This window comes from Microcaecilia unicolor, chromosome 1 (genome assembly GCF_901765095.1).
Source record: "Microcaecilia unicolor chromosome 1, aMicUni1.1, whole genome shotgun sequence".
NCBI classification, from domain to species: Eukaryota; Metazoa; Chordata; class Amphibia; order Gymnophiona; family Siphonopidae; genus Microcaecilia; species Microcaecilia unicolor.
In genome coordinates, this window is record NC_044031.1 from 593,394,853 (window position 1) to 593,971,568 (window position 576,716).

General features: G+C 44.5%; 2 protein-coding genes across 4 annotated transcripts; one reads left to right on the plus strand and one right to left on the minus strand.

Annotated features, from left to right (window-relative positions):
- Positions 1–12,416: 12,416 nt before the first annotated feature.
- CCN4 (cellular communication network factor 4) lies at positions 12,417–91,555 on the plus strand. 2 transcript variants are annotated; one of them, XM_030190214.1, is made up of 5 exons: positions 12,417–12,557; positions 71,074–71,350; positions 76,169–76,426; positions 81,154–81,338; positions 89,623–91,555. In XM_030190214.1, exons 1-5 carry the CDS (start codon positions 12,510–12,512, stop codon positions 89,923–89,925), a joined length of 1,071 nt encoding a protein of 356 aa, XP_030046074.1. In that variant the 5' UTR covers positions 12,417–12,509; the 3' UTR covers positions 89,926–91,555. The 2 variants fall into 2 exon arrangements, with proteins under 2 accessions (XP_030046074.1, XP_030046075.1); XM_030190215.1 differs by lacking the exon at positions 12,417–12,557 and having other exon boundaries at positions 71,117–71,327.
- An 11,740-nt stretch (positions 91,556–103,295) lies between these two features.
- On the minus strand, positions 103,296–258,292 carry NDRG1 (N-myc downstream regulated 1). Of its 2 annotated transcripts, XM_030219410.1 has the most exons (17): positions 258,198–258,278; positions 227,257–227,588; positions 202,198–202,280; positions 176,844–176,879; positions 149,632–149,737; positions 146,760–146,880; positions 144,940–145,002; positions 143,709–143,769; positions 136,724–136,810; positions 133,007–133,063; positions 127,672–127,775; positions 125,210–125,266; positions 124,481–124,532; positions 109,382–109,429; positions 107,926–107,961; positions 106,343–106,394; positions 103,296–104,707 (listed from the first exon to the last, which is right to left on the minus strand). In XM_030219410.1, exons 3-17 carry the CDS (start codon positions 202,264–202,266, stop codon positions 104,484–104,486), a joined length of 1,173 nt encoding a protein of 390 aa, XP_030075270.1. In that variant the 5' UTR covers positions 202,267–202,280; positions 227,257–227,588; positions 258,198–258,278; the 3' UTR covers positions 103,296–104,483. The 2 variants fall into 2 exon arrangements, with proteins under 2 accessions (XP_030075270.1, XP_030075263.1); XM_030219403.1 differs by lacking the exon at positions 227,257–227,588 and having other exon boundaries at positions 258,198–258,292.
- Between the last annotated feature and the right edge of the window lie 318,424 nt (positions 258,293–576,716).

The window sequence follows — 576,716 nt, forward strand, 5'->3', positions numbered from 1 at the left end:
CATCATCAACTACAGAAGACGTCTGACCGCTGTGCTTGCCAACAAGGGTTTTGCCACCAAGTATTGGGTCTTGTTTGCCAGAGGGATTAAATACTTATTTCCCTCTGCAGAATGCAAATAAATTCATATACTTTCCACAATGTGATTTTCCGGATTTAATTTGTGATGTGCTATCTCTCACTGTTACCAATAACCTACCCTTCAATTATGGGCTGCTCATGTCTTTGTCAGTGGGCAAACTTACAAAATCAGCAAGGGATCAAATACTTATTTCCCCCACTGTATATATATATTTTTTTAACCTGGGCTTCCAAAATGGCACTTCATGTATAAATATATAATAAATATATAATATTTATTCCAGGATTCAAAAAAGGCCAAACGAAGGCCAAACAATGGCTTTAAAAAGTAAAGGAAAACACTGCTATTGAAAACTTTTTTAAGAACATCCAAAGGAAAAAGTCTATGAGAGAGTCATTTGGACTGCAAGACAACCAAGGAGTAAATAAGAATAAGGGAGAGAGGATAACGTAATAGCAGAAATACTTAGGAGCTCTTTAATATCGCATGTTAGTTGCAAAACTCATGTATGGTAAGTGCAAAACCCGTGCAATCATTGCAGGGGGTGTGCCCAGTATCCACCTTGCATTTACCATACCTACTGCATGAGAACTGCATTACATGCTGTGCCAAATAGCGCTAATGAATAAAACAGATGCTGTGGTGGTGCAGTTCCTGATCCAATCCCCCACCCCCTCAAGAAGAATCCAAATCCAATATCTCCTCAAGAAGCCCCCAATCCAATCCAATCCAATCCCTCCATGAAGCCTCTCCCACCCAAATTCAAACCTTAGCTACACCTTCTCCATCTGGCTCTAAGAGCAAAATGGCAGTAATGACCCCTAGTGGTAGTTTTACTGTACTACTGCTAGAGGTTATCACCATCATATCATACTCAGAGCCACAATAGTAGATTAACGGTCCTGCAGCTGCATTTAATTACACCTCTTGAGATGGCATTACGTGCAGCCTGCACTACCAGCAATTGTGACATCTAGCATACAGTACTGACTCATATGCCAGCTGTTAGAGTAGGCTACTCCTCTGCTCCGCCCTTGTCTTGCTTACACACCAGCCCTATCCTCATTAACAGCTAGTGTGGTGTTTTTACCCTGCTGGCTGTTTTAACATACGTTAGCTGTTAGCATTGGTCTGTACAAACATATAACAAATGGTAAAACCCATGCTAGCTGCTTATTGCAGATTAATAATTATGCCCCAAAATTATTTCATTGCCTCAGTCCTTACTGTGGAGGATGGTGGGGTCATACCAGCACCTGAAATCTTTAATGGTGATGAACTGGAGCAACTAAAACATATCACCGTAGGTCTAGAAGATGTAATATAGATCAAATTAACAAATTAAAAGCAACAAATTGCCAAGACTGGATGGCATTCACCCTAGAATCTTGACAGACCTGAAACCTGAAATTGCTAATCTGTGGCTTATTATTCAAAATGGTCACCATAAGTGAGAATTGAAAGATGGCCAATGTGACGCCAATCTTTAAAAAGGACTTCTGAGGTGATCTTGTAATCTATAGACCAGTGAATCTGATATCTGTGCCAGGCAAAATGGTTGAAATTAACTATATAGATAGACATAGCCTAATGGGAATGAGTCAGCATGGGTTCAGAAAAGGCAATTCTTGCTTTACCTATTTATTAGATTTTTTTAAGGTATACACAAACAAATGGATAATGGTGAGCTTATTAATATTGTGTATGTGGGACCGGTGCTATTTAACATACTTAGAAATGATCTGGAATTCAGAATGGACAGTGAGGTGATTAAATTTGTAGATGACACAAAACTATTCGAAGTTGATAAAACACATGTGGATTGTGAAAAATTGCAGAGAGCTCTTATGATGGCTAAGGGAAAGCAGCAGTAGGAGCTGAATGAAATTTATGTTCATACAAAGTTAATTATTTTCAGTGGAAATTAAATCTGTTGGCTGCCTGCTGTGTGAATATTCCATCACTGTTTCATTATCGCTACCAAGTATTACATATTTAGGGCATATGCCTTCAACATAGATTGTTTAAATTCATTTACCTAGACCTTACATGCAGATGGTATTACTTGTTAAACCCAAAGGCAAAACCTAAGGGTGGTTAAACAATTTTCTATAAACTGTGTTGTTTATGACATTACTTATTTTGCACTGCTTTGGGTCTTACTGGATGTTCAATGCCAGTCACCAGAAACAGTCTGGCATTGAATATCCAGGATCAGTGCCGATCTCAGCACTTATGCGGGCTACCTCCTGCGCTCTGAATATCGGGCCCACTGTGTCCCACAAGGTTTTTTTTTAACATGTCATGGGTATCGTGATAATTTATTTGTGGATTTTATTTTGGGGTAGAAAGTGACCTTGCATTTTGCTTCCTACAGTAGATAATGCATTTTTATTTTTATTTCTCCTGTGCTGTACTGCTTATAGAGAATGTGATTTCTTAGTGTTTCCTTTTCTAATTTTTGATCTTTTATTCTGTAATTGGTGAAAATTGGTCTGTGTTGTGTGAGTGACTGAAGTAAGAGATTTAAAAATGTGTTTCCAAAGTTTCCATAAGTGTGAATGTGGCTTATACTGATGCAGAACAGGCTGTTTACTTAGAAATCCATCGTAAAGTTCACTCTAAGGCATTATTTGGTATACTCCTAAACATTAGTCACACCTATATGTGTAGCGCTCCCCATGTCAACTCTGGGCCCCCCCCAAAAAAAAATGTCAAATCTGGATACACCCCTGGTGTAGGGTATAAGCAACGATGGAACATGTGTAGATATGTATGAGAGTAAGAGGAGTTAGAAAATAAGGGGACTAATTTAAAGAAAGTTGCACATGAAGTCACATGTCCTGCTGCAGTATGTGCAGCCCGTGTCATTCATTGTGTGTGTGTGTGTGTGTGTGTGTGTGTGTGAGAGAGAGAGAGAGAGAGAGAGAGTGAGAGAGAGAGAGAGAGAGACGGCCTGTGGTAGTGTAGGCAGGGGCGTACCTACTATGGGGTCACGGGGGTCTGAGCCCCCATAGATTTGGCCCTGGACCCCCATGCCAATGACCCTCTCATAACCCCTCCTGCCGTCAACCTGCCGTCGCCGTCTGCTACCTTTGCTGGCGGGGGCCCCAACCCCCGCCAGCTAAAGTCTTCTTTCTTCGTTTTTTGTTTCTAAGTCTGACGTCCTGCACGTACAACTTGCAGGACGTCAGACTCAAAGAAACAGAACGAAGCCCTGCAGATCGCAAGGCTTCGTTCTGTTTCTGTGAGTCTGATGTCCTGCACATTGTACGTGCAGGATGTCAGACTCAGAAACAGAACAAAGGAAGAAGAGGACCTCGGCTGGCAGGGGTTGGGGTCCCCCGCCAGCAAAGGTAGGCAACGGCGGGCGGGGTGGGTGGGGGGTCGAGAGGGTCATCGGTAGGGGGGGTCAAAGTTGTTGTTGGTGCCGTCAGTGGCGGGGGGTATCAGCAATGGCGGCGTGGGGGTCAGCAGTGCCGGGTGGGCTAAAATGTGCCCCCTCACCTTGGGCTCTGGACCCCCCTCCCGCCGAAGTCTGGCTACGCCCCTGAGGCACGTGTTTTGGCTGTGTGCAGGATCATTTTTCAGCGTACCTGTAAAAAATGGCCTTTTTGGGGGGGCCAAAAATGGACGTGTGGCAAAATGAAAATTGGCTCGCATTCATTTTGGGTCTGAGACTTTACCGCCACCCATTGACTTAGCGCTAAGGTCTCACACGTTAACCGGGCAGAAACATAGTAAATGACGACAGATAACGACCTGTACGGTCCATCCAATCTGCCCAACAAGATAATTTACATGGTATGTGATACTTTATATGTATACCCGAGTTTGATTTGTCCTTGCCTTTCTCAGGGCACAGACCATTGCAGTCTGCCCAGCACTGTTCTTGTACCAAGTTCTGAAGCTAACGTCGAAGCCCCTTAAAATTTACACTCCAGCCCATCTCTATCTATTCAGTCACGATCAGAGCATAGACTGTAGAAGTCTACCCAGCTCCCATTTTGTTTTCCCAATTACCGGCGTTGCCACCCAATCTCCGCTAACATTCCATGGAACCATTACTTCTAAATGGGATTCCTTTGTGTTTATCACACACATGTTTGAATTCCAATACTGTTTTCATTTCCACCACCTCCTGCGGGAGGGCATTCCAAACATCCACCACCCTCTCCGTGAATGGTCAACGCGTATCCAAATGCCAATTACCGCCCGCGCACCAGAAAATAAAAATATTTTTTGATGTGCATATCGGACATGTGTCAAAAATAAAATTACCGCCTGGGCCACACGGTAGCCGGGCAGTAACTCAGAGTTGACGCTAGTTGGGTGTGCGTAAGCGCTTATGTGGCTTAGTAAAAGGGCCCCTTAGTTACTTCCTCTATTAAAGGCCTATTTGAAGAGCCAAGCTTTCACCTGCTTCCTGAAGTAGATAGTCTTGTGTTAAGTGAAGCCTTTCAGGGAGTGCATTCCAAAGTGTGGGGGCTACTCCGGAGAGGGCTCGCTTGCGGGTATCTCATCGTGTGATGTCTTGTGGAGAGTGTTTAGAGAGAAATCCTGTTCTACAAGTACACTGGGCCATTTCCTTTAAGGGCCTTGAAGATCGGCATTTTAAATTTAACAGTATATTGTACTGGTAGCCAGTGAAGTTTTTGCAAAAATGGTGTGATGTGGTCATGTTGCTTGCAACCTTCTATTAGTCTTGCTGCAGCATTCTGAATCAATTGGAACTGGTGCAGACCATTCAGTGCATAATTAAGCTGTGGAATCTGTTGCCAGAAGACGTAGCAAGGCAACCAACCTATGAGGATTCAAAAGTGGTTTGGTCATGTTTCTGGAAGAAAGGTTCACAAAAAAATTATTAGTCAGATAGATTCAGGACAGCCTTTGCTTCTCCCTGAAAATGAGCTATAAGAAGTACATAAGTATATGCTGAACTCCTTGACTGTCTAGACCCAGACCCTGGCATCCACCCAGCAGACAGAACCTGGACCAACTTTGAGACAATATCAGAGGACATTATCTCACAAACGCTCAAAAGATTTGCCATATCTCACTGCAAGCTAGACATATGTCCAAACAACCTAATGACATCTGCTCCCCAACAATTCATAACAGACATAACGAAACACTTGAATTATATGCTACAAAATGGACTCTTCCCGAAGGAGAAAGGAAACATTCTACTCACCACCATACCCAAAGACACAAAGAAAATTGCCAGTGAACTGACCAACTACAGACCAGTAGCATCCATCCCCTTAACAGCCAAACTAACGGAAGGGCTAGTGACCAAACAACTCACAAACTATTTAAATAAATTCTCAATACTTCACGACTCCCAATCAGGATTTCGGTCTAACCACAGTACTGAAACAGTACTAGTCACTCTCATGACCAAATTCAAACAAATGATTGCAACTGGAAAGAGCATACTTCTCCTACAATTCAACATGTCAAGCGCTTTCGACATGGTCGATCATGGAATACTACTACATATCCTTGAATACTTCGGAATCAGAGGAAACGTTCTCAATTGGTTCAAGGGATTCCTAACAACTCGGTCTTACTAAGTGACATCTAACTCGACTACTTCAGCCACATGGATACCTGAATGCGGAGTCCCACAGGGATCCCCCCTCTCACCGACACTATTCAACTTAATGATGATACCCTTGGCCAAACTATTATCAAACCAAAACCTCAACCCATATATATATACGCAGACGACATAACGATTTACATCCCATTCAAACAAGATCTAAAGGAAATTTCTAATAACATCAATCAAAGTCTCCATATCATGCATTCATGGGCGGATGCATTTTGACTAAAACTCAATGCAGAAAAAACCCAATGCCTAATACTCACCTCTCAACATAACAAGAACAAATTCACTGCCATCAACACACCAAACCTGAACCTTCCAATTTCGGATACCCTAAAAATTCTTGGAGTTACCATCGATCAATACCTAACACTCAAGAGCCACGTCAAAACATGACCAAAAAGATGTTCCACTCCATGTGGAAATTAAAAAGAGTAACATTGCAGCTAGACTTATATTCGGTAAAACAAAATATGAAAATGCTAAACCCCCTACGAGAAAAACTACACTGGCTCCCACTTAAAGAACACATCACGTTCAAAATATGCTCCCTAGTTCACAAAATCATTCATGGAGATGCACCAACCTACATGTCAGACCTGATCGACTTACCATCCAGGAATGCCAAAAGATCATCCCGCACATTCCTTAATCTGCACTTCCCTAACTGCAAAGGTCTGAAATACAGACTAATGCATGCATCAAACTTTACCTACCTGAGCACACAATACTGGAATGCACTACCGCGCAACTTAAGGATGATTCACGATCTAACCAACTTCCGCAAACTACTGAAGACCCATCTCTTTGATAAGGCTTACCACAAAGATCAGCAAATGTGAATGACACCTGCTTGCTATATTACTATCAGATTTTTTCTTCTTCTTTTCATTGTCATGTTACCCAAGATTTTTCTGTAACACTAAATACCTATTTTATAATGTATTTCCACTTAAACCTTGGAGCTGGGACCCGTTCTACCAGGCATGTCCCCACATCCCCCCCCCCCCCCCCCCGTACACTTTCACTCAATAACTCTCTGCACACAATTGTGGAATAACCATAGGCCGCAGCTTGATTTATTAACATTTACACTTCCAATTAACATCCGTATAGGATAACCCCCACCCCCGAGCTACAGTTGTCATAACAAAAGCACCCACAATTGCCCCCTCCGCCGCTCACCATGATAGCAAAGCAGCAACTTCCACTTCCGGCTGTCACCGCAACTCTTCACCCTTTTGACTCCGCCTTCACAGCAAGAGGCCTGGCCCGTGTGGACCTCCACACATTATTCCGGGTCACCTGACCCATCTTAATGACCTGGCTCAGCCCCCCCATGAGCCATTGCTTCTGTAGCTCGGGTTTTTTGCCACAGGGGGGGAGGGGTCCGTGCACCTGCAAAGGCCCCCTCCCACCCCCCCCCCCCCCCAAAGCAAGCTGCGGCCTACTGAGACCCTGCAATACCATGCTGCTCCAAGAATACCTGCACATCATTTTAGAATAGATCCAGACCCCCATCAGACAGGTGTACCCTGTCCCGTGCAAAAGCCCCGCTCATTGAGCAGCCACCCAGTTGTGTTGAAGTTGGAAACCTCCCATCGTTCTTACCCATACTGTGACCTGCCGATTGACCTTGCGCAACCCCTGTGCCCCTTGCGCGCCAGTAGGCGGGCAGGTCTGGGTATAATATCCGACCACCAATTTTGTACCAGGAAACCAGGCCAATACCAATCGTGAGTCTCCCCCTTTTTAGTGTCACTGAGTCTCTTACCCGTCCAACCATCCACCTCGTTCCCCCACCCCGAACCAGTAACCCCTGAAGGTGTCGCGGTCTGTTGTGCAGCCGATACAACAGTGGCCCTCGTTGACTCCTCAGCATGCCCCACTCTCCTAGCCAGGCTATCTAGGCCCCGCGCCGCGCCAATCCCCGGTGAATCCCCCCAGGATGTCTCGCTGCTCTGCTACCAGCCCAATAAATGAAGGCGTGTCCAACCATCCAGACTGAGTAGATCGAACCAACAGCATCTCAAAGGGGAAGGGGCAACCACACACGGGGAAAGCGAGCACCCACACCGGCAGCCCCTTCAATAAACTAAACCGCCGGCATATCAGGCCACCGGCTAAAGCATAGAAATAACCACGACAGAGCACACCCCACCATTATGTACCGGCCCTGTACTAGGCTCCCTCAGGAGGGCCTAATATACCCACGGTACGCCCCGGAAGACCACCTGCTGGCGCCATTCGCATGTACTAATAAGGAAAGAGGGCCATGTGGGCGGACCCCCCAGGTAGGCCTTCCAACAAGGACACTGGGTAAGAGATCCTGCCCGGAACTCCATTTTTTGTGCGCAAGATCTTACTGCGCCATACTCCAGTCTGGATACCAACAGTCTCCCGTAACAACCCAGATAACACAGCAACCGACCTGCGGCTCGCTACAAGCTCGCCTGCCCAAAAGGTCCCATAAGATGCCAATGCGGAGGCCACTCGGAAGAGGTGTATCTCAAATGTTGGATAAGTCGCGCACTCAACAGCCCGCAAAAAGCACACCCAAAGTCGTGAGTAATCCGCCAGCGCGCGTCCAGCACCAAGGAAGATGAGCGGCTCTGACCATTCAAGGCACTGCTCACCTGAAAACTAAAGCTTGGCAGGCCTCACACACGTTGCTGGAAAAGGAGAACCCAGCCAGATGATGCGTGGCTGCATTTCGAGAAATACCCCATGCCTGTGTGAGAACAATGTAAGCTGCTAACAGCTCACCTGATGCCCGACTCGCTGTCCAGCCTTAGTCCCGAAACTAACTAGTCACTGTCCTATCCACAGGTATACGCTGACCGTGTGGCAGGTGCAATCGAGATTCTCGGCTGCTCCCACACCTCAGGCCTCCTAGCCGCCAAAATGCCCTGGCATTGGCTGCCCTTCCGCCTCTGCCGCCTGTGCCAAAGCCCGGAAAGTCTGAAATTGAAACGAGAAAGTGCATCATCCATACGATTGGACATTCCCCGGCATGTGCCTAGCCCATACGTGCACATTTAGTTGCACACAGCGCAGGACCAATTCCCTGATCACGGAGCTCACCAGCAAGCACGTGCAACCTCCTTATTCACCACCTCTACCACCCCCTGATTGTCGCACCACACCAGGATGCTTGTACTTTGCCACTTCCCTGGCTGCCACTCGCATGCCCCTACAAACGGGAACAGCTCCCTGAAGGTAATGGTCTTTGTAACTCCCGCCGCTATCCAGCTGTCCGGCCACGGTTCAGTGCACCATGCGCCCTCACAGTACACCCCAAACCCAAGCCTTCTGCTGCATCCGTACAGAAGTCGAGATCCGCATTAGAAACCACCGTGCTCTGCCACGCTAATGTACCTTTACACGTACACAAAACTCCAACCACATCGCAACGAACTCCCGCTGACAAGCACACATGATGAAAAGGCTCCGTGACCCCTGACGTCGCAAATGCCAGCCACCAAGACAAGGCCCGACCCGTCGGGATGACGTGACATGCCAAATTAAGGCTCCGCACCCGGGACTGAAATGGTACACAATATAGCCTTACGGGCCTGTAACACTGCCAGAATCTGCTCTTCTGACTGAATCACTTTCTCCCGCAGCAAATGGGTAAACTGTCCGTATTGTGTCAATTTCAGTGCCGAGGTCTGTGAGGACCGCGGCTGGGCCCTCCATTTTGTCGGTAGCCCAGGGGATGCCAAAGTCCTCCGCAACCGCCCTAAAGACTCTCAGCATATGCCCACGGTCCCCGACCTCAACTGCCCCAATAGAGAGAAATTGTCTAAATAGCGCACTATACTTTCGAGCCTGGACCCCTGCCCATCACCCAGTGTAAGTAGGAGCTGACTGTTCCCCGTACATACAGGCGACTGAACCACCCATCGGCATTCCAGCCCCCGTAAAAAAGACCCTTCAAAGTGGAAGCCCAGCAACAGAAACGCAGAAGGGTGAACAGGTAACAGCCTGAACGCCGCCTCAATATCGACCTCAGCCATCTGCGCCCCTACCCCCCCGGGCATATCAACCGTACCACACCGTCAAATGACGTGTACTGCACTGAGCAGAAGTCTCTGGGAATGCTCTTATTTACGTACCCTCCCGCTGGGTCCGAGAGGTTGCGCCTGAGCTGGAATTACCCCAGCGCTGTCTTTTAGGTATAACCGCACCAGGAGATATCGCAAAGGACGGAAATGGACCGGCAATCCTGCCGAACACAATCCCCTCCCTCAACTTATTCCTCACCACCTCCCGCAGCCACTCGGTGGACCCAAGTTCTGCCCCCAATTACTGGCCAGCTGACCTTGAAACGGAATGACAACCCCCTCCACGAGATCCCACCCTAATGCCTCTGCAGCGTCCCTGACCGGATATCGATGGAGCCATGGCAGCATCGCATCGACCCTCACCGGTATAAGGGCACGGCTAATCAATTATGGCTTCGCTGCGGACGGTCCCCCCGGTCCCTTCCTGACATTCTGCCGCTACATGCCTCTGGCCGCAGGCAGAACGGATGCGTCGCAACTTGCAGTCCATAAATGGACAGGAAGCTCTACTGAACCACCAATAGACCTCGGAGTATGGCCCAGATCCGGCTCCCGGGACACCGCCCCCCCCCCCCCCCCGCACTCATGGCCCGAAGGACCGACCCAGAGCCGCCTGGGCCAACCCCCATTTACCCATCCCCCAACCTCTACCAGTGCTGCCCTGGGAGCCATGTGAACCACCATAAATTGATCCTGTGTCGGCAACGCCCCCATTCACTGTCATGCGCAGACAAGACCGAACCGAATTACCACCGGTTTGGCGCTCTCACGCTCCCTCGTACCCTCTGCCTATGTCTTCTCCTTCGCAACCTTCCGGCGCCCCCCAGCCTCCCGCTACTAACATATAGCTATGCACTTTCTCCGCCTGATCTTCCTACGTAACGAGCGCAGGACCCACTCCCAGACAGGGCTACCCTGGCAGGCGGGCCCCTCGTCCTCTCTCCAGCACCCTTTGCCAATTCTGCCGCCCTGGAGACGCCCACTGACCGAGAAGAGGAGGATGCGGAAGAGGAATAAGAGGAAGCCCTAATCTGCTTCCCCCCTGCCCCTCCCTTTTCGTCACCCACTCCCCCCTGTGCTCGCTTAGAGGACGACCCATTACCCGATCCAGAAGCTCCAGCACCTGCCATGGACGATCCCGAGACTGCAGCAGGGCTGTGTCCTGACGCCCAGTCCAGCTGCTCCGCCGTGTCCTGGATGAACGGGGTCCTCTCCTGCCCTGTCTCTGTCTCACCACTGGTTCCTCCTGCTGCACTGTAGAAGGGCGTTCCGCCGTCCCCTGCTCGATCTGGCTGGACCCGCCAGTCGCCGGCTCCACTCCCTCCGTTGCACTCTGCACCTGTAATGACAAAAGGAAGCGGCAGCAAAACCAGCCCCCTCGGACTTCCACACTTGCCCCAGCCCCCCCCCCCCCCCCCCAGGACGCTTCCGGCAAGACCCCATGGAACCCCGGAAATGCCCAATGCATATCCGCCCTCGGAGGTATCCCAGCCCATGTGTCCACCTGGGGAAGAGCCATGGCCGCTGCCCATAGGGGCATAACGCAGGGAGACCCAAAACCCATGGGTATGGACCCCAGCCTGTCGAAGAGTCGCCTATGTTTGTAGGAAACCCTCCCCCATAGCTCCTCGATACAGGACCAGAAGGCTGTGCGTGCCCACCAACCGCCGCTGCTCTCTCCACCCGCCGTCTACCCGCAGGCAGCAGACCCCCCTCCATAGGCACTCTGCCCAGGCCATGTGTGCTCCCCTTAAAACCCCAGCCGTTGCCACCTCTGCCATGCAAGCAGCAGGGAGGGGGTAGGAATCCCTCACTGATTCCCTGCACCAGCCCCCCTACTCTGATCCTTTCTCACTCACCGCCTGCTCCAGCCTGTTAGTGAAGGTCGATGCCTCCACTGGCAACTCCCCTGCCCCTTTTTCTGTGACCCCCGCTGAGCTCCTTAGGTGGAAATTTATGTGTAGGCTTTTCATTTCTGCAGTTAGCAGAACCCACATGCCAAGATGCAGCGTTTTGATTCAGTTCCATTCATTTCTGCCTGCTTAGCTATATTTAATAAGTGAAAATCGGGCAATGCTGATGGCGTGCTTTCAGTGTAGTTGTAAGTAAATAATAATAAACTTTGCAGGTCTATCATTGCCTAAATTCCCCAGCCCTCCATTACAGGGAGTAAGAATTATAATTGGGCCAGGCACATAACCCTTCTTTTGAATTGCACACATGCACACATGCTCCGTGGTATTATTTACAATTCTGAAGGGAAGAAAATTAAATCCTTTTGTGCAGGAGAGACACGGTAAGACAAGAGCACTCACCAATTAAATCAATTTTTTTTTATGTTGGGTCATAGCAAGGTGTATTTATAGGATAAGGGCACAACGGTACGTTATATTCTCCCTGTTTCCCTCAGTTCGAGAAACAGTTTTTAAGACTAGAAAGGGATGACGATAGCTTTATGCAGCCTCACTTTCCCTTTAAGAAGCTACTGGCGGAGGGAATCACTTCAATGAATGCAGGAGGTGGGAAGAAAAGACAAGGCAAGGCAGGGAAAGTTCCTCTTGGGGAAAAAAAAAGTGTAGGCTCGTCCTCTACCCTGACGTCAAATCAGTCTTTAAGAAAACTCAAAAGAGCAGGAGGAAAAAAAATGCAACCTTGGCTCTAAGGATCTGCCGGCTCAGCGCTGCTCTAAAAGTGTGGTTTTTGTCAGGAAGAGATCCAAGTCAGGCTTCGATCAATGCATTTTTCCAGTGATGAGGTGGCTTCAACCCTGCATTCTAGCGGCAAGCGTTCTTCTTCAGGTGAGCGGCTCGGTGCCTTCAGAAAAGAAAAATGGACAGGAAGGTAGGGCATGAGGCGCAGAGAGGACAGGGGATGAAAGTGTAGGAAGCAGCGCACGAGCGATAGAGGGCAGGCAGTGCGCGGAGCTGATACCGCGGATAAAAGGGAAAGTGATATTCAGGGCAGATTGTGCGCGAAGTACCGACTTGGAATGCAAGGAAAGGTAATAGAGGAGAGACAGTGCGCAGAGCTGGCAAAGGAATGAAATGAAAACTGAAAAGAACAATAGGTTATGAACAAAATGCAGAAGTAGGGTTTGAACTTTGAAGGGAAAGGTGTATACAATATTGTATTATTGAAACCCACAATAAGAAGAAAAGAACAATTCAGTTTACCGCCTCTATAAATAAAATAATATGAGTAATAATAAAAAATGATTATTATTATTAAGGTCGTACACTAGATTATGAGCTATTACAATGCAATTCGACTAAATTAAATTATTAGTGAAGGTTTTATATTATACAGGAAATGGGATCAAGGGAAAGCATAATTAGATAAAAAGAAAAAAAAAATATTGATCTAAGAAATAGAAGTGAAGTTAATCCCTTCCTAGCAGACGCTGTCATGGCTCAGAAGGGCAGAGGGGGCACCTCACCTTACATAGCTTCATAAGGCAGGAGAGAGTATGCCTGTAACTATAATTTGTTTCAATGGATGTAGCTGTATTACTTCAGTTAAAGGGGAAGTATTTGGAGATTGCTCAGAGTGGATGTTGAGGCATAGCTGTTCAGTTCACTTATGAGGAAGCACAAAACCCCAGGACTGAAGAATCTCCGGGACTGAGTTATCCTTACCACTACTGTCTGAACAGGGCTCTATCTGTCTGAGGTTCCCTAGAGTCCCAGCATAACACCTACAAACTGTAAAGCCCTCTAATGTGCCCCCCTCCCCTACTACTACTGAGACAGGATGATCGGTGATGCTACCAGTGTATGCTATCTGACTTAGGGTTGGTTTGCTGAGTAGGATGTTGGGGGGAGGGGGCTGCTTCTGGAACTTCTTTCCTTTTGGGTCTCTGAAGCACTGTAACAATGAATCTCCTCTGCATTGCTATGCCAGAAATTTGTGGCTGGCTGTTAGCAGCCTCCGCAGTTTTTCCATTTTTTCCCTTTCTTGTCTGATAGCTTTAACAGACTGCTAGGTCTTTGCTGGGGATCAGATCTTGCCTCTAGGGATAAGATGATGACATATTAGATGACAGCAGATAAAGACTGAAATACCTCATGTAGTCTGCTGAGTAGGGTGGTCAGAGTTGTAACTACCCCTTTATGAAGATTAGCCCCCTCCCCCCCAGATTTCTGCTTCATGCAGGTTATCCCTCCCCCCTCCCCCAACCTTCATTTTGGGTTATAACGTATTTATTTAGATTTTGCTCACACCTTTTTCAGTAGTAGCTCAAGGTGAGTTACATTCAGGTACTTTGGATATTTCTCTGTCCCAGGAAGGCTCACAATCTTAGTTTGTACCTGAGGCAATGGAGGGTTAACTTAGATACCAGGTACAAAAACTTAGAACCCACTAAAGACAGAAACTGCTTTGGTTGTACCATAAAAAGGTTGTATATCAAATTCATTATCCTTACCCCTTACCATCCTAGCGCCCCCCCCCCCCCCCCCCCCCCACGAATAATTGCCCACTACTTTTACTCCGTGCAGGTTACCTGAATGCTTGATTTCTATACACTTATCATTGAGAAATCCTCTGTGTTATTTGAAATTCCATCATCCTTTTGGTTTCCAGCACTTTCTCCTGGAAGATGTTCCAGGCATCTATCATCTTTTCTATGAAAAAAATATTTCCTGGCATTGTTTCTGCATATACTTTCATATAGCTTTGTACAGTTTCATTTCCTCTAGTTCTAAAACTTCCTTTCCTTTGATAAAGATGTATTTCTTATGTATTGATTAATTAATTTCTAGGTGTTTGCTGTACCGCCTTCAAAACAGAAAAGCATCAGAGTAGTTCACAATTTTTAAAAAATGTACATGGCAAAAGAAAATAGAACTACTACTGCTACTACTATAAATCATTTCTACAGCGCTACCAGTCGTACGCAGCGCTTCACAATTGAACATGAAGAAAAGACAGTCCCTGCTCAAAAGAGCTTACAATCTAAATCAGGACAGACAGACAAGGCCAATAAGGGATAAGGGTAGGACAGACAGAAGGACACATAGGGAAAGGGACTATTGAAGAGAGGAAGACAAGATAAAGGTTACGAGCAAGTGAAAAGTTAGGAATCAAAAGCAGCATCAAACAGGTAGGCCTTTAGCCCGGATTTGAAGGCGGCCAGGGATAGAGCTTGACGTAATGTCTCAGGAAGTCTATTCCAGGCATAAGGTGCGGCGAGATAAAAGGAACGGAGTCTGGAGTTAGCGATGGAGGAGGAGGAGATTTGCCTAGTGAACGGAGTTCCTGGGAAGGCGTGTAGGGAGAGATGAGGGTGGAGAGGTAGTGAGGGGCAGCAGAGTGAATGCACTTATAAGTCAATAAAAGGAGCTTGAATTTTATATGGAAACGGATAGGGAGCCAGTGAAGTGACTTCAGGAGAGGGCATAATGACGTTGGCAAAATATTAGTCGTGCAGCACAATATAATAAGACAAAAGTCAAAAAAAGAAATGACAATTAGGTGTCCTCTTACTAAGGTGCGCTGAAAAATGGGCTATGCAAGTGTAGGTGCGTGTTTTGGGCACACGCAGATCCATTTTTTCAGCGGGCCTGTAAAAAACGCCTTTTTTTACTTTTGCCAAAAATGGACGTGCGGCAAAATTAAAATTGGCGCGCGTCCATTTTGGGTCTGAGACCTTACCGCCAGCCATTGACTTAGTGGTAAGGTCTCTCGCCTTAACTGTGCACTAATCGCCTACACGCATCAATTCGGAGTTATTGCCTGATTTTTGTCACACACCAGAAAATAAAATCTATTTTTTGGCATGCGTAGCAGACATGCTTAATAATTAAATTACCGCACGGGGCACGTGGTAGCCGGGAGGTAACTCCAAATTGACGCACATTGGGCCTGCGTAGGTGCCTACGCGGCTTAGTAAAAGAGCCCCTAAGGGAGGAGCAAAGCAAACAACACAGTGAGGAGGGGGTGGAAAGCGCTAACAGTCACTGCATGAATGATCAGCCCGCAAGATTAATCCCAGACACTAGGGGGAGTAGCCAAGTCTTAAACTTAGGGAGTGACTTTTCTGGCGTATGTAAAGTGAAAGGAAATTCATGAGACAGGGGCTCAGGTGGAAGATAGTGGAAGGTGGGAATGAAAGCAAAAGTGGTTGGGACAAACAAAGGCAGCGAGAGGCAGTACACGGGATCAAACGAGAGGATGGGTAGAGTGAGAAATCCTGATAGATGAACCAGTACAGAAATCTTGATTTGAAGATAAGCAATGATGAGGACCCAATGTTCAGCTATCAGGAGAGGAGTGGCATAGTCAAGTATTTAAATATCTGTATCATCTCTCCTCTATCCCTGTAAACTGCTATTTTGCAACCACAGAAAGGTGGTATATCAAATCCCATCCCTTTTCCCCTCTCCTTACAATATTTAGGTCTTCAAGACTCATCTGTTTGTTTCTTTGGTACAGACTCAGTGCTATTTTGATTGTTTTCTCTGGACCACTTCTATTTTTCTTTATATCTTTACTGAGGTACAGCCTCCAAGACTGAACCAAGTACTCTAAAGGAAGTGTTATGACTGACCTGTTCAGGAGCATCATCACTTCTGCCTTTCTGCTGGTCCTACCTCTCTTCCTGCAGCCTAGAAACCCTCTGGCTTTACTCACTGCCTCATCACCTCTTCACATTGTTTTGCTTTCATCAAATCATCAGACACTGTCACCCCAAGGGGCTTCTCCTCCCATCATATACTTTGCCTTTGGATTTCTTTACCCTCAAATATATCGTTCTGCACTTCTGTGCACTGAAGCTTAACTGCCAGACATTCAGCCAGTTGTCAAGCATTTTTTAAGACCATTTTTCTTGTTATCTACCTCTTCCAAATGTCTACTGTGTTGTGGATATAATGTCATCCACTCAAAGACAAATGTTTCTGGCTAACCCTTCTGCATATTGCTCAAAAACATGTGCAATCCCTGAGACAGTTCAAATCCATCACATGCCTTCAATTTAATTCTCTCTAGCCAACCAGTTGAAAAAAATATCAATCAGATTTATTTGCCGATGATAGGGAGGTGTGCCGATGATGAAGCTGTGGTCTGTTTGGATCGTCATTGCTCCCTGTGACCTAACAAGGTTTGAGCGACTTGAGACTTTTCCTTCCTACTTTTTCACAAATCACTTTTGGATTTCATAGTCATACCTGTGGATGATTTTTATGTTATAGCTTTCTGCATTGGTTATTCCACTCCCCTTGAGCTTCTATAGCTGCTCCTCTGGTAAAGCCATGCTGATTTGGATCATGAAGCCTATCAAATTGTAGATCATTCACTACCCTTTCCTTGAGTTGTATCTCCATTAATTTTCTCACACAATCAGTCTATAGCTTCCATCCTCCTTTCTATTACCACTTTTGTATGGAAGGACAACAGGCGTTGGATCTTGAAAGATCTATTGAACACATCCTTCAGCAGGTTTACCAGAATCTTTCTGAGTTATCTTAGTATCATAGGATGCATCTCATCCTCCAGCCCCATGACCTTGTCTACTTTCAGTTTTCCAAGCAGGGCCGCCGAGAGACTGGGCCAGGCCCGGGGCAAGGCCGACTCCCCAAGGTCATCGCCGCCGCCCCCCTCCGTCCGCCACCGGGCTGGGCCCCCTGAATTCAAATCATAGCGCCTCACCTCGCTCCGTGTGAAAGCGCTGCAGCAGCAGGCTGCAGATTGCCTCCCTTCAGGCCTTCCCTCCCTGGGTCCCACCCTCGCAGAAGTTATGTCAGATGAGGGCGGGACCCCCCCACCGGACCCCCCTCCACCATAATGGCCGGTGCAGCGCCTCTCACCTATGTTTGAAGGTGCTGCACAGGATGGATCAGCTGTTCTTGAGCTCTTCTGTCTCCTCCGATGTCTCCTTGTTCTTCCTGTGTCCGCCCTCCTCTGACATCAGTTATCTACGTGGGGGGGGGGGGAGCGGCGGGGATGAAATCGGGGGGCGGGGCACGGAGGTGGAGGAGGGCAGGAGGCGGAGCATTGCCGACTGAAGAAGAGAGAGACAGGAAGGGAGGGGGAGCCCAGCAACTGCAAAGGTTTCATTTTTAAAAGCTTTTATTTCACAAACGGAGCAGCGGGGAGCAGCGGGGACTTCGGGGGGGGGGGGGGCAAGGCAAGGCCGTCCATACAGGATGCTGCTGATGAGCGCCTTTGCCCCCTCCCGATCCTTTTTTAATTTAGTTTCCTTTTTTATTTTAGGCACAGGGAAGCAGGGAGCCACTTTTCTTTTAAAACATGCCAGCAATTTGGTTTTTCATCGTGCAGGGGGCAGTGGGGAGATGACAGCTCAGGCTTTAACGACAGGTCTGAGCTGACGTTAAATTTCTGGCGGTAAGTGAATCGTTGCTATCGTCGGTATGGTTAGTGCATTCCGAATTGTCTACATTTCAATGGTAGTTTCTCATTTGCATTCCAGTTTCGTTAGCTGCTACTGTTGTCGAAAAATAGGCTTTAGTGCATGGAAAGGATAGGAAATTCTTCCTTAAGGGCTCATTTAACGATGAAAAACGTTTAGTGCATCTGGGCCTAAGAGACCAAAGCAAATTGTGTGAAGTCTGCATGCAATTTAATGAGTGCACAATGCAGAGAAATGTTTCCCACAGAAGGTAGGACACTGGTTCAAATTAATGTTAATGAAGCTAATAGCTATCTGACCCTGATGCAGAGAAGTGCGCAGAAGACTTAGAGCATAAGGCAGGAGCTTTAACACCACCTCAGAAAGACATAGAAGGGTTAGGTTTCTTCTTTTTATTCCATGTACCCTCGGACTCCTCAGTCACTCCCATGCTCTAATTCCCCACTCCCAATCCCCCCAAAATAAATGCCTGGTAGTCTAGTGGACTCCCTCCCCCCCACACACACACACAAACACACCCATGACATCCCATCCCTGTGCCCCCAAGACTCCACCCCTATGTACCTCAAAGAAGAAACAGCAGTGATGGGCACTTAGTTCTGTCTCCACACTGCCATCTTCCAGAATGGCAGTGCCTGAGTCCATGCAGTGCAGCCTAGGATGAATTGTGCAGGTCAGTCTGCAAAATAAAGCAAAAAAAGTTGTTTATTTAGTAGTCTGAAGATGCTCCACACTGGTTCAGGCCCTGACATTTTGGAAGATTTTTTATTACATTTGTACCCCATGGTTTCCCACTCATGGCAGGCTCAATGTGGCTTACATGGGGCAATGGAGGGTTAAGTGACTTGCCCAAAGTCACAAGGAGCTGCCTGTGCCTGAAGTGGGAATTGAATTCAGTTCAGGGTTGCCAGGTGGAAAATTTTTTGCCAGCCCAATCCAGCCCCAAAACCAGCCCAAAACCCGCCCAAACACAAACCCCGCCCCTAACACCCCCACCCCCGCGTCATCACCCCGCCCCCGCCGTCATCAACCCCGCCCCCGCCGTCACCGGCCCCGCCTCCCCGTCATCGGCCCCGCCTCCCACGTCACCGGCCCCGCCTCCCCATCATCGGCCCCGCCTCCCACGTCACCGGCCCCGCCTCCCCGTCATCGGCCCCGCCTCCCACGTCACTAACCCCGCCCAAAACGTCACTAACCCCGCCCAAAAAACGTCACTAACCCCGCCCCCCCGCGGCCGAAAAAACCGCCCTGAAGCCCAAAAACAGCCCAAAAAACCGCAACCCGCCGCGGGCAAAAATTTCCCGCTGCGGGTCGCGGAAAACCGCCCAATTGGGCGGTAAAACCGCCCACCTGGCAACACTGATTCAGTTCCTCAGGACCAAAGTCCACCACCCTAACCACTAGGCCACTCCTCCACAGAGGCAGGAGCAAGTGGATATTGCTCTTTTTCTCTTATCTAAGGTATGTGGGGGGGAGGGGGCTAGGGGGCCCAGGCAGGAGGGAGTCCACTAGATTACCAGGGATATTTTTTGGGGTGTCAGGGGAGTGGGATTGAGAGTATGCAAGTCTACTGTTGATTTTTTTGTGCGGTTGTGGGAGGACCTGGCATCTCTGATGAGTGGGAGATTGGGGCATGGGAGACTCTTCTCTATGCAGCCTAGCATCCCTCTGGCTTTAATCACTGCCTCATCACCTCTTCACAAACAGGAGGGAGGCCTTTCTGTGGTGGGAGATTGGGGATTAGGAATTTTTTTGAGGGAGGGTAGTGGGCTTTTTTTTATTTGTTTGTTGTTGTTACCTCTCTCCCCTCCTGTCAGTGCATGAACCAATCACTGTTCATCACTGACAGGATGGGATAAAAACAAGAGTAGGGGTAGACCCTAGGTTTTCCCAGTGCAATGAAAAACAGGATTTCCCAAGGGTAAGGAAAAAGATATGTTACATTAAATTGAAATGACATAATACTTCAAATTATAAATAGTACAGGACTACACAAGTACATGTTTCATCAAAACTCCTGCATTGGGAGTTATAACATCTGAAGAATCTCACAAAGTGTAAGATCATTTTGCTTTGATACAAGGTTTCTTTTGCATACTTTAGATCGGGGGGGAGGGGTCAAATTATAGTCTTGGAGGGCAGGGCCGTGCCAAGGGTCTCTGGTGCCCCCCTGCAGACAATCAGTTGGTGCCCCCCCCCCCCCCCCCCCCCGTCTCGCTTCTTCATTAGATGTTTCTCCATTGCTACCTGTCTTTCCTTTAGACTGAAAACTACAGGCCCAGCCAGACCTGACAAAAGGGTCTACCACACCCTTCAATGTCAAGCATATACTAGAAAACTGTAAATTAGCTTACAAAGGAAAGCAGTTTAAAAAAATAAACACAATTCCTGCTGTTTCTTAACACTGCTGTCCAGAGAAAGCACTGCCTTTATAAAGAGGCTTTTCAGTGGGACTTAGCCTATTAAAAACTATTAGCATAATTAGGAATGGCCAGCCCTTGTAACTGCAGAGACCTAAGCTTTGATTATGCATGTTCCTGTCTTTGTTACAGTGGGGGGGGGGGGGGGGTCTCTTCATCTCATTTACACAGTCTGACCTCCCCTGGCTCACTGGGAGCCCAGTCTCTTGGAGATTGCTATACATTGCAAAATAAGATAGCAGATGTAAATTCTCAAAGTGGACATATTCCAAACACTAAAATGAAAATAAAATGATTTTTTTCTACCTTTGTTGGCTGGTGACTTTCTTTTTCTGATCATGCTGGCCCAATATCTGATTCTGTTGCTGGTATCTGTCCTCTTAACTCTGTTTCCAGGGCTTCCTTTCCACTGTATGTATCCCTCATTGATAAGTCTCTGACTCTAAAGTTTAGCAATTTCATTAAAGCAAAATGTATTTTCAAATATCACAAACTCTCCCTATCCAAGCAGAATGTTTTATATAAAAACAAACAGACAAAAAAAGCAATCAGATTTTTACTTACCAGCTATTCTACACTATACGTCAGCTAAACTTCCTCAGCCAATTAAATGGATTTTAGCTGTAGCTATGATAATTATGTACACATCATTGCAGTCATGCCCTCCTCTCAGTGTACATGCTCAAAAAACAAAAACTTTGAACCACTTACAGATAACAATTACACTATTTATTTTTTATTTCTCCCCAGTCTCACTTGCACACCTGCCTCCAAACCTGTTCTCTTTAATTTGAATGTTGTTCCAGCTCACCCTGAATGAAAGTTGTTCACACACCAAAGCCATAAATAGCTGCTGGTTGTACTCTTTGAGACAGCTTTAGCAGAGCAGCGTGTCTGCCTCAGCACTGGTGGGCTACCTTCACTTCCTGATGCGAATGCGTATACTTTAGTGATATCCTGAAAACCTGGCTGCTTTGCAGCCCTCCTAGAAAAAAATGTCACCCTCCTGCTGTAAATGATTTTTACGGAGTCGCAGGAAAGGCTGCCTTCTGATAGCTGTCCAGTGCAGGTCATTTTTCTATATGCAAGGCTGTTCTGTAGAAGACTGTTCCAGTGTCAGCTAAATGTTTCGGGGGTTATTTGCAGTGATCTAGTGTCAATTTTGTAGATCTGACCAGTTTTGGGGCAGTTCTGTAAGAGTTTTCTTGGTCTTCTAAAATTTGGCTTGACTTTTAACAATTCTGGATAAGTTCCATTTATAAAAAGTAATGAACCGCTGGCGAAAGCACAAGTGGAAGAACACATGGCTAGAAATGTAAAGAGGGGCGACAAAAATTGCTTCAGGTATATTTGTCAAAGGAGGAAGACTAAAAATGGAATTGTGAGACTGAAAGATGCTGCGAACCGCTATGTGGATAATGATGAAGAAAAAGCAAATTTGCTAAACAAATACTTTTGTTCTGTTTTCACTGAAGAAAGTCCTGGAGAAGGACCACGATTGACTGGCAAAAGTACATATGAGAATGGAGTGGCTATAGCACCGTTCATAGAAGAGAGTGTATATGAATAACTTGAAAATCTAAAGGTGGACAAAGCCATTGGACCGGACGGTCCCACCCCAGGATATTGAGGGAGCTCACAGAGGTTCTGGCGGGTCCTCTTAAAGATTTGTTTAATAAATCCTTGGAGACAGGAGAGGTTCCGTGGGATTGGAGAAGAGCGGATGTGGTCCCTCTTCACAAATGTGGTGATAGGGAAGAAGCTGGAAATTACAGTCCGGTAAGCCTCACTTTGGTTATTGGAAAGGTAATGGAAGCAATGCTGAAGGAGAGGATAGTGAATTTCCTGGAAGCCAATAAGTTACAAGATTCGAGACAATGTGGTTTTACCAAAGGTAAATCATTCCAAACAAATCTCATTGAATTCTTTGACTGGGTGACCAGAGAATTGAATCAAGGACGTGCTATAGATGTAATCTACTTAGACTTCAGCAAAGCTTTTGACACGGTTCCCCACAGGAGGCTCTTGCATAAACTTGACAGGCTGAAGATAGGACCCAACGTAGTGAACTGGATTAGGAACTGGTTGACGGACAGACGCCAGAGGTTGGTGGTTAATGGAATTCGCTTGTATGAGGGAAAGGTGAGTAGTAGAGTGCCTCAGGGATTGGTGCTGGGGCCGATTCTGTTCAATATATTTGTGAGTGACATTGCCGAAGGTTTAGAAGGTAAAGTTTGCCTTTTTACAGATGATGCCAAGATTTGTAACAGAGTGGACACCCCGGAGGGAGTAAAAAACATGAAAAAGGATCTGCAGAAGCTAGAAGAATGGTCTAATGTTTGGCAATTAAAATTCAATATGAAGAAATGCAAAGTGATGCACTTAGGGAGTAGAAATCCACAGGAGACGTATGTGTTAGGCGGTGAGAGTTTGATATGTACAGGCAGGGAGAGGGATCTTGGGGTGATAGTATCTGAGGATCTGAAAGTGACAAAACAGTGTGACAAGGTGATGGCCATAGCCAGAAGGTTTCTAGGCTGTATAGAGAGAGCTGTGACCAGCAGAAGAAAGGAGGTGTTGATGCCCCTCTACAAGTCGTTGGTGAGGCCCCACCTGGAATATTGTGTTTAGTTTTGGAGGCCATATCTTGCTAAGGATGTAAAAAGAATTGAAGCAGTGCAAAGAAAAGCTACAAAAATGGTATGGGATTTGCGTTACAAGACGTATGAGAAGAGACTTGCTGACCTGAACATGTATACCCTGGAGGAAAGGAAAAACGGGTGATATGATACAGACATTCAAATATTTGAAGGGTATTAATTCGCAAACTATCCTTTTCCGGAGACGTGAAGGCGGTAGAACTAGAGGACATGAAATGAGGTTGAAGGGGGGGCAGAGACATCCAGGAGAAAAGTGTCATAAAAACATCATTCATCAGTGGCTTCACAGAATTAAAATCTGATAAAACGGGGAACAACAGCACAATATCACCCGCATAAGAAAACTATTTTTTTTCTTCTTTGTAACAACAAACTTAGGGCCCTGTTTACTAAGGTGAGCTAGAGTTTTTAGCACATGCACAAAATTAGGGCATGCTAACTGTGTAGGATGGTGCCTACACAGTTAGCGTGCACTTAATGGTTAGCGTGCGCTAAAAGCACTAACGCGCCTCTAGCATGGCTCAATAAACGGGGCCCTTATATCACTCATGTACAGGTTGAAAAGAATGGGGGATAGCAGAGATCTGAGAAACACATCAACATTGGTAGCTCAGGGACATTGCTGCTGCCTGCCAAACTTGGTAAAAGGGACTTCCATGAAGCAGGTCCTAGACCTAAAAAATACTATGGAATTGAAGTGTCTCCTCCTGGGCCTTCCCTCCAAACTCTCATCCACATCCCACAAAGGTGGTTGGGAGGCGAGGATAGTGCTGGGCAGACTTATACGGTCTGTGCCAGAGCCGGTGGATGGGAGGCGGGGCTGGTGGTTGGGAGGCGGGGATAGTGCTGGGCAGACTTATATGGTCTGTGCCTTGAAGAGCACAGGTACAAATCAAAGTAGGGTATACACAAAAAGTAGCAAATATGAGTTATCTTGTTGGGCAGACTGGATGGACCGTGCAGGTCTTTTTCTGCCATCATCTACTATGTTACAAAGTATAAGCTACAATAGCATTTAGCGCATCCATGATTGACGTACAGGTGTTCCACCACCACTGGTTCAACCCAGGGGCGTAGCCAGACTTCGGCGGGAGGGGGGGGTCCAGATCCCGAGGTAAGGGGCACATTTTAGCCCCCCGGCACCGCTGACCCCCCCCCCCCCCCCCCCCCGCCGCCACCATTGACCCCCCAGTGCCAACCCTTTCAATCCCCTCTTCCCTCCACCGCCAACCCTCTCCTGCCACCGCCGTCAGGTACCTTTGTTTGCGGTGGTCCCCATTTGATGCTGCTTGTAACTCCTAACCCTTATTCACTTGTTCAGAACCCTTATTTTATCATCCTCACTTTAATGTTCCCTTATCTCTTGTTTGTCCTGTTTGTCTGTCCTAATTAGATTGCAAGCTCTGTCGAGCAGGGACTGTCTCTTCATGTTCAAGTGTACAGCGCTGCGTACGTCTAGTAGAGCTATAGAAATGATAAGTAGTAATAGTAGTAGTATTTCTAACATGGAAACGTTTGAACCATATAACAAACAAAAAATTAAAATGTTTGAGTCTGAAATGCGTTGAAAGAAAAAATGTTCCGAGAGTTGGCATTTCGGGGGGGGGGGGGGGGTGTCATAGGCGTGAGATGGGCTGTCTTACATGATGTAATTTGTTTTTGTGATAACAGATAGAAAAATGATTTCCTTGTGCCGTAAAGAAAAACATCATGAATTAGGTGTGCTTTAAAAGCAACTAGCTGAAGACCAAACTTGTCTTTGGACCCATTTCTGATTTTGCTGAGTTGGAGAGTGAAGAGGTGGAATTGTTGATTTGTGAAAAAGAGTGGAGAGTTGCTGAGTGAACATTTTTGATAGCACCCCCAGCTTTTGAGTTTGCAGCTTGGGAATCTTTTGAAGTTTGCATAAGGCTAAAGTCTGAAACCAGCTTTCTACCGTCCTGTTTGTAGGTGAAGTCTAAGTCTGAAATGGTAATTAAATATTAAGCAATATGTCTAGCACAGAATGGAGTCTGAGACAGTTCAACCGAGGTCAGTCTTGTGATTTATGGGACTCTGCTTTCAACCAAAGTCAGTAGGTTGAAGGGGTGGGCAGTTCTGTTTATAGATTATTCTCATTCTTCAGATACCCATATGACTCATAAGAAGAGGGAGACCCTGAGGTGGAGACAGCTGTAACAAAACCAACAAACTGAATTTACAATATGAGGGGTTGCTGGTGCATTCCAGCTTATGCTGTTCTTCCCTTAATACAAGCTCCTGTGTTCGTACAAGAAAGCTCTGGTTGTATTAGTTGGTCCGCGTACTTAAACTTGATGAATTTAAAGACTTACAATCCATGTTTTTATTCTAACAAACATGCACATTCAAAGAAGAGAGGAAGAGTAAAATACATTAAAAAATAAATTACAAATTGAAAATATAGTAGAATAAAAACATAAATCCTGCATTAAAACAAATAATATATTACAGTTTCAGAGACAAAGCAATACACAAGATTGCAAAGACCAGGGGTGGGCAACCTCAGTCCTCGAGGGCACCTCCATTGTATGCAAATAGATCTCATACATATTCATTGTATCTTACTTCAAATGCCAGTCAGAAAATCACAAATTTCATTAAACTTTTATAATATTTTCTTCTTTACTGAAATATTTTATGCAATAACACTTTCTTGTGGAAATATTTCCTGTTTATACTGCATAGAGACAAATCAACCTACATATGTATGTTGTAACATCATACTTACTAAACACCAAGCATATCACCATTCATACTCAATGAAGCTCATTGCCACCACTCTTTTTTTACTCAAAATACAAATGCAATATTATAAAAGTTTAATGAAATTTGTGATTTTCTGACTGGCATTTGAAGTAAGATATAAGTACATAAGTACATAAGTAATGCCATACTGGGAAAAGACCAAGGGTCCATCGAGCCCAGCATCCTGTCCACGACAGCGGCCAATCCAGGCCAAGGGCACCTGGCAAGCTTCCCAAACGTACAAACATTCTATACATGTTATTCCTGGAATTTTGGAGTTTTCCAAGTCCGTTTAGTAGCGGTTTATGGACTTGTCCTTTAGGAAACCGTCCAACCCCTTTTTAAACTCTGTTAAGCTAACCGCCTTCACCACTTTCTCCGGCAACGAATTCCAGAGTTTAATTACACGTTGGGTGAAGAAAAATTTTCTCCGATTTGTTTTAAATTTACTACACTGTAGTTTCATCGCATGCCCCCTAGTCCTAGTATTTTTGGAAAGCGTGAACAGACGCTTCACATCCACCTGTTCCACTCCACTCATTATTTTATATACCTCTATCATGTCTCCCCTCAGCCGTCTCTTCTCCAAGCTGTATAGCCCTAGCCTCCTTAGTCTTTCTTCATAGGGAAGTCGTCCCATCCCCGCTATCATTTTAGTCGCCCTTCGCTGCACCTTTTCCAATTCTACTATATCTTTCTTGAGATGCGGCGACCAGAATTGAACACAATACTCAAGGTGCGGTCGCACCATGGAGCGATTCAACGGCATTATAACATCCTCACACCTGTTTTCCATACCTTTCCTGATAATACCCAACATTCTATTCGCTTTCTTAGCCGCAGCAGCACACTGAGCAGAAGGTTTCAGTGTGTTATCGACGACAACACCCAGATCCCTTTCTTGGTCCGTAACTCCTAACGTGGAACCTTGCATGACGTAGCTATAATTTGGGTTCTTTTTTCCCACATGCATCACCTTGCACTTGCTCACATTAAACATCATCTGCCATTTAGCCGCCCAGTCTCCCAGTCTCATAAGGTCCTCTTGTAATTTTTCACAATCCTGTCGCGATTTAACGACTTTGAATAACTTTGTGTCATCAGCAAATTTAATTACCTTGCTAGTTACTCCCATCTCTAAATCATTTATAAATATATTAAAAAGCAGCGGTCCTAGCACTGACCCCTGAGGAACCCCACTAACTACCCTTCTCCATTGTGAATACTGCCCATTTAACCCCATTCTCTGTTTCCTATCCTTCAACCAGTTTTTAATCCACAATAGGACATTTCCTCCTATCCCATGACCCTCCAATTTCCTCTGTAGCCTTTCATGAGGTACCTTGTCAAACGCCTTTTGAAAATCCAGATACACAATATAAACCGACTCCCCTTTGTCCACATGTTTGTTCACTCCTTCAAAGAATTGAAGTAAATTGGTCAGGCAAGATTTCCCCACACAAAAGCCATGCTGACTTGGTCTCAGTAATCCATGTCCTCGGATGTGCTCTGTAATTTTGTTTTTGATAATAGCCTCTACCATTTTCCCCGGCACCGACGTCAGACTCACCGGTCTATAATTTCCCGGATCTCCCCTGGAGCCTTTTTTAAAAATGGGCGTTACATTGGCCACCCTCCAATCTTCCGGTACCACGCTCGATTTTAAGGATAAGTTGCATATCACTAGCAGTAGCTCCGCAAGCTCGTTTTTCAGTTCTATCAGTACTCTAGGATGAATACCATCCGGTCCAGGAGATTTGCTACTCTTCAGTTTGCCGAACTGCCCCATTACGTCCTCCAGGTTTACCGTGAAGTCAGTAAGTTTCTCTGACTCGTCCGCTTGAAATACCATTTCCGACACCGGTATCCCACCCAAATCTTCCTCGGTGAAGACCGAAGCAAAGAATTCATTCAGTCTCTCTGCTACGTCTTTGTCTTCCTTGATCGCCCCTTTTACCCCTCGGTCATCCAGCGGCCCAACCGATTCTTTTGCCGGCTTCCTGCTTTTAATATACCCAAAAAATTTTTTACTATGTTTTTTTGCCTCTAATGCTATCTTTTTTTCATACTCCCTCTTGGCCTTCTTAATCTGCGCCTTGCATTTGCTTTGACACTCCTTATGCTGTTTCTTGTTATTTTCAGATGGTTCCTTCTTCCATTTTCTGAAGGCGTTTCTTTTAGCCCTAATAGCTTCCTTCACCTCACTTTTCAACCAGGCCGGGTGTCTTTTGGACTTCCGTCTTTCTTTTCTAATTTGCGGAATATGTATGGCCTGGGCCTCCAGGATGGTATTTTTGAACAGCGTCCACGCCTGTTGTACAGTTTTTACTCTCTCAGTTGCCCCCCTAAGTTTTTTTTTTACCGTTCTTCTCATTTTATTATAGTCTCCTTTTTTAAAGTTAAACGCTAACGTATTTGACTTTCTGTGTACAGTTACTTCAAGGTTGATGTCAAAACTGATCATATTATGGTCACTGTTATCAAGCGGCCCCAGTACCATAACGTCCCTCACCAGATCATGCGCTCCACTAAGGACCAAGTCTAGAATTTTTCCTTCTCTCGTCGGCTCCTGCACCAGTTGCTCCATAAAGCTGTCCTTGATTTCATCAAGGAATTGTATCTCTGTAGCGTGTCCCGATGTTACATTTACCCAGTCTATATTTGGATAATTGAAGTCACCCATTATTATCACATTGCCCATTTTGTTCGCGTCTCTGATTTCTTTTATCATTTCTGTGTCTACCTGCTCATCCTGGCGAGGTGGACGGTAGTACACTCCTATCACCATTTTTTTCCCTTTTATACATGGAATTTCAACCCACAGTGATTCAAAGGTGTGATTTGTGTCCTGCTGAATTTGTAATCTATCTGAGTCAAGGCTCTCTTTAATATACAATGCTACCCCTCCACCAGTCCGGTCTACCCTAACATTACGATATACTTTGTACCCCGGTATGACAGTGTCCCACTGGTTATCCTCCTTCCACCAGGTCTCAGTAATGCCTATTATATCCAATTGTATGCACAGTTTGGGTACGATAACTCATTTAGTATCATATACATATTCATTGGAGAAATCCTGAAAACCGATTTGGTTGCCCACCCCTGGCATAGACACACAATAAACACATCCAAAGCAAATACCAATAGCTTAAGCTACAAAATGTGCAAAAAGACAGGTTTTCAAGTGACAGTGGAAGAGCAAAGTAATGATCTGCTGCCTTCAGATTCGGAGGCAAGCTTGTCCTTATTTCTGGAATCACATCAGGAAAGCATTTTACAGCTTCCATCCAAGGTGTTACATAATTTTTTGAAGATGAAAAATACTTTTTGTTCTTGTGATTATGTTTCTATTGTCTTCCCAACTACCTAAATAGAAAACTTTAGAACTTAATCACCATAAAATTGGGACGATTAAAATGTAAGAAAGTGAAAGCTTCTGACTGACCAGCTTTAGGGGTCCTTTTAGCAAACTGCGGTAAAAAAATGGCCTCTTAGCATGTCCTTATGTGGGTCATTCCAGCACGCTAAGGCCATTTTTACTGCTGGGGTAAAATGGCTGATTTTTCTATTTTCCCCATTATTAGCCACATGCTAAATTTCCCATTAGCGCTTGTAGTCAACCACCGAGATGGAGGACCAAGATCCACTACGAATGTGACAAATCAAACAAAGAAGTAAAGTGATCAACAAAACTCATCCAATAATGCCAAGGAGATGGAAGAAGTCATCTGCACTTCTAATATAATAATTTCCACCTCCAACATTCTGAAGCTGACTCCGTAGCTTCACTGAAGTGAAGGGTTTGTAAGGTTCGTTAAGTTCGTCAGTCTTTCACCATCTCTCTCTGTTCCGCCCTCGTGTCAAAATGTGATAACGTCGAGGTGGAATAGTGAGAGGCAAGGCAACCAACCAATGAAAATAGTTATAAGCGTGCCTGCGCACCGCCTACCCTCTCTGTGTCTCGCGGTAGTCGTTCATTGGTTTTTGGCGGCTAAGCAAGCGAAGAACTCAGCAAACAAGAAAGGCGGTGTGGCGGTGAAAGCCGCACAGAAATATCTGACAGCTGCATACGTGGAGACAAGACCGGGAGGTGAACTTTATCCTGCTGAGTGCCCGTGGCTGTGTCAGCCCCGCTGTTGCCTCTCAATGTGTGTGAGACAGTATGAGGGAGCTCCTGCTGGCTGTGGGTCAGGCCAGAACTTAGCTGGTGGACGGGAGAAGCACTGTGGTAGGGTGGGAGGGAGGGGACCCTGGAACTGGGTGGGTGGGAGGACCCTGAAACTCAGAGGAAGAGAGGGAGGGAGGGAGGGAGGACCCTGAAACTCAGAGAGAGGGGGTGACCCTGAAACTCAGAGAGAGGGAGACCCTGAAACTCGGAGGGAGGGAGGGGGACCCTGAAACTCGTAGAGAGGGAGAGAGGGAGGGGTGGACCCTGAAACTCGGAGAGAGGGAGGGGGAGGGGACCCAGAAACTCGGAGGGAGGGGTTGGACCCTGAAACTCGGAGGGAGGGGGGTGGGGACCCCTAGCACACACTCTCATTCTCACACACACACTCTCTCTCTCACAAACACACTCACACCCAGTCTCACTCGCACACAGTCTCACTCTCTCTCTGTCACATACACACACACTCGCACATTCACTCTCTCTCTCTCACACAGTCACTCTCACACACTCTCTCTCAAACATACACACTCTGAGGAAAACCTTGCTAGCGCCCATTTCATTTGTGTCAGAAACAAGCCTTTTTTACTAGTTATTCCATAAAACGGACTATCTTTAAAAATGATGACTCGACACAGCACCATGCTAAAAATGGATGCAGTCTTTTGGTGTTTTGTTGGATAAGTGGAGGTGTATTTTCAAAGCACTTAGACTTACAAAGTTCCACAGGCTACTATACAACTTTGTAAGTCTAAGTGCTTTGAAAATATACCTCTTAGTCTTTCTAGGGACTACTTACATTTTTAGCATTCTTGTGAAGTGTTCCTTGCTACATTTGGGCTTTATTACATATGCACAGACTCCTGGGGCAGGCAGTTTAGCCGAAACACAGTGTCGTGTCGTCATCATTTTTTAAAGAGATGGAATAAAGTGCATATGACTTCTTCCGTCTCACTAGCATTATTGGATGAGTTTTGTTGATCATGCTACTTCTTTGTTCAATTTCCCATTAGCACATGGCCGTTAATGTGTGAGTCCCTACCTCCACCTAATATGTAGTTAGTAAGGGTTCACGTGCTGAGCACATGCTAATTGGTTAGCATGCAGCATTGTAGTTATGCTAACTGATTAGTGCAGAACACACCCAGCCTCTGCCCCCCAGATCCACCCCCAGCATGTATGTGGGTAGTGAGCGCACATGCAAAAATTACCATGGGATGCTTGAGTGCACCCTGCGGTAAGGCATTTTTTGCTGCAATAAGCAGCTTAGTACAAGGACCCCTTAATGAGTAATATAAACTTACCTGGTACAAACTGACTTTGGATAAGAATGAGTCCTCCATAAAATGAAGAATCAGAGATGCCTTCTTGGTATTTTAACAGGTTATTTTAAATTTATAGAATCCATTTAATGGGAGGAAAATAGCAGCACATATCATAATTTGATTGTGGAGGAGTGGCCTAGTGGTTAGAGCACCAGTCTTTACATCTCAAGGTGCCTGATTGAAATCCCACTACTGCTCCTTGTGATCTTGGGCAAGTTACTTTACCCTCCATTGCCTCAGGTACAAGCAGAGTTTGAGCCCTCCTGGGACAGAGAAATACCCAGTGTACCTGAATGTAACTCACCTTGAGCTATTTTATTGTTTATTTATTTTCTATACCGTCACTTCTTGCATAGCAAATCAGAATGGTTTACATCTTATAATTATTCAGGTACTTGCACTGTCCCATATGGGCTCACAATCTAAGTATGTTGTACCTGGGGCAATGGAGGGCTAAGTGAATTGCCCAGGGTCACATGGAGCTGCAGAGAGAATTGAACCCGGTTCCCCTGGATCTTAACCCACTGCTGACCGATAGGCAGCAATGGGAATCGAACCCGGTTCCCCAGGTCCACATTCCACTGCACTAACCATTAGGCCACTCCTCCCTAATACTGGAAAGGTGTGAGCAAAATCCAAATAAATAAATCCTGACCCAGATTCAAGAAAGCAGCTATCAGTGGTGGGACAACCCATGTAGGAAGATGAAAGCAATAATTAACTCATACAGGGGCCCTTATATAAAATGGTGGTAAGCCCAATGTAGTGGTTCCAGCCCCAGTGTGTGCCATGTCCTGCATTAGGGAAAGTCAACCTGTATTTTTTAGCGAACCACTAACCTGGTGATAATTGGGCAGCACCATGCGCTACCCGAATACCGCCAGGTTTTGCCATACTGGTTCAGACCAAAGATTCATCAAATCCAATATCCCATTTCCAACAGTGTCCAATCCAGGTTACATATGCCTGTAAGGATCCCAAAAGGCAGCAAGATCCCATGCTACCTACCCTCAGGGATATGCAGAGGCTTTCTCCACCCTGCTGCTTCCAGATGGGTCAGCACTAGCAGTGGGTTGAGATCCTGAGGAACCGGGTTCAATTCCCTCTGCAGCTCTGTGTGACCCTGGGCAAGTCACTTAGCCTTCCATTGTCCCAGGTACAATATATAACAGATTGTGATCCCATTAGGTACAGCGCAAAATACCTGTACTAGAAACTGCAAACCGAATAGTTGCCTCAGGGATCACGTTCGGTACATCAAGTGCTGAAAATAAATAAATAAATAATGGTTTATGGCATTTTCCCCAGACAACATGAGGACAGTGGTTTAGAATATCAGTAAATCATAAATCATGACACAATGCCGTCGTAATTCTAGACATAAAAGTTTTTCTGACAGTTCATTAACATGTATCTCTTCTTTATAACACAACTTTAGTTATTCTTTCAGAACAAGGAAAAAGCCTTAGAAAATTTGGATAGCTTTATCATAGTGATTTTGCACCCTTCTTTTCAGTCATCGACTTGAAAACATCTCCCCTTCATTTTATATCTTTGTACATCCTATCAGCAGCTTCCAAAAATCACTTGTGTCTAAAATACTTTTTTCAACACACTCCACAGTTCCTATTTATAAACAAGCTCTTCTTCCTTAACATGCTTTCAATGTGACTTATAAAATCATTTTTCTCTAGGAACTTGTCCAGGCTTCTTTTAAAACCTACTACATCCGTCAGCAGAAAATTTCAACACCTAATCATGGAGGCCTTTTACTAAGATGCAGTGCGGGACACACTGAGGGGCATAATCGAACAGGGTGCCCAAGTTTTCATGAGGGCGTCCTCGCAGGATGGCCCCGTAAAGGGGCGGGGCAACCCGTATTATCCAAACAAGATGGGCGTCCATCTTTTATTTCAATAATACGGTTGGGGACGCCCAAATCATGAAATTTAGGTCGACCTTAGAGATGGTCGTCCTTAGGTTATTTTTGAGATGGTCGTCCCCGGTTTTCGGCGATAATGGAAACCGAGGATGCCCATCTCAAAAGCGACCAAATCCAGGCCATTTGATAGAGGGAGGAGCCAGCATTCGTAGTGCACTGATTCCCCTCACATGCCAGGACACCAACCGGGCACCCTAGAGGGCACTTGTAACAATTTAAAATAAAAAGTTAACTACCTCTGAAGCCCATAGCTCCCTTCCTTTGGGTGCTGAGCCCCCCAAATCCTGCCCAAAACCCACTGCCCACAACTCTACACCATTACCATAGCCCTTATGGCTGAAGGGGGGCACCTAGATGTGGGTACAATGGGATTGCCTTGGATTTGGTCGTTTTTGAGCTGGGCGCCTTCGGTTTCCATTATCGCTGAAAAACGAAACCGCCCAGCTCAAATCCGCAGAAATCCGATGCATTTGCCGGGCACAAACCGTATTATCGGAAAAAAGATGGACGCCCATTTTTTTGAAAATACGGTTTGTCCCGCCCCTTCACTTACCCGTTCTCAGAGATAGACGCCCATGGAGATGGGCGTTCGCGTTCGATTATGCCCCTCTATGCCCTACTTTGTATTGTTATTTGAATATTTTTACTGCTGTAATTGCCTATTGCTCATGTTTGATCTAGTCTTACTGTACACCGCCTTCAGTGAATTCCTTCAAAAAGGAGGTAAATAAATCCTAATAAATAAAAATAAAATAACTCCATGGCAAAAAAAGAGAGAATTCGTTAGCCCTCATGATACAAATGGCATACTTTATGGTCACTTTGGAGTAGAAGTGTTTTCCAGTTCTTGGTTTGACTTCCTTTGCACTGTAACTACTACTACTACTACTTATCATTTCTAAAGCGCTACTAGATGTATTCAGCGCTGTACACTTGAACATGAAGAGACAGTCCCTGCTCAACAGAGCTTACAATCTAATTAGGACAGACAGACAGAACAAACACGAGATAAGAGAATATTAAAGTGAGGATGATAAAATAAGGATTCTGAACAAAGTGAATAAGGGTTAGGAGTTAAAAGCAGCATCAAAAAGGTGGGCTTTTAGTTTAGATTTGAAGACGGCCAGAGATGGAGCTTGACATACCGGCTCAGGAAGTCTATTCCAGGCATATGGTGCAGCAAGATAAAAGGAACGGAGTCTGGAGTTAGCAGTGGAGGAGAAGGGTGCAGATAAGAGAGATTTACCCAGTGAATGGAGTTCCCGGGGAGGAATGTAGGGAGAGATGAGAGTGGAGAGGTACTGAGGAGCTGCAGAGTGACTATATTGCAGATGTAAACAAGAGTGAAAGCTAAATGAATACTTGCTGTTTCAATGGGATTAAAATGAGATTACGTAAAATACATTGTATGACTCCAATAAAGAGAAACAGTTGTCTCCAGGTTTGAGAGGCTAAAAACCTCTCTCTTTCCAACACTGCTTTATAACAATTCATTGACGTCTACCTCCTAGTATCATCTATTATCCTTTCCTCTAATGTTTCTGGTCTCATGTATTACACCAATGGTCTCTAATTGTTCTCATACTTCACACAAACATTATCTGCTTTTGTCTTACCTAGAATGTAAACTGCACTGATCCCTGGAAAGGGGATATTAGCGATATACAAGAATTGGTTTGATTTGATATGATTTGACATAATTCTTTTTAAATTTATATATTTATTTGATTTTCATAACAACACCAAGAAAAAATAAGAAAGAATAAGCATGTCATACAGAACAAACAGCAATAGCCATCATATAATACACATGCATTACTCCTAATTCAGTTCAGGAAATATGAGAAGAGGACTATTCAGAGATTTAAAAAAAAAAGGAAAAAGAAAAAATAAACAGCATATAATGTTACTTATCACCAGATACCAATTTCCATTTCCCCAATCAGCTAATAGATGCCAGAACGTTTAGACTGGTCTCCTTATTCCTTTGTCCCCAAATCCATTCCTCTTGTGACTTGAATCAGCTCTTTCAGAAGATTAGGTTCAAGCAAGCGTCTTCTGAGAAATTTCAAATAGAAAGACAACCCTAGAGCCGAAGTTCTTGGTCTCAATTTAAGAAACTCTCTTCTAATCTCCTGAGTTCTACAAGACACATCAGGATATACTTGTAACATGACCAAGAAAGGATATTAATTTCTGCCATCATATTACTCCCCTTTTGAAATCCCATCATTGGTTACCAGTTGGTCAATGAATAAACCACAAAATTGCAACCCTCACATTTAAAGCATTTCAGCTAGGCACCCCCCGATTACATATCTTGCCCATAGTTACCATTTAGGCTTCTGCAGTCACTGAATGACTATCGCTTGGATCTCCCCGGTCCCAGATCGGCTCAGCTCAAATCTACCAGACAGCTTTCTTTTTTCTCTCACCTTGTGTTTGGAACGGGCTCCCCCTATCACTCTGTATTAATCTCTCTTTCATACAGTTTGAGAGTGAATTAAAGGCCTGGCTCTTTAGTCAGGCCTATTATTTATTTATTTATTACATTTGTACCCCCGCGCTTTCCCACACATAGCAGGTTCAATACGGCTTACATAGTAAATAGAATTACAAAGTCTTGAAGGAGAATATTACAAATAGTAGTAAACATAGTAATACTGGGCTTTTAAGAATATGTAAATTGAACATGGAGAGGTAAACAAAGATAGGATGAGCAAAAAGAAAAGAGATTGGGAGGGGTATGGTGTAGGGAGGAAGGAGAAGAAAAGATTGGGGGACGAGCATAAGGAGATTGGGCGACATGGTCTAAGGTATAATCATCATCAGGACAGGAGTCATGTGGGTGGGCTTAAAAAGTTACATTGGGTCGTTAGGGTAAGCTTTCTTGAAGAGATGGGTCTTCAACATTTTTCTGAAGGGTAGATAGTCGTTGATTGTTCGGATGGATCTTGGTAGAGCATTCCAAAGCTGGCTGCCCAAAACGGAGAAACTGGATGCATAGGAGGTTTTGTATTTAATTCCTTTGCAGTTGGGAAGGTGTAAATTGAGGTAAGTACGTGAAGACATTGATCTGTTTCTGATTTGGAGGTCGATCAAGTTATTCATGTAGTTAGAGGTTTCTCCGTATATAATCTTATGAATCAGTGTGTGGACTTTAAAGTTAATTCTTTCTCTGATGGGGAGCCAATGAAGCTTCTCTCAAAGAGGTGTTGTGCTTTTAAATCTTGACTTGCCAAAGATAAGTCTGGCTGCTGTGTTTTGGGTAGTCTGAAGTTTTTTCAGGATTAGGGTCTTACATCCTAAGAAAATATTGTTGCAGTAGTCTGCTTGTGTGAGTACTGTGGATTGCAATTGGAACTTTGCTTTTATAGCTAAAGTTTCTTGTTTCATCTCAAGAAATTTCTTTCTCCTCTTTTGAGTCCAACGAGATATATCCGGAAAAATTGAAATTTTAACACCCTTGAATTCTGGGTGTATATTTTTAAAATATAGTCTTAACAGAGTTTCTTTATCTTATAAGAAAACAAATGAAACAATTAAAGTAGCTCTGTTCTCAATAGTTTCATCCGATTGTTCCAGGATATTTGTTAATTCTAATGAGTCATAAGTATCAGGAATTCCTGGAGCAATCCTATTAGATTTTGGCAAAGTTTCCAAGTAATATATTCTCTGAGTGGGTGGAAGGGCTTGATCTGAGTATTTATACACATCTTTCAGAAGTTTTACAAACATATCTCTAGGTGTGGTAAATTGATCCTTTGGAAAATTTAAAATCCTCAGATTTAAGTTTCTTGAAAAATTTTCTAAATTTTCTATCTTTCGGTATACCGTCATTCTATCTCCAGAGATCTGTGCTTGTTGTTCTTGTAATTTAACAGTTGTAGTCTCAAGTTTGACTTGCTTCACTGAAAGTCCTTCCACCTTATCTTTTAAATTCTTTATTTGAGAGGAATTATTTAAAGATACAGTAATGAAAGCATTGCAGACCTTGTGCATGGCTTCTAGAGCAGTCCATATGGAGTCCAAAGACACCTCTTGGGGTTTAATTAACGGTTGAGTCGCTGAAGAGCAAAGAAGAACTTCTTGTGCAATCGCAGTCGCGTCTTCCATTACTTCCCCTGTTGCTATCTCCGGTGTTCCTTGGCTACCCGCCGCTTGCTCTGATATTATCGCGAGAGCCGCAGCTCCCGACGGAGTTCGCCACCCCTTCGAGCTTCCTGGTTCGGGTCTCGGAAACAGAAGCCCCGTCAAGTTGCAGGGTCAGGCGTCAGGGTCGAAGGTCCAAGCGGGCTGAGCAAAATATTGCTCTCCTGGACGAGACTCTTCCCAGCCTTGTCAACGGAAATGCCCAGAGTTGAGGTCGCCACCAAAAATGAGGACATTGACTGTTGTCCCGGTAAGGAGGAGGTCTGCTTAGAGAGAGGAGGTCCCCTAAGTTTTCTCTTCCTTTTTGGCATAGTTGCGAGGAAAAAGGAAAATCAGCACTGCTATTTAGGAACAACCGTCGCCCACATCCTGCCTGGACGCCACCTTGAATCCCATGTCCTGTTAATCTTTAAGAGTGGATCTACTTTACCACTCTGATTTGTAACTGTCATGGAGGGAACTCCTAATAACAAGTCAGTACCCTTTATCAACCTCCTTGATGTCAACCTGAACAGACTGGCTATACATCCACAGCTGAATGTAGCAACTGGTGGCATGGAAGGTGAGTGAGAATCCTAGCTTAAAGAGGTTACCTTCATAATTTTCTCTACTGTGGCATCACAAGATCCCACTCCTTCACATAGAGATTAAACATTGGGTGATTTAACAGAAGAATCCATCAGGCCGTGAACTATCCCAGATTGAGGACACACCTGATTTTTCAGCTTCCTCTTCCACTTGCCCATCATAAATAGTGCAAATTAAATACCTGTTGGTCAATCAGCTTCACATACCCCATCTATGATAGAGGGACTTCACCAATAACTCCTCTGTTGGCTCTGAGGAAGCAAAATGTGCCTCTTTGGTTATGCGCCTTCAAACACATGGCTGCACTCCACACACCGGAGCACTACTGAGACATTTAAAGCAAATTACACCTCCTGATGATGTCATGGAAGGGCTGAGAGTCCAAGAAAGTTCCAGGAGGATGGTAAGCAAAACATCTCCTCCCGTTCTTCTCCATAGCTCTTAATTGGTCAGCAACATCCTCTCTCCCCCAAACCTTCATTGCACTGATGAGATATTTAAAACAAGAGACAACTTCTGATGATGTCATGGAAGAGCCAAGAGCCCAGGGAGGGTCCAGCACTTAGGATGGTAAGTAGAGACCCTTCTCCCATCCTCCACAGCTCTTACTCAGGCATTACATAATTTTTTGAAGATGAAAAATACTTTTAGTTCTTGAGACTATCAGGCTTATTTTCGAAAGAGATCGCCGGTGATCTTCTGACACAAATCGGGAGATCGCCGGCGATCTCCTGAAACCGGCCAAATCGGTATAATCGAAAGCCGATTTTGGCTGGCTTCAACTGCTTTCCATCACAGAGCCGGTGAAATTTCAAGGGGGCATGTCGGTAGGATAGTGAAGGCGGGATGAGGGCGTGCTCATGAGATGGCCGGCTTCGCCCGATAATGGAAAAAAACAAGCCAGGCTTGACAAGCATTTTGCCAGCTTTACTTGGTCCTTTTTTTCATGACCAAGCTTCAAAAAGGAGCCCCAACTGACCAAATGATCACTGGAGGGAATCAGGGATGACCTCCCCTTACTCCCCCAGTGGTCACCAATCCCCTCCCACCCAAAAAAAAATCGAAGTGCTCGTCAGGGACATCCTAAATCAAAACCATTTTTGCTTGGCTTTTTCAGTAGTACCAGTGGGACTTGAATCGTGCTCTAACCACTTGGCCACAGCTCCACTTACTTGGATTTCCCTCCCTTTTGATTATGCCCCTTCAGGTCTCTCTCAGCCAATCACAGACAGGGGTCTCTCTCAGCCACTCACAGACAGCTAAATGCGCTAGTCTGTGATTGACTGAGAGAGACCTGAAGGGGCATAATCAAAAGGGAGGGACAGCCAAGTAAGTGGAGCTGTGGCCAAGTGGTTAGAGTACTGGTCTTGTAACCCAGTGGTGACCAGTTCAAATCTCACTGGTACTACTGAAAAAGCCATCCCTGAGCACTTTGACTTTTTTTCCACTTTTTTTGAAGCTGGACATCTGTAAAGCCGGTGATCTCAACATTTGACCTAAATGTTGAGATTTAGCCGGCCCCAACCGTATTATCGAAAGAAAAGATGGCCGGCCATCTTTTTCGATAGTACGGTTGGCACCACCCCTTTGCGGAGCCGGCCCCAAAGATGGCCGGCCATATAGATGGCCGGCACCGTTCGATTATTCCTCACTATGTAGCTATTGTCTTCCCAAGTACCCCAAGCCCTCCAAAATCTGGAGAGTTTGTCAACTATTCCATAAGCAGTAAGTTGACCTTCCCAAGCTCACAGAGAAGGTCAAAACAGACTATCTTCTTAACTTCTGTTTCTCTCTGCCAACCACAGGATCACTCTTCACTATGTCTGATTATAACTTTTCCTATATATAATTGACTGCAGACATGATCTACATAATATGCTGCACAGTCTCCTGGCATTTCATATGGGAAGCATTCAAGTGCCAAGAGGTGTGGTTGAATTTAGAAAATTGCATATTGTATATGTGAATTCCTGAAAGTATCAAGAAACGCAACCACACACTTATATAGCTGGCTTGGTTTTCACAGAACAACTCCTACTTAAGTAACTATATTTAAATAACAGCAAAAAGTTCTGCTATATCATACCATACTCTAAGCAGTGGAAACAGGGTGAGGAAAGCACAGCTTCTGTGGTTCACAGAAAGATAACAAGCCTTTCAGGTGATACCTCTAACTTCATCCTTTCCTAAAATAGTTTCACAGACAATTACAGGACCATCATCTGTTCTCTTCATTTAAAATTTTGCATTGGGTTAAGACACAACTTCATGGGCTGTAATTAACTTAAGAATATTATCATTTTTGGCAATCTCTGGACGATAGGTGAGGAAACAGAAACATTCAAAGGCTAGCAAGTTTCAATAAAGCAGATGAAAGCGTTTTCTAAAGGAATGAACCTCACAATTAAGGAGATATAATGGGAACATACCTACTATCAGTTTTCAACATAGAAACTCAGGAAATTATGACAGATAATGACCCAACAGCCTATTCAGTCTGCACATCCATTTAAACTACTACGCTCTACAATCCTTTAGAAATCCTCTGTATTTTGATGCTTTCTTAAATGCATATGGAGTCCCCTTTTCCACCATCTCCACTGGGAGTTGTTCCACATACCCATCACACCGGTCCATTTCTGAGAAAAGCTTAAGGCTTGTCTATTTGACTATGAGGCTCATTTTCAAAGTGCTTAGACTTACAACGTTCCATGGGTTACTATGCAACTTTGAAAGTCTAAGTACGTGGGTGCATGCTTACTCTGAAGCAAGGGAAGAGGGTGTGGCTGTTTAGAATCAGTGGGACTTGGTGCAGTATGTTGCTCCCGGCATGGGCGTAGTTTGGGGGGAGCATGGGGGGCAGTGTCCCCCCAAATAGCTGCCATCCCATTCTCCAATCCCCGCGCCACCAGCAGCCTCTGCAAGAAAGCAGCACATACGCTGCTTTAGACCTGCCCCTGGAAGCCTTTCTTTTTCCTTCAACTTCCTGTTCCCGTGCAGGCAGGAAGCTGTAGCAGAGAGAAGGGCCTCCGGGGCAGGTCTAAAGCAGCGTGTGTGCTGCTTTCGCTGAGGCTGCCGGCGACTTGGGATTGGAAGATGGGGGAGAGTGATACCGGGCACCACTGGAAGACTCCAGTGTTGCGGTGGTGGTGGTGGCGGCGGCAGCAGCAGCAGCGGGGAGCGACGGCGGGGTGAGCGGCAGCGGTGGGAGTGGCGGCAGTGGGGGGATTGGCGGCAGCGGGGGGATGGCAAGAGAGGGACACGCCCACCCTTCCCCCCCCCCCAAATGAAACTGTCAAACTACGCTCATGGTTCCCGGGTATCAATAGGGAGCTCCCACAAGTGTACTGAGCAGGGATCAAGTCCTATGTGACACACCCCCTGGTGTTCCCTCCCTGACCAGTGTTCCACAGCGAAGAAGAGAATACAATTGATAGAGAGAAATTTGGTACCCTCACTTCCTTTGCACCTTGTTCAGCCGCATTTCTCACACAGCCCTCAGTATGACCATGGAAGTTCCCCCTCTTCACAGCCAGATAGGCTTTAAACTAGAAGAAGCAGTGTACCACAACTACAAGGCCCAAGAGAGGAAATTGAGTAAAAATTCTAGAGAACCTGGAGAGGTTTTGATGTCCACTGTTTAAAGAATATTCAGTAAGAAGTCTGGAGGGATCCAGCTTAGGTTTACTATGAAGATGTTAGGTAATATTTAGGTTCCTGAGGACCCTGATGTGCATCCCATTTTACTTCATTAGAAGTTCCAGTCTGGCTTGAGATAGGACCAATCTCCAGTTTATCTTGTGCAGCTAAAGAAGTAGCATTTCCGCTACTCTAAGGCAGCACTACGACTTCCAGTGGTTTCAATTATACATTCACCCAGGTCTTTTAAAAACTAGGCATTTCTATTATCACTCCAGCACAGCACAGAATTCTTGTATATCGCATAAGATTCAGAAGACTCTTGAAGCAGGCCTGTGGCCGAAACACAGTACTGTGTCGAGTCTCCAGCCAATAAAGACTTTCTGAGAAGTATCAGACTGTTGTCCTTGTCTTTTGAGTCGACTCAACATAAAAGTCATAATCCTAGTATCTGTGCAAAGTTAATGGTTCTAGTCATTTATTTCCCAGATTCCTGGATTCATATCACATGGATGTGAGAATGCAATCCAATAAATCCAACCCATAGGCAAATACAAAAATTATGGATAGAATTTGAAATTGTAGAATACAACCTTTGGGATCATCTCTCATTTACAACCCTGAATATGTCATCCAGAAAACTCCTAGGTAGCACGATGGTATTAACTGTGGTTGGAGTCTAAGCTTAAGGTGCCTGAGAACAAATCATAAGGCCTTCTGTGCAGCAACTAAGTCACAGGGAGATAAGCATTCTTCACAACAGGTAGGAAAATGAGAAGGTGCAATGCACAGACAGACACTATCTTATTCAAACTGTATAAGTAGATGCTAACTCAAAGACAATTAGTGATGCTAAAAAACCTTGCCGTATCTGCAACACAGCAACATCACAGCTCGTTATGGACATCTTATAACCATTCCCCTCTTCTACCCCCATTGCGGCCCCATTGTGTCCGAAACTCATGAACCTTATTCGACAACACCATCACCTTGTATTTGTTATCTACCTAACTTGGCGAATGCCTTTATGGTACTATGTAAACCACATTGAGCCTGCAAATAAGTGGGAAAATGTGGGATACAAATGTAACAAATAAAAAAAATAAATAAAAAGTTGAACTGAGCCCTACCAAGTTATCCCAATAAGGGAAATAGGAATGAAGAGAATGTTAAGTGCAATCCTAAAGCAAGATAGACTTTCAGTATTAACCAACAAGGTTTAAAATGACAGCTTTACAGAATTTGTAGAAAAAAAGTCTAAAATTAAGTAAAAATAAGGTGAAATTATTTGTATCTGTTAATTTCCTTTCCTTGAATCCTGCTAGGCCATATTCTATAACTAGGTGCTTAAATTTTGGAACACCTATGAAACGCCCATTTCCCCACCTATAACCATGCCCCTTTTTGCCCCCACACGTTAGAAGTTCGGCGCACATCGTTACAGAATATGCTTAGTGAATTGTGCGCCTATATTCTAATCAGTGCCAATTAGTGCTCATTATTGCTTGTTAAGTGCTGTTATCAGCACTCAGCTTGTTATGCCAATTAAGTTACGAGCGGTATTATAGAATCCACGCCAATTTTGGTGCCTACATCTAAATGCACTACATAGATCTGGGGGATAGGGACTGTCTACCCATCACTCTCTTGCTATTATTTGATCACCGTAGTAATTCCCCAACGTCATATCCTATAGTTCTACGCCCCAAAGGTGACCGATATAACTCTGTCTTCCTTAACTATTCACAATGTAACCATAATCGTAATGTAACAAACTGTATTTCCATTATTTACAATGTATTGTAAGCCACACTGAGCCCGCAAATAGGTGGGAAAATGTGGGATACAAATGCAAATAAATAATAAATAAATAAATAATTCTGTAAGAAGGTGCCTAGTTTTAAGTAGCTGGAAGGTGCATAATGGCAGTATTCTAATCATTGTTAACATATTATAGAATATTGTTGAGTGGAAAAGTGTGCGCCATAATTTGATGATGTGTACTTTGCAGAACCGGAACAAAAAGAAGAACGATCTTTTGCACTAGGCAGAAGAAAACAAGGAACAGAGAAGGGGACGAAGACAATGACAAAAAGATCAAGGTGTCACTGTAAAAGCTTTATAGGTTGGTGGGCTCGACACAACTCGTGTTTCGGCACTTAGACTTTTGTCAGGAGTCTTATCCCCAGCCTGCTTAGTTATGTAAGCAATAGCGCAGTAAGTCAAGGTCACTCATGTACTAAACTTTTGTAGTGACACCTTGATCTTTTAGTCATTGTGTACATTGCAGAGCAAGGGCAGAGCACAAATGTACATGCCTGAATTAGAGAATTCTATCATTTATAGCCATACCGTGCAATTATCTAGGTACAAGCGTTTACATCAGCTACAAGGATGGTGTAAGTGATCGTGCCTTAATGTGTTCACATTTTCGGCCATTTGCACTAGTATTCTATAGAGAAAAGTAGGCGCCTTTATAGATGCATCTATTGAGCTAGATCAGTGTTTCCCCAAGTCCGGTCCTGGAGTACCCCTTGCCAGTCAGGTTTTCAGGATATCCACAATGAATATGCATGAGCTTGATTTGCAAATCACTCATTGTGGCTATCCTGAAAACCTGACTGGAAAGGGGTACTCCAGGACTGGACTTGGGAAACACTGTGCTAGATTCAGTAAATGGCGCCTAAAAAAAATCATTGCTGAAACCCCCCTCCCCCCTGCTTAAGCAGTATTCTATAAATTGTGTTTAAAGTTTGGCATGGTTTATAGAATAGCGCTTAAGCATTATGGTTGTGCTTAAATTTATGTGCAACCATTTGCACCAATGAAAATATTGTGCAAATGCCAGTGCCTAAATTTATAACTGAAAATCATACCCCTGTTCCACCCTGAAACGTCTATGACTGTCCCATTTCCACTTCCCCTTTTTCAGGCTGTGCGTAAATTTTAGGGGCAGATCCCGTGGCTAACTTTACATGCATAACACCCAATTAAATCTAAATAGTGCCAATAATTGCTTGTTAAAAGCCAATTGTGGGCACTAACTGGCTCGTTTTTCAATTAAATTGCATGGCAAATTGGGATCGCACCTAAATTTACATGTGCAATTTTTGGCAACCTTTATAGAAAGCAAATATTTATTTATTCTGTGGCAGCAAAACTGCTGTCTCAATTGTTGATATTTTCCTGCTGGCTTGAATTCCAGGAAATCAGAAGTTCCTGCTGTGGTTTGCTGAAGTTCAGCTTGCCCACCTCCTCTCTCTGCCTTTGCTTTCTCAACTCTCACTAGCTGCATCAGAGGCATCCCAGAGTTCTAGTAGCATGAGGAAGTTAACTCTGTCACTGCTGGTAGGGGCAAATTGACTCTAGCAACTTCGTGGGAGTTCCACTAGTATGGCCTACACTGTTCTTCAATACAACGCCTGTGAGCCAATGGTGACCCCCACAGACCTCTTGGATGGCCCTAATTTTCTCCCTACCCCCCCTGCAATGGACAATTCCACAATCCCTGCAGACACCCTCCTGATACTTCCCCAATCCACCCAAAAATCTCTCTAAACACTTCTCCAACCTCTTGACCTCCCAATCTCTCAACCAGTCCTAAAAGCTCATATCACCCCTCTCCTCAAGTCACTTCACTGGCTTCCGATCAGGTACCGCATACAGTTCAAGCTTCTCCTACTAACCTCCAAATGCACTCAATCTGTAGCCCCTCACTACCTCTCTACCCTCATCTCCCCTTACGCTCCTACCCGTAACCTCTACTCACAGGACAAATCCCTCCTCTCAGTACCCTTCTCCACCACCACCACCAACTCCAGACTCTGCCCTTTCTGCCTCACCTCACCCTATGCTTGGAATAAACTCCCTGAGCCCATATGCCAAGCCCCCTCCCTACCCATCTTCAAATCCTTGCTCAAAGCCCACCTCTTCAATGTCACTTTCGGCACCTAACCATTGTACCTCTATCCAGGAAACTAGACTGCCTCAATCTTGATTGACTGCTCTTTTTGTCCTTTAGATTGTAAGCTCCTTTGAGCAGGGACTGTCCTTCTTTGTTAATTGTTCAGCGCTGCGCAACCTTGGTAGCGCTTTAGAAATGTTAAATAGTAGTAGTAGTAGTAGTAGTAGTAGTAGTAGTAGTAGTAGTAGTAGTAAAAGCAAGAGCAATGCATTAGCTCTTCCCTTCCCTTCCTTTCCCTTTTACCTGGTCCAGCAGTTCTCCTTATCCCTTTCCTTTCCATCCCTCCTTACCAAGCCATCCCTGGCTTCTCCCACCCAGAGCCTGAGACACCTCTAAAAGCAGGAAGAATGCCCAATCACTTCGCCTACAGGACTGCCATCTTTCAGCATAGTACTGCCTGACCATTAGCCTGTGTTCCAGCACACTGCTAGGGGTCAGTCAGCTAAATAAGGCAATGTTAGTATGATTCTCCTGTTCCATTTGATCACTCTTAGCTGCTCTATAATTACTGTATCTTAGATCTTGCCTTCTTTCTTTGCCAAAGCTTGGTCCTCACTTCTCTAGTATGTTTTTCAGTGTTATCTGACCCTGATTAATTGTTGTTTTTCTTCAGACCCTAACTCTCTTCTATGATTATGCTTGGTTTCCCATCATACTGTGAGCTGCAGTCTGCTCTAACCTTTGAATTGGCCCTCTTGTTGTGAGTATGTTCAGCTGTAACTGTCTTCATGTTAACATTTTTGCTGCTTCTGGTACCACCCTCTCAGCCTTGTGAGGGTAGGACCTGATGGCCGCCACTAATGAAGGCTATGTCTGAGAGGAAAACAGCTGCTTCAGCAGAAGTCCATGTCCTCCTTGCTCTAGTTCTGGAGTGCCCCATCCTATTTCTTGCCTTAGCCTTTGGCCTGCTCCCTATCCCAGGGTTCCTTCTGCCAATGAGGATCATTATATATCTTTTTCTTCCAAATAATGATTATCCTCTGCTAATGTTGAGCAGGAGACTTTGAGGTCACATACAAGTCATACCTGAAGAAAGTATTTGTGGTCTCAGAATCTTGTAATATCACCTTTAGATAATTGTTACATTGTGCCAATAAAAAAAAAATCAGTTTTATACAGGGCCAATGTGACTATTAGAATTCTTCCAGAGTGTATAAATTCAGCAATATGTCTACACAAGGAATCCTTAATTTTTTATTTGTTTTTGCATAGAGGATCACATAGCACACGCCAAATCACTAAGAAGGTTGGACTAGGGAGTTCTCCCTTGGATTTTGTTACGCAAGGAGATCCCCCTTGGTATTTGTTGAAGGGGATGTCTTGCCTTTTGGATGAGTTTCCAAAGGTGTGACAGATGGAATGTCAATAGTTCTTTTCGATTTCTTGGACTTTGACAACACTGTCATGCCTCCCACAATCCTGTTCTCTGCCTTCCCCTGCCCCCTGAATTGCAGAGGGGTATGTATCTTGTCCCTTCACCTTCCCTCTGACCCACTTCCTTCCTTTCCTTTCACCCCTCCACTTCCTTCCCTTCCCTTTACTCTCACTATCCCCTCCTTATCTTCCTTCCCCTTACTCACCCTTTCCCACCTCCATAGAAGATACAGTCATGGGAAGGCAAAGCATGGTGGGCCATAAAAATGTAGAGATCAGTAGGCTGTATGTGGCCTGTGGGGCCATAATTTAGAGATCCCTGTTCTACACTCTAAGTTTCTGTTAGGGTAGCTTCCATAGATCCATGAGCACACACAGTAATGACAGTAAACCGAAAATGCTGAGCTGTATTCTGCACCTTTATGATCTGTGATACTCATGTGCTGCAAGAGTGGGAGGGCTGGGGGAGGAAACTACAGTTGGGTGAGTTGAAAGACAGACAAATTGCAAAGCTGAGCCTGTAAGTGTTCTGAGATAAAAAGATAAACCAATGGGTTTACATTGGTGATGTAGCAATTTTTATAGCATCATTGTGGGAAGCAAGCTTCATTAGCCACAGAAGAGTGTTAAAACTTGCTCAAGTCACTTACCCCTGGAACTTTAAAATGTGTGTGCCTTCCTTACAGTAACAGGAGAAACACTCTAAGTCCCTCCTCCAGGGTAGTGCCACTCACAAGTAATGAGAGGATGAGCTAACCTTACAAACCCCAGTACAAGATGTTCTTCAAATTGAAGGGAAGTAGAAAAATAGGTAGGGAGGTGCCTAGTGTCTTCCTTCCCTAAAGGAAGTCCAAAGATGGAGGAATGAGCTTCCTGCCTAGGAGTCCAGGAAGGACTTTGGTCCTATATCTCAGATACCAAGGAAGAGGAGGATGCGTGTAGAAAGGTCAGGAGTGGAGCCTGTTCCCCTAAGAAAGGAGAGTAGGAGCAAAGTGTTCAAGCCAAGTGCCCACAGAAAGAGTAAGATGTGGGATTATAGGAAGATCCCTAAGCAAAGAAGATAAGGAGAGTGAAGCTGCTATAGTGTTCCACATCCCAGAATGTTGGAGAGGAGTGGAGCCAAGGAGTGCATAAATGTTCATGTGAATGATCTGATGTGAGAGGAGCTAGGACCCAAGTCCTGGGTGCACCCTACTTACCTTAATCCAGAGGGGTCATGAATATTGTGGACTGAGAAGAAAATCCCAGTAAGGAGGAGGAACTTGCCAGTTGTGTGGAGTGACGAGGAGCAGGAGAGGTGGTCAAGGATTATTTCAGTCCTTGTATACTTGAGTACATTGAGAAAGTGAGACGTGAGCACTGGGGATGCTGGAAGTCCCTATTGACTAAGAGGCACTTGTAAGGAGCAGTCCAGGTCAAAGAGAGCACAGGACCTGTCTAAAAAACAGAGTGAGAGGAGGATGTAGAGAGCAGGAATGACAACATACATTGAAGGAAACCAAATGAAACCAAAACTGTAAGCAAGTTTGAAAGTATCAACATTTTACTTTATTTTTGTGGACTTTATGGCTTATTATTTTTATTGCCCTGCTTTTATACATTTGTGCTCATCTGGGATGGGTATTTAGCTATATGTATATAAATCTCTGCCAGTCTCCATTGTGGTTTTTCTAGGTGTAAGTGGCTTCTGCTTGCCCAGAGACTGTTCAAAGAGTTTTAACCCAATCGCAGGGACCCTTTCCAGCTCATTTTCGAAAGAGAAGGGCGCCCATCTTTCGACACAAATTGGGAGATGGGCGCCCTTCTCTCAGGGGTGCCAGAATCGGCATAATTGAAAGGCAATTTTGGGCGTCCCCAACTGCTTTCCGTCGCCGGGACGGCCGCAGTTCCCGGGAGCTTGTCGGAACGTAGCGAAGGCAGGACAGGGGTGTGCCGGGGCGAGGTTAAGAGATGGCCGGCTTCGGACAATAATGGAAAAAAATGGGCGTCCCTGGCGGGAATTTGGTCCGCTTTTTTTGGTCCCTTTTTTTTAAGTCCAAGTCACAAAATAGTGCCCAAATAGCCCAGATGATCACCGGAGGGAATCGAGGATGACCTCCCCAGACTCTCCCAGTGGTCACTAACCCCCTCCCACCCTAAAAAACCCCAACTTTTAGAACTTTTTTTGCCAGCCTCTATGCCACCCTCAAATGTCATACTCTGTTCCATTGTAGCAGTATGTAGATCCCTGGAGAAGTTTTAGTGGGTGCAGTACACCTCAGGCAGGCGGACCCAGGCCCATCCCCCCCCCCCCCCACCTGTTACACATGGTGGAAAATGGGAGCCCTTCAAAACCCACCAGAAACCCACTGCACCCACATGTGGGTGCCCCCCTTCACCCCTTAGGGCTATGGTAGTGGTGTATAGTTGTGGGGAGTGGGTTTTGGGGTGCTCAGTACCCAAGGTAAGGGAGCTATGCACCTGGGAGCAATTTTTATTTTTTTTGTTAATTTGTAGAAGTGCCCCCTAGGGTGCCCGGTTGGTGTCCTAGCATGTGAGGGGGACCAGTGCACTATGAATCCTGGCCCCTCCCACGACCAAATGCCTTGGAGTTGTTCGTTTTTGAGATGGGCGCCCTCGGTTTCCATTATGGTTGAAAACCAAGGACGCCCAACCGTATTTTTGAAATGAAAGATGGATGCTCATCTCATTTCAAAAATACGGTTGGCCCTGCCCACTTGCAGAGCCGGCCCCGGAGATGGCCGGCCATGGAGATGGCTGGCGCCGTTCGAAAATGCCCCTCCACATCTTTCTTCTGTGCACATGGAGAGAAATTAGTGGAGAAGATTGTAAGTGAAACAGTTTTGTATGTGCCTCAGGGTCAATCTTAGACCCACTAATTGGAGGACCAGCTCGACATGAATGGTTTATAGCAATCAAGAAGTCCCTGGTAACTAAGCCACTATCAAATATTTGCTTTGACAGTTGGAACAGCTGTTTAGATACTCATAAGGACTTAGACTCCAGAGGCCTGATTCAAGCCTGTATCTGCATATAAGAATCTGGGGTGTCATTCCAAGGTTGCTGCATTCTCTAAACCTGAATCCTGGAACTTGAGAAGATGTGACAGCATTGCACATATCCTATTTCCTGTACACTTTCTCCAGGCTCCCATTGTTTGACATCAGAAACACAACAGAAGGCTTGATGTAATAAAGCAAGCCACCTTCTTGCGCAGTACTTGAAAACTAAAAAAAGTAGGAATAGGATTTCGCAAATTGTTGATTCCTCGGGGGTCATACACGTCAAAGATGATGCCATTGCCCAGCAATTCCAATTGTACTACAACAAATTATATGACTCTGAAGTTCAATTTTCTGAGGGGCCTTTTGAGGAATTTGGGAACCATCTTGATAGGCCTCTTATAGATGTCTCTCAAAATCAAGCTTTAGAACAATCAATCTCACATAAGGAGATCCTAGAGGCCATTCACTCTCTTTCGCCAGGTAAGTCGCCAGGGAATGATGGTTTCACTGTAGAATTTTATCAAAGGTTTGCGGAGTTTCTGGCGCCCAAGCTGCAAGCCCTCTATAATTCTCTCTTATTACATGAGGGTCAAACTGGCTCCTTCCACCAGTCCACGATTGTTGTTATACCTAAACCAGACAGAGACCCGGCCAAAGTTGAGAATTATAGACCTATTTCTCTGATTAACATAGATAACAAAATTTATGCAAAAATCCTGGCACTCCGCCTTCAACATATTGTCCCAGACATAATCCATAGGGATCAGAATGGATTTACAGTAGATAGACTGGCTAGCGATAACTCTAGACTTTTCTGGAATATTCTGGCGCATGTTGAGGGCTCTCAGGAGCCTTTTCTAGCGGTTTCACTTGATGCTGAGAAAGCTTTTGATAGAATTGAATGGCAGTACTTGTTTCACATCTTGGCTTGGTTTAATTTTAGCCCATCCTTTATTAAAATGATTAAAATATTGTATACTAATCCAAAGGCCTCAATCTCAGTGAATGGTAATAATTCTCACTTTTTTCCTCTAAAAAGAGGCACAAAACAAGGCTGTCCACTGTCACCTCTCCTTTTCAACATCGCCTTGGAGCCATTAGCTATAGCTATTAGAGCTCATTCGCATATTTCTGGTGTCTCTGTTGGAGGGGAGATGTTTAAACTTTCCATCTATGCTGATGATATATTGCTATATACCACACCAAATTCTCTTCCCAGTGTATTGGAAGTAATCAATTCTTTTTCTTCTCTGTCTGGTTATAAGATAAACTGGTCTAAGTCAGCTATAATGCCGCTCAATTCCTTCGTGCATAGAGCTCAGGTATCTCAATACCCATTTTCCTGGGAGCCTCACAAAATTAAGTATTTGGGAGTATGGTATTCCAAATCGGTTGATCAAAGTTTGTCCCTCATTAAGGACCAAATCTTATCTTTAACTGCTTCCATTCTAAATGTCTGGTCTCCGCTATATCTAACGTGGTGGGGGAGGGTAGAGGCTATCAGGATGGTTCTGGCTCCAAAACTAAATTACATTTTTAGTATGACTCCCCTCTCCTTTCCCAACTCATTCTACAACAAAATTGATTCCCTCCTAATTAAGTTTTTATGGAGGCAGAAGCCTCCCCGTATTGCGCTCAAGAAGCTTAAATTACCAAAGGATCTGGGAGGTCTTAATGTTCCTGATTTTAAGTACTATCACAAGGCTTTCCAGCTTGCCCAGTCTTTAAGGTGGTTCCAAAGGGAATTATCTCACCTCACGCCTCGATGGCAGAGATTTGAGGCAGCGTTGGTGCACCCGTGCCCTTTATCTCTACTCCCGTATGCAGATTTGTACCCCTATACCAGACGCATTCGGCTGTTAAAGGCCTCTGCCTCTGATATCCGTACGTTTAGGGCTGGCCTTGGAATCCGTGCTATCTCTTTGGAAGATATATCTCTCTGGTATAACTCTGGTTTTCCAGCTGGTCTCCTGCAGTCTCAAACAGCGGAATGGCAAGAAAGGGGTGTATGGCAGCTGTCGCAACTGTATATTGCTGGTACCCTGTTATCGCCTGCTACTATGTCTGCATTGTATAATGTTTCTTTGCTAGATTCCGACACATGGAAGGAAATCTCTACATGTTTTGCAACCTTTCAGGTCTCCAATTTACTTAGCTCGAACCCTTCAGAGTTTATCTCCTTTTGTCACACCATTTCATCAGGTCGTAAGAAGGCTTCTTTGCTATATAAAAAACTTCAGAATCTACATGCTGATACAGTTGCTCCATTGAGGATATCTTGGGAAGCGGAGTTTGGTTTGGATGCGTCTGAATTTGATTGGTCTACCTTCTGGCTTAACTCCATACGTCCCACGAAGTCAGCAGCAATATCTCAATCCTCATATTTCATCTTTCATAAAGCTTATTGGACTCCTGCTCGAGTGGCCAGAATCACTAAGAGTATCAACTTCAACTGCTGGTCTTGTCAGGAAAGAGATGGCTCACTGGCACATATGGTTTTCTACTGTAAAAATGTCAGAGCTTACTGGCAATTAATTTGGGCAAAAATGTGTCGTATCTTTCATTTGCCTGAGACCACTGCGATCTCGTATGAGGTTGTGATCTTACGAGCTTCTTGTCCTACTATCCCTCTTCTGGAGTCAGATAAGAAATTGTATAACATACTGCTAGCTGTTGCCTTACATTTAATTGTCTCCAATTGGAAAAATAATGTGTACCTGAATTATAATGAATGGTGGAGTTATGTATGCGTGATCAGAAAATATGAAATAATTTTGGCTCATAGACGCCGAAATATTAGGTCTGTTTTGAAGACCTGGGCTCGTTTAGACCTTTTTTGTCAGGAGCCACATAGCACGCCTTGAACTTGAACTTGTGTAACTCTGTAATTTGTCTCCAGGTATTGCCTTTTAATAACGAATTTTTTTTTTTTTAAAGGGGGGTTTTGTTTGATTATGTGTTTACTTTTGCATTTTATGTAAGGCTAAATCTTTAATAAAAATATAATTTAAAAAAAAAAAAGAAGGCTTGATGGACCCATGGTCTGACTTAGTATGACCTCTTATCTTTTCATGTCTCTGTTTCACAGAAAAGGCTGTCCATATGACTGGTCGGTTTCATATTTCATAATGAATAATATTGCAACACACTGCTGAATGCTGGTCACATAGAAGGTGTTTATTTAATTTTGTGCAAAAAAATTATGAATTCTGTGCACAATATTTTAAACTTCTGCAAACTATACTTAATACAATACCATTATCTCTGAAAATTTCTTACTCAAAGATGCAAAAGTTTTTAGTGCAGATTTCTCCCAGAAGTACAGTAACAGTGCACCATAGCTAGGACTTCTGACTTTCAGTGATTTTAATTTCAGCAGTCCACTGAGCTCAAGGGGAACTTTGAGTTCCAGGCACTGCCCACCTCTTGCAACACAGCACTATTCATAACTGTATTTGTTGCTACAGATTTCAGCAGTTTGGAGGGGGTTCGTGCTGCCTGAAGTTCCTGTGGGACACCACAGATTGCCAAATGAAACTCCTGAAATCAATAGCCCTAACCAACCATAAGGCACCACCCCTTCAACACTTTGTCCTCCTCCCTCCTTCAACAATCTCTCAGTTCATCTTCTCCAATCTCCCCTGGTTCATTTCTCCCTATGGTCTCCCAGACCTGCACATTTTCTCCCACACATTTCTCCCCCTCACAGATTCCCTTATCTCCTATCTCTCTCAGCTCATTCTGATAAACCTGTCACTTTCCCCATCTTTCCCACATACACCCCTTTACCCCAGTCTCTCCCAGCTCATCTTCCCTCACACACATCTAGTACAGAAGTGATTAAAATGCTCAAGAAATTCTTGAAAGATAAGAATACCAATATCCTGCCTTTAAAACCCTGTCACATTTTTATTCATTCAGTTCTTTGTTTTCAAAAGTGCAAATATTGAGTTTTCTGAAAGGACCAGACATCTCTATTTTAGCAATTGAAACTTGGTACCTGTTAAAGCAGGTTGATCACTTTCCTTGCTTGGACTTTGCTGCCCCCTTGTGACATACTATGGAAGTCACCCAGAAAATTCTCATTTCCAGTATATCTTTGTACTAGAGGTTTGCTGGTACTTGACTTAGGAATAATGACCATCTGAGTAATTTGACATATTGTGCACCCAAGAAAGGCCCCACATGAACTGTCTGCAGAGAGGACAGAGCTTTCAGACCCTGCTGTGGAGGTTCTGGAGCAGAATATGTAATCAACACAGTCTTCTGAGCATTCTGACTATGAAAATACCAAATACTGCAATTAACATGCCTGCTGAAATTCACAACAGTTAGTACTGATAAAAGCAGGAGGCGTGGGGTAAAAAGCTCAAATAAGCCAGACACTCCAAGAATGTTCAGTTTAATAGCAAAACCTTGACATTAGTGTTCCAGAATAAAAATCTCTTTATTAGAAGTGCAAAGAATAGGTTGGGCACACAGTTTTTCCTTTCAGTGGTGTAGCTATGTGGTGCCACGAGGGCCTGGGCCCCCCCAAATTTCCTCTGTGCCCCTGGTTTTGCTGGTGGGAGTCCCCAACCCCCTGTCAGCTGAAGCCTTGTCCAGCACCGGTCTCCGTCGCCGCCGCATTACCTGCCGTGCTCTCTCTTCCCACTCACGACCTGCACACTCCTTTTAGTGAAATTGAGCATGCTCAGTTTCACTTAAAGGAGCGTGCAGGACGTGAGGAGGAAGAGAGAGCAAGGCAGGCAATGCGGCGGCAATGGAGACCAGTGCTGGACAAGGCTTCAGCTTACGGGGGTTGAGGATCCCCGCCAGCCAAGGTATTTGCTGCAGCAGTGGGTGGGGAGTGGTGAGGCGGCAGGGGGAGCAGCGAGACAGTGGGGGCGGTGGGGTGGTGGCAGACTAAAATGTGCCCCCCCCCCTCAGGCTCTGGCCCCCTCTCCCACCACGAGGTCTGACTATGCCCTTATTTCCTTTATCTTTGTTTCTAAGATTATACCTGGAGAGCCTTTGCACCATCGTGCAAAGAAAGGTTGAAAGCCAGAATTAATTGTGATAGATCTTATAATATCAGCAGTTCTCCCCCCCCCCCTCTTTTTTTTATATTTTTTTAAATATACTGTTGAGATCCAGGTACAACAGGCTTCTTTTACAGACAAAAGGATGAAATTGGCGCAGAGGGCAATTAAAAAAATACTCAGTGGTCTTCATCATAAGGCATACAGGGACAAACAGAGATCTAATCTAAATATGTATATTTTGGAAGAAAGGTGGTAGAGGAGAGGTGATACAGACACTTAGGAATACATGCACAGCAGGCAGGCCTCTTTCAATTGAAAAAATGTTTTGGAATGAGGGGGGTCATAGGATGAAGGTGGAAGAGGATAGACTCTGGAGTAATTCAAGAAGATCTGGAAAGGGTAGTGAATGTGTGGAGCAGCCTCAGAGTGAGGGTGAGGGATACCAAGATTGTATCGGAATTCAGGAAAGCATGGAGCAAGCATATAGGATCATAGAGGAAAGGAAAACATGATAGACATAAGTAATTGGAATTGATGGGCAGACTGGATAGGCTGTAAGGTCTTTCTCTACCATCATTATGAGTAACATCAGACTGCAGATATATTAAACAGCTGAATTTTTTTTTTTTTTTTTGCTTCTCATTTGGTGCCTGCTCTTCATTTGTTTGTTGTTTCAACATTTCCTGTCATCATGGCTTGATCTGCTGGTCATAGGTTTCTTTCATCATTTTTGGATATGGGCTCTTGCTTGTTAGTTCAGTCTTTGGAAGTCCCTTGTGAGCACCCCAGAGGTTGGGACAAGCTGGTGAAAGTAGATCCTCCAGTTCATCTGATGAAATTCTGGACTCACCAAGGAGGAATGTTTGGGTACATAAGTATTGCCATACTGGGACAGACCGAAGCTCCATCGAGCCCAGCATCCTGTTTCCAACAGTGGCCAATCCAGGTCACAAGTACCTGGCAAGATCCCAAAACAGTACAATACATTTTGTGCTGCTTAATCTAGAAATAAGCAGTGGATTTTCCCCAAATCCATTTTAATAATGGTTTATGGACTTTTCCTTTAGAAAGCCATCCAAACCTTTTCTAAACCCCGCTAAGCTAACTGTTTTTATTACATTCTCTGGTAACGAATTCCAGAGTTTAATGACATGTTGAGTGAAGAAATATTTTCTCAGATTCATTTTAAATTTACTACTTTCTAGCGTCATTGCATGCCCCCTAGTCCTAGTATTTTTGGAAAGAGTAAACAAGAGATTCATATCTACCCGTTCCACTCCACTTATTATTTTATAGACCTCTATCATATCTCCCCTCAGCCGTCTTTTCTCCAAGCTGAAGAACCCTAGCCACTTTAGCCTTTCCTCATAGGGAAGTTGTCCCATCCCCTTTATCATTTTCATCGCCCTGCTCTGTACGTTTTCTAATTCCACTATATCTTTTTTGAGATGCAGTGACCAGAATTGAACACAATATTTGAGATGTGGTCGCACAATGGAACTATACAAAAGTATTTTAACGTCCTCATTTTTCTTTTTCCATTCCTTTCCTAATAATACCTAACATTCTATTTGCTTTATTAGCATCCGCCACACACTGAGCAGAGATGATGCCTAGATCCCTTTCCCAGTCGGTGACTCCTAATGTGAAACCTTGCATTACATAATTCAGGTTCCCCTTTCCCACATGCATCATTTTGCACTTGCTTACATTAATAGCCATTTACTAAGGTGCATTAGTATTTTAACACACCTACACTTAGCGCACGTGCGCTAACCTTGTAGGTGCCTATAGGGATATTGTAGGTACATACATGGCTAACGCGAGTACATGGTTAACGCACATTAAAAATGTTGCTTAGTAAACAGGGCCTAAGACGTCATCTGCCATTTAGATGCCCAGTCTCCCAGTCTCATAAGGTCCTCTTGTAATTTTTCAGAATCCTCATGCGATTTAACAACTTTGAATATCTTTGTGTTGTCAGCAAATTTAATTACCTCACTAGTTACTCCCATCTCTAGATCATTTATAAATATGTTAAAAAGCAGCGATCACAGAACACACCCTTGGGGAACCCTACTATCTACCTTTCTCCATTGAAAATACCTTTTAACCCTACTGTTTTCCATCTTTTAACAAGTTCGTAATCCACAATAGGACATTCCCTCCTATCTCATGGCTTTCTAATTTCCTCACAAGTCATTCATGAGGTACTTTGTCAAATGCCTTTTGAAAATCCAACTACACAATCAGCTCACCTTTATCCACATGTTTATTCACCCCTTGAAGGAAATGTAGTAGATTGGTGAGGCAAGATTTCCCTTGACTAAATTCATGGTGCCTGTTTCATTAATCCATGCCTATGTATATGCTCTGTAATTTTACTTGTTATAATCATCTCTGGCACTGACATCAGACTCACTGGTCTATAATTTCCTGGATCACCTCTGGATGATCACCTTTTTAAAAATTGCCATTACATTGGCCACCCTCCAATCTTCCGTATCATGCTTTTTTTTATTATTCATGATATTTTATTGTTTTTTTATATAATGTTAATAATACAGAACAATAAAGAAAATGGTAAAATATGTTATTACATATCAAAGAAAGTGTGCCACATAAATATGCAGATATATCTATGAAATACATAATCATTATCATCTAGTCTCAACAGCGATAGAAGCTAAATAAGAAGCAACTGGACTCCATAAAACATTTGTCTTAATTATTGAACCTGTAAAACTAGTTGAGCCCAATTCAAGTTTGTGATACAACAAAACAGATTGCCACCAAAAATGTTCATTAAGTAGCGAAGAATTTTTCCAATTGGCAAGAATCACACGCTGTGCTATCGTAATTAAAATATCAAATAATCTATAGTTACGGGGAGAGAAGATGAAATCTGGAGAGCAGGATTTAAATATTACTAATGAAGGAGTTAATGGAATGTTAGATTCAAATATTTTACAAATGATACTCCAGATTGCTTTCCAAAATACTTGTATGAGAGGACATTCAAATATCATGTGCATTAATGTACCAGGAGATTGATTACAATGCCAGCAAACATTTGTGGGTATTAAATGTGCAGAGTATAGCTTACGTGGGGTCCATATAGATCTATGGTAGAAAAAAAATACATAGATTGTATAAAGCTAGCAGCTGGTAAGGGTTTAATAAGAGAAGACCATAATTTATCTTTAGACTCTTCAGGAAGAAGAAGTTGTAGATCATTTCCCCATAATTGTATGAGTATTATAATTTTTATACATTGACGATAAAAAAAATTATATAAAGCAGATGCTACATGCCCTGCAGCAAATAAAGTTTCAGAGAATTGAAAAATGGTGGGATCATAGCAGGAAAATGACTTCTTTTTTTGTGATGAATTTATACAATGAGATAATTGTAACCATCTATAATATTGGGAAGAAGGAATGTGAAATTTAGACTGCAAATCTGTGAATGAGCAAATGGATTGCTCCTTACAATTATATATGTCTTTAAGATACCAGATATTGCAATTTGACCATATTTTCAAAATAAAAAAGGATTATTGTTAATAAGGAAGTCAGGATTATACCATAAAGAGGAGTGTATTGACTTACACATTGGATGTTCAAGAAGAGTATCTAGAAACAAGAGATTTGTTTTGATGTTAATAATGACGGGATTTTTCTTTTTGTGGTGAGCTTATAGAAGATGTGAGAAATGAGGAGAGGAGAAAAGGTTTAGCTATAATTTGTTCCAAAGAAAGCCAAACTGGTGTATAGTCAGGATCAGAATAAAACCAATGGCATCCTTGCTGAACTATAAAGGCATTTAAGGTAGAGTAGGAAATCTGGAAAAAATATACCAAATTTTTCCTTAGGCACTCTAAGCTTTTTAAGTGATATTTTAATTTGTTTGGATTTCCAAAGGAAAGAGGTTAAAAGTGTGTCAATTTGTTTGTAAAATGAGGAATGAAATATTATTGGTATCATGCTAAGTATAAAATTAATTTTAGGCATGACCATCATTTTAATAGTTTCTACTCTTCCCCACCAAGATATGTTTAAGGGATGCCATGAAAGAAGAAGACGTTTGAGAAAAGTCAATATGTTATCACAATTGTGTTTGATAGTGTCTTGGATTGAGGAGTGAAGATCAATACCTAGATACCTGTATCATGCTTGATTTAAAGATAAATGATATATTACTAACAACAGCTCTGCACGTTCATTTTTTAGTTCTGTCAGTACTCAGATGTATACCATCTAAACGAGGAAACTGAGATGTATTCGTAATTTTTTCAGGAAATATGATTTGTGACTTTTGGTTCAAGCATTACTGTTATCCCAATAGTTTATAGTTTTAGTTTGTTTGCATTTCTTATACTGCAGTTAGCTAACTTGCAGATCACAGTGGTGTACAAGTCTATAATCAAAAGTACAAGAAAAATCGAAAGGAACTCCAATAGATGTATTATTTATTTACTTGTTGCATTTGTATCCACATTTTCCCACCTCAATGTGGCATACATGGTACCGTAATCGGCGTTAACCGATTTCGGTATGAACAAATACAAGTTGCGATTAATATCAAGGTGATATTATGGTACAGTGAGATACATGTATGGTAAAGACTATTGGGGAGAACTTAGAGAGAGAAAGGAAGAGTTAGGATATGTCCGTTACGATCTTTGGTTGTTGTGTCGCAGATATCCAGGTTTTTTATGTTGGGTCAGTAGGGTATGCCCTTCTGAACAGTTCTGTTTTTAGTGCTTTCCGGAAATTCATGTGGTCAAGTGTGGTTTTTACTACTTTTGGTAGTGCGTTCCACAATTGTGCGCTCAGGTAGGAAAAGCTGGAAGCATAGGTGGATTTGTATTTGAGTCCTTTGCTGCTTGGGTAATGGAGGTTTAGGTATGATCTTGCTGATTTTATGGTGCTTCTGGGTGGTAGGTCGATGAGGTCTGTCATGTACCCGGTGCCTTGCTGTAGATGATTTTGTGAACTGTCGTACAGATTTTGAATGCGTATGTTCCTTAATTGGAAGTCAGTGCAGTTTTTCTCGGAGTGGTTTGGTGCTGTCAAAACGTGTTTTTCCATATATAAGCCGTGCTGCTGTGTTTTGGGTGGTTTGAAGTTTCTTTATGATTTGTTCTTTGCATCCCGCATAGGTTTCGTTACAATAGTCTACGTGGCTTAGCACCATTGATTGTACAAGGTTGCAAAATATTTTCCTCGGGAAGAATGGTTTCACACGTTTTAGTTTCCACATTGAGAGAAACATTTTCTTTATGGTGAGTTTAGCTTGGGACTCTAGTTGGAGGTTATGGTCGATTGTTACTCCAAGAATTTTCAGGCTGTCTGAAATAGGGAGGGTGTATCCTGGGGTGTTAATGTTTGTGGGTTTGTATGCGTTGTATTGGGATGAAATGATGAGACCATAGGCGCCCCGTATAAGAGGCTTGGGGAGGCTAAGCCTCCCCAGGCCAATCGTGGACTTCCTTGGCTGCTGCTGCTGCCCTCACAAATGCAGCACTTTTGCCAGGCAGGCAGGTCTACCTCATTCCTTCCTGCTCTCGGCTCCCCGACCGGCACAGCCCCCCCCCCCCCCCCCCCCGCCTTTTAACCTTTAACTTTCCGTTGCAGTGACGCCGACGTCAATGAAGGAAAAGGCACTACAGACTCGTCTCCGGCTCCAGCTTCTCCCTTCTCTCTTCACACAATGTCCCGCCCTCACGGGAACAGGAAATGCATCATCGTGAGGGCGGGGCATTGTGTGAAGAGAGAAGGGAGAAGCTGGAGCCGGAGACGAGCCTGTAGTGTCTTTTTCTTCATTGACGTCGGCGTCGTTGCAATGGAAAGTTAAAGGTTGACTGAATCTCTGACAGCTACTAGTACATTCTCTCTATCCATATGTCCCATCCACATTGATAACACCTGGATATGCCAAGCTGACTCCTTGACAACTACTGCTGCTGTCTCTTTTAAAGGCCTCCCCACAGAGGTGATGAACTGACTCCATTACCTTTCCTGCTGCCGTCTGTCTCTCCCAACAGCCTTGTCCACATTGGTAATGGACTGGAAGCACTGAGTCTGCTCCCTGACTGCTAGTATTGTGGTCTGTCGCTCCAAACACCTACACTGGCAGCATACCAGAGGTGCCATCAGCTGTTCTGATTTCAATTTTCTTCATATCAGCACTTTTAGACCAAAGCTAATAGAAAAACTAAATGCTCAGACAGCAAAGGTAGAAAACATTTTTTATTCAGAATTTATTAATTGGAATATGTCAGCTTTTGGAAATGTACATCTGTGATATTTTGCATGCAAGTTTCAATTTTTCTAGTATTGCTGCATGCTGAGTCCGACTTCTTGAGGTAACTTTCCAGTTCAGTATTTTTCCTTCATATCTGTTGTGTCATGTGTTTTTCATGTGTTATCAAGATGCAGTATTCTGCTAGCGTGTAGTATTTGCAGCCCTTTTTGTTTTATTTTGTTTTTGTTTCACTAGGTTGTGTTCTCGTGTTTTAGAGCCCAGTGTAATTATAGTGCTGCCTTTCCACACATAAAGGTTGTAGCTTCTCCTGTCCTTGGAATTAGTGCTGTTATGGTTTGGTAAGGCTATGAGTGTGTTTTTGCACAAGTTTGTGTATAGTGTTTTGCAGTGGAGAGATTGTGGGTTGGCCTTACTGAGGTGGCACCAAAACATCAGAAAGGGTGTACAGCGTAAATCATGACACATTACCTCTTGAAGGATCTACATATGGTTGTTAATAAAAGGAGCTCATTGTGAACACTATCCACCCTAAAAGGGTGTTTTGTGGCTCTACATGAGAATTGTGATATTATGATCCCTCGTTTCATATTGTTTACGGTCTGCATTTTCCATATGGTTGGTATATTGGTGTATTAGAGTCTGCCCAGTGTAATATTTATGGTACAGTAAGATTCTGAGTGTGTTTTTGCACAAAGTTGTGCATAGTGTTTTGCAGTTGAGCAATTGTGGTTAGTATATGCTTCGAGCAACCACTTTATTCTTTGACATATGATACATATCTAATATCTAAATTTAATACAAGGTATTAATTGTGACTATTTTATTTTTACTTATTTTTTTCTGTGTTGTCAGACAATTATGGAGGTAAGCTCCGCCCCTGGCCCCACCCCTAACCCCGCCCCCTTTAGCCTCCCCAAACAGTTGGGCCACCGACCGCCTATGGATGAGACAGTGTGTTTTTTCTGTGTTGAGTTTTAGTTGGAATGCGTTTGCCCATGAGTTCATGATGTTTAAACTGAGCTTGATTTTATTGGTGATTTCTGCTAAATCATGTTTGTAGGGGATGTATAGTGTGATGTCATCAGCATAAATGAATGGATTGTGGCCATGTGTAGATAAGGCTTTGGCTAGTGGGACCATCATGATGTTGAAAAGGATCGGTGATAGTGGGGATCCTTGTGGTACTCCGCAGTCTGGTTTCCAGGGTGAAGATATGTTTGTGCTTGATTTCACTTGGTATGTTCTAGTGGTTAGAAAGCCCTTAATCCAGTTGAGAGTGTTACCACCAATTCCGAAATAGTCTAGGAGTCTTAGCAAGATGTTGTGGTTAACCATGTCGAATGCGCTGGACATATCAAATTGAAGGAGGAGAATGCTTTTGCCTGAAGCATATAGATAGGATAGAAACAACATAACACTCATAGAAAGATCCAAATATGCAATCATGGAAAGGGAGAAGAGGGAGAATATTGCAGGAAAACAGGGTGTGAGGTAGTGGAAGCCTTAGGTTGGGCTAAATGCTTGGTGCTTGAAATGTCATCTACCTGGATTGTCTAAAAGCAGTAATGAAAAGGTTGCAAACTATCCAAAATACAGCCGTACGATTGATTTTTTTTCTTTAAATAAATGGACAGAATTACTCCTTATCTAATTTGCCTCCATTGGTTGCCAGTTGAGTCTAGAGTTTTGTTTAAGTTTTACTGTCTTCTGTTTAAGATCTTATATGGCAATGCACCCCAATATATACAACCTTTAGTTCAACTCTCTCTTCCTTTAAAAGCTCTGAAGCTATGAGCTCAGTCAACTTTTGATTTCCATAGCTTTAAAGAAAAAAGAAATAAGAGAATTTTTAACTCTATATGGGCGTTTCAAACTGCTAAACATTGGGAATCACTTCCCTGTAGTTTACGTCGAGATTACTGATGATTATTCTTTTAGAGAAGGTTTAAAATATTTTTATATCAATTGTTTAGCTTCAGATTGTACTTTTTCATATTATCTACATTGTATTTTCATGGAAGATTTGTTTCCATTTTGTATTTTTGTAAACCGCAGTGAACTATTTCCGAGTTATTTGTGGTATATAAGCACTGGATTATGTTGTGTTATATTACTATCTGGTCCAGGTGATTTGCTACTCTTCAATTTGTCAAATTGCCCCATTACATCTTCTTGGTTTACAGAGATTTATTTCAGTTTCTCAGACTCATCAGCAATGAATACCATTTCTGGCACAGGTATCTCCCCCACATCTTCCTCAGTAAAGACCGAAGGAAAGAATTAATTTAATCTCTCTGCTATGGGCTTGTCTTCCCCGAGTTCCCCTTTTACTGCTTGGTCATCTAGTAGTCCAACTGATTCTTTTACCAGCTTCATGCTTCTAATATATTTAAAAAAAGTTTTTGCTATATGTTTTTGCCTCCAACGCAATCTTCTTTTCAAAATCTCTCTTTGCCTTCCTTATCAACGCTTTGCATTTGACATGCCATTTCTTATAATATTTCCTATTATTTTCAGTCATTGCATGAAGTCTAAGAACAAGCAGTGGTTTCAGAAAAATGAGAAAACAATAAAATAAAAATTTGTTGTTTATGGCTATACTTCTAAGGCGTGGTTAAAGAATACCAGGAGGTTTTTTGTGCCTATAATGAAACAGTCCTGCTCCCGTTGCTAAATATAGCCGGGAGCTTCTTGAGGCTTTTTCCTCCAGTAAAATTCATAACCCTCCTTATTACTTTTGAGTCAGACCTCCAGTGAGTATCCCTACTACTTATAATTTTTACAGATTTGGACTATCTATTAGGGATCTCTCCCTTCTGTATTGGTGTAATTATATGCATAATTGTCATTATGGAATACTAGCATAAGTTCACATTTACATGCTTAACTTTAGGCCATGTCAAAAGCTGGTGTAAATGCTCTTGCCTAAATGTAATCTTAGCACATTATTTATTTATTTATTTATTGCACTTGTATCCCACATTTTCCCACTTATTTGCAGGCTCAATGTGGCTTACAAAGATCTGTCATGGCATCACCATAACAGGGTCAAAAGTACAGTTGGTGTTACAAAGAAATTAGAGAAGGCAAGAGGATCTGGTCAAGGAATTGTAGAGTAAGACATTCTGAATGGAAGATGTTTAGGTGTTGTGCTGTAGTTAGTTATGGGTTCTCGTAATAGGCCTTGTTAAAGAGATAAGTTTTCAGAGCTTTGCGGAAGCTGTTTAGTTCGTTTATCGTTTTTAAGTGAGTTGGTAGTGCATTCCACATCTGCGTACTCATGTAAGAAAAGCTGGTCGCGTGTGTTAGTTTGTATTTTAATCCTTTGCAGCTGGGGAAGTGTAGGTGCAAGAAGGTGCGGGAGGATCGTTTAGCATTTCTTGGTGGCAGGTCCACGAGGTCTAGCATGTAGGTCGGGGCATCTCCATGAATAATTTTATGAACAATCGTGCAAATCTTGAACATGGTTCGTTCTTTAAGTAGGAGTAGTAGCCAGTGTAATTTGTTTCTTAGGGGTTTTGCACTTTCATATTTTGTTTTTCCAAATATGAGTCTGGCTGCGATGTTCTGGGCTGTTTGAAGTTTCTTAATGGTCTGTTCTTTATAGCCAGCGAATAGTGCTGAACACATCCCTGACCAGCCCACCCCCTAGCAGTAAAGTGCTAAAGAATTTACACATTAAGATTATAGAATTACTGCTAAGTGCAGATACCCACCTAACTGCAAATTAGAGTAAATTAACTTCCATTAGAACTGATTAATGGGCATCAGTGCCAATTAGCTGCACTTAGGCGTAATTCGTAAATCCTTTAGCGCCCAACTGGTGCTATTCTATAATCTGTGCAAGCAAATTCATGTGCTGAGTGCAAAAATGTGCATGCAGGATTCTAGAATGAGGGGGATAGTGTGCACTCTTTGAGAGGGGGTGTGCACTATTATTGGCAAATTATTATTATTATTATTATTAGTTGCATTTGAATCCCACATTTTCCCACCTCTTTGCAGACTTAATGTGGCTTACAATACATCATGAATAGTGGAGATAGGACAGAATAAACATTTGGTTTTACAGAAAGATTTTGGGTTACATGCTAATGATAAAGCATAGTAGCGATATAACAAGATAAACATTATAAAACAGTTTAGATGCATGTGGGGAATTTCACATGTCTTGATCTTTGTTATATGTCTTGTTGAAGAGATGGGTCTTCAATAGTTTGCGGAAGCTGGCTAGTTCATAGATCGTTTTTAGGTTGCGCGGCAGCACGTTCCAGAATTGTGTGCTCATATAGGAAAAGGTTGATGCGTGCATTAGTTTGTATTTTAAGCCTTTACAGTTGGGGAAATGAAGATTAAGGAATGTGTGAGATGATTTTTTGGCATTTCTGGGTGGTAAGTCTATCAGGTTTGACATGTAGATAACTTTTCATCACAAATGACAGTAGTAGCAGCATAGTAATACCCTGGTCCTAATCAGAAGAGATCTAACACAATATATCTGTTTCCTGGATTACTTTCTCCATTAAATATGGAAAGGTGGGGGGGGGGAGGTTTCTTTCAGATGGGAACTAAGCTAGGATTTTGCATGTTTATGAGAACACATTCATGGATGTTTTTCATGAAAAGGAATAATGCCAACAAAAACATTGGTTTGGCAAAGATGACCCATCTGCAAGACTTATATTTGTTAAATAAATAACTTCGGCTGGAGACAAGCAGTCCGATTACTTTACTTTGCTTGGAATTTCTAGACTGCTTGTACCCCAATAAGTTCTAAGCGGTTTACATTTTGGAACTTAGATACAAAGATGGGGCCAAGACAATACCTCGGGACTTACAGCAAATATTACAGACCAGATAAACATTGTAAAGGAATTAAGGTAGGAATTTTTTAAAGTGAAATGTTTGTACATTGCCTATAATCATTTAAATAGTCTAGGCTTAAAGGTCAAGTCCTTCCAGACTTTGGGTGCTTGGTATGCTAATAGTTGCTCGTAGATACTGATTCGTTTTAGTCCTTTAGGGGAAGGTAACGCAAAAGGGGAGCAGTTATTAGGCCTTCTCAACCTCTTATTGGTGATACATTCTACATGTGAAATGCATGTAACCTGGACAGTCTCCTGAGAGGATTTTGAATAATGTGCAGGCTAGTTTGAATCGAATCCTTGCCTCCACTGGTAGCCAGTTTAGCTCTATGTAAAGATAGAAAATGTGGTTGTGTTTTTTCAAAGAATAGATAACTACTACTACTACAAATCATTTCTATGGCGCTACCAGTCGTACGCAGCACTTCACAATTGAGCATGAAGAAAAGACAGTCCCTGCTCAAAAGAGCTTACAATCTAAGATAAGACAGATTGCTGTGTTTTGAACAGTTTGTAGTTTATGTATTTGATTTGGTTTTTTTTTGGGGGGGGGGGGGCTCCTAATAGTAAAAGGTTGCAATAGTCCATTTTGATAAAAACAAAGATTGTACCAGTAATCTGAATTGTACTGTCTCAAATAACTTCCTTATTTGCCTTAGTTTCCTCAGCATTGAAAATGAGCTTTTCGTTGTTTTACTTCCAAGCTCTTCCCATAATTATTGTGTGTAGCACAGAGGTTCCCAAACTTTCTTGATTCACGGCACCCTTAGTGTTTACTAATTTTCCCTAGGCCACATTTCCTCTCAGCTCTTCTCCCCCTCCCCCCCTGCTACCACCACCACCGCCGCAGCAACATTAAGGCCTTCCTTTGCTGGCAAGGATACCCAGGGTGTCGCAGTGCACAGTTTGGGAACAGCTGCAACTAGGCCACTCTACGCCTTGCCACTCATGAGCTGCTGCTGGTCACCATTATATCTAACATGGTGGGGAAGGCTTGAAGCCATTTAAATGGTTTTAATCCTGTAAGTGAAATTGTAAATAGAGTATAAAAAGTAAAAAAACGATTCACCCAGGTTTTGGATGACCAGTGGTTGTTGGCTGCTGCTGGGTATGGAGTTTTAGAGTGCCTGTGCTGTGCTGAGGCTGGGGTGTCCTGGGAACAGAGGAAATTGAGGCTGCCAGGTGAAGGACAAGTAGAGCAGTAACACCTGTGGTCCCCGAAGTGCATGGGACTGTGGGCAGCGGAAGTGCTACAGGTCCAAGGAAGGCTTGGGCATTCCTAAGGTGGAATAGAGGCCAGTAGGGTACAGAGCTGCAATGCTTCAAGTCATGGGTTTAGGGTTTCTGCTCCTGCCGGCCAAACCCAGAAGTTGCACGCACATGCAGACAGCCAGGCCCGCCGGAGAGGAGTGAAGGGCTGGTTCGGGTCTGGGCCGTAGAAGGACAGTGGAGCTGGCTTGGTCATGGGGAGAGCTTAGGAGGGGCTTTAAAATATCCTATGGCTCCCCTGTGAGTTCGCTGCGACAGCGCACAGTTTGGGAACTGCTGGTGTAGCATATTAGTGACAATACCAGATGTGCCCCGATGCTTACTGCATCTCTAGAAACTAGGGATGATTTTATTTTTCAAACTAGCCAAATAACTGTATCATCCAAAGATCATTTATTTCCTTTGGTTTCAGATCCATTGTAGACTAAGGGGCCAGGGAATTAAACTATCTCTTTCTTGGCCAGACACAGTGGAATCCCTTCAGGAGGGACAACAAGGAGGCGTCACTTCTTTAATCATGTTGCAAAACTTTGTCACAAGCCTGCAAACAAGCATATCCCAGCCTCACTTCTTCCCAATCCCATAGCTGATAATGTGGGGGAAGGGAGGGGAGGGCATAATGACAGCCCTGAATCATGGAATAGGGTGTAATAGAGAAAAAGAATTTCCCAACTGAGGTTTTGATGGGGCAGCCCTGAAAGGATGAAGCTATGCACCCAGGAGTGGTTGGTTATTTTTCCTTGTTTTACAGCTTTGGTTGTTCCTATGACAGAATATTTACAGAAGTATTTAGAGATACTAATGTTTATTTTGTTTTAAGCACAGCTAAAGATACTAATGTTTATTTTGTTTTAAGCACAGCTAATAAAAAAAAAAAAGATGGGGAGCCTTATAAGGTCAAATAATATATGGGGAGAACAGTACAAAATCTGAAAAAAAAACCTGTTCTAAATGGATACTTGTAAGCAGGGCTATGGAGTCATATAAGTACGCAATTATTGCCATACTGGGACAGACCAAAGGTCCATCAAGCCCAGCATCCTGTTTCCAACAGTGGCCAATCCAGGTCACGATTACCTGGCAAGATCCTGAAAAAGTTCGATATATTTTATGCTGCTTATCCTAGAAATAAGCAGTGGATTTTCCCCAAGTCAATTTAACAATGGTCTATGGACTTTTCCTTTAGGAAGCCGGCAGACCTTTTTTTAAACCCCGCTAAGCTAACCGCCTTTACCACATTCTCTGGCAAAGAATTCCAGAGTTTAATTACACATTGAGTGAAGAAAAGGTTTCTCCAATTCGTATTAAATTTACTGCTTTGTAGTTCATAGCATGCCCCCTAGTCGGAGTCAGAAGCAATTTTGGGTGGAGTCCGTCACAGTTAGTAAAAATGTACCCACTCTGACTCCAGTTTCAAAATGAAAAAACATTATGATATAGTAAATGTTATACTCATATATACATATCTTTGTCCTGGATCTGAAGTTATATGTACCAGTACTTTAGACCCAGAACAAAAAAATTTAAAGCCTAATATTTGTAGGCGTCAGAGTCGGAGCTGGAGTCAGTGTAGAAAAATAGAGGAGTCAGAGTTGGAGTTGAAGAGTTGAAGGTTTGGTGTACCAACTCCAGAGCCCTGCCTGTAAGTGAGAATGTAAAAAGACAAACTTACAAAAAATGATGAAAAAACAAAGCCCTCGGCCACCCTGATTCACTGTCAAGGTTGCTACACTTCTTCTTTAATTTTCAATCTAAATAAATATATGGAGGAAAAAAACCCAACCTGGGTTAAAAAAGAAACCTCCATATACCAGTATTTCTCACTTAGCGGATCCAATTTCTCATCTCTTCAAATGACGATTCACGTTTCTTAGTTCTCAAAATCATAGACACATTCACTTATCTTAATAGCACTGTCCAAATTTGAAAAGAATTTCCAGGCAAGAGGCTGCTGGATTCCACATTCTTGGCAGTGAATCGGGGTTGCAGAGGGCTCTGTTTTTTCATCAGTTTTTGTAAGTTTGGGCTTTCATCTTTTTACATTCTCACTTATCACTATCCATTTAGAACAGGTTTTGAGGGTGATTTTTCAAATCTTATAAGGTCTCAAAATGAAATGGTATGACACTGTTGAACTTTTGAGAAAATAAATGGTGATATCTTAAACCCATAAAGTGATATGTGGAATGTGTTCTTTGAGTGGAACATTCTGTTTCATATACTACTGTATCAAAAAATGAGATAAAATATGAAAACATTGAGCTCAACCCTGTGACCTAAACCATAGCATTGCACATCCTAGCATGATGCATCCAAACTCAGAACCCCTTCTTTCCTTATGTCATTCTTTATCTGTTGGGCCACTTAGCTTTAGACCTATCTCAGAGCTCATATCTCATTTCTGGGGGGAGGGTAGGTGATTACTGCTACAGGGGAGGTTCATGTTGGCCAGTGAGCAATACTGAGGATGCGCCTCAGAGTTGCCGCTCCACCAGTCCATGGCACTGTTCCCTCTAAGCTGAGCAGGAGTCCTTCACCGACAGTCCTGCTAGTGTGGGGTGCTGTTTCACTACTATATTTTCAATAGTGAGAACTACTACTACTTATCATTTCTAAAGTGCTACTAGATGTACGCAGCGCTGTACACTTGAACATGACGAGACAGTCCCTGCTTGACAGAGCTTACAATCTATTTAGGCAGACAAACAGGACAAACAAGAGATAAGGGAATATTAAAGTGAGGATGATAAAATAAGGGTTCTGAACAAGTGAATAAGGGTTAGGAGTTTGCATCAAAGAGGTGAGCTTTTAGCTTAGATTTGAAGATGGCCAGAGATGGAGCTTGACGTACCGGCTCAGGAAGTCTATTCCAGGCATATGGTGCAGCAAGATAAAAGGAACAGAGTCTGGAGTTAGCAGTGGAGGAGAAGGGTGAAGATAAGAGAGATTTACCCAGTGAACGGAGTTCCTTGGGAGGAATATAGGGAGAGATGAGAGTGGAGAGGTACTGAGGAGCTGCAGAGTGAATGCACTTATAGGTCAATAAGAGGAGTTTGAACTGTATGTGGAAACGGATAGGAAGCCAGTGAAGTGACTTGAGGAGAGGGCTAATATGAGCATAACGACCTTGGTGGAATATTAGTCGTGCAGCAGAATTTTGAACAGATTGAAGAGGAGAGAGATGGCTAAGTGGGAGACCTGTGAGAAGCAAGTTGCAATAGTCTAAGCGAGAGGTGATAAGAGTGTGAGAAGCAAGTAAGCTCTGCAGGACTCTAGGGAACCTGCCTGTTCCTAACAATTAAAAACACAATACTGAAACACCACTCCCAGTGGTAGCAATGCAGTTGGAGGACCCCTGCATAGCTTAGAGGGAACAGTGACCCTTGGGCCAGCCAGGATTTCCTGAACTGCTCATTTCCCCGTTATTAAAGTGTACCGTAACATACATGGATTAGCTGAAAGAATCTCAACATACAGGACTGCATTTATGTGGGCCACCTGCACTGCTTCCTTAGGTCACGGCACAGAACTTCACCATGATGCCACCTACAACGGACACGGCAGAGAGCTACAACCGCACTCAGTACTGTAAGTGGCCCTGTGAGTGCCCCGACTCCTCGCCTCGCTGTCCCATGGGCATCAGCCTGATCGTGGATGGGTGCAATTGCTGCAAAACCTGTGCAAAGCAGCTGGGAGAAAACTGCACGGAGGCCGACACCTGCGATCCTCACAAGGGACTCTACTGCGACTATAGCAGAGACAGGCCTAGGTACGAAATAGGAGTGTGCGCACGTAAGTCTTACACATATACTTGCATGTATTTAAGTGGTACAGATCAGCTTGAGTTGCTTAGGAAGCCAGGCTCGCTCGGTTAACCCTCCTGTTATAGGTAATGCCCAGAAACCCAAGGAGACACTTTCAGAAGCGACAGAGTACTGGAAACGCATTGCAGTGTCTGCAACACAAATTCTGGGATGGGAGACAGTCACACTGCAAGCCCCTAGTGGACCAATGATCAGAAGCAAATGCAGGTGCTAGAGGTCATTAGCACTGGACTAGCTCTGACCACTAATTGCATGCAAATGCATGCAAATGAGGGTCTCCCACATTCCTACCTTATGATCAGCGGGCAGCACTCCAAACAAGGGTGCTGCTCCAGCTGCAAACTCTATGCCAGCTCAGAGCTGGTGTTAGGGTTTGCTAGCAAGAGAGGAATGGGGGAGAGCAACAGAAGAGGTTTGACAGGTCTGGGATTTTCGCCCAGACCTGTCAAACCTAAGTCTGCACCCCCCCCCCCCCCCCACAAACACTAAAAAGACCCTGGTGGTCCAGTGGGAACGGTAGCCCTCCCCACCCACATTGGCACCCTCCTCCCCGAGGAGAGAGGGACTAGCACTCTTTCCCACCTCTTTGGGCACCTCCTCAAAATGGTGGTGCCCTGCCATACCCAGTGCATCATGGGATGCGCTGGGCAGGGTTCATAGGAGCCAGCTTTGTGGGTGCTGTGGGTACTTGAGCACCCCCAATATTGAGAGAATTCCTTGTATGTGTCCAGGGAGGGGTTATTTCCATTGGGCTTAGCACCCCCAATAATTCTGAAAAGTTGGCTCCTATGGCAGGGCTTAACTTCCATATAAGGGTTAAGCTCTGCCCAGTGCATCCCAGGATGCACCAAGCAGGGCAGAGCACCAACATTTTGAGGAGGCGCCCGCAGAGGAGAAGGACTGCAGGGGGGGGGGGGAGTGCCGGTGCAGAAGGCTAGAGGTCCCACTGGACTACCAGGGTCTTAGCCTGGAGGCCAAGTGGACCTCCAGGCCTTCTGTTTGTTGGGGGGGGGGGGGGGGGGGATGGAGAGTAGGCTTAGGTTTGACAAGTCCGGGAGAAAATCCCGGACCTGTCAAACCTCTTCTGCTGTTTGACAGGTCCGGGCTTTTTTTTCCTTTGTGACAGCCCGGACCTGTCAAACAACTTCTATGGGAGGATTGTGCCTTGGGAGCATGCCCAGGCACAATCATCCCACAGAAGTACAGTGCCATAGCGAAGGTGCCTGACACCCGGGGCGGGTCGCCGCTGCGCACCCCCCCCCCCTCCGGGTGCAGGGCACGGCACCCCCCCCCCTCCGGGTGCAGGGCACGGCACCCCCCCCCCCTCCGGAGTGCTCCCCCCCCCCGAAACGCACCCTACCTTTCAGCGGGAGGGCCGATCCGCCCCCAGTGCACGTCACTGGGAGCTGCGTCGGCTCTGCTGCTTCCCTGCATTCTCTGCCCCGGAACAGGAAGTAACCTGTTCCGGGGCAGAAAGAGCAGGGAACCAGCGAGCCGACACCCCTCCCCCCAGCGCGTGCACCCGGGGCGGACCGCCCCACCGTCCCCCCTTCCTACGCCACTGCAGAACTACCCCTATGGTCAGAGCTAATAGCGTCCTAAATTTGCATGCTATTAGCTCTGATCATAGGGGCGTTAATGCCCCACGCTGTTCCAGCGCTAATTTTAGTGCAAAGCTTCTGATCATCTGCGCCTAAGTTAATCATTCACTCGGTGTCTCCAGTAAAATACTCCCCCTGCTGAGAATTTATTCCAAACCAGAAAAGTAACTGTTCTGAAAGAAAAATTAACTAACAGTACAAAAAGTAGAAAAATCACAGGAAAACAGATTCATAGGTTTCACAGTTCAAGCTCCACAAAAATACAAAGTCCAAGAGAAAAAAATATTGAGGGAGAAATTCAATAAATGGCACACAAAGGTAGGCACCAGAAGATCCGCACAAAGCTAATATTCTGTAAAGGCCATTCCCCCAAATTCTATAAGTGGCGCCTTAAGTTGTGCATGCAAGTTTGGCCACATGGCCAAATTGCGTGCACAAGTTAATTGATTAACGAACCCATCAGTGCCAATAATTGGTACTTAACCAATTAGCAGTACTAATTGGCTCTAATTAGAACTTACATGCACAACTTTCTAGGAGTATTCTACAACACGGTACGTGTAAATTCTAATGCGCGCAGCCAAAAAGGAGGCGTGGATATGGGCATGGAATGGGTGGGTTGTGGGCATTTCAAAAAACAATGCGCACTATTATAGAATACAGCCAATCCAGGCCTAACTTATTAGGTGGCCCAAATGGCTGCACCTGCATTTTAGAATGGCACGTGAGCATATTCTATAAGCTATGCCTAACTTTAAGTGTTGTTTATAGAATCATTCTAAGCCCATGGTTTTTAGCGCTGATTTTTAAGACGTCATTTATTGATTTTACCCCATTCTTCACATAATGACCTATACAGAATAGTAGCTTAGAGACTAGATTCTATATTTGGCGCCCAAAAAATTGGCAACGATAAAACACTTCTGTAAGCCAGGCTTAAAGTTAGGTGCAGTTTATAGAACACTGCTTACGCCCAGGAATCACACCTAACTTTAGGCATGGCCATTTGCACCAACTGAAACGTGGTACAAACATATGCACATACATTAGGCGTATATCCTCGTTATTCTATGTTTATGTTTATTCCTCATTTGATATACCGCCTTTCTGTAGATACAGTCAAAGCAAGTTACATATACTATTTTCTGCAGGTTAATTTTTTTGTGTTAATTGTTCTGCCCATGGCCCTCCCATTTCCACGCCCCCTTGTTCCGATCATGTGTAAATTTTAGATGTGGATCACGCTCCTAAATGTATGCATATAAATGCCAATTATATCTAATTATTGCCCAATAATTGCTTGTTAAAAAGCCAATTATTGGTTCTAATTGGCTCATTATTCAATTAAATTGCGTGCGCAGTTGGTCATACCCCCAAATTTACTCCTGCAATTTTTGGCAACTTTTATAGAATTAGGGGGGTTTGCGCTTAACTTTGGCCATGAGCATTTGTGCCAAAGTTCCCCAGCTGGTCTACTTAATTGGGGTATTCTATAACATGGCACCTAATCTCTAAGAATGCCCCCACCCATGGCCACACCCCCTTTAGAGCTGCACGCTATGACATTTAGGTGCACATATTATAGAAAAGGGTGTAGGGCAGATCCACACATAACTCCTAATCACTGCCACTTAATTGCCTGTTAATGCCAATAATTCTGCACCCAACTTTGGGCAGCCTATATAGAATCTGGCGGTAAATCCATATAAAATCACTTCTCGATGTTTTTGAGTAGCTGCAGCGATGATCAGACTCTCCAGCAGAGATACCAAGTTTCCCAGTTCCAGACACCTCAAAGCAGTCTGGGATTTATAGTCTCCATTCAACCCATTGAAGTCTATGCTGCAGATTTTATAATGCACCATTGTAGGAGTGTCAGAAAAGCCAGTCAGCAAAATTTGTTTTGTACCATTCTAGAATGATTCTCCACAGTCTCTCTGTCCCTCTCAGGCTTTTCTCTTTAACAGAAAAGGCAAAAATTCAGAAAGAGAAAGCTACTTCAATGCTGATTTCCAATACTAAACAATTAATTTAGAAAGGAATCGCATGTGATTGGAGCTAAAACGGTATCTCCTTATGTTGTTATTATTATTATTATTATTTGTTGCATTTGTACCCCACATTTTCTCACTTATTTGAAGGCTGAATGTGGCTTACATTGTACCGTCAAAGGCGTTTGCCCAGTCAGTTGATATCGTATGAGGTATATGTGGAGGGTCAGGAGGGATGAAGATTGCGTATTGTCCAGTATGGTCAAAGTCATGCTGTGTTGCTGGGTGAAGAGGTTTACGTGGGGTCGTTGGGGTAGGCCTGTTTGAAGAGGTTGTTGAAAACCAAACACCATTTTTTTAATTGGTTTCTTATTCTGGATCAGTAGTTTCAAACCTGTCCTCAAGGACCACTTGGCCAGTCTGGTTCTCAGGTCCTTGAGGATATTTTCAGGCCACTGATCTCAAACCAACCGGTATTTAAAACCATTTAACTGGCCAGGAATGGTTCCTGGCCGGTTAAATGGCACTTAACCAGCTATCCAGCAATATTCAACGGGAGTTCACTGATTATCTCCCAGTGCATTGCTGGCTGAGGTTGGCAGCCAAATTCGGCCTGCAAAATAGCAGGCCTATCTTTGGCTGGTTTCAACTTAACCAGCCAGCGCTGGATATCGGCTTGGCTGGTTAACTTGAAACTGGCCAAAAAACACCCAGATATTCAATGCTGGTCACCAGAAACAGCATGGCATTGAATATCTGGGCTCAGAGCCAACCGCCGGAGTCAACCTGGCTACCTCCCACGGTCTGCATATCGGGCCCAAGGACTTTGGGCCTTGTTTACTAAAGTGCGTGGAAGCTTGAGAGTTAGTAGGTACCGATTCTTGCATTAACTGCCAAACATAGTGCAGTAGTAAATGGGCATGGACTTTGCCTTACCGTAAATATGGCAGTAGCTACCATACATTAATTGTTATCATGGCAAATAACATGAACCAGTTCATGTCTGTGTTAACTATATGGGAAGATATGGGGAATGTGGAGGCTTTGCAGTTACCGAATGTTAATTTTGATAATGTGTTGTAACTGAACAAATCTTACCACACTTTATAAATAGGGTCCTTTGTTTTTGAAAACATTAATCTATTATTAAATATCATCAAATTGTTTGTTTTTCCCAATATTATTTATTCCTAGCACTGATCGGTATGGGCTGTGTTCTGAACGATATCAGGTACAGAAATGGGGAAAGTTTCCAGCCCAACTGCAAATATAACTGCACCTGTATTAACGGGGCTGTAGGATGCATCCCGATGTGCATCAATTCTCAACCACCCCTTGTCTGGTGCCAGAACCCAAAGAGAATCAAAATACCTGGCAAGTGCTGCAAGCAGTGGATATGTGATGATTCTAGAAAAATCCGGAAGACTTCACCAAGGCATGTGTCCTCCTCAGGTATGACTAAAGTATGCCAAATTCTCTATTTCAGCAGCGAGTGAAATAAAAGTTATACCATATGGACGTACCTGTAACTTTAGTGTTCTTCACCTTGAGAATGGCATGAAGGGGAAGGGTCTGTGTATTCTATTCTGGTATTTAAATCCTGCTTATATCTACTCAGGAATCAATGCGGGTAACACAAAGCAAATTCCAAGGACAACTAACTTGCCCTAAGAGAGAAGCAGAAACCAAATTAAAATTCTCTAATAAATATCATAAAATTTACTAAAAAGAAAGGTCTTTAAACCTTTATGAAATTGAAAGTAATTAAATAAATACCTAATCTACAAAGGTACCATATTCCAAATCTTGCTGGACAGACAGCAAGAAGAGCTTACATGAAATCATTTTAGTTTAATATTCTTAACCAACAAAAACCCCAATTTAAGTATAGAACTAAAATGAGAGCTCAGCCTCGAGGAATAGAAAGTTAACAATTCAATAAGAGATAATGGACAGTTTCCCAAAATAGTTTTATATACCAAACATGCTACCTTAAACTCCACCTGGGCTTCAACGGGCAGCCAATGTAATTTACACAGCAAAGGGGATGCCCGATCAAACTTTTTACATCTGTAGATTATGTTCTGAAGTTGAAATTTATAAAGAAATTTATGCTGTAATCCAGCATATAGAACAGTGATCAAGCTGAGTCAAAATCAATGCCTGCACTAGGACCCAAAAATCCTCCTGAAAAAATAATGACCTCACTGTTCTTAATTTAAAAAAAAAACCCTCCTGCACAAATTATTAACCTGATTTTCCATAAATAGTGATGCACATTGGGAAGAATAATCCAAATCATGGTTGCCTGATGCTGGGCAGGGCCGTGCCAACACGGTAAGCGAGGTAAGCATGGCAGGGGGGCGCTTCCCTCTGGGGGGCGCCGCCGCACCATGCTCACCTCGCTCGCCCTCCCCCCAACATCCCTTTTCTTTTTTTTTTCCTTTTTAAATGTACCTCCATAGCAGTTCCGGCAGCGCAGCGTCAGTGAAGGAGGCGGCGCTCCCGACGTCGCTAGCCTTCCCTTTGCTGTGTTCCGCCTTCTTCTGACGTCAAGGAAATGACGTCAGAAGAAGGCGGAACACAGCGAAGGGAAGGCTAGTGACGTCGGGAGCGCCGCCTCCTTCACTGACGCTGCCGGAACCGCTACGGAGGTAAATTTAAAAAGAAAAAAAAAGAAAAGGGATGTTGGGGGGAGAGAAGAGGGCGGGAAGTTGAATTGAACAATGGGAGCGGGAGGGCAGGGGAGAGACGAGAGCATGGATGCGAGGGGGGGGGCGGTCATGGAAGGGAGAGAGGGAAATTGCTGGAAAAGGATGAATGGAGGGGGCAGGGGACAGAGGAGCATGGATTGGGAGGGCAGGGCTCAGGGAGAGAGGGGAATTGCTGGATAGGGATGAATGGAGGGGGCAGGGGACAGAGGAGCATGGATGGGCATGGATTGGGAGGGCAGGGCTCAGGGAGAGAGGGGAATTGCTGGATAGGGATGAATGGAGGGGGCAGGGGACAGAGGAGCATGGATGGGCATGGATTGGGAGGGCAGGGCTCAGGAAGAGAGGGGAATTGCTAGAAAGGGATGAATGGAGGGGGCAGGGGACAGAGGAGCATGGATGGGCATGGATTGGGATGGCAGGGCTCAGGGAGAGAGGGGAATTGCTGGAAAGGGATGAATAGAGGGGGCAGGGGACAGAGGAGCATGGATTGGGAGGGCAAGGCTCAGGGAGAGAGGGGAATTGCTGGAAAGGGATGAATGGAGGGGGCAGGGGACAGAGGAGCATGGATGGGCATGGATTGGGAGGGCAGGGCTCAGGGAGAGGGGGATTGCTGGATAGGTATGAATGGAGGGGGCAGGGGACAGAGGAGCATGGATGGGCATGGATTGGGAGGGCAGGGCTCAGGGAGAGAGGGGAATTGCTGGAAAAGGATGAATGGAGGGGGCAGGGGACAGAGGAGCATGGATGGGCATGGATTGGGAGGACAGGGCTCAGGGAGAGAGGGGAATTGCTGGACATAGAGGGGAGGGAAGAAAGATGAAGGAGATGAAATGAGGGAAAAGGAAGAGAGGAGAAAAACTGCACATGGATGAAGAAAATAGGCAGAAGCTGAGGACCAGAAATGAAGAAGAAAGGAGGAAAGGAAAGATAAATGGAAAGGAAGCCCTGGAAACGGAGTTAAGAGGACAGATAGCAGCAGAATCAGATACTGGGCCAGCATGATCAGAAAAAGAAAGTCACCAGACAACAAAGGTAGAAAAAAATCATTTTATTTTCATTTTAGTGTTTGGAATATGTCCACTTTGAGAATTTACATCTGCTATCTTATTTTGCCATGTATAGCAATCTGTTTCTAAGAATATTGCTGACAATTCCTGTCAGTGTGGCAAGTGGTGAGCGATCATTTTCACGGGGGGGGGGGGGGGCGCCGCCGCCGCCAACTGATAGTCTGCGGGGGGGGGGGGGGGGCGCCAACTGATAGTCTGCAGGGGGGCGCCAGAGACCCTAGGCACGGCCCTGATGCTGGGGTCCATCTTAAGAGTCAGCACTCAAGAAAAAGTTCTAGATGCCATTGTAGACAATATGCTGAAATCATCTGTTCAGTGTGTGGCGGCAGCCAAAAAAGCAAACAGGATGCTAGGAATTCTTTGGAAAGGGATGCAAAATAAGACCAAGAATATGATAATACCTCTGTATAGCCCCATGATGCAACCTCACCTTGACTATTGCATCCAATGCTCGTCAAGATATAGCAGAATTAGAAAAAACGTTTTAAAGAAGTGTGACCAAAATGATAAAGGGGATGGAACTCCTCTCATATGAGGAAAGACTAAAGAGGTTAAGGCTCTTCAGCTTGGAAAAGAGACAGTTGAGGGAGAATATGATAGAGGTCTAAAAAATCCTGAGTGATGTAGAATGGATAAAAGTGAATCAATTTTTCACTCTTTCAAAGACCAGAGGACACTCAATGGAGTTACATGGTAATACTTTTAAGACGAATAGGAGGAAATATTTTTTCATTCAATGAATAGTTAAGCTCTGGAACTTGTTGCCGGACGATGTGGTAACAGCGATTAGCATATCTGGGTTTAAAAAAGGCTTGGACCACTTCCTGGAGAAGAAGTCCATAGTCTGCTATTAAGAAAGACATGGCAAATTGGTAGTATGGAATGGTACTTGTGACCTGGATTGGCCACTGCTGGAAACAGGATGCTGGGCTAGATAGACCATTGGTCTGACCCAGTTCACTGGACTGAATATCAGTCTTTGCCAGGTTAACTTCATGGTCAGCGCACACACTCAGATACTTAATGCCAGGAGCCAAGCACACCTGGGCATTGAATATCTGGAATTAATTCAGCCTGTGGCTGTGAGTGGCTTACAAGCTGCTTGCCATCATAGGCTGAATATTATCCCCCATATATTCAGCACTATAATATAAATAGTGATATTAGTTAGATGTGGAGAGCTACATGCAACAGTTTAATTTAGGGCAGCTCTTTGTCTGGCCTCATTTAAACCATTTAGCTATATGGGTAACATTTGAATATCACCACTATGCATATAGTGAAGCCTGGCTCCACCCTGGCACTATCCAGATAGTGCTGGTGTGTTTAGAAGGTATTTTCAGTGGCACTATTGGCTGCTGAATGTGTGAGTGTCTTTGAATATGGACCCTTTGAGTAATCTGAAATGCTTAAAATTATGCATAGATTTTCAAAGTTGGAGTTACACAGATAGGGCTTGATGATATAAAAAGCCACCTGTGTGAGAAGTCCAGAAAGGTGTCTATTATAAAGACAATATAGGCATTTATAAAATAGGAGCCCAGATCCAGCCTTGGCAACATGACCCCTAGAGATAATATCACAAGATCACCATTTTAAACCTGGGTAGAGGAGTGCGGTAGCCGTGTTAGTCCACTCTTAAGGTTATCAATAGAAATCAAACAAAATAAAACATGGAAAAGAAAATAAGATAATACCTTTTTTATTGGACATAACAATACATTTCTTGATTAGCTTTCGAAGGTTGCCCTTCTTCGTCAGATCGGAAATAAGCAAATGTGCTAGCTGACAGTGTATATAAGTGAAAACATTCAAGCATTACTATGACAGTCTGACAGGGTGGGAGGATGGGGGTGGGTAGGAGGTATGCATGGGGACATCAAAGCATTGAAAACCTGGGTAGCAAAGAGGCAGGAACCTCTGAGGATTGCTCCTACCCCTCCCCCCCCCAACTCTTCAGGGATACCCCTGGTAATTGCTAGGGGATGGCATCAATTTGGGGGGGTGGGGGGAGGTTCTGCTGATGCTGATCGGGGGATCATGTTTTTTTTTCCAGATAGGATGCATGACCATAGTGCTGTTGCACTTACCCTCTTCTCTTGTGCAGCAGTACCTGTAGCAGAGATAGCACATAGGAACTTACCGTATGCCAACTGCAATCGCTGTTCGTCTCCATAACCTGCCTATTCTCCACTCCTTTCCTGCCCCATGCCTCAGCAAGCAACTACCACAGTATTTCTCTCTTTTTTTGGCCCCTGAGTAGGAGTCAAGCACTCACACTGCACTGAGAGCAAGATATCCATCTGGGCCTAGTACTTTATCTTTAGAAACAAAGTATATTAGAATGCATGTTTAGCAAAATTAACTTCATTTTTTTTCTTTCTGATTATCTACACAGGAGAAAATGAATCATGGCACAAAAACTGCATTGGTCAAACCACCCCCTGGAGCCCATGCTCCAAAACATGTGGCATGGGCATATCGACCAGGATTTCCAATGACAATGAGCAGTGCAGGCTGGGCAAGGAGAGGCGGCTCTGCAACATGCGGCCATGTGAGGTGGACATAACAAAACACATCAAGGTGGGATTGGGTTGCAACTTCAGTTGTTTTCATCAATCTTTTAAGTTTAAGTTTAGTTGATATTCCATTGTTCATCATCATCAACATCTACGTGGTTTACAGACGTTTATCCAAAGTCCATAGTGTAAAACAAAAATAAATGATGGAAAAACAGTTACAATATGCAATCAAAGAAGTGTATGTGGGGAGGAAGAGAAGAAAAGCTTAACTGCAATGCATCAGTCCCAATGTGTGAACCAGGACCCACACCAACTACAGAGCCACAAATCATCATCATAAAGCAAAAGTTTTGAGCCTGATCTCTAGTGAAAAGACAAATCATTCCATAGCGTAGGGGAAATTATGCTAAAAATTGAATTCCTAACAGAGTCAAGGTGGATAATTCTAAAGGATGAAACTCCTAGTACATTTTGTTGACTTGACAGCAGGGCACAAGCTGATGTATAAGGGACCAAGAGGCAAGCCAAAAATGGAGATCTTCCTCAATGGTATATCTTATGAACCAGTAACATAATCTTGTAACTGATGCAATAGGAGAAGGTCGCCAGTGTTCATTCTTGAGTACAAGCATGACGTGATCACACTTTTTTTTTTAACTTCTAAAAGGGGCTTTATGGCCACATTTTGGAGAAGTTATTAGTAAATAGGTGCCAATGAAAATAATATGATCGGATTTGATATTAGCTTTGAAGTAAGTATACATAGGAAATCAAATACGGTAGCGTTTAACTTTAAAAAAGGAGACTATGATAAAATGAGAAGAAAGGTGAAAAAAAACTTAAAGGAGCGGCTGCGAGGGTCAAAAATTTACATCAGGCGTGGATGCTGTTCAAAAACACCATCCTGGAAGCCCAGGCCAAATATATTCCGCGTATTAAAAAAGGAGCACGGAAGACCAAATGACAGCCGACGTGGTTAAAAAGTGAGGTGAAGGAAGTTATTAAAGCTAAAAGAAAATCCTTCAGAAAATGGAAGAAGGAACCAACTAAAAAAAATATGAAACAGAATAAGGAATGTCAAGTCAAATGCAAAGAGCTGATAAGGAAGGCTAAGAGGGGCTTCAAAAAAAAGATTGCGTTGGAGGCAAAAACACACAGTAAAATTTTTTTTTAGGTATATTAAAAGCAGGAAGCCAGCAAAAGAATCGGTTGAACCGCTAGATGACCGAGGAGTAAAAGGGGCGATCAGGGAAGACAATGCTGTAGCAGAGAAATTAAATGAATTCTTTGCTTCGGTCTTCACCAAGGAAGATTTGGGTGGGATACTGGTGCCAGAAATGGTATTCAAAGCTGACGAGTCAGAGAAACAATGAATTCTCTGTAAACATGGAGGATGTAATGGGGCAGTTCTACAAACTGAAGAGAAGCAAATCTCCTGGACCGGATGGTATTCATCACAGAGTACTGATAGAACTGAAAATTTAGCTTGCGGAGCTATTGTTAGTAATATGTAGTTTATCCTTAAAATCGAGCGTGGTACCAGAAGATTGGAGGGTGGCCAATGTAACGCCAATTCTTAAAAAAGGTTCCAGAGGACAGAGGGAGGCAAGATGGCGGCTGAGTAAGTCACAAGTGAAGTAGCTCCTGTCTTATATTTCGATTTACCTTGAATTTTGATTTCCTGATGCCCAAAAGAAGAGGCAGACAATGCACCTGCCCGGCGGTGCAATCTATGCCCCCTCTTGGAACTTTGGATCGCTGCATGGTGCCGAGTGTGATTTCGGGAGCGTCGCCTTCGCTGCCGACGAACATGGAGAGAGGTCTCCCATCTTCGCGGTTTGAAGCTGAAACATTATGGAGCCCCGAAGAGCGTAATCCTCCCCCGATGCCGGCGGAAACCCTGGAAGCAAGTCAGGAGACTCAGGACGCTCGGACGTCGACGGGGTCTCCTGGCACGGGCATTGCTACGGGATTACAGACGCCGATGGACCCCACAATTGTATTAGCGGGTGAACAAGGGGAGAATGTCTCTGGAGAAAATCTGGCGACAGGAGGGAGCCAGCTACCGAAGAATCCAACTGTTTCAGGCTTACCAAGTAAGTCCTTATTACCCCAAAAACCTAAGGAGATAACTTTAGAATCAATTTGGGAAGCTCTAGTTTGCCTAGAAGCTTCTTTTGGCTTGAAACTCACATTTGTTAATCAACAGATTGAATCCTTGTCTGGAAAACTGCCTTCTTTGGATCAAAAGATGGAAACTCTGAGCAAAGACAATGAAAATAATTCTAAAGCTATACAAAGCTGCCAACAGCTGCAAGTTAACCTGATTAAGGAAAATTTGTATTTGCAAAATAAGGTTGAAATGTTTGAAAACTATCAATGTTCAAACACTCTTAGACTGTTAAATTTTCCAAAGCAGCTGTCAATATCACCTCTTATTACCTTTAAAAAATATCTTACAGAAGTGCTAAAAGTACCCGAACAGTCCTATCCTCCTATCTCAAAGATATTTTATGTAACACCTTTTTTGAAGAGAGATTCCGAGCAAGTAGAAAGAGTAATACCCCCCGCAGAAACTGGGGATGTAAACCTGACACAAATGATAGAAGACGATATGGCGGGTCTAACGGCAGCAACACTCAAAGTTACATTTATTCTACAACCTGATAGAGACTGGATACTAAAGCAATATTTTCTGCATAGAGAACAGAATTTCCTAGGTTATAATATAAGAATGTACCCAGATGTCTCCAAGGTAATGCAGAAGAAAAGACAGGAATTTCTTAAACTTCGCCCAAAAGCATTGCAATTGGGAGCGTTGTTTTGGTTAAACTTTCCATGCAAATGTGTTATAAAGTTAAATTCTGTTAAATATATATTTTATGATTCTAAACAATTGAACTCTTTTTTGGAATCCAAGTTAGCTAGCTCGCCCGTCTCGCTACCAGGACCTGTAATAACTTCTACGCCGTAATGTTTAACACTCAGACCTTCTGCTTAGCCACCTTTTCCTTAGTTGGTATTAATATAATTTTCCTGATGTATAGTTTAGTATTGCCTCCATATTGTGGACTAAAGATGAGAAATAGATCATGATTTAGCTTAATCTAGATTGTTTTATGTATTTCCTTTATATTATAAATGACTAATAGTCATCTTTGCTGATTTCAAGAATTGTACTTGAACCAAACTGTAAAAAGTGATAAATAAAATAATAATGAAAAAAAAAAGGTTCCAGAGGAGCTCCGGGAAACTATAGACCGGTGAGTCTGACGTCGGTGCCGGTCAAAATGGTAGAGACTATTGTTAAGAACAAAATTAGAGAGCATATTCAAAAGTATGGCTTAATGAGACAGTTTAAAGTCAACATGGATTTAATGAAGAGAAATCTTGCCTCACCAATCTACTACAGTTCTTTGAAGGGGTGAACAAACATGTGGATAAAGGTGAGCCAGTTGATATTGTGCATCTGGATTTTCAGAAGGCATTTGACAAAGTACCTCATGAAAGACTCCAGAGGAAATTGGAGAGTCATGGGATAGGAGGTAGTGTTCTATTGTGGATTAAAAACTGGTTAAAAGTTAGAAAACAGAGAGTAGGGTTAAATGGTCAGTATTCTCAATGGAGAAGGGTAGTTAGTGTGCTGGGACTGCTGCTTTTTAACATATTTATAAATGACCTAGAGATGGGAGTAACTAGTGAGGTAATTCAATTTCCTGATGACACAAAGCTATTCAAAGTTGTTAAATCGCGGGAGGATTGTGAAAAATTACAAGAGGACCTTACAAGACTGGGCATCTAAATGGCAGATGACGTTTAATGTGAGCAAGTGCAAAGTGATGCATGTGGGACAGAGGAACCCGAACTATAGCTATGTCATGCAATGTTCCACGTTAGGAGTCACAGACCAAGAAAGGGATCTAGGTGTCATCGTTGATGATACGTTGAAACATTCTGCTCAGTGTGCTGCTGCGGCTAAGAAAGCAAATAGAATGTTAGGTATTATTAGGAAAGGAATGGAAAACAAAAATGATGATGTTATAATGCCTTTGTATCACTCCATGGTTCGACCGCACCTTGAATATTGTGTTCAATTCTGGTTGCCACATCTCAAAAAAGATATAGTGGAATTAGAAAAGATGCAGAGAAGGGCAACGAAAATGATAAAGGGATTGGCACGACTTCCCTATGAGGAAAGGCTAAAGCGGCTAGGGCTCTTCAGCTTGGAGAAAAGGCGGCTGAGGGGAGATATGATAGAAGTCTATAAAATAATGAGTGGAGTTGAACGGGTAGATGTGAAGCGTCTGTTTACGCTTTCCAAAAATACTAGGACTAGGGGGCATGCGAAGAAGCCACAATGTAGTAAATTTAAAACGAATCGGAGAAAACTTTTCTTCACTCAACGTGTAATTAAACTCTGGAATTCGTTGCCAGAGAATGTGGTAAAGGCGGTTAGCTTAGCGGAGTTTTAAAAAGGTTTGGACAGCTTCCTAAAGGAAACGTCCACAGACCATTATTAAATGGACTTGGGGAAAATCCACTATTTCTCGGATAAGCAGTATAAAATGTTTTGTACTTTTTTGGGATCTTGCCAGGTATTTGTGACCTGTATTGGCCACTGTTGGCAATACTTATGTACTTATGCACATTAATCTAGCCCTTATACTGTAAGACCTCTCTGGGGCATGGTAATAACTACAGTACCATTGTGCTACCAATGGAAAAGTGTGAGCTGGGGCTGAGAACCAGGAGGAACTGAGATCACATCCCACTGCAACTCCTTGTGATTCTGGGCAAATCACTTAACCCTCAGGTACAAAAATCTAGACTGTGAACCCACTAGGAACAAAGAAGGTTCCTATAATATGAAAACTGTTTTGGTTGTATCAAAGAAAGGCAATAAATCAAGAATCTAATAAACATTTATCATACTTATATACTGCAAAACTAGTTAAGAAACCATTCACTGCAGTTTACAAGGAACATCTATGATCAAACATAAAACAATCAGAAATTAACATAAGATAAACTAAAAGAATGTTTAATTATTTTTGCATGATCCTACCATGTAAAAGCTTCCTTAAATAGATGTGCTTTTAAGTGTCTTCAAAACTGGTGAAAGTCCCACTCACCCTGGACCTGTCACTGACAAAGCCATTGAACGAGTTACCAATAACTCAGCTCCACTAGAAGATAGAACTTATAATAAATGTGTTGATTGATAGGCAGATGATCAAAAGCAAATGCAGGCAATAAAGGCCAATAGCGGTGTAGTAGCACCCATATCTGCTCCCACCTGATGATCAGAGCCGGCAAGCGAGTGTAACAATGAGTTTGCCAGCTCTGAACGCAATGAGCGTGCAAATGCGAGCTAAACCGGGCATTACCTATTCCTCCTCAATGATCAGCAGGCAGTGCGCCAAACAAGGGCGCTGCTCCCTTGGCAAACCCTGGCGTTAAGGTTTGCCTGGGCATTTGGGAGGAATGAGGAGACCCTGTCCAGCATGCATTCGCATGCTCACAGGATCCCCCCCCACACACACACACAAAAGGGGTTGAAGATCTGGTGAACCTCCAAACCCTACCCCCCCACGACATAGTTTCTCCCTTATGTGGTAGGGAAGTCCCATCCAATGCATCAGGCAGAGCAGAGCAGAGCACTGCCGTTTTGAAGGTGGTGCTCGCAGGAGAAGGGAGTGCTCCTCCCTCCTCAAACTTACAGGTATGGGGGGGGGGGGTAACAGAGAACTTGGGGGGCACTAGGCCACCAAGGTGGTAGAGGGGGGCTACTACGGTCACACTGGACCACCAGAGATTTGATATTTATTGTGGGGGGGAGTCAGGGAGCTTGGGGGGGGCACTAGGCCAACAGGGCGGGTGGAGGGGGGCCAGGCATAAATCTCCTGCAGAAGTCCCCCCATGATCAAAACTAATAGTGCGCACAAATTTGCATGCTATTAGTTTTGATCATAAGGGCTTTAATTCCCCGTGCTGTTCTAGTGCTAATTTTTCAGCGCTATTCGGAACAGTGCGGGGAATTTGATCATCGGCCCCTGAGTGTTGCAATCTAGAGTTATGGAAGCTCCATGGTGAGAGTCCGGAACAAAGATGTAAAGCCCGAGCCTTGAGTTGAATAATGGTGAATTGTACACAGCATGGGCGTAGACTGGGGGGGGCGAGGGGGGCAATGCCCCCCCAAACGACGACGACGTGGACTGGCGCTAGAAGTAAAAAAAAAAAAAAAACAAACAGGCACGCGCTCGTCTCTGTCCACTTCGCTGCTTCCCTGCCCTCTCTGTCTGCATCCCGCCCGAAAGGAAATGACATCAGAGGAAGGCGGGACGCAGACAGAGAGGGCAGGGAAGCAGCGAAGTGGACGGAGACGAGCATGTCTATCTACCCCCTCTCTTCTTACCTCCCTCCGGCGCAGGCAGCAGCAATCTTCTCTAAGCCTTTCTTGTTTCTGGCAGTGGTAGCGACGTACACGCTGCCTTCGGTCTGCCCCGGAAGCCTTCTCTTCAAGTTCCTGTTCCCACCTATGCGGGAACAGGAACTTGAAGAGAAGGCTTCGGGGCAGACCGAAGGCAGCGTGTATACGCCGCTACCACTGCCAAGAGCACAGAAAGGTTGAAGAAGACTGCTGCCTGCGCCGGAGGGAGGGAGGAAGAGAGGGGGTAAACAGAGTCACGATCCTGGACCTCATGCGGGGGGGGGGGGGCAGCAGAGGGAAGATGGATGGGACTGGGAGGGTAGAGAGCAGAGGGAAGGAGTAAGAGATGGATGGGACTGGGAGGGGTGGGTGGGGAGCAGAGGGAAGGACCAGGAATTGGACTGGACTGGGAAAGGAGGTGAGCAGAGGGAAGGAGCAGGAGATGGATGGGACTGGGAGGGGTGGGAAGCACAGGGAAGGAGCAGGAGATGGATGGGACTGGGAGAGGAGGTGAGCAGAGGGAAGGAGCAGGGGATGGATGGGACTGGGAGGGTGGGGAGCAGAGGGAAGGAGCAGGGGATGGATGGGACTGGGAGGGGTGGGAAGCAGAGGGAAGGAGCAAGAGATGGATGGGACTGGGAGGGGTGGGTGGGGAGCAGAGGGAAGGACCAGGAATTGGACTGGACTGGGAAAGGAGGTGAGCAGAGGGAAGGAGCAGGAGATGGATGGGACTGGGAGGGGTGGGAAGCAGAGGGAAGGAGCAGGAGATGGATGGGACTGGGAGAGGAGGTGAGGAGAGGGAAGGAGCAGGAGATGGATGGGACTGGGAGGGGTGGGAAGCAGAGGGAAGGAGCAGGGGATGGATGGGACTGGGAGGGTGGGGAGCAGAGGGAAGGAGCAGGGGATGGATGGGACTGGGAGGGTGGGGAGCAGAGGGAAGGAGCAGGGGATGGATGGGACTGGGAGGGGTGGGAAGCAGAGGGAAGATGGATGGGACTGGGAGGGGTGGGGAGCAGAGGGAAGGAGTAAGAGATGGATGGCACTGGGAGGGGTGGGTGGGGAGCAGAGGGAAGGACCAGGAATTGGTTTGGACTGGGAAAGGAGGTGAGCAGAGGGAAGGAGCAGGAGATGGATGGGACTGGGAGGGGTGGGGAGCAGAGGGAAGATGGATGGGACTGGGAGGGGTGGGGAGCAGAGGGAAGGAGTAAGAGATGGATGGGACTGGGAGGGGTGGGTGGGGAGCAGAGGGAAGGACCAGGAATTGGATTGGACTGGGAAAGGAGGTGAGCAGAGGGAAGGAGCAGGAGATGGATGGGACTGGGAGGGGTGGGGAGCAGAGGGAAGGAGCAGGAGATGGATGGGACTGGGAGGGTGGGGAGCAGAGGGAAGCCTACTGGAAAGAAGACACTGCATAAAACAGAAGACACTGGGACCAAAGCGAATAGAAAAACTAAATGATCAACAAAGGTAGAAAAAGTATTTTATTCAGAATATATTAATTAAAATATGTCAGCTTTTTGAAATGTGCATCTGTGATATTTTGCCTGTAAATTTCAATTCCTTCCTCCATATTAGCATATTCATTTGCATATGTATATATGCAAATGAATATGCTAATATGCTCCGCCCCATCCTTTGCCCCCCCAAATGAAACAGTCAAACTACGCCTATGGTACACAGTAATATCTCCCCACTAGCGAATCTCTTTATACTTATAGTCTGACTCTGTGATGAGCACCATGGATATTGCTAGCTGAAGCACGGAGAGTTGTGATATCAGAATTAATCTAGACAGAATTTTCTATGATGAACTTGAACCAAAAAACTGTTTTGTACAGTTCACGGTGGCAGCAACAGCTTGTAGTAATGTCTATTAATTTCCTCTCTCTCTTTCCCTCCCCCATTCTGCCCTTAGCCTGGGAAGCAGTGCTTGGCAGTTTACAGATCAGAATTGCCAACAAACTTCACCTTATCTGGCTGTGTGAGCAAAGCCTTGTACAGGCCAAAATACTGCGGCTTGTGCTTGGACGACAGATGCTGTACTCCATACAAATCCAAGACCATCGAGGTGAGCTTTCAGTGCCCTGACGGCAGCAACTTCTCCCGGAGTGTGATGTGGATCAATGCCTGTTTTTGCAATCTCAGCTGCAGGAAGAACCCCAACGACTTCTTTCAGGAACTCACACATTACCATGACTATCTGGAAATTGCTAATTAGTCAGTTGAGCGGCCCAACTCTCTGGTTTTACAGAGGTTAAGCAACATCAAGGTGTCTTGGAAATAGCATGAAATTCGGCATTGGTCTTGTTGCTAAAGGACCTCTGTTTGTGAAAGGCTGTCGCTTTCAAGGTATCCGTATGGAAGGATGCTTTGATGATGTGATAGGAAGTTTAGAATAGCAGGAACCTCTTGTTTTCTATCAGCAACGTAAAGGTGCATTGCCTTGAAAGTTCCAATTTTCTTGCTCATGACATAGAAATGTGACATAAGAACAAGATGTGCCATAGTGGGACAGACCAAAGGTCAATTGAGTCTATATTCTGTTTCCGAGAGTGACCAATCCAGGGTCCCAAAAGCGTAGATTCATTCCTTGCTGCTCATTCTTGGGGATAAGCAGTGACTTTTGCCAAATCTACTTGTCCAATAATGAGTCATGGGCTTTTTCTCCAGGAACTTATCTAAACCCTTTTAAAATTAATTTACACACAGGTCATTGACAGGTGTAAAGGCTGTGTAAGTCTTTTCAAATGGCTTCCAAATCTACTGGTGATAAATCCTTTTTAAATTTAGTTATCTTAATTGCCTCAAGCACATCTTCTAGCAGCAGCTCAATTGTACTTTCTTTGATTTGTTTTAAATGTATTTATTTCTTGGAGTATTCCCACATTTTTCTATTATTTAAAAGGGTAAACAATCACTCTTTATTACCCCTTATTCCACCCCTTTCATGATTTTATAAGTTATTGTATCCCCTGTCAGTCTTCTCCAAGCTATCTTTATAAGAGAGCCATCCCATCCTTCTTATCATTTTACTTGCCCTTCAGTTCCCCTCTATCTTCTTTGAGATGGGGTGACCAAAATGGTCACAGATGGAGGTAAATTCTCAAAAGGGTGCCTAAAGTTAGGTGCCCTGATAAAACACGCTAAGCACAAAATTTTATAACAGCAATTATGTGTGCAACTGCCTGTGAGGGACTGAGTGACATAGGGGAAGGCGGCCCTGAAAACACTCTCACTGAGGTTGCAGTTCAGCCACTTGACTGCAGGTGGCACTAAAGCTGCTGGGTCAGAGACTGAACTGCAGAGCCAAGGTAGTATAGAGAGGTTAGGCTGCTTGGTCAGGATGGCAAGGCTTCATAGTGAGCCAGACATAAAATCCGTCTAGCAGGACAGAACAGGGAGGCCCCAATACAGAGGTTTCCAGGAGGGAGGTCCAGAGCGGAGAGGACTCCACTGCAAGCTAAGTTGTAGTACCTGAGGAGACAAGCAGGGAAGTGGTGTGGCTCATTGGTATCAGAGTTGTGTGGGAAGACTGACAAGGTAGGAGACATCTTGAGTTACATTTGGAAAGTACTTGTTTTGATGTAAACAGACAATGTGTTGGGCTAGGCTGGGAGTTAGCCCTAATAAGAGACTGGACTTGTGCTGGATGAAAGCCTGTGAAGTAACAGGGGGCACATGGTTTGTCAAATAACCCTCCATTGCCTCAGGTACAAAATTAGATTGTGAGCCCTCCAGGGACAGAGAAATATTCATTTGACCTGAATGAAGCTCACCTTGAGCCAGTGGCATAGCCAGACTTTGGCGGGAGGGGGGTCTAGAGCCCGAGGTGAGGGGTACATTTTAGACCCCCCTGGTGCCGCAGACCCCCCTGCCCACCTGCCATTTTTAACCCCCCCCCTGCCATTTTTGACCTCCCTGTCACCACCACCACCTTTGACCCCCCCCCCCAGCACCCTCTTCCTGCCATCGCCAACCCTCCCCCACCGCCGCTGGTGGGTACCTTTGCTGGCGGGGGTCCACAACCCCCGCCAGCCGAAGTCCTCTTCTCCAGCGCGACTGCATTGCTGATCTGCAAAGGCAGACTTCTGTTTCTGTGAGTCTGACGTCCTGCACATACTCACAGAAACAGAAGCCTGCCCTTGCAGATCAGCAACGCGGCCACGCCGGAGAAGAGGACTTCGGCTGGCGGGGGTTGGCCCCTGCCAGCAAAGGTACCCGATGGCGGCAGGGGAGGGTTGGCAGCAGGGGGGGGGGAGGGCCAAATCTAGGGGAGCCCATGCCACCGTAGCTACGCCCCTGCCTTGAGCTACTAAGGTGTGAGCAAAGTCCAACTAACTAACTAAATAAAATAAGATATTTCCCCTTTTTCTTGCAAACCGTGTGTCTGACTGAGTTTGTGCCTGATCCAAGCCACACCCTTGACCACATTACCACAACGCCATTATAGAATACTAGCATAAGTGTTCATATGCACATGTAATTATGACCATATACGCCAGCTATTGTGCGTGCCAAATAACACCAATAATAGCCTAGTTTTGGTTGTTCAGGCCAACTAACATCCACTTAAACAATTAAACTGTACACATAGCTGCCCTTGTTGGTAACAGTGCACGTAAATTTGCACACTAAGCATTTTATTTGCACGAGCTATTTTATAGAATCAGGGGGAATACTCAAACTGTGATTAAAAACTTAAACAGCCTTCACAAAAGGCCCAAAAGTGGCTTTGTGCCCTGCTTTTGTAACCTGGGTCTCTCCTGTGCACTAGCTCCAGCCCCAGGCCACAAAAGAAAATCCTTACACCAACTTTGCAGTCTTCCACTCACTCTCAGGCCACTCATACCACACACTTCATTTCCAGTCCACTTACAGTTGAGCTGTGGTGGGCCAATGGTCCGGAACAGTGATCCGGGGGTTGGAATACACTTTTCCAGTTCGGAGTTCCACTCAGCTCTTCAGTCCAGGAACCACACGGCACTCCAAAGGTTTAGTAACAAGCCTCAACCTTTATTTAACTTCTGCAAAAGGCACTCTTTAACTTCAGGTATGCTTACCAAGGTCAATTGTATAAACTCTTCTATAACACAATTTCAGGCTTGTGTCATTCCTTGGGGAACACCTTTACCACTGTACTTCTCAGGGATCTTTACAGGGCGTGTTTATTCCCAGGGCTATTCACATATGTAGTTTCTCCAGTCCATGCCTATCCTGGGAGGCAGTTGTAAATCCCAACGGCTGTTTTCTTCTCTATCTCCAGTAAGCTCAGACCCCTCACTATCTGACCCTTCTCCAGTGGTCTCCTCTCTCTAGACCCACCCTGGACCTGGGACTGAGCTCTCCCTGGCTCCAATCCCACTGCTCCCTGGCTGGGACCCTTCTCTGCCCACCCTTAGCGCTATTAATCCTCTGGTTGCCACTTTGTGGAGTAGCCCTTCCTTTACAGCCAGTGGTTACACTGCTTCCAACAGGACTCCCCACTCTCCTGGTCTATTGGCAGGGACTTTCAGACAACCAAAGACCCCTCCTAAAGAGCAAACTAACTCTTTTATTAACTAACTCCACCTCCCCTGTCACTCATGTCCAGAAGGGCAGCATCTCTCTGCATTTGATTTCAAAGCTACTCCCCTTGGGCTGGGCTTCCTCCAACCCAGTCACTCCCCCCAGTGACTCTCTCCAAAGACCTCCCAGTCATTCCTCTCCTAGTCATTCCCCCTCAGGGACTCTCTCCTCTCTCTCCAGAGTCCTCCAACACCACAAGGCACACGAAGAGGGGTGGGGGGGGGGGGGGTGGGGGGGTGGGGGAAAGCATTTTGTAGTCTGCCAGACCCCGCCTCCTATTGGTCAAATTTGACCAATAGGAGGGTGAGCAGTCGGAGCATGGGAACATCATCCAACCTGCGGGCCACGACGGTGAAACCCACCCAAAAAGTTGAAACCCACAACTTTTAAAAAATTACCACAGAGAGCCGTGTAAACCCGCCCAATTCCTCAGGAAAACCACGGACCTGGCAAGTGTCTCCAAGGTGCCAGGCAGAATTCACCCTCCCCATTGGCTGGATTCTTCTGTGGTCTCTGAGGGAGTGGTATAGAGGTCTAAACTCTACAAAATATCCAGAAACTTTAACTATCTTTCTGATTTCAAATCTGTAGAATGCTAAAAAAAAAAAAAAAAGCAGACAGGTGGCAACCCTAGAATCCTGACTCCTGACAAGGACTCTCCGACACCTCTGGGCCTAGGGATGTGCATAGTTTGCCTATGCCATAATCCGGCCCTGTTAGCCTAACTCCCTCCATCCACCAGTGCACAGCTTATGGCAGTGGTCTTTGCAATTTAAATCAGGGCCATTTTGAGACCAAAAGGGCTAAAAGAGAACTAGTAAATATCTTCCCATACAAGGACAGACCTAAGGTCATAGGCACCCCTTCCAACCCCCCCCCCCCCTCACCTCCCCAGTCTACCACCACCATGGAGATGTGAGACCTTCCAAGGCAGCCATATCCAACCCCCTTTGATGATTTCCTGTCACAGAATGAGGACCTGGCACTACAGCAAGTGAAGCACCTCAAAATATTGGCATCATCGTGCCATGCTTACCTGATTTACTGTGCTCCACTGTCCTTGTTCCCATGCAGGACTAGGATACCAAAGTGGACCAATAACATCTATCCCCATCAGTCCGTCTCTCTTGAATTCCCCCACTTATCTAGACTTATGCCATGAATCTCTCTCCCTTCCCTCAGGTCCATTAGTTCTCCTTCTCCACACAACCTGGACCCAGACCCACCAGTAAAAGCATGAGCAATGCCCAGTTACTCATGTCTTCAGCACCTTCATCTTCCAACGTGGTTGCTCCTAACCCCTAGCAGTACAATGAAATGCATCAGCAGGGGTCAGTCTGCCAAATAAAGCACTGCCTCGAACATTGTCTTACCTAGTGGCCTGACCCTTAGCAATGCATCAAAAGTGTCAAGTGCTGCTGTGTTGAAAGATTGCAACAAAGGAAAGGGATTCCAAGGCACAGAAGACAAAGCACAATGGGCCTCCAAGAGTGAGTGTGTAGCCAAACTTTAATCAGGGACCAGACATGCACCATGGTTTGGCGACATGCCTGCATCGGAGGTCATCAGTATCACAGTCAGGGTGGTGGTCTCTGTTCTTTCTGTGTCAGCAGGCAATACCACCAGTCAAAAATATGAGACCAGCTCAGCCTGTCCTTTCAAAATGTTAAAAAAACCACTCTCAAAACTCAGCCTATAATGAAGAGTCTCTCTCTGTCACAGTCGTGAAAGATGGCAGTGTTGGGAGGGAGTCAACAGAAACCACTGTTGACTCATGGGCTTTGCACTAAAGATCAATGGATGATGAATTAATGGTGTTAAGACCATTCTATGTTGGATCACACAGAGACAGTCTGGGGGCTAAATTATTTATTCTTATTTTACTATATGTAAAGCCAGACTTTGTGTATGGTATCCAGCTCAGACTGTGCACAAATCACCCTGGTATTTTACAAAAAGCTCTGTGCTCAGTGCATGTGTTATAAAAATACTTGAAGACACAGCATGTCAGGTGAGAAGAACAATTTTACACAGAAACACGGTCTACTACCCTCCCTCCCTCCCTCCCCCCTCCCCAAAAAAAGAGCAGCAGCACTGGGGATATATAAAAACATAAATGCTGTATTTTAAAAGACTAGGGGGGTTATTTTAGAAGCCCTATCATGATTTCCACTTGGGAATAGCAGTATTTACACATGTAGAAACCAATTTAAGATAGCCACTATTTATCCATGGAGACCTACAAAACGTGAAAATCTACACATCTATTTTCCCTAGTTCAGAAAGGGACCACATGGATGGTGAAAATGTTCCATGGAAGCCTGGTGAATGGCACACAGGTGTAACATCTTTATTGCAGCCAGGGTTGCACATGAGGTATTAAGGGAGTCATTCTCTTTAATCCCACATAGCTTTGGTCCACCTCCAGAATGAAGCCACAGCTGTAATGTGGCCTCACTACTTCAATGGCAGCACTTACAGCTGTAGGTTGGTAGAAATGAGGCAACCACCCTTGGACATTGCAGAAATCAGCAGCACCTCTCTAACTGCCAACACATCCATAGGGGAACTGCAGAGTCTGTGCTGTTCATATTTTGCATGAGTACTGGTAAAATGGCTACCCCACAACATTGATTCCTGAATGTATTTTAGAACAAAAGACTGTTGGCAGATCCTTTCCCACAAAAGCACTAGCATGTGGATCTTTGTTTTCTGGAAGGGGTTGGAGGGGTAGGGTGATTTTAATTGCACACTGATGTGATAGTTTTTGTTAACATGTAAACAAAACATAGAAATGTAAAATAAAAAGTGTGGTAGTTAACAGAGAACATCCTCTATTTGATTTAAAGACTACATAATATATGATGCCTCCTGCACCGTTTGAAAGAGTGGCTTCTGGGCTGATCTGGAATATGAAGATATGCAAGTGGAAGCTCAATTGGTCCAGTTCTACACCGTTGCATGGGTGTTGCACTCATGTTGCTTTACTACTAATCATTTCTTTAGAAGTACACAGCACTGTACACATCATGTGCAAGTACTTTCTCTATCCCTCGTGGGCTCTCACAATCTAAGGTGTTTTTGTCCCTGGGGCAATGGGACTCAAATCCAGTTCCCCAGTGGCTCAGCTGATGCACTAACCATTACACTACTCCTCCATTGCAGGTAACCCCTAAAGCAGTGCTGTAGGCAATTTGGGTTCACATCCCCCAAAATTGAGGCACTGTCTGCTGGCTGGCAAAGGGTGCCCAAGCCCCAACAGCAGAAGTCTTCCTCCAACTTATGCTTGTTTTCTTTATTTATTGTATTTGTATCCCACATTTCCCCACCTTTTTGCAGGCTCAATGTGGCTTACAATACATCTTGAAAAATAGAAGACATTAGAAAACAGACATTTAGTATTACTGAGGAATCTTAGGCAATATGATAATAAAAAAGCAAGATAATAGTATAACAAGCGATAGGATTATGATAAAACAAGATAGCATAACAAGCAGATATTATAAGACAGTTTTGAATATAGGTGGAGGAATTGTGTGTTCACATTGGTTGATCATTGTGGTATGCCTAGAGCCACCACTCTGCCTGCCCCATCATACACGATTGATTTTAGTAAAATTGAGCATGTGGGAGGGAGGGAGGGAGGGAGGGAGGAAGGAAGGCCCCCCCCCCCCCCCCCCCCCCGCATGAAAAACTGAGCATGGACAGGCCTCCTTTACACATGCTCATTTTCACTAAAAATCAAACAGGCGTTGGGGGAGGGAGGAAAGCAAGGTAAGGCAGCCCAGCAGCTGAAGAAAACAAGCATCATCTGGCCAAGGGCTTCCGCTGGTGGGGCTTGGTATTCAGGAACCCCAGCCAGCCAAGTATGTGGGGCTACAGCAGAGAAAGAGTGGCAGGGCAAAGGTTTGTGTCTCCTACGTGGGCTCAGGACCCCCTCAAAACCTGAGACTGGCTAAGTGCCTGTAATAAAGTTTAATGAAAACAGAAAGGTGAACCTAGAGCTGGATGGGCACTAAGTATCAGACCATCTAGGGTTACCATACATCCTCTTTTAAGAGGACATGTCCTCCAGGTTTTTTTATTTTTAGGAAAATATCCTCTTTTTCTTTTTTTAAGTGCCTATGACCCACCTAATGAGAGAAACCATCACTAGGCTGAGTCTGGACACAATGGTGTGCTAAAGAGAGAGAGAAAGGCACTGCAGATCTGTTTCCCTGCTGGCTCAATCTATCAAAAGAGTTTTTGTTCGTGCAGCTCAACTTCTTAAGCATGTCATGCAAAGGGACTTTCGCACATCTCTCAGAAGTCAGCAAAAATTGTTGAGGGATATCCGCTCTTCCGTTAAGTAGACAGGCTCAGACTCGGTCAAACTCAAATCTGGAAGTTTTTGAAAAATAGATTGGCTAGTGCTATAGTGTAAGTCAGTCACTGATGTGTGTTCATTAACTAAAAGCCATTTACACATTTGCTATGATTAAAGATTTCTTTAGCAAAGGTAGCAACCATTTTTATTTTTGTGTCCTTGTTTTTGTCTCTGCAAAATTGGTAAGCCTAAGCTTTTCAGCATATCTCACACAATGGGAATGGAATATTCTCTGAGGACTGGGATCACATTAGTTTTCATCCAAAGCAGATAGGCCTACAAAGTATGGGTAGGTTCTTGAAAGACAGGGGGCAGTAGGTAGAAGCTTTGAATCACTGTAGAGGGAAGTCAAGGACTGTGATAATTTTAGGCACATTACTAGAGTCCAATTCACAGGCTGACATGCCTGCTTTCCAGGAAGCCCTGTATATGGAATGTATAGGGAAAGCCAAGAGAATTTACACTTATCAAATTATGACCAACATTTAATTAAAAAGGGAAATGAAAGGAGAATTCATTATAGGCTGTTACCACAGCTGTGCTAAATTTTCAGTGAGGTTAGCCAGAACAGCTGTTCTAAGCTCTATCCATCATAAATACTCCTTAATATGTAACCCTTTAATTATATTTTAAATTTATTTCTTATATACGAACTCAATTCAAAACAGTGTGATATTTTTAAAATAAATCCATATGCACCCTCCCCTAAAGGGACCTTACAACCTTAAATCCAACCAAAAATATAAAATAATCTTTCCAAAATGTTTTCAAAAATGCCAAAGCGCCAGTATATCAGAAAAACAGTCAGGAGCAAAACTCATCTTACATAAGTACATAAGTAATGCCATACTGGGAAAAGACCAAGGGTCCATCGAGCCCAGCATCCTGTCCACGACAGCGGACAATCAAAGCCAAGGGCACCTGGCAAGCTTCCTAAACGTACAAACATTATATACATGTTATTCCTGGAATAAACTGGTATTTCCTTGCTCTTCCACCATCTGTTCCTAAACGTCCAAAAGGAATCACTGTTTCAAACTTTCTCCCTCAGGGACACCAGTGCTGCATTACGAGTGTCTCAATAACCAGAGGAAATGAATGTCCCAACCCCTAATTGGTAAAAAGTTAGAAAAGTAGGAGTTGTTTCAGGCCTAGAGGGAAAGTTGGAAAAATATATAGCTTTCACTTTTGGCTGTTACTCGGCCTCCCAGGCCTTGACCTATGTAACATGGAGAGCCCTCCAGCATTTTAGACACAGGAAACATACAGCAGTGTTGTATTAACCCAGTCAACACATTTAAACTTTTTTTTTTTTTTTTAAACAGACCAGTGGGGTAACCAGACCCGATTCTTTAGGTGGGCACTATGGGGCTGATATTCATTCAGTGGCAGGTAGTATGGTTAAAAGCCACTACCAGTACTGAACTCAAATTCAATACCACACCGTATCCAGTGATCAGCATTGACTTTCCCGTGTCAATTTTGGCAACTGAAAACTTAACCAGTTAAGCCAATATTCAGTGCAAACCTCTTAAGTTCCTAGCAATTAAAGATAGGACTGCGATGTGGTACTATTTAAATACTGAATATCAGTGCTAACTAGCTGAATAAGCTGGTATGAGCTAGCCATGAATATTCAGCAGAGATAACCAGTTATCTCCCTCTATTTGCAGTTAGCCAGTTAAATGCTATTTAAGCGATCAACGCTGACTGGTTAAATCACAATGAATATTGGGGGGGGGGGGGGGGGGGTATGTATATAGGTATGAGTAGTGTTTCTCAGGATACTACTAAGTACAGTGTCTGCCCAACAGCTGTCCTGCATCAATATAAACCACATCCTGTCACACTGTCAATAGCAAGATTTTTTTTCCCCACCTACTGTAGAATCTGTGGCATACAGAACATAACTAGAGTGTTTCCTATTACAGCTTCCCACAGAAAGTGTATTCAAATCTGGTAACACCTCCATAATAGCAACACAAAATCCCTTCACTGCCAGAGACGTTGAAGGACTTTTACTAACAATTAGCTTGTGTTATTTGCCATAGGACTCATTTTATTCCTATAGGCCCTACAGCAGAAAACATGTGCTATTCGTTAGTAAAAGACCCCCTTTGTGAAGTAAATCCTGTGAAGAAGCTTCTCAGAGCCTATGCTACAAACCTTACACAAATATCAATAGCAATACCTTTAAAAAGGAAGCAGCAAATATACACAACAGCAATACCTGTCCCCTTGCAAAAGCCAGACACTGAATCATAATAGATCCCCACACTAACCACACACCAGCAGAATCTCTCACCTTGGTAAAATGAAGAACACAGACAAACCCTCACCAATACACAGAATAAAGGGTCAAAAATTGAAGTGGTCCTGCTGTAGCCTGCTATGAGCCTTTCCCTTCCCCCCTCCCCATCCTTCTTTGTAGGCCAGCAGCAGCCCTACCCTTCCCAATACCCCTCCTCCATCCAGAAGCACACCAGCATTAAACAAAACTTTCTCTTTTCTAGGCACTGCAGTCCATCCTCCACTAAGAAGTCCAGCAACATGGATTATAATTTTTTTTTTAATCTGGGCACTGCAAGAACCTACCAGCATGACACAAACAACAACAACAACAACAACAAAATAAAACAGTTTTATGCATCATGCTGGTAGGCTCTGCACTGCCCAGATTTAATTAAATAAATTTTTAAGCTGTCAGCACAGAGCCTGATCAGCATTTCCCTGCAGAAGTTTACCATAGTGCTCCCCGCTAAGGCCCCGATTGTTGTAGTGGAGAGGAGGCCATGGGAAGAGTAGATTTCACTGTTGGGTGGGGGGAGAAGAGATACCACTGCAGTGTCTGGCTACTGACTCCTGATTTCTCCAGTGGCACTGGACCAGGTGTGGGAGGCAGCTGGCTAAATTTTAAAAGCAGCACAAGCTCCCAAATACCAACTCCCTAGGTCAATTTTACCACAGAGCCATATCCAGTGTGAACTACAGGTGCAGGCAACACTGAGCAGCAGAGGCTAGAAGAGCTGCAACTTTAGAGCAGCAGCAGCCACCATAGGGAAGTTGAGGCAAACTACAATGCAGAGCAGACTCAGAACAGTAAACTTGTAGCGGGGGTCCTCGAAGCCTGACTCCAGGCCCAAACAGCAGCACACAAGGCAGGCAAGGAGGGTGCCTGCTGCTTGCTTGTTGGAGGCTAGAGAACTACAACGTACTAGAGGCGCTTTCTTCACATAGCTGAATGTGAGACAACTGGGTTGCCAGGTTTAAAAAATTTTCCCCAGCCAAAATCAGCCCCAAACCGCACAAATTCAAACCCCGCCCCTGACATCAACCCCGCCCCATCATTAACATCCCCGTCTCCGACGTTGCCTCGGGTTCGCCTCCTGCTCTCCTCCTGTTTATTAAACTTCCTTTGGGAGAATGGGAGGTTGTCTAGCGATGAGGGAGGGGCTGGATAGGGATGCATTCCCGGGTGAAGCAGACGGTGTGTGGTGCGGGAGAGATGGCGACCGCGGTGTCCATGAGAGGGATGGAGGAGACCGAGGAGAGAGTCCCATAGCCTGACTCATTCCCCTCTGGCCCAGCTCCATGTGGTACATTTGCTTCCAGACTGCTTTCCCTCTCCCTCTGCTGTGACACACTAACACCCCAATTATTTATTTTATTTGTAACACTTATACCCCCCGCACTTTCCCCACTTATTAGCAGGTTCAATGCGGCTTATGTAGTCCTTCCTCCCAGTCCCACTGATCTAATATACTCACTACCAGGCTCCCATGCTGGAGGAGGGGGAAATCAGCGGCTCCGATTCGGACATAGCAGATGTGATGCAGCATCAGCAACGCGATTCGGAGCAAGGAGATAGCCTTTACTGGCGGTAACGTAGAGGCGTGCTTTCTCCAGGTCCTGAAGTGCTCCAAGTCTGGGGGGGCGCGGCCACTGTTGCAGGCATTTAAGAGAAGTCTGCAGCCCGCCTTCACGGGGCTTCTATTGGTCCAAATTGGACCAATAGAAGCCCCGCGGAGGTGGGCTGCAGGCTGAAGAGGGGAGGGAAATTAGGGAATGCATTGCTGGGCTAATCTAGACCAATATTGAAAGAGGAAGAGTAAGTTTTAATAACTGCCAGAGCCCCTCATACACTGCATTAAGATTACTCCTTGTCAAAATCTCTGCTACTAAGCTCCTGCAGGAGAGATTTTGCTTAGTATTTGTAAAGCAATGGGCCAAGAACCAGGGTTCAAAATGGCCACCGATAGCCCCCTGTAACCGTAAGCATGTCTTTTTCCATTGCCTCAGGTACTTGGGGGGCCAATGCAGAAAACCCTCACAGTAGAACTACAGCTCTTCAATGAAGTTAGTGTTCTGAAACTACCACGGCATGCTATAAGTCAGTTTCCCAACACACAATATACATACCCCAAGGGGTACATAGCAACTGGCAGATCTGATCTTTTATTCTCTTCTTTCATTAGCAGCAAATTGGAGCAGGCACAGAAGCTACACGAGACACATACAGGACGGTCGCTGTAGCGAGACACCTTCAGGGGTATGCTGTAGGATTGTAAGCCCCTCTCACCTTTATGCAGAGTATTATTGGCCCTGACAGTGGACCTGTATTAGACTAATATGCATTTCTCTGATTCTAAGGAAAGCAGAGACTATGTTTAAAGGCCTTGGCATGAACAGGGTTGAAAGATGATAATGTTGTGGGGGGGGGGGGGGGGTAGAAGCCTCCTAACGTTGATGACCCTGACCTATAAGCTGCCATTGAGAGGTAATTATAAGAGTGTCTCTTGCTGTTTCTTTGGGGGGGGGGGGGGGGGGGAGCCCTCCAGCTCCAGGGAAACAGTAAAAGGGACTTGACAATGGAAAGCATAAGCCAGAGCTCAACATGATTACAAACACTAGTCAAAAGGTAGAAAATGTAATTTTCTATGTCATGATTAGAAAGTCAGTTTTTGAAATGCATATCTACCAGAGCTGATTTTATACATGGGCGTAAACAAAAAAAATATCTATCTATATATATCTATATATATATAATAAATGTCTGCATCTGTCCATCCAACCCATGCCACAAGCGGCTGCCCCAATACCTGACTTAACACATCCCTGATATTTAATACACCCATATTTCCCTGGTGTGTAATATACCTCCATTCCCCTGACCCCACTCCCAGTCAGACAGGAAAGTCATCAGGGCAGGGGGCTTAGGTTGGGCTATGCTGCCCTGAATCTGGTGAAAAATATGGTAACTGCACAGTGTAAGCCTCATTAACATCCATTTACATGCAAGGTGCAGTTATGTCTTCCACATAAGTTAATACCCATGCTCAACTCCTCTGCATTGCTCAGCCGGTAATGTCTGGTGGTAACTGCATGTAGGACATTTTATGTGAATACCAATGTGATGTCTTGTGTATGTCCAGCAGCACTATAAAATTAGTATTAAACCATCCCAAGAGAAACACAGGCCAGTTATTTTTAAATATAATACAAACCACTATTTTCTTGACAGTTTCTTTGCCCTCCCGCACTGTAGTCTAACCCTCCCAGTCCAGAACCCACATATTTAACAATATACCTGTGTTAACCAAGAACTATGATTAGGAGTAACCAGGTGAATTAAAAAATTAAAACAAAAAAGACCTGCAGTATTTCAGGTATCTTTACTAGGTCAACCATCAACTCAACTATGAATTTTTCCCAAGTACTGAAAACAGGATTACAAATTATATACATTCATATATGAATTAGTTTCATGTTTCAAAACATAAGCTTACAATCTTAATAGGTGAATTGACTTGACCATCATATCAGTCTGGTATAATGGTAGGTTTTCCACCTGCTATCAAAATGAAATCTCTCTTCAGGTGACAGACTAAAGCCAACAGAAGGCTATTGAAACCTATAATGGTATTCCAGCCCCATCCCTTCGTCCTCACTAGGATGCAACATGACTTCTGGGCTCTGGTGAGTTTTGTCAATGAAGCATCACAGAATACACAGGATCATTAACACGGAGCTACCAAATTTTGCTGTAATCATTGTTGGGCAATCTCAGGATGTCCCACCAAGATTTTGAGTAGCTATAGTTAAAAATAGAGACTTATGCTGGAAAACACAAACCCACCCTACCTACACAGCTACAGCTACTGGGAAGAGTATAGTTTATCTGACCAGAACAGAAAACAAGTTTTTGTTTTTTTTTTAGGAGGTATCAAAAGAAATTGATAAACTAAGTCTCAATTGATATTGCAAAAGCTCAAAGCTATTGCCTTCATGATAAAAATGCTATTGGTTTGGTTGCAGATTATGTTAATCATGTACAAATATACCATATGTTAAAAGAACAGTAGTGGTCAGACTACCTGCAAATACACTATTTATACATTCTTTAACCTGTTTAGTATAAGAAATTAAGCACATACAGATCTTGAATATCCAGTTCTGTCCATAATGCATTTCCTCTGAAAGCAAAAGCAAGATGCTGGCAGCTGAAAGCAGGTCAGAGTAAATTGGAAGGAAGACCAGCGATCCCAAACTTAGCAAATCACTTCCACCAGCACCACCATGCCTTCCTTTTCAAAGAAAAGCTTGAAACTATTTCATTTTGGCAAATGTTTTCTGAACTTTGGCATCAATTTGATGGACAAGACACCAATAGCAGCCCTGACTAAAAATTTTAGCAAACTCAGCCATTTCCAAGCGGTTTCATTGTGTTTACTTTGGTCCTTATGTCAGTTTCTGTTAACTAAAGGAGTTAATCACATTGAGATCTAAGCAGGAACTGCACAGAAGTCTTCCATCTTTCATAGGTTACGCTGCCATACAGGTCTGGCTTAGCAGGAAACTTCCATGGATTTTGGAGCAGACTGTTCAGGGCTCTGGCCTGAGCTTGGAGTGCTGTCAGTGTGGGAGCGGCTCCGGGTGCCATCTGCAGTGTGGGAGCGGCTCCTGGTGCCCTCTCCGGTGTGGGAGCGGCTCCGGTTGCCCTCAAGAGAAGTCACGCTGGATCCAGAAGCTGTGCGAGACCTCATGAGTCGAGTCATGCTGGCAGAAGGCACTGCAAAGAATTCAGAGCTTGACACCTCTCCCATCAAAAACCAGTACAGTTCAGTTATTACTAAGAAGAGTGACAAAATTAGCAAGAATCCTTTTCAAATTCATCAGTACAAAAAAAGGAAAGACATCTGAATCACAAAAGCTACTATTTATGAATGTACTTTGCGTGGGCCGACTAAAAGTATAAAAGGAGGTCTACAGATGAACCTCATTTCCTTTTCACAGCCAAAATCCCAATGACGTATCCCAGAGGAGGCCAAGTCCCTTAATCTTTCAACAGATATTTATATAAATTCTATAATATATGAAGTATGTGAAGATGAAACAATTACACTAAATTTCAAGATGACCAACATACTATATAGAGTTGAGTGGTATTTCAGAAAATGATGAATATTACATAGGATATAGTTGTGTGGAGGAGTGGCCTAGTGGTTAGGGTGGTGGACTTTGGTCCTGGGGAACTGAGTTCAATTCCCAGCACAGGCAGCTCCTTGTGACTCTGGGCAAGTCACTTAACCCTCCATTGCCTGCCGCATTGAGCCTGCCATGAGTGGGAAAGCGCGGGGTACAAATGTACCAAAAAAAAAAAAAAAAAAAATACATTCTGTGATGAGTAAGCTGTCTTGGGCACTTCTCTGTGCTCTATCACACTAATGGCCAGGATAAGCAGGGGCTTTAATGTGTGGATACCTGTGTGGGAAGAAAATCCTGGTAAGGATCCCCCACATAAAGGGGACAGGCTAAAAAGCAGCCCAGAAGTGTAAGCTTGACTTGAACCCATGGGGGAGGGGGGAGGGGGGAATCCGAGCTACAAACCCATAGGGAAGGAGGAGATCAGGTACTCCCAATAGTCCTCAGTGCATGGGAAAGTACAGAGCAAGGAAGTCTGGGTAAGCATAGGGTGTGTCACAGGGCAAGCACATTCCAGAAACATCCTATCCAGCATATAGAACTCAGGCTTACAAGATGAGGAGTAGTGGAAGGAGCTGCCTATTGCAGAGCTCACTAGGGAAAAAGAAACCTATTTAGAAATGCTGTTTTAAGAAGCTTTGGGAAAGAATGCCTTGTAATTTGGCAATGCTGGATATTTAAAGAGGTACTATATAGTTCTCATTTAGAAGAATGTTAGAAGCTGAGAAAGAAAACATTTGGCTAATTTTCCTTTTTAATAGCCTGGTGTTGAGGATGGTGTGTGTGAGAGAGATCTGGAAATTGAGGACATTATACAGTCCCCAAGACAAATGTGAGCTTGCTGAAGAACAGTCAACTTGTCTTGATCATTCACCCTGAGCATACCAGCATCTAGTTTTATGACTACCCTGTCTTGTAGCCTTTTTCTGCTAAACCTGAGCCGAGTCCTTTCCTTTATTCCTTCAGCTCTGAAGGGCTGGTGACAGGTGCCTAGAATATATCCCCTGAGCCCCAAGGTGGCCCTAGGCCAACCCAAGAAAATACCCCATTGATTTTACAATTATCATCCTGAAAATATACTGGTCGAAGAAGCTCCAAGGACCTGTATATTTTATGGGGACCTACGGCCACCAAGAAAAGGCCTCTACCCATCCTTGGTCTAATCTTGCTCTGGCAGAATCTGTGCCAGTTCCTAGACAAACTCAAAATGAAGTATACTTACTATAGCCCATGCCCTGGACAAAATACTTGAAGGCTTCTGTAAGCTTGGCAGGCTGAAATACAAAAGGATTATATTATTGTACCACAGGTGCACACACACAACTGAGCTTGGCAAAATACCTTTATCCTAGTACTGACTGTCTGGCCTTCAAGTTTATTAAAGACTTTCTAACCTGCCAAATTTGTGTCTAGGTGACTTACAATCTAGAGGGGATAGAAAAACAGGCCTTGGAAGTATCTGGTATCCAGATAACTATCTGGGTAAACTTAGGACTGCTTCCACACTACCCTGGCACTAACCAGATAGTGTCACTGAATACCTGGGTATGATCCAGTGAGTGGCACTTATCTGGATAAGGATATGGAGCTCATGTAGAAAAAAGGGGAGGGGGGAGAATATAAAAAGGCAAAAAGTCCACCTACGGAGTAGAATCAAACTAAAAGGTAGATCAAAGTAATAACACGTAATAGTTATTTTATTAAATTCTTCAGAGAATTCTTAAATGAGTGGAGGACATCATATATGATAACCAGGTCATAAGACCTCTTATAGCACAAACTATTTCAGATCAAGACCATTAGATGGTTTCAAATTATCTGTACCGCCACTCAGTGGACTCAAGTCATAGAACCAAATACCAATGTGTAGAAAAACTCAAAACTACTTCACCATAGTAATACAAAACACAGTGATAATCTAGTGTCCTTCATATGCAAAAAAAAAAAAAAAATCCAACAAAAAAATGAAAAGACACTTATCTGAATTGAACCAGTACCGGAAACCAAGCCCACACCTAATTACTACTACTATTTACTACTATTTAGCATTTCTATAGCGCTACAAGGCGTACGCAGCACTGCACAAACATAGAAGAAAGACAGTCCCTGCTCAAAGAGGTTCCCCGTGGCTTGACAGCACTGAGAAGCTAGGGTCAATAGAGCAGATCTCATATACAGACGTGCCATGGGCGTAATGAACTGTGGAGGCCATGCACCCCAAGAGTCTCAACATCTGCTGAGCTTGACTTGCTGAGATGCTCGAACCTTGGACACCAGGGACAAAAGGTTGTCTGCCTGGGTATCAGGAAGATAGGCTCGAACTGTTCTCGTGCCTACAAAAGGGGTTTAGAGTGGCGTTTAAGCAGCACTAATGCGCCTGCTTCTGGGGCTGTGTTGCTCCTTCAAATACAAAACATCGCAGCTTCAACTGGTGTCCCAATGTCTGTAACTCAACACAATTTGAGGGCTTAAATTTCCTCCACTCATTTAAGAATTCTCTGAAGAAAATTTCAATAAAACTGCTATTACATAAGTTATCACTTTATGACCTACCTTTTTGCTGTTTGGTTCGGCTCAACAGGTGATGACACTAGCATTTTACACTGCTGAAGGGTCTACATCTGATAAGGACATTGTCCTTAAGATCTTTAGTGCTGGTCCAAAACTATGGATTTTTCACCTCCTCCCCTCCCTCTTGCAGAGCTGTAACTTCTCTTGCTGGTACATACAACCAAACAGCATCTATTCACTTGATAGTGTGATTGTAGGACAATGTGAAAAGCATATCTCTTTATGAAACCATACCTGTACAACTTGAGGAAACCCTCCACAATCAGCCATCTACAAGAATGGGAACAGTTATAATTAGATGCACAATTGCTCTGTGAGAAAAGTGCTGATAGCCAACATCTTGTTAAATTATCTTAAGCAGAAACTGATCAGTTCAGTCTGCAAACCTTAGTATGCTTTGAAAATGTACACTTTGTCAAATTCTTAGGGCCAATTATATCCAGAACCTCCCACAGGCCCAACATAAGAACCTAAGTACCTGCAACACAACAAAATCAAAGATCGTAATGGACACACCCCAACTCTCCTTCTTCCTCTCTAATGCTCCCCCAGTGTATCTACCATACATGAACCTTATTCTACCACTATTACACCTTGTATTTGTTCATACCAGAACTGGCGAACGCCGTTACGGTACTACGTAAGCCACATTGAGCCTACAAATAGGTGGGAAAATGTGGGATACAAATGTAGCACATAAACCTTGTAGAGTCACTGGAATGCTAAAGCCAGGACCACAGACTACAAAATATCTATCAGTTATCAGTGTGGTGGTGGTGTGACCAAGTTTGCTCGAGTGACAGTCCAGCCATCTTGCAGTGGTTTTCAGTGTGATGCATCCCCAAAGCAGCCAAACAGTAACTCCAATATAAACAGGCTCCAGTTGGCCGTACAGAATGATGCTGTAGATCATTTGGGGAGATGACACTCTTCCAGCCCAATGCCTGGGATGGTTTTAAAAAGTGTGTGAGGGAAAGAAGAGGGCAACATTTAGGTTGCTTGATGTATGTAAGTATGGCTAAAAAAAAAAACAAGTTAAAGGTACAGAGGAGTGCACTTGTCTCCAAGCTATATTCTGTAGCAGTTGCTATAGTGCATGGGTTCATTTATCCATTTCAAAACAGTAGCAGAGTGAAGCCTCTGCTCTTGCATCTTCCCCTCCCCACAGTTAGCAATACCCCAGGAAAAAGAGGGCAAGACCTCGGTTCATTTTATATGATTAATTTCACTGTATGACACAAGGATGCGTCTATGCATAGCATGTTCCCGTGAAGACACTTGCATTTTTGTTGTGTACTAAGGGCATCATACTTGGGGTACCTTTGTATATCTTCTCCATAAAAAAGCTATAAGAAAACCATTTGAAGGCCATGAGAATACATGCCTACAGCTCAACATGCTGCACTGTTATCCCACAAGGGGGAAAAAAATAGATGACATCTACACCTTCACACCTATATATAGTTTTAAGGAATGTACTGTATATGGAGGACACGTACTGATGCTTTAAGTAAAAAATCTAAGCTCAATTTAAAATTTGGCAACATTGCATCTGACAGCCTAAAATCCATTGCATGTTACTCAGTGTGCTTTGCACTTGACTGAAGCTCAACACCAGAAGGCTGATGACACAATGCATACACCCAATACAAATTTCCTTTCCACATCATTTCAGTTTGCTAGGTCATACCTTTAGGAGTGTGGTCTTGGTGGGGTCCAGCTTTGAATTGCACTCAACCTGTTTTGAGCACACATACAATGTTAATTTTCCACATTTCACCTATTCATGCCTTGAAGAGTCAGATCATCAAGAGCTTAATATTTACACAGATTTATGCAAACAAATTCTGGTGTTTCTCTGTTTCTCTCAGTCTCCGAGTTCTAATACAGGCTGGGAGCTGAAATTCTCATAATAGTACTGAAAATCAAAGTTTCTGAAATCCAGAATATTACAATTTTAGGCACAGAAAGGATTTAGATTAAGCATTTTCAGTTTTCTGTCACTAAATTCAAAACTACATGTTAGGGGATTTTGAAAAGTGGTGCACTTAAAAGCACTGATTAACTTGCCACCAAAAGGCAATTTTGGTTCAAAAGTAACTAATAGGATTTTGTTAGTAAATGCAAAAGTTTTATTTTGGTTGTGACCAAGAGATGGTCAGATCTTGTGACAGCGTTTCACTAGTTTGCCTTTATATAAAGTTAAAGGTTGATTTTATAAGCTTTTGAACACCCAGATGCACAGTAAAGTCTGTAAAAGGGGCAACCATCTTTATTGCTGGTCTACATACTATATTGTATCATTAAAGCAGTTAGTAGAGATTTCAAGGTACTGAAATGGTCCCCTTAACTAGTAATGTTTTTGATAGTAACATCTTATCACAGGGGTGGGCAACCTCGGTCCTCTAAGGCTGCAACTATCAGGTTTCCAGGATTTCCAATAAATATGAGATTTGCATGCACTGCTTCTACTGCATGCAAAGAGATCTCATACATACACATTCCCTGGGGAAATCTCAAAAACCCAACTAGTTTGTGGCCCTTGAGGACTGAGGTTGCACACACCTGCTAACATGTGGACCCTTGCTATAGGAGATTTGCCATTTTGGAAACAGCATCCTTTAGAGATATCATTTATTTCCCTTCCTTCAGACATGATACTTGATGGCAACAAGTACACTGGTAGTGAGAACCTAGGTATGTATTAAGGTAGTTTTAACTGCAAGGTATCACATTGGAAAAGTATGGAAAAAAGCATAGGTCATCGCTCAAAACTCCTAGGCTCTTATGGAAAGAAATGCAATGTTCATTTACAGTAATGAACATTTTATATGAAGTCCTCCATAACTGCACAGAGAAACACTACTCAAATCAGACCAGCGTTTCCCAAGCCAGTCCTAGAGTCTGCCCTAGTCTAGTTTTCAAGCTATCCAAAATGCACGCGAATAAGATTTGCATGCCAATATCTGCATATTCATTGGGGATATCCTAAAACGGCACTGGCTAACAGTCTTCCTGCAATGCCTTGACAAACACTGAACTCAGTGGTTCCCAAACCTGGTCCTGGAGGCACCCCAGCCAGTCAGGTTTTCAGGATATCCACAATGAATATTCATGAAAGATTTCCATGCACTGCATGCTACTCTTCATATGAATGTTCATTGTGGATATCCTGAAAACCTGACTGGCTGGGGTATCTTCAGGATCAGGTTTGGGAACCACTGACTGAACGGAATGAAATGTGTAGCAGGACTTTGGTTCACTGCCATTTAGTGCTTACTGTAGTGGTCATGACTGTATCCCTGAGGGGTAAATTAGTCTGCTTCTGCCTGTGTTCATTAATCAGATACAGAGTTTCAAGCACCCATGATGCGCTTACACTTTATGCTAGCATGCCGCCAGGCAGGAACTCCACAAAGGCCTGCGTCGGGGCCTTCTCTCTACTGCATCTCATTTGCTGATGCAACTTCCTGTTTTTGAAGGCAGTGTGGGACACAGTAGAAAGAAGACCCCAAAGCAGGCCTGTGTGGAGTTCCTGCTGGGCAGCGATAATAGCATGAAGTGCAAGCACTATGGTGTAGAGGGTAAGGGTATGATACATACCTGTAGCAGGTGTTCTCCGAGGACAGCAGGCTGATTGTTCTCACGACTGGGTGACGTCCGCGGCAGCCCCCACCAACCGGAAAGAAGCTTCGCGGGACGGTCGGCACGCAGGGCACGCCCACCGCGCATGCGCGGCCGTCTTCCCGCCCGTGCGCGACCGCTCCCGCCAGTTGAATGACTAGCAAAAGATGAAACACACAACTCCAAAGGGGAGGAGGGAGGGTAGGTGAGAACAATCAGCCTGCTGTCCTCGGAGAACACCTGCTACAGGTATGTATCATACCCTTTCTCCGAGGACAAGCAGGCTGCTTGTTCTCACGACTGGGGTATCCCTAGCTCTCAGGCTCACTCAAAACAAGAACCCAGGTCAATGGAACCTCGCAACGGCGAGGAAACAACAGAAATTGACCTACGAAGAACAACTAACTGAGAGTGCAGCCTGACCAGAATAAATTCGGGTCCTGGAGGGTGGAGTTGGATTTACACCCCAAACAGATTCTGCAGCACCGACTGCCCGAACCGACTGTCGCGTCGGGTATCCTGCTGGAGGCAGTAATGTGATGTGAATGTGTGGACAGATGACCACGTCGCAGCCTTGCAAATCTCTTCAATAGTGGCTGACTTCAAGTGGGCCACTGACGCTGCCATGGCTCTAACACTATGAGCCGTGACATGACCCTCAAGAGTCAGCCCAGCCTGGGCGTAAGTGAAGGAAATGCAATCTGCTAGCCAATTAGAGATGGTGCGTTTCCCGACAGCGACCCCTAGCCTGTTAGGGTCGAAAGACATAAACAATTGGGCGGACTGTCTGTTGGGCTGTGTCTGCTCCAAGTAGAAGGCCAATGCTCTCTTGCAGTCCAATGTGTGCAACTGACGTTCAGCAGGGCGGGTATGCGGCCTGGGGAAGAATGTTGGCAAGACAATTGACTGGTTAAGATGGAACTCCGACACCACCTTCGGCAGGAACTTTGGGTGGGTGCGGAGCACTACTCTGTTGTGATGAAATTTGGTATATGGAGCATGAGCTACTAGGGCTTGAAGCTCACTGACTCTACGAGCTGAAGTAACTGCCACCAAGAAAATGACCTTCCAGGTCAAGTACTTCAGATGGCAGGTATTCAGTGGCTCAAAAGGAGGTTTCATCAGCTGGGTGAGGACGACGTTGAGATCCCATGACACAGTAGGAGGCTTGATAGGGGGCTTTGACAAAAGCAAGCCTCTCATGAATCGAACGACTAAAGGCTCTCCAGAGATGGCTTTACCTTTCACACGATAATGGTAAGCACTAATCGCACTAAGGTGATTCCTTACTGAGTTGGTCTTGAGGCCAGACTCTGATAAGTGCAGAAGGTATTCAAGCAGGTTCTGTGCAGGGCAAGAACGAGGTTCTAGGGCCTTGCTCTCACACCACACGACAAACCTCCTCCACTTGAAAAAGTAACTCTTTTTAGTGGAATCCTTCCTAGAGGCAAGTAAGACCCGGGAGACACCCTCAGACAGACCCAACGCAGTGAAGTCTACGCCCTCAACATCCAGGCCGTGAGAGCCAGAGACTGAAGGTTGGGGTGCAGTAACGCTCCGTCGTTCTGCGAAATGAGAGTCGGAAAACACTCCAATCTCCACGGTTCTTCTGAGGACAACTCCAGAAGAAGAGGGAACCAGATCTGACGGGGCCAAAAGGGCGCTATCAGAATCATGGTGCCGCGGTCTTGCTTGAGCTTCAGTAAGGTCTTCCCCACCAAAGGTATGGGAGGATAAGCATACAGGAGGCCGGTCCCCCAATGAAGGAGAAAGGCGTCTGACGCTAGCCTGCCGTGTGTCTGAAGTCTGGAACAGAACAGAGGCAGCTTGTGGTTGGTCTGAGAGGCGAAAAGGTCCACCGAGGGGGTGCCCCACGCTCGGAAGATCTTGCGTACCACTCTGGCATGGAGCGACCACTCGTGCGGTTGCATGACTCTGCTCAGTCTGTCGGCCAGACTGTTTACGCCTGCCAGGTACGTGGCTTGGAGGAGCATGCCGAACCGACACGCCCAACGCCACATCCCGACGGCCTCCTGGCACAGGGGGCGAGATCCGGTGCCCCCCTGCTTGTTGACGTAATACATTGCAACCTGATTGTCTGTCCGAATTTGGATAATTTGGCAGGACAGCCGATCTCTGAAAGCCTTCAGTGCGTTCCAGATCGCTCGGAGCTCCAGGAGGTTGATCTGCAGATCCTTTTCCTGGAGGGACCACAGACCCTGGGTGTGAAGCCCATCGACATGGGCTCCCCACCCCAGGCGAGATGCATCCGTCGTCAGCACTTTCACGGGCTGCGGAATTTGGAATGGACGTCCCAGGGTCAAATTGGTCCGGATGGTCCACCAGAGCAGTGAAGTGCGGCAACTGGTGGAGAGGCGGATGACATCTTCTAGATTCCCGGTGGCTTGGAACCACTGGGAAGCTAGGGTCCATTGAGCAGATCTCATGTGAAGACGAGCCATGGGAGTCACATGAACTGTGGAGGCCATATGACCCAGAAGTCTCAACATCTGCCGAGCTGTGATCTGCTGAGACGCTCTGGTCTGCGAAGCCAGGGCCAAGAGGTTGGTGGCCCTCGCTTCGGGAAGGTAGGCCTGAGCCGTCTGGGAATTCAGCAGCGCTCCTATGAATTCCAGAGACTGAGTTGGCTGGAGATGGGACTTTGGGTAATTTATCACAAACCCCAGCAGCTCCAGAAGTTGAATAGTGCACTGCATGGACCGGAGGGCTCCTGCCTCCGAGGTGTTCTTGACCAGCCAATCGTCGAGATATGGGAACACGTGCACTCCCAGCTTGCGTAGGTAGGCCGCTACCACCACGAGGCACTTGGTAAACACTCGTGGGGCAGAGGCGAGCCCAAAGGGCAGCACACAATACTGAAAGTGCCGTACGCCCAGGCGGAATCTGAGATACTGTCTGTGAGCTGGCAGTATCGGTATGTGAGTATATGCGTCCTTTAAATCCAGGGAACATAGCCAATCGTTTTTCTGAATCATTGGCAGAAGGGTGCCCAAGGAAAGCATCCTGAACTTTTCTTTGACCAGGAATTTGTTCAGGCCTCTCAGGTCTAGGATGGGACGCATCCCCCTGTTTTCTTTTCCACAAGGAAGTACCTGGAATAGAATCCCTGCCCTTCCTGCCCGGGTGGTACGGGCTCGACCGCATTGGCGCTGAGAAGGGCGGAGAGTTCCTCTGCAAGTACCTGCTTGTGATGGGAGCTGAAAGACTGAGCTCCCGGGGGACAATTTGGAGGCAGGGAGGCCAAATTCAGGGCGTATCCGCACCGCACTATTTGGAGAACCCACTGGTCGGAGGTTATGAGAGGCCACCTTTGGTGAAAGAATTTTAACCTCCCTCCGACCGGCAGATCGTCCGGTACGGACACTTGTAGGGCGGCTATGTTCCCGTGGATCCAGTCAAAAGCCCGTCCCCGGCTTTTGCTGTGGAGGCGCAGGGGGCTGCTTAGGCGCACGCTGTTGACGAGAACGAGCGCGCTGGGGCTGTCCCTGTGCCTGACGAGGCCTTCGGGCCGGCTGGTTGTACCTACGCTTCGCAAAAGAATAGGGTGCAGCCTGCCGGGCCCGGGAAAAACGTCCACCTGTGGAGGTGGATGCTGAAGGCGCCCGGTGGGAGAGCTTGTCGAGAGCGGTTTCCCGCTGATGCAGTTGGTCCACCATCTGCTCGACCTTCTCACCGAAAATGTTATCCCCCCGGCAAGGGACGTCAGCCAGTCTCTGCTGGGTGCGGTTGTCCAGGTCAGAGGCACGCAGCCATGAGAGCCTGCGCATCACTATACCTTGGGCCGCAGCACGAGATGCCACGTCACAGGTGTCAAAAATACCCCTGGACAGGAACTTTCTGCACGCCTTCAGCTGCCTGACCACCTCCTGATAAGGCCTGGACTGCTCCGGCGGGAGCTTCTCGACCAGGTCCGCCAGCTGTTGCACATTGGTCCGCATGTGGATGCTCATATAGAGCAGGTATGACTGGATGCGGGTCACGAGCATGGAGGATTGGTAGGCCTTCCTCCCAAACGAGTCCAGAGTGCGAGACTCCCGCCCCGGGGGCGCCGAGGCGGTATCCCTCGAACTCCGTGCCCTCTTGAGAGCAGAATCCACGACCGCTGAGTCATGGGGCAATTGGGGCCGCATGAGCTCTGGGTCAGAGTGGATCCTGTACTGGGACTCTGCTTTCTTGGGAATGGTGGGGTTAGTTAATGGTCGCACCCAGTTCCGGAGCAGCGTCTCCTTCAGGACATTGTGCAGCGGCACCGTGGAGGACTCTCTAGGTGGTGATGGATAGTCGAGGACCTCGAGCATCTCGGCCCTCGGCTCTTCCACAGAGACCACGGGGAAGGGAATGCTGATAGACATATCCCGCACAAAGGAGGCAAAGGAGAGACTCTCAGGAGGTGAGAGCTTCCTCTCCGGTGAAGGCGTGGGGTCCGAGGGCAGGCCCGTAGACTCCTCTGAGGAGAAATATCTAGGGTCCTCCTCTTCCCCCCACGAGTCCTCATCCTCGGTATCGGACATTAGCTCATGTAGCTGAGTCCTGTACCGGGCCCGGCTCGACGTCGAGGCACCGAGGTCTCGGTGTCGTCGAGCGGTGGACTCCCGCGCCGGCGGGGATGGAGCTTCCTCCATCGACGTCGACGGGGACTCCACCTGCGTGGCGGTCGAGACCGGCACCGCAAGCGGCGGCGGTGTCGACAGCCCCGGCGCCGGGCTAGAGCTCGCCGGCGCCGAGGGCGCAAGCACCCCCGGCGCCGGCACAGCCTGGCGCATCAGCCCTTCCAGGATCCCCGGAAGGATGGCTCTGAGGCACTCGTCCAGGCCCGCTGCCGGGAAAGGCGGTGGGGCCGGTAAGGGTGTCGGTGCCGGAAGCTGCTGGGGGCCAGGAGACGGCACCGAGGTGCCGGAACCCCGACGCGTCGGTACCTCCACAACCGACGGAGACCTCTCCTCACGACGATGACGCTTTGGCGTCGTCTCCTCTCCGACATCGGGATGCACCGAAGGCGACCGGTGACGACGCTTCTTGTCTTTCTTCCGATGCACGTCACCGGCGCCGGAGGGCATGGAGGAGGAGGAGGTCGATCCCCCTCGGTCTCGAGGTACCGGGTCAGACAGGGTTCGGTCCCGCGGCCCAAGAGCTGAGGGCGTGACCGGGGCCGACTGCCCACGCGGCCTCTCACCCCCACTCTCACCGGAGGACCGGCGGGCCGACGGGACCTGTTCTCCTGGGGTCGCTGCCATCGGTGCCGATGTCTCGGGCATCGATACCGGTACCGAAGGGCCGGGCGTCGATACCGATGCCTTCGAGGTCGACGTCGAGGGGCCGGCGCAAGTTCCAAAAAGACGGTCCCGCAGAACTTGCCTCGCAACCTGAGTCCGTTTCCGGAGACCGAGACACAAAGAACACGACTTGAGATTGTGCTCCGGCCCGAGGCACTGGAGGCACCAAGCGTGGGTGTCGGTCTGCGAGATCGGCCAGCCGCAGCGACCACACTTTTTAAATCCACTCGGGACCTTCGAGGACATCGACGGAAAAATCGCGTCGGCGAAGTCAAAGTCGTCAATGGTGGCTAAAATCACACCACGAAAAACAAACGACCGAGCGGCCACTAGGCCGCAACGTGGCGTCCCCGCTGGAAGCGAGGGAAAAAAGGGAGCGCGTGTCCCACACGCGCAGGGTTTCTTTTTTTTTTTTTTTAAAAAGGAAACCGGGCGGTAACTAAAACCGATAAAGTCAGAAAAAAGCACGATCAGCGTATACGCGATCGAACGATCCGGCGGCTGAACAGAGAGAGCGCAAAACACGACTCTCTCCAGGCGCGGAAAAAAAGGAACTGGCGGGAGCGGTCGCGCACGGGCGGGAAGACGGCCGCGCATGCGCGGTGGGCGTGCCCTGCGTGCCGACCGTCCCGCGAAGCTTCTTTCCGGTTGGTGGGGGCTGCCGCGGACGTCACCCAGTCGTGAGAACAAGCAGCCTGCTTGTCCTCGGAGAAAGGAAGATACATGGTGGAACTGTGGGAGGGGAGAGCGGTGTTTGACATGCAGGGAGAGGGGAGGTTGGGAGGGAAGGGAGAGAGGAGCTGGGCATGTAAGGTGCTGGAGGGAAGGGACAGAAGTGCTGTGCAGGGGGAGCAGGAGGGAAGATGGAGAGGTGTTGCACAAGCAAGGAGGCTGGACCAAAGGGAGAGAGGTTGGGTTAGAGAGAAGGGAGAGAGATGCTGGACCAAGGAGATAAAAGAAAGAGGTCAAATGCTGAACCCACAGTGGGAGAATGAACCAGATGCATAAGGGGGAGGGAAGAGCAGCTGGTTGGGGTGGGGTCAGAGAGGCGAAAGACATATTGGGGTGGGGGTGGGAGAGGGAGAAAGGGGACATAGGGAGGTATAGAGAAACAGAGGGGAGATTATGGGCACTGGGTTGGAGCATGGGGACAGGGACACAGGTGAGATGTATTGATGATGGATGCGGGGATACGCTGGACAAGGAAATATAGGGACAGATGGACGATGAACATGGAGAGAGAAGACGTGTCAAATGGAAAGGAAAGACAGAGATAAGCAGAAACCAGAGACTGGGACAAATACGATTTGAAAAAAAAAAACAAACGGAACAAAAAAGTATTTTTATTTTCTATTTTGTAATTAGAATATGTCAGATTGTCTTGCCAGAGCTGGTGTTAGATATGAGTAGTGCCCAGGGCAGAAATCTGGGAGAGGACCCCAAAGCCCATTACCAAGCTGTGACATCAACTTCTGGCAGGCCTGGGGCTCTCTCTGGCCAGAAAGCCAAGCACAATTGCTTTCATTGCACCCCTCTGACACTATCCCTGGCATGTGCTATCTTTATATTTTGCAAAGGAGGAAATGCCTTTCTTCCTTGTTTCTCTAAGGTTTGGCTTCAGTTTAATTTATATTTTGATAGTTTGCGGTCAAATTCTGCATTTGTATGTGACCGAGGTATTCTGTCACCATTAAGTTTCTATGTAGCACTTATAGTAATTTGGCTAGTTCAGTTTTCTCGATAGATGTTAAAGGCCTCACTTTAATATTTATGGTGCTACCTTTCATAAGCAGGATCCTTGTTTTGGAAGCTAGTGCTGACATGGTAGAACTGCTCTAGATTCCGAGCAACTGCTTGTTTATAGATTTTTATAAATTACTTTACAATATGTTTATTATTGAGATTACACTAGAAACCAAAATTTCTTTGTATGGTGAGTTTTATGGGGAAATGTCCTTGCTCTGCATCCATTGTTGGTGGAGGGCCAGGAGGATCTCCTGATGTGAAATGTATTTGGCTTCAACACCTTATGTGTTGGAGGACCATAGCTCAATGGGTGCTGAAGAGTGCAGTCTTATACTTCCCTTAGCTCTCAACTGGCCTGCATTGCTACCCTCACTGCAGTTATTGAGATTGAGGTAGAAGAAGTATGGGATATGGGGGTAAGGACAGAGCATTACCTGTTGGCCTACCCAAAATCTGCCTTCTGGTTATGCCACTGGTCAACTGGGCTTATATATATAGCGATCAAAACAGTCAAGATATCACTATATCTAACTTTTTAGGTAAGTGTAAAAGTTGTTTCCATGGTAGGAATAAATGATTGAAGATGACTTGGAGCTGTGGTCTGAAATGAGGTGGCTCATTATGAAACCGAATAGGCTATAACTGAGTCTTGGTGAATTCTCTGATATGCCTCTCATTGGTTTACTTTGGGTTTAGGGTAATTTGTTAGTTTTATATCAAGGATACAAGTGGGCATATACTCTTTTTTCCACTAGTTCTTTGAGATATATATTTAATAGTGGTTTTATTTACCCTTTTCTTTCCCCAGTTAATAGGGAGAAATTAATGAGAGAAATTCAGAAAATTTTGAACTAGGTTGTGGTAACCAGCAGGGCTGCTCCCTCTCCAATACTTTTTGTGCTAGTAATTGGACCATTGGCACAGCAGATTTGGGATCACGCACAGATTACTGGTCTTCAGGCTAATGGGACACAATATTTTGTTTACTCTGCCTAGTCCTCAGGGATTGTTGGAGGGGGCTGTATGGGAATTGGAGTATGGGATGGTTTCTGGATTCTACATCAATATGACAATCTGAGGTTTTAAAATGTCAGCATTCTTCCAGATATAGATGGGCCAGGAACCAATTTGTATGATCTTAATTATGGTCCCCTGTTGAAGGCATTATATTGAGATTTAGGGAATTGGGACAGGTTGTGCCTTTCATGGTTGGGGAGAATTGAGGCGATTAAAATAATGGCCTTGACAGTTATATCTTTTCTCCTCTTTGCAGATTGTGGTTCCAGATAAGTTGCTTGCCAGAGCACAACAACAATTTTCTTATTTTATCTTGGCTGGTAAGCATACTAGGGTGGCAAGGGGGGGGGGGGGAAAGGTTATTTGGTTAAGTAGAATGGAGGGTGGCTTAGCGGTACTCAACGTTAGGTGTTACTTAACAAGCTGCTCTAATTGCTGGCTGTGTTGACTTGGCCAGTCCAAGACATTAAGCAATGGGTGGCGGATCAGAACAGGGGAGGATGACAATCCTTTGATGTATTTGCCACAGCAGCCTGTGGGGGGGGGGGGGGGGGGGGGGGAGGACCTAGGAAGAGGGGTAGGGGTACTCAATAGGGATACAACTATGAGGGTGTTGGGGAAACTAGGGTAGTATTATTGTAGGGTTGGGTGTATTTGGTACAACCTGTTGAGATATAATATAGAGTTTTGCCTGGAAAGAGATTAGGTGTTATTCAGATGAGAAATTTGGGGGGGGGGGGTGAAATCCTTTGGGGAGATGCACTATACAGCTTATTGTCTTAATATATGTTTCCTTATCTGCAGGTTATGCATTATTAGTCTCAGTGCTTTTTTTTGTAGAAAAAAAGGTGCCGGAAAAAGATCTATTAAGAAGATCCAAGATGGCCGCTAAGCACTTGTGACTGGCTGCACGCTCAGATTCCTATTACCAATATGCCTAAACGGAGAGGGAAAAGTACTGCCCGAACTACCCCTTTACCTCCCTCGATTTCGGGACCGATGGATCGGTTCTTGAGCCTGCAGGGGACTGCGGTACAGGTCGGGACTAGACCCTTGATGGGCGCTGCTAATTTAGAGGAGTCGACGGCGTCCCTCGGGTTGGATACAACTCTGAGCCCCGATCATAGAGCTCCGCCCCCGCAACCGCCGTTCACGAGTTCGCCGCTCCAGGGAGAGCAGGGGCCGACGCAAGAAAGCGCTGAGACCCCGTTTGCTCTGGGGAATCGATTTCAACTTGATGGGAGTAGGCGAACAGGATCGACTGAAGTAACGGGGGAAGAAGACGCTGGAAGAGAGCAAGAGGAGGAGCAGGAGGACATATTTTCAGCAGAGCTAACCAACAAACCAACAGAGGTAACTTTAGATTCCCTCTGGGAGTTAATGTCCCAGTTGGGGAAAGTATTTATTTCCCAAACAACTAAAGGGGCTCAGAAACTTAAAGCTCTAGAGCAAAAAGTGGTAGAAATTGACAATTCTCAGCAAGCTTTGGTAACTCGCATGGATAAATTAGAACAAGAATCAAAAAAGACAGAAAATCTTCAGATGATCATGGTTAAAGATATTTCTAACCTAAGATTGAAAGCTGAAACATATGAAAATCATATGAGAAACCTTAACTTGCGATTTGTAAATTTCCCAAGAGTTCAAATGATTCAACCATACGATATGTTGAAAAGATATTGCGGGAAAACTTGGGAATTCCTCAGGACAATATTCCACCTTTCACTAAAGTTTACTACCTACCCAATAAACAAGATATTCAGCAAAATCAACAGGAACAGAGACTTGAAAATTTATCACAATTTCTAGAGACATCAGATACTGAAATAGCCACAGCGGCCACTTTGGTGGCAACTGTGGCTTTACCACATGATAAACAGTGGTTGTTCTCAATGTTTTTTAAGCATAGGGAAACCCTGTTTTTGGGTTTAAAAATTTCCTTGTTTCCTGATCTCTCTAGAGAGACTCAACGTAAGCGAAAACAGTTCCTTATTATGAGACCAGCAATTCAACAGTTGGGAGGTGTTTTCTTTCTGAGATACCCATGCAAATGTGTTGTTAGGATTGACTCTGTTAAATATGTCTTTTTAGATCCTTCTCAGCTCTCGGCCTTTATAGCGTCCAAAAGAACATCTAGTAGCCTTAGAGAAAGTTAGCACTCTCTTCACAAGTACTTGATTTCCTTTTTTTGTATTTTGTATTTCCTAATCTCCTCATATATTAGGATCTTGGATCTCCTTATTGTTAGGACTTGAGTATTGTATCAGAAAATATTTTCTTTAACATAATGTTTTTTTTTTTTTTCTTATTGTTTCTTTCCTATGATATAATGCTATCCGTCAAGTTATATCTTGAATAATTGTTTGTAAAAATTTATAAATAAATAAATAAAAAAAAAAAAAAAAAAGGTGCCGGTACTTATTGTGGGTGGAGTCACCACATGACTCCACCCCTATTATAACCACACCCACATTAGCCACACCCCTTATACCAGCCATAGCGCATATAAACATAGTAACATGGTTGATGACGGCAGAAAAAGACCTGCACAGTCCATCCAGTCTGCCCAACAAGATTACTCATATGTGCTACTTTTTGTGTATACCTTACTTTGATTTGTACCTGTGCTCTTCAGGGCACAGACCGTGACATCATTGAAAATATTATACTAGTATAGGAGAAAAAAATGTAATTTTTTTTTCATTATAAATAATTTCTGTAAGCTGTTACAGTTCCAGTATACCCAGTGCAAAATAAGACAGCAAATGTAAATTCTCAAATTGGACATATTCCAGACACTAAAATGAAAATAAAATGATTTTTTCTACCTTTGTTGTCTGGTGACTGTTTTTCTGATCATGCTGGCTCAGTATCTGATTCTGCTGCTATCTGTCCTCTTAACTCCGTTTCCAGGGCTTCCTTTCCATTTAGTTCTTTACTTTCCGCCTTTCTTCTTCATTTCTTGCCCTACATCCGTACGTAAAAGCTGGGTCCTCCGCAGACTTGACTGTCCAGTGGATCCAGCTTCTGCCTATTTTCTACATCCATGTGCAGATTTTCTCCTCTCTTCCTTTTCCCTCATCTCATCTCCTTCCTCACTCTCTTCCCTCGCCTCCATCCATGTCCAGCCTTATTCTCCCCCTGCCCTCCACTCCATCCACCCATGTCCAGCAACCCTCCTCTCCCCCTGCACCCTCCAGCCACCCATGCCATGCCCAGTGATTTTCCTCCCTCCCCTGCCCATGTCCAGCATGTATCCTCTCCCCCTGCCCTCCCCTCCACGTCCAGCACTTCTCTCGCCCCTCCCCTCCATGCCCAGCATGTCGCCTCCCTCCCCTGCCCTCCCCTCATCCATGGCCAGCAATTCTCCTTTCTCCTCTGCCCATGTCCAGCATGTGTCCTCTCCCCCTGCCCTCCCCCTCCATGTCCAGCGATTCTGCCCTCCCCCTGCCCTCCCTTCATCCATGCCCAGCAATTCTCCTCCCTCCCCTGCCCATGGCAGCATGTCTCCTCTACCCCATGCCCTGCCCTCCATGCCCAGCAATTCTCCTCTCTCCCCTGCCCAGCAATTCTCTCTCCTCTGCCCTGCATGTCCGACATGTCCCCTCTCTCCCCTGCCCTCCCCTCTCCAAATCGCGATGAACCAGCCGGCGGTGAAGACAGCGGTACTCACTGACGCAGGCACGCAGAAGACGCAGGGCGCGTGCAAGTAGGTCCGTCTTCTCCTCTGATCTCCCATTGCTTCCCTCTCAGTGCGTCCCGCCCTCGAAGGCTGAGAGGGAAGCAACGCGAGATCAGAGGAGAAGACGAACCTACTTGCGCGTGCCCTGCGTTTTCTGCGTCAGTGAGTACCGCTGTCTTCACCGCCGGCCGGTTCGTCGTGACTTGGAGAGGGGAGGGGAGAGCAGGGGAGAGAGGGGACATGTCGGACATGCAGGGCAGGGGAGAGAGAGTTGCTGGCATGGAGGGGAGGGCGGGGAATCGCGACCGGAAAAATTAAATGGACGGGAGCGGGACCTGAAAAAAAAGGTGCCGGTACGCCGTACCGCCGCGTATAGGCACAAAAAAAGCACTGATTAGTCTACGTCAAAGGCACTGTCTGAGCTGTGGCAGCATAAGAGGCATGCCTCTAAGCACAAGTGCCAGAGAGACCATTTCTAAAATTTACAGTCTCTTAATGTGAGGGGTGCATGGAGACCTAAGTATATGAAGGACTGGGAGAAAGATCTGGGGAGGCCCTTGCAAAATGTGAGTGGGAAGTGATTTGGAGACAGGTGGGGAGGCTGGGAACATCTGCATTGGATTGTTGAGAATGGGTATAAGGTTCTCCTGTGTTGGTATTACATCCAAATGCACTTCTGTAGAGTATATGGTTAAGGGACACGGGGAACCTAATTTCACACATGGTAGGGATGTCCGTGTGCTGTTTCACAGCTGATTTGGAATAGAGTGTTCTTTGTTTTCATGGGCAATATCTCCTACCATGGAAAAGGTGCTATTGAATCTTCCTGTTTTAGGGCTGATGGCGAAGATGCTTCGATACAGTTGGGAAGGGCATAAGCAGGTCAGGGGCAATCATGAAGGATGCATAGATCTGGGTGCCCAGATTTGGGCAACCTATATAGAATCTGAGGGTGCAGCATGGGGGCACATCACCAAGTGATGCACATTTATAGAACAAGATCAGCAACCCATGTCACCACCATTTACACCTGCCACCGACATGGTGTAAAATGGCCACACCTAAATAGTATTCTAACTAGAAATTCCAGCACTCCAATGCAGTTATATAGCAACTTTGGTATGCCTAAATGGAAGCACAAATTTATAGAGCCACCCCCAGTGAGCCACATTTATGAAAGAAGAAATGTGCTACTAGATGTCACTGTAGGAGGGTACTTATGTGCTTATAACAGGGCATGTAGTTTATAAAAGCACAAAGTTACCCCACTATACGATCTCCATGGCTAGTCCCTTTAAAGTCTTAAAATTAAATCAGATCTTTTTACCCAGTTAACTGACTTGAAAAACACTATTGAATTCTAAAATAAAATTAGTTTCAAATCAATAAGCAGTTTTAAAACAGCCCGAGTTTGAATCCCACATACCACAGCATCAACAGCAGGGGAACTGTCGCCAACCACCAGCAGTGAGGGGCATCTGAAAGACAGCCAGACAGAAAATGTTAACGGGTCACACAGAAGCCTCAGTATCATGTCTTGAGATGGGTTATGTAGACTAATCCACTGCGAGTCATATGCTATATTCTTCCTCTTGGATCTATACAAGATGCTTCTGTAGCCTTCATAGGCGCACACAAACTCAGGGTGCACCCGGACATCTTCAGCTTGGAAAGACCGCCAGCTTCCTTTAACCACAATGGATTAACTTGTTAGCTAGTAGCAATTAACCTAAAATCAATTTCCATGCAGCTGTGCTCCCCACAACACTCCTTAGATAATGCCAGTCCTACACACTTCAAGTATCCCATAACACCCAGGTAGGGTCTTGCCAGATAGCCCAGGCTGACACCTCTGCATGATGTCTTAAGAAAATATGTTAACCCAACAGTTAACTTCAAAAGGTATGCATGACTTGCCAGAAATGGCGATCGCCATTACGGCATAATGTAAGCCACATTGAGCCTGCAAAAAGGTGGGAAAATGTGGGATACAAATGCAACAAATAAATAAATAAAATATTGTCAAAAATAAAATCATCAAGATACACACAAATCCCAACCTTCCTCCAGCATGGCTCAAGGCCTATGAATGACAGCATAAGGCTCCAATCTACATACAAGTCAGAGAAGCTAAAAAGAACAGATCCATACTTACTGCAGAGTGACTGTGCTTGACCCTGGAAATGGACGTTCAATATCCAGATCTCGTCGGCTAGAAAAAGATTCAGAAAACCTATTTAGGACAAGTCTAGAATCCTTGCCTCTACAAAGTACCTAGATAATTGGACAAGAGCTTTGAGAGCAATTTAAATCTTCCTCGAAGCTCTAATTCTTTCAAGGATTATGGTGGGGCAACAAATGGGTGTAAACCCACAGAGGCCACTTTCTGTAGCTATTATACTCTACAGTCTCCCACTGTTTTAATCTGGGAAGGACATAACATGAGAAACATCTGTGACAAACATGGCTTCAAAACTAATTTGGTCTTTCCAGAAGTGTGCTCAAAAATTCAAAATAGAGTATTCCAAAGTATCCTTGTGCAAGAGTTTAAAGTTTTAGAGTGAGTCAGCTGCTTGATGTACCCTGAGATTGTAGTATATTCCTTTACCTTAAACCATGGTGCTCTGGGTCAACTTCTCACAACAGGTGCTGTGAAGCTCTACCCCAGAAAGATTAATGGGTGTTCCAGTTGTATGTAAAAGGACTTTGAGCCTTCTCACTGGGCCACCTTGCTGGGTTTTTGAAAGGCTAGTGATGAGAAAACACTTCCTCTTGATTTGTACTAAATAGCATGCATTCTTGGGCTTTAAGGTGGATCAAGTTAAAGTGGGTTTTGTTTTGTTTTTTTGCTTGTAATTTCTCCCACTATCATCTTGGAATTCTAAATATTTTAGGATTTTTGCTGTATTCAGTTGACTTCAATTTCTGTATTTCCTTTGGTCTGCCATCTGGCTCAGTTTTGGCTTCTTTATTAACTTTTCAAATTGATTTCCTGGGGTGGGCCAGTTAACACTGCTTTGTTAGTTCACCCCTTGTTCCAAGTCAGTTTGTCTTGTTATTTTTCTATGAAGAACTCAGGTTTTCTACGAGGCCAAAGTCTGCATTGACTTCCTTAACCAAACATTTGGTACAGAATCCAAGAGCTGGGCCCTGAGGCATTTGACAACTCTTGGCACCCCATTTCAGTCTAAAAACTGCTGACAGTTCAATTAAAAATAATAAAATAAAGGCAGATACTTGATTTCCCAGTTAACTGTAGGGCTTACATGGACAAGTCCTGCCTTTCATAAAAAAAACTTCCTCCCCCCCCCCCCCCCCCCCCCCCCCCCCACTGACTGGATAAAAATCTTATAAACTACTACTTATTTCTATAGCGCTACTAGACATACGTAGCGCTGTACACTTGAACATGAAGAGACAGTCCCTGCTTGATGATTGGATATGCTAACTGGCTATGAAGTGGGCCGGGGTGTTTTTGCAACATTTAGTATTGTCCAGTTACACAGCTTGTTTAAATTCAGGCCTCACAAACCAACAACACCAACCTTATCTTGCTAGCTTTAACCATTTATATTTCAGTGGAGCTTAATAGGTTTAAGTCAGCCTGTTAAAGTTATCTGAAAAACTAATGAGGACTGCCACACTAACTACAAATCTTTTAGAATGGCATATTTCCCTTGGAGAGCAAGGGGATGTGGAAAGGCTGCTTTAGAAACTTCCAGGGTTGTGGAAACCTGTTTATAGCAGTGTGGTAAGAATTTCCCCCCCTCCCCCGAGTCCACTAAAGAGGACCAAACCATGCAATTCCCACCAAAGTGGCAGAAAACAGAGGAATGACCAAATATAAAGACCTGGTCCAAGAAAAATGTTATTCTAACATCTTTTGATGTACAGTAGTTGGGAGGTACGACTCAACACAGGCCATGTTTCGGCTCAGTGATCTTCGTCAGCAGTTCAATAATCAACCAATGAGGGTGATAAAGCTGCACGGCAATGTTCCCCGAGGATTCTATCCACAACTGTTGCAGACATTCATTACTCAGTGATATGTCTGTTGCCATATAGAAAAGTGCTTTTAACCCTTTTGGTTTTATCACCTTCATTGGTTGACTATTCGACTCCTGAATAAAGTCACTCCACCAAAACTTGGCCTGCATCAAGACATACCTCCCAGCCACTGTACACCATAAGGTGTTTTAAAAATGTCTTGGAAATTCTTGGATCATCTTTTTATATTTGTCATTCCCCACTTTTTTTCAGCCACTTATTTCATACTAAAGAAGTGGTGATACTTGCTGAGGGACATGTGTAGAAACTAAAAATATTTCTTGAATTACAGTGGTAAGTCTCTAAAAACATTTCTGGGACACAAATATTAATGTCCATTATAACATCAAAAGAGAATGGTCACTTATCTGTTCCAAAAAAATGGAACACTGATAACCAAGCCCACACGCTGAAGACACTGTTCCATGTACACTTAAGTTTCCCTAAGCAAGGAGTGCGATAGAGTTTTAACTATCCAAACTCCATAGCACCAAAGTACTGTCAGAACAGCAAACAAATTGTTTGCCCAATAGCAGTTGAGGCTGGCATAGACATGTGGTATTATAATACCTGTTGTATGAGTTGACAAAGAGGTGAAGATTAGTTTGGTTAACATCATGGGTAACATGATGACGGTACGTGTCGATCAGATCATGGTTGTTGTGAATTTCCTCCTGGATTAGGAAAAAAGAAAGTCAATCAGTTCAGAGTATACAAGGCTGCTTTAGGAGCAGAGGTATGTAATTTCTAAGAGTGCGTAGCAGCAAGGTTGGTCATTGCAGGAAAGAGGCCTCTGGTAGTCTGGTTTCTCAGTAAGAGAATGGGCTACAATCATTTACCCTAAAGAAGCTGCTCATGAGGGAATGTACACAAGTAACTTACCTGTAGCATGTGCTCTCCATCCTTAAAGTAGGCAATGTCATCCAGATCCACACAGAAACAATTTTGTGGCCTCCGACAACTTCTAGAACCTTGTGTGTCAACTGTGCATGTGCTGTGTATGTCAATGCTTAGGGCCTTCTCAGTTCCTATATAACTTATAAGTTAAGTCATGAAACCCGTGTCCACAGAACAACCTTCAAGTTAAATGGCTTTTCTCAGAGAACATACAGGATTGCAAAGTAGCACTCATCTATAGATGTCCCTTTAATTGAAAGGCAAGCATGACGGTACTAGCAACACACCTATTTTAAAGCAACTTAATCTGGACGTATGCGAAGGAGATGCTAGAGTACACTGACTGGCTAGCAGACTGCAATGGGAATCCCAGGCTTCCAAGTTAAAACTTTATGGGCTATGGGGGAGGGGGCCAGAACTACAGTTTCACCTAGTGCAGGCTTCGTAAGGGAATTTCAAATAAACTTCTGCAATGCAAAAGTATGCCTTAAAGTCATCTTATCATTCAGAAACACGCTGGCTCCACACAATGTTGTATAATATTGGAGTAGAGCAACATATTACATTAGACACCACTAATAGGATAAGTACACAAATTGAAGTGGACTTTTATAGTTTTTCTACAGATATTTTATTGGACACTTTTTGCACATGCTAGATTTGAAGGCAATGAATTGACAAGATGGCATTGTGACCAGGTTTAAAGTTTGATGCCTCTGGTATTTCAGCCTCCATTTCCAAATACTAAATATTTTAGGCCCTCATGATCAAAAGCTCCGCGCTGTTCCAAACAGCACCCTAAAAATAGCGCTGGGACAGCGCAGGGCTTTTCTGCATCGATGATTAAAGATAATGCTTGCAAATCTAAGCAGCACTATTATCTTTGATCATCATGTAGAAGTGCGGGAGAATCCTCCCGCACTTGTTTGACAGGTCACCTGTCAAACAGCCTGCCCCGAGGCCCGAACAACGGAGGCTGGAGGTCCGGTGGGTCTCCAGCCCCCCCCCCCCCAAAAAAATGTCGTGGCTGCCACCGCCAGCCAAACCCTCTCCCACCCAGCGATGGGGGGGGGGGGGGGGGGGGCTGGAGGTCTGGTGGGTCTCCAACCCCCCAAACCCCCAGAAATCGTGAAGTGGCCGCCTCCGGCCAAACGCTCTCCCATCCAACGACGGGGGGGGGGGGGGGGGGGGATGGAGGTCCAGTGGACCTCCAGCCTACCCCAACTCCTCCCCCCCCCCCAGTGTTCTCCTTTCAATCCCTGGTGGTCTGTGGTGACAACCCCCCTCCCGGCCCCCCTACCTTTCGTCGGAGGAGGGACGTAGCCTGCCTCCCTCCTCTTCCAGTCGACGCCACTGCAAAATGGCGGCGCCCAGCCCGGCCCATTGCATCCTGGGACCATAACCCCACCCAGCGCATCCCAGGATGCAATGGGCGGAGCTGGGCACCGCCATTTTGCAGCAGCGTCGACTGGAAAAGGAGGGAGGCAAGCTGCGTCCCTCCTCCAACAAAAGGTAGGGGCCGGGAGGGGGGGTTGTCACCACGGACCACCAGGGATTGAAAGGAGAACGCTGGGGGGGGAAGAGTTTGGGTGGGCTGGAGGTCCACTGGACCTCCATCCCCCCCCCCCCCCCCCCCGTCGCTGGATGGGAGAGCGTTTGGCTGGAGGTGGCCACTTCACGATTTCTATGGGTTTGGGGGGGGCGGGGGGCTGCAGACCCACCGGATCTCGAGCCCTCCCTGAACATGGGGGGGGGGGGGGGATCGTCGGGGGGACTGGACCTCCAGCCCCCTGCTCGCGTTTGCTTTGGGGGGGGAACGGGGGCCTGCCAGCATGCAAATGCATGCTGGACAGGGCTCACCATTCCTCCCTAATGATCCGCAAAGTCTAATGTCAGCTTGGAGCTGGCGTTGATTTTGCCGTGGCCAGCGACCCAATCTTTGGCGCGCTGGACGCTGATCATAGGGGATGAATGCGTTAAGCGCTGATTAGCATGCATTTGCAAGCTAATTGCGCTAAGAGCCCTGTTTAGCATGCATTTGCATGCTACTTGCGCTAAGAGCCCTCGAGTGCATTGTTTCAGGCGCTCGAGGGCTCTGATCATGGGTCGGCAGCAAACTCCGGCGCTAGTATGGCGTTGACAGCCTCTAGCGCCTGAGTTTGCCTTTGATCATGAGGGCCTTAGTTTGTAACTGCAGATTGAAAAACCTCCTTTAAATCATGTTTGAATTGTATTCCCACAAAAAATTTCTTTATATACTTATGGTTATTTTTTTTTTCAACATCCAGGCTGCGAGTAAGAGAAACACAATGTGGGGATGTAAGCATCCCTTGCATTTGCATAAATTAATGCTTCAGAATCCCAGTTTGGCTGGTCTCCTTATGGAGAATGCTGGAGGCCAACTTTCTATGGCCAGAGGGGGTCAAGATTTCCCCTGTCCTGCTCAAGTTTTAGGAAAGTCTTTGCCAAAAGTAAAATTGGATGATACTGGAAAAAATGTCCTGTCAGCAGGGCAGGACTAAGTCATAGGCTAATTAGGCATGTGCCTAGAGTCTAAATGTTTTGGATGGGACCTCTCAGATGCATGTGCCTAGAGACTAAATGTTTTGGAGGGGCCCTCTCAGATGCGCTAATTCAATGGCTCAGTAAGCCAAGTCAGCTGCTGGAAGAAGGGAAACGGCCATGGCCACCTACAGAAGTCTGTTCTCTCCACTGCCTGGGTTTTGTCCTTCAGTTGCCAGAAGTAGATGTACAGCACCTCTTATCTGCTGCTTCCTCCTTTGCAATCAGAACCATACAGAGCCCCATTTATGGGAGTTTTTACATGTTAAAATACATTTATATTATGATGGGGAGCTCCCCCACCACCATGTCCTTTTTTTAAAATTTTGGGTCTATCAAAGGGTTAATCCTACCCTGTCAGTCTAGGAGGAAGGCATCCGAGCTAGTCCACCACGAATGTTTCTATGCTGGAGCAGAACTGAGGTACTTTCATATTTGAGGGAGATCCACAATAAATGTTTTGTGATTTTTGTAAGTTTCCTACCAAAGTCCAGGGACCTCATCTCAGCTCATCTGCCAGGATATTCATTCCTTGACAGATAATGTTGGCTAACCATTCTAATGCAGGATACCAAACCTCAAAAAAAATGTTTTACCCCCGTTTACTAAGCTGCGCTAGCAGCTGCTGAATGGTAATATCGACACAGTGGCTTAGGGGGATTAGTGTTAAAAAAAAAAAAAAAAGGTAGGTTAAATGTTTCAGCCCTTTCAAAGTGAACTGAAAAACTGATAAGTACCTCATCTGAGCTCAGAGGGGAAAACTAGAACCAAGGCCCTGTGTGATGATGCAGTACTGAAGTATGGTACATGCATAGTTAACGCAACAGTTTTCTGAAGTTATATTGAAGTGTTTCCCAGTGCCAGACTGCAGATAATGTCACCTATTTCCCTATCCTCCAAGAACCACCCCTGTCATTTTAGTCATCTGCACTTACACAAGCTGTACAGCCAGTGCAACTGCAGGCACATCAATACCAGGTTAAGATAGTATCCTAGATAAGAATCTGGATGCTGGGTTCTGCTATAGACTACATGTCCGAGGCCATATGGCATGAACCTAAATGGAGGCCCCTAACAGAGCTGTTCCTTAAATGGTTTGCTGCACAAATCTACTATTTTAAGCAAAACATTATATGAATGTGAGCACAGTTTAGTCAGTGTTGAATGTTGCTGCTAAAACTGCATTGTGGGTTTCTAGTAATCATGTTTCATGTGTTCTGAGATCTGTGGTAAACCTTTGTCACGATCACAGGAGCTTTGCACTTTTAATATAGTTGGCCTAGACTTAAAGGGCAATTTATAGCTTACATACCAAGCACCAATTTTACAAATAGCATCTGTGCACCAAGATGCTGTTTTAACAATACTAGCAAAAAACCAAACTGGCACAGGTATTTACAGCTCAACAGCAGGCATAATGGGTATTGCCCAACCATAGTAACATAGTAGATGACCGCAGAAAAAAAGACCTGCATGGTCCATCCAGTCTGCCTAACAAGACAACTCATGTGTGCTACTTTTTGTGTATACCCTACTTTGATTTGTACCTGTGCTCTTCAGGGCACAGACCGTATAAGTCTGCCCAGCACTATCCCCGCCTCCCAACCACCCCTCGCAAAGCATGTAGCTTACTATATAGTATTATGTAAGTTGTGCATGCAAGTTGGAGATGTACCCATGCCCACAGGCAAGTGCTGCTTTGCTGTACACTCAAGGTGTGCATTAACTCCGCACCCCAAGTTAGAGAATTTCATTTTTAGCCTATAAAGTCATAGTACCAACATGTAAAGGGTAAAGTTATAACAGGATGTCTAGGTGTGGAGCTGGAGAAAACATCTATTTTAGCCTGTCTAAATTGTATCCAACATTACCCTAATCTTCTCTTCCAAGGCAAGCTATATCTTCTCACCTACCTGTTTTCCAGCTCACATTCCTCCACCCCCCTCTTCTCTCCAACCCCTTTTCAGTCTGCTACTCCTTTTCACCTTCTCCATTTCCCTTCACCTCATCCCTTTTCGATAGATCTGTCCCCTTCCTCACAAATCTACCTTTCTTAATTCTGGCTCACACGCCTACTCTTACCCTCCACATCACTTGCCTACTTCCCACTGTCACTTTAATCCCGAGTCCCTGCTCAAATGGTCTCCAAACTACTCAATGTTTACTCAAGTCCACAATCTGTGCTCTTCATCCACCCATCCTATGCCCCAGTTCCCTAACATCTCAGCTGGAGGACATAGGCATCCCTGCAAGGTATGTTAATCTTCCCAGAATGCTGTGTGGTCAGTCCCCTCCACAGGGCCTCATCTCATCCTCTGACTGAATTCCAGTAGTCTTTTCCAAGCCTTGTCAATCAGCCCATTCTTAACCCCTCATTCATGTGTGACACGGTATGCAGTATTTACACATCCATGTTCATTATATGTTATTTCTGAAAACTGCTTACCTTTGCAAACAGGTGAGAAATGACCATGTCTGGGAGGGCATGAGTCCATCCAGAAATCTTATTTCAAGCAAAGAAGAACAGAACACATTAGAAACAGACAGTACAAAGAAATACGCAATGAAAGCAGATACAAGACTGTAGTAGAAAAACAAATTTTAATAAGGAAACAATTAGATATGTAGGAAAAACACCGTATGAGCCTTTTCAGTGCTATGCCCAAGTTCCTTACTAATGAGAAGCAGATGCGCCAGATTTACTATCCAGTCTACAGAATACCTCAGTCCCTTCTCCTCTCCCCCACCCCAATGCACCAGAGTACATCTTTTATGTACACTCATCCACTTAAGGACGTTTTAATAAGACAGGAGCCAGAACATCAAAAAGCTGAAAGCTACTATCTTGGTACTTCCAGATCCAACTACCAGCTGCTGAATCAAAAAGGACAAAAATTGCAAGTGGCCTCTGCCCAGGTCAGAGCTAGTGTGGCGAAGGAGAAAAATCCTCCCAGGGTGGCAACACAAACTATGACCCCTCACAGAAAAGCAAATACACTATAAAACCCTGAAATTGTAAAAAACAAAACAAAACACTGTGGTCCTTGCCCAGATAACAGCTGTTTGTATATTTCAGGAACAAACTACAAGAGAACAATGAGGAAAGGGATGAGAATGGAATCCCTTTAAAAAAATGCTGTTAACAACACCCCCCCCCCCCCCCCCCAGACAAACAATGTACCGGAACAATTGTGCCTACACCGCACAGTCATTTTTAAATTTCTCTCTCTTTGTAGCATGAGGGGGTTGCATGTGCTCCTTCGTGCTGCTACACTGAGGAATGGCGGCTGTATGCAAGAGGGGAGGAACTGGGGGGATGGTGTCATAGTGACTTGTTTTGATCCCCAGCTAAAAACTTAAAGGACAGAGGAAGCTAAAACTAAAAATGAAAGGGAAAGCAGGTAGCTGCTGGGAAGATGGAGTCTGGAAGTGTTTATAACGCCAATCCTCCCCCCCCCCCCCCCCCCCCCCCCCACACACACATACACTCCTCTTACAACCCCCAATCCCCTCCTAAATGGATTAAAATAGTAAACTTGTGAGGTTTATATTGTTTTACTAAATCTCCTAAGTTTTGCAATAGCATTTACTATTATTATTGACTAACAGCAAGCTCAACCCACTGGCTTCAGCCCAGATAAATGGTCCAGATAGGCTCATGCTGTCTGTCATTACACCTCCTTGAATCCTCCAAGGGAATGGAGAAGATGAACAAATAGATCTAGTGAGCAACAGGTCCCATCCAGAAACCATGTGGCTCTGTAGTTAGGTTGCTGGTGACCTCCTCCTGTCCAGTAAGCTTGAGATGCAGGTGACTGGTGAATTGCTAGCTTCCAGAGCTTAAGAGTAAAACTACTGTAAGGGGGAGAGGAAGAAAAACTGTTGGGTTTTGGGTTAAGCATGGAAACATGTTTTAACCCAAGTGGTAGAGAACCAATAGGAATACCCCCCCCCCCCCCCAAAAAAAAAAAAAAAAAACAGATAAGGAGAAGTATTCAACTGGCAGTCACCCCCAGTGTTTGACCAAATTTTGATTTTTTTTTTTTTTTACTGAGTTTTGAAATGCTTTTTTCTGGAAAATACAGAATATGCATTTTAAAGTTCTAGAGCTGAAATCTCTCTAGGTCAAAGTAGAAGAATGGATGGACCTACTGTCCACCATCATCATATCCGCTACCATATCTGCTCAGTTTACCCAAATCATGGTGCATGCTTTCTCCAGGGCTTTTTAAATTAAGGATTCTTGTTCTAGCAATGGTCCCTTGGTAAATATTTGGCTCATAGGACCCGAGTGCCTCAGACGGCTGTATATGAATGATTTGTTTTCATCACTTGTGACTGTTAAAGCTCAGTTTGAAAGGGCATGGATCAGAAACACAAGGGTCTTTCTGGGAGACAGGAGTTGTTTCCAAATGCCTTGATTTATGTCACCACAAGTCAATTTGGATTTGTCATTTTTGTCAGTCCATTTTGTAGACCTGGAGATACATCTTACACAAAGGCAGAGACCCAACCATCTTCCAAACTAAGATACATCTGGGGTGAGAAGGGCAAAGGTAATGAATTATGGGGTGAGGATTAGCTAATACATGAAGGACACAGGCCTTCTGGGCCCGTTTTTCCTCATTTGTAGAGTCTTCAAAGGAAAGTGAACACACCTCTCCTCCAAAGAGATACCACCTTGTGGTAGAGGGGCTTGTGTGTTTTGATGACTCAGGACTATGCTGTAGGGCCACTCATAGGCAGGCTTCTTAGGAGAAACTAGACAAAAATGTGTCACAAACCTGCTGGAGGACCAAGATGATTCCAGAAGAGGTTGTGATGGACAGCGCTCCACAGAGTTCTCCAGTACCGAGATGGGGGAAGAGAAAGGAAACCCTGGGCCCTTCCATGCCTGAGGATCCTCCTCATATTGTCTGACAAGTAACAGAGGAAGTGTGGCTGCGGGTGGCCTAGCAACGTTGTGGCACTGCTTAGCATATATGTTGGCTAGACTGACAAACAAAGCACACCTCAGCAACCTGGAATTCACTCCACCTGGAAGCTTAGAAGGACTCACTAGAAAGTACAGTTTACTGCTCCCAAGCAGGGAAATATCCTGGCAGCCTCTTCCCCAGTTTAGGGGAATGGGAGGAGTGCTTGAGTGGAATTAAAAAAAAAAAAAAGTCACTGACCTTATTCCCTCTGCCAGTTAGCCAAGTCTAGATATGGTAAAATCCAAGGTCATTTTGGACTGGCTATGAGACACCAGACAGTGGACTCTTCTCTACAGATCTTTAATTATCTGTTTCTTAATTATATTTCTGCCAATCTCGATCTGGGTGAGTGTCCAGAGTTTGTATGCCTGGATGACATCAAGCATAAAGTGACTCTGGATTGGAGAGTTGTGGAGAATTCCATGGAGTTAGTGACTAAGAACTTTTATCAACCTTTCTGCTGATTGGATGTTAGAACAGTGCCTTAGGCATGAGAGGGATGTGTTTACTGGAACATTCTGTGCTTCCCCTCCCCCCCTCCAATTCCTTTTGGACCAAAGGACTTACTGGCTTCAAAGCCTTGAGTCCTGGTTTGTGCTGGGAAAATTAATATTTAAAAAAAATGGTTTTTGTTTTGTACTTTATGGATAACCTTTTTTTCATCCCTAAACAACCTCAGGATTATTATTTTATTATTATTATTATTTTTAATTACGGCGAAGGCTTGCTAAGTGTTTTGGAAGTTCCCATAGTTGATCCTTAACTGTCTTGCTTTAAAGGTTATTCTTTTCCTATAATGAATTACCTTTATCTTGGTCCTTTTGATTGGCAATAGATTTAGATATGCCACCCTATTTACAAACAAGTTAGAGTGATTTACAACAAGCCAGGAAAGAATGCCAATAATAAAGAATTCATTCCATGGAACAGTCATCCCACAATCACACAGATCTTATTCTCTGAACATCTAAGGGACAATAAAGGTAAACTGACCCCCCCCCCCCCCCCCCCCCCAAAAAAAAAAAAACAAAACTCCAAATTCTATTTGTCATTCAATTTGGATTACTAAATATATGTTTCATATAAAAATTATGAAAGAAAACACCTTTGCATAAATATTGACTATTCCATTAGTAGCTAAGGAAGGGATTATACATTAAAACCCAAATCAAACCACTTTCCTTTACCTTGGTTGCTGCCCAGTCCATCCAGCCTTCAGCACAAGGATTTATGTTAATCAGAACTAAACCTTCTACCAACTCGGGGTGGTTCAGCTGCAAACACAAAAACAGATTTTGAATGTACACATACAAATTACATAGTTAAAAGCATTTGAAAATTACTCCTTAAAACCAGGAGGATAAGGCCAGCTGCATGACTCCTTTCAATGATACTGTTATGTGTTTGCCAGTCAGACATCACAAAGAACAGAAAATGGCAAGATAATGCATCTCATGGCAAGACATTGCATGTTTTTCCTTGATAATGCTTTGGGTGAAACAGGGCCCCATTGGGAGATAAAAGTATGCCATTGCTTGCCTTTGAGAAATTTTGCTCATGATATTTGAAAGCACAAGTACACAGATGTAAAAAACTTTTGGGAAGCTTTTGGCCAGTGTTGAAGTTAGTGACAAGCACTGAATTTTCCGAGATTTCATACGAGTGCCACAGACTTGTCTTCCTCCATTTTGCTTTTTAGTGGTTTGTTACAGCACTGAACATCTAAGTCCACAGTATTGTTATTATGAAGTTATTCTAAGGTTCTTTGGAAAGTTTCTGTTCATTTGGAAGTGACCTCTTTAAATAAAGCCTAAACACCTTTCAGATTGCAAACCCTAACCAGGGGAAGACCAATAGTGTTCTGGGCTCCCTAGCAAATAAAGGTCATGCCCCCCCCCAAACACCCATGTGACATTATTAGTTAGGGGAGAGTGGACCCTAGGGCACTGCCCTGTTGATACACTAGTCAGCCCATTCCTACCCTTTATTTTCCTTTTGATAACCCATAATAAAATAAAACTTAATTCTCTTATTTGTTCTACTTGTCTTGACTATTGTAAGCTCAATGTAGCAGGACTTGTGCAAATCTAGTAATGGTTTTACACAGAAATAGGCCTTATAAAAATTACTTGTACAACCTTGTGCTTACAACTTCCACCTGGCCTGAACAGAGGAGTTTCTGGCAGCAAGCCTGGGAGGAATTAACAAAGGAAGCAGTTCTGTGCATCAGGAAACTTGTCCATGCCAACAGGCAGATTAAAGGTGTATAAGCAAAAAAAAACAAACTAGATAAAATCATGTCTCAAAAGGCAAAACAGATGCAATACAAGCTAAAAACTGGCAACATCTACAAGTCAAGAGCCTGGTGAAATAAGCTGGTCTCTACCTTGTACATCAGGGATAATCTTATAACATGACACCTATGTGGAAACTTCAAAAAGGTGTCTATTTGAATATTATGATTACCTCAAGTGAAGAAATGGTGGTGGTGAATACCTTGGTTTAACAAGTGGAAAACCCTCAGCTAACAATATAAAAATGTACAAAATGAATCAAATCATGTGCCTAAACAAATAATAAAATAGCCACACTGGGTCAGACCAATGATCCATCTTCCAACAATAGTCAATTCAGGTTACAAGTACCTGGCAGACACCCAATTATAGTAGCAACATTCCATGCTACCAATCCCAGGACAAGCAGTGGTTTCCTCCATGTCCATCTCAATAACAGACTATGGACTTTTACTCCAAAAACTTGTCCAAACTTTTTTTTTTTTTTTTTTTTTAACTCATATATGCTACCACTGTTACCACATCCTCTGACACGAGTGAGCTTTAACTAATCTTTGAGTGAAAAATATTTCCCCCCGATTTCCATGTAATTTCATTTCTTTGAGTGTCCCCTGGTCTTTGAAGCTTTAAAGAGTGAAAAATTGATTCATTTCTATTGCTGTACACTACTTAGACCTCAAATCATATTCCCACTCAGCTGTCTCTTTTCCAAGCTGAAGAGCACCAACTTCTTTAACCTTTCCTCATATGGGAGGCGTTCCATTCTCTATCATTTTGGTCGCTCTTCTTTGAACCTTTTTCTAATTCTGCTCTTTGAGATACAGCAACCAGAATTGAACACAATACTCAAGTTGAGATCACACCAAGGAGCAATAGAGGCATTATAATATTCTTGGTCTTTTGTATCCCTTTCCTAATTCTTCCTAGCATTGTTTTTTTTGGCTGCCACTGCACATTGGGCAGAAGATTTCAGTGTATGACACCTAGATCATTTTCTTGAATACCGATTCCTAAGGTGGACCCTAGCATTAGGTAACCGATTCAGGATTATTCTTCCCAATGTGCATCACTTTGCATTTTGTCCACATTAAATTTTGTCTGCCATTTGGATGTCCACTCTTCCAGTTTCCTAAGGTCTTCCTGCAATTTTTTTTTTTTTTTACAATCTGCAAGTGTTTTGACAACTTTGAATGGTTGTGATTCGTCTGCAAATTTAATCACCTTGGTCGTTCCATTTTGCAGATCATTTATATATGCTAAATAGCACCTGTCCCAGTACAGATCCCTGTGGCACTCTACTAGTCACCCTCATCCATTGAGAAAAATAGCTATTTAACCCAACCCTCTGTTTTCTGTCCAGTAACCAATTCTTAATCCACAGAAGGAATGCCTCCTATCCCATGACTAGACAAAGTTGCTCAGGCTCCTGAGAAAATTAAAGTGTTCCGAAAATCTAGATACACTACATCAACTGGCTCCTTTATTCAAACATTTATTTATGCCTTCAAAGAAATAATTGGCTGAACCCATGCCAACTGTCCCATTAAACCATGTTTGTCTAGGTGTTCCATAATTTTAATCTTTACAAAACTATTTTCCCCAGCATCGTAGTCAAGCTTACTGGACTATTTCCTAGATCACACCTTTTTAAAAACCAGCATTACATTGGTCACCCTCCAATGTTCAAGTATTATGAATGATTTTAACAGGTCACAGATCAAACATATGAGCAATTTCATGTCAGTACCCTTGGGTTATGCCATCCTGTCCAGGTGATTTAATCACTCTTTAGCTTGTCAATCTGACCGTCTTCCAGATTCACAGAGACGTCAGTTCCTCCACATTATCACCCTTGAAAACCATCTCTGGTACAGGTAGGTCTCTTACATCTTCTTCCGTAAAGACCAAAGCAAAGAATTCATTCATTCAGTCTCTCTGCTATGGCCTTGTCCTCCCTGAGTGCCCCTTTTGCTCCTTTATGATCTAACAGTCCCATGTATTCCCTCAAGTTTTCTGCTTCTGATGTACCTGAATAAAGTGTCATGTAGGTACATCAGAAGGTGTTACTATGAATGTCTGCACAGCAAGTTGTTCCTCATTCTTTTTGCCTTCTTCAATCAATGCTTTGCATGTAACTTGACACTGCTTATGTTGCTTCTTTTTGTCATTCAAATCCTTTTTCCATTCTTTGAAGGATGCTCTTTTGGCTCTAATAGCCTCTTTTCACTTCACCTTTTAGCCATGCTCTTCTTTCCACCTTTGTTTTTACATGGAACACATCTGGTCTGGGCTTCCATGAACGTCCACGCCTGTTGCAAATGTCAATTATAAACCCATAAACTAATAGAATATTAGTTTAATACCAATAGCCTTTAATATTACCAATTGCTATGTCAACTAAAAACTCGGGATGTCTCCACAAATAGGACCAGATCATGGTCAAATCACTATACATTATATCCCTAATCAATATGCATATACTCAATTTTGAATCTTTATTCAAATTCAATAACAATCTGAATCTCTCTATCTATATATATAAAACTCACCCTCAACGTTCTATTGTCTAATGTCACTGAAGCCAAGGTTCGTAAGTTCGAAGCTCTGAAGCCAAGAAAATCACAGTCTCGGGGCCCCGCCCTCGTGTCAAACGTTATGACGTTGAGGGCGGAGCAATTCACTCACATCAACGGCGGCCAGGGCTGCGCAATGGGCCACCCACTGACGACGAAGGTGCGTTGGGTGGGGGGGCCACAGTCACACATCGACGGCGGCCACGGTGGCGCAATGCCGTCACTAACAACGAGGGTGTGTTCGGTGGGGGGGCCCAGAGGAAAGCCTTACTAGCGCCCGTTTCATTGGCTCCAGAAACGGGCCTTTTTTTACTAGTTATATATATATATATATAAAACTTAATATCACATCATTCATCCTACCCTAAAAACTCTCCCCCACATGCTACTATTTTTTATAGTTGAACCCCTGATGATGCCAAGAGCGAAACAGACTTGTGTCGGGTTAATGGAAGGAGATATCTACATGCAGTGAGAAAGGAAGATCTAAGAGTAAAGAGCAGTAGGCATTACATATTTATTGAATTTGAAAAGCTGAAGTTTTCACAATCTTGAAATGAAGAGTGAATATTGAAGTATGAAGAGGAAAGTCCACTCAGCAAGAGAATAAGATCAGAAGGATATGTTTTACTCTGAACTTTGGACCCAAGAATGAACTAGAAATTATTGGAATTTGCTATATGATACAGAGCGATTGATTAGGACATCATGTTCAAGTTAACTGGAATAAAGAAAAATTTAAAGACCTAAACAATTTAGTTTTATGATTAGTAAGAATTTATTGTAGCTAACTGCAGTGTGGTGTATGGTTTTGAGTTAGGGTGGAACGAAAAGTAAGATGAATGATTGATGCGATATTAGGTTTTATAAAGATATTCAGATTAAGCTATTGAATTTGAATAAGGACACAAAGTTGAGTACATGGTTACTTGTGATTTATTGTTATATATTAGTAACTGTACTGAAATTTAGTTACCCATATTAGTAGGTTGAGTAATCAATACGTATGAAAGATCTGCATACCTGTCACCCATTACATATGAACATCTCTTATGCATAATGATTAGGGATATCATGAAAACCCTACCAGCTGGTGGTGCCTCAGGACAGATTTGAGAACTATTGATCTACACAATACACTGGCCAAAGCTGCTAATGAATGTAGGTCTCCAGCTGACATCTCAGACTTATTTAAAAATTTTGAAATCTGCCTACAACTAGGCAGAATACAAGAAAAAGACACAGATATTCAGAGTTAGCAGGAGGCTGTCAGGGCTCCCAGTGAAAGTATTTTATTTTTATTTACTTATTTTAATTTTTATACCCATTCTGCAAGCCCAAAAGCTGTCAACGTGGTATACATTCAGGTACAGATTTATCCCTGGAGGATGAATCTGTTTGTACCCAAGGCACTGGAGGATTAAGTGACTTGCCCAAAATTGCAAGGACCTGCAGTGGGATTTGAACCAGGTTTCTCTTGTTCTCAACTCAGTGCTAACCATTAAGCCACTCCTCCACACAGGTGCACAGGTTGCCTTTTATTAAAAAAATGTGCACATGGGCATTTATACATTTGCCTTAGCCAGTGTAACTGTGCAGGAACTTTCTGGGGAGGCAGAAAAACTGTCTGTGCCATTAGAAGTGGCAGAATGCTTATAACACAAAAATAAATAAATAAATGACATGCTTAAATGCCAATCCCACCTGTACATTACCCTTGAAACAAAGGCAAAACTATCTGCAATCTCTACTATGGTGCACATTAAAAAATAAATAAAAAAGCAGATCAAAGAAAAGTCCACAAAGCTATTTATTCACCACAGCTCTACCACCAAGTAGCCCAACATGGATGTATGTGGCCCAAAAAAAGGCTCTGTCAGGGGCATTAGAAAAGCATGTTAGTAGGAAATAAAAACCAAATTCAAATCATAATAACACAGTCCTTTTGTCTTATTGTAATGTGTTTCACAAGCGTTACAACTTGTTTATTGGTTTTATTATTTCCCCCATCAGATTTTGCACCTCCAAGGTACATAAATGAGGTTTGGGGTTTTAGAGGTGTGAGGGGAAATTTGTGCTTAGCATGATAGTCATTTAAATAACCTTTGAATGTAAACATTACATAACAGCAAAAAATTAGGGAGTTGATCATGCATGCAAAAGTTTTGAGTACAACTTGCATATGCAACAGTACTTGTGGAAATAGTGAAAGATCAGTGCTTGCACACAGCAGCTGAGCAATATTAGTCTTTCTATAGATGCTGCCTTAGATTATTTTATTTATTGCATTTGTATCCCACATTTTCCCACCTCTTTGCAGGCTCAATGTGGCTTACAATGTGTCATTGTTAGTAGATAGTAGATTAGGAGATACCCGTTAGTATTACATAAAAGTAGCATCATCGAAATTTAAACAAGAAAATATAAGTAGAAAACATTGCTGATTTTAGGTAAAGGTGTAGATTATTGCTTGCACTGCACGTATATAGACAAAAAACCTTGTACTGGCCACAACCCTATACATATTCCACAAAGAGGTGGGATGTGGACTTTCCACTGCGGCAGCATGGCACAGGTGATGGTAGAAAGTCAAAATGCTTTTATGTACATACAAGGAGAATAGTCAGGCCCATTTCCTCATAGGATTGGTACTTCCAATAAAGTCTCTCATACACAGTCCCAATTCCAGTAGCCTGCCCTGGCTTGGTTACACTCTTCAATATGCATTAACTTCCTTTATCATAAACCACTGGTGCAATAGCCAAGGGATAATTAGCCTACCTTGGCAGTCTTCAGTTACCTCACAACCCTGGAATCCCTGGAGGCACAGGAAGACTCATCACACAGGAATGCCAGGGTCTGAGATAGGTACTGCAGCCAAGGATCCTTGCTTGAGCTCCTACTGGAGACCCTCTTTCCCTCTAGCCCTTTGATCCACTTTTCTCCAGGGCATTTAACCACCTACAGGCCTGACCCCTGCCATGACAGGTTAGCGCCACCTGTCATAAGGTGGCTGAATTGCAACCTCAGTGAGGGCATGTTCTTAAGGACATCTGCCACTATACACCACTCGCTCCTGCACAAGGACCTATAGTAAAATGAGGCTTATTAAAAAATAGATAACCAAATTAATTCTAGTCTACCTTTATGTTTCATGTGAGGCACATACAATACTAAAAACAAGATAACCAAAATTTAAAAAGACAAAAAAAGGTTGATTTGGAGAGTTGTAAGAGTGCTCTGTCGAACACTCACACAATCTCCACTGGCGCTTACCACTTAAGTGTTTTAAGAAATAAACTTACAGCAAATCTTGTTAAGATGTAGGCTCCAGCTCCAATTCCCATTCCAATAATACTCTTCAGGCTACAGGTGACCGTCACAATGTACAATAAGATTCAAAAGCATAAATGAACAGCTCATTAGTAAGCAATGAAACAGACAGCCCACTACAAATGCTGACTCTCCCAACAGATCATTACTCCTTCACTAGTCTGCCATTCCATTTAAAGAATTCATTTAAGAGCCAGCTCGGCTCTGAAGTTTGAGGATGTGTCAAGAGGGAACCTGAGCTCCAAAAGCACCCCCATGCTGAAACCAGGTCCAACAAAAATCTTACCAACCTTATTTAGTGCAATTTTTGTGCTCACTGCTGGCCCTACACTTCAGTGGTGTGTTGATATATTTTCCCATTTTATGTTTTTTTTTAATTGCCTGCCAATTTTGCTCTGAACCTTTCTGGATTGTCAGCTCAACTAGACTCTTATGTATGAGAATTCACCCATAGTTATGCAAGGATCCATCAAATTGTTTTCAGATCACTCCTTTTTCCGTTGGAAACTAATGGTGTGTTACTTTCCAGGTACACTATGATGCTCATTTTCAAGTCAGATTTACAAGGTATGTAACCTATGTACCTTTGCAAGTACATGTTCTTTGAAAATGAGCCTCTATGCATTTTCCAGTCTCCAGAGGGCTTACAATCCCATGTTTGTACCTGAGGCAGTAGTGGGTAAAGTGACTTCAAGATCACAAGGAGCAGCAGTGAGATTTGAACCAGACTTCCTAGTTGACAGACTATTCCACTTTGGTTCCCGTCCTCCCTCTTTGTCTAGCCCACCCAATCCAGCAAACAGCACTCTCACTGAAGCAGACTATACTTCAGATGTTGATTCTCAAAACTGACATATTGTACTTCAGTTACTAAACTGAAAATAAAATCATTCTTACCTTTGCTGTCCGGTGATTTTATTTTTCTAATCATCTTATTCCCTGTCTGAACGCTATTTTCAGGGCCTCCTCTCTCCTCACTATTTTTCTCTTCTCCTCCCTTCTTCCCCTATAACATCTTCCACATTCAACTTTCTGCCATTTTTCCTCCTGCTTATAGGAGAGAGCAGCATGATGCAATTAATCGAGTTAAAATTATTAGCACGCCCAAACTTTTAATGCAATTAATCACGTTAAATGGACAGCCCTAATTCTAACCCAACACAGCTTTAAAAAGTGAACAAAAAGACATAACATCCTACTCACCCAAACTCTTTAAGGACTTCTGGAAGCATTTCTGCTAGCTGATCCATGGAGGGATACACATATCTGAAGAATCAATAAAAATAAATACATTTAACTTAACTTTCCAGCTCTAAATCCGAGCTCAATAAATCTGATTTGAATGTTGTGACCTGAACTAGCCAATGCTTTTACTGTAACTTTTGTCCCATAACAGTTTAGGCAACTTAAGTGCAAGACAGTATTTCACACTAATGTAACAGCCCTAGAGGATGACCGAATTTAGGTTTTTGGTGCCAAAACAGATTCTGCCATGCTTCGGTTTTGGTCGAAAATGACAATGCATGCCTAGTGGCCTCTTTGGTGCAGGAGTGAGCCCTAGTTGTTCCTGCCCACAACAGCTCCGTAGTCAAGATGGCTATGGTGACTTCCTGCAGCAGCCTTGTGAGACTGCCGCAGGAGGTAGCAGTAGTCATTTTGAAATTGTAACCAGCATGGCCAGCTCCAATCTCAAAATGGATATTACCAGGGCTTCTAAGGTGGCCCTGGGGAAGGGGAGAAATCAGGAGCAACTGCGTTAGCTTCAGCTGAAGCAGAGCAGCAAAATTTCAGATGCAGATTCTATTTTGGCTGCCCTCTAAGCTGCCCAACTGTACAGATAAAGGTGCTAAGATCCACCTGCATGAAGGTATTCCTAGGGGCAGAGACTGAGTGAACTGGGATAGGACCAGCACTTATGCATCTCTCTCAAACTCTGCCAATTCTTTCTGTGCATATATGTGCACAGAGTTACACATATACCTCTGAACAGGTCTTGTGTGCACTGTAAACTGGAGTGTTATGAAATCAAATGGAATTACGATGTTACGAAATCTGAATTGAAAATCCATTTGCCCAACATTTGGAGTGGACCAGCAGTTACAATAATCTTGACGCTCTCTAATGGACCTTACTCAGCTTTGAAAAGTTTGTGGATCGAGATTTGCTAGATTATAAAAATACAAATATTCTTATATTCTGCTACATACCATGAAGTTCAGAGCAGATAACGAAAGGCCAGACATCTTTGGGAATAAATTAAAAACCTGAAACAAGTCACAACCCTAGATACTTCTTAAAAAAATACTTTCACAACTTTCTGAAACAGCAAGTAATTTTGTATTTTCTGCATTTCCATAGGCAATGAGTTTCAGATTACTGGCGCTTATATCATAACCCTTTAGGGTCCAGAAAACATAGCATTGTCAATCTACTACCCTTTAAAAGTTGGACACTTGGCCTTTATAACTAGGCTCAACCTACTACAGTTGTGTTCCTTCCTTGAATGGGTGCCCTCTACCAAAGTCAAACTCCCTGTGTCTATTGGAACCTAGACCCTTAACTCTTTCCAGGCTTTACTATCTGCAAATTGTACAAGCAAACTTCATATGGATTTTTGTTTTAATTATCTGCCATGATGTACTAAAGAGGAGTTATTTATAGGGACAATATGTCCCTACCCAACCGTGCTTATAATCTGAGACTACATTTACTAGTATGTTAACATGCATGCATATGATTTACTACAAGCTCAGTTATTGTTTAGGTCTATTGACTAAACAAGTTGCATGAGTGCATGTTAATATGTATTAATAAATGCCTCAGATTGAGGACATGGGAGAGCCATTTTAACTTGCACAAAGTCACATGAAGCATTGGTGGGGAATCTGAGCACTGGCTTCCCAGGCACTTGGCCTGCAGCTCTACTCACCAGCCTGCTGCTTGAAAAGGGGCACGTGTAAATCAACCCCCCCTCTGCCCACAAACATCAAATGAACAAAAAAAACCACACACATACAACTTACCCTGCTGGAAATGCTGCTGCTCCCTTTTGCTGTCCTGGTGCGTCAACTTGACAAACTGCAAAGTGCTGTGTAATTTCTTGCATATCTTCAAAGTTGAAAAAGGAGTCGAAGCAAGTTTTGTCTGTGCAGAAAGAATGAGCATCAAGGATAATCCTAAGGTATACTCTAATGTGATCAACCACTTGTGCCAACAGATGTAGGGAACTGGAGACTCTCCTTCCCTAGTTTAGGACATCTGATATAGACAGGTTATGTGGGATTAAGCTTGGTGCTTCCATGCAGTTCCCCCCCCCCCCCCCAACCCCAAAGAGCAGTAGCTTTGAAGTTGGCGAGATGGGATCTAGGGGGATCTAGCACTTAAAGATACTGACTAAATTTCCATTTCAGCACCAAAACCAGCCCAAGATTTGGGTTTGGTCATGCTTCGGTTTCAGCTGAAAATTCAGATACATTCGAGGCTGAAACCAACTCTCCCTCCCCACCCCCACCCCCCCAAGCCACCAATAGGCCCTCCACAGGTGGGAATTGCAGCAGCCATTTTGACTGTCACCAGGGCTTCTTAGATAGGCCTGGGGAAGGCACACAACACTTTTGGTTTCAACTGAAACAAGTGGTGCATTTCGGTCACAGATTAAGTTTCAGCTGAAACCAAACCCCTGGGGTTCAGTCACCCACTACTTTGAATGAGTAGCTGCTCTCTCCTGGGATTCGTTAAGCTATCAGTTCTTAGAATATGTTCTGATGATGGCCGTCTTAGCTACTTTAAGAGGCCAAGAGGGAATCTAATGGGGGGGGGGGGGGGAGACACTTGCTGACTGCCAGTTAAAGCACTATATACAATCGTTAAATAGACAATCCCTTTGCCTTCATATTGGTACTACTCTTGGAAGCTTTTCTAACATCTCAGAAACCACATCTCAGGGATACACAGCCCTATATAAACTAGAATGGCCCAAAGATTTGATACACATGACAAACGAAATGGGAAAGTGACATGGGGATGGATTTGGGTGAATGGGATTTTCTATAATAAAGGACATTCCTGGGCTGACTACGAATGATGAATATCAGAAATGTTATTTTCAGATGCTTTATAGGGTGTATTGCACTGAGGTTCAACTGTTTCAAGCCCATAGAATACCATCGCCTATGTGTTCTAAATACCAGGTAGTGGATAATGTTTTATCGTTTTTGGGAGGGTCTGGCAACCCAGTGTTAGAGAAACCATGTAATCTGTAACCTCTTTTGACTAGTAGAATTGAGTGTACACCTACTCAATTGCTATTGTATATACCTGGATCTTTTAGTGGTAAACATGTACTTTTTTTTCATAAAATGTGATTATTGGTGAGTAAATATATCTTACAGTCCTTGATCTCTTCACAGCCACCTACCTTTTGACACTGGCACAATCAACTGCTGAACTGGGAGGTACAGGGGAATCCCATAAATGCAAGACCAACTTTATGAAGACATGGGACCCCTATTTGAAATTTTTACCTCCTTGGGGGCAGAGTTATTTTGATTACTTTGTGATTGATGCCCCTGTCTGTTTGTTTTTCTCTTTTGTCCCATGTCTTGAGCTTTTTGGTTTGCTGTTCTGGGGGGTGGGGACAAGGGGAGGGGTACCTTATTTGCCCGAAGGGTTATAAGAATCCAGACCCTTTGGGTACATGGTTAAGTTTGTTTAGATGAAGGGGTGGGGAGGTGGTGTTGGTTACTTTTGTGGTGCTTCTATCCCAACATTGCTGTACATTAGTTTCTGTTCGTTGAATGGGACATTATTTATAAAACATTTAATCAAAATTGTTTGGATGTAAATGAGTTGTTGCTCCACAAGCAAAAGAACTCCCTGTGGAGAAACTTAGATCTCTCTTTGGGGTACAGTGGCCATCCTAAACCACAGTATCCACCTTCCTTAAATTTGGAGGGTGTTACACTGCTAGTGTGCCAGTTTAAGAACTGATAGCATGTAATTATCCAAGACAGACAGCAATGAGATTTTATTTATTTATTGCATTTGTATCCCACATTTTTCCCACCTATTTGCAGGCTCAAAGTGGCTTACATAATGTCGTTAATGTCATTACAAGATATTAGATACAGTTAGTATTGTGCAGAGATTGAGTAGGGAAGAGAGAGGAAGTTAAAATTCCCTTGCTATATCCTACTGGATGTTGCAAGGGGGGTGGGGTTAATTAGCACTATTCATAGTCTAAGCCTGTCCTCCCTGCCAACTTGCTTTCTCTGGTCACATCAGCATATCACTATGTACACAGCCACACTACTGTATATAAACAAAGTTTTGTGTATCTCAGGATCTAGTCTCACATCCCTCCATGCAACACTGGAGAGTTCAGATTCCTTTCTTGCTTGTGTTTCCATTGGAACCAGAGGGGTCAGACACCCTCCCCCTTTCCCAGTTCTGACCTTCAACAGGGTTAGATCAACTGATGCTATTCTACTTGTCATCCAGTTAAAAAGTTGCTTGGGCCAAGTGTCCATACAAAATGTCCCAATCTCACTTAACCCATTAGTGCCCAATGTTCCCATAATAAGCCATATGGGAACAAATTGATTTGTTCCCATATGGGAACATCGGGCACTAATGGATTAAATTAATAGTGCTTAAATTTCAAAACTTTCTGGATTTTCAGCCCAGTTTTGGAAATGTCAAGGAGGCTTACTGCATTGTTTAAATTCAGGTAATCAAGCCCCTGAACAAAGTTAGTGGGCACCCAAAACAATGAGATAAGTGACTTGCCAAGGTCATGAGTTCTAATACCTCCAGCTCACTCAATCATCTGGAATTCTACTGGCAATGACTAGATAGAGGACCATACATGAGCAGATGCTTGTGTGTCAAACTTACGGTTCAAGCCAATGTCATGGTAGGTCAGAATGACTGGACGGCTTCCCTTGGGTGTGCCACACATTGTAACATGGACCGTGCCATGCATGGTCTCAATGTCTTGTTCCTGTGGGGAAAAAAAATGAAAATCCTCTGAAAAACAAACTCCATTGACCCTGCTTGGTCTAATGTGGGGAACTTGACTTACCCCCTTCTCACTGCCAACAAAAAATAAAGAGACTACTTAAAAAAAAAAAAAAAAAAAAGCCACCAACAACAAAATTAACATAAGAAATTGTACATCAACAAAATAATGAACATTAAGGATATGGGAATATGGGAATAAAAGGCAGCAGCTTTATTTACAGGAAATGATTACACCATCCAACAAAAATCTACCTGCACTAAGGAGCTAAGGAGCTTTCATTCAAACCAAATAAAAGCCACCCAAGCCCACCATGATCAACTAGAGCTTAGGGAGCATGTATGACCTCCGTGCACAAGCTCATGGACAAAGGTCGTTCTTAACTGCCTGGAAAAAGTTAATATTCCACCACAGCAATAAACTCAGATGTACTGCCATCTGCAACCACAAAGAATGCATTTTAGTTCTGTACTAAAGATCTATATCCTCTACTAAGTAAAAGGTAACAAATGGGGGTGCAAGAGGGTGAGAATACCAACTCTGAGGAGCAGTTAACAAGGCCTGCTCTTCTGAAGGGTCAGCTTAAATATCAGCCACCTACTCTCCTCACGTTAAAGCCAGATGACCAATCCTCAAGGCAAAAAAAAATTTAAAAACAAATCTTTAGCCACAATTATTCCTCTTCAATTTAGGCCTGCTTCTGTGCAGAAACGGCCCAGGATAGGAGGTTGCGGTCTCACCCATTAAAGGTCCAGGATAGTCTCCCATTAAAAGGTACATTCCCAGGACAGGTCTTCAGACTAGAAACTTGGTACCTGTTTTATAGAATTACCCTCTTAACATTTGTGCTGAATGTGCAGGTAAATCATTAGAATACTGGCAAAAGTATGTAAATGTCAAAATCTACTTAACTGCTACTCTGTAAATATGTACATGGACAGGACTCGCATGCACATTTCTGGCATTCAGAGCCAGTACTTGTGCCACTCTAGGGCTGCCCTCAAATGCTCATTGCTAGATAGGTAAGGTAAAATAACACACCTATTACACTAGCATCTTGCAAAAATTAGATACTTAAATATAGGCACAGTGTTGGTAGTGTTACAGAATAGCCCCCCCCCCCCCCCCAAAAGGGTACCCTCAATGCCATCTAGTGTGAATCTATAATAGCATCCAGATTCCATCACAGATACCTACAGTGGTGGAAATAAGTATTTGATCCCTTGCTGATTTTGTAAGTTTGCCCACTGACAAAGACATGAGCAGCCCATAATTGAAGGGTAGGTTATTGGTAACAGTGAGAGATAGCACATCACAAATTAAATCCGGAAAATCACATTGTGGAAAGTATATGAATTTATTTGCATTCTGCAGAGGGAAATAAGTATTTGATCCCCCACCAACCAGTAAGAGATCTGGCCCCTACAGACCAGGTAGATGCTCCAAATCAACTCGTTACCTGCATGACAGACAGCTGTCGGCAATGGTCACCTGTATGAAAGACACCTGTCCACAGACTCAGTGAATCAGTCAGACTCTAACCTCTACAAAATGGCCAAGAGCAAGGAGCTGTCTAAGGATGTCAGGGACAAGATCATACACCTGCACAAGGCTGGAATGGGCTACAAAACCATCAGTAAGACGCTGGGCGAGAAGGAGACAACTGTTGGTGCCATAGTAAGAAAATGGAAGAAGTACAAAATGACTGTCAATCGACAAAGATCTGGGGCTCCACGCAAAATCTCACCTCGTGGGGTATCCTTGATCATGAGGAAGGTTAGAAATCAGCCTACAACTACAAGGGGGGAACTTGTCAATGATCTCAAGGCAGCTGGGACCACTGTCACCACGAAAACCATTGGTAACACATTACGACATAACGGATTGCAATCCTGCAGTGCCCGCAAGGTCCCCCTGCTCCGGAAGGCACATGTGACGGCCCGTCTGAAGTTTGCCAGTGAACACCTGGATGATGCCGAGAGTGATTGGGAGAAGGTGCTGTGGTCAGATGAGACAAAAATTGAGCTCTTTGGCATGAACTCAACTCGCCGTGTTTGGAGGAAGAGAAATGCTGCCTATGACCCAAAGAACACCGTCCCCACTGTCAAGCATGGAGGTGGAAATGTTATGTTTTGGGGGTGTTTCTCTGCTAAGGGCACAGGACTACTTCACCGCATCAATGGGAGAATGGATGGGGCCATGTACCGTACAATTCTGAGTGACAACCTCCTTCCCTCCGCCAGGGCCTTAAAAATGGGTCGTGGCTGGGTCTTCCAGCACGACAATGACCCAAAACATACAGCCAAGGCAACAAAGGAGTGGCTCAGGAAGAAGCACATTAGGGTCATGGAGTGGCCTAGCCAGTCACCAGACCTTAATCCCATTGAAAACTTATGGAGGGAGCTGAAGCTGCGAGTTGCCAAGCGACAGCCCAGAACTCTTAATGATTTAGAGATGATCTGCAAAGAGGAGTGGACCAAAATTCCTCCTGACATGTGTGCAAACCTCATCATCAACTACAGAAGACGTCTGACCGCTGTGCTTGCCAACAAGGGTTTTGCCACCAAGTATTAGGTCTTGTTTGCCAGAGGGATTAAATACTTATTTCCCTCTGCAGAATGCAAATAAATTCATATACTTTCCACAATGTGATTTTCCGGATTTAATTTGTGATGTGCTATCTCTCACTGTTACCAATAACCTACCCTTCAATTATGGGCTGCTCATGTCTTTGTCAGTGGGCAAACTTACAAAATCAGCAAGGGATCAAATACTTATTTCCACCACTGTACATAACCTGGTATTGGTACAAGTCATGTACACACCTGCAGTACACCCAGGGCTGTGGAGTCGGTACACCAAATCTTCAACTCCAATGCCTATTTTTCTACTGTAACTCCAAACTCCAGCTCCTCCTGATATTAGGCTTTAAATTTAGTTCTGCCCTGAAGTACTGTAAATATAGCTTTGTCACAAAAACATTAGCCACTCACCTGAGGTGACCCTGCGGCCACTTAGGGGTCTATCCCCAGTACAGCTCAGGTCAGCCTGTACCTGCCACTTGTGGTCTCACTAGCACCCTCCTACCACAGACTCGATCACAACTGCCTCTGAGCAAGTCTCCTGTTCTCAAAATGATCCCTATGATTTCTAAGTCACTGAAGCCACACTCCCAGTAAGCATTCAGACCAACACACAACCCACCAGGATTCTTTATCAATCCAGAGACAATAAATATTGTTTATGGTCTTCAAATTGAACAATGGAACAAAATAGAGCAAATAGCAAACAACAACAACAGGTAGCTGAAAAATGGATAACACTAACTAAACATTTACTTCCTAGAAAGTACCTGGGGAGGTCAGGACATAATTTACTGAGCCTCAGCAAAGAGATATATGTCTCTTTTCTCCTGGGCTAAGAGTAATGCAACAGTCCAGCATCTGCTGGGTAATTTCAAACTCCTGGCCAATCAGGTCCCAGAACAGTCAAGTTCCAAATAAAAACCGGCTACATCACTACAGGCATTTCCTTTATCTCTGTGCTAACTAAGGGGGTCTTTTACTAAAGCTTAACTATCTTCAGCAGGGCCCATAGGAATAAAATGGGCCTTGCTGAAGACAACTCGAGCTAAGCTTTAGTAAAAGTTCCCTAAGAAAGATAGGTCAGTCTTCTAACAGCTTTAACCCTTTAGTGTCCAATGTCCCCATATGGCTTATTACGGGAACATTGGACACTAAAGGGTTTTAAACATGAACCACCTGCTGGCCAAATAGGAGAAATACACTTGAGATAATTAAGAAAGGAAAATATCCAATACATTTTACAGGCTTAAAACACACTTTCTTCACAAGTTTCAGATCCAGGACAAAGGTCTGAATACATAAGTATACAATGATACATTTAAAATATTACCTTTTTTTTTTAATTGTATTTTGAAGTTGGGAGTCAGTTGGTGCATTGCCCTGATTTCACCCCCACAGCCCTGGTTACCCCCTCATGCACATTTACATCCTTGTTATAGAATTTGAGCAGTTACACATGTGACACCATTAATTAGGCATAATTGGCACCAACAATGGTTTTAACTGACCAGCATTAATTTGTATTTCTTCAAACTGCAATTACATGCTATTCTAAGTTTTTATTTTAAGCAATTTACAAATTCAAAATCCAAGAATAAATTCTTCAGAAAAGATTATCAATACAAATTTCAAAATCACAAAGATAACATTAACACAGCTTTCTCATCTTTAGTCCACAATTAAGGAAGGAGCAAGGCACAATGTCTAGGAAAATGGAGAAAACTCCACACTATTCAAAGAAATTAGAGGCTAGAAAGGGAGTGATTCAGGGTTATGACCAAACTAATTTACAGGGTAGATGTAACTACTACTCTTGGCTGCGAAAGTGGAATTACAACAGACTTGGAATCCAGAAAAGAACTTAAAAAAATGTACAGGATCCTAAAAAACATATTTAACCAAATTTAATTTCGATACACATTTGCAGGGAAAATTCAGACAGAAAAAAAGACCGCCCAATTGTATAACTTGTGGGTGAAGTTTAAGGAAAAATTGGCGCCTCTTTTGGGTTGCTTTAGATACATCCACAAACATTCTACTCTTACAATTCAGAAAAAGTTCACTATGGCAGAAACATTGTTTCAATATCCAGTCTCTATCAGGTTGTAATACAAGTGTGACTATTAATGTTGCAGGTTTTGAACCCAAATTATCTTCAAATGTCTAAGATTTAAACTCTCAAAAGATACTTTGGTCCCTTCAGAAACAGGTTGTTCCGTAGTCTTCATAATATAAGGTAATAGGTAATACATTTTTGAGACCGAGGATAAGCTTGTTCCTTGATCTTCAGTATTTCAGACAAATACTTTAAAAAGGTTATAAGAGGAGCAATTGAAGATTGTCAAGGAAACTTTATTAACCGCAATGTTTTAGACCTCTGTTGGTTTTCTAAGTTTTCAATCTTATTCTGAAGCAACAAGTTCTTTAATCATATTTACTTGCATTTGTTGGAGATTGGACATTCTTAGCATCAGTCTCAATCCTTTTATCCATTATTAATATTGTTTTTTTCCAAAATAGGTACTCTTTGATGAGATTTGAGTTTGCTGGAATACTAATAAGTTTTTGAGAAAAAGATGTTTCTAAACCCAAAAAGGCAAATAGTATCTAGAGTAATAGTTGCTGGCTTAATAGGCAAAAACGACTTACTCAGTGAAGTAGAATCGGTCACATATTCACCAGAGAGTTGTATCTCCTTTATCAAGGTAGATTCGCCAAAAAAACACCAGCTCCATATTGTTCCACACCTGTGTAGAAATGCTCGGCGGCATGTAGCTAGAGACTGACCCCGCTCCAGGAAACGCTACCACCTCTTTGGGACGCAGAGTTCCCTGCGCTAGTCTCTGCTCATCTGCCAGCATGGGCGGCGGCATCCGTAACTCGGGACTTTAAAGAGTTGTTTCTGCTTCAAGCTGTGGGGAGTGGTTCACCTCCCAACACTCCCTCCTGCAGCAAAGATACAGATCCCGATATTAATCCTGAAACATCAAAGCGATCCATGGGTCCTACCGACGGTGTGACAAGCGTAGCAGGGCCAACGCGTTGCCTACCTCTCCTTTTAGGCATGAAAAAAAAAAAAAAAAAAAAAAAAAACAACGATGTTACCATGTTCAAAGAATAAAGGTAGGACCAAAGCAGCTTCACAATGCTCCCTTCAATCCGCCATCTTGCTCCTCCGTAAGTTTAAAAGTGCAATTTCTATTGCATACCATTATGAAGGGTGGGACCTGGTACCTACACATTAACTTCAAATATCCTTTACTTGTCCACCTTCTGCATTTAGGCATAAGCGTGTGAAATTGACATGTGCCTGCTACTGACATGGCATAAATGCTCATGCTTAACGTAGTAAGTGTTGCTATAATGGGCCAGACTGACAGTCTAAGAGTCAGATGCATCAACCAAACGTAAAAAGCAAAAACTTAAAAGCTGTTACCGAATTTTAAAAAACGAACAATGCAGTAAAAAAAAAAAAACAAGTCTCACATGTTCGGTGCGGTATTTGAAAGTACAATGCATCAATCTGGTGGAATCCCAGTCGGTAATCGGCCCCTAAAGCATGCGCAGAGCAGCCAAGCATTATGCTGGCTGCTCTGCGCATGCCACAAACGTCAAAAAAAAAAAAAAAAAAAAAAAAAAACACGTGGAACAGGAGGGGGCAAAGGCGCTCATCAGGGGCGTCCTGTATGGACGGCCTTGCCCCCCCCCCCCCCCGCCCGTGGTCACTGCTGCTGCTCCCCGCTTCCTCCGCCAGCATTAAATAAAAGAAAACAAAAATCAAAGCTTCAGCCCCCCTCCCTTCCTGTCTCTCAACTCAGACAGGGGCGGGGCCAGGTCAGAGAAGACGAAGGAGAGAGACGTCCTGAAGACTGCAGCAATCTGGTCTTCTTGCCCGTACAGCGCCTTCATACAGAGGTGAGACGCGCTGCACGGGCCCGGTAATGCGGGGGGGGGGGGGGGGGCGGGGCAGTGTGGGGAAAGAAAGAGTTGAGAGACCGGAAGGGAGGGGGGGGGGGCCGAAGCTTTGATTTTGTTTTCTTTTATTTAATGCTGGCGGAGGAAGCGGGAAGCAGCAGCAGCGACCACGGGCGGGGGGGGGGGGGGCAAGGACGTCATTAAAGGACACACCTGACGAGCGCCTTTGCCCCCTCCCGAACTTTTTTTTTCAGTTTTATAGTGATGCAGGGGGAGCGGGGAGCAGCAGTGACCTCGGGCGTCAATAAAAGACGCCCCTGACGCGCGTTTTCACCCCCCCTCGCTTTTGTTTTTTACATTACAGTTTTCAGTTGGATAGCCCTAACGACAGGTACAGACCTGTCGTTAGCTTTCCGGCACTTTTCCTGCATTAGGGTAGTCGGAAAACTTTGATGCATCTCGTTTCTATGGGGTTTCTACACAATTTGCTCATCTGCATTCCGTTTTCTGCCACTGTGGTCGGAAAATGGCCTTTAATGCATGCCGCGGTTCGAAAATTCTTCATTAGAGGGTCGTTAAAGGGTCATTAAAGCTTAGTGCATCTGCCTCTAAGTCCAGTAGCCCGTTTCCAACAGTGGTCAGAGACCCCCAAAAGAGTAAAAGATTTTATGCTGCTTATCTTAGAAGCAAGCAGTGGATTTTCCCCATGTCCATCTTGTCTTATGGATTTTTCTTGGAAATTATACAAACTTTTAAATCCCACTGAGCTAACTGCTTTTACCACAAATTCCTGAGTACACGAGTGAAGAAATTTCTCCATTCGTTTTAAAATTTACTACTTAGTAACTTCATGTGCCCCCTAGTCTCTGTATTTTTTGGATAAACAAGCAGTCATCTACCCATTCCACTCAGGATTTTGTACACCTCTATCTCCTCAGCTGTCCCTTCTCCAAGCTGAAGAGCCCTAGCTGCTTTAACCTTTCCTCATAGGGAAGTCATCCCATCCCCTTTGCTACTCTTCCCTGTACCTTCTCTAATTCAGCTATACCATTACCTTTGGAATGGTCACACCATGGAGCAATTCAAAGGCATAACATTCTTGTTTTCATTCCTTTCCTTATGTTACACAAAGGCAATTTACACACAATTGCCATTATAGAATTTGTGATTAGTTCATTATATCTTGGCTCCCAACTCCAGGCAAACTCTTAGTAACTTAGCACAGCCATTTGCATTAGTGGGATTTAGCTGCTGTTCAGGACCCGAGCATACCAACAGCATCTTTTGATGTCACTGTTAAATGTCAGCTAATGTTTGCCAAGAAGCAGCTGTTTAGAACTGCAGCCAGAACTCAAAATGGAAGACAGGCAGATCTTCATGAAGTTACTTAGCCTCTCTACTGCTCCTTTCCACCCCAACAGAAAGGAGAGGTGCCTTTAACTGATAGACGTGCAGTGTTAAAAAAAAAAATCAAGTTTTACTTAAAGATGTCAGCATCAGCTGATTTAAGTGTTACAGAAGCCCATTAAAGCTAGCCTGTTAAAATGCAACCGAAAAGACAGCTAAACTCAGCTGCAGGTGCATCCTGTGGCAGTTCAAATTTAGTTTTTACTTAAAAAAAAAAAAAAAAAAAAAAAAGGTACGAGCTAAAGATGAATGATTTCTATTCTAATGCCACAGTCACAGGGCTTTTCTACAAACAGTAGTGTTTCACATGCACTGTGGACTCACTACCAGAGACCTACCCTCGCAATAACCAGACTCTGAAAAGACAGCATGGCAAACTTATCAGTCCTCAGAATACACCTTGTTGGGAAACACCAGAGCCCTACAAAGGAACATACATATCCAGAATGATTAGAATTTTCAAATACAGAATAGAATGACCACATTAGAAATTTTCAAACTGGAAACCACAAGAAGATGGACTGACTGCAGTATAATACTGCAGAAATAGAAACAAATGCATTTTCTCCTGTATTGTGCAAGACGGATTCTGCACAGTTACTTCCCAAAAACATGGATCACTGATATTTTTCTACCTTTGTTTGGACAGCTTGGGCTCTGTGGCTTGTCTTGCAGGGGTTAAGTTATATGCTGGCTGCAGCAGGCACAGATCTGTGATTTTCTCCTGTGGACTTGAAGCCTGTTGAAGACATGGGTTCTCTCATGACAACACTATGTGTGCAATGCAAAAGGTGCCTTAACCCAGTACCAGCCAGAAGCCCCCCCCCCCCCACCCCCTGTAAAAGCCGTGAGTGGAGAATAAGCAGTTGTATTTGCCATCTTCATCACTGGTCCATGTTACCAACTGGTCTGATTCTACCAAGCTATACCAAGCTCAACGCCTGCCTTTAGACTTCATTGGACTGGAAAGAATTCTTACTGCATGTTTCTTGCATTATTAAATTATTTTCCCAATAGTTATTTCAATTTCAAACTTATGGTGCAGGGTTCTTTGACATAACCAATGCACTGGCTTTGTTCTCAATAGGGTAGATTATTTTAGCAGAGAAACACCCACACACCAGCAGACAAGGATCATTAGATCACAAAATCAGAGGAAGCTGAGAGGAGATAACTGACCCCTCTGAGTTTGAGCTTAAAGCTCAAAACTTGTCTACCTCAAAGATGGCCTCAATTTTTGCCATTATGAGGCAAGAATGAGGAAGAGATGGTCTCCGACACATACCCTAGTTCAGTGTCCTTCAATGCCAAGCCTAGGAGCCAATGGTGGCCCCTGGAGACCTCTGAGGTGGCCACCATTGTCTTTCTGCTACTCTGCCTCTACCCAGGTTCAGGACAGAAAAGGGAATGTGGATGAGGAAGAACTGCATGCTTAAGGAGAATGCATTTGGAAATGCTCACAACGAAGATACCCCACACCCTCAACTAAGTTTGAAGGTGGGCTGGTGGGGGATGGATGTCATTGAGACACTGATCAGCAGTGCTGTGGCCCAGCATAGGATGATGTTTGGCAGCTCTCTTTCAGGTCACTAGAATCCAACGTGGCCCCAGTAAGTGTAGTTAATATAATAAAATAGCATTGTGAGGGCTCTGTTCTCTTAGTAGATCATGAGTAGACACTATATTTATAGTGTCTATACATATATATATATATATATATATATATATAGTGTCTACTCATGATCTACTAAGAGAACAGAGCCCTCACAATGCTATTTTATTATATTAACTACACTTACTGGTTTGTCTGGGAACAGAAATGTGTTCAATATTTTGTACAAAAACATTTGAGTCTTTAAACCAACTTATCCCACAAGATGTGGAATACTGTTAACATGCTGCACTGATAAACAGAAGTGCAGCATTGTTAACAGCATGTTAATAGAAGGGGAGGAGACATTTTAACATTAAAAAAAACCGAAAGTCTAAAGTTTTCAGTTTAAGGATTTTTAGTGTTTTCCAGGTAATACAGCTGAAAATTTCAGACCACCCCAGTGCTAAAATAGCACCACTAACCATGCAATTCTGACCATATGCAGATATCTGCTTAATATCCAGGATTACAGTGCCAGCCAGAGACTAAATATTGACCTGAATCTGTTGGGGAAACTGCAGCAAATATGAAGTCTTGAGCTTAGGATGAAGAGCACTTAGTCAGATTAAAACACATTGAAAAAATGATTAAAAATGTCTAACCCCCAGATTGACCAATTGTGTACAGCAATACAGCCAAAAGGAAGATAGAACTTAAACTGAATGACAAGTGAGAGCCATGGATTTCAGCTCGTCACAGCCTCAAAAGCAAAGCCTGGTTTGATCACTGATCTTTTACTACAGAGAGAGCTCATCTATCACATCCACCTTTATACTGCTCATGAAAAACACAAGCCAAATACAATTATGCTTTGTTTTATGGACATGCCAGACTGGACAATTCAAGCATTCTGTTTTTCATGCAGTGGTTCAATGCCTCCATTCTGGAAAACATCAAAACCCTTTATCCCCAATGGGGTCAGGCAGCAGGGTATTATAACCCAGTCTCTCCTCCCAATATCAGACAGGTTCTTAACCTCCTTATATAAAACATAGCACCTAGGCTGCCAAGTACACGAGGTTACAAAAGCTACCACTAATGCTACTCTTGTTCCAAGACAAATAAACTTCTCCAAAGTTTATTATGCAGTTAAAGACATGTTGTTTGCTTCCAAGTCAACCACAGTTCCATACAACTTCTGCCCTTGGAAATCTACACACCCACCTATAAACCCCCCACAAAACACCCTATCCCATGCATTCTAAAAAGGTCGCCCAAAGTTGGGTGCCAGTTTTGGAAGTTAAGTCAATTACGTACCAATTATTGGAGATCATTTGCACTGATTTTTTTTTTTAGTTGCATGCACAGCACACCTACAGAAAGAGCAGGGAAGGGACGTAGGCCACCCAAAAATCAATGACGTAGCCCAGAGGCACATGCTGACTCCTGAAGCAGGCAATCTGTTTGCGGAAATGCAGTGCCGTGTCTAGTCTATGTGCCTTGATATCTGCTTAATAAGAGTCACTGCAACCCACCCCTGGACTACATCACTGATTTGGCTTACCTACATCCCTTCCCTACTCTGTTTTCCTGTGGTTTTTGGCTCTGTAGGGAATTTATCCTTCCTGTTTGCGTGAATTTGCATGCTGCCTTATACCCTATAATATGGGTACCTAAATTTCAAGGCATGACCATGAGAGGGACATAGGTATTGCAGGAAATTAGGTGCCATGCTATAACAGTGAGATTTCTACACCCAAATGCTATCAGTTGGGCATCAGGTTTCAGCAGGCTAAAATTCTTGCACCCAAAGTATGGAGCTGCAACCCACTAAGCACTATTCTATAAAGTCTGCTTAGCGTGGATCTAAAATGGTTACTAAGTCTGGGCACCATTTACTCAATCCAGCCCTAGGTGTCTATAGCACATACTTATGCCTTATCTTCCAGGGGCACATTTCCGGGCACCTATTGTGGCACAATAAAATGCTTTAGGATAAAAAATATACTAGGGATGGGCGAGTGTCTGAGTGATGTGCCGATCCTTCAATCGAGCAAAAGGGAGATGCTAAACAGTCATAGTGAAATGCCTGTTAAAATAAGTGCAAGAGCACCTAATAAAGAGATGCAAGATGAAGACCCCTTTTACAAGTGAAGCATGAATTCAGGAGTGGAGGAGTGGCCTAGTGGTTAGAGTGGTGGACTTTGGTCCTGGGGTACTGAGGAACTGAGTTTGATTCCCACTTCAGGTACAGGCAGCTCCTTGTGACTCTGGGCAACTCACAACCCTCCATTGCCCCATGTAAGCCGCATTGAGCCTGCCATGAGTGGGAAAGCGCGGGATACAAACGTAACAAAACAAAACAAAAAGTTACTTCATGTGGTCACACTGCTATAAAGGTTGTAAGTTATAAAACAGGATATGATCACTGAAATGACTACCCACAAATGTGTTTCTACAATTCTGTTCCTTCACTAACAAACCCTCTACAGTTCAAGTCTATCACCATAGGCTTGCCATTTGCAGGTTTATCCATACCCTTCCACCCCTTTCAAGGCAAAATTTGCTCTCCTGGGCTACAGCTAGACTCAGGTACTTGGTGGACATTTATGAGATCAACTACTTAGCAGCAGCCCCTATCTGTCAAAATCCAGGTGCTACCAAATAAGAATATGATTTTCGGGCTTACCCCACATTTGTTGGAGTCTTACCCTTCCCTCTTAGAAGGGTCACAGGCATAATTCCAAAACAGACTGCCCGAACTATCTGACCTTAACAAGTCCATGACAAGCTTCCAGAGCTTCCTGGCCACTAGACACACTGCTTCCCAAAAGGAACCAAAGTAAAGATTATGAAACCCACATGCCCGGACAGTAGTTTGTCCGCATTCCAGCAACATGCTGCAGTTGTCAGACATTCAAAAAGCACTTTCTGGGTGCCAGCACCAGCTACCTGGTTAAGTACCACTGACCAGGGCCATCTACTGATTTCCAGCGGCACTGAAAAATTAGACAACCTGGCACTGAACACTGCCACTTAACTAGTTATTTCTGATGGTCTGGATCCTATCCAAATATTCAGCAAAGATTTGGATAGCAGCTGGCACTGAATACCCAGGATTTAAAAGCCAACTACAGAGTAAATATTGATCTAAATCTGTTGGAGAAACTGCTGTAAATATTAAGTCTTGACGCTCAGAATGAAAAGGCCTCTAGGTGTCTTATGCCCAGGTTCACATGTGAATGCGAGGTCAGGCAAATTATGTCATTTCAGAAATTACTGAATTTGTTTTTTTATTTAGAAATTGCCCGATTTAATGATAATTATGCTGAGTCTTGACTTTTAAATGTGATTTTTTTTTTTTGTATTGATAATTTTATGCATTATATTTTTCTATTATTCTGGCATGTTAGCCACACTGAACTCAGGTGTGTGGGGTATAATGTCCTGTAATGTAACATTATGTCGAGATCAACATCGCAGCTTCTGGGCACAACCACTCCAGAACACAAAATGCTAAGACACGCTCCAGTTCCATTTTTCTATTTAATGCATTAATTCCATGCATTAAAAATGCAAGGACAAAATGACCAAGACTTTTCTACCCTCATGGAAAAAGCTGCTAGAACAAACCATGGCAATAAGCAGCTTATGGCATATTAATAGGCTATGGAAAAGTCCACACTGGGAGCAAAGCCAGCACCTTTCACACCAGTAACAGAAGCACAGTCCTGCATCTTAGCACTGGTTCCCTTTCCCTGTCGCTCTCATTATAGCTTGCATGGAAAATGGTCAGTCACATCCAGCACCATCACAACCTCTGAATGTGCAGTCACAGGCAAAAGCCAAGGGCTTCAGAACTAGTGACTGCCAGTCTGTGCTTCTCACAGCACAGGTTATATACCTCTGTATAAGCTTTCAGATCCCACCATGCCTGGCTAGGTGCGTTGAACTATAGTGGGTGAGGAAGTCTTTCTATAGTTGATCTTTGTTAAAGGGTTTGTTGTTCAGAGAAGGCATAAACTCAATCAGCTCAAAAAAAGGTCATGGGTTGGGGGTGGTTGGAGGGTCATGTTACTGGTTGTGATGGGAGACTCTGGCTAAGCTATTGCAATTACTGTATTAACACTACCATTCGCAAGTGCCTCCACTTCATAGGCTGGGGCACAATATACTGCAGATTTACATGAATACTGGTAAGGGAGGGGAGGGAAAGGAAAGGTTTTCCAAAATCAGACTTCCTTTCTGGCCCTCAAGTTGTGTGGGTGAAGACACCAGTACTATATTTTAAGACAACTGGAATAGGATGGATAAAAGCTACTGGACTCACATGGGCCCCCTTAGGGACCAGGAAAAGTTAAGTTGTGTGCCAGTATACACATTTTTAAATTGATTCACAGCTTTGTAGTTTGTGATTAGAAAAACTACTACAAGAAGCCATAAATAAAAGACAGTAGATCTTAACACAGGAATCCCCTCCATCCTCTGATGGCTGATCTGCTTGCAATGTTAAGAAGTCACTTCACAATTATGTTACTGTATTCTCTACCATAATGGTTCAGCAACTGTTTAAAATTTTCAGCCTAAATACGTTAAGATTTTTTTTTTCTATCCAGATTAAGGCTCCCTTTTTCCTAAAGAGGAGCCATAGTTTTCTGTCCCCCCCCCCCCCCCCCCAGTCTTAAGGCCCTGCCTACATGTATTAGCATAGAGAGGAGGAGAGGGGGGGGGGGGGAAGAACAGATGGTGATAAACCAGATATTGACTTGGAACGCATCAGCAAAGCAACATTAAACCAGCACCTGAGGGGAGAAAACCCAAGCACACACGTGCACCAAGCACAGTAATCTGATGGGAGATAACAGGCCATCTGCTCACAGAGTCCAACTGTTTTACAGCTCAGCCTGCTGGCAAGGATTATTTTTTATTTTTTAAATATGGTCCTTTATATAAAACCTTCCACAGCTGTCCTTCAAAATAGAGGGTAAAAACAACCTTAAAGAAACTTAAGGTCTCTTCAGCATGATATTAAATAGTTGTCTAGGTCCTAAACAAAAGATAGAAGCCATTTGGCAAAATCTCATACAGTGCTAATTTCAGTTCTCACTCCCTCCGGGTGTAATACACAATGTAACCCTAGGCTCACCACAAAGTTGCAGCCACCAGCAAGCGCTGGGTCAGCACCTGAACCAGTGTCATTACAAAAGTCTTACTGAGCTTGGCGCAGGCCCGGACTTTACTCCAGTAGGCTGTAGAGTTTTAAGCTACACTCTTAACAGTCTTGGAACAAATACACTTTACTCTCACTCCAAAATAATTCTCCATGCCAGGTTTTATAATTTTAAAAATGCAAGCTTTACTAGAATGCTGCAATAGGCTGATATCCAAACTTCATACTTTCTGGTAACAAATAGTTCACTCAATATCAAACAATTCACTCAGTATCAACACAGTTCAATTTCTATCCAACCAAGTTAATTTGCTGAAAGAGGTTTAAGTGCCAGTCCAAGACTTGGTGTAAGAGTTCCAACTTTACTTATAAATCCTAGGGTATTTACATAATTTACAGCTCCATCAACGGTCAAATACCCATAAGATAATAGCCATACTGGGTCAGACCAGTAGTCCATCTAGTCCAGTAACTCGGGATTTTCTACATATCAAATCATATCCCTCCCTCAGCTGTCTTTTCCAAGCTGAAGAACCCCAACCTCTTTTAGCGTTTCCTCATATGGGAAGAGTTCCATCCCCTTTATCATTTTGGTCACTCTGAACCTTTTCAAATTCTTGTCATAGCTCTGGAGATACATGACCAGAATTGAACTCAATCAAGCTGAGGTCGCACCATGCAGCGAGAGATAATATTCTTGGTCTTATTTTCATCTCTTTCCAAATAATTCCTAGCATCCTGTTTGCTTTTTTTGGCCACTGCCTCATACTGGGCAGAAGACTTCAGCGTATTGTCTATGACACCTAGAGTTTTCTTGGGTGCTGACCCCCCAAGGTGGACCTTAGCATCAGATAACTGATTTGGATTATTCTTCCCAATGTGCATCACTTTGCATTTGTCCACATTAAAATTTTATCTGCCATTTGGATGCCCAGTCTTCCAAATGTCTTCCTGCAGTTTTTCACAATCTGCATCAAAACCTCACTCATCATTCAGATTTCCAAATAGCACCAATCCCAGTACAGATCCCTGCGCAACTCCATTAGTCAATTCCTAATCCACAGAAGGATATTGCCTCCTAGCCCATAGTTCATGATTAATTTTCTCAGTCTGAGGAAGTTCGTCAAAAGCTTTCTGAAATCTAGATACACCACAACCAGCTCACCTTTATCCATGAATTTTATTCGTTATAATAGCTTCCACTATTTTGCCCGGCACTGAAATCAGGCTTACCAGTCTGTGCGCTTCCCAGATCACCCCTGGAACCATTTTTAAGAGATCAGCATTACACTGGTCACCCTCCAATCTTCAGGTACTATGGATGATTTTAACGACAGGTTACAGATCAACAACAATGTTTTCTTTCCGTATCCTGGGGTGTAGACAACCTGGTTCAGGTGATGTATCACTAACTTGATGATTTGGCTCAGTACATCTTCCTGGTTCACAGAGATTTGTTTCAGTTCTTCTGCATCATCACTCTTGAAAACCATTTCTGGTACAGGTAGATCTTACATTATCTTCCATAAAGACTGAAGCAAAGAATTCATTCAATCTCTCCACTAAGCCCCTGCCCTCCCTGTGTGCCCTTTTTGCTCCTTCATAATCTAATGGTCCCACAGATTCCCTTCACAGGCTGTTTCCCATATACCTGAAAAATGTGTTACTATGAGTGTTTCTGTGGCAAGTTTTTCTTCATATTTTTTTTTAGAATTCTTATCACTGCTTTGCATCTAGCTTGACAGTGCTTGTGTTGCTTATTTTCTTTATTCAGATCCTCTCTTTCTATTCTTTGAAGGATGTTCTTTTGGCTCCAATAGCTTCTTTCACTTTTTAAGCACACTGGCTGTGGTTTGCTCCTTTCCACCTTTGTTAATATGTGGAATGCATCTGGGTCTGGGCTTCCACAATGGTATTTTTAAACCATGTCCATGCCAGATTTAAAGTCCTAACCTTTACAGCTGATCCTTTTAGCTTTAACTATTTCCTCTCATTTTCATTTCCTTTCAAAAATTAAATACTGCTACAGTAATTTCCTTAGCGACTTCACGATCATCAGCTCAAAATTGATCATGTTATGATCACCGTTTCCCAGTGGATCCAACATGTTAACTCTCATACTATGCCCTGCATTCCACTAAGGACTAATCTAAAATAGCTGCCCTTCTGCCCATCCTTTTGGGCAGAATAATCCAAGGCTGTGCTTGCAGCACTGTTTATGGCAAGCTGTCCCACTGGGCTTTATCCAGCTCCTGGACCCACTTAAGATCAAACCTCTATGTCTCCTCTCCTCCAAAAGGTGCATTTCCATGAGCTACTGTCTCTGGTACTGAACAAGCTCTTTCCTTGAAAATGCATGGAGGGTTTGAATGTATTGTGTTAGGACTTTTCTCCTTGCTTCAAAAAAAAAAAAAAAAAAAAAAGGCTATCACACTTCATTTTAGATAGGAACAAGAATTTTTGTTAATATTTAGTTTCATTTGGGACACAAACACTAAAAGTGCCCAATTCAGTAAGGCTTCTACCTTGTCAGGTTTGAAGTTTGGGTAACCTACATAAGTACATAAGTACATAAGTAGTGCCATACTGGGAAAGACCAAAGGTCCATCTAGCCCAGCATCCTGTCACCGACAGTGGCCAATCCAGGTCAAGGGCACCTGGCACGCTCCTCAAACGTAAAAACATTCCAGACAAGTTATACCTAAAAATGAGGAATTTTTCCAGTCCATTTAATAGCGGTCTATGGACTTGTCCTTTAGGAATCTATCTAACCCCTTTTTAAACTCCGTCAAGCTAACCGCCCGTACCACGTTCTCCGGCAATGAATTCCAGAGTCTAATTACACGTTGGGTGAAGAAAAATTTTCTCCGATTCGTTTTAAATTTACCACACTGTAGCTTCAACTCATGCCCTCTAGTCCTAGTATTTTTGGATAGCGTGAACAGTCGCTTCACATCCACCCGATCCATTCCACTCATTATTTTATACACTTCTATCATATCTCCCCTCAGCCGTCTCTTCTCCAAGCTGAAAAGCCCTAGCCTTCTCAGCCTCTCTTCATAGGAAAGTCGTCCCATCCCCACTATCATTTTCGTCGCCCTTCGCTGTACCTTTTCCAATTCTACTATATCTTTTTTGAGATACGGAGACCAGTACTGAACACAATACTCCAGGTGCGGTCGCACCATGGAGCGATACAACGGCATTATAACATCCGCACACCTGGACTCCATACCCTTCTTAATAACACCCAACATTCTATTCGCTTTCCTAGCCGCAGCAGCACACTGAGCAGAAGGTTTCAGCATATCATCGACGACGACACCCAGATCCCTTTCTTGATCCGTAACTCCTAACGCGGAACCTTGCAAGACGTAGCTATAATTCGGGTTCCTCTTACCCACATGCATCACTTTGCACTTGTCAACATTGAACTTCATCTGCCACTTGCACGCCCATTCTCCCAGTCTCGCAAGGTCCTCCTGTAATCGTTCACATTCCTCCTGCGACTTGACGACTCTGAATAATTTGTGTCATCGGCGAATTTAATTACCTCACTAGTTATTCCATCTCTAGGTCATTTATAAATACATTAAAAAGCAACGGACCCAGCACAGACCCCTGCGGGACCCCACTAACTACCCTCCTCCACTGAGAATACTGGCCACGCAATCCTACTCTCTGCTTCCTATCTTTCAACCAGTTCTTAATCCATAATAATACCCTACCTCCGATTCCATGACTCTGCAATTTCTTCAGGAGTCTTTCGTGCGGCACTTTGTCAAACGCCTTCTGAAAATCCAGATATACAATATCAACCGGCTCCCCATTGTCCACATGTTGCTTACCCCCTCAAAAAAATGCATTAGATTGGTGAGGCAAGACTTCCCTTCACTAAATCCGTGCTGACTTTGTCTCATCAGTCCATGTTTTTGTATATGCTCTGCAATTTTATTCTTAATAATAGCCTCCACCATCTTGCCCGGCACCGACGTCAGACTCACCTAATAAGGTTTTCAGGCTTGCTGCCTCATTAATATGGAATCTGAGGATGTGACAGGGGTTTTCCAGTTTATTTCTCATTGCTATGTACAGCAAAGCTACTTTTCCAGAACATATACCAGATAGATGAAGCCAACCACAAATTCAAAACTAATCTCTAGTTTACACATAGGAGCAACTGGTGATACGGCTCCCTAAAATCCCCAGGGACCTTTGAAAGTATGTGCTGTACCCAACATGATCTATTTGCACTGTGAATACGGACTAGTGCCCTTGTGCAAAAGACTTTAGAAGCCTACAAACTAAACAGCACTGATGGTCAGTATTGAGAAAGACATAAGACAAGAGGGATAAAAGCAAGCCAACTAACTGGCATCAGGTTGGCAAGTTTCTGGTGGGTAAGTACAGTGAGACAAGGTAAAGATTAGCTTTGCTTTCTTTTAAAGCTACTGTCAAACACCTAGCCACCCGCCTAGGGCTACGCCACAGCCACTTAGGTCTAACCCCAGCACAGCTCAGGTTCGCCTGCACCTGCCGCTTGTGATCTACACTAACACCCTCCTCCACACACACCTTACTGTAGTTCTCGTATGCATGTCTAGGTTCCCTACTCTTTCAAGTTTCAGGCTTATCAATAGAAATCAAACAAAATAAAACATGGAAAAGAAAATAAGATACCTTTTTTATTGGACATAACTTAATACATTTCTTGATTAGCTTTCGAAGGTTGCCCTTCTTCGTCAGATCGGAAATAAGCAAATGTGGTAGCAGATAGTATATATAAGAGAAACATCAAAGCATTACTTTGACAGTCTGACAGAGTGGGAGGGTGGGGGTGGGTCGGAGGTATGCATGGGGACATCAAAGCATATCATTGATATTCTAACAGGATGGGTGTGGATAGGTGAGGGGAGGGTGATCAACAGAGAAATACAGCTTTATGGTTTATAATGGGCTAGGAACCCCAGATCCTTGTTAAGTCCTTTCTGTTGGGTGTTAAAATATTCAATCATTCTGACTTCAAAGGTCTTACCTTCTTGTATAGTTTTAAAGTTACCTTTCAGGATTCTCACTGTGAAGTCACTGGTACAGTGTCCTGGTCCTGTTGATCACCCCACCCCTCACCTATTCACACCCATCCTGTTAGAATATCAATGATATGCTTTGATGTCCCCATGCATACCTCCTACCCACCCCCATCCTCCCACCCTGTCAGACTGTCATAGTAATGCTTGAATGTTTTCACTTATATACACCGTCAGCTAGCACATTTGCTTATTTCCGATCTGACGAAGAAGGGCAACCTTCAAAAGCTAATCAAGAAATGTATTAAGTTATGTCCAATAAAAAAGGTATCTTATTTTCTTTTCCATGTTTTATTTTGTTTGATTTCTACTGATAACCTTAAGAGTGGACTAACACGGCTACCACACTCCTCTACTTAAGTTTCAGGCTCAAATGAATTCTGATGGCATATTCAATAAGATCGCTCAAAATGTGAAAAGGGGCCGCCAGTGTTTGTCCACCCGTACTAGCACACAAACTTGGTTTCCTAAAATGTGGTCCCAGTGATAACATGTAATGTACTGTAATTCCCATGCTGGCAAAATGAATGCAAAGCATATCAAAGTTTTGTCTGGATGAAAGAAAATAAGAACAAAATAAGAAAAACCCTTAGGGTTGAGACTCTGTCCTTTCCGCCCGTCATAAATAGTTTGCATTAAAGCACTTTAGAAACCACCCAGAAAGATCTGGATAGTCCTATAATAGAGAGAGAATTCATAAAGGAAGAGAGCCATGAAACTATTTACTATCATGAAAAAAAATTCTTAAAACAGCAATTTAAACCTTTCAAGTCTTCCAGCAAACTGAGTAAATGTCACATTTTCTTTCCAAAAGCTTTAAGGCCATTCTCTTATGTTAAAAGTTTCACTCCATTCTAAATTTGTTTCCAAGTTTATAAACTCAAGTTTCATTTTCAGTCCTTGCAGGTTTGACAATCATACCACCACCAACAGTCTGTTACAGTCACTTATGTGATTGAATATCTAAGTATATAAATCAGCTTTACATCAGGTAACAGGTGCACAACGTGGTAACAGGAGAAACCACATGAGAGATTTCCAGAATTTCTTGAAAATACTTTGAGCAATTACAATGGGGCCAGCAGATGAAAACACAGATTTGTTTTTTTAAAGCGTGTTTTCTAAAATCTCAACCAGGTGATGGAGATTCTGCCAGTGCTAACAATTGACTACATCCATATCAAACTTTTGTCACTCTCTTGGCGCTTAGAAACCCTTCTGGGAAAACGAGTAACCTGCTCTGTAAAGCAATGTAGTAGTGAGTCAGTACATGAAACAATCCTCCAAATATCCAAAGCCAAAACAAAAATACGTGGAAACCAATCATAGATATCAATGTAAGCCATCAGAAAGCAATTGGGAAATATACAAAACATTCATCAAATACAGTTAAAGAAAGCACAGAAAATCTCAAGATGCTGTGAAATGCAGACCAGATGGACCTAAAGTGCTTCTGTGGGATTCTTCAAAGGGGATCTAAAGGTAATTATGAAACGTTAAAGGTAATGAATAAGGAGAGGGGGAGGGGGGAGGGAGAGATTTAAACTAACTGTCGAGAAATTTTGCAGAAATCCATCAGGAAGCGATATGCAAACAGTTACAGAAAAGAGTAGGCAATGGAGAAAGGGGGGGGGGGGGAGAGAAAAAACAAAACAAAACAATAAGTCTAGGACAGGGAGGCATTAAATCCCCGTAAAGCTCAATATTAAGTGGGAATAGGTAGGATTTCTGGACTCTATAGCAGGATGTTGTCACTGCTGGACAAAATTACTCAGGACCCCCACTTGTTGTTGGCTGCACTGCAGGAGCTAGGTACCAAGCATTTTGAGTTTTGTTTGTTTTTTAAAATCATGTTTATTCACCAGTCAAAGAAAATATAACGGTCAGTATCCAACAAGATTGACCAGTAACAATAATATAAAATACCCATATCTGTCTCCCCCCCCCCCCCCAAACTGCCAAGTTTTAAAGGGAGTGGAGGGAAAACTGGTAGTGGGGGATGGGTGACCAAGGCAGCTTTTACATATACATTGATGAAGGCCAGGGACACCACTACCTGGCAACCTTACCCCAATCAGGCCCGCAGAGAGACTGGGCCGGGCCCGGGACAAGGCCACCCCTGGGCCCTGCTCCCACTGCCACCCCCAGGTTGTCTCCGCCCCCCCTGAGGGGGGCCCAGTGCCACAGTCCCACCCACCTCCGCGCCGGGCCCCTTCCACCCGAGCCCCCACCAGCGGAAGTGCTGCCTTCTGACTCCGGCGTGCGCAGCCCACAGACGCGCTCCTCTCAGCTGATCTTCACTGTACTTTGCAGGGCTTCTGTGCGTGCAGGACGTCAGATGCACAGAAGCCCTGCAGAGTACAGCGAAGATCAGCTGAGAGGAGCGCGTCTGTGTGGGCCGCACACGCCGGAGTCAGAAGACAGCACTTCCGCTGGTGGGGGTTCGGGTGGAAGGGGCCTGGTGGCAGTGGTGGTGGGACTGTGGCGCCGGGCCCCCCTTGGAGGCCTGGGCCCCAGGAACTTTGTCCCCCCTGCCCCCCCCTCTCGGCGGCCCTGACCCCAATCACCTTCCTTCATCCATCTACTGAGGGATGTCTTGATCATTGTCAACTACTCCCTCCCCCCCCCCCCCCCCCCCCCCCCCCATAATAAGTATAAACCCTTCCCTATTACTTAGCCATAGGTCAAAAGAGTGAGGAAAGCCCTTACCTGCACAAGATAAAGCTAACAGCTCCCTCTTACTGAAGCAGGTGAGGAGGGCTACAAGGATCGGAAGGCCTCTCAGATCCTGTTCAGCTCAGCAGATTCCCACCCTCCAATCCCTCAAGTTTGCACCTGCTGGTGCCTCTCCTGCAACCTATCCAATATCTTTTCTTCTCTGCTTGCTTGATTGGTCATCTTATTTATTTATTGCATTTGTATCCCACATTTTCCCACCTATTTGCATGCTCAGTGTGGCTTGCAATACATCATGAATAGTAGAAATATATAAGAGAATATACATTTAGTATTACATAAGGATCTGGGGTAGCATGATAGTGATGAAATATGATAGTAGTTTAACAAGCAAATAATGTAATCTTTTCTTCTCTGCTTGCTTGATTGGTCTGGCAGTGAAAGAGTTTGAGTTGAGGTAGCTGTGGCTCCCTGCCTCTCTGGCACTACCCACCAGCACGCAGGCAGCAAAGACAACCCTCCCGCCAACCTCCCACCCACTCAGGCAGCACTGCCCTGCAACCCTCCTCCTCCTGCTTGTGCAGCAGCCGCCCATCCAGTGAGAAGTTGGTGAGAATGAGGAAGGAGAGCACAGCCTGCTACCATGGGTCCATGTGTCTCAGAGGACGGGGCTTCACCACCACTGGATCTATGGTCTCTGCTGCAGAGCAAGAGACCAGACACACACACCATGTAACATAGTAAATGACGGCAGATAAAGACCTGTATGGTCATCCAGTCTGCCCAACAAGATAAAACTAATTTTACATGGTATGTGATACTTTATATGTATACCCGAGTTTGATTTGTCCTTGCCTTTCTCAGGGCACAAACCGTAGAAGTCTGCCTAGTACTGTTCTTGTACTAAGTTCTGAAGCTAACATTGAAGCCCCTTATTAAAATTTACACTCCAGCCCAGCCCATCCCTATCTATTCAGTCATGATCAGGGCGTAGACCTGTGTATGTGTATAGAAGCGCGCCCCCCCAAGTGAGCAGCCATAAAAAAAATGAGTGCCAGATCCTGCCTCCCTCGCCCTTCTATTGCTTAATATGCTTTATTTTACTTTTCTTTTCACATTTTTGCAAGCAATATTGCTGAATGTAAGGTTTGCCCCCCCCCTAGTATCCCCTCAAATGGAGCCCTGGTGACCTAGTGGGCCATGAGTCAAGTTCCCCCCCCCCCCCCCCGACCTGGTGGACTAGCAGCCGTTCCCCAGCCCCCTACCTTCACTGGAGGGAGGTGGCCTCCTTTCTCTTCCATTGGCGCCGCCTCGAAAATGGCGGTGCCAAGTCCTAACCAGTACATCCTCCCCAATGATCTGCAAACCCCAACACCAGCTCGCTGATCATTGGGAAAGAATACATTTAGCATGCATTTGCATGCTACTTGCACTTAGAGCCCTGTTTTGCATGCGTTTGCATGCTAGTTCCGTTCAGAGCCCGTGAACGCTTTTTTCATGTGCTTGGGGGCTCCGATCATGGGGCGGTAGCAAACGCAGGCATTAATATGGTGCTAACAGCCTCTAACACCTGCGTTTGCTTCTGATCATCAGTCCCATAAACCCAAAAGCAAGGGAAGGCCAATACTTAGCCACTACAGTCAAAAATATCAGATGAATATTCAGCACCACTATCCAGATTAGTGAGGGGGTGCTGAATATCCAGAACACAGTCCCCACAGAACTCCTGGATACAGGGGCGTAGCTACAGGTGGGCCTGGGTGGGCCCAGGCCCGCCCACCCAAGCGCCACACAACTGCAGCAGCAACGCAGCAGACTAACTTGATGGCAGAGACGGCACCTGCGGCGCTCTGGCAGCTGATCTCTCCTCTCCACAGGCTCCGATTTCAGGCCCTCCCACCACCCAAGCGCACATACGTACGTCGCGTCGCGGGCACCCACGCTCAGACTCAGACATGATCGATCAGATTCAGCCCACCTACCTTCGGGCTTACAGAGAGGCAGAGAGTGCATCGCCGTCGTGGTTATCCACACATCCATCCTCTTACGCGGTAGCGGACCCGGACATGGCTGTGCACGGCAGCGTGCTCTCAGCCTCGCTCGCGCTCCGCTTGGCTCCTCCGCTCGCTCGTGACGTGGTCTGAGGGAGGGCAGGCTAAAAAAATAGGTGCACATGGCCACATGCACGCACGTAGGGTTGTGCGAGCTTCAACCTGGCCCTGCCCTCCCTGGAAACATGGGAATTGGGAAAGAAAGGTGGTCTTCGAAAGTTCAAATTGAGAAGAAGAGATCATTCGAGGATCGGACTCGAGTTCCTGTCTCGGCCCCAGGTAACTTTACTGCCAGTGCCAAGCAGCAGAAGCTGCCAGCCCAGCAGCAGGTAATACATTTTGGGGGTTTTTTACATCATAATTTTATCAAAGCGAATAGATCAGACAACAAAGGTAGAAAAAAGTATTTTATTCAGAATTTATTAATTGGAATATGTCAGCTTTTGGAAATGTGAATCTGTGATATTTTGCATGCAAGTTTCAATTTTTCTGGTATTGCTGCATGCTGAGTCTGACTTCTTGAGTTAACTTTCCAGTTCAGTATTTTGCCTTCATATTTTTTGATTTCTAGTTCCTTGTGTCATGTCCATTGTGTCATGTGTTGTTCATGTGTGATCAATGTGCAGTATTCTGATAGTGTGTAGTATTGGCAGCCCTTTTTGTTTTGCTTTTTTTTTCATGAGGTAGTGTATTGGTGTTTTAGAGCCTGGTGTAATTACAGTTCTGCCTTTCCACGCATAAGGTTGTAGCTCGTCCTGTCCTTGGAATTAGTGCTGTTATATTTTTTTGTCTATTAGATTGTAAGCTCTTTGAGCATGGACTGTCTTTCTTCTATGTTTGTGCAGCGCTGCGTAGGCTTTGTAGCGCTATAGAAATGCTAAATAGTAGTAGTAGTAGTAGCTTTAGTAAGGATATGAGTGTGTTTTTGCACAAGTTTGTGTATAGCATTTTGCAGTGGAGAGATTGTGGGATAATGTAATTATATTTAAGAATATCAATTTTTCCATTAAGTATGTATGTGGTTATACTGATGCAGGGCAGCTGTTGGGCAGACTACTTAGAAATCCATCATCAAGTGAATTCTAACGCATTATTTTGTAGGATCCCAAGAGACACTACTCATACTTATATAGACAGTGCGTGCCCACCCATATTAGCTCTGGGCCCACCCAAAATCTCAGGTCTGGCTACGCCACTGCCTGGATAACAGCAATATTCAAGGAAACAGAAAAAGTAGCACCAAATAGAGATATAGTAGATCAAAGCTGTTCATGGAACAAAGTCCATCTATAGAAAGAAAAGTGACAAAGCTGAGCTGGCAGATTTCCTCACCAACTGTTTTGCTCCCAAAGATGAGTAATTACTGCTGTCTGAATAAGCTCTGGGACCACCCTGGCTACATCCATGCTCTGCCCCAACAATGCCCAGAAAGTACTGCTGACCAGGATATCTGGACAATCTTGGCACTAACTGGATAGCAGGTTCTGCCTTTAACATAGATCTTATTGATCTGGTTTTCAGCAGCCCATGCAGTGCACTCAGAAGGCAGTTTATACAATTAACTACAGAACTGACCAGACTCCTTTGATTGCATATGGCCTGGCAGGTTGCTGTTCCCCTGGGGGGGGGGGGGGGGGGGGGGGGGGGGGGGGGGGGAAGAAGATAAAAAGTTCCACTTGTACTGAAACCTTCCTTAGTAGAGCTGTGTTGCCATGTCAATTTCAACCATCTAACAGTCCCACCCTCCCTCCCCCTTTATATCCCCTCCCACATTTATTCCAGCCAAAGATAAAAGAAGTGGGAAAAGTAAACCAGGCTTATCCAAAGAACTGGGACCAAACAAATAATAAAATCAACACAGTTTATTAATGTTTCCTTAGAAATGACTCGACACAGAAGGCTTGAAATAGCAACATAAAGTTGGTCTTAAAAAACGACCGTTGTGTCAAACCGTAAGGCACTGGAATAAGCACTGATGCAATAGTGAAGCTTCACTACTGCATCAGTGCTTATTCCAGTGCCTTACAGTTTGACACAAGTCTTTTTTTAAGACCAACTTTATGTTGCTATTTCAAGCCTTCTGTTTTTTCAACCCAAATGTAAAATTAGACCATCAGTCTTTCCTTAAGACATAAAACTCCTGATGCAGGCCGCCAGGCCGAAACACAATGTTGTGTCGAGTCATTTCTAAGGAAACATTAATAAACTGTGTTGATTTTATTTTTAGTCCCAGTTCTTTAAATAAGTCTGGTTTACTTTGCCCACTTTCATCTCTGTTTGCTGCCCTGTGGGATCTATTGAGTTCTCCACATTCGTGGATCCTCTTGAGCTTCCAGCCAAACAAGCCATAAGTGGACTAAGACAATACCTGACTAATGATATGCAGAGCAACAGCCTTTAGTTGACATAGGAATGAAGGTCAAGTTCCAGTACCACCTGGTGTACTAGGGATTTAAGAGGCAGGGGGATTAAATAAATTCTAGCTATACACAACAAAGTCACTCTCAAGCCTGGGAATACATGCCAAAGCATTCTCCCTGTTACGATAGCCATCACTGAAATAATTTTATACTGCAGTTAAACTTTTTGTTTTTACCACTTACCTGAACATCGAAGTCCTGAGAGATTACAGTGATCCCCTACAAAGACAGACAGAACACACAATCATTTTTGTAATCAGTTTAAAAAAACACTTAAGATGCCAGAAAGAGGTGCTTGTTAGAAAGAACAGCCTGCTGAGATTATATAGTCTATACTCTGCATGTCCAACATTTTACGTCTTGTGGGATTTGGAAAGGCTGAAAAAGTTTAGTGTTAGGTTACTGTTGCTTTAAGATCTGCTTCCTACAAGGAAGAGATCCCTGCTGTCAGGCTGATGAAGCACAGCCTGGGCTTCAGGCCTGTATGAGCAGGCGTGCATAAACCTTTGCTGACCCAAAGAAAAGCAGTCCTTTTACTGGAAATATTATGCTGAAGCCCAAAGAAAACACCCTGCCTCCCCATGTGGTAGAACTACAGCCCTACTGTCTGGAAAAGGAGAGGCCACTCTTAATATTTACTATGTTTTTCATGTAGGCTACATGAACTATTACCAACTCCTTAACAAGGATTTGTGTCGGAGGGGACGCTTGGGGCTAGCACGAGCTACTACTTGCTGCCAGCAAAGAACTAAAGGATTTTAAAAAGAAAGGTACTGGGGATTGGAGTTTTCTTGCCTGCCCAAAATTGGGTTTCTGGCTATGCACCTGTATACATCTACCAGGCTCTTAAGTATAAGATTCTTCGCTATAGGGCCAGCAACTGTTCTAGGAGCTTATCCGATTCTGTTAATCCACATAAGCCTATGGACTTGATTACATTTCATAAACAAAGACTGACTTGATCAATGTACTGTGATAGAAGAAGTTGGCAATGCAAAAGTAATTTGTTATTATCAAGTTTAACAAACAGAGAGGGTATACAGCATACATTGAAAGTACACAAACCAAAAAAGCAACACTGGGCCTTCAAAACTAAGACAACAGGAGTGTTTTGACAAATGACCCGACATGGGCTGTGTTTTGGCGTTAAAAAAAATGCCTGCCTCAGGGGTCAGGGTTTTGATTGTGGAGTGTGTAAAATGTATGTATATCTCCAATGCCTCTGAAGATCTATGAAAGCAAGCGTTCCTGTCGGAAAAGACAGCCGAGATGCGGGAAATACACTGAAACAGAAGCCTGCGCGGCCGCACTGCTGATCTGCAAGGGCAGGCTTCTACATGGACTGTTGCTAGTGGAGGAGTAGCCTAGTGGTTTACTGCAGTGAACTTTGATCCAGGGGAACTGAGTTCAATTCCCCCTGCAGCTCCTTGTGACTCTGGGCAAGTCACTTAACCCTCCATTGCCCCAGGTACAATATAAGTACCTATATATAATAAACAGGTTTGATTAATATACCGTCTTTCTGTGGTTACAAATGCCATCAGTTGAGTGTAAAATTCATACTAAGCCAGTATTCTGTAAAAGGTCATTCCGCTCAGTGCCTTCTACAGAATAAAGTTTAAGCACAGATTTTGGCACTTATCTTTGGGCATTTACTGAATCTAGCTCTAGGTAGTTATGTATAAGATATATAGTAGTCTAATGTTAGTAAATTCATAAGTACATAAGTATGGCCACACTGGGACAGACCAAAGGTCCATCAAGCCCAGCATCCTGTTTCCAACAGTAGCCAATTCAGGTCACAAATACCTGGCAAGATCCCCCAAAAAGTACAAAACATTTTATGCTGCTTATCCCAGAAATAGTGGATTTTCCCCAAGTCCAATTTAATAATGGCCTATGGACTTTTGCTTTAGGTAATATCTATACCAGGTCCACATAATGATCGATTTCTATCACCACACAACCTCACTTTCCCTTGGTCTGCAATATTTGTTAAATACCTCTGGAACCATTGGAATTGACAAGTTTATTTATTTGTACCCCACATTTTCCCACCTATTTGCAGGCTCAATGTGGCTTACATAATACCGTAATGGCATTCACCAATTCGGTTGATAACAAATACAGGTTGTATTGTAGTCTAATGAGGTAGGTGTATCTCAGGCAACATGAGGGTTGAAGGGAATGTAGATTGTATGTTAAAATTCACTTGCCAAATTAATAGCCAGTTTGGGGGTTTGATCTTAAGTATTCTCTAGTAAGTGTTGCCTTAGGTCTTTAGAATCTGTACTATTAGGTATCAAAACTAAGCATGCCAAAAATCAGAAGTGTATCTATGCGGGAGTAGTACCAGCAGTATAACAAAAGCTAGATTCAGAAGCACAGTCCAATAAACATTCTGCAGACCAATAGATATGAAGCCAAGTCATCCACTACAAAGCCAATGCCTCAAATCTGTTTTTTTCTACTTCAAGCCAAGAGGCTGCTACTCTTGTTTCAATTTGGCAACAGCCTCACTAACCTAGATGGTTGTGTAGATAAAACCTGAGAAGACAAAGAGACAGGTGTTCTGCTGTATTTTTCTTGTAGGTGGTAACATGGCAAGGCCTGTAACGGCTTCAGTGAAGATGGAATTTTTGGACATGTTAAAGACATACGAGAACAGTGGTGGAGAAAGTGGCTGAAGTCCTATCCTCTTTATGGTTGTGAGCAAAAGTCACAGGGAAAAGGGGGGGTGGGGGAATTGGGAATTTCAGATTCTACCAATTTAAATAGATTAAACAAACTGGGCAGATTGATATCCGCAGAAGTTTTACAAGGCCACTGATAAGTCTTGGTGGCGATTTTGAAATGGCAGCAGGCACAAGAGTGGGCTTCTCCCTGCCCCAAAGAGGCCACTAGACCACCGGGGCATGTTAAAATTAGGTTCAGGGAGGGCACCATGAGGCTTGGAAGGGGGAGGTTCAGGGAAGGCGAGACAGCCAGCCCAGGCTTAACAAAACCTTCCAAATGCCTGACAGTCCCCTGAAAAATGAGGGAATGTCTGGGGGAAACCTTCCAAATGCCCAACAGTCCCCTGGAAAAAGGAGAATGTGTCTGGGGGGAAACCCAGATTTAATGTAACCTTAGGTCAACCTACAGGGAAGAGAGCAAGTGAACTGTCACAGTCACTCTCTAGCCTTCTGTCTCCTTTCCTGTCCCTGGTTCGTTTATTCTTTTGTCTACAAAAGCAGCCCTGGTGTCAGGCAACTAACTGAACAGCCCATTTGTGTTATGTCGGCACTTAATTGCGACAATGGTATGAGCATGCATTTAGTGCAATTCAGGTTGGTATCTAAAGGTTAGGGTCATGATTTCAAGGCAGCCAATTAAGGTGTGTTGAGGCCTATCCCCAACCCAAAGCATGAAAACTACATGGAAACCGAGCAGCAATAAAAGGAGCACTGAGGCGGCTTGATCTGAATAAGGGAAGTTATAGGGAAGAAAAAAAAAATACTAGCGTGGTTGTCTAAACTACCAGAAATATGAAGCAACCAGCAGTCAAAAGCTCCAGGGAAAAAATAAGGCAGAAAAGGTGGTCAGTAAAAAGGTCCAATCAACATTGGAAGATTGGACGAGAGTGGGGGGGAAGAGCAGAGAATAGGATAAAAGTTTAAAAAAAAAAAAAAAAAAAAGGGGGGGGGGGGGGGGGGGAGATTGATCACAGAGAAAATAAAATCCACCCACATACAAGGTAGGGTGCGTCTTACACTAGCACTTTTGGTGCCCTGCCTTCCTTGTGACCTGTTGGCCATGTTTACACAGCTTGCTACAGCCCCGCTATTGCTCAAGACAAACGCCAAACTTCTCGGCCAGAGTAGTGTTGCTGATTGGCTGGGCTATGGAAGAGGGAAGGCTGGGAACTGAAATGGAGTGGGAGTACTCATCTAGTGGTTACAGCACTGGGCCAACAGCCAGGGAAGCAGAGTTCAAATCCCACTGCTGCTCCGTGTGATCTTGGGCAAGTCGTAACCCTCCACTTCCTTAGGTATGAAAGACAGCCTAGTAGACAATGTGAAATGTAGTATCTAAAGCATTAACCTTACCCTTAGTATTATAAGCAGCAATTACACACTTGCCATTATAGAATTTGCAGTTTTGAGTGCAAATCAGAAAATCAGATTTTTTTGTGCATTGCCCCTATCCCCCCTACAGCAAGAACACAGTAACTCATTTTTGTCAACAATAAGCTAACTTAACAGATGTCCTGTAGTCACTGTGTATGTCTCACTATGGAAGCCATTTAACATTTGAATGCATTTTCAAGCCTGAACCAAAAGTCCACAAGAGTTTTGAGACGTTAAAGCTGGAACACAGTACTGTATTAGTTGCAGTCAAGGATTACATCATGAGACTTTATTCACTAAAAGATTAGATTTTTTTGGACTTCATGTTTACACTGTTACTATGCTTTGGCTTTTTAGGGCAGTGTGACAAAACAGTGGGTTTTAAGCCTGTAAAACTGTATTTATTGAATTACAGTTCTCTAGTTTGGCCAGCAGGTGGTGCATGTTTACATTTAAAGCTGTTACAGAGAACTGATTATTCATTCTTTTCCTTCTTTAGTTAACACAAATAAGAGCTAATCAGCAGTGATGTGACCAGCTACTTTCGTTGTTCTGGGCTCTCATTGGCCACAAGCTCAACTCATCTAAAGATCTCTTTGCTGAGGCCCTGTGAAAGTTACATTTGATAACCTGTGAGCAGCTATATATCCTGATATCCCCAGGTACTATTTAGATAGTATACAAATGTGATATAGATGTTATAATTGATCCATATTTCAGTTACCTGTTCTTGTTTTGCTGATTACACCTTTTCTGTTCATTGATATTTCATGACTAACATTTTTAGCTTATTCCCTCTGCTTGTCTGGACTAAATCTTGGTGGTTTGTGTGTTGGATCTGTGGGTGCTTTCTAGGAACTATGGGACCACTGGTAGTGTGGCCTCAGTAACCTAGAAATCACTGGGGATAATTTGAGAGCCAGGCTCACCCAGAGGCAGTTGTGACCCAGTTGGTGGGAGGAGGGTGCTAGTGTAGAGCACAAGTGGAACTGAGCTGTGCTGGGGATAAACCCTCTAAGTGACTGTGGGGTAGCCCCAGACCGATGGCTAGGTGTGTCATGATGGGTAGTACGAGTGTCCCTACCTCCTGTTTCACTATCTAGAAGGGAGTTAATCCAAAGCAGACCCCCCCCCCCCCCAAGATATCCGAGCCTATCCGAATCACGAGACAGGCCTTCTTGATGTTTCCAGCTCAGCAGCCCCTGGAGAAACCAGCCCCACCACGGACCCCATCTCCACTGAGCCCAAGACCACCGACACCGCACCCAGTGCTCGTTAATCACTTTGACCAACTTGACCAAAGCCTTAACCATTTAGTTCAACCAGACCAACCATCTCCTGAATCACAGCTAATCGATCTCGCTGATATTACCATCCAAACGATTGCTGAGTCACCAGAATCACCACCTGAGTTACCACCGTTACTTGAACCTGCCTTTGTGTTTCCATCCTCACCTCCACCCTCCAGTGTTCCAGAATATCCACTTCCTTACGTTGATCTCCGTATCCGCCTCATCCGAATCCGCAACCTAGCAGGAAACTTGGATTTGGGTGGACCAGAGTCTGCTGAGTTTCCTACACTGCAGGCTTTGTATTGTAACATCACCGAGCTGCTCGACATTTTACATTTGTTTCCCGAACCAAGCCAGATAAATGCCACAGCAAGTTCAGCCGCTGTCCACTCCAGAAGAAACTATTCCCTTAAAGACTATTTCTTTACACAGAATTCCTATTCCAATACCACCTCCCCCAGCCTCTCCTGTGAAAGTTCCAAATCCATTACCAACTCCCTCATCCTCTTCAGTTGGTACACTCCTCCGCAGGGAACCAACAACAGAGAACCTTGCTGCCCTCGACGACATCAAGGAACCAGATCCACATAAAACTGAACTTTACCCTGTTGACCAGTGTAACTCTGAGCAGCTATCTGACACCAACACTCATTGGTCTCACGACTTTGACGAAACCTTTTTTGAAGGCGACACCGTACCAGACGATACGGACGAAGACAGCACTGTTGCCGCAGCAGAAGTCTCGGTGGTACACCAGTACACCCTCTTCTTCTGCTTCCCATCTGCACGATTGTTTGCTGTTGGACTCACGTGTTGTATCATTCTTTGCATAGGTTTGGTGTTGTTTTTCACTACATTGTTTACCTATACTGTTGACAGAAATCTTGCTGATCTCTGGGTCACTCTTAGTGCCTCTCCTTCTGGCAACTTTACCTTGCCCGTTGGAAACGCCACGGTATTTGCAACTACAGTACTTGCAACTACACCTGTACTTGCAACTACTCCAGTAGTCCTTGCCACTACCCCTGTACTGGCAACGACTCCACCAGCCTACACAACTCCCCAACAGAATACCACTTTTACACGCCTATTTGGAAGTACATCCCTCCACCCAATCAAAAAGATTAGCTCCACTGCCACCAGTTATACCACCCCTGTGACAGATACACCTGTCCTGACAGACTTTCCGGCTGGCAATCTTACAGTGCCAGTTGAAAATTCTGCGACTACTCCTGTCCTCACTGATTCTCCTATTTTGTCTCCTACAAGTGTTCCCAATAGTAGTAGTAGCCCGGACCATATTGTCCCCAGTATTACAACTATTTCTGAGGATATTACTACCTTGCTTGAATTGCGACCCACCCCTCCTCCTTATCCTTTGGTGCCTGATAGTGACGTTCCTCCTCCCTCGAATACTACCTTAACCACTCCACAGCCCAAGGTCCCTCCCAGATAGCATTGCCGGCCCATTATCTTCATTAGGTATATGTCCCATACCAGCCCAGATAACCAGTATTCACCGTCACAAACTGTTCCTTCCCTTGAATCCCCACCGCTGTCACCTTTCAATTTAGGTGATCTAATTATTCCTGAACCCCGACCTACCTTTTAGACCCCCGAGGGTTCGGATACCCCAATTGGGACCCGGCACCTGAAGACTACCCCAGTTGGGATCCCCTAACCCGGTATTATACATTGTGTGAACCCTTACTCGAGAGTTGGACTTTGGGCCCCAGTCGACTTGTCACTCACACCCTTGCATTGTTTGGAGGAAGTTTAGGGTTACAAGTGGAGCAGACTGAAGTGCTCCTAGTGAGACCAGAAAGTGGTGAAGTAGTGGATTTCTGGTTGATCGCATACGCCGTACTTAACACCGATTGGATACCGTTTCTATTCATTAGAGAAGTTGGGTGGGGATCTTTGGAAGTATTTAGCCTTTTTGAAGTACCCGATCCCACAGAAAAAGGAGCTATCAGAATTTACCCCCCTTACCCAAGTAATCCCTAAATGATATATCAAGTTTTGGTATATTTTGGGATAGTGATAATTGTAATTGCAGCTCTTGCCAAAACTCTAGGGTTAATTCTGTTACTCACCTTAATTCTTAGCCGCCAATTGCCTTTTATACAGTCCCGATCCACTGCCTAATCATGAAGACTACCAACATGATATGCCTAATTCTCCTAGTGTGTGTGTTCACCATGCCTACTGTACAGGGAGCACAGCATTTAGAGAGTTTCCTGCAGAAATTCATGCCCCAATACAAAGTAACATTACCCACTACTAAGGACACGGTTACAATAACCCTCGATGTGTGTGCCTGTACTATGTGTGGTGAACATCCTGTACAGACGTATCTGTCAGCATTCGAGATCTACCTGTGTCCCTTTTCCAACTGCGGAAGCTGGGCACAAGTATGGTGGTATACAGGTTCATGGGTTCCCTATTCAGGTAGTGAAATTCCAGATCTCAAAAAGAGTATTTCCATTATGAAAATACGTGTGCCTACCCTTTGTGCAATGACCAAGTGTAATCAAGTGGCTATCACTTTCAGAGGGGTAACTGCTGTCACGTACAGAACTTATTCCTTGGGAATTGATGCCACAGGCCGGGATCCTGTAGGAACCTTTCAGATTATTCCCCCCCCTACAACCAACCCAGAACAAAATCCTTTGATGCCAACCAAGATCCCAGAAGTAAAGATTCCCTATCAGATTGTACCAATTAATAATTCTAAATATTTAGTGGCATTAGAAACAGGGTTTGGGGAAACTAACTTGTGGCTCGAGTGGGCCCATTATACTACCAAGAGTTTGAATGTTTCCAACTGTTATTTTTGTTCCCATGCAAGAGCTGAACCAACAGTAGTCCCCTTTCCTCTAGATCTTTACAATGATCCAGATGGTTTTTGGTGTATGTTAGAGCTACTACAGGTAACAACTGAAACTAATCAGTCTTGTCAACACCTTGACAAACATCACCCCTACTTACCCCCTCGGATGAGGGTTCCACCTGCATTCAGGATTCCAGATATCATACATGTCTGGAACGATATGGAGTGAAAAATTCACGGTTTTTGGGAAATTTGACCAATTGCAATAGTTCCCTAGCAAAAGGAGCTCTGAGGGGTCTGAACCTTACAGACTTTTCACAAGCTAGAGCAGATGTATGGTGGTATTGTGGAACCCATACTATCCACCATACGCTTCACAGAAGTTGGACAGGCAGATGTGCCTTAGTCAAATTGGTAATTCCAATCATTATAGCATCCCTGATTCCTCCTCATAGCAGCTCTTCCTCACGAGTGAAGAGACATGCAATGCCTGGATCTTTTGATGATCGGGTCTATATAGATGCAATTGGCGTTCCAAGAGGGGTACCTGATGAGTTCAAAGCCAGAAACCAGATTGCTGCAGGGTTCGAGTCTGCCTTCTTTTGGTGGGCTACTATTAACAAGAACGTAGACTGGATTAACTATATATACTACAATCAGCAGAGATTTGTCAATTACACCAGAGACGCAGTTCAAGGAATTGCAACACAATTAGATGCCACCAGCAGAATGACGTTAGAAAATCGATTAGTGCTTGACCAGATACTGGCAGCAGATGGCGGCGTGTGCCATAAAATAGGTACACAGTGTTGCACCTTTATCCCCAACAATACAGCTCCAGATGGGTCAATTACCAGAGCTCTGAAAGGTTTAACCTCACTGTCGCAAGAATTGGCAGAGAACTCTGGTGTCGATACATCCTGGACCGGTTGGATGGATAAAGCTTTTGGTAAATGGAAGACATTTATCATTTCTGCAGCCACCACCATAATCATAGTGGTTGCAATTTTTGTGTTAGTAGGATGCTGTATAATCCCTTGTGCTAGAGGCTTAGTAGAACGCTTAATTGAAACCGCAATAACAAAAAAGACAACCGCAGGACAATATGCTCTGTATGAAAATCTCCTTCCCAACACCACAGGGGATAACACGTTGGACTATCTCCCTATGAGATGGACCAATCGCTATGCAAATCCTAGAGACAATGTAGAAATGTCTGCAACAGTATAATCATGTAATAGCACACAGGGATGCAATATAATAGCGTTAAGCCTGATGAAATTATATAATCAGCTCTATGTAATCAATGCGAATGTATACTCAAGATATAATCAGTATATAACCAAAGATTTATTGATTGTTAGCAAGATATATATCTCCATATATGTAAGAGTAAGATTGAACCTGCATATTAATAGGTTTAGAAATATTATTGTTGTAGTTATAGTATGCTACTTGATCGCAGATATGGGTAAGCCCCCCCTAAGAAGAATTGAAATAACCAAAGTAGTGCCTATGTTATAACCTTAATTCAAACAAATCTGACTATACCAGTTTTCAATTAGACTCACTCGATTCTACAATTTTATAGGATACCTTCTGGAATGGATGGTACCATGGTTCCTTAACCCTGGTGTCACCCTATGAGATAGGGTGAATAGGGGAATGTTAATATGTGTTGTAGCTTGAGACCTATCCACTGGAATGGTGGTGGGCCAAGCTACACAGCTTGGAACAGCTGAAAAGTACTAACTAGGCCTAATAACCTGCTGATGGCCTTATAGCAGAGAGCCTGCAAAAGCAGGCCTGCTTGGTGAGTTTTAAAGAAACCTGGTACAACTTTCAAATTGAGTGTAACACTTAAGATGAGGAAATTAGAGATAAAAATGATAAAAGTTTGGTTCTTAAGATGGAGAATGTCTTAGAGAAAATGGCTTCTGGTATCATAAGATATAAAAACACATGATCTCTGTCATAAGATCAGAAAAGAGGAAGTGAAAGTGTAAAAGTTGAAATTATTAAGCAATCTTTGGGAGGAGGGGCAGGTGGGCACCTGACCGGAGGTCATGACTCATAGATTAAGTAATATTAGAGAAAAAAATCCCTCTCCATAGACTTGTATTGGGACGAAAGACTATAAAAGAGATGAGAAGTAGACAGATTTTTGGAACATTCCCCAACGGTTCTCCAAGGGCGAAGCTCTGTGCAATTGAACCTAGAATCTGTCTGATGAATGTACCAAATTGAAGACTTGATTTTGGTAAGAATTAAAAATCTTATTTCTGTAAACTATCTCTGTCTTTATTTCTATTTATTCTTTACTTGTCATTTGTTCTACAAAGTAATCCACACACTAGTGACACTCACACCCTGAACAAATTTGAGTTGGTTTTTAATAAAATATATGTGGGAACATAAATGGCCAAAGATCTACTTAGATCCTAATAGACAGAAAGCTGTGGTCATGGGAATTAGATTTGAACTGAGCCTTCTGATGCCTCCCCAACGCCGATACCCATGGGAAGGGGTATCACAGGAATTCAGGGAGGAGTTCAAACAGATTGTAGAAGCACAAACCCTCTGTACACTTCCGTGGGAAAGGGTCTCCCCGGGGCGTAGAGAGGGGCATTAAAAACACCCCCAAACAGGGCAATTAGAGGAATTAAAGAGAAAGAGTAAAGGGCTCGTGGATTTGATATAGTACCTTCCTGTGGTACAACCAACACAGTTTACATTATATGCAGATGCTCGCTCTGTCCCTAGTGAGATCACAATCCAAGAGGTTAATATTAAAAGCAATTTAACAGGCCAGAAACAGCTCCCAGCTGTTGAAGTTACATGTTCAGGGCTAATGATCGATATTCAATGGCACAAAGTTCCAATGAATATAAACTAAAGCCAGCTATTTTGTGGGTATTCAGTGCGCAGAGTTAGCATTTATGCTGTTAAGTCTGATATATTTGGCACTTAGGGGCTAATTTTCAAAAGAGAAATTAAAAAAAAAAAAAGCTTAAAGTGTGGCATAAGGCAGCATTTGGATGTTTCTCACCAAAACATCCAGATCGGTATTTCAAACTAAATTTTCCAGATCTTTTTCTATGCAATTCATCTACAGTGTGTCCAAATCAAGGGGGTATGTCAGAGGCATGTTAGGAGTTTGGCGTCCTTAAGACATGGACGTTTTCATTTTATTCCATTATGGCTGAAAAACAGCCTGCTTTAATAATGATTAAGCCACAAAAAGTGACAGGATGGCCACTGGAGAAATAGAGGAATGACCCCCCTCCCACTCCCCCAGTGGTCACAAACTCCCTCCCATCCCCAAAAGGGGTGAAAGAAATGGTACGTTATCAGCCTCTATGAAAACCTCAGATGTTATAGCCAGTCCTATTAGAGCAGCAAGCAGATCCCTGGAGTAGCTTAGTTGTCAGTGTAGTGCACTGTGGAGGAGGGGATGCAGGCTATTAATCTACTCTTGTTACAGTTGTCGTGGAAAGTGTGAGCCCTCTAAAACCCACCAAAAACCTCTGTACCCACATATAGACGACACCTGCAGCAATAAGGGCTATTGTAGTGGTGTACAGTAGGTTTTTGGAGGCGTGGTCTAGTGGTTAGGGTGGTGGACTCTGGTCCTGGGGAACTGAGTTCGATTCCCACTTCAGGCACAGCTCCTTGTGACTCTGGGCAAGTCACTTAACCCTCCATTGCCCCAGGTACAAATAAGTACCTGTATATGTAAGCCGCATTGAGCCTGCCATGAGTGGGAAAGCGCGGGGTACAAATGTAACTAAAATAAAAAAATATAAGGGAGAAACCGCGAGAGGTGTACCTGGGAGCTTTTGTGAAGTCCACAGCAGTGACCTCTAGGGTGCACCACTGCTCTGCTGGGATGTCTGTGTGGCCAGTCTAAGAATTCTGGATCCTCCTACATCCCGATGGCTTGATTTTGTATATTTTTCATTTTGACTGTGTTCAAAAGAATGTACATAAGTAATGCCACACTGGGAAAAAACAAAGGGTCCATCGAGCCCAGCATCCTGTCCACGACAGCGGCCAATCCAGGCTAAGGGCACCTGGCAAGCTTCCCAAACGTACAAACATTCTGTACATGCTATTCCTGGAATTGTGGATTTTTCCCAAGTCCATTTAGTAGTGGTTTATGGACTTGTCCTTAAGGAAACAGTCTAACCCCTTTTTAAACTCTGCTAAGCTAACCGCCTTCACCACGTTCTCTGGCAACGAATTCCAGAGTTTAATTATGCATTGGGTGAAGAAATATTTTCTCCGATTTGTTTTAAGTTTACTACACTGTAGTTTCATCGCATGCCTCCCCAGTCCTAGTATTTTTGGAAAGCGTGGACAGACACTTCACATCCACCTGTTCCACTCCACTCATTTTATATACCTCTATCATGTCTCCCCTCAGCCGTCTTCTCCAAGCTGAAAAGCCCTAGCCTCCTTAGTCTTTCTTCATAGGGAAGTCGTCCCATCCCCGCTATCATTTTAGTCGCCCTTCACTGCACCTTTTCCAATTCTACTATATCTTTCTTGAGATGCAGCGACCAGAATTGAACACAATACTCAATGGACCAAAAAGATAAAAATGTGAACAGGAGCATAAACATCTAGCAAGTGTCTTTTTTTTTTGGGGGGGGGGGGGGGGGAGGTTTTGCCTTGAATTCTGGATGTTTTGAGCAAAAAACTTTCAACATCAGGACATGGACATATTGAAAATGTTCCTTAGTCACCGAAGTTTAGTAGCCATATCAGACTGCATAAAATCAGTCCTATATTTAAGCAGTGTCGCTTATGTAATGAAGTACTAAATATCAGACTTCACTGCATGACCGGCTGCATAAACCCAGCCTGACCTTGAATATCTGGGAAACAATGCCGGTGGTGGCAAAGAGTGCTCACTGCTGCTGGCTGAATATCCACCAAGTTTCTGTACCTGAGGCAATGGAAGATTAAATGACTTCCTCCGGGTCACAAGCTGCTGCAGTGGAAAAATTAAACCCCAGTTCCTCTGGGTTTACTGCAGTGGGCCGAGAACATTAGGCTACTCCTCCACTTCTAAATTGGAGTTTTGAAAACATCTTCATATATGGAAACTTAAATGCCTCATTGTCAAATCTGACACTTAAGAACTATGTCCTCTTGTCTTTTGAAAGAGTGGAAGCCATGGATTCCCTTCCATGCATTATTATTATTAGTTACATTTGTATCCCACATTTCCCCACCTTTTGCAGGCTCAATGTGGCTTACATATAACCTTTAACGGCGTTAGCCGATTACGATCTGAATGAATACAAAGTGATATTGTAGTAGAATGAGGTACATGTATGGTAGGTACAGTTGGGGGAACTTAGAGAGGAAAAGGGGGAGAAGAGTCAGGTAATGTTCGTTACAGTCTTTGGTTGCATTGTGTCGCAAGCGAACAGGCATTTTTATGTTGGGTCGGTGGGGTATGCTCCTCTGAACAGGTCTGCCTTTAGTGCTTTCCGAAAATTTAGGTGGTCGAGCGTAGTTTTTACTGCTTTTGGCAATGTGTTCCATAGTTGTGCGCAGGTAGGAAAAGCTGGTTGCATAGGTAGATTTGTATTTGAGTCCTTTGCTGCTTGGTAGTGGAGGTTTAGGTATGATCGTGCAGATTTTATGGTGTTTCTGGGTTGGCAGGTCGATGAGGTCTGTCATGTATCCTGATGCCTCGCCGTACATAATTTTATGAACAGTCATGCAGATTTTGAAAGTGATATGTTCTTTGATTGGTAGCCAGTGCAGTTTTTTTCTCTGAGTGGTTTGGCGCTGTCAAAATGTGTTTTTCCCAAATATAAGCCTGGCTGCTGTGTTTTGGGCGGTCTGAAGTTTATGATTTGATCCTTGCATCCCGCATAGATTCTGTTACAGTAATCTGCGTGGCTTAGTACCATGGCCTGAACTAGGTTATGAAATATTTCCCTCAGGAAGAATGGTTATAATACACATTACCACCAATATATGTGTATTATATACCTAGGAAGAAGCTGGAAGTAAAACTATTTAGAATCTAAATATGGGTTGGGAATAAGTGTTAGATTTCAGAGTTTCTGTAAGGATCTGAGGGATTGGACTTTATTTTTTTGTCATTATCTCTCAAAACTAACCTGCTCCTTGGAAAGCAGGTATGGATGTTCCAAGATTGAACACTTAAGAAAAAGATCTGTGTCTGACTTTGGGTGCCTAGTTATATTCATAGCTTCCTTATAAATGTTATTTAAGCTTTACTAATGAGATTTCTTGATGCTAAGCCGCTTAAGGAGTTTTCTGAAAACCAAGGTATTATAGGAACATTATAAATGCCCGTCAGCCACAAGAGGTTTCTCAGTGCCCCGCACTGGCCTCGTTTCCTTTTTGGAGCACTATTAGTGCAGGACACCCTCCCTGTCATGGGCACATTGCAAGTTGTGCTTTAGTTTGATTTCCTTTTGCAGCAATTAAGTTTGCTTTTGATTTATAATTTACAAAAAAAAAAAAAAAAAAAAACCAACAATACAGCAAATATTAAAATTCTTATTTTTCATTTTAAGATGGCCAATAAGCATATTCTTGTCTCCCCAATCCCTTCTCACTGTAGGGAATGTCCTATGCCACAAAGGGTAGTGACAAGATTGCCAGCAATTACAGATGCAGTCTCTGACTTCAGTGGCAGACAAAGCCAGGTGAGTACTTGAAGAACCAGCTAGAGAAGATTTGAAGCTGTTAGAACTTTTTCAGTTGTTGATATGGTGAAATATGACGTATTGGTGTTAACTGTATGAAGCTATACCTTCATTTAAGTGCTGCATGTGCACCAGTCCCTGGGAAGAAGATCTCAATTGCTGAGACAGGGAGAGAAGAAAAGAAACCCAAAAGATACTGTCATGAAACACCTAGCCACCCGCCTGGGGTTACCCAACGGCCACTTAGAGGGCCCATCCCCAGCACAGCTCAGGTCTGCCTGCACCTGCCGATTGTGCTCTACACCAGCACCCTCCTCCCACCAACTGGCACAGCCACCTCTGGGCGAGTCTCTCACTCCCAAATTATCCCCAGTGATTTCTAGGTTACTGGGGCCATATTCCCAGTGGTCCCACAGTTCCCAGAAAGCACTCACAGACCCAACACACAAGCCACCGGGATTCTTTATCAGTCCAGACAAGCAGGGCTAACAATTGTGTTTATTCTCAGAACTTGGAACAGTGGAGAAAATATGCAAATGGCAAACAGCAACAAGTAACTGAAAAATGGATCAATTAGAAAACTAACTAAATGTTTGCATACTGGCTAAACAGTACCTGGGAAGATCAGGACATATAATTCACTGAGCCTCAGCAAAAAAAGATTGCTTTTTCTTCCTGGCTAAGACTGAACTCAAAACCAGTAAAGTCCAAATGAGATGAGCTCCTTGGCCAATCGTAGCCCAGTCAACAAGATTTCAAATATATACTGCTTCTTGCTTCCTGTTTGTTTTAAAGAAAAAAAGAGCACTCTGTTCCCCATAACAGCTTTAAGCATAAACATGCACCATCTGCTGGTCAAATAGGAGAAATACACTTTAGACAATTAAAACAGGGAAATATCAAATACATTTTACAGGTTTAACACAGGGGCGTAGCCAGACTTCGGCAGGAGGGAGGTCCAGAGCCCAAGGAGAGGGGGCACATTTTAGCCCCCCCCCCCCGGCGCTATCGACCACCCCCCCCCCCACCGCCATTGCCGACCCCGACACCACCACCAACCCGCCGTTGCCTACCTTTGCTGGCGGGGGACCCCAACCCCCGCCAGCCAAGGTTCTCTTCTTCCCGCAAAAGGCTTCCTTCTGTTTCTGACGTCTCTGCAAGGCTTCGTTCTGCGAGTCTGACGTCCTGTCGTCAGAAACAGAAGGAAGCCTTTTGCGGGAAGAAGAGGACCTCGGCTGGCGGGGATTGGGGTCCCCCACCAGCAAAGGCGGGTTGGCGGGGGTCGAGATTGTCATCAGCAGGGGTGTCCAGGGCCAAATCTATGGGGGCCCAGGCCCCCCCCCCCTAGCTATGCCACTGGTTTAACACACCATTTTTTCACAGATACTAAAACAAACCAGAACCAATGACCAAGAAGTTCCAACACAGATATAAACACATGTTTCAACAAGGCTCTACAGTCCTGGATTTCAACACTTTGCATGCTTGCCTCAATACTCTAAATACTTCAGAAGTGTCCAGTGTATAATTGAAAAGATACAGATTAATCACCATCAGGGGGCAAGTCTAAATAAATGCCAGATGCAGTCAAAATGAATACTTAGAGACAGGGAGACAAACATATCTTTGCCTATAACTGGCTTTTTGGAATCGCCTCTGGAGGTGATTAGACAGAGGAACACTTTTGGCATTACCTTTGCATTAGATTAGAACCTGATCACAATCTAGTACTGTGTCTATACTTAATTTGATGTATTTTGTTTTAGGGGTGGGGGGGGCAGGGGAAGTAGTAAGATGCCTCTTGTCTAGCTTGAGATCAGGCTATATGTACCAGGACATTTTGGTCTTAAGATGTAGGGTGCTGGTCCTCGGTGCTAGCTTTATGTTGAAGATTCCTTCTTTGTTCCATTTCACTGTAGGGTAATTCTTTTGTTTGACCCTAAACAGCTCTCTCCTTTTCTTTGTACCTCAGGGCTAGGACATGGGAAGGCTGGCTGCTTAGTAACATTGCTGCTGTCATACCTTGTAATTTTAATCTCCTGCTACTGTATGTTGTATGTAGATATTTGAAATTTAATAGGAAAAGCAGTGGAAAACCAGGGCTGTGGAGTCAGAACACCAAACCTTCAAACTGGCTTCTTAGCCAGGATCAGGTGACCCTCAGGGGGAGGAATGCTGGCTTCGGCCTAACCCCTGGTAAGCCTTTTCTTGGTTGAGAGGTGCCCAGCTCTCCCACCGGTTGCCTTCTAATAAGTTCTGGGAGAAGAGGATATTTCTCTGGTAAGTGAACAAATTTTGCTTGTGCTTTCGGAACTTGAAGATTGGGGTTTAAAGGAGGAACTGTAAGTTAGTGATAGGCTGATATCCTTAATACTTTAGCAAGTTTTAAATTACGGAAAAACTCAAAAAACAATAAGATGGAGTCAGCAGTCCAGCAGCGAGAGGGGTGCTATCCAGTCTTTTGCATTGAGTGTCACATGTATGATTATCTCCCAATTGGTGAGGTGTCATATGTGTGTGCCCGATGCAAAGAGCTCCTAGCTCTCAGAGAACGTGTCCGTTCCCTTGAGGCTAGAGTAGCAGACTTGATGGAGCTGAGGGAGACAGAGAGGTACATAGAGGAGACCTACAGGGATGTTGTAGAGAAGTTCCACCTCCAGTCAGGTAGCCCCTGTGCTACCTTGGAGGAGGGAGGTCTCCTAGAAGGAGAGCATCACCCTGGTGAAGTAGGAAGTACTCCTGTAGCCAGGACCTGCCCACCAGGGGATGTATTATCCTTTCGCACCGAGGATATATCTCCAAATGTTGCCCGGGAGGGAAAGGTTAGGACAGCTGTTGTACTTGGTGATTCGATCATTAGGCATATAGATAGCTGGGTGGCTGGTGGACGTGAGGATCGCCTGGTGACTTGCCTGCCTGGTGCGAAGGTGGCGGACCTCACGTGTCACCTAGATAGGATTCTAGATAGTGCTGGGGAGGAGTCCGCTGTCTTGGTACATGTGGGTACCAATGACATAGGAAAATGTGGGAGAGAGGTTCTGGAAGCAAAATTTAGGCTCTTAGGTAGAAAGCTGAAATCCAGATCCTCCAGGGTAGCATTTTCTGAAATGCTACCTGTGCCACGCGCAGGGCCCAAGAGACAGGCAGAGCTCCAGAGTCTCAATGCGTGGATGAGACGATGGTGCAGGGAGGAGGGCTTTAGATTTGTTAGGAACTGGGCAACATTCTGGGGAAGGGGGAGCCTATTCCGAAAGGATGGGCTCCATCTTAACCAGAGTGGGACCAGGCTGCTGGCATCGGCGTTTAAGAAGGAGATAGAGCAGCTTTTAAACTAGAAATGGGGGGAAGGCCGACAGTCGCTCAAAAGAGCATGGTTCGGGATAAGGTATCTTTCAAAGATATCACCATAACAGGGAAGATAGAGTATCCTGATAGTGAGGTTGCAAAAGAGATTGTAGTAGATCGGGTATCTTTAAATAACAATAAAAATCAGACAAAAGATTGCCAATTAATACTGTCAAGTACTAAGCATGATGTACTTAGGAACAACAAACATAGTTTGAAATGTCTATATGCGAATGCCAGGAGCCTAAGAAATAAGATGGGGGAGTTAGAATATATTGCACTAAATGAAAAATTAGATATAATAGGCATCTCTGAGACCTGGTGGAAGGAGGATAACCAGTGGGACACTGTCATACCGGGGTACAAATTATATCGTAGTGATAGGGTGAATCGGATTGGTGGAGGGGTAGCATTGTATATTAACGAGAGCCTTGAATCAAATAGATTGAAAATTCTGCAGGAAGCAAAACACTCCTTGGAATCACTGTGGATTGAAATTCCATGTGCAAAGGGGAAAAGGATAGTGATAGGAGTGTACTACCGTCCGCCTGGCCAGGACGAACAGACGGATGCGGAAATGTTAAAGGAAATCAGGGACGCAAACAAACTGGGCAACACAATAATAATGGGGGATTTCAATTACCCGCATATAGACTGGGTTAATGTAACATCTGTACACGCAAGGGACATAAGATTTCTTGATGAAATCAAGGACAGCTTCATGGAACAGCTAGTTCAGGAGCCGACAAGAGAAGGAAAAATACTAGACTTAGTCCTTAGTGGTGCTCATGATCTAGTGCAGGGGGGTAACGATACGAGGGCCGCTTGATAACAGTGATCATAATATGATCGGTTTTGATATTGGCATTGAAGGAAGTGAAACTAGGAAATCAAGTACGCTAGCGTTTAACTATAGAAAAGGTGATTACGACAAAATGAGAAAAATGGTGAAAAAAAGACTGAAAGGAGCAGCTCGCAGAATAAAAACTTGCATCAGGCGTGGATGCTGTTTAAAAACACCATCCTGGAGGTTCAGGACAAATATATTCCACGTATTAGAAAAAAGGGAAAAAAGACTAAACGTCAGCCGGCGTGGCTAAACAGTAAGATAAAGGAAATCATTAGAGCCAAAAAACAATCCTTCAGAAAGTGGAGAAGAGAACCAACTGAAAGTAACAGGATAGATCATAAGGAATGCCAAGCCAAATGCAAAGCGGAGATAAGGAGGGCAAAAAAGGACTTTGAGAAGAAATTAGCGTTGGAAGCAAAAATACATAGTAAAAACTTTTTTAGATACATTAAAAGCAGGAAACCGGCCAAAGAGTCGGTTGGGCCGCTGGACGAAAATGGTGTTAAAGGGGCGATCAAGGAGGACAAAGCCGTAGCGGAGAAATTAAATGAATTCTTTGCTTCGGTCTTCACTGAGGAGGATTTGGGGGGGACACCGGTGCCGGAAAGAATATTTGAAGCGGGGGAGTCAGAGAAACTAAACAAATTCTCTGTAACCTTGGAGGATGTAATGGGTCAGTTCAGCAAGCTGAAGAGTAGTAAATCACCGGGACCTGATGGTATTCATCCCAGAGTATTAATAGAACTAAAAAATGAACTTGCGGAGCTACTGTTAGAAATATGCAATCTGTCCCTAAAATCGAGTGTAATACCGGAAGACTGGAGGGTAGCCAATGTTACTCCGATTTTTAAGAAAGGTTCCAGAGGAGATCCAGGAAATTATAGACCGGTGAGTCTGACGTCGGTGCCGGGCAAGATGGTGGAGGCTATTATTAAGAATAAAATTGCAGAGCATATACAAAAACATGGACTGATGAGACAAAGTCAGCACGGATTTAGTGAAGGGAAGTCTTGCCTCACCAATCTAATGCATTTTTTTGAGGGGGTAAGCAAACATGTGGACAATGGGGAGCTGGTTGATATTGTATATCTGGATTTTCAGAAGGCGTTTGACAAAGTGCCGCACGAAAGACTCCTGAAGAAATTGCAGAGTCATGGAATCGGAGGTAGGGTATTATTATGGATTAAGAACTGGTTGAAAGATAGGAAGCAGAGAGTAGGATTGCGTGGCCAGTATTCTCAGTGGAGGAGGGTAGTTAGTGGGGTCCCGCAGGGGTCTGTGCTGGGTCCGTTGCTTTTTAATGTATTTATAAATGACCTAGAGATGGGAATAACTAGTGAGGTAATTAAATTCGCCGATGACACAAAATTATTCAGGGTCGTCAAGTCGCAGGAGGAATGTGAACGATTACAGGAGGACCTTGCGAGACTGGGAGAATGGGCGTGCAAGTGGCAGATGAAGTTCAATGTTGACAAGTGCAAAGTGATGCATGTGGGTAAGAGGAACCCGAATTATAGCTACGTCTTGCAAGGTTCCGCGTTAGGAGTTACGGATCAGGAAAGGGATCTGGGTGTCGTCGTCGATGATACGCTGAAACCTTCTGCTCAGTGTGCTGCTGCGGCTAGGAAAGCGAATAGAATGTTGGGTGTTATTAGGAAGGGTATGGAGTCCAGGTGTGCGGATGTTATAATGCCGTTGTATCGCTCCATGGTGCGACCGCACCTGGAGTATTGTGTTCAGTACTGGTCTCCGTATCTCAAAAAAGATATAGTAGAATTGGAAAAGGTACAGCGAAGGGCGACGAAAATGATAGTGGGGATGGGACGACTTTCCTATGAAGAGAGGCTGAGAAGGCTAGGGCTTTTCAGCTTGGAGAAGAGACGGCTGAGGGGAGATATGATAGAAGTGTATAAAATAATGAGTGGAATGGATCGGGTGGATGTGAAGCGACTGTTCACGCTATCCAAAAATACTAGGACTAGAGGGCATGAGTTGAAGCTACAGTGTGGTAAATTTAAAACGAATCGGAGAAAATTTTTCTTCACCCAACGTGTAATTAGACTCTGGAATTCATTGCCGGAGAACGTGGTACGGGCGGTTAGCTTGACGGAGTTTAAAAAGGGGTTAGATAGATTCCTAAAGGACAAGTCCATAGACCGCTATTAAATGGACTGGAAAAATTCCTCATTTTTAGGTATAACTTGTCTGGAATGTTTTTACGTTTGGGGAGCGTGCCAGGTGCCCTTGACCTGGATTGGCCACTGTCGGTGACAGGATGCTGGGCTAGATGGACCTTTGGTCTTTCCCAGTATGGCACTACTTATGTACTTATTTTTCTACTGTGACTTCAGCTCAGACCGATATTAGGGTTTACATTTTTTTGTTCTGATCTAAAGAAATACTAGCAATAAGTATGATTTAAAAAAAATTACCATATATTATAATAGAAGTTTTTATTTTGAAGCTGCAGCCCTGTGGAAAAATTTATCCAAGCAGGGATAAACACACACGTGGGGGGGGGGGGGGGGGGGGGAGAGAGGGGGAAGAGTTCTGGAGTGTTCATTTAAGTACGGAAACCCACATGCTATCTATCCAGAACAAGTTGTATAGCTGACATGCTTTAACTACAGTAGTGCAGAAAAACAAAATGGTACAGATTGAGGGACCCCATCCTGGTCATTATGACTTGCCTAGCTGTGCTCCAAACTTTGGACACACCAATGCACAACTTGTATTCTGCTGTGCCACTCTTTCCCAGACCAGAATTTTGCATGCTGGGAAGCCACTTTTCTGAAGATTTAACATGTGACAACATTTTTTACCTAGGAACCCAGTTCTAATCACCCTTAACTGATCTTTCCCATGGGTAGAAACTTTCAAGCGATAGGAGAGGAAGGAACGTACAATGATAGAACAAACTGATTTGAAGAATGATCAGTTGGCCTGTGTACTCCTTCATCCAAACAGTCTAGTAACAATCTAAAAAGTACAGAAAGCGGAAGCATCCTGAAACTAGGCAATTGCGAGCAAAGCACTGTTATGGTATAAGCCAATCATCAGAATTAAATGTGTAGCATGATGTTGTGTTGGATCAGATACATATATATACACCAATATATTTGTGCAGCTTTAAAAAATCTAATATAATAAAACGCACCGTGAACGTTCTGAAGACAACGTTCTGAAGTCACTCAAACACTCCCTGAAGGGTTCGTGGATTCATGTGGTGAAGCCAGCCAGCCGTCTCTGCCCCGCCCTCGCGTCAAACGTCATGACGTCGAGGGCGGAAAAAAAAAAACGGATCGCACCCACTACTCCCCCTGCCGACCCACCCGCGGAAAGGGAAAACACCTCCAAAGCTCCAGAGTCCACAGTCCCGACATCCAACACCCCCCACCCCCTCCCGCCCGACGTCAAAAACTAGAAGCCCCACCCACATAATGATAGATCCGCCCACCTCCGCCCCGACCCCCCCCCCCCCAAAGCTGCAGGTCAAAAGAAGGAGGTCCAACACCCGCCCGCAACAACCCGCTACTAAGCCACCCACCTTCGCGTTGCTTTGCCGGCGGGGGACCCGAAACCCCGCCAGCACAAGTCCTGTCTGCTGACTACGGCGTCATCTTCGGCGTTGCTAGCCTGTGCAGGCAGCCAGGGCTTCTGTGCATCTGACGTCCTGCACGTGCAGGACGTCAGACGCAAAGAACCCCGCCCTGCACAGGCTAGCAACGCCGAAGATCGCTGGAGGAGTCTGACTCACTCAGCACACACACAAGACTTCTGCTGGCGGGAATTTGGGTCCCCCCGCCAGCAAAACTACGCGATGGTGGGTGCAATGGCCAAGGTGGGTGGGATGGCAGCGACCGGGTGCATCGCACGGAGGACACGCTTCATTACTTCTTCTAAAAAGCAAGATCCTCCCTCCCCCCAAAAAACTAAACCATACAACATACACACACACACCCTCATCTGGCACCGCTTCCTTCCCCCCCCCCCCCCCCCCCCCCACACTTACTTACTCACTCACTCTCATTTGGCCACACTTCCTCAACGTCCCCCCCCCCCCCCAACACACACACACTCATCTGCCAGCACTTTCTGAAACCCCTGCCCCCCCCCCCCACTCACTCATCTGGCTGTGTTTCCTGACCCCCCCCCCCAAACACACACACTCAGTCTCTCTCTCTCATCTGGCAGCACTTCCTGAAATCCCTGCCCCCCCACATACACACTCACTCACTCATGTGGCAAGCCCCCCCCCCCACCACACACACACATACTCTCACTCATCTGGCAGCGCTTCCTGAAGCCCCCCACCACACACACACACTCATGTGGAAACACTTGATAAACCGCCCCCCACACACTCACTTACTCATCTCGCAGCACTTACAGACACCCCCACACACCCCTCCTCTTCCAAGCTGAAACCCCCCCACACACACACTCTTTCTCACTCATCTGCCAGCGCTTCCTGAACCCCCCTCCCCCCACATACACTCTCTCTCATCTGCCAGCGCTTCCGGAAACCCCGTACACACACACTCACTCATCTCGCAGCGCTTCCTGAAACTCCATACACACACACTCACTCTCTCATCTGCCAGCGCTTCCTGAACCCCCCACACACACACACACACACACTCAGTCATCTGGTAACGCTTCCTGAACCCCCCGCACCCCTCTTCTTCCAACCTGAACCCCCCCCCCCCCAACACACCAATTGCTTGGGTGCAGTGGCGGGAATCTCAGACACCACATAGGGGAGGGGGCCTGACACCAGAGAGACACAGGAAGGGAGGTATCTCTGTCACACACACACTCTCTCTCTCTCATATACAATGTCTTTCTGACTCTCACACACTCTGTCACACACTGTATCACATTCACTCTCTATGTGCCACACAGTCACTCACACACTCGCTTGGTCTCATACACTCACTCTCACAGAGAATCTGTTTCTCACACACACACTCTCTCTCACACTGTGTCTCACATGCACACACTCTCATTCTCACACACACACACTCTCACAAACACACTCACACCCAGACTCACTCTCTCTCTCTCACACACACACACTCACACTTTCACTCCATCTCTCACACAGTCACTCTCACATACACACACACTCAGAGGAAAACCTTGCTAGCGCCCGTTTCATTTGTGTCAGAAACGGGCCTTTTTTTACTAGTATGTATATATATATATATATATTTTTTTTTTTTTTTTTTGACACTGCAGCAGAACTGGCTTTCATTCCAAAAGCCCTCTTCCCTTTCCCTTTGGGGAACATTAAAAAAAACATTTAAAAAAGACAAAGGTACTACTGACCTCACCTCCCCCTTTAACAAAAGACTCCTCAAATAAGAGACTGCCTCAAGGCTAAATTGACTCTCTTCCTCTGATCAAAAAAGCCTGGCTGATCAACACAACAAATCAGTAGAGGCAAGGAGACAAGCAGGTGGGAAAGGTATGAAATACAGCTACTAAAAACAAAGGACACCTGCTGGCTGCCCCAGACAAATCTTATCAGAGGAATATCTATCACAGAGAATCAAGCAGGAAGCCCTGTACATCAAAAGACCATTTGTCAGCAAAATCCAGACAGCAAGTCTCGTGATGTCATAAGACATGAGACCAAGACTCAGGGCTCGTGTGCAAACATGAGACCAGGACTCGGGTCGTGTGCAAAAAAACCAGGAAGCCAGCAACCAGATGCACATGGCCTGCTTCCCTGCAAAATAAGAGTATAAAAGGACAAGCTGTTTCCCCAAGAAGGGCACTCTCTTCAAGACTCTCCCACCAGGAGATTCTCTCTTCAGCACCAATCCAGATGCCTTGCTCCTGATCTGCAGTCCACCTGCCTCATGGCTCTTCAATGGACCACAAAATGCTTTGCAACAGACTGCTTTGTAAGTTATAACTTTTGATCTAGACCTGCTACTCTACTTTACCTTACTTAAGCACAGATTATCTGTAAAGATCTTTTAAAACCTACCTCTCGTGTGCAATTGTATATTAAATCAACCTTTTTGAAGCTAAAAATACGGTCTCTTTGTGTTCTGAGTATATGGTATCTTTTATATATACTTTATTTAATTTATTGCAATTATCACCTTTGGTGATTGGTGGAGAAATTAATATCCTAAAACGTATAAATACAGCACCTGCTCTTAAATTATAAACAGTAGTGAGTGCTCTAGAGCTCTTTCCCCAAAATAAATAAATTTCTTGTAACAGCACAAGAATACAGAAAAAGACAAGTACTTCCAGAGGAGAGGCCAAAAGACTCACAGGTTGAAGACCTCCTGACCCCAGCCATAAAACATTCCTATTTATCCCAGTTATACAAGTGTATCAAATGCTTCAGGCTGGATTATGAAAGAATGTAAGCAGAAGATAACATTCACCTCATCCTTGTCCAACAGGAGAGGTTTCACCTCAGTAAGGACAAGATTCAGGTCCTGTATTTCAGACATGACAGTTGTTGTATCTGCAAAAAAAAAAAAAAAAAAAACAGATAAAATCAATCAGAACACAAGTAATGCCAATCACCCTCAGTGCTGCAAAGAAAGTACTGTAAGTCTATCAATTTTTGATATACTGCCTTCTACAAAATCAAGGTAGTTTACATATATAACTATTCAGGTACATGCACTGTCCCAGATGGGCTCACAATCTAAGTATATTGAACCTGGGGCAATGGAGGGCTAAGTGACTTGCCCAGGGTCACATGGAGCTGCAGAGAATTGAACCTGGTTCACCAGGTCCGCATCCCATGCAGGGGCGTAGCTACGGGTGGGCCTGGACGGGCCCAGGCCCACCCACTTTTGCTCTAGGCCCGCCCCAACCCAACAACATCGCTGCCGGGAGTGTTGCCTGCCTGAAATTCTTCTCCCCGCTGCTGCCTCGGTCCCTGCAGTATTCTTTTTTTCCGCCCGTGACCAGCAGCGCTACGATTCACAGAGGCCGCTCCGCTCCCCACTGCAGCGTCCATTCGGCCCTACGAAAACAGGAAGTGCATCAGAGAGGGCCGGATGGATGCTGCAGGGGGGAGCGGAGCGGCCTCTGTGAATCGTAGCACTGCTGGCGACGGGCGAAAAAAAAAGAAGAATTTCAGGCAGAAGTTCTTCGAGAGTTGCTGCACAGGGGGGTAAGGAGTGAGGGAGAAAGTTGGACATGGGATGGGAGGGAGAGATGCAGAAGAAGAGAGAGGGAGAGAGAGAGAGAAAAAAAATGTTGGACATAGAAGTAGGAGAGAGGGTGACATGTGGGAGTAGGCCAGGGGCAGAAAAAAATGTTGTGCCCATCCAATTTGGGCTCAGGCCCACCCAAAATTGGCTGTCTGGCTACGCCACTGATCCCATGCACTAAACATTAGGCCACTCCTCCACATGCATTGTCATAAGGTGGCAGTACAAGCAAGTGCAAGGCATACTGTAGGACCCAAGCTCTTGAATTTGTAACCTTTTAACATTCAAGACAATGTAAAATGTGGAAGTGTGCAAAAAGACTGAAGACTTCAGCAGACTTATTGTACCAGTTAATACTGCTGCAAAGTTTAATGATCAAGCTAAAAATTGCTTGGCTTGTTTTTGTAATGTACAGTTTGATATTATTATTGATTTGCTCATTATGTACGAGCTGTTATCTTTTGAAGATTTTTAGATCATGTGAGTTATAAGTACTGAAAAATAAAAGGGAAACGGGACTTGAAATACTGCCTTTCTGAAGTTTTTGCAACTATATTCAAAGCAGTTTACATATATTCAGGTACTTATTTTGTACCAGGGGCAATGGAGGGTTAAGTGACTTGCCCAGAGTCACAAGGAGCTGCAGTGGGAATCAAATACAGTTCCCCAGGATCAAAGTCCACTGCACTAACCACTAGGCTACTCCACCCACATAGTCATACTATTGAGCAAGTTAGTGATCTATTGTCCCTAACTCATCATGCTGCTATCTCCAGAGGCTATTTACCAGGTTAGACTGAGCTGTAGTAGATCTCATCTCCTTCCCCTGCTCTGTGGCTGCCCATAACAAAGACACTCTCCCTCTAAGGAGAAAAGTGCAACTTCCTTAAAAGTTCCCAAAGACATACAAAAAGTTGGCTGTTTTGGTAGATTCAGATATCTTCTGGTCACCACTGACAAACAAAAAACAAACTAACACCTTCTGTGAATTTGGTGGACCTTAGTTCACAGGTCCCCTTGTTTTTAAGGATGGCTCAATTCTAACAACTTTTTTTTAAATTCTTTAAGTTTCATTATTACATTTACATAACATAAATGTTAATTGGAAAGAAAAAATATATTGCAGGAAAATCTACATACATAAGATTGAAATAGCATATAATTTCATCCACTACTACTTATAGGCAAGATATAAGGAAAAATTTAATTTGAAATATTATTCTAACAAAAGAGGGGATATGTTAAAGGACCACTAGCGATTGCCTGCATTCTCATTTGTAGGGGCATCCAGACTGCCAACTACTTCTCCTTCATGAGATAAAATAAACTCCTGTAGTTTCCTTGATTCAAAAAAAAGACAATTAACTGCATTTAAAGAAATTGAACATCTACATGGAAATTTTAATAGGAAAGTCCCATTCAAAGCAAGAACCCTTGATTTCAAGTCTATAAATTGCTTTCTTCTTTTCTGAGTCTCTGTTCAAGTCAGGAAACACCAGTATTTTAGTTCCGAGAAATTGTGTTGAAATGTGTCCGAAGTAAAATCAGAGTATGTTGTTTCTATCGGTTTCGAACGCGAAAGTCACTATTAAAGTTGTACGCTCCGTGATCATATCAAGAGAACTTTCCAAAAATTCTGTCAAGTTAAATTGTTGTTGAGGGTCAGCAGGAACCGATGTTCGAGTGATGTAATGTGCCTTAACAATAGGAGGAAATGCTTCTGTAGGAATCATCAATACTTCTGTAGCATATCAATGGGAGTAATCAAAGGAGACCTTGGAAACTTAAGGAATCTCAGATTATTCTTCCTCATTTGATTATCTAAATATTCTAATCTTCTGTCCAAGATATTTCTATCTTGGATAAGGTTCCAGTGGAACTTTGCAATTTTTTTTTAATTTCACCTTCATTCATTTCAATTTTTTGTTAATTCAATTCAACTCTTTCAGTAAAAGAAGTTTTAAACTGATTCAATGCCAAAAGTTCTTGCTTAAATGAGTTATTTACCTGAAGGAATGAAGTGTTTAGAGTCTGGATAGCTTCCCACAGCACTAGGTGGGAAAATGTGGGATACAAATGTTATAAATAAAAAAAATCTAGTGTTACTCTACCGCAAGTTTCCCCATTTAAAAACAGGGGGGGGGGGGGGGGAGTCTCTCTCTTCAAGAATACGCGATTCAGATTGCAAGAGCTCTCAAACCACGTCTCCTCCCACAGACGCCATCTTGCCCTTTCCCCCTGGAATGCTAACAAATTTTAAAGGTAAAAAACACAAAACGCACACATCTCACAGCCTGGCCAGTATTACTGACCACATGGAAGAGGCTTTTCGGCTACAACATGGACGAGCTGCCTGCTACATCAAGATACGGCTACATGCTACACCAGACCTTTACACTCTAGCGTGCTTCCAAAGTACTTATGCTAAGCCTTTACTTAAATCAAATGCCAGCAAGGAGGAAAAAAAAAGCTGAAATACAGTCAGACTACAGTGATGCCAAGTCTCACACGTTGAGTTGTCACTCACTTGAAAGCTCTCGCAATCCGAGCCCTCTTTCTCACTCAAGAGCTACAGTACCAGTGTACTTTTCTTAATCACTGCTTTCATGAGAGGCAAGCCTTATAAGTAAGCCAAGTGGCCCAACCAGTAAGAAATCTGAGCACAAGTTCCAGCCTACTGTTTCCCCTTGCCCTGTCCGCTTTACTGCAAGTGCATGTGCTCGGAAACATTAACCACTGGGTGGAAGACAAGTTCAGCATTTTATAAACACTGGAATGGTACAGGCTATTACCTCATTTCTATTTTGGGTCTTTTGTTTTCTTCTAGCATTTTTTTTCTACTCTTAGATTTGACAATGTTTCACAGGATCACATCCTATTCTGTGTGCATTACTACTCTCTGTGAAGGACAAAAAGCAGCAGTGAGCAAACAATTGCATAAAGTGTTTAGTGTACAAAGCAGGTGCCTGGAAGAAGATAATTTTGTTCTGTTATGGTGGTGGTGTGGAGGGGGGAGGAAGCAAGAATGTGCTTTTTCAAATAAGCAACTATATAAACTTTTTAAGTGTTGGTGTCAAGACAGGTCAAACTTGTCACTTCAAAAAAGTGGCACAAGCTATTTCCATGTGGAAAGCAGAGAGACCTCTGATGCACAACATTGCGAAATGATTGAGTGGGCTATATACGTCAAGCTCCATCTGTGGCTGTCTTCAACTCTAAACTAAAAGCCCACCGTTTTGATGCTGCTTTTAACTCCTAACCCTTATTCACTTTGTTCAGAACCCTTATTTTATCATCCTCACTTTAATATTCCCTTATCTTGTTTGTCTGTCCTAATTAGATTGTAAGCTCTGTTGAGCAGGGACTGTCTCTTCATGTTCAAGTGTACAGCGCTGCGTAGTCTAGTAGCGCTTTAGAAATAAGTAGCAGTAATAGACAGTACTCAACTAGAAGCCATACACTAGGCCTCATAAAACCCTGCAACAAGTAACAGGCCCTAGATGTCCTGTTGAGCAACTATTTACCCTCTTCCTACCCCCACCCCTTCCTAAAACTGCTTATCAGTGGCAGCAGATGCAGGTAGCAGAAAGCCAGAGCTACAAATTAAGCCTTCCAGGGATTGGGACTGAAACAATGGCTCCCTGCCATGTGACTAGATCTGGGTTTCAGGAAGAGAATGAGACACACAGGAAAGCATGGTCATAAGGTAATTCAGGCGACACGCTTTGCATGTGTTCCTCATCTCCAAAAGGTCCAATTACAAGCTTTAGAAAGGCTACCATCTATGTTTAACCTTCCTCAGTTTAAGATATGTGCCGCTGTGTAGGATTAGGGTTAACAGCTGGTACAAGCAGACAACAAACCACAACCTGAACACTAAAAAGGTTATCTGCCTGTGAGTAGAGTACAAAAGGTGATCTGAGTAAAGAGCTCGGCTAACAGAAGCACAGGAAGTACATCTTCCTCAGAAACACCCCTGCTTCACTGGTGGCTCAATGAACTAGCACAGCTGCATTTAACACAGGTGTTTCACTTATAGCACATACTGTGTGGAAAGATGAACTAACTAGATTTTTCTTGAAAGTAGCTATTTGGGGGGGGGGGGGGGGGGGGTTACACAGAAAGTCACATGGTAAAGTTATGCACAGATGGCCAAGTGGGTAGCTTCTAATACAGAAAGCTAATTATACAAATATTATGCATGCAGAGACAACAAGGTATGCCCACTAGACACATGAATATAAAGGTTCACTGATAAGCACAGCTTCTTGTGCATATCTGTAAATAGTGAGATTGTGCCAGCACATACCTGCCGCTCTTCTGTGCATAAGTACTGCAAAAGCATTGCTTGCATGTTAAATTTGTGAGGCTAGTATTCCTACACAGGACAGCTGCAGATGCAGCCCTTACCTCTCTTCTGTGATTTAAAGTTGTATATTGTTTTAGCTGTACAAAGAGGTATAGCCATAAAAGGTCTCTTGGCCTAGAAAACATGTCCCAATGCCCATCACATCCCTGCAAACTCAAAGCTCCACCTCCACTGCATTAGTTCAATCATTTTTAAAGGCCTAAAAAAAAAAAAAAAAAAAAAATCACTCGCTTTTTGTACAAATTAGATTTTGTACTGTTGTGGGGGTGGGCCTAACTTTGTCCCCGTGTCATTCTCTCTCAGTCAACCCTTCTACACTGCCCCAGACCTGGGGAAAAACTCACTGTGCATTGAAGGCCACCACTTCCTTCCGTGCATTGTCACAGAATACTTAATGGCCTTGCTGTATGCTAGAGAATGACATGGGGACAAAGTTTGTCCCCACGGGTTCCATCTTCATCTTCACCCTATCCCTGCATGTTCTCACTCCATCCCCGCGGGCTCTGTCCTCATCTGCAGAAGTCTCAACACTTAATCATCTCTTTATTAAAAGTATAAAAAGGAATATGTTATGCAACTTTTATAACTCAAATAGAAAAAAAAAAAAAAAAAAAGCAACCCTCTACCCTTCCAACCCCAACAATAGCTGACTTCTACTACCCCAATGAATCCTAATCCACCCTTTAAATGTCCAGGGGTACAAAATACAGCCCGCTCTGTATGCCCTAGAAGAAGAGAAATATGCTTTAGAAAGGCACAGTTATGATTTTTTAATCTGTGGATGAGTAAATCAACAATCTCAAGATTCAGTCTAGCTCTGTCTTCCACAGTCTTCCCTGCAATAGGTGTCTTCTTAGATCCCCCTCTCTGCATTGCATACAAGGATGTAAAAAGAATTGAAGCGGTGCAAAGAAAAGCTACGAGAATGGTATGAGAATTGTGTTACAAGACGTATGAGGAAAGACTTGCGGACCTGAACATGTATACCCTGGAGGAAAGGAGAAACAGGGGTGATATGATACAGACGTTCAAATATTTGAAAGGTATTAATCCGCAAACAAACCTTTTCCGTAGATGGGAAGGTGGTAGAACTAGAGGACACGAAATGAGAGTGAAGGGGGGCAGACAAGAAAAATGTCAGGAAGTTTTTTTCACGGAGAGAGTGGTGGATGCTTGGAATGCCCTCCCGCGGGAGGTGGTGGAGATGAAAACGGTAACAGAATTCAAACATGCGTGGGATAAACAAAGGAATCCTGTTCAGAAGAAATGGATCCTCAGGAGCTTAGCTGAGATTGGGTGGCAGAGCCAGTGGGGGGAGGCGGGGCAGACTTCTACAGTCTGTGCCCTGAAAAAAACAGATACAAATCAAGGTAAGGTATACACAAAAAGTAGCACATATGAGTATCTTGTTGGGCAGACTGGATGGACCGTGCAGGAATTTTTCTGCCGTCATCTACTATGTTACAAGGTTAGGCTCATTGCTAGTTTTCTGCCTGTTTGTGGAGGAGTGGCCTAATGGTTAGTGTAGCAGGCTTTAATACTGGCAACCTGGGTTCAATTCCCACTGCAGCTCCTTATGACCTTAGGCAAGATGTAAAAGTGGTGAATGCATGAATCCAACTCATAGGAGGCAGGCGATAAGGCCCATTTGAGAAAGCTCCCCATGAAAACTGGTGGCAAAACAGCAAGAAAAAAACCATGGAGTGGCATGCTCAGAAGGATCCCAGGATAACACATAATGCCTGCAGCCTGGATGAGGGCGAGAGAACGAAGCAGGTAGAACACCATGCAGCCTGTCCCTTTATGTAATATGTAGGTTGACCCCAACAATAACCACATCCGGGTTGTCACCTGGTCATTTCAGGCACCTTTGTGCCTCATTCGTTAAAAAAAAAAAAAAACCACATCCAGGTGAAAACATCCAAGTGTTCGTCAGGGACGTCCTTGCTTTTTTCGATGGAGGTGTTGCTACACCTCCAACACACCCCCTTGAAATTTGGATTTCCTTGCGACAGACTGCAGTTGGAGACATCCAAAATCGGGCTTTGATTATACCGATTTCGACGTTTGTGAGAAGGGCATCCATGTTCCAATTTGTGTCGAAAGATGGATGTCCTTCTCTTTTGAAAATGAGCCCAATAGTGCATTCCTGAAACATGCAGGAAGCCGACATGTGCATCTTTGTGATCTACCATCTCCATGCCTGTGAGTTCTCATGATTAAACAGAGTATATTTAAATAGAAAAAAAAAAAAAAAAATTATACACACACACCTTTTATTGGACTAGAAACACTGAAGCTTTCTAAAGAGTCTCACAGGGGAAGAAAAAAAAATGTAGGATACAGAGAAACAGGAAGAGATGGATGGCCAATAAGTTAAAGCAGTATACACAGTTTATAATGAGAGAGGAAAAACAATTTTTGGCTTCCTGTTCTGATAGTATTAATTTTGTTGTACAAATCTGAGCCTTGTGTTTCTGGGATTATTAAAAACTAGTAAAAAAGGCCCGTTTCCGAAACCAATGAAACAGGCGCTAGCATGTGGCTTTTTTTGTGTGCGTGTGTATGTGTCACAGAGTTATTTGTGTGTGTGTGTGTGTGTGCAGGTTGTTGATGTGTGTCTTTTTGTTTTGTTTTTTTGCTTGGGGGTTGGGGGATGTGCTGTGCTGTCCTTGGTCGCTGTTTGCTGCTGGCTGGGTCGCGGGTAATCCTTCCAGCTGGGTCGCAGCTTGTCCTGTTTGCCCACGTCCCAGATGGTGACGGGCACGTTGTTTTCCAGCTCCTCTGACTCCATGTCAAGCGATCCCAAATATAGTCTGTGCTATAGGCCCTCTAGCACTCTTCAGTACAGGCATTAGGCATTTAAAATTTTCTTCCCCCCCCCCCCCCCCCCCAAGTCTATTTTTGCACATACCCACAGCAAGAATATTCTTCTCTCTTCCAGTGGTGGTTCTGTGCTCTCCGTGCTGCTCAGATAATGAGCCATTCTGCTGGGGAATGCTCCTCCCTTATTGTCACGTACTTTCCTCTGATTGGTCCGTCTTACATTGCCTAGTGTTGCCTGGGAACGGTGTTGTGATGGTCCTTTGTGTTTCAGAATGTTGAGGGTGTTTTTTCTGATTGGTCCGTCATGTGAGGGCGGGGCAGAGAGACATGGTCAGTGTTGTGGCTTCACCACCATGAATCCATGAACCCTTCAGGGAGTGACAGAGTGACTTCAGAACGTTGAGGGTGAGTTTTATTATAGTAGATTCCTTAATATTCTGAACTTGTTCATTAATGCAATGCTTTGGTCCTGACATTTGTTACCTTAGTGGTACCTGTGCAAGTTGACTCGTCTTTAGAATGTGGCCCCTCTCCCCACTACAGCATCCCTTCATATTTCTGCATTGAATATATCCCATATAGGGGACTGTGGGTCCTGCAATATGTTTAGCACAAATTGGGCAGGGTCATGTGCCATTCCCTTTGGGCTTTTGTTGGGACCTTAACTGCTGCTTCAGATTTAGTAGTTGCCAGAAGAGGCAGAACTGGGAGTTTCAGTAATTCATCCTCCTGGAGTACTGACCAAGGATCCTGTGGGTCCAGCCCTGGTCTGTATAACAGAAGAATGAGGTTCTTTGTATTGCAGTAAGTTTTCCCTGGGTATTGAAGAGGTAATTGCCCTGGAGATTATTCATAGCCTTTGTTTGAAGTATTCAGTCACAATTTTGATGTGTATTTCTTGGCTCGGAGTACATGTTGGCTATCCTGTAGTTTAACTGTGTGTAACTGACTTTGTATGTGAAGGGTTGAAACTAGAATTTTGGAGGTAGCTGCCATCTGCCAGTTTCCATTTATAGATAGTTTGTATATAGCCATTTGCACAATATAGTTTGTTTGCAGCTCAAAAATTTGTAATTTTGTTTCCTGTATGTGCAGCCGTTGGTTAGTTGTTTAGTTTAGACTTCATTTTCATGGTCAAGAACAAAAGTGTTTCTTGCAAATAGTGCACACTGGTGAACCAAGTCTTTTCTGCTTTCTCTCATTTTAATGATATGGGATACATCATTGACATTTGCATCATTGCAAACAGCCCATACTATGTAAGCCGCACTGAACCTGCTTTGAGCGGGAAAGCGCGGGGCACAAATGTAATAATAATAATCCCTAAAGGCCAGTGTTGAGAAACTGATGTCTTAAAAACAAAAAAAAGTTGGTAGGGGGAAGGGGATGGAATTTGATATACTGCCTCTGGTTAGAAACCAAGCAATTTATACATTTTGTACCCAGGTCACTGCACTAACCCTTAGGCTACTCCTCCACTGATTGATGGAGGCTCAATCTCCCTCAGTCTAAAAAACAATGTAATTTCTTCAGCATACCAGTATGTATTCAAAGTGTCCCTTCCTGTTATGCCATGAAAAAGATTAGAATGTTACAGTGCCCTCCAGGTGACCAAAACAGTGCCTGATTTGTACAGTAGTAGTTGTGGATTAGGATGAATTTGATCGATTGTGGAATTAGTTATATAGTGATTCTACATCCATTGTGACCACAAAGCCAGGTGCTCAACACAGATCTAGGTGTCCTTCTAGATACATTGAAACCCTCTGCTCTGTTTGCAGTAGCAGCTAAAAAAAAAAAAAACCCAAATAGCATGTTACTACTACTAATCATTTCTATAGCGCTACTAGCTGTACTTAGCACTATACACTTGAATATGAAGAGACAGTCCCTGCTCGATAGAGCTTACAAGAAGGAATGTAGAACAAAAGTAGTAAATGCCTTTGTACTGCTCTATGGTGTGTGAAATTCTCATCACTGCATATGAAAAATATTTTAGTAACAATTAGGGGAAAAAAAAGGTACAGAGAAGGGTGACCAAAATAAGGTGAATGGGATGATTACCCTATAAAGGTGGTGGCGAACCTATGGCACTCGTGCCAGAGAAGGCACGCAGAGCCCTCTCCCTTGGCATGCACGCCTGTCGCTGGTCCGCCCACGCTCCCTCCCTCTGAATAGTGCGCCGCCTCCCGCCCTCCCTCCAACCCAACAAGTATCAGGCCGCCCACCCGTCCTCCCTCCCAGCTCCAGGAACCCCCCTCCTCCTGTGAAATTTTAAAAGCCTACCGTTCCTCAGGGTTAAAGCAGCGTGCAGCACCGGCAGTGAAGAAGCACGTGTTCTTCGCTCGGTGCGCCTTTGGCCTTCCCTTCGGTTTCTCAAGCTCTGGTCCCGCCCCCTCAGAGGCAGGACTAGAGCTTGAGAAACCGAAGGGAAGCCGAAGGCGCGCCGAGCGAAGAACACACGCTTCGCTGCCAGCGCTGCACGCTGCTTTAACCCCGAGGAACGGTAGGCTTTTAAAATTTCACAGGAGGAGGGGGGTTCCTGGTGCTGGGAGGGAGGGAGGGAGGGACGCCTCCTGCTGCTGCTGGGTGGGAGGGCAGTTGGACATGGATGGAGGGCAAGAAATGAAGAAGAAAGGAGGAAAGTAAAGAAATAAATGGAAAGGAAGACCTGGAAATGGAGTTAAGAGAACAGATAGCAGCAGAATCAGAGATTGAACCAATATGGATAGAAAAACAAAATCACCAGACAACAAAGGTAGGAAAAAATCATTTTATTTTCATTTTAGTGTTTAGAATATGTCCAATTTGAGAATTTACATCTGCTGTCTTATTTTGCACTGGGTATACTGGAGCTGTAACAGCTTACAGAAATGATTTATAATAAAAAAAAATCATGTTATTTTTTTCCTCCTACACTAGTATAATATTTTCAGTGATGTCTGTTTATATGCGCCATGGCTGGTGTAGGGGGTGTGACTATCACAGGGGTGGAGTCATATGCGGTAACCCTGCCCATAATGAGTACCGGCACTTTGCGATAAATAATTCGATTTTGGGTTGCTGTTTGGGCACTCAGTAGATTCTGCCAAGTCCATCTTATGGCTTACAAACTTTTTATCCTATTTTTTTTAGGAAGCTATTCAAACTTTTTTAAACCCTGCTAAGCTAACTGCTTTTCCTATATTCTCTGGCAAAGAATTTTACACATTGAGTGAAGAAAGAAATTACGACTCATTTTAAAATTTACTACTTTGTAGCTTCATTACATGCTCCCTAGTATTTTTGTAAAGAGTAAACTAGCGATTCACATCGACCCGTTCCACTCCACTCATTTTATAGACCATCATACCTCCCCCCACAGCTGTCCTTTTTCTAAGCTGAAGAGCTCTAGCTGCTTTAGCCTTTCCTCTCTACCTTTTCTAATTTCACTATATTAGAGATGCGGTGACCAGAATTGCACACAATATTTGAGGTGCAGTCACACCATGGAGTGATACAAAGACATTATAAACTTCATTTTTCTTTTCCATTCTTTTCCTAATATCTAACATTCTATTTGCTTTCTTAGCTGCCGCTACACACTGAGCAGAGGGGTTCAGGGTTTCAACGTATCAATGACATCTAGATCCCTTTCCTGCGGAGGATTGGCCAACTCATTCTCCTGGTGTTTGATTTTCATATACTCTTCCATTCTAAAGAGGAATGTCAGTTAGGGCTGCAGCATCAGGTGATTTGGGATGAGATGTTCTGACTGAAGAAGAGAACCCAGCTTTATATACTTCATTGGGATAGCTATGTATATTTAGCATGGATTCCTTGTGGTTCTTCAGAAAGACTGTGCAGGAGTTAAGTCAAAGCTTTTCTGTATAGCCAAGAGTTACATGAAATAGCCAAAAGGGTTCTTGATTAGTTCAATCCAGGCAAAAGTTCACCATGTTCTAAGAGTGGTGAGAGGGTTCACATGTGGTAATATATACTGTGTATTCTACTGAAGTGCAAAAACAGTGAGCTCAACCACCTTGGGGCTGATGCACAATGGAACCCCTTAAATACAGGTGCCGCCGGAAAATACACAAAGGGGATCACATGCAAATGAGTTGCCATCCCCCTTTGTGCACCGATTTCTATTTGTGAGTTGAAGCTATCAAACACATCTGGCAGCTTGCCCACCAGGGAGTGCTCAGAGTTCGGGGGGGGGGGGGGGGGGGGGGGGGGGGGGGGAGGTTTGAGTTGTGCGGATGTGGGGGGGGGGGGCAGGAGTGTTGTGGGGGGGGGGTTGAGGAACCCCCTCTTGCACCCTCCCCACACACACCTCAAACCTTAAACTCCCTGGTGACCCCCCTCCTGTCCCAGAAATCACACTGGTGGGCCAGTGGACTGCCTCCTGATCCCCTCCCCCTCCACATCTAAATCACTCCCTGGTGTGGTGGGGGAGTGGTTACGACCAAGTACCTTAAATACACTGTAAGCAGCAGCAACTGCTCCTAGTGCAGCCCTCAAAATGATAGCACAGAGGTGCTAAATACCATATAAGGTTAAAAACTTATATGGTATTTAACTCCTACAATGAGGAGAAGCCCTGCACTGTTCCAAACAGCAGGGGGCTATACCCTTATGATCAAAGTTAATAGCATGCAAATCTATGTACGCTTTAGCTCTGATCATAGGCGTACTTCTACAGGACGACTGTGCCTGGGCATGCGGCCAAGGCTCAATCCTCCCACAGAAGTTGCTTGACAGGTCTGCCCCCCCCCCCCCCCCAAAAAAAAAAAAAACCACAAAAATTGCCCTTGGGGTCCAGTGGGACCACTAGCTTCCCTCCCACACACACAAATTAAACAAAAGTCACCCTGGTGGTCCAGTGGGACATTCACCTAGTTAGCCCACCCTCCCTTCCCCCTTGGCAGCATACCTCTCTGTAGTAGTTGGAGGAGGAAGGGACTAGCACTCCCTCCCTCCTCTTCAGGCAACTTCCTGACCTTCCCTATGCATCCTGGGATGTGCTAGGCGTGGCATAACCCTTATATGGAAGTTAAGCCCTGTCCAGTGCATGGGGATGCCACCATTCTGAGAAGGCACCTGAACAGGAGAGGGGAAATACTAGTCCCTCCCTCCTCCAACAACTACAGAGAAGCCACAGGGGAGGGGGGGGAGATGTTTGCATGCAATTAGCAAAGCCAGCAAGCACATTATTACACACACTAACTGGCTCTGATCAGGTGGGAGCAAACACTGGCACCAGTACAGAGCTTACTGGCCTCTAGCACCTGTGTTTTGCTCCTGATCAGCCCATAAATGTTTGCTTTACACTGGCTACAACAGAGCAAAAACTTTGCAATGATGGTATGCTTTGTGCATTGGGCCCTGCTATTTGTAACTGTATCACAAAGTAAAACAAAGAAATTATAGTTAAGAAAATAGCATACTGGGTCAGACCAATGGCCTATTTAGCCCAGTATCCTGTTTCCAACAGTTGAGCTCACTGATTCTGGTTCAACAAAATATATGAAGAGTCACTGCAGACTAGATAGTTGAATGCTATTGCATCCTACCACAATCAGCTGAGATGCTGACTAAGCAAAAAAAAGATGTGCAATCTAGGAGTGGAGGGGGAGAAATCTGACCGCCTTGCAATAGAGTGAGAGGTGCAAAAGAATATTCAAAAGGACTAAGGGCTCTGGAATTAGCCGATAGGGTCAAAGTTATACCTCAGGCTAAGGGATGAGGCCAGGTCTGTTTCAAGGAGACTGGAGAGAGATAGTCAAGTTACATGCAGTATTTAAACCTATAAGAATTTTTAATACACATACCTAGCAGGAAGCCATTCATTCACTTTTAGTTTATAGGCTGTCGGCACAATACGGACTGATCAGAAAAGATCCCCCCCCCCAAAAAAAAAAAAAAACTAAAGTTACTGGTAAACAAGATAATTCTGCTGTGATAAAGTTTGATTGGAATGCTATACTGAGCTGGAAGTGTATTGCTGTTCGGGCCCACTGCTTCATTCACTTGCATGTTTGCTGCAACCCAATACAGTCCAAGGCAGGGTTGCCAGGGGAAAATATTTTTCCAGCCTAAAGGAGCCCAAAATCCAGCCCAAAACCCGCCCAAACTCAAACCCCGCCCCTGACACCCCCGCCCCCGCGTCATCACCCCCGCCCCCGCCATCAACCCCGCCCCCGCCGTCATCGGCCCCGCCTTCCCCGTCACTAACCCCGCCTCCCACGTCACTAACCCCGCCTCCCACGTCACTAACCCCGCCCAAAAACGTCACTAACCCCGCCCACCGCGGCCGAAAAAGCCACCTAAAAAAACCGCCCGAAGCACAAAAACCAGCCCAAAAAACCGCAACCCGCCGCGGGCAAAAATTTCCCGCGGCGGGTCGCGGAAAACCGCCCAATTGGGCGGTAAAACCGCCCACCTGGCAACACTGGTCCAAGGCGTCCCAAACTTTCAAAGCTACTAACCCCAAGGGGCCCCAGTTACACCTGCACTACAGAAGGTGAGACCACAGTAAACGAAACTGCAAAAATTTAACTATAAAGGATTCTAAAACTTTTTTGGCTACACCTCAACATTTCAGGTACCCCAAGCATTTAAAGTCTTACAAAAATTACTACCTGAGGTAGTGTAAGGTGAAATGATTTCCTAGATCGAACAGTATCTGTGGAAGAAATGAACTCCCTTGTTCTCGGGCTACTGATCCAAGCACTCCATTTTAATGAGCATAAAGGAATTTGGGATAGGCTACACAGAAGAATGGTGATGAAACAGAAGACCAGCAAAGTTTTGTAACAAGCTAGGGGGAAAAAAACAAAAAAACACACAGTTCAGTTGGGAAGGAAGATGTCTGCAGTGAAATCACAGCCAGAAAATGCAGAAGTTCTGCAAAACAGAAGGCCAGCAGCAGGAAGCCAAGATGTGCCTGTTAATTTTTGCAAGCATTATAGCACTGTCCTGTAGAATGCCTTGCTAATGACTCATTTGTCACAAGCTCAAATACGCTATGAGCAGTCTCACCCAGTTCCAGCTCTCAAACAAACAGATATTTCACATGCAGACTATACTGTACTGCTTAGTTGTTTACATAAATGATAGCAGAGACCAGCATAGCCTATTGAATCTGCCTAGTAAGGTAGTTAGGGTTGTCAACTGCCCCTCTATGCAGGTTATTCCTTTATGTTTCAATAATTTTTTATTAGAGAGATCACATCAACATATCTAAACAGTGCTTAACTTCCTCTTTGTCTTGTAATATAAACAACATATCTTTACTAGCAAGCACATTGGTGATTTCCATGCAGCCACTCATCTCCCCAATAACTTTTTACATTTTCATCCCTTGCCCTCCCTCTTCCTCCCTCCCCCCCCCTTTCCCCCCTACCCGTTATTGTCACAGTCTCTTATTTCGCAGGTCCCATATTCTAAATGTTCTTGAGCAATAGTCACATGTTCATTATTTGCCCCTTGGCTCGATCTGTCAGCGTAAGGCAAAATGGGGTCCAGCAGGCCCAGAATGTCCGAGCATGGGGGGGTCATTGAGTTCTCAATCTTGTTCTCTCAGTGCGCAACAAATGAATCATCTGCCCTCTCCACTGAGCCACTGTAGGGCCCTCCTCCGACAGCCATGTCCTCAGAATTGTTCTCTTGGCCACCATCACTGTGCACAGAACAAATGCTCGGCGTCCCCTAATTGGGGGCCCCGAAAACCGCAGGTGCCCAAAAGGAGCTTTGCATCTAAAATCCAGTTCGAAATCCAAATAGTCCTTATCTGTCCACTCACGGCTTTCCAAAATTGTTTGATGCACGGGCAGCCCCAAAACGTATGTCCCAGAGTTGCTCCCTCCGCTGCGCATCTGGGGCATGCTCCGTCCGGTGAGGCCCCCATATGGAACGCCCTCCGGGGTGGTATGTATGCTCTCAGCACAAATTGTAATTCCCAATAAATTGCTTGATCTGTATTCCTGCGATATCCCAGGAGGTGTTCCCGGATCATTGTGGGAGTTATTTTAATCCCCAATTCTGTACTCCACAGGTTGGATAGTCTCTCAAAGTCTGGTTCTTTGGCCATGTCCTTTAAGTGTCTATGATGGTATGTTAGCGGCACTTTGTGTTGTGCTCCCAATGAGTGCCAAGCCCTCCTGCACATCCTCCGTCAGAGCTTCCTGGGAGAGGCTCATTATGTAATGTTGTAGTTGGTAATAGTGGAACCAGTCCGCTGGGTTCAGTTTGAATCGGTCCCGGAGGTTTTCCCAGGATTCGACTGTTCCGTTTCCGTCTATTGCCTGAAGTACATATTCCAACCCTTTACCTTCCCGTCACTTGAACACCTCATACAGTTGTCCCGGTTGAAAATCCGGGTTGCCGCATATTGGGAGGAATGGGGTGGTCCTAGGCGAGAAACGGTGGTGCCTGCATAGCCAGCGCCAGGTTTCCTGCGCTGCTGGTAATAGTTGTGCTGGGACTAACAGGCTGGTTTCCGCTTTATTTTTCTTGTGTAGTAAGTAGCTAATGTGCCTCTGTTCTGTCTCCTGTAGTTCAAGGTGGGAAGGAGTGAAATATTGTGTACGTCGCAGCCAATCATTTAGGTGTCTCATCCCACTTGCTATAGTCATATAGCGCAAGTTCAGGAGCCCTAAGCCCCCGTATTCCACTGGTAGGTAAAGCGTGGGCAACGCCACTCTAGGTCTTTTCTTTGCCCATAGAAATGTCTGCAAAAACTTAAGCCTCTTTTCATCAGCCTTAGACAGCTACAGTGGCAGGGTCTGGAACACATATAGCCACTTCGGTACGATCACCATATTGTACAGAGCTATTCTCCCCATAAGTGATAAAGGGAGTCCCTGCCAGAGTTGTAAGCTTATCCTCGTGTCATTCAATAGCTTTCGCACATTCCATCCATACACTTGTGGGAGTTCCCGGGGTATGGTGACTCCCAAGTATTTTATAGTCTCTTCTTCCCACTCTATAGGAAGTAGTAATCTACTTTTTATGTTGTCCCTAGACACTCTCTCTAAGGCTTTAGATTTCTGGATGTTTAATGTATAACCTGACAAGGCCCCATATTCCTGAATCAGCTTCAAAGTCCTAGGTACTGAGTGTTCTGGTTCCTGGGCCACCACCAGCAAATCATCTGCAAACGTGAGGGCCTTGACCGTACCTCCCTCCAGGCCCACCCCCTTACCCCTTCATCTCCCTTCAAAGCTCTGAGCAAAGGCTCCATTGCCAAAACAAACAAGAGGGGCGAGAGAGGGCAGCCCTGCCTTGTCCCCTGTCGAATGTGGAAGTGACCTCCCCGCACTCCATTCACTAACACAGCTGCCCGAGGGGAGTTGTATAAGGCCTCTACAGCAGCCCCGTACCATCCCCGAATGCCGATGAAATCTAGCAGCCCAAACAAATACCCCCAATCCACCTTATCAAATGCCTTTTCTGCATCCAAGCTAAGGATCAGTGCGGATCTCTGTTCCCTCTGACATTTTATAATAACCAAAAAACAGCGAAGATGACACAGATGAGCAAAATAAAAACGAAAAAGGAAAAATATTAAAAACAGTGAAAAAAGGAAAACTCAAAAAATGGAAATCTAACTGAAGTTTAAAAAAAAAGAAAGAAGAAAAAAATGGACGACAAGCAAAATGAATAAAAAAAATAATGAATAGATTTATTGAGGTGATATGACTCGACACAGCTGTGTTTCGGCCCAACTGGCCTGCGTCAGGAGTCTGTTACACCATGTGTGTATTTTCTAGCAGTATGAATTCTTGTAGAGTATTCGATAGGACACACCTTAATGCAATAACACTATGCCTTTAAAAAGGCTAGCAAACGCCAAGCAGCTTTGGAATTTCTCTCGTCGAGAGAGATATATATATAATTCTCGTACCAGAATTCTTCATAACGATTGTTCCTAAACCATGCTTTGGCTTTAAGAATGTTAGGTGGGGTTCGGGTGCCCAGCCTCACCCTCCCCCAACTCTGAGTTTGCTCTGCTCGCGTGTCTTTGCAACTTACATCAAAATATAAAGGGCCTGCGAATCCGTGGCTATAACATTTTCTCTTCCCTATAACCTCCCCCCTCACCTTACGCCTCCCCCTTTTATCCCCCATCCTCCCTCCCAGTCTTATTCCCTCCCTATCCCCCCTTTCTCCTCTATTCCTTTGGATTCCCCTAGGTGCCCTACTGTTGTAGTAGATTAAGGCCGTGTGATTGTGGGCTCCCCCTCTCATAGTCTAGCCTGTCTTCCTTCCATATCATGACCTTCTATGTGAATCCCTTCCATTCTTCTCTTGTGCTCTTACCCCCCTCGTGCATTCATCCCAAATGATCCCCAAGTGTGACAGTCACCCTTCACTTACATTCCTCCCTCTCCTTCCCCTCCACCCCCATAGAACTCAACTGTAGCTTCAAAAACATACATACTTCTTTGATTAAATCAGTTCTGTGCCATATGATCAGTCTTCGCCTCTATCCCAGGTGGTTAAACTTTTCCTCCTGAACTTGTGCCTTCAATTTGGAGGCGGCCATACTCTTCAAGTGCCCTTTTCCCCATCCGAGTGATTTCCAGTTCCTAATAGTTCTTGAGCTTCTTCCGGAGCCTGGAAGGTTTTCCACCCTCCCTCCTTTAGAACTTTCAGCTGGGCCGGGTACAAAAGCATGAATCTTTGATTTTTCTTGGCTAGGTGGCGGCAAATGGGGCCAAAAGCTCTCCTGCGTTCCTGCAATGCAGCTGAGCAGTCTTGGAATATCTCGACTCCCGCGCCATCATAGGCCAAGGTTTCCCATTTTGCCCTCGCACCTCAAAATTTCCTCTTTGTGGAGGTAATTATGGACTTTTATTATTACTGCTCGGGGCCTATTTCCAGCCGCTGCCCTTCTTCCCAGCCTATGTGCCCTCTCCAAACATAGGGAGCCAAAACTATCCGAAAGTGCGAATTCCGTCTTTAGCCAACTCTCCAACTGCGACAGAAGCAAACGATCTGGCACTGTCTCTGGGATACCAATCAGGCGCAAATTCGATCTCCGAGAACGGTTCTCCATCTCATCCAGGTGTTGCGCTTGCGTTTTCACTGTAGCTCCTTTATCACCTTGTCCTTACTTGTTTCGGAGTCCTCCAGCTCGGAGACCCGGACCTCCAACTCCCCCGTCCATCGCGTTGTGTCTCCCAGCGAAGACTCCACCGCCGCCAGCTGCTCTAATACTTTATTTAGTTGAGGCGCTAGCGCGGTCTTAACTGCCTCCACCAACTGCTGTAATTGTTTCGGGTGGAACTCCGGGATCAGGTCGGCTGCCGGTCCGGGCGCCATCTTTTTCCTCGGGTCCAAGCTGCTTCTCTGCACTCTTTTTGGCGAGCCTACTCAGCGTCGCCCTCATTTCTCGGGTCACAAATGGGTCCATAACGTCCCTCTACTCTCCGGTATTCAGCAGGGTTGTTTTCAACAGGTTATTATGGTCACTTATCGCTCAGAGAGGGGGTAGCCTCGGAGAGATGGAAGACACGACTTCCTCCCTCAAACCATCACGTGACCTCGCCGCAGGTTATTCCTTTAAAAGCATAAGTCATTCCTATTTTGCTCTGAGTACAAAATACTGTAATTTGATTTCATCCTCTGAAGACCTCTGTTTGTCCCTGCCTTCACTGGAGAGCATTTATGAATCTGCCTCCCTTTCTGTGAAGATGCCACACTGTTTTTTCCTCCTCTAGGCTTTATTCCACGTTCTGATTTTACAGTTTTCCTTGTCTTTGGGGAAGGTTTGCTCATTAAAACCTTTAGAGGAGTTGGTTTTATTCTCTCATCTGCCCCTCCTCTCCAGACTATAAATATTTACAGACACTTGATATACTGCTCTTCAGGGCCTTTTTTTTTGTTTTTTTGAGGGTGTACTTGTGGGGTACTGAGTACCGGTACCTTTTCCATTATCTGCTAAAATTGACCCAGGGTCCCCAAGTTTTAATAATAGAGCTCAGGCTCTACACACCAATTCTGCCTTGTCATAGGTTCTGTGACTGGCTGCAGGGGGGTCTGCCTATTGTGGGGTGGGTCCCCCAGTGATCACCCCCACCTCTGAAGGGTGGCCCGGCATTTGAGTACCGGCACCTTTTTCGATAGAAAAAACCCACTGCTGCTAACAGTAATGCACAGCAGGCGGTCACGGTAAGGGGTAAATAAAAAGGGAGGTAGAGGAGGTGGGGGAAGAGACAGGAGGCAAGAGTAAGATCTTCAAATTTCTCCTACATCTTCTGGTAGAAGGACTCCAAGCCATTTTAATTGCCTTCCTCTGAGCTGCTTCAAGTCTTTCACAGACTTAACACTGTACGCCAAACTGAGGCCTCAACAACCTGAACAGAGGAATAATCACCTCCTCTTTTCTGCTATGTTCCTCTATGCAGGGGCTTCGACCACTTGTCACATATTTTTGCACATCACATCTACTCCCTTTGGAAATCCAAGTTGCAATGTTTTGGGTTTTTTTTTAGGGGGGGGGGGGGGAGAACCTACTTAAGAACCAGCCCCCGGACTGATTTTGCACTCCCCTAATCATTTTTCCTTCATGAAAAATGTACTGCCTATCAGTTTCTTATTCAGTTCACAACTTGGGTCCCAACTTCAGGCTGCTAAGGTTCTTCAGCCATCTCATTTGAGGAACTGGAACTGCATCACAAGTCTTTGCTGAAACACAAGTAGATACAGACAGTAAGTAATGCCCTTCATCTAGCTCTGGTCAACCAGTTTAACTGGCTTATTTCTGGAAAAGATTATTTTGCCTCTGTTCTTGCAACCCATTGATTCTAGAAATTGTCTATTTTCAGCAGCATCTCAGTTGCTTTTCTCCACTATTGAGGCAAGTTTTATTGGCAACTGGTTTCACTCCATTTTTCTATTGTCACTTTTTGACAAGTGATCACATCCACCTTTATCCAATCCCCTTCTCTCCCAAGGACTGGTCAGAACCTCTGAACTCCTTCAGTGCCATAAGATATGTCTGGCCCCATGGCTTTGTCCACAAAAACCATGCACCTTTCTGGTTCCACTATCTGCTGTCCTGTTTAGGAATGCAGTCAAATATATGCAGATGTTTTCGCTTGAAAGGTACAGTAAAAATTTATATTTGAGCATGAGCTTTCAAGTGATTAAGAGTTGGATCACCAACTCAACTTTAATCCTTTAAACCTCACTTTAGTAATTATAATAATAAATTATTATTATTAATTGCATTTGTATCCCACATTTTCCCACCTCTTTGCAGGCTCAATGTGGCTTACAATATATCATGGATAGTGGAAGTAAGAAGAGAATAGATATTTGGTTTACAGAAGGATTTTGGGTTGCATAGTAATGGAATACATGATAGTAATATAACAGAAGGCATTATTCAACATTTCTGGATATATGTGGGGAGCTTCATATGTGTTGATCTCTGTGGTATATTTTGTCAAAGAGATGGGTCTTCAGTTGTTTTCGGAAGTTGGTCAGTTCATAGATTGCTTTTAGGTTGAGTGGCAACGCATTCCAGAAATGCGTGCACATATAGGAAAAGGTTGATGCGTGCATTAATTTGTATTTTAGACCTTTGCAATTGGGGAAATGGAGATTAAGGAATGTCCAAGATGATTTATTAGCATTCCTGGGTGGAAGGTCTATCAGGTCTGACATGTAGGCTGGGGCATCGCCATAGATGATTTTGTGAACTAGGGTACATACTTTGAACGTGATGCGTTCGAGTGGAAGCCAGTGTAGCTTCTCTCGTAGGGGTTTTGCACTTTCGTATTTTGATTTTCTGAATACGAGTCTGGCTGCCATGTTCTGGGCTGTTTGGAGTTTGAGTATTTGCTCTTTGCAGCCAGCGTAGAGAGTTGCAGTAGTCTAGATGACTGAGTACTAATGATTGTATCAGATTACGGAAGACGGTCCTTGGGAAGAATGGTCTTATTCTTTTTAATTTCCACATTGAATGGAACATCTTTTTGGTTGTTTTTCGCGTGATTTTCAAGTGTTAGGTGTCGATCGATAGTAACTCCAAGGATTTTTAAGGTATCCAAAATTGGTAGATTTAGTTTTGGTGTGTTGATGGTGGTGAATTTGTTCATATTGTGTTGAGAGGTAAGTATTAGGCACTAGGTTTTTTCTGCATTAAGTTTCAACTGAAATGCATCTGCCCAGGCGTGCATATGTAGACTTTGGTTGAGGTCGTTGGAAATTTCTTTTAAGTCTTGTTTGAATGGGATGTAGATCGTTACATCATCAGCGTATATGTATGGGTTGAGGTTTTGGTTTGATAGTTTGGCCAAGGGTATCATTAGGTTGAATATGGTCAGTGAAAGGGGGGGGATCCCTGTGGGACTCCACATTCAGGTGTCCATGTGGCTGATGTAATCGAGTTTGATGTCACTTGATATGAGCGTGTGGCTAGGAATTCCTTAAACCAATTAAGAATGTTGCCTCCAATACCAAAGTATTCAAGGATGTGTAATAGAATTCCATGATCAACCATATCGAAGGCACTTGACATATCGAATTGTAGAAGTAGTATGTTCTTGCCGGTTGCAATCATTTGTTTGAATTTGGTCATAAGCGTGACTAGTACTGTTTCAGTACTGTGATTAGAGCGAAATCCTGACTGGGAGTCGTGTAATATTGAGAACTTGTTCAGATAGTCTGTGAGTTGTTTGGTCACCATCCCTTCTGTTATTTTGGTTAAGGGAATGTATGCTACTGGTCTGTAGTTGGTTAATTCACTCGCATTTTTCTTTGCATCTTTGGGTATAAGGGTGAGTAGAACGTTTCCTTTCTCCTTTGGGAAGAGTCCATTTTGTAGCGTATCGTTAGGTCTGTTATAAATTGAGGGGCCAGTTTCATAAGGTTATTTGGGCATATATCTAGTTTGCAGTGAGATTTGGCGAATCTTTTAAGCGTTTGGGAGATCATATCTTCCGATAGGATTTGGACTGAATTCGAGATACTATCTGCTGGGTATACTCCAGGGTGTGGGTCTAGACAGTCTAGGAGTGTAGTGTATTCGATGGGGCTGAAAGGTATCTTAAGTCGTAATTGTACTATTTTCTTTTTGAAGTACTTCACGAGGTTGTCAGCTCCTGGTGTGTCTTTGCTGTTGTGGTGTCCAGTAGTTTATTTACGAATTGAAAGAGTTTGTGTGTATCCTTGTAGTTAGGTCCAATTTCATTTTTGTAATATAGTCTTTTGGTTTGTCTTATGGTGTATTTATATTTTCTTCGTAGTTGTTTCCAAGCGTTAAGTGTGCAATTATCTTTTTTATTCCACGCACGTTCTAAATTTCCTAACTTGTGTTTTTTTCAGTTCCTCGTTGAACCATGGTATTGAGTTCTTTCTATGCGAGGTTCTGGTTTGAATTGGGGCAATATTGTCTAATATTGTTCTGCATCTATCGTCCCAATCTAGGAGGAATTAGGTTGAGTCTGCTTTTGTTGTCCATCTGTTATAGTAGATCTGTTGCCAGAATATTACCAGGTCTAAGTTTTTCGTTCTTGTTTTTTTAATTGTGGTTTTCATTTGCCATTGGATGGATAAGTATGCTTTGTAGTGGTCTGACCACGGTGTGGGTGTCCATTTTGTATCTGTTAGTATAAGGTTTGAGTCTGGATCAAATTTATAAGTGATAACGTCTAGTGTGTGTCCTTTAGTGTGTGTTGGTTGTGCGTTTGGTACGTGAAGATTCCATAATTGTAGGAATTGTTTGCATTCTTGGGTGCTTGTTAAGGTAGGATTTTCCAGGTGCAGGTTAATATTGCCTATTATGATAAGGTTTGAAGTAGCAACACGTGTTCGAGATGAAGTCCATGAGGTGTGTTTGGGAGTCTTGCCAGTTGCCTGGAGGCCTGTAAAGAAGGATTGCATTAAGGGGTTCCTGCAAGTTTGGGTGGTTGATTCTTACCGAGGCAATTTCGAGTTGAGGTAGAATGGATTCAGCTGTGGTTGTGATAGTGAACTCTGCTTTGTATATTATGGCTATTCCACCTCCTCTTTTCCCGTTTCTTGTCCAGTGGGTAATTTTGTATCCTGGTGGGCATAAATCTAAGATTATGCAATCTTTAAGGTTGTGGATCCAGGTTTCAGTGATGAATAGGATGTCAAGCTTGTCTGTGGTGATCCAGTCTGTTATAATCTCTGTTTTGTTTACTACTGACCTGGCGTTTACATATCCCAGTTGGATTGGATAAGGGTCGATCCGAGCCGTTGATGTGTTAATTTTTATTAGTTGCCCGTTTTCCTGGTATTTGGTTTTCTTATTTCCTTTCTTCCCTTTCTGTTGGTTGTTTCCGTATGTATTTGTTTTTCCTTTTAGTTGGTTGTTATCCTTTTGGTCTGGCAGGTTGTGGATGGGTTGCCTGTGGGGTATATGTATTGTGAGTAGATTGTTTTTTGGGTTGGGAGTGGTCCATGCATGGTAGATTAGAGGAAGTAAATTGTCATGAGTAATTTTTTTGGTGTTCATGTTGGCTATGGTTTGTGGTGTTTGGTTGTGCTTGAAGGTGTTAGTGAATGAACTTTTGTGCGAGCAGTAGGCAATGTCGCATCTAAGTGATATTCTAGAGGATGTTTAGAAGGTAGAGGTTGGAGAGCACATCAGACATCATTATAATAGTAGTCATTACTGTATTGCTATAGTTCATCACTATAGAGAGTGCTGCTGTAAGCAGTATGTAATAAGCAGTACAGCATAAGCATTATAGTATGAGCAGTGCAACACTAGGCATTACAGTATACGCAGTACAATATAAGCAGTAAGCAGTGCACAGTGTAAACAGTATACACAATGCAGTATTAGTACAGTATTGTTAGGCGGTATAGAGAACTACTGATCTAATAAGGTGTCTCACATAGTTACTTAGCATGCATTGAATCCTGCAGCAAAGCCAAGCAGTGTGCTGTCGGATTGTTATTAGAGAGTGAGTTAAACATTCATTAAATTTGACTATATTAGTGAACCGTTTGATTACTCTAAGTATCGATTCAGTGATATAGTAGAACAGTAAGTCAATGATTGTGCCCTGTAGACATTAGAAGAGAGAAAGGAAAAGAGGAAAAAAAAGTCTTACAGCATATTGCAAAGCATCTCCAGTTGTTAGCAGTTAATCATTACTCCTCTCGTCCTGATCGCATGCAGATTCCTGCTCTCGGCTTGCGGTGTCAGAGCTATGATCTCAGGTCGCTCCCTCTTCGATCAGCAGTGCCTGTTGCTAGGTGGAGTTTGTGTAAGGGGTAGTTCTCCAGGGCCTGTATTGATCCAGCAATTACGGGTCACGAAGGCACTTCCACGTGGGCAGATTGATCCACGTGGAGTTGTAGCACTGTGTTGGGCCCAGGAGGTAATGGATTCCCAATTAGCCCTCGATCCTGCTGTGCGCTATCTTCTCGCTGCCCTCTCAACCTGAAACGGGAGAGGGAGAGCGCGTGAGGGTGGGAAAAGTTAGTTTATTTACAATCAAGTGAATAAAGCCTGGTGATGCTGTGAATTCCTTAAGATGTAGTAGGTGTAGGTCAGCAGACAAGTTGACCTGCTGAAAAGCCCTAAGTCCCATCTGGGCAGAGATGTGCAGCAGTAGAGTGCGCAAGTACTTTCAGTGCAAGCTGGAATTATTGAAATCTTCCAGCTTGGTTCTGTCAGCTATTCTCCTGGCGCTGAGGTGCACGGTGATTTGGCCTAGCAGATCAGTAGGGTCGATCGTGGGCCGCATTCGTTAACCCTCGTGGTATTCTCTGTGGGTGGTCCGACGTCGTTCGCTTCTCGGATGGGAGTGTGATCGTTGTTCTGTGCTTTGGTAGGGCTTCTTACCACCAATATTGTATTGGTTCTTCCCCTGGCGCTTTGGGTTGCGGCGAATTATCTGGGTCAGGCGTGGGCAGCGTTTGGTCCACCACATGGTGCTTCACGTTGTGATTCGGAGCCTGTTCGGCCTCCGGACGGAGAGTACAAATGCTCTTCGGGCATCAAGGGCAGCACGGCGCTAGGGGGATAGGCTGAGCCGTTCCGGTTCGTATTCGGGCTTCCCGGGTGTGGGCCGCAACAATGGAGGTCAGTCTTCGCGCGGTTCTCAATCTCCCGGGGCTCTGGCAGGCTCCGATCACTGTTTCCGGGATATCAATCTTGCCTGGGGAGGTATTCCGCCTCTCCGATGCCAACGGGAACTTAGATCGTGGAATCGCCGAATCAGTTTTGTCAAGAGTTCCATGCGGTTACCTAGTCTCCCGGGGCTCCGTCGGTTAACTCTACTACTACTTAACATTTCTAAAGCGCTACTAGGGTTATGCAGCGCTGTACAATTTAACAGAGGGACAGTCCCTGCTCAATGAGCTGACAATCTAAAAGACAAGTGAACAGTCAGTCCGAAAGGGGCCGTCAAATTGGGCCAGTCTGGATTTACTGAACGATAAGAGTTAGGTGCCGAACGCAGCATTGAAGAGGTAGATACTGATCTTGCTTGGAGAGGTATTCCGCCTCTCTGAAGGCAACGGGGGATTCAGATCGTGGTTTTGATGGGGCAGTTCTATTTAGAATTCAGTCTCCGGCGAAGCTCCCATCTTAGTGTCCGTTCAGGTCGCCATCTTAGCTTAGATACAATATAATTTGTGATATTTTTCAAATTGAAGTTAAAAAGAAAGATCTTAAATGCATAAAATTTTAACATTACAAGCTTTGGTACTACCAATTTGACTACTATAATGCATTAGATGTCCCAGAAAAGTAGTACATGCTCTAATAGATAACTCAAATGTCATGGCAAGGTTGCTTACTGTTTTTCACAGTCAAGTCACATTACTCCAGTTTTGAAAGAGCTGCGTTGGCTTGAAAACATGTTAATGTTAAAAAGCACTGAATAACGAAGCACCATCGGCAGCTGCCCTTAGAATATTTTAAAAAATTGCAATTTGATATCTTTTGATAAATTGTTAAGACATTTCTAAAGACAGATTAGACATTTCTTACTCCATTGTCCAGATTGAGGGAGCACAACTTTGAACACTACCATATGAGCTGCAGTGTTAATTCAATACTACCATTTAGAAAACAGTTGAAAGCACATCTATTCAAGCTTATTGCATTTACCATTTTGCTTTTATCAGGTGCTCATTGTCAAAGCAGATTAATGTTTTTAAAAAATGCCTACAACTGTCCATATGCTAAGAACATCCAAACCCTGATTTTGGAAAGTCTTAATTTGGACACTTCACACTACAATTAGTCAAAATAGCAAGGTGTGTCTTGGGCAGGACTAGGGAGGGTCCAGAAGGACCCCAACAGGGGATTTCTGAATGGGAAGAAACATCCATATCTAAAAAGGATCAACAGACAGACCAGTTTCAGTCACATCCAAGTTACAAAACGTTGCTCTATTTGAGCAGCTGACTACTGGAAGGATTAAGGTCATGACCCCTTCTTAATCCCCCAGTGGTTGCTGTCCCCTGTCCTCTCCCCTGAAAGAGGAACTGGTCAAGAAAACCAGCTTCTAGGTCAGCTGCAGGTATTATGGCCAATTCTGAACAAAGCAGCAAGCAGGTTCAAGGTGGTTAGTTTAGTGGACTGAAGGTCAAGTCCCACTTCAACTCAAATAGAGCCTTCCAGAAAGAAAAAAATATTTACTATACCTAAGACACCTCAAGTCTGAAGGCTATTGAAGTGGTGTACATTCAGGTACAATAGTTTCAGAGATTGAGAGATCACATTTATAAGTTACAGTTGCAGGATTTGAACACATGTTCCTTGGTTTAACATCCACTGCACTAACCACTAGGCTATTCCTCTTTTCTGCAAGAATGTGTTGCCGTATTTTTGAAAGTGCCAGATGGACATCCAACTTCTGAACAAAGCCAGGGACATTCATCTTACAGCCATAATTGAATTGAACAGGAAGCATCTATTGATTATGGTTGCAAGATGGCTTTTTGCAGATGTTATACGAGTAGGACTTTTGAAATTTCATTTTTTTGAAAAATGCCCACCTCATTGTGATATGCTTGTTTGTTTTATGTATGTTATTTGGTACACTGCCTAGAACTATAAGATATAATTATACAAACCAGGGTATAATATGATGGAGATAATTCTAGAATTGTCTCCATCAATTATACCCTGGTTTGTATAATTATAGTTGAGATTTGTTACCAGAGAATCTGTGAATTTCTCCCTTTTGACAGAACTGTAAGATAGCATAGTTTATAAATATTTTAAAATACTCCATTTTCATATACACTTGTCAGACAACTTATCCTTCTCCAAGATTTTTTTCTTCATGGAATAAAAGAGTGGTTAGCATTCCCATGTCTCCATCCCATTTCTATTTCTCCTGCCTTTGCCATCCAATTCTTGTTTGCCTCCGAGCTTTATCCTGTTATTTGTGTTCCTTTTAACATTTTGTTCTTCTGTACTCTGAATGTTAATTTTTTTCAGCATTTGTTTTGGCAAGACATTTCCTGTTATAGCTCCTTTCAGCTTGGTCCACGTCGCCTTCTCTTCATGTGCTGGTTCACCAAGAAAGCCAAGAGACTTGTAGAATATCTTGAATTTCAGTTTAAATATGGAAGCAAAGCCAATACCGTGTACCATTCCCTCCTTGTTTCCAAGGGATACAAGTGTTATGTTCTCTTGACATAAGACCTAATCAATTGATCCAATAACACTGCTAGAGAGACTTGGCCCTCTAATTTAATTTTCTCTCTTCTATTTATATAAATATAACAGTGCAGATGCAGAGCAGCAGTAAGTGGTTAGGAATACAAAGCTGTGGATGCTCTTACTGTCTGCTTTAAAATATTCACCTCTTCCTTCAAAGCTTGCCCAGCTGTGTAGGGCATTGTAGCCAAGTGATTTTGATGTCCTGCTCAGAAACCATGACAGGAGGACTGCCTTGATACTAGTGTTGCTGATTTCTAAGCAGCCTTCAATATGGGATCATAACATACTTGCAAGGCTCACAGAAACATTTACACAGGATTTGAACTATTTGTCAGACCATCAGTTCTGTTCAGCAAAGCACAATTGCCTTGGGCACTGAACTGTGGGGTCCCACAGGGATCCACATCATCTCCCATTTTATTTAATATCTATCTCAATTCAATGGACACATTCTATATGCCGATGTGAAACTACTCATACCCATTAAACCAAATCTACTCACAGCTGTGTAAACTGCTGGCAGTCTGCATTGGCTCCAATTTGGAATGCCGTGTAGAATGACTGATAGTACTATCACATGCTTCCTGCAAAAGTTACATGGCTAATTTTAACACTGTTAGATTTTCAAGATCCACAGACAAAATGGGCCAAGTACTTAAAGAATAAGTTAACTCTTTTACACACTTGAGACCTCTAAAGTCCTCTCATGGAGCACCATCCTCTCTACTCTTATCAAAAAGATTATATGATGCGATATCCAGCAGCAAGCCTTCTCAGTAGCAGCCCCCACACTCTAGAATTTACTCCCAGAGAGGTTGTGTTTAACTCGAGACTACCTGTATTTCATGAAGCAGGTAAAGGCCTGGCTCTTCCCTCAAGCCTTAATACATACGGTGACTTGACTATACACCCATTCTGCACCTGGGCTAGGTAGCTACACACTGGAACTTAGGACCAGGTCCTCATATCTTGTTTAACTGTACAGAACTTGCTTTTAGCCACCCATCTATTTATCCCAACTGACTCTGTACCACCCATATCTCCGCACTTAGCCCCTTGGCTACACAGTATGATGCCAATATAGATTTTATTAGAATGTTCTAATGCAGCAGAACCCAAACTGTGAGCTGCAGGAAACTCTTAGGGGTGCCACAGCAAATCCCGACCTCCCTCCCACTGTCACAATCCAGCATTGCTCCCTTTCCCCTCCCGCAGGTCCAGAATCTGCCGCTTCCTCCTCCTTCCTCCACTGCAGTGCTTGCAGCTTACGTTTTTGGGCTGTCCACGATTCACACAGGCACTTCCCTCTGCTGCATAAGAGGAAGTTGCAGCAGAGAGGGCTGGACACTGCAGAGAGAAGTCCCCACAGTGTCTATGTGAATTGTGGACAGCTCAAAAATATATGCAAACTGCAAGCACTGCAGAGGTGGCAGGGGAAGGAGGAAGCGGCAGCGATCCTGGGCCTACGGGAAGGAAGGTAGCGAGCAATGCTGATTTAGGGAAGGGAGATGTGTGCTTGACTTATGGGAGGAGGCGCCATGTAAAATTGCTTGGACACTAAGGATGCTGTGAACTAAAAGAAGTTTGGGAACCCCTGTTCTAATGCATGCTTATTGGGTATTATGCCACCATCATTGTATTATCTGTTATATTTCAATTTGATACCATTTCACAGTAGCCCTATTAGGTTTCAATTTGCTCATTTATTGCATTTGTTTATATTCAGTCATTTTACTATAGTTCTATTAAAAACTTAATTTATGATTAACTGTACACTGCCTTGGGGTGAATCTCTTCATAAAGGTGGTTAATAAATCCCAGTAAAATTGAGCCTCAGTTGTGTGCATGTTCCCAAGCAGGGTCCCATTGTTTCCATGCTATGCCAATAACTTGAATATGGCCTGCACTAACCAGGCATCTAGCTTACCTCCTAGTCTTTAAAATACATTTTTAAAGAATTTTTATTGATTTTTGTTACAAAAAAGAGTAAAGGTAAGGATCAACGATTATGAAACATGAAATGTTAACATTAAGGATCAAAAAGAGAAAGGATAGAGAAAAAAAACCATGAGGATATATAATAAAGTATGATTCATGAATATATGTCATAGGGCTAAGGTCAACATGGTATTAACAAGAATACATTCATTAGTCTTTAGAATGTTTTTGAAACATTGGTCTTTAAGTATCACCTATTTATATTATATTTCATCTTCCTGGTCCAATACTATCTACCAGCAATGACCATATGTCTTTCCAAAATTTTTGAATACATATACAATGAAATATAAGATGCCTATTACTACCTTGTTGAGATTGGCACATAAGTTGGAGTTAGAGGGGTCAATCATATGTAATTTAAGGGGTGTGAAAAATAGGGATTGCATTATTGATGAAGATTTGGGATATTTAAATAAGGAACTCCACATCTGCTCCCACAATTTATCTGAAATAGGTTGTTGAATATCTTCCTCCCAGCACTTCCATAAGCACATACATTTAATATGAGATTTACTTAAGATTTTTGTATATGTGGGATGCAGCATGACCTGGATGTTGGAGTCACATACATATCAAGTTCTGGGGTTTGGGACATTTGTTGGATTTATAAATTAATTTTTTTCAACATAGAGCTAAGCTGTAGCCATTGATAGAATTGAGAATCTAAAAGAAAATTCAGCTTTCATATCTGAAAAAGATTTCCAGGTATGATATTTTTAAGTCAATAAAATCATTAAGGGCCCATATTCCTATACGTTGCCATTGTGACCAGGAAATGTGTGGGGGGTTTTTCCAATTTTGAACATAAGAGTTGTTCCATATAGGTATGGATGTAGTAGTGAACCAAGGAATACCTAACAATTTATCAAAAGATGATGATTTGAGAGGCATTAATGATAGGTTAGAAGTAATAATTTTAGGAAGATGCATGCCAATTAAGTGAGATTGTATTAACGGGTCCTATAATGGATTGTTCAAATATTAGCCACCTGGGCAAAGAGGCAGAATCCATTCCAAGCCCCAACATATAATGAAGGCTTTATGATATGTGCCTAGGGAGATTCTGGGTGTTTTAAGATTCCACAGAAAGTTAGAAAGTAATTTTTCCAATTTTTTGTAAAATTTTTATTAAAAAAAAAAAAAAAAAAGGAAAGAGGGATCATGCTCAAAGTATATGTAATTTTTGGTATCATTTTTATAGTATCCAGTCTGCCCCACCATGTTAAATTTAGTGGAGACCATGATGAGGAGTTTCAACCTTGGCAAAAATTTTGTCAAGTGAGGAGATCTCTATCAAAGAAAACACCTAGATATTTAATAGATGAGTACCCATTTAAGAGGAAAACCTTGAATGGTGAAGAGAACACATCAAAGGCATCAATTACCAGTTAATTTTGTAACCTGATAGGTATAAAGTTGAATGAGAACTTTCATAGATGTCTGTAGATTAGTAGTAAGATAACGGTATATCAGCATATGCTGAGAGTATGAACTCCTCCTTACCTAAGAAAACTCTGGTGATGTCTTTGGATGTACAAATAGCCACTAAGAGGGGTTCAAGAACCAGGTTGAATAGTAAAGGAGAAATAGGGCAAACTTGTCTGGTGCCTCTGTGTAGTATGAACGGATTAGCAAGTTCCCCATTAGCTGCAATTCGTGCAGAGGGTGATAAGTATAATAAATGAAACGTGTAGGAAGAGTTCAGGAAAACCGAATTGTCTAAGAACGCTAAACAAATTTCTCTCTGGATGCCGAAAAAGCCTTTGATCGGGTGGAGTGGAGACAGATAATATAGGGTAATCCTTCGATTGGGCAAAGTGGATGAGATGACAATAACCTGGTATCAGCACCATATCTAGATTTTATGAAACCAGCTTGATCTCTAGGTATGAGAGAATGAATAATGTTCTCCATTCTGCAACATAAAAGTTTTGTATAAATTTTATAGTCTGTATTTAAATAATGATATTGGCCTGTAGTTTTGTACAAGGGTACAGTCCCCATTAGGTTTAGGTAGTATTACAATGTTAGCATCCAGAAAATGGCCTGGAGAAGATAATAGGCCATTAGATGAATTGAGAGAAGTGGATAATAAACTTATAAAATTCCACTGGTAGAAAATCTGGAACTGGTGCTTTAGTTGAAGGTAGTTTTTTGATTACAGAAGTAATCTCATCATGAGAAATGGGTTAAGTTGCTTCATTTGTTGTTCTGAAAGGTGAGGACGATGTAACGATGTGACAAATTTGGAAATTTCAGAATCTTGAGCTGTGCATTCTGAAGAAAAGTGACGTGTAAAAAGATTCAAAAGCTTCAAGGTCAAGGAGGTTCCTGTAGATTGAATAGTAGTTATACATTGTTTTGTTCTTTTGCCTTTAAGATAAGATGCCAGTAATTTACCAGCTTTATTGGATTCTGTATAATATACAGCATTTTGTTTAAAAGTAATCAATATATAAATGGTGAGTGTCGTACTCACTCGCAAATGCGCAGTAGAGACCCTCTCTGCCCCGCCCCCGCGTCAATACGTGATGACGAGGGCGGAACAGAGAGGGTCTCTACTGCGCATTTGCGAGGGACACCGCCATCGCTAACGCTCCCCCCACCCGGAGTCGCCGCCACCACCCACCTTCCACCCGGTCAGGCCCTCGCTCCGCTATTGAAACAGCGAGGGCACGCAGCACACAGCTCTGCAGAGCTGCCATCGGCCTTCCTTCTTCTCTGCCTGTGTCCCGCCCTCGACGACGTTACGTCACACGAGGGCGGGACATAGGCAGAGAAGGAAGGCCACGGCAGCTCAGCAGTAGAGCTGTGTCCTGCGTGCCCTCGCTGTTTCAATAGCGGAGCGAGGGCCCGACCAGGTGGAAGGTGGGTGGCGAACTCAGAGGGGGAGCAGCAGCGGTGAACTCGGCGGCGGGGTGGGGGCCTTTCAACCCCCCCCCCCCCAATACTAGCCCGTTTTTACAGGCTGAACGGCTAGTTATTAGAGATACTTGACAAAAGAATTATATTGCAATTTAAGAGACCTGAGTTTTTGAAGTGTAGATTTGTATGATGATGTATATAAAGTCACTTCAAGTTGAAAGATTTCCTTCTCAAGTTTGGTAATTTTAGCATTATTAATTTTGCGGAGATGATATAAAAGCTAATTATTTCACCTCTTAGCCAAATTTTAAATGTTTCCCCATATTGTTATATAAGAAGCTACAGAGTCCTATATAAAAAAAAAAAATCAGTAGATTTCTGAGAAATATGTTGTAGAAACAGTGGATCTGAGAGTAGAGATGTATTAAGTCTTTAGGGAAGAAGATTTTGTTTTATTAGGAGACCAATTTAAAAAAGTCACATGATCAGAGATCGATATTTCATTTATCTTTGCAGTAGACAACAAGGATCAAGGATCAAGGATCAAGTCTTTGGTACCCAAAAGGTAATTTATGAGTATGTATGGTGAGGAGCCGAGAAGGAATAATCCCTAGATATTTATTGCATTTGTATCCCACATTTTCCCACCTCTTTGCAGGCTCAATGTGGCTTACAGTACATCATGAATAGTGGAGATGTATAAGAAATAAACATTTAGTATTAGAGGATTTGGGGTACATGATAATGATAAACCATGATATTAGTGTAACAGCAAATATTCAAGACAGTGCTAGATATATGTGAAGTAGTTCACGTTTGTTGGTCTTTGTGGTATGCCTTGTTAAATAGATGGGTCTTCAATAGTTTGCGGAAGTCAGTTCATAGATCGATTTTAAGTTGCGCGGCAGCGCGTTCCAGAATTGTGTGCTCAAGTAGGAAAAGGTTGATGAGTGCATTAGTTTATATTTTAGACCTTTGCAGTTGGGGAAATGAAGATTGAGGAATGTACAGGATGATTTTTTAGCATTCCTGGATGGTAATTCTATCAGGTCTGACATGTAGGCTGGGGCATCTCAGTGAATGATTTTGTGGACTAGGGTACAAATTTTGAACGTGATGCGTTCTTTAAGAGGGAGCCAGTGCAACTTCTCGTAAAGGTTTAGCACTCATATTTTGTTTTGCCAAATATGAGTCTAGCTGCCGTGTTCTGGGCTGTCTTGAAGTTTGATTATTTGTTCTTTGCAGCCAGCATAGAGTGCGTTGCAGTAGTCTAAGTGACTGAGTACCATTGATTGTGCCAGGCCTCGAAAGACTGTCCTTGGGAAGAAAGGTCTTACTCTAATTTCCACATTGAGTGGAACATCTTCTTGGTTGTGTTTTTCGCGTGATTCTCAAGTGTTAGTTGTCGATCAATGGTGACCAAGAATTTTTAGGGTGTCCGAGATTGGAAGATTTAATTTAGGTGTGTTAATGGTGGTGAATTTGTTCGTGTTATGTTGAGAGGTGAGTATTAGGCATTGAGTTTCAGCTGAAATGCATCCGCCCATGAATGCATGAAATGTAGAGACTTTGGTTGATGTTAGAAATTTCATTTAAATCTTGTTTAAATGGGATGTAGATCGTTACATCGTCTGCATATATGTATGGGTTGAGGTTTTGATTTGATAGTAGTTTGGCCAAGGGTATCATTAAGTTGAATAAGGTCGGTGAGAGGGGGGATCCCTGTGGGACTCACATTCAGGTATCCATGTGGCTGATGTAGTCGAGTTAAATGTCACTTGGTATGATCGTGTGGTTAGGAGCCCCTTGAACCAATTGAGAATGTTGCCTCCAATTCTGAAGTATTCGAGGATATGTAGTAGTATTCCATGATCTACCATGTCGAAGGTGCTAGACATATCAAATTGTAGAAGTATGTTCTTGCCAGTTGCAATCATTTGTTTGAACTTATTCATGAGAGTAACTAGTACTGTTTCAGTACTGTGGTTGGTCCGAAATCCTGACTGGGAGTCGTGCAGTATTGAGAATTTGTTTAAATAGTTTGCGAGTTGTTTGGTCACCAACCCTTCCGTTAGTTTGGTTATTAAGGGAATGGATGCTACTGGCCTGCAGTTGGTTAGTTTATTAGCGCTTTTCTTTGCGTCTTTGGGTATGGGGGTGAGTAGAATGTTTCCTCTCTCCTTCGGGGAAGAGTCCACGTGGTTCGTTAACTCTGTTATAAATTGTTGAGGGGTAGATGTCATAAGGTTGTTTGGGCATACGTCTAATTTACAGTGAGATTTGGCATATCTTTTGAGCGTTTAGGCGATAAGATCCTCCGATCTCGAAATTGGTCCAGGTTCTGTCAACTGGATATACACCAGGGTTTGGATCTAGACAGTCAAGGAGTTCGGCATAGTCGATGGTACCGATAGGTATTTTAAGTCGTAATTATACGATTTTCTCATAAGTATCTCGCGAGGTTGTCTGCTCCTGGTGTATCTTTGCTGTTGGTTGTGACTGGTGTGATACCTAAGTTTATTCACAATTTGGAAGAGTTTGTGTGTCCTTGTAGTTTGGTCCAATTTCGGTTTTGTAATATAATCTTTTAGTTTGTCTTATGGTATATTTATATTTCCTTTGCAGTTGTTTCCATGCGTTAAGTGTGGGGTCGTCTTTCTTTTTATTCCACGCTCGTTCTAATCTTCTAACTTGTGACGTTTTTTCAGTTCTTCATTTAACTATGGTGTTGAGTTCTGTGTGAGGTTCTGGTTTGAATTGGGGCAATATTGATCTGCATTTATCGTCCCATTCTAGTAGGAATTGGTTAGTATTTGTCTTTAGTGTCCATCGGTTGTAGTAGATTTGTTGCCAGAATGTTACCGGGTCTATTTTTCCTCTCATGGAGTAGGTTTTTCGTTCTTGTTAGGTGTGTCTTTTGCTCGCCATTGGAGGGCGATGTATGCTTTATAGTGGTCTGACCACAGTGCGGGTGTCCATTTTGTATCTGTTAATATAATGTTGGAGTCAGGATCGAGTGTGAGAGATAATGTCCAGTATGTGTTGGATGAAATAGTCTCCATAGATCAGACCAACCATTGGATTGCTTGAGAGCATTTAATGAATTGCAGACAGCTTGGCAAGTCTCCAGTTTGAAGATCTGTCCAGGTAAGGGATCAATTGGAAAGTTGAAATCTCCTCCAATTATAGTATGGCAAGTGAGAGCATTTGGACCAGAGGTATTAATTTTGTGGAAAAAATTAGGGTCAATATTTGGAGCATAATTATAGGATTACCTTTGAGAGAACCTTCCAGTCTAAACCCTCTACTTTCATTATCATTGATATGAGAGATTAGTTGGAAGGGTAGAGATTTTCTGATAAGTGTAACACCGTTTTTGTGACCTTTTGCAGGGCTTATAAAACATTGATTGAACTATTTGCCCAAAAGTTTAGAGAGCCTTCTTTTGCATCCAAAATGAGTTCCTTGTAGAAAACATATCTGCATTTTTTTTTCAGATACAACTTTCTTCTGTTTAATGGGATTGGAGATCTCCTTAATGTTAAGGGAGAGTATCTGTAGTTTCATCATTGATAGTAATAAAATATGTATCCAGTTGTGTCATGTAATACCAAATTACATATGCATAAGAGAATTGGAGATAATTGATAGGCTTATAATCCCCTATTAGGTGGGGGCTGCTTTGTGTGTGGAGTGCAGTTGGGAGGGTGCAGGGCATGCCACTGAATGGGACAGCCTGATGCCAGGTTCTAAGCAATGTTTTACCTAATATCCAACCAGCTATCAACCTCCTGGATCTCCAACTGTGGGGTACTACAGGGCTCAACAATATCACTAACACTGTTAAATGTATTGATAGCGCCACTCGGGGGAGGGGGGAATGGATATCATGGGTAACCTGTTAGATGTAATCATTTACAAACCTGTCAACAGAACTAATGAACAAAGTCAAAAACAGGTCTGGACATTACGGAAAACTGGGCAGAAACTTTCAAACTCAAATTAGAGCTAAAAGCAAATTCCTGGTACTGTCAAGCCCATATAACCCCACAGCCCACCAAACATACCAAATTGAAATGCAGTTAAAAATACTGGGAGTCATTTTTGAACAAAACATTTAACACTAGATAGTCAAATATCAGCAGGAACAAAATGCTTCAGAACACTATGGAAAGCAAGGAGGATCGGAGACTACTTTCCTAGACAATCGTTCTGGATAATAGTACAATCACTTTCACAACTAGATTACTGCAATGCAGTATATGTTGGTTTTCAAGGAAAGCATACTGAAATTGCTGCAAATGTCCAAAATACGGCAAGGCTAATTTTCAAGAAGTTGAATTATAAGAGCTGCCCCATTACTCGAACGCTACACTGCCAGCTAATCAAGGCAAGACTGATCTTCAAAAGCAAGCACCATCATCTACGAAATGTTATTTGGTTTGTCTCCAGAATACATGTTAGACTTGGTAGATCACCCAAGAAATGCAAGCCCAGAAACCAGAAGCTACCAACTTCTTCACTTACCCAACTGTAGAAATGATTTGGCCGGATTTAAACTACCTGGGCTCCAAATGGTGGAACTCAATACCAAAGATTACAAGAAGCATCACAGACTATCTTCAATTTAGAAAAGAACTAAAAACACCTAAAAAAAAAAAAATCTACAACTAGCAATGTCCATTCTGATTACTAAGTCCCAACCAAAATGTAAACTAATTGTAAACCATTAAATCTCAACTGAACTGAGAAATGTAAACCAATACTGTTAACTGACTAGAATGTAATCTGTAAGCCATTTTGCTCAGACAAAAGGGAAAAAAAAATTGCTACAAACCAGGCCACTCCTTAGAGAAAACACTGGTTCCGAGGCTGGGGGGACTGCTAGGTGGTCAGTCTCCATTTTGGAGAACAATCTGTTTGTATTGCTCCTCTCTTCCAGATCCAGCTGGTTGAGATTGCCTAGTATGGATCATCAGATACTCCTTTCTCCATTGGACAGGCTAGAGTAGTCTGCTGCCCAGGCAGCCTGCACCTCATGGAAGACTCCAGAGGAAATTGGAGAGTCATGGGATAGGAGGTAGTGTTCTATTGTGGATTAAAAACTGGTTAAAAGTTAGTGGGGATCCCCAGGGGTCTGTGCTGGGACCGCTGCTTTTTAACATATTTATAAATGACCTAGAGATGGGAGTAACTAGTGAGGTAATTAAATTTGCTGACAACACAGTAATTCAAAGTTGTTAAATCGCGGGAGGATTGTGAAAAATTACAAGAGGACCTTATGAGACTGGGAGACCGGGCGTCTAAATGGCAGATGACGTTTAATGTGAGCAAGAGCAAAGTGATACATGTGGGAAAGAGTAACCCGAAACATCATGCAAGGTTCCACGTTAGGAGTCAAATACCAAGAAAGGGATCTAGGTGTCGTCGTTGATACGTTGAAACCTTCTGCTCAGTGTGCTGCTGTGGCTAAGAAAGCAAATACAATGTTAGGAATTAGGAAAAGAATGGAAAACAAAAATGAGGATGTTACAATGCCTTTGTATTGCTCCATGGTGCGACCGCACCTCGAATATTGTGTTCAATTCTGTCTCCGCATCTCAAAAAAAAAAAAAAAAAATAGTGGAATTAGAAAAGGTTCAGAGAAGGGTGATGAAAATGATAAAGGGGATGGGATGACTTCCCTATGAGGAAAGGCTAAAGCTGCTAGGGTCTTCAGCTTGGAGAAAAGACAGATGAGGGGAGATGTGATAGAGGTCTATAAAATAATAAGTGAAGTTGAATGGGTAGATGTGAAGCATCTGTTTACACTTTCCAAAAATACTAGGACTAGGGGGCATGTGATGAAGCTACAAAGTAGTACATTTAAAATGAATCTGAAAAAATTTCTCTTCACTCAATGTGTAATTCAACTCTAGAATTCACTGCCGGAGAATGTGGTAAAGGCGGTTAACTTAAGTTTTTAAAAGTTTTGGACGGCTTCCTAAAGGGAAAAAATCCACCATTTCTGGGATAAACAGTATAAAATGTTTTGTACTTTTTTGGGGTATTGCCGGGTATGTGTGACCTGGATTGGCCACTGCTGGAAACGGGATGCTGGGCTTGATGACCTTTTGTCTGCCCCAGTATGGCAATACTTATGTACTTGTTATGTACTTTGGGATAGCACATTTCTTGGCCTAGGGGAATGGAGAATGCAGTGGTGTCAGCTCTTAGCTTTGTTGTACTTCTATACCAACACACCCAAAACTGCTGAGGGCAATGGAGTGAACTCTTGGCCTGGGAAAAGGTTTGACAGTCCAGGACTATCTGAAGTTGATTTTGAGTTGGTTTCCAACCACATGGGTTGTGTGGTTGGATATCATTCCCAGGCTTCGATGCCTCCCTAACAGGAGTGAGTGTGAGGCCTGATCAAGGCCGACAGATCAAGTTCTGGTTGACAGCCTGTGGTGGGATGCAATTTGGACATGACTGGGTGGACACAGTTCACCTCAAGATGTGGGACTGGACTTGTTCCTTAATGACTTCTGGAAGCTGATTGAGAGTTGCATATGGAATTCCATGTTTTCAGCTGCAGCTTTGTATTCACTAGGGGGCGGGGGAGGGGATTCAGCAGTGTTACACCAACCCCCTCCCCCCTGTGGAATACTCCTGAGCTATGGCTTTTAGCTCATTGGGCGATGGATCACCTACATAAGGCTTTAAAGAGCTGGAGGGTGGGACAGTTGGATGACCCAGAAAGGAAGGGCATGGAGGCCTATGCCATGGACACTGCCCTAGCTGTCATGGCATGGCAGGAGGGGGGGGGGGGGGGTTCAAGTTTATTAATAAAGGTTTAAATTATTTCACAGTAGCTCAGGTGAATATTGTATCAAGAACTGACTGTTCAGAATTGTTTTGAATCAATAAGCTTAGCTGCAGAATTGCACCACTAATATGACAAGCATTTGACGTGTGTGGGCTTATATTGGTATGGAAGGGGAGGGGGAAGGGGTGGGAAGGCAGAGGGGTAATGGTCCCAGCTCCGAAATGTTAGTGACTTTCAATCAAAATCTTCAACAGCCACACTTGCTCAACAGATATGAAACCCTGAACCCTGAAGATCTGAGTGAAGTTATGCCAGATAGTTGTGGATGGGCAGATTAGACAAGACTATTTGGCATCATGCCTTATGTTACTACTTTTGCCGAGGATATTCTTGTACTGAAAGGATCACTGCTCAGATTTTCCTACTCACATCTTCGGTATAAGAGGCTAGCTGAAAGGAAACTAAAATTCTCCATAAAAGAATGCTCTTTGTATTTTATTAAGTTACATTTTTCCTTCCATTTTCTCCAAAAGCCTACCAACCAGGACACAGACCTTTTGCTTGCTGGAAGAATGAAGCAGTACTTCAACCCTCTCTCTCTGCTGGAGGCTCAACTAGTCCATCAGGTTTTCAGAGTTACCACAATATGCTTAAGATCTGAATGCCAGACATCCAGCATATGATAATCTCATGCATATTCACTGTAGTAATCCTGAAAACCTCATGGGGTATTATATGGTTCGAGGAAAGCGAGAAAGGAGTCCGGTCTCAATGCAACTAAGAATTATTCTTGCTACTTTAAAAAAATCTGATATACAGAATGTTCAGAGGACATACAAAAGGGGATGACAAACAATGTAGGAAGCAAACTGAATAACAGCAACATTACAACCCAGTAAGATGTCACCCAAACATAGACAAACTAACTCTCCTTCCTCCTCCCCTGGGTCTCCCAAGGTCCCTGGGACCAGCACAACATAATATTGCCAGAGTGAACAGTAGCTTGACACATCAACTTATGGAGAAGACAAAGTGATCCTGCTCCCAATGGACCATCTGCAGCATCTTCCGCAAACTATTGAAGACCCATCTTTTTGATAAAATTTGCAGAAAGAACCAAAACACAAAGTCCCTGTTCAGTAATGCATCAATACATCCACTTCTGAACTCTCATCCCCCGTAATCTCACCTCACCTATACCTTTACTCACAGAAAAATGTATACCATATGTCTTCTTGTTATTATAAATTGCCCTTTTAGCTTCCCGTTGTCTCCTTCCAATGTTTCACGGTTCTTTTCCATTGTTATATTCCTTAACGATACCTTGATTTTGTCTCGCATAACTCTTCACAATGTAATCCATAACCGAGTTGTAACAAATTGTATTTCCATCATTCATAATGTATTGTAAGCCACACTGAGCCCGCAAAAAGGTGGGAAAATGTGGGATACAAATGCAATAAAATAAATAAATAAATCTTTGCATGCAGCAGGCACTTAGCAACCCACCCCAATGAGCTAATGTGGTCTTCCTGACCAACACTAAAGCCAAACTAATAAAATAAAAAAAAAAAAGTCCTGATGGTCTAGAACCTCCTGTCCACTCAAGACAGACTCATCCCCCCTGGAAAAATTCAGTGGACAATTTTGTTGCTCCAGAGATACAAGCACACCATTCCAAAAATCCTGCAATTACACACATTCTAAAAACTGATGAACAAGGGTACCCACACCACCTTGGCACTGCACACAAGTGACATCCTCCCATAGACCCATCCTTTTCCCCTTAGATCTGGTTATGTATGCGCCATATAACAGTTTAAACTGCATCTCATGCTGACTAGCACTGGGAGTAAACTTAAAGGATGCTACAAAACAAGCAGCCAACTCTGCCTCTGAAAGGTCCTCTCCCAGCTGCACAGCCCATCAAGAAGCCAAATGGATTAAAAAAAAAAAAAAAGAAAGAGGGAGAGGAGCGATGTTCCCATTCCAGGGTATACCATGCTGCAAGTTTGTTAGGATGTGCAGGCAACTGACAGAAAAGCTTGTCCAGCAGGGTGAAAGAAGGTCCCCGAATGCCTGAGGAAAGCAAGAGAAGCACAATACCACTGCAGTTGAAGAGCCAAAAATCAGAACAAGGGAGCGGGTGCCACAAGTAGATCTAGCCTTGCATATACCCTGTGTGCACAAGGGGGGGGGGGGGGGGAGTTAAGAGTTATAATCACAGTCTTCTTGATGGAGTATGTCAGATATGTAGTAGTCCCATCATGCAGGTTATTTACACCCCTACCCTCCCAAGCAGCTTCAGTGGGTGACAGTCTATCAAGGGATCTACAGTGATGTTAAAGTCCCCTCCCTCAATATGCTGATATCCGCCAATTGAGGTCAACTGTGTGAGCAAACTGGCCATCAGTGTCTTCTAAAAGCTTATGCATCAGAATAGCTATTCCCAACTGTCTGCCATTAAAAGAAGAGTAAGCCATCCCACCCAACCAATTATGGCACAACTTTAAATACTCTATATTAGATAGCTGAATCTTTTGTAAAAACATCACTTTTCATTTTAGATTACTGAAATAATTTTAGTGCACTTGATAGGGGAATGAATACCATCTCCATTTAAAGAAGCACATTTCAGACTGCCCATGCTTCTATAAACCAGTTCAAAGAAAGAAACTAAACAGTCCGAAAAGGATGAGGGCAGCATCCCAGCTGCCCTCCCCACCCCCCTCAAGACCACCAAAGACAAGACATCCAAGTATCTACAAAACTAATTTCCAGGCATCCCAGAGAAACATCTATCCCCCATCCCCCTCCACCCACCCTTCCATCACATGTAAACCACTCACCCCAGCCACCCAGGTCCACATTTTCAAATCACACATACATCAAGCCCTTAATCTCTGCCACCCCTAACACCCCAGTGTGGAAAGAACAATGATTGTGCATTCCGAAGAAGCATTGAGAAACAAGGCGACAGCAGAGGCCAACATGACTTCTGAACATACTTTGGGCTTCAGGCACTCCAGCAAAAGAATTAGATTCACTTAACCGTGTACCAGGGCACAAACCTCACAGGCCATGTCAGAGCAAGGAGTGCCCTCAAACAAGGAGCCAAAATAAAACTAAACTCAGGCCCTTCAGCAACCAGCAAAATAGGTCCAGCATCTTGAGTCTCAACCCCCCTCCCCCATACACAATTGTCCCAGATGCAACAGCAGAAGGTTTAGTGCCCCCCATAGTTTGTGATCAATGCTGGTGTCAAAATAAAGCAATGCAGGTAGACATCCCATCTAAAGACACTCAGACAAATCATGTCTGCTGCTCCCGGAAGGCCTTCAACTCCTCTGGAGTGTTCAGAAACAAGGTTTTACCGTCATGCAAGATGAACACACACATGCAGGATACTGTATAATCCCTTTGTCATACAACTGAGAACAGCAGGAAGATAAGATGCTTGCACAGCTGACATGGGGGAAAATCCTGAAACAGCAAAATCCTCAAACCCTGGATCACCTTCTCCTTGCACCGACAGTACTTTGCCAAGTGTTGGGCCTTCTCAGCATAGTTGAGGATGCGAGCAACTACCAGGCAGGGTCAGGCGTTCTTATCACAAAGCACACCTACACGATGGACCCTCAACTGCTCACTGTCCCAAGTCCAGGCCAAGCTCTCACGGGAGCCAAGTCTCTACCAGGCTCCATCTCCATAGCTCTTTATCCTTTACCCCCTCATGCAGGCTGACGAGGCAGATATTGTAATAGCTTCTGTTCTCCAGATCATCCACCCACTCCAACAGCTTGTAGTGATTTTCCAGCTGAGAGGTCTCATGGCAGAAGTGATGTCTTCTTGAAATGAAAGCCTGTCCTCCACGTGTTGAATGCGCACCACATGTGCAACCATGCTCTCCTTGAGGCTCAATCACCACATGCAATTTGGAGAGCTTGTCTACAAACCTGGCCATGTTCCGTGTAATATCTTTTATAGCTCACCTCTTCAAGGCTGCTTTCGGCACCTAACCTTTCGTGAAATATAGTATGCCCTATCAGACGGACTTAACACTTGTCTTGACTGTACACTTGTCTTTAGATTGTTTAGATTGTACACCTGTCTTTTAGATTGTAAGCTCCTTGAGCAGGGACTGTCCTTCCATGTTAAATTGTACAGCACTGCATAACCCTAGTAGCGCTTTAGAAATGTTAATTAGTAGTAGTAGTAGCTGCTTCCTGCAACACCATCACAGGTGGATCCTGAACTTCCTTAAGAAGGCCCACTCTCCACCGCCATCTTTGCCACATGCATACCCCTGTGCTCTGTAACAAGCTGTGAGGTCTTAGTAGGCATACCTAGCACAGCATTGTTCAAACACCAAACTTTCCCTGCTGACTGCACACTTACTAGCGTCTGATACAGTTTAAGTAGCAGGGAAAAGCAGATTTAGTGAAGCTGGGGAGAAGAGAGGAGACACCGGGTGTCTGTTCAGGTCTCAGCCATCACATGACCCCCTCTTCCCACCTTTTCAACTGAGTCACCTGGACTGGATGGTATGCACGCCAGGGTACTACCAAAAAAAAAAAAAAAAAAAAAAAAACCTTGAAATTGCTGATCTGCTGTTAGTGGTATGTAACCTCTCTTTAAAATCATCCACAGTACCTGAAGGCTGCAGAGTGGCCAATATAATGCCAATTTTTAAAGAAGGGTTCCAGAGGTGACCTGGGAAATTAGACTGAAAAGCCCAACTTTAGTGCTCACCAAAATAGTGGAAACTATTATAAAGTTACTGAATACAGACAAACTGGTTTAATGTGAGTCATCATGGATTCAGCCAAAGAAAGTCATGCCTCAATTTGCTTCATTTCTTTGAAGATGTGAAGAAACACGTGGATAAAGATGAGCCAGCTTTCTATGTCGTGTAGCTACATTTTCAGAAAGCTTTTCACAGAGTCCCTCATGAAACCGCTGAGAATGTTAAAAGCTATGGGATAGAAGGCAATATTCTGCTGTGGATTAGGAAATGGTTAAAGGATAGAAAATAGAGGGTAGGGTTAAATGGCCATTTTTCCTCACTGAAGGGTGAAGAGTGGAGTGCCAAAGGGATCTGGAAATCAGAATGGCAAGTGAGGATTAAGGTTTACAGATGACAAAAAAAAAAAAAAAAAAAAAACTACTCAAAGTGGTTAAAACACGGACTGAAAAGTTGCAGGAAGACTGTACATCCAAATGCCAGTTAAGATTTAGTGTGGAAAAAATGCAAAAGTGATGTACATTGGAAAGAATAATCCAAATCAAAGTTACTCAACACTTGGGTCTACATTAGGAGTTGTCATACAAGATTGATCTAGGTGGTCATTGTAGACAATACACTGAAGTCTGTGTGGTAGTGACCAAAAAAGCCAACAGGATACTAGGAAAGGAATGGGAAATAAGAATTATAATGCCTCTATCACTATGGTGTGACCTCAGTTGGTTGCTGTATCTCAAAAGATATAGTGGAATTAGAAGAGGTTCCAAAAAGTGTCCAAAACTCTTCATACGAGGAAATGCTAAAGAGGTTAAGGCTCTTCAGCTTGGAAGAGACATTGAAGAAGGGGGTATGAGGGGTCTACAAAATCCTGAGTGGTGTAAAATGGGTCAAAGTGAATCTATTTACTCTTTCGAAAGTTGCAGATCAGGAGACTCAATGAAGTTACATGGTAATACTTTTTTAAAAGAAAAGAATGAGGAATTTTTTTTTTTTACACTCAATAGTAGCTCCAAAAATGTTGCCAGAGAAAATGATTACAGCAATAGCATACCTGGGTTTAAAAAAAAAGGTTTGGACAAGTTCCTGGAGGAAAAGTCCATAGTCTGCTATTAAGATAGATATGAGGAAGCCATTGCTCATCCCTGAGATTGGTAACACAGAATCTTACTACTATTGGGGATTATGCCTTGACTGACCACTGTTGGAATCAAGATACCTGGTTACATGGATCATTGGTCTGACCCAGTATGGCTATTCTTATGAGGGCAATTCTGTCAGATCATCAGCACGTACTAACTGCATGCTGCGATTTGGAACTTACCACAGGATGCATGAGCATGTCCTGTGGTAAGTCATTTTATACTGCATCAAGTGTACACTAGTGTTTACTGCAGCTTAATAAGAGGCTTCCTTTGTGATCTCAAGTACCCTACAGTAGAAAATGGCACACTAGTCAGGCCCAACACAACATAGAAATCTGAGTTACTTTGGTTCTATTCAGTTCTCCAATTCTCATCCTGGCATTCATGGGGAAAAGCCACTGCTTATTTCTAGGATAACAGGTCTGTGTTAATTTGTAATCATTGATCGCCTCCAGCCAACCAGTACCACCAAATGGTGCTCATATATATAAGCTTAAGTGCCGCATTGTTTTTCAATGATTAAATGATTGAATGAAAACAAATGTATTGGCACAAAAAAAACCAATGTGTACTACTGTTCAAAAAGTTCAAAAATTAAACATTATTGCAATAAATGAGCAAATAATGCACTAAATCCACTTAGCTTAAGAGCTCCGCACTCTATATATTGTCTTCTAGGGCTGGAGCTCATCGGGTTTCATTGTGGCATTGTGAAACCTTATTGGCAACTCCGATAACGTTATGCCACGATGAAACCCGATGAGCTCCAGCCCTAGAAGACAATATATAGAGTGCGGAGCTCTTAAGCTAAGTGGATTTAGTGCATTATTTGCTCATTTATTGCAATAATGTTTAATTTTTGAACTTTTTGAACAGTAGTACACATTGGTTTTTTTTTGTGCCAATACATTTATGTTTTCATTCAATCATTTAATCATTGAAAAACAATGCGGCACTTAGGCTTATATATATGAGCACCATTTGGTACTACTGGTTGGCTGGAGGCGATCAATGATTACAAATTAACACAGACCTGTGAGCCATAACAGCAAGTGGCACACATGGACATTCTGAATGCTATGAGATAACCTCTTCAGTCAATAGATTTTTTTATTGCAATATATTTACTTTGTCCAGTTATTGTTGTGTATCTTTACAAATTATTGGAGGACAAGGCTAAGCCATTAATTGTATCTTTTGGTATTTCTAGGATAAGCAGCATATAATGTATTGTACTTTTGGGGGATCTTGCCGGGTACATGTGACCTGGATTGGCCACTGTTGGAAACAGAATGCTGGGCTTGATGTATCTTCTGTCTGTCCCAGTATGGCAATACTTGCGTACATATAGCTTCCAATGTTTTGGCTTTAACTTTAAAAAATGTGTTAACTATTACTGGGTTATGCATAACCCCAAATTTGCTTATTTGGCACAGTTGTAAATTTAAATGTTTACCACATGAGAAAAAAAATAGATGACTACAAAATAAACAAAAGAAACAAGTGATAGTATGGATCAGGAGTCACCGTAAAGAGTTTTTGTTAGGCTTCAGTACTGCTAGCATTTCTTCTTGGTGCTCTAAAATCCAAGTGCAGCACAAGCAAGGAATTTGAGCATCCCCATCATGGCCAGCAACCCTATACAGTATTTCGGATAAAGTAACCTCCTCCTGCAGATTTTAAGCCTTAAAAAAAAAAATTTAAAAAAAGTGTACAAATCCTCTCTTCAAACACCTGAGCTGGCATTTGTTTCCATTAGTAGGGGCGGGGTTTGTTCGTGCACTATTCTGAGAGGGAATAGATGACCTCATTTACATCTATTTGATTATATTTAAAACAATTTGCACTTGGCATGCACTTTTGTTTCCTGCACTGCAGCCCTCTGAACATTCTATGCAGATTAATGCCAGCGCTAGTCCTGCACTAATCGGCTCTAGTGCCAGGGTTAGGTTCTGAACATCAGCCCAAGGGAACTGATACTTTAAGAGGGAGGAGAGGTGTTAATGTTGCACCATCACCCTACTGGGGACAATTACATTATAACTGTCTGATCAGAGGCTTAAAGCCTCCTGCTAGCTGGATCCAGCCAAACCTGAAGGTGGAGCCTTAACAGTTTACTCTAGGGCACAATGTAAGCAGATGAGAGATAGGACAAGGCAAGACAATAAGTGACAAGTAATGTATAAAAGTGTTACATTCAAAAGTAATCCTATCTAAGCTTCTTCTGCTTGCCAAGCAGTTCAGAGCAGTTGAGATAATAAGGTAGATCCCAGGTCAAATTCCAAACATTCCTGGTCATCCTGACTAACTCCCTTCAACTATCATTGCCTCAGGTGCAAACATAAGATTAAGACCACTTGGACAGGAAACTACCTGGAGCTGACAAGGAAATTAAAAATCAAAAGATGTAGTGCCTATAGGCAGAATACAGGCCAGAATCCTTGGGGAAGGGGGGGGGGGGGTATCAGAGTGCCACAGCAGTGCCTCTAAGGTGCTACTCCCATGCCATAGAGACCAAACTACAAAAAATAAAACAAACCACAAGCAGGCCCCTCTAGTCTGGGTATTTGGTGCCAAAGCTTGACCCACACTAGCTGTTCCTTATCCTTAACTCCTGGCCTGTCTTACAGTTTAGAACAGTGCTTCCTGAACTTAATCACTGTGACCCCAGGTGATTACAAAGACAAAAAAATTATACCAACTCGTGAACAAACTACTAGACACCACCACAACCAATACACACCCCCCAATGGCAGACAAACTTGCCAAATACTTCAAGGAAAAAAATTGTAAATCTGCACAACACACTAACTCAGATCACAGACATTGAAACCTTCATCGAATGTATGGACCCAAACCCCGATGAATCCCCAGCGGACAGATTCGCTCTCCTCACCACTGAAACAGTATAAGCGACTAAAAGGTTCTCCAAGACTCACTGTAAACTGGATACCTGCCCCCGTTACCTAATAAAATCCCCCCCCCCCCCGCTTCATAGCGGACCTCACATCTCACATAAACCACATACTTCAACATGGTCTCTTCCCTAATGAAAACGGCAACACCCTCCTCACCCAGATACCAAGAAGAAAAAAATATATATATCACTAACTACCGCCCAGTAGCATCTATCCCACTGGTAGTCAAGCTGATGGAAAGCATGGTAACCAAACAACTTACTGATTACATAAACAAATTCTCAATACTACACGAATCACAATCAGGATTTTGTGCCAACCACAGCACTGAAACAGTACTAATTACTCTTACCCAATTTCAAACAAGAAATTGCATTAGGCAAAAACGTACTTCTCCTACAATTTGACATGACATGTCTAGTGCATTTGACGTGGTAAACCACATATACTACTAAGCAACCTAGAATACTTCAGGATTGACGGAAGTGTACTTAGCTGGATCAAGGGTTTCCTAACTACTAGAACATATCAAGCAAAATCAAATTCGAACATATCACCATGGAAAGCAGACTGTGGAGTACCCCAAGGATCACCACTATCACCCCTCCTTTTCAATCTAATGATGACCCCACTAGCTAAGTCCTTTTCCAATCAAGGCCTTAACCCCTTCATTTACACAGACGATATCACAATATACATCCCCTACAAACATGATCTAGCAGAAAATCAGCAGTGAAATCAAACTCGGCCTAAACATCATGAATTCATGGGCAAATGCATGTCAACTAAAACTTAACGCAGAAAAAAAACACACTGTCTCATCCTCTCATCGCAATACAACACAAACAAACCCACCAACATAATGACCCCAAATCACAACCTCCCTATCTCAAGGCAGCCTAAAAATCTCACACTGGAGAGCCAAGTGAAAGCCACAACTAAGAAAATGTTCCACTCGATGTGGAAGCTCAAACGAGTAAAACCTTCCCCCCCCCCCCCCCCCCCAGGGAAATATTTCACAACTTGGTACAAACCATGGTACTAAGTCATCTAGACTACTGCAATGGAATCTACGCGGGATGCAAAGAACAAATCCTAAAGAAACTCCAAACTTCTCAAAACACAGCCAGGCTTATATTTGGAAAAAACGAGATTCAAAAGCGCCAAACCCCTACGAGAAAAACTACACTGGCTGCCAAAGAACGCATTGCATCCAAAATCTGCACCATGGTTCATAAAAATCATCTATGGAGATGCCCCAGGGTACATGACAGACCTTATAGACCTACCAACCAGAAACGTACCAAGATCAACACGAACATACCTAAATCTCCACCACCCAAGCTGCAAAGGACTCAAATACAAATCAACCTATTCATCCAGCTTTTCCTATATAAAGCACACAACTATGGAACGCACTATCAAGCACCGTGAAAACAACAAACCATCACCTAAAATTCCAGAAATTACTAAAAACATACCTGTTCGAAAAGGCATGCCTTAAAGATCCAACTTAAATGCCATAACCCTATAACACAACAAAGCCAAAGCTTGTACTGGACATAACTTAACTCTTCCCCTTTACGATTCCCTAACGTGTGTGTAACATGATCCGTACTCTACTACAACATCGCTCTATTTGTTCATACCAATATTGGCAATCGCCTGTACGGTACTATGTAAGCCACATTGAGCCTGCAAATAGGTGGGAAAATGTGGGATACAAATGTAAACTAATAATTATGAAAGCAGACCAACATCCTGCTCCCTTCTGCCACAAATTCCTTATCAGAAGGATGAAGGCAATAGCAGGAGTTAACCTGAGAACCTGTCCACTGCACTGGTTTCGTCTAACAGGGGAGGAGGGGACAGGGCCATGCAAACGTTCACTGATGCAAAGGCCACATGCCAACTGCCACTAAGGCTATGGATCAAAGTGGCGGTCTAGAGTGAGGGGAATGCAGCCCTGGCTCATCAGATGGTATGACCCCATTTAGGAACCCAAGGAGTAAGATTATATTAGCGGTGTAAAATTTTGCACAGACCTGAAGAACAAATTTGACTGGCATCAACCCTTCCCCTAGCATACATTTTCACAGTCCCTTCTATGCAAGTACCTCAGACTCTGCCATCTTCCTGTCAGGAGCCCTCATCTTCTACATGTCCCTCAGGAAAGCATTATGGATGTTTTAACAACATTTATTCCTTAAACATTCGAGCAGAAAGATACTGCAGAAACTACAAAAAAAAACTCAGGGTCTGCCTCCTCCTCCCCCCCCCCCCAAAACCCTAGAAGTGGAGTGGGACACAACACAATGACAGAGGAGAGCCTTGACAAAATCCTAAGAGACCTTTGACCAACTACCTGCTCCCTCAACTCCTGCCCATAGTGCAGCAGGCAGTTATGGGCCTCATAGAAGGGACCACAAAATTTGTGAACACCTCTTTCTAATGGGCAACTACCAACAGCATTAAAAAGGGCAATGGTTCACCCTTTTCTAAAGAAAAACAACCTTGACCAGGACAAACTTGAAAGTTACTGGCCAGTATCCAACATACCATTTCTAGGGAAACTCATAAAACATTCTGTGTTCAACTTAACGACTGGCTAGAAGAGAGAAACTGGCTAGATCCATGTCAATCTGGATTCAGACCCAGTTATAGAACAGAAACCGTCCCTGTATCCCTACTAGATGATCACAGAAACAGACAAGGGATTCACCTTGATGTTATTACTGCTAGATTTCTCTGCAGCTTTGACACTGTGGCTCATAGCATCACGCTGGCACAACAAACAGGTATCAATGGAACAGTACTTGCCTGGTTCAGATCCTATCAGGCAAGCAACAATCCATGTTTGGCAGCAACTCATCATCACCACCACTTACACACTGACCTGCGGGGTTCCACAAGGATTGATACTGTCACCTATTCTGTTCAATATCTACCTCAGGACACTAGCTGAGCCGATTCAGTCATCTATGCGGATGATGTGCAGCTACTCATACCCACTGAACCTGACTTACCTACAGCCTTGAATAAACTGATTACCTTGAATAAACTGATTACCTGTCTAACATCATCAGTTCAAGAATGGGCTAAACACAACAAAGTTTGCCTGAAACCAAGAAAAACTGGGCTTCTGTGGGTCACTAACACAAATGGATGCATACCTGATATCAAAGTCCATTTTGGGAAGTAAGAACTCCCCCTCAAATCACAAGTCAGGAACCTTGGAATACAGTTGGATTCAACACTTACTCTGATTCCCCAAATCCAAGCAACCTTCAAGAGCTGCTTCTACTATTTGTGACAGCTACGCTGCCTCTCTCCTTACATTGAGAAAGGGAAAGGGAAATGGGACTTGATATACAGCCTCTCTGTGGTATTTTGCAATTACATTCAAAGCGGTTTACATATATACAGGTACTTATTTTGTGCCTGGGGCAATGAAGGGTTAAGTGACAAGCCCACAGTCACAAGGAGCTGCTGTGGCAATCGAACCCAGTTCCCCAGGATCAAAGTCCGCTGCACTAACCACTAGGCTACTCCTCCACTCAAGAGAAGGTCAATCTTATCCCAGTTGTGCATGTCATGATAACATCAAGACTGGATTACTGCAATGCACTACACAATGGTCTGACTACAAAGGGCCTGCACCAGATCCAGTTGATTCAGAAAGCAGCAAGAAGACTCAGAAGGCTGCAAGCGGCATGACCACATCACACCATTTTTACAAAAACTTCATTGGCTACCAGTACAATACAAGGCTAAATTTAAAACTATGTCTGATCTTCAAGGCACTCAAAGGAAAAGGAAATGGCCCCGAGTACCTGAAGAATAGGATGATCCTCTACACACCGCCATGGACACTAAGGTCCTTTCAAGGACTAATCACTAACCACACCCTCTCCAAAAGACATTACAGGATACCTGCAAGCGAGCCTTCTCTGGAGTAGCCCCGACACTCTGCAATGCACTGCCTGAAAGGCTCTGCTTAACACAAGACTTCTTCAGGAAGCAGGTGAAAGCTTGGATCGTCAACCAGGCCTTTAATGGAAAAGTAACCCACTTGTTAGTCTCACTCACACACACACACACGAGTGACTCGGGCAACACATACTGCAGCAGGACATGTTTATCCACGCCTACCCTTGCTGAGATAATATTTAACCATCTCTCTGACCTCATGTGCAACTTAATTTAGTCACCTTACTTTCTAGCTCTTCTTTGCTTTACCCTTCACCATCAATTAAAGTGTTCCATTATGTATTGTGTTGACAATGTTAAGTAGCATACAATGCCATACTTTGTATTTTAATATTTTTACTGCTGTAATTGCCTAGTGGTCATGTTTGATCTGTTCTTACTGTACACCACCTTGAGTGAATTCCTTCAAAAAGGCGGTAAATAAATCCTAATAAAATAAGATACTGTTAGAGCACCTGATTAGTAAAGAGAATCCAGGGTTCAAATCCTGATGCTTGAGCAAGTCTACTACTACTACTACTAATTTCTATAGCGCTACTAGACGTACGCAGTGCTGTACACTTGAACATGAAGAGACAGTCCCTGCTCGACAGAGCTTACAATCTAAACAGACTGTAGTCACCTCGCACTACTGAAAAAAAAATGTAAACTAAATGTATTTTAATTAAATGTTCTAATGCATGTTTATTAGGTGAATCATTAGTATTACATTAATCTGATACTTGCATTTCAGTACTGTTAAAGTTTTGATACCGTTTACCTCATTTTTTGTATTTATGTTTATACCTGGTAATTTTTCTGTTGTACACCACCCTGGGTAAGTCTTTCATAAAGCCAGTTAAATTCAAATAACTACAAAGCAAAACCCCTTGTGAGCTTCAACTACTGAGCAAAGCAGGCACTGTAACCACTTACGGCAAAGTGCTAGCAGGGAGGCCTTAACCATTATTCCCCTGTCCCAGCAGGCTTACCTGAGGTAATGGAGGGCCAAGTGACTTGCCCAAGATCACAAGGAGCAGCAGGATTTAAACCCTGGCTTTTCTCTTGTTTAGCAGCCCAGTGCTCAAACTACTAGGTTACTCCACGCCATTAGGCGGTCACCTAGGGCAGCAGCAGCAAAGCAAGGTCCTCACTAACTCTGCGGGTGGATACTTTCAAATAGCCTACATACCTGGATAATGGCTTTTAGGCAGCCCCTCATACGCTTACATTTAGATTTTAAAATTTGTTGTCTAATTCTGCATTTTTAGTGAATATTCTGAGATTTTCACCCGATGGTTCAAGTTTAAAATTTCTCATTTGGGGAGATAAGGGAAGAAGCCCAAGACAGTGTTTTCCCCCCAAGTCTGGCCCTGGAGTACACCTTCCCAGTCAAGTGTTCAGGATATTCACAATGAATATGCATAAAAGATTTGCATATAATGCAGGCAGTGTATGCAAATCGAGTCCATGCATATTCATTGTGGATATCCTGAAAACCTGACTGGGCCAACTTGGGAAACAGTGGGCTACATGACTATGTTAATTGAGGGGGGGTACACAGCTGAAGTTAGAACATGAGGTTGCTGCAGAGGTAAATTGCACTAGGTGCTAGGGACAAGTGTTTTGTTCTCTGCTTTCCTGTCCCTTCAATGACTACATAATGTCCAGTGCCCACACTACCAATGTGTGAAACCAGCAGTTCTGTAGCGCACTAAGTGCTCCGTTTCACTTTCCCCACTCAAGGCAGCCAGTAGGAAGACTCCAGCCCAGCTATTCCCAGCCAGTTAAACAGCACTAATACTGGGCAGACAGACAATACCACCCCCCCCTTCACTTACTAATTCCAAATGTATTAATGAGTCATCATGATTAATGACCAGAATATCAAGTCATGCACATTAATATTAAAACCAGCCCTGGGTGCACCTATACTACTGAAAGAAAAAATGGGTCCTCAAGCCTAGACCAGGCACCCATGGCCAACGTGACACACGACAGAGTGAGATTGAGTCTGAGCTGCTACGTGCCCCCAAGGCACAGCTGACACTATAGGAGGGCTGGGTTGATGAGTGCTTGCACAACCACAGTGCTCCCCCCCCCCCCCAACCCCACCCCTCCCTCTCCTTGTGCAACTAGGGATCAGAAACAATGTTATCTAAGCGACTTCCAGAAGTGAAGGTACAACCACGCCTTTCTAGCAAACGGCTACAACCTTGGGATAACAAGACTCAGTCGGCCAGAGTCAACTCAAGAGAAAGAGGAACTTTCTTCCAGCCAAGGAACAAAGTTTAAAAATAAATAAAATTTTTAAAAAAAGTGTTAAATTCCGCAGCACTTAAGCTGCACCTGGCGGGGGCTCACAACAGCCAGGGCCACCGGGTCCTGCACTGAAGTGCAAGCATGAAACTCTGTACAATTTAGTCTTGTTGCATTAGCCCAAAAGTGGTACCTTATTGTTTAGTTTAGACTAACTTTGTAACTGGAACATCGAAGTGGTTTTACAAAGACAGAATAGAAAAAAAAGGGGGAGGGGAACGCTAAACCGTAAGAGCCAACTTTTCAAAATTATTGGGGGTGCTAAGCCCAATGGAAATAACCCCTCCCTGGACATATACAAGGAATTGTCTCAATATTGGGGGTGCTCAAGCACCCACAGAGTCGGCTCCATTGCAACAAACAAGTCTTCAGAGTTAACACGAAAGCGTCCGTCCTACAGAGAAGGCAAAGTCTCTCTCTCTACAGTCCCATTCACGTACTCTTTCCTGGACAAAAAAAAAAAGACAGTTTCTTATTTCCGCTCTTTTGTTAAATGGCCTCAGCGGAGGGGAAAAAAAATGCTCTTCTAAAGACACTACCGATCGTCACGGATAATCAGTGACTGGGCGCTCCCTGTCCCCCTCCCCACTGGGCTCTCACCTGGGCTCCTCCCGACTGCGTTGTTCCCGCTACACAAGCTCTGAAACACTCTTCACACCAACTCACACGTTCAAATCTGTAAAGCTCTGACCAGGCAGCTGTGATAGACTTTATACACTCCTCCCCCTCCCCCGCTCCGCCCCTCCCCCCCCCCGCCTCTGGCAGTGGCTTGGATCAGCCTGGGGAGGGAGAGACTCGGGGCTCTTGCAGACCTCTTACAACTTGCACATTTTCGTAGCACACTAGATTTCATTCTTCCACCCCCTCAAAGCTCTCATTACTAGATATTATGCACAGTTACTGGCTGTGCCGTGTTGTCACTGGGTTTATTGCTTTTTCCTCTGCCGTTATCACTGGTTTAGAGAATCCGGGTTTAAATACACTTTTAACATTTCAAGGGACTTTCCATCAGCTGGATCCTTGCTAGTTTTGAACTTGCTTTCTTCATGCTTAATCCCAGGACTCACAAACCACTTACAGCACAGTCACTGCCCTTGTTTTTTTCCCACTCCACTGGGCAGCCAAAGAGCTCTAATGCACCCTGTTTCAGATTGCAATCTTTAGCCCTTGTCCTACCATAGGCTCCTAAGGCCATTTATTTCTTTTTACACCACACAGTATTAGCAACTAGACAGCAAGGGGGGAGGGGGAGGTAGGAGCGAAGAGTGGTTTCTTTGACCCCCCCCCCCACCGCCGCTTCCACCAAACAAAAATGTATTCCAGTCCAGTGACCCTTTCTTCAGCTCACACTTAACTGTCTTGGCTTCCCCACTGTTCCTCAGAAGAAAATGAATCTTGGTTGGTTTGGCATTCACACTTGGCCCCACAATCAATCTATTCACAAAGAAAAGTGTCTGGCTGATTCAGATCCTAATTATTATGACATCTGTAGATCTTTCTGCCAGAATACATACAAAGTATCACATACTATATAAAATGAGTTTATCTTGTTGGGCAGACTGGATGGACCGTACAGGTCTTTATCTGCCGTCATTTACTATGTTACTATGATTGTCACTTTGCTAGCATCTTATCCACCAGATAATTACTACAGGGAAAATCCTCTCTTTCCTACTGTATAGAAAGCACAGCAGAACAGACCGGGACTTGGTTCAAATTCCATTTAACCTTCCATTGTCTCACATGCAAAGCTTAGACTGAAAACTGTGGGGTCCTTTTACAAAGGCACACTAAAAAATGGCTTGCAGTAATGTAGGCACGGGTTTGGGGCGCACGTCGATCCAATTTTTAGCGCACCTGTAAAAAAGGCCTTTTTTTTTTTTTGCTGAAAATGGACGTGCGGCAAAATCAAAATTGCCGCACATCCACTTTGGATCTGGGACCTTACCGCCAGCCATTGACCTAGCGGTAAAGAATGTAGGAGGTAATGACCTACGCACGTCAAGTGCCACTTAGCGCGTGTCCGTTACGCGCGCCAGAAAATAAATATTTTTCAGACGTGTGTAGCGGACGCGGCGGTAACCGGGCAGTAACTCCAATTTTATCATATTATCCCTCCAAAAATTCATTTAAGACCTTTTTACTGGGCAAACTGGAATGGGGGGAGGGGGCAAAAAAATACCAATTCCTACTCTAGGAGCTGAATTAAATCAGGGGCAGTGCAAAAAGATCTAATGTGAAAATGCTCACTGGATTGTGCCAGGGCTGTTGTCTTTTTTTTAATGCACATAGATTCATCATACACTACATAGAACAGAGGTTCTTAAGCTGTGGTGCCTCCACTCCCAAGGGGTGTGGGAAGAGGTCAAATGGGGTGCACAGAAGGATCTTGAAATCTGAGGCAATTTATTGAAACTTTCTAGACAGTGAAGACAGGACAGTTTTCAGTAGTACAACTGTGTACTACTGCAATTTTAGTGACCTTCCACCTCATTTTCGAAAGAGATCCCAGGCCATCTTCCGACACAAATCGGGAGATGGCCAGCGATCTCCTGAAACCGGCCAAATCAGTATAATCGAAAGCCGATTTTGGCCGGGTTCAACTGCTTTCCGTCACGGAGCCGGCGAAACTTCAAGGGGGCGTGTCGGTAGGGTAGTGAAGGCGGGACGGGGATGTGCTCACGAGATGGCCGGCTTCGCCGATAATGGAAAAAAAAAAAGGCAGGCTTGACGAGCATTTCGCCGGCTTTACTTGGTCCCTTTTTTTCACGACGAAACTTCAAAAAGGAGCCCCAACTGACCAAATGACCACCGGAGGGAATCGGGGATCACCTCCCCTTGCTCCCCCAGTGGTCACCAACTCCCTCCCACCCAAAAAAAAAAAAAACTTTTTTTGCCAGCCTCTATGCCAGACTCAAATGTCATATTCAGGTCCATCGCAGCAGTATACAGGTCCCTGGAGCAGTTTTAGTGGGTGCAGTGCACTTCAGGCAGACGGACCCAGGCCCACCCCCCACCCCCACTACCTGTTACACTTGTGGTGGTAAATGGGAGCCCTCCAAAACCCAACCAAAACCCACTGTACCCACATGTAGGTGCTTTAGAAGTGCCCCCTAGGGTGTCCGGTTGGTGTCCTGGCATGTCAGGGGGACCAGTGCACTACAAATGCTGGCTCCTTCCACGACCAAATACCTTGCATTTGGCCGGGTTTGAGATTGCCGGCATTAGTTTCCATTATCGGCAGAAATCAATGCCGGCCGTCTCTAAAACCGGCCAAAATGCTGAGATTTGGCCGGCCCCGACCATATTATCGAAATGAAAGATGGCCGGCCATCTCGTTTCGAAAATACGGTGTGCTTCTCCCCTTTGCGGCGCCGTCCTCGGAGATAGCCGGCGCCGTTCGATTATGCCCCTCCTTAGCTGCTAACAGCAACATGTGTAGCTGTTAGTAGTCACTAGTAGATGTGTGGTTTAGGAATGTGGTGACAGGGTTTTATTGATTAGTTAAAGGGGTGCAGGAAATTAAAAAAAAAAACCCCGGCTGGCATAGAAGGAAGAGGAGCCAGAAAGGGTAAAGAAAGAGAAGAACTAGGGCCAGGGGGAGGGGCAGTGGAAAGGAAGTGGAGCTGGGTAGAGGCAAAAGAAGTAGGGGTGGAAATGGGTGAGAGGGATAGGAGGGAATGGCACTGGAAATGGAACATATAGCAGGAAAGGAGATGGAAAAGGGCCAAAGGGGGTAGGGGAAGGAAGAAGTCAAGTTGGGAAGGAGAGGAGTAGATGGTAATAGACGTATGTATTAAGATAGCATGCAATGCATTGTTTTACAATTTATATGCTTCCTTTGGAGTATGTCGGTTTACCAGTATTCACCTTATTTTAATGACGGCATAATATGTTTTTTTTACATTTCTAATTCATATTCCTTTATTTTTTTAACTGCCATCCCTTTTCTTTTCTTTTTTTTTTATGTTTTTATGCCTTAACAATATGACATTTTTATATCATTTTGGTTTAAATATATGTTTTTAACATATACTCTTTAGACTCCTGAGGCAGGCGCATTCTGTGCTGAAACACGGCACCATGTTAAGTCTAGATTTTGGAATAACAGGCTGAAAAAATTCTGTGTATCACATCTTTGGCTCCCACATGTTCTTGGAAGTGTCATTGTCCTGCACAACTCCTGTTGACTGCTCCTGCCATGTTTGTAATGTCCTTCATTCGTCCACCTTGGTGGTTGAGTCCTAATTTACTGAATCTGGTCCTATGGGAGTTAGGTGCGTTGTAACAAAATAGCCATTAGGCACACCCTGCTGACACTTTTGCGGGTAAGGGCACAGTTTCACAAGGGGCACATAAATGCGGGCACCTAGATTATAGAATTGGCCTGTTCTATTTTATTCCAATTACTTATAACCCACCCAATTTCTTCAAAGATTCAGAGCAGCCTACAGCCAAAAAATTCAACATAATTGTCCAAAAGAATATTGAGAATGGCAAAGACAAATCAAACTCGGGTATACATATAAAGTATCGCATACCATGTAAAATGAGTTTATCTTGTTGGGCAGACTGGATGGACAGTACAGGTCTTTATCTGCCGTCATTTACTATGTTACTATGAGAATTACAAACATAAAAATAAATAGAACAACAAGCATAAAGTTGTTTAGCTTTAAATATACACTAAACAAAAACTATTAATTAAATATTGAAATATTTATAAACTAGAAAAGTTTTCCTTTAAATTTTAGACACCTAAATGAATAGAGGGTGCACTCAACTTAGTAGCAGTGTGAAGAGCAGGAATGGAAGGATAGTGAGAGGTAGGAAGGAGGTACTGGGGAGGAGGATAGGAGATGAGTGGAGGAGTAGCTAATGCCTAGTATAGTGGGCTGAGAACGTGAGGAAGTGGGTTCAGTTTCCACTGTGGCTCTTTGCAATCCTGGTCAAGTAACATAGTAACATTGTAACATAGTAGATGACAGCAGAAAAAGACCTGCACGGTCCATCCAGTCTGCCCAACAAGATAACTCATATGTGCCACATTTTGTGTATACTTACCTTGATTTGTACCTGTCTTTTTCAGGGCACAGACCGTATAAATCTGCCCAGCACTATCCCCGCCTCCAAACCACCAGTCCCGCCTCCCACCACTGGCTCTGGCACAGACCGTATAAGTCTGCCCAGCACTATCCCCGCCTCCCACTACCGGCTCTTGCCACCCAATCTCGGCTAAGCTCCTGAGGATCCATTCCTTCTGAACAGGATTCCTTTATGTTTATCCCACGCATGTTTGAATTCCGTTACCGCTTTCATCTCCACCACCTCCCGCGGGAGGGCATTCCAAGCATCCACTACTCTCTCTGTGAAAAAATACTTCCTGACATTTTTCTTGAGTCTGCCCCCCTTCAATCTCATTTCATGTCCTCTCGTTCTACCGCCTTCGCATCTGCGGAAAAGGTTCATTTGCGGATTAATACCTTTCAAATATTTGATCGTCTGTATCATATCACCCCTGTTTCTCCTTTCCTCCAGAGTATACATGTTCAGGTCAGCAAGTCTCTCCTCATACGTCTTGTAACGCAAATCCCATACCATTTTCGTAGCTTTTCTTTGCACCACTTCAATTCTTTTTACATCTTTATCAAGATACGGCCTCCAAAACTGAACACAATACTCCAGGTGGGGCCTCACCAATGACCTATACAGGGGCATCAACACCCCCTTTCTTCTGCTGGTCACACCTCTCTCTATACAGCCTAACAACCTTCTAGCTATGGCCACCGCCTTGCCACACTGTTTTGTTGCCTTCAAATCCTCAGATACTATCATCCCAAGATCCCTCTCCCCATCCGTACCTATCAGACTCTCCCCGCCTAACACATACGTCTCCCGTGGATTTCTACTCCCTAAGTGCATCACTTTGCATTTCTTCGCATTGAATTTTAATTGCCAAACCTTAGACCATTCTTCTAGCTTCCGTAGGTCCTTTTTCATGTTTTTCACTCCCTCCGGGGTGTCCACTCTGTTACAGATCTTAGTATCATCCGCAAATAGGCAAACTTTACCTTCTAACTCTTCGGCAATGTCACTCACAAATATATTGAACAGAATCGGCCCCAGCACCGATCCTTGAGGCACTCCACTACTCACCTTTCGCTCCTCCGAGCAAATTCCATTCACCACCACCCTCTGGCGTCTGTCCGTCAACCAGTTCCTAATCCAGTTCACCACTTTGGGTCCTATCTTCAGCCCATCCAGTTTATTTAAGAGCCTCCTGTGGGGAACCGTGTCAAAAGCTTTGCTGAAATCTAAGTAGATTACGTCCATAGCTCTTCCCTGATTCAATTCTCCTGTCACCCAATCAAAGAATTCAATGAGGCTCGTTTGGCACAATTTCCCTTTGGTAAATCCATGTTGTCTCGGATCTTGCAACTTATTGGCTTCCAGGAAATTCACTATCCTTTCCTTCAGCATGGTTTCCATTACTTTTCCAATAACCGAAGTGAGGCTTACCGGCCTGTAGTTTCCAGCTTCTTCCCTATCACCACTTTTGTGATAACCATTGCCCCAGGAACAAAATTTAGATTGTGAGCCCTCTAAGGATTTGCAAACTGCTTTTGATTGTACCACAGAAAGGCAGTATATCAAATTCCATTACTCTTTATAGAAGCCAAGCAGGGACCTAGGAGGAGTAAGAGGGGATTTCCTCTTGCCCTCTTTTCTCCACCCCTCAGAACACACCTAGCCAGTCAAGTTTTCAGGATACCCACAATGAATATGCATGAGAGAAATTTGCATGCACTACCATTGTATGCAGATCTATCTCATGCATATTCATTGTGGATATCCTGAAAACCTGATTGGCTGGGTGTGTCCTCACTCAGGACTGGCTGAGAACCTTGCCTTAGATCCACTGCCTGTATTGATACTTGGAGGCTTTGAGGGGCATAATCGAACATCGCCGGCGATCTATTTTGGCAGTGGCGCAACAGCTGGCCGGAACTGTTCTGTCCCCTGACAGCCTGGCACTAGTTATAATGTGACCCTGAAATGTGTTAATGTCTTCACTGCTAGGATATGTGTGTGAGCAATGCATTGTGTGTAATGTAGTTCACAGACAACGCAACCCCACTTGCTTGTCTGTATAAGATCCGTTACTATTGGTTGTGATGCTGCTTAGATCACTCCTCTGTCTCAGCCAAGCTTGGCTTCTTTGTTTACGTGCCAGCACTTCCTGGCCATTCTTGCTATCTCTGTCCTGAGAGGTCAGCCAGGTATGACCTTTTCCTCCAATCAGGGGTTGCCCCCTAGAGCCGCCCTTGCCATTCGAGGGCAGGCTTTGTCCCTATTGGCCTTTCTACTCTTTCTTCTCTGAGTCTGTATGAGCTTCTAGCTCTGCACCCCCCTCCCCCCCCCCCCCATCCATGAGGAGGACAGTATCCATTTTGCTCCAGGACAAAGCAATGATCCTGTTGTAGCTCTGGAAAAGCACTAGTCTTTTCACCCTGAAAATACCCTTCTAGAAGAGGGTACTGCACTCCCAAACACCTAACTCCGAGCTGCCTCTATCTGTGGAACTACTTTTCTTATCTCTGCAATGAGCTGATCCCACTTAAACTTCCACCTTCTCTTCACTGATACAGCTCATGAAACTACAGGGTTCCTTTGTGCTTATGAACATCTAACTGTGAGTAATCATCTATGTTATTCAATAAAGGAACTTCAGAAAAGAACAAGAGATTTAGGTGTGTTGATGTGCTAGGGGTTTATACTTCAAGATATTGAGACTTATAGCTAAATAACTCTTAAGAAACAGCTATACAAGTCTCGAGAGACTTGACAGGAACCGTATTATCAAAAAAGATGGCCGACTATCTTTTTTTCCGATAATACGGTTTAGCCCGGCCAAATGCCAGAGTTTTCCGGGTTTGAGATCACTGGTTTTGTTTTTCAGCGATAATGGAAAAAACTGCCGGCCATCTCAAACCCGGCGAAATCCAAGGTATTTGGTCGTGGGAGGAGCCAGCATTTGTAGTGCACTGGTTCCCCTGACATGCCAGGACAACAACCGGGCACCCTAGGGGGCACTTCTAAAAATGTTTAAAAAATACACAAATAGCTCCCAGGTGCATAGCTCCCTTACCTTTGTGCTGAGCCCCCCAAATCCCCCCCAAACCCACGCCCCACAACTCTACACCATTACCATAGCCCTTATGGGTGAAGGGGTGCACCTACATGTGGGTACAGTGGGTTTTGGGGGGGTTTGGAGAGCTTAACATTTACCACCACAAGTGTAACAGGTGGGGGGGGGGGGGATGGACGTGGGTCCACCTGCCTGAATTGCACTGCACCCATTAAAAACTGCTCCAGAGACTTGCATACTGCTGTCAGGGAGCTGGGTATGACATTTGAGGCTGGCATACAGGCTGTTTAGTGTGGGAGGGGGTTGGTGACCACTGGGGGAGTAAGGTGGTCATCTGGTCAGTTGGGGCACCTTTTTGAGGCTTTGTCGTGAAAATAAAAGGACCAAGCAAACCCGGCGAAATACTGCTTAACACCGCTTTTTTTTCCATTATCCGCGAAAGCTGGCCATCTGGTAGCCATGCCCATGCCCCACCTTCGCTACGTCGCCAACACGCCCCCTTGAACTTTCACCGGCGAGGCGACAGGAAAGCAGTGATGCTGTCAAAAAAGCCGCTTTCGATTATACTGATTTCGCTTGTTTATCCCAGTGATTTTCAACCCAGTTCTCAGGTACCACCTGTCCAGTCAGGTTTCTATGATACCCACAATGAATAATCATGAGAGATATTTCTAAGCAACAGGGCTGCTGAGAGACTGAGCTGGGCCTGGGGCAGGGCCTCTGCTATCCCCTCCAGGATCGCCGCCGCCACCCCCACCCCAAGATAATCACTTCTGCTGCCCACCGCAAATCCACATACCTTGGCTGGCAGGGGTCCCCAATTCCCGCCAGCAGAAACCTTCCTCCAGTGCTGTTCTCCACTCTGCCACATTGCCTGCCCTGCCCTTGCAGCTGCTTTTCTCCTCACATCGCAACATGCTCAATTTTATCAAAACTGAGCATGCATGATGTAAAGGGAAAAGCAGCCGCAGGGCAGGCAATGCAGCAGAGTGAAGAACAACGCTGGAGGAAGACTTCTGTTGGCAGGGGCCTGGGGACCCTCACCAGCCAAACCAGAGTCCCCAAAGCCCTGTATCTGCTTCTTCCAAGCCTCTAAGGGGGACCTGGTGCCTGAGTTTACTGTCTCCTGCTTCTGTCGGGATGCAATCACCCGGGTCCCGTCAGGAGCAGGAGAGAGAGAGAGACCCCGGTGCCGGGTCCCCCCTTGGAGGTCGGGCCCGAGGAAATCTTGCCTCCCCTGCCCCCCCTCTTGGCGGCTCTGGTATGCAATAGAGGAAGTACATGCTAGTACACCTCATGCTTATTCATTGTGGATATTCTGAAAATGCCCAACTGACCAGGTGATCCCTAAGGTTGAAAGCCACTGCTTTTTCCCATATCTACATACATAAATATACACATAGATATATAAGCAAAATTGAAAAACTAATTTTATAATGGGAAATAACACAAACGATGCACATTTATTTAACAGATTTATATCCCACATTTTCCCACTTAGTTGCAGGCTTAATGTGGCTTACACAATACCGGAGAGAAGGGCTCCGTTTCGATAAAATACAATTACACAATATAGAAATCAACTTGAAAAAGACTTAAGTATAGAGCAACAAAGAAATAGGGGGTGGTGATAGAAGTCCAATACAGTCCATAGGTTTTCTGTGCCACTGGAATCTTTCCTATTGAATTTTTAGATTCTTGCTATACAATCTACCCCTGAGCTGCCACTTGAAACTGAGAGCTGTTTCCAAATGGTTTCCTACTGTGATGCAAGCAGAGTTTATGCTTTTAATAAAAATAATGCTGCTGTCCAGAGCATGCTGCGCCCCAGACCAGGGCTTCACAGGCTTTTGCCCCATAGGACTCCAGTTTAACACTTAAAAAATCCACAGAAACCCAGATGGCAATGAAAAACAAAACAGCAGACTTCCCCTCCCCTCCTGTTCCTCATCCCCTCTCATGTTACTACTGGGAAATAGATTCTGTTGGTTCTCTGATGCTATCCATTGTTTGGCATATCATATCTGCTTGTTTGATTTGGTTCAGATCACTTTCACATCTTAGCTGCCTACAGCTTGCATAATAATGCTATACGTGGACTGAAAGGATTAATTGACAGGAAATGACATCAATACTATTGTCTGGTGATGCCATATCACGAAAGAGTCATCCAAAACTTTGCAATCTTTTGCGGTGACACTTTTGGCTTAAGGCCTCACAGAACAGATTTCTCTTGAAGATGGATGAGAACGTTTTCATGGAGCAAAACTGATTCAGACAAATGCAGGCATTCTGACCTGCTGCCATACATTCACTAATCAGAATTAGGGCTCCTAAGGAAAAGTATGACGGCCTCCCTCAGGCATAAATACCTAAAAATAATAGCATCTGAGTTGGGTTCCGCCCTCATCTTGTCATTTCTTCCCTCAACTGTGTATGTGACCATTGAAAGGAGCTCCATGGCCAAAGACGCATGAAACAGAATTTATAGGCCGAGGCCAGATTTAAGAAGTTCATGTATGCTAAGTTAAAGCACACACACACACACCTGCTAAAACTTGTCAGCAATGATTGCTATTACTTCCTTTCTTTTAGTTTTTACATTTTTATTTATCAGGCAATCTTATACATTAATGACGGTACAAACAATGTCAGACTAATGTTAACAAAACCTGCTACTGATGTGAATACAGTAGTGTCCTCGTCAACAGAAATGTGTAAATAAAGGTTCACTAAATGAACTAAATGGTAAATAGTAAATACAGCACAGTCTCACTTATCCAACCTTCACTGATCTAACCATCCGGCATATCCGACAGACCCCCAGTCACGCGGCTTCTCTTTCCATTTTCCGAACCTAGGACCCTACCTTTCCCACTGTTGTGAGCCAGGACCCTGCTTTTACTGCCATTGTTTGAGGGGTGTGAAGATGAGGCTTCTGCTCCCACTCTCAGGCTTCACTGGCCTGTGGCCTCTGAACAGGAATCCAAACAGTCTTTTCCCAGCATCCTGAGCAATCCAACCTCAAGCTCCTGGGCCCCTTTCTCATTCAGGGTGAGCTGGTTCACAGTATGCAAATTGTATGCAGATGAGCATGTTATCCTTTCATGCTCAGGGTGACCTGGTTCTCCAGAGGCAAAATTAAACAGGTCTTACCAACAGCATATTCAGGCAATTCTTTATTCCAGCCCCTGGGCACAGTTCTTTTAGCTTAAATACTTTATACATTCACATATCTTCACACTGAGCCTCCCCACACAGATTCCTGGGCTCAGCACTAATCTCAATACTTTGTGGACTTCTAACCCCAGGCTTTGCAGCCTGCTTCTCAGTATTGGGACACACAGCCCTACTTCTTCTTTTGACACCCCATCCTTCCTCCCTTGGACACCCAGTCCTTTCTTTCTTTAGACTCACAGTCCTTTCTTTGAACACACAGTTCCTCTAAGTACTGAGGCTAAACAGTCCAACACTAATGCTTTAGGGACTTCTTACCCCAGCCTGTTTTTCTTCCTTGAGCACACAGTCCACCACAAGTCCATAGGGTTTAGCCAGTTCTTTCCAAGGGGATTCCCTTTCTTCAACTACCAGCTCTCTTCTTTTCCTTTCACCACTCAGGTGGGGTATAAAGTGGTTAATAGCTAAACAGGACTCAGCCCATAACCGCCTGCACCTGTAGCCATCCCAGGACTCTCCCCGGTCCTAGCAACCTCCACATCCCGGCCCCTAATGGCTCCCTCTAGTGGCTCACCCGGACATCCTGGACATTTGTAGGGGAACAGCGCCATCTAGTGGCCTGCCCCGGCTAGGACAGCCTCTTATTTATCACAGGGGTTACCATTGTCTTCCGTATTATCCAACTTTTCATGTATCCGACAATGGGTCAGTCCCGTTTAGGTCGGATAATCGAGACTTTAGTGTAATACATATAAATAATACCATCTCTATAATATGGATTTATAAACACTTTATAAATCCATATTATAGAGATGGTGTTCTTTATTTATATACAGCACTTGTCATGACCAGCACTAAAATATCTAGCATGTTGAAAATAGCAAGAAAAACTGCAGAATGAATGATCATTCAGTGTGTGTGGGGTGGGGGTGGGGTGGGGGTAGTTGAGGGACATTTTAAATGGAGTGGCTCCCAAATATTGCATTAGTTTGGCAAGAATAATAAAACAAAACCAAGTACACCGCCTTGAGTGAATTCCTTCAAAAAGGCAGTAAATAAATCCTAATAAATAAATAAAATAAGTATAATAATATAGATAATCATCAGATGTCACTGTCAACAGAATTCAAAGGATAGATTTTACAGTTTAATCACAGGGTGCACTGCTATTGCCATGATTCTTTACCATCAGGAGGCAGCAACCATTAAGAAAGCCTTACTGTTTAGTCACTAACTCCTGGATTAGATAGATAGATAGATAGATAGATAGATAGATAGATAGATAGATAGATAGATAGATAGATAGATAGATAGATAGATAGATAGATAGATAGATAGATAGATTTTTTTAAATTTTATTTATTAATGACATTTATATCCCACATTAGCCTGAAATAGACTCAAGTTCAATGTGGCTTACAAACAATAAAGTGAATAAAACATAATAATGTACAGAATATAACACAAATTACATTAAGTTCAAGAAGCTAATTAATACATGTGCAGTAAGTAACCAGGGATTTAGACAATTTCAAGGGCAAACAAATAATTAAGGGTGGATAGGTGCAAGCATAATTAGGCATTGTCCATGCTGATTACGCTCTCGGAGCAATTGAGACTCTATTCCATATCAAAGGTGCTACACTGTGACAGTACCACCTACAATTTTTGATCAGGATTAGCTGACCCCTGAGGCAGGCGCCAGTGTGCCGAAACACGGCCCGTGTCGGGTCTATCCGTTAATTAATAAACAAGGGACTTTGATCATCTCAATCCTGAAGGTCCAGTGTTGCTTTTTTGTTTCTCAGCTATGATCAGGGCACAGACCATAGAAGTCTGCCCAGTAATGACTTTGCTTCTCAATTACTGGAGCTACCATCTAATCACTGCTAAGCTTGTTTGACTCCACACCTTCTAAACTGGATTCCGTTATGTTTGTCCAACACATTTTTTGAATTCTGTTACGGTTTTCATCTCCACCACCTCCACGGGAGGGCATTCCAGATATCTACCACCCACTTCGTGAAAAAGTACTTCCTGACATTATTCCTGAGTCGACCCTTCTGCAACCTCAATTCATGTCTTCTAGTTCAGTGTTTCACAAGTCTGGTCCTGGAGTACCCCTTGCTAGTCAGGTTTTCAGGATATCCACAATCAATATGCATGAAAGAGATTTCCATATAATGGAGGCAGTGGATTCAAATCAAGTTTATGCATAATGATTGTGGATATCCTGAAAACTGATTAGCAAGGGGTACTCCAGGATTGGACTTGGGAAACACTGCTCTAGTTCTACCACCTTCCTGTCTCTGGAAAAAGTGTGTTTGTAGATTAATACCTTTCAAATATTTGAACATCTGTATCATGTCACCCCTGTTCCTCCTTTCCTCCAGGGTGTACACGTTCAGGTCATCAAGTTTATCGTCATATGTCTTGAGATGCAAACCCCATACCATTTTTGTCACAGGAGGCGTTGTCATGGGAAGGACATGGCAGGTCAGGGGCGTTCCCAGAAATTAGGCACAATGTTATAGAATACTTGGGTTTGTGTATCCAACTGCCATCAGCTGGGTGCGAGGATCTATATCAGGTTTCAGTAGGCAGAAATCTGTGGAAATCCACACAGTGCTATTCTATAAAGGTTGCTTAGCATTTAGGGACCTTTATAAAACTGGTGCTTAGCGCGGATCTTAATGGCGCCTAATTTTTGGCAACATTTACTGAATTTGACTCTAATTATATAAAGGGATATTTTTGGCATGTACAATGCCACTTATAAAATTACCCCAGCATAGAAGTATGTGTGATGTTGCTAAAGGGGAGGAGTCAAGATAGTGGCAGTAGCATAGTGCGCTCCTAACTGCTGTTAACAATAGTTAAGAAGAAGCAAAAGGTGAGGCTCTTTCCCTCAGAGCCTCAGCCCCAGCCTTCAACTGTTGACCTGATGGATACTTCAGCGGTCAAATTCAATGTCTTCGGTGGTTGAAGCATCGTCAGCTGCCTTAACGCCACAGCCAGGATGGGCAGTGAAGTGACTTGCCCAAGGTTACAAGGAGCCATAGTGGGAATTCTCATCCCTTTGTACTAACCATTAGGCTGCTACTCACCCAGTTCTAAAACCATCAGATCTATAAAAAAAAGTATTAGCACGAATCTGCCTGGTGCAGCAGTTACAACCCTAATGCTGTGAGAGTTGTAACTGCCTCACCATGCAGTTTACCCTAATGCCTTTTAAAGATCCAGTGGTTTTAGTGTTGTAACTGCCGCACCTTGCTGTTTACTTCGAAGGTTTAGGGGTAAACTGCATGGTGTGGCAGTTAGAACTTCGATAGGCCCGATATTCAGCCAGCAGGGATCAGCATTTTGCTGACCACTGCCGGCATTAAACCCAGAAATTCATTGCCGGGCCATGTCCAGGCACTGGCATCAAATTTCCAGGTTTATGGAGCCAGCTAGCAGATAGCCAGTTAAGTGCAATATTCAGCACTTAGCTGGCCATTTAACTGGGCAGGAATGACTAGTGTCACTGAATATCAGCACTAAACGCCAGACTCATAGCTAGTGATTTTCTGGGCAACCTTGCACTTATGCAGTTAAGTGCCGATATTCGGTTCTTAATAGTTCTATCTTTGTCCAGTTTAACTTATGTAGCTAAGTGCTGAATATTGCACTTAACCAGATAAGGGACGGACGGCTGCACAAATCCAGATATCACGGCACAGCAAATGGTGTGGTTCAAATGTTACAGCGGGAGATCATTTGGCATCTAGTGATCACCGAATGGTGTGGTTCAATATCAAGACAAAGGAGGAGAGGGCTTTTTCAAGACTGAAGATCCTAGATTTTAAAAGAACTAACTTTGCCGAGATGGGGGAATTTCTCATGGAAGAGTTAGTTGACTTGGAACTGCTGAAGGAAGTAGATCAGCAGTGGGCAAAACTAAATAGAGCCATTTTAAAGGCGACAAACCTTTACGTTAGAAAATTATATAAAAGTAAGAGAAAAAGAAGACCTCTCTGGTTCTCAAATGTAGTTTCTGAAAAGAAAAGGGGAAAAGGTTAGTCTTCATATGATACAAGACAACGCAGAAAGAGGAAGACAGGTAAAAATACCTGGAAAATCTAAGAGAAGCTGGAAAAGCTGTCAGAGAAGCCAAGAGGCAGGTGGAGGAAAAGATAGCCAATATGGTAAAATTGGGGGAGAAGATGTTTTTCAGGTATGTAAGCAGGGCTTTTTTTTTGAGGGAGTACTTGGGGGTACTGAGTACTGGCACCTTTTCTATAGTCTGCTAAAATTGACCCGTGGTCCCCACGTTTTAATGAAAGAGCTTAGGTTCTACATGCCAATTCTGCCTTGTCATAGATTCTGTGACTGGTTGCAGGGGCCTGGCTATTGTGGGGTGGATCCCTCAGTGATCACCCTACCCCTGAAGGGTGGCCTGGCATTTGAGTACCTGCACCTTTTTCACTAGAAAAAACGCACTACGTAAGTGACAGGAGGAAGTGCCATAATAGCATTTGTGAGGCTCAAAGTTGAGGGGGAGGAATATGTAGAAGCTGATAAGGATAAAGCTGAACTGCTTAACAATTACTTCTGTTCTGTGTTCACGGATGAAAGGCCGGGGGTAGGACTGCAGAAAACAAATGCTAATAAGAATGGATGTATGGAAGACCTGGACCGATTCTCAGAAGATCGTGTTCGTGAGCAGCTAGCTAAACTAAAGTAGATAAAACGATAGGGCCTGATGGGATACATCCGAGGATACTCAAGGAACTAGGAGATATCTTGGCGGCTCTGCTGTCTGATCTTGTCAATGCTTCCCTAGAGTCTGGTATGGTCCTGGAAGACTGGAGAAAGGCGGATGTGGTCCCTCTGCACAAGAGTGGAAGTAAGGAGGAGGTTGGGAATTACAGACCTGTCAGTCTGACCTCAGTGATGTGTAAACTAATGGAATGCTTCTAAAGTGGAGGATCATGAGGTTTCTCGAATTGAATGGCCTGCAGGACCCAAGACAGCATGGCTTCACTAGAGGCAGGTTGTGTCAGATGAAGCTGATTGATGTCTTTGACTGAGTGACCAGTTAGACATGGGAGAGGCATTAGACGTGGTGTCCTTGGATTTTAGTAAAGCCTTTAACATGGTTTTGCACAGGCAACTGATTAATAAATTGAGCACTGTTGGTATGGGACCTAAAGTGACTGACTGGGTTAGAAACTGGTTAAATGGGAGGAGACAGAGGGTAGTGGTAAATGGAGCTTGCTCTGAGGATAGGGATGTTAACAGTGGTGTACCACAGGGATCGGTCCTTAGGCCGGCTCTTTTTAGCATCTTTGTGAGTGATATTGTGGAAGGGCTGTTTGGTAAGGTTTGTCTCCTTGAGGATGATACCAAACTCTGTAATAGGGTGGACACACCAGAGGGTGTGGATGGCATGAGGAAAGATCTGGCAAAACTTGAAGAATGGTCTGATAATTGGCAACTAAAATTTAATGCTAAGAAATGCAAGATCATGTACTTGGGCTACAAGAATCCAAAGGCACGGTACAAAATCGGGGGTGAAGTGCTTCTGTGTATGAAAAAAGAGCAGGACTTGGGGGTGATTGTGTCTGATGACCTTAAGGTGGCCAAACAGGTAGAAAAGGCTACAGTCAAAGCCAGAAGGATGCTTGGGTGCATAAGGAGAGGAATGACCAGCAGGAAAAAAGAGGTGATACTGCCCCTGCATAAGTCTCTGGTGAGGCTCTATTTAGAGTACTGCATGCAATTTGGGAGACCGCACCTACGTAAAGATATAAACAGGATGGAGTCGGTCCAGAGGGCAGCTACAAAATTGGTAAGCAGTCTCCATCATAAAACATATGGGGACAGACTTATAAATTTCACTATGTATATGCTGGAAGAGAGGCAGGAGAGAGGGGATATGAAAGAGATGTTTAAATACCTCAGTAGCGTCAATGTACAGGAGGTGAGCAGGAAAACCCTGGACTGAGAGGGCATAGGAAGAAGTTGAGAGGAAATACGCTTAGCAGGAATCTAAGAAAATACTCCTTCATGGAAAGGTTGGTGGATGTGTGGAATGGCCCGGTAAAGGAAGTGGAGACGAAGGCTGTATCAGAATTTAAGGAAGCGTGGGACAGGCATAGTAACATAGTAGATGACGGCAGAAAAAGACCTGCACGGTCCATCCAGTCTGCCCAAAAGATAAATTCATATGTGCTACTTTTTATTTGTACCTGTCCTCTTCAGGGCACAGACCGTATAAGTCTGGCCAGCACTATCCCTGCCTCCCAACCACCAGCCCCGTCTCCCACCACCAGCTCTGGCACAGACCGTATAAGTCTGCCCAGCACTATCCCCGCCTCCCAACTACCAGTCCCACCTCCCACCACCAGCTCTGGCACAGACCGTATAAGTCTGCCCAGCACTATCTCCGCCTCCCAACCACCAGCCCCACCTCCCACCACCAGCTCTGGCACAGACCATATAAGTCTGCCCAGCACTATCCCCACCTCCCAACCAGCCCCGCCTCCCACCATCGGCTCTGGCACAGACCGTATATATGTTGGATCACGTAGGAAAAGGAGGAGTTAATGGTTACTGAGGAAGGGCAGACTGGATGGGCCATTTGGCCCTTATCTGCCATCATGTTTCTAATGGAGAGAGTAATCCACCTAAGTGGATGAACACTAACTCCCACGTAAAAATAACAGCACAGAGAGAGAGAGTGGGAAGTGGACCAATGACTCCAGGAGAACGGGAGATAAGATTTCAAAGAACCACTTTATTCAATGACTCGACACAGAAAACTGTGTTTCGGCCAAAAGGCCTGCCTCAGGAGTCTAAAAACAATAAATATTTAAAAACATAAGTTCAAATAAACAGCATACTTATATCGAGACGCTGCGCCAACAAGATATTATAAAGGTCTTTTTCAAGGTAAATACGTTTCTTTTGCTCGATCACGGAAGACATTCATAGTGACATAAGGTAATGTAAATTTTGACCAGACATGTATCATGCTCACTTTACAGCTCGGAGACATTCATAGTCACTGTAGTTTTTGATCTTACTTTGCAGCTCCGTTATAACCGCAAACGCTGTGCAAAGGTACAAGCGCTGTGCAGTTGTAGCACTGTGCATATTTCCCTGGCCTACCTTTCCCTATTTAAATCACAAACGCTGTGCAAAGGTACAAGCGCTGTGCAGTGGAAGCACTGTGCATATTTCCCTGCCCTACCCTTCCCTATTTACAACGCAATGTCCCGCGGACACATCCTTTAAGGGACAATATATTTCTGGTGTGGTCTTAGCTGTATTAATGACGCTCGTTCTCCTTCCCCCCCTTTTTCTCTATAGACCATTCGACCTCAAGTTTTTGTTTGGGAATACAAGGATCACCAAGATCGGTCATTCTATCTTTCTTTATAAAAACACTTTTTTCTTTTACTGCATTCCATATTTTCTGTACTACTAATCTTATGTTCTCTCTGTAATGTGTTGTGAACATGGCTAAATTCAATGATTTTTGGCAAAATTTTTTTTTTGATAATTATATACTCTCAGTATATTATTAACTTTTAATTTTAACTATAGATACATATAATATATATATAAATATATATATATATATATATAAATATATATATATATTCCTCACTTTCTTTGTCTTATTTAAAGATCTTTTTTCTTTATAGATCTATATTTGTGCACATTGCTTCTAAAAATTTAATTAGGATTCGACCTGGTCTTACCACTCTATAACATATGAGCATGTTTTCTATATCTGATATACCATATAGAGTCCCCACGAATAAACAAGAAAACAAACATATAGACATATAATTATATATGTATATATATGTGTATCTGTATATATATATATATATATATATATATATATATATATATATATATATATATATAAATTCTCTAGATATGTATTTTATATATAGATACACATTTTATATATATGTGCCCTTATTTTATCTCCTATTTAGACCATACAAGTTCTTTTTCTTTTATCATTCTGCATTATATTTTTTTGTGAAATTATGTCTCTATATATATTTATAATTTTGTATATTTATATATATGCTTTTACTCTAGTCTATCTCTTAACTATATATATACTGTTAGAGGTTTTTTTTTTATGTATAATTTCTTATCATTGTTGTTTATTTGAACTTATGTTTTTAAATATTTATTGTTTTTAGACTCCTGAGGCAGGCCTTTTGGCCGAAACACAGTTTTCTATGTCGAGTCATTGAATAAAGTGGTTCTTTGAAATCTTATCTCCCGTTCTCCTGGAGTCATTGGTCCACTTCCCACTCTCTCTCTCTATCATGTTTCTAATGACAGGGTATAATGTCACTACCAGCCAAAAAACGCTGACTGCCCAGTGCCCTTGTCTGAATATGTGCCCTAGGACACTTTGTGGGTATCATTCATGATGTCTGGATAATCAGTGACTAGGGGCCTGAGGAGAACCACATGTGGCAACTGGACAAAACAGGAGAAGGAAAATAAACCTCCACTAGTGGCAAATTCTTTAGCAAGGAGGGGATGCCACTCCTGTTCTCTGGAGCTTCACCACAGCTGTATCTCTTTCTGTTTATTTTTTTAAAAAACTACAGCATCAAACTGACCAAGTATAGGTGTCTGCCTCTTCATTCCCCCAAGCAGTTATCAGTGAGAAATTTTATTAGCGAAAAGAGCAATCCTTTCTTTTGCTTATCAGACTGGCAAACTTTAAAAAAAAAAAAAAAAAAGCACAAGTTTGCTCAGCTGCCCTGCAATCTAAGATTGAATCTCTCTAAAAATATTTACTCCCAACAAATGGCAAGAGAACCACTGCCTTTTAAAAAGGTATGTGGTGTTTTGCAGAGATCTACCTTAACATCTGAAACTACAGTTCTTGCCCCTCCCCTTATTCCCCTTTTAAGAGCCCATGCCTAAAACTTCTCACACAGGTTATACAAGTGCAGAGGACCCTGTGAAACCTCTAGCTGCAGGGTGGAGGGATTTAAAAAAAAAATCAGGCCCAGGCTAGGAAATGAAGGGGATTTAGGGTTGGATTAACCATTGGGTAGAATAGTGGGTTGCCCAGGTTGCAGTTTATTGGAGGGCATTAACAACCAGTTGCAGTCAAAGGAAAACAATAGGTCAGGGCAGTCACATTAAATCAAAGAATCATCAGAATGTATATTTACCTGCAGGACAGGTGAGCAGTTTACTCAGGTAAATGTTTTTTGTTTGGTTGGGTTTTTTTTTTTTTTTTTTTTTGCAAAGTGCCTTCATTTGATACAGTATATAAATACTTACTACAGCTGAGGGATTTCTGTGCAGCTGTGCAATGCAGATTTTGTGGGGAATTCCCACCAATGCAGAATAGCTCCTTTCTTCCACAGAATTTGATGCAAGAAGAGGAAGGCAGTAAGTTAGATCCCCACAACCAGAAGGGAAGATCAACCCACCCAAAGGGAGAGGGAAGCTGTGGCTGAAAGAAGAGGGAGGGCAAAGTCATCCCCATGGACAAGAGCCAAAGCTGTGGCCTGTGTGGCCAGAAAAGGAAGATTGTAAGACAGGTTATGCACCTGGACCTCCCCTGCACAGAGGAGAAGGTGCAAGGTGGGCCCTGTGTGGAGGGAGGAAAAATTGGTGGTGACCAAACCTGGGTAGGCAGAGGAAGAGTCACAGCTGGAAGGTGAGCCTGGACCCTGGAATTAAAGAAGAAAGTACTGAGGGGGGGGGGGGGTGAATAAAGGGAGACATCTGAGGGAGAAGAGGGTTGAAGCTTGAGGGGAGTGAGAGGTTAAACCTAGGGATGGGAAGAAAAGAGTGAGCTTGAAAATGAAGTAAAGCCTGGGGATAGGGGCAAGAGAGTGAGGATGGAGATGGGAGATGGGGTTGTAAGGTGGGATCAAGTGAACTGGCAAGAGTGAGCATGGAGATGAAGTTGAGCCTGGAGAGAGGCATCAAGGGTGAATTGGACAGGAGATTAAGGCTGAAGAGACGAAGGGAAAAATTAGCTGGAAAGGGTTGAGTCTTGGGGGCAAAAGTGAGTTCAATGAGGAGGTTGGACCTATGGAGGGAAAACAAAAGTCAACTAGAGAGGCAAGGGTGAGCTGGCTGGACTGGAGCTGTCATGCAGCATGGAAGGTGAACCCTCGGGCCACAGCCAAATTGACGCTGCCTAGCTAACCCGGAGGCTAGGTAGGCCTCGACTGGCGACAGGCGAGTCACACCCAGGTTAGGGTCAAGGTTGCCAAGTCTCAAAACCTGCTGGAAGGGTACTGAAGAGGGCCCAAGAAAGTCCAAATAACACTGCCAAAGAAAAGGGTCAGGAATGTCCAAGCAATTCCGGAAGTCACAGCTGGCTGCGGTCAAAGCATGGTCAGGCAAGCTGGAGTCTGGGCAGGTGAAGGCCGGGAGAAATGGTGAAGCCAAGCCGGAGTCAAAGCCAAGGAGTCAATCTGAGCAGAAATCCAGGAAGAAGACTGGAACCAGAAGCAAGATAGGATAGGAGACTAAAGTCTGGAGCAGGAACAGGAGTTGAAAACCAGGGCCCAAGCAAGGACAGGAGAAGCATACAGGATCAGAAACCAAGTGCAGCAACTAACACCAGGCAAAAGCTAGGAGACCCGTTGCAAAGCCAGTTCAGAAGAATCCCAAGATCCCTCATAAGGGCCCCAGCTCATGATGTTATCTTCAGGCGTCCAGTCAATCTACCACCTGTGACCTTTTAAATTCTGGCCCCCAGCGTGTGCAGGCGCCTAGGAGAGCTGATGTCAGATGGCGTCAGTGGCACCAGTGAGGGCGTGATCTGCATGACTGGCAGGGCACTCCGGAGAGCCAGAGGCAGCAGTACTGGTGGCCCGCCACACCGGGAGACAGCTGGGAACCCTGGGGGAAGCTCCGAAACCCGACCCTGGCGAATTCACAGGAAAAGGCATAGGCGGGACATAGACAAGGCCAACTTACAGAATACTGTCAAATCACATATGTTCCTGTTCCATTTAGGTGCAAATATTTATTTATTTAGATTTTTCTTACACCTTTTTCAGTAGTAGCTCAAGGTGAGTTACATTCAGGTACTCTGGATATTTCTCTGTCCTAGGAGGGCTCACAATCTAAGTTTGTACCTGAGGAAATGGAGGATTAAGTGACTTGCCCAAGATCACAAGGAACAGGTAAAGTCATCCAAGTGTTCATCAGGGACGCCCTTTTTTTCCATTATGGGTCGAGGACGTGTTAGGCACGCCCAAGTCCCACCTTCGCTATGCCTCCAACATGCCCCTGTGAACTTTGGTGGTCCCCGCGACGGAAAGCAGTTGGGTACGTCCAAAATCAGCTTTCGATTATATCGATTTGGACGATCCTTTGAGAAGGACGCCCATCTTCCGATTTGTGTCGAAAGATGGGCGTCCTTCTCTTTCAAAAATGAGCCTGTTAGGGATTCATTGAAATATGTGATTTAATGAAGGCTACCTAAACATTTGCATAGGACTGTCAGTGACATGATGACAGCACCAGCTGAAAATTAACTCTAAAGTGGCCGAACAGGTAGATTATGGCAAAATCCAGAAGGATGCTGGGGTAAAGAAGGAGAGAAATAGCAGGAAAAAAAGAGATGATATTGCCTCTTTATAGGTCTCTGTTGAAAGTGACCTCATTTGGAGTATTTTATGAATTTTTGGAGACTATTGGGCTCATTTTTAAGACAGAAAAACATCTAAAAAGTGGCATAAAGCAGCATTTGTACGTTTTTCTCACAAAAACATCCAAATCAATATTTTCAAAACCTATTTTTAGACGTTTATCAATGAAGTCCATCAGAAGTGCGTCCAAATTTCAAGGGGGCATGTGAGGGGTGTGTTCAGGGCGGGACTTGGGCGTTCCTAAGACTTAGACGTTCCTAAGACTTAGAACAAAACAAAAACATCCAGGACTAAAACTAAGACGTTTTGAGCTAGACCTGTTTTTATAACAAATAAGGCACAAAAAGGTGCCCTAAATAACCAGATGACCACTAGAGGGAATCAGGGATGACCTCCCCTTATTCCCCCAGTGGTCACGAACCCCCTCCCACCCCCCAAAATATGTGATTAAAAAATTACTTGCTAGCCTGTACGCCACCCTCAGATGTTATACTCAGGTCCATTAAAATAGCATACAGGCCCCTGGAGTAGTCTAGTGTTGGGTGCAGTGCACTGCAGACAGGTGGACCCAGGCTTCTTCCTCCCCCTACCTGTTACACTTGTGGAGGAAATTGTGAGCCCTCCAAAATTCACCAGAAACCCACTGTACCCACATATTGGTGCCCCCTTCACCCGTAAGGGCTATGGTAGTGGTGTATAGTTGGGGGTAGTGGGTTTTGGGTGGGTTTGTGGGAGCTCAGTAGACAAGGTAAGGGAGCAATGGTGAGATGTGTACCTGGGAGCATTTTATGAAGTCCACTGCAGTGCCCCCTAGGGTGACCTATTTCTTTCCTGGGATGCCAGGGGGATCAGTCTAGTAAAAATACTGGCTTCTCCTACATCTTAATGTCTTGATTTTGTGCATTTTGCACTTGGACAGTTTTTTTTTTTTTTTTTCGAAAATGGACCAAAAAATAAAACGACCAAATTACAAAACCTTGTTCTAAACAGTATTTTCTGAAAAAAAAGATAGACATTTTTCTTTTTTTTTTAAATTAACTTCTTTGCTATTCAGATTTTGGACATTTTTTGCAAAACGTCAAAAAACGGACTTAGACATTATATCAAAAATGCCCTTCCCCACCTTCAAAAGGACATAAACCATATAAAGTCAGTCCAGATGGTGGACACTGAAATGGGCAGTGGTCTTAATCATAAAGAGAAAAGACTAAAGATTTATGTAAATATGTATACTTTGAAAGAGGGGAGATGAGAGATACGATAATCGTATTTAAATGCATTCATTGTATAAATGCACAGGAAGCAGGCCTCCTTGAACTGAGTGGAAGCTCTGAAATGAAGGGTCATAGCATGAAGGTGAAAGGGGATAGACTCAGGAGTTATCTAAGGAAATATTCCTTTTCAGAAAGAGTGGTAGGTGCATGGATTAGCCTCTCAGTGGAGGTGAACATGAGGACAGTATTTGAATTAAAGAAAGTATAGGTCAAGCACAGAAGATTCCCGAAGGAGAGGGAGTGATTGTAGAGCTCTGTAGTTGAAGTAGATGAGCTTACTGAACAGACTGCCCAGCTTATTTTCGAAAGAGAAAGACGCCTATATTTCGACCCAAATCGGGACATGGGTGCCTTTCTCTCATGGGCGCCCAAATCGGTATAATCAAAAGCCAATTTTGGGCGCCTCCAACTGCAGTCTGTAGCGGGAATGGACAAAGTTGACGGGGGCGGGTCAGAGGCCTGGTGAAGGCGGGACTGGGGCGTGTTTATCGGTCGAGGAGAGATGGGCGCCCTCGGCCGATAATGGAAAAAAGAAGGGCAGCAGAAGTGAGAATTTGAGCCGCTTTTTTGGACCCTTTTTTTTCACGAACAAGTCCCCAAAAAGTGCCCCAACTGCCTAGATGACCACCAGAGGGAATCGGGGATGACCTTCCCTGACTCCCCCAGTGGTCACTAACCCCCTCCTACCAAAAAAAAAAGAACTTTCAAAACTTTTTTTCCAGCCTGTATGCCAGCCTCAAATGTCATACCCAGCTCCATCACAGCAGTATGCAGGTCCCTGGAGCAGTTGTTAGTGGGTGCAGTGCACGTCAGGCAGATGGACCCAGGCCAACCCCTCTCCTACCTGTTACACTTGTGCTGGTAAATGGGAGCCCTCCAAACCGCCCCCAAAACCTACTGTACCCACATATAGGTGCCCCCCTTCACCCATAAGTGCTATGGTAATGGTGTAGAGTTGTGGGGAGTGAGTTTTGGGGGGGATTTGGGGGGCTCAGCACCCAAGGGAAGGGAGCTATGGACTTGGGAGGTATTTTAATTTTTTTTAATTGTTACAAGTGCCCCCTAGGGTGCCCGGTTGGTGTCCTGGCATGTGAGGGGGACCAGTGCACTACGAATCCTGGCCCCTCCCACGACCAAATGCCTTGGAGATATTCGTTTTTGAGCTGGGCGCCTTCGGTTTCCATTATCGCTGAAAAACGATACCGCCCAGCTCAAATCTGCCCAAATCCGATGCATTTGCCCGGCACCAATCGTATTATCGAAACAAAAGATGGACGCCCATCTTTTTCGAAAATACGGTCTGTCCCGCCCCTTCATGTACCCGTCCTTGGAGATAGATGCCCATGGAGATGGGCGTTCGCATTCGATTATGCCCCTCCACGTTTCAGTGTTCCCACGTGATCTTTATGTGTGGTAATTTTTTATGTTTCAGTGTTCATCTGATTTTTTTTTGTCTACTATTTACTGTGAATTTTGTTGTCCTCCTGAAACTCAGGAAGTTAAAGCCTTGCCCAGGCATACAGATTTGCAGGCTACAAAATAATTTTGTTTATAGGAGTTAGCAGTTAACATTGGGGGAGTGGGGGGGGGGGGGGGGTGGACACTAGCAAACCCATTTCTGCTGCTTCCCCTTCTTTTCCTTTCATTTTTGTTCCATCCCCCTGTCACCCCCCCCCCCCCCAATTAAAATTATAAAATACCTAGCTGCAGAGATACCGAAGTCCTCCAGCCTACACCAGTCAGCAGTCCAGTGCAGTGAAAGAGTGCAGCAGTCAGCTCGGAGCCAACGTTTCAAAATGATTGGGGGTGCTAAGCCCAGTGGAAATAACCCCTCCCTGGACACATTCAATGAATATTCTCTATATTGGGGGTGCTCAAGCACCCACAGAGTCGGCTCCTACTCAGCTGGAGCACTTTGAGCCACTGATGCTGGCGCCATGAACATGCTCAGTTCTCGCAGGAAGTGGAGAGCTCCAAGTCACGTACCGTTCATAGAATTGCACTAAGAGCTGATTTCTGCACCAAACTTTGGGCGTGAGGATTTGCACGTTGAAACCTGATGTAAATCCAGGTGCATAAGTTAGACGCGGATCCCCGGTATACAATTATTCTGCATGCATTTTTAATGAATATCCCTGACCTGTTCTTGCCCCTCCCATGGCCACGCCACCTTTTCAGATGTGCACTATGGGGCCCTTTTACTAAAGGGTTGCTGTACAGCAACCTGGACCTACCAGTGGCCCATCGCGGCCTCCGGTGGTAGCTCTGCCTTGAACATGTGCCGTTTCTGCTGCAATGAAAAATATTTTTGTAACTTTTTACTGTGGCACTAACCCGGTGGTAATCGGCACTGCCTGGTTACTGCCGGGTTAGAGCAGGTGTAGCTACGTGGAGCCACGGGGGCCTGGGCCCCCATAGATTTGGCCCTGGACCCCCCTGCCAACGACCCTCTCGACCCCCCTCCCGCTGCCAATCCACCGTCGCCGTCTGCTATGTTTGCTGGCGGGGGACCCCAACCCTCGCCAGCCGAGGTCCTCTTCTTCCTTTGTTCTGTTTCTGAGTCTGACGTCCTGCACATACAACGTGCAGGATGTCAGACTCAGAAACAGAACGAAGGAAGAAGAGGACCTCGGCTGGTGGGGGTTGGGGTCCCCCACCAGCAAAGGTAGGCGACGGCAGGGGAGGGTTGGCAGTGGGAGGGGGGTCGAGAGGGTCGTTGGCGGGGGGGTCAAAGGTGGTGGTGGTAGTGGTGTTGGCGGCGGCAGCGGGGGGGGGGTCGGCAATGGCGGCAGGGGGGTCAGCAATGGCGGGGGGGTCAGCGGCGCCAGAGGGGGCTAAAATGTGCCCCCTCACCTCGGGCTCTGGAGCGCCCTCCCACTGAAGTCTGGCTACGCCCCTGGTGCAGGAGCACTTACCATCACCTAAGTAGGTGGCGGTAAGGGCCCCCCCCCCCGCCCCGGAAATGGCTGTGCAGCAAGTGATTCATCTACTGTATTGTCATTACGTAAGAAAAAAGCCTTCTACTGACAGTGGTAAAAGGGGACCTCGGCACGCAGCAAATCCACGTACCACAAGCTACTGCAGGCCACCTTTTACTGCAGCTTGGTAAAAGGGGCCCTAAACACATTAAATTTTCAATGACGATTTTTAGGCACTACTTATAGAATTTACCCCATAGTGCAAATAAACATACACTGTTGGGAAACAGTAGGCCCTGTTTCCAAATTGTATGCACTGTTTGTGAATAGGGTGCAATCTTTTGAAAAAGTGTGCACAATTTCCGAAGGAATGTACAGTCTTAAAGACATTGCTCCAGTATTGAAAAAAAATGCCAAATAACACAAACAAAATGAGCATTCCCATCAATAACATGGAAAATGACCCAACACAAACATTTTCAAGCTGCACGCCCCCTACAGAAAATTGCTCAGGACACAGGGAAAAAGCAGGGGGTCTTATTCTGAGACCAGACTGGAAAGCAGTTTTGACTAAAAAACTGATTAAAGAAGCCACTTTGGGTCATTAGTCTCTAAGCACTTGTCCTCAGCTAGAAACTTAAAGATAACGGTACAGTACTGAATTTTTATAAAGCAAAAAAAAGGTAAATGTCATCTCTTATAGCAAAGTCAAGATTACTCTTGAACTAGCTGTTCAGTATGGGTGTTAACAAGAAAATCAGGATTAAAGAGCAGTGTCCCAGAAGAGAGGAAGCGTTTGAATTTGAAGAACGACCCTTGGAATATTTGTAAAAGTCAAGCGCTCTGACTTGTAAGCACACACCTTAGAAGCTACATTTTAGATAAACATGGGAAAGTAATTTAACAGTGTTCCTACAATGTTCCCAAAAGCGACCGCATGGACAAGGGCAATGGCCCCATGTCTCCCATTAAGCACGGCCATGCAGTCTTGTGCTTCTGGTACGAGTCAGCTGTAAACAAAAACCATTTCCTAGGCTGGCATGGTGCCACAAGCTACTCTCATTGTGGAGAATCCCACGTAGGCCTGGCTGACTCAGTCTGTAACACATCCAGCTTACAAGGGGTAAGTCATTTTCAGGTGCAATTGCCCATATAAGTGTTAATGCCTCTTCTAAAATGACCCCGTGCATAAAAGTATGCATGTTCAGGGACAGAGTGTTTTTATGTATTAAAAACATTTATGACTCACACCAGTGGTTCCCAAACTTGGTCCTGGAGGCACTCCAGCCAGTCAGGTTTTCAGGATATCCACAATGAATATTCATGAAAGAGAGCTGCATGCAGTGGAGACAGTGCCTGCAAATCTCTCTCATGAATTTTCATTGTGGCTATCCAGGACCAGGTTTGGGAACCAGTGACTCACACTATCCACCATAGTGAGGTACAAAATGACATACTGTAGAAAGGACCTTGGGTGGTAAGGAGAAATAGGGTGAAAAACCAAGAAGCTCCAGAAGAGGGCTGCCCGAAAAGGGGAAAAGCTGAGTCACCACCCTGGTGGAGGAGGTGGCTGAACCGAGGGTGGGGGAAGGAAAAGCAGCCTAGCCCGGTTAATGAGGAAAAGAGAGATCAGCTGGAAAAGGGGTGGGGAGAGGAGAAAATGGACTGGGCTCCAGAGGAGAGAGAAGGAGAGGAGCCAGAGGCAATGGAACAAGGAGAGCCCGAGGAGGTCCCTGAGGAACCGATGGAGCTGTTGGCTCTGACTCAGTCAGAGCAGGAGGTATAAGGGGCTGTCCGGGTCAAGCGGGAGGAGGTCAGGAGAAAAGGCTGACCAAGAGGGTGGGACCCGGAGGCTTTGAGCCCGCGCAAAGCCTTGCTACTCTGTGATACTGTGTTTGAAAAGCCAGGCTACATTTAGGGCTGTGTTTGGAAAGGCCCTGCTGCAAGTGGAACTGTGTTTAAAAGCCTTGCTACTTTGTGATACTGTGTTTGAAAAGCCTGGCTACATTTAGGGCTGTGTTTGGAAAAGCCCTGCTGCAAGTGGAACTGTGTTTAAAAGCCTTGCTACTTTTTGATACTGTGTTTGAAAAGCCAGGCTACATTTAGGGCGGTGTTTGGAAAGGCCCTGCTGCAAGTGGAACTGTGTTTAAAAGCCTTGCTACTTTGTGATACTGTATTTGAAAAGCCTGGCTACATTTAGGGCTGTGTTTGGAGAAGCCCTGCTGCAAGTGGAACTGTGTTTAAAAGCCTTGCTACTTTTTGAGACTGTATTTGAAAAGCCAGGCTACATTTAGGGCTGTGTTTGGAAAAGCCCTGCTGCAAGTGGAACTGTGTTTAAAGGCCTTGCTACTTTTTGAGACTGTGTTTGAAAAGCCGGGCTACATTTAGGGCGGTGTTTGGAAAGGCCCTGATGCAATTGGAACTAGGTGTAAAAGCCTTGCTGTAAATTGAAAGGTGCTGGAAACAGCCTGTCTCCCCAGGGAGCCGGGTTTTGAGTTGAAAGATCCCTAAGGAAGTGGGACAACAGAGGAAAAAGGCTCTGAGCTGAGGACCAGCGTTTTCCTTTCTACAAATGGTGGCAGTGGTGGGATCTTTCTGCAGGACCTGTCGCTGGAGGTGAGACGGTGACCGGACGGAAGGAGAAGCCCTCGTGAGGGCCAACGCTGAGAAAGGCGCAGACCCATCTTGGGTTCCGGTAAGCGGGCCTAACTTGGGGGGATTAAAGAAAAAAATAAGACTTTCAACATCCAAAAGGGGTAATCGCACTTGGAGGTGGTTTTCTGTTGTTTCTTCCCCAGGTGCGGTTGCCGGTGGGTGGAGATGGATCCCAAGGAGATCTTCGGATGGAAGACTCTGCAGTTTCAAAAACAACAGGAGCTGACAGCCAAAATAGTCGAGGACTCCCTAACCGCCGCCCGGGATCAACAGCAACCCGTACTGCACATGCTACAGGAGTTTTTTCAGAGCGGGGCTGCCGCTCCCCGGGAGGAGGGAGCCGGAACTAATGGACAGAGGATCGGTGGAGGAGGAGCGGTAGGACCCGTATCACTACATACACTTAACTGGGGGAAGTTGTCAGAACAAGACAATGTGGACGATTTTCTGACGGCCTTTGAGAGGGTGGCTGGGGCGGCGGGGTGGCCAAGAGAGCAATGGGCTGTGAGGTTAGTGCCCTCTTTGTCCGGGGAGGCTTTGGCAGCCTTTAGGGATTTATCCCCAGTAGATGCTGCCAATTATGACAGACTGAAAGAAGCTATTAAGGATAGATATGGCCTCAGTACCCAAGCTTACAGACGTAAGTTTAGAGCCACAAAGTGGGAAAAGGGGACCCCCCCTAAAGCCGTAGCAAACAAACTAAGGGATTTAGTGAAAAAATGGCTAGAGCCCGAGCAACACAGCCTGCAAGAGGTATTGCAGGAGCTGGTGGTGGAGCAATTCCTTCAGGGTCTGCCCGAAGGAATTAGGGCTGAATTAATAAAGAGGGGGTGTAAAACGGTGGAGGGGGTGACTGCAGGGTTGGAGTGCTACCTAGAGGCCCAGCAGTGGGGAACCCCAGGGCTGAAGGGAGGGAAAACTCGGGTGGTGGAGAAAGAGGTTCCTCCCAAAGTTTCCCTCAGCAAGCCCGAGCCCCCGGTGGGGAGTAAGAGGACCGAAGTAGTTGCCGGGCCCAGTAAAAAGGCTGGCCCTTTTGGGAATCGGGTATGCTTCAAATGTGGGAAGCCGGGACATTTAAAAAAGGATTGCCAGTGGAGGGAGGGATGGATCTCGCGGGTGGAAAAAGGGGGTAGGCCCCGGTACCTTACTCAGGTTAAGGTGGAGGGGGTGCCCATTACGGCAATGTTGGACTCAGGCGCAGATCAGTCCATGATCTCTAGAGGGCTCTGGGAACAAATACGGAGGAGGAGACCCCCGGGGAGGGAGGTCTATGAAGGGAAAGTGTCCATACAATGTATTCATGGGGCTAAGACGCCTTATGCTCTCCACAGGGTCAACTTACAGGGACCCCTGGGGGACGTAAAGTTGGCGGTGGCTATTCTGCCCAGATTACCTCATGAGATGATCTTAGGAAGGGATTGGCCCCAGTTTATGGAATGTATGGGAAAAAGAAAAGTGTTGGTTACTACCAGGGCTCAGTCTAGCCGTGAGGCAGATGGGGGCGGGGAGGACCTCGGGGGTGTTTTCCCCTTTCAAGGCGAGGTCCTAGGGGATCCAGGCCGAGAAAGGAAAAGAAAATCTGTGAAAAGAAAGGAACAGAAGGATAGAAGGGAGGCTCTTCAGAGGGTACAGAGGGAAAGTTACCTGCCGGTGGCCCCGGAGGAATTGAGGGAACAGTTTCCCCAATTTCACCGAGAGCAGGCCACAGACCCTACTCTGGAGTATGCGTGGGAGAGGGCCCACCAGGGGGAAGACCAGGTAGCCACCGGGTTCATGGTGGACGGGAATATATTGTATAGGAAGGTGCCTAGCTGGGAGAACTCGGGGGGAGGGAAACAGCTAGTGGTACCCCGGGCGTTCCGTTCTCTGGTGGTAAGGCTGGCCCATGATCATCCCCTGGGGGGGCATAAGGGCTCCCAAGCTACACTAAACCAAATATTGGCCCGGTTTTATTGGCCAGGGATTTATAAGGAGGTGGAAAGATACTGTAAATCCTGTCCCAACTGTCAAAAGGTATCAGACAGATTCCCTCCAAAAGCCCCTTTAATGCCTCTGCCTAGGGTAGACCAACCTGGGAGGAGAATGGCCATGGATATCGTGGGACCGGTGACAAGGTCCCAGAGAGGGTTCCTCTACGTGTTAGTGGTGATGGACATGGCCACCCGATATCCATGGGCCCTGCCCTTAAGGAATATTTCGGCGAGGAATATCGCTAGGGAACTTATAAAAATTTTTTGCGAGGTAGGGTTTCCCCAAGAAATATTGACCGACCGGGGGTCCAATTTTATGTCGCAGACATTGAGGCAGGTATGGGAGGCCTTTGGAATAAAACATATACGCACGGCGGCTTACCATCCCCAAACAAATGGGATGGTGGAACGCTTTAACCGGACCTTAAAGGTTATGCTAAAAAAAGCCTTGGGGGCGGACAGGACCGGGTGGGACCAGCTTTTACCATTCGTGTTGTACGCCTACCGGGAAAAGGTGCAAGCCTCCTTAGGGGTTTCTCCTTTTGAATTAATGTTTGGGAGGCGCCCCAGGGGTATGTTAGATATAGTGCAGGAGCATTGGGTTCCCCCCGAAACCACCAATAAAACCGTGGTGGAGTATTTACAGGATCTAAGGGGCCGGTTAGACAGGATACAAGAATATGCCCAAGACCAACTAGAACATAGCCAAGAACAACAAAAGGGGTATTATGACAAAGGGACCCGGAAAAGGGAGTTTTCCCCAGGGGACAGGGTCCTGATATTGATTTCGGAGGACCCACATAGGTTCTCCTCCCGGTGGAAAGGACCTTGGGTGGTAAGGAGAAATAGGGTGAAAAACCAAGAAGCTCCAGAAGAGGGCTGCCCGAAAAGGGGAAAAGCTGAGTCACCACCCTGGTGGAGGAGGTGGCTGAACCGAGGGTGGGGGAAGGAAAAGCAGCCTAGCCCGGTTAATGAGGAAAAGAGAGATCAGCTGGAAAAGGGGTGGGGAGAGGAGAAAATGGACTGGGCTCCAGAGGAGAGAGAAGGAGAGGAGCCAGAGGCAATGGAACAAGGAGAGCCCGAGGAGGTCCCTGAGGAACCGATGGAGCTGTTGGCTCTGACTCAGTCAGAGCAGGAGGTATAAGGGGCTGTCCGGGTCAAGCGGGAGGAGGTCAGGAGAAAAGGCTGACCAAGAGGGTGGGACCCGGAGGCTTTGAGCCCGCGCAAAGCCTTGCTACTCTGTGATACTGTGTTTGAAAAGCCAGGCTACATTTAGGGCTGTGTTTGGAAAGGCCCTGCTGCAAGTGGAACTGTGTTTAAAAGCCTTGCTACTTTGTGATACTGTGTTTGAAAAGCCTGGCTACATTTAGGGCTGTGTTTGGAAAAGCCCTGCTGCAAGTGGAACTGTGTTTAAAGGCCTTGCTACTTTTTGAGACTGTGTTTGAAAAGCCGGGCTACATTTAGGGCGGTGTTTGGAAAGGCCCTGATGCAATTGGAACTAGGTGTAAAAGCCTTGCTGTAAATTGAAAGGTGCTGGAAACAGCCTGTCTCCCCAGGGAGCCGGGTTTTGAGTTGAAAGATCCCTAAGGAAGTGGGACAACAGAGGAAAAAGGCTCTGAGCTGAGGACCAGCGTTTTCCTTTCTACAATACGCAATAAAATTTAAACAAACAAAATAATACATAATTTAAACCACATCACTTCACTGGCTTCCTATCCGTTTCCGCATACAATTCAAACTCCTCTTATTGACCTATAAGTGCATTCACTCTGCAGCTCCTCAGTACCTCTCCCAGTTAGCACATGTACAGTGCCACATGCTAACGGATTAGCGCATGGATATCGCATGAGCCCTTATCAGCTACAAAATGGGTGTCAGTAAGAGCTCACACAGTAATTTAAAAAAAATGGCTCAGAGCTAATGGCAACATTAGTTCATGGCCAACAATGCACAAAATATCCACAGTGAAAACGGCCTTAGCATGCGGGAAAGACCCGCATAAAGCCAGGCTAACACCACTTTCTACCACAGCATAGTAAAAGGACCCATAAGATCCTCTAAATATTAGCTTGTACATTGTTGTTTCTCATGGGAACTTGTGTTAGTCTTATTCTTAGGGCTACTTTCTGGTATTTCAATGTTCACGTTTTTATGCTTTTCGGTGGGCATCTTTTCTTAAGGCTGCATCTGATTTTTATTATATTAACTTAAAATGCCTAGTGCTATTTATTCCTACTCTACCTGTGCTAGCATTTTGCCAGGATGTTACCCTCAGGATCATAGCAGGTAGGTCTTGATTTACTTGGCTTCATACTAGTGGGAGTGGCTAGGAAAGGGAGCTTTTAAAAACTTTAACCAGGGTATAAACATAGTAAATGGTGACAGATCATCTGTCTCAGTCCGTCCACCTACGACTCAAAATAAGGAGAGTTTTAAACATTTCATAGTAAAGACTCCAATGACAGAAAGACCAATATGTTGAAACTCCAATCAAGCAACCAACATTTTTCAAAGAGTTGGCAGAGCCACAATCCCTACATATAGGACTTTAGTCTGCTTGCTCATTCGCTTCTGTATAATTTTCTTATCACAGTCCATAAAAGCACTTTCACTATTACTCAGTGTCTTGCAACATATTACAATGCACTCTTTGTTCATCATGTATTATCTCACCTCTATTGCCCCCTTCGTATTTCCACACTCTGTCTCACATGATCTACCACTTCAACATGCCCACCTGTCTCATTTCTACAGGGCCCAACCTTCATCCTTTATTGTCTCACCTCTACTGCCCCAACCTGAAATCATTGACTATCTCATCTCTAGTGCCCCTGCACCTGTGCCCTCTACTCTTTCATCTCTACTGTCCCTACCGGAAACCATTTAGTGTCTCACCTCTAGTGCCCCCCATCTGCGCCCTCTAGCAGGGCCGCCGAGAGACTGAGCTGGGTCTGGGGCAGGGCCGCCACCGCCAGGCCCGATGCAGAATCATCATCACCGCTGCCATCCCCCCCCCCAAATCGTCATCGCTGCCGCCCCCTCCCTCCCACCTGCCCGCCCGAAGTACCTTGGCTGGCCCCACCAGCTGCAGGCAGTGCGGCTCCTTCCTCTGCCCAGCATTGCATGCCCCTGCAGCTACTTTCCACAGATCGCACATGCTCAGTCTCAAAACTGAGCATGAGCGGCCTGAGGGCCCAGCAGCTGCTAGGCAGGCAATGCAAGGGGGGTCCAGCGCCGGAGTTTTCTCTCTCCTGCTCCTGTTGGGATGCAATCACCCAGGTCCCGTCAGGAGCAGGAGAGAGAGAGAGAGACCCTTGCGCCAGGCCCAGGGAATTTTGCCCCACATGCCCCCCCCTTGGCGGTTATGCCCTCTACTGTCTCATCTTTATTGAAACCATTTACTGTCTCACCTAGTGCTGCCCTCCACCTGTAACCTCTGCTGTATCACGTCTACTGTCCCTACCTGAAACCATTTACTGTCTCACCTCTACTGCCTCCCTGCACACTCTATTTCACTTGTACTTTCCTCATAGGACCCCTAATTTGTTGGAAAATAACAGCTGTTTTTTAAATATTTTATAAACACCTAAGAATAGGTCGCACACAATTGACCTTCACATCTCCAGTCTATGCTGGTCTTGCCAGACACAGCAGGGCACCCTTAAACATCTCATTTTTGACTGTATGTGTATTCAAGAGTTTTGGAGAGACGTATGGCTTACTTTGACGGATGTCTTTCATTTTACTGGTCCAATTTTATATAAATATCTGCTGCTCAAGGGTCAATGTTTTAGTAATATGTTAACACCATGTTTTCTTTAGCTTTGAAGGTAGTTTTTTTTTTTACATTGGAAAGCTCTGCATCAAGAATGGTGGCACTTATTATTTCAAGTTTACAAATTTGAAATGTATCTTGCTAAAAAAATCACCTCGCTTTGTCTTGTATAAGAAAAAATGGTTTCCGCTAGTGTCATATTTCTAAACAGCAAGATGAGCAGTGTTTCTATTGCAGACTATCTTGTATTTGTGACATATGCATGAATTATTCTGTGTTTTAAATAAATCTTCAATTTTTTTTCTCTCTTTTTCTCCTATAAGCTCCTGTTATTGAACCTGAAGATCTGTATCCCACTACAATATGTATTAGATTAACATTGTTACTCGTTGTAACTTTCTCTTCTATAACAAAACCAATAAAGGGAAATGGGACTTGATATGCTGCCTTTCTGAGGTTTTTGCAACTACATTCAAAGCGGTTTACATATATTCAGGTACTTATTTTGTACCAGGGGCAATGGAGTCTTAAGTGACTTGCCCAGAATTACAAGGAGCTGCAGTGGGAATTGAACTCAGTTCACCAGGATCAAAATCCACTGCACAAACCACTAGGCTACTCCTCCACTCTAAAATAGCTAGATCAGAATAGAAACCTTGGATATCTGGACTTTAAAAAGAAAGTTGTTCCTCCCTCCCTTCAAAATGCAAAGGGGATGCTTGGCGGGGAAGCGAGGGTAAAGCAATACTCTGGGGTCTGCAGTGTTGTGCAGGTAGAGAAATAAGCAGTCTAGATGGGTATTGCTGTCATTGTCACCCATCATAATCTATGTTTCTGGATAAAAACATAGTGAAGGTTAAGGAAAGGGAGACAGAGGGCATGGAGAAGAGGGAGCTGGGCGGATAAAGGAGGACAAGGGGATGGATAAGAATAAAAGTCAATAAACAAACAGGTAGAGGGGAGACCAGGTGTAGATAAAGACAGAGACAGACCAAAAGGAGATCCCTGGATTTGCATGTGCATTTTAAGTTAATATAATGAAAATAAATAATTTAATATACTGCTCGAAGTAATAACCGTCTAGATGGTTCACTACTACTACTACTACTTAACATTTCTAAAGCGCTACTAGGATTACGCAGCGCTGTACAATTTAACATGGAAGGACAAAAGAAACAGAAAAATAAAATAAAATATACTTTATTAGAATAAATTATGTCATGGGGGTTGAGTGTGGGTGCAGCCAATATGGTGGCTGGATGAGTTGCTCCAACACTCCATTTTCCAAAACTCTTACCTAATGGGTAAATGCCATAGGAAAACCTGGTCTTATCCCTTCGAGGGCCACGGTATCCCAGTGCAAAGTCCTACTGACCACTTTTGGAAGAGGGAAGACCCCAAGTATTGGAGGCTAGTGAAAAGAAACAGCTTGGAGCAGAACTGGAGATGGGTGAACCAGAAGGCTCCGTAGCTATGAATGTTACACTTAGTCTGGCAAAGGAATGTCATCTCTGCAGCCAGGTACATCTCCATGAGATGCAAGTGTTTTTACAGCCAAGTGCCGAAGAGGTAGCAGCATTCAAACCGGGAACACTGGAAATGTTATACTGCTATTTGTGTCTCAAGGTGGGACTGTTGGCCCTGGCTTGACTGAAGGAAGATGATTCCAGATGCCCTTGGCTTCCTTCATGTGAGAGCTTCCCAGTGTTGTCTGTGTCATTGCGGGATCTGATTTCCTTGTTTTCAGGTCAGAATTTTTTTACACTTCAATGTCTTCAACATTTTACACTAGAGACTACGTGATCGGCTACAAAAGAGCTGGGTCTAGCTTTAAGTCCTATGGTTAATACAGTAATAAAGGTGTTGAATGAACATGATAAATGATTACAACGATTAAAAGCAGAGGTGCAAATTTTGAAACAAACTGTGGATGACTGTAAGAAAGATAATCAGTCTTCAAAGGAAGCTGATGCTACTATAATAAAGAACAATATAAACTTGAGATTTAAAGAGGAAATGCTGAGGAATCAGGCGAGGGCATCTAGTGTACGTATATTAAATTTTCCAAAGCTGTCTATGCGTTCTAAACTGAAATATTAAAAATATCATTAGAAAACATGTTCCCTATGCCCAGATATATTATCTTCCATTAGCTAAAAAGAGGTTAAAAGATATGGCGCCAAGTACATCTTTATCTCCTCAACTATATATGTATTTATTTCAGAAATACTGGAGACCTCTGACTATAATTTAGCAACGATTTAGCAATGATGATAGTCTCTCTTGCACTGAAATCTAGCTGGGATTGGCTGGTTCGCCTTTGCTTCAAAAATAAAGATCATTTGTTTTTGAATTGTAACATATGGATGTTTCCTGACAAGAACTAAACTGACTCAGAAACTTAGAAGGGAGTTTCTTCTGATGCAATCTGGGTTCTTTCATTGGGGGCCATTTTCTTTCTTAAATTTCCTTGCAAGTGCATTGTGAAGTCAGAGTTGTATAGTAACTAAGTAAATGTAACTAGTTGTTATACTTAAGGAATAGTTGTGTTACGTTTACTTGTAAAGAAGTACAGGAGAACATTTGTTTCTTTTATTTTTACTGAAGTAATTATTTCACCAATTTTTACTACTTTTACTTTTACATGTGATGCTTGCAGTTAAAAAGTAAAAAGTAAAAGCAGAAGTGACATGTAAATCATGATTCCACAGTAAACCAAATGAAACAGCACAACCAGGAACAGGATTTTACTATTGCAAACCTTGTCATACAAACAATGGATCATCTCATTTTAAATTTTGCTATTCAGGAAACACAGCCTATGAGAACAGTGGAGAACTGGTTAATGGTCTCCAGCCAAACAGAACAGTGATGAGTTGGGTCACTTTAAAGCGGAGATGAAACTGAAGCTTTTAGCTATTCTTGATGAACGTAAGAACATAACAACATAAGTGTTTTCCATACTGGTACAGACTGAAGGTCCATCAAGCCCAATATCCTGTTTCCAACAATGGCCAACCAGTTTACAAGTACCTGGCAAAATCCCAGAGCAGTGGAATACATTTTATGTTGCTTATCCTAGAAATAAGCAGTGAATTTTCCCCAAGGCCATGTTAATAATGGCTTTTGGACTTTTCTTTTAGGAAGTTAGCCAAACCTTTTTTTAAAACCCCGCTAAGCTAACTGCTTTTAGTACATTCTCTGGCAACGAATTCCAAAGTTTAATTACACGTTGAGTGAAGAAGTAGTTTCTGCAATTTGTTTTGTAGATTCATTGCATGCCCCCTAGGCCTAGTATTTTTGGAAAGAGTAAACAAGCAATTCACGTCTACCCAATCCACTCCACTCATTATTTTATAGACCTTTATCATATCTCCCCTCAGCTGTCTTTTCTTCATAGGAAATTCTTCCCAGCCCCATCTAATTGTAATGATTCTTCTATGAATATTTTTACTGCTATAATTATCTATTGCTTTTTTTTTTTTGCTTATTCTTGCTGTACACCACCTTGAGTGAATTCCTTCAAAAAGGCAGTAAATAAATCCTAATAAATATATGTGTATCATACCATATTCTGTACGAGTGGTTATGCATGGGGACTGTTCTATTGCTCAATTCTGCAAAATAAAATAAAGTAAAGATTGGAAGTCGTTGGACAGCTTCCTGGAGGAAAAAGCCATAGAATGTTATTGAATGGACGAGGGAATAATACAGTATTTCTAGGATGGGCGGGGGGACAAATTGCTTGTTCTTTTGGCCGCTGTCGGTGACAGGGTGCTGGGCTCGATGGACCCTTGGTCTGTCCCAGCATGGCGATGCTTATGTACTTATGTAGAGGGGAAGTAAAAGCTTATTGTGTTAGTATCAGTATCTTCTTTGCTAATAAAAATAGAGATACTCCTAGGATTTCTGTATGAAATAATTTGAAGTATAACAGATTAGAGAAAGGAAAAGAAATTCCACCAAATAGTTTCCCACCAGCCTGAGAGACAATAAATTATTCTGCATTTGAAAACAGAGAAAATGCAGGATGACTCAGAATCTATACACTTGGAAGTGATCAAACCTTGGAGCTGCTGGATGGAAGGAACTGCCACACCCAGCACTACTTCTGAAATCCTGACTAGAATAGCATATACCACATGCTGATTTCCTGAAACTCTCTTCCAGAGGGGCTTACACAGACTACCTCTACTTCAGGAAGCAGGTGAAAGTCTGGCTCTTCTCCTAAGCCTTTAATACATGTGGTGACTGTACTCTCAGTCTGCAGCTGAACAAGATTCCTGCATATCCTGTAACTTAAACCGGTTCCTCATATCTTATTCAAATGTACATATAATTTGCCTTCAGTTTAGCCAATGACTTTTTCCTATTCATCTTCTCCCGTCTATATGTCTCAACTGCATTTGTCCCCTTGGCTGCTTATTGAGGTGTTTCATTTTACCAAGAGCCTGAGCATCATATCTGAGAAAAGGCTGAAGCGTCTAGGGCTCTTCAGCTTGGAGAAGAGACGGCTGAGGGGAGATATGATAGAGGTCTATAAAATAATGAGTGGAGTGGAATGGGTAGATGTGAAGCGTCTGTTTGCTCTTTCCAAAAATACTAGGACTAGGGGGCATGCAATGAAGCTACAAAGTAGTAAATTTAATACGAATCAAATAAAATTTTTCTTCACTCAACATGTAATTAAACTCTAATTCGTTGCCAGAGAATGTGGTAAAGGCGGTTGGCTTAGCAGGGTTTAAAAAGGGTCTGGACAGCTTCCTAAAGGAAAAGTCCATAGACCATTATTAAAATGGACTTGGGGAAAATCCACTGCTTATTTCTGGGATAAACAGCATAAAATATATTGAGCTTTTCTGGGATCTTGCCAGGTGTTTGTGACCTGGAATGGCCACTGTTGAAAACAGAATACTGGGCTTGATGGGCCTTTGGTCTGTCCCAGTGTGGCAATACTTATGTACTTAATGTGTGCCTATTAAGGTGTTTCATTTGTATTGTGTTGACATTGTGAGTATCAAATCTATGTTATATTAGTATTATTCCATGCTGCCTATTATGGTATCATTTATATTCTGCTGACATTTGTCATATTTCTGTTATATGATTGTTCTACAGTGCTGTTAAATGTGCATATTTCTTTTATATTACTTTTTTAATTTGTTAACTTTGGGCCCTTTTTAATAAGCCACATAAGCGTCTACGCACACCCAATACGTGCCAAAAATTCTGTGTGTGCCTGAAACCTGTGCCTACACTACCGCAGGCCACTTTTTACCGCGGCTTAGTAAAAGGACCCCTTTATTTTTCCTAATCTCACAATCAGGATGTATTAATGTACATTTACTATGCCACAGCACAGTTGCCAAATTATCCAGTTCCAAGGAGGAGATTTTATGACCAGTTCTGGATTTTGAGCAACCCTATTGTGCTGCATTATGGAACCTGCAACACTGATTTCAGTGGGTAAAATCAAAGACTATAAATACCACACATTTATTTGGGGGGGGGGGGGGGGAGGAGAGATACAAGTTCAAAAGCAGGACTGGTCATAAAGTCTCCCTCCTGGAACTGGGTAGCTCAGTCTCCTCCAGCTCCTTAGGGCTTCCAACTGGGTCAAAATCAGGGCTGGGATCTGGCACCTTGAGCCTTGATCGGCAACCACCCAGGGATTTTTTCTCCTACATCCCCTTTCCACCCTCAAGATTCCAAAAGGTCAATGTACAAAAGGAAGAAAATGTTCATAAATTTCATATGCAAAAATAGCAAATGGTGCATGATATTTCAGTAGTGTGTACTCTTTATTGTTTTTGCAATATTTTTCTTCTTCACAGCAGTTAAGATTTCACAGATAGTTTCCTGCTTATGAAATTTTATTCAGATTAATGTTTAGTGACTTGCTGTAAATACAATCACACAGGGCCCCTTTTACTAAGCCACGTGAGGCGCCTATGTGTGCCCAATGCATGCCAGATTGGAGTTACTGCCCAGTTACTGCGTGGCCCCTGCGGTAATTTCAATTTTGGCGTGCATCCGCTACGTGCGTCTGAAAAATATTTTTTATTTTCTGGATGCGTGCCAAGTGGCATCTGAGGCGCCTAGGTCATTACCACACAAATTCTTTATCGCTAGGTCTATGGCTGGCGGTAAGGTCTCAGACCCACAATGGACGCATGGCAATTTTGATTTTGCCACACATCCATTTTCGGGGGGAAAAAAAGAGGCCTTTTTTACAGGTGTGCTGAAAAATGGATTTTCGTGCATCCAAAACCCGCGCCTACACTACCGCAAGCCATTTTTCAGCACGTCTTTGTTAAAGGACCCCACAAAGATTAACCGTTATTGCATAGCAAAACCATATGTGAAATTTGTAATACTGTCATACTGCCTGGTGAGTTCTGACAATAGAGGTCATCCCACATCTCTCACTGGCTGAGGTGTGGAGCAGGAATCTCAGAAGAACTCAGCTGACCAATATGAGGCAGTGAGGGGGGTAAAAGAAGAGGATACACAGAAATGTGGGTGTCATAAGACCATAACATAAGAACATAAGAGTAGCCATACTGGATCAGACTAATAGTCCATCTAGCCCAGTATCCTGTTTTCTAAACAGTGGCCAAGGCAGGTCACAAGTACCTGGCAGAAACCCAAATCGTAGCAACACTCCAAACTACAAATCCCAGGGCAAGCAGTTACTTCCCATGTCTGCCTCAATAGCAAACTATGGACTTTTCCTCCAGGAATTTGTCCAAACCTCAGATACGCTGTTACCACATCCTCCGGCAAAGAGTTCCAGAGCTTAACTATTCGTTGAGTGAAAAAATATTTCCTCCTATTTGTTTTAAAAGTATTACCATATAACTTCCTTGAGTGTCCCCTAGTCATTGAACTTTTGGAATGAGTAAAAAATCGATTTACTTCTACTCATTCTACACCACTGTAGAGCTAAAGAATATTTATGTGTGAACTGAGCTTTGCGCAGGTCTGAGTGTTACGTGTATGAATGAATGTGGCTGACAGAAAGATGAATAGGAGTCTGGGGAGCGTAATTTTATTTTACTTGTTACTGTTATTATAAGCATTTGGAGCAGAGAAGTAGCCTAATGGTTAGAGCAGCATGCTGGGATCTGGAGGCCCAAGTTCAAACATGGCAGCTCCCATAAGCCATGTGCAGGGTGAATAAGCTTTTTCTATATTATCTCCTACTTTTTTTTAACCTTAACCATATACATGTATTATTTTGGCAACACATGTAAAGGTGTTATGCCAATAAAGCTACCTCAGTTTCTGGGTGAAATGGTCCTGGATGGCCCTTTTACAAATCACAATATTCAAGTGGGCATGTGCCTCTTTGGGCTTTGATATGGAGATAGCCCTATGTTATTTCCAAAACACCTTGTAGCTTTTGGGTATGACCAAACTGTGCCCCTCTGAAGTTTCAGAAGGTCCAGAAGATGGCTGGAGACAGTGAGTCTGTCTACATGCTGGTATCATCTGAGTGCAGTAACCAGCCCTCGGGATACACCCAGCCAGTCCAGTTTTTAGGTTTTCTTAGGCCACCTTAGGTCAGTTAAACAGTACTGACAATAACCATCTCAAGATATACCTTTAAAGGTTTTGGTTTTTTTTTTTTGCAAAAAAGAACTTTGCATGATATGCTTCTAGTGGGCTTATTTGCATAAAACTCCCTGCAGGAAATAAATGCAGTTTCAAAATTTTTATGCAGAGAATTGTGATTATCATGTTAGTTCACTTGAATATGTGGAAATAAGAGTCAACAAACAAGTTGCAGGTGGTCTCTATATTATAGTATCTTTGATAAGTTATCCTCTCTTCATCAGGTCACCCAAGAAACAATGCAGTCCCATTGGGGTAAAACAGTACAAACATCTAGGTCCTAGGCAGTCTGCATATTTATTTATTTATTTATGCATTTTTACCCCACATTTTCCAATCAGGTAATTGGTTCAATGTGGCTTACAGGTTACTTCATGTCAGACAATAAACTATCCCACTCTCTCCCTTTTAAATTGGTTGCAAGTTCACTGAAATGCATGGGACTGCAGACAACTGCTGCAAAATATGGCTGTGAGACTGATATTCTGTCATTACAGCTCAGTGAAAGGTGGGACAGGGGAGCTAGGCTATGGGACAACAATGTTTTACAGTTCAAAGACCCTATGATAATGGGTGAGAAAGCCAGTATGACTATGGAGTTCTTTTGTATTTGTTTCTGTGTTTGTTCATTCTAATTTCAAATGTTTAGCATCCCTGTGTGTTCCTGAAGCTTCTTTTAAATAACTTTATTGTAATGTCATTAACACAGAGAGCAGGGACAGCCTCCTCCCTCCCCACTACAACTTACCAGTGGGCTCATGATCAAAGGCAAACACAGGGTGCTAGAGGCCTTAGGTATTTGCCTTCTCCCTATCTCCCTATGATAAGAGCCGGTGAGTGCATGTAACAAGGAGCTCGCCAGCTCTGCGCAAAAATAGCATGCATATGCATGCTAAACAGGGCATTAGGTATTCTTTCCTAATGCTCAGCAGGCAGCGCGACAAACTACTACTACTTAGCATTTCTATAGCGCTGCCAGGGTTACGCAGCGCTGTACAAGTTTAAACATGGGGAGGACAGTCCCTGCTCAAGAGAGCTTACAATCTGAAGGTAACAAACTAAGTAGTCAGTGTAGGTATCATGAATGGGGAAGGTGGTTATGCGCCAAAAGCAAGGGAGAAGAGATGGGCTTTGAGTAAGGACTTGAAAATGGGCAGGGAGGGCGCCTGGCGTATGGGCTCGGGAAGTCTGTTCCAGGCATAAGGTGATGCGAGGCAGAAGGGGCGGAGTCTGGAGTTGGCGGTGGTGGAGAAGGGTACAGATAGGAGTGATTTGTCCTGAGAGCGGAGGTTACGGGTGGGAACATACGGGGAGAGGAGGGTAGAGAGGTAATGGGGGGCTGCAGATTGAGTGCACTTGACGGTCAATAGGAGAAGCTTGAATTGTATACGGTAGCGGATCGAGAGCCAGTGAAGTGACTTGAGGAGAGGGGTGATATGAGAGTATCGGTTCACGCGGTAGATAAGACGTGCGGCGGAATTTTGAATAGATTGAAGGGGGGATAGGTGGCTAAGCGGGAGACCAGCGAGGAGAAGGTTGCAATAGTCAAGACGAGAGGTAACGAGCGAGTGGACGAGGGTTCGGGTGGTCTGTTCAGAGAGGAATGGGCGAATTTTGCTAATATTATAGAGGAAGAAGTGACAGGTCTTGGCTGTCTGTTGGATATGGGCAGAGAAGGAGAGGGAGGAGTCGAAAATGACTCCGAGATTGCGGGCTGAAGAGACGGGGAGGATGAGGGCGTTGTCAACAGAGACGGAAAGTGGGGGAAGAGGAGAGGAGGGTTTGGGTGGAAAGACAAGGAGCTCAGTCTTTGCCATGTTCAATTTCAGATGCCGGTTGGACATCCAGGCAGCGATGTCTGAGAGGCAGGCCGAAACTTTGGCCTGGGTTTCGACTGTGATGTCAGGAGTGGAGAGGTAAAGCTGGGTGTCATCGGCATAGAGATGGTACTGGAAACCATGTGATGAGATCAGCGAACCCAGGGAAGAGGTGTATATCGAGAAAAGAAGCGGTCCAAGGACAGATCCTTGAGGAACCCCAACAGAGAGCGGGACGGGGGTGGAAGAAGAGCCATTAGAAAATACTCTGAAGGTGCGTTGGGAAAGATACGAGGAGAACCAGGAGAGGACGGAGCCCTAGAACCCGAATGAGGACAGTGTGTCAAGAAGTAAATTATGATTGACGGTGTCGAAGGCGGCAGATAGGTTGAAGAGGATGAGGATGGAATAGTGACCTTTGGATTTGGCCAGGAACAGGTCATTGCAGACTTTGGAGAGTGCTGTTTCTGTCGAGTGTAGTGGGCGAAAGCCGGATTGAAGCGGATCAAGGACGGCCTGAGAGGAGAGGAAATCAAGGCAGCGGCTGTGGACAGCGCGTTCAAGTAATTTGGAGAGGAAGGGTAGAAGGGAGATGGGGCGGTAATTGGAGGGACAGGTGGGGTCAAGTGATGGTTTTTTGAGAAGTGGTGTGACTACAGAGTGCTTGAAGGTGTCAGGGACAGTAGCAGTGGAGAGAGAGAGGTTGAGGATATGACAGATTGAGGGGTTAACTGTAGGGGAGATGTTGATAAGGAGATTGGTGGGAATGGGGTCAGAGGAACAGGTGGTGCACTTAGAGGAAGAAAGAAGGCGAGCAGTTTCCTCTTCAGTGATCTCAGGGAAGGAGGAGAAGGAGGCCAGGTTAGGTTGGTTGAGGGAGTGGGTTAAGAAGTCACAGGGAGGAGAAGGCTTGGAAGTGAATTCAAGGTTTATCTTCTGCACTTTATCGTGGAAGTAGTCAGCTAGTGTTTGAGGAGAGAGTGGGAGGGGGTGGGGGGAGCAGAGGGCACTTTAAGTAGGGAGTTGAGGGTGGCAAAGAGGCGACGAGGGTTGGAGCCAAGAGAATTGGTTAATTGGGAATAATATTCCTGTTTGGCAAGGAATAGGGAGGACTGGAAGGAGGATAGCATGAATTTGTAATGGGTGAATTCTGACAGGGTGCGAGATTTCCTCCAGAGTCGTTCAGCAGATCGGGTGCAGGAGCGAAGGTAACGGATGCAAGGGGTTAACCAGGGCTGAGGATTAATGCGCTTAATGGGGCGAGAGACAGATGGTGCTAGGGTATCCAGAGCAGTGGAGAGAATTTCATTGAATTTCATTTCATTGGCGCTACTCCCATGGCAAACCTATGCCAGCTCGGAGCTGGCGTTAGGGTTTGCAGAGCATTGGGGAGCCCTGTCAAGCATGCATTTGCATGCTTATAGGCCCCCCCCCCCCCCCCATGAAATGTTTTTGTGAGAAAAACATCCAAATGCAGATTTATGCCACTTTTTGGATGTTTTTCTATTTGGAAAATGAACCCCTTAGTCATGCCCATTTATGCCTACGGACCTAGCATAAGTGTGGGCAGCTAATGCAGGGTTATGCTACTATTCTATAATGGAATTTGGTTGACAAGATGCCATTATAGCATAGGCTCTTACCACGCTGCATCAGGGCACCTACATCTAAGCCAGTGCTTCTCAACCCAGTCCTTGAGGCAGGCCTAATCCCATCAGGTTTTCAGGATGTCCACAATGAATATACATGAGATAGATTTACACACCAAAGAGGCAGTGTATGCAGATCTATCTCATTTATAAGTAACTGTTTATAAAATTGCCCCCAAAGGGGTTGGGCTACAAGTGAGCTAAACAGTGGTGTGTGGTCAGGGCATTCAAGGGATTCTATGAATCCCCCAGCCCTGCCCAGCAAGGAAGTTTGATGAACAGGAGAGTGGGTGAGCCTATCTAGTCCATTATGTGGGCTGAAGCCAGTAGGCGGAGCTTGCAGGAATGTAGGTGGAGCTTGCCACCAGTTTCACTCTCCCAAAACAGTAGCAAATGCTATTGAAAACAATAGCAAAAGATTATTAAAATAAGGGACAAAAGATTTTTTTTACTTATTTGACAGCTTTTTAATTTATTTGAAAGCTTCCCATATGTAGATATAAATATCATAAGCAAAAAACAAAGAGGAGGTAAATGCCCTCACGAAACCGTGAGATAAAAAACAAAAAGTGAGGAGAATGGATGAGGATACCAAAAAAATGTATTTATTCACATAAAAAATCAAAATTAAAAAATAACATCCATTCTCCTCACTTTTTGTTTTTTATCTCACGATATAAATATCATGACATAGAAATTGAATATTACTAAAACAGCTTAAAAATTATTGTAGCTGGTAGAAACAGCACTAATAAAGGCTGCATTTTGTGCTAATTTTGCCTATATTCTTTCAGAAGCATCAAAAAAGCTAAATTATTTTATTTGGCTTTTTCCATTTGTGAATCTCCTTTCACATGTAAAACTTTGTAAATTTACATCTTGAACACATTGGACTAGATTCTATATATCACGCCTAATGTTTTAGCGCCAAAATTAAATTTACTTATGTGTATTTTATAAAGTATGTCTTAATTTAGAATAAACCAAAATTTCTACGCGGTTTATCGAATACACAGATTGCTGGTCCACATGACTAAATTTAGTCATGGCCAATTATGCCAAGTAAAACCTGCTGTAAATCCAAATGCCTAAATTTGGCGTGGAATGGGTTTGTTCTGTAACAATGCGCATAGATGTTAGATACGCCCATAACCTGCCTATTCCATGCCCATGGCCATGCCCCCTTTTCAACTATGTGACTAGAATTTATGCGCACCATGTTACAGAATACACTTAGCAAGTAGTGAGCATAAATTATAATTAATGCCAATTAGTGCTGATAGTTGGTTGTTAACATCCAATTATCAGTGCTGATTAGCTTGTTAACCAATTAGCTTCTGCACATTGGTATGGAATATGATTCAATTTGCACGCGGAAATCTCAGCACAATATATAGAATCCCAGGGATTACCCTTAAATCTCACTTTTTCGGGCAGTCCGTCCTTGGACTCTCGAGCTTGTATCAGAAGCAACTGAGAGTGAAAACGACTTCTGTTTGGCCCAAAGCAACAATGACCTTGCATTGTCCACTGTCACTCTTATTTGAGTATGACCTGAAGACAGAACTTCTCATTCCTAGGCAGCCGACTATGGAATGCTTTCCCCAGATCTATCCAATCAATCTGCGACTACCTACCCTTCCGGAAAGCACTAAAAACCCATTTATTCAAGCAAGCCTATCCAAACAATCCTGACTAATCTAATGAACCATCTACCTACACATACTCCATGATAACGACACTGACCCTAACTACATCTCCCACCTCACTCCCCTCTCCATGGCCTATTTCTATCTATTCATCTCATCCTTTATTCTAATATACTTAATTTTTACCCTCTAATAATATTTTGTACTCCTTTTACTGTGTAAGCCACATTGAACCTGCTTTGAGTGGGAAAGCGCGGGATATAAATGTAATAATAATAATAATAATAAAAGGCAAAGATTATTTTATTTTGCTGCATGCACCCTGGAGGTCATGTGTCTTCTGCTCTCTGCTTTTGTGTCTTGCTGCTTCACCCTCAGAATATCTCAGAAAGTCTGTATTGCTCAAAGTATTTTTCCATGGAATCTGCAGTTCTACACCACATCATGTCAATCTGTGTATAACTCTAAAGGATAGATTTCAGAAAGGTGATGGTGATACAGAACTTAACACAGAAGTCAACAGGAGAAGAGGCAAATGTTATAGGTGACTCTCAGAAAGAGACCAAGATGTGACATTGTTCAGCACAAACAGTGAGCACATTAACCTTAGTTAAGGGTACACATTGCACAAATGTTTAGTACATCTACTGAATCCCCTGCTATAAATGTCACCACACACCACTGGAGCTAAATATATTTAGCTGGAAGGGGCCATATTGAGCAAAAGTGTTTGCAAACGTTAAGTGCCTGCTGTGTTGCCAACAGATTAAGGCTGAATCTAGAGAAAATAGATTCTGTTTCTGTCTACTCATTTTGACTCTAGGTGTTGGCCTGTTGCAGTAAACTTTGCAGGAGCTGAAATTGCTATTACTACAGAGTACAAGTACCTTGGTGTAATCTTAGACTCTAAGTTATCCTTTAAGTCTCATATAAGAAGGTTATTCAGAAAGTTTATTATAGGGTGAGATTATTGAGACATCCGAGGAAACTGCTCTCTGAAGTTAATTTTCAGACTGTTCTTCTGCAGGCTCTGGTGCTTACAGTGTTGGATTACTGTAATTCTCTATACTTAGGCCTCTCGCAGTCAGTGATTCATTCCCTGCAAATTGTGCAAAATTCTGCCACCCAACCCTTGGCTGATTTGTCAAATTTTGACCATATCTCTCTGGCTTTGAGGGAGTTGCATTGGCTTCCAGTGTACTGTGAGATCAGGTTCAAGATTATGACTCTGTTTTTTAAAGCCTTGAGGGCTGACCCTCCTCCCTCACTAGCCTTTTCTTTAAGCTTCTATTAACTCTCTCGTAATTTGCATTCTAGTAATAAGTGCTTATTGAATATTCCATCATTTAAATATGTCCGGCTTGAGGCTAATTGGTCTGCTATGCTTCAAATTGCTGGCGCCTTGATTTGGAATACCTTGGCGGTGGTAATGCGAGTGAAATCATCAATTCTGCAATTTAGGAAACAGCTAAAATCGCTCTTTTTTTATTCAGGCTTTTGGGCTTGTGTTGTAGGAGGCTGCTCACTGTCATTTTGTTAGATGCTGTTTGTTTGCATTTGAGTATGTATTGTTTCTGTGTCAATGATTGTTGTACTCCACCTAGGACAATTTGGATCAGGGTTGGACTGACCATTTGGGCAACTGGGCAGTGCCTGACAGCCTAGAGCAGTGGTGTGCTGGAGCCGGCTCGCACCGGCTCGCAAGAGCCGCTTGTTAACTTTGCTCGGCTCATGCGAGCCGGTTGCTGAAACCCGTGAGCTAGCTCTCCTCCCTCCCTCTTCCCTCACATCACCGACCTGACGAATTCTTCGGAGCAGGCAGTTTTGCCTGCCCGCTGCAAGTGCTGACTCTCCCCAGCTGGCGCTGCAGGTTCGTGCTTTAAAAATGGCCGCCGAGACTTCCAGAGGCGGCCTCGCGAGACTTCGCCCTTGTAAGTCTCAGCGGCCATTTTGAAGCGCGAAAGAGTAGTTACTCACCTGTAACAGGTGTTCTCCGAAGACAGCAGGCAATATATTCTCACTGATGGGTGACGTCACGTCGGCCCGGAGGACTTTCCAGCAAAGTCCATGACAAAGTCTAAAATGTCCCCGTCGCGCGGGCGGATGCAGTGCGCATGCGCGCGTCCACTTTCCCGCCCGCCGCGCGGGCACATTCCTCAGTTAATTACAAGAATTAGAGGAATACAACTCCAAAGGGGAGGTGGGAGGGTTGTGAGAATATATTGCCTGCTGTCTTCGGAGAACACCTGTTACAGGTGAGTAACTACTCTTTCTCCAAAGACAAGCAGGCCAATATTCTCACTGATGGGGTATCCCTAGCCCCCAGGCTCACTCAACACAACAAAGAATGGTCAATTGGGTCCCGCAACGGCGAGGACAAAAAACAAAATTGACCTGAAACCAAATTCAACTAACTGAGAGTGCAGCCTGGAACAGAATAAACATGGGCCTAGGGGGGTGGAGTTGGATTCTAAACCCCAAACAGACTCTGCAGCACCGACTGCCCAAACCGACTGTCGCGTCGGCTATGCTGCTGAAGGCAGTAATGTGATGTGAATGTGTGGATCGAAGCCCACGTCGCAGCTTTGCAAATCTCTTCTATGGTGGCTGACTTTAGATGAGCCACCGACGCAGCCATGGCTCTAACATTATGAGCCGTGACATGACCGTCCAAAGTCAGCCCGGCTTGGGCGTAAGAGAAGGAAATGCAATCTGCTAGCCAATTAGAGATGGTGCGTTTTCCGACAGCAACTCCCCTCTTGTTGGGATTAAAAGAAACAAACAGATGGGCGGACTTTCTGAAGGGGCGCGTCCGCTCCACGTAACAGGCCAGTGCTCTTTTACAGTCCAAAGTGTGCAACTTGCTTTCGCCCGGGCTCAAGTGAGGAGGGGGAAAGAATGTTGGCAAGACAATTGACTGGTTCAGATGGAACTCCGACACCACCTTCGGTAGAAACTTTGGGTGGGTGCGGAGGACTACTCTGTCATGATGAAAGACAAGGAATGGTGCATGAACTACCAGGGCTTGAAGCTCACTGACCCTACGAGCTGAAGTAACAGCCACCAAGAAAATGACCTTCAAGGTCAAGTACTTCAGATGGCAGGAATCCAGTGGCTCGAAAGGAGTTGTCATCAGCTGGGTGAGAACGACATTGAGATCCCATGGCACTGGAGGAGGTTTGATAGGGGGCTTTGACAAAAACAAACCTCTCATGAAACGCATGACTAAAGGCTGTCCAGAAATCGGCAAGCCATCAACATGTGAATGATAAGCACTGATAGCGCTAAGGTGAACCTTGACCGAGTTAGTCTTAAGACCAGACTCGGATAAATGCAGCAGGTACTCAAGCAAGGTCTGTGCAGGACAAGAGAAAGGATCTAAACCGTTACTGTCACACCAGACGGCAAACCTCCTCCATTTAAAAGAGTAACACTTATGTGTGGAATCTTTCCTGGAAGCAAACAGAACTCTGGAGACACCCTCAGAGAGACCAAAGGAGGCAACCTCTAAGCTCGCAACATCCAGGCCGTGAGAGCTAGAGACCGGAGGTTGGGATGTAGAAGCGCCCCCTCGTTCTGAGTAATGAGGGTCGGAAAACAATCCAATCTCCAAGGCTCTTCTGACGAAAGTTCCAGAAGAATGGGAAACCATATCTGGCGGGGCCAAAAAGGCGCTATCAGAATCATGGTTCCCTGGTCCTGCTTGAGTTTCAGGAGAGTCTTCCCCACTAAGGGGATGGGAGGATAAGCGTACAGGAGTCCTGTCCCCCAAAAAAGGAGGAAGGCATCCGACGCTAGTCTGCCGTGGGCCTGGAGTCTGGAACAGAATTGAGGAACCTTGTGAGTGTCCTGGGAAGCAAAAAGATCTATCGATGGAGTTCCCCAAACTCGAAAGATCTTTTTGGCAATAGTCATGTTCAAGGACCACTCGTGAGGCCGCATAACTCTGCTCAGCCTGTCGGCCAGACCATTGTTTACACCGGCTAGATAAGTGGCTTGGAGAAACATTCCGTTTTGATAGGCCCATAGCCACATCTGCACGGCCTCCTGGCACAGAGGACGGGATCCGGTACCCCCTTGCTTGTTGGTGTAATACATTGCCACTTGATTGTCTGTCTGAATGAGAACAATTTTGTTGGCTAGCCGATCTCTGAATGCCTTCAGAGCGTTCCAGATCGCTCGCAATTCCAGGAGGTTGATCTGGAGATGCTTCTCCTGAAGAGACCAAGCTCCTTGAGTGTGAAGCCCATCTACATGCGCTCCCCACCCGAGGAGGGATGCATCCGTCGTCAGCACTTTTTGAGGCTGAGGAATTTGGAATGGGCGTCCCAAGACCAGATTGGATCGAATGGTCCACCAACTGAGGGAATTTCGAAAATTGGTGGACAGCCGGACAACATCCTCTAGATTCCCTGTGGCTTGAAACCACTGAGAAGCTAGGGTCCATTGAGCCGATCTCATGTGTAGACGTGCCATGGGTGTCACATGAACTGTGGAGGCCATGTGGCCAAGCAATCTCAACATCTGCCGAGCTGTGATCTGCTGAGATGCTTGCACTTTGGAAACCAGAGACAGAAGTCTGTCTGCCCTGGGTCCTGGGAGATAAGCACAAGCTGTCTGTGTGCACAACAGAGCTCCTATGAATTCCAATTTTTGCACAGGGACGAGATGGGACTTGGGGTAATTGATGACAAAGCCCAGCATCTCTAGCACCTGAATAGTCATCCGCATAGACTGTAAAGTTTCTTGCGGGGAGGTGTTCTTCACCAGCCAATCGTCCAGATAAGGGAACACATGCACTCCCAGTCTGCGTAGCGACGCTGCCACAACTGCCAGGCACTTTGTAAAAACCCTGGGTGCAGACGCCAAGCCAAAAGGCAAAACACAGTACTGAAAATGCTGTGTTCCCAGCCGAAACCGAAGATACTTCCTGTGGGCTGGAAGTATCGGGATGTGAGTGTAAGCATCCTTCAAGTCCAGAGAGCATAGCCAATCGTTTTTCTGAATCATGGGAAGAAGAGTGCCCAGGGAAAGCATCCTGAACTTTTCTTTGACCAGATATTTGTTCAGGGCCCTTAGGTCTAGGATGGGACGCATCCCCCCTGTTTTCTTTTCCACAAGGAAATACCTGGAATAGAATCCCAGCCCTTCTTGCCCTGGTGGTACGGGCTCGACCGCATTGGTGCTGAGAAGGGCGGAGAGTTCCTCTGCAAGTATCTGCTTGTGGTAGGAGCTGAAAGACTGAGCTCCTGGTGGGCAATTTGGGGGTTTGGAAATCAAATTGAGGGTGTACCCGCACCGGACTATTTGAAGAACCCACTGGTCGGAGGTTATGAGAGGCCACCTTTGGTGAAAAAATTTTAACCTCCCCCCGATCGGCAGGTCGTTCGGCACAGGTACTTTGACTTCGGCTATGCTCTGCTGGAGCCAGTCAAAAACCCGTCCCTGGTTTTTGCTGGGGAGCTGCAGGGGGCTGCTTCGGTGCCCGCTGCTGACGAGAGCGAGCGGGCTGGGGTCGAGCCTGAACCGGCTGACGGGAATAAGGAGTGTACCTACGATTTCTAGAAGCGTAGGGAGCACTTCTCTTTCCCTTAAAAAACTTCCTAGCAGTGGAAGTGGTTGCAGAAGGCGCCCGGCGGGAGAGAGAATCCATAGCGTTGTCACGCTGGTAGAGATGATTAATCATCTCTTCAACCTTCTCTCCAAAAAGGTGATCCCCCCGGCATGGGATATCTGCTATTTTCCGCTGAGTTCTTTCCTCCAGGTTAGAGGCACGCAGCCATGAGAGCCTGCGCATCGCTATACCTTGAGCGGAAAAGCGAGATGTCACATCGCAAGTGTCAAAAATGCCCCTGGACAGGAACTTGCGACACGCCTTCTGCTGCCTGATCACTTGGCGAAAGGGTTCAGCTTTCTCCTCAGGGAGTGTATCTACTAAACTCTCAAGTTGCCTCACAGAGTTCCGTAAATGCACACTCGTGAAGAGTTGGTAAGACTGGATTTTGGAAGCGAGCAGACCAGCCTGATACGCCTTCCTCCCAAAAGAGTCCAGAGTTGCATTTTCTCGCCCCGGGGGCGCCGAGGAGAAATTTCTGGAACTCTTGGCTCTTCTGAGGGCAGAATCCACCACCGCTGAATCATGAGGCAATTGGGTCTGCATGAGACTGGGTTCCCCGTGGATCCTATATTGGGACTCAGCTTTCTTAGGGACGGTTGGACTTGAAAAAGGGTTCTCCCAGTTCCTTAGCATAAGTTCCTTAAGAGTCTCATGAAAAGGAACTGTGGCAGAAGATGAAGGTGGAGATGGATAGTCCAGAACCTCAAGCATTTTGGCTCTGGGCTCGTCCACAATTTCCACGGGGAAGGGGATGGCCTCAGACATCTCCCGAACAAAAGATGAAAAAGACAAGCTCTCGGGAGGAGACAGCTGCCTTTGTGGCGAGGGAGTGGAGTCAGATGGAATGCCTTGAGAATCCTCGCCAGAGAACTCCCCATGCATTCCTTCATCATCCTCGGATGAGGTACCATCAGATGGGGCTAAAAGCTCAGACAGAGCCGCCCGAATCTGAGCCCGTCTCGACAAAGAGGCTTGATGGCCTCTATGATGGTGCTGAGAAGTTGATGGTCCCTGAGGCTCCGGGGAAGCTTCCTGCTCCGATGCCTCGGGAGAGTCAACTTGGGAGGTCAAAGGCACCGGCACCGGAGACGGCACCGGTGAGACAGACCTCACCACAGGCTGAAGGCCTGATGCAGGAACATCCGGCATCGGCAATGTCGACACCTTCGACGCCGTCGGCACCGGTGCCTCTGAAAGCATCGACACCGGCCCCGTCGACGCCGTCGGCACCGACAACCTCGATGCCGACTGCCACTGCTGCATCATGTTCAAGAAAAAAGGGAACATGGCCTGCATACTCTCATCCAGAGCTGGAGTCGGAAAAGGCTGCGGGGTCGGTTGAGGTGCCAGAGGCAAAGTCTGCTGAGGTTGGGGAGTGGGGACTCGGCTGCCAGCGACCCCACGCGTCGGAACCTCAGTAATAGAGGGAGAGCGATCCTCTCGGCACCGACGCTTCTCGGGTATCGAGTGCATCGATGACCCGGAGCTCCCGGTGCCGTGTCTCGAAGGAGATCGACGACGATGCTTCTTGGCCTTCGCCCGACGCATGTCATCGAGACTCCTCGGCACCGGAGAGGAGGACGTGGAATCCACACGTCTCCTCGGGGCCGGGTCCGACGCAGGACGGTCCCGGGGGGCCTGCACAGCAGGAGGCGCCGAGGCGGGTGGAGACCCACTCGATGCATCACTGCTCCCAGCGTGCATGGGTCTAAAGGCAGCCTGTCCCCTGTCTCCCGGTGCCGACGCCTCCTTCGACGTCGACTTCGACGACGTCGGCCTCGAAGACATCATCTTCGACGGCACCGACTTCACCGGCACCGACTTGCCCGGCGCCGGTTTGGAGGGCGCCGACTTAGACGACGTCGATGGCGCCGACGTCGACGGCGCCGATGCCGAAGCACCGGGCCCAAAAATCTTCTCTCTCTGGGCGTCTCGAGAGAGCAGTGTCCGCTTCTTCATGGCGAGACACAATTTACAACTCTCCGAGCGGTGGTCCGGCCCAAGGCACTGAATACACCACGAGTGTGTATCAGTGCCAGAGATGGCCCGATGGCAGCGGGCACAAGGCTTGAAGCCGCTGGGCGTCTTCGTTGACATCTCGGGAAAAATTGTCCCTGCCAAATCAAAAGACGCGATTGTGTCTAGAAAAATAATGACACAGAAAAACAAAAGAAAAAGACGGGAAAAAATACCCGACCGAGCGATTTAAATAAAATCGCAGACTAAAATAAAGGAAACTTAATAAACTAAAACAATCTAAGATAACAAAAAAAGGATACTTCGCTTTTTTCTTCTTTCTTCACCTCCGGGCACAGGAGGAACACGAAGACGAGATCGTCGAGCTCCGTGTCACCTCAGACGCGGAGAAGAAAAAACTGAGGAATGTGCCCGCGCGGCGGGCGGGAAAGTGGACGCGCGCATGCGCACTGCATCCGCCCGCGCGACGGGGACATTTTAGACTTTGTCATGGACTTTGCTGGAAAGTCCTCCGGGCCGACGTGACGTCACCCATCAGTGAGAATATTGGCCTGCTTGTCTTTGGAGAACCGGCAGCACCAGCGGGGGACTGAGTCAGTGCTTGCAGCGGGCAGGCAAGACTGCCTGCCCCGAAGAATTAAAGGAGTCAGATCGGTGACGGGAGGGAGGAGAATTCTATTAACAACTCGGGAGGGGGTGGCAGGGGAGAGAACTAGGGAGTCGCTGGGCATGGGTGGATCATGGAGGGGAGAGAAGGGTCGTCGCTGGGTTTGGGTGGATGGAGGGCAGGGGAGAGGAGGGTCACTGCTGGATTGGGTGGATGGAGGGCGGGGAAAGGAGGGTCACTGAGTATGGGTGCATGCAGGGCAGGGGAGAGAAGGGTCGCTGGGTATATAGGTGCATGCAGGGCAGGGGAGAGGAGGGTCACTGGGCATGGGTGGATGGAGGGCAGGGGAGAGGAGGGTCACTGGGTATGAGTGCACGGAGGGCAGGGGAGGGTCGCTGGACATGGGTGGATGGAGGGCAGGGGAGAGGAGGGTCGCTGGACATGGATGGAGGGGAGGGAAGAGTGAGAAAGGAGATGACATTAGGGAAAAGGAAGAGAGGAGAAAAACTGCATATGGATGAAGAAAATAGGCAGAAGTTGAGGACCAGAAATGAAGAAGAAAGGAAAGAAATAAATGGAAAGGAAGCCCTGGAAACGGAGTTAAGAGGACAGATAGCAGAAGAATCGGATACTGGGCCAGCATGATCAGAAAAACAGTCACCAGACAACAAAGGTAGAAAAAAAATCATTTTATTTTCATTATAGTGTTTGGAATATGTTCACTTTGAGAATCGGGTGCTCAACATTAAAAGTTTACCAGCACACCACTGGCCTAGAGGCTCTAAGGGGCCCAAAGGCTCTGCCCGGTTGCCCGCCGCCGCACACTACAACCCCTAGTTGTCTAGTGGCCATTGCCGCTATTCTCCATGGTTGCACCACTGTGTTTACAAAATGGCTGCCAAGACCCCCGCGGTAGTCTCGGCAGCCATTTTGTAAATACAGAACCATGCCAGGCAGAGTAGAGGCAGTGGGTGGGCAGGAAAAAGGGGATTTATTTCCTGCCCCTCTTTCCTGCCCCTGAAGAAGCCACAGCCACTAGATCACCAGGGCCCTTCAAGGTGGAGGGGAGGGGCAACAGCGGCAACACGGTGGGAGGGATACAGCATGGCGGGGATGAGTGCACTGGTGCCAGTGGCAGCAGCATGACGGGGGGCAGCAGCAGCATGGCAGGGGGCGGCAACAGCATGTTGGGGGGCCCAGAATAGTCTCAGTGCCCAGGGGCCCAGAGTACTCTGTCCGCCCCTGATTTGGATAGTGTGGTGTATAAAGATTTTAAATAAATAAATTCATGTGAATAAGTTAGTGTACACAAAATTATGCAGGCAACTTTGGCTGGATAACTCTGGTTGGGTATTCAGGAGATAACATATTCAGACTAGTAAAACATGCCCGTTTCAGGCGCAAATGAAACGGGCGCTAGCAAGGTTTTCTTCCCGAACCCCCCCCCTCCCTGCTCACCCCCCTCCCCCGCTCACCCCTTCGGCATTGTGAAGGCACTGACCGCCATTGTTGCGGACCTCGTCAACGCACGCCAACGCCACCTTCAATGTGCTGAGTCGTTGGTTATGAAGCCACTGACGCCATTGCTCCGCCCTCAACGTCATCACGTTTGACGTGAGGGCGGGGCCCCAACACAGTGATTTCGGTGGCTTCACCACCACAAACTCTTCGAACCGGAAGGAAGTGCCTGGAGGAACTGACAGTGACGTCAGTATCCTCAGAACGTTGAGGGTGAGTTTTATTATATAGGATAAGGTCTGCTGAATGTCCAGACAGCTTACCTGTTTGTTGGGTTTCTGAATATGAGATAGTGGAATTAGAAAAGGTGCAGAGAAGGGTGACAAAAATATTAGAGGGGATGGGACGACTTCCCTATGAGGAAAGGCTAAAGCGGCTAGGGATCTTCAGCTTGGAGAAAAGGCAGCTAAGGGGAGATATGATAGAGGTTTATAAAATAATGAGTGGAGTTGAATGGGTAGACGTGAAGTGTCTGTTTACGCTTTCCAAAAATACTAGGGCTGGGGGGGGGGCATGTGATGAAGCTACAAAGTAGTACATTTAAAATGAATCGGAGAAAATGTTTCTTCACTCAATGTGTAATTCAACTCTGGAATTCGTTGCCATAAAATGTGGTAAAGGTGGTTAGTTTAGCAGAGTTTAAAAAAGGATTGGACAGCTTCCTAAAGAAAAAGTCCATAGACCATTATTAAATTGGACTTGGGGAAAATCCACTATTTCTGGGATAAGCAGCATAAAATGTTTTGTACTTTTTTGGGATCTTGCCAGGTATTTGTGACCTGGATTGGCCACTGTTGGAAACAGGATACTGGGCTTGATGGACCTTTGGTTTGTCCCAATATGGCAATATTTATGTACTTATGTACTTGTGATCTCTCTCCAGTCTAGACTTCCATGTATACTGTACACCTTGGTTCTATGGCATTGCAGTGAGAGTTTTTCCGTTTTTCCCTTGGCATCCCTTCTCAAGAGTTTTCTTATTTTTTAATCTCTGTTTCACAGTCCCTTATCTGCATTTCATTTTTTACTGCCATACCTGAATATAATCTTATCACCTTGTTTTATCATAATAGCTATTCTTTCTTCTGCTCCTGTCTTTGCTATCCTGATGACTTTCCCGCTCCTCTCAGCATTTCCAACAAATTCTTCCTGTCTTCTAAGATCCATTACATCACTCTTTATGTCTCCAGTTCCACAGGAGGACATGGACAGCTAGTTGGAAATGAAAACCACAATGTATTAATTGTAAGTTAACATCAATTCCTTTCCTCATGCCCTGATGCTCAGAAGCAAATGGCACTAGAGGACATTAGCGCCAAACTAGCGCCTGAATTAATGAGCGCAGAATGCTCAGATACTCTAATGCGGGAAACAATGAGCATGCCAAAGATTAGAGCAAATAGCATGCTAATGTAGTAAAATGCATGTTAATGAGCTCATTTCCTATTCCCTCCCAATGCTCAGAGAACAGCGCACATAAGAAAGCCACCTTACCACTATAATAAAAAAACGCCAGCTTGAAGCAGGCATTAGGGAGTTTGAAGAGCGGATTTATCATGATTTTCTCTAAAATCTGCCGATTTTTATATAATTTAGAAGCAGAAGGAAGCCCCTATGCACTGGTAGCGAGAGACGAATGTACACAAGTCTGAACACATGTCACATACTCAGGGGAAGTGAGCTCTTGGACCATAGTAGGGTACCGAGACACTCAGGCTAGGCACAGAACTAGGCAAAGTACTAGGCAAGGCTTGGCAGAAGACAAGGCAGGCAGGACTCAGTGGCGTACATAGGGTATTTGACACCCAGGGCCGATCATTTTTTAACATCCCCCTCCACAATCCAGTACCAGGCATACTGAGAATTAATACAAAACACAACAAATGTCACTCAAGACCTACAGAAAAATTCTACCATACATAAGTAATAAGTTCTATGAGTCACACAACAAGGGTGTACCTAGGAAAAGGCAGCATCTTAAACATTGCGGTGAGTACTAGAACATCAATATACGTATTGTAAAACTAAACCAGTTGATCCTGCACAGTCAATGCCAATAGAAAACCATGTCATTTTCACAGACACAGAACACAGATACACCCTAATCCAGTATAGAATAAGTTAAAATAGAAATATGTATACTAAATTAAACTGAACTCCCAATAAACTGGACTCTGCATACAATGCAAAACCACAGAAACAGAAGCAGTGATAGCGATATATGCCCCCTAGTACTGTGCAAAATGTAAAGATAGCAGCTCGCCTCAGCGTTCCCTTCCCTCTCACTGTTCCGCCCTCCTTTGACGTCATTTCATCTTTACGCGAGGGCGGGACAGTGAGAGGGAAGGGAACACTGGAGGCTTGCTGATGTCAGGATGTTATGAACCCAGCCAGCCAGCCATAGAACGTTGAGGTATAAATTATTATATAGATCATTCTATTGTGATCTGCTATGTGGTCCTTGGATATAAGGCAATCAAATTTTAATAAACATAAAAAATTATGTTCTTTACTGCATATAAATTTGTCTGTTCAGCAAGTGAAATCGCCTCTTTTTACTTAAAATCTGTGATCGTGTTCATGGTAAGCTTTGTCTTGTGATGTGTACATTTACTGCTTTGTCACCCTCCTGTCTCCATGCATATCTCCCTGTCCCTCATCCACCAGACTCTTCCTGTCTCTCATCTATCCACCCCCATCCTGTTAGACTGTCACTGGAATGCTTTGATTCACTTATATATACTGTCTTCTACCAACATTTGCTTATTTCCAATCTGACGAAGAAGGGCAACCTTCGAAAGCTAATCAAGAAATGTATTAAGTTATGTCCAATAAAAAAGGTATAATCTTATTTTCTTTTCCATGTTTTATTTTGTTTGATTTCTATTGATTACCTTGAAAAGTGGACTAACAGGGCTACCACACCTCTCTACTCTCATGGTAAGCAGGGAAACTGCGATGGGAAGGCAAATGTTCCTACAAAAAAAAAAAAGCACAGATGTGGCAATGGAGATTTTGAGATTATGTAGGTAAAGTCAGCAAACAGGACAGGAGGAAACAGAGATGACAGACAAAACGACAGCCTTTAGAAATAGCAAAAAAAAAAAAAAAAGCAATTATTATTCAAACTAAAATTAGGAGTTTGCTGCACAGAAACACAGGAATGCACACATACACACACAATACAACATGAGCCATAAATGGAGACTTTATTCTGTGCCAAGATGCACCCAGGGGTTCATAAGATTATCAGGATGGTGTCTCTTCTTTTTTTCAAAATTACAATTATTTTGGTTGTAATTCTTCTGAAATACAGAACTTCTTCTTTTGTTGTCTGCTTAGAATCTTAATTGAATTTGGTGGATTATAAAAACCGGATAGTATAGTATAGTATTTTGTGTTGATAGAGGGTGATTAGTGCTACTTGGTGCATTTCTTTTTGAAATATGGCAAAGCACAGAAAATGGTGGTTTCACATAAGCTTGACACCAGTAGGAGAAGTAAGAACAATTTTACAGTGACATAGTCAGAAACTACACCTCCCTGGCATAGTGCAGGAATTTACACACACTTCTTCTGTATCCTGTAACGTCCCCATAGAATACTCTGGATGAGAGAGTTACAAAATAATAAGGCAAAGAAATCTGGAGGCAGCTGTCCAGGAATGCAAATGTTAGAGAATGCTTTAATTTCCACATTCAGTGGTGCTCCCTCAGTGATACTCAACAGTATCCTGGCCTCGCATTTCAGTTTCAGGACACAGGTTTTCCCGTTGCTTCCTTGCTAACAGTTCTGTTTCCTACCGGATACTCAAAGGTACCGAAGATGACAGAGGAATTTTTAGTATAATGGTAGATTAATGGAAGGGGAAGTTCATGTTAAGATTACAGGACAATGCTGAGAAAACACAAGCATGTGTTTGGTTACAAAACCACACCTAGACTGAATGTTGTGCCGACTAATGAGGCACTAATGCCCTGATGCTCAGAACTCGATGCAGTAAGCCAACGGTGCTGAAAACATTCCGCTGGAACTACAATGCTTAAAGGAAATGGTATGCAAATTATATGCATGCTGTTAAAACAAAATCAAAGAGGGGGGATGTGCTTGGCGCATGCACAGAAAAGTTAGCACGGTAAGTGCAGCTCCTGTGTGCATGAGCCAGGCAAACCCAAATGTGAAGCACACATTGGTGTCTATTTTCTGTGCATTTAAATATAAGCTTTTCAATTCTTTTTACTTGGAAATCTTATATTTAAATGCAGGACACGTGCCAATGTGTGCTTTCACTTTCAGGTTTGCTGTCACAGCTCCACCGTGCTTGCCCCCCCTGGTTCACTGTTTTTCTATGGTTGAGCAGGTCCCATGATGCTCCTTGGAGCAGCAACCTGCCTTTCTCCTGCTGCTGCTGCATGCCGGTGGATGCCATGCCAGCCTCCTAGGTTGCGCTCGTGCTTGTCAGGCCCAGCTTTAAAAGACCTACTATGAGGAGCCCAGGATGCCTTCCAAAGACATCATTTCCTGTTTGGGGGTTTTCGTAATAGGTCTTCAGCAGCTGTGCCTTGCCTCGTGTGTCTCACATTCACGCCTTACCTGCCTTTGTCCAATTCCTGTTTTGCCTTGCCTGTTTCCAGACCTACCTTTCAGCTGCCTCCAAGTTCCTGCCTTGTCTTGTATGTCTTTAAGCCATGCCTTGTCTTCAAGTTCCAGCCCAGTCTTGTCTCCAGCTCCCATCCTGCCGAGTCTTCAGATTTAGTCCTGCTATGTCTCCAGCTTCAGGCCTGCTGTATCTCTTGTTTCAGTTCTCCTTTGTCCTGTCTTGCCTTGTTTGGACCCAGTTCTTACCCTGCCTTACTTTGTCTGGATCCAGTTCTAGCCTTGTTTGCCCTGTCCTGTTTTGCCTTGTCTGTCTCTGGGTCCAGTTCTTGCTCTGTCTACCTTGTGCAGTTCCAGCCTTGTCTGTCTTGTTTTGCCTAGCATGGTCAGCCTTGCCTTGCCTAGCCCTACCTGTCTTGTTTACCTTGTCCTTTCTAGCCTTGTCTTGTCTGCTTTGTCTTGCCTAGCCTTGTATTCAGCCAAGTCCCGCCTGCCTTCTCTCCAGTTCAAGACCTGCCAGTGATGTACCAAGGGTGGGGCGGTGGGGGCAGCCTGCCCCAGGTGCAAATCTAAAATGGGTGCTCCATTACTGCTGCTCCAGTCTATTTCATTCCATGGCTCACACTTTTCATCCTGCTAGGCCACAGGTGTTGCTTCCTCTCTGGCTGGTCCTCCTGCGCCTTCTTCCAGCCTCCACCCCCGCTGCTGCTGCTGCTTCTGCTCCCACACACTAGCAGTGGTGGCAGTGGTGTAAAACAAGGAAATCAAGATCACAGGGTCTACACTACCCTCGTGACTGCTGATCCCACCCTTTTGATGTCACTTCCAGTTCTGGAGCAGAGCCAGCAGCCACAGTTAGGTAAGACCCTGTAAACTTGATATTTTTGGCCTTTATTTTTTGCTACTGCTGCTGCTAGTTTGGAGCAGGAGCAGCAGCATGGGGGGATGGATCAGGTAAAAAAAAAAGAGGGGGCACTGGATGAATGAGAGAGACATGGAAGGGGGAGAGGGCAGACAGTGGATGAAAGAAGGGACAGAGAGAGAGTGGGCAGATGGTGGATGGAAGGGGCAGAGACAGAAACGGCATATGCTGTATGGAAGGAGAGAGAGGGCAGACAGTGGTTGGAAGGGGCAGAGAGAGAGGGTAGACCCTGGATGTTAGGGGCAGAGAGAGGGCAGACACTGGATAGAAGGGGCAGAGAGATGGGGGGGGGGGGGGGGGAAGACCCTGGATGGAAGGGGCAGAGAGAGGGAGAGAGAGAACAGCTGGTGGGTGGAAGGGGCATAGAGAGAGAGAGAGAGAACAGCTGGTGAGTGGAAGAGGCAGAGAGAGAGAGAGAGGGCAGACAGTGGCTGGAAGGGGCAGAGATGGGGCAGACCCTGGATGGAAGGGAGAGAGACAGCAGACAATGGATGGAAGGGCAGAGGGATAGAGAGGGCAAACAATGGATGGCAGAGACATAGAGGGCAGACAGTGGATGGAAGGGGCAGAGAGAGAGTGGGCAGACGGTGGATGGAAGGGGCAGAGAGAGAGGGTAGACCCTGGATGTTAGGGGCAGAGAGAGGGCAGACACTGGATAGAAGGGGCAGAGAGATGGGGGGGGGGAAGACCCTGGATGTTAGGGGCAGAGAGAGGGCAGACACTGGATAGAAGGGGCAGAGAGATGGGGGGGGGGAAGACCCTGGATGGAAGGGGCAGAGAGAGGGAGAGAGAGAACAGCTGGTGGGTGGAAGGGGCATAGAGAGAGAGAGAGAGAACAGCTGGTGAGTGGAAGAGGCAGAGAGAGAGAGAGAGGGCAGACAGTGGCTGGAAGGGGCAGAGATGGGGCAGACCCTGGATGGAAGGGAGAGAGACAGCAGACAATGGATGGAAGGGCAGAGGGATAGAGAGGGCAAACAATGGATGGAAGGGACATAGAGGGCAGACAGTGGATGGAAGGGGCAGAGAGAAAGAGATAGAGAGAGGGCATATGCTGGATGGAAGGAAATAGAGAGGGCAGACACTAGATGGAAGGGAGAGAGTGAAGAGAAGATGAGGAAAACAAAAACCAGAGACAACAAAGGTAGATAAAAGATTTTTTTTGTGCTTTTTATTGCATTAGGATAAAGTAGTATTGTAGCTGTGTTGATAAATGATTATAAGCAGAAAATGGAATAATGTAATCTTTTTATTGGACTAATTTTAATACATTTTGACTAACTTTTGGAGACCAAAATCCCCTTCCCAGGTCAGGACAAGATACTGTAACAGCAAGAGTAGATTAGTCCAGGGGAAATGCTTTGGTGAAGAAAAATCTTCAAGGCCTATTTGAGGTGCCTTTTTACAAAAGGGTTGGCATGCAGCAACAGGCTTGCCGTATACCAATCTGGTGCCTGGTGGTAATTCCCATCCCCAGCATGCACCATTTCCGGCACTACAAAAATATTTCTATTTTTGTAGTGCCGGTGCTTACCTGGTGGTAACTGCTGCCTGGTTACTGCCGGGTTAGCATGGGATCCCTTACCGCCACCTCAATAAGTGGCGGTAAATGCTTCCCTTGAAATGGCCACACGGCAAGTGGCTCACTTACTGCACGGCCTTTTCTTTTCCATCAAAAAAGACAGTCTTTTACCCGCTGCGTTAAATGGAGCCTCAGAGCATCAAAAACACATGCTGGTGTTAGCACAGGCTCTCTTTTACCGCAGCTTGGTAAAAAGACCCTGAATTCTTTAAAGGAGGTCTCCAATGAAATAAGGGTAAGTTGATTCCGTAGGGTAGGGGCCACAACCTTAAAACACGGGTTATGGGTTCACAGAAAGGAGATTATGGCATGATGAACGCAATAAGGGTCTCTTTTACTAAGCCACAGTAGCATTTTTAGCATGTGCTAATGATTGGCATAATGCTAGAGATGCCTATATATTCCTGTGGATGTTTCTAGCATTTAACGCATGACAATCATTAGCACACGATAAAAACGCTACCACCGCTTAGTAAAAGACCCCTTGAATGAGTGGGATGATAGGGAATGAGAGAACTACTAAGAAAAGATAGAACACCCATATAGAAAACTTGGCGTTAGGATCTTAAAAGGGATCCAGTATGAGATGGGGAGCCAATGCTCTTCTTGAAGCAGAGGGGTTACCATTTCCAAATATTTTCTTACCATAAAGCAGTTTTATGGTGGTATTTTGAATTAACTGTAGGCAATGTGTATAGGAAAGTTTAAAGTCTGAGAGCAAGGAGTTACAATAGTCTAGTCAGGAAAGTACTAAAGAGTGTATCAGTAGTCAAAGGGCTCTCATGTCAAGCAGAGGTTGGTCCCGTTCCAATGCTGTTTCTGTCAAGTCAAGTTCTTCCCGAGCCCCACAACACATAAAATCCCACACCAGCCAATAATGAAACATCTCCCTCTCCTCCAGCCCATACTCCTCCCAAAGTTCTTCAAAAGTGAGAAATTCCACCTCTTCACAAAATTGTCCCAGAGTACGCAAACCATTGGAGGGCCGTCTTTTATACACCGGGTCTCTGGGTCCAGAGAGAAATTTGGGGGCATACTAGAGAGTTATCTGGAGATAATAAGAGCGATCCGCAAAGAATTTCCTGCAAATCAAGTACCATGTAGTCAAGGGATGACTGACACCAAGTGGTACCCTTCAAATAATCTCTAGCAGATTGGTCTTTGGCAACCATACAATAGCCCAAAGCAGATAGGATCCCACCTATACCTGCTCCCAATGAAGCCACTTCTTGGAGGTAGTGGGGGTCCATTCCACTAAAATCCTTAGCTAAGCTAGTAGAGTAGCATATTAGGAACTTCCATTCCCCCCTTAGTAATTGGTTGAAAAAGCATTGATTGCCCCACCCATGGTGGATGCTTTCGCCAGTAAATGCAAGCATCAAACGATTAAGTCTTTCAAAACAACAACGGGTAATCAGGAGAGGGAGAGCTAAAAACAGATACAGAAGCTTTGGTAAAAGGATCATCTTTAGTGCTTGAATATGGCCCAGCCAAGATAGGGTTAAACCCTCCCATCTTCAGTTTCGGTATTCCTGACTCAAGGGGGACTTTCTGAACTCTGCAGTTTACAAAAGTATGGTGGTTTTTTTTTCTAACAGTGTGCTGCTTGGGGATTTTGAAAAGAAAAGTCTATAAACCATTACTAAGATGGACCTGGGAAAAACCGCTGCTTATTTCTAGGATAAGCAGTATAAAATCTGTTTTACTGTTTTGGAATCTTGCCAGGCACTTGTGACCTGAATTGGGCACTGTTGGAAACAGGATCCTGGGCTTGATGGGCCTTCAGTCTGTCCCAGTATGGCAATGTTTATGTTCTTATTCTGGAGCTACGTACACTTTATAATGCATTTTAGTTGGCTTGATTAAACAGAAAATAAAGCAAGGAGTGTTTAGATCTGTGACTGATTCTGCTCAGCTTTAGTACTGGGAAATTACGTGCACATTGCTCGGCAGTACTCAGATCTTTATTTTTTCTCCTTGCACAATGGGAAATGTCATTGTGGGTAAAATGGTGCAGTAGCCTTGTTAGTCCACGTTTAAAGGTAATACATAGAAATAAAACAAAAAAAAATTAAGGTGATACCTTTTATATAAAGGTATTATCTTGTTATCTTTTTTTTTTGTTTTAGTTTGATCTATTACCTATGTCATTTCAAATGAATGCACATTCCTTGTCATTTTCAAAATGTAACCACCTCAGTCAGAGCTTTTATCCTAAATGGAAACTAAGGACACACACTTCAGAATCTGCAGCTCATTCCACATTTGAGCACACAGCCCCTACTACTACTACTACTTAACATTTCTAGAGCACTACTAGGGTTAAGCAGCGCTGTACAAATTAACAAAGAAGGACGGGCCCTGCTCAAAGGAGCTTACAATCTAAAGCCCCTGGTATCAGGGTTCATGGGAAGGGACCAGCTATCACTGGGAGACCATTGGTCCCAAGGATCATTCATGTCTCTCACTCTCCACTCTAACATAATGCACAGTCCAGTCCAGTCCAGGTGTCTATTCTCAACCATAAGAGTTTACTGAAAATTCATATAATAACTGGTCAGGTGAAAAAGAGTTAAATAAAAGATATTCAGTGTAGAATATCAGAAGCCAGTGGTTCCCAGAGTCCATCACTAAGGTAAAGATTTGTGACATTTAGGAGTCCCAAACCTATCCAGCTTTCACAAGCAGGGCCTCTAAACGCTCTGGACACTATAAGGGCTTTATGGGAGACTTTAAAAAAAAATTTAATCTCCTTTATTTTTCGAAAACAACTCGAGTTACCTCCACACCGGATCTAGGTCTCAGACTCAGACAATTGTCCCTTTAGCTTTGGGACTCTTGCCTCCTGGTCTCAAGTTCTACGAAATTGTTTCAACTTTCCCCAACTCTTTTCAAAGGCTGAGATGCTCCTTTGCTCCTGTTTCTCTGGCCTCTTGTTTCTTACTCAGAGTTTGAGCCAAGATTGGTAGCGTTCACTGTTAACATCAGGCCCTATAAGGCACTGCCTTGTCGATTCAAGCAAATTCGTTCAGGTTGATTGGTATATGGTTTTTGTATCCTTCAAGAACAGCAAAAAAGTAGCGAGTTGAACATGACACTTCCAAGACACCGTGGAGGCGAGTAATAAAAATGCTTTATAAAAGAAAGTTAAAAAAGACTCAGCGCTTCTTGCTTAGCACCACTGCGGCTGACTTTTCCCCCAGTTTTATTTGTCTTTTTAAGCTTATGCTTGGCGCGTTTACCTGTCATTAGCCTTTTTAAAGGCTTGATTTGGCTGCCTTGCTTATGGTGCTCCATTCATTGGCTTACACAACAAACAGACTCCTGAAGCAGGCATGTTTCGCCGAAACACGGCTCTGTGTCGAGTCTTTTTAAACTTTCTTTTAATAAAGCATTTTTATTACTTGCCTCCACGGTGTCTTGGAAGTGTCATGTTGCTGTTCTTTTATTTTTATCCACGTAGCGGATCTAGTTTCTCCACTTTGTTGGTTTTTTGTATCCTTCAGACATGTCCTATAAATATGAAACACGTGCAGGAATCTCTATGTAGAAATGCAACAGCAGTGACAGGAAGAGTCCAGGGAAGGAAAAAAACGGAGATTTGAATCTACCTTGGCTGGCTGAGCCAAGTATGTTTGTTCAGGAGAACAAAAGGTGGCTGAATGAAAACTGTTTACTGTGAGGCCTTGAAATGAAACTTCTCTGCTTCTAGTAAGCTGAGGACATCATTCACAGTCCATCCTCTTGGAAAGATTATTGCTGTAAGGCTGCCAAACTCAGAGGGACCTTGGACTAGCAAGCCATCTACAAATGCTGATTCATCATTCTGGAACCATGCAGACACACTATAACTTGCATGACAGATTTTTCAGATAGTTGTTTGGTCCTGGATTCAAAAATATCTTATTCACCCCCATCCCATCACCAATACATCTACGTGTCCTCATTCCCTGCTTCTTTTGGTCTGATTCTCAGTACCGCTCTCATCCCACTTTATCTCCAGAGGGGTTTACACGTTTTGGGGGATGAATAGCCGATAAGAAGAGACTGTGTAGAAGCTGAATAAGAAATTTGGACTACTTCCAAGGATATTTGCTTCTCTTGTGAAGCATGCGTGAAACGATTTTAGATTTTTTACAGGACTGTTAAGGATTTACAGCATGTTCCCCTTATGACTAGGTTTCTGAAATGCACATGGTATGGAGATACATTAATGTGGCCTTGAAAGTTAATGTTGGTATCTCAATATGTCTGCCCTTGACATTCCAGCTTCACATCTTGGCTTATAGTTTGGTTCTTACTGCCTATAAATCAAAAGGCCAAAGCATGTATCAGAAGCACAAAATTCCTCTCACACCAGTAGTCGCAAAAAATAAAAAGTTTAAAATAAGCAGTAGAAAGACAAATAAAACTTGTGGCATGCTAGTTACCTTTAGCTAAAAGGTGCCAGTTTTGTTCTTCTGTGTCTGCACACCCTCCTTCCCCACCACCATGATTCAATCACCAATTTTGGAAAACTTTGATACAGTTCAATGACATCTCCACACAAGGGGGTCCTTTTACCAAGCTGTAGTAAAAAAAAAAAAAAAGGACCTTAGCACACCCTATGGTGGAGGAGTAGCCTAATGGTTAGTGTAGCAGGCCTCAATCCTGGCAACCTGGGTTCAATTCCCACTGCAGTTCCTTGTGACCTTGGGCAAGTCACTTAACCCTCCATTGCCCCAGGTACAAAAAGATTGTGATCCCTCTAGGGACAGAGAAAGTACCTGCATATAATGTGTACAGCACTGCATACGGCTAGTAGCACTTTAAAAATGATTAGTAGTAGTAGTAGTCTTTCTTGCATGGTAAGGCTATTTTTACCACTGCCAGAAAATGGCTGCTTTTCTAATTTTCTGAATTAATGGCCATGTGCTAATGCTGCCATTAACAAAAATTAGTGCATGAGCAGCTCATGTACTAATCCTGTGCAAATCAGTTAGCATGCAGTAATGTAGATGTGCTAACTGATTAACATAGAAATGCTCCCTCCCAGAAAAATTAAAAAAATATTTTTTGCATGTGGTTTCCATATGCACATTTAAAACTTGGGGGCCCTTTTACTTAGGGTTACCATATGTCCGGATTTACCTGGACATGTCCTCTTTTTGAGGGCATGTCCGGGCAACCGGATGGGTTTTGCCAATCTGCCCATTTGTCTGGATTTCTGTACAAACGGGCAGATTGCTAGCCTCCCCCTCCCCTTACTTACTAGTGCCCTGGTGGTCTAGTGACCTCTTCCGCCTTTGGGACAGGAAAGAGCCCCCTCTTTCCTGCCCGGAGTGCTGCCCTACATGCATCCTTCCTGTTGCTGATCCTCTGAGCCGATTCAAAATGTCTACCGAAAGTTGAAGTGACGTCGCGAGACTTCAACTCTCAGCGCCCATTTTAACTCGGCGCCGAGGATCAGCAACAGGAGGGATGCATGCAGGGCAGCGCTCCGGGCAGGAAAGAGGGGGCTCTTTCCTGTCCCGAAGAGGTCACTAGACCACCAGGGCAGTAGTAAGGTAAGGGGAGGGAGTGACGGGAGGGGGGCGATGGGGTATGTGACAGGGGGAGGGGAAAATATGACGGGGCGGAACGAGGGTGTGACAGGGGGCGGGTGGTGTGTGAAAGGGGGCGTGGTGGGTTAGTGGTGGGGCGGGGCATGTGTCCTCCTTTTTGGGGGACAAAATATGGTAATCCTACTTTTACTGAGCTGTGGTAAAAGGGACCCTGCACTAGTGGCAGTGGCCATTTTGCCGCACGCCGGGACCCTTTTTACTGCAGCGAGTAAAAAGGCTAAAAAATGAAATGGCCATGCGGTAAGTTCACACTTGCCTGTCAGCCATTTCAGTGGGAGAACTTACCGCCACCAATTGAGATGGTAGTAAGGGTTCCCGCAATAACTGGCAGTAACCCCCTGTGGAAATATTTTTAAAATATTTCCACTAATGCCTAGAACTACCACAGGCACCTGCGTTGAGCCTGTTGTAGTTCCAGGTTGCCACGCAGCAACCCTTCATTAAAAGGGCCCCTTACTGCAGGATGGCTCAACACATCCTACAGTAAGCACCTGCTAGTGCTAACCGCAACTTAGTGAAAGAAGTCCAAAGTATGGAAGAGCTAAATTCACCTATTTCAAAATTATAAGAGGTAGACAGACACACACATACGTATGCACAGAAACTGTGTGCATTTCTTTTGAGAAAGCTGCAAATCCTGCCCCATCCTCTCTCACCCATCCAAATCACTTACCAATTCAGAAAAGCAGGAAAGCAGATTTACCTCCACACAAAGTTTAATGCAGCTATATCTTGCCTTTCCAAATTTATAAGGAGGAGATGCACACGGAAAACATATATTTTATTTATTTAATAGGATTTATTTACTGCCTTTTTGAAGGAATTTACTCAAGGCTGTGTACAACAAGAATAAGTCAAACATAAGCAATAGACAATTACAGCATTAAAAATATTCAAATAATACAAGGTATGGCATGGAGGGGCATAATCGAACGGGGACGACCATCTCTAAGGACGTCCCGGCGAAGGGGCGGGGAAACCCGTATTATCGAAACAAGATGGGCGTCCATCTTTCGTTTCGATAATACGGTTGGGGACGCCCAAATCTCAACATTTAGGTTGACCTTAGAGATGGTCAACCTAAATGTTGAGATGGTCGTCCCCGGTTTTCGGCGATAATGGAAACCGAGGACACCCATCTCAAAAACGACCAAATCCAAGTCATTTGGTCATGGAAGGAGCCAGTATTCATAGTGCACTGGTCCCCCTCACATGCCAGTACACCAACCGGGCACCCTAGGGGGCACTGCAGTGGACTTCACAAATTGCTCCCAGGTGCATAGCTCCCTTACCTTTGGTGCTGAGCCCCCCCAACCCCCCCAAAAAAATAACCACTCCCCACAACTGTACAGCACTACCATAGCCCTAAGGGGTATAGGGGGGCACCTACATGTGGGTACAGTGGGTTTCTGGTGGGTTTTGAAGGGCTCACATTTACCAGCACAAGTGTAACAGGTAGGGGGCGATGGGCCTGGATCCGCCTGCCTGAAGTGCACTGCAGTACCCACTAAAACTGCTCCAGGGACCTGCATACTGCTGTCATGGAGCTGGGTATGACATCTGAGGCTGGCATAGAGGCTGGCAAAAAAATTAAAAAAAAATTTTTTTTGGGTAGGAGGCGGTTGGTGACCACTGGGGGAGTAAGGGGCGGTCATCCCCGATTCCCTCCAGTGGTCATCTGGTCAGTTTGGACAACTTTTTGAGGCTTGGTTGTGAAAAAAATTGGACCAAGTAAAGTCTACCAAATGCTCATCAGGGACACCCTTCTTTTTTCCATTATCAGCCAAGGACGCCCATCTCTTAAGCACGCCCCAGTCTCGCCTTCGCTATGCCTCTGACACGCCCCCATGAACTTTGGTCATCCCTGCGATGGACTGCAGTTTAGGACGCCCAAAATCGGCTTTCGATTATGCCGATCTGGGCGACCCTGAGACAGTGGCGTAGCCAGAAGTCAATTTTTGGGTGGGCCAACAGGTTGGATGGGTGGGCACTAGACAGTGGTGTGCTGGTAAATGTTTAACAACAGGCTCTCTCCCCGGTCCACCTCTGCACCCCCCCCCCCCCCCCCCCCGTCCACCTCCCCTCAAAATTACAGAGCTGACTATAGCCGGGGAGAGAGCCTGGGGGGTGGGGGAGGCAATGCATTACTCTCTCCAGAAAAAAACATTAAATGATCCCAGGTTCCAATCTAATTCATGTTTAATGTGGGATAAAATGCCATAAATAAGTAAATAAATAAATAAATATAATCTTTTAATGTTGAGCACCTGATTCTCAAAGTGGACATGTTCCAATTATTATAATGAAAATAAAATGATTTTTTTCTACCTTTGCTGTCTGGTGACTTTGTTTTTCTGATCATACTGGCCCAGTATCTGATTCTGCTGCTATCTGTCCTCTTAACTCTGTTTCCAGGGCTTCCTTTCCATTTATTTCTTTACTTTCCGCCTTTCTTCTTCATTTCTTGCTCTGGGTCCTCCGCAGACTTGACTGTCCAGTGGATCCAGCTTCTGCCTATTTTCTTCATCCATGTGCAATTTTCTCCTCTCTTCCTTTTCCCTCATCTCATCTCCTTCCTCACTCTTCCCTTCCCTCCATCCATGTCCAGCATTTCTTCTCTCTCCCTTCCCTCTCCTCCATCCATATCCAGCAGCCTCCTCTCTCCTGCCCTTCCCTCCATCCATCCATGTCCAGCAACCCTCCTCTGCCCCCTGCCCTCCCCTCCATCCACCCATGTCCAGCAACCTTCCTCTCTCCTCTTCCCTCCCCTCCATCCACCCATGTCCAGCAACTCTCCTCTCCCCTCCATCCATCCCCAGCAATTCTCTTCTCTCCCCTGCCCCTATCCATCCATCCCCAGCAATTCTGTTCTTGCCCCTGTCCCCTCCATCCATTCCCAGCAATTCTCCTCTCTCCCCTACCCCCCACCTCCATCCATCCATCCCCAGCAATTCTCTCTCCCCTGACCCCCACCACCATCCATCCATAACGTGACTCTCCTCTCTCCCCTCCCGCTCCCATCCATGTGTCCAGCGATTCTCTTTCACCCCCATGCATCCTTCCCTTCCATTCCACCTGCCCGCCCTCTCTCTGACGGCAGCGCTTCCCAGACGCTGCCTACCACCGCTACGATCTACCTCCTCTCTCTGTCTTACTCTCAACAGCAGCGGTAGCAATTCAAACACGCTACCTCCTGCTTCTAACCCGGAAGCGTCTCCTCTGCATTGGTCTGACCCAGTATGGCTATTATGTTCTTATGACTTTACCCTATGATTAGAGCTAATAGCGTGCTTACATTTGCATGCTATTATCTCTGATCATAGGGGCAGTAAAGCCCCGCACTGTTCCAGTTCTATTTTTACAGCACTTGAAGGTTGCTTGGATTTGGGGAATCAGAGTAAGTGTTTAATCTAACTGTATTCCAAGGTTCCTGACTTGTGATTTAAGGGGGATTTTATGATTGTTCTTGTAGTATTATACCCCTGAAACAGCCCATGTGTAGGGCGAAATGTGGACCATATTGGGTGAATTTTCAGTAAAAATATTTCTTTTTCTGGACTGGACCCATAGTTTGTTGCATCTGACGCATACCTGGCCAGAATACTTCCTTTAATTGAGGTATTGGGATTTCCAGGGCCCGAGACGCACGTACTAAAGGATGTAATATTTTCCTTGGTTTGGGATATAACAGGTAAAAAAGGATCTTTGCATAAAAGAGATCTGATAGTGACCTGAAGTTTCTGAGACATTTTCTTTGGGAGGGGTTATCAGTTTTGCACTCTGCAGAAGGGAGAGCCTTGTCCTGTGGAGTGGGAATACAAGTTGATAGTATTTAGCTCTGTAACCCCTGAGGAGATTAGTGCAAGGAGGTGAGAATTTCCTGGAGGTCACCATGTGGAAATGGGGAGTTAACAGAGCTGCCTGTTGGGGATAGAATTCGGAGAAAGCCCAGTCTTGAGGGGGCAAGGGAGAAAGGGAATAAAAGAACTAAACACTGATTGAAAGTGTCTTTTGTTACTCGACCCCCGCTGAGACCCCAATTACAGAGGGGTATCTCAGACCCTTAAAGGTGGAATCTATAAGGAAAATTAGAACTACCTCTGTTAGGGAGCAGAGGTGCTGGAGGAGAAAGGCGCTGCCTCCTCAAATTGGGCAGGCAGAGTGTGTCTCCAGCGTAACCTAGTGGGAAAGGACACCCCAGGCGGAAGGGAGTGAGTGCAGAGGTGCTCTGCTCTCGATGTCACTCAGGACTGTATTTAACAAATCCATCTGGTCTGGGATAGGAAGGACATTTTAAATATTTCAGTGAACAGAACTGTAAATTCCATACCTGTCATTCCATTGTGTTTCTCTTTCCTGAGTTGGAGCAGTAAAGAGTTGTTATTAAAGTTCATCTGTTGTAACCAGCTGATTCTTCGGAGAGTGCTGGAGTCTGAGAGAATCAGGTGGAATTCCCTTCGGACTACCGAACACTACTCTGGCCCTGGTCTGCACCCTACAAAAAGGATTTAGTTTGTATGCCTGGTCCCTGTCCCTGCCATCGAGAGCTTAGTCGGGAATCTGAACCAATATTTCTCCGGGGCCAGGATTACAGCTACGAAAGAAGAAAGAGAACAAAAAAGTATTTTGGACCAGTTAAGGTAAATAGGACTCATGGGCATAAAAGAAAGTAGGGAAACAATTCTATAAATGGGCATGTGCGGTGGGTACTGCCCTGATTGGCATATATGTGCTATTCTAAAAAGTAGCTCATAAGTGCTATAGTGCATAACTCCAAGGGAGTGTTCACAAGGGCAGATCATGGGTGGGGCCATGAGTGTGGCACTAAGCAATGTATATAATTTATAGAATACTATCAGTTGTGCATGGTGCACTTAGGCACATCCACTCACACCAGCCATTGACCTGTATAAGTGATCACGCCTTTTTGGCGACCCAAACTTACACTACTATCCTATAATGTCTGAGATATGTCTAAATACCATTAAAAAATAGCGCTCATCAGGCCTCACTGTGGCACCAAGTTATAGAATTACCTCCTATGTGTTTTCATCAACTTGGTTGTCCACTATTTACTGATCTAATCCCAAGAGAGCGGACATGGAGAAGTAGCCTAGTAGTGACAGCATTGTGCTTGACATCTAAAGGTGCCCACCACTGCTCCTTGTGATCTTGGGCAAGTCATTTAACCTTCAATTGCCTCATCTACAAAATTAGATTGTGTGCTCTCCAGGGACTTTACCTGAATGTAACTCATCTTGAACTACACAGAAAAAGGTGAGCATTATCCAAAATAATAAATAAATTTTAAGTAATTACCATTTTTGTCTGGTGCAGGGGTTCTCAACCCAATCCTCGGGACACTCCCAACCAGTCAGGTTTTCAGGATACCCACAATGAATATGCATGAGATAGATGCACATACAATGGAGCCAGTGCATGCAGATTTGTCATGCATATTCATTGTTAATATCTCAAAAACCAGAATTGCTTGGTGTGTCCTCAAGACTAGTTTGAGAACCTCTGGTCTGGTATTTCCTACTGCCCTCCCCCCTTGCAGTAACATTCGTTATTTATTCCAGTACCGGCTCCTTGGTCCTTCCTGTGGGGCAGGGGTTCTCAACCCAGTCCTCGGGACACTCCTAGGCAGTCTGGTTTTCAAGATATCCACATTGATTATGCTTGAGAGAGATTTTCATACAATAGAGGCAGTGCATGAAAATCTAACTTGTGCATATTCATTGTGGGTATTCTTAAAACGTGACTGCTGAGTGTATGGAGGACTGGGTTGAGAACCCCTGCTCTGGGGAAACCTTCAGAGGGGTTGTGCCTCATCCAGCAGGAGGGCTTGGTGTCCTAAAGCAAAGATAAGCTACTGGTGAGGCAGAAAGGAGCCCTGGGCTACCATCCCTACAGTACAGGGGGCTCTCAACTCAGCCCTCAGGACACACCTAGCCAGTCAGGTTTTCAAGATACCCACAATGAATATGCATTAGAAAAATTTGCATGCAGAGTGGATTTGCATCCCAAGGAGGCACTGCGTGCAAATTTTTCTAATGCATATTCATTGTGGGTATCCTGAAAACCTGACTGGCTAGGTATGTCCTGAGGATTAGGTTGAGAACCCCTGCTATAGTACCTTGGTGCAAGGGCCACATTGCAATTGTGGCACAGCAGAATAGATAAGCACATCTAAAGCAGCTGCAGCTCAGCAACAACCTGCTAAGCAAGACAGGACAGTTCTGCCGCATCAATATGCAGATCTTCTCTGCCATACTGCAGTTCTGAACAAATGTTTCCTGCCCCTTAAAGCAGCAAAAAGCACTTTAACAAAAGAAATAAAAAAAAGTAGTCATAATAATAATTATACTATAGCGTTCTATCCTATTTTAACATTTGCATTACTACAAACATGAAATGCAAGAACCTATTTTGGAAAGCAGGGTCCATTTTATTATTTCTGTTATGATAACCTGGGGGAACAGAATAAGAAAATGGAAAGATACTTAATCTCTGAGCAGCCTTATCTTCCCAATGAATGATTGTGCTTCCTGGAGGCCAAAGCTTGGCAAAGGTTTTCACCCTTGCATCTGCTGTGTAAACAGACTATTCTCTTTGGAGAAGGCAGAGTAGCTTTTAATGATTGCCAAGGTAGAAAGTGAAGGGATGGGAGCTGCAATTCCTGGAGAGTGGAATGTTTCACTGCTATTTGTCAGTGATTCACCAGGCACCACTGACTTCCACAGCAGTGTTCCTACACAGGAGAACAGCCCACTGGTACGTCTCAGCAGAGATGTTACTGTTACCTGCACATCTGATTACTCAAGGACAGTTCCATTATAGCAGCATTAAAAATTATTGCTTTTTGTTTGTAAAACAGAGAATTGTGCTGGTTACGACCTGAGGATCTGCATTTAGCCTGGGAAGTAAGCAGAAGGCAGCTCCTCTTGGACCTAGAGGTTCTCTGATTAAAATTGATAAGAGCAGGTGTTTGGCAAAATAATCAAAACAAAGGTGCTCCAGGCAGCGGATTGGCAGGGATTTGAAAAATGCTCCAGGAGTGACTCGCCAGGGCAAACATGCACTCTCACACTTCACCCAGCAATTTGTTTTGAAGGGGAAGAGGGGGCAGGAGTATAGGTGAGTGCATTTCTCCCCTGGAAAGTGCACACCCTCCATCGCACTAGTGTAGTTGTGCCAATCTCCACACCTGTTAGGGTCAACAGTGTGCTGGGGTCTGCTTAGTTTTAAAGCCAGGTCATGAAATGGCTCAGATGAAGATAACCTTTGGCAGACTTGCTGGTTGTAAAGAACAAATCATCAAAAAACTTCAAACAGCCCAAAACACTGCAGCCAGACTCATAAACAAAATACTAAAGTGCCAAACCCCTAAGAGAAAAACTGCATTGGCTTCCACTCAAAGAACGTATTACGTTCAAGGTCTGCACCCTGGTTCATAAAATCATTTACGGAGATGCCCCGGCCTACATGTCAGATCTCATAGACCTACCACCTAGGAACACTAAAAGATCAGCATGCACATTCCTGAATCTCCACTTCCCCAGCTGCAAAGGACTGACGTACAAATTAACACATGCGTCCAGTTTTTCCTACATGAGTTCGCAGTTGTGGAATGCATTACCATTTGATGTGAAAACAATACGCGATCTAATCAACTTTTGGAAATCACTGAAGACTTATCTCTTCAACTGTTGCAGGAATTGAGATAGGAATTTGTGATACTTCAGGAGTCAGACAGCACACACCAGAATGAGAGAGTAATCTTCTTTATTTGCCAGCAAACAAAGCAGGACATCAGTTCTAGCTCTCTTCTCCTCTGTCTCAGCTCTCTGTGTCTTTGTCTCAGCTCTCTGTGTCAGCTCTCTCAGCTCTCTTCTTATGCTGTCTTCTCCTTCTTCTGTCTGTTCCTTCTGTCCTTCTCTTTCTTCTGAGCTCCTTCTGACGTAAACTGCTTCTGCTCCTACTTAAATAGGGTCCTAAGCCCTCCTCCTAGCCTAGCCCAGCCCAGCCCCCTTACTCTCCAATTGGTTAAGGAATTAGATTGGCTACCTTGCCTCAACCAATCATTACTTTTGAAATATCAGTTACATAGGTTCCAGACATCCTAAACTGACCTCTGACCTGGGGCCCCTCAAGCCAGACATTTGGTCTCCAGAACTCTTACATTTCTCATTATGATTGATTTCTCATCTATGGCTTAAACTGGATTCCCTTAGAGACTAAGAGGCCCCATCTAACATTAATTATTCTCATATTCCTAGTCTGATTCATACTAACTGCTAACTGAACTCTGGCATTCATTAAAGGGGTCAAAGGCTAGTCTTACTTAATGGCATACTGCTATACTTTCAGGACTATTCCTACAGTTACCTATAATTAATCAAGGAGAAGAGAGCTGACTAGTTCTGACCTTTTCACCTTCAGCTTATACATTGAACCAGCTAGGACTGCAGAATAACTCAAAACACATGTTGGCCCCCCTTCACTGTAGCCCTACTCAGAACGTCAGACAGAGAGTTGAACAAACATTCCACACAGAATTATTAATTTACACAGAATACAACATATTCTAAAGTAAGCATTCTTATAAAACATATTCTACCTATCAAGAACTTCTAAATTCTAACTCATTTATATCTAGAATTATTTAGACTCTAACTATTTCCTTCTAAGCAGTGTTCAATTTAATCCTAAACAACTGCCTGCTTACAAAACTATTCAGTAAGCCTAATAATGTACAGATGTTGAGCCAGCTAGCATTGGCAATTCACAAGGGACAGAGTTTCATTTCTCACTGACCTTTCCTAACCCAGCCCGGCAGCTAGAGTCTAATTAACTCCAGCTTGCATTCCTTCATTTGCAGGACTGAAGAGAATTCAAACTTCAAGCTTTTAATATCATTTCTTATATATATATAATTATTTCCATGGCTGCCTCATTCCCCCCTTTGAGACTAAAATCAGCTTATGCAGAGATAAGTCTCACAACTCAGACTCTGGAGATTATAGTGATCCTAACTAGGAATAGACTTATGAACCACCATTACCCTACTTGTTAAGGTCCGACGGCATACTGCCGAAGCACATGAGGCCAGGAAACAAAACAACAACCCTGCTAAAACTAAGACTATTAGGGAAATGAACAAGGGACGTATCCAGGAGGTCAATGACCACCACCAGGAGGTAAGGTCTAATCCTCCTCGGTAATCCTCCACATTAAGGCTGGCCAACTGTAGGACTTTATCCATAGCATGCCTAACTACATGCGTCCTATTTATGACAATAGTACAGCACTCTGAAGAATTTAGCACTGTGCAGAGGCCACCCTGAGCTGCAAAGAGATAGTCAAGGCCCATACGATTATACCTAGAAACTATACTTAATTCATTAATTTGATCCTGCAATGCATTGACTACCACATTCAGCTCATGAACTAAAACATGGAGTAGGGATTGAAGTCTCCGGGTAGCCATACCTAGTTCAGTAATACCCGCTACCGGGCCTCCAATTGGAATCCAGGCTGTGGCAGAAAGGGCTACAAGTCTCTTTTTAGTCAGAGGATAAGTAGAATTGATATACTGGAGGGCTAATTCAATCGCCTCATCCTCTGTGGCAACGGAGGAGGGTAAGGACAAAACCTCTCGCTTAGAGCGGTGCGGGGATAGTGGCTTAAGAGGAATAACTTTAGGAAAATAATTCAAGGTTACCAATACACAAAAATCATATGTGGAGGGAAGAATCATGTGGAGGACATTATCACAGAGCCAGTAATGACCAAGGAGAGGGTGAGGAAAGTTCCCAATAAATGTTGGCTCAGGCTGGACAGGGTACTTAGGGTGCCCATAATGCGAGCCCCTATCCCAGGGGGAACGAAGACGAAATGGAGACTTTGCACACCATAAGCGCCAATCCCCAATTGTGACAGGCCGCTCATTTGTTAGTAACTCTTCATACCCCGGGGACTTATGAAAGTAGAAAATAAGCTTGGACACTATAGTCTTCTCAGTGGTACGCTTAGGAGCCAGATAATCACCTGGGTCATAATCTACAGGTATGGTAGCAGGGCACATAGGAGTACCTGGAGAAACTACCCACACGGATTCTCCTTTTCTGGGAGAACATTAGTATAGTTACAGGGAATGGGAAGAACAGTTGAGATGCTTCTTGTTAAACAAAACACTCCAGAGGCTGGATAGGGAGACGTAAAAACTGGCCTTAGAGAAGATTCAGAGGGGGAAGTAGCATTATAAAAGGACCACCAAGTATAATCCTGGCTCCAAGGGCCTGAACTCGAAAAGTAGGGAGGTATAAGAGCTGGGAGTTGCACAGGGACAGGAACAGCTGGGACATCTGTGGTATAAGGAGAAAAACGGGAACACACAATACAAGGGGAAGTAATCTTTGCCTGGCTAATTAGTTCCTGGACAGAGTGTAACCAAAGGTTGGAGCGAGTTGGGGTATTAGGAACAAGGAGGCAAGGAGTAAAAAACAACAAAAGCATCCAAACTACTAACATTTTCTTTCTTCCTAATCTAAAACAAATACAGCAAACTAATTAAGCAATAATATTTCAACAGTCTGTGCTAATCACAGATTACTCTCATATAGTGTTCTCAGTCTTTGAGTTCTTATACCAGTTGGGATAGACCCTCAACTGACAAGGATCAAGCTTTCAAATTCCAGGAAAGCCAGAATCAGGCAAGAAAGAGTCTCAGTATGAAGCCGAAGTTCAGCCGCTCCTGCAGTATGCAGTTGACCCTTCTTTTCAGCTAGTAGATTCTTTGGTTCGGGTCAAGCGCAACTTCAATGGCTCCGCTGGATCTCTTTCTGCTCTCCACTGTTTAGGCTCCGTCTGATCCGTGCTGGGCTCAGTCTGGTCAGCAGACTTAATTCGAGACCAATGGACCCATGGAGTTATCCCTGCGACCTTCACAGCTGCAGGGGTAGAAAGCAAAACAGTAAAAGGTCCTTTCCATCGGGGCCCCAAAGGCTGGAGCTTCCAGTCTTTTACCCAAACTCTATCCCCTGGCAGGAAGGAATGTACCTGAGCCTGGAAGGGGACAGGGTTTATTTCTCTCACATAAGACTGAAGCTCAGAAATTATCTTTCCCAAGAGGGCTACCTGTTCCTGCACCTGGGCAGACCCTAAAATCCCTATGTCTCCCTTAATTCCCTGCAAAATGGCTGGGGGCTTCCCATACACAATTTCAAAGGGAGAGAGGGCTGTTCCTTTAGTTGGAGTGCATCGGAGGCGGAAGAGGGCTAGTGGCAATGCCTGTGGCCATTTCAATTGGGTTTCCTGACAAATCTTTGCTAGGCTATTTTTCAAGGTTCTGTTTGCTCGCTCAACCTGCCCTGAACTCTGGGGACGGTAGGCACAATGCAATTTCCAGGTAATGCGCAATGCGCGGGACAGGGCCTGAAGTGTGGCTTCAACAAAGGCGGGACCATTATCTGAACCTATGGCAAGGGGCAGTCCATACCTGGGGATGACATCCCTAAGGAGGGCTCGAGCTACTTCTGTGGCTTTCTCAGTGACTGTAGGATATGCTTCCACCCACCCAGAAAAGGTACAGACCATAACTAAGAGATATCGGAGCCTACCGCTCCTGGGCATTTCTGTGAAGTCTATAACTAGGGACTCAAAGGGTGTTAGTCCTCTAGACTGAACTCCTGGTGGAATACGGGGTCCCTGACGAGCATTATTCTGGGCACAGAGAGTACATCGGGCAGAGGCAGTGGCAACCAGACTATCCAATCCTTCCAGCACCACTACTCGATTGAGTAGGCGGGCTAGTGCTGTTTTCCCTAAGTGTGATAGGTCATGAGCTTGAGACACTACAGGCCAAGCTAGGTGGCGTGGCACCAGAACTCTGGTATCAGGGAGATGTAACCAGCCATCAGATCTCCTTACCGCACCTTCTTCTTGAGCCCATTTCTCTTCCACTTGGGTATACATAGGTGTCCATTCTTGCAATCGGATTTGGAACAGTACTTGCTGGGGGTCCTCGAGCAGCTTCCTTGGCCACCCGATCAGCATGGCGGTTCCCTCGGGCCACTGGAGTATCTATTCTTTGGTGTCCCCTGCAATGAATGACAGCTACCTTCTTAGGGGCCCACACAGCCTCTAGCAGCTGAAGTATTTCAGGTCCATACTTAACAGGTTGGCCTGCAGCATTTATGAGTCCCTTTTCCTTATACAAAGCTCCATGAGCATGTAGAGTTGTGAAGGCATATTTGGAATCAGTATAAATGTTGGTTACCAGTCCTGCTGCTAACTCCAGAGCTTGTATGAGGGCCACAAGTTCTGCTTTCTGGGCTGAAGTTCCTTGGGGCAGGGCCCTTGCTTCTATCACCTTGTCTTCTGTCACCACAGCATAGCCTGCCAGTCGCTTGGAGTTCTCCACATAACTGCTGCCATCTGTGAAATAAATTACATCTGGGTCCCTCCATGGAACATCTTTAAGATCTGGTCGACTGGAATACACTTCATCCATGGTTTGGATACAGTCATGATCTGGTGGTCCCTCAGATGCTGGCAAAAGAGTGGCAGGATTAAATGTAGCCACTGTTTCCAGGTGTATCCGTGGATTCTCACACAAACTAGCTTGGTACTTAACCATGCGGTTATTTGTAAACCAGTGGTTGCCCTTATACTCCATGAGGGTGAGAACTGCATGGGGGACTTTAACAACCAGTTCTTGCCCCAAGGTCAACTTATCAGCTTCCTGGACCAGTAAGGCTGTTGCTGCAATGGCCCTCATACAGGCTGGCCATCCTTTAGCCACTCCATCCAGCTGTTTAGACAGGTATGCAACAGGCCTCTGCCAGGATCCCATCATCTGGGTCAGCACACCCAGAGCAACCCCCTGTCGCTCGTGGACATACAATGAGAAAGGTTTCTCCACATCAGGAAGGCCTAACGCAGGGGCTTGGAGTAGGGCTTTCTTTATGGCAATGAAGGATTGTTGAGCAGTAGGTCCCCATTCAAATGGTTCCTTTTCACCCCCCTTTGTGGCTTGGTAAAGGGGTTTCGCCATCAATGCAAAATTTGGAATCCAAATTCTGCAGAATCCGGCTGCTCCCAGAAATTCCCTAACTTCTCTTCTGGACTTGGGTTGGGGAATTGCAGCTACCGCTTGCTTCCTACTAGCATCCAGTCTCCGACTTCCCTGGGAAATGCAAAAGCCCAGATACTTCACTTCTGACTGACAGAGTTGGGCCTTTGAGCGTGAGACCTTATAGCCTGCATCCAAGAGTAGCTCCAGCAATTCTCTAGTAGCCTCAAAACACTCTTCCTGGGTCACTGCTGCAATCAGGAGGTCATCTACATACTGGAGTAAAACTCGCCTGGAAGGCTCAGATTTAAAAGTCTTAAGGTCTTGCCCTAGGGCTGTCCCAAAAATAGTGGGGGAATTCTTGAACCCCTGTGGCAGGCGAGTCCATGTATACTGAAGCTTCCTTCCTGTTACTGGGTTTTCCCATTGAAAGGCAAAAAGCAGTTGACTGGCGGGGGCCACCCGAATACAAAAGAAGGCATCTTTTAGATCTAGTGTCGTGAAATGAGTAGCTCCAGAAGGTATCAATCCTAGCAGGACATATGGATTAGGCACTACAGGGTGTAATGAGATAGTGGATTTATTGACCACTCGTAAGTCTTGGACTGGCCGGTAGTCCTCAGTCCCTGGCTTCTGAACTGGCAATAGTGGCGTATTCCATGGAGACTGGCAAGGACGAATAATTCCATGGGATAACAGACGATTCAGATGTGCTTGAATCCCTTCCAGAGCCTTTCTGGGAATTGGGTATTGGCGAAGATGGATTGGCCGGGCACTTGAAAGTAAATCTACATGTACAGGAGGAATATTTCGGGCCAACCCTGGGGGATTATCTTCTGCCCATACCCCACTGACCTGAAAGCTGTCTGCCAGGGGTAGGTCAACTTGGCTATGTGACTGATGCAGCCGCCATTCTTCTTCAAGAGGGCAGCAGAAACTCAATATACCCTTAGGGCTGGATGTCGGGGGCCGAAAGGAGACTGAAGTCTGGCCATCAGAGTCAAAAGAAATTTGGGCCCTAAGCTTGGACAGCAGGTCTCGACCTAACAAAGGGATTGGACAGTCTGGCATATACAGGAATTCATGAGTGACTATGTGTGAGCCTAATTGGCATCTACGGGTTGTCAGAAAGGGCCTCCGGTTCTGCACCCCGTGGCTCCCACCACTCGGACAGTTTTTCCAGACACAGGCGCTAATCGCTCCGTCACAACAGAATGTTCAGCTCCTGTATCAATCATGAATGGAATTGAGCGGCTCCCTATAGTTAGCTTGACCATAGGTTCCTGGGAGCCCAGTTTGTAGGAACCCGGTCTGTCCTATTCGTCCCATTCTGCCATCTCGGCTATCCCGATGATGTCAGATTCAGCAGGCTCATATCTTCCCTCTCGAACTCGGCCTCGGCTTCCTCGATCTCCTGGTCCCCTTCTCAGTCCCTGGCGCCTCTGGGGGCATTCATCTTTCCAGTGCCCTCTTTCCTTACAATAGGCACACTGATCCTTCTCCAATCTTGGTCTGGGATTCTCCCCCCTTGGCCGGGATTGATTGAAGGAATCTCGGGGCCTGGCTGGTGGTCCGGGGTCCCACTTTGGCTTCCCATTAGCTAGAGGTCGACCTCGATTAAGAGTGGAATTAGTAATGGCTGCCGCTAAAAGGTCGGCCTTCTTCTGCATCTTCCGGTCAGCCTCTCGGCGCACCTCCTGATCTCTATTAATGAAAACCTTGGTTGCGATCTCAATTAGCTGGGTGGTATTCATCCCTGCGAATCCCTCCTGACGCTGCAACTTCTTCCGGATATCTGGCATACTCTGGGCCACCAATGCGCTATTCACCATTCTCTGGTTTTCTTGGGCTTCAGGGTCAAATGGGGTGTATGTTCTGTAGGCTTCAATTAGTCGCTCTAGAAAGGCCCCAGGGGATTCAGTTGCCCCTTGGAGAATTTCAGAGACCTTTGCCAGATTAATGGGCCTCTTTATGCCTTTCCTCATACCTTCCAGTAAGTCTCGGCAATAGCCAGACAACAGTTCATAGTGCTGCCCATCATTTGGATCCCAATCTGGAGCTGCGCGAGGAAACCGAGCTCTAACCCATCCCTCTGGGTCCTGTGTCCCCCCGGGGACACGCTCTCGCGTGATGGCCTCAGCATTTTGCAAAATCTTCCGCCTCTCCTCAGTTGTGAAGAGGGTCAGGAGAAGTTGTTGACAATCAGTCCAGGTTGGGTTATGGGTGGCCATAATGCTAGCCACTAGGTCCACCACTGCCTGAGGCTTTTCAGTATAAGAGGGGTAATGCGTCTTCCAATTCAGGAGATCGGTGGTTGTGAAGGGTACATACTGATAGGCCTGTGCCTGTATAACCTGACCCTGATTATTAGGATCCGGTCGAGTGGTAGTTACCTGACGAAGTGGCAGAACTCTCGAGGAGGTGGGAATGGAACCTGAGGTAGAGCTAGGAGCTACCCTCCTATCATGCTCAAAGGTAATTGCAGCGGGTCTAACCCATTCAGTAGAGGTAGGTTGAAATCCTGAGGGATGGGGAGGGGTACTCATAGACTGAGAGGTGGTCACAGGTGAGTCAGTCCATTGAAAGGGATGCCGGGCCCCTGATGAGTGGGTAGGGGTATTAGAGGGAGAGGCTGGGCTGTCGGGAGTTGAGGAGTCAGGGAGTGGAACCCAAAACGGGTCTTCAGAGGTTAACAGGAGAGGATTTGGCACAGAAGGGTAGAGGCCAGGTGAAAAGTCCAACCTAGGGTGTGGCAGGTTTGGCACAGGAGGGGAAGAACTATCCGGAGAAGCCTGTGCTGGAGAGGCTTGAGCTGGGCGGCGTGGATCTCTGGGGGTGGCACGGAACCCCAACAATGGGCCATAAGGTGGTGGCTCAAGGTCTGAGGGGTCATCAGAGAGTATGGGTTTCTCGGACAGGGTAGGGGCGGAAGCCACCGATTGGGTGGTAGGCTTCCTAGGGCTCTTTCCCTCTTCTAGTCTAGATTTTCTAATCTTTCTTTGAACACGGCCTAACATGAATTTTACTGGGGATCCCATATAAGTTTTCAACCACGAGGGAGGGTCAGTCACAAGGCTGTCCCAGGAATCTATATAAGGGAGTTGTTCAGAATATTCTGGTCCTCCTACTACTATGCTGTAGACCTTCCGGATTACTTCAATATCTAAGCTGCCACTAGGGGGCCACCCCACTCCCATAGATGGCCACTCAACTTCACACAAGGTTCTTAAAGTACTTGAGCTTAAAGTCTGTCCATAATCATTAATTAAAAAGCCTTTTTTAAAATTTCTAAGCATACAATCTAGGGGGGTAGCAATTGTTCTAGATGATGTCCCACCCATAATGCTTACAGTTACAACACACAAAGAGGGAAGGAGTTTTTGAGAATGCAGTAAGGGGTCTGCACTCTTCTAACATTCAAGCATCACACATTCCATACAGAAAATCCCACCCAACAATTTCAAATTTCTCAGATACAGATAAGCTCAAGCGTTTTCGCTTCTAGTCCCCGCGACTAGAAGGTACTAGGGCCTTCGCTGAGAATTGATCAGATTCTCCTTCCCTCTTTCTTGAGGGGCTGGTTTACAACTTCCTAGCTAGGATTACAATACAAAATACAGAATACATACCCGGCGAATGTTCTCCAGTCAGTTGGGTGCTGGGATTAATGCAGGATTTATCCCACCGCTGCCACCAAGAATTGTTGCAGGAATTGAGATAGGAATTTGTGATACTTCAGGAGTCAGACAGCACACACCAGAATGAGAGAGTAATCTTCTTTATTTGCCAGCAAACAAAGCAGGACATCAGTTCTAGCTCTCTTCTCCTCTGTCTCAGCTCTCTGTGTCTTTGTCTCAGCTCTCTGTGTCAGCTCTCTCAGCTCTCTTCTTATGCTGTCTTCTCCTTCTTCTGTCTGTTCCTTCTGTCCTTCTCTTTCTTCTGAGCTCCTTCTGACGTAAACTGCTTCTGCTCCTACTTAAATAGGGTCCTAAGCCCTCCTCCTAGCCTAGCCCAGCCCAGCCCCCTTACTCTCCAATTGGTTAAGGAATTAGATTGGCTACCTTGCCTCAACCAATCATTACTTTTGAAATATCAGTTACATAGGTTCCAGACATCCTAAACTGACCTCTGACCTGGGGCCCCTCAAGCCAGACATTTGGTCTCCAGAACTCTTACATTTCTCATTATGATTGATTTCTCATCTATGGCTTAAACTGGATTCCCTTAGAGACTAAGAGGCCCCATCTAACATTAATTATTCTCATATTCCTAGTCTGATTCATACTAACTGCTAACTGAACTCTGGCATTCATTAAAGGGGTCAAAGGCTGGTCTTACTTAATGGCATACTGCTATACTTTCAGGACTATTCCTACAGTTACCTATAATTAATCAAGGAGAAGAGAGCTGACTAGTTCTGACCTTTTTCACCTTCAGCTTATACATTGAACCAGCTAGGACTGCAGAATAACTCAAAACACATGTTGGCCCCCCTTCACTGTAGCCCTACTCAGAACGTCAGACAGAGAGTTGAACAAACATTCCACACAGAATTATTAATTTACACAGAATACAACATATTCTAAAGTAAGCATTCTTATAAAACATATTCTACCTATCAAGAACTTCTAAATTCTAACTCATTTATATCTAGAATTATTTAGACTCTAACTATTTCCTTCTAAGCAGTGTTCAATTTAATCCTAAACAACTGCCTGCTTACAAAACTATTCAGTAAGCCTAATAATGTACAGATGTTGAGCCAGCTAGCATTGGCAATTCACAAGGGACAGAGTTTCATTTCTCACTGACCTTTCCTAACCCAGCCCGGCAGCTAGAGTCTAATTAACTCCAGCTTGCATTCCTTCATTTGCAGGACTGAAGAGAATTCAAACTTCAAGCTTTTAATATCATTTCTTATATATATATAATTATTTCCATGGCTGCCTCACAACAAAGCATACTACAACAATCCATCATAAGAACTGTAATGCATTAACACTTTATCTATTATTCCGAATGTGACCTATTCATACTGATTGCTTAATTCTATTATGTCATCCATGTTCTTTATGTAATACTAATTGTATCTTTTACTCTGGAATGGTGACTGCCATGACAGAACAATGTAAGTAAGCCACATTGAACCTGCAAATTGGTGAGAAAATGTAGGATACAAATGCAACAAACAAATAAACAAACAAACAAATAAATAAAAGCTTAGGGGCCCTTTTACTAAGCCGCGTAAGCATCTAAGCGCACCCAACGTGTGCCAAAATGGAGTTACCGCCCGGCTACCGCATGGCTCTTGCAGTAATTTCATTTTTGGTACACATCCAATACATGCGTCTGAAAATAATTGTTATATTTGGACACGCATATTGGACGTGCGCCAAGTGGCATTTGACGCGCGTAGGTCATTACCTCCCGGTTACTGCGTGAGCTAGGTCAATGGCTGGTGGTAAGGTCTCAGACTCAAAATGGACATATGGCAATGTTCACCTTGCCGCACGTTCATTTTCGGCAACAATTTTTAAAAAAGGCATTTTTTAAAGGTGCGCTGAAAAATGATTCTGCGCGTGCCCAAAACACACGTCTACACTACCGCAGGCCATGTTTCAGCACATCTTTGTAAAAGGGCCCCTTAGTATTAATCTAGCTTGATTGGTCCTCAGGGCTCTAAAGGAGAATTCTAGTGTTCCCAGTAATCTAAGAGTTCAGAGACTAGAGATGAGCAGAACGTTTTGCAATTTGTCCACCTCCACCCAATCTGAATTGATGAAATCCTGAGGATTAATGAATAAATGGGAGCCTGATAGTAAAGTGTTAATTCTATCTTGAGTCAAACCGGATAAATACACCAGATCGTCTTGAAAACATCAAAAAAATAAAAAAATGATCTGAGTGTTGAATAAGCAAAAACAAAACAAACTAACTCATAAAAATAAGCATGTGAAGTGTGCTCAGAACCCAGTGCTACCCGACCAGGGTAACACCCACCAATCCCACCATTTCACACAAAATATGCTTTAAATGGTGATGAAGTTAAAAAAAAAATAGTAATGTACAAAGTTCACAGAAACTCGTTCAAAGGTTCCCAAAGAAATACATCAGCCTGAAAGAATTCACAATGTTGCATCAAAAATCATCAAATACAATCAGGCTTATTTTCGAAAGAGAAGGGTGCCCATCTTCTGACACAAATCGCAAGATGGGCTTCGTTCTCTCAGGGTCGCCCAAATCGACATAATTGAAAGCCGATTTTGGGCGCCCTCAACTGTAGTCTGTCGCAGGGACGACAAAGTTCCCGGGGGCGTGTCTGCAGCGTAGTGAAGGCAGGACTGGGGCGTGCTTAAGAGATGGGCGTCCTTGGCCGATAATGTAAAAAAGAAGTGCATCCCTGATGAACACTTGGTCGACTTTACTTGGTTCATTTTTTCTTGCGACCAAGCCTCAAAAAGGTGCCCAAACTGACCAGATGACCACCGGAGGGAATTTGGGATGACCCCACCTACTCCCCCAGTGGTCACCAACCCCCTCCCACACTAAAAAAAAAAAAACTTAAAATTTTTTTTTGACAGCCTCAAATGTCATACCCAGCTCCATGCAGCAATATGCAGGTCCCTGGAGCAGTTTTAGTGAGTGCAGTGCACTTCAGGCAGGCGGACCCAGGCCCATCCCCCCTCCCCCACCTGTTACACTTGTGGTGGTAAATGTGAGCCCTTCAAAACCCACCAGAAACCCACTGTACCCACATCTAGGTTCCCCCCTTCACCTGTAAGGGCTATGGTAGTGGTGTACAGTTGTGGGGAGTGGGTTTTTTTTTGGGGGGGGGGGTTGGGGGGCTCAGCACACAAGGTAAGGGAGCTAAGCACCTGGGAGCAATTTCTGAAGTCCACTGCAGTGCCCCCTAGGGCACCCGGTTGGTGTCCTGGCATGTCAGGGGGACCAGTGCACTACAAATGCTGACTCCTCCCATGACCAAATGGCTTGGATTTGGTTGTTTCTGAGATGGGCGTCCTCGGTTTCCATTATCGCTGAAAACCAGGGATGACCATCTCTAAGGACATCCTAAGGACCACCATCTCTAATGTTGACCTAAATGTTTCGATAATACGGGTTTCCCCTGCCCCTTCACGGAGCCGTCCTGCGAGGACAGCCCCAGGAAAACTTGGGCGCCCCATTCGATTATGCCCCTTCACATATATCTTCTGGAAAGAAAATTTTATAGTTTGGAAAACACTTATCTGAGAAATGAAAATATCCATCACCCCCAAAGGCAGATCTTCTTCAGGAGTTGAACTCCTCAACCATTGTTGGAAAGTCTGCAGTGGGTAGGTGGGTGTTCCATTATCCAGCCGGGTAGTGTAAACAAAATAATTCCCAACACAAGCTATGTTTCACGATAATGCTTCCTTAGGAGGGTATAAAACTCTGAAAACATAAAAATTAAAATCTGAGCCAAAAAAATCACACAATTTTCAAAAAACATTCTACACTTTCTTTTTAATTTTGTTACCATATTGTTTATCATTCTCTGTAAGGCATACTCCCCAGCGGAGCACTCTTCCAATCTGAAAGTTTAACGGATCAAAAATGCCCACTATTTAATTTTTTTTCTTTTTCAATGAATATGCTCGAGATCTATTTGCATTCACTGCCTTCAATGTATACAGATAGATCTCATGCATATACGTTGGGGAAATCCTGAAAACCTGACTGGGTTGCAGCCTTCGAGGGCCGAACTTGCTCACTCCTAACACAAAGGTTTTCAATTCAGTCTTTGGGACACATCTAGTCAATCTGGTTTTAAAGAGATCCACAATGAATTTGCATGAGACAAATTTGCATTTACTACTTCCATTGTATGCAAATCATTTTAATGTATATTCATTGTGGATATACTGAAACCTTGACAGGCTAAGTATAGCTTAGGAATGGGTTGAGAGCCATCCTCTGACATAGTGCCCCTCAGTCATCTCTTCCTGAATGACAAATCCTGGACTTTTTTTTTTTTTCATTTTGTAGTCTCTCCATGTAACAAAGTTGTTTTTATTTTTGCACGTGAACAATTGATCAAATTATGTCTCTGGGCCATCTCTCCATTAATATATAATTGCAAGAGAGCTTAACGAGCTTGTAGGTCAAATTCCTGTAACGTAATTCTAGATTGACCACTGCTTTGTTCAGGAGTTGATATCAAAAGACATTTCCATTACAGTACTGCAAATAAATACAGAAGGGAAATTGGTTTATTTCTTCTGTCTTTATGCTAGCGTGGGAGTGTAGTTCACAATTTGAAACTATAAATCCTGAATGTTCCATCTTGTATGAAAATGTAGTTCATGGGCCATAAAATTCATTTAATAAACTGCAATATAAGAATTCCATCCGCTGTGTGATTGACCCAGATCTGTATGTAAGCCATTTTCATGTGTCCATCCGTCTTTACAAAACTCATTATATGACGCACTCTGAAGCCTCTCTCTTATTAGGGAGCAGTCGTTTGTTTCTTAATTGACTAAATTATTACAGGAGGATGTGTTGCACTCTCTTCCCATTCCAGGTCCATGTAAACAGTGACATGACAAAGACAAAGCTTTAGGTGCTGTCAGGATGGTTTCAATGAAGATTTTCAAGTCTGCTCCACCATTGCCTTTTCTATGACCTGATCAACTATGATTGTTTTTACTGACATTCTCACTATCAATGAGAAAAAAAAAACTAGCATAAAACTTCAAAATGTATCAAGTAATTAATCTGTAGGACCTTTTACAAGTATGAAATGTGTCTCATGCTTCAGGGGGCTTGGATGGCTCACTGTACCAGTACAAGTATGTTATACACTTCTAGGACACTGGTTCAAATTCAACTTGGGTGTGTGGTGATCATCTGAAAGGGCTATAAGAAATGAGTTGGTAATCCTAGCTTTACTCCTTCTGGACTGGCATTCTCAACACTAAAAACCACCAGCACTGTGGGCAATAATTAGCATTCTGGTTGGCAGTGTCAGCACAGAGGTACCTCTCCTGCTTGGAATTGCACCCTCACGAGGAAGTATGAAACACACTGTGGGATTATGTGGAGATGCCAGCATGATTGAGACAGTCTTGGTTTTACTTCCATTGCTTTCAATGGAAGCAAAACTCAGGCTGGATCAATGTGTCCTCCTTTTTCTGGAGCCATATGGTAACCCTGAGCATGGCAGCTACTGCTACTGTACTTAATACAATAAATGATGATACGTAAAGACCAATGTGGCCCATCCAATCTACCCTGTAAGGTAGTTATGGATGTAATTGCCACACCATGCAAGTTACCTCCTATGTGCTTTGTTTTCTTTGGGTCTATAACTTTTGCTCTGTGCAGGTTACCTCCCCATGCCGCTTTACAAGTACAATATAAAATCAAAAGGGTAATTCAAAAATTCAACAAAATCACCCACCAAAACTAAATCATCAGTTAAAAAAAAATGGATTTCAAGCACCACTACACACACTCTTCAACCAGTCTCCAAAACAGGCACAAGAGGTGTATCAAAATTTTAAATTTAGACCAATAACAGGTTATTGGACTTCTTATGAACCACCCCATTTCAGGTCCGAATCTTAGGTCTTGAAACCTCATTCATTTACGCCTCTTAAGTGCCTCCCAAAATATTTGTACTCAAAATACTTTTTAAATTTATTCAAACAATAACTTCTATCTCACACATATCTCTGAAGCTTATCACATAATATTTATAATCATCAAGCACTTAGCTTTTGATTTAGTTTGCAGCATTGCCAATGGACCTTGCTTAATGCCCACACTGCATAAATTCAGGTTCTACAGCGTTAATGGCATTTTGGCACTCCCAAGTACCTGCTTCTGGAGTTCTTCTCAACACATTGAGATCGCTTCAATATCTTTCAAAGGGGTGTGAGGGGGTTTATAGAACTCTGCCTCTCACCCTTAAGAATATTCCCATAGATAGCTTGAGCCACCTTAATAGCCCTAGTTTCTCCCAAGAGGAAGTGAGCCAGAAGGAGTGGAGGAGGAGTGGAGCTGGAACCAGGAAGCATATTACACAGGGCTAGGGTTACCATATTTTGTCCTCTGAAAAAGAGGACACATGTCACGCTCCTGCCCCGCCCCTGCTCTGGTCATACCACACCCCCTGCCCCACCCACACCCCGGCCCTTTCTTTTTGTTTTTGTTACATTTGTACCCCGCGCTTTCCCACTCATGGCAGGCTCAATGCGGCTTACATGGGGCAATGGAGGGTTTAGTGACTTGCCCAGAGTCACAAGGAGGTGCCTGTGCCGGGAATCGAACTCAGTTCCTCAGGACCAAAGTCCACCACCCTAACCACTAGGCCACTCCTCCACTCCACTTTTGGATCCTTGCCCCGCCCTTTCTCGCTCTCACCCCACCCCCTGTCACATATTCCCCTCCCCTCCCCCGGGTCACATATTTCCCTCCCCTGCCCCCATCACCTCCCCCCCCCCTTGTCACATATTCCCCTCCCCTCCCCTTACTTACTATCTACTGCCCTGGTGGTCTAGTGCCCAGAGCGCTGCCTTGCCCTGCATCCTTCTCGGTCTCAGCTCGGGATTAAAAATGGCCACCGAGAGTTGAAGTCTCGCGAGGCTGCTTCAATTCTCGGCAGCCATTTTGAATTCCAAGCCGAGACTGAGAAGGATGCAGGGCAAGGGCAGGCAGCGCTCCAGGCAGGAAAGAGGTCACTAGACCACCAGGGCAGATAGTAAGTAAGGGGAGGGGAGACCCACAGCGTCGCTCGCCTGCCCACCCGCCCGTTTGTCCAGAAATCTGGACAAACAGGCGGGCGGGCAAAACCCGCCGGACGCCTCGGACATGTCCTCAAAAAGAGGACATGTCCGGGGAAATCCGAACATATGGTAACCCTACACAGGGCCTGACTGAGGTTAAGGAGGCCCAGGGAAGGAAGACTAAGTCCAGCAGTTCCTGTGTACTAATTGTGACCTGGCTGAGATAAGCCAATTTTACTGCTGTTTAAGACTTGTAAGCCTTGCTTTGAGGTCTGGCTGAAGCCAGACCTGGGTCTCAAAGGAACTAAGAACTTAGGGCATGGCAGCCCCACCAGCGACATACTGTTTGACCTGCCAGCCAGAGGCCTGCTCAAAGTGTCTGGTGAAAAAGTCCATAGTCTGTTATTGAGATGGACTTGTCCTGAGATTGGTAGCATGAAATGTTGCTACCAGGGGCGTAGCTACGGGCAAGCCCGGGCCTATCCAATCTCGGCTCAGGCCCGCCCACCCAGTTTTAAGCGCGGTTGAAATAAAGCGCACAGAGCAAAGCCAAAGCAGCAGCCTTTCACTAATTCATTTCTACCCTTGTCGCGCTATGGCTCTCTCAGCTGATCTCCCAGTCCCACCTACCTTTTGGGCAGACTCGGAACAGCAGTGAGTCAACTCAGCACTGAATAAACATGGTTGCAGCTCTTGACTTCGTGGTGACCTGCAGCATGCATGACGTCCTCTTCCTTCTCGGCCCCCTGCGTGCTGATGACTCACATTCCATCCCGCGTGGCGCGCTCAGCCTCGTTCTTGCGGTTCATCATCTTCTCAGGCTAAAAAATAGCTGCAGCTGCTGGGAGTCGGGACCATGTGGCGCTGTCTGCTCCTCCTCCCCCCCCCCCCCTCCAGGCCCAGACCACAGTGCCACTGCCAGATGGAAAGACTGGTGCCGCTTGGGTGTGTAGCAGCAGGCACGGCTTCTTAGCTCTCTTACATTGTGCCTTAGTGCAATAGCATTCCCCAGCGCCCCAGTAGTGCCCCATGGTGGGCCACAACACACTCTGCCTGAGTCAGCTACAGGAGCCAGGGTGTTCTGCACCACCTGGCAGTTGGAACTTTACTGCAAGCAGCTGCCTAGCACTGCAGGTAATAAAATTTGAAAGTCGACTTGAAAAAATTCCAAAGAATGCAACTCTAATGAGTCCAGATAGTCAGAATGAACTGTTAGAATCTGCCAGTTTACTACTGTTATGCAAGATCAAATCCGAAATACATGAAACCAATAATACATGCTATGCAATTCTGGGTGATGAATGCAAAGATCTGTCTAAACGTGACCTTGTTGCAGTATGTGTCAGGTACCTACACAAAGGGGTAATAAAGGAAAGGGCAGTTGGATTTGTTGATACTGTAGACATGACAGCAAATGGAATTTCTGATAAAATCATACAAGTGCTTGAATTAAATCCAGAGTTATGTGTTGGCTTCAACTTTGATGGAGCATCTGTGATGTCTGGAAACAAAGGAGGTGTTCATGTCATTTTGAATCGCACATTTCGGCGGGCTGTTTATGTGCACTGTAATTCTCATCGCCTCAATCTGGGTCTCTGCACAGCATCTAAAGCATGTCCCCCTGTTAGCACATTTTTTGAAATTCTGAACTCCTTGCATAGTTTTATGACAGGTACATATAGAGGGGCATAATCGAACGAAAACGTCTATCTCCATAGGCGTTTATCTCCAAGAACGGGTCTGTGAAGGGGCGGACCGAACCGTATTTTCACAAAAAATAGACGTCCATGTTTTATTTGACAATTTGTGAGCTGGGCGTTTTTGTTTTTCAGTGATAATGGAAAATGAAAGCGCCCAGCTCAAAAACGAATAAATCCAAGGCATTTGCTCGTGGGAGGGGCCAGGATTCGTAGTGCACTGGTCCCCCTCACATGCCAGGACACCAACCGGGCACCCTAGGGGACACTTTTACAAAAACAAAAAAAAAAGGTAAAAGAGCTCCCAGGTGCATAGCACCCTTCCCTTGTGTGTTGAGCCCCCCAAATCCCCCTCAAAACCCACTGCCCACAAGTCTACACCATTACTATAGCCCTAAGGGGTGAAGGGGGGCACCTACATGTGGGTACAGTGGGTTTGGGGGGTTGGACGACTAATAAGCATTAAGCAGCACAATTGTAACAGGTAGGGGGGGATGGGCCTGGGTCCACCTGCCTGAAGTCCACTGCACCCCCTAACAACTGCTCCAGGGACCTGCATACTGCTGCCAGGGAGGTGGGTATGACATTTGATAGTGAAAATAAAAAGTTGTGAAATCATTTTTTTGTGGTGGGAGGGGGTTAGTGACCACTGGGGGAGTCAGGGGAGGTCATCCCCGATTCCCTCTGTGGTCATCTGGTCATTTAGAGCACTTTTTTGGGACCTGTTCGTGTGAAAAAAGGGTCCAACAAAAGTGTCCTAAATGTTCGCTACAAACGCCTTTATTTTTTCGATTATCGCCCTAACGCGTACATCTCTCCTCGGCCGATAACCACGCCCCAGTTCCACCATCGCCACACCTCTGACACGCCCCCATCAACTTTGTCTGCATCCGCGACGGAGTGCAGTTGAAAACGTCCAAAATCGGCTTTCGATTATACCGATTTATTTGTTTTTGTGAGATAAACGTCTATCTCCCGATTTGGGTCGAAATCTAGGCGTTTTTCTCTTTCAATTATAAGGTGGATAGGCATGCTCGTTTTTTGGAAGTACAGAAACAACTCCATCCTGATAGACAATGCCTTGGCCTTGAACTTGCAGACTACTGCAATGGAATTTATGCGGGATGCAAAGAACAAATCATAAAGAAACTTCAGACCGCTCAAAACACAGCAGCCAGGCTTATATTTGGAAAAACGCATTTTGAATGTGCCAAAACCCTCCAAGAAAAACTGCACTGGCTCAAAATCAAAGAACGTATTGCTTTCAAAATCTGCACCCTAGTTCACAAAATTATTTACGGCGAAGCCCCGGGATACATGACAGACCTCATAGACCTGCCAACCAGAAACACAAGATCAGCACGAACATACCTAAATCTCCACTACCCAAACAGGGCCGTGCCAAGGGTCTGTGTCCCCCCCCCTGCAGAAGATCAGTGCCCCCCCCCCCCGCAGACAAACAGTTGGGGCGCGCGCACCCCCTCCCCCCCCCCGTGAAAATGATCGCTGCCCTCCCATCCACGCTCCTCTCTCCCCTACCCTCCCGCTCCCATGTCCCAACTGCCCGCCCTCTTCTCCCCCCCCCCCTTTCCTTGACGTCAGAAGAAGGCGGAACACTGAGCGAAGGGAAGACTAGTAGAGACGTCGGGAGTGCTGCCTCCTTCACTGACACTGCGCCTTCGCTGCCGGACGGAGGTAAATTTAAAAGGGATCTTGTTGGGGGGGAGAAGAGGGCGGGCAGTTGGGACATGGGAGTGGGAGGGAGAGGACGGCGCCCTCCTGCCATGCTTACCTCGCTTACCGTGTTGGCACGGCCCTGTACCCAAACTGCAAAGGACTCAAATACAAATCAACGTATGCATCCAGCTTCTCCTATCTAAGCGCACAAGTATGGAACACACTGCCAAAAGCCGTAAAAACAACGTTTGACCACCTAAACTTCCGGAAATCACTAAAAACATACATGTTCAAAAAAGCATACCCCACCGACCCAACATAAAAGCCTGAATACCTGCAACACAACGAAACCAAAGAACGTAATGGACATACTTAACTCTTCCTCTCTAAGATCCCCCAATGTGTCTATCACACATGAACCTTATTCTACCACAATATCACCTTGTATTTGTTCATACCGAAATCGGCGAAAGCCGATACAGTACCATGTAAGCCACATTGAGCCTGCAAATAGGTGGGAAAATGTCTGATACAAATGTAACAAATAAATAAATATAATAAAACTTGAACGATCAACAGATACAAGGTGGAGCTCAAAATCTGGCTCTGTGAAAAAATTATTGATGCTTTTTGATGTTATTCTTGAAGTACTTGCTGAATTTTCAAATGCTGCTGGACAGACAAAACTAGATTTCATATCTCTTCTACATCAGATAGAGACAAAGAAATTCTTATTTCTGGCAGTTACATTTGGGAAATTATTTGAAAGCAGTGGTTTTGCCACGAAAGGACTACAGAGCGCCATGTTGTCTTTAACAGATTGCATTAATCTTATAGAATATCTAAAAGAAGCTTTTGTTCAGTTTAGGGAGAACACATCAAATGACTTTGATAAAGTTCTTAAGTTAACAGAGGATCTCATGGAGAAATATGATATTGAAAATTGGGATGTTTCTTCCTCTCGAAAGACAAAGCTGCTCCTCTTTCTCTTTCTGTTCACATATTCAACAGACTGCTAAATCCTGCTGTTTCTTTCTCTATAACATCACCAAAATTTGTCCCTTCCTTTCTGAGAACACTACCAAAACCCTTATCCACACTCTTATCACCTCTCGCTTAGACTATTGCAACTTGCTTCTCACAGGTCTCCCACTAAGCCATCACCCCTTCAATCTGTTCAAAACTCTGCTGCACAACTTATATTCTGCCAGTGTCACTATGCTCACATTAGCCCTACCTTAAGTCACTTCACTGGCTCCGTATCCATTTCCGCATACAGTTCAAACTCCTCTTATTGACTTACAAGTGCATTCACTCTGCAGCTCCTCAGTACCTCTCCACTCTTATCTCTCCCTACACTCCTCCTCAGGAACTCAATTCATTGGGTAAATTTCTCTTATCTGCAGGGCCACCAAGAGACTGGGCCGGGCCCGGGGCAAGGCCGCCCCCCCCGAGGTCGTCGTCATCACCGCCGCCCCCCTTCCACCCGCCCCCTCCATCCACCACTGGGCTGGGCCCCCTGAATTCAAATCATAGCACCTCACCTCGACCTCGTTCTGTGTGAAAGAAGCGCAGCAGCGGCAGTCTGCAGATCCCCTCCCTTCAGGCCTTCCCTCCCTGTGTCCCGCCCTTGCACAAGTTATGTCAGATGAGGGCGGGACACAGGGAGGGAAGGCCTGAAGGGAGGCGATCTGCAGACTGCCACTGCTGTGCTTCTTTCACACGGAGCGAGGTCGAGGTGAGGCGCTATGATTTGAATTCAGGGGGGCCCGGACCGGTGGTAGACGGAGGGGGGCAGGTGGAGGGGACTGTGGCGCCGGGCCCCCCTTGGAGGCCTGGGCCCAGGGAATTTTGTCACCCCTGCCCCCCCCCCCCTCTCGGCAGCCTTGCTTATCTGTACCCTTCTTTTCCACTGTATGCCTAGAACAGACTTCCTGAATCAGTACATCAAGCTCAAGCTCTGGTCATCTTCAAATCTAGGCTAAAAGCCATGTGCTGAAGCCATCTTGCACCAGCTCGCAAGAGCCAGTTGTTTTTTTTTTTTTTACTTTGTGAGCCGGTTGTTGCGCCAGGTCAGCTGGGGCAGGAGTGATCCTCCTATGCTCCTGCCTATGCAGTCGCTACTCTCCATACTGAAAAGGTGACTGCTAGAATGGGTGCCAGAGCTGGTGGTTGGGAGGCGGGGCTAGTGCTGGGCAGACTTATACGGTCTGTGCCGGGGCTGGTGGTTGGGCGGCGGGGATAGTGCTGGGCAGACTTATACGGTCTGTGCCAGAGCCGGTGGTGGGAGGCGGGACTGGAGGTTGGGAGGCAGGGATAGTGCTGGGCAGACTTATACGGTCTGTGCCAGAGCTGGTGGTGGGAGGTGGGGCTGGTGATTGGGAGGCAGGGCTAGTGCTGGGCAGACTTACACGGTCTGTGCCAGAGCCGGTGGTGGGAGGCAGGGATAGTGCTGGGCAGACTTATATGGTCTGTGCCAGAGCCGGTGGTGGGAGGCGGGGCTGGTGGTTGGGAGGCGGGGATAGTGCTGGGCAGACTTATACGGTCTGTGCCAGAGCTGGTGGTGGGAGGCGAGGCTGGTGGTTGGGAGGTGGGGATAGTGCTGGGCAGACTTATACGGTCTGTGCCAGAGCCGGTGGTGGGAAGTGGGGATGGTGGTTGGGAGGCGGGGATAGTGCTGGGCAGACTTATACGGTCTGTGCCAGAGCCGGTGGTAGGAGGCGGGGCTGGTGGTTGGGAGGCGGGGATAGTGCTGGGCAGGCTTATACGGTCTGTGCCAGAGCTGGTGGTGGGAGGCGGGGTTGGTGGTTGGGAGGTGGACAGACTTATACGGTCTGTGCCCTGAAGAGGACAGTACAAATAAAAAAGTAGCACATATGAATTTAACCATGACTATCTTACTCAACACCCTCACTTATCACCCCTACCACTGCAATTTCCCCACCCCTAGCTGTCTGTTCATCTGTCCAATTTAGATTGTAAGCTCTGTTGAGCAGGGACTGTCTTTTCATGTTAATTTGTACAGCGCTGCGTAAGTCTAGTAGCGCTATAGAAATGTTTAATAGTAGTAGTAGTAGTAGTAATATGAAGTTATCTACTTGGGCAGACTGAATGGACCGTGCAGGTCTTTTTCTGCCGTCATCTATTATGTTACTATAAGTTTCAGTGGAGACTGCATGGGCAGAAGCATAGGAGGATCGCTCCTGTGCCAGATGACTGCTGGACCACCACGGAGGCAAGGAAGGGACTTATTTTTCCTCATTCAAACAGGAGTTTGGGTTGGTGGGTCCAAGAGTGAGCACAGCCTTGTTCAACAGGAATGCTAGAGGCTGTGGACGAAAGAATAGGATCCGCGGTGTCGTTCACATGTGAACTTGTTGCTTTCATTTGCAGACGTTTAGTCATAGTTTGCGGAGCGATGTGTTTTTGGCCTGTTTTAAGCCAGTGTTGGGGACTGTTAAGCCAGTTTTAGCTAGGAGGTGATGGAGTTGCTTGTGTACCTGGAAGCAGTGGGACATTGTTAGCTTTACAGTCATTGGTGGAATATGATCGGGCGCACATTTTACATAAGTACATAAGTAATGCCATACTGGGAAAAGACCAAGGGTCCATCGAGCCCAGCATCCTGTCCACGACAGCGGCCAATCCAGGCCAAGGGCACCTGGCAAGCTTCCCAAATGTACAAACATTCTATACATGTTATTCCTGGAATTTTGGATTTTTCCAAGTCCGTTTAGTAGCGGTTTATGGACTTGTCCTTTAGGAAACCGTCCAACCCCTTTTTAAGCTCTGCTAAGCTAACCGCCTTCACCACTTTCTCCGGCAACGAATTCCAGAGTTTAATTACACGTTGGGTGAAGAAAAATTTCTCCGATTTGTTTTAAATTTACTACACTGTAGTTTCATCGCATGCCCCCTAGTCCTAGTATTTTTGGAAAGCATGAACAGACGCTTCACATCCACCTGTTCCACTCCACTCATTATTTTATATACCTCTATCATGTCTATCATTTTCTTCCTTTACTTGGTTACTTCGAACTTCCATTTTTTTTTTGAACTGGTAGGCTGCCTGGTTCTTAGTTGGTTTTGTATCCTGTCGTGAGCAGCGCCAGGGTTTGGGCTTACGGGGTGATAAACGTTGCAGTTTTGTTTTTCATTCTTTCCACTCTTACGTTTGAGAGCTGGAGCCAGGTAGAAAGTGTTAGGTTATTTTGGAGATGTTAATCGGCTACTGGCAGTATTTTCTCCTTAACAGAATGTTGCTTTAGAAAGCATAAGAATGGCGAGAATAGGGAACATGTGTATTTGGGATTCTTTTTCTTCTTGAAAACTTAATTTTTACCTGTGGTTTCATACTTCGAGGAATGGCTTTTAAGTTACTGTAAATATATGTAATATTCCATAACTAACTTTAATTCTCTGGTATGAATTTGGTTGTGCAATGATTGTAATCATATGAAATATCAAGGTTTCTGGTGCATTTTTCATAAGATTTTGCTGATACCAACAAACCTAGATACAGACTAAAAGGCTTACAAATATTGCTCATGTTATGTGTTAATATTTTATACTTGTTGGGAAAAGCTGTTTTATTAAACTATCTAGTGCCATTCTGTTTTGTAATATGTATTGTAGTAGAGGTACAGGTTGATTAAGTGAAAATACTGGAATTCTTTTTCTTTATGTAGAAATTTAATTTTAAGAAGCAGAGTTCCAGCATCAATGAGTTTGTCAAACCTCTGCTGTTCTTGTATTTTGTGCTGTGCACCTTGAGCAAGAATTAACTTTTGTTATTTTAGTACGTTTTTTTCCAATGGAAATCCAAGGATACATTAACAACTTGCTGATGTAGTGGAGAAAACAATAATGGTGCAGTTTTAGCATTTTGAGTTTAAAAGATATTGAGTATATCGCAATATGACTTTGGAAATTAGTTGTCCAAAGCTGCAGCTCGCTTGGTTGATCATAAACCTTATAACCAACATCAGTAAACAGATAACTTCAGTAACTATGTCATGTTTTATAACTTATCTTTTCTAATTTTGTATTTAGCGGGTGTTTTGTATCAGTTGAGGGCAGAAGCGGAGCCAGGTTGACGGCGCGGGGGGAGCGAAAGCGGCGCAACAGCGTACTCCAGCTGGCGCCAGCGCACATTTTCAATGAAACACGACGAGAAAAAAATAGGTGCCAGCACCGGCAGAACTCCAGTTGTCTCTATCATTAGTGCGTGCTAAAAAGTTAGCGCACCTACAGCGCAGCTTAGTAAACAGGGCCCATAGGTTGGCTACAGAAACAAGAGTGTGGCAAAAATCAACCAAGGCATTCTGTGAAAATCAAATGACCATTTGGAAATTACAGTAAAGAATGTTGTATGTTTTAATATTATTTGTAAATTGGTTGCTGCCTGCACATTTCTGAGTCCTTTTACTAAGGTGTGCTGAATAATGGCCTGTGGTAGTATAGACGCATGTTTTGGGCGGGCGCAGAATCATTTTTTCAGCGCACCTGCAAAAAATGCCTTTTTAAATTTTTTTTCCGAAAATGGACATGCGGCAAAATGAAAATTGCTACGTGTCCATTTTGGGTCTGAGACCTTACCACCAGTCATTGACCTAGCGGTAAAGTCTCACGTGGTAACCGGGCGGTAATGACCTACGCGCGTCAAATTCCATTTGGATTGTGCCCAATACGTTCATCCAAAAATAAAAATAACTTTTTGGATGCGCCTAATGGATGCGCACCAAAAATGAAATTACCGCAAGAGCCACATGGTAGCCGGGCGGTAACTCCATTTTGTCACACACAGACGCTTACGTGGCTTTAGTAAAGGGCCCCATCATTTGTACCAATAGACAGTTACGCCCATATCTACGGGTGAGTTTTTTTTTTTTTTTACAGAGAGAGAGCCTGTTTAACTTTTACCAGCACACCACTGCTAAAAGCCCACCTTTTTGAGGTTGCTTTTAACTCCATCCTAACTCTCACTCCTATTCACTTGTTCAGTACCCATGTCTGTTTTATAGTTCCCACCTTAAATAATTCCCTTATCCATTATTTGTCCTCTTTGTCTGTCTTGATTAGATTGTAAGCTCTGTTGAGCAGGGACTGTCTCTTACATGTTCAGCGTACAGCGCTGCGTATGTCTAGTAGCACTATAGAAATGATTAGTAGTAGTAGGGTCAGACCAATGGCCCATCTAGCCCTGAATCCTGCTTCCAACAGTGGTCAATCCAGGTCACAAGTATTTGGCAAAATTCCAAATAGTAGCAACTTTCCATGCTATCGATCCCAGGCAAACAGTGGTGTCCCCCATGCCTATCTCAATAGCAGACTATGAACTTTCCTCTAGGAACTTGTCCAAACCTTTTTTAAACCCAGATATGCTAACTGCTAAAACCACATCCTCTGGCAATGAGTTTTAGAGCTTAACTATTCTTTAAGTGAAAACATATTTCCTCCTATTTGTTTTAAAAGTATTTCCATGTAACTTCATTGACTGTCCCCTAGTCTTTGTACTTTTTGAAAGAGTGAAAAATCGATTCACTTCTACCCATTCTACACCACACTGGATTTTGTAGATCTTTATCATATCCCCCCCTCAGCTGTCTCTTTTCTAAGCTGAAGAGCGCTAACCTCTCTAGCCTTTCCACCTATGAGGAGAGTTCCATCCCCTTTATTATTTTGGTCATCCTTCTTTGAACCTTTTCTAATTCTGCTGTATCTCTTTTCAGATACGGCAACCAGAATTGAATGCAATATTCAAGGTGAGGTCACACTATGGAGCAACACAGAGGCATCATAAGATGCACATTTATAATGAATGCTTGAAAAAAAAAACATGAGAAAAACATTAAAAGATCAAGAAAAATTTGCAAATGAACCAGATTTATTTTTAATGGCTGTGCATATGCCTATTCTTGGAGAATATGGAGTATGGTGTTATAGAAATGGAAGATCAGGGTGATTGTTTTTTTTTTTAATTGAGATTCTGTCCAGTCCTATGGAGAATCCAAACATCACTCCCACATAAAAGAATTTGTTGAATAAATCTATTATTTATAATGACAGTTTTATTGGGTGCCGAAACTGGCTAGGAGGAGTTATGCATAGAAGGCCCTGAAGACTTTTTCGTGCAGTCTCATATATAGATAATTTAAAAGTAGGTAGGGGATGGACTGTGATATGGTGGTGGTGGTGGGCATGATCTGCAGAAACATCCTTTTGGGGTTTTTTCCCCCCCTTTGAAGCCTTGCTTGCCCCCTGCTGCCAACACAAATATTTCTGTCTCGTGTGTGGTAACGTGGATGCACTAACTGGTTAGTGTAGGAATACCACTCTCTGCCCCTGATATGCTACCTCAAAAAGAATTTAGAAACATTTTTAGCATGTTGTCAGTGCATGCAGATTTCTAAGCAGTCAATCCTTTTACTATGCTGCGGTAAAAAGGGCCCTGTGTTAAAATTAGAACAAAATGAATATTATTACAGATGATTAATATCGAGATTGTTGTTTTCCCAGAGTTCCGGGTATGACTCCTAAAGTTTTTTCCTCTGAAATGATTCCTCTTAGTATATTTATTCAAAAGGAGTGAAGCCTGTGAGACTGGGATTATCTTAATCAGTGGGAATTGAATTAGAGACTCAAGTGTTTGTATTGCTAAATAATTTCTGGTTTTAAAAGAGAAAAAATAAAATCAGTTGTATCATTTATATCATATGCTATGAGTGTGGGTGCTATGAGTACAGGGGCTAAGAGGGCAGGTGCCATTTAAGTGGGGGAGGGGACAACAATTTAATTAACAAGTAAAATGTTGTTAACAATATTTTTGATTGTTGGTTTACTGTGATGGGATCATTGCTTTATAAAAGTACTGAAGTAAAAAGTAAAAGTGCTGGCTTCAAAAGTAGCAAAGTAAAAGTAGAAAGTCTTGTCCAAAAAAAAAAAAAAATAACTCAAGTAAAAGTACTAAACTATAACCTCTTAAAATTACTTTTTTATTACAAAGTAAACAGCATTCTTAATAAGTTGGACACGTAATTATTTTAGTCCATCTCATTGGATTTTTTTTATATCAAATACTGACTTAAGTCCCAACTGTAACTGATGTTCAAAATGGTCATCGGTCATTTTACCTCTATTTGGACTAAATAACTGTCCTACTGTTCTTCTTCGTTGCTTGGCTACAGCAGGCCACCATGTGCAAAGGGAAAGCACATGGGCATAGGTGCGTGTTTCTGGAAAAATCCACATAGAGGGTGAGGACTAAATTTTCCAAGTGATGTCAGACGCCACCTTGCATCTGATTGAGCCTGAACTTCCAGTCCCAGCTCAGCTAGAGGGGGAGAAGCAGAGGTAAATACCTTTTACTTCTTGAATTAATACTTCTTTACTAACTATAAAAGTACAGCTTCAATGTAAAGAGTTACAATACTTAAATACAATTGTCAGTACTTTTAAATATAATGAGTTACATTTACTTTGCCATAGTTTTTACTTGTAATGAAGTAACTGTACTTCGTTATTACCCAACCCCGTTGGTATATTGGTTTAATCATGTATGGATAATGAATGTGATTATATTTTAGGCATAATAAGCCTAGTTGGGCAGACTGGGTGAACCATATCGGGATTTATCTGCAGAGGAACTATGGGCAGTAGAAGGAACACAAAGATCCCACAAGGTGAGTAGAGTCAAAACACAAGGAGTGGGAACTGGATCAGGCTCTAAAAACAGACTCTGGAAGCCAAAGCAAAGTTATAGATATTTATTAAATCTGATTTGACACGGTACCATGTTTTGGCACCTATATGCCTGCTTCGGGAGTCTTGATATGTATGCTGATGTTCACATGTGTCCTTGGTAACACGTCTTGTAAAATAGACTTAAGTTGGTCATTTACTATGGGCCCGATATTCAGCCGGTGGCGGGCAACACATTTTCTGTCCGTCGCCAGAGTTAAACCCGGATATTCAATGCTGGGTCATATCCAGCAACTGGCATTCAATATCCGGGTTTAATTTTGGCTGCTAAACAGTTAAACAGCTATGCTGATACTCAGCTCTACCTTGTTAACATTTTAGTGGCAATTTTAGCGGCCTATTTTGACTGCTCAACATAGCCAGTTTGGTTCTGACTATCTGTGCCTAACCTGCTACGTCACGCAAAATAGCCTATTAGCCGCTAACCGGGATATTCAGTGGAAAATAACCTGTTATCTCATGCTGAATATCTGTGGTTAGACATGTAAACACTATTTAATCAGCCAGGAGCCATTTCTGGATGGTTATATAGTTTTAAATATTGGGGGGGGGGGGGGGGTATGTTACTGTGGATAACTTATCTAGTTAACTATAGTTGAATATTAATTGGACTACTGCACGTAGAACCCTTGAGTGAAAAATGTTTAGAAACAAAGGTCAAGGGATACAGGTTGCCTACAACATAACAGAAGAGCAGAGAAGTTGTTTTCTGATAACTGAAAACTGTAACTAGAGCAGCTGAATACTCCGGCCTGTCAAACACAAACAAGAAATTCCTGATCCACAGTGTGTCAATAGTGCATTCCATCACACATTTTATTAGGACAAAGAAAACAAAATGATGGTTTATCACTAGCCAAACCTAGGGTTGCCCTGCTGACCAGACAGAACAAACCCCACCATGCACACACTAAGAGGGCAATTCTATAGCCGGATGCCTGCAGTTACACACCACTTGAGTGCATAAATGTACAGAATTCTAGCATTTATGTGTGTAACTGGCAGCCAGTGGCGTAGGCAAGGGTGGGCCCAGGCCCACCCAGTAGCAGCACATCTATGATGTGGCTGGCAGGGATCCCCAAGCCCCAACCGTTGAAAACTCCCAGCAACTGTCCTGCCTGCATACCTTGTAATTAGCATATTTTCTCCTGCAGTGAGCAGCGACTGATACATACTGCCAGGGCTTTTTTTGAGGGGGTACTTGGGGGTACTGAGTACCGGCACCTTTTCCATTGTCTGCTAAAATTGGCCCATGGTCCCCAAGTTTTAATGAAAGAGCTCAGGCTCTGCACACCAATTCTGCCTTGTCACAGGTTCTGTGACTGGTTGCAGGGGGCCTGGCTATTGTGGGGTGGGTCCTTCATTAATTTTTATTTATTTATGCAGAACATTTATACCCCGCTTTATACCACTGAAAGCGGCCTCAAAGCGGCTTACAATGAACTGATGAAACAATACAATGACAGTAGAGAGGGTAGAAGGAACAGAGGAAGAAGGGAGGGGAAGGGAAGGGAAGGAAAGGGAAAAGAGTCTAAAATGGACTGTGGAAATCCAGACGCTAGGATGATCACCCCACCCGTGAAGAGTGGCCTAGCATTTGAGTACTGGCACCTTTTTTGCTAGAAAAAATGCACTGCATACTGCTCACACAGGCCCCACAGCCTTCCCTCTGATGTATTCCTGCCTAAGTGGAAACAGGAAGTTGCATCAGAAAGAAGGCTGTGGGGTCAACATGAGCAGGGTGTATTAGTAGCTGCTTGCTACTGGTGTAAATCTGCTATTTAAAAGGTATGCAGGGGAGAGGGGGATGTTTGAGGGACCATAGGGCATTCAGGCGAGAGAGGGAGAGACCATTTGTGGGACAAGGCGGAGTTCTGCCCACCCATCTTGGGCCCAGGCCCACCCAAAATTGGGTGTCTGGCAGCAGAAAAACTAAGCACTATTTTGTAAGGATGTGCATTAGTGGCACAGCGTGTAAATGCAAAGGGGCATACACATGGGTAAAACATAGGAGAAGCAGGTGCAGGGCTGCCAGTTGTGTACACAGCTTACAGAAAACTGTCATTTACGTGACCACAACTATGCCAAGTCTATGGTGTATCTCTTATATCAGGGTGCACAGACGCTGAGTTACAATAGCATTCTGTAACAGAACCAAGATACCCAGATGCTGGTATAGAATAGGCTTCACTGTGCAGCATTGGGGCACCTCAAAGGAGGTCCCCACTTATAAAATTGTCCCCTGTTTTTTTGGATCCTGTTCTATTAAGAAGGAGCCTGCTTTTCTTTATACTATACTAGCATAGCAGGTCAAAAATGCACTTATATTTTAGGTACAATCTCTTGAATGCTTGTGCCTAGATTTAATTTTATAATGCATGCATGTATTTTTTTTTATTTTTGTTACATTTGTACCCCGCGCTTTCCCACTCATGGCAGGCTCAATGCGGCTTACATGGGGCAATGGAGGGTTAAGTGACTTGCTCAGGGTCACAAGGAGGTACCTGAAGTGGGAATTGAACTCAGTTCCCCAAGACCAGAGTCCACCACCCTAACCACTAGGCCATACTCCACCCATATGAACACCCTCCCGAAAGAACATGCCATTGAATTATTGCCATGCACTTACAGAATAACATATAGCTGGAAAATGGTAATTTACACATGTTTATATCAACATAATGCCTATACAGGTGGCTTGAATACCAGTGGCTTCTTACAGGGGGGAATTCATCAAGCGGCGTTAGGGCTTTGTCATGTTGGTTGGCCCTTAACACGACTTAAACAACCCTAATGCTGTTTTTCTAAAAATACCATGGCAATGCAAAATATGCAAATGCATGTTTGAACCTCATTGCTATGCAGATACCCTAACGCGACTAGTGATGATACACCACAAGTTGCTTTAGGGCCTACAAAGCAAGATAAAATAGCCCTAGCTTTTTGCTGGCATTATTGTACCATCTGAGAGCATCAGGACACAAAGCTGTGGCCTGATGCTCTTGGCCTGCAGCTCTGGGTATTCCCCCCCCCCCCCCAACTTAACCCTTCCCCCCCGACGTAAGGTTCCCCTCCATCATGGCCACCTTACCAGTCATTTGTGGTCCGGGGAGGAGCCATCTAGGGGGTTGGTTTGAGGGTCCAGGGGTGGTTTGGGTAATCTGTAAGGGGGATCATCTGTGGGGGGTGGTCTGGGGGGGGGGCTCTTCAGGCAGGAGTGATGTGCAATCATTCCTGCCCACTCCAGGTACCATCTTCCAAATGTCATACTAGTGTTAGTCTTGCAGGTTGCTGAATCCAGCAGGACATCAAGGTGCAGTAAAGGGTGAACTTTTACCACACTTTGATGTATTCCATCCTAAATGTTCTAGTATTTTGTAAACAGCATTGAAACCAGCAATGGCCCATGAGGTATATCAAGCTGTGGTAAATAAATAGTGGAGAATATGAAAGGAAGGCATTTAGATTTTCTTCTTTAATTGGTAATAGCTCCTCATTATCAACAAAGATTCAAATGATACAGACAATGGGTTTTTCTTTTACACTGTATGGATGCAAAAGTTGGACCATGAAAAAGCAGGATGCAAAGAGTATTGAGGCATTTGAGTCATGGTGCTGCAGATGACTGTTAAGAATACCATGGACATGCAAGAAATCGACAGATATGTCCCTGACCAAATAAAACCCAAATTCTTACTAGAAGTTCACATGACTAGACTGAAACCAGTGTGTTTTTTGTAAACAAAAAGGTGCCCGTACTCAAATGCAAGGCCACCCTTTAGAGGTAAGGTGATCACTGAGGGACCCACCCCATAATAGGCAGAGCCCCTGCAACTAGTCACAGAATCTATGACAAGGCAGAATTGGTGAGTAGGGTGTGAGCTCTTTCATTAAAACCTGGGGACAATGGGTCAATTTTAGCAGGCAATGGAAAAGGTGCCGGTACTCAGTACCCCCCAAGTACCCCCTCAAAAAAAGCCCTGACTGAAACTATCATATTTCAGCATATTTTGTGATGGCCAGTGTCCCTAGAAAAAGCAATTATACTAGGAAAGGTTTAAGGAAAAAGAGAGCATGGAAGACTGGCAATAAGATGGATTGACAGAAGCACAACAACAATGAATAATACTCCATTAAAAAGCCTCTGCACACAAACAGAAGACAGATCTGGAGAAAGTCAGTCTATTTGGTCACCAGGACATGGCTTCAATTAATGGCAATTAATCTGGCAACAGCTCCTCTGGGTTCTCTTCAGATTTATTTTTTTATTTATTTATGCATTCTTGTATCCCACTGTTATACTTCTAATGGCTTTTGGTATTGAGTTCCACCATTTGGAACCCAGGTAGCTGAATCTTGCTGTGTAAATGGTTATGTTTCTGCAGTTGGGTAGATGGAGAAGTAGGTAACTTCTGGATTCCAGATTTGCATTTCTTGGAGATAATTCAATCAGATCTTGCATGTATTCTGCTGCCATTCCGAATAGTATCTTGAAAATGAGGGTGCTGGCTTTGAAGATTAGTGTTGCCTTGATTGTCAGCCAGTGTAGTTTTTCGAGTAGTGGAGCTGATCTTTCGTATTTCAACTTTTTGAATATTAGTCTCCCTGCTGTGTTTTGGATGGTTTGTAGTGTTTTTAGTATGTTTTCCTTGCACCCTATGTATACTGCATTGCAGTAGTCTAGGTGGGATAGTATCATCACTTGTACCATTATCCTGAATGACTGTCTGGGAAAGAAGTCTCTTACCCTTCTTAGTTTCCATAGCATTCTGAAATATTTTGATGTTACCGCTGACATTTGGTTTTCCAATGATAGATGTTTATCTAGGATGATTCCCAGTATTTTTAGTTGTGTTTCGATTTTGTATGTTTGATTGTTGATTGCGAATTTATGGTAGGTTGTAGGGTTATATGGGTTGGTTAGAACTTATATCAATCATTATTCTGCTTTAAAGCACCTACATCACGGCACCAATTTATTGAATTACTGCCTAATGAACCCTATTACCAAACTGCAGTAAAAAGTGACCTTAGAACAATCTTACACGGGCCATTCCTACATGCTAAGGGCCATTTGTACCGCAGGGGTAAAATGGCCGATTTTTCTATTTGCAGTATTAATGGTCATGTGCTAATTTTCCCATTAGCACATGAGCCCCTACTGCCATCGATTAGTGCAGAGCACACCCACTCTGTGACCCTGGACCCTCAGGGGTAGCACATGTTGATCCCAAAACTACAGTGAATGCCTGAGCGCACTTCACAGTAAAGCAATTTTTTTGCTGTGGTAAGCACACATTAGTGCTTATCACAGCTTAGTAAAAGGACCCTTAAGTGTTCTGTGGGGCTCTGGGGTATGAAACCGCAAGCAGGGAAGCCCCCCCCCCTTTAATCACATATGTTAATGAAGTGTCACCACCCCTGAAATGCCCCCTTTTTCAGATGGACAATTTTGTCCATATATCCAAAATTATCTCTTCATGGGGCCCAGATTTTTTTTTTTCAATAGAAGAACTTATGCCCCTCTACCAACTACATATCTGCTTTTGATGGATGATCTCCCAATCTTTTCCAAGCTGTTAAATCAATTAGAAGGTATCTTTTACATTAGGTTCAGAAAACAGTATGAGACCCTAAGTGTTCAACAGTTGCTAATCTACACAACAATTCATCCTCAAGTTCACATTATGAATGTTTTGTCTTTGAATTTGCCATTTGGGCTGCTGTACTAATAAAATCAATGAGTCTAGTCATCTGTGAGATTGAAAAATGATACTGCACTACCTTTATAACTCTGGGTTATATAAAACTAGTTAAACTTATACCAGATAAGGCTGGATAAAGTAAACAATGTCACGAATGATTAGCCAAGCTGAACCCAGTTTTCAATAACAACAATGCCTTTTATTTGGAAACTTTGCTAACGCCCTAGAAAATTTGGAGTGTGACTGCAGTTAATGTGGGGATTTGCTCCTGACATTCACCGGAATTTGGAACAGGCTGGAAGGCAGTCACCCTTTTGCAAACACTGCAGCTTTAGCAGGGTCAGCACATGCTGTTTAGTGGAAGAGAAAAAGCAGTCTCAACATCTATCTGTCTCATGCTTCGAGGTCCTCCCAGATGCAAACTTTGTTTTCTGTCCCTGCAGCAGCTGCTGCTGGACACAGTCTGGGAAATTGAAGGGCAGGATGAGGAAGAAGATGGAGAATTTTTTATCCTGTAGAATGGTGGTGACTGCTTCATATTAGCACAGAGCACTCCTACATCTGAGGAACCTTTGTCACAGGGCAGTCTACCACACCCCTTCTGATTTCCACTCCCTCCCCTTTCCTTTCATCCTCCTCCAGGCATCTGTCACTTTCTTTCTATCACTTCCTCCCCACCATACACACACAAACCTCCACTTCCTCCTCCAGAAATTCTCCTTTCTTCCTCTCAGCTTTCTACACAGGCGTCCATTCTCTAAAAGCCAGCCATAGCTGCCGAGAGGGGGGGTGTCAGGGGAGGCAAAATTCCCCGGCCCCGGACCTCCAGGGGGGCCCTCAGGCCGCGCGTGCTCAGTTTTGAGACTGTCTCATCAAAACCAGGAAAACATTACCCTAATGCTAATATTGTACTTAGTTTCTATTTTGTTGAAGAGCACCCTCAGATATTCCCACTATAATTAGCACACAGTATGTCTCTGTAGCTTAGTGGTGTAGCACTTCATTCATCGGGTTGCTCTGCTAAAAATCTCTTAAATTATCATTTTCACACTTGAGCCTGATGCTTCAATCTTACAGGTGGCTCCCTTAAGTTGGCTGTCCAACATAGGAGTTCTCCTTGGTAATTGAGGCGTTTTCCTCACTTAATCTGTGCATAACTCATAACTATCATTATTTGGATGTCAGTTATATACTTTAACATGTTAATAAGCTCATTTCCTATTCCCTCCCAATGCTCAGACAACAGCGCACAAAACAAAGCCACCTTACCGCTGTAAAAAATAACTCCAGCTCGGAGCAGGAGATAGGGGGTTTGAAGAGAAGATTTATCATGATTCTTTCTCCAAAATCTGCCAGTTTTTAGATAGTTTGACACAGAAGTAAGCCCGGGCAAGCCCCTAATATCCAGTAATGAGAAACAAATGTGCGCGAGTCTCAGCAAACCCGAAAGTGAACGCACACATTGGCGCCTGGTTCCTGCATTTAAATATAAGCCTTCCAAGTGGAAAAAAAAACACTGAAAAGCTTATATTTAAAGATACAGAAAACAGACACCAATGTGGCCTTCATGTTCGGGTTTGCCTGGCACATGCATATAGGAGCTGCACTTACTGCGCTAACTCTTCTAAGCATGCACCCAGTACATCCCCCCTCCTTGCTTGCACTTTAACATCATGCATTAAATTTGCATACCATTTCCTTTGAGCATTGGTGAATTAATTTTCTGCACTGTTCCAGCGGTATGTTTTCAGCACTATTGGCTTACCACAGGAGTTCTGAGTATCAGGGCACCAGATCTTCTGATATAGAAATCTCTCACCCCCCCTTTCACGGGTCCTTTTCTCTTACTTGGGATCTTTTAATTATGCAACTACTCTACATGTACACAGTCTGCGCCCTCCTTATGATACCAGGGCTGGCGTTGAGGGGTGGGGGGAAGACAAAGATAGCAGCTGCCTTGGGCCCCACAACTCTAGGGGGCTCTGCAGTTCAGGAAACTCTTACCCTTCTGCTCACCACAGTCCATATCATCTTCCCTTCCCCCCCATCGTCTAGATATTCTTTAAAAATCATTTTCTCTTCTCAGAGGAGTCCCAGCACGGCAGCTATTCTTACAAGCTGCTTGTGGCTGCCGCAAAGCATTTCCTCTGCCATGATCTGCCCCCTCTGACGTTACTTCTTGTTTCCGTCTGGATCACTACAGAGGGGAAACGTTTGTTGCAGCCGCAGTCGGCTTGTGAGAATGGCTGCCGCACTGGGGCCCCACTGAGGGCTGAATGGCCCATCCTAATGTATCACCCCCTCACTTCTGATTGAAATGTGTGGTAAACGCTGGTTTCTGTTTGCCTTTCTATGTAGTCGTGGCTCTGAACCCAGCTCCCAGAAGTGGAAGGAGAACAAATACACTAACCACGTCTCATGTCCTCAAAGGACACGAGAGGAAAAATAATCTATTTGTAGGGATTTCCCCTGATTTTGGCCAGAAACACAATAGACTCCTTTCCAGTTAAATAAAAAACATTTAATTGTAAATAATTTAATTGCATGCAACAAGTAATAATAGGGTTTTCCCCCTTTTGTGTTTCTAAACTGTATCAATAACTAAACATTCATGTTTCTACACAGAACACCACATTTCACAATATAACTTAGTAAACATTACAGGTTACACCTTTCCATGAGCCACCAATACTCAGACCAACTTTCAGGTAAGATTTTTTTCTTTCTCTGTCTCTTTTCTCCTTTAGGGATTTCTGTCACTTAGCTGTTGGTTTGATGTTGAAAGTTGCAACACTTTTTTGCGTTGGGGCCTGGATCATCGAGGTATTTTCTCTTCTTCTTCCGTTCTTCTCCCTACACCTCTCTCTTAAAACTAAAATAATTGGAAGCAAGACCCTCTCTCCCTGAAAATTGCCAGCAACCTTCAAGGGATATTAAACAATGTTGCAAGACTGTGGCCAACTTCTCTAATCCAAATAAAATTAAGTAGATATTCCCTTCTAACACCTAAGCTGTACTGCAATTCCCTATTCTGGGTGCTGCGGTGCTTAGCTGTCACTCACTCTGCTCAAGATTCTCTCTCTCTCTCTCTTCAATCAGTGAACATTCTTTTCACCTCTCCCTTAATATTTAATATGGAGAAAACCCCCACAGCCTCCTTTGCACCTACTGGGTTTTTTTCTTCCATTCACCCTTTATCTGTAGCCCTCCCCTTTTCATTAAGAATCCCTTTCCTTTTACCCTTCACCAATCATCCAACAGCCACTTTACACCAGGCAGACTTTCTGTACACACTTTCCCTATTACCCTCCTTTCTCTTTTCTCATTCCCACACTTTTACCTTAGCCATACTACTTTCCCCTTACAAATGCCTTCAAATCCTCAACTCTCTCTCAGAGCTCACTCACAACACACCTTCTTCTTCAAAGCCATAAGCACCACTCAACTGTCACAAGCTCCCGTTTCCTAGGCAACCCCTCCTTAGCTTCCCATTCCAAGTTACCTTGCTGACCGGCGGAATGTTCGCCAGCACAAGTACAACCCCATTTTACTTTTGATTTCCCCATAGACTATAAAGTATTATTTTTTGTTTCCCTCTTTTCCCTTCCCCTTCTCTTTCCTTTAACCCCTTGGTTACATTCCTCCATGCTTTATTTTAAATCATTTTTATTGTTGAGAACATCACCTGTACAGTTGTTCAGATAAAATCAAACAGGTCACACAGCATGTCAACTGCACTAACAATATCATCTAATAGTTTAAAATTTTTTTCTTTTTTATATATCCCTTCCCCTTCCCACCCCCTCCCTCCCCCCCCCATCCAACACGCGCCCACAATCATATTGGATGGTCGTGCACAATTTTGAGGTAACCAAAGGAATACACACCTCCTCATGGCTCGCCGCAAAGGGCCTTGGCTCTTATGGCCCCTTGCTCAGTGTTACTTCCTCTGACAGGGATCATCTTTGTCATCTTCAATTCTTGCATTATGTTAATTTGGACTCAGCCATAGCCATCAATGACAGAGCAGTTGTAGACATTATATAACCATACTTCATAATCATGTCCCTATAACCAGCTCTCATTGACAGAATATTCTGCTCCCGCAAAACAGCTGTTTATAGCCCACTGATCCCTCCGATTTTGTAAATACCAGTCTAACCCTCTCCCCTTTAATCCCTCCCTGTACACTCCCCCCCGCCCCTCTTCCCCCCCTCCCCCCCCCCTAGGGAGTCACCATGGTGTACCAATCAGCAATTCAAAATCCTGCTGCGTGCCACTGGGGTCAAAGAGTCCCAGAAGGGTGCCCACCGCTTGCAGAAAGCATCACCTCTAGGCAAGGCTAGGTCCCCCACCCCCCTGCGCTCCAGTGCGCACAAAGAAATCATCCTGGACTTCCACTGTTGGAAAGTTGGGGGTTCTGCTACTATCCATTGATGAAGTATAACTTTCTTGCCTATAAGGGTAGCTCTCCTCAAAAAGGGTTTAAGCCCCACTGCTCCCGGTGTCTGCAGTTTAAAGAGATCAAATAACTGCGCGGCATGGGGCTTCCAGTTCACTCCCCAGATAACCGACACATGTCTGGCCACTCGCCTCCAAAAATCCAGGACACACGGGCACTGCCAGAACATGTGCCCAAGGCCCGCCGGGGAGTGAGCACACTTCGCACATGCGTCATCTGTCCGCATTGCCGCCCTCATTGCCCTATGTGGAGAAAAATACATGCGCATTACAAATTTGTAGAGAGTTTCTCTCAGCGTCACATTTTCTGTCACCCTGGGGATGTTCAGCACACAAGTCTTTAACTGGTCTCCCCTAAGTCTCAGGGTTAACTCGTTATTCCAATGGGTTGCTAATTTTTCATAATCTACCTCACCCAACTGCTCTCTCAGCCGCGCATGGTAATATTTTAGGGGGACTGCCAATTGTGCATCTAGGGCAAACACCTCCAAGAGCTTTGTCCACACTTCTAGTTTCAGGGAGTCAGGGGGGATTGACCGGACATAATGACAGAGCTGATGCCAAGCCAAGAAGTCTCCCGCCCCCTCGCCAAATTCCAACCGCCAGGCCCCCAAAGTCTTCCTTTCGCCATCCTCTGAATAGAACTGATGCAAATAATGTGCCCCTCTGGCTCTCCAGGCCTCAAATTGAGCTGAGCTCGTGCCCGGCGGAAAATCAGGATTACCCTGTAACGATAACAAAGGTGAGTACCTCGGCGAGAGCCCAAAAAGGCGACACACCCACCTCCAGGCCCGCCGCAATGGCAATAACAAAGCTGCATAAGGCTCAGGCACCTTATGTTCACATGGTTGGGCATGTAACCACGCGCTAAAATGTATCGGTTGTAATAGACGCTGCTCTTCCTCCGAAAGGGTGAAATGATTCTTGCCTCTAAGCCAGTCGGATATATGCCTCATGTTCCCGGCGATAGACAACAACTTGACATTTAGTAAGCCCCAGCCCCCCTGGCCTCTAGGTCGATATAATTGCGCTGCCGCCATCCGTGACCGCTTCCCCTGCCAGATACAGCGTGCCACCAATCTAGTCACCAATCTTTCATCCTTCCTTGTGAGTAATATAGGCACCGTTTGCATGATATAAGTCCACTTAGGCACCAACACCATGTTATACAGTGCCACTCTACCCAGGCTCGACAGCGGCAGCGATTGCCAAACCCCGAGAGAGGTCTTCGTAATGGTACGCAGAGGCTCGACATTCAACTCATAGAGTTGAGTCAGATCTCTTGGTATCCACACTCCCAAGTACTTTACTGGGCCCGACGTCCAAGATAGCGGAAACTCTCCCTCCCACCCAGTCCGTATATGGTCCTGTATCGGGAATGCTGCTGATTTTTGTAGGTTAAGAGCAAAGCCAGAGAAGTAACTAAACTCTTCAATTTCCCCGAGAAGGGCCGGGATCGACTGCCTGGGCTGTGTCAAGGTCACCAAAATATCATCTGCAAACGCTAGTGTTTTCAGTGGGATTGCTGAAAGATTCACCCCCACAACGTCTACATTGCTCTGGATATACCTCAATAAAGGCTCCAGGTATAAAAGAAACAGTAAAGGGGACAGGGGACATCCCTGCCTTGTACCACAGGACACTTCAAAAGGGGCTGTACATGTTCCATTTACCACCAGAGACCCCCTTGGCTTTTCATAAAGCACTTCTACTGCCTTCCGAAACCATCCAGCAATCCCAATATGATCAAGCACCGCAAACATATAGTTCCAACGCACTTTGTCGAATGCCTTTTCGGCATCTAAGCTGACCAAAAGCAACGGCTCGTTAACCACATGGCTCCGCGCAATGGCCAGACATACCTTCCTCACATTCACAGAGGAGTGACGCCCCCTGACAAATCCTACCTGCCCCTCTCCAATCAGCGAGGGCATATGTAACGCTAACCTGTCTGCTAAGACTCTGGCCAGGATCTTTAAGTCAACGTTTATCAGGGAAATCGGCCTGTAAGAACCAGGGAGGTCCACTGGTTTGCCTGGTTTAGGAATCAGCGAGATCAGTGCGTCATTGGAAAACCCAGGGAATGAGCCCCGTTGCAACGAAGCTTCAAAGAAATCGAGTAGCGGGACCGCAACTTGCGGGAACATACACTGAAAGAACTCGACCGAAAATCCATCTGGCCCCGGCGCCGTACCTCTCCTTAGTGTCTTGACCACTCGCTGAATCTCGTTCCCCCTTAGAGGCGCATTCAATTGAGCAACCACCGAGGCCGAGAGACGGGGAAGTCCCGAATTCTCAAGATATTCACTCATAGAGGGCCCCTCCTGAGGGCATGGCGACGCATACAAAGCCGCGTAATAATCATGAAACAGCTGTGCTATCTTTGAGGTCTGAGTTTCCCTCCGTCCATTAGGGCCTATTAATGATGACACAAAGCAATTACCCCCCCAGGTTTTGACAAGCCTCGCTAACAATCTACCTGATTTGTTCCCAAACCGATGGAATCTAAAAGAACGGTAGAACAGATGTTTTTTAGTACGTTCATGGATTAGGGCATTTAAAGCCACCAAAGCCGATAGCATCTGTTCTCTAGTCTGTGCCGAGGGAGTTGCCATGTGAATCCGTTTGGCCTCTTGATATACCTTCTCTAACCGAACCAGTCCCTGCGAGAGACGCCTAGACCTCGCACACATGTATGCTATAATGTCTCCGCGCAACACAGCCTTAGCCGTTTCCCAATATAATCTCGCGTCTGAAGTATGGCAGGCATTCGCGTCTGCAAACAGTGACCATTTTTTCTGGAGATAGTCCTTAAAATTCTCATCTTCCACCAGATAGGAGGGGAATCGCCACAACCGTCGTCTCAACCGCGCCTCTCCAAAGTCCATGTCTACCCAAATGAGTGTGTGGTCCGAGATCTCCATCGGGCCAATCTCCGACTTTACTACCTGTGAGAAAATAGGTGCAGATACCAATATATAATCCAGTCTGGACCACGTGCCATGTGCCCGTGACAAATGCGTGTAATCACGCACGCTGGGATTGCACAACCGCCACGGGTCCACCAAGTTCAAGGCTTGACATAAATAAGGCAAACCCTTTCCTGCTCCCATCACCATCCCCACATTTGGGCCTGAGCGATCCTGTTGTGCATCCAGCACCTGGTTGAAGTCACCTACTACCACCCAAGGCACCTCCGCATATTGTATTCCTAGACGCACCAGGTGCTGGAAGAACGAATGGTCGTACACATTAGGACCATAAACATTTAAGAGGTAAAAATCTTGCCCCATAACATTCAGTCGCATCAAAATATATCGCCCATTCCTATCTCTTTCCACCACTTGAGCATGGCATTGTAAGCTCTTATGTATCAGTACAGCCACCCCCCCCTTTTTACCCTTGGCTGATGCAAAAAAGCAGTCCCCCACCCAACGCTGTTTTAACTTTAGGTGCTCTGCATCAGAGAGTTTGGTCTCTTGTAGACAAGCCAGAGAAACATTGTGACGCTGGAGGGCAGTTAATATTTTTGTACGTTTAATGGGGGAGGTAATACCACACACATTCCAAGAAATTAATCGTGGCAACGGTGACCTATCCAGGGTCCCTACTCATTGCTTTTATCCAGGTCCGTTCACTTATAGTGTTGGAGACTCCCAGGCGCCCAGCCCTCGCCCAGTAGTCCGCAACCCCAGGAATCTCCCAGGAGACCGCTCCCACCCCAGCTACACACTCATCAGTATACCATCCCCCATTGGACACCATGGGACTCCCCAGAACTAACCCCCTCAGAACCCCCCCCCCTCCCTCCCTTTCCCCTTCCACTCCCAGTTCCATTCTTCTCCATGCCTCCATAGAGAAGCCTGTTCGTGATCACGTAATGACACCTGGAGGAATCCCATCCTCTCTTATAATTCTATACCCCATACATTTTCCACCTTACACTCCCTTATCCTCTTACCTACTCACACCTTAACAGATCTCGACCATTATCCCACCACTTCTCCCCCTATCTTCCAGACTAAAGCTCTTCCTCCCTGTTGCTTAACCCCCCTCCATAAACCACCCTCCCCCTTCTTAAAACCATACTGCACAACCAAACATTAGCAGGTACATGCTTTAATTCACATATTTCTTTTGTATAAACTTTCAAATAACCTTGTACATCAAAGGGGTGAATGTTTAATGAAGAAAAAGCTTGGTCTTCTCCTCTAGGAGTTTAGTATCGACTGAGGGAGGGAGGGGGTGAGGAGGCCGGGTTTCAAAAGGCCCAGACCGGCTCTCAGCCTTGGTTACTGCCCGCTACCTCCATTCCCCACCCGCCCCCACTCCCCAAACAGTCCAGTAACGGAAACCATATTACAACAACTTGAACAAAAACACTTGAACAGGTATGGTTTAAATCTTATCTGGTCAGACATCTAACCCCTTTACCACCAACTCTTCAAGGTAGTTTGTTCCTCCACGATCTCTCCCGGCTGTCTCGGCCTCACCCCACTTGTTCATCTGCCACGTGCTGCTCAGGAACTCCATTGAGCCAGGCCATCGCGCTCCCTGGTGTGTCGTGGGTACGCCACTGGCCATTATGCCACACTTTCAAAACTGCGGGATAGCGGACTTGAAATTTATATTTCCTCTCGATCAAACGAGAACAGACTTCAGAGTACTGGCGGCGCTTTGCCGCCAGCGCTGCAGAGTAATCTTGGTATACCCGCACTTGTACTCCCTCATAGGCAACCTCTTCCTTGTGTTGCCGGTAATATTGAAGGAATACATCTTTCTGGGCTGAGTTAAGGAACTTGACAATCACTATTCTCGGGCGTCCTTCTCCGGTTCGAGCAGCTCCTAACCGATGTGCACGCTCAAGCTTCACCGGGTCTGGTTCTTCTTCCCGCGCTACCATCGGGCTCATCCAGCGTTCCAAGACCCGGCGCAAAGATCTTTCGGGCACTGCTTCCGGAATGCCTAGTAGTCGAAGGTTATCCCGGCGGGACCTGTTTTCAAGATCCTCTAGCTTGTTTTGTTGGTCCACCACCAGTTCTCGCAAGCGCGTCAGTTCTACACCATTCCCCTGCGCGCCATCTTCTATATCTGACACTCGGCACTCCAATTCGCCGGTTCTCCGGGTTAATTCCGCCGTTATTTGGGAGATCCCCGCCAGCTGCTCCGACAGCTGTTGTAGTCGCGGTTCCAGGGCAAGCACTACCGCTTTGGTAAGTTCCGTGATCGCTGCTTCCGTGCAGGTAAGCTGCGGGGCCTGTCCCTGGTCCGCCATTTTGTCTTCAGCAGTTCTGGAGCGTTCCGACCCTTTTTTTGCTGATTTTGCGGCCATCCTACTCTTTGGCGTAAGGTATTTGTCCATAAGACCCACCACTGCACTACCGAGCCAAACTGCAGGTTAAATGTGGATTTTTAATGGCGATGTCAAAGGATGAGGATTGGGACCCTCGAGCAGGAGGCAAAACACGTCTGTCTCCTCTCACTGCATCACGTGATCTCCCCATTCCTCCATGCTTTAAAAACGAATGTTGTCCCCAACATTCCCTTCTTATACCTATCAATCCTTATTCCTCATCCAGCGTACTTTCTCAAATCAGACATTTCATAAACCAATACCCTTCCATCCCCAGACTAGTCAACCCACACAAACATATCTAAATCACACTATCATCACTCACTCCTATGGCACTGGCTATATCAGTGATCTCTATCTTAACAGGGTAGGCCTATACCTTTGGTTTTCTAAGACCATTCTTATTTATGCTAAAACATTGTCTCCAACCAAACAATTTTTGCGATTTTTCAGTTCTTGTACATTCACATTAAATCAGACTCTTGATTTTATTTAAATCAAAAATCTGTTACATTTTTCAAACTGGTTCTGAGCTATTGCATCCACTTCTCCCTCTTATCCCAAAATAAAATGTTCTGCAAGAAAAGTCTGTGATTCAGTAACAGGTTCCACCTCCCAAGTGTTCTGTATTTTATTTTTCCCAGAAAATCTCTGCCTTCGAAGCAGTACCCACTCTCCCACTCGGAATGCCCTCAGGTTATTACCATGGCATCCCAGCTGGTAAGGGTTTCTTTGGTTTTCTTTGGTCTTCTTTCTTCCATAGATGACTTTTGCCCACTCCAGCATTTGCTCCCTCTTCACCTCTCTTTTCTCTTCTGCACATGCAGTCACTACAGGTTTCACGTCCGTGACTTCCTTGCTTTCCGCAGGGATAATGTCACCATTAGCATTAACCAGAGCAGTATTCAACTCTGCCTCCTCCCCCTTTTCCACTTTAGGACAAGGCCTTTCATCAGTCACAGAACAACGTCTCACAGATGTCAACCTGCCATTCACTGTGTCATGACTTTCCGAAATAGCGCTATCTTCTTCAGATTTAGGAAGCACTCTCATCTCTTCCGTGCGCTCAGCTGTTCTCTCACCAACTTGCCGCAATGCTAATTGACCTGTGTCAGTCACCACCTCTCTCTCTTCCTTTGTAGTAGCACTGAACAAGGTTTCACCACTTTCCACAGCTTCTAACCTGTCTTTTGTTCCTATCTTGCTTCCTTCTTTATCCACATTGTTCACAGATTCCGCCGAATTTATGTCCGTAATTGGTTCTCTGCCTGGAAGGACATCTTGTACACCCACACTGATCCTCCGAACGAAAACATTCCCTTGCCGTTGTGAGACCAAGGTATTGGCTACCTTAGACTTGGGTAAATTCATCCTCCTAGAACCAAAACCCAGTACCGCTCTTGCACTTGTCTGTATCTGTTGGCTCATCAGGATCTTTCCCAACTTTGCAGGTATGATCTTTCTCATGTTTCCCTGCAGCTGTTCCACTCCGTCAGATTCCCTGACCTTGGTAGAACGCTTCTGTGAAATCTTGGACAGGATCCCCAAAATCTTCACGGGTTCTAGTGAGATGCAGGAGAGATCCTTAAACAGACCTTCTAGATGCTGAAGGACATTCATCCCTACTATTCCTTGGAAGGCCCGATTCTCACTTTGCCCATCGCAGAAGTTATCCCTCACCACGAAGATACATCTCCTGGGTACTAGCTGTCCCAAACACTGAACATCAGCGTCAATGTACCCCAAGACTGGCAACTCCGTCCCATTCACAGCCACAAGAGTCAATTTGCTTGCATCTTTCAGGCAATCCGAATTGGGGAAATTCTTATAAAAGAAGCTAGCCAAGATCGTTGACACATTGGAGCCGGTATCTACTGTACAGAGGGTATCTACTCCACCAATTTTGACCTTTAATAGTGGGCTCGAGCCTATCGCCCTCTCTCCGAATAACTGTTCATTTTTTTCCTCTTCTCTATCAACATGCTTCTGCATTTTCACTGTAGTTTTCGCATTTGATGGTCCCGGAGCTTCGTCTCGAGCATTCCTTTGTGTCAAATATTCATCACTGGTACTTGGCATCACTGGCTCACTTTTACCCTCTCTCAAATAAGGTCTGTTCACGTGTTCACTCCGGCAGTTCCTCGCTATGTGCCCCGGCTCCTGGCACCGATAGCAGATCAACTCTCCATGATTGGTTCTGGACTCTCTCCTATTGGAAGTGTTTCCTAAATACCTTCTCTCCTGGAAATTTGGGTGTCTCATATTCTCCCGTTCTCTCCTCTGCCGTCCCCATTCCTCTTCTTGCCTTTCACATAAACGCGCAAACATACTGGTCATCTGCTGCATCATCAACCTTGCAGACTCCTCAGGCCTACAATAGTCACCGGCCTCATCTCTACTCCTCTGCAATATTCTCCTAGGGGAGGATTCCCACGGAGCCAATCCTCTCTCTTCTCCGGCCCAACGTATGGCCGCCTGCATCAACTCGGGGAAAGGTATGGCCGGGTTATCCTCGCTTCGCTTGGAGACCTCTCTCTTCAAGCTCTCATCCCTCAACCCGATCGTGAACTGTTCTTTAAGTGTCTCATCGGGGTTTCCCATTCTGCGCCTATCCCTCCTCATAATAACATCCAGCTTTTCCTGAAGACGATAGGCAAAAATCCGGATTGACTCCTTCTCTCCTTGTCTCTGATTGTAAAATTCCTGAATGCGCACACCCAGGGCAACCCTTGTCCCCAAACACTTGTCTTAGAAGCAGGGGCGTATCTGCGTGGGGCCACAGGGGCCTGGGCCCCCGCAGATTTCACCCTGGACCCCACTACCATCGACCCTCTCCACCTCCCCCGCCCGCCCGCCCGCCACCAACCCGTCGCCAATCTTTGCTGGCGGGGGACCCCAAGCCCCCGCCAGTCGAAGTCCTCTCTTCTGTGCAGGATGCAAGTTGCAACGCTTCCTGTTCTTCTGAGTCTGACGTCCTGCACGTACAATGTGCAGGACGTCAGACTCAGAATTTGGAACTCAGTCTGACGTCCTGCGTGTTGTACGTGCAGGACGTCAGACTCAGAAGAACAGGAAGCATTGCAACTTGCAGCCTGCATGGAAGAGAGGACCTCGGCTGGCGGGGGGTTGGGGTCCCCCGCCAGCAAAGGTAAGTGACAGCAGCGGGGGAGGGTTGGCGGCGGCGGGAGGGGGTGGAGAGTGTCATTGGTGGCGAGGGGGGGGGGGTCTGGCAGTGGCGGGGTCCGGAAATGGCGGGGGGGATCGGTGGCGCCGGGGGGGGGGGCTAAAATGTGCCCCCTCCCTATGGCTCTGGCCCCCCATACCGCCAGAGTCCAGATACGCCCCTGCTTAGAAGGTCGAAGATCTCCTCTACTGCACACTCCCTTGGAAGAGAATACTTAACTGTATCCCAAGCAATTCCCTTCAGGTGGTCTCTGATAACCTCCACCTGATCTTCGGCTGGAACCCGCAATATTCGCAGCCTGGACTTCATTTTTTCGATCCAGTCTTCCACCTTCATGTCCTCTGGGCCACTTGGAAACCCGTGAAAGTCTGGAAGTGTCCGATCCTGAGGAATTACGACGGTGTGGGTCCACAACTGAGGGGAACGACCTCCCGCTGCTTCACCTTCCATGTTCTTTAGCTCTTCTTCAGGGATGGGTACGCTTCAAAAACAAAGACCCCGGGAGAACACAAAACACAGAACACATTTTTTTTAAATTTTATTGCACAGCTTCACCGTACTCTGGACTCTCAAATTTTCTGTACCTGTAATAAACTCTCTGGGTTAACAGAATTACATGCAATTACCCCAAATTTCCTCTGGTGGCACCCCCAGAATCAGGAAAAATCCTGCCGACTACGCCAAATTTGTATCACCCCCTCACTTCTGATTGAAATGTGTGGTAAACGCTGGTTTCTGTTTGCCTTTCTATGTAGTCGTGGCTCTGAACCCAGCTCCCAGAAGTGGAAGGAGAACAAATACACTAACCACGTCTCATGTCCTCAAAGGACACGAGAGGAAAAATAATCTATTTGTAGGGATTTCCCCTGATTTTGGGCAGAAACACAATAGACTCCTTTCCAGTTAAATAAAAAACATTTAATTGTAAATAATTTAATTGCATGCAACAAGTAATAATAGGGTTTTCCCCCTTTTGTGTTTCTAAACTGTATCAATAACTAAACATTCATGTTTCTACACAGAACACCACATTTCACAATATAACTTAGTAAACATTACAGGTTACACCTTTCCATGAGCCACCAGTACTCAGACCAACTTTCAGGTAAGATTTTTTTCTTTCTCTGTCTCTTTTCTCCTTTAGGGATTTCTGTCACTTAGCTGTTGGTTTGATGTTGAAAGTTGCAACACTTTTTTGCGTTGGGGCCTGGATCATCGAGGTATTTTCTCTTCTTCTTCCGTTCTTCTCCCTACACCTCTCTCTTAAAACTAAAATAATTGGAAGCAAGACCCTCTCTCCCTGAAAATTGCCAGCAACCTTCAAGGGATATTAAACAATGTTGCAAGACTGTGGCCAACTTCTCTAATCCAAATAAAATTAAGTAGATATTCCCTTCTAACACCTAAGCTGTACTGCAATTCCCTATTCTGGGTGCTGCGGTGCTTAGCTGTCACTCACTCTGCTCAAGATTCTCTCTCTCTCTCTCTTCAATCAGTGAACATTCTTTTCACCTCTCCCTTAATATTTAATATGGAGAAAACCCTCACAGCCTCCTTTTTCCCTCCTTTGCACCTAAGACTGGGTTTTTTCTTCCATTCACCCTTTATCTGTAGCCCTCCCCTTTTCACTAACAATCCCTTTCCTTTTACCCTTCACCAATCATCCAACAGCCACTTTACACCAGGCAGACTTTCTGTACACACTTTCCCTATTACCCTCCTTTCTCTTTTCTCATTCCCACACTTTTACCTTAGCCATACTACTTTCCCCTTACAAATGCCTTCAAATCCTCAACTCTCTCTCAGAGCTCACTCACAACACACCTTCTTCTTCAAAGCCATAAGCACCACTCAACTGTCACAAGCTCCCGTTTCCTAGGCAACCCCTCCTTAGCTTCCCATTCCAAGTTACCTTGCTGACCGGCGGAATGTTCGCCAGCACAAGTACAACCCCATTTTACTTTTGATTTCCCCATAGACTATAAAGTATTATTTTTTGTTTCCCTCTTTTCCCTTCCCCTTCTCTTTCCTTTAACCCCTTGGTTACACTAAGTAACCACTAACTCCTTCTTTTCCTAAAAGATCCAATGTGCCTGTCCCATGCTTTTTAAAACTCTGCAAAGTCCTCGTCTCCACAACCTCCACTGGGAGGCCATTCCATGCGTCCTCCACCCTTTCAGTGAAAGAGCATTTTCTTAGATTCCTCCTATGCCTATTTCCACTTAACTTCATCCTATGCCCTCTCATTACAGAGGTTTCCTTCATTTGAAAAAGGCTCACTTCCTGTACATTAATGCCACTGAGATATTTAAGCATCTCTTTCATATCCCCTCTCTCCAGCCTCTCTTCCAGCGTATACATGTTGAGATTCATAAGCCTATCCCTATACATTGTATGACAGAGACTGCTAACCAATTTTGTAGCCGCCCTCTGGACCGACTCTTTCCTGTTTATATCTTTCTGAAGGTGCTGTCTCCAGAATTGCACACAGTATTCTAAATGGGACCTCACAAGAAATTTATAGAAGGGCAATATCTCCTTTTTTCCCTGCTTGTCATCCCTCTCCTTATGCACCCAAGCATCTTTCTGGCTTTGACCATCGCCTCTCCCACCTGTTTGGCCACCTTATGATTATCAGACACAATCACCCCCTAGTCTTGCTCTTTTTTTCTACACAGAAGCACTTCACCCCCTATACTGTATCGTTCCCTTGGATTATTGTAACCCAAATGCATGACACTGCATTTCTTAGCATTAAATCTTAGTTGCCAATTTTCATACCATTCTTCAAGCTTCACTAGATCCTTCTTCATGTAGTCCACACCCTCCAAGGTGTCCACCCTATTACAGAGTTTGGTATCATCCGCAATGAGACAAACCTTACCAGACTGTCCTTCTGCAATATCGCTCAAAAAGATGTTAAAAAGAGCTGGCCCAAGGACTGATCCCTGCGGTACACCACTGATAACATCCTTTTCCTGCCTCGGGTCCTGCAGTCCATTCGATTTGAGAAACCTCACAATCCTCCGCTTTAGAAGTGTTTCCATTAGTTTACTCACCACTAAGGTCAGACTGACTGGTCTATAATTGGCAATCTCCTTCTTGCTTCTGCTCTTGTGCAGAGGGACCGTATCCACCCTTCTCCAGTCCTCTGGGACCACTCCAGATTCTAAGGAAGCATTGAAGAGGTCAGACAGTGGATCTGCCAGAACTTCTCCAAGTTCCTTGAGTACCCTTGGATGTATCCATCAGGCCCCATCTCTTTGTCTACTCTTAGTTTACTAGTTCCTCATGAACACAGTCTTCTGAGAATTGGTCTTGGCCTACCATACATCTATCCCCATTAGCATTTGTTTTCTGCGGTCCTACACCCGGCCTTTCATCCATGAACACAGAACAGAAATAATTGTTAAGCAGTTTCACTTTATCTTTATCTGCTTCTACATATTCCTGCACCTCAGAAAATGATTTTTTTTTTAAAGAAGGAAGAGGAAGACAAGAGGAAGGAAATAAGATGGACCATGATGGAGAGAAGGAGAAGAGATGCCCGGACCGGGGGGGGCCACTTGGAGCTGTTGTAAGTTAGCCCGGGGTGGGGATGGGGAGGGATAAGAGAGGGGGGAAATGCCGGTCCAGAGGTGGGGGGAGAGGGCTAGAAAAACAGGGGAGGAGAGAGAAAGTGAGTGAGTGAGTGAGTGGCAGAGATATTGGACCTAGGGGAGGGAGGCCTGGGGAAGATGCTGGATGAATTGGCAGTCAGGAAAAGATTTTGGACCAGGAGATGAGAGGGAGGGAGAGAAGGAGAAGTGTTGGGCCTGGGGAAGGGCAGGAGGGAGGGATAGATGCTGGATCATGGGGTAAGAGGAGGGAAGAACAGAAGGATAAAGAGTGGGAGCAATGTTGGACCATGAGGGGGAGGATAGAGAGGAGGTGAGATGATGGACTGTGGAAGGAGGGATAGGAGGGAAGAGAAATGGAACAGGAAGATGGTGGAGGAAAAAGGACAGGGAGATGACAGGCCAAGAGAGGGAGAGGAGATGCTGGGCTACAAGAATGGAGGGAGGGGATATACTGGAAATTGTGGGATCATATGGGAGAGGCCGGGGGGGGGGGTGGCAAGGAGATGAATGAGAGGAGGATAGTAAGTATACAGATAGAAATGTGGTAATGAGGAGTAGAGAGGAGGATAGTGAGTACAGAGGTAGAAATGTGGTAATGTGTAGATGAAAGATAGAAGGAAATGGGAGGCTGGGGAAGGAGTGAGATGGAAAATAGGAGAGCTGGAGCATGAGAAAGGGAGAAGGAAAGTTGGCAAGTAGCTGAAAAGGAGAAAGGCAAGAAAGAGGGTGAAATCTGAGTGGACCAAGAGACAGAGAAGAAAAAAGGGAAAGAAGAGCTAAAAGGAAAGATCAGTATATCAGGGACAGGTGTAGTGAGGGAATGAAACAAGACAGGAGAGCGGAGAAAAGACAAATGGACAGCAACCACTGGAAAGGGAATTATCAGAAGACACTGGAAAGCAGAAGAGACAAAATGGGACCAATATGATGTTAAAATAAAATGTCCAGACAACAAAGGTAGAAAAAAGTGTTTTATTTATTAACTGGAATATGTTAGCTTTGGGATATGATCATTGTGTTCAGTGGCTTAGCCAGTCAGCTGATGGAGGGAGGGGGCAGTGGCCCTGATTCCAAAGTGGGTGGGCACCAAATTTTCTCCCCACCTTCCCCCATGCCTCCTGCTGAAATGCAAAATATAAATACCTAATCTGGTGGGGATTCCCAAACCTACCAGCTTAAGACCTCTTCTTCCAGTCTGGTGGCCAGAACTCTCCAACCTCTGCAGCTGGTGGCAGCTCAGGGACACTGCTGCTAGCTGAAGAGCTTGGAGAATTCTGGCTGCCAGATAGGAGGAGTTGGTCTTCAGCTGGCAGAACTTCAGGATCTCCACTAGCCACAGGTCACTAATTTTTGTGGGACCTGGTACAGGGACCCCAGTGTGTTCAGTACAAAAAGAAGTGCATGTCTGTTTTTATTTCACCAGTGTTATTGTATTTGCCGAATTTAATTTCTTGGGGTTCTCACTTCAATTTCTATTTGTATTTGTGATCCCTTGTTCTGTATTTGGTGAAGGTCTGTCTGTTTTTTGTGTGTGAAGAAGTAATTTAAAGATGCTTTATGTGTGGTAATAATTGGAGGTGGAGAGATCAGGGGGAGGGGCAGGGAGAAGAGGGGATCAGGGGCCCACTCCTTACTTTATGCACTGGGCCCCAGCATGTCAAAAAACGGCCCTGAGTGGGTATATATAATTAAGGTGGAAGACCCAGGCCCTTTCCTCCCTTTTTCCCATTGCATCCTATTTATCTTCCCTCCTTGCCTGTGGTCCATTGCCCCCTTCCCCCAACCGCTAAAAGGGGAGTTTCATCCAGCAATCAAAGGATATAAAAGGCTGCTGCCCCACAATCCTGCCTCCACATGTGCTGGCTGATCTCTGTTTTTGAACTTTAGCATTATGTCCTGCAGAGTAGTGGGGTTGCTGATTAACTGGTACACTGGTCATATCCTGCTGAAGCACACCACGCACTTTCTCTGGAACGTTGCCCTAAGACTTTTTCTGCACTGGAAATGTGACCAAAATTAGCTGAAAAACAAAACAGTTCTGAAGCTTGTTTTACATGCCTATCTTTAAAAAAAAAGGATAAGGATAAGGGGGACTTACTGTTATGTAATAATACACCTGTGGTAATTGTGCAATTCTGCTGAATAAGGGACAGCAGAGTACCAAATTCCACAGCCAGGGTATAAAAGTTGTAAACTTGGCAGTTTTTTCTTTATCTAAATTTGAATGAGCTGTGTACTCAGAAACAGGGTGTATTCAGTCCAAGTTCAGAGCAGCTTTAATTACCAGTGCTTTGAGACAATGCGCTTTTATTTTCAAATGCAAAACAATGGGGGAGTGCATGCAGATCATAGCTCATGGAATTCTTTCTAATGTGTGTGTCTGTATCTATCTATATATTTGTAAGTGTAGATGCATATTGTTATGTGGGTGGGTTCATCTGTGTGTCTGTGATCTGGAGAGGAGATGAGAGGGGGCAGTTTGAAAGGTGCATTTCCTTAATCATTATGTTACGGTGAAACAATGTATTGTTTGTTGCAGCTATTGTAGAGAGGTGTGGTAGCTGTGTTAGTCCACTTTTTTTTTTTTTAGTCAATTTTTTGGACACCACAGTCTCAATCAGTGATGGCTATATACAAACATCTATATACAAGAAACCCACAGACAGATGCAGCTACCTCCACAACTCCAGCTTCCAGCCTTCACATACAAAAGATCCATTATTTACAGCTAAGCCACAAGATACCACCGTATCTGTTCAAACCCAGAGGATAGAGACAGACACCTTGAAACCCTGACTGCATCCTTCAAACAGAAAGGCTACAACCCCAAAATAATCTCTAAGAATATTGCCTCCTCCCTCAAAACACCCAGGGAAAATCTGCTACAGTACAAAGAAAAAAAAGCCACAGACAGAATTCCCCTCGTAGTGACATACAACCCAGAGCTGGAGAAACTGAGGAAAATCATAAGAGACCTACAGTCACTACTCCAGGAAGATGAATTACTGAAAGAGATATTCCCATCCCCACCAGTGCTGGCCTTCCGACAGCCACCAAATTTAAAACACAAGCTGATCAGAAGTAAACTTCCAACACAGATGGAAAAAGAAAAGGGCACGTTTCCCTGTAACACAGCCAGCTGCAAACTATGCCAAAACATTTCACAAGACCCCACAGTCATTCACAAAGGAAAAATATTCAATATAAAGGACTATTTTACATGCTCATCTTCCAATGTGGTATATATCATTCAGTGTAAAAAATGTAACGAAGGATGCTATATTGGAGAAACAGGCCAGATGCTTAAGACAAGATTCAATCTGCACAGACATCACATGAAAATAGCCGGTGCCAGTCAAGCCCCCACCCCTGTAGGCCAACACTTCACAAGACCAGAACACTGCACCAGTGATTTCACAGTAAGAATACTGAAAGGTAATTTTAAAACAATACAGGAACGTAAGACCTTTGAAATAAGAATGATTGAATATTTTGACACCCAACAAACAGGACTTAATAAGGATCTGGGTTTTCTAACTCATTATAAAACATAAAGCTGTATTTCTCTGTTTATTACCCTCCTCTCACCTACCAACACCCATTCTGTTAGAATATCAATGAAATGCTTTGATGTCCCCATGCATACCCCCACCCTCTCACTCTGTCAGACAGTCAAAGTAATGCTTTGATGTTTCTCTCATATATACTATCTGCTACCTCATTTGCTTATTTCCGATCTGAGGAAGAAGGGCAACCTTTGAAAGCTAATCAAGAAATGTATTAAGTTATGTCCAATAAAAAGGTATCATCTTATTTTCTTTTCCATGTTTTATTTTGTTTGATTTCTATTGCAGCTATTGGAACTGGTTCTTCCATAGACATATATTGTGGCATTTTGGAGGGGAATTAATTTCTCTTCTACCCCTCCACTCCACCACCAGATACAGAAATTTTTCTTTTACAACATAAGAACTTCCCCCAACTCACCTCTTACCCAGGGCCGGCTTGACCTATGGACCAGGTGAGGCTCTGGTCCAGGGTAACAAAGGCACCAAAGGCACCAAATGCCTGGGCCAGTGATGCAAACAGCATCATAGGTTATGCAAGTGGGTCTCGTCATAGCCCTATCTTCTCCTCTCCCCTCCCCTCCCCTCCGTGAAACCAGCATCACTCCCTCTTCTTTCCTCAACCCCCCCCCCCCCCCCCCTGAATCCCAGCACTATTTTGTCTTCTCCCCTCCTCTCGGTCCGTCAAACCTGCTTTGTTTTCCTTACCAGCCTCTGCAGCGATAACAGGCTGCCTGAGCCAGGGTGGCACCGGATCCTTCCCTCTGCCCCTCTGACACAACGTGCTGTGTAAACACGGGATGGAACGCAGAAGAGGATAGGATTAAGCGCTGGCTCAGGCAGCCTGTTATTGCTGTAGGGGCCACTAAGGAAAACAAAGCAGGTTTGATGGCCCAAAGAGAGAGGAGAAGACAAAGTGGTGCTGGTCTTGTGGGGGTGGGGTTTGAGGAAAGAAGAGGGAGCAGCACTGGTTCCACGGGAGAGGGAAGGGAAGGCACTGGTTTATTGGAGGGTGCTGCTGGACTCAGGGAAGTTTGAGGGAAGAAGGAGGTGCTGGACTCAGGTGTATTGATTTGATAAAGAGGGAGAGTTGTTGGACTCGAGGGGGGGTCTGAGGGAACAAGAGGAAGAGTTGGACTCATGGGTGGGGGGGTCTGAGGGAACAAGAGGAAGAGTTGGTTGGACTCATGAGGGGTCTGAGGGAAAAAGAGGAAGAGTTGCTGGACTCATGAGGGGGGCGCTGAGGGAAGAAAGAGAGGTTCTGGAATCGAGGGGTGAATTTAGGGAAGAAGAGAGAGAGGTCCTGGACTTGTGGGGGTGAAGGAAGATGTGCTGAACCCATGGTGGGGAAGAGGGAGGGAGGGAAGGGGATAGGTGCTGGATCTGCAGGGGTAGGGGGATAGGAGACATGCCAGACTATGGGTGAGGGAACCAGGGAAAAAAGGAGGAATATGGTAGACCATTGGGGGGGGGGGGTATTCGGCAGAGGGGGAGAAGATGGACCATAAGTGGAGGGAGAGAATGAGTAAGAGAAGGAAAGAGATGCAGGACCCACAAGAGATGCAGGTACACAAACCCTGATGCCGTGCTCCTTCCTGATTTGTGGAAGGTGCTGTTAGTGGTGGTAGTGGGGGAGGGGGGCAAGGGAGGGCAGAATTGTGCAAGATGCTGTAGGGGGTGGGACAAGTGGGAGGCGGGACACAGAGGCGCAAAAACAAAAGTTGGTCCGTGGCGCCACAACCTCTTGAGCTGGCCCTGCTCCTACCTTACTGTGACTAGAGCTTCCTTCCAGTGCTCTGTCCCCACTGCTTTCCCATTGGCTGAATTCTACCTACAGACTCTGTTGCCCTTTACATTAGAAGCAGGCAAGGTAGGCTCACTCACGCGAGGGGAAGACGTAAAGCATTGGTTCTTAACAGGTAGTATATGTACCCCTAGGATAATACAAGACATTTTCAGGGGATATGTGCATAGGTCCCCAGTATAAGAGACTGGGAAAGCTAAGCTCCCCGGCCCCAACTACAACCTTTCTGTCTCTCCTGCTGCCACTACCGTTGGGTCTGGTGCCTTCCCAGGTCAGCAGTGACAGTAGTAGTCATAAAAACGATGAGACAACATACAGGATCATTTCCCTCTGCGTGATGCTGCTAGCTCTACGTTTCCTGCTCCCCTCTAATGTAAACTCCTGCATTAGAGAGGCAGCACCAGCAGAGCAACAGCAGTGTGTGCAGCGAAACGATCCCCAGCAACTTCTTGCTGTTTTTCCCACTTTAACAGCTGAACCAGAATGGCAGCAAGAGGGTGAGCGAGAGGAAGGGAAGGGGGATGAGAGACAGAAAAATGGGAGCAATACTGGGGAGAGGGAGAGAAGAGATAGCATAATAATGTGTCCCATAAGGGAAAGTGAATTATTTACAATCCCTATGTGTGTATGTGTCTGTTCTGTGTGTGCTAGGTATGCATGTGGCTGTGTATCTCTTGTGCACTGTGTGTACTGTGCATGTGTTGTATCTATGTGTATTGGTGGGGGAGGGGGTTAGTTGCAGAGGTACTTTTGCGGGTGGGAGCAGTTTGGAAGTGGTGAGGCAGTTGCAGAGGTACTTTTGGGGGTGGGCAGTTTAGGGGTAGGGCAGTTCTGGGGTTAATTTTGGAGGTGGGGAGCAGTTCTAAAGTAGTTTTAGGGGTAGGGACAGTTACAAGGGATTGTTTTTGAGGGGGAGGTGGGGGGAATTAGCTGGGGGAGCAGGTTGGTGGGTGAGGCAGTTTGAGGGATGGTGACATAGTTGTGGAGGGTAGTGTGTGGGGTGGAACAGTTGAGGGAGCTTGAGGGGTGTGTGCAGTTTGGGGGTGGTAGAGTAGTTGCAACAGATAATTTGTGGAGTGTGACAGTTGGAAGGAGTAGTTTTGAATGGGATGGGGCAGTCTGGAAGATAGTGAAACAGTTGTAGGGTTAGTGTTGGGGGGGTTGGGGTAATTTGGAAGGCAGGGCAGTTGTGGGGGTAGTTTTGGGTTGGCGGGGGCATAGTTTTGAGGGGGTGGAGCAGTGGCGTAGCCATGGGTGGGCTTGGGTGGGCCAGGGCCCACCCTATTCGGACTCTGGCCCACCCAAAATTGTGCACTCTTGCTATGGCTTGCAGAGGTCCTCAAACCCCATCAGGTGATGATTTCCTCCTTCTCAGGCAGCCAGTGTTCTTTCAAACAACAGCTGGCAGCACTTGCCTCGAGCTGAAATCAACACCAGCCCCTCTTCACATGCTTAGTTTTCATGCATGCACAGCCTGCTGGCCGTGGCATCAGCTCAAGGAACGTGCTGCTGGCTTGTTTGTAAGAGCACTGGCTGCCTGAGAAGGAGGAAATCTTCAGCTGGCGGGGTCTGTAGATCCCCTCCTGCTCAGGTATTTAATATTGTGGGCTTGCAGGTGGAGGGAGGGATGAAGAGCAGAGCAGAGGGGAACTAGAGACAGGGGGCGGGCATGAATTCCATGCCCACCCACCTTGGACTCAGGCCCACCCAAAATTGGCTGTCTGGCTACGCCCCTGGGGTGGAGGGTCACTTGGAAGGCAGTTCTAGGATGAAGCAGTTCAAAGGTAGGAAGATTAAAAAAAACACAGGGAGAGGCAGTTTGAAAAGAGTAAATCCCTAACTTATTGGCATGACAGTTGTGCATGTGTTGCCAAAATAATACATTTACTGGTAGAAAAAAAAAGAAAGGAGGAGATAATTAATAAAGTAATAGCAACAACAGTAAAATAAAGTTATACACTGAGAAATCAACAAGAACAGTATTCCCAGGTTCTGAGCCTAGTTTTCATTGTCCCTAGTCAGCTCACATTTCTTGCACATTGGCAGGATAATTTTTGTGTTTCACTTTGACTAAGTTTCTATGCTGCAGAAGCTGGAACTGCGTCTCCCATAGAAATGCATTGGGCCATTTTTTGGAAGGTGCTTATTTATCTTCAACTCCCAGTCCAGTCTGGCCCATTTTTTAACTCAATGTGTCGTTTCATCTGTTTATCCCCATAACAGGTTTAATTCCATTCCATTTGCAGAGAGTTATTTTTCCTCCAAACAGACAGGCGACAGACATTCATGACCCCTTTCGTAAAATGCTTTCCAATTTTTGGGCTGCTTACGAGGAATGTTGCAAGTTCAATGTTCTGACCGCTAGCCTGAAGAATACGAAACCTGGCCATGTTGGCAGCAGATCCGATGGATGGCAGGAACAACAAGAGCTAAGTACAATGTTTTGAGTCATGTGAATTTAAATGAGCTGGTGAAAAAAATTTTTTTAATGAGACCGATGACGGTCGGGCAGCTTTTGTTTCAAGAAATTGAGATGCTTTAAGACTTGCCATTTTCTGAAGGTCTAAAAAAATATTTTGTTGTGTGTTTTGAAATAGTTCAAGTAATATGAATAATAAGCAATAAGAAGAATGCTTGCCTAGTGACATATTAAAGGATTTTTATTAAGATCAATATTGCTGGATTTATTGGTGTTGCTATTCCAATTTCCTTTGGGATTGCAACTAGAAAGCACATTTTGAATAAAAATGCTAGTACAGGAAATACAGTTCCATCGTACGATTCAAGAAATGCAGCCAACATTCAGGCAATTTAATCTAATCCACTACTGTTGATGACCCACTAGCAAAGAACAAGGCAAGTCCTCAGAAGGGGACATTGGGAATGGGAGGAGACATATCATAAAGCATTTTTTTTCATGTGAACATCATGTTTTACATGTGGAAAATGGCTATATACAATTGTATAGGGTGTAAACACGTATAAGTATGTGATCTGTTTCTGGGTCATATTCAGCCCATGCAGGGGAGTGTAGTGTGAGTGATGCTGGGACAGAGTAATGATGTATTCATGTATTTTAATACTTGTGTTCTACCTTGAGACAAATTTTTTTAATAGGGTGCCTATGTCAAAGTTGGGAAAATGCATCTATTTTAAGGCTATTTTATAAAAATCCAAACAAGACCAATAGATCTAGAGATCTCAAGGAATTTTCCAAACAATAACTCTGTAGAATGTTTCTGATTTAATTAATTTAACTAATGCAGGGACCTCAGCTATAGCTTTAAAGTTTTTATTTCTACAGTGATTTACATACCAATATCATCAACGGTCCATTCCTTCCTCCGTCCTACTTATATTGCTTTCTTCTTCAAAGTCATAACTTATTAACAAGTTTTTATTCATCTAAGGTACTGGCTCTCCAGTGGAATGTCGGCATAGGGGAACTCGACATGGCACATGTTTCGCTAAAAACCTTTTTGAAGGATGTCCCCTAAAATAGAAAATCCTAATTAATAAAATCTCAAAGAATTACATCTAATTTAAATACAACTACTAAGATATAGATCAATTTACCTGTTAGTAGACCTCACTCATCTTGCCGACTTAGGCTAATGCAGTCAAGATGGCGCCCGCGTTTTCTGTATGCTAATTTATATATCAGATGACAGCCCTCCAATCACAGGACCCCAAATTTAAACTAAAGTCATTCATTCTATCTCAGCGTTAAAACCCATAGAATTCACTGTGTTCAGTAAAAATATCCACTCTTGCTCTTTGAAATTCACTAATCTCTCATAATTATTGAATTTCAAAGAACAAGAATTGCATGAAAGTAGATGCCCTCTTCCTGTTCGCCTACGTTTTATGCACGTATAGCAGCGTGCAATTTTATAACAACCCTTTTCACATAGTTTAGTTTAGTTGTGTTTGCTATAGCGCCTTTGCCAACTAGGCAGATCAAAGTGGTTAACATGCTAAAATCAAAGAGAAGTTAGAAAAGAACTACAAAATTCATATAGGAAAGCAAGGACCAGTTATACAGGCCAGGATACTTCACTTGTAAATCGGGGGAAGGAGGAACAGTAAAGGGGCAAGGAAAAAAACCCCAAAATATAGAGGAAATGGTACTCTAGTGACAGAAGACTAAAGTCCACTAAGTAGGGTCAAAAGCTAAATTAACAACCAAGTTTTTAAATTTGTCAAAGGATGCTTCAGCCCAGATTTCTATTGGAAGTGATTTCCAGGAGGAAGGAGCAGCAAAGAAAAATCCATGGTGGCGGGCTGATTCCAGATGAGCCAGTTTAGGACCCAGGAGCACTCGCCAGAGAGAACGAGCAGGAGAGTAGGGGGTGGTAAGAATCGAAAGTCAGTGAGTGAGGTCCAACTGAAAAGCCTTTAAAATGAGTGTGAGAAGTCTGAACATGATTCTCTTTTCTACGGGAAGCCAATGATAGGACTTTAACAAAGGGAAAGTGCAATCATAATGACGGGCATGACAAAGGAGTCTAGTTGCAACTTTTTCATCTGAGGGGCAGCTTAAGTATACTATATTGCAATAATCGAGTCTGGTGAAGAGAAGTGATAGAACAAGTGAATGGAAGGAATGAGAATTGAAATGTGTAACTGAGAATGAAAAGAAAACAGTTTTGCAAACACCCGATATTTGAGGGGTAAAGAAGAGATGGGAATCGAGAGTTACACCCAAGTAGCCAAAAGAGTCAACTGGCCAGATATCAGTTCCCAGAAGTTGTAAGGGAGAATTAGGAATGGGCAGACCACCTGTAAACCAACAGGTTTTTATGCGTTCAGAACCAGTTTATGGTCTGCAAGCAATTTAGACAAAGAATCAAGACAGGCCTTAAGAGGGGTGATGGAAGCAGAGGATGGATTGGTGGGAAAGAGCAGTAAGATGTCATCTACATAGACATAGCTAGAAATACTAGTTGATTAAATGATAGTAGCGAGGGACTGAGAAAGAGATTATAAAGGAGGAGAAATAATATAGAACCCTGGGGAACCCCACAAGTCAGGGGACAGACAGAAAACATGGAGGAATCAGTGACAACTCTATAAGAAGAATTTGACAGAAAGGAACTAAACCTAGTCGCTTCAGCCTTTCCTCAAAGGTAAGTTGTCCCATCCCCTTTATCATTTTCATCACCTTTCTTTGTGCCTTTTCTAATTTCACTATTGGGCTCATTTTCGAAAGAGAAGGACACCCATCTTTTGACATAAATAGGAAGATGGACGTCCTTCTCCCAGGGTCGTCCAAATCAGTATAATCGAAAGCCGATTTTGGACGTCCCCAACTGCACTCCGTCGCAGGGATGGCCAAAGTTCAAGGGGGCGTGTCGGAGGCATAGCGAAGGCGGGATTTAGGCGTGCCTAACACTTGGACATCCTTCACCCATAATGGAAAAAAAAAAGGACGTCCCTGACGAACACTTGGACGTTTTCACCCGGACCTGTTTTTCTTACAACTAAGGCACAAAAAGGTGCCTGAACTGACCAGATGACCACCGGAGAGAATTGGGGATGACCTCTCATTACTTCCCTAGTGGTCACTAACCCCTTCCTACCCTCAAAAATCATCTTTCAAAATATTTTGTGCCAGCCTCAGATGTCATACTCAGGTCCCTGACAGCAGTATGCAGGTCCCTGGAGCAGTTTTAGTGGGTGAGTGCACTTCAGACAGGTGGACCCAGCCCCTACCTGTTACATTTGTGGAGGAAACAGCGAGCCCTCCAAAACCCACCACAAACCCACTGTACCCACATCTAGGTGCCCCCTTCAACCGTAAGGGCTATGGTAGTGATGTACAATTGTGGGTAGTGCGTTTTAGGGTGCTCAGCAAACAAGGTAAGGGAGCTATGTACCCGGGAGCAATTTATGAAGTACACTACAGTGCCCCCTAGGGTACCGGGTTGGTGTCCTGGCATGTCAAGGGAATCAGTGCACTACAAATGCTGGATCCTCCCACGACCAAATGGCTTGCATTTGGTCATTTCTGAGATGGACGTCCTTGGTTTCGAAAATCGCTGAAAATCAGAAACGACCATGTCTAGGGACATCCATCTCTAAGGACGACCAAATTTAAAGATTTGGATGTCCCTGACGGTATTTTAGAAACGAAAGATGGATCGGAACGTTTTGCAAGGACATCCAAATTGAAACATGGACGTCCCTTTCGAAAATGCCCCGCCACATCTTTTTTGAGATGTGGTGACCAGAATTGAACACAATATTCAAGGTGCGGTTGCACCATGGGACAATACAAGGGCATTATAACGTACTCATTTTTGTTTTCCATTCTTTTCCTAATAATACCTAACATTCTATTTCCTTTCTTAGCCGCCGCAGCAGCACACTGAGCAGAGGGTTTCAATGTATCATCAATGACAACGCCTAGATCCCTTTCTTGGTCAGTGACTCCTAATGTGGAACCTTGCATTATGTGGCTATAATTCGGGTTCCTCTTTCCCACATGCATCACTTTACACTTGGTCACATTGAACGTCATCTGCCATTTAGACACCCAAACTCCCAGTCTCGTAGGGTTCTCTTGTAATGTTTCACAATCCTCTTGCGATTTAACAACTTTGAATAACTTTGTATTGTCAGCAAATTTAATTACCTCACTAGTTACTCCCATCTTTAAATAAGTACCTGTATATAATATGTAAGCCGCATTGAGCCTGCCATGAGTGGGAAAGCGTGGGGTACAAATGTAATAAAAATAAAATAAATAAAAATCTTTAAATCTTTCATAAATATGTTAAAAAGCAGTGGTCTCAGCACAGACCCCTGGGGAACCCCACCATCTTCCCTTCCCCATTGAGAATACTGATCATTCAACCCTACTTTCTGTTTTCTATCTTTTAACCAGTTTATAATCCACAGTAGGACACTACCTCCTATCCTATGGCTCTCCACCTTCTTTACAGGTCACTCAGAACTCTATAGCAAGAGTTAATTCAGGTACATCACCTTACGATCACAATATCATGAAGACCCTACACTGGTTGAACAATTGTGTTTCCTCAACACATAGTTCCACTCTAAGATTCTATCAACCCACAAATTCTATGAGATCTTCACAAAAACAATTATTTGAGGTTCCATCATTTTGTCAAGTGCATCTAGAAGAGTATAGATCTTCTATTTTCTGTATTAAAGGCCCAAAATTATGGAACATACTACTTACCATGCTTCAATCAATGGAGAACTTTGTTCAGTTTAAGAAAGATTTAAAGACCCATTTGTTCATTCAAGCATATGGATCATTATAATAATGATTTTGTTTTCTGCTGTTATACATTGAGAATCATTTTTTCACATTGCTGATTGTATTATTATGTTTTATGTTATATGTCTTGTAGTGTTATTTTTAATGTGTGTATTTTTGTTCTCAATAGCAAGATAATGCGGGTTAGAAACAAATTTTATTATTATTATTATTATTATTATCACTCACCTTTACTATTTGGACACACTGTAGTGTTGGACGTCCAAATTCCGCCTTTGCAAAATCAGGATTTGGACATTTGAAGGACATAGATGTCCGTTTCAGCATTTTGAAATATCCATATGCTTTGAAAATAAGCACTATAGGTACCTGTGTCTTTTTATCAAATAGCACCCAATAGATGACCAAATTTGGGTTTTGATTTTGGCACTGAAACTGGCTCAAATTCCAGTTTTGGCATAGTTTCGATTTGGCAGCGTAAAATGTTTTTAAAAATTTCAGCTGGTATGTGTTTCAGCAAAAACTAGCTGAGTATTTTTGGCAGTGACTGAAAGTTTGTGCTCCCTTCTGCCCTGAATAGGAGTACCTGTATATACAATCTCTAACCCCTAAGGGATTAAATATTAGAATTGATTGGAAGGTGTTTCTATAATTTACCAGCATTGTAAGTAAATTGGATAGTATACATTTTCGCCATTCTAATGGACATTTTTCAGAAAGCACTGCCATTCTCAGCAAGTTCTTTTATTCTCGGTTCCTTTAAGACGAAGTAATTTCCACAATCGTCCTTGATTGGGTAGCAGGTATTAGCGTCCTTTTAAAAATGGAGGACACCATTTTCTTAAATGTCAGCATTAAGGAGAGGTTCTCACAGGCACATCTGTCAGGTAAATTCAAGACCGAGATTTAGTTTGCAGCAGTCATAAAGGTCCATGTAACTCCAGATTTTACTAACAAATCTTTTTCATGATTAGGATTTCAAGACAGTGAAGTTGGCGGTTTAGCTCTCGAAGAAGCATACTGTGAAACGGAGGCGCTCTGTTGAGCTAACCGAAGAAGCAACAGTAGAATCTTGTGGAAACAGATAAGTGTCTTTCAAATCCTAAGATTATATTCAGAACGAGGTTTGTTTTTATTAACAAGCACAACATGATTAGAAAAAAAATTAGAGAAAAATACTTTGAAAAAAAAAAGAAAAAAAGAGGAGGTTTTTTAGACCTATGAGGATGTTCGCCCAGCCACCATGGTGAAATACAGACACAATAGGCTGAGCATCTGAGGTTTTTTTCCTCCCTTTAAAAAAATCAATAAATAGAGTATGAAATGATAATGATGTAAAATCAGAAGTACTTGTTATTTTTGCTGTTTGAAGTATTTGTAGGAGTAAGGTAATTGCCATATTAGTTTTCAAAGAAATAAATACAAAAAACTTTTTCTGAGTCTCATGTCATTTGAATAGTAGCCAATATTTAACATGGTTGAGTATAGTTAATATATATATAGAGAAAAATTTTATCATTCAATCATGGGGGGGGTCACAACCACATAAAGATTGATAAGCATTGGCCTAGAGGCTTGAGAAGTAGTAAATCAAGAGGAGCGCTGGACTTAATTCTCCAGCTAACCTGAATGCTTGTACATTTTTAGAATTCTCGCAAGATATGAATACCAAGACAGCACCCTGTTAGTTACATTTCAGTCTGAGGAACAGGATATTTTTTTAAAAATAAAAGTGCCTAGGGCCCTAGCTGTGGGGGCATCCTTTCCCTTAAGTTTCCCTGCAAATATTTGATCACAGATGGAAATAATTCTTATATATTTTTGGAACCTACACATTTAGGTAGCTTTTTTCTGGCAAACCTGTAGCTCAGAATGATGATGATGAGTACAGTGGCAGTCCCATTATTGGAAAACGGATATAAAATGCTGTATCAGTGGTACCTGACCCCCAGCCGCTTGTCTCGCATTTTCAAAACTGGCGAGGCGAAATGCTGTCTGGTGATGCAGCAGTTTTGAAGGACTTGCAGGCGAGATTGCGAAGTGGCTTGGGGTCTGAGGTCACACTAACTGCAGGCCTATGCTTATTGAATGTACCGAAACGAGACAGCCGTGGTTTACCCCACGGTTTGCTCTCCTATATTGTTACAGCGGCCAGGATATTAATTGCAAGGCACCAGCAGACCAAAAGAATGTATTTAAAAAAGACAAAACCATAGATTTAAAGACTTTAGGTCACAAGAATAACTCAACACTTGTCACAACACTTCGCCCAAAAACAAATAAGAAAGTTGAGCATATAAAACAGCCACATTACAAAATACCAGCTCTGTTTCAAAACTGTAAACCAGCTTTACAAATCTATAAACCCAGCCCAAAGGTTATAGAAACCATATCATTCCTACCTCAAATATGATATCGCAAGCCTCTATAAACAGTAAACCGTTGCGGTAAAGATCTTGTACAGCAGCAGCATTCTTGATTTTAAAGTGTTTCAACATTCAACAAAATTGCAAATAAGTTTCACATTTCAAATGTATTTGATATATCACCTAATTAGCATACTGTCTAGACACTTTTCAAAAGACAAAAAAAAATTTGCAAGAGTAGATAAAAAGAAAAGGAAATTGCAATGTATATAACAGTATAATTGACAAAGACTGTGGCAGATATCTTGCTAGATATATTAAGTAGGAAGAATAAGTAAGGGGTCCTTTTACTAAGCCGAGTAGGCGCCTACGCGCGCCGAATGCATGCCAAATTGGTGTGCGTCCGCTACGCGCATCTGAAAAATATTTTTTATTTTCTGGTGCGCGTAATGGACGCACACAGGTCATTACCACCTAGATTCTTTACTGCTAGGTCAATGGCTGGCGGTAAGGTCTCAGATCAAAAATGGACATGCGGCAATTTTGATTTCGCTGCACATTAATTTTCGGCAAAAAAAAATGAAAAAGAGGCCTTTTTTACAGGCGCGCTAATTAGATTTATTTTTTCATCGGCATACGCCTAAAACCCTCGCATACACAGACGCAAGCCATTTTTCAGCATGTCTTTGTAAAAGGACCCCTAATATAGGTTATCAAGAAGGAAAAGACCTCAGGTGTTCAGCATTTTCTTGTGAATTGTTTTTTTCACAGAACTGCCATTGTGCAATGGCCCTCACATTACCAGTGGCCAAAATCACTGATGGGGGGGGGGGGGGGGGACATTACACAGGCATAGGTGAAATGTGAGGTGAGATGGACATGGGGACAGAGAGTACCCTTTCTGTGCAGCATGTGCAGTATTGCAGTGAGTGACAACTTGTGTTCCTTCAGGCATATGCATGTCCTTTAGGGCAATGTGGCCTATGTTTCCTTCACTATGTGCACGGGGGCAGGACCGGGGGAGGGAGGGGTGTAGATATGTACAGTCCCTCATGGCAGCTGTGCATGAGTGGTTTCTGGTCATTGGATATGAACATTAATTATATATATATATATATATATCTATCTGATTACCTTTGAATGAGGGAATTTGGTAAGAGCTTGGATTGGTGAGGGAGCTCTTACATGTGCTGCTACAGGATGGGGACTTCATTGCATGTACCCTGCCCATTTCCTGTGCTGGTACATTCTTTAGACCTTTGAAATATCACAAGATTCCTGAAGCAGGCGCATAGACGCCGAAACACAGCAGCTGTGTTGAGTCTTTTGATGTTCCTTAATAAAGACTATTTATCATATATACGTCTCCCCTGGTTCTTTGAAAGCACTAGATTACCCTACTCCTTTCTCTGCTGTACTACTTTGACATAGGGATTGAGTTTTCTTCATTTTTGTGTGGCTACTCCTCACATTCTTGGGACTGTCATGGGGGGGGGGGGGGTGAGTTGGCAGGCATTGCTGGACACTTACCTTGCCAGGGTGTCTCTTATTAGGGTCCAGGCCTTTATGGAGACATTTCTGAGGGGGGGGGGGGGCAGATGGTGGTGCCATTTGAACTAGCACCTTCTATGCCTTAGGCAGAGCCTGATGAGTAGCTGAGTCTCAGAATAATAATTAGGCTCTCTTCTTAGAGACATTTTACTTTCAGAATAAATGTGCTTCCATGTGCAGAGCCTTAGGAGTAGCCTAGTGGTTAGTGCAGTGGACTTTGATCCTGGGGAACTGAGCTCAATTCCCACTGCAGCTCCTTGTGACTCTGGGCAAGACACTTAACCCTCCATTGCCCCTGGTACAACATAAGTACCTGAATATATGTAAATCACTTTGAATGTAGTTACAAAAACCTCAGAAAGGCGGTATATCAAGTCCCATTTCCCTTTCCCCTTATATGGATGGCTTCCACATGCATGCGACGGATGTTCTATAATTGTTATTTTTTCTTTACATTTTATTCTGTTCTTCCTGAATGTTTTAGTTCCATAATGTTTATTACCTGTATTTTTTAACATATGAAAACTTCTGTTTTCTTTTTCGATTATACTTCCTTTCTTTTGGTCATTTTCCGGAAAATGTCAAAAGTTTAACTTAGACGTCATATCGAAAATGCCCCTCTATGTAACTTTGTAAGTCTTTGTGCTTTGAAAATGAGCACCTTTATGTACTGTAACTTGTTTTATACTACATATATTGTTACTGAAATGTACAGCTAATCTAGCATGTTTTTGTTGTGATCCACTGGGAAATAAAGAAGAAAGAAAGTAAACTGATCTGTTTGAAGACTGCCCTCATCTACCTAGTACACCTGAGACTGATTAGAGGTTTAGGAAAACAATGTAGGTAGATTTTACTTGCAAATCTACCTGCATTGTTTCCAGTAAATGTTTGTAGCTGCTTTTTTCTGCAGTCAAAGTCTACAGGTGGTTTTTCAAGGTTCAGCAAAGGAATACTATCTGTACTCAGCATGCACAAAATTTGGCAGCCAAAGTGGTTACTTACAGTAAGTGATGGGATACGGTTACCCTGCCTTTGTACTCATTACACTAGCATTCTTGGGATTATGAATTAGGTTTAAGATTCTTTGTTTGGTCCAATATCATGAATTGCTCTAAAGGCCAACCTATCTGAATGGTGTTGTATTCTTCAGACTGAACTCTTTGGTCATGCCATAAAGTAATTTTATATTGCCTTCCCCATGAGATTTTCATTTAATAAGGACCTCAGCTCATTGTTTTTTGGTGCCTGTCCTAGTTTTCGTAATAGGCAGGTCCTGTTCTTTCCTTTTCAGTTATATAAGTTCATATACTAAGTAGCAAGAATAACTAATATAGCTTATTAAGGAAGAAAAGACCTCAGGTGTTCGGCTCTTTCTTGTGAATTGTTTCTTTCACAGAACTGCCTTTGGAACATTTTCACCGGTCTTAAAAACCTCCAACTATATATTTTTTCTGTGTAAATTATATTAGCATTTGCTTTTCGTATGTAACTTTCAATGGAAAGGACATCACATACTATATAGGAGAGAATATACAAGCACTTATTTTGATTTAAAGGATTCTCTCAGCGGTTATCCCAACAGAGCGTCTCCGTTTCACAAACAGCTTCTTCGGGAGACAACCGACTGTTCATTTATTTTTTCATTTTTTCAGTGCCTGCTCACCAATCTGTAAGTCCTAATTGCCGACTCGCTGGTGATGGAAACATAGGCCACACCTCCCTAAAGGACATGCATGTGACTGAAGGAACACAGTTGCCACTCACTGCAATCCTGCACATGCTGCACAGAAAGGGTACTCTCTGTCCCCATGTCCATCTCACCTCACATTTCACCTATGCCTGTGTAGTATCTCCCCCCCCCCCCCCAACCCATCAGTGATTTTGGCCACTGGCAATGTGAGGGTCATTGCATAAACTGGCCACCAAAAGAATGATGTCTGTGAAGGGAAGGGGCATCCCCTGAACCCTGGTGTACAAACTTGTATCTTGCAGACGATTCGGCATCCAGTGTGAGCTGGAATCGTTGAGGCACCGGTACCGGTGCATCCGATGTGAGAACCCTGAGCTGAACAGGCATGTGCGGTGGCGCCTCTTTGCACAAACAGAGCACCCCTATAACACCTCTGTCCCAGATCAAGGCCCTAGAGGGTGGCTGCACACTCCATATGTGTTGTCCCCAACCCCCTCCCTACACACACACCTACGAGATGACATAGAAATGAAAGGGGGAAGGAGGAACCCCTTGATCACCCTCAACCAGCTGAGAGGTCTGTGCTTACCTGCAAACAACAGGTAAGAAACAAAGGGCCATCTGGCAGAAGGCTTCCTAGATGCAGCTGGCTGATCCTGGAGGGGAGAGAATGGAGAGTCACCTATGGGAAGGTATGAGAAGAGAAGAAAGCCCCACCCTCATCTGTTGAAACCATCACAAATACTTTTCAACTTCAGACATGCTATGCTATAAACATCTTCACATGGAGGCCATAATCTAATTAGAACGTCTAAATTGGTAGCTACACCTGTAGATGTTTTCACATTCAGCACATAATGGAAAAAAAACCTCGTCCATTTCCTAAATGACTATTTCACTCTATTGGAAACATCTCCAACTGTCACCTATTATCGAATAAAGGACGTTTATTTCTGTGAATGTCCCGGAAACAGGATATAAACGTCTATGTCTGTATTTTCGAACCATTCTGAAAAGAATGGCACCAAAGAAGGCTGCTCCAAGCTGCAAGAGTAATTTTACAGATACTGAGGTTGAGCTGTTGGTGAATGAAATCATCAAAAGACATGCCAAATTGCCCACAGGGGCCAGAGGCTCTCTGCCTCAACCAAGGGAAAGGAGTGGGGGGGGGGGGGGGGCAATCTGTTTCCGCCTCAATGCTGTACACAATAGCAATAGGGAGGTTGAGGACTGTAAACGGAAGTGGCACCAGCTGATGCGGGAAGTACATTGCAAGGCTGGTGCCAACCCTCCTGGTGACACAGGCAGCCTCAGCCCCCTGAAACAAATGGTCCATGCCCTCCTTCCCCATGAGGGCATTCATGGCATTGGGAGCCAGGACACCTCAGCCCAGCCTGAGGGCTCAGGTAGGTTTGCCACATTGTAGATGTCCTGTCTTTCTCTGCCACCCTCCCTTCCACATGCAGGGACATAGGGGTTGGCAAACCACCACCATGGGTGTCCTAGGTTCTCAGATGGGAGGGATGAGAAGGCACACCACAATAGAAGTTGAAAGGCTGTTTATCAGCAGCCAGGAGGCAAATATTTTATAGGGATGAGTCTGCACTGTACAGGGTGGGGTGCCTTCTCCCCTACCCCAGCCCCACCCTCTCCACATTGAACCATCATTAATGCAGAGCTGCCAAGGTACCCATTCCAGGAGGGAGACTTTTTGGCCAGTACTGGTGTTAAGCATACATCCCAAAGCAATGTAGTATTTGTAGTCCGTTATGATATCTATTGAAATCATGGCAGAAAGTCCCATAATGCACAAGGATGTCGATGACAGAAATCCAGGACTGGCCAAGAGGTCTCCCTCCTGGAATGGGTAAGTTGCCAGCTCTGCAAATCAGTGGGTATGTGTGCTGTTCCGACCTTTGTGCTCCTGTCACTGTGGTCTGTACAACCTGTCCACATTACTTTTTTCTTTACCCACCTACCGCTGTCCAGCACTTTTGCTTTCTCCGGTACACAGAATCCCATACCCCTTGGCTCCAGTGTAGCTGCATGCAAAGGCAGAGAGCTTTGGGAAGCTTGAGAATGGCATACCTCCACATAATGTGTGTGCTGGCATGACCCATGGAGGAGGGTCTGTAAAGGAAGGGTATAGCATAGTACCAGGTTGGGTTGATGCAAAAGACACTGTTACTTTTGATTTGTAAGCAATGATACTGAATCGGAAGAAGAGGCTGGACCCAGTGAACAAACTAGCAGCTAGCAACACACACAGTAGGAGGAGGAGGAAGAGCCAGTGCCAACAACACCGGAGTCGGAGACCTCACTGCAGGCTAAATGCCTCTTCTTGCGGGGCAGCAAGAAGAGGCATGGAAGGTGCAAGCACCCCAGATGCTGATGCACTCTATTGGATAAGAGCAGTGGCGTACCAAGGGGGGGGGCGGTCCGCCCTGGGTGCACGCCGCTGGGGGGGGGGGGGGGTGCCGCGCACCTGTCGGCTCCGCTCGTTCCGTGCTCCCTCTGCCCCGGAACAGGTTACTTCCTGTTCCAGGGCAGAGGGAGCATGAAATGAGCGAAGCCAACAGGTGTGCGGCACCCCCCCCCCCAGCAGGTAAAAATGCACCCGGGGGGGTGTCCTTTTGCCAGGGGGGAGGGGGGTGTCCTTTCGCCGGGGGTGGGGGGGTCGCGTTGCACCCGGGGGGGGGGGGCGCATCGGCAATCCGCCCCGAGTGTCAGCCACCCTAGGAACGTCACTGGATAAGAGTGCTCATGGAGCATGGTCTGGATGCGCTCATTGAGGGCCGGTATCAGAAGAGGCAGGGGCATAGGTTCAGAGGCATGCCTGCCAAACTGTCAGTGTTGGTACAGGCACATGTTCCTGGCTGCATGGAGACCCCCATGTCAGTACATCCTCGATGGAGGGTAGCCATCCTTCTGGCACCAACACTTCTTAGAGACTGGAATCCTTGGTGCCCCAGTGCTCCCAGCACCATGCGTCAAAGGGGATTGATGCTTGTGCTTCTTGGCTTTCATCCGATGCCGAGCAATGACACTCCTCGGTGCTGATGAGGACGACATCAAATCCCCACATGTCCTCGGTGTCAGGTCCAATTTGACCTTGCATAGCTACCAGCATTGAGGCAGGTGGTGACCTGCTCGATGCATATCCACTCCTAGTGTCAGACATGGGTCTCGCAGCCCGATGTCGGTGCAAGCATCGATGCCGATGTTGGTTCTGAAGTCGGCAATTTGGACTGGGCTCCAAAAATTTTCTCTCTTTGAGACTCTCTGGACAGGCTGGTTCTTTTCCACATATGCAGGCAAAGAATACAGCTGGCAGGGGTATGTTCTGGCCTCAAACACTGGAGACACCAAGAATAGTTGTCTTTGCCAGAGGTGGTTTGATTGCATCGAGCACAGCACTTGAAGCCACTGAGAACCCTCAATAGAAGGAAAAACAGCTGTGGGCAAATCAAACAACTCAATGATGACTTCAAAAAGGGGCAAATCACCAAAAAAAAAAGAGGGAAAAATTCTTGATTTAAGCTCAGGCTTAAGACAGTCTAATGGGCGCGAAAAAACAAGGAAACTTAAAAGTGGGGAGCCACGGACAATGCGTTCTCTCCTCACAGCAGATGACGAGAGACTGCTGGTCCCACGCTCTTGTGGCAGGTGGGAAGGCACTCACACATGTGCACTGGGGACACTAGCGCGTGCTCTTAAAGGTATATATGTTATTAAAATGCTCTGCACCGGGTGACATGGATGATGTGAGAAGGATATGGCCTGCTGCTTGTCCTTGGAGAATATGTATACCACTTTGAATGTAACCACAGAAAGGCAGTATATCAAATCCCATCTCCTTAAAAAAAAACAAAAAAAACAATGAGATTTGGACATCAGAATCTTCCAGAGCTGTCAAATGTCCTAGGTTCAGGACAGAGATGATTATACTTGCATCCCAAGTGCAGGGGTTGTGGTCTAACACCACATATACATAATTCAAAAACGGGGGTTGATATACTACTACAAATCATTTCTATAGCGCTACCAGTCATACGCAGCGCTTCACAATTGAACATGAAGAAAAGACATAAATACAGAACTAGGCTGAGTGTTCCTCCAAAAACTGAGGGACCCATTATGTTATATTGACAACACCTATCTGTTCATTCTGCATTTTTATTCTAATCTTCCTATGGGTTGGGTAGTCCCAGTGCTTGCAAATAGGATAGGAATGTGCATGTGATCCAAGGTCATCACACCAGACCTATTCATGACCTGTACTGTTTGGTACTTTGCACCAGCAGATGTAGTTAATTATTCACAGGCTGCTAGAGATGCTGCTTATCTAGCTGTTCTAAACAGCAGGTAAAAATTTTGCACCTAAACACAGAACTGCCATCGCCAACAAAACAATGCAATGATCATTGGAATTCTCAGACATTTTCATAATTTTTCTAAGAAATACTTTGGAAAAGTATTTCACATTAAAAATAACAGTAATATGACACTCAGAGAAAGAAGCAGTTTCTAAGATCTCCACATTCCTATAATGTATTGTAAATAATGTCTCAGTGCTGGGAACTCAGAAAGATGCGCATAACCTTGGGTGTTGGGGAAGAGAACAACAGATATGCCACTTGTTTTGATATAGTCAGCTATACAGAAGTGGACAACAGCATTTCTTTGCTGAGGAATGATAATTGTCTGCAAAGCAGTAGCGTAGCCAGCAGCAAATTTTGGATGTGCCTGAGGGAAAAATGGGTGGGCATGAAATAGCTTCTCCACCCCCTGTCCCCCTCAACGCAAAATATAAATACCTGAGCTGACAGGGATCCCCAAGCATATTGCCAAGCAGTTGGCAGCAGCATTCCTTGACTGCTGATGCTGGCACCCCATGCATGGTCACTTTTCACACATGAACTGCGCAGGAACTTTTTCCAGGCCTGAAGACAGAACTTTTGAGCTCACTCAGCTGACCATGCATACCTTTTCCTGCCTGCCACTGTTGCATTGGATCTCATCAGCCCATTACAAGCTTTTTAGAATACTCCTTGGGGAGGTGAAAGAGATGATGAAGATTTTTTTCCTGCTGTCCTTTGAGAACATCAGCTACAGGTAAGTAACTGTGTTATCTCCAAGGACAAGCAGTTCAGAGGAAGGTGACAAAAATTATATGAGGCTTGTGCCAAAAGACATAGACAGTGAAACAATGGAAACTCCAGTAGCTGGGAAGTAGGGTCAGGGCCAGGCCGACTTCTACAGTCTGTGCCCCAAAACTGGCAGGGAGAGACAGTCTCCTGAATTTCTTCCACAGTGGATACCAGTGCCATGATCCTTTGTTGTGGAAGAAAGTCAAATGCTTGAGTTCTGTCTAGCAAGGCTTCTATGAGCTCCAATTATTATGTCGGGCATAAATAAAACTTGTGATATTTATGATGAGCCCTAGTAATTCCAAAACCCAAATGATTAAGCACACTGATTTTTATGTCCCTTCCTGAGATGTGTGCTTTATCAGCCAGTCATCTAATTAGGGAAACATGTGCACTCACAGTTTGCGTAAATATACTGCTAGTCATCTTGTGAATATGCAAGGAGCTAACTTCAGGCCAAATTATCGCAATACTGGTAGCAGTGTTTCCCTAGGATGAATCCTAGATACTTCCTGTGACTTGGATGTATCTGTATACAGGTACAGTGGTGGAAATAAGTATTTGATCCCTTGCTGATTTTGTAAGTTTGCCCACTGACAAAGACATGAGCAGCCCATAATTGAAGGGTAGGTTATTGGTAACAGTGAGAGATAGCACATCACAAATTAAATTCGGAAAATCACATTGTGGAAAGTATATGAATTTATTTGCATTCTGCAGAGGGAAATAAGTATTTGATCCCCCACCAACCAGTAAGAGATCTGGCCCCTACAGACCAGGTAGATGCTCCAAATCAACTCGTTACCTGCATGACAGACAGCTGTCGGCAATGGTCACCTGTATGAAAGACACCTGTCCACAGACTCAGTGAATCAGTCAGACTCTAACCTCTACAAAATGGCCAAGAGCAAGGAGCTGTCTAAGGATGTCAGGGACAAGATCATACACCTGCACAAGGCTGGAATAGGCTACAAAACCATCAGTAAGACGCTGGGCGAGAAGGAGACAACTGTTGGTGCCATAGTAAGAAAATGGAAGAAGTACAAAATGACTGTCAATCGACAAAGATCTGGGGCTCCACGCAAAATCTCACCTCGTGGGGTATCCTTGATCATGAGGAAGGTTAGAAATCAGCCTACAACTACAAGGGGGGAACTTGTCAATGATCTGAAGGCAGCTGGGACCACTGTCACCACGAAAACCATTGGTAACACATTACGACATAACGGATTGCAATCCTGCAGTGCCCGCAAGGTCCCCCTGCTCCGGAAGGCACATGTGACGGCCCGTCTGAAGTTTGCCAGTGAACACCTGGATGATGTCGAGAGTGATTGGGAGAAGGTGCTGTGGTCAGATGAGATAAAAATTGAGCTCTTTGGCATGAACTCAACTCGCCGTGTTTGGAGGAAGAGAAATGCTGCCTATGACCCAAAGAACACCGTCCCCACTGTCAAGCATGGAGGTGGAAATGTTATGTTTTGGGGGTGTTTCTCTGCTAAGGGCACAGGACTACTTCACCGCATCAATGGGAGAATGGATGGGGCCATGTACCGTACAATTCTGAGTGACAACCTCTTTCCCTCCGCCAGGGCCTTAAAAATGGGTCGTGGCTGGGTCTTCCAGCACGACAATGACCCAAAACATACAGCCAAGGCAACAAAGGAGTGGCTCAGGAAGAAGCACATTAGGGTCATGGAGTGGCCTAGCCAGTCACCAGACCTTAATCCCATTGAAAACTTATGGAGGGAGCTGAAGCTGCGAGTTGCCAAGCGACAGCCCAGAACTCTTAATGATTTAGAGATGATCTGCAAAGAGGAGTGGACCAAAATTCCTCCTGACATGTGTGCAAACCTCATCATCAACTACAGAAGACGTCTGACCGCTGTGCTTGCCAACAAGGGTTTTGCCACCAAGTATTAGGTCTTGTTTGCCAGAGGGATTAAATACTTATTTCCCTCTGCAGAATGCAAATAAATTCATATACTTTCCACAATGTGATTTTCCGGATTTAATTTGTGATGTGCTATCTCTCACTGTTACCAATAACCTACCCTTCAATTATGGGCTGCTCATGTCTTTGTCAGTGGGCACACTTACAAAATCAGCAAGGGATCAAATACTTATTTCCACCACTGTATATGCATCCTTCAAGTCCAGAAAACACAGCCAGTCCCCCCTTCGGAAAAAAAAGTGGTATTAGGAAGTCTATGGAACCATCCTGAATTTTGTTTGATGAGATATTTGTTCAGGGCCTTTAGTCTAGGATGGGGTGGAATCTTCCCATCTTCTTTGTGATCAGGAAATACCCCTATCCACTTTTCTTGTGATGGAATGAGTTCAATCGCATTGGTTTGTAAGAGGAAGGAGAATTCCTTTGTAAGTATTTCCTGAAGCCGAGAGCTTGCTTTTGATGCTCTTGGTAGGCAATTTGGAGTAAATACTGGGACAGCCCAAAGGTCCATCAAGCCCAGCATCCTGTTTCCAACAGTGGCCAATCCAGGTCACAAATACCTGGCAAGATCCCAAAGAGCAGCAACATTCCATGTAGAACTGCAAACAATGGCAAGATTCTAGAATCCTAACGAGTAACAAGATTCCAAAGAGTAGTAACATTCCATTCACAATCCCAAGTACATACGGTAAGTACAAAAGTATTGCCATATTGGGACAGACCAAAGGTCCACCAAGCCCAGCATCCTGTTTCTAACAGTGGCCAATCCAGGTCACAAGTACCTGGCAAAATCCCAAAACAATACAATACACCAGTGGTTCCCAAACCTAGTCCCGGAGGCACCCCAGCCAGTCAGGTTTTCAGGATATCCAAAATGAATATTCATGAGAGAGATTTGCAATGCAGTGGAGGCAGTGCATGCAAATCTCTCACATGAATATTCATAGTGGATATCCTGAAAACCTGACTGGCTGGAGTGGGAAGAAAAGCAACCACTGAGCTGGGCAGAAGAGCAGCACTGAAGGAAGACCTGCAGTGTCTGCTCCTCTGGGTCTTCCCCACCCTCCAAGGAGGGACCAGACGCAGCGCCGGAGTTTTCTTTCTCCTGCTTCTGTTGGGACGCGATCACTCGGAGTAGGAGAGAGAGTCCTTGGGGCCTGGCCCCCCTTGGAGGCCCGGGCCGACTGCAAAGGTACCATGTAGTGACTGAGATGTAGAGTCTAGGCCACATCTGGAAGAATCTCACCCTGGCTGAAACAAAAATATTGGGGTGGCTTGAAATGCAGGATGTGAAATTACTGCAAGTCTGTTGAGGCAATTGGCAAATGATAACCTAGGAGCCGTTTGGAGATTAAGCAATTGATCATGGACATCTGCTTCATTGCAAGAGGAAGTGCTTCAGTGCCTTTCAATCCATGCTTATGTTTATAGTTTTTAACTGCATTAGAGAAGCATTATAAAAAAAGTGACTTTTAGGGGAGTTTGTGCAGCTGGAGAGTAAGTGATAATTACAGTGTTAATGCTGATTACAATGGCTATATGGGCTTCATTATGTTTTGTACTCCTGGGCTCATTTTTTTTATATGATTTTGTTCCTTGCCCATCTCTGAGGTACAGTTTGTGATGACTTTCATAATTGTTGGTGAATATTACATAAGGCTTCATTTTGAGGACTCAGATTAAATCAGGAGCAAAATTATGACAAAGCTGGGCTTCAGCAGCAGTTACAAAACAAAACAGTAAAAACAGAAAAAAAAAACTCCACCCGTTATGTTATGTTTCTAGACCGCCTTCATTAACACAGTTGAACTGTAACTTCTCATCCAGCATGTCTTTTTAAAAAAACAAACGGCCAGATTACTCTGTAGTTTAAAACAAGCTGCTTTTGGATTGTACATGTCTATTTGAAAAAAATAAAATAAGTAGTGAACATGAAGTGAGACAAACGCAGGTGTGGCTTTTCTGATAATATACCTGATGTGCTGTGGGAAGGTGGGGAGGGTGTACAACCACTGAAAGTTCAGAATAAGCCCTGTAATAACATAGTAACATAGTAGATGAAGGCAGAAAAAGACCTGCACAGTCTATCCAGTCTGCCCAACAAGATAACTCATATGTGCTAATTTTTGTGTATACCCTACTTTGATCTGTACCTGTGTTCTTCAGGGTACAGACCACATAAGTCTGCCCAGCACTATCCCCGCCTCCCAACCACCAGCCCCGCCTCCCACCACCGGCTCTGGCACAGACCGTATAAGTCTGCCCAGCACTATCCCCGCCTCCCAACCACCAGCCCCGCCTCCCACCACTGGCTCTGGCACAGACCGTATAAGTCTGCCCAGCACTATCCCTGCCTCCCACCACCGACTCTGGCACAGACCGTATAAGTCTGCCCAGCACTATCCCTGCCTCCCAACCACCAGTCCCGCTTCCCACCACCGGCTCTGGCACAGACCGTATAAGTCTGCCCAGCACTATCCCTGCCTCCCAACCACCAGCCCCGCCTCCCGATCTTGACTAAGCTCCTGAGGATCCATTCCTTCTGCACAGGATTCCTTTATGCTTATCCCACGCTTGTTTGAATTCCGTTACCGTTTTCATTTCCACCACCTTCCTCAGGGATCGGTGCTGGGGCCGATTCTGTTTAATATATTTGTGAGTGGCATTGCCAAAGAGTTAGAAGAAAGTTTGCCTATTTGCGGATGATACTAAGATCTGTAACAGAGTGGACACCCGGGAGGGAGTGGAAAACATGAAAAAGGATCTGAGGAAGCTAGAAGAATGGTCTAAGGTTTGGCAATTAAAATTCAATGCGAAGAAATGCAAAGTGATGCACTTAGGGAATAGAAATCCACGGGAGACGTATGTGTTAGGCGGGGAGAGTCTGATAGGTACAGACGAAGAAAGGGATCTTGTGGTGATAGTATCTGAGGATTTGAAGGCGATGTAACAGTGTGACAAGGCGGTGGCCGTAGCTAGAAGGTTGTTAGGCTGTATAGAGAGAGGTGTGACCAACAGAAGAAGGGGGGTGTTGATGCCCCTGTATAGGTCGTTGGTGAGGCCCCACCTGGAGTATTGTGTTCAGTTTTGGAGGCCATATCTTGCTAAGGATGTAAAAAGAATTGAAGCGATGCAAAGAAAAGCTACGAGAATGGTATGGGATTTGCGTTACAAGACGTATGAGGAGAGACTTTCTGAACTAAACATGTATACTCTGGAGGAAAGGAGAAGCAGGGGTGATATGATACATACGTTCAAATATTTGAAAGGTATTAATCCGCAAACGAACTTTGCCTGGAGATGGGAAAGTGGTAGAATGAGAGGACATGAAATGAGATTGAAGGGGGGCAGACTCAAGAAAAATGTTAGGAAGTATTTTTTCACGGAGAGAGTAGTGGATGCTTGGAATGCTCTCCCGCGGGAGGTGGTGGAAATGAAAACGGTAACGGAATTCAAACATGTGTGGGATAAGAATAAGTCCTGTAAGCATGATCATTCGAGTTTATATAGTGCAAAAAGACCACAATACCTTTTGCAGTGCAGCTTCTCTGCCGCAACCTCTGCAATGCATGAAAAGTTTGGCAGCATTACATTTACACTGCTAGCGCTCAGGAAAGGAGAAGATGAAACTTCATGATTACCATTACTGAATTATATGTGATGATTAATCAAGTTACTGCTACTAAAATAAAATGTTTATATAGCAAAGTTACTTACCTGTAGCAGGTGTTCTCCGAGGACAGCAGGCATATATTCAAACATGTGGGTGACATCATACACGGAGCCTAGAGCAGACACTGCCACAGTACACTGTCATTTTAAAACTTTGAGGCAGTGCCCCCACTGTGCATGCGTGGGTGCCTTCTCGCCCAACACTTGAGTACAGGACCAACAGTACAGTACTAAAGCTAAGACAACTCCAAGGGGAAGAGGGAGGGATGTGAGACTATCCAGCTTATAATCGAAAGTGATCGCCGGCCATCTTCCGACACAAATCGGGAGATGGCCGGCGATTCTGGGATACGATACACCACTGTAGAGAGTGGCATAGTTGTGGAGTAAATCGAATACAGGCTAAGTGTAATCCTGTGGCTTGGAACCACTGAAAGGAGAGTGTCCACTGAGGAATTCGGAAGTGGAGTCAAGCCAATGGTGTTACATGGACTGTTGAAGCCATGTGATCGAGTAGGTGGAGCATCTGACAAGCAGATACCTGATACTGCTCACAATCCTAGGAGACTGATATGATGTCGCTTCTCCCATGGGGTCCAAGAACCCTGTGTGTGGAGACCATAGAAGTGAGTGCCCCAAGCTACCATAGAGGCATGGTTGGGAGGTCTTTTTCCCATTTGATGTGGAAGCTACTAAAAATGGAAGACCACGATTGAGATTCTGGGATACGATACACCACTGTAGAGAGTGGCATAGTTGTGGAGTAACTCGAATACAGGCTAAGAGTAATTCTGTGGCTTGGAACCACTGAAAGGAGAGTGTCCACTGAGGAATTCGGAAGTGGAGTCAAGCCAATGGTGTTACATGGACTGTTGAAGCCATGTGATCGAGTAGGTGGAGCATCTGACAAGCAGATACCTGGGCAGGGCCGGTCTTAGCAAGTGTGGGGCCCTCTGCAGACCAATTTGGTGGGGCCCCATCCTAGCCCCACCCCCACCCCAGCCCCGCCCCCACCCCAGCTCCACCCCATTGATATTATTCAATTTTTAGAAAATGTTTTATTTATGAAATTTCAAATAAAGACAAATGAAGCTAAACTTGTACAGAAAAACTGATTGAAATAATAAGCACAATGCTATCATGAAACCCCCCTCCCCAGAAATTATTCAGTTAAAGTCCACTACAATTAGTAGTTCCAATTCTCATAACCCCGGGGGGGGGGGGGGGGGTCAGAGGTGCGGACACACAATCTCTCCACTGCAAAGCACTATACACAAACTTGTGCAAAAACACACTCATAACCTTACCAAACCATAACAGCACTAATTCCAAGGACAGGACAGCACAACCTTATGCGTGGAAAGGCAGAACTGTAATTACACCAGGCTCTAAAACACCAATACACTACCTCATGAAAAAAAAAAAGGGCTGCAAATACTACACACTAGCAGGATACTGCGCCTTGATCACACATGAAAAACACATGACAACAGATATGAAGACAAAATACTGAACTGGAAAGTTACCTCAAGAAGTCAGACTCAGCATGCAGCAATACTACAAAAATTGAAATGTACATGCACACAGATGCACATTTCCAAAAGCTGACATATTCCAAAAGCTGACATATTCCAATTAATAAATTCTGAATAAAATACTTTTTTCTACCTTTGTTGTCTGATCATTTGGTTTTTCTATTCGCTTTGGTCCCAGTGTCTTCTGTTTTATGCAGTGTCTTCTTTCCATTTGATATTTTTTCTCTCACCATGTCCACCATCCTCCTGTGTCCTTATGTGTCCTGTCTACCATCTGTAGCCCTGTCCCTATCCTTTCTCCAGTTTCAGCATCTTCCTTCAAAGTGTTCCAATCCAGCCCTTAAATTCAGCAATTTCCCCTCCATGCATATTCAGCATTTCTCCTCACTCCCCTCCTTCCATATGCATCTACTTTCCTCCCCTCCCCTACATCTATATCCAGCATTTCTCCACTATCCCTTCCCCTCCATCCATGTGCATCTCCTTCCTTTGTCTTTCCTTCCCTCCATTCCTGCCCAACATTTCTCCTCTCTCCCCTGCCCAGTGCCCTCCATGTCCAGTAATTCCCCTCTCTCCCTGAGCCCTGCCCTCCCATCCATTCTCCTCTCTCCCCTGCCCCCCTCCATTCACCCATATCCAGCAATTCCCCTCTCTCCTTGAGCCCTGCCCTGCCCTCCATCCATGTTCATCCATGTTCCTCTCTCCCCTCCTGCCCCCCTCCATTCACCCATATCCAGCAATCCCCTTCTCTCCCTGAGCCCTGTCCTCCCATCCATGCTCCTTTCTCCCCTGCCCCCCTCCATTCACCCATATCCAGCAATTCCCCTCTCTCCTTGAGCCCTGCCCTGCCCTCCCATCCATGCTCCTCTCTCCCCTGCCCCCCTCCATTCACCCATATCCAGCAATTCCCCTCTCTCCCTGAGCCCTGCCATCCCATCCATGTCCCTCTCTCCCCTGCCCCAACTGCCCACCCTCTTCTCCCCCTCCCCAAGAAGATCGCTTTTCTTTTAAATTTACCTCCGAAGTCTGGCAGAGCAGCATCACTGAAAGCGCACCCAGTGAAAACGCTTTTCTTTGCTCAGTGACCCGCCTTCTTTTGACGTCATGACATCATGATGTCAGAAGAAGGCGGGACACTGAGCGAAGAGAAACGCTTTTACTGGGAGTGCTTTCACTGACGCTGTCGCTGCGCTGCCGGACTGGAGGTAAATTTAAAAGAAAAAAAAGGAAAGGGATCTTGGGGGCGAGAAGAGGGCGGGCAGTTGGGACGAGCGGTGAGCCCCGGGCAGAACTGGGTCGTGTGGGCGCCTATGCCTGGGAGGAGGCTGACTGAGGCGCGGCGCGCGGGGCCCCCCTAAGCGCGGGGCCCCCCTAAGCGCGAGGCCCTATGCGGCTGCCTCGGTCGCCTCGGCCTAAGACATGCCCTGTACCTGGGTAGATTTGGTTATCTGAACAGAGAGGTGCAATATGTTGTTTGCTCTTGTTGAGTGAGGAAGGCTTGGCCCTGAGTAGGGTCCAGAAGTGTCCTGATGAACTGTAAGGTCTGAACGGGTTGAAGATATGATTTGGGGTAATTGATCACAAACCTGAGGTCTAGGAGCCGTATGGCAGATTGAATTGAGGTCTGTGCCCTTTAGGGGGGGTCTTTGGTTGACTGCAGGTCTTTGGTTGCTTGATGGTCCCCTTCCAAGAGACCAGGAGGAGAGGGGGAATGTTAAGTGAGGAGTGTTATCACTGGCTGTACAGGAGGGCTGCATCTCCTAAAAGTGGCAATCGGGAGTTTGTGTGTGCTCCGGGTGGGCAAAGAAGAGGCCCAGCCTGGGAGTAGGGGATTGGAGCCAGGGAGAGCTCAGTCCCGAGACCAGGGTGGATCTAGAGAGGGTTTCACCGCTGGAAGAGGGTCAGACCAGAGGAGGGTCTGAGCCCACCACAGAGATTGAGTTTGTGCTGAAAGTAGGAGAAACAGCCACTGAAAATAGCACAGGATAGGCAGGAACAGGAGAAGCTGTAAATACCTGTAAATATAACACCAAGTATCCTGTAAATATAATTCAGGGAAGAAGTGGAAAAGGGAGTTCCTTTTTTGGAATAACAACAAGGATTACATTGGATTGATAATTTGCCAGTTGCTGTTTGCCTGTTGCAAGAGTTCAAATAAAGGTTTTGTACTTGTTTGAGACTTTTTTGAGTACTGCCTGGTTTGTGGAAGAGAGAGAGCTGAGGAAAACAATCAGCTTCCAGAGGATAAAGTATAGCCTCTCAAACCTCCAGATCTCTATTCCGTATCACGGACCCACTCCCAAGCTCGACTGCAGGTGAACTGGAATGGATGTGTGAGGTGAGATTGGCCCTGAATGTGAAATTGAACTGAACTCTGCTTTGTGGCCCAGGGAGTCACTGCATTCTTAGCAGATGCAGACAGCTGCCATGTATAGACCACTGACCCTGTGGGAGAATGATTTGAAAAGACAACTAGGCTTAACATAACTCTGAAAAACAAAACCTCCCTGGAACCCATTTGTGTAAGCAGCTTTGCATGTTCAGCTGCTGAGATCAGCAGGCTTGGCCTTAAGAGACAGCACGCTGAATTCATCAGTAACTTACTTCTATAAACCAAACCAAAGATGGGAAGGGCTTATGTTCAAAAGAGTACCCAATTAGTCAAATCCAAAAGTTGAGCCAGGATTGCAGGTTTTCGGGGTAACCAAGCTTAGGTGATATGCATGCAGATACATTGTGGACAACCTGAAAAGTCAGACCTGTAAGTTCTACATATACCTGATGGTGCTCTACAAATGCATAATAATCATACCTTTCTGAGGCCCTCAGCTAAACTACCTCTTACAGCATCCTTTAAAGGGAAAGAGGAACCCAAACCATAGTTACGTGATGCAAGGTTCCACATTAGGAGTCACCGCCCAGGAAAAGGATCTAGGTGTCGTAATTGATGATATGTTAAAACCCTCCACTCAATGTGCAGTGGCCACTAAGAAAGCAAATAAAATGTTAGGAATTATTAGGAAAGGAATGGAAAACAAAAATGAAAATATTATAATGCCTTTCTTTTGCTCCATGGTACGACCTCACCTCGAATAGTGTGAGCAGTTCTGGTCAATGCATCTCAAAAAAGATAGAGTGGAATTAGAAAAGGTGCATGATAAAGGGGATGGGACGACTTCCCTATGAGGAAAGGCTAAAGCGGTTAGGACTCTTCAGCTTGGAGAAGAGGTAGCTGAGGGGAGATATGATAGAGGTATATAAAATACTGAGTGGAGTGGAACAGGTAGATGTGAATTGCTTGTTTACTCTTTCCGAAACTACTAGGACTAGGGGGCACACAAAGAAGCTACTAAGTAGAAAATTTAAAACTAATCGGAGAAAATATTTCTTCACTCAATGAGTAATTAAACTCTGAATTCCTTGCCAGAGAATATGGTAACAGCAGTTAGCTTAGCAGGGTTTAAAAAAGGTTTGGATAATTTCCTAAAAGAAAAGTCCGTTAGCTATTATTAAGATGGACTTGGGAAAATCCATGGCATATTCTAGGATAAGCAGCATAAAATCTGTTTTACTGTTCTGGGATCTTGCCAGGACTTCTGACCTGGATTGGCCACTGTTGGAAACAGGATACTGGGCTTGATGGACCTTCAGTCTGATCCAGTATGGAAACACTTATGTTCTTAAACGTTTAAATGCAAGCTTCAGTTTCAGAAAACACTTGGGGAAATGCAGACATCAACACTGATATATCAGTGACCAAGAACTGGCAGTGCAAGGAGGCCAAATCTTATTTATTTCAGTATTTCTAGAGCACTGCACACCAAAGCACATTATAAAAATTGGTAAACAGAACTTACAAAGTGGGTACCTGAAACAACAAGACTAAATCAGAGCTTGATTTAAAAAAAAAATGTTGCAGAATATGGCTGCACGCTTGATCTATGGTTCATCTAGGCTTGACCTACTAACTTCAATTGAGCGTTAGCTAGGATCAACTTACTAATGTACTATCTTATTCAAATCCTAACAATAAACTTTGCATATATGATGTGTTGAAACAGAGGAAAAAGCCTCAAGAGACTCCTATTTTTGGCTATACAGCTCTTTAATTGCTGGAGTTCTTCCTTATGTGTCCTTCTGTCTGTCCTTCCCTTATCCTTTTTGGTCCTGTCTGTTTGTCCTGATTTAGATTGTAAGCTCTTTTGAGCAGGGACTGTCTTTCTTCTTCATGTTCAATTGTAAAGCGCTACGACTGGTAGCGCTATAAAAGTGATTTATAGTAGTAGTAGTAGTTCTTGCTGTCATCATAGGCAAAAAAACCCTCCTATATAGTATTTATCAATAAGAATTCTTGCAAAAAGAATTTTTAGTATTATGTGATAAATCAACACTTATCTCTGTATTCAAACTGCCGTCGCTTAATCTCTCTTTTCCACGGCTGACATTGGCCAAGGTTTCGGTACTTCTCTCACATCCTACTTCAGGGTCCATGGTATCAACAACTTTCCATAGCGATTCTGTAAAAAAACAGCAGCAGAATTACAATGATAGCCATTCTCTCTCTAATTAAATATGCATAGTACCTTCTGTGTCTCTCACTTCACTGCAGTCTGGTCTTCACTCCGGAAGCGACTTATCACTTCCTGCTCTCCTTTTATATACATTGACGTCAGGAGAGCAGGAAGTGATAAGTCAGAGGCTAGAGCACCTGTTGGCTTCCTCGCTGCTCAGGCAGCATGGGCAGGACCTTCAGCGGCGAATCGCATCGGCTGGTGGGGTTTAAGTATCCCCACAAGGAAACGGATGATGCAGTAGCATCGAGGGGGAGAGGAATGCTGCCCCCCCAGTCCACCCACGGGCCTCCTCCAAAATTAAGTTCTGACTACACCCCTGTTGTGGATATTCTGAAATCTTGACTGGCTGGGGTTCCCCCAGAACAGGTTTGGGATTGTAATCACACACATCAGCAATTGGGCTACCAAGTCATCACAGATTTCACATTTTTCTCAAGAGAAAAGGTGAAAGCCAGGCATACTGAATCTGTGTACTCCATAGATGTTAATTTTGATTCTATCATAAATTTTTAGAGCAGGGGTTCTCAACCAAGTCCTCAGGACACACCTAGCCAATCAGGTTTTCAGGATGTCCACAATAAATATGCATTTTTCACAATACAAGGGTTACAGTAAACATTAGTAAGTCTTACATATATTATACCTTCTTCAATTAGACTACTACATCTGATCAGCAGTGCGGTTTGCCGCATATTGAGGGAACGTTTGGTGTTCCAGGCAATTTTGGAAGGCTGTATAAGGGTCTCCTGATGAAGAGAATGAAACACGGCCAACGTTGAGACCGATTGAAAGTTTTGAAGAATGTATGTGAAGACCACTTCTTGTCTGGTCAAGCCTTCAGTTACACAGTGGAAGTGGAGATCTGTTTAAGTATCAGTGTTCTTGTGAAGAGCAACGGATTAAGTACCAAGTGGATTGGATTACAATTGAGAAAAATAGAGAGCGTGGATTTTGGACATGTTGAAGATCAATGGTGAAGGAAGCTTATACCTAAAAGAAACTGTATAAAGTTGGGAATATTTTTTGGACTTTATTTCCTGTATAACGGATTATCTAATGGGACTTGATGTGAGAAGTGTGAGATTTAGTGGTGATGTGTGGTATCATTAATAAAAAGGACAAATAGTTTGACTTATATATAAGATTTGTAGTAGTCTAATTGAAGAAGGTACAATAAATATGCATGAGATAAATTTGCATACAATGAGTGGCCTAGCCAGACAGACACTTTTGGGTGGGCATTAAAGTTTCTCTGCCCCACCCTACCCTCACCTCAAAATATAAATCACACTTTCTCTGGAGGTGTCCAGAATTCCCTTTTGCCAAGCTTGGGAGGGCACCAGCATCATCCCTAAGCACCCCACAAACCTTTAGTTGTCAATGGCTCAAGGATGTTTTCGTCGACTGCAGAGCTTGGGAGAAGGGATCTCTGGCCGTCTTTGGATGAATCCCACAGCTGGGGATGCTTGGGGATCCCTACCAGCTATACAGCAAGGGTCAGGACCAATGTTAGTTGTGCTAGAGCCCAGGTTTGAAAATAAAGGAGCCCCTCCCTCCCTCCCTCCCTGAACCCCTCTCCTCTCTGCCTCCCCTCCAATTTCCCCATCTGCCATTACTATCACACCACAAAGGGTACAGGAGTGCACACTACGTGGCAACAATTATTGCATCAAAATATGTCATTTTGTTTAATTTTTAATGATGAGGCATCATATATGGCTCTAAAATAAACTATTTGATCTCCTACACTTCACACATCTATTGTAGATCTGAAGCTCTCCAATTTGTCTTAATTGTTTGCATCCATTGTCTTATTTTACCTTTTAAATAAAAATGCACTTCTGCAACAAACATTAAAAAAAAAAGATAACAAAACAGTGACCAGGTTACTTATCTGAGAATGCAGATTACAGCACTGTAGAAATTTGATCAACACACTGACAGACCCTCACCAAATTCAGAACAAGGGATCACAAATTAGAAATAAAAATATTTGACAAAAATTGAACTGGGAACCCCAAGAAGTTAAATTTAGTATGTACTACTACAACACTGGAGAAAGAAAAACAGAAATGCTACTACTCAACATAATACAAAGACATTTACTATGCACATTTCCCAAAGCTAACATATTCCATTTAAAGCATTCAAAATAAAATTCTTTTTTCTATCTTTGTTGGTTCTGGTTTCTCTTTTCTCATTTCCTGTTTACTGTCTGCTAATTCTCCTTCAAATGGCTGCTGTCCATTTGTCTTTTCTCCTCTCTCCTGTCTCTTCCCTCACTACACCTGCCTCTGACATATTGATAGTTTCTTTTTAGCTCTTTCCTGTTTTTGTTTTTCATATCTGCTCTCCGTCAACTCAAATTTCACCCTCTATCACACTTCTCCTCCTTACTTTTCAGCCATCTATCAAATTCCCATCTTCTCTCACCCAGTAGCTCTCCCATTACCCACCTCAAACCTTCCCTAGCCCTTCATTCTTTTTCATCTTTAATCTAATCCCCATTGCCATATTTCTACTCTCTGTAATCACTATTTTCTCATTCATTTTCTTGCCACCTCCTCCTGGCCTCTCCCACATAATTGCACCATCCCCTCCAACCTTCTAGCCCAGCAGCTGCTCCCTCTTTCTCTCCATCTCCATAGCCTGACATCTCCCTGTCCCTTCTCTCTTTCCTTCTGTGCGCTCCCCCATTTCTCCCTCTCTCTTCCCTCAATCCCACTGTACGACATCTCTCTATCACTCCCTTCTGCTCCTGGATCCAACATCTCCCTCATTCTCTTAAGTACATAAGTAATGCCACACTGGGAAAAGACCAAGGGTCCATCGAGCCCAGCATCCTGTCCACGACAGTGGCCAATCCAGGCCAAGGGCACCTGGCAAGCTTCCCAAACGTACAAACATTCTATACCTGTTATTCCCGGAATTGTGGATTTTTCCCAAGTCCATTTAGTAGCGGTTTATGGACTTGTCCTTTAGGAAACCGTCTAACCCCCTTTTAAACTCTGCCAAGCTAACCGCCTTCACCAGGTTCTCCAGCAACGAATTCCAGAGTTTAATTTCGCGTTGGGTGAAGAAAACTTTTCTCCAATTTGTTTTAAATTTACTACACTGTAGTTTCATCGCATGCCCCCTAGTCCTAGTATTTTTGGAAAGCGTGAACAGACGCTTCACGTCCACCTGTTCCACTCCACTCATTATTTTATATACCTCTATCATGTCTTCTCTCCCTTCCTCTCATCTACCCCCATGTCCTCAAATCTCTCCCTCTCTCCTATTGTCCATCATCTCTCTCTTTCCCTTCCTTGTGCCCCAAATCTCTCTTCCCCTCCCCCATGCATCATTTTCTCCCTTCCACCTGCCCACTACCTTGTCCAACATTTCTGCCTCTCCCTCCCCTCCACCCCTATGTCCAACATTTTCCCTCTCTCACCCTTCATGCAGCATCTCACCCTCCCTCTCACCCTTATATCCAACATTCCTCCCTCCCTCTCACCCTTATGTCCAACATTCCTCCCTCTCTCACCCCACTCACTCACCATGCAGCCTTTTTCCCACCCCTATGTCCATTTCTCCTTCTCTTATCCCTCTCACCCTCCATGCAGCATCCTTCCCTCCCCTCTTACCCTTATGTCCAACATTTCTCCCTCTAACCCCCCCTTGCAGGCCTCTATCCCTCCCCTCCATCCCTATGTCCAACATTTCTCCTTCTCTCATCATTTTCACCCTCTCCTCCACCCTAATGTCCCTCTATCACACCACCCCCCAGCAGCATCTCTCCTTCCCTACCCCACCTCACAACTTTCTTTCTATGAATGGGTCCCTGTCAGCAGCAGTGTGGAGGGGAGCAGGCTGGGCTCCCGCAATCCTGCATCTCCCTCCCTTAAGCATAACTCTTGCTTGAACAGGTCACCGGCAGCAGCAGCGATTCTCACATGCTGCCTGCCACTAAGCTGGAAGCCTCCTTTCTGCCGTGTCCCATCGCCTAGTCAGAAACAGGAAGTTGTGACAGAGGGGGCAGGACACGGCAGAAAGGAGGCTTCCAGCTTGGCGGCAGGTGGCGTGTGAGAATTGCCGCTGCTGCTACTGTCAGAAAACCCATTTGCACAAGAGTGACGCTTAAGAGAGGGAGCTACAGGACCGCAGGAGCCCAGCCTGCTCCCCTCCACGTCAGCAATGTTAAAGGTGCAGGCACTGCTAGGTGGGCCTGAGCTACATCCCTGCAATTGAGGTAGGGTGTGCAAATCTATCTCATGCATATTCATTCTGGTTTTCCTAAAAACCTGACCGTCTAGGTGTGTCCCGAGGACTGGGTTGAGAACCACTGTTTTAGAGGGTGCTACCTGTTTGTCTTTGCTCTTGTCTTCACTGGCTCAGTCTGAACCCTGAGGAGAAGGAAGGCTGAGAGGAGAACATAGTAGATGACGGCAGAAAAAGACCTGCACGGTCCATCCAGTCTGCCCAACAAGATAAACTCATATGTGCTACGTTTTGTGTATACCCTACTTTGATTTGTACCTGTCCTCTTCAGGGCACAGACCGTATAAGTCTGCCCAGCACTATCCCCGCCTCCCAACCACCAGCCCCACCTCCCACCACCGGCTCTGGCACAGACTGTATAGGTCTGCTCAGCACCAGTCCCGCCTCCCAATCTCGGCTAAGCTCCTTAGGATCCATTCCTTCTGAACAGGATTCCTTTATGTTTATCCCACGCATGTTTGAATTCCGTTACCATTTTCATTTCCACCACCTCCCGTGGGAGGGCATTCCAAGCATCCACTACTCTCTCCATGAAAAAATACTTCCTGACATTTTTCTTGAGTCTGCCCCCCTTCAATCTCATTTCATGTCCTCTCATTCTACCGCCTTCGCATCTCCGGAAAAGGTTCGTTTGCGGATTAATACCTTTCAAATATTTGAATGAGAAGGTGAAGGCCTAGTGCTGCTCAAGCTCCCAAAGTGTACTTCCACACTATGAAACTACAGGCAAGTTTTGATGCTGCTTTTAACTCCTAACCCTTACTCACTTGTTCAGAACCCTTATTTTATCATCCTCACTTTAATATTCCCTTATCTCTTGTTTGTCCTGTTTCTCTGTCCTAATTAGATTGTAAGCTCTGTCGAGCAAGGACTCTCTCTTCATGTTCAAGTGTACAGCACAGCGTACGTCTAGTAGTGCTTTAGAAATGATAAGTAGTAGTAAGTTCTGGTGGGGTTGGGTTGGGGGGCATGAGAGATACTGAAAGCTGTTATCACAGGTTGGAGCCCTGGACACCAGGGGTGGTTTAGGCAGGTCCATTTTTAGGGGGGCCTGGCGGTAGACTAGAGGGACTTGCATTTCCTCTCATTTCTCTTCCCCCCCCCCCCCCCACCCAGCAGTGTTAAACCCTGCTTATGCTTGCAGAGATGCCCAAACTTTGCCAGCTGAAGCTGTTCGCTGCCTAAGCGCCCTCCCTTGCTACCTGAGCAGTGAAGATGTTGGTGGCATGCTTCAGTGGCTGGTGATGGCTCTCCCGCACATGCTTAAGTTAGTCCTTCCTGGTGGAAAACAGTGCATGCTGACTTGTAGACCTCCCCACGCGCCCACATTATAGCACATGCTGAAGAGCAGCAGGGCCTGGCATTGCACCTTTAGGGGTCAGGAGAAAAAGAGGCAGGAGGATGCTACAGGAAAAAGTGTCCTATGCAGTGGCATTGTTCGGCTGTGTCTGAGCATAGGAAAATGATCATGATTCACCAAATGCATTAGAAAAGAGAGATTTGATGTGTGAATGGGAGAACTGGGCCTAATACATATGACTTGGTATGTATTCTTTTAATAGAGTTTAGATGAAAAGCTTCTTTCTGGTTATTATAAAAGAGAGTGGGTAGCTGTAAATGCTTTTGCAGTAATATACAGAAATTTGGATACTATTTGTTCCAAATATGGCAAACCACAAGACTTTATGTAGGAGGGAGTCTCGTTCATTTGTTTTATTGTTTTCAATTTAAGGGGGAAAAAGTCATTCAAGCGGGATCCTGTTACAGTTTATTTCTTTGGAAGATCATGCAGGCAATTTATGGAGAAGGAACAATATTAATGTTATTATAGAAGTAGCTGAGTCAGCCCTGAGTGAAGCCTGGAGAGGTCACATGACTGCTCCAAGGATTCCAGAAGGAGGAGGTGGCTGGGCTTGCAATTTCTCAGGCACACGCAGCTCAGTAACTTTCCTAGTCTGTTGAATTTGTCACAATTTACTTGTTATTAAGACAGCAACATATTTGCAAGCTTTGGATCTTAGTGGTTAAAACCCATACCGTCAGGCCTAAGTTTTGGCAAAAATAACTGTCTAGGGTGCCAAGTACCCAAGCCAAAAAGAAGTCTGCCCCCTTTTACCTAGAGGCACACCAAGGCACTCTGGACCACCATGCCCCCAGCTTTCCAGTCTCCAGAGATCTCCCTACCCCTACCCCACCCCCACCCCAGTCTCCTAGCCAGGGCCAGCTCAGTCTATGGCCCAGGTGAGGCATTGGTTCAGGGTGCCAAAATCCCAGTCCAGTTTACCTCCAAATTCCTAGATGCCAGACTGGGATTTTGGCACTGTTTATCATTAGTGCCCTGAACCAGTAATCACCTGGTCTAGCAGGAGGTGAGGGACTTGATGGGGGGGGGGAGTGGAGGAAGAGATGCCAGATTGTGGGTGGGTTAGGACCACAGTCCCTTGAGCCAGCCTTGCTCCTAACACCAAGGGAGGATCCTTTCCACCACTCTCCAGTCCTGCCTGTGGGTACTCAAATCTTAAACCCAGTTTTGCATACAGCAGTATTCTTCACTGTAAGGTCTGGGATCTACTGATGGCTTCCCGATTAGGGTTACCATATGGCTCCAGAAAAAGGAGGACGGATTGAGCCAGCCACCTGAAGCTGAACATGTCCAAGACCGAGCTCCTCGTCTTTCCTCCTAAACCCACTTCTCCTTTTCCTCCACTCTCTATCTCAGTTGATAACACCCTTATCCTCCCCGTCCCATCTGCCCGCAACCTCGGAGTCATCTTCGACTCCTCCCTCTCCTTCTCTGCGCATATCCAACAGACTGCCAAGACCTGTCGCTTCTTCAACATCAGCAAAATTCGCCCTTTCCTCTCTGAGCACACCACCAGAACTCTCGTCCACGCTCTCATTACCTCTTGCCTTGATTACTGCAACTTACTCCTCACCGGCCTCCCACTCAGCCATCTATCCCCCCTTCAATCCGTTCAGAACGCTGCTGCATGTCTTATATTCCGCCAAAACCGATATACTCATATCACCCCTCTCCTCAAATCACTTCATTGGCTTCCTATCAGATATCGCATACAATTCAAGCTCCTCCTCCTTACCTACAAATGCACTCAGTCTGCGGCTCCCCACTACCTCTCCACCCTCATCTCCCCCTATGTTCCCGCCCGTAACCTCCGCTCACAGGACAAAGCCCTTCTCCCAGTACCCTTCTCCACCACTGCCAACTCCAGGCTCCGCTCATTCTGCCTTGCCTCACCCTATGCCTGGAACAATCTTCCTTTACCCATATGCCATGCCCCCTCCCTACCCATCTTCAAATCTCTGCTTAAAACTCACCTCTTCAATGCTGCCTTCGGCGCCTAACCGCTCGAGAAATATAGAATGCCCCAATCTATCCACCCTATCAGATTAACTGTTCACTCGTCCTCTAGATTGTTCACTTGTCTTTAGATTGTTCTCTTGTCTTTTAGATTGTAAGCTCTTTGAGCAGGGACTGTCCTTCTATGTTTAAATTGTACAGCGCTGCGTAACCCTAGTAGCGCTTTAGAAATGTTAGTTAGTAGTAGTAGTACTTTGGGAGTCGGTTGTTAAAGTAGCCATGGGGAGGCCTACTTTAACAACCAGCTCCCAACATTTTTAAAAACTTAACAAACGGCTCACGCAAGCCCTGAGAGCCCGCTCCAGCACACTACTGAATATACACGAGATAGATTTACATAACAAAGAGGTGGTGAATGCAAATTTATCTCATGCATATTCATTGTGGATATCCTGAAAACCAGACCAGCTAGGTGTGCCCCAAGAAAGACTGGGTTGAGAACTACTGCCTTAGGGCACTTCACTATTCACCTTTCTCCATTAAGAAAATTGACCATTTAGCCTTACTCTGTTTTTTTTGTCTTTTCACCAGTACTCCTTCCGAAAAAGGAAATTGCTAACTATCCCTTGTTTTTTTTTAATTTATTTAGAAATCTCTTATGAGGGACTTTGTCAAATGTCTGCTGGCACACCACCATCAACTGATTCACTTTTATTCACATGTTTATTCACACCTTCAAAAAAATGGTAGGAGATTTAATGAGGTAAGAGTTCCCTTGGCTGAATCCATGTTGGCTCTGTCTTATTAAACCATGACTATTTATATGTTCTGTAATTTTGCTCTTTGTTCTTTAGAACAGTTTCAACCTTTTTTCCTAGCACTGACGTCAGGTTCACTGGTCTATAGTTTCCCGGATCACCCCTGGAACTCCTTTTTTTTTCAAGTACCATAGACAATTGTAATAATAGGTTACAAATTACTAATAGTATGTCTGCAATTTCATTTTGAGTTCTTTCAGTAAATGGACGTATATCATCCAGTCCAGCGAAGGTGAGTCTTGGCCTTCCTCAATGACAGGTGCACAGAAAAAGAATGGGGTTCATTTGACTGCCAGATGTTAAAAACTTTACCTCAGGAGTGGCATCGAGATTCTGCTCAAGGAGGGTAGTTAAAACCTTTCTGAAATTCAGTATGTTTTCTTCTTTCGTTCTTTTCTTCTTCTTCTTCTTTTTTTAACATAATGTACAGTCCTTGAGAAAGTGCTAGCTAAACAATAGTATAGAACATCACTGTGAAGACTCAGAACTCTTGAATCAAAACTTCTTTAATGCAAATCAAGCAAACAAAATATGACTTGCATGTTGTAGTGATGCACAAGAGTCTCTGCCCTGCAGAACTGGGAGTCTGTCCTCTACCTGCTCACCCTGTAACCAGGGAAGCCAAGAAATCTCAGCACTGGCTGATGAGTAATGCTATCAATACTTTAAACGGTGAAAATTTGATGATGTTACAAGGCATTTGAAAGGCTTAAAGCAGCTAGGAACATTGTTAGACACGGTTCTGAGATCCATGCTACAGGCAGATTCCTATTACTCAATGGAGAGAGAATACGCAGGCTACATGTCATCATACACAGACAAGAAACCAGACAATAGGAAAAGTCCCGCAAGGCATAGGACATGTGCTCAAGAAAAGCCTATTATGGAGCACTGCAGGAAGACTAATATTTGTAGTCCAAAGCAGCCAATCCCTCTAGCACTTATTGGGGATATCAGTGGTATAGTATCAAGGCAGGAGCAATCCCCTTTCTTCTAAGCTCTGTTGCATTCTGAGTTCAAAATGACAGCTCTGATCTCTAGTGGTAGCATGGTAGTATTACCACTAAGGGTCAAGCTGCCAAACAAGGAGCACATTTGGAATCTCTGGTACCAGTCTTTGGAGTTAATCCCGAGATCACAGAAGCTTGATTGAGGAATGTAGGATCCCTTGAGTTCAGGTTATAGAAACTGGAGACTCAGGCGCTAGAAGTAAGAACAGCCAGGGCTGGAGTTTCTGGAGCTAGAGTCTGCAGTATCAGAGCCTCTGAAAATTGTACACTTGGAGCCTTGGGAGTGAGGAAGGGGCACTGAAACAAAGGTAGTTACGTATTTGCTATAGCTGTAACCTGGAGTGAAATAGCAGGAGCTGGAGACTTGGGAACAGGGAGCACTGAAGCACAGGTAGCTGTAGGCCCTGGACTCTAATACCAGGAGCTCAAATGTTGGAAGCTGGAAACACAGAAGCAAAGGTAGGTGTGTACTGAGCTAGAACACCAGGTGCTGGTGTCTTGGAAGCAGAGGCTTTTGAGGAGGAGGTAAATAAGAAACTCCTGTGGGTGTGCCAGTAGCCCCTTGAAGCACTTCATATTATGATGCAGAGATGCCAAGTTACCCTGTTCCAGGAGGGAGACTTTCTGGTCATTTTTTTGAACCTACACCCCAAAGCAGTGTGGGATATTCTTGCAAGGTCACTCTTGGTGGCCATTTTGAATCTGCGCCGGGACCGGAGTCAGCAAGAAACAGTATGCAGGCACTCTGGGCAGGAAAAAGGGGGCTCTTTCCTACCCCGAGGAGGTCACTAGACCACCAGGGCAGTACAGTAAGGTAAGGAGAGGGGAGGATAGGACACCCTTGGGGGAGTGACGGGAACGGGGGTGTGTGAAAGGTGTGGGGTGGTATGTGACAGAGGGTGGGGTGTGGGGTGTGGCGGGGCTGGGCGGGGTGTGGTGGGATGTGTCCTCTTTTTGGGGGGGAGCAAATATGGTAACCCTAGTGTCTGGGATATATCATTCCTGATTCTACTCAATGAAGTCCATGCTGTAGATTTATTTATTTATTTATTTATTTATTTATTTATTTGTTGCTTATATCCCACATTTTCCCACTCGTGCAGGCTCAATGTGGCTTACAGTAAATTAAATAAAAGTACAAACTTAAAGGTAATACAAGCATCTAACAGAGTGAACTAGATAGGGAAGGGGACAAGGATACATTAATCAACATTGCAAGTTGAGGGGTAAGTCTTAGCAAAGAGGAATGTCTTTAACAACTTCTTAAAAAGGCCGTGGTCTTCTTGAGTTTTGAGGTGATGAGGTAACATATTCCAGTGTTTGGGACTCCAGTAACGGAAGGACGATGCAAAGAGTTTCTTGTACTTTACTCCCTTACAGTTCGGAAAGTGAAGATGGAGATAGGACCGAGCGGCAGGGTTGGCATTTCTAGGCGGAAGGTCAATCAAGGGGAGCATGTATTCCGGTGCAGTCCCATAGATGATTTTATGAGTTAGGGAGCAGATCTTAAAAGCAATTCGCTCATGTACAGGCAGCCAATGAAGTTTAAAGCGCAGGGGTTCGGCATGTTCAAAACGTCTTACTTTAAGGATGAGCCTCGCCGCAGTGTTCTGAGCCGTTTGGAACGTTTTCAATAAGGAAGCCTGACAACCCACGTAAATACCACTACAATAATCCAGGTGGGATAGGACCAGCCAGTGGACAAGGGTACGAAACAAGTCTCTTGGAAGGAGGTATCTGATGCGCCGAAGCCTCCACATTGCCTGGAACATTTTTTTGGTAACCAAGTGTACATGATCAGCCAGCTGGAGATGTGAGTCCAGGTGTATTCCTAAAAGTCTCATGCTATTGGCAATCGGGAGGGCCGAGCCCAGTACTGGAAGCATTGTGTCAGATACATGAGCGTACGTGGACGAGAGGATGAGACAGTGAGTTTTTTCCCTGTTGAGCCTGAATCGGAACACCTTGGCCCAGTGTTCTAAAGTGGTGAAACATGCATCTATGAGGTTGGCAACTTCTGATATTGAGGATTGAAAAGGGATGTAAACTGTAATATCATCCGCATCAAGATGGTGTAGTCAAAAAGCCAAGGCTAGCCTAAATTCAATCTCTCAAAACCGATAAGGGGATGCTCAAAACTCCAGCGCTGTACTAAACAGCACTAGAAAAATACTGTTGCAACAGCACGGGAAATGAACTCCCTAATGCTCAACGCTAATAACATGCAAATTTAGGTGCATTGTTAGGGTTGAACATTAGGGACTTCGGCGGGATGATTGTGCCTGGGCATTCGCTCGAGCTGTGTGTTAAGCATAGCTGTTGAGTGCATGCCGAGACAAAGCCCTGACCTGTCAAATAAGCCATAGTGGTCCGGTGGACCCCCCCCCCCCAAAGACTTCTAGCCTGGTGGTCCAGTGGACCCCAAACCTCCCTCCCCCTGAAAAAAATCCATAGTGGTCTAGTGGGATCCCTGGCCATGCCCTCCCCATCCTGACAGTCACAGGGCTGCCGAGAGACTGAGTAGCGTCCGGGGCAGGGCCGCTCCCGCCACCCCTGATCACCACCCCCCCCACTCCAATCGCCACTGCCCCCCGGATCATCACCGCTCTCACCCCCTCCCCCCAGGATCGCCGCGGGGATCCCAAGGCCCCGCCAGAGGAAGAATCCAGCACTGCTCTTCACTCCATGCCTGCCCTGCGGGGGGAAAGCAGCCGCTCAGTACGGCAGTAGAACTTCCGCAAGGGCGGGACTTGAGGGAAGGCCGGCCAACGACGAAGCGAGTTTTCTGCCCTCAGACGCGAGGCACCGGCACCGCCGCTTGAAGGTTTTTTTAAATGCTGGGTCGGGTCAGTTGAGGTGCGGGCGAAAGAAGAGGGTCGTTTGGCGGGTCGGGGAGGGGGGGTGGGTCAGACGGGAGATGTCTCAGGTGGCTGGAGGGAGGGAGAGCAGCTGGGGAACGAGGAGACTCGCGTCGCGGGACGTGGGTGGAGGGCAGGGGGGACGGGGGGGTTACTGGACATAGGTGGATGGCAGTTGGCAAGGGGGGCAGGAAGGTCGCTGGACATGGGGTGGATGTAGGGGAGGAGGGCTTCTGGACATAGGGGGAGGGCAGGGGGCACAGGAGGGTCACTGGACATGGGTGGATGGCAGGGGAGGGCATAGGGGACAGGGGGGTTGCTGGACATGGATGGCAGGGGGGACAGGAGGGTCGCTGGACATGGGTGGATGGCAGGGGAGAGGGTTTCTGGACATAGGTGGATGGCAGGGGAGGGCAGGGGCACAGGAGGGTCGCTGGACATGGGTGGATGGCAGGGGAGAGCATAGGGGATGGGGGGTTGCTGGACATGGATGGCAGGAGGGACAGGAGGGTCGCTGGACATGGGTGGATGGCAGGGGAGGGGGTTTCTGGACATAGGTGGATGGCAGGGGCGGGCAGGGAGGACAGGAGGGGCGCTGGACATGAGTGGGTGGCAGGGGAGGGGGTTTCTGGACATAGGTGGATGGCAGGGGAGGGCAGGGGGCACAGGAGGGTCGCTGGACATGGGTGGATGGCAGGGGAGAGCATAGGGGACGGGGGGTTGCTGGACATGGATGGCAGGAGGGACAGGAGGGTCGCTGGACATGGGTGGATGGCAGGGGAGGGGGTTTCTGGACATAGGTGGATGGCAGGGGCGGGCAGGGAGGACAGGAGGGGCGCTGGACATGGGTGGGTGGCAGGGGAGGGGGTTTCTGGACATAGGTGGATGGCAGGGGAGGGCAGGGGGCACAGGAGGGTCGCTGGACATGGGTGGATGGCAGGGGAGGGCATAGGGGACAGGGGGGGTTGCTGGACATGGATGGCAGGGGGGACAGGAGGGTCGCTGGACATGGGTGGATGGCAGGGGAGGGGGTTTCTGGACATAGGTGGATGGCAGGGGTGGGCAGGGAGGACAGGAGGGTCACTGGACATGGGTGGATGGAGGGGAGGGGGTCTCTGGACATAGGTGGATGGCAGGGGAGGACAGAGGGGGCAGGGGGGTTGCTGGACATAGATGGATGGCAGGGGGGACAGGAGGGTCGCTGGACATGGGTGGATGGAGGAGAGAGAAGAAATGCTGGACATGGATGGAGGCGAGGGAAGAGTGAGGAAGGAGATGAGGTGAGGGAAAAGGAAGAGAGGAGATAAAGTGCACATAGATATAGAAAATAGGCAGAAGCTGGATCCACTGGACAGTCAAGTCTGCGGAGGACCCAGCTTTTACTTACGGATGTAGGGCAAGAAATGAAGAAGAAAGGCAGAAAGTAAAGAAATAAATGGAAAGGAAACCCTGGAAACGGAGTTAAGAGGACAGATAGCAGCACAATCGGATACTGAGCCAGCATGATCAGAAAAACAAAGTCACCAGACAACAAAGGTAGAAAAAACTATTTTATTCAGGATTTATTAATTGGAATATGTTAGTTTTTAGAAATGTGCATCTGTGATATTTTTCATGTAAGTTTTAATTTTTGTAGTATTGCTACATACTGAGTCTGACTTCTTGAGGTAACTTTCCAGTTCAGTATTTTGCATTCATGTGTTTTTCAGGTGTGATCAAGGAAGGTACAGTATTCTGCTAGCGTATAGTTTGCAGCCCTTTTTGTTTGTTTTTTTTCACTAGGTTGTGCACTGGTGTTTTAGAGCCCGGTGTAATTACAGTTGCCTTTCCACGCCACGCATAAGGTTGTAGCTCGTCCTGTCCTTGGAATTAGTGCTGTTTATGGTTTGTGAAGGTTATGAGTGTGTTTTTGCACACGTTTGTGTATAGTGTTTTGCAGTGGAGAGATTGTGTGTTGGCCTTACTAAGGTGGCACCAAACATCGGAAAGGGTGTAGAGCCTAAATCATGACACACTATCTCTAAAAGGGTGTTTTGTGGCTCTACATGAGAATTGTGATATTATGATCCCTTGCTAGCTTCATATTGTTGATAATCTGCATTTTCCGTATGGCTGGTATATTGGTGTATAAGGTATTAATTGTGACTTTTTTTTTTTACTTATTTTTTTTCTGTGTGTTGTCAGACAATTATGGATGACAGAGTCGGAGTCTTCTTGAGTCAGAGAGTTGTGGTATATATTTTAAAACAATTTTAATACCTTGGTGGTCTATATGTTTTTATATTGTACATTATATTTTACATATCACTTAATTTTATTGTATATCTTTTCATTTCATTTTTATTTTATTGCATATATGGGTTACAGAGTAATAGGGGAATTTGAAAGTACTGAATCTTTTCTTAATATTTTTCCTTTATTCTCCTTTGTTATGAGAATTGGAACTACTAATTGTAGTGGACTTGAACTGAATAATTTCTGGGGAGGGGAGGTTTCATGATAGCATTGTGCTTATTATTTCAATCAGTTTTTTGTACAAGTTTAGCTTCATTTGTCTTTGAAATTTCATAAATAAAAAAATGTTCTAAAAATGGAATAATTTTATCAATGGGGTGGAGCTAGGGTGGGGGCGGGGCTATGGTGGGGCGGGGCTATGGTGGGGTGGGGCTAGGGTGGGGCCCCACCAAATTGGTCTGCATAGGGCCCCACACTTGTTAAGACCGGCCCTGTCTATCTGTGTTCCTAGGCCTGTGAAGTAACAGGCTTCAGATTTAAGTTAATAAAGCATTTATTCCATGTTTACAACCTTGTCCAGCTATGTTACTTGAAGGCCTCCCTCAACCCTCACACAGTATCACAACATCAAAGAAATTACAACTTTGATGGTATACATTTCCGAACTTTGATAGGAAAAGTATACCATTTTCCAAAAAAAAAAAAAATTAACAGATCACTAAGGTCAGAGGAAATAAATGAAAATGAATATAGTATGTTAGCCCTCACTAGAAAACCCAGAAGAAGCTGGAAACAATATACCACATTTAAATCTTAAACTAAAGCTAAACATAAGGACAGCATTCCCCTATAACATTCTTATACCCTGTCCTGAACTAACTTAGCAGAGATTTGAATTACACACTAAGAACACCTTTCAGGCAAAACTACAGTTTTGATGACTCATAGAATACATATCAAACATTCTCTAAAGAAATTAAACATTTACAAGAGTAACACAATTGGAAAGTAGCCCCTAGAGCCAGGAAACATTGATATCTTCCCACCTAAAAAATGGCATTGAGAAGAATGGAAAAACAAGTGTGTGCCCATGCCGACATACACATTCCCTTGCATATACAGTGGTGGAAATAAGTATTTGATCCCTTGCTGATTTTGTAAGTTTGCCCACTGACAAAGACATGAGCAGCCCATAATTGAAGGGTAGGTTATTGGTAACAGTGAGAGATAGCACATCACAAATTAAATCCGGAAAATCACATTGTGGAAAGTATATGAATTTATTTGCATTCTGCAGAGGGAAATAAGTATTTGATCCCCCACCAACCAGTAAGAGATCTGGCCCCTACAGACCAGGTAGATGCTCCAAATCAACTCGTTACCTGCATGACAGACAGCTGTCGGCAATGGTCACCTGTATGAAAGACACCTGTCCACAGACTCAGTGAATCAGTCAGACTCTAACCTCTACAAAATGGCCAAGAGCAAGGAGCTGTCTAAGGATGTCAGGGACAAGATCATACACCTGCACAAGGCTGGAATGGGCTACAAAACCATCAGTAAGACGCTGGGCGAGAAGGAGACAACTGTTGGTGCCATAGTAAGAAAATGGAAGAAGTACAAAATGACTGTCAATCGACAAAGATCTGGGGCTCCACGCAAAATCTCACCTCGTGGGGTATCCTTGATCATGAGGAAGGTTAGAAATCAGCCTACAACTACAAGGGGGGAACTTGTCAATGATCTCAAGGCAGCTGGGACCACTGTCACCACGAAAACCATTGGTAACACATTACGACATAACGGATTGCAATCCTGCAGTGCCCGCAAGGTCCCCCTGCTCCGGAAGGCACATGTGACGGCCCGTCTGAAGTTTGCCAGTGAACACCTGGATGATGCCGAGAGTGATTGGGAGAAGGTGCTGTGGTCAGATGAGACAAAAATTGAGCTCTTTGGCATGAACTCAACTCGCCGTGTTTGGAGGAAGAGAAATGCTGCCTATGACCCAAAGAACACCGTCCCCACTGTCAAGCATGGAGGTGGAAATGTTATGTTTTGGGGGTGTTTCTCTGCTAAGGGCACAGGACTACTTCACCGCATCAATGGGAGAATGGATGGGGCCATGTACCGTACAATTCTGAGTGACAACCTCCTTCCCTCCGCCAGGGCCTTAAAAATGGGTCGTGGCTGGGTCTTCCAGCACGACAATGACCCAAAACATACAGCCAAGGCAACAAAGGAGTGGCTCAGGAAGAAGCACATTAGGGTCATGGAGTGGCCTAGCCAGTCACCAGACCTTAATCCCATTGAAAACTTATGGAGGGAGCTGAAGCTGCGAGTTGCCAAGCGACAGCCCAGAACTCTTAATGATTTAGAGATGATCTGCAAAGAGGAGTGGACCAAAATTCCTCCTGACATGTGTGCAAACCTCATCATCAACTACAGAAGACGTCTGACCGCTGTGCTTGCCAACAAGGGTTTTGCCACCAAGTATTAGGTCTTGTTTGCCAGAGGGATTAAATACTTATTTCCCTCTGCAGAATGCAAATAAATTCATATACTTTCCACAATGTGATTTTCCGGATTTAATTTGTGATGTGCTATCTCTCACTGTTACCAATAACCTACCCTTCAATTATGGGCTGCTCATGTCTTTGTCAGTGGGCAAACTTACAAAATCAGCAAGGGATCAAATACTTATTTCCACCACTGTATGCACTATCCCTCGAATTCTATAAATGGTGCACAAATGTCCACACAGAAAATTATGCACTATCCTGAGATGTGCATGCAACTACATTGGCTAATGAGCTAATTAGTGCTAACAATTATGGACAACAATTTTACATAAGTACATGCGTGTTGCCATTCTGAGACAGACCAAAGGTCCATCAAGCCCAGTATCCTGTTTCCAGCGGTGGCCAATCCAGGTCACAAGTACATGGTAAGATCCCGAAACAGTACAATACATTTTATGCTGCTTATCCTAGAAATAAGCAGTGGATTTTCCCAGGTCCATTTTAATAATGGCTTATGGACTTTTCTTTTAGGAAGCTAGCCAAACCTTTTTTAAACCCCGCTAAACTAACTGCTTTTACCACATTCTCTGACAACGAATTCCAGAGTTTAATTACACATTGAGTGAAGAAATATTTTCTCTGATTCATTTTAAATGTACTACTTTGTAGCTTCATTGTGTGCCCCCTAGTCTTAGTATTTTTGATTGGCGTGCGAATCTTGCTAGGTGTTATTCTTTAAAGATCCACATCAATCATAGATTTTTTTTCAGCACCTTTTATTTTAGCGCCATGTACTGAATCTAGTCCTATGCCATTTATGTGTGCTGCTGCAGAATAGCATTTGGTCGCCCTGCTATCACTTTAATGTGACAATGTACCCTTACACATGTAATGGCCCTGCCTGGGTGCTTCTGGGTCCAGGGTCCAAGTGGGCTGAAGGCCTCACAATGGGCAGGCTCCGTCGGACCCTCACTCACTCACTTGGAGTGCGGAGCCTCCACCTGGATTACCGTCTTCTGCCCCATGAAACTCAAAGCCAAGGTCCAAATCTCTGTGGGAAACAAGGCTGGCAGTTCAACATAGCTTGTCTTGAGGGGACAGCTGTACACCATCTTGTCCAAAATGACCACTCCAGAGGCAGCAGCTTCAAACTCAGTTTATTCTTCAACTTAAACCACAGGATCATCTAACTGTGGAGGAGTAGCCTAGCGGTTAGTGCAATGGACCTTGATCCTGGGAAACTGAGTTTGATTCCCACTGCAGCTCCTTGTGACTCTGGGCAAGTCACTTAACCCTCCATTGCCCCAGGTACAAAATAAGTACATGTATATATGTAAACTGCTTTGAATGTAGTTGCAAAAACCTCAGAAAGGCGGTATATCAAGTCCCATTTCCCCTTCCCCTTCCTCTCTATGCTTCAGGTTCAGACCCTCCTGGTCTAACCTCCATTCAAGGTGACCTTTGCATTGGCTCACCCTGGCTATGGGATGGGCACTCCCTGGCTTCTATCCTGCGCTTCTGGGCTGGGTCTCTCCACTGCCCACCCAGAGTTGTCCTTCACAGTTACTGTTTTTCTTAGCAGCAACACTCCTTTTCTTTAGCCAATGGATTCACTTCTTTTACACGGGATCCCCCTTCTTCTTCGGGTCCTTTGGCAGGGGCTTGCAGGCAACCCAAAGACCCACAGTTACAAACAGTAAACCAAAAACACAAAAAGGGAGGGAGGAACCCCTACTGGGCAAACACTTAACTTTATCTCCTCCTAGACTCCTCCCCCCTTGTCACTCTTCCTTTCTCAGCACCATCTCTCTGCATTTTATTTCAAAGCTACTCCCCTTGGGCTGGGCTTCCTCCCACCCGGGGATCTCTCAGTCACTCCCCTCAGTGACTCTCTACAGGAATTTACTCTCTTAGTAATCTCAAACTAATTGGGGAATACACACACATGGCAATTCTATAAATAAGCACCAAGATTTTGGTACCCAATGCAATACACTGAGTACATAAGTACATAAGTATTGCCATACTGGGAAAGACCAAAGGTCCATCAAGCCCAGCATCCTGTCTCCAACAGTGGCCAATCCAGGTCACAAATACCTGGCAAGATCCCAAAAAAGTACAAAACATTTTAAACTGCTTATCCCAGAAATAGTGGATTTTCCCCAAGTCCATTTAATAATGGTCTATGGACTTTTGCTTTAGGAAGCCGACCAAACTTTTTTAAAACTCCGCTAAGCTAACCGCCTTTACCACATTCTCTGGCAACGAATTCCAGAGTTTAATTACACGTTGAGTGAAGAAACATTTTCTCTGATTTGTTTTAAATTTACTACATTGTAGCTTCATCGCATGCCCCCTAGTCTTAGTATTTTTGGAAAGCGTAAACAGACGCTTCACATTTACCCGTTCCACTCCACTCATTATTTTATAGACCTCTATCATATCTCCCCTTAGTTGCCTTTTCTCCAAGCTGAAGAGCCCTAGCCGCTTTAGCCTTTCCTCATAGGGAAGTCGTCCCATCCCCTGTATCATTTTCGTCACCCTTCTCTGCACCTTTTCTAATTCCACTATATCTTTTTTGAGATGCGGCGACCAGAATTGAACACAATATTCGAGGTGCGGTCGCACCATGGAGCGATACAAAGGCATTATAACATCCTCATTTTTGTTCTCCATTCCTTTCCTAATAATACCTAACATTCTATTTGCTTTCTTAGCCGCAGCAGCACACTGAGCAGAAGGTTTTAACGTATCATCGACGACACCTAGATCCCTTTCTTGGTCTGTGACTCCTAATGTGGAACCTTGCATGATATAGCTATAATTCAGGTTCTTCTTTCCCACATGCATCACTTTGCACTTGCTCACATTAAAAGTCATCTGCCATTTAGACACCCAGTCTCCCAGTCTCGTAAGGTCCTCTTGCAATTTTTCACAATCCTCCCTCGATTTAACAACTTTAATAACTTTGTGTAATTCTCAAATTTAATTATCTCACTAATTATTCCCATCTCTAGGTCATTTATAAATACGTATGTTAAAAAGCAGAGGTCCCAGCATAGACCCCTGGGGAACCCCACTAGCTACCCTTTTCCATTGAGAATACTGACCATTTAACCCTACTCTCTGTTTTCTATCTTTTAACCAGTTTTATCCACAATAGAACACTACCTCCTATCCCATGACTCTCCAATTTCCTCTGGAGTCTTTCATGAGGTACTTTCTCAAACGCCTTCTGAAAATCCAGATACACAATATCAACCGGCTCAACTGTATCCATGTTTGTTCACCCCTTCAAAGAGATGTAGTAGATTGGTGAGGCAAGATTTCCCTTCACTAAATCCATGCTGACTTTGTCTCATTAATCCATGCTTTTGAATATGCTCTGTAATTTTGTTCTTTATAATAGTCTCTACCATTTTGCCCGGCACCGACGTCATGCTCACCGGTCTATAATTTCCCGGATCGCCTCTGGAACCTTTTTTAAAAATCGGCGTTACATTGGCCACCCTTCACTATTCCGGTACCACGCTTGATTTTAAGGATAAATTACATATTACTAACAATAGCTCCGCAAGTTCATTTTTCAGTTCTATCAGTACTCTGGGATGAATACCATCTGGTCCAGGAGATTTGCTACTCTTCAGTTTGTAGAACTGCCCCATTACATCCTTCAGGTTTACAGAGAATTCATTAAGTTTCTCCGACTCGTCAGCTTTGAATACCATTTCTGGCACCGCTATCCTACCCAAATCTTCCTCGGTGAAGACCGAAGCAAAAAATTCATTTAATCTCTCCGCAACGGCTTTGTTTTCCCTGATCGCCCCTTTTACTCCTCGGTCATCTAGCAGTCCAACCGATACTTTTGCCGGCTTCCTGCTTTTAATATACCTAAAAAATTTTTACTATGTGTTTTTGCCTCCAATGCAATCTTTTTTTTGAAGTCCATGTTAGCCTTCCTTATCAGTGCTTTGCATTTGACTTGACATTCCTTATGCTGTTTCTTATTATTTTCAGTCGGTTCCTTCTTCCATTTTCTGAAGGATTTTCTTTTAGCTCTAATAGCTTCCTTCATCTCACTTTTTAACCATGTTGGCTGTCGTTTGGTCTTCCATCCTCCTTTCTTAATACGTGGAATATATTTGGCCTGGGCTTCCAGGATGGTGTTTTTGAACAGCATCCACGCCTGATGTAAATTTTTGACCCTCGCAGCCGCTCCTTTAAGTTTTTTTTCACCGTTCTTCTCACTTTATCATAGTGTCCTTTTTGAAAGTTAAACGCTAACATATTTGATTTCCTATGTATACTTACTCCAAAGCTAATATCAAATCTGATCATATTATGATCACTGTTATGAAGCTGCCCCAGCACCATTACCTCCCGCACCAGATCATGCGCTCCACTAAGGACTAGGTCTAGAATTTTTCCTTCTCTCATCGGCTCCTGTACCAGCTGTTCTATAAAGCAGTCCTTGATTTCATCAAGGAATTTTATCTCCCTAGCGTGCCCCAATGTTACATTTACCCAGTCAATATCAGGGTAATTGAAATCACCCATTATTATTGTGTTGCCCAGTTTATTTGCGTCCCTAATTTCCTTTAACATTTCTGCATCTGTCTGTTCATCCTGGCCAGGCGGACGGTAGTACACTCCTATCACTATCCTTTTCCCCTTTATACATGGAATTTCAATCCACAGTGATTCCAAGAACTGTTTTGTTTCCTGCAGAATTTTCAATCTATTTGATTCAATGCTCTCCTTAATATACAACTCTACCCCTCCACCAATTCGATCCACCCTATCACTATGATATAATTTGTACCCCAGTATGACAGTTTCCCACTGGTTATCCTCCTTCCACCAGGTCTCAGAGATGCCTATTATATCTAATTTTTCATTTAGTGCAATATATTCTAACTCTCCCATCTTATTTCTTAGGCTCCTGGCATTCGCATATAGACATTTCAAACTATGTTTGTTGTTCCTGTTTACATCATGCTCAGTACTTGACAGTATTAATTTGCAATCTTATGTCTGATTTTTATTTAAGGACACCTGATCTACTATGGTCTCTTTTGCAAGCTTACTATCAGGATATCCTATCTTCCCTGTTTTGGTGATATCTTTGAAAGATACCTTATCCCGAACCATGCACTTTTGAGCGACTGTCGGCCTTCCTCCCGTTTCTAGTTTAAAAGCTGCTCTATCTCCTTTTTAAATGTCGATGCCAGCAGCCTGGTCCCACCCTGGTTAAGGGGGAGCCCATTCTTTCGGAACAGGCTCCTCCTTCCCCAGAATGTTGCCCAGTTCCTAACAAATCTAAATCGCTCCTCCCTGCACCATCGTCTCATCCACGCATTGAGACTCCGGAGCTCTGCCTGTCTCTTGGGCCCTGCCTGTGGAATGGGTAGCATTTCAGAAAACACTACTTTAGAGGTTCTGGATTTGAGCTTTCTACCTAAGAGCCTAAATTTGGCTTCCAGAACCTTCCTCCCACATTTTCCTATGTCATTGGTTCTCACATGTACCAAGACAGCCGGCTCCCCCCAGCACTAAAATCCTATCTAGATGTCAAGTCTATAACTGGAGTGCCTAAAGGAAAGCGTTTATGTCAAGTCAATGAGAGTCGTAACTGTTTGTGCCTAAATGTGCCTTGAAATGTGTGCAGTTTATAGTATTCTATAAATTATGTATACTTTGAATAAGAAGAAGTAGCCTAATGGTTAGTGTAGCGGGCTTTGATCCTGGTAGCCTGGGTTCAATTCCCGCTGCAGTTCCTTGTGACTTTGGGCAAGTCACTTAACCTTCCATTGCCCCAGGTACAAAAACTTAGATTGTGAACCCTCTAGGGACAGAGAGAGGGGCATAATCGAACACAGACGCCCATCTCCAAGGTCGACTATCTCCGAGGACGGGTCCGCGGAGGGCGGGACAGACCGTATTTTCAAAAAAGATGGGCATCCATCTTTTGTTTCGATAATACGGTTGGTGCCGGGCAAATGCATTGGATTTGGGCGGATTTGAGGTGGGTGGTATCAGTTTTCAGCGATAATGGAAACCAAAGCCACCCAGCTCAAAAACGAACAACTCCAAGGCATTTGGTTGTGGGAGGGGCCAGGATTCATAGTGCACTGGTCCCCCTCACATGCCAGGACACCAACTGGGCACCCTAGGGGGCACTTGTAAAAAGTAAAAAAAAAAAAATTTTAAATACCTCCCAAGTCCATAGCTCCCTTACCTTGGGTGCTGAGCCCCCCAAATCCCCCCCAAAACCCACTCCCCACAACTCTACACCATTACCATAGCACTTATGGGTGAAGGGGGGCACCTAGATGTGGGTACAGTGGCGGTTTGGAGGGCTCCCATTTACCAGCACAAGTGTAACAGGTAGGGGGGATGGGCCTGGGTCCACCTGCCTGAAGTCCACTGCACCCACTAACAACTGCTCCAGGGACCTGCATACTGCTGTGATGGAGCTGGGTATGACATTTGAGGCTGGCAAAAAAAGTTTTTAAAGTTCTTTTTTTTTGGTGGGAGGGAGTTAGTGACCACTGGGGGAGTCAGGGGAGGTCATCCCCGATCCCCTCCGGTGGTCATCTGGGCAGTTGGGGCACTTTTTGGGGACTTGTTCATGAAAAAAAGGGTAAAAAAAAGCGGTCCAAATTCTCGCTACTGCCGCCCTTCTTTTTTCCATTATTGGCCGAGGGTGCCTATCTCTTCTCGGCCGATAAACACATCCCAGTCCCACCTTCACCACGCCGCCGACATGCCCCCATCAACTTTGTTCTTTCCCGCGACAGACTGCAGTTGGAGGCGCCCATAATCGGCTTTCGATTATACCGATTTGGGTGCCCATGAGAGAAGGGCGCCCATCTCCCGATTTAGGTCGAAATATTGGCATCTTTCTCTTTCGAAAATAAGCCAGAGAATGTACCTGCATATCATGTGTACAGCACTGCATACAGCTAGTAGCACTATAGAAATGATTAGTAGTAGTACATGTAAATATCAATTAGTGATGTCATTTATGTGAATAAGCGCACCTAATTTATACATTTACATGTGAAAGGAGTGCATACATGATGACACCCTATTCTAGAATGGACCTAGAATGGACCTTAACATATTTGCATTTTAAAAATAAAATACTGCGCAGTATTGCAAACCTTAATCTACATATCAGGCGATTAGTAGGTTTTCCAACACTCACTGTAAACTAGATACCTGTCCCAGCTACCTAATGAAATCCGCCGCTGACCGCTTCATAGCAGGTCTCACATCCCACCTAAATTACATGCTTTAGTAAGGCCTCTTCCCTAAGGAAAATGGCAATATCCTACTCACCCCAATACCAAAAGATACCAAGAAAAAAAACAAACAAAATCATTAACTACCATCCAGTAGCATCTATCCCGTTGGTGGTCAAACTGATGGAAAGCATGGTTACCAAACAACTTACAGATTACATAAACAAATTCTCAATATTACACGAATCACAGTCAGGCTTTCACCCCCTCCACAGCACGGAAACAGTATTACTCACTCTTCTAGCCAAATTCAAGCAGGAAATAGCAACAGGCAAAAACATCCTTCTCCTCCAATTCGACATGTCTAGTGCATTCGACATGATAAACCATAATATATTAATAAGATTACTAGATAAGTTTGGGATTGGTGGAAACATACTTAACTGGATCAAGGGCTTCCTAACCACAAGAACATATCAAGTAAAATCAAATTCAAACATATCATCACCGTGGAAAGCAGACTGTGGAGTACCGCAAGGATCACCGCTATCACCGATCCTATTCAACTTAATGATGAGCCCACTTGCCAAGTCCTTATCCAACCATGGCCTTAACCCTTTCATATATGCAGACAATGTCACAATATACATTCCTTAAAAAACCAAACTGACAGAAATCACCAACGAAATCAAGCTCGGCCTGAACATCATGGATTCATGGGCAAATGCATTTCAACTAAAACTCAATAAAGAAAAAAACTCATTGTCTCATCTTCTCATCCCAACACAGCGTGGACATCCCCACAAGTATCAACACCCCAGATCACACCCTTCCTATCTCAGACAGCTTGAAAATCCTCAGCGTTACAATGGACCATAACTTAACTCTAGAGAGCCAAGTGGCATCCACAACAAAGAAAATGTTCCTCTCAATGTGGAAACTCAAACACGTGAAGCAATTCTTCCCGAGGGAAACATTTCACAACTTGATACAATCAATGGTACTAAGCCACTTAGATTATTGCAATGGAATTTATGCGGGATGTAAAGAACAAACCTTAAAGAAATTTCAGACCGCTCAAAACATGGCAGCTAGGCTTATATTTGGTAAAACGTGATTTGAAAGCGCAAAACCCCTCCAAAAAACTACACTGGCTCCCAATCAAAGAACGCATCGCCTTCAAAATCTGCACCCTGATTCACAAAATCATATACGGAGCAGCCCCGAGTTACATGACAGATTTGATTGACTTACCAATTACAAATACATCCGAATCAACACGATCTTATCTAAATCTGCACTACCCAAGCTGCAAAGGACTTAAATACAAAACAACTTACGCATCTAGTTTTTCCTACATAAGCACACAACTGTGGAACGCATTACCAAAAGCCTTGAAAACGTCGTACGACCACCTAAACTTCCGGAAATCACTAAAAAACAACCTGTTTAAAAAGGCATACCCTACCGATCCAACTTAAATACCTAATCTCTGCAACACAACCAAACTAAAGCACGTAATGGACATAACACAACTCTTCCATTCTCCGATTCCCTAATGTGGCTGTGCCACATGAACTTGATCTTACCACAACATCACCCTGTATTTGTTCACACCAGAGCCTGCAAAGGCCTCTCCGGTACTATGTAAGCCACATTGAGCCTACAAATAGGTGGGAAATGTGGGATTCAAATGTAATAAATAAATATGAACTTTTATTCTACCCATCCCTCGTACAAATGATCTTTTAAATGCAGCACTTCCTGAGTAAAACACATTCTGCAATGTGCACACAGAAGCATCAAGCACAGTGTCTCTTTCCCCTTAGGGCATAGCATAGGCAGCTCATCCAAGGTTGATTGAACAGACTGATTATGTCATATTAGATTAATATATTTGTACATCTGATTATCTAGGAGAAGCTAATTGGATAAACAGAGCTACAACTACCTGCGTGCAAAAGGGCAAAACCAGGAATGGAACAGCTTGTTTGGTCAATCCTATGTCCCCTCCCCACCATGCAATACAATCCCTCTAGTGGTCTTTAAGCCAGTCACTGTCCCCACTGGTCACCAATTCCAATGTCAGCCACCCTGTAATACTGCCCACAATTTTGCTATGTGGGAGTGAAGTCTGATGTTTATACAGGGCTGGACAAAATATCAATATATTACATAAACTGGGGCCTGTGGTAAATATTTGTTAATGTGTGTTAGCACCTTTAATCAAGCTATCCTTTTGTAAATTACCAAAACAAAAACCCTGAAAAAAAAAAAAGACTCGAAGCCTATATAGCAAATACTACACCAAATCAGTATTAACTCCAGTGATTCAAACTGCAACCCCTACCTATAAAAAGGAAAAACTGCAAATATTACACCAGGTCCAAACTCTTCCTATAGGATAAACAAGGTCAAAGTACAATTGATTTGATTAACCGCTAAAGGTGATTGCCATCGAAGCAATGTACAACTTAACAAAATCAGATAATCAAGAAGAAAAATAAATACAATGACAATAGAAAAAGCAAGAAAGATAGACTTCCCCACTTAATGTGTCCCATACCCCCAGTAACAAATAGCTCCCAGACAGCATCCACCCAAGCGGCAAAACAAGAGAGCAAAAGCTTTCTGAAAGAAATAAGTGTTCAGAGAAGCTTTAAATTTAAAAAAAATGAGGGTGCAGAATGCAAGGTCAAAGGGAGAACATTCCATAAGATCAGACTCATAATAGAAAACATGGAATTCTGAAAAGTGTCTAAAAAGACTTGCCAAAAAGATAGAACGGTTAAAAGGTGCTGCTGAACTGAGCGTAAGGAACGAGTAGGAACATACAGTAATAAAAATGAGGACAAAAATTGAGGAGAACCTGATCCAATCACATTCTGAACCAGTAGCAGAATCTTATACTGAATACGATATTTTAATGGAAGCCAATGTTCTCACCCTCAGTAGCAGGGTCATACGTTCGTGCTCTACAAATCAGTTTGACAGCTACATTCTGCACCATTGAGAACTGCTACAAATCCTTACTCAGGAACTACACATTAAAGAACCCTTTACCTCAGCCACACACACTGAACATGCACAGACCCTCACCTAATACAAAATAAAGGACCAGAAATTAGAAACAGAAACATGTAGCCAAATTTGAAATACTATCCCCAAAAGGCCAGACTGGAAGTATAATGCTAGAAAAAAGAAAAGAGAATTAGAAATGCATTTCCTACTGTTCTTTACAAAATAAAAAGTAGAAGAGAGGCAAAATTCCCAAATGCTGACATAATCCAATCCATAAAAACTGAAGATAATGTTTTTTAATTTTCTACAGTTGTTGTTTATGCATTTTATTTTTTTCTTATTGAACTAGTTCCAGTCTCTCTTCTCTGCATCTCTTTTCCATTTCTTCTCTTGCCTCCTGTCCTCCTCCTCCCCTATATGTTTTAGATTAGAAACAATCTTCTTTTCTCTCTCTCTCTCTCTCTCCTCCCCATTTTTCTCTTTTCTGCTTCTGTCCAGTCATATCTAGATTTTACCCCAATCTCTTTTTCTCTCACTCTCCAGTCATCAGTGTCATTTTCACATTCACTTCTTTTATTGGGCAATAGTGTGGATCAAATCTATAAGGCTACACCAGTTCCAATCAAGGCAGCTGATCACACAGCTAATGTAATAGATTTGATCCATTCTGTCACTCCTAAAGGAATGAAATCTATAATATATTTGACTGTTATGTGCCTAATATTTTTTTCCAGCCTTGATACTCAAGTACTCTGTAAATTAATGCATGCCCCTGATGCACACATAAGCTGAAATGTGGATGGGCCGATGGTGGGTTGACTTACATAGCAACTTATATACTGTGAAACATAGCAGTCAGGGAATTCCTCCTTGCAAATTGTCTCTCCCTGTTCTCTGTTCTTCCAATCATCCCCCAACTACCTCCACCTAAAAAAATACTCCATGTATAAACTGCCCCACCCAAACACTATCCTCCACAATTGTCTCACCATCCCACACTGCTCCCACCCCTAAAAAGTACACTCACAACTCCCCCACTACCTCACAAACTGCTGCTACCATCCTGAATTAACTACCCTAGCACCCTGCAACACTCTCCCATCCCAAAAAACTAGTCCCCACAACTGCCCCATCTTGCAAACTGCCCCACTTCTAAAAACTACCCTCTAAAATGCCCAAACATCTCCCTGCAACTTTGCCAGTATCTCACAAATTACTATACCCCCAAAAAACTATCCCTCTAATACTGCATCACCCCACAAATTGACCCATTCCCAAAATCTACCCCAACAAATGCCCCACCACCCTGCTAATTTCCCCAAATCCAAAAAGTATCCACTGCAACCCCTCAACTGCCCCATATCCAAACTTTACCCTCACACTACTTCACTACCAACCCACTACCCTCTCTCTGATCTACTACAGCACAAACTGCTGCACTCCAAAACCTACCCCTTTGCAACCGCTCCATCACCCTGAAAACTGTCCTGTTCCCAAAGATTACCCCTATAACTGCCCTACCCAAAAACCACCTCCCTGCAAACTGTCTCGGGCATAGAAACTACTCCAACTGCACCACCACCTCGCTAACTGCAACAAGTTCAAAAAATACTCCAATGATAACTGATCCCATCCCCAAATACTACACCATACAACTGTCTATGCTTCACTATGCAAACTGCTTATCCTCAAAAACTACCCTGTAACTACCCCACCATTCCCCAAACTGCCCCCCCAAAAAGAAGACCATAAGAATAACCATACTGGGTCAGACCAATGGTCCATCTAGCCCAGTATCCTGCTTCCAACAGTATTCAATCCAGGTCACAAGTACCTGACAGAATCCCAAATAGTAGCAAGATTCCATGCTACCAATCCCGGGGCAAGCAGACTATGGACTTTTCCTTCAGGAATTTGTCCAAACCTTTTTTAAACCCAAATATGTTAGCTGCTGTAACCGCATCCTCTGGCAATGAGTTCAGGAGCTTAACTATTAATTAAGTGAAAAAATATTTCCTCTATTTGTTTTGTATGTATTGTCATGTAACTTCATTGAGTGTCCCCTAGTCTTTGTACATTTTGAAAGAGTAAAAAATCGAGTCACATTTACCTGTTCTACACCACTCAGTATTTTGTAGACCTCAATCATATCTCCCCCTCAGTTGTCTCTTTTCCAAGCTGAAGAGCCCTAACTTCTTTAGCCTTTCCTCATATGGGAGGAGTCCATCCCCTTTATCATTTTGGTCATGCTTTTTTTGAACCTTTTCTAATTCTACTATATCTTTTTTGAGATACAATGACCAGAATTGCATGCAATACTCAAGGTGAGTTCACACCATGGAGCAATACAGGGACATTATAATATTCTTCATCTTATTTTCTATCCCTTTCCTAATAATTCCTATCATCCTGTTTGTTTTTTTGGCTGTCGCCACACAATAGGCAGGAGATTTCAGAGTATTGTCTACGATGACACCTAGATCTTTTTCTTGGGTTCTGACTCCTAAGGTGGACTCTAGCATTAAGTAAATATGATTTAGATTATTATTCCCAATATACATCAATTTGCATTTGTCCACATTAAATTTCATCTACCATTTAGATGCCTAGCCTTCCAATTTCCTAAGGTGTTCCTGCAATTTTTTCACAGTCCCAGTACAGATTTCTGTGGCACTCCACTCTTCATCTTCCTCCACTGAGAAAAACAACCATTTAACCCTACCCTGTTTTCAGTTCCTAATCCACAACAGAGCATTGCCTCCTATTCCATGGGTTTTTAATTTTCTCAGGAGTATCTCATGAGGAACTTTGTTAAAAGCTTTCTGAAAGTTTAGGTGCACTACATCAATCCGCTCACCTTTATCCACATGGTTATTCACACATTCAAAGAAATGAAGCAAATTGGTGAGGCATGACTTCCCTTGGCTGAATCTATGCCAACTCTGACCCATTAAGCCATGTTTGTCTATGCATCCAGTTTATTCTTTATAATAGTTTCCACAATTTTGCCTGGCACAGAAGTTAGGCTTCCCTGTCTGTAATTTCCCAGATCACCCCTGGAATCCTTTTTAAAAATCAGCATTGCACTGGTCACCCTCCAATCATCAGGCACTTTGGATGATTTTAACGGCAGGTTACAGATCCCTAACAGCAGATCAGCAATTTCATGTTTGAGTTTTTTCAGTACCCTGGGATGCATACCATCCAGTCCAGGTGATTTAATACTCTTTACTTTGTCGATTTGGCTGAGTACATTTCCACTTCACTGAGATTTCTTTCAGTTCCTCTGCATCATCACCCTCAAAAACCGTTTCAAGTGCAGGTAGATGTCTTACATCTTCTTCAGTAAAGACTAAAGCAAAGAATTCCTTAATCAATCTGTCTTCTATGGCCTTGTCCTCTCTGATAGCCCGATGGTCAAAAGTAAAAGCAGGCACTAGCGGCCACTAACGCCGGACTAGTGCCCACATTTACCTTCATACCTATGATTATCGGGCAAACAGTGCTGGTGAGAGGCAGTAACGCAGAGCTCATTTAAATTAGATTTTTTTAAAAAAAATTGTATTTATCATTTTACTTAATTACATTCACATTTATCACGTAAATGTAAGGAAAAACAGAAATTAATATAAGTAAAAAGAAAAAATATTTTCTCTCAACAATATATATAATAGTCCACAATTGGGGGATCCAGGATCAGGAAAACAATCTCAAAGAAAATAAGAAAAACACCAAGTGATTAATCTTACAAATTCATATTTTCTGAGGGAGGAAAGTTAATCGGTAATTGCAGCCAGTACAGTGGTAACTAAAGGAAGTTGCTGCAGAGGGTTCTTCATCTGTTCTTTAACTCCACAAACTCTTGTAATTTCTTGGGTTCAACAAATAAGTAATAAGGAAATAAAACACTTAACAAGGGAACCGCTCTAGGAAGGTCCACCTAGGGCAATGATTCTTGGTTTAAAAGCCAAGAGTTCACACCTCCTAGTCTGCGATTCCCTTGATATATCAGGAAATATATTTATCTTTGAACCCCAAAAAACTATCAGCCATGTTTCGGAAATACAATTTCAAAGCATTGTTCCTATCTAAACCAAAGGCAAAAGTCACTAGTAATATAACTCTATATATAGGGTATTTTAGGAAGATTTATCATTCTCAAGTTATTTTTCCTTAATTGGTTCTCCAGAAGTTCCACTTTTTTACAAGAAACATGACTGTCCTTCATTACCAGATTAACTGATTTTCGTAGAGAAACCATTTCCGTAATCAGTCTCTATTTTTATATCTTGGACTTGCACTTTGTTAGGTAAGTGTTGATATAATCACATATTTATTCCTGAAAAATTTTTGACATCTGAAGAAGAGAATTATTCACACTCTGCAGCACTTCCCATAGTGCGTCCATTATGACATTTTTTGGCTTCACCAGGTCCAATTTCTCCACAGAAAACGCTCCAGATATCTTCGGGGGGAAAAGCTCACTCTCCAATCCCCCAGTTGGTTTATTATCCGGAGTCAATGCTGCGCCAGGACCTCCTCGGATCGCATGAGAATCCTAACCCACTTCGGGCATTTCCACTGTCGACCTACAGAGCGAAGCGTTACTGTTTCCAGGTCTTGGAGAGGTCATGCCAACAGGGGGAATCAAAGTCACTCCCTCTCCACTGAGATTCGACGATAAAGCCTTGCTGTTCCCCGAAGCAGGAACCGATATCCCCGACGTTATGACCCCGAATCTCTCCAAAGTAGACTGAGAAGTGGTGGGAACCCCAGCCGTGTTCGAGGAGGACAACACCACGGCTTTGCCTTTTTTCTTCCCCATTCTCTGGGGAGCGCACCTACTTCTTCAGGTATTCTGGTGTAAAATGGGAACTCAACTAACATACGTCCTCCCTCAACGCCATCTTGGATCCTCCAGTTTGGGACACTCTTTGTCTGGTTTCTCCTCAGAGGCCTGTCTGATATGGGTAACCCTTCAGCATAGCCCTCTAAGTGTGGGGCAGTTAGCACAATTACAGATCTCACTGTACAAATGATCCACCCCCCAAGTTCTATCCATCCCTCCTACAAATGATCTTTTAAATGCAGCACTTCCTGAGTAAAACAAATTCTGCAATGTGCAGTTGTGTACACAGAAGCACCAAGCACAGTGTCTCTTTCCCCTTAGGGCATAGCATAGGCAGCTCATCCAAGGTTGATTGAACAGACTGATTATGTCATTGAAACACGGAAGCCCCTCCACCACTTACAAGGTGGTGTCCCTTCGGAGGGGCATTTAAATTAGATTTAAATAAGCTCTGCTTGTATTCCACCCCTATGATCAGAGAACAGCGGTCTGATTGTAGGAACGGAATAGCGCCTTAATCCTACGCCAGCTCAAAGCTGGCATTAGGATTAAGGCTCTGCTTCCACCCCCCCAACCCCTCCCGTCAGAGTCAGGCTGTGTCCTGCCATTACTCAGGCCTGGTGGCTTAGTAGCCCCCACACCCCCAGGACAGCAACATGGGGCTAGACAACCAGGCCCCTGACATGACAGCCCAGGGCTGGAGGTCCAGTGCATCTCTAGCCCCCTAAACCCCCACACCCAAAACAACATCCCTGATGGTCTAGCAGCCAAATCCCCCCCCCCCCCCCCCGGTACCTCCGCTTCAATGCTGCCTTCAAAATGGTTGTGTCCTGCCCTGCCCAGTGCATCCTGGGATGCGCTGGGTGGGGCTTCCTTACCATGTAAGGGACGAACTCCCTTATATGGTAGGGAAGCCCTGCCTAGTGCATCCAAGGATGCATTGGGTAGAGCGCCACCATTTTGAAAGCGACGCTGGAAGAGGAGGGAATGCTACTCCCTCCTCTAACACGGAAGTATGGGGGGGTGTTGGCTGCTAGACCACTAGGGTGGGTGTTAGGTTGGCAGCCCACTTGGGACAAGGGATATTTGTTTGGGTGTTGGGGAGTTAGGGGGGCTAGAGATTCACCGGATCTCCAGCCCCCCATGTCACTGTCCCAGGGGGGTGTGGGGACTTGGGGGGGGGCACTAGACCCTTGGACTTTCAGCCTCTATGTTTGACAGGTCTGGGCTTTTGACAGCCTGGACCTGTCAAACAAGTGCGGAAGGATTGTGCCTGATCCTCCCGCACAGTACCTCTATGGTCAGAGCTTATAGCATGCTTAAATTTGCATGCTATTAGCTCTTATTATAGGGGCATTAATGTCCCATGCTGTGCTGGTGCTAATTTTAGATCACTGTTTGGAACTGCGTGGGGCTTCTGATCATCTAGGCATGAGTGCCCCTTTTGTTCCTTGATGATCTAATGGTCCCACGGATTCCCTCACAGGCTTTCTGCTTCTGATATACCTGAAAAAAGTTATTACTACCAGTTTTTGCTTCTATGGCAAGTTTCTCTTCATATTCTCGTCTACCCTTCTTTATTAAGGCTTTCCATCTCACTTGCCAGTTCTTATGTTGCTTCTTATTTTCCTCATTTGGATCCTTTTTCCATTTTTTTGAAAGATGTTCTTTTGGCTCTAATAGCCTCTTTCAATTCACCTTTTATCCAAGCAATTAATCTACCATCCTCCAAACTGCCCCACCCCCCAAAAAAAACTATTTCCCCCCCCCCCCCCAGACACAGCTCTGCATGCTTTCCCCACTTGTTCTCTAGTTCAAAACAACATTATTTGCCTCCCCCCCCCCCCCTTTAGAAGGTGTAGTATTTCTGAGGTGGAACATCTATTGATGTATTATGCAGACCTCCCTCACAGGCAGAAGAAATATACAAAAATTCAATAAAAGCCATTTACAATCGGCTCAATATTTAAAGCGATTTAACCAGGGAGGAGAGGCTGCTGCCCGGTTTAATTGCCTGTGCAGGGCTGTCCATTGATACTCACTGGCAGTTAACTGGATAATGCCACTGAATATCAGCATTATCCGCCTAAGCTGACACCCGATATTCGGTGGATGGTCTGGGGGTGGAGTCGGCAACTAACCCGTTAAGAGAGGAAGTTATCATTGTGGGCTATCATTAAGATCAGCAATGTTACCACCAAATGAGACTTTCTGCTAAACTAGCACAACTTGTGATATAGTACGGTCCAGTCAGTCTGCCCAACAAGATAAACTCAGAGCGTAAGTTATGATGAGATATTACATATGTTTACTTGATTTGATTTGTCCTTGCCATTTTCAGGGCACAGACTGTAAAAGTCTGCCCAACACTGGCTTTGTTTCCCATTTACTGGTGTTTTGCCATCTAATCACCGCTAAGCTTTTTTTTTCCATGCCTTTTATACAGGATTCCTTCGTGTTTATCCTACACATTTTTTAATTCTGTTACTCTTTTCATCTGCATCACCTCCCATGGGAGGGCATTCTAAGTATCTACCACCTTCTCCGTGAAAAAGTTTTTCCTGACATTATTTCTGAGTTGGACCCCTGTAACCTCGATTCGTGTCCTCTAGTTCTAGCACCTTCCCATCTCTGGAAAAGGTTTGTTTGTAGATTAATACCTTTCAAATATTTGAATGCTCACTTCGGTTATTGGAAAAGTAATGGAAGCCATGCTGAAGAAAAGGATAGTGAATTTCCTGGAAGCCAATAAGTTGCAAGATCCGAGACAACATGGTTTCACCAAAGGGAAATCGTGCCAAACAAATCTCATTGAATTCTTTGACTGGGTGACAGGAGAATTAAATCAAGGACGTGCTATGGACGTCATCTACTTAGATTTCAGCAAGGCTTTTGACACGGTTCCCCACAGGAGGCTCTTGAATAAACTAGACGGCCTGAAGATAGGACCCGAAGTGGTGAACTGGATTAGGAACTGGTTGACGGACAGATGCCAGAGGGTGGTGGTGAATGGAGTTCGCTTGGAGGAGGGAAAGGTGAGTAGTGGAGTGCCTCAGGGATCGGTGCTGGGGCCGATTCTGTTCAATATATTTGTGAGTGACATTGCCGAAGGGTTACAAGGTAAAGTTTGCCTTTTTACGGATGACACCAAGATTTCCAACAGAGTGGACACCCCGGAGGGAGTGGAAAACATGAAAAAAGATCTGAAGAAGCTAGAAGAATGGTCTAACGTTTGGCAATTAAAATTCAATGCGAAGAAATGCAAAGTGATGCACTTAGGGAGTAGAAATCCAAGGGAGACGTATGTGTTAGGCGGGGAGAGTCTGATAGGCACGGACGGGGAGAGGGATCTTGGGGTGATAGTATCTGAGGACCTGAAGGCGACGAAACAGTGCGACAAGGCGGTGGCCGTAGCTAGAAGATTGCTAGGCTGTATAGAGAGAGGAATGACCAGCAGAAGAAAGGAGGTTTTAATGCCCCTGTATAAGACGTTGGTGAGGCCCCACCTGGAGTATTGTGTTCAGTTTTGGAGGCCGTATCTTGCGAAGGATGTTAAAAAAATGGAAGCGGTGCAAAGAAAAGCTACGAGGATGGTATGGGATTTACGTTCCAAGACGTATGAAGAGAGGCTTGCTGACCTGAACATGTACACCCTGGAGGAAAGGAGGAACAGGGGTGACATGATACAGACGTTCAAATATTTGAAAGGTATTAATCCGCAAACGACTCTTTTCCAGAGATGGGAAGGCGGTAGAACGAGAGGACATAAAATGAGATTGAAGGGGGGCAGACTCAGGAAAGATGTCAGGAAGTATTTTTTCACGGAGAGGGTGGTGGACGCTTGGAATGCCCTCCTACGGGAGGTGGTGGAGATGAAAACGGTAACGGAGTTCAAACATGCGTGGGATATGCATAGAGGAATCCTGCGCAGAAGGAATAGATCCTCAGAAGCTTAGCTGAAATTGGGTGGCGGAGCAGGTGGGGGGAAGAGGGGGTGGTGGTTGGGAGGCGAGGATAGGGGAGGGCAGACTTGTACAGTCTGTACCAGAGCCAGTGATGGGAGGCGGGACTGGTGGTTGGGAGGCGGGAAATACTGCTGGGCAGACTTATATGGTCTGTGCCCTGAAAAGGACAGGTACAAATTCAAGGTAAGGTATACACATATGAGTTTGTCTTGGGAAGACTGGATGGACCATGCAGGTCTTTTTCTGCCGTCATCTACTATGTTACTATGTTTTGCTTGTATCACCCTTGTCTCTCCTACATGTTCAGGTCCTCAAGTCTCCCCTCATGTGTCTTGTGGTGCAAACCCCATACCATTTTTGTAGCTTTTCTCTGAACCGCTTCAAGTCTTTTTACATCCTTAGCAAGGTCTGGCCTCCAAAACTGAACACAATACCTCAGCTGAGGCCTCACTAATGACTTGTACAGGGACATCGGCACTTCCTTTCTTCTAATGGTAAAATAACTTGTCTTAACAATAGCCCATATTGATAACTTCCCCCCTAAGTGCCAATATTCAGCCCTTAATCAGTTAAGATAACTGGCCAAATAGGGCTGCATTAATAGCAGTTTTATATTCTGGTTTAACATAACTATTTGAGGCTGAACATACCTGTATATTCAAAGCCGGTGCCGGGATATAGCCTGTCATTGAAAAACTTTCTGATCGAGGGGCTCTGTTGAACCACTGATGAGAGCAGACGCTTAGAGACTCCCTTCCCTGTATTTCTTACAAGATAATCATTTTAATATACTTAAATTGTATTTTTTTTGTTCTTAATTGCCTTCATTTAACTCATAAACACAATGAGGGGCATAATGAGGAGCACAATGAGAGCGTCCTCGCAGGACGTCCCCGCAAAGGGGCGAGGAAACCTGTATTATCGAAACAAGATGGGTGTCCATCTTTCATTTCGATAATACGGTCGGGGACGCCCAAATCTCAACATTTAGGTCGACCTTAGAGATGGTCGACCTAAATGTTGAGATGGTCGACCTTAAAGATGGTCATCCCCGGTTTTCGACCATAATGGACACCCATCTCAAAAACGACCAAATCCAACTCATTTGGTCATGGGAGGTGCCAGCATTCGGAGTGCACTGGTCCCCCTGACATGCCAGGACACCACCCTAGGGGGCACTGCAGTGGACTAACTGATGCACTAACTGAACGGAAAAAGCCCTTCCCTTACCGATCCCTTAGCGATTTGGAAAGGAACGGGCATGCATGAAGGAAATCGCATGCAAATGAGCTGCTCACTGTTAGCTCATTTGCACATAATTTCCTTCCTAAGGAGGGGAAGCCAGTGCAGAGCAGCCAAGCATTATGCATGGCTGCTCTGTGAATGCCAAAGACGGCTTCATACATGCAGACAAGCTGCTTACCGTCTACAACCTTAAATAAATTGCCATCTACAACCTTTGAAAAATACAAGTCCAGGTGAAAACGTCCAAGTGCTCCCCTGGATCTAGGAAAAGGACCCCAGACAGAAAAATTTGCTGGATGTCGATTGTGAAAACCCGACTACAATGTCATCTAAAAGTAGGAAGATCATGGATTCTCTGCAGGGAAATTGTCCAGATAACCAGTAATGAAATCCATATTGGAAGGGCTAATACTGGACCTAGTGCTTATGATTGGAGAGTGTGGTTCCCAGGTTATAGGGGAGATTATTTGACATCCAGAGATCACCAGATGGTGTGGTTTAGTATTAGAACAAGTGTGGAAAAACATCTTTCAAAAGTGAAGGTCCTAGACTTCAGGAAAGCTAACTTTGTTAAGATGAGGGAACACCTCAAGGAGTTATTAGATAGATGGGACCATCTAGTGGAAGTAGAAAATAAGTGCTCAAAACAAAGATATTTTAAGGGCAATAAACCTTTTCGTTAGGAAAGTAAATAAAGGTAAGAGGAAAAGGTCATTATGGTATTTGAAAAAAGTATTGGGAAAAAGTGGGATGTTTGACCACGGAAACCAAAGACTAGAGAAATAAATTCTTCTAAAAGCAAACGTTTATTAAATAAATAAATAAACTAAAAGTAAGAAGAAAAGGTCATTATGGTATTTGAAAGAAGTAGCCAAAAAAAGAAAAGAAAAAGGTTAGAGAAAAAATTACAAGAGATTGGAGAGAAAGGAAGACAAGTAATAGTATCTGGAAAAATTAAGGAAGTAAAGTAGTCAGGAAAGCAAAAATGCAAAAAAAAAAAAAAAAATTAGCCTGTACAATATAATGAGAGACAAAATGTTTTTGTTTTTTTAAATATATTTTAGTGAAAGGAGGAAGTGCAAAAGTGGCATGGTAAGACTCAAGATTGAAAGGGAGTAATATATAGAGGCTAAGAACATAAGAATAGCCATACCTGGTCAGACCAATGGTCTATCCAGTCCAGTATCCTGCTTCCAATAGTGGCCAATTCAGGTCACAAGTGCCTGACAGAAACCCAAATAGTAGCAACATTCCAGATTCCCAAAGAGTAACAAGATTCCGGAATTCCAAATAGTAGCAACATTCCATGCTACTGATCCCAGGGATAAGCAGTGGCTTTCCTCATGTCTCAATAGCGGACTATGGACTTTTCCTCCAGGAACTTATCCAAACCTTTTTTAAACCCAGATACGCTAACCACTGTTACCACATCCTCTGGCAATGAGTTCCAGAGCTTAACTATTCATTGAGTGAAAAAATATTTCCTCATGTTCATTTTAAAAGTAGTACCATGTAACTTCCTTGAGTGTCTCCTAGTGCTTGTACAGCAGTAGGAGGCCACTATCCCCCAGCTTCCATCCATTGAAATTATTTTTTGATGGGTGGTTAGGGGCCCTGTTTACTAAGGTGCACTAGCATTTTTAGCGTGTGCTAAAAATTAGTGCGTGCTAACCGTCTAGATGCCCATAGAAATATTATGGGCATCTACATGGTTAATGTGAGCTAATGCTTAGCGCACGCTAAATACACTAATGTACTCTAGCGCAGCTTAATAAACAGGGCCCTTAGTGTCCGGTGGCCAAGTCACTATCAGTCTGCCCCTGCTAGGCGCACTTTAATAAAATTACCCTCGCCATGACAGGAATACTTATAATCCAAGTTCACATCACAGCCAGCAAAGATATCCTAACCAGTCCTGAAAAATTTTTTAAGTAAGTTTTTTTTAAGTAATGGGAGGAAAAAACCTCAAATTGTAAAGGCACACTCCTAGTGTTGGTGTCACCAACTATTGGGAGGTCCTTCAAATCATCACAGGTAAAAAAAACCTTTTTTGTTATTTTCTAATTATTAATTTGTACACTCTATTTAAACAAACATAACACACCCGTCTATTTCTAGTACGGGAAAAAGCACTTATCTTATGCAATTTACAGTCAACTTGACACCTTCCATGGCCCGACTAGGCCTCAGTTTCGTGTCCTTCCTCAGGGTGCCGTGGTGTCTGACTAATCGAATAGAGTGCTCTCCGATCTGTTCACGCTGAATGAATGAATGGAGCTCCCTAAGGTTGATTAACAGATCAACAAAGGAGTACCTTTTATCATTGTTTGAGGTTTTTCCGCCTTCAGCAGTGATAGCAATATAACACACACGGATAAGTAGAGATCAACATAATTTGATGAGTTAGACGAACAGTGTGATACTCTACTAGCTCTGGGTTGCTGTGAGGAATACTTGTAAACCAGAGTATATTGAGTATGATGTCAAATCTGTCATAATGCTTGTTTTGAACAGGCTACCGCAAAATTTGTGAAAGTGTTTTGCAGTAAAATGCCTGTCAGCATGTGCTAATTGCACATTATTTCTTGGGGTGATTTTGGGGGGAGGGGCATGTCATGGGTGGGAACTAGCAGGAACACATTATCCAGCTAGCCCATTCAAATTAGCATGCACTAACTGACCACCACAGAGTTAACACGGGATCGCTTACTGGAAAAAACATATATTAAAAAACCTGCAAATATGCCCCACTGAATCTGGCCTTAGCATGCAGGAAAGCCCTACGTTACATCGTACTAAGGCCAGATTCTAGCATGGTTTAGTAAAAGGACCCCTTATTGATGGCGCCAAAAACAGGACCGAAGTACAGCAGTTAAGCAGAACAGTTAAGCAGAGCATGCGCTTATCCGATGTGCACTTAAGTGGAGTGCATTGTACAATGTAGTTATGTGATGATCTCTATCTTTTTTTGAGAATGCCATACATTTGAATGTTAGTAAGTAGCCTAGAAGCAGAGACAGCACAGATGAACTTTGACTGTCCCTGCGACGGAGTGCAGTTGGGGACATCCAAATTCGGCTTTCGATTATACCAATTTGGACGTTTCTGTGAGAAGGACGTCCATCTTCCGATTTATGTCGAAAGATGGGTGTCCTTCTCTTTTGAAAATGAGCCTAATAGCCATTTAAATATAATATTCTGCTCTTAACCAGCTATGGGTCACTGTATAAAAATAGGACTGACTTTTATGCAGTCCTATTTATGCAGTTAACCTGGCTGGATAAAGGTTCAGGTACTTATTCAACATAATGAAAACTGAGCAGATCAAATGGATGGTAAAATAAGATTTATTAAAAACATGCAAACAAAGTACAAAGTGCCTGACACAGGCCATGTTTCGCCCACACAAGGGCTGCATCAGGGGCTAAGTGGTATGGCCAATGAAGAATACCACTAATAGTCAGGGCTGCCGAGAGGGGAGGACAGGGGGGACAAAATTCCCGGGGGCCGCAGTCCCACCCGCCACCGGGCCCCTTCCACCCGAACCCCCGCCAGCAGAGGTGCTGTCTTCTGTTCTGACTCCAGCGTGCGCGGCCCACACAGACACTCTCATCTGATCTTCCCTGTACTCTGCAGGGCTTCTGTGCGTCTGATGTGCAGGACGTCAGACACACAGAAGCCCTGCAGAGTACAGCGAAGATCAGCTGAGAGGAGCGCATCTGTGTGGGCTGCGCACACCGGAGTCAGAAGACAGCACTTCTGCTGGTGGGGGTTTGGGTGGAAGGGGCCTGGCCCAGTGGCGGAGGCGGGTGGGACTGTGGCGCCGGGCCCCCCTCAGGGGGGGGGGGGGCGAAGACAACCTGGGGTGGTGGTAGTGGGGGCGGGGCCCAGGGGCGCCCTTGTCCTGGGCCCAGCCCAGTCTCTCGGCGGCCCTGCTAATAGTGGTCATGAAGAACAGCAAAAAAACCAGAAGATGGCAGCCTCTGTCAGAAATCCAGTTTTCATTATGTTGAATAAGTACCTGAACCTTTATCCAGCCAGGTTAACTGCATAAATAGGACTGCATAAAAGTCAGTCCTATTTTTATACAGTGACCCATAGCTGGTTAAGAGCAGAATATTATATTTAAATGGCTATTAGGCTCATTTTCGAAAGAGGAGGACACCCATCTTTCGACACATCCAAATCGGTATAATCGAAAGCCAAATTTGGATGTCCCCAACTGCACTCCATCGCAGGGACGGCCAAAGTTCATGGGGGTGTGTTGGAGGCGTAGCGAAGGCGGGACTTGGGTGTGCCTAACACTTGGATGTCCTTGACCCATAAAAATGAAGGACGTCCCCGATGAGCACTTGGACATTTTCACCCAGACCTGTTTTTATTACGACTAAGGCACCAAAAGGTGCCCGAACTGACCAGATGACCACCGGAGAGAATTGGGGATGACCTCCCGTTACTCCCCAGTGGTCACTAACCCCCTCCCACCCTCAAAAAAACATCTGTAAAAATATGTCGTGTCAGCCTCTATGCCAGCCTCAGATGTCATACTCAGGTCCATGAGAGTAGTATGTAGGGCCCTGGAGCAGTTTTAGTGGGTGAGTGCACTTCAGACAGGCGGACCGAGCCCCATCCCCCCCCCCCCCCCACCTGTTATGTTTGTGGAGGAAACAGCGAGCCCTCCAAAACCCACCAGAAACCCACTGTACCCACATCTAGGTGCCCCCCTTCATCCGTAAGGGCTATGGTAGTGGTGTACAGTTGGGGGTAGTGGGTTTTGGGGGGCTCAGCACACAAGGTAAGGGAGCTATGTTCCTGGGAGCATTTTATGAAGTCCACTGCAGTGCTCCCTAGGGTGCCTGGTTGCTGTCCTGGCATGTCAGGGGGACCAGTGCACTACAAATGCTGGCTCCTCCCATGACCAAATGGCTTGCATTTGGTCGTTTCTGAGATGGACGTCCTTGGTTTCGAAAATCGCTGAAAATCAGAAACATCCATGTCTAGGGACGTCCAAATTTAAGGATTTGGACGTCCCTGACGGTATTTTCAAAACAAAAGATGGATGTCCATCTTGTTTCGAAAATACGGGTTTCCCCGCCCCTGGATTAGGAGGTTTTGCAAGGACGTCCAAATCGAAACGTGGACGTCCCTTTCGAAAATGCCCCTCCAAGTGTTAGCTGGTTCTGCAAACCTGGAAATTCAATGCCAGTGCCTGGACATGGCCCGACATTGAATTTCCAGGTTTAGCGCTGGTGGCGGTCAGCAAAACATTGATTGCTGCCAATATTGCTATGAAGGGGGAAGTATTATTGATAGGTGATTTCAATATACCAGGTGTTGATTGCCTGGAAGTAGGAAGATTATATTCTGGGAGTGAGAGAGTACAATGTTAGAGTTTGAAATACATGAAATTACCCAAAGGAGATCTAGCTTTTCTTTGATCAAATATTATGATACCCTAAACAATGTGGTTTCTATGTTGACCATAGTATGGAATGATTAATGACATTGCCATCTAAAAGCCTGAAAGGATATGTTGCTTATCCAACTTGATTGCAGTTCTGCTTTTGATGTAGTAAATCATTCATTGTTTCTTACTCACCTCAGTGAAACAGGCGCTGCGTATGCCTTGTAGCGCTATAGAAATGCTAAATAGTAGTAGTAGTAGTAGCTTGAAACTGGTTACATAAGAGTAGCCATACTGGGTCAGACCAATGGTCCATCTAGCCTAGTATCCTGTTTTCCAAACAGTGGCCAAGCCAGGTCACAAGTACCTTGCAGAAACCCATTCATACTTTTCTTTCCATACCTTCCAGGTTACATTCAACAAAGGAACATCTCCTTCTTTACCTCTTACTTATGGGGTGCTCCAAGACTCCATTCTTGCCCCAACATTATTTAATATCGTGACCTGAATGTCAGCATGTATGCATATGCCAACAACATACAACTCATTGTGTATGATACCTGGGACTTGTTATTTCAGAAAAGTTTGTCAAACAGTCTGACCAAAATCACTTGTTTGATTACTCAGCACAGACTGTCTTAATCCTTTGAAATCTGAAGCTCTCTGGCTCACCATCCATCATTCTGTTGTTCCCTACCAACAGATCATATCTCTTAAACCATTTCTAAATGCTCAGGTTCTGAAAACTCTATTGTATACTTTCATAATGAACTGTTTTGATTAATGCTTTGATTTCAGGTGTCCTGTGCTATTCTCTTAAATGTTGTCAACTCATACAGAATACAGTAGTAAACTTAATTTATAATGCTAAAACAAAATCAAATCATGTCATTCTGTTTTTGCTTGAACTACATTGGTTGCTGATCCCTTGTCTCCTACATGGTCTTTGTGGATTACCTGAGAACCCGACTGGTTGGGTGTGTGTCCTAGGTTGAGAACACCTGCTTTAAAGGAAAATAGGTGCCTGCTTTTCCTTATAGAGTACTAGTGTAGCCAACAGTTGCAGGCCAGTATCCAACATCCCGTTTCTAGGGAAACGCATAGAGCAAACAGTCTGTGTTCAACTTCATGATTGGCTAGAAAAGAGAAAGTGGCTAGATCTGCGTCAACCTAGATTCAGACCCAGTTATGGAACAGAAACGGTCCTCGTATCCCTACTAGATGATCTTCACAGAAACCGAGACAAGGGATTCGCCTCGATGTTAGTATTGCTTGACTTCTCAGCAGCTTTTGACACTGTGGATCATGAAATCATGCTAGCATGACTGACCGAAGCAGGTATCAATGGAACAATCAGATCCCTCCTTGGAGTAGACCCCCAATCTTGATAGGCCTCCCTGGGCCTACCTTAATTCCTTGGTGCTCCAGTGGGGCAGAAGTGAGGCCCACTCGCTCCAGCCCCATGCAGCAGTCTCAAGAAAATCTCACTACAGCCTCACAGTACTACACAAGTATCATGAGAGGTCATGGCAGCCATTTTCTTGAGGCTGCCGCATGGCAGGATCGAGTGGTCCTTGCTTCTGCCCCTCTCACCCCCACTGGACAACCAGGAAGTTAAGGTAGGCTCAAGGGGCCTACTGAAACTAGGGGGACACGTTCTGGGGGGGTGGTCTCTGTGTGTCATGAACTGGGGAAGAAGGGAGGGAAGGAGAAAAGAAAGAGGGGGGATATTTGTGGGAGGGGGGATTCAACAAAACAGCACATTTTTTTTTAATACGGGTCCTATCCGATATTCAGCCAGGATCCACATAACTGTCTTGTGCGGCCCCAGCTGAATATTAGCTAGGACATGTATAAGGTCCATCCACCAGAACAGCCCAAATTAGCACCAGATATTCAGTACTAGTGCCCTCACATGGCCAGGCACTGAATATCCCGGGCTCATTTAGCCGGCAATGGTCAGTGTTTAAAAAAAATGCTGATTGCCACTGGCTGAATATCTGAGGTTTAGGGAGAAAAGATCGGTGAATTATCCCCTGAAGTGTTCCGGCTGAGCTCCAACGCAAGAAAGACCTCACCTAAATAAATTCAACCACAGCTAAGTGACATTTGCAAAGGGTGTTGAAGGACATATAATTTTTTTGTGGTTTACAACATTTTAAGGGAAAACTAAAGAACAGAACAACATCAAATATAAAAAATCCATGTTTTCCTGACTTGCCTAAGTGTTCTGGGTTCAAGTGAAATCCTTGCACAAACATCCATACTACCCATAAAGACTTAAATTCTGACATCAATAGCAAGGAAAGAAAATAGAAACAAATATCTGATTTTGATAAAAGACAATTTAAATATTTTTCTGAAAAAGTTCTTTTCTGCCTTTTTAGATGATTTTGTTGAAAGAAACAGAAAAAGTTAAGGGTATATATGTAAAACTACATTTGAATGTTGAATATGTTATTGCAGTTCTATTAAGCCACACATTAATTGTGAATTTGAGTTTATTTGAATGAAAATTTGCTTGCATTTGTATCCAATAAAGAAAAAGATAATTTGCACATCTGAAGGTGTGGTTCTTCCATTTCAGGAACAAATCCTGATTTCCGATCTGACGAAGAAGGGCAACCTTCGAAAGCTAATCAAGAAATGTATTAAGTTATGTCCAATAAAAAAGGTATCATCTTATTTTCTTTTCCATGTTTTATTTTGTTTGATTTCTATTGAGGAACAAATCCTAAATTTAGATTCTTTTCCTCCTTTATTCTTTGAGAGTAAAGGACGAGGTTAGTTTATTTGTTCCACTCCCTCGGCTGTGAGTGGGTGTTCCCTGGATATTCGCCACGACTACAAACATCAGGTATCTGGGAGCACGTCACTACAGTCCAGCCGAGAGGGGTGGTAACATCAAGCCTACAAAAATCAATTGGTCAGGCAACCAATCTGCAAAGTCTTGATGGTGCGATGTTAATTGAAATACAAAATGGTCACTCCATCTGGGCCAGGGCTCTATTTAACCAATTTTCCAGCTGTTTTATTATTACATCAGGCCATTCCATAATGTTCTTGTTTGCCTTTTCCAGATTCTCCTGTATGCAGAGTAGCCATTCTACTTCTTCACTGTAGTCTACAGGGTCTTCGGAATAAGCTTCTCCAGAATGCTTCTGTTTCAGCTTTAGTTAGTGGTATTTTCATTGGCTCTTTCCCAGTTACCTGTAGCATTGTTTGAGGTTCTCTCTAAACAGTTTATTTTGATATCTTTCTTCTCTATTTTCTTCATATTTCTGCAGTTTTTGCATTCCAGCTGTTAATTTTAATTTATTATTGAGCATATACATTTAAGGTCTTCCTCTGTTAATGCAGCATGCTTCAGTTTGATGCTTTGAATCTTTCTTATTACCTTTACTGATCTTGATCCTGTTGGAGAAAAGGAACTGTGTGTAGCAAGCTAGTCCAGGGTGCAGAATGAGTGTATAGTCAATCACCCTATGCATTAAAGGCTTGGGAGAAGAGCCAGGCTTTCACCTGCTTCCTGAAGTAGAGGTTCCTATTTTGTCCTATCTTGTTCCTATTTTATTTTTACTATTGCTCTGCATCATCTGTTCTACTGTTTTTGGATCCCCTCCTTCTTTCCGGTTCTCTTTTTCAAATCCTTTCTTTCTCTTACTATACCAGCTTTTCTCCTGTTGTTCCCTTCTGAGGCTCCTGTTTCTTTTTCTGCATGTACCTTTCCTCTGATGCTCCTGCCTAGGTTTTCTTTCTCTCTCCATTTCTTTTTCTACAGAAGCTCTCAGTTGTGTTAAGATGTTATCACTTATGTACTTCTATTCATTGATCTGCAAAATTGGGGATCTTAAATTTGCATCTGTCTCTTTTTGCAGATTTTCTTGTGGCAATGCAGTGCCGTAGGCGGGTCGCTGCTGCGTGCACCCCCCGCCTCTTTCCTGATATCCTGGTCCCCCTGCCACCCGGGTCCCCCACAGCGCCTCCCAGTGCCCGCACCCTCGCCCGCCTAGATCTCCGCAGTGCCCACACCCTCTCCTTTTGCCCAGATCCCCGCACGACCCTGCTGTTCTAGGGTTCCCCGATCCCCACAACACCCCCCTACCTCTTCTGCTCGCTTCCTCGGGTTTTTCATTCTTTCTCAGCGGTGCTGGCTCAGTCTGTGCAGGGGATCAGTCATACTCTAAAAAAATTATCTTGTTGCAGTATTGTCTAGAGTCTAGGGTTCGTAATGTAATACAACGTATATTGTGACCCTAGAACGCAAAAATTTTTTTAAAGAGTGTGCTTAAGAGTGGAGAAAACCCTCAGAAACCTGGGACCAACAGTCGCAGGTTTAGAGCGGGGTTACTGATGTCATAAGTAACACACGCCCAGATTCTATCATAGGGTAAAAAACTCCACTTGTATGTTTGTTTATGAAATTATATCAAACATGTATGCCTGTTACTCATATTAAATCGTATTTTATCAAGCATATGGGATACGGTCCTAAATAATTGCACTGTTAAACTTCCAGCATTGCTTTACTTGGAAACAAATTTAAAGTGAACACTCTTATCTTTATGTCCGACGGGGGCCACTGCCGTTTCACCCTTACAACAAGGCTTCCTCAGGAACAGAGTGTGGAATCGCGATGCTGTGATTCTGTGAAAATAAAGAATTAAATTTAAGCGAAAAAGAACCAAGAAATGCACAGGAGCATAGACGCTTGAATCGGCTTACAGCTTGCCGGAGCACCAGTCCTTTCAAAATGGTGTCTCAGCGTCATCAGTGTGTCATCTGACGTTTATAGGAATCTGAAAGGACTAACAATACTCATTGGCTGATTGGCTGGAGAAAAATGGCTAGTGAACTAATAAAAGACATGCCAATCGATAGAACTGTTGAGACCATTAGGTTCTAATGAATCCAAATCAAATATCCACTGAGCCTCTCTTCTCTGTAATTTCAACTTACGATCTCCCCCTCTGTTTGATGCGTCGATTCTATCGATCGCATAGCATTGGAGATCTTCAAATCTATGATTTTTGTCCATGCAGTGTTCTACCATGGGCTCTTTAATAACTTGTCTACGAATGTTGGAACGATGTTCCAATATTCTTACTTTCAACATTCTAGTGGTCATCCCAACATATAGTTTCCCGCAGGGACAGCTGATTGCATAAACAACATGGTCTGATAGACAGTTGGTGAAACGACGGAGGACATAATGTTTATTGGTCTTTGGAATGTATATTTGTTTGATTTGTTTAGTAATGGAACAGATAGGGCAGAGGCCACATTTGAAGTGACCTTGCAGCCGTGTTGTGTCTTGTTTTTTCACAGATCTAAGGTCTGCTGGACTGATCATTTCTTTGATGTTGTTGCACCTAGCATAAGCTATCCGTAAATTGCTATTCCTGAAAGCAGGGATTGATTGTACAATGTCCCATCTGTTTTTAATTAATCTGGCTAGAAAAGGACTAGCCTCATTGTATTGCATGACCATAGTACACATCTCTTCATTATCTTTGTCTTGAGCAGTGGTGGTCAAAAGTAATTCTCTATTATTGAATTTAGCTCTCTGATGTGCTTTGTGGAGTGTGGATCTAGAGTAACCTCTATCAGCCAAATCGTCCATTAGTTTCTTGGCTTGTTGTTTGAAGGTCAAAAAATCTGTACAAATGCGTCTTAATCTCAGCATTTGAGAAAAAGGTAAGCTGTTCTTTAAATGTCTAGGATGGCAGCTCGAATTGTGGAGGAATGTGTTCCTGTCCGTACTTTTCTTATACACCTTTGTAACAAAATGATCACAAATCAATCTCACTTCCACGTCTAAATAATGAATTGAATCAGTGGAGTGTTGCTCTGTAAATTGGATGTTATCGCTGCAACTATTGAGCCATGTCATAAAGTTGTTGAGTTCTACAGAGGAACCTCCCCATAACATGAAAACGTCATCAATGTAACACCACCATGTGATAATGGCTTTAGAGAAGGGGGAGTGGTCAATCCATTCTTTCTCAAATTCTGACATGTAAAGATTTGCAATTGAGGGAGCAAAGGTAGCCCCCATTGCAACTCCACTGATTTGCAAATAGAATTTGTTGTTGAACACAAAATAATTTTCTTTCATTGCAATCCTTGTGAGGGTTAATAAAAATTCCGTTGGGATCTGATGTGGTCTCTCCCTATTGTCAAGTATGTTATGTACTGTATTCAAAGCATCGTCTTGAGGGATAGAGGTATATAGGGAGCAGATGTCAAGAGTTACCATTGTTATTTGATGCTGCTCCAAAACGACTTCATCTAATTTACATATGAAATGTGTGCTGTCCCTGATGTAAGATGGTTGTTTAGGGACTTCCGATTTCAAAAACGTGTCCACGAATGTTGACAGCGGCTCTAAGACAGAATTCCTCCCTGAAAGAATAGGTCTGCCTGGAGGATTAATCAGTTGTTTGTGTACTTTCGGCAGAAAGTACATCACCGGGACAACAGGATTTTCTTTGCACAAAAATTTTTTATCTTTTAGTGTGATGGAGCCCTGATTGAGTGCAATGTTTGTAACTCTTTTAATCAAAGATTGTAGCCTGTGTGTGGGGTTCAATTTTAACTGTTTGTAAGAATCCAGATCGTTCAATTGTCTCAGTCCTTCATTGATATAATCAGTGCGGTTGAGTAGTACAACCGCTCCTCCTTTATCTGCTTTTTTTATAATGATGTTATCATCATTTTGTAATGTTTTTAAAGCTGACATTTCTTCTTTAGACAAATTAAATTTTTTGTGAGAGAATTGCCTATGCTTTATCTTGAGTGTTTCTAAGTCGTGTGCAAGCATGGTTTTAAAAGTGGTTAAAGCTGGAGCTGGTGGAGTCGGAGGTTTCCAAATGGATTTTGGTTTGATTATAGTTCGGTCTTGGGTTTCAGCTCGTTCGTGAAAAAAGTCTTTGAGTTGTAATTTACGTAAGAATTTTTCCAGATCAATATAGAACTGAAACTCGTTGAAATGAGAAGAAGGGACAAACGATAAACCCTTCGATAGGAGTTTCTCTTCTACAGTTGTTAAGTTACGATTGGATAAATTTATGACCACTGCTGTTGTTTTTGGAACCGAGTCCACGGTCTGCTTCTTTGATTTGTGCTCCCTCTCCGATTGTTTCTTCCGCGCCTCTGACCTCTGTTGCCTAAAAAAGACTGTCTAATGTTGCGATCAGAAGAGTCTTCACTACTGACAGATGACGATGAACTTTGAAATCTTAACTCTTTTTTATTGGTAATAGGTTCAGATTCTTCTACTGACATCCAGGGGTAAACGTTGTTAGAGTTGTAGTCTTTCTCGTCTCTTGCAAATTTTTTAAGTTTAGATTTTTTAATGTTGTTTTTAAATTTGTCTATATTATCTTTAAATGTCGCGTATTGTTTTTCAAAGTCTACAAGTTGTACACTGTTTTTTAGTTTTGTTAAATCTTGATCAAGTTCTTCTTTTAATTGATTCAAACTGAGTTGACTTTTCTCTATGATCAAGAGCATGAGGTCTAGGGAGCATTTATTAAGTATTCTGTTCCATTTGTCTATAAATTCTTTGTCCTCAACAAAGCATTGGGGTGCCTTATTTACTCGAAGTCCCCTTGGGATTATTTCTTTTTTACAGTATTCTATAAGGAGACCACTGTTCAATTCAATTTTAATTATGTTTTTGTTTTTCAAAGTGATATTGTTCCACCCTACATCTGTGGTGGAACTGAGTTGTTCCGTGTTGAATTCCGTAGAGAAACTAAGTAGGTCTTTGACTCGTTCATTGGAAAAGCTGAAGCCAGAATTCCAAGGGTTCTGTGCCATACTGCTTATATCGAAACTCGAAAAAATTATCTTGTTGCAGTATTGTCTAGAGTCTAGGGTTCGTAATGTAATACAACGTATATTGTGACCCTAGAACGCAAAAATTTTTTTAAAGAGTGTGCTTAAGAGTGGAGAAAACCCTCAGAAACCTGGGACCAACAGTCGCAGGTTTAGAGCGGGGTTACTGATGTCATAAGTAACACACGCCCAGATTCTATCATAGGGTAAAAAACTCCACTTGTATGTTTGTTTATGAAATTATATCAAACATGTATGCCTGTTACTCATATTAAATCGTATTTTATCAAGCATATGGGATACGGTCCTAAATAATTGCACTGTTAAACTTCCAGCATTGCTTTACTTGGAAACAAATTTAAAGTGAACACTCTTATCTTTATGTCCGACGGGGGCCACTGCCGTTTCACCCTTACAACAAGGCTTCCTCAGGAACAGAGTGTGGAATCGCGATGCTTTGAATACAGTACATAACATACTTGACAATAGGGAGAGACCACATCAGATCCCAACGGAATTTTTATTAACCCTCACAAGGATTGCAATGAAAGAAAATTATTTTGTGTTCAACAACAAATTCTATTTGCAAATCAGTGGAGTTGCAATGGGGGCTACCTTTGCTCCCTCAATTGCAAATCTTTACATGTCAGAATTTGAGAAAGAATGGATTGACCACTCCCCCTTCTCTAAAGCCATTATCACATGGTGGCGTTACATTGATGACGTTTTCATGTTATGGGGAGGTTCCTCTGTAGAACTCAACAACTTTATGACATGGCTCAACAGTTGCAGCGATAACATCCAATTTACAGAGCAACACTCCACTGATTCAATTCATTATTTAGACGTGGAAGTGAGATTGATTTGTGATCATTTTGTTACAAAGGTGTATAAGAAAAGTACGGACAGGAACACATTCCTCCACAATTCGAGCTGCCATCCTAGACATTTAAAGAACAGCTTACCTTTTTCTCAAATGCTGAGATTAAGACGCATTTGTACAGATTTTTTGACCTTCAAACAACAAGCCAAGAAACTAATGGACGATTTGGCTGATAGAGGTTACTCTAGATCCACACTCCACAAAGCATATCAGAGAGCTAAATTCAATAATAGAGAATTACTTTTGACCACCACTGCTCAAGACAAAGATAATGAAGAGATGTGTACTATGGTCATGCAATACAATGAGGCTAGTCCTTTTCTAGCCAGATTAATTAAAAACAGATGGGACATTGTACAATCAATCCCTGCTTTCAGGAATAGCAATTTACGGATAGCTTATGCTAGGTGCAACAACATCAAAGAAATGATCAGTCCAGCAGACCTTAGATCTGTGAAAAAACAAGACACAACACGGCTGCAAGGTCACTTCAAATGTGGCCTCTGCCCTATCTGTTCCATTACTAAACAAATCAAACAAATATACATTCCAAAGACCAATAAACATTATGTCCTCCGTCGTTTCACCAACTGTCTATCAGACCATGTTGTTTATGCAATCAGCTGTCCCTGCGGGAAACTATATGTTGGGATGACCACTAGAATGTTGAAAGTAAGAATATTGGAACATCGTTCCAACATTCGTAGACAAGTTATTAAAGAGCCCATGGTAGAACACTGCATGGACAAAAATCATAGATTTGAAGATCTCCAATGCTATGCGATCGATAGAATCGACGCATCAAACAGAGGGGGAGATCGTAAGTTGAAATTACAGAGAAGAGAGGCTCAGTGGATATTTGATTTGGATTCATTAGAACCTAATGGTCTCAACAGTTCTATCGATTGGCATGTCTTTTATTAGTTCACTAGCCATTTTTCTCCAGCCAATCAGCCAATGAGTATTGTTAGTCCTTTCAGATTCCTATAAACGTCAGATGACACACTGATGACGCTGAGACGCCATTTTGAAAGGACTGGTGCTCCGGCAAGCTGTAAGCCGATTCAAGCGTCTATGCTCCTGTGCATTTCTTGGTTCTTTTTCGCTTAAATTTAATTCTTTATTTTCACAGAATCACAGCATCGCGATTCCACACTCTGTTCCTGAGGAAGCCTTGTTGTAAGGGTGAAACGGCAGTGGCCCCCGTCGGACATAAAGATAAGAGTGTTCACTTTAAATTTGTTTCCAAGTAAAGCAATGCTGGAAGTTTAACAGTGCAATTATTTAGGACCGTATCCCATATGCTTGATAAAATACGATTTAATATGAGTAACAGGCATACATGTTTGATATAATTTCATAAACAAACATACAAGTGGAGTTTTTTACCCTATGATAGAATCTGGGCGTGTGTTACTTATGACATCAGTAACCCCGCTCTAAACCTGCGACTGTTGGTCCCAGGTTTCTGAGGGTTTTCTCCACTCTTAAGCACACTCTTTAAAAAAATGTTTGCGTTCTAGGGTCACAATATACGTTGTATTACATTACGAACCCTAGACTCTAGACAATACTGCAACAAGATAATTTTTTTAGAGTATGACTGATCCCCTGCACAGACTGAGCCAGCACCGCTGAGAAAGAATGAAAAACCCGAGGAAGCGAGCAGAAGAGGTAGGGGGGTGTTGTGGGGATCGGGGAACCCTAGAACAGCAGGGTCGTGCGGGGATCTGGGCAAAAGGAGAGGGTGTGGGCACTGCGGAGATCTAGGCGGGCGAGGGTGCGGGCACTGGGAGGCGCTGTGGGGGACCCGGGTGGCAGGGGGACCAGGATATCAGGAAAGAGGCGGGGGGTGCACGCAGCAGCGACCCGCCTACGGCACTGAATTGCCACAAGAAAATCTGCAAAAAGAGACAGATGCAAATTTAAGATCCCCAATTTTGCAGATCAATGAATAGAAGTACATAAGTGATAACATCTTAACACAACTGAGAGCTTCTGTAGAAAAAGAAATGGAGAGAGAAAGAAAACCTAGGCAGGAGCATCAGAGGAAAGGTACATGCAGAAAAAGAAACAGGAGCCTCAGAAGGGAACAACAGGAGAAAAGCTGGTATAGTAAGAGAAAGAAAGGATTTGAAAAAGAGAACCGGAAAGAAGGAGGGGATCCAAAAACAGTAGAACAGATGATGCAGAGCAATAGTAAAAATAAAATAGGAACAAGATAGGACAAAATAGGAACCTCTACTTCAGGAAGCAGGTGAAAGCCTGGCTCTTCTCCCAAGCCTTTAATGCATAGGGTGATTGACTATACACTCATTCTGCACCCTGGACTAGCTTGCTACACACAGTTCCTTTTCTCCAACAGGATCAAGATCAGTAAAGGTAATAAGAAAGATTCAAAGCATCAAACTGAAGCATGCTGCATTAACAGAGGAAGACCTTAAATGTATATGCTCAATAATAAATTAAAATTAACAGCTGGAATGCAAAAACTGCAGAAATATGAAGAAAATAGAGAAGAAAGATATCAAAATAAACTGTTTAGAGAGAACCTCAAACAATGCTACAGGTAACTGGGAAAGAGCCAATGAAAATACCACTAACTAAAGCTGAAACAGAAGCATTCTGGAGAAGCTTATTCCGAAGACCCTGTAGACTACAGTGAAGAAGTAGAATGGCTACTCTGCATACAGGAGAATCTGGAAAAGGCAAACAAGAACATTATGGAATGGCCTGATGTAATAATAAAACAGCTGGAAAATTGGTTAAATAGAGCCCTGGCCCAGATGGAGTGACCATTTTGTATTTCAATTAACATCGCACCATCAAGACTTTGCAGATTGGTTGCCTGACCAATTGATTTTTGTAGGCTTGATGTTACCACCCCTCTCAGCTGGACTGTAGTGATGTGCTCCCAGATACCTGATGTTTGTAGTCGTGGCGAATATCCAGGGAACACACACTCACAGCCGAGGGAGTGGAACAAATAAACTAACCTCGTCCTTTTAAAGGAGGAAAAGAATCTAAATTTAGGATTTGTTCCTCAATAGAAATCAAACAAAATAAAACATGGAAAAGAAAATAAGGTGATACCTTTTTTATTGGACATAACTTAATACATTTTTTGATTAGCTTTCGAAGGTTGCCCTTCTTCGTCAGATCGGAAATCAGGATTTGTTCCTGAAATGGAAGAGCCACACCTTCAGATATGCAAATTATCTTTTTCTTTATTGGATACAAATGCAAGCAAATTTTCATTCAAATAAACTCAAATTCACAATTAATGTGTGGCTTAATAGAACTGCAATAACATACTCAACATTCAAATGTAGTTTTACATGTATACCCTTAACTTTTTCTGTTTCTTTCAACAAAATCATCTAAAAAGGCAGAAAAGAACTTTTTTCAGAAAAATATTTAAATTGTCTTTTATCAAAACCAGATATTTGTTTCTATTTTCTTTCCTTGCTATTGATGTCAGAATTTAAGTCTTTATGGGTATTATGGATGTTTGTGCAAGGATCTCACTTGAACCCAGAACACTTAGGCAAGTCAGGAAAACATGGATTTTTTATATTTGACTAGTAAAAAAGGCCCGTTTCTGACACAAATGAAACGGGCGCTAGCAAGGTTTTCCTCGGAGTGTGTATGTTTGGGAGAGTGTATGTGAGAGTGACTGTTTGAGAGTCAGAGTGAAAGTGTGAGTGTGCGTGTGTGAGAGAGAGAGTGAGTCTGGGTGTGAGTGTGTTTGTGAGAGAGTGTGTGTGTGAGAATGAGAGTGTGTGCAAGTGTGTATGTGAGACAGTGTGAGAGAGAGTGTGTGTGTGTGGGCGAGAGAGAGAGTGTGTGTGAGACACAGATTCTCTGTGAGAGTGAGTGTATGAGACCAAGCGAGTGTGTGAGTGACTGTGTGGCACATAGAGAGTGAATGTGATACAGTGTGAGAGTGTGTGAGAGTGAGAGTCAGAAAGACATTGTATATGAGAGAGAGTGTGAGCCCTGCCCTCCCAATCCATGCCCATCTGTCCCCCTGCCCCCTCCATTCATCCTTTTCCAGCAATTCCCCTCTCTCCCTGAGCCCTGCCCTCCCAATCCATGCCCATCCATGTTTCTCTGTCACCTGTCCCCTCCATTCATCCCTATCCAGCAATTCCCCTCTCTCCCTGAGCCCTGCCCTGCAATCCATATCCATCCATGCCCATCTGTCCCCTCCATTCATCCCTATCCAGCAATTCCCCTCTCCCTGAGCCCTGCCCTCCCAATCCATGCCCATCCATGCTCCTCTGTCACCTGCCCCCTCCATTCATCCCTATCCAGCAATTCCCCTCTCTCCCTGAGGCCTGCCCTGCAATCCATATCCATCCATGCCCATCTGTCCCCTCCATTCATCCCTATCCAGCAATTCCCCTCTCTCCCTGAGCCCTGCCCTCCCAATCCATGCCCATCCATGCTTCTCTGTCACCTGTCCCCTCCATTCATCCCTATCCAGCAATTCCCCTCTCTCCCTGAGCCCTGCCCTCCCAATCCATGCCCATCCATGCTCCTCTGTCCCCTGCCCCCTCCATTCATCCCTTTCCAGCAATTCCCCTCTCTCCCTGCCCTCCCAATCCATGCCCATCCATGTTCCTCTGTCCCCTGCCGCCTCCATTCATCCTTTTCCAGCAAGTCCCCTCTCTCCCTTCCATGACCCCCCTCGCATCCATGCTCCTCTCTCTCCCATGTCCCAGCCTGGCCCGCCCTCTTCTCCCCCCCCCCTTCGCATCCATGCTCCCCCTTCGCATCCATGCTGTCGTTTCTCCCCTGCCCTCCCGCTCTCATTGTTCAACTTTACTGGCCACCCTCTTCTCTCCCCCCAACATCCCTTTTTTTTTTCTTCTTTTTAAATTTACGTCCGTGGCGGTTCCGGCAGCGAAGCGTCAGGGAAGGAGGCGGCGCTCCCGACGTCTAGCCTTCCCTTCGCTGTGTTCCGCCTTCTTCTGATGTCATCCTTGACGTCAGAAGAAGGCGGAACACAGCGAAGGGAAGGCTAGAGACGTCGGGAGCGCCGCCTCCTTCCCTGACGCTGCGCTGCCGGAATTGTTTGGGTTTTTTTCCGCCCTCGACGTCATGACGTTTGACGCAAGGGCGGGGCAGAGACGGCTGGCTGGCTTGAAGGCTTCACACCATGAATCCACGAACCCTTCAGCCTGGGAGTGACGTCAGATGGCTTCAGAACGTTGTCCTCAGAACGTTGAGGGTGCGTTTTATTATATTAGATGTTGTTCTGTTCTTTAGTTTTCCCTTAAAATGTTGTAAACCACAAAAAAATTATATGTCCTTCAACACCCTTTGCAAATGTCACTTAGCTGTGGTTGAATTTATTTAGGTGAGGTCTTTCTTGCGTTGGAGCTCAGCCGGAACACTTCAGGGGATAATTCACCGATCTCTTCTCCCTAAACCTCACATAAAGAAAATAATTCGGGAAGCAAAACCTTAGAACTGCCTGAGCTGGATCAGGCACGGACTCTACTCTGGTGACAATTAATCAGTTCTCAATACTGTGGCCACACTCTCTAATTGAAATAAAATAAGTTAAAGGTTTTCTCACTACAAAAACCTATTTCTCACTGTTGATACCCTGTTCTAAATGCTCCAACAGACTTCACACTGCATTCAGAGATCTCACACAGTAACCCATTCCATATTCAAATGGTGATTCAAAATTGCATCTCACAGACGTCACATATAAACATAACATTTCCCTGCACAGCTATCAGATCAATCTGGAAAATACAGCATACTCATACAAAAACAGTGCTGGATTTTCTTTACTCTGCAGTCTGATTCCAAACCCTGTACTGAACTCAGAACTCTCACCACAACAACACACCTTTCCCACAGACACAGCTTAATGGCTTCTTTTTCCAAATATCAACTTCACTTCTCAGTCCTTCCCCTGTGTCATACTTAAAATCCTTACACACTTTTTCCTGACACCCTTATAGGCTTTCTCATGTAGTACAATTCCCACCACAAATCAAAGCCTCTCTCACCCTAAAATGGTAAATCGCTTATCTCTGGAAATTCAGTGCTATACTGGAACATTCACTCACCTCAGCTCACTTTCAATATCAAAGTACCCTTTTTCAATGTCCCTGGTTTCACTTTAAACTCACAAAATCCATACTTTTATTCTTACTTTTACACAGACACATACTATACATTTTTACTTTTCCAGCCTTCCCTTGCTCTCTCTGCCTGGCAACTCCCCCCACCCCCCTAGATGAAGAGACATCTGACCTCACTCAACCAATCAGCTTGTCAGCTAAAGACTGTTTTTTTTCTCTGATCTGTTTAGAATCTCCCTCCCCCATAGAAATAAATGCAAAACTTACTACACAGAGAATTTCAAAGTCAATTTTAACCTGAACTTGTACCCAAAACAGAAAGGAACATTTTGAAGTACAATCCCCACTTAATCATGGTTTATTTCTTGAAAAATAAAACCATATTTAAGAAACATCTCACTTTCTTCAGCTAACTCTATTAACAATTCCCAAACTAAACTTTAAACCTTTTCCAGCCAGCAACATTCACCAAAACCCTGGCACAGCCCCCCCCCCCCCCCTAGAGCCCCAGGAAAAAAACATTTAATACTAGTAAAAAAAGGCCCATTTCTGGAACGAATGAAACGGGCGCTAGCAAGGTTTTTCTGGGAGTGTGTATGTTTGAGAGAGAGAGCCAGAGTGAATGTGCAGGTATGTGACAGAGTGAGACTGTCTGTGTGACAGTGTGTGTGTGAGAATGAGAGTGTGTGACAGGGCCCCCCTCCCCTGTTCCTAATGCCCCTCACCCCGTTCCCTCCCCACCTTTTCCTCCTCCTTCCCACACTTTGGGTTCCTTAAGGCTTTCAAAAGTCTATGTACCCCAGTGGCCCTAACGCCCAGTATCTGGATACCCCACCGCTTTCTTCCTCACCCCTCCCCCAAGATGTAGTACTTTCACGTCCTTCATTTAAAAAAAAAAAGTGTCCTATGTACCCTGTGTACAAATGCCCGGCATTCAGATTGTGTTCCTCTCGTAAATTTTCATTTCTTTCATTCATTCAGAACTTGCCCCCCCCCCCCCCCCCCCCCTGAACACTTTTGGTTCCTTCAGTCTTTTAAAACTGTCCTATGTACCCTGTGTGCTAATGGCCAGCATTGAGATTGTTTTCCTGTCCCAAATTTGCATGTCTTTCAGTCATTCACAACTCCCCCCCCCCCCCCCCCTTCTCCAGTTAACACTTCGTTTCCTTCAGTCTTTTAAAACTCTCCTATCTACCCTGTGTCCTAATGGCCAGCATTCAGATTGTTTTCCTTTCCCAAATGTTCATGTCTTTCAGTCGTTCAGAACTCCCCCCTCCCCCCATTTAACACTTCGGTTCCTTCAGTCTTTTAAAACTCTCCTATCAACCCTGTGTCCTAATGGCCAGCACTCAGATTGTTTTGCTTTGCCAAATTGTCTGTCACTGATGTCACTGAGGTCAGTGCGTGCCTGCCTAGCAGACCACTTCCGGCAGGCACGGTCCCAAGCACATCCTGTTGGAGGTGAGAATTATTTTATAGGATATGTTACCATATATTACATTGACACCACAATGACTGATAGGCATAAACTTGTTCTTCTAAAGCAATGTCCCCCAAAATTACAGACCATAACTTGTCTACCTACAACCTATTAGTCACTGTAGTAAATGCTGATAGAATACCCAGTGTACCCGAATGTAACTCACCTTGAGCTACTACTGAAAATAATGTGATCAAAAATCCAAATAAATAAATATATGATCATACCAATGGTGTGCTGGTAAATTTTTAACAATGGGCTGTCTCTCCGGGCGTAGGCAGCCCTGCAATTTGGGGGCAGCAAGGGTGAACTGGGGGGGGGGGGGCAACACAACACATGCCTCCCCCCCCCCACCTTATGGACACATTAGGTATACCTTTGCTGGCAGGAATGCCGAGCCGCACCAACCAAATAGACTGCCACTGCTCCCCACTGCTTGTTTCTGGCTCTGAGCAGAATGCCAGGACTTCTCGCGCATGGTCAGAGCATTCATGAGAAGTCCTAGCCTGCTGCTCAGAGCCAGAAACAAGCAGTGGGGAGCAGTGGCAGTCTATTTGGTTGGTGGGGCTGGGCATTCCTGCCAGCAAAGTAAAAGGGAGTTCAGGAGGGGGCCTGAGCCCACTTTTTGGGAGCTGGCTGTTAAAGTAGCCACAGGGGGGCCTACTTTAACAACCAGTTCCCAAAATTCTTAAAAACTTAAAACAGCTCTCGCGAGCTGGTGAGAGTCCGCTCCAGCACACCACTGGATCATACAGACTCTAACAGCATCCTAGCAATAGAACAGAAGGGTAATAAGAAAGGAGCATATGGAATCAAGGATCGGTTAATGCTGAATAAAACCATTATGGCCAGTGCTAAGAAAAGCAGAAATCTTTGTATGGATTGTCTACTAGAAAGCCTTTGATAGCATCCCATGTTCTTGGATAATTGCCATGAAATGTACAACATAAACCCTGGATTGATAGAGTACATTAAGTTCACCATAAAAATGTGGCAAACCGCATTCCACCTGCAATATGCAAATTGACAGTTTGTCAGTCCTAAGATCAAGATCCAGCAAGGTTAAGTGATACATTACTGGAAAAATCATGTTAATGTGTTTTAATTTCAGATGGTCTTCAATTTGTAATATTGTTTAATTTGAAAGAAATATAGCTGAACATACCACTTTAGAAAGATTCAAGAACATATGGGACCCTCTGTTCAAATGTTGTGATATCCCTGGGTCTACTTCTCTTTAACATTGGATCCTGATACAGTTCCCCTTTTTATTAGTATAGTTTATATCAATAGTATTGCAGTGTATCGTTATATTTTATTTGTTTCTTATGTTCAATATTGTTATATGCAAACTTCATAAAGAGATTGAACTGAAAGATCCTGCAAGGCATGTTTCAGGAAGACTCCCTATCACCACTTTTGTTTTGTTTGGCAGTTAATAGATCTATGTGCCTCAACAGATTGAGTATTCTTATTATCTCTTTAGGCTATGAGTTTAGCTTTAATCCTAAAGATGGCAATGAACCAGAGTTTATGTCACACTTACATTTTGTAGATGACCTCAACTTCTACAGTTCCAGTGATCAACAATTAGCAGAACTCCAACTGCTGAAACACTTCTCAGCAGTGGCGTTCCTAGGCTGCCTGACACCCGGGGTGGATCGCCAATGCGCGCCCCCCCCCCCCCGGTGAAATTACACCCTCCCCCGGGTGCATTTTTACCTGCTGGGGGGGGGTACCGTGCGCCTGTTGGCAGAGTCCGCTCGTTCCCTCCCTGCTGCTCCCTCTGCCCCGGAACAGGAAGTAACTTGTTCCGCGCAAAGGGAGCAGCAGGGAGGGAACGAGCAGACTCAGCCAACAGGCGCGCAGCACCCCCCCCCAGCGGCGTGCACCCGGGGCGGACCCCCCCGCCCCCCCCCCCCCCCCCCTTGGTACGCCACTGCTTCTCAGAGAACATCAAGATAACTTTTGGTCTGGAGAAATGAGCTTTCCTAAGAGGAAAGTTGAGCAAAACTGAAAACATCCCTTTAAATAATGACTGTGAGATAAAAGAAAATATCTAGGGTAAAGAAAGGAGCAACAATCAGGCATAGAGCAGCCCCACTACTCATAATGCTACATTGGCTCCTACCAAGGCCAGACTATTTTTCAAAACCAGCACAATCATCTTCAAAATACTGTTTGGCATGTCACCAGACGACATGCTAGACACGATCCAAACTATCACCAAGAAATGCAAACTTTACCTGCCCACCTGCAAAAAACGTACTATACAAGTCCACCTATACAGCAGGATTTAGCTACCTGGGCTCAAAATGGTGGAAATAAATTCCCAATAGTCATAAGACGCATCATGCACTACCTCCAGTTCATAAAAGACCTAAAGACCTACCTCTTCAGGAAATTCTATGAGTAAAATATGCACTAATCATTCTGGAACAATACACAACACACCCTCCAACTGTAACACATCTTTTCATTTAAGAAATGAACTAAGACACCTTTTATTCTTTTTCTCAAAATATTTTTCTTTAATTCTTTACTGATCATATATTGATTATTTGTACTGGTTAGTGGGATCAAATCTCCCATTTTGGATTATAGTCTTAGGACTTGAAAGGCACTTATCTGTTTCCAAAAGATTCTACTTTTGCTTCTTCGGTTAGCTCCATGCAATTCATCTGCAGTGCATCAAAATCATAAGGGGGTGTGTCAGGGGTGTTTTGAAGGCAGGATTAGGGTGTGCCTAACACTTGGATGTTTTACAGCCATAATGGAACAAAACAAAAATGTCTAGGACTAACTAATATGTTTTCATCTAGACCTGTTTCCAGAATGAATAATGCACAAAAGGGGCCCTAAATGACCAGATGACCACTGGAGGGAATCAGGGGTGATCCCCCAATACCCCTCTAGTGATCACTGACCCCCTCCCAAAATGTGAATAAAATATGACATCAGCATCTATGACAGCCTCAGATGTTAAAGTCAGGTCTATTAGAGAAGCATGCAGGTTCCTGGAGAAGTGTAGTGGGTCGGTGCAGTGCACTATGGAGTTGGGGACTTAGGTCCCTATCTCCCTCTAACTGTCACACTTGTAGTGGAAACTGTGACCCCTCCCAAAGTCACATAACCCTACTGTATCCACATATAGGTGTCCCTTTCACCCCAAAGGGCTATTGCAGTGGTGTACAGTGGATTTTGGGTGGGCTTTGGAGGGCTCAGGGGGCAAAAGAAGGGAGCAAAGGTGAGATGCATAGCATTTTTATGAAGTGCACAGAAGTGCCCTCTAGGGTGCCCCATCGCTCTCCTGGGATTTCTGGGGGACCATTCTACTAAAAATGCTGGCTCCTCCTACTTCCCAATCTCTGCATTGTGCACTTATTCAGGGTTTGTTTTTTGTTTTTTAATGGACCACACCAAAAAAAAAACATTCAAAGCACAAAACCTTGTTCGAAACAGTATGTTCGGGGAAAAAATGATAGATGTTTTTCCTATTCGGATTTTGGACGTTTTGTGCAAAATATCCAAAATCGGACTTAGACATCATATCAAAAATGCCCCTCTATGTAAATCATGAGGAGAGAGAAACTATCTAATACCTAGAAATATAGTGCAAGACCAGGAAAATTACTGTCATGGTATGTATGTGCAACACTGATCTATTTAGAGACATTACTCCCCAGAATAGATAACTTGAGAAATGATCTTCAAAAATTAGAAGAATGGTTTAATGCTTGGCCATTAAGAATTAGGCGGGAACTTATCAACATGGACTACCATTAAAATGGGTTATTTTACCACAAGCTGTACTATTTTAGCACAGTATCTCATTGTATAAAATGGGACACTGTGCTAAAAATGCATGAGTTGTGGTAAAAATAACCCATCTTAATAGTAGTCTACTTTGATAACTTCTCCCCTTAATGTGCAGGCGAGCAGGGTGAGGCACTTGAGTACAGAAATACAAAAGAGCTGTATAAAGTATGAAATGAGAGGCAGATGTGCATGGACCAGGACAGAAACTCAAGGGTAACAAGTCTGAGGATCTGAAAATGCTGAAACTGTGTGACAAAGTGGTGGTCAATAAGGAGTGGAGTCCAAAAGCATATATAGGAACCAGGAAATCTTATTCCCAGCATCCAAATCAGAACCCGACACAGCTGTGTTTCAGCATAGAAATATGCCTGCAATCAGGGGTCTAAAGTAAAAACATAATTATAAATAATACCAGAGATAATTTACAAAAATAAATTTAACAAGATGTAATTTTAAATTGAAAAAAAAAATAGCAATACAAATTTTAAAAATAATACAAATTAAAACCACACAACATACCTTGACTTTAATTGTCAATGATAAGTAACAGCAATATAATCCTGTTCCAGTGCATTCATATATGCAGCTCCTGCTCAGTTAAACCTCTTTGAATAGTGGGCCCTGTGTTACTATGGAATAATTCTTCTACTCCTCAGGGTCTCTTAGGTCTCATCTCATACCATACCATCTATTCCCTCAGGTATGTCCACTTTTGTGCCGATCTTAGCACCATTCATAAAAAGATGAGTTTTTTCCCATCCCTTAATATCACACACAGCTGTATTGAACAGATCTGACCCCCATCCAGTCCCTGAGGTACTCCACTTTTCACCCTTCTTTCTTCAGTTATCAGTGTATCATCTTGGACCCCTTCTTTAGAACGTTCATTTTGTTAAGCTCCTGCTCAGGGCGATATCCAAGGCTCTGCTTCTTATGCATGGTTTGTTTGTTTGTTTGTTTTTACAGAAAAATATGCTTTCAGCAACTTCCACAAAGGGGAAGCAAAACTTTCCTGTTTTTTTTTTTCTTTTTTTAGTAGAAAAAGTACTATGTAGTTTATTATATCCTTGTCTCACATTCAGTCAGTAGGAGTGTGGATAGAGAAGTCACAAGGTATATTCACCAAGTCCACTGTATGTTTTACAGCGATCAGGAAAGCAGCATGGTGATCACCCTTGGCCTTTATATTTTTAAAAAGTTGTTTCTGCACGAAATGTTCCCATTGTCTGGTTCTAGTTGGTATGCAAGTGACTTATTAACACAAATCAAGCCTACAGAAACAAGTTTCTCCAAGCCTACATATTATCTTTTCATCAAACGCTGTGGGCTGACTCAGGGTGCTCACTCCATAAAGCATGCTTGTTGTATTTGAAGGAAGTTGCTGTAGGCTTCTCTGGGTCATCTGCTATTTTGCAGCTGTGCAGTGTCAAAAATGTCCTTATGTATCTGCTTTGATGTTACTTACATTTCCTCCTATGTTGCAGAGCATGCAGTTTGAGGCAGAGTTTAGCCATAGGCCAACTGTCGATGACACAGATTTAAGAGGACAGACCACATTTATTGTATCTTTTATCCATAGAACTGATAGTTAAGCTAACATTTTGCAATGTCCCACACAAAATAGACATAATTTGCACTTTCCTTTTTAAAGGTGCCTACACTTTGTATAACCAGAAGAGGTCATTCCTAAAAGCTAACACCCTGCAACCCTAAGCCAATAAACAGATGGACCATATATTGAGATTCAAGTAGGCCACAACTTTAGTAACATAACTTAGCAGGATTACCCCTAAAAAACATACCCGAGCATTTCAAATATATCTTACCCCCTCTGAAGCTATTTGCCACATTACTAGCTAAACAGTCGCTCCCTATGAGGCCACTTATTCATCTGCAATCTTTCCCTTTGGTGCCCTGCCATACAACTAGCTAGGCTACCCTTCCCAGCAAGCAGCTTTGGCTGTGTCAGAAAGGTCATATGCCCACATGCCTCCAACTCTGTCAGCCAGACAGCAGTTTGTATTATCACCCCTCAGAATTCTACCCCTCAGGGTAATCAGTTGCAACAGCATTTTATAAATGCCAAGAACAAGTCATTAACACCATATTTGGCGGACTAACCCCTAGTGGTGCATCAGATGCACTGCTAGCGGTCAGGCACCACCATTTCAAAAGGTGTCAGAATCAGAGGGAAGAGCAACCAGGAATTGCATAGCATCAAGCTCTGTGAAATCAGATTTTAAACAATGGTAAAGTTGTAGCCATTTGAAGTATTGGTTAGGCGGTATATTCCATATCTTTGTAATGTCAGAAAACCTAGCCAGTGTGTATTCTCTGTTATATGAGTTATAGTGCAAATCAGTGGCGTAGCCAAGGGTGGGCTGGGGTGGGCCCAGGCCCACCCACCGTAGATTCAGGCCCACCAAGTAGCAGCACACCTATAATGTGGCTGGCAGCCACACCAGCCCCACCAGCCAAAAACTCCCAACAACTGTTTACTGCCGGTGAAAATCTGCTATTTAAAAGGTATACGGGGGACAGGGGATGTTTGAAAGGCCATTTGGCATACAGGCGAGAGAGGGAGAAACCAAATCACTTGTAGGACAAGGTGGAGTTCTGCCCACCCACCTTGGGTCCAGGCCCACCCAAACTTGGGTGTCTGGCTACGCCCCTGGTGCAAATACCTTTTTTGTGCCATAGTTTCCAAAATATAGTGGTTCCTTGTATATTAATTAATTCATTACTCCAGATTGACATTGATAGGATTTGCATCCATTTGATCTTGGCTAAGTTATCAATTTCTTTAATAGATGCAATAGTTACAATATTACTCTGATTACTTGACTTAGAGACATAGCTGGGAGCAAAGTTAAGAGGACAGGATCTAGGAGTGCTTGTTCAAGCTGTAGCCAAGTAGGTATATCAGGAACTTCTTGTTTAAATAGCCGTCATGAGATAGATTCTATATATGGCACCTTAAAAATCAGCACCGAAAAAATATGCCTAAGGTATATTCTAAAAACTATGCCTAGGCCCCATCTATGCGACTAAATCTAGTCCCTGGAATTTACACCAAGTAAAACTTAGTGTAAATGCCAGCGACTAAGTTAGGCGCACAGCGGGTGTATTCTAGAACAGTGCATTCCACCCCATGGCCGTGCTCCCTTTTCAGCAGCATGCATTAGAATTTACGCTCATCACTTTATAAAATACGCCTAGCAAGTTGTGCGCGTAAAATCTAATTAAAGCCAATTAGTGGCAATAATTGAACCCTCCATTGCCCCTGGTACAAAATAAGTACCTGAATATATGTAAACCGCTTTGAATGTAGTTGCAAAAAACCTCAGAAAGGCAGTATAAGTCCCATTTCCCTTTCCCTATTTGAGATTCTAGATGGAATGTTGCTACTATTGGAGATTCTGTTGCTACTATTTGAGATTCTACATGGAATGTTGCTATTCCACTATTCCATAACGCAGCCGCGCAGGCTTCTGTTTCTGTGAGTGTGCAGGACATCAGACTCACAGAAACGGAAGCCTGCGCAGCCGCACTGCTGATCTGCAAGGGCAGGCTTCTACATGGACTGTTGCTAGTGGAGGAGTAGCCTAGTGGTTAGTGCAGTAGACTTTGATCCTGGGGAACTGAGTTTGATTCCCACTGCAGCTCCTTGTGATTCTGGGCAAGTCACTTAACCCTCCATTGCCCCAGGTACAAAATAAGTACCTGAATATATGTAAACTGCTTTGAATGTAGTTGCAAAAAACTGCAGAAAGGCAGTATATCAAGTTCCATTTCCCTTTAATTGGCAATTATCAGTGCTGATTGACTCGTTAAGTTGCACATGTAATACAGAATACCACCTGAATTGCATGTGCAACTCAAGCCACACTATATAGAATCTGGGGGAATGAGCCTTGTCTCATTAAGAAATAATTATGGTAGTCATAGAAACTTGGGAAATTTACACCATCTTTGTCTTTAGGACATTTAAGCCTTTTGATTGCAATACAAGGTTGTTTGTTGTTCAACAGGAGTTTAGAGAGAATTTGTTCTATAGTTTAATATGTGCGTGATTGTAATAGGAAGGGGAGCATATTGTCCAAACAGCCCCACCACATCAGGTTCAAAGGTGACCATTTCTGAGTAAGTTCTTTAGTAAATTGTAAGATATGTTCAGTGTTATAATGAATTGTTTCATCAACAATGGGACCAAAAAATACTCCTAAATATTTGAGTTTGGATGCACACCACTGAAATCCATTTTTACCTATTTTTGTTTTCAATTCTGGGCAGTTTAAAGACATAAATTCCATTTTGCTAGCGTTTAGTTTATAGCCTGATATTGACAGTCTTAAGCAAGGCAGGAATTGAATCAGGATTAACAGAGTAGAATGTCATCGGCATACGCAGACAACTTGATATTCAGAGTACCAGACTCCAATCCTCTAATGAGGGGGTCATTTCTTATAGTTGATAATAGAGGTGTCAATGCAATATTAAATAAAAGCAGTGAGAGATGGCAATCTTGCCTAGTGCCATGTGTAAAAGGTGTTGAAAAAAAATCCATTGATGTACAATCTAGTAGTCGGAGAAGAATACGAAACTTTAATCATTTTTATGAAGTTGGATGAAAACTCATACTGGTGTGATATTTAAACAAAAATGGCCATTCAACAAGGTCAAATGCTTTTCCGGCATGTAGACCTATCGCTACTAGTGATTGTGTGGTATTAAGGTAAGAAGGAAAAAATATTGGAGAAGATTCTTATATTGTTATTAGAAAAGTGACCATTTATAAATCCACACTGATCTTTTTAAATGATTTTAGGTAATACCAATTGTAAACGTGATGCTAAGGTTTTCACATAAATTTTTGAGTCCACACAGATAGCCAGTTAAGTGCTGTTTAACCAGCCAAACGCTGATCCTGGCCAGTTAAATAGCGCTGAATAACAGGGGGGGGGGGGGGGGGGGAGGAATATCTTTTTCCTTTTGATTTCATTACTTATACCCTTAATATTAAGAGACACAATTGTATGAGCAAATCCAAGAAGAAAGGAGAAGACTCCACGGAAAGTCAAAGCAAAACAGCAAAAGTAGAGGCTGACAAATGCGCAAACCAATAGGGAAATATCAAAAAACAGTTTTTTTCAGAATATTCATATCAAGGACCCGACACGGTCTGTGTTTCGGCGCCAAAGCACCTGCCTCAGGGGTAACAATCAACTTTCTCTGAGAAGAAGCTGATAGGTTAGAATAATTCCTTTATGTATGCAAGTTAATCCACGGAGAGAACAAAAGAACAGCCAACCAATCAGCTTTGGCGCCGAAACACGGACCGTGGCAGGTCCTTGATATGAATATTCTGAATAAACTGGTTTTTGATATTATCTCCCTATTGGTTTGCGCATTTGTCAGCCTCTACTTTTGCTCACACAATTGTATGAGCCATGATGCTGAACATGTAATATCATAAGTACATAAGTGTTGCCATACTGGGACAGACCGAAGTTCCATCAAGCCCAGTATTCTGTTTCCACCAGTGACTAATCCAGGTCACAAGTACCTGGCAAGATCCCAAAACATTACAATACATTTTATGCTGCTTATCCTAGAAAAAAGCAGTGAATTTTCCAAAGTCCATTTTAAGAATAGCTTATGGAGTTTTCTTTTATGAAGCTATCCAAACCTTTTTTTAAACCCCGCTAAGCTAACTGCTTTTACCACATTCTCTGGCAATGATTCACTTTCCTTATGATTGTAATATAATATACTGCAGTTATTAGACTTAGAGTGTGTAAAGTTGTGTTTCTCAACAATTCTAGTACAGAATGCATCTGTGAAAACAAGGTATTCATGTGTAAAACAAGCACATCAAAAGTGCACATGGGGCTCAAGACCACAAACTATTTAGGGTGTTTAAATGTTATAGTGTCAATCTATGTTATTCAGACAAATATGTAGCAGGCAAAGAGAGAGGGATATGAGGCACATCTCTACCAGCAAGAATACAAGAAACCGGCAAGTAATGGAAGTGAGATAAGCATCCTATAAGTGCAAATATGATATACAAAGAAAATATAGATATAATTTTAAATGTTTAATAACCACATTTAAGTTTGTTAAATATGTTAGCATCCAAATGTTAGAAAGAAACGATAATAGCATATTCCTTATCCAAATGTATTAATAATTAGCATTATGATACAATAAAGTCATATTCAAAAATCCACTTTATGAAAAATAACTAGTACAACGTATTACATATTAATAATCAGCTTTACCTTAACATCTCAATCATTGAAGTACAAGTCGAACCTCATATATATTAATAGAAGTGAAGATCCACTGCAATAATATAGTACAGGCAGATAACTTTACTCATTCTAGTGCGGATGTTACATCATACAGCATTAATAGGACTAGATATTTTCTCTTCAATAAAAGCCGCCAGAGCTTTGGGATATGTAAAATCTTTTGCTTAATCATGGAGTGGTGGAGTGGCCTAGTGGTTAGGGTGGTGGACTTTGGTCCTGAGGAACTGAGTTCAATTCCCACTTCAGGCACAGGCAGCTCCTTGTGACTCTGGGCAAGTCACTTAACCCTCCATTGCCCCATGTAAGCTGCATTGAGCCTGCCATGAGTGGGAAAGCGCGGGGTACAAATGTAACAAAAAAAATAACCGCATATGGACAGGATAAAAAATGCCAAAGCGCACATAAGCTGCTTTAAGCCTGGGTCGGTATGCTAACCACAGTTTGCAAAAGCAAGCAGTATTCTTATTAAGATCAAGAACAAACAGAACAGTATTGCCCTCATATTTTATAGGAGTTCGAAGCCTCGCTCTTTACTTTATTTCAATTACTTGCGAATATCTGAGAAGCTTTACAATACAATAGGCCTTGGATACCTAATCAGTTGGAATACGTTTGGCAGGAATCCTGTGCGCACGTTCCCATTTTGAATTCCTTAGCAAATTGTAAATTCAATAGTGAGGGTACGAAAGATTCCAGAAATTTGACTATATCTTGGCCTTCTCTGCCCTTAGGCAAACCAAGAATCCTGAAGTTGTTTCTGCACACATGATTGTTTGCATCCTCCAAATCTCTTTCTAGCTGCACCACAAAGCTTCATCTGGCATTGTAGGCCTTTTATATTCTCTTTGGAGGCAGACTTTAGATTCTAATAGATAGTCTATATCTATATCTATCTATCTATCTAGAGAGAGAGATATTAGAGACTAAAGTCTGTCTCCAAAGAGAATATAAAAGGCCTACAATGCCAGATGAAGCTTTGTGGTGCAGCTAGAAAGAGATTTGGAGGATGTTTTAAATTGGGATAACTCCGCTGTTAATTCCTCTTGTATTTTCCTGTATCTTCTTTAAGGCCTTTTAGGGCTTTCACTTTTTCTAGGATCTCTTGAGTGGGATTCTTGTCCGCTTTGCAAGAAGATTTTAGCAGTGAATTGGGTTCTGGTCTGTGCTGCATACAACTTTTTCCAGTTGACATATTGAAGTAACTTAAAACACCAGAAAAAGTAAGTGGTTGTGAAAGTGGATTTTGAGGATTGACTTTCCTTCAGGTAGTTCTTCATGAGCTCAACAGCGCCCCCCAGGGCAATGGAGAGTTAACAAACTTGCCCAGAGTCACAACATTAATGTGTTATTCAGGAAGCCTTTATGTAAAGGTTTACTATAAAGCTGACTACTTTTGCAAGATTTTTTGGAAGAGGAGTTTTGCCTGCCAAACTCAACAAAATTGTTGGCTTTTTTGCATTTTTGTGTGTTTGCCAGTATTTATGTTTTGTTTCACAAACAAAACTCCTTTTGTGAAGAAAAAAAAAATCATACTTTAGTACATCAGCCCTTAAGAATGATAACAATTTTATTTTAAAAAAAGAATAGATACTGAAGAGAGAAGCTGAGCTTTTAAAGACAAAGATGGTAGAAGAAAACAGACCACAGGAAATATCAAAGGGGGAAACCAGAACCGAAAAATAGGAAGATGGTAAGCAAAAGAGACTCACGAAGACCAAAGCTAGAACTGTAGAATGAAAGAACATAGCATGCGAAGGTAATATTAACAACACAAGAGATAGAGAAGACCTGAGGCAGTTCAGAGTATACCAAAAGGTGACGAAGATTAGAAGACTGAGCTGGGCTAGGATGGGAAATGAAGTCAGAGATAGGATGGGTAAGAAAGCAGAAGTAAAATCAAAACCATGATTAGTTTAGAGAGGTAAAGGGTGAAACCTCAATGAATAAAGCTGATCAGTTTTTTGCACTTGTTTTTATCTAGGAAATAAAGGTGCCAGTACTCATACAGGGCCAACCTTAGGGAGAGGGGTAACTATCTCATGGCTCTGCTCCCACAGTAGCCAGGCCCCTGTCACCAACCATGCAGTGTATAAAAAGCAAGCATTGTAAATATTACACCAGTTCCTAAATATCAACATATCTCTCATTTGGAAAACAGAACAAGCAGGATTTTATACTCAGAAACTATATATCAGCAGACTATCTCACATTGGTCACTTATACACAGAACTAAAAACACAAACTAGAAAGCTCGAACGCACGTGGGAAAAAATAAAAGATGAGCACATGACGCATGGAAACAGACACAAAGAAAATACAAATATGCAATAAGATAAACCAAAAGGACATACCACAAAACCAAAATAGGGGCAGATTACAAACACACGAAGAAACTATATCAACTCATGAACAAACTACTAGACACCACCCTGGTCACCACAACCAACACAGACACCCCACCCCATCAGCCGACATACTTGCTAAATACTTCAAAGAAAAAATTGTAAACCTACGCAACACGCTACCTCAGAACACCACCGACTTCGAAACATTCATTGAGTGTCTAGACCCAGTCCTCAGTGAATACCAAGCAGACAGAATCTGGACAAATTTTGCTCCCCTTACAGCAGAAACAATCACCCAAGCGATCAACAAGTCCACCAGAACTCATTGGTGCCCGAAATGACCAGATGACCACCAGAGGGAATCAGAGATGACCCCCCCTCTTTCTCCCCCAGTGGTCACTAAACCCCCCCCCCCTCAAAAAATATCTTTCAAAATATGTTGTGCCAGCCTCAGATGTCATACTCAGGTCCGTGACAGCACTATGCAGGTCCCTGGAGCAGTTTTAGTGGATGCAGTGCACTTCAGACAGGCGGACCCAGGCCCATTCCTCCCTACTTGTTACGTTTGTGGAGGAAACAGTGAGTCCTCCAAAACCCACCAGAAACCCACTGTACCCACATCTAGGTGCCCCCCTTCACCTGTAAGGGCTATGGTAGTAGTATACAGTTGGGGGTAGTGGGTGTTGGGGGGCTCAGCACACAAGGTAAGGGAGCTATGTACCTGGGAGCAATTTATGAAGGTCACTGCAGTGCCCCCTAGAGTGCCCGGTTGGTGTCCTGGCATGTCAGGGGACTAGTGCAGTACAAATGCTGCTCCTCCCATGACCAAAGGGCTTGCATTTAGTCGTTTCTGAGATGGACGTCCTTGGTTTCCATTATCGCCAAAAATCAGAAACGACCAAGTCTAGTGATGATCTAAATTTCAAGATTTGGGCATCTCTGACCATATTATCAAAACGAAAGATGGACGTCCATCTTGTTTCGATAATACAGGTTCCCCGCCCCTCCATCGGGACGTTTTGCGAGGACGTCCTCAACAAAACGTGGACGTCCCTTTCGATTATGCCCCTCCCCTTTACATTTCCCATTCCCTCTTTCCAGATTGACCCACAGTGCCTCTTCCTTACCCTGTAGGTCCTGCAGTTGTGTGGTTTTAATATTACCTTGAACATATAATGCTACTTCCCCCTCTCTTTCTTTCTACCCTGTCTTTCCTGAACAGATTATAGACCAGTATAACTATATCCCAGTCATAGTTCTCTGTGAATCATGTTTCTGTGATCACCACTAAATCTAAATCAGCCTCTTCTATCACAGCCTCAAGATCTAAAACCTTATTTCCCATACTTTGGGCATTAGTATGCGCTGCTTTTCAGACATTGCCCCTTTTTCCCATTTGTGAGAAGGTATTTAGTTCTTCATTTACGTAAGGGATTGCACATACCTGGGTGCTTTGGTCACCCTGCTCAAATGATTCTAGTTTAAAGCCCTCTTCAGTAGGTTAGCCCATCTGCTGCTGAAAACACTTTTTTCCTTCTTTGATAGTAGGACACCATCTCTGCTCAGTAGCCCCTGGAAAGCATCCCATGGTCCAAGAAGTCTACTACTACTACTACTACTTATCATTTCTATAGCGCTACTAGACATACGTAGCGCTGTATACTTGAACATGAAGAGACAGTCCCTGCTCGATAGAGCTTACAATCTAATTAGGACAGACAAACAGGACAAACAAGAGATAAGGGAATTACTAAGGTGGGGATGATAAAATAACGGTTCTGAACAAGTGAATAAAGGTTAGTCAAAATTCTCTTGACGACATCATCTGCACAGTCACATATTCATCTTCAGGATATAAGCTTCTCTATCTTGGCCTATATCCTCAAAAGGGAGGATCATGGGAATTCCGCCTCTGCACCTATCTGCTTCACCCTCTCTCCCAGAGCCATGAAGTCACTTTTGATATGTTCAGAGGAGCACCTAGCAGTATCATTTGTGCCTACATGGATGGCAGCATCGGATAACAGTCATTAGGTTTGATGAGTCTTGGCAAGCTCTCTAACATCTTGAATTTTGGCACATGGCAGACAGTACACCTCCAGGACATCTTATCTGGCCTGAAGATGGACCCCTCAGTACCCCTCAGAAGAGAGTCACCAACCACCACTACCTTTCACCTCTTAGTGGTCACTAATCCAGCAACTTTGGGGATTTCAAGCTCCGATTCCTTCTCTCTCTCAGATGCTCTCAGCTCCTCCACTTCCAGGCAGGGGCGTAGCCACGGATGGGCCCAGGCCCACCCAGTTTTGGTTCAGGCCCACCCAGCAGTGAAGGCAGTGGAGCGGAGGAAGCAGGCTGAGCTCCGTTCCCGCATCTGCCTCCCTCACTCTCAAGGCAGCGCTTCCCAAACGCTGCCCACCGCCGCCACAATCACAGGATTTATCTCCCTCCATCTCAGCACTCAGCAGCAGCGGTAGCGAATCATACACACTGCCTCCTTCTAACCCGGAAGCAGCAGAGGAGACGCTTCTGGGTTAGAAGGCGGCAGCGTGTATGATTCACTACCGCTGCTGCTGAGTGCTGAGACGGAGGGAGGTAAAGCCTGCGATTGTGGCGGCGGTGGGCAGCGTTTGGGAAGCGCTGCCGTGAGAGTGAGGGAGGCAGATGCGGGAACGGAGCTCAGCCTGCACTGTAAATTTTTTTTGGGGGGGGGGAGAAGAGGGCTCCGGGCGGGCAGGTGGAATCGCAGGACATGGATGGGAGCGGGAGAGGCAAGAGGAGAATCGCTGATGGCTGGAGGGAGGGGACAGGGGAGAAAAGAGAATTGCTGGGTATGGTATAGATGGATAGAGGGGGGCAGGGGCAAGAACAGAATTGCTGGGTATGGCTGGATAGGGGCAGGGCAGAGAGGAGAATTGCTGGGTATGGATGAATGGAGGGGGGCAGGGGAGGGAAGAGAATTGCTGGGGATGGGTGGATGGCGGGGACAAGGGGAGAGAGAAGAGAATTGCTGGGTATGGATGGATAGAGGGGGGCAGGGGAGAGAAAAGAATTGCTAGGTATGGATGGCTGGAGGGGAGAGGAGAGTTGCTGAACATGCATGGATGGAGGGGAGGAAAGAGGAGACAGGAAGGTTGCTGGACATGGGTGTATGAAGGGGAGGGCAGGGGAGAGGAGGGTTGCTGGACATGGATGGAGGGAAGGACAGGGGAGAGGAGGGTTGCTGGACATAGATGGAAGAGAGGGAAGGGAGAGAGAAGAAATGCTGGACATGGATGGAGGGGAAGGGAAGAGTGAGGAAGGAGATGAGATTAGGGAAAAGGAAGAGAGGAGAAAAACTGCACATGGATGAAGAAAATAGGCAGAAGCTGGATCCACTGGACAGTCAAGTCTGCGGAGGACCCAGCTTTTACTTATGGATATAGAGCAAGAAATGAAGAAGAAAGGAAGGAAGTAAAGAAATAAATGGAAAGGAAGCCCTGGAAACGGAGTTTAGAGGACAGATAGCAGCAGAATCGGATACTGGGCCAGCATGAGCAGAAAAACAGTCACCAAACAACAAAGGTAGAAAAAAAATCATTTTATTATCATTATAGTGTTTGGAATATGTCCACTTTGAGAATCAGGTGCTCAACATTAAAAGTTTATATTTATTTACTTATTTATGGCATTTTATCCCACATTAAACATGAATTAGATTGGAACCTGGGATCATTTAATTTTTTTTTCCTGGAGAGAGTAATGCATTGCCCCCCCCCCCCCCCCCCCCCCAGGCTCTCTCCCTGGCTATAGCCAGCTCTGCAATTTTGAGGGGAGGTGCACAGGTGGCCGGGGAGAGAGCCTGTTGTTAAACATTTACCAGCACACCACTGTCTAGTGCCCACCCATCCAACCTGTTGGCCCACCCAAAAATTGACTTCTGGCTACGCCACTGCTTCCAGGGCTGCATATCCGTTTTTGAGTTTGAGGGCAAGTGGAATCATGGCATCAATCCTGCAGGGTCTCGTGATCAGTTGTCCTCTTTCAGCACAGTTTCTTCCCCACTGCTGGAAATTTTTGATGCTTCATGAAGCATTTCATTGATGTATTTCTCATTTTCACAGATACTTCTCAACCTTGAACCTTCTCTTTCAGTTTCTTTCTCATCCTTTATGAGGGATTCAAGCTGAAGACATCGTGCACAATGAACCAGTCCATCTCCTGGGATCACATTTTCTGTTTGCACAGAAGCTGTAACTGGGGCAGCAGCTTTGGTAACATGATGTTTCCCAGCCATACTGCAGTTGCAGAAGTATTTGTACCTACAGAATAAAAAAAGAAACCAGAAAATAGAACAAGCACTACCATAGTCCCCAACTTTTCCTCAGCTGTCCTAATGGCTAAAAGTAGCAGCTGTATTCTTTTGTGTAAGGTCTAACTCTCAGAAGATTACCTGAGGTTAGTGACACTCACCAGATCCACTGCCTCCAACTTTAAGTCCCTTTCCCAATGGGATCTCTGGCCATCAGCAGTTTCTCCTCTAGTTGTCTCTGATTTAGGATTGGGGGCCTAATCTCCCCTTGATCAGACTTTCCTCAAAAGAGTACTCTGTACCTCCAGGGATGTAGCTGTGCATAAAGCTTGAGCCTTGATCAGTTCTCTTAAAGTGGGAACAACTCTTTCCTTTGTACCAAGGGACAGCTTTAGACTGACTAGGAACCTCTGTGCTTTAGGTTCTTCCCCATAGCCCTCTGAATAAAGGGTCAAGGCTCATGAGGTCACAGAGTGGGATTCCCCACCTGCTCCTCTACATCTCTCTTAGCCGGATCCCCTCAGGGAGAGGAAGACCTGGCTTCTCCCTTGTTCTTAGGGTTTTATACTTCCCTCCTAAAGCTCAGTGTTATTGGATCAGATTCTCTGCATAAGCCTCCTGCTCTTTAGGATGGATTGGCAACTTGCTCTGGAGCAGGGGCCCAGAATGATAGATAGATTATTAATTCCAGGACCATATGGCCTTGCAATTTGCACTGGCCTGGGCCTCTGTGAATCTTTGGAAAGCTATGCTGATATATACCAGACATCCTGGACTATATATTTTAGAGAACCCCCCCCCCCCCCCCCCACACACACACACATATCTGTATATGTAGTACATATAACCAGGTCATAGCAATCTTGCCCTTCCATTGACCATGCTTCTCAAACTATGAGCTAAAGGCAGTAGTTATGCAATCAAGGACCTCTCTGGGCTTGTTCTCTCTAATAAATACTTTGTTTTGCAAACAAAACAAGCAGAAGATTTCTGGTGGAGGAGGGTAGCTGTTCAGATTTGATCTTGCTACTTGTAGGAAGGTAGTTCAGATAGATTCAACAAGAGAAGGACAGGTCCCTTCAGGTTATTGTCAGAATGGGAGTAGTATAGGTTAGAACATAAGAATATAAGCATTGCTATACTGTGACAGACCAAAGGTCCATCAAACCCAGTATCCTATTTCCAACGAACAGTGGCCAATCCAGGTCACAACTACCTGGCAAGATCTCAGGACAATAAAACAGGATAAGCTTGTTCTATCTCTACTGGTTTAGTTACTTATTACAAAAAATGATAAAACAGCTAGGGAATGAAAACAACTTTGAATAAAATAGTCAAAGGAGCACGTGAGACACTACATCTGAATTACTGATTAACCAGGGAAGGTTTTGCTATCATTCCTATTCTTAAGGGTCATCAAAACTTTGGTAATGTCAGCCAGGCTCAGTTGCATTTCATTATGTATTTGAAAAGAGCATTTCAGCTTCAAGAACTTAGAAAAAAAGGTAAGGATAGCAAGTTCATCTGGTGTGAAGAGAAGTATCTTCATCATATGTAAAATTATCCAAATGGAAAAGAGACATCTGATGTTACAGAGAACATTTTGGAAAGTTGCTGCTAGGGTGCAGGATTCATAGAGATCGTAGGATTCTGGAATGCTGCCAAGGGGAGGGAAGCACATCTTCCTTTACCATACACCAAGACGTAAATTTTCAAAGCCATTTGACCAGCCTAAGACTAAGATCAAAAGCTTTGAAAATTTACCTCCTGTTCCATGGCAAAATTTAGCTACTCAAACTCTAGATAGCCTCAGAAGAGTGGTGTAGCCACGGATGGGCTAGGCCCCACCCATTTGGGGCTCAGGCCCACTCAGTAGTGGTGCATACCATGCTGGTGAGGACCCCCAAGCCCTGCCAGCTGAAGATTTCCTTCACCAGAACCCTCATCTGAACAGTGTGGATATTGGTAGCTGTGCTCCCAGCCACCAACACTGGCACCCTCTCCAAACACACAACCTCAGCTCATGAGTGGTTGCTGGCAGTGACAGATGGGAGCATGGCTGCCAACTGCCACAGTGTTCAGATGGCCCAGGGATTTCAGTGAATGAGGTCTTGAGCTGACAGAGCTTCAGCTAAGGTATTAATTTTTAACGTTTGGGTGGGTGGGGCAGAGGGACCAGGAGCGGAGAGGATTTGCATGGCCCACCCAGTCCACCTCTAGGCCCACCCAGAAATTGCCTTCTGGCTACTCCACTGCTACTGCACCCTAGACAGGGAAAGGAGGGAAGGAGGTCCTGGATCTGCAAGGGTTTTTTTGTTTTGTTTTGTTTTTAGCATAAGACTGCCAGGCAGAGAGAGGCCCACTTTAATATAGGGCGTTGGGGAAGAGACTTTTGGTTTGTTTCACATATTCAGTTTAATAGAAAATTTTCAGCACACTAAAGGGCTCTTTTACTAAGCTACAGTAAAAAGTGGCCTGAGCACACCATTACATTGTTTTTTTCTGATGTGCTAAGGTCATTTTTATCGCAGCTATAATGGAAAAAAGGCTGGCCCTGACGAGTATTTGGCCGACTTTACTTGGTCCCTTTTTGTTCACGACCAAGCCTTGAAAAGGTGCCTGGACTGACCAGATGACCACCGGAGGGAATCGGGGATCACCTCCCCTTACTCCCCCATTGGTCACCAACCCCCTTCCACCCCAAAAATAAAAATAAAAAACATTTTTTTTGCCAGCCTCAAATGTCATACCCAGCTCCATGACAGCACTATGCAGGTCCCTGGAGCAGTTTTTAGTGGGTACTGCAGTGCACTTCAGGCAGGTGGACCCAGGCCCATCCCCCCTACCTGGTACACTTGTGGTGGTAAATGGGAGCCCTCCAAAACCCACCTGAAACCCACTGTACCCACATCTAGGTGCCCCCGTTACCCTTTAAGGGCTATGGTAGTGGTGTACAGTTGTGGGGAGTGGGGTTTGGGGGGCTCAGCACACAAGGAAAGGGAGCTAGGCACCTGGGAGCAATTTGCGAAGTCCACTGCAATGCCCCCTAGGGTGCCCGGTTGGTGTCCTGGAATGTGAGGGGGACCAGTGCACTACAAATGCTGGCTCCTCCCACAACCAAATGGCTTGGATTTCGCTGGTTTTGAGATGGCCGCCATTAGTTTCCATTATCGGCGAAAACCAATGTCAGCCATCTCTAAGGGCGGCCCAAATGTTGAGATTTGGCCGGCGCCGACTGTATTATCAAAACGAAAGATGGCCGCCCATCTTGTTTCAATAATACAGTTGGGTACGCCGCTTTATGGGGCCGTCATTAGAGATGGGCATCCCCGTTTGATTATGCCTCTCCACGTTACTAACGAACTGAGTGCATACCAAAGAATGCGCATCCATATTGCCCATCTTTCTTCTTCCCATTCCTTGTTTAACTTTGAAGGTGAATTGTTTTTTTTGAGGGAACAGTTATTTGCTATGGAAGGAATTTGGAACAACATAACTTCTCAAGATATGATAACCGGCTTGATCTAACTATCTTCTTATTTTCTTTATGGAATTCTAACTGCCATGTAGAAAATTACTATGTTTCCTTTGTGGTAATAATGATCAGTTGTATTTCTGGAACTGAAAATTCTACTGCAATACCAGTTTCTGCAGCCTTCCCCTCCTACCAATGCTCTAATTTGGACAAAGTTCACAACGCCTGCAATAACAGGATAAAAAGTATTCCAAACTGAGCTCCGCTTCTAAATCTTCTAATGCTGGTTTGACTTTTTTTTTTTTTGTGCAGGTTATAAAATGTAGCTAATAAATCGCCATAACCTCATGCTGATTGCAGAAGAAGTGTCCAGCCTCACACATCCTTCTGACATGCTGCTATTATATATAGCTTCATGAATGCTCACAAGACCTGTCTCATTCAGTAGCTTCACCTGGAATCATAACCAGAAAACAAGCAAACACAAGCTACATGTTTGGTGCCAGAGAAACAGAGGAACAGTTTATGTAGGGAATGGTAGCATGCTGATCCTTTCCCCTTCCCTTCCCCTCTCATAGTGGTAGTTCTAATGTAGTTTATTTGGCAAGACAATGTGTGCACAGAGATGGCCTGAGCCCCCCCCCCCCCCCCCCCCCCCCACAGCACTCTAACAGAGAAAACTCACCTGAAAGATTGCAAGTCTATTAGTAGGGAAACCACCTTCTCTCTGTGGTAAATATTCACACTGTGTTTGTACAGTACACTGTAGCGATGAGCATTTATTTGAAAATGAAATGTAAAAAAAATATTCATTTTGATTCACTTTTCTTTCTAACCCAAATCGAAGGGGAAAGAATTATACAAAAGGGGTTGAGAAATGTCTGTCTGTTTGGGAGCTAAATAAGTTTCCAAAAATGAAATGGAATGGGATGAAATTTGGCATGGGGAAAACTCTGGTCTAAAGATATTTTGAGTTTAAAAATGGGCCAGCTTGGATTGGGTGTCCTAGTGAAAAGTCCCCTTCCCTTTTAACAAATGGACCAATGCATTATTTCTGTGGGAAAAGCAGCCCCAAACAGTGACTTTATGATTAGGATCCCTTTTAACTGTATCTGGACCCACACAATAGTCCTGTAAAGGTGATAAGTACTTTAATCCTTCAGTCTTGAGATGTTCTTGGCCCACAAGGAACTGTGTGACCAAGGCACCTTGCTGGAATTCACACGGAGGGGCATTTACAATATGATATCTAAGTCAGACTTTGGACTAAACATCCAAATGCGAATAGGAAATAAGGCCCTTTTCAAAACTGCAGAATGCTGATTGTTTGTTTCAAAAATACCATTTGTAACAAGGTATTTATTCAAGGTATTTGAACAAGGGGAGGTTGTTCCACAAAGATGAAGTGACAGTAGAGAAGATAGAGGAACCTATATTTTCAAAATAAATTTGACAAAATGATGGAATCACTAATAGAGCTTGTTGGGAAGACCGAAGGGATCTCAACAGATATAAAGTACAAGATATCTGTACAGGAAAATTTTCTAGATCAGCATCAGTATTTTGAAGGGAATTATTGCCGATATTGGCAGCTAGTCCTGCCTTAGTAGCAGAGTAATATGGTCTTGGCAAGTAGCACCATAGAGAATTTTGACAGCAGTATTTTGCAATTTACTAGACTGGGTGACTGGTAAAGGTTCAGTATTATCTGAGTCCTGGATTTGATAAGGTTTGGCTTAAAGGTTCTCCCTTACAGCTAAGGAGTCACAGCCAGAAGATATGAACCTGAGACGGTTTCAAGGAGGAGGATTTTGCTGCCACCAGAGCCTCCCACTGATTATACTGGACACTCCTATTGTTTTACAACCTTCTTGTAACTTTTATCCCTTTCTGGAAAAGTCTGCCTGCCATACATGCATATGAGGTTAGCCAGAGGGTTTTATTCTATTGGTGAATTGTAGTAGAAGCACCGAGGATTCAGAACACTCCTTACTGCTGAATTTCTCAGGTGTTACACAAGCATACAAATTCCCTGAAGAAATTTTCAAATTATGCACACAGCTTAGTAGATAACAGCAGATAGACTTGTACGGTCCATCGAGTCTGCAGTGGCAGTCCAAGGCAATCTGCCACCTGAGGCAGGGATGAGATGCTGCCTGCTCCTATCCCCATGCCCCGTGCCCAGTCTAGCATCTCCCCCTTCCCCACGTTTACCTTATTTTATTTCCCAAAAGGTGCAGCGACCTTCCCGGCGGGTAATTATAATCCCATTTTTCAGGTGTGGGAACAGAAAGGGGTTAGGCTGGAAGATCTACTGATAGGAGAGGGACAGATGAACTTTGTACAGCTTCAGGGAAGAGTGGGGGGAATTTGGGGCAATCGATTTGCATATGCACAAATTTGACATTACATAAAGGTATTAGATCAAGCGGGCCTACAGATTTCTTTGGGGACTAAAATCCGAGAATTTTTCCAGGGAATCTTTGATTTAGGACATTCAGTTTCAATCATACGTAAAGCTTTGTTGAAGGGAGGACAGGAGAGAGAGTTCTCCTCTGTTAAAAATAAATGGGCAAAAGATCTATGTGTTTCCTTGGGTTCCTGGGATGTGGCTGCCACTATTCGGGGTATTCCGGTGCTGACTAGCGATGTTAGACTACGAGAATGTGGATTTAGAGTAGTGCTTAGGGCCTACATGACAGGGGCTCAGTTAGCACATATAGGGGCAACAGGGGTACAGATCTTTTCTAAATGTAAGCAGTCGGCTCTTACACTTGCACATGCTTTTTGGAGTTGCCCGTCAATTATAAGTCTTTTGGGGAACAAATTAAAAGATTTTTGAGTAGGCTGCTAGCTCAAGACATAGGTGGCTTGGCGAAACAGATGCTTTTGGATATTCCTAGAACCTTTAACACTGTGAACAGACCTGCTGCGCTATTGTGTCGTAAATTCGCTTTAGTGGGGAGAAAAGTCATTTTGCAATATTGGACAGTGGCGGAGCCACCTGCCTTTTGGCATTGGAGGAACCAGATCCACCTATTGGCAGCTTGGTAGGCAAAAGATGCCAGAGGATCACCTAAGAGGTGCAAGTCTTATCTAGCGATTTGGAATCCATATTTTAAAAAGTTAAGCTCCCGAGGGTGTAGTTTTTTCCTTAACAGCATGGGTTAAGTTGAAGGAACACGCCCCTTACATTGGGATGGGGGGGAGTTAATCTGGACAGCTTTTGGAACCGGGGGGGGGGGAGAAGAAGAGGGGAAATAGGGGGAGGGGGAGGTTAGGAGGGTGGAGGTGGGAGGGGGTAAGGTTAAGGGGAGTGGGGGGTGGGAGGGGCACTTGGGAGAAGGATCCTTTTACATGGGGATCAATGGCCACTTGGAGTAATACTGTAATTGAACAAATGATTTAGGTAGAAGTAGGGGACTATCAGGAACAAAGCTGCTGATACATTACTGTAATTGAACACTATAACAGGACGAAGCTTAGAAGTATGGTTTGCTATTCTGAGCTATTAAGTTGGTCCTATAGAGAATTAGTTTGGGCTTCCAGTTAGGTTTGGTAATAGGCATTTGTTGTTGGGCTCTGATTGGGAGTAGGAGTATAGGGGGAGGGATGAGTTAGGAAGTATATTGTTAAGGAATGTAGAGACATATCAATAATACAATTGTTTAGTGCGGAAGCCTAGAATGGGGATGTGTGGATCAGGAAGGATGTATTGCTTTTGTTATTAAGAATGTTGAAATTTAACCAAATCCTTGAAGATGGGGTGGGCTATAGGATGGAGTAGGGAAGGAGAAAAATGTTGAAACTTTGACAATACTACTACTACTACTTGACATTTCTAAAGCGCTACTAGGGTTACGCAGCGCTGTACAATTTAACATAGAAGGACAGTCCCTGCTCAAAGGAGCTTACAATCTAAAGGACAAATGTACAGTCAGTCAAATAGGGGCAATCTACTTTTCCTGAAAGGTATAAAGGTTAGGTGCCGAAAGCAACATTGAAGGGGTGGGCTTTGAGCAAGGATTTGAAGATGGGTAGGGAGGGGGCTTGGCGTAAGGGCTCAGGAAGTTGATTCCAAGCATAGGGTGAGGCGAGGCAGAATGAGCAGAGCCTGGAGTTGGCGGTGGTGGAGAAGGGTACTGAGAGGAGGGATTTGTCCTGTGAGCGGAGGTTACGGGCGGGAACGTAAGGGGAAATGAGGGTAGAGAGGTAATGAGGGGCTGCAGACTGAGTGCATTTGTAGGTAAGAAGGAGAAGCTTGAACTGTATGCGGTATCTGATTGGAAGCCAGTGAAGTGACCTGAGAAGAGGGGTGATATGAGTATATCGGTTCAGGCGGAATATAAGACGTGCAGCAGAGTTCTGAACAGATTGAAGGGGGGATAGATGGCTAAGTGGGAGGCCAGTAAGGAGTAGGTTGCATTAGTCAAGGCGAGAGGTAATGAGAGCGTGGACGAGAGTACGGGTGGTGTGCTCAGAGAGGAAAGGGCGAATTTTGCTGATGTTAAAGAGAAAGAAGCGACAGGACTTGGCTATCTGCTGGATATGCGCAGAGAAGGAGAGGGAGGAGTCGAAGATGACTCCGAGGTTGCGGGCAGATGAAACGGGGAGGATGAGGGTGCCATCAACTGAGATAGAGAGTGGAGGAAGAGGAGAAGTGGGTTTTGCTGGAAAGACGATAAGCTCGGTCTTGGACATGTTCAGTTTCAGGTGGCGGTTGGACATCTATGCAGCAATGTCGGATAAGCAGGCCGATACCTTGGCCTGGGTCTCCGCGGTGATGTCTGGTGTGGAGAGATATAGCTGGGTGTCATCAGCATAAAGATGATACTGGAAACCATGAGATGAGATCAGTGAGCCCAGAGAAGAGGTGTAGATTGAAAAAAGAAGGGGTCCAAGGACAGATCCCTGGGGAACTCCAACAGAGAGCGGGATGGGGGTGGAAGAAGATCCATGAGAGTGTACTCTGAAGGTGCGGTGGGAGAAATATGAGGAGAACCAGGAGAGGACAGAACCCTGGAACCCAAATGAGGACAGTGTGGCAAGAAGTAAATCATGATTGACAGTATCAAAAGCAGCGGATAGATCAAGGAGGATGAGGATGGAGTAGTGTCCTCTGGATTTGGCAAGGAACAGGTCCTTACAGACTTTAGAGAGTGCCGTTTCTGTCGAGTGTAGAGGGCGAAAACCGGATTGAAGTGGATCGAGGATGGCATGAGAGGAGAGAAAATCAAGGCAGCGGCTGTGAACAGCACGCTCAAGTATTTTGGAGAGGAAGGGTAGGAGGGAGATGGGGCGGTAGTTGGAGGGACTGGTAGGGTCAAGTGATGTTTTTTTGAGGAGAGGTGTGACTACGGCGTGCTTGAAGGTGTCAGGGACAGTTGCAGTGGAAAGAGAGAGGTTGAGAATATGACATGTGGAGGGGTGATAGTATGAGAGATGGTGTTAAGTAAGTTGGTGGGGATGGGATCAGAGGAACAAGTGGTGCATTTCGAGGAGGAAAGAAGGCGGGCGGTTTCCTCCTCGGTGATATCAGGAAAGGAGGAGAAAGAGGCCTGGGTTGGTTGGTTGAGGGAGAGGGTTGAAGGGTGAAGAGGAAGAGGTGCCTTGGTAGTGAACTCAAGGTTGATCTTTTGCACCTTGTCGCGGAAGTAGTCAGCCAGTGATTGAGGTGAGAGTGAGGGGGGTGGGGGGTGGGAGTGGAGGGCACTTTGAGGAGGGAGTTAAGGGTGGCGAAGAGACGACGAGGGTTGGCGCTGAGAGAATTGGTCAATTGGGTGTAATAGTCCTGTTTGGCAAGGAATAGGGAGGACTGGAAGGAGGATAGCATGAATTTGTAATGAAGGAAATCTGAATGGGACAATGAGATTATTATTTGATTTTTGGTTGTTTCTTCTGCATCAATAAAAATTGCTGAAACATATAGGGAGGGTAGGGGTGGGTGGTTAAAATTGTTAAAAGTTAGTCTGATGACTGCCTTTAATATTCTGTCCTTATAGTGTACGTTTTGATATTTGATTTTTTTTTGTATGTTCAGATTGTTGGATATGTTTACTTTGAATTGTCATCAATAAAAATGTTGAAACATAAATATCCATTACCTGACAGTTGCCTGTGAGATAAGGCACATAAATGATTGGCTATGTGGGACAGAGACATTTTCAGTTACAACTTTAGAGGGAGGGTTAGTACACCCAATACATTCTAGCCATATTTTACATGCAACACAGTTATCCCCAGGGCTAAGATGTATTGGGTGTATTAACCCTCCCTCTAAAGTTGTAACTGAAAATTAGGGGTGTTCTGAAAAGTTGCACTCATAGTTATAGAATATTTCCTCTGTGTGCCTAACGTGGATGCCAGCATTTACACTATGTTCCAGCAAGCCTATGTCTGGCACCTAAAGTTAGCACTACACACTGTTCTATAAAGAGCACACACCCTTTATAGAATAGCTTTTTTTTGTGCCCATTTTTGAGCACCATTTAAGAATTCCTCCCTCACAGTATAAGTGGCACACAAATGGAGCCTAGTCTATAAAGAAAAGCAAGCACATACTTGGAGTGGAGTAGCCTGATGGTTGATGTAGCAGGTTGCAGATCTGGGGAACTGGGTTTGATTCCTGCTACTTCCTGATGGTTGGCAATGGGTTTAGATTCTGGGGAACCAGGTTCAATTCCCTCTGCAGACTCTGTGAGCCTGGGTAAGTCACTTAACCCTCCAATGCCCCAGATACCATGTACTTGCTAGACTGCAAGTCGAACAGAGACAAACCCAGTACCTGTAAAGTGAAGCTGTAAACCAAGCAGTATATAAATACTCAAATGAATGAATTGATGCTTTGCACTACTATTTTATAAAGGCAACTGGCCGCCTATATATCTGTATAAAATAGGCAGGAAATTGGCACATATATGGCATTCACACATAGGTCACATTTTATAACTGACCCTCTCTGTTTCTCCACCTACTAATGCAGGACACTGTTTGGACCCTTACATTCCCAAGACTTCACTCCAATGGACTTTGGTCACCATCTCCTGATGAACCTGCTAAGATAATTTCCTGAAGAGTGGAGTGGCCTAGTGGCTACAGCACCGAGCTTGTAATCCAGAGGTGGCCAGTTCAAATCCCACTGCTGCTCCTTATGATCTTGGGCAAGTCACTTAACCCTCCATTTGCCTCAGGTACAAATTTAGATTGTGAGCCCTCCTGGGACAGAGAACTATCCAGTGTACTTGAGTGTGACTCACCTTGAGCTACTACTGAAAAAGGTGTGAGCAAAATGGAAATTAAAAAAAATATATATTATAATATAGTTGAGCCCACATATAGTATTAATTCCCAAGTAAGCATAAGTGTTGCTAGAAAAATTACTTTGATTGAAGCTAAGAACATAGCACCATCTAGTGGCCACTGGAAACAGTCATGTTTAGAGCCACTATCCCTCTTCTCGTGGGTAATTTTTGTTGCTGAATATCCCCTCTAACTGCTCATGCCAAAACAGGCTAGTTTGTAGATGGTCTGGAGCAGAGTTAGGGCAGGGCAAAGCAGAAGCTAAGCCAATGTGTAGTGATTTTCAGTCCCCTAACTGGCTGAGCAAACACAAATTTAGGACAGAAAAAACGCTATCCTAACTTTGTGCTCCTTTGACAAAGTGGCTCTACTGATTAGCAAAGAAGCCCATACACCCATTCAATTCCCATGGGCTTCTTCACATTCAGTGCATCCTAATTGGTAGCACTGCTTAAAAGGAGCCCTTTATGTTAACCAAACACCAGTCTGAATATTGGCTGGTGCCTGGTTAAGTTTTGGATCATAGCCTGAAGTGTTACCAACCACCTCCCTTTCCTTCTAACTTCCTGGAATATCCTGAAGCCCCTCTCCAGTCCTCCTTGCCAACCTCCCAGCCCCCCAGAAGCATATCACCCCCTGATTCTGATCCCCTCCCTCCCATCCCCCTGATGTGGCAGGATCCCCCCTCCCAGCCCCCCAAGTCCATACATACTCCCCTTCCACTACCAAAGTACCATGATGCTACTGCTAGAGGTCATAGCAGCTATTTCCAGAGGCAGCCACTAGGGGCAGAAGTGGGGTTCGCTCTTGCTCTATCGCCCTCACCGGACCGCCAGGAACTCTTGGTAGGCACGAGAGGGGGCCCATCATCAATAGGGTGGGAAAGTGTGTGGATCTTGCCATGTCGAGGAGTGGGAGGAGGGAGAGAGAGGGATCGGAAGGGTGTTATGTACTTCCGATACGGTGGGGGAAGGAAGTGAGGGAAAGGGATTGAGCTATGTCAGTGGTTCCTAATCCTGGGCCAGGAGGATCCCCAAGCCAGTCAGGTTTTTAGGATATCCACAATGAATATTCATGAGAAAGATTTGCATGCACTGCCTCCTTCATGCAAATCTCTCTCATGAATGTTCATTGTGGATATCTTGAAAACCTGACTAGCTTGAGATGCCTCCAGGACCAGGTTTGGGAACCAGTGGGCTACATTTATTTATTTTATTTGTTACATTTGTATCCCATATTTTCCCACCTATTTGCAGGTTCAATGTGGCTTACATAGTACCGGAGAGGCATATGCCAACTTCAGTATGAACAATTATAAGGTGATGTAATGGTAGAGTAAGGATCATTGGAATAGACATATAGGGAATCGTTATGTTATGCCATTACTTGTTTTGGTTTCGTTGTGTTACAGGGTTTTGGCAATTCAGTTGGTTCGGTAGGGTATGTCTTTTTGAACAGGTTAGTTTTTTGTGCTTTCCAGAAGTTTAGGTGGTTGTACATTGTTTTCACGGCTTTTGGTAATGCGTTCCACAGTTGTGTGCTCAAGTAGGAAAAACTGGATGCTTCTGGGACATGAGAATGACGGGAATCAGAATTGGGGAGGAAGGTGTGCTTCTGGGGGGTGGGAAGGGACTTCAGGATTTTGTAGCAGGGGGAGGGAGGGGGTTTGGAATCATGGGTGCAGAGGGCATCTGCATTTTTAAAAAACAAATTAGATTATATCCAGGCTTGTAGCCTGCTAACACCTTACAGTTCTACGCGGGTTCCAATCAAAGAGGCCAGAACAAACTTCTGGAAAGCAGTAAAGAGAAGAAAATCATATTAGATACAAAATTTTCTAAATAAATGGGTTTTTAAAAGCTTCCTAAATGACTAATAGGACTGAAAGAAAAAACAATCCTTTAACATCTTTCCATAAATGTATTCCCTGAACCACTAGTAACCCATCAAAAAGTCTTAACCTTTGCTTTGACATTTGGAAATGTGAAAAAAATATCAACAGCTCCGAGCTCTATTTAGGGGTACAAAACAGAAGCATATAATTAGGGATCTGCCCTTGCAACACTTTAAAAGGAAAACTAGCCAGTTTAAGTGAAACTCTAGCTGCAATCGCAGACAATGAGGTTTAAAGTAAAAAGGATTCACACTATCAAACTTGGATAAACCAAAAATCAATTTAACAGCCATATTCTGCACTGTTTGCAACCTTCTTAACAAACCCTTAGATCAGCCCAAGTAAATCAAATTACAATAGCCAAGAGATAACAAAGAATGTATCAATCATTCATATTGGCTGAGTTCAAAACATTTCCTAATTGTACGAAGTTTCTTCATCAGAAAAAGAAAACACTTTTTAACTACAAAATTTACCTTTGGTTCTAGTGAAATAGAGCTATCAATTGAACCCCTAAAATCTTAATTGAGGAAATCTGGAACTCAACATTTATTGATAGTGAGCGACTGAGGAATTTTTTCTGGTCTAGAATTAAAGCATACAAATTTTGTTTTCTCTGTATTAAATTTTAACTTGTGAAGATTCATCCACCCTTCTAATAGTTCCATACAGCTCTGAATTCTTGCAATGTTTGTGTCAAAAATCGACTTAAAAGGGATTAACTATAGTTCAGCAAATAAGAGAATAAGAGAGTATGTGTATCTCAAAAAAAATAGAAACCTCCCTCTTATAATCTGCAATTTACTATTGCAAAACTGTATTCCTGTGGAGTGCAAAAATATAAGAAAGGGAAAAAGCCTCTTCAACTACACCTGCACCCAACAGACATTTACAGGGTAAAGAGCATTTAAGCTGGGTCAAAATCTCTTTGACTGGAGGAATGGCTTAATGGTTAGAGCAGCGGGCTTTGATCCTCACAACAAGGGTTTGATTCCCACTGCAGCTCCCTATGACCTTGGGCAAGTCACTTAACCCTCCTCTGTACCAGGTACAAAATCTTAGGGCCCCTTTTGCTAAGCTGCGCAAGTATCTACGCGCACCAAAATGGACTTACCACCCAACTACCACGTGGGTCTTGCAGTAATTTAATTTTTGGTGCGCGTCCACTATGCACGTCTGAAAAATAATTTTTATTGTCAGACGCATGTAGCGAACATGCGCCAAGTGGCATCTGATGCAGGTAGGTCCTTACCACCCAAATTCTTTACCGCTAGGTCTACGGCTAGCGGTAAGGTCTGAGACCCAAAATGGACGTGCAGCAATTTTCGGGGGGGGGGGGGGGGGAAGAGGCCTGTTTCATTGGTGCACCGAAAAATGTTTCTGCGCGTGCCCAAAACCCGCACCTCCACTACTGCAGGCCATTTTTCAGTGTGCCTTTGTAAAATGACCCCTTAGACTGTGAGCCCTCTAGGGACAAAGAAAGTACCTGCATATAATGTCGTACAACGCTGCGTACATCTAGTAGCGCTATAGAATGATTATTAGTAGTAGAACTATCTAATAATATACTTAAAGACCACAGGAAAACATTAAACAGTATCAGTGACCGTGGAGAACCCTGCGGAACTCCACAAGGATTACTCCAACTAAATGAAAGATCCAACTGTATCTTAACTCTATAAGATCTACTACTCAGAAAACTCATGAACCATTTCAGAACTTTGCCCGTAATTCCCAGCTCCTCCAAATTCTGTAGTGACAAGGCATGATCCACTAAGTCAAAAGCTGATGACAGATCAAATTGAAGAAGTAAAGCACACTCCTCCACTCAATAATGGCCTTGCATTATCAAATAATGAACTTCATACCGTTTCTGTGCTAAAAAAAAAACAAAGAAAAAAAAACCGCACAAAACCCTGATTGAGCTGTAGGAAGACTAAGTATCGGTTCAGCTATGTTGTAAATATGCCCTCCATAAGCTTCACAAAAAAAAGGGATAGATGTGACCGGTCTATAGTTAGAACTTTCTGTTTAGATTGCTTTTGATCTTTAGGAATGGTTGCTATTATTTCTGCTATATTCCTTCAGATAACTGATGCTTGATCCATGAAAAAACATTTATACAAAAAAAAAAACACTAGGCCTTATTCCATAATATAAGGAGGACACATGTCCAGTATACAAAAAGAAGCATATTTTTGAAAGAAAATGCAGACCATACGATAAACATCAAATTCCTTCCATAATTTACCTGCAGAAATCCCCTGTTCTTTGACATAAATCAATGAATAATTCTTTATTAGTTTCTATATGAGAAAAGCCAATTCTCAACTTTTGAACCGTTTCTTGAAAATACAAAGCTAACTGATAGGATATTCTTTCTTGTCAGGAATTATAAAAACTTCAGAACTACATAATGAATTAATAATACAAAACAGTTGTTTATAGAGTTACTACAATATTTTTGAATCAGATCAGAATACTAATTTCTGGCCTAAGTCATTGCCCGTTTATAATTATGAATTGCAGCCTTCCAATACTTTCTAGCTATCACAGATTTATCCTTCTTCCATTTATGTTCAAGTCTCCTACATTCACATTTAATAATTCTGGAGAAAACCATTTATCACTCTTTCGCTGATATTTAGGGCCCTGTTTACTAAGGCACGCTAGCATTTTTAGCGCATGCTAAAAATTAGCACATGCTAACGCTAGAGACATCCATATATTCCTTTGGGTATCGCAAGTGTTAGTATATGCTAATTTTTAGCACACACTTAAAACATTAACCCATCTATAGCACGGCTTAGTAAACAGGGCCCATGATTTTGGATTGAAAAGGTGCCATCCAGAACCTCACAACCAACTTTAGGCCACTCATTTTCCATTTCTATTTTCCTTCTGGTAATTCTGATGATACAGTATACCAAAAACGTTTGGGTTCAATCCTCCCCCATGTTAAAAAAAAAAAAAGAATAGGGATGAGCATTATTCACTTTTTGAAAGTGATGACAGTTCAATTTGAAGGCACAACAGTAATGATCAGACTATAAAGACTCTTCCCATGATACTTCAGACAAACCAATACTTGGTATCAAAGACCAACTATCACTAAAGGTAACCAAATCCAATTGGTGACCTTTATTGTAAGCTGGAGGACTAGGTATTACATAATTTAAAAAAAAGATAGAAAGGAGCAAAGCTGGTTTCTTCCAGCATCCTGCAAATTGTCCAAATGTACACATTCAGGCCCCCCAATTATCAATTTATAAGAACTTTCTATGGAATTCTTGAAAACAAAACTGTGAGCAAGCTGAAGACCATTTCTTAGGACGACAATAACACAAAATACATGTTAACTACCTTGAAGTGTAGAATCTTTAAGCTGGCAAGTAAAGATCTCTAAATCTGAGGATATAAGAGTCAATATGTGAAACCTCAAATATATCCTTATATATAAGGGCAATCTCCCCCCTCCTCTTTTTCCATTATGAGATAGTGAAATAGCCCTTTAACCTAAAGAATATAATTCCTTAACATAAGGATCTTCCTCAGACAACAGCCAGGTCTCTGTCAAAAAAGAAAAGACAGCCTGGTTGATGTTCACCGAGCCAATACTTAATCAGCATTAATTTGTTTCCCACTAAACATACATTAATAAAATAACATGGGATGGGAATATATGATGGATCACAACTCTGTATATAGCATAGGTCTAAGAAAAGGTAATTTACAAGGTTTTACTTTATTTATTTGTTGCATTTGTATCCCACATTTTCCCACCTCTTTGTAGGCTCAATGTGGCTTACAATACATCATGATTAGTGGAAATAAATGATAAAGTATACATTTAGTGATGACAGAAGGGTTTTGGGTAACATGATAATGATAGAGCATGACAGTATTCTTACAACCAAACATAGTAAGAAATATATATAGTAACATAGTAGATGACGGCAGAAAAAGACCTGCATGGTCCAGCCAGTCCGCCCAACAAGACAAACCCACACGCGCCACCCCCGTGTATACCCTACCCTGATCCGTACCCATCCCCCCCAGGATACAGATCTCTTTTTGTTCCATTTGAAACGCTTACTGTGAGAGGAAGGCTGTAATACTTCAATCTGATGTATTAGGGTTGGTGTACAATCAATTTTGTTGAATATTGGCCAGGACTTGTATACGTTGCAGTGACCAGCACATAAGATTGGCCTCTGCGAAATCCCACCTGGGATGGATAGAGCAAATTGGAAGCAGCCACATGTTCGGACAACTGTTACTAGAGAGTCTTGCAAATAAAGACGGCCACAGGAATTATAGGAAATTTCAGATGTGGCTATATTTTAGGCACTATCCCCTCATTCTATAACTGGTCACCTAATGTAAGTCAATTTTATAAAGCTAGCTGAGCAAAAAGAACTGTTTTATATTAACAATCCTTCAAGCAGTTGAAAAATAAAGAATCAGCAAATGCGCAGTAGAGACTTCCCTCTCTGTCCCACCCTCACGTCAAGATGTGATGACGTCAGAGGATGGAACAGAGAGGGAAATGGAGTCAGACTGTCGGACGCTGCCGCTTGGAAACAAACATCGCGCGCACCAACCTCCACCCTCCCCCCATCCCCACCGCCACCACTCCCGCCCCCCCCCCCCTCCGTATCGGGCCCCCTGCACTGACCTGACAGCGCCTCTCACCTCCGTGTGAAAGCGCTGCAGGCAGCAGCAGATCGCTCTGCTGCTGCCTGCAGCACTTCCACACTGAGGTGAAAGGCGCTGTCAGGTCAGTGCAGGGGGCCCAGCACGGAGGGGGGAGGGAGCGGCGGCGGCGAGGAGGGTAGCTGGAAATCTAGCCCGTTTTAACGGGCTTAATGGCTAGCTTTGTTATAAACTGTAAGATGCTGGGCCAATTGCTTTGATTGTTGGAAACTTATTTGCCCCCGTCTGTTGAATTACTACATAACTACTATAAATCATTTTTATAGCGCTACCAGTTGTATGCAGCGCTTCACAATTGAACGTGAAGAAAAGACAGTCCCTGCTCAAAAGAGCTTACAATCTAAATCAGGACAGACAGACAGGACCAATAAGGATAAGGGTAGGACAGACAGAAGGACACATAGGGAAAGGGACTATTGAAGAGAGGAAGACAAGATAAAAGTTACGAGCAAGTGACAAGTTAGGAGTCAAAAACAGCATCAAACAGGTAGGCCTTTAGCCCGGATTTGAAGGCGGCCAGGGATGGAGCTAGACGTAACGGTTCAGGAAGCCTATTCCAGGCATAAGGTGCGGCGAGATAAAAGGATCGGAGTCTGGAGTTAGCGATGGAGGAGAAGGGTACAATTAGGTGAGATTTGCCTAGTGAACGGAGTTCCTGGGAAGGAGTGTAGGGAGAGATGAGGATGGAGAGGTAGTGAATGAGGTGATCTTTAAGCATGTCCAATCAAAATTGATTTACAAAAGAAGACATCCAATAATCTATTTTTTTTTAATACTTAGAAAAACCCCTAGGTTGTTAAACATTTCAGGACAATCCATCTGAAAAAGAAGTGATTTTCAAGCATGGGGAGATGTACACTGTGTGGTGCATGACATCAATTCAACAACATCAGTATACATTAAGCAGGCTTGAAGAGATGGAGGCTGTAGGGCAGGAGTGGGTTCAGGAGAGAGGACAAAACACCTTTCAGGTGTAAATTACCTCCACTGTACAAATTTACATTGTGTGTTTGGGAACTCAGGCAAAACACCGTCCCTTCAGTTACATAATTTGCAAGGCTTCTGAATTAATTGCTGATTTATTACCTGCATAGTTGTGTACCAATTAATTACCAGTAACTGGGTCCAGTTCATTATTTTCCAGTTGATTGCATACACTGTTCCCCAAATAAACTTCACTAATGACTCACCTGGAAGCCTTTGCAATTATTTACCCATTAAGTGTGTGGCCTGCCAAGGTTTACCTCTTGTGTTGCTAGTGAGTCTGCCAAATCCTTCACGTGGGTTGGGAGAAACAATACAGTTCACAGAATTCAATGTTGTCAGATTATTCATTATTTAGCAATTATTTGTTTGCAGTGACTCTCAGCCTATGACCCTTCTGCCTTTCATATATGTAAAATACAAACAAAATTCTCCCTAAGCATAAGATCAGCCCTGAATAATTGCACTCTCCATAAAGCAAAGGGGAGCACAACAGAAAATTCAGTAACAAAAGCTGATGAATAGCTGATAAATTGCTCTGTATTTCTGAGGAGGAGAATACATGTTCTCTTCTAGTCGTAACGGAGTACCTTCGCATTGTAGCCTCATTGTATAAAACTGTAGTAAGATGACACTACAATTAAAGTGTGGTATGAAAGAAAAGGAAGGATATATACAGGTGGCCTGTGAGGGAGTGGATGGTATAGGGAACAGCCCACCTATAGCTTTTGCACTAGGACTTGAGAAAGTGGTAGCCAATGTTCCCTCTAAGCCAGGGAGTTCTCAACCCAAGTACTCAGGACGCACCCAGCCAGTCGGGTTTTCAGGACACTCCCAATGAATATGCATGAGAGAGATCTGCATACAATGGAGGCAGTGCACGCAGATCTCTCTCATGCATATTCATTGAGGATATCCTGGAAACCTGACTGGATAGGTGTGTCCCGAGGACTGGGTTGAGAACCTCTGTTCTAACTTAAGTGGGAATCCTCCAACCACATTCGGTGAGGGGGGGGGGGCTTCAATATCATGTTTTCAATCACCAGGGACAGGCAGGTTACCTGTAGTCTTGAAAAGCTTGCCTGTCCATGGCTAGTGAAAATATGATATTGAAACAGCGCAGTAGGAAATGGGTTTTCCCACGTGCTATGCCAATATTTAATGCACCCTGGAAATAGGAGTACTCCATTGGACGATGGGATGTCTTATTTTTGGTTGTCCCTACTAGTGGTGCTCTTTACAGTTATTTGTACAATTATAGACATTTGAATGAAAGACATGATAAGACATTACTTATGAACACAGTTTTTAGGTGGCGACATTCAGATTGACTAGTAAAAGGAAATGAGTGATTACTGATTGATAGCACCACTTCACATGAGGGAATCTTATGATGTACAGAGAATTCACAGTCGTCGTGAAATAACAGCTGCATGGGCAGCTTATACTAACATCCCTCTTTCACTTACAAAAATTCACATCTATTTGGAGTCTCTCATTAGGTTTTATTGGGGAATGGTTTTCTTACTTTCATTTCAGAGATATGCACAGATTTGTATTTAATTATTATTTATTTACAATTTAAGATATATACCATAAGTGAGCAAAATAGGCATAATATTTGAGAAAACACATTTTTTCAAACATATTTATCCGCCTCCTTACACCTCAAAAAACAAAAAGGGGGGAGCAATACCCTAAGAATAAGGAGATTCAAACAAAGAAAAAAGATATAGGAATGGCTAAGTACAAAATGCATCAGCAACACTTATCCAACATCTTATTAAATTAGACCCATTCCCCACCCCAGGTTGATTATCTTCTTCAAATCCAAGAAAGTCTTAAGATGTTCAGGTTGAAAACACACATACTTTGTAGCCAAATCATTTATAGTGCATTTACATGCTTATGCAAGCAAAAAAAGATGCTCCTAAAGGCCTCATGGCTGAGACTTTTCTTTGATCTTGCATCTGGCTAGTTATATCAGGGTACATTTACACCTTCTTACCACAAAACAAAGCGGCTCTTTTACTAAGATGCACTGAAAAATGGCCTGTGGTAGTGTAGACGCATGTTTTGGGAATGCACAGAATCATTTTTCAGCGCATCTGTAAAAAGTGTCTTATTTTTGCCAAAATCGGACATGCAACAAAATGAAAATTGCTGCACGTCCATTTTGGGTCTGAGACCTTACCACCAGCCATCGACCACGTGGTAAGGTCCTCACGCAGTAACCGGGCGGTAATGGTCTCTGTGTGTAAAATCTCGATTACCGCCCGATTACTGCACACATGCCAGAAAATAAAAATATTTTCCGGCATACATATCGGACAGGCGTCAAAAATGAAATTACCGGAGGGGCCACATGGAGTGTTAACTCAAAATTTATGCACGTTGGGTGCACGTAGGCACCTTCACAGTTTAGTAAAAGGGCCCCAAAGTATGAGAATTCTGAAAATATTATTTCAAAATTGCTTTCAAATCCTCAAATAGAAAAGACGCCACCAAACTGGCTCTCTCAGACCCTTCAGAAAAAGGAGACTCCAGCAGCTCAGATACATTCAGTACTTTGGTTCTAACTTCCTAAGTCTGGGTTTGTACTTGATCACCAGAAAAGACAGAAAGGAAACCCCCAGGGACCTCAGAAAGTTTTTAAAAACAAAACAAAACAATTTAATCTTTGACTAAAATTCTGTAATTGTTCAATCTTCTTATGAATTGCATTTTTGTTAGTAACCATAAATCTTGTAACGATTTCACATCTTCTTTTATAGTATCAAGTTGAGTATTTTCCAAAGTTTTAGACAGGTCATCAATTTTACTCACAAATGTCGAGACCTCTTTGGTAGCATCAGCAACCGTGAAATCCAATTTCTGAAAGCTTTCCTTAGGCTCTCCAGTGACACTGCCATTGGACTCAGGAGTTCCTCCAGCACTCCTGCCTCACTCTGTTCACTGGCCGACACCCAAGAGAGCACGCTCCCGATTAGGACTTCCACTGATGATGTCTGCTGTCCCGTTGGTGGCCGTGCCACCCTTCAGACTTACCCTGTTTCTGGGAGTCAGTGTCTGTGCTGGCTCCTGCTTGTCTCTGTGTCTGTGTCTGTCTTAGGTTCTCTCTGGCTCTGTGTGCTGATTGCCCTACTGAACCTCACCTGTGTGGGCTTTGCCTCTTCCAAGATGGCTGCCGCCTCTTCGTCTCTGCCAGTATCCAAGATGGCTCCCGCTGTTACTTTCTATGGGATGCCTGCTCTGAGTGTCAAGCCTCTGTTTGGTTGCAAGGTGATTGCTGCACCTGTGGCTCTGGTGTTGATGGGCTTTATTAGTCACCTGAAGACTACAGTCCTGGCCTTTGTATCTAACCTCTACTCACCTCATCTAATCTCATGCAAAGGTCCTGGAGTATAGAGTGCTGTACCCGGTGTCAGTGTTTGCTCTGTGTGAGTTTCTATGTTTGTTTGACTAGCTAGCTTAGGCACCGTGTAGCTTATAGCCTGTGTATAGCCTTGCTAGTGTTCTATGTTTGTTTGACTAGCTAGCTTAGGCACCGTGTAGCTTATAGCCTGTGTATAGCTTTGCTAGTGTTTTATGTTTGTTTGACTAGATAGCTTAGGCACCGTCTGGCTTGTTGCCTGTGCCTAGCTCTTCTAGTTCTCTGTGTTTGTTTCCAAGGTATGACTAGTTAGCTAGGGCATCGTCTGGCTTGTTGCCTGTGCATAGCTCTACTAGTTCTCTATGTTTGTTTCCAAGGTAGGACTAGTTAGCTTAGGCACCGTCTGGCTGGTTGCCTGTGCTTAGCTCCACTAGTTCTCTATGTTTGTTTCCAAGGTTTGACTAGTTAGCTTAAGGCACCGTCTGGCTTGTTGCCTGTGCATAGCTCTGCTAGTTCCCCGTGATTGTTCCCCATGCCAGCTAGCTGTCCGGTTAGCTATTTCCAAGACTATGTTTGTTCCTCGTGTCAGCTAGCCGTCCTGCTAAGCTATTTCCTAGACCATGTTTGTTCCTCGTGTCAGCTAGCCGTCCTGCTAGCCATTTCCAAGTCTGTGTTTGTTTCTAGTGTTAGACTAGCCGCCTTGCTAGCCACTATTCCAAGATTGTGTTTGTTCCTAGAGTGAGCCTAGCCGCCCTTGCTAGCCACGATTCCAAGACTGTGTTTGTTCTTAGTGTAGACTAGCCAGCTTAGGCCCCGCTGGCTTGTAGCCTGTGTCAAGCCTTGCTAGTCTTCTGCGTTTGGGTCCAGGGCATGACTTGTTAGCTGGGGCACAGCTTAGCTGTTAGCTGGTGTATAGCCTTCCAAGTCTCCTGAGTTTGCTCTGTGTATGTTCCTGTGTATGACTGGGTTGCCCGGGTACAGGGTCCCTATGAGCCTGGGTCCAGCTTACTAGTCATTGTGTTGATTCCTGCTGACTGCCAGAACCCGGATAGTTCCTGCTTGGCTGCCTTGCCTTCGCCTAGGTGCCCGGGGGCACCCCTGGATCTTCATTCCTGCTGCTCCTGTAAGTCCTACCGGCTGCCAGAACCTGAAGGCCCAACCCGAGGGGGTAGGCAGTCAAGTGTAGGTGAAGACTAGGTCCAGGGGGTTCCAGTTCTGTGTGTTCCGCTCCAGTGTGTGTTCCAGCCCAGCGGGTTTCACTCTTGTATGTTCCAGTCCAGTGGGGCCACTCCAGCGTGTCCAGGCCAGTGGGCCCCACTCCAGTGCGCACCCGTCCGGTGCGTTCCAGTTCCGAGGGTTCCGGTGTACAACTCCAGTCCGGAGTTCCGGTCCAGTCTTTTCTCTTTTCTACCTGGAAGGTGATTTTGCCTTAAGGACTCACAAACCCCGCGCTCCCGGGGAAGAAGCCTGAAGGTATGCCAAGGTCCTCGAGAGCGCGGCGAGCGCGTGAGGCGCGACAGAATACAAAGGCCATGAGTTCGGCGAGATCATCAGTCCAGGTGGGCTTCATGCCCATAAGTTCATGCCCCACGGACAACCCGGGGGGAACTTCTGAAAATTTTTTTGATTCCCAAGACAGTCCAGTTTCTACTTTGGATCCCGATTTAAGCCTGGAGGAATACCGAGAGGAACTTCTGTCGAATCCAGCCTTTACGGATACGCCTGAAGCAGCAGCGGAGAAAAGGCGTATCTACCGGAGTCTGGGCCACTATCACCCAGTTTTTGGCCACTATGACCCAGTTTCGGACATGAATTCTGCCATCACGCTCCGTGAGTACCGCCTCAGACTTCGGGAAGACCCTGCTCTGCGGAATACTCCGGAGTCGGAGATCGAGAGAAGCCGCCGGGAATGTTCTCCGCCCGGGTCTTTTCAACCACCGAGGCCGAGTAGCCGGTGGTACCCTGGTAGAGTAACTCCGGATTCTTACGATGACCTTGACAACCCAGTTTCTAGTTTGGATATGATGATGACTCTCCAGGAATACCGGGTAAAACTGTTGTCTGATCCAGCCCTGGAAGATACTCCTGAGGCAGCCCTGGAGAGAGAGCGTGTTTCAGAGCGACGGTCTGTTGAAGACCCAGTTTCGGCTATGGATCCCTCCACCAGGCTCTTCTTTTACCGCTCCCAACTTTGCGGAAGGCCAGCTCTGCGGTATACTCCTGAGGCTAGGGCCGAAAGAAGGCGCCGTGGGATGCCTCCGCCCGAGGCTCTGCAGCAGCCTCACAGGTCAGGCCAAGTGAGGCATCGGACTAAGTCTCTGACTCCAGTTCCAGTAGTGACGCCAACTAGGAGCCTGAGTCCAGTTCAGGGGATGCTTCATACTGAACCTCCCATTCCAGTCCAAGTAACGAGGAAGTTTAAGGCTCCGCGGCCAGTCCAAGGAAGGTATTCGATGGAGCCTCAGGTTCCTGTGCAAGTGGCGCTCCAGGTCGAGCCTCCAGTCCTCCTTCAGATGGCACGCCCTTTGAAGTCTCCGAGTCCAGTCCAAGGAAGGTTTTCGATGGAGCCTCAGGTCCCTGTACAAGTGGCGCTCCAGGTCGAGCCTCCAGTCCTTCTTCAAATGGCACGCCCTTTGAAGTCTCCGAGTCCAGTCCGAGGGAGGCCTTCGATGGAGCCTCAGATTTCTATGCAAATGGCGCTCCAGGTCGAGCCTCCAGTCTTCATTCAAGTGGCACGTCCTTGGAAGCTTCCGAGTCCAGTCCGAGGGAAGCCTTCGATGGAGCCTCAGATTCCTGTGCAAGTGGCGCTTCGGGTCAAGTCTCCGGTTCTTGTTCAAGTGACCCGTCCAGTCAAGCCACTGAGTCCAGTTCGAGGGGGGCTTCTAACCAAGCCTCCGGCGCCAGTCCACAGGGTGGTTCAGGTGGCACCACCGCTTCCAGTCTTGAGGGCACCTCCAAGCAAGCTCCGAACCCCAGTTCAAGGGGCGCTTCAGATTGAGCCGCCGATCCCTGCCCTAAGGGTGTGTTCGGCCAAGCCTCAGTTAAAGTTCCGTCCCTGCCAGGAGGCAGAGGGCGTCTCGAGTTGCAAGTCCAGTCAAGATGCTGAGTCTGGATCGAGTGGCAAGTCCAGTCAAGATGCTGAGCCTGGATCGAGTTGCAAGTCCGGTCAAGATGCTGAGTCTGGATCGAGTTGCAAGTCCAGTCAAGATGCTGAGCCTGGACCGAGTTGCAAGTCCAGTCAAGATGCTGAGCCTGGATCGAGTTGCAAGTCCATTCAAGATGCTGAATCTGCACCGAGTGCAGAGGTCAGCCACGATATTGAGTCTGCTATTGAGGAAGAGATGATGTTCCCAGAGGACTGTGATAGACCTTGTGTTGATTCAGCCTGGGAGAAGATCTCCGAGGCTATAGCTGAGAGAGGGTGTGTTCAACGGCTTGGAGCCCGGAGAAACACATTTTCAGCATTTCAGCCTGCTAGCATGCGCTGGGGTAGTGACTCCAGTCCTGTTCCTGTCATTTCATGGATTTGCCAAGAGGGTCAGGACATTGTGGGTTCCCTCAGGGGAGGGTTACTTTTGAATTGTGTTCCTTTTGATGTATCCATATTCCTGAGGTTGCCCCATGGTGACTCGAAGGAGCTTCCTGGTCCCAAGTTCTATTTTTGTTTGCCAGTTTTGATCTTCCTTGTGACTTCCAGCCCAGTGATCTATGTCTGGCTTTTGAGACCTATCAGGAAGTTTCATCATAGTTACCCCTGGATACCCGACCACCTCCGGGAGACCGAGAGGGGGGTCTTGAGGAAGGGATACTGTCCCGTTGGTGGCCGTGCCACCCTTCAGACTTACCCTGTTTCTGGGAGTCAGTGTCTGTGCTGGCTCCTGCTTGTCTCTGTGTCTGTGTCTGTCTTAGGTTCTCTCTGGCTCTGTGTGCTGATTGCCCTACTGAACCTCACCTGTGTGGGCTTTGCCTCTTCCAAGATGGCTGCCGCCTCTTCGTCTCTGCCAGTATCCAAGATGGCTCCCGCTGTTACTTTCTATGGGATGCCTGCTCTGAGTGTCAAGCCTCTGTTTGGTTGCAAGGTGATTGCTGCACCTGTGGCTCTGGTGTTGATGGGCTTTATTAGTCACCTGAAGACTACAGTCCTGGCCTTTGTATCTAACCTCTACTCACCTCATCTAATCTCATGCAAAGGTCCTGGAGTATAGAGTGCTGTACCCGGTGTCAGTGTTTGCTCTGTGTGAGTTTCTATGTTTGTTTGACTAGCTAGCTTAGGCACCGTGTAGCTTATAGCCTGTGTATAGCCTTGCTAGTGTTCTATGTTTGTTTGACTAGCTAGCTTAGGCACCGTGTAGCTTATAGCCTGTGTATAGCTTTGCTAGTGTTTTATGTTTGTTTGACTAGATAGCTTAGGCACCGTCTGGCTTGTTGCCTGTGCCTAGCTCTTCTAGTTCTCTGTGTTTGTTTCCAAGGTATGACTAGTTAGCTAGGGCATCGTCTGGCTTGTTGCCTGTGCATAGCTCTACTAGTTCTCTATGTTTGTTTCCAAGGTAGGACTAGTTAGCTTAGGCACCGTCTGGCTGGTTGCCTGTGCTTAGCTCCACTAGTTCTCTATGTTTGTTTCCAAGGTTTGACTAGTTAGCTTAAGGCACCGTCTGGCTTGTTGCCTGTGCATAGCTCTGCTAGTTCCCCGTGATTGTTCCCCATGCCAGCTAGCTGTCCGGTTAGCTATTTCCAAGACTATGTTTGTTCCTCGTGTCAGCTAGCCGTCCTGCTAAGCTATTTCCTAGACCATGTTTGTTCCTCGTGTCAGCTAGCCGTCCTGCTAGCCATTTCCAAGTCTGTGTTTGTTTCTAGTGTTAGACTAGCCGCCTTGCTAGCCACTATTCCAAGATTGTGTTTGTTCCTAGAGTGAGCCTAGCCGCCCTTGCTAGCCACGATTCCAAGACTGTGTTTGTTCTTAGTGTAGACTAGCCAGCTTAGGCCCCGCTGGCTTGTAGCCTGTGTCAAGCCTTGCTAGTCTTCTGCGTTTGGGTCCAGGGCATGACTTGTTAGCTGGGGCACAGCTTAGCTGTTAGCTGGTGTATAGCCTTCCAAGTCTCCTGAGTTTGCTCTGTGTATGTTCCTGTGTATGACTGGGTTGCCCGGGTACAGGGTCCCTATGAGCCTGGGTCCAGCTTACTAGTCATTGTGTTGATTCCTGCTGACTGCCAGAACCCGGATAGTTCCTGCTTGGCTGCCTTGCCTTCGCCTAGGTGCCCGGGGGCACCCCTGGATCTTCATTCCTGCTGCTCCTGTAAGTCCTACCGGCTGCCAGAACCTGAAGGCCCAACCCGAGGGGGTAGGCAGTCAAGTGTAGGTGAAGACTAGGTCCAGGGGGTTCCAGTTCTGTGTGTTCCGCTCCAGTGTGTGTTCCAGCCCAGCGGGTTTCACTCTTGTATGTTCCAGTCCAGTGGGGCCACTCCAGCGTGTCCAGGCCAGTGGGCCCCACTCCAGTGCGCACCCGTCCGGTGCGTTCCAGTTCCGAGGGTTCCGGTGTACAACTCCAGTCCGGAGTTCCGGTCCAGTCTTTTCTCTTTTCTACCTGGAAGGTGATTTTGCCTTAAGGACTCACAAACCCCGCGCTCCCGGGGAAGAAGCCTGAAGGTATGCCAAGGTCCTCGAGAGCGCGGCGAGCGCGTGAGGCGCGACATCTGCACTGTGAAACCCCAAAGCAGCTCCAGGGTCAATGGGACATTTTTAAATGCTCATTTCTTTCAGGGCTTCACACAAGGGATTAATAGAGTAATTTTCCTTATTGCCTCATTTTTCCACATACAAATTAAAAATAACAATGTAGTGCATACGTTTCTATACAGCACTTGTATGTATAGGTTTGTAAAATGGGCCCTCAATACTTATAATTGCCAATATTTGAATGTAGAGTTGTGAAATTGCTGGTTCCCCATGTAAGTGCCAGCACTTCTACATGGAAAGTGCTAAGTTGATGCTGCTTTTCTTGGACACGTGCAAAATGGCTGCTTTTGCTGTATGGGGTAGAAAAATACATTTGCACTCTTGGCCATCCCGATATATATTTTACAAAAGGCTTCATATTTGTAAACTATTACTGAAATCATGAACAGATTTGGATGTTCTAATTCTTGCCTTAATGTTCGAAACATGACGGCAGATAAGAGCCAAACTGCCCATCCAAGCAACCATTATCGCCTCCTTTCCCTAAGATCCCACGTGTCTGTCCCATGCTTTCTTCGTCGGTCCTCATCTCTACCACCTCCACCATGAGACAATTCCACATGTCCACCACCCTTTCCTTGAAAAAGTATTTCTTTAGATTACTCCTGAGCCTATAACCTCTTAACTTCATCAAGGTTGCCAGCTGGGAAAAATTTTCCCAGCCCAAAACCAGCCCGCAGCCAACCCCCCCCCCCCCCCCCGCATCACCTAACTCCGCCTCCCGCGTCACTAACCCCGCCCCCGACGTCACCCCGCCCCTGAAAGGCTTCTATTGGACCAAATTGGACCATAACATGGGCAGGCAGCACGCACTCTCGCCCCCCTCCCTCATCATTATCCCGTCGCCCCACAGACGATGCATGAGATAGGTTTTATCTTTGGGAAAATTTGGCCACAGCTTTATTGCAAACATATTAACAACAACACCTCTAGGAAGCACCCGGGCCTTAGGTATGATGCTGTAGATGCTCCGGCCCTCCGCCATGCTCTCCAGCTAGAGGGCCCATGTCTCCATTCAGCATTGCGGCCAGCCATGTCTCCGCCTCCAGCGTGGCCGCACCTTCATCGGATTTTGGCACGTTGCTCCAGACCAGTGTTCCACCTGCCATGTAAACCAGCGAGGTGAATAGTCTGCCAGCGGTGAGTGCCCCAGTCTCTTGCTAGAAGGTCCGATCTTCCTTCTGTCCGTTGTTCATGCACCTCCCAGTATTCCCAGGCTCGGGTGCCTCCGCTGCTGTGACAGAATTCATAATTGGCAAAGCCATGCATAACAGGTAGCAGAGGTAAGTATATTAAGGCATATCATTGACAAATCATCTTCAAAATAGACACTCAAACTTAACATGGTAAACTTGTCAACAATCCATATCCTATTGCTATAACATAACAAACTAACCGTTCCCACCCCGCATTGTTTAGTACCACCTAACTGGTCGGGACAGTCATAATGGGTAACATGGGTACATGTATTAATGCATATAAGTGACAAATCATATTCACAATAAAACCCAAACCTAACATGGTACAACTCGCTAACAATCGGTACCCTATTGGTATAACATAACACACTACTATTCCCACCTCACATTGCTTATTCTAACATAACAGTAAAATTCTCCTAGTGGCCCCCCTCTGCCCGTCTTGACAACAAAACATGCTTGGGGAGGGTGTGGAGGGAAACTCATGTACCGCCCGCTTCAAAAAGACCGCTCAGACCCGCTCGGCAGCCTTTTCTCTTGTGTCTGCAGCCCACCCGCTGTGACCCCGCCCCCTTCCGGCCCCTCCGCCAATGACGCAGCGGGTCACCCGCTACGTCACCTGGGATGGCAGGGAAGCCGGAAGCAGGGGGCAATTCGGACCAGGGAGCGAGCATGCGGCAGCCGCCATGTTATGTCCGGCTGCTCTGCATTCGCTTCGCTTGCCTCTTTTAACATGGGCAGGCAGCACGCACTCTCGCCCCCCTCCCTCATCATTATCCCGTCGCCCCACAGACAATGCATGAGATAGGTTTTATCTTTGGGAAAATTTGGCCACAGCTTTATTGCAAACACATTAACAACAACACCTCTAGGAAGCACCCGAGCCTTAGGTATGATGCTGTAGATGCTCCGGCCCTCCACCATGCTCTCCAGCTAGAGGGCCCATGTCTCCATTCAGCATTGCGGCCAGCCATGTCTCCGCCTCCAGCGAGGCCGCACCTTCATCGGATTTTGGCACGTTGCTCCAGACCAGTGTTCCACCTACCATGTAAACCAGCGAGGTGAATAGTCTGCCAGCGGTGAGTGCCCCAGTCTCTTGCTAGAAGGTCCGATCTTCCTTCTGTCCGTTGTTCATGCACCTCCCAGTATTCCCAGGCTCGGGTGCCTCCGCCACAACACGGGGGCCTGACAACATGGCCTCCGGGTCCCCCCTTTTACCCTTTAACAATACCTCTCTAGTGCCTCCTGAAAGTCATTGATCAGAAGGTAATCGGCAGCCTCTGAGAGATGCACTCCATCCGGTAAGAAGTACCCGGGGATGAGGGGTGAAGCCCAATGATGCCATATCTTTGCACCGCCGAGTTGCTCCACCCACATGCCAACCTGGCGATTGACTTTGGTGACACATCTGGCCCATAGCCTGGAAGCACACCCACTCCAACGTGGGATGATGTCCGACCAGAGGATGAGGGTCCCGTACATTGCAATAGAGATTTCGTGTAGATCTCGCTTAATTGTGGCAATCAAGCGGCGGCATGGGGTGTGCCCAATGTCGTTGCCCCCCAGGTGAATGAGCAATGTGCCCGGTGGTGGAGCATTATTCAGCAAACGGAGGACAGAGGGGAGAAGCTGCTGCCATCGCATGCCGGGGATTCCTATCCATGTCAGTGTAACCCCTTTCTTATCCAGCCCCAGGTGCCGGCCTGGCTTCCCATCATTCATGCGCTTGGCAGCGTTGGCGATATAGGAGTGTCCGATGATCCACACCACCCCTTGGTGCGGATGGAGACCTGCAAGAGGAAGGAGAATGGTTAACTGGGCTGTGCATGTCGTGGGGGAGGAGGTGGTCTGATATAGGTGCGGAATGCTGCTGACTTCCAGCGGCCCAGCTGCTTGATTGTCTGTGCGGAGAGACCGTACTGGAAGGCCGTAGTTGCCGCCCCTATCCGGAACGAGTGTGTCCCGTAATTGTCGGGGTCCTGTCCTGCTTCAAGGAGAGCTTGCCGGAAGACGGCCGTGAACTGGAATCTTGTGAGGGGGCTGGCGTCCTGATGCATCAAGAGGGGTGTGCCTGCTGATGGTCTGGCCGATAGGTAAGCAACAAGATTGGCTAGTGGGCAGGTCGGCAGATCCGGGACACCATTGAGTGTGATGGTGTGTCCCCTGCCCATCTGGTCCGTTTTGGACCTGGCGACCCGCAGGGAGACCGAACCTTGTGCAATGGAAACATCAGCCATCTGCAGGCCACCAGTCGGCGTAGCCTTGGATTGTACCGTCAACTCGCTTAGACGCAGTGCAGCGAAGAACGCTAGAGAGAAGGCCGCCCTGAATAACGCAGTCTCATATGCATTCTTGCACACCCGTTCCAGCGCCAACCACAGGTGATGCAGTAATTCGCACGTGACAGGCCTTCTGGTGTCTGGACGCCTCGGAGCAAACCGAGCCCATCCCTTCAAGAGCGTCCGGATCAGGAAGCTGGCCTGAGGGTTGCCCCAACCGCGCAGCTTGGAGTAGAAGGCGAAGCCGGTGATGTTCGAGGCGACCGCTGTCCTGGAGGAACCCGCTTCGAATGCCTCCGTGATGTACCGGGCCATGAGTTGATCTGGGACTGGTCCTCCTGTCCATCCCTGGCCCTGCAGGTGCTCACAGACTTGGCGAAAAGCTCGCCGGTATGTGTATAGAGTAGTCTTGGCTAACGAGCTGGTGATGAGTAGGTGCATGGAGTTGTTGCTAGCTGCCATAGTTGCTCTGGTACTGGAGTGGGCTGCTTGCTTGCTGATGGTGCCAACTGCTGGAAGAGAGAAAAGTGAAAGCGTGAAAGAGCATCAGCTATTCTGTTATCAACACCGGGTACGTGCTTTGCTCGCGCCGTCAAGTTAAGCTGCAAGCAACGTAGCACGAAGTGGCGGAGGAGCGCTGCAGTGTGGGGACAACGCGCCGTTTGCTTGTTTATGATTTCCACTACAGCTGCATTGTCTGACCAAAGGATAACACATTTATTAGCCAGGGCAGGGCCCCAGACGTTGACTGCTGCAACAATGGGGAATAGCTCAAGGAAGGTGATGTTCTTGGTGAGGCCACTGTGTGTCCACTGCAATGGCCAAGGGGCAGCGAACCAGTCTCCGTTGAAGTAAGCCCCGCACCCCACAGTCCCGGCGGCATCTGTATAGAGGTTAAGGTCTATGCTGGACGTTGGGGCTGATTGGATTAGGGCTCTCCCGTTGAAGTCTTGTAGAAAGCGCATCCAAACGATGAGGTCCTGCTTCATGGGAAGGGTTATGCGCAGATGATGGTGCTTGCGTGAAATGCCTGCAGTGGCTGCCGCAAGTCTGCGGACAAATACCCTGCCCATTGGGAGAACCCTACAGGCAAAGTTGAGGGAGCCAATGAGGGATTGCATCTGGTAAAGGGTGATCTTGGTTGAATGCAGGGTAGCAAGGATTTTTTGTGCTAACCCCTGCAGCTTGTCCTCCGGGAGTCTGGTAGTACGAGTTACCGAATCAATCTCTATTCCCAAGAAGGTGATGACTGTGCATGGCCCTGTGGTTTTGCTATCGGCTATGGGCACTCCGAATTCTCGGGCAACGGTGTAGAAGACCTCCATGAGGTCTCTGCAGGTGCTGGAGTCGCGGGGCCCGACGAAGAAGAAGTCATCCAGGTAATGGACAATTGTGCTCACGGTCGCCCGTTGGGACACCACCCAATGCAGGAAGGTGCTGAAGGCTTCGAAGAGATTGCAGGAAACTGCGCATCCCATGGGCATGCATCTGTCGAAGTAAAACTGGTTCTCATGCGCGAATCCTAACAGCGGGAAACAATCCGGGTGGACCGGCAGGAGGCGGAAAGCAGATTCGATATCGACCTTTGCCATGAGCGCCTTCGGGCCCGCCTCCCGCACTAAGTCCAACGCCGCATCGAAAGACATGTACTGGACAGATGTCACTCCCTCAGGTATGGAGTCGTTCACTGATTGCCCGGGAGGGTGTGACAGGTTGTGGATGAGGCGATATTTGCCCTGCTCCTTCTTGGGGACGGCCGTGAGGGGAGAGACAAACATTCTTGGGAAAGGGGGGTGCCAAAATGGGCCCGCCACCCGGCCTGCAGATCGCTCGCCCGCTAGTTTGTCTGAAATGATGCGAGCAAGGCGGGGCCTGGGACGCTCTGGTGGTGCCGAGGGGGAGAATGGTATGTCGCCCCGGAACGGTATAGGGAACCCGTCACGGAAGCCACGCAAAAGTAATGCTGCGGCCTGCCGATTGGGGTACCTCTCCAACCAGGGCATCATGTCATTCAGCCTGATGGGGGTGGGGGCCCTGGTGAATAGCTCAAGGTTTGTGCTGGCCTCCTTGCCTTTGCACCGGTTTTCTTGGGCAAACGGCAAGGGGGTGCGGAGCTCCGCATGTGGCACACAGGTGCTTGAATTTGCAGTCGTGGATGTTGCAGGTGCCTTTGTTGTACTTCCAACAGACCTCTCGAGAGAGCGTGGTAGGCCTCCCGTGCCTGTTCCCTGCCCCGGGTGCTTTGTGCTGGGGGGCACGCCTATGTGCATTGTGTGGTCGCGGGAGGACATTTCGCAGCCACAGGCCGCCGTCGTCTGTATCCCAAGCCATCCTAGGGTTTGCCTCCATCTTGTCCCTAAAGTGCTCGTCATACGCTAACCAGGCATAACCCTCGTGTTCACGGTAGATGGTTAAAACTGTTTCTAGGTAACAGAGCATGGGATCCATTTGGTCACGCTGCTTCCTGTACACGATGCTCATCATGCGCGCATAGGATATTACCCAGCACGCAAGGTTCCGTGGGAGCTCTCTGGTGTGGTCTGGTAACAGGTCTCCCTTTTTTGCTCGTTTCTTCGCATGTCGCCTGCGTCTGCCCTCCGCCAGCTTAAAAATGTCAAAATACCTCCGGCGCATGACCTTCTTTCGGAGGGACTTGGGGACTCTCTGCCAAAGCCGCTCTGTGGGGACACCTTGGGTGAAGGCAGGCGGAGGGGTCGTGTGTAGTGCGTTGGCGGCTCCGGTAGGGGAGACATAGGAAGAAGATGAAGAAGAAGACGAGGAAGAAGAGGAGGAGGAGTCAGAAGATGATGTGGAACTGGAGCGACCAGATCGCCTACGCTTCTTACCTTTCTTCTTCCGTTTTACCTCCCGGTGCTTCCGCGCTGCTGGGTAGAGGCTGTTGTCTTGGTCAGATAAGGCGTGACCCCTGGGATTTGCTCCGGGGGCCACCTGGTGGCTGCTTGATGCCTTCGCTACTTCCTGTGTCGCCTCGCGGCTTGGTGTGCGCCGGGGGCCGTGTCGTACCACATGGGCATCGTCAGTCATGGGTCTGCAGTGGGGTGAAGCTGTCGGTCCATGTACCTGCTTGTCTCCCTCAGACTGGGCAGCTGTCGTTGGGAGTCCACGATGAGGTGTATGCCCGCAGGGGGCAAAGCAAGTAGGAGGTGATCTGCAATGGTCGTTCCTGTGCCAGGCTTGAAGCTCGTGCCTGTTGTGCGCTGGGTGGTATCCACAGTGGTGTCGGAGGCTGCAGTATGACGGTGATCTACTCCGTCTACGACGGGAGCGGGATCGTTGGCTCCTGGGCCGTTCGGCTGGCCTGCGACTCCCTGTTGCGCTCCTGGATCTGCTGGATCTCACGACCTGACGCAGGTGGGGGGTCTGCACTCGGGGATGCTGGTCGGTTCGCCGAGACCCATCTGAACTGCTGCTGGAGACGGACCATCTTCTGCGCCGTGTGTCCCCCGCCCGTCTGCTTGGAGATGTCAAGGCCGAATCCGTGTTGTCCATGCCGTGCAGGTCTGGTAGTTCTGGCGAGGACTGCTCCGCAGGTTGTAGTGGTACAGCGGGCGGTCGACCGCGGGCCTCTATAGCTGCAGGCGCGGATGCACGTGGCAGGGGCAGGTCAGCCGAATCAATATATCTCTCTGGGCGCCTCCTGCGCCGCGTTGATATGCGAGGAGATGTGGCTGCTGTCTCCGGCAGTCCCTCCTCTGCCCGACTTGGGGGTGGCTGAGTAGCTTGCACACGTCGAGGCATGGTGCAAATAAAAGTCTGATGCTCTACCGATGTGGGCTCCTCTAAAGCAAGTCCCACAGCAATGTGCAAAGCCTGCCAACTGCCCACTTGAACAAAACAAAACAAAACTCATGTACCGCCCGCTTCAAAAAGACCGCTCAGACCCGCTCGGCAGCCTTTTCTCTTGTGTCTGCAGCCTACCCGCTGTGACCCCGCCCCCTTCCGGCCCCTCCGCCAATGACGCAGCGGGTCACCCGCTACGTCACCTGGGATGGCAGGGAAGCCGGAAGCAGGGGGCAATTCGGACCAGGGAGCGAGCATGCGGCAGCCGCCATGTTATGTCCGGCTGCTCTGCATTCGCTTCGCTTGCCTCTTTATAGAAGCCCCGGCAGTGGGAAAACCGGCCAATCGGCGGCCGCGAAAACCCACCCAATCCCGCACCGCGGCCGCTCGAAAACCCGTCCAAATCCCCGCAACCCACGTGATTTCAAAATTCCCCGCAGCCGTTTCCGAAAAGCCGCCCACTTCTGCGGCTTAACCGCAACCCTGGCAAGTTTGAACTTCATCCTACGCCCTCTCATTCCAGAATTTTCCTTCATTTGAGGCTCATCTCCTGTACATTAATGTCTCTATTATGTCCCTTCTCTCCCACCTTTCTTCCAAAAGTATACATATTGAGAGCCTTAAGTTTGTTCCCATACACTTTATGAAAGAGACCACTGACCAATTTTATAGCCACCCTCTGGACCAACTCTTATCCTGTTTATATCTTTTCATAGGTGCAGTCTCCAGAATTGCATACAGTATTCTAAATGGGGCCATATAAGGGCACTATCACATTTTTTTCCTGCTGGCCATCCCTCTTCCTTTGACCATCGCCTTTTCTACCTGTTTGGCCACCTTGATATCATCAGACACAATTGGATTTTTGCAACCTACAGCCAACAGAAAGGACTTAACAAGGATCTGGGGTTCCTAGCCCATTATAAACCATAAAGCTGCATGTCTCTGTTGATCACCCCACCCCTCACCTATCCACACCCATCCTGTTAGAATATCAATGATATGCTTTGATGTCCCCATGCATACCTCCTACCCACCCCCATCCTCCCACCCTGTCAAACTGTCATAGTAATGCTTGAATGTTTTCACTTATATACACTGTCAGCTAGCACATTTGCTTATTTCCGATCTGACGAAGGGCAACCTTCGAAAGCTAATCAAGAAATGTATTAAGTTATGTCCAATAAAAAAGGTATCATCTTATTTTCTTTTCCATGTTTTATTTTGTTTGATTTCTGTTGATAACCTTAAGAGTGGACTAACACGGCTACCACACTCCTCTACTTTTCCTTGGAGCAAACTCCATTTACCACTACCCTCTGTCTCCTTCCACTTAACCAGTTTTTAACCTAGTCAGTCACTTTAGTGCCCATACCGAGGGCACGTTTTGTCAGTCACTTGTGTCACTCAGTGAAAAGAAATCAATCAGACTTGTCCGACAAGACCTTCCTCTAGTGAAACTATGCTGTCTTGGGTCCTGCAGTCCATTTGATTCTAGAAACCTCACAATCCGCCATTTTAGAGGCATTTCCATTAGTTTACTAACCACCAAGGTTAGACTAACTGGTCTGTAATTCCCAACCTCCTCCTTACTTCCACCCTTGTGCAGAGGGGCCATATCTGCCCTTCTCCAGTCCTCCGGGACCACTCCAGACTCTATGGAAGCATTGAAGAGATCAGACAATGGAGCCACCAAAACTTCCTCGAGTTCTTTGAGCACTCTGCCCCATCGCCTTGTCTATTTTTAGTTTAGCTTGCTCCTATTGAACAGAGTCTATTGAAAACCTGTCCTGGTCTACCAAACACCCATTTACATTAGCAATTGTTTTCTGTGGCCCTGCCCCCAGCCTTTCATCCGTGAACACAGAACAGAAATAATTAAGTAGTTGAGCTTTATCATATCAGCTTCTACATATTCCTTCCCCTTCACCCTGAGCATCACTACGCCATTTTGGCACTTCCTCCTATCGCTTACATATCTGAAAAAATGTCTTGTCCCCCAGTTTTACCGTACTATCTTTTCTTTCATTTGTATCTTTGCGTTCCTGACAGTTTTTCCAGCTTCTCTTAGCTTTCCTTTTTGCCTGTCTTCCTCTTTCTGTGTCGTCTTATAACTTATGAAGACTAACCGTTTTTCTCTTACCTTTTCAGCTACTACATTTGAGAACCAAAGTGGCCTTATTTTCCTCTTACTTTCACATACTTTTTTTAATATGAAGGTTTGTCACCTTTAAAAGGCCTCCTTTCATTTTTGCCCACTGCTGTTCTACTTCCTTCAGCTGTTCCCATCCAACTAACTCATCCTTGAGATATTCCCCCACCTTGGCAAAGTTAGTTCTTTTGAAGTCTAGACCCTTCAATTTTGAATAAACCCTCTCCTCATGTATCTTAATATTGAACCACACCATCCCGTGACTGCTAGATGCCAAATGATCACCCACTGTAACACTATCTCCATTTGTAAGCACCAGGTCCAGAATAGCTTCATTTCGAGTGGGTTCCATTACCAACTGTTGGAACAATTCTTCCTGTAGAGAATCCAAGACCCCCTTGATTCTAGAGGACCTCGAAGAAGGGACGCCCCAATCAGTGTCCAATGTATTAAAATTGCCTAGCAATAGTACTTCTCCTTTCTTAGCTATCTTGTGAATGTCTTTGATTAAATCTCTGTTTCTTCTGATTGTATGGAGGGCCTGTATATCACACTAATGTAAATACTTTTTCCATTCCCTCTTTCCAGATTAACCCACAGTGCTTCTTCTTCCCCCTATATATCCTGCAATTCTGTCACTTTAATATTATTCTTAACATATAATGTCATTCCACCCTTTATTCCTTCTTTGATAGATAGACATCATCTCTGCTCTGTAGGTCTGGGAAAAGCACTCCATGGTCAAGGAAACCGAAGCGCTTTCACTGGCACAATCCACACATTCAGCTCCAGAATGCAAGGTCCCCTCATTTGGCCTTTACCCTTCACAGGACGCATCGATTATTTTTGTTTTTTACTACAAAGGTTTTAAACCTTAATTAGGTTGAAACCTGGGAGTATTTAAAATCATTTTTTTTTCTGTGCCTAGACCAAAAGAGAAAGATGATATGTGGGAACAGGTTCCTTTTGTTGCAGTGGTATATGATAAAAATGCACTTGATATTTTTTTTATTACTACTATTTAAAAGAGAGGTATTGAATGAGGGAAGCGCTACCTCTATGCAGAGGTCCAGTCTCAGTGTTCCAGTTCTGTTGTATATATTTATTTCAACTTAAAGTCTATTTGGGTGTAAATGTAAGCAGCACACTATAGCTGACTGCTATGTGAATAATCCAACCACTATTTCATTATTGCTACCAAAGTATTACATATTTTGGTTATTTGCTTACAACTTTGACTGGATGGACCATACAGGTCTTTATATCATCTACTTTTTACTATGTTACTACTTTACTATGGTCTTCATTCGTTTATCTAGACCTTACATGCACATGGTATTGCTTTTTAAACGCAAAGGCAAAACCTAAGGGTGGTTGAACAATTAAAGTCAACTGTGTTGTTTCTGACTGTTTTGGACTGCTTTGGTTCCTACTGATCTGTACATCTCCTGTCTAGAATTTTGGAAGATGGAAAAGGGAAAATAAATAAAATTTGGGTGTACTCGGTTGAAGTTGTTGTTTACTTTTGCAATGTGTGTATGGATGCCTGTTCTGGTATGTGCTAATCTCAACATTGTTAAATGTTTCAGATATATCCATCGACTTGCTCCCACGATGTTAGTTTTTAGTTTTGGCACAGTATAAGTCATTACAAGAACAAAATATCAGAAAAATCAATGGACTGCATTCGATAAATGAGAGATCTGCATGAAACCAAGGGCTAGGTTTACTATGTGGCGCTATGGGCGCGTTAGCATTTTTAATGTGCATAAATGGTGTACGCAAGTTAAACGCTAATGTGCCATAGAAATGTATAGGCACGTTAGCGTTTAACGTGCCTTAAATTTACAGGCGTGTTAAAAACACTAATGCACCTTAGTAAACATACCCCCAAATCTTTATTATTTTGACTTATAAAACCACTTGTCCCTGAAACATGCTCAAAACAGAAAAATCCATTTATGTATCTAGAATGTAAACCTCTACGAAAGAGATGAAGTGAAGATGTGATTCCATGTGCCCCAATGAAAGGAGAGTTTGATTTGACTTCCATTTTAATGTATTCCATTTTAATAACACCAGGCTTCCCAAGGCAGATTACATGATAAAACCATCAGGAAACAAGATATTCACTGAGATTTGGCCATGTATTACTGTATTGTATAGAGCAGTGTAGAAAAATGAGCACAAATACAGATGCGTTGCAGTCTGCCAAGAGGTAATAGCAGGCGGATATAATCTTAAATCACCAGCAGTGAGCTTATTCCCCTGAGCAAGCCTATGTGGTAAAATGGGTCCCCATTGGGACGGCTCCTGCTTTGACGTGACAATTTTTTTTTACACGCACAGTATGCATTCATTCTTGTTGAAAACACTTAAAAAGAATTTATGTTCATATTTTGAATAAAAAATTATGGAGGTTTTTTTTTTTTTGAGACCAATGATACTGTGACCTGTTTACGAATCTTTAAGAGTCTACCTGCTTGCAGGCTTGCCTGCTTTTTCTGTTAGGTAAGACAGTCACAGCTAACTGAGGTCTTTGTCCTCCTTTAAGCAATTTAAAGAAAAAATAAACAAAAAATTAAAACAAGTAGTTAGGCAGAAGCACATTGAAGAGATGTTATAAAAGTACTGTGTGGTTGTACGATCACTTTATGCTATATATTTCACATCTTGGAGTAGATTTCAAGTTTTGATCCACTGCGCTGCGTACGTCTAGTAACGCTATAGAAATGATAAGTAGTAGTAGCAGTATTTGTATTTTTGGTGTGTTTACCTTTTGCAGTGGTTCTCTTTTTTTGTATTTTTGCCATACTTTGTATTGTTTGAATATTTTTACTGCTGTAACTGTCTATTGCTTATGTTTGGCTTATTCTTGCTGTACACCAAAAGGTGGTAAATAAATCCTAATTAAAATATTTCTAGGATAAGCAGCATAAAATCTGTTTTACTGTTCTGGGATCTTGCCAGGTACTAGTGACCTTGAATGGTCACTTTTGGAAACAGGATACTGAGCTTGCTGGACCTTTGGTCTGTCCCACTATGGCAATACTTATGTTTTTTCTTATTTTTATTTCTGTTCTGCCTTTTTCCAAGGCAGAGCACAAAACCAAAGACTGATAATAAAATGTTACACAAACATACAGCCATATTAAATTCAAAACTCCAGTCATACCATCATACTAATTCTCCTAACTCCACTAGCAGACTAGCCAACCTATATCAAATGCCATCACAAGGTAAAATTATGTCTTACCTGATAATTTTCTTTCCATTAGTCCCTCAGATCAATCCAGAGACTTGTGGGTTATGCTCCTCCTCTAGCAGGTTAGATAGAGAGAACTCAGAAGTTTGCCTCAACAGAGCATGTGCAGCCATCCTAACTTCAGTATACGATACCAAAGCAGTAGGAAATTAAACCATAAACCAGCCTCCTGCCTCTACAAGAGCAGCAACAGTTGGGAGAAGTCTCCGAGCTACTATTAAATAGAACATATAAATGTAACCTCATACTAAACACTATAAACTTCCAAATAAGAACAGGAACATGAACAAAGCTGACTGAAGTGTACTGATTCCTACATCGCGAGAACTAATCCCAGGGAGGGACTCTGGATTGATCTGAGGGACTAATGGAAAGAAAATTATCAGGTAAGACATAATTTTCCCTTCCATAGCATCCCCTCAGATCAATCCAGAGACATGTGGGATGTACCAAAGTATTCCTCATCAAGGGTGGGACCGTCATAACCCGGCCACCAACACCGACACCCCGAAACTCGCTTCCCGACGCGCTGCCACATCAAGACGGTAATGTTTCGCAAATATATGCAACGACGACCAAGTCGCCGCTTTACAGATGTCTTCTAAGGGAACCAGACTGGATTCCGCAAATGATGCTGCCTGAGCTCTTGTGGAATGTGCCCTAATATTAAGTGGAGAAACCTTTCCCATCAAAAGGTACGCCGACGCAATCGCCTCTCTTAACCATCGAGAAATTGTAGCCATAGAAGCCATGTTCCCCTTTTTTCCTCCTATAAACAGGACAAAGAGATGGTCTGATTTGTGAAACGGATTAGTCACCTCCAGGTAACGTAGAAGAGCTCTCCAAACATCCAAAGTACGCAGCGATCGAAAGGAATCAGGATAATCTTCGCGCCTATAGGAAGGTAACACTACTTCCTGGTTAAGATGAAAACGGGTGACTACCTTAGGCACAAAGGATGGCACCGTCCTAACCGATACCCCTGCTTCTGAAAAACGGAGAAAAGGGTCTCTGCACGACAGTGCCTGAATCTCCGACACCCGTCTAGCTGAAGCCATAGCCACAAGAAAAACTGTTTTCAAAGTGAGATCTTTCAAAGAAGCTTTAGCCAAAGGCTCAAACGGCGGCCGCTGTAACGCCCTAAGTACCAAATTGAAATTCCAGGCTGGTACTACCGGATCCTGAGGTCTCATATGCCCTACGCCACAGAGGAATCGGACCACATCTGGGTGAGAAGCTAAGGATTGCTTCCCCAAACGCCCCCGAAAGCAGGCCAAAGCCGCTACTTGAACTTTTAATGTGCTCAACGACAACTGTTTATCCATTCCCTGTTGTAAAAAAGCTAAAATAGCTCCCAGAGAAGCGGATTGGGGGGAGAGACCTGCCGCGGAACACCAAGAGACAAACGTTCTCCAGACTCTGGCATACGCAGTGGACGTAGAACGCTTTCGAGCTTGCAACATCGTCTGAATGACTGCCTCCGGGTAACCTTTACGTCTCAATCGCGACCTCTCAATAACCAAGCCGTAATTGCAAATGGAGCGGGATCTTCCATTGCCACTGGGCCCTGCATCAGAATCTCCGGTAGATGAGACAAATGAAATGGACTGTCAATCAACAGACAAATCAGATCCGCATACCACGGACGCCGTGGCCAATCCGGGGCAACCAGAACCACCGGTCTCTGGGGTCGAGCAATCCTGCCCACCGTGCGTCCGACCATCGGCCACAGGGGAAAAACATACAGAAGTTCCACCAGCCACGGCTGCAGCAGAGCATCTATGCCCTCGGACCCGAACTCCCTGCCCCTGCTGAAAAATCGTGCTACTTTGGCGTTGGACCTCCGAGCCATCAAATCCATCACTGGAACATCCCAACGGTCTACAATCTGGTGAAAGGCTGACTGGGAGAGCTCCCATTCGCCGGGGTCTAAACGGTTCCGACTGAGAAAATCTGCCTGAACATTTAGAACTCCCGCTATATGAGCAGCCGACAACTGCGTCAGATGGCTCTCTGCCCAACAGCAGAGGATCGCTGCTTCCTTTGCCAGCGGAGCACTTCGAGTCCCTCCTTGTCGATTGACATACGCCACTGCCGTCGCATTGTCGCAGAGCACCCGGACTGGGAGGCCTCTGAGAAACTTCTCAAAAGCTAGAAGAGCCAACCGAATCACTCGAAGCTCAAGATTGATCTGTAACTTTGACTCGCTTAGAGACCAAGTCCCTTGAGTCGCATGTCCGAGATAGTGCGCCCCTCAGCCCGACACACTGGCATCCGTCGTCACTACTTGCCAGTCTGGCGTGGCTAGGGGCATGCCCCGAAGCAAATTCTCTGACCGGAGCCACCACCGCAGAGCAAAGCGAGCCTGTGGAGACCAGTGAATGTGAACCACATAGTCCTCAGACAGGGGAGACCAAAGGCTGAGAACATGTCACTGTAGAGGACGCATAGGACTCCGAGCCCAAGGAACAACTTCTAGTTTTGCTGCCATTGACCCCAGTACTTGAACATAATCCCAGGCCCTTGGAGCTGGATTCTGAAGAAGGAAAGAAATTTGCTGTGACAATTTCAACTGCCTCTGATCCGTCAGGAAAACTCTGCCTCGGCTGGTATCTAGACGAATTCCCAAGTACTCCAATGTCTGAGTGGGAACGAGATGACTCTTTTGAAAATTTATCACCCAACCCAGAGATTGAAGTCCCACTACCTCTTGGTTTGCTTGCACGCTCTCTGCGTAGGAAGGAGCTCGAATCAATCAATTGTTGAGATAAGGGTGAACTTGTAACCCTCTAAAGCGTAGGGCGGCTGCGACTACCACCATCACCTTTGAAAACGTGTGAGGGGCCGTGGCTAATCCGAAAGGCATTGCCCTGTATTGGAAATGTTGCCCCAACACCGCAAAACGAAGAAATCTCTGAGGAGGAGGCCAAATCGGAATGTGCAAGTACGCCTCTTTTACAGTGGGGGAAATAAGTATTTGATCCCTTGCTGATTTTGTAAGTTTGCCCACTGACAAAGACATGAGCAGCCCATAATTGAAGGGTAGGTTATTGGTAACAGTGAGAGATAGCACATCACAAATTAAATCCGGAAAATCACATTGTGGAAAGTATATGAATTTATTTGCATTCTGCAGAGGGAAATAAGTATTTGATCCCTCTGGCAAACAAGACCTAATACTTGGTGGCAAAACCCTTGTTGGCAAGCACAGCGGTCAGACGTCTTCTGTAGTTGATGATGAGGTTTGCACACATGTCAGGAGGAATTTTGGTCCACTCCTCTTTGCAGATCATCTCTAAATCATTAAGAGTTCTGGGCTGTCGCTTGGCAACTCGCAGCTTCAGCTCCCTCCATAAGTTTTCAATGGGATTAAGGTCTGGTGACTGGCTAGGCCACTCCATGACCCTAATGTGCTTCTTCCTGAGCCACTCCTTTGTTGCCTTGGCTGTATGTTTTGGGTCATTGTCGTGCTGGAAGACCCAGCCACGACCCATTTTTAAGGCCCTGGCGGAGGGAAGGAGGTTGTCACTCGGAATTGTACGGTACATGGCCCCATCCATTCTCCCATTGATGCGGTGAAGTAGTCCTGTGCCCTTAGCAGAGAAACACCACCAAAACATAACATTTCCACCTCCATGCTTGACAGTGGGGACGGTGTTCTTTGGGTCATAGGCAGCATTTCTCTTCCTCCAAACACGGCGAGTTGAGTTCATGCCAAAGAGCTCAATTTTTGTCTCATCTGACCACAGCACCTTCTCCCAATCACTCTCGGCATCATCCAGGTGTTCACTGGCAAACTTCAGATGGGCCGTCACATGTGCCTTCCGGAGCAGGGGGACCTTGCGGGCACTGCAGGATTGCAATCTGTTATGTCGTAATGTGTTACCAATGGTTTTCGTGGTGACAGTGGTCCCAGCTACCTTGAGATCATTGACAAGTTCCCCCCTTGTAGTTGTAGGCTGATTTCTAACCTTCCTCATGATGAAGGATACCCCACGAGGTGAGATTTTGCGTGGAGCCCCAGATCTTTGTCGATTGACAGTCATTTTGTACTTCTTCCATTTTCTTACTATGGCACCAACAGTTGTCTCCTTCTCGCCCAGCGTCTTACTGATGGTTTTGTAGCCCATTCCAGCCTTGTGCAGGTGTATGATCTTGTCCCTGACATCCTTAGACAGCTCCTTGCTCTTGGCCATTTTGTAGAGGTTAGAGTCTGACTGATTCACTGAGTCTGTGGACAGGTGTCTTTCATACAGGTGACCATTGCCGACAGCTGTCTGTCATGCAGGTAACGAGTTGATTTGGAGCATCTACCTGGTCTGTAGGGGCCAGATCTCTTACTGGTTGGTGGGGGATCAAATACTTATTTCCCTCTGCAGAATGCAAATAAATTCATATACTTTCCACAATGTGATTTTCCGGATTTAATTTGTGATGTGCTATCTCTCACTGTTACCAATAACCTACCCTTCAATTATGGGCTGCTCATGTCTTTGTCAGTGGGCAAACTTACAAAATCAGCAAGGGATCAAATACTTATTTCCCCCACTGTAAATCTAGAGACGTCAATAATTCTCTGGGCTGTACCGCTGCTAGCACCGAATGAAGAGTTTCCATCTGGAAATGACGCACAGCCAGAGCCTTGTTGACCGCCTTGAGATCTAACACTGGTCGGTAGGCCCCTTCTTTCTTTGCGACCACAAAGTAAATTGAGTAGCGCCCTTGACCTACTTTGTCCGCCTGTACCGGGATTACTGCTTCCAGCCGCAGTAATTCTGTTAAGGTAGCCCTTACTGCTGCGCACTTTGTTGCTGACTTGCATGGCGATTCGAGAAAACTGTCTCCTAGAGAACGAGCGAACTCTAGCTTGTAACCCTCTCGTATCACATCCAGCACCCACACGTCTGTAGTCACCCTGGTCCATTCCTCCCCGAACTGGGACAGCCGTCCTCCTATTGGCGGAGAGGCCTGGGCCAGGGCCCCATCATTGTGTACCTCTGGGTCCCGCCTTACCTTGGGTAGCCTGAGGCTGGATTCTGCGATCCTGACAAAAGGGCTGCTGCCGTTTCTGAGAAAACCGTGACTTAGTAAAACCGCCGACTCTACCAGGCCTATACTTTTTTGCTTCTTTAAACCTTGGGCGAAACATTTTAGCCACTGACTTTGATCTATCCTCTGGCAGGCGACCCTTGGACTCACTCAGATCCTTTACAAGCTGCTCCAGCTCCTGACCAAACAGCAGCCTTCCTTTAAAGGGCAAGTGGGCCAACCGGGACTTAGAAGGAAGATCAGCGGCCCAATGTCTCAACCAAATCCAGCGCCTAGCCGAAACTGCCAATGACACTCCCTTAGCAGAGGCCCGAAGAATATCATACAAAAGGTCAGTCAAATATGCCAACCCTGATTCCAGAATCGGAAGGACCTCAATCAGATCATCCGTGGACGTCGTCTTCTGCACCCATGACAGGCACGCTCTAGCTGCATAAGACCCGCATACTGAGGCCTGCAAAGATAAAGCGGCTACTTCAAATGACGACTTGACTGCCGCCTCGAGCTTTTTGTCCTGAGGGTCTCTGAGAGCCGCACCACCCTCTACAGGTAATGTGGTCTTCTTAGCAACCGCTGAAATTAAGGAATCCACCACTGGCAGCCGTAAAGACTCCAAATCCTCCTGACGCAACGGGCAAAGCTTACCCATGGCCCAAGCCACACGGAGACTAGCTTCTGGGAAATCCCACTGTGCCCTAATAAGTATCTGCATAGCCTCGTGAATATAAAATGACCTCGGCGGCGCTCTCGTGCCCGACATTATGGATGTACTAACCGCGACCGGAATCGAGGGTTTGGGCGCCGATAAATTTAACACTCGCAATGCCTCCCCAATAAGGGTATGAAGCTCCTCTTTCCTGAACAATCTCGCCGCGGTGAGATCATCCCCCTCCCCCATGGGTATCTCACCTTCTTCTAGGGTCTCAGGACAAGACTCCCCTGACCCCGGATCACCCTCAAATTCTGAGTGACCCGAATCATCGCTCGCAGCCTCTTCTAGCACTAAACGGGCCCTTTTTGAAGGTTTCTGACAAAGGTCCAAACACGACGCCCCCGGCGCTTCCAAAATGGCTGCCGGCTGTCGTGCGCTCTCAGAACGGAGTAAAAACACCTTGTGTAAAAGCAGCACAAATTCTGGTGAAAAACCTGCCATCTCCGCCGGTTCCGAACTAAGAACCGCTCCGGTTTCAACTGGCGCCGCTCCTACTGAGCTACTTTCTTGCACCAAAGGTCCCATAGAAAAAATGGCGCTGGCGGAGGCACGTGCTGACGCGGCCCTAACCTTTCCCGCCAAACCCGCATCGGAGCTTTCCGTCATCTCGGAGCCTAAACCGCTGTCCTCTTGCTCCGAACCGGACTTCCCCAGGCCCCCAGAACAAGCCTCGCATGACCCCGATGCTGACCTTTGCACCCCGCAGCGCGAACAGCGCTTCACAGATTCCGACGGTACAGACATAGCATAAAAGCCTTACCTCAGTTCCCCAGCTACAGCTGTTCACGTTCGAGACCAACCGAACTTACAGCTCTCAGTCCCAGACTTTAAAAGAGTACTGAGGGGAAACGCCGTCGAATTAAATAAGCTGTGTCTTTTTTTTGTTTTTGTTTAAAGAGGCAGGAGGCTAAATAGCTAATTTCTGAAACTTCTTCAGGTTGACAGGGGGAGAAGGGTAGGGACCTGGCACTACCAGGTGTATCCCAAATTGTGCATCAGCACCTCAACCCCAGCAAAAGCTCAACAGACCCGAGGGAACGGGATAGGAGCCTTAGCAACAGAGCTGCACAGTATGCTCCCTTCTACCTGCTAGATAGAGAGAATACTGAAGTTAGGATGGCTGCACATGCTCTGCTGAGGCAAACTTCTGAGTTCTCTCTATCTAACCTGCTAGAGGAGGGGCATAACCCACACGTTTCTGGATTGATCTGAGGGGACGCTATGGAATCCTGATTTACTAAGCTGTTTCCCCACAGACACAGAATGGGGAATGCCTTAAATCAAGTCCTAATTACTTTTCAGGTACATCTATTTTTAAAAGAAAATTTCCTTTCAAATACAGTGGAATATAAGTTATTCACAAATAATTAAAAAAAAAAAGAATGTAAATTCCCTTTAAATTCATACATTCATTTTGAGGCAGCCATGGGCAAAGAATAATTCTGAGAAATCATATTAAGGGTTAATTCTGTTAAAATCTGGGGTTTAAAAGTGGTGTTTGAATTCTAGCTTTTTACCTTGCAAGCAAGATAAAGGAATGCAGGCTGGAATTAATTACTAGAAGTCTAGCGTTTGCCGGGCTGGGTTAGAAAGGTCAGAAAGACCCTTGTGATTGATGGATTGCTAAGCAAACACATATGTATTCTATTATGAGCCGGCATATTGCAGGCAGTTTGTTTAGGATTAGTTTAAAATGCTTAGAAGAAAATACTATTTAGAGAGAGAGGCAATAGATTAGTATTTACAAGTTTTTGATATTTAGAATATGTCTTATAAGGATGCTTATTTTAGAATACGTTTTTCTGTGTAATTAATATGTAGGATACCTTTCTAAATTCTGTATTATTCTTTGTCTGACGTTCTAAGCAAAGACTGTAGTGAAGAGGCCAACATGTGTTTTGAATTAACTACGGTCTTAGCTAGTTCTGTGAAGGAAGCTGATAGGTGAAAGAGGTCAGGACTAGTCAGCTCTCTTCTCCTTGATTAATTGTAGGTAAATGTAGAAATGGTCCTGAATGCCATTAAGTAAGATTGGCTTTTGACCTCTTTAATGAATGCCAGAGTTCAGCTAGCAGGTAGTATGAAGCTGATTAGGAATATGAGAATAACCAATGTCAGATTGGGCCTCTTAGTCTCTAAGGGAACCCAGTTTAAGCTATAGATGAGAAATCAATCATAATGAACATGCAAGAGTTCTGGAGACCAAATGTCTGGTGTAAGGGGCCCCAGGTCACAGGTCAGTTTAGGATGTCTGGAACCTATGTAACTGATATTTTTAAAGTAATGATTGGTTGAGGCCAGGTAACCAATCTATTCCTTAACCAATTGGAGAGTAAGGGGGGGCAAGGCTAGGAGGGGGATAGAACAGTATTTAAGTAGGAGCAGAAGCAGCTTACGTCAGAAGGAGAGCTGAAAGAAAGCTGGAAGACAACAGGAGAGAAAGAGAGCAGAAGGAACAGACAGAAGAGAAGAGAGCTGAAGAGGACAGACAAAAGCCATAACATCCAGAGAGCTGAGAGAGAGAGAAGAGAGCTAGAACTGATGTCCTGCTTTGTTTGCTGGCAAATAAAGAAGATTTCTCCCTCATTCTGGTGTGTGCTGTCTGACTCCTGAAGTATCACAAATTCCTATCTCAATTCCTGCAACAATTTGACATTTCTAAACTACCTTCTAGCCTATAATGTATTTCATTTTAAAAATTATATTTTGGATTAGTTTCCTTGCCACAAATGAGGGAGTGCTTCCATCTCAGCTCCAAATAAGACAGAATAAACCCTGCCAACATTATATACCGATAGGCAATTCTACATGTGGTGTGGGGAAACCTTATTACCTCTGGGGACAGGAAAAATATGTACTGTAGCTGAATGCAATATTCCCTCTAAGCTATCACATTTTTTTTTGTTACATTTGTACCCCACGCTTTTCCCACTCATGGCAGGCTCAATGCAGCTTACATAGGGCAATGGAGGGTTAAGTGACTTGCCCAGAGTCACAAGGAGCTGCCTGTGCCTGAAGTGGGAATCAAACTCAGTTCCCCAGGACCAAAGTCCACCACCCTAACCACTAGCAAGGGACAGGCAAATTCTGCAGAACACCAGAAGACCTGTCTGTCCTACTGATTGAAAACTTGATAAGCACCTGTTGAGAATTTAGGGGTCCCGAGCCCCCCCCAAGAAGGCTAGAGTGACCTTAATCTGACTCCATCTCTAAATAACACTAGTACTGGGGTAATCAAGGAGTTATTGCCTCTAAGGGAGACGTTAGGTCTAAGGAAAAGATACCAGCTTTATGACAAACTGGATTTAGATTACAAGTTATACAATGCATTTATACTTACAGCCTTTGATCATTAAGTGAAGCCCACAAATCATCATTTGGAATGAGGAGTTTATTTGCTAAGGTATAAGTCAAATCAGTGATTGACAACAGGCATGTACAATCAATTCATTATAGGAATATAATAAGCTGCAAACAGGTGTTAATTATTTGCTAATCTTTTATAATTTCTTTTACCAATCAGAGGTTTTACAAGGGAAAGCAATTAGGTAATTTGTTAATTCTGCTGGACACATTGGTTTCCCTTGGAGAGAGAGTGCCAACCCTTTTCTCTCTAGCGTTAACCAGGAAAAGCCCTGATTTTTATAGGTGCCCTCAGGATATGGGTAATATGACAGTAGATATACCTGATTGGATCTATGCTAATGTCATGGTTGTCACTGATTGGCTCATGCTAATGAGTAGCTTCTATCTTGCTAACATGGTTTTGTCTTTAGCTCGCTTGATCACAAATCTTAAGCAAGACCCTGCTCACAGGAAAGTCTCCCTCCTCTCTTGGACAGCTAGTTCCCTATTTTCTCTGCACCTGGCATGACTCACTCATTGCTCAACTTGTTTTTCTAACTTACATTAGAGAAAATTCCACTTTGTAACAGATACGGGCTTCCATCTTGTGCTGAAATCCTCCATTTTGTTTCCATATCTATTAACTTAACTTTTAGGCCTCAATCCGGGCTACAAACTAGGCCATACTTTTCCAGTAAGCTCCCAGTTATGTCAGCCATCAGATTTCTGACTCAGCCAAGGTCTGTATTGGCCTGAGCTCTATGACTGGGCCCACCACCATTCCAGTGGGGGGGTCTCTGGCTGTATCATAATTATACATTCCCCACTTGTCACCCCCTCTGGGGAGGGGTGACACAAAGCTCGTCAAGCTTGTCATCATCCATTCCAGAAGGTGGCAAGCTATCAAACGAGAGGGGGAGTTTTGGTCTTACAAATTGCTAGAAGGTATGGTGCAAGACAGGAAACATCATTCTCAGGTTATATATTATTTGGGCATATGGAATTCCCTTTATATTACCTAATCCCTTAGGCCTTAATCCTGATGTCATCTCTCTTGTGTAGTGAGAAAGGTTTTATGAATGGGACAAATCCATGAGTTCATCTACAAAATCTCATGAAGTATAGGTATGTGGGTAATAGCAATTTCAGGTGGATCATGCTAATAAATACTTTCAGGTCTTTCTATGGCTTCTATTGTATCTGTTGCATAGTGCATGGGGAGATAATGTAATGTATCTATCTCAGTGGTCTTGAGAAGGAACAGTGGTTTCGATTAAGCATTGTTATGGGCTCAACAAATATATGGTTAGTACTCTGTTTGCAGGCTGTTTTAGGTTGTAGGTATTCAGAATCCTTAAACAGGTCGGAATTCCTGGACCTTACTATTACTCATCATTAGCATCCAATCACGAGCACTAAAAAGTGGATAGCAAGTATGAGGTTGCCTCATACAGCAAAAAGGGTCAATCCTAGGAAAATTTATATTAACAAAGGTCATGCATGGAACTTGACATATGCATAATGATCTGGAAGTATGGGAAGCATTTTATATATCCGTTACCCCACTTGGAGCTTAGTCAAACCTACAGAAAGACATGCAGCTTAAGTAAGCTTAAGTAAGCCTACACCAAAGTTAAACAATTGCATAACTGGTTGATACTAACAGGGTTTACACCTACATTATGATATCATAGCCAGTATTAGGGTTTGATGTTACCCTTGTATCTGAGCAATATCAACTTCAATTTAAATTACATAAACAGAAATAACGGGGAAACTCTTAGAAAAACAATTAGAACAATAAAGGAAATAATAGGAAAATAAAAATAAAACCTTTTCAATATATAGACAGGATTGCTGCTAAACTGAAAATAAAACAAAATATGAGTCTATAATGTCCATAAACAGCAACTGTAAATCTCAAATTGATTCTGAATTCTCTTTCATCGAACATGGTTGAGGCGGTGGAAGCGCTGAAGAATCTGGACGGAGATCTGGGTTTTCAGGCTGGCCTGCTGAAGGAAGTGGCCGGTCTTGTGATGGTTAGGCTGGTAACATCTGGTTCTGCGGCTGAGTAAACCCATATATCTTTCACATGGACCCAAAACTTGTGAGAAAACAGTGCTAATTAAGTGCAAAAGCAAAAGGGAAACCATAAGGGTACAATAACGAAAAGCCAACATAAATGGCAATAGTATATATGAAATTATATCTCCTGATTGATAGGGGTCAGAGCTTCAACTTCAACCCTCTTAATACTAGGAATTGGGGTTTGCATAATATATCCCCACTTCTGGCTTGCATAATGTGCAAGACAGATTGGTAATTATTACAAAGAGATGAACCAATAACAATGGTAAAGTTTATGGAACAAAAGAAAAGAGTACAAAAAACTAACAATAAAAATTGATTGTTCGAGTTATTGATGTATGGAGGGTCAAAAATATGGTGAACAAAAATAGGCAAAAGGCACGGAGAATGCGTTGCAATCTATGGCCAGTAGGTATGGAATCTTCACCTGCGATGACTAACATTCACCAAGGGTTGGGCCGTCAGCTGCAGGAGGCCAGCCGGACTTACGAGTTAGATGATTCAGAAAGAAGGGTAGCTTAGGAAATAGTCATAATCAAAGTAGAAGACTAATGTGCAGAAATTTAAAACTCATAACTAGTCCAGATGATGGAAGTATCTTCTGGAATCACGGTCGCTGTCTGTAGTAATAGAGAGCTCATACGTAAAGTGACATGTAGGTTCTGGAAAAGATGAGCCTGCAAAAATATTTAATACAGTAGAACATTTAAGAGCATAACCAAGAAGGTCTAAATTAATGACATCATTTGGACAAAAGAAAATTCTCATTGGAGGAGGTAGCGCCTTTTTTTCATGCCAGAGGTCAGTGGCAGAAGAAGTACCAAACTGGAATAGAGGCGGTAGATCAGGATTTGGATTAGCAGTCTTCATTCAACCTACAGAACTTAATAAATAGAGCTGATATATGAAGTAATATCTAGTAGTCAAATCTCAGTACAGGACCATTAGAAAGAAAAGTCAAAGAATGCATTGTTAGTTCCTTGGGGCACCAGTAGGTGGAGCATAGTCTCAATATATAAAATTACAAATTACCTGTAGGAATAAAAAAAATGTTCTCTGTAAATTAGATGTTGCTGGCACAGGAAGTCAGCAGAGTCTGAGGAAACATTGTGGTCAGAGTCTGCTCCAGGAAAATGCAGACTTTAACATGATATTTTAAAAGATAGAGAAAAGCCAATATCAGAAAAGAAAGATGTAAAAACTATATATTTCTATGAGGCCTCCTCACGTGACCTTTACAAGGTTTAAATAGGTCAAATGAAAAGGACAATAACCTATAGTCCTCTGTAATAGTTCACAGCCAATTTGGAAAATAAAAATTATATTAAATTTTAAACTGATCCTTTCTATGCTTTCACAATTTGGGCCCTAAATCATGACAGCATATCAAGATTCACATTCAGAGGGATAGCTAAAAATAAGCTTATATATTCCCAGGAATCAATTCACAATTTAGAGTATATTTGAAATACAGAGGAGGAGCCAATGTATAAGCAGGAGACAAGTAGGAGCATTTCTTAAAACATTTTAGTAGAATTCAAAAATCAAGGATATAATAACAATTTTTATTAATGCAATAAATGCATAAATTGACCAGTATGATATGTTCATATAGACCAGTATGATAAATGGAACAGCTTGTAAGCCTACATTCTAAATTGAATTCTAAATAAAGTAGCAAGGATAACACAGAATCACAGAAAAACCCATCTAGTTATTAAAAATCTGAAACACGTAATGAATTCCTGTATCATATACTGAGTCCAAAGCTTTTGTAAAATGAACTTAAAAGAAAATAAGAACTACAAGGGTTAATCTCTGTCATTCGGTCCTAAGGAAATCACGAAATAACGGTGTTTCCTGTGTCTAATTTGAGTTTACTGCTCACTGCAAGCATTGGATATTATGGTGACTGAAAATATGACTATACATCAGACAAAAACTGTAAGTTGAAGTTTTTATAATAATACTTCATGCTGGTGTAATTAGTCTTCATAGAATTAATACTTCAGGAGAGGAAAAGAGGAGAAGGTTATTACTTTATCTGCTACCAGAGGTACGGTTCTCAATAAAAAGGAAGTTGGCAATTGTAGCTAGTCTTATCTGAACATAGCTCTGAAATAATAGCAACCTGAATTTCTTTAGTTCGGATTTACCAGTTAGTTATGTTATGCAAGGGTTAATCTTTAAACCCTATTGAGAACCAAAAATGCTGGAACTCTATACAATAATATATCTTAAAACTATAAATCTTTAAGAGGCAGGGAAGGAAGTTTGAAAGTAGTAGATAAGACGTGAAAAGAAAAATTAAAACAGTTAATTAATTCTTACGGAACACATCCCCAATAAAGAGCCAGGAAGTGAACATCAGCACTAGTTATTTTAAACAACGTCACAAATAAACAGTGTTTTAGATGGCACATAATATAGAACCTTTCATAGTAAATATCTGTAATAATTATGCAATTTTCAAAGAACACATACACGGACGCACACCTAAAAAATTAAAACTAAAAAGTGCTTGCATTTCTGGTGAAAGCAATTTACCAGAAGTCAAAAACAATCAGGTATTTAACATCACGTCACAAATCAAACAAACATTGCTTAAATGAAATAATATACAATCCTGGAAAATAAACACTCCTTTGAGATTTACTACCACTGCAGTTGATAGGCAATCTCGCAGAGTAAAGCACTAATTTAAAACTAAAGAAATGATTCCTTAATAACTAGCTGGTTTAATATATGCCATTTATCACAGGACACACAGGAACATATAGACGTAAAATTAAAACTGTAACCTAATCCTGATACGTAGAAAACTTAAAGTTCAGAAGAGGAAGCAAGATATTTCTAAATGTAGTTCAAAACCTAGCATTGGAATTTTGCACGGTTAAGGAGTTGTTTAGGGTTTCAAAACAAAAAACATAAAAATAAATATTCCAGTAGCCAATCACAAGTCACAGCACACAGACAGAAAAGGAAAACCACACTCATACACAGACACAGTTATTGTCCCACATACAGAGGTGTCCCTGTGTATTGAGGACAAAATCTTAATCCTAAATTTGGTAAAAAATAAAACATTTAAATTAGAGCTAATCCAATAGGCCATGAAAGCTCAATAGCAACACATACAATAAATGAAAATATACTCACGATTCGTGCAATGTAATCTCCAGCGCAGAAAATCAATTGAGAAAGAGAACAGTTGGCGGGATCACTATGCCCTTCCGAACTCTCGGTGGCATAGGGAGGTCAACCGCAAAATAGAAAGGTTTGTTTCGGACGGAAAGTCCTTACCAGAGATCTGAATAGATGTCAGATTACCAGTATCTGGTGTTGGGTGCGGAGAGGAAGATATGATATAATGGGTAGTGAGCAACATCACCCAATATATATAATAACGGGACCTAGTGAGCAAGTGGTCTACAAATAAGTTTCAGACCTGTAACATGCTATAGAAAAATGAACTAGAGTAATAAAATATATATTGACCAGACCTAGAACCTGGTTCAAGGTCAGTGGTTCAAAAGGCAGCTTCAGGGATAACAAGGAGACCTAGAAATGATAATGTGCTAACAGGTTACAAAAACATGCGATGATTATCCTGATAGTAGAACATGCAGAGACATAACACATTCATACTCACGCATCTGCTAATGTACTCCAACAGAGGGACCCAAAATAAAAAGTACTAATTGGCGGAAAGCCCAATGCTTTTGCCGCATGTTAAATTAACAGACAAATAAAAGTCACAAAGGTGAAAGGAGAGTTTAGGAAAATTGTACAAGAGTGAGTAGTGTCAGCTATTATATATCTATACTAATCAATGTAAATAATTGTCCCTCAGGGTAGACTTCTAAGGACAGGAGTATACAGCTGCTTCTACTGTCCCCCAAGAGTATTCAACAGCTTCCATTGGCCACGAGTAAATCAGCTTCTCAAATGATAGAACCCCGAAAATGGGGGGTTGCTACTACCCCTAAAAGAATATAGGAAACGCGGAAGAAGGTTTCCCATAGTCGAAGGACAACGATCCAATGGGTCTCCACTGGGTAGGAGTCATCAGCTTCTACAACTAAACCCCCCATTGGATCCAGGTTAGGAGTCCTCAGCTTCTACGACTAACCTTCATAAAATTTTAAATGCCCAAGTCAACCTATACACAATCGTAACCAAAGTCTTAGACGTCTCTTTATTGTCCTCAGCGGTCATATGTACAAGCAACTCCTACGTGGGCAATAATGCCGAATCTGCAGGCCACTCCGAAAATGGAATAGAATTCTGCTCAAAATCTAATAATTGAGATACCGTCATCCATTGAATGGTCACCTTCGATGGGTGTAAGCCCCAGGCATCGGTATCAAACCCAATGGTTATAGCGTGACACTGGTAGAAAAGGAGGAAAAAAAAGGAATAAAAGTATGACATATCCCAGGGAAGAACCCCCCAAAACCAACATCAGAAGTGGTAAAATAAGCTCATCGGGGAAGGGACAGACATTAAAAAAAACCCATCAGTTGGAACACCCTAGGTAAAACAAAAAATGTGAAAAATTCCACGTTCATCATTCACTAGACAATACATTTTCTATTTAATAATTCATAAGAAGGGAACTAAAAAGCATTAAAATAAAACAGCCGACAGTAAGGAAGCCTACAATACCAGGACAATACAATACAAAATAAATTCATTCACACTGTTGTGCTGCATAAACAAGCATAAAAGTCTGAAAGAAGAGTGACACACGCTAAATAGGGAAGTAGGTGGGACTTAGAGAGGGAGAAAAAATTAATTTCGATGGACAAGCAGAGCAAACCAATGAATAAACGACTTAGCATGTTCCCCATATCAGAGGAAGAAAAAGCTATACAATGAAATCGGAATATAAGGTAAATGAACAAAAACCTGGAAAAGCAGACTGTAAATCATTATTATGGAACTTGCAATATTACACTGCAGAAACAAAGCCCATTCTAAACAAGCAACGATCCAGCGCTGCAACCGCAAAAATGAAACCGAAAACATTCAAACACTGCTGTTCGTGGGAGAGTGCACATACAAAGAACCTAGAGAACCGGCAACTTGATTATCAAAAGATAAGTGATTTAAAAGAATATGTACTATTACATATGAATGCCATTATGCATGCCAAGAAAATGTACCATAAAACAAGGTTAAACTTGCAGAAAACTGAATATATGATTGGACTGAAAACAATGCCGTACACCATTTATTTATAGAACGCGAACACAGTCTCGCAGCCTTAACTAAAATGAAAACCCCAGCTTCTCACAGTAAAGCTAATCAGTAGTTTACTATCTAACTTGCATCCTGAAAAGTTGCGGACAAGCAGTTCTACAGGAAATAAGCGCATATTAATCATGCCGTTCAGAAACAATGCCACAAGCTAAATCCTGGAGTCAAAAATAACATACTAACAAGGCTAAGGATACTGAGATTGCTTCTAAGTCATGTTATCATGAAACTACATTACGGATTGTCACGTCAATTATCCCTTCAGAGCTAAACAAATGCTGCATGTGTTTGTCCTAATCCAAGAACGGACTCACACAATTACAGTTCCCAATATTACATTGCAAATCCTACTACTTTTGATATGAGGGACAATTTTGGAGGGAGGAAAATAAAATTATGTAAGAGGAGAGCATCAGAGAGGAGGGCAGGGAGGTGTATCCAAAGTATGGAGCGTCACCAGTGGTTATGCCCCTGGCAACGCCCATAGTGGGAGGGTAAATGAGAAAAAGAAAAAGTATTATCAAAGCGGAAGATAGTGGCAGTCTGTCAAAAGTAGAGGCACAAAATGTTTCCAGTGCATAAACGGACAACAAGCACTCAAGGCATAAGATGTACTTGCAGAATAGAGACACGAGCTGACAATACTTAGAACTGGCAACAGACCTGTCACAGGGAATATTTATAGTCAGAGAAATAAATGACAAGATGGTATAGCAGAGAAATAGCGTGTGTATACGAGAAAGGTGCAAATGTAACGGAGTGACAGGCTAGAGCAGGGAACATAGCCAAAAGGAAAGGAAAGTGTTGTTGTAGTAACCAACGGAGGCAAATCAAGACGTTATTAAAGAAGATTATTAGAAAAGGGATTTAATGATAGATTCCAAAGTTTGAGATTAGTAGATACGAGAGGGAGAAAGTGCAGAGAAGAGGAAGGAAGTGGGCACCGCCCAAGCGAGAAAAGGGGAAGTGAAAAAAAATGTCGCAGTAGAAATAGAGATAAGATTTAGTATCGAGAACTCCTCTTTTAAGGGGAAAGAAGCAAACTTTTAAAACTTTATAACCACATTGTGGAACACGATAAGATCTACCAAGTTGTCTCTTGCAGCATAAAAAAAAAACCTGTCTCTGAGTTTCAACGAAACCGGGCAACAAATTAGATTGCCAAATAAAGCCTCTTAATTCTGAAAGTTTCAGAAACAGTTTTAGAAAGCGAAAACAGCAGTTTATAAATTGAGCCAAAAATTATGCCACATATGCCAGATAAATGGCATGCAGCAAAAATTAAACCTGGAAGAGCAGCTAAAGTGGCTACGGGGAACAAAGACGGAATACAGACCGGGACTTCTCAAGTGGAGATTTATAATATCATGAAAGTTTCAGATGGGGGTTTCCAAAACAGGCAGGCATAGAAATAAATGTGGTTTATCAAGTATAAAGCTGTATGACAGGAAGGAAAAAGGGGGGGGGGGAAAGTGCCCATACAGCCTGGCAGTAAGAGAAAAATAAGGTAGCAAGACTTACTACGCAGTTTTAAATGTGAAGCAGAGAGCATGAAAGGTAGAGGTTAAGTACCTCTCAGAGGTTTAAGTACAGCACAGAGGAAAGGAGCCCAGATCTCTATGAGGGACAGCAAACAATTGGAAGATAAAACAACAGAATTTTAGCCAAGAGCTATAAGTAACCCCCACTTTGACAAAAATTCTGGTAGCGTGTTTAAATCGAACGCTCGGGGTCACCAATGTTGAGAATTTAGGGGTCCCGAGCCCCCCCAAGAAGGCTAGAGTGACCTTAATCTGACTCCATCTCTAAATAACACTAGTACTGGGGTAATCAAGGAGTTATTGCCTCTAAGGGAGACGTTAGGTCTAAGGAAAAGATACCAGCCTTATGACAAACTGGATTTAGATTACAAGTTATACAATGCATTTATACTTACAGCCTTTGATCATTAAGTGAAGCCCACAAATCATCATTTGGAATGAGGAGTTTATTTGCTAAGGTATAAGTCAAATCAGTGATTGACAACAGGCATGTACAATCAATTCATTATAGGAATATAATAAGCTGCAAACAGGTGTTAATTATTTGCTAATCTTTTATAATTTCTTTTACCAATCAGAGGTTTTACAAGGGAAAGCAATTAGGTAATTTGTTAATTCTGCTGGACACATTGGTTTCCCTTGGAGAGAGAGTGCCAACCCTTTTCTCTCTAGCGTTAACCAGGAAAAGCCCTGATTTTTATAGGTGCCCTCAGGATATGGGTAATATGACAGTAGATATACCTGATTGGATCTATGCTAATGTCATGGTTGTCACTGATTGGCTCATGCTAATGAGTAGCTTCTATCTTGCTAACATGGTTTTGTCTTTAGCTCGCTTGATCACAAATCTTAAGCAAGACCCTGCTCACAGGAAAGTCTCCCTCCTCTCTTGGACAGCTAGTTCCCTATTTTCTCTGCACCTGGCATGACTCACTCATTGCTCAACTTGTTTTTCTAACTTACATTAGAGAAAATTCCACTTTGTAACAGATACGGGCTTCCATCTTGTGCTGAAATCCTCCATTTTGTTTCCATATCTATTAACTTAACTTTTAGGCCTCAATCCGGGCTACAAACTAGGCCATACTTTTCCAGTAAGCTCCCAGTTATGTCAGCCATCAGATTTCTGACTCAGCCAAGGTCTGTAATGGCCTGAGCTCTATGACTGGGCCCACCACCATTCCAGTGGGGGGGTCTCTGGCTGTATCATAATTATACACACCCCTCCCCCCCCACTCGCATGAATGCAGTTGGAGGATTTCTGTACAGTTTAGAGCAGGGGTGGGCAACCACAGTCCTCGAGGGTCACAACCCAGGTGGATTTTCAAGATTTCCATAATGAATATACATAAGATTGTATACAAATTGATCTTATGCATATTTTATTGTGGAAATCTTGAAACCCCAAGTGGGTTGTGGCCCTCAAGGACCATGGTTGCCCATCCCTGGCTTGGAGGGAACATTTCATGAATGCAACTTATCTTGAGGTACAACTGAAAAAGTCTTTAGCTGTATACAAAAATTCATTCCCTAATCTGGTTAAAGCACCATCCCCCTTGCCATATAAGAGGAGTTATCTTAGATCACACTCATCTAAGTTCCCAGGTGCCATGGGCTTAGGAACATATTGAAACTGGGTGTTTCATGGCTTCCTAATGATCCATGTTCCTTTGTGAACCATTTGCTTCTGCAGTGTGTGGTGTAGCAATGATATCATCAACTGGCATTCATTTGTTTTTTCAAGACTGGCTGATTCAGTGCTGGTTTTTACCACACTGCATGCCTGAACACCCAAGCCCATGCCAGATGTGAAGCTAAAAGCCAGCCAGAACAAAAACAAAACTGGAGTCAGCTCAGCTGGCAAACTACTCTGGAAACTTGATCTATCAGTTAAATGTGTCTTGTGTGAAGTAGTTACTTCCTTTCCTTTGTTCTGTAACTTATCTGTATTAATTTTACCATCATATAGCCAAGAACAACATTTGTATAATAAAGCATGCACCACAGGAAACTCTTATACAATGATAATAATAATATGCTCTAGGGAATAAGCCCAGTGCACATTAGTCCATAATTATAGAGAGGAATCCAAAAGCAGAATAATTAGATGTTACCTTAATTCTACCTCACAGATGACTATTATTCATGCCTTTTATGCTCTCTAGATTAGATTATTGTAATATTCCCTTCAATGCATTCAACAGCGCTAAATACTCCAATAAACTTCTTTCGCACAAGACATTTTGACACGTTACTCCACTTTTAATTCACAATCACTGGCTTCCAATTCTGTTTTTTTTCAATTGTCCCTTCCTATATAGTCCCACTGATCACCTTGCATGTCTCCTCTTGTCCTTTGCACAACATATTTCCATCTCAATATCCCATCTGCTCTTCAGCCCCACTTAGAATCTACACATACAGCGTTTTCTCATGCAGCCTCCTCTCTTTGCAATTATTTCCAATCTCTGTCCACTCTGAATGGCTATGGCCTAAGTTTAGAATAGCCCTCAAAACTCTCCTTTTTACCAGACTTTGGCTACTCACAGCTAGTCATGGCCCTACAAACCACAGTGCCTGAAGAATTCCTTTTCTGTCATTTTATTGATATTCCATTTCATCCTTAAGTTTATTGTGATTTTATTGTAAAACGCTTTGGTGGCTGTCTAATAATATGGTATCAAATTGAATAAACATAAAAATTAAAGTAAAAAAAAAACAGGAAAGTAAAAGGAGTAGTAACCAGATAGCATCTAACAATTATTGGAGTTAACGCTGGAGTTTTAACTTTAGGCCATAACCAATGATGTTTCTTCAGCTGAAGTGACATCTAAGATTATCTTTATATTCAGAAAACCAGGAGCTAGGATGGATATTTAAATTATAAGATGTTTTAGCAAAAAGCACATAAGAATAGCCTTACTGGGTCAGGCCAATGGTTCATCTAGCTCAGTAGCCTGCTTCCAACAGTGACCAATCCAGGTCACAAGTACCTGGCAGAAACCCAGTTAGTAGCAACATTTCATGCTACCAGTCCCGGGGCGGGGCGGGGCAGGGCGTCTCTCCCCCCCCCCCCCCCCCCCATGTCCATTTCAACAACAGACTATGGACTTTTTCTCCAGGCACTTGTCCAAAATTTTTCTTTTTTTTGTTTAGCAATTTGCCGAGCGCATTCTGTAATGAATTGTGCCTAAATTCAATTCACACAGTTCAAAGGGGGTGTGGCTATGGGAAGTTAAATGGGAATTTTGTGGGCTTTCCAAAATTTACACATGTAATTTCAGAATATGGCCCAGTCTGCCTAAATCTAAATGCAGGGATTTACACCACGTTTTAATCAACGTGGTGTAAATGGAGGCATGTAGTGTTAAGTTCTTGGATATATACTGAGCCTAAATCTAGGCGCCGCTTATAGAATTTGCTTAGGCGGAAATGTTTACCAAGCTGATTTTTTAGGCACCTTATATAGAATCTGGCCCATAATGGGTTTTGTGGTAGAAAGCATAGGGAGAGGAATTCCCAGCAGGAAAAAGGAGTTCACAGTGCCTCTGTATAAGTCTCTGGTGAGACCTTAGAGTATTGTGTACAATTCTGGAGCCCACCTTCAAAAGGGATGGAGTCTGTTGGTGGAGGTGTACATTGTACTTATGAAGGCCTGAACCAAGCAGTTTCAGTGCTGCTAAGTATCTAATTTCTAAGAATTAATGTACAGACGATGAGAAGTGGAAATTTCTCTTTTTTCTGTAAATTACAATGATATTAAGCAGGCCAGGTGAAGCAAGTACCCCACCTCTTCCCCCCACCTTCCTCTGACCAAGCAAGTGAAAGACAATGAGCTCCTGCCATTTGTTGTCCATTTGCTGTTCACATGAATGTGTGTATTAGCCTTTGAGAGACTTTTAGGATGCAGATCAAAGGAAGTTCCAGGTGTAGGGGGCAGGGTTGACAGAGGAGAGAGAGATAGAAATCCTGTAATAAGGACTGGATAAGAAAACATTATTGCAGAAGGGGGAGAATCTCTCCCTTTGAATATGGCCAAGAGACAGAATTCTTTCCCATGCGAAACAGAACTTTTTCCCGTGCCCTTGGAAGTAAGGCTAATATATCCAGGACAGAATTACCCTTTTACAACCACAATCAGGTAACACCTTATTTCCTTCTCTGCCTAGAACAATTCAAACACTATCTCCCTGGTCCCTGGAGTCAAAAGCAATAGTTCTATTGACAAGAGAAACATAACACCTCTATAACAACTCTATAAGGAAACAATAATTAACCTTTTTCTCCTCTTTCAGAATAGGAGAAAATACTAATTAAAGGTTTAAGAAAGGTATGTCCAAGACACTTGGACAGCAGACCAAATGCATCCTCAAAAGGAAATAGAAACAGATGCTATATATTTTTTTTATTGTCAGGAGATCCTGCCTGAATATGGGATGCTAATTAAGGGGGGGCAAGAAGAAACCCTTCCCCCCCCTTCCTGTGCTCCTCTGGTATTGAAAGGGAAAAGAAATCCTATATAATATCTCTCTGCCAGACAGGAGGCAGGTCAGTGTGCAGTGCTCCTGTCTCATGCCAGAGAACTGGGAGTCTGCCCTGGCCAACTTTTCATTTGTAATTTCTATTTCTGTAATATGTTCTTATTTCTACCATATCCTAGACTATTCCTATGTCTATATTCTTAATTTTTTTTATCCTAATCTCTGGATAATTAAATAAACCAGTGTTAACCCCGAGAAGCGCTTCTCTGGTCCTTTTTTTCTTTATTTCAGTCTAAATAAGTTTTATCCGCTGTCCAGCTCTTAAGATAACGATTGGGAGGAATTGGATTGTGTAAGTAGTGTGGACCGTAATTAGAGACTCTGGAGGCCACACGAACAAGCACAAACAAAGTGGTGTTTCTGCTCCGGTTAAACCTGAGTGGACTTTGACCGCCCTGCAGCATTGGACCAGAGTCGGCCGTCTGCTAACAAGTGCATGTGTTGCAACGGCTAATATCCAGTGAGTGGGCCTCGACAAGCAATCGACCAAAGGAAAAGTGTTTGGATCTTAAGAAACGGTAAACTACCGGCGAGGCGCAACCGGTAGGCGAATAGTGATAGGCGAACGGTGAGAAGTGAGAAGACAGCGTGGTAAGTACGTCATTTCATTTTGTGGGGATTGTTTTTGTATTCTTTTATTTGTGCTTTCTTTCTTTCTTTCTCTCTCTCTCTCTTCATTCTAAGACTTCAGATTAGAATCTGTTTAGTTGTAGTTATGCAGACTGCATTGGAGCAGGTGTCCATGGCAGTGCCAGCCTACAGAAACAAAATTTTAAAGTACCACCAGAAATGGGTTAATGGAACTAAAAATCTTGAGCATCATGTGGCCTCAGTCAGGAAGTTTTGACAAAGAGATTTTAAAAGCTTTAAGGTTGTGGATAGAATGTACTAAGACAAAAAAATATAGCAGGGAGAGACATTTAAATTTGTGGAGACTAAAGAAGGCCGGCGAGGTGCATGCCGAGCAGCCGCCAATAACATGGCGGCTGCCACGCAGCAGCTCCCCGAACCGAGCAACCCTTCCCTTCCGGCTTCCCTCTGAATGACGTAGAGGAGAACCTCGCCGGTCATTGGCTGGCGGGCCGGAAGGGGGCGGGGCTTCGGGGGATGCCCTCTTGCACCACTTAAAAGTCGCCGACGAGACAAGGGGAGTCTCTTGGTCGGCGGTTAGCGGCGTGGGAATTTTCCCCCTTGATGGTCTTTACCTGCTGGGGGCGAGGGAAAGAAATCGGAATTGGTCCCAGTTCCCCTGCCCACACCTTCGGAGCCCCCTGGGCTTCATGGGGTGCTAGCTTGACTCCCAGCGCTGCTTTCATGTGCGCCGGTCTCAGCTCCGTCTTTAAGCAGCCTAGCGTCTCTCCGGCTGCAAGACCCACCTCCCGCATGGAGGGAGCCTTCGAATGAGCCTCGGAGCAGCCACACGTGAGCCCAGGATGGCTCAAAATTGCCGTGGCCTTCATGGATCGCAGGTGAGCCCCCTTAAAGGGGACTTGCATTAATTTTATTATTCCTTTACAATAACGGAGCCCCAGCGAGATAAGGGGGGGGAGGGGAATTCCTTGATTTCCCCTTCCGCCCCTGCAATTAGGTCTGCTCCATTGCTTTCTTGCTTGGTGTGCGGACGGCTGCAACCCCCCTGCTGGTTTCGCAGCCGCCGTTATACTGGCCGGTTTCTTCGCATGGTCGACCATTTGGCGTTTTCCCTAATGCCGCCCACTTTGGCTGGCTTCGCGGGCGCGTATGTCGACTACCTGGTTCCGCAGGCGTCTTTGGCCCGTTCTCAGGTGGTGAGCTCAAATCCCACTAATGCTTTTGTGCGTTGCGGTCAATTTTGCTGTTTCTTTGTGGATTCGTTTGAGGCGTGCATTTTAGCGGTCTCCCCTTACAGCTCTCCTTTCCAGCCGTCTAGTGTGCCTACCTGGCTCTGGGGCCCGCCTGCCTCGTCCTGCTCGCGCCACAGGCCGCCCGCGTGCCCCTTCTTCCGCCAGGGCCTGGCCGGGGGGGGGGTCACCTCATGTGTGGCAGGCCGTGAGGTGGAGCAGGGACTGTCTTTCTTCTATGTTTGTGCAGCGCTGCATACGCCTTGTAGCGCTGTGGAAGTGCTAGGTAGTAGTAGTTGCTTCGGTTCGCGCTTTCGTCCCCCTGCTTGTTCCAGTGGAATTGCGTTTTGTGTTTCCGGTGCCTTCATCTCCTGCACGTGCTTGTGGAGGGCCAGGCCCGCCAAACGCCTCTTCCGCCCTCCTTGCTCGCGGTTCCCGAGATGCGGTGATGGCAGTGACCACCCAAGGCCCAGGAGCTCTTGTTGGATGCGGCGCCAAGAGGCCTCGCCCTTAGGTCTGTCGACCCGCCGGCTCCCCACTTGATGGCCATAATAAATTTCAGTACCTTGGGGTCTGGTAGGGGCGTCGAAGTAACTGTATTGATTACCAACTTGGATAAATTCCTGTACTTGGATAAATGTTCTGTTGCCACGTATTTCTCCAGTTTCCGCCTCAAATGCCACGCCTGAGGCTTGCCGTGACCCGGTTGCTTTCTGTGGGTTTACAGGCATACAGTTGGCAAATCGTGCTATACACGTATTCCTTCCTGTGCCCTTTGGTGGGAGCAATGGTCTCGCAATTCAGAGGTAGCGGGTTTATAGCACACTGCCGCTCCTTGTGACCGTTGGTTGGAGCACCGGTCTTGCAATTCAGAGGTAGCGGGTTCATAGCGCACTGCCGTTCCTTGTGCCCTTTGGTTGGAGCACTGGTCTTGCAATTCAGAGGTAGCGGGTTCATAGCGCACTGCTGCTCCTTGTGACTTTTGGTTGGAACACCGGCCTTTGCAATTCAGAAGTAGCGGTATCATAACACACTGCTGCTCCATGTGATCATTGGTTAGAGCACAAGTCTTGCAGTACAAAGGTGGCGGCTTCATATCCCACTGCGGCTCTTTGTGATATTGTTCACTTTAGAACACGCACATGTCCCCTCCTCAAGTGCTGCGGCAGAGGCTGGATTACCCGGCTGCCTGCACACGGTTGACAAATCATTGGCTTTACCCGTATTCCTTCCCCCTCTTATGCCTCAGCTGCTACCCTTTCTCCCCTTTCTTTTAATGCTTGCTCATTCTTTCTCAAGCGGCCACAAATGCTCCCGATGCACAGAGGTACCTGCATCGGGCAGGTCAGGCAAATGTCGTTTGCTGCAATGATCGCTGCGGTATTTCTCTGAATCCACATTATTACCTGAATCCACTGTTTCACTCCACATTTCCCTACCCAAGGATAGACAGCTTAACATCTATGGGATTTCAAGGTAATTCTCAAGGCTCATGGGTGGAGGAGGCGTACAAACCAGAAGTGACCAGTAGAGGCAATGCAGGAGCAGCTTTGGCCCACCCTTGGATGGGAGGCATATGATTGGTGGCATCGGTTTAAATTTTCCCTAGTCCTTTATCCTTTAAATACAGCGAGATTGCTCTATGACACAGGGTACAGTCACCCCCTCCGACCTTTACAAGGTATGATCCATTCCCTCCTGTTGCGCTTGAAAACGTAGTACTGCCTTTGCCTCTCCTATCGCATCCATTTTACAGATATGTGTCTCATTGACATACACACCAGCCTGCATTTTGTCTCATTAGATTTTATTTGCCCTCTGCGATGTATTGCCAATCTACCATGAGTGGCTTAGGAGCTGCACTTGACCTATTGCGGTTCACCTGCATAAGGCTGTGTGACTGGGAAGTTCGGCTTCTTTGCCGAAGTCAATCTCCCTATAGAACTGGGGACTGCCTAAACTAGCCTGTTGCGACGTTTGATACGTAAGGCATGATACAGGCTGCGCGCAAACTGGTCTACTGAAGGCCGCTGTGCTTCCCCCTGTTCGGTTTCTGACATGACAACCACTATTATTGTGACGAAAGCATACCCATGGAATGCGCAGTCTTTGCAACCTATTCGAGGCATTCAGTGCATCCTAGCATGGGTGGTGTCCCAACGGTCCATTGTGAAAGCAATCATGCACTGCCTGGACGACTTCTCCTTGTTGGGCCTCATCACTCCAGCACCTGTAGAGACCGCATGGAGGTCTTCCACGCTGTCGCACAGGGGTTCGGAGTACAGGTCGCAAACAACAGCACGACGGGGCCTGGTACGGTCATTACCTTCTCGGGCATTGAGATACACTCTACAACCCGGACGACTTAACTCCCAGTGGACAAGTTGCACGTACAGATGCGGAAGATCCTTAATGTCCTCCATTCGCCTCACTCTTTACCAGACGCAATCTCTCATTGGCTCCTTCAACTTGCCTTGCAGGATTATCCCAATGGGTAGAGTGTTTGTCTGCAGGCTCGCTGCCGCCATGGTGAGCATATCGCGCAAGCACCACCACGCGTGCATAACGCTTCCCATTAGGCAGGACATGCACATCTGGCCGTGCATCATACAGTACTCCAGTGGAGGACCCCTAATACAATCAGTTACAACTGCCAGCGCTGACCCATGCCTATATACTGCTGCCACTGGGTCTGCTGGGTGTGGAGCCTACCACAACGAAGGCTGGCCCGCTGTCCGTTGGCCTACGGGCTGGACGCACAGTGGACTTACCAAGAATATTACCTTTCGTAAGTTATTCCACATTGTTACGGCTGCTCAGGTTTGGGGCCCTGCGCTAGACAACAGAAGTGTTATCCTGTGGTCAGACAACGCTGCCGTGGGGGAGATCATAAATAAGCAACCTACCGGTTGCCCGCAAGAAGCGATTCTCCGGCATTATTATTGTGCTCCGCTGCCTGCAACCTAATCTGACTGCGTGAGCGAAGCACATACATGGAGTTGGTAACGCATAGTTGATGCTCTCTCACGTTTTCCATTTCACTCTTCTGACAGCTTGCCCCCGCGGCGAACAAGGAACCAACTACAGTCCCTGAGCAACTTTGGCCGCTAATCTCAATACCGTGCAACTACTCAGCAACAGCTCATTAGCACATTCCACGCCGCGGGCGTACCGGCGTGCCTTTCATCAAGTTTGTGGCTACCTTCAAGGACATGGGTGGGCTCAGGGAGCGGTTCCTGAGCACTTCATTGCTCGCTACTCCACAGACGAATTCGAGTGGGTCACCTCCAGGGATGTGGTCATCCCACGTTTTGCGGGTTTCTCCTTCGTTGTCAAGATCCGCAGATGGGGCAACCCTCACGCAAGCTTCCTGAGCAGGACTCTGTTATGAGGGTGGGCGTGGGCCACCCCGCGTCTCTTGCCACCAGGCGGCCCGTGACGCAGGAGATCCTTCATCGCCTATGGTCTGCACTTGGCAGATTATGCAAGGATGGCTGCGAAGCGGCATCGTTCGGGGCGGCCACCTTGTCGGTCTTCTTCGTTGCTATGCACATAGGCGAGCTTACTGCGCAGTCCATAGGCCTGCAGATGGCTGACGTCTCTAGCTCAGGAAGTAGTCTGCCTGAGAATCGCCAGGCCAAGATGGATCAGGCAGGCAAAGGACACACCATTACCATGTGTAGTGTCCCGGGCTTACTCACCACTATCCTCTGGTCCGGCATCAGCCCGTGAGGACATGGATCTGCCTCCAGGTTGTGGTCCAGAGGTTTAACCAAGGTCAATCGCCAGAGTGGCATGTGGGTGGAGCAGCTTGGCGGTGCAAGGACCTGGCATCAGTGTGCTGCCCCGCTCACTCTCGGATACTTCCTCGAAGATGCTAGCCGTCTCGGGGAAGTCGCAGGTTTCCTTCTCCTCAACGACTTCCAGGTGGTCTTGGAGAGACATTTCTGAAGGAGAGAAAAAGGGGGGGACCCGTGGTCCCTGAATTTCAGGTCCCCCGGGTTGTGGCGGAGGCACCCGAGCCTGGGAACTCTGGGATGTGCTGGAACAACAGGCAAAAGGAAGATTGCCCGCTTCAGGCAAGGGACAGGAACACCCACTGCTGGCAGACCAATCACCTCGCTGGTTACACATGGCAGGTGGGACTCTGGTCTGGGGTGCAGTCCCAAGCTGGCTTGCCCGCTTCACGCAAGGGACGAGAACACTCACGGCTGGCAGACCAATCACCTCGCTGGTTATACATGGCAGGTGGGACTATGGTCTGGGGCGCAGTCCCAAGCGGGCGGATGCACGGCCACGCTAAGGGCGGAGTCAAGGCTGGCCGTCGCGTGGGCGGAGATGCTGGCTCTCTAGCTGGATAAGCATGGCGGAGGGCTGGAGCATCTGCAATGTCCAACCCAAGGCTCGGGTGCTTCCTAGGGGCAGTTTAATGTGTTGTCAATAAAGCTGTGGCCATTTATTCCCAAAATCTGTCTCATGCCTGTTTTGTGTGTGCTTGAGGGGAAAAGCGAGGGAGGGGGCGCGAGAGTGTGCAGCCTGCCTATGTTAAAGAAGGCCGGCGAGGTGCATGCCGAGCAGCCGCCAATAACATGGCGGCTGCCACGCAGCAGCTCCCCGAACCGAGCAACCCTTCCCTTCCGGCTTCCCTCTGAATGACGTAGAGGAGAACCTCGCCGGTCATTGGCTGGCGGGCCGGAAGGGGGCGGGACTTCGGGGGATGCCCTCTTGCACCACTTAAAAGTCGCCGACGAGACAAGGGGAGTCTCTTGGTCGGCGGTTAGCGGCGTGGGAATTTTCCCCACCCTCCCTTCCCCTTCAAGTTTCTTAGAATGGCCACTGGGCTCATCTGGTGCTGTGCAAGGTGAGCGGGGTTCTAGCAGAGTGCAATTTTCCTGTTTGGCTGTGATACCCACCGCAAACTATTGGGACCGCTCACAAGAGAATCTATTGTATGTTTTGTTACTGTCTGTTGTGCTGCATGGTTCATTCCCCATGGCATTGTGTTGCCATTACATTTTTTAAGATTCCCTTATAAGGTTAGGTTGCATTGTTAGTTCTCCATGTCATTGTAGAGTCTAGAAGTTGATACAGAATGTGCCCACAGAATGGCATTGCGTTGCCATTACATTTGTTAAAGTTCCCTTTGAAGGTCAGGTTGCATGGTTAGTTCTCCATGTCATTGTAGAGTTATAGAAGTTTGTTACAGAACGTGCCCACTTTTGTTTACTTGCCATATATGTATATCACTGCACTGCAGGGAATTTAGGCTCGCCTACGATTACTGTTGTCTCTTCACAGGCGGATGCTTAAAGAATCTGTACAATGTCACAGCAGCGGAGGCACCCGAGCCTGGGAACTCTGGGATGTGCTGGAACAACAGGCAAAAGGAAGATTGCCCGCTTCAGGCAAGGGACAGGAACACCCACTGCTGGCAGACCAATCACCTCGCTGGTTACACATGGCAGGTGGGACTCTGGTCTGGGGTGCAGTCCCAAGCTGGCTTGCCCGCTTCACGCAAGGGACGAGAACACTCACGGCTGGCAGACCAATCACCTCGCTGGTTATACATGGCAGGTGGGACTATGGTCTGGGGCGCAGTCCCAAGCGGGCGGATGCACGGCCACGCTAAGGGCGGAGTCAAGGCTGGCCGTCGCGTGGGCGGAGATGCTGGCTCTCTAGCTGGATAAGCATGGCGGAGGGCTGGAGCATCTGCAATGTCCAACCCAAGGCTCGGGTGCTTCCTAGGGGCAGTTTAATGTGTTGTCAATAAAGCTGTGGCCATTTATTCCCAAAATCTGTCTCATGCCTGTTTTGTGTGTGCTTGAGGGGAAAAGCGAGGGAGGGGGCGCGAGAGTGTGCAGCCTGCCTATGTTATGGGATAATATGGCAAACAGTAGTTATGATCAGGCAGTCCAAACCCCTCTGCCCTATGCGGCAGTCTCCAAGCAATGTATGGTAGGGGAAGGGTCTGCAGCACAGCTCACAGATTCCAAACATCCAGATCAGCTGCAGCCGCCCATATGGCCTACTGCTGCTGGTTATAGTGCACTCAATCCTCAAACAATGGTAGCAATTAAGCACCCACATGAGTCAGCTTCGCTGAAATCAATGAATCCTTTACTAAGGACTAATAATTTGGATAGAACTGGAGCTCCTGTGTTAAAGTATGTCCCATGGTCCTTTATGGACCTAGAAAATGTATGCAGGTCCTTACCTCCTCTGGAGAAAGGAGCTTCAGCATTTATAGCTAAATTTGAGCAGATTACATCTGGCCACACGGTAGCTGTCGGCGATGTGAAAGCACTACCAGCCAGGTTGGTAGGAGGTAATACCGATGAGATTTTTTTGAATGGCAGGGTTTCCAGGGGTGACATTACAGAACACTAATAGCGATGGTGCTGAGTTTGGTCCCATGCGTAATAAGCTTTGGGAAGCCCTGAGACAGCGATACAGGGACACCCGCAATTTTAGTAATGTATCTAGCAAGGTGATGGCACCAGGGGAAGATATTCATCAGTATGTAAAAACACTACAGGAAACAAGTTTGTTTTGTGAAGTTTAAATATTGGTTACACCTTTGAATTGAAGCAGTAAAAGGAACCCTCTTTGTTCTGTTTACCTTTGTGCAGCTCATATGTATTTTGAGGCATCTTGTTGTTTGACAGGTCTAAGTAAAGTGTAGGGGAGGGTAGAACTTTAGAAAAAAAATAACACAGCTAAAAGACTTGTGCTTAATATATAGGGCACTGACAGGATCAAAGAAATGTATATCTCTACTCCTCAGTATTTCTAAGATTACCTGAGGATTGAGTGCTGGACTGCTTATATCCTAAACTATGCCTTTGTGCATCCTCCATTAACTGAATTTTGTAGAGACATTTAAGGGCTAATATTATTCATGATCTTTTCCTTTCTCCTCTCTCTCCCTGCATTTTCCACTGTATTTCTCTGCTCCTCTTTCAGCCATGCTGGCAAGAGCAAATTACTTTTTCCTCTACTCTGAAGACAGGGGCAGGGTCTGCTCTGCCCCCCTGTAGAGTTAAACAAGTGTGCCTTAATAGGGTGCTCAAATCTGTTGTTTACCTGATACAAATTCCATGTTACTTTGCCCTTTGTGTATAAGGTCTCTAAATAAAACTTTGTTCCATGATAGGCTTGCTAAATAAATATTCTTAAGTGTTACTTTCAGAGTGTATTTAAGCTATTAGGAAATTAATTGGTCCACATTCCAGTATGATTAAGTTTGTTTTGTCTAGATTGATAGAAAAAAATGTGGTTCCATCCCTTTTATAGGGAGCTTTTAGTTTTAAAATTAGAACTAACAGGATAACAGAAATTGACACTAAGCGTTTTTTCTTGAAAACAAAGTAAGACCTATAGATTTCTACAAATAGCAAGCAGCCCTGACACTTAAATGTTAAAACAAAGTGTTAATACCAACAGAGCTAGGAACCAGAAAAGTTAATGCTGCATTTCAGCTCCTTTTATATTTATTGTGACCTCTTGTCAGGCAGGTTTTGAGTCTTTTCAGACCACAGATAGGGGTACTTTGTAAAAAACTAAGGGGAACCAACTGAATAATTTGTTGCTCAGTCATCAGACATGTGCGGCTTGTTTTTTTTATTTCTAGTTCACAGGTATTTCTGCATACTGCTGTTCATGTACCAACCTTGGAAGAAATGGTGGATTTTTCCTGCTTGCTCAGAGAAAATATGAAGGAATCTGTGAATGAGGGTCTTAAGAATGGAATAGCCAGAACAGTGGAGATATGTGACCTTGTGAATTAATTTCTGAATGTTTTTTCCCTTTCAGACTGCAAATTACAAATTTAGGATTTTGTTTATTTTTTATGAAATCAGGGTTTCATGCATACATGCCATCCAGATAATTTATAAAGAAATATTTTCTGACTTTTAATTTTATTTGAATGCGCTCCAAAGAGCTTCTCTTACTAGCTGCAGAGGTAAAAGATTCTCTAAAGAGCATTTAAGAGCATTAAAAAAATGTACCTTTTTTTTTTTATTTCTGGAATGGCTATGCTATGCTTTTATTCATTTGTGCACATATGAGCTCACAGAAACTGTTTTGGTATCCACCTGGATACCATACATAATTTTATTCTGTATAATACTGTGTTTACTTGCAGATTGAGTCCACTCCTGAGTCCAACAGGACAGATCTGATATATGGCCTCTTCAGACTTTGTCTTTTGTTTGTTTGTGTGTGTTTTGTGGGACCCATCAGATACATTCAGTATAAGTGGCCATTCCTGATTTTTTTAATTTTGTGGATAGTGCAATCAGTATGTAGAAGTAGTTTCTCTCCTGAATACATACTGATTGTGTGTGAAATTTAACAAAAGAGTGTTCTCTTCTGAATGCCATACTAAACACATTAACTATTTGTGTTCTGCCACTAATCAACAGTGTTAGTGAACACAGGCAGACTATAAAGTTTCCTTTCCCGCCCTCTGCACTGTAAGGGTCTCTCCCTCTCTGAAGTATACCTATATCTGATACTACCTTTTACCTGGATAGTATCTTTTTCTCTGTTTCCCAGAATACTGATGATGTCTCTTTATTTCTCAATAATACCCAGAGACAGAATTGCCATTGGTGCCAATTTGTCCCTACCAACTTGCAGATCGGGTCCACCTGAGAAACCACCGATCCTGCCTATGAACTAGTCCAAGAGTCCACTGAAAGTCTGCAAGTCCACACCTTCTGTTGCCCAGAAGCAGAACTCTGATGCTTGCTACCACCTTTCCACGCTGCACTGCCTGCACCAGACTGATCTTACGCTTTGAACATCTATACACTACTGCTGCAGAACGTTATTTGCTTTATGTGGACTTAATGGACTCATTTAAATGACCACTGCACCTCCCCTTCTCAGTACTATTTTGCCTGATGTTGTATTTCTTAAGCTACAGTATTTTGTGAAGCAGTTGAAGTTTTATTTTCTGGTAGCTACTTTCCTCTTTCTGCCTCTGATGCCCTGTGTTTCATTTATTTACTAGTATTTGTATAGCGCTATCAGACACATGCAGCGCTGAACACCTGACACAAAGAGACAGGTCCCTGCACAATAGAGCTTACAATTTAAGTAATACAGGCAGACAAGATAGTTCTCTGTGGACCCCCCTTGCATAGTCCCTCATGCTACATTTAAATTTCTGAACACCCACTGGTTTTGCATTTTGTTTTCGGGGAAGGTTATGTTTGTTTTTGAATTACCTTTAAAGTGAAAAAAAAAATGCAAATTATACTCTATCCCTGTCATGTATTCTCACCCTTATCTTTTCATTCTGCTATTCTTTTCGGTGCCATACATTTAAAAAAATTGACCTGTAGATCCCATGCCTGGCCAGTCCTCCGCATCACTCTGATTGCGTGGGCTGTGCACCCTTTGTGCCTAGCTCTAACTTGGCCATCCCCCTGTCTCCTAGTCCATTACTGATAATTTAATTGTTTTCTCTCTAAAGATGTTTTCCTTACTTACACTCTGTCATGCCATAGTGGTTCTGTATATGAACATGCTCAGTTCTGATCTTTCCTTTAATTTGTTCTCTTTTGCTTTTTTCCCTTTTCTGCTTACCAACAATGGCTCAGTCCCAGCCATCTCTTAATTACTCTGCTTTCTTTTCCAGTTACCTAGGCCCCCTCACTGCCTGCTTGGCAGCCTCTAATATGCACTATGTCCACACTGGTAATCCTGGCCTTTCTATGGTCAAATATAGGCCTGCCCTATACCTCCTCCAACAATCCTTACACTTTTTGTAGATACTAGAATGAATGCACATCTGTTGCATTGTCTATGTAGCTAATGCACATGCTAGGTTATGAACCCCAGATAGGTGGTAGAGAGGTTGGGAGGCGGGGCTAGTGTTGGGCAGACTTCTACAGACTGTGCCCTGAAAGTGGCAGATACAAATCAAGGTCAGGTATGCACACAGAGTAACACATAGCAGGTCTTTCTATGCCATCATCTACTATGTTACTATATTTTTAGTGGGACACTAATTAGGTTTGTGGTTCTTGGGCTCACCAGGCCTGGCCTCCTAATGGAAAGATACAATTACAAAGGTCTATTAGACATGTCCGGTTGGGATATTTTCACTTCATGGTTCTCTCCTTCAGGTTCTAATATAAGATCTTTTTTTTTATTGGACTGTCATGTTTTATTGTTATATTGATCCTATCTTGTTGTTTGCTTGGTTGCATCTCCCCCTGCTTACGCAAATTATGCACTCCACCTAAAATCCTTTTTATGTCAGCAAATACTTCACATAACTATGTCCCACGAAGTTCTTATACTACTACTCCCTCTACAGACCCTGACACATTGGTTACCTCTGCATGTGTTTAATTTCTCCTCCTGGTTCCTAGACACAGGTATGCATACCTTTTTTTAGTATCATTCTCTCTCTCTCTCTCTCCTCCTATCCAAACCCTATTGGCCCCTTTTGTTAACTTGTAGCAAAGGGAAGAACTCTGCACCCTTTCTTGTCTCCTCTGGCTGAACACTGAGGCCCGGAACAGTCTTCTTTTTTTTTCCCAGAGGTGGGGGGAGATGTTGGTGGAGGTGTACATTGTACTTATGAAGGCCTGAACCAAGCAGTTTCAGTGCTGCTAAGTATCTAATATCTAAGAATTAATGTACAGACAATGAGAAGTGGAAATTTCTCTTTTTTCTGTAAATTACAATGATATTAAGCAGGCCAGGTGAAGCAAGTACCCCCACCTCTTCCCCCCACCTTCCTCTGACCAAGCAAGTGAAAGACAATGAGCTCCTGCCATTTGTTGTCCATTTGCTGTTCACATGAATGTGTGTATTAGCCTTTGAGAGACTTTTAGGATGCAGATCAAAGGAAGTTCCAGGTGTAGGGGGCAGGGTTGACAGAGGAGAGAGAGATAGAAATCCTGTAATAAGGACTGGATAAGAAAACATTACGTCCACAGGGTGACTACTAAAATAGTCAGTCGTCTGTCATAAAGCTTGTGGGTACAGACTTTTTTTTAAAGAAAGGTAGCACAGGGACATTTAAATACCTCTACGGCATAAATGAACAGGAGGCGAGTCTATTTCAGTTGAAAGGAAGCTCTGGAATGAAGGCAGGGCCGTGCCGATGCGGTAAGCGAGGTAAGCGCCGCAGGGGGGCGCCCACCTCTGGAGGGCGCCGCCGCGGAGCTTACCCTCGCCCCGCCGAGGCCTTTAAATCTTTTGGTTGCCCCGGGTGTCACCAGAAAGGGGGGTGCCGCCGCTCCCGCTGTCTTCATCCTGGCACCCCCCCCCCCCGCACCAGCCCTTTAAATTTATTTGCCGACGCGATAGCGAGCGCAGCACCTCGTGTGGAAGTAAAGGAAGCGGATCCGATCATCTCATTGGGCCTTCCCTCACTGTCCCGCCCTCCTCTGACGCAACTTCCTATTTCCTCTAGGGCGGGACAGTGAAGGAAGGCCCAATGAGATGATCGGATTCGCTTCTTTTACTTCCACACGAGGTGCTGCGCTCGCTATGCTATCGCGTCGGCAATTTCTTTTTAAAAACGGGTGGCAGGGAGAAGACGAGGCAGGGTGAGGGTGGGGGACAGATGGGGTGACCGTGAAGGTGGGGGAGGACTCGGATAGCAGAAGGGACTGGGTGGGAGACAGATGGGGTGAGGGGGACTCGGATGGGCAGAAGGGACTGGGTGGGAGACAGATGGGGTGAGAGTGGGGGGCACTTGGATAGCAGAAGGGACTGGGTGGGAGCCAGATGGGGTGAGGGGGACTCGGATGGGCAGAAGGGACTGGGTGGGAGACAGATGGGGTGAGAGTGGGGGGCACTTGGATAGCAGAAGGGACTGGGTGGGAGCCAGATGGGGTGAGGGGGACTCGGATGGGCAGAAGGGACTGGGTGGGAGACAGATGGGGTGAGGGTGGGGGGCACTTGGATAGCAGAAGGGACTAGGTGGGAGACAGATGGGGTGAGGGGGACTCGGATGGGCAGAAGGGACTGGGTGGGAGACAGATGATGGGGTGAGGGTGCGGGGCACTTGGATAGCAGAAGGGACTGGGTGGGAGACAGATGGGGTGAGGGGGACTCGGATGGGCAGAAGGGACTGGGTGGGAGACAGATGATGGGGTGAGGGTGGGGGCACTTGGATAACAGAAGGGACTGGGTGGGAGACAGATGAGGTGAGGGGGACTCGGATGGGCAGAAGGGACTGGGTGGGAGACAGATGGGAGAAGGGGCATGGAGCTGGAACTGGGGTCTGAAAAGTGAGCAGGAGGGAGAATGGGGTCATGCCTGGGGCAGGGGTGGATGGGAGAATCAATGGATCTGGAACTAGGGGCAGCCGCAGGTGGGAACTGGGAGCCGAAAAGAGGGGGCAGTGAGAGAGGGGGGATAGATCCTGGATGGAATGGGGAGTGAGAGGGAGGGCAGACCCTGAATGGATGGGAGGGGGAAAGAGAGAGGGCAAATGGTGAATCGAAGGAGCAGAGAGAAAGGGCAGACAGTGGATAGAAGGGAGTGAAAGAGCAGAAAGTGGATGGAAGGGGGCAGAGATAGAGGGCAAATGCTAGAGGGAAAGGAGAGAGAGAGGGCAGATGGTGGATGGAAGGGGGAGAGAGAGATGGCAGACTGGGGCAGATGGTGGATGGAAGGAGCAGAAATAGAGGGCAGATGTGGATGGAAGGGACATTAGAGAGGGCAGACACTGGAGAGCAGAGAGAGAGCGAAGACAGATGCTGGATGGAAGGAAGACGGTGAAAAGAAGATGAGGAAAGCAGAAACCAAAGACAACAAACTGTAAATATATATTTTTATTATTTTGCTTTAGGATATAGTATTTTAGCTGTGTTAATAAATGTTTATAAATAGAACATGTAAATAAGGTAATCTTTTTATTGGACTAATTTTAATACATTTTGACTTAACTTTCAGAGAACAAAACCCCCTTCCTCAGATCAGGATAGGATACTGTAACAGCACTATACTGTATTGACCTGAGGAAGGAGATTTTGGCCTCTGGAAGCTAAATGTATTAGTCCAATAAAATGGTATTATTTTATTTTCTGTATTTGTTTTATTTCTATTTGTTAATTTGTAAAGTGGTGATTGGTATTTGTTAGTTTTTTCAAATTTACATCTGCTGTCTTTATATTTTGCACAGTACTAGGGGACAGTTTCTGTTTCTGTGGTGTTGCATTGTATACAGAGTCTGGCATCAGGGGTTCAGTTTAATTTTTGTCTAAATAGAAAGTTTATGATTACTTATTCTATAGTGGATTAGGGTGTATCTATTTGTGAAAAAGACATGGCTTTCGGTTGGCATTGACTGTGCAGGATCGACGATCTGTACTAATCTGTCTGTTTTCGTTTTACAATAGGTGAATTGATGTTCTAGTGCTCACTAGTGTTTAAGATGCTTTCCTTTCCCTTGTGTGACTCGTAGAAACGACTGCTTATGGTATGGTAAAATTGCTCTATAGGTCGTGAGTGTTTTGTATTCTCGGTATGCCTAGTACTGGATTTGGGGGGGGGGGTGTGGGTGTTAAACAATGACCGGCCCCGGGTGTCAACTACCCTAGCTACGCCACTGCTGCCGACGTCTCCCTTGCCTTGCACTCGTTGGTTCCCTCAGTGTCCTGCCTTCTTCTGACGTCAGAAGAAGGCGGACACTGAGGGAACCAAGAGCGCAAAGGGAAGGGAGACGTCGGCAGCGCTCCGCTTTCACTGACGCTGCTGCGACCGGAAGTAAAAGATTTAAAGGCCCCAGGGTGCGGAGGGAAGGGCAGAGAGGCATGGATGGGAGGGCAGGGCCCAAGGAGAGGACAAATTGCTGGAAGGGAAGGGGAGGGGAGAGAGGATTGCTGGCTATGGATGGAGGAGGGAAGGGCAGAGAGGGACAAGGATGGACATGGGGGCTCAGGGAGAGGACAAATTGCTGGAAATGGAGGGGAGGGGATAGAGGAGGCAAGGATTGCTAGCTATGGATGGAGGAGGGAAGGGCAGAGAGGGACAAGGATGGACATGGGGGCTCAGGGAGAGGACAAATTGCTGGAAATGGAGGGGAGGGGATAGAGGAGGCAAGGATTGCTGGCTATGGATGGAGGAGGGAAGGGCAGAGAGGGACAAGGATGGAATGGGGGCCCAGGGAGAGGACAAATTGCTGGAAATGGAGGGGAGGGGAGAGAGGAGGATTGCTGGCTATGGATGGAGGAGGGAAGGGCAGAGAGGGACAAGAATGGACATGGATGGGAGGGCAGGACCCAGGGAGAGAGGAGAAATTGCTGGAAATGGATATAGAGCAAGAAATGAAGAAGAAAGGAGAAAAGTAAAGAAATAAATGGAAAGGAAGCCCTGGAAATGGAGTTAAGAGGACATATAGCAGCAGAATCAGATACTGGACCAGCATGATTGAAAAAAGAAAGTCACCAGACAACAAAGGTAGAAAAAAATTATTTATTTTCATTTTAGCGTTGGAATATGTCCACTTTGAGAATTTACATCTGCTATCTTATTTTGCAATGTATAGCAATTTGTTTCTAAGAATATTGCTGACAATTCCTTTCAGTGTGGCAAGTGGTGAGCGATCATTTTCATGGGGGGGGGGGCGTG

Bases quoted from the DNA above. Each gene is read 5' to 3' on its own strand.
- CCN4 (XM_030190214.1), top strand. From the start codon at position 12,510: ATGAGGTGGCTTCAACCCTGCATTCTAGCGGCAAGCGTTCTTCTTCAG. The intron at 71,351-76,168 runs GTAAGTCTTACA...ATTTATTCCTAG, and splicing joins CGAAATAGGAGTGTGCGCAC to CACTGATCGGTATGGGCTGT. The intron at 81,339-89,622 runs GTGGGATTGGGT...TTCTGCCCTTAG, and splicing joins ACATAACAAAACACATCAAG to CCTGGGAAGCAGTGCTTGGC.
- NDRG1 (XM_030219403.1), bottom strand. From the start codon at position 202,266: ATGTCTGAAATACAGGACCTGAATCTTGTCCTTACTGAGGTGAAACCT. The intron at 127,776-133,006 runs GTAAGCAGTTTT...TTCCTAATCCAG, and splicing joins TTTCTCACCTGTTTGCAAAG to GAGGAAATTCACAACAACCA. The intron at 124,533-125,209 runs GTAAGTATGGAT...GCTGTCTTTCAG, and splicing joins TCAAGCACAGTCACTCTGCA to ATGCCCCTCACTGCTGGTGG.